The sequence below is a fragment of the Apus apus genome, chromosome 9 (genome assembly GCF_020740795.1).
Source record: "Apus apus isolate bApuApu2 chromosome 9, bApuApu2.pri.cur, whole genome shotgun sequence".
NCBI lineage: Eukaryota > Metazoa > Chordata > Aves > Apodiformes > Apodidae > Apus > Apus apus.
Window position 1 is genome coordinate 13,154,295 of NC_067290.1, and position 571,859 is coordinate 13,726,153.

Below are 571,859 nucleotides of genomic sequence, written 5' to 3' on the forward strand. Positions count from 1 at the left end.
AGAGATGAGCTGTATTTGCCACAGGGAACTGCTGTGAGAATGGATTTGTTAATGTTTCAGCAGTCTTTGGAGATATTTATAGCACTAAACTAATCTTTATAGCACTCAGTAAATAACTGTTAGTTCTTTATGGCAGGCTGCATATATGGGCTGTTATGGTGATGCAGCCAAAGGGGCTTTTGATGCTTTATTCCCCTTAGAAATTGGATCTGTGTATTTCCTGGGTGCTTTTGAAAAATTCTGCAGTCAAATCATTATCAGGAGGGGAGATAGGACTGATACTTTGAAATGCAAATTCTCCCCCTGTTTCTCAGAGAAATTTGGTGAGAGAGAGCAAAGTGGGGTTTCAAGGGAGGGTAGAAGTGCTGTACCATCTAGCCCAGAGGTGTGTAGGTTCCAGCACTGTCTCCTGCTTTATTTCAGTCACACCTTTGTAGCCAGAGTTGTGAGGGTGAATTTTAGATGTTGCAGCTAAACTGATCTCATCCTCCTGGCAGCAGAAAACTGTTATATCCTCTCATTGCTTCCAGCTATGCCTTCCTATCTCCTCCCTGGCACAAGTCCTGGTTCTTGGCAGACCTTGTGCTGAGAAGATGCACCTTGGTAACCTGTCAGAAGCAGGTTTACTGTATTTGGGGAGTTAGAGGGGCCAGTTGGTTCAGTGCAGGGTCTGCTAAGCACCAAAGAGGGTAAATGAGGGTGCATGATTGAGGGGAACAGCTCTTTTGGCACTAGTGATCCATTAGATTGGTTCAGCTGCTGAGATAAAAGGTAGTGGATTAAGTGGAAGGAGGTGCAGGGACTTTGAGGGAGATCTGTGGTTTTCCCTGATGGCTGCATAGGCTGGAGATGAGCAGACTGTGACTTGGGTTGAGCCTATTTCACTTGGGTGTCTCTACATCAGAGGAGACCATTGTTGTGTTTAGGCTTAAATGACTCTTACTAGTTTTGATGGAAAGGAGGCAGGTGAGCTCCCCTCTTGAGCCCCTCTTGTAAACTGAGCCAAGACACTGTCTTGGGAACTATGACCCTGAGACTGCTATTCTCTTCTGCCCCAGAAGAAAGAGGCTTTCTGTTACAGTAGTAAGGTGCTTGTTTCCTACTTAGGATCAAATAATGCAACACCCTCATAGCACCAGAACTTAGGACATGTCCTGCTTTTTTTTTTTTTTTTTTCCTCAGATATAAGCATTTTATTTTCTCTACTTTCTTGCCTCTAACTCTAAATCCTTCTAAAATATATCAGATGTCTCCCTGAATGGCACACTTCTGAGCAAGATTCTTACATTCCTTATGTACAGGCTTTTCTTCCAGGCTTTGTGAAGTCCTCTTTGTTAGAATGCAATGCAGAAGAGCCAGATGGTTTGGCCAGAGTCCAGTTACCTAAGAAACGTAGCAGGACCCTATCAGAAGCTATTTCCTCTAAAGATCATGCTCAGTCTGCTTGGTTCTAATAACCAGCTTAGAGTCAACATCGAGCTGTCAATACCTGTTTTTTTCTCCCATAATTAATCTACATGGTTCAGCCTGGAATCAATATAAATGACCTCATGGCTCTTTTGTTTTTCATTCCACATGACTCTTCCTTCAGAGGTGTGTTGAATCATGCATGTTTTTTTCCCCCCAGGAATGCTGTAGTGGAAATTTTTATGGTTGCTTCCTCTCTCTGGCCCTAAGTGTCTAGGTTGTCTGTACGTATGGGGAAACAAGAGGAGCTCTGACACCTCCATGGTCTCTAGTGACTTCAGAGCTCCTCTTGTTTCTACAATTGTTTTGCCCTTTGGGGATGCTTGGATGGATGGGGGATGAGGTGTGTGCTGCTTAGGTGTTGGCCTATAGATCTGCTGCGTGCTGACGTGCAGAAGTTTCTATATATAAGATGTTTGCAACACGAAGCTGGGGAACATGCTGTAGGTTTATTTCCCAAAAAGGACTAAACTTGTACAGTCCCTGGATCCCTGCTGAAAAAGGATGTGGGTGTATTCAGTCATGCACTGCATGTGAAGTGGGATGGGTGGGTCTCTCCAAGGCCATCCTGCTCTGAAAGGTGGCACCAGCCACAGTACTGCAAGAAGCAGGTTCTTTTGCTGGGAAAACCTTCAATTTGTTTCTTTTGCTTAGCATATTTGAGGTAACATTAAATTTTCAATCTCAATTCAGACTTGAATCAAAATCTGAGTTTTTCTTTAACAGAAAATCTAAGGGAACACTTGGGTTGATTAGTGGCAATATTTTTGCTTTGGTTCAAATACTTTTCATGTTCTTTGTCTTCAAGATTGAAGTATTATGTTTTGTACCCGATTTTTTTATTTTTTTTTTAAATTTAGAAAATGTTTGCTTTAAATCAAATACAAAGCCGGGCGGGGAGGGGTGCAGCGGAATAAAGCCACATTGAGATGTCTGTCCTCTTCTCCCAGGTGGATGGCAGAGTGACAAAGAAACACATATGATCATGATCCCATGTGACAGGCAGAAATCCCAGAGGCAATACCGGTCCGGATCCTTCTGACATGGAGGATACAATTTAGCAAGTACTTAGTATCATGCTCTAAGCTGAGTGCTCTGGTATATCCATTGATTTATTTTTTTTTTCCTTAGTGAGATAAGAGCTGATTTTTCTTTCCAAACAAGGCTCTGATTGTAAGCTGTAAAACTGGGTAGAAATCTGGCCCTGTTGACTTCTGCAGTGTGACCTGGTCGTTGGCAGAGCCTTAACTCTAAGGCATCTTTCTCCCTTCAGAGTTCATATGTCACCAAGCCTTTTTTTTTTGTCCTCCTATGCTACTTTAGCATACCAGAATAACTGAGTGAAATCGGTTGCTCCCTCTGCAAATGTAAAATTTATTGTCCTCTTATTCCTTTGTGCTGAAGTTAGGATCTGAGTTTTTAAAACCCTCCTTCTCCTGGCTATGTGGGAGTTTCCCCTAAAGATGTGGAATGTTTACTGCATACCAAGGGCAAGACATTATGCAGACATGAGGCTCACAACACCTACAGTTTCTAAACCGCATGTGGCCTGTGTGGATTTCCTTGTGCTGGATTCACATGGAAACACAAACACATGTGGCATTTTTGTTGCTTTTCTAGGAAATCACTGAGCCCTGCAAAAGAATACTTCCTACTGTTAGATGCACTGTGTGGGGGGGAAGGTGGTGCCTTTGTGTCCCCGGCTGTTGGAGCCTCATGCCAAGGCTCATGAATCATTCACCTTGAGTGTCTGGCTTTCCAGGAAGGCAAATCCCAATTTTAGAACCTATCAGGGACTGAAGAGTGCCATAGGAAAATAATAAAGGAAAGGTCATCGAATGTTATCAGAACTGGAGGTTTCCAATGGGGATCATGCCAGGAAATGCATGATTAGAAATAGGAGAAACTGTGCTGTGTCAAGGCATCTGGAATAAAGCCAGCAGGGTATGAAGTGGCTTCAGCCTGCTGCAAGGAAGGGTGAAGTGAGCTGGCAAAGCATAAGAAGAGGGAATGTTGAGGGGAAAAATGTGAAAAATGAATAACTGGCATCTTGCTCTGTGTGTTCGATAGTACTGTGCAGCTATCAGCTGTGCTGTCATCACCTGCAGGATGGGAACAGAGACGGACCTCTCCTGACTTGGTTGCTGCCTAGTGAATATTGGCAGGTGTTGATGTTCCTCAGAGCTTCCTGATCCGCAGTCAGGTTCTGTCAGGTGGGCACACAGTGAGGGGGTGCTTATGGTCCTTGAGGGGAGAGCTGTGCAAGAGGACAGGAGTGGCAGGACAGATTGTTGATGCAGGGAGATCTTCCTTCTGTGCCAGTACCATCATCCTGCTGCCTTTCTTATGAGGGAGACTTCTTGTCTTTCCCACTTACCATCAATATGACTTAAAAAATAACAGTTCTCAGGGAAAGCAAAAGTCCTTTTGATTTCCTTGGTGCATGTAGCAAGAACAGGAATGTTTCACCTCAGCATCCTACCCAAATTTTGATGTATCCTTAGTTGTTCTGTTTGATTACTTGCATAATTCTTTCTTTGGCTATATATTGGGCAAAGTACATGTGCTCTACCAGCAGCTGCAGGACTCCTCCCCTGAGATGGCTCCATTTCAGTGGTGAAATCACACTGGAATGTGCTTCTCATCCAGACATTAACCCCACTTAACCTGAAAAAAAAACGAACAACCAAAACTACTCCAAGTTCGTCCTGTTTAAGACTAATTCACTAGCCTGCTTTTCTGTAACAGAGGGACTGAAGTGTTCTGTTTATGTCCCTGCTGACCCACCTCAGCTGTTGGACAGACAGCTAGAAGGCTTTGCCATATTCTGTTCATGTTGGTTTGGAGGAAAAGACATATAAGTGGAGAAGAGAGAGGCAATTTACTTGCCTTCTTAAGAAGTCCACTACTGAAAAGCTTACTGAAGACATATAATTTATATGATTGACCTCTTGGTCATGCAAACAGCCTAGTGTCTTTAATGGCCTTTTTATGACCTTTGCAGCTTAGCTGAGTTCTTCTATTTGGATCTCCTTTGCCTTGGTGTGCCCCTAGGCTCCTTTGCTTAATGTTCACTTTTAGCCATAGTATTGTGCCTTGTCTAACTGGCCTCCAATGGTGCAGAATTGTAAGCATCACCCTTGGTGACTTCAATGTGTTAATGACATTTACTGCAAGACTTGGGTAATACTTTCTTATTGTGACACTGGCTATGAGTAAGCAGTTGGTTCATGGTTTGTGATACCCTTAAAAAGCTCCTGGCGAGGAACTGCATCTCAATGAGTTCCTCTGGGGAATGAATGCAATATGACCAGATGCATCGTGGGGCTTGGTCACTCCCGTGAGTAGTAACACAAGCTACTAGGGCATAAGTATTTCACTGCTAGAAGTGGTATGAGTTGCCAGGTGGGGTTGCTTCATAGTTACCTTGCCAGTGAAGAATACTTGAGATCGCTCCCAAGAGGCTCACCATCCCAAGAGGCCCACTGATTGTTTCAGTCCAGACTGTGAATTGCTGGATCAGGACATAACTGGTTTTAAAAAGTAAATTAAGAATCTTTCAGTAAGTGGATCAGTTTCTACACCTGGTTTGGCTTGAACTGCATTTTCCATCACCTGCAGTAGTGACAGTACTGACATTGCTGACAGCTCTGGGGCATATCAGGACAGCCTAAGTCCTTTCCAGTGAATGATTTCAGAAATTGTTGCTTTTTTTGCTCATAGTATTTGGATATTTTCTGGCACCATTATTCTCGAAACACAAGCTGTGAGGCATGTTGATGAAGCTTTAATTCAGCATTTACATCTGATTTGAGAAAGGACTTGAGACAAAATTAAGGGGACACCAAACTTCTTGGTATGGCCACAAACAGTTGATAGTATCCAAAAAAGAGTGTTGGTGATGTGCAGAGTTTTCACTGTTTTCAGAAGAAAGAAAAACAGGAAGAACCTACTAAGATTATGAAGAGAGAAGCATAAAAAACTGAAGTGGGCCTTAAATTGGTGGCATAAATTTTTCCAGTGAGCTGTTAAGCTTCTTTGTTAACAAGCTAGACTTGAGCCCTCAATAGGGTACATAGTCTACCCAAAACACTGTGGAAATCAGATACTTCAACACTGGAAAGCCAACATCTTATTAAAATGCACCATCTGATTATGTGACAGCTACAATTTATTCCCAGGGAAATCCATTTAATTAGTTGGAAGGAGTCAGGATGTTTGATGTTCCAAGAAAGAGGCACTTTCAAGGGCTGGTAAATATGGCTTCAGGAGAGGGATTTTGCAAGGTGTTCACACTGCATCTGTTCACTCAAACTTGTAAAAAGTCATTACAGCGTTAAATTCTCTTGCGAGTCTTTGAATGTAATGAGTGCTCATTCCAGCAAGTGCTTCAGGTTCACATTTCATCTGCAGTCAGCCCATTTTTCCTAGCCAGCTCCTTCATTTGCCAGAGGACTCAGAAAGATGTCCCAGAATCTGTTCAGAACTACCGCAGCTCAGTAGGAAACATGCACATTGGCTGTTGTCCACAGTGAGCTGGCAACACCACGGTCACGGACTCTGCAGTGTGATTTCAGGGAAGGAGGGTTCCCTAGTCCTCCAACGATGCTGGCTGTTTTGGAGTTCCATTTTCACAGCTGCAGCTGCTGTTTGGTTCCTGTGGAGATGGATGATTTGACACTTTTTCCAAAATCCCCTCCTTTCTGCACCCAGCTCTCCTCTCTGCTTATTGCCATAGCAGCCAGCACAAGTTTTGCTGGTTGTGTTCTGCCTTGTGTGAAAACAGAGCTTTGATCCACAGGAGGTGACTTCCATCCCAAAGGGTGTATGTCACTTCCATTTACACATTGATGTTCAGAGGTGGCACAAAACCTGATTTTGGGAAGCCTGGACCAAGGATCATACTTGGAAGTGCCCCCCCTCACAGGACTTTAATGAGCTCAGTGTAGAATTGTCTACTCTTTTACTTTGCATTATTAGAACTTTTTTTGAATTCAGTATTTTATTTGTTAAAGTCAACCTTTGATATCTGAAGAGGTTCAGCTGTCCTACTACCTGTTTTTTGGGCACAGGATGATAGATTTTATTGTCACTGCATCATTTAAAAAAAGCAAAGAAACCCTCCAATATAGTATATCCACAACACTGCTATGTGCAGAGCCATTGCATGAATGGGCAGAGGTTGAGGTGATTTTGGGGTAGATAGTGCCCTCCTAGTTTGTCTGTCACTAAGTGATTTGAAATGTCCCCACTCCTCTCTTCCATATAAAGCTCCAGCCCTTCATCCACTTCTTCCACACATTAAATATTTCCCCTCTGTTTGGGAAGTATCTCAATGAGGATATCTATGAGGAAGGAGGGGACAGCTAATAACAGTGTTAAACCTGACCTTCTGTGTATGTGCCTGAGTGTCTACTTTCCCTAAAGTGGTGCATAAATTAATGTTCTGGCAATAATACTGAGCCTGTTTAATTTTCTGTTTGACTAGAAACATTGAGAAAATGTCATGATATTTGATTTCATCTTTGTCTATTTTTTGCTGCCACTGAAAGAAGCTTATTGGACTCTGGAGACTCAAGCACACACAGCACGTCTGGGAGCACATAAAGGGGCACTGTCCCTCAGGCATGTGCTCCTCAGCCACACAGGAAGTATTGGGTTTTATATTTGAAGTCTGGCTGAGGTTCCCTAATGGTTGTTAATCCACTGGTTTCTTTGACTACATCCTGTGCTAGACATGGTCACACCTCAGAAGTCTTGGGGTTTCTGCTTGCTTCACAAAAGGTTGAAAAATGTGTAGGAAAGAGGTTCCATACCAGACCGAGTGTGCAAGAGTGGGATGGATTGAAGGAGTGGCTACAACAGCTAAATTTTGCTTGCTGGAACAGTGTGAATGTGCTTTCAAGCATTTGGAGGGGCACACTGCTTTGAAGGAAGAGAAGCTCTAGCCCAGAGAGGCTTTAATCAGAGGCAGAGGAGGAAGTTAGTTAAGAAAAGTCTGAGGGTGGGCTGAGTGGATCTCCTGCTGGCAGTTGTAGCTCTGCTGAAAACTGCAGGAATTCACACCAGATGGAGACATGGCCTTGAACGTTGTTGATACAAGGAATGGTTTCCCAGGAGAAAGGATGGAAAACCTTAACCTGGAGAGATGACATGACACATCGCTATGATAATGAATCCTAAAAATAAGAAGTTTGGGAAGGAAATGAACCCTTTGTTCACAATTTCCTTTCCTTAAGGTTGTTGAAGAGTGCTCTTCCCCTGAAGTCCAGTGCTGCTCCAGGGGTTACACTTCTGTGGAAAACCCATCTTGCAACTGTTCCATCTGCTCTCACTTCATCTATTCTCTTTCCCCATGGCTTCAGCTAGTCCCCTTCAATCTCTAAGTGCCAGAGTAAGAAAATAAACATATTTTAGCAGTATTTTTTTTCCTGAAGGCTTGGGGGGCTGTCTGTGTGTGCTGCAGGGTTGGCAAGCACCTGTGTCCCCTTTTGCAGAGGCTGGCATGCAGGAGGATGTGCAGGCTGCGTGGCTGCAGCCCCTCATTTAACACAGGATGTGATAGAGCTGTAGTGATAGGGCAGTGGCACGGAAAGCAGCATGATTAACCACCACCCACATGAGGATTGCACTCACAGAGGGGCCATTGAGTGCTCAAAGTTATATATTATTTCTTTTCCCCACCCTATGACTTGCTGAGGGATCCCAAGCACAATGTCCAAAGCCCATTTGCCAATTCCCCCTAAAGGGAAACGGTGTCATTTCCAATGAAAAGGGCCTTGTGAAAGAGAAGCAAGATGGAGGAGGATAGGGGGAAGAATATGGCAGGAGTGAAGAAAGACGATCTGGGGGCAGACCAAGGGGAAGTTTCTAACAAAAAATCTCCAGTCAGGTGCTTCTGGAGGAATGTGTTGGTGTTGTCTGGGCAGCCCTGAGCTGTGGTACCAGGTGAGAGTAGCAGCTGTGTAGACAAGGGACTGGTTTGTGATTCCTACGGACAAATGAACTGTCAGCAGAACTGTTCAGGACCTGCAAAGACACCCGAAGAAGTACAGGACAGCCCATGGTGATACAGACTGGGTAGGTGTAAGTGTAGGTGGCTGTTATTTTAAGCACATCTTTAGAGCCAGGCAGGACAGAGGAGTACCTTATCTGATGGTTTAAAGGCTATCTGGTTTCACTTCAGGAGGAACCCTGTGTCCTGTGCTGGTGCTTCAGTAAGTCTCCACTGGCTGGAGAGCCTGCAAACAGGTGCTGTGGAGACAACCGGCCCTTTGGAAAACACTCATCCTGCATTGTGTTACTGCCGGCTGGGAGGGTGTGCTGGTTTGTTTTGGCGGGATTTTTGGTAGCGGGCAAAGGGCCGCAGGAGTGGCTCCTGTAAGAAGCTGAGGAGCTCCCCCTGCTTCAAAACCAGCCAAGGAGCCATTAGAGAGACAATAGATGCGCCTCTGCGATTAGCATATGAAAGAACTGAGATAAGAGTGAAAGGCAGTGCTTGGGATAAAAATCCCGGGTGGTTGCTGAAGGGAGAAGGGGAAGAAGTTTCTCTGCAACCTGTGCCGTGATGGCAGGCTGTCCCTCCGCACTCGTGGCGCCAGGAAGGGTGAACTGGGCCAGTGGACTCGGATTGTGCAGCTGTGGAAGACACAGGCTGCGGAGGTGACTCTTTTGCCCAGGACCCTAATGGGTGAAGAACCTCCTTGCCCTTTGTCTCGACCCATGAGCTTCTAGTTGGCCTTTGTCCTCCCCATCCCAGTCTGTGTGAGGGGGGAGGTGAGTGAGCGGCCGCGGGGCTGGTTCTTCCTTGTGTTAGGCCCAAACCACAACTGAAGGTCTGGAAAAGCTCAGGAGGTTCAGCTTGATAGAGACTAAATGTAGAGGTGATCATGCCAGCACAGACTATTCACTCGTGTAAGTTTTAAGTAATTGGAATTTTGTGAAATGTTTTCTTCTCACAGCTGCAGTTTTTGGGCCTGAAATTGAATCATATAAGTTGAAACGTATGCAGGGAAGACCTTGGCCCATATTAAATGTGATAAACACAGGATCCTTTGTTATACTAAATAATTTAATCCAAACTTTTGTGATACAAACCCCAGTGAGTCACTGGTAGCTCCTGGCCCCTGACCAAGAGCTCAGTGATCTGGGGCCTTTCAGGCGATGGATGTGATGCCCCCTCCTCAGTTTCTCAGTCCAATTTTCCTGGATTCTGCACCTTTCAGGGCTTAATCACATCCTGGAAGCAGAACAGGGCTGATCAGAGATCATTCATGTTTTAGTAAGAACTGCCAAAGAGGAGAAACAGTTACAAATTTTTCAGGTAAATGGCAGAGGCTGGTTTTGGCTCCTGTACCTCAGCTGTACCTGCTGGCCAACAAGTGCCCACAAGTGCCTCCGCCCTTGCTGAGGAAAGCCTCATTGCATAGTCTTCTTCAGCCAGTTTGCAGCCACCATAATATTCAAGACCTCTGAGTCTGTGAAGAGGTGCTGGCTGAAATGCACATGTATTAGAGGTTCACTGCTGAATGCAGGCCTTAAAACCAGTCCCCAAAGATTCACGCCTCATCCCTCTGGGACATACTGCAGGGAGTAAAAATCCCACCCAAAATTTCTGTTCAAGTGGCTCTAACAAAGCAATGGTTTCCTCAAAGCCCCGGGCCCCTTGTGTTGTGTGACAGCAGCCAGCTTGTTGCATGGTTGTTGTAATTTGTGGTGCCCTGGAAAATGAGGTGTGGGCCTTGAGGCCTAGCCACAGCAGCACCTCACTGTGACTCAAAGAGAATGACTTGCCTGGCCTTTGTTTGGAGGTTTGTTAAAACTGTAGGACAGAGTAGATGCATTTATTTTTACTAGGATTTTGAAAATCAATTTCTGCAATAATGTGTACAAAATATATTGTTCTGGTGCTTTGTGAAACTTGCTAAGGGCTTAAAAAACAAAGTCTGTGACCACTCTCCTGGGGAGCAGGGACCTGTGCACCTGTGCAAATCAGGAGACTAGAGATTAGTGGGATCTGCTAAAAGGTGTTTTAGTAGCTGGGCTTCCTTTTGGCATTTTATTAGCACATCTGAGCCTGAACTATTTGTCATACTTAATATACTTAAATACTTAAACATATTTGTCATATTTAATTCCTGTCAAGGAAACACAGACTGAAGCTGGGGGAGAGGGGTGTCTCTTCTGTGTCTCAGAAGACCAGCAAGGTGTGAATTTTTTTCTCTTCAACAGAAATACTGATTGTGTAGCTGGCTGGGAGCACAGAGGACTAGCAGTGCTGGTGGTGGAAGGGAAACCCAGATGTCCCAAGTACAAGGCTCGCAGCTCCTCCAAGGATTGCCAGTTTTGCTCTGGTTGCTGCACGATGTTCAGCTCTTCAGTTCCTGAAGTGGAGCCTGTGCTGGGGCCGGTGCTTGCTGCAGTGATGGAGAAGAGCCCAACATTTTGGAGGTGAGTTGCTCAAATACGAATTCAACTTGATAATTTTATTTTTTAATGGGTTTCTATTCAGTATGAATTGATCTTTGTTGAAGTTTGCACTGTTGCTGTTGAACCAGTAGCAAGTGGCCTCTGCATGCAGACAGGTCTTCTTGTTTGATGTAACTGCAGGGAAGATCTCAGCTCACGTGTGCATCAGTGTACCATTTTCATACGGATGTTGCCAGCCACCCTGGCACTGCTTCTTTCCTGCATTCTCTGTTTTGTGTGGGTTTGGTAGCAGCTTTTTACCTGCTGCTGGCTCAGAGTACTTTAACTTGTGGCGATTTTCTCACTGGTTGAGTGATTATTCACCCACTATGTAAATATCTGTATGCTTGAGTCAGGATTGAAGCATCTAGAAAGAGGGGGGCGGGGAAAGAGACATACACCAGACTACCATCCGCTCTGATTTGTATGTGCCATTGATGGTAACAGTCTTTATATGGCACAGTATCAGATCGTCAAAAACAGCTCTTGTTTCACAGGGGTGTCTCTGTCCCATATTAACATTCCCTCTGTTTTACCACTGAAAAATCAGTGTTTTGTACTGAAAACAGGTGGAGAGTCAGAATTATTTTTTTTACTGTGATGCAAAAATGTACAAGCAGGAAGTAAAGCTTTCCCTTCCACCATACACTACCAGCAACTCCTATCGTGGAGAGTTTCTGAAGGGTCAGGTCTGCTCAGAGTGTTGAGAATCAGATGGCTCAGCTTGATGGGCGGCACACTCTGGGAATGACGGTTGATGACTCTTGGTCCCTTGAGGTCATTTTGCAGCAGTGTTATTAAGAATGTATTTCTGGAAGTTGTGTGGAGCTGCTAAAAGAGATTGTAGGTGTTGAACAAACTAAGGAATCTGAAGCAGCAAAACCCTGCGGCTCTGGTTTAGCATCAAGCCTGTGCTGCTACTAGTCCTTGCTGCAAGATTTAGTGGAGAGTTACTGTGCTGAGTGGTTCAGAGACCCCTTATCTCTGTAGATGAAAGGAGTCTTATGGATGACAATTCATGAATTCTGAGTTATTTACTGCATGCAACCTGTCCCAAGCAGTAAATCTTGTTTTCATTTACCTGAAGTTAACTTCTTTTTAGAAACACAGTGTTGTCCATGAGCTGTTTAGAAGATGTATCACTTTGTGAACTCTTGGCTAATGGATAGTTTGGATGGGTTCCAAGACATCAGGAAATCAGTTATCCCTGTTCTGGCTAAGCTTGAAAAATATATCAGTGGTTAGTAAGACTATGCAGAGGCAAGTAGAAGGATGAAGCTACAGACAAGCAGGAAGAAAATACCCTCTCCCACTGTGCATTACTTACCTCTGGTCTGGGCTATGTGATCACTCCAGATAGGTGCTGTGCTGGAAGCTGGAAGGGTTATTGCATAGAGCAGGACACCCTCCTGCAGGGAGTACTGAATTAGGAAAACAAATTGGGCAAATCAGTATAATACTTTGATGCCCCAACTCAGTAAAGGATTAGAGACTCAAGGACACAAAAACATATTTTGCACGTTTAAGTTGTATGTGTAGAAGAGCATCTTCCTTCACTACTAGCTTGTTTTGCTCCTATTGACATTAAGGGCAGCATTCCTGTGGACGTCATTAGGAAAGGACAATTACTTCTAACCAGATTTATCAGGAGATACAAAAAGGTAAAGGCCTGGTTCTTACTGTGCCAATAAATTGCCATGAAACAAAAGCAAGGCTGGTGCCTGTACCTGCGATGCCTACAGATTGCAGGCAAGTGCTTTCTTTAAACTGTTCTCTGAAATAATACACTTTGTAGGATCTGTTTCATTCTGCATGGGAAGTGAGATTTGTTGCTAAAACGACTGCTTTGCTTTTTGGAGCTAAGTGGACTGAGTAGTTGTCTGCCTGATGTACACCTTGAGTGTAATGGAGTCTTCTGACAATGTCAAAAAAGAGGTAAGTGAAGAAAGGCAAGCCACTTGCATTTTGCACCCCTGTGGATAAATCAGAACATGATGAACCCATTTCATTCTCAACGTGAATACAGACTTAAAGCATATTGCTTGATGTGTGCTTTTTTTTTTCTAAAAGCCAGCAGTGTGGGTTTTCTTTCTGCACTTGGGAAATCTGTGTCACAGATGAACCATCTCACCAGATAACATTGTCACTAGCACTTATGTCAAACTGGAGTCTTGCAGCAATCTTTAGGGCTTTACTTGGCAGCTGTTGAAGTGCTGAGTGAACTGGTAACAGCCAGGCTGACAAAATATGGCAAAAGGTGTATTTGTGCAAATGTCTTCTGCACCCTGCAGTCTCTTCAAGTGTTTGGGTGGGATTTTCTCAGTAGTTCCTACTGGGGAAAAACAGGTGCACGATGACTTGAAGGTGGACGTGCTTGCCTCTTATTTGATATTTCAGAATTCAGAATATGAAGGTTATAGGTCTTTTTATTGCTGGAAAGAGTTTAAGTTTGAGCCTGGTTTTGCTTTGGATTTGTGGATTGCAGATCCCAGGAGAGCACTTCCTTCCAGAGATCTAGTGATCTCAGTTTTCTGAATCCTTGTTTTCTTTCCCATTCTTTGTGTGCCGTGTCTGTACAGACTGCAGATGCCTCAAACCCTCAGTGTTTTGCTGCTCAGGTTTTTTTACTCTTGTATGCTATATTCTTTTCAGTAGTTACATTGAGACCTCTGTTTCAAGTGTAACCAAGTGTGAATTACAAACAAAAGCACAGGAATAAACCCTGTATCTTAGAAAGAGGCAAATTTTTATATACCACAAGCAGCAAATTGAAATTCTGTCAGTGGAATTCCTTATACTGGAACTGCTGCTGGTCCCACTACAGATTTAAGAGCATCAGAGACTAAATTAGGTAGATGTTAACAGAGCTAGTGAACATATGGTGAGTATGAAGTGTGAATGATCTTACCCTACCTAGAAACCCTGCCAGTTTGTTCATTTGTCTCTATGTCATGTCCCATGCAGTGGTTTCTTGTCTAGCTTGGGAGATGTAGCTGAAAGGAAGTGTCACTGTTCAAACTCACACAGCTTCTCCTCTGCCCTGGGAAAAATAAGTCGGCTCCTAAGGAAGGTGTGAATGGCTGAGCCTGAGCTTATTCACCGTCCTGGGTTCTTCTGCCTTGAAGGCATGTCCTGAAGGTGTGCTCTGCCTCCCTGATCTGACAGACGAGAAAATTGCTGCAGGGCAGCCTTGCCCAAGTGATTTCTGTCTGTCAAACCCTACAAATGCGTTTCCCTTCGCCCAGCAATTTCTGAGAATTCGTCAGTGCAGTTGTTAGGGGGGTTTCACCCTGTTGTCTGTGGTTTTGCAGTCATTCTTTCAAATGAGCTCAGCCCTGAGTAATTTAGGATTTCTTCAGAGCATTTTTGTCCCAGTGGCCTGGCAGACATGTGGGCGTTGCTCCTGGGCACGGTGGGATGAAGCTCCCTTTCTGTGTTCCTGCTGTTATGTGTACTGAAGTTGTGTCCTGAGGTCATGAACTCAGTGAAGACTCACCTCAAAATTAGTGTGTTTTTCCAGAAGCAGTTATAATAAGGAAGGATAAGACACAGAGGAATGTGTCATTTCCACATGATAAGTGGCAAAAGGAGGAGAATACCTCTCTTGTTAGAGGCTTGCTCTGCTGTTTTAGTGGAAATAATTCATATACTGATGGCTTGGATTACACGGGTAGAAAGTGTTTGTGCTGCTTCAGCTTGGTCTCCTCCCAATGTGAGAAAAAGTGCAGCAGCAGAGACAGTGTGAAAGCAGTGCAGGCAGGGAGGTTGTGCTGAATGAGATGAACCTCTGTTGGAGCGCACATTTTCATCTGAAGGGAAGAGCCAAAATACCTTCCCCAACCCACACAGGAAAGTGAGGGCAGCACCATTGTCCTAACCCCTTCTTCCTTTCTCTGCCAGCTGACAAGTTTAATTGGGCTCAGTTTTCACACTAAAGTAAATTAAAGCTAAAGCAAACACAACAGCAGGAAAAGTCCCGACATCTCACAGCACAGCTCTCCTGCAGAGAGATATTTTTAGACAATTCTGTTTCTTTATTTCCTAATTAGAAATAATTATGTGTTTTTTCGGGTCAAGATGACCTCGTTTGCTATGAAATATTAGAGTGATTTTGACAGTGTAACTAAAAATAGGCATGAGCACACACGTGTGAATACATGCACTAGCAGGAGTAAACATGCAGTTCTCTTTGCTTAATTATGAACACACTTTCCTCTGGGAGGGATGCGCCTTTGCCTCCAGTGAGTTGTTTTTCAAGTAAATAGAGAGAAGGAGTTTTCTGAAGAACAGATGGGCTGGAATGAGGAATAGAAGTACTTTCAGTCAGAGAGGGGTTGGATGATGTAATAAGCCACAGGAACAAAGTTCAGTTATTTTACGCTGTCATCCAGACCTCAGAGCAAAAATGCCTCTGTTGTTAATTTCAGATTCATGCTTTTGAAGGCTCTGTCTTTAAATGCTATTACAATACATGCAGAGCTACATTGAGCAAATAGCAACTGAGCAGTGATGGAAGAATATATTTGTCAGCACTGGAAGCATTTGGGTAGTGTTTGCACTGCAGATGATAGGCCAGATATGCATTTGATTATTCTGAAGGGAAAAGGATGTACCTTGAATAACCTTAATGAAGGTTCTCAAAATTTACATCTGCCTGACTGAAGTGCAGTTGTTTGAGGACTCAATAGCTGCTCGGGGTATGGCCGGTTCTTATGCTGGTGGCTAAACTCTCTCCTGCTGCATTCAAATGCAACACTCCTGCTGGTGAGGGCTTGTAGATGTGCATATCCCCACCTTGGGTTCTTGGGGCCCACTTCATGCTTCCACGGGCAAAGCAAGGCATGATGCCTGCACTGCAAGGGCAACTGCTTTGGTCATGTTGGTTAGTATCATTGTGCCCTTTGAGAGAACTGCTAATGAAATGTTTTTTGCCATCCTGAGTCACAAACACCTTGGGCAGGCTTTGGTTGCATCCCACAAGGCAGAAGAGGGCCTTGCATAAAGCCAGGACAGAAGGAAGAGGAAGAGTGATGGGAACCCTACTCAGGAACTCTGTTCAGTTTGTTATCTTCAGTGATGACTGTGAGAATTAAAATTATGGTAACTGGAGCTGCTGGTGATTGTCACTTTGCACTCAAGTTGGTCAGGTCCTGAGGGAACCTAAGCAGGCTTCACTTCTTTTAGCTCAGAGCACAGAGGTGGAACATAGCTCTGTGAAGTGCTGGTGTCCTGGAGCTGACTCAGAGGAGCGTGGTAGTGGTATTATGATGGAAATATGCTGTAGGAAGTGCAGAAATTCTTGCATGGAGATTTGCCGGTCAGTGATGCATGTGGAGACAGGTAGGGAAAGAGTATGCAACAATCACCTGGTGGCTGTGATGAGCTGGTGGAAGAAATGAGGAAAACAAATGCTATAAAGGATGATAGGGAGAACTGTGTTTGAAATGTGGGCATTCAGAGATGGTTGCATACCTGCAGAAGCATTCTGTCTGCCTCTTCAAGGCTACTTTTCAGCATTACATTAACTTACATTTCAATCAGAATAAATTTCATGCTGTTCATTTCAATATTGATCAAATTGGTACCAGTCTCTTGTGTGTTGCTGAGCACTAGTCCTGGTTACATTCCAGTTAACTCCCTTCAGAGACAGCAGTGCTGCCCATGAATCACGCAGAACAATTTATTCACTGAGAGGCCTAATGGATAGTTTGGACAGCCTCCAAAAGCACAGCTCTCCCTATCTGAACGGCCTGAAACGTTTCAGCACTTGAGAACAAAATCCAGAGATGAGCATGGCTGAGAAGCTACATGAAAAACGGATGGAGCAACATTGCTTTTTCCTTTCCCTGCTTCCTCAGTATCTTGGGAAGACTTGACTCCTAAGAAGGAAGGATTTGGGAATCCAAATCCAGCCCAAATGCCGTTGATCAAATTGCTTTTCCTTCTAAACTACAAGGGTTTAGGTCTAGAAAGCTTTTGAAAAGTATTGTGTTGCTTTAGAGGCAGAATGTCTCCTGGGCCCCTACGTGGCTTTTCTTAGGTTTATTTGAATTGGCACGTCTTAAAGTCTGAAGTGACAGTGAGATCTGAAAAAAATCAGGATGCAGGGCAATTTGAGACACAGCTAAAGGGAGTTTTTGATTGGTGTAGGGTGGTTTTAGCTGTGATTACAACAAAAATTAAGTCCAGTAAAGATTAGCCTGAAAATGCACTTTTGGAGCTTTTAGGGTGTGGTGGGTTGACCTCAACCAGCAGCTAAGCACCCATCTGATCACTTGCTCAGTCCCTCCTCCAGTGGGGTAGAGAGAGGAGAGCAAAAGTGAGAAAAATTCCCAGGGGAAGATAAAGAGAGTTGAATAAATGAAGGTAAAAAGGGGGGGGGAACGACCAAAATCATGTGCTACAAAGGCAGTTATTCAGAACCTTTCATCAGCAGACTGATGCCCAGCCAGTCTCTGAGCTATGGCTGCCTTGGAAAGACTAATCCTCTGGTGCCACCTGGGACCCCTCGCAGCCTCTTCCCCAACCTCAGCCTACTTACTGGAGGGGTAGAGTGAGAAACAAGGAAGGGCTCTGTCATGACTCATGGCACATGGGCCTCTGGTGCCCCATCCATTGGCTGCAGAAAGAAAATATACTAAGTGCAAATTCCATGGTTTGAGACAGATAGCAGTGGCAGAAGCACACATAAACAGAAAACACGTACAGGAGAAAGGGCAGGTATATGGCATGAGGTCTTAAATAGCTGCCCAAAAAGCTGATGTATGTATTTAATCACTCGGAGGAATCCCAGAGCCTGTGTGGTACAGGGAGGGTCCCTCAAGATGGAAGCATTACTGCCTGTAAGTAATGTTCCTGTTTACTCCCACTGATGCTTTATGTAACAATCCTGCTCTGCCCCTGACTGCCTGTCAGATGTAAAATAATTTTTCTTCTGATGGATGTCTTCATGCTGGAGGGGAATTGTGAGGATTTTCAGCATGAAATGGGAAGCAGCAAGAACAGGTATTCTCTCTGTGCTGTCTTCTAGAGGAGCATAGAGGCTTGTAGGTAAATGATGAAGATGCCAGCATTGAGCATTACATTTCTCTTTCCTCGATGTTTCTTTACCGGATGTAAGGATTATGAGAACAAGAGTCTTTTGCTTTGAGTGAGAGCCTCTGTGATCTGTCAGATGCTTCCAGGAGTTTTCACATTAAATATAAAGTAGAAATCCTAATGTAATCTCAGCTGCTGTCTTTACATGGTGTTTTCTGACTTTCTTGCTGTCTTGTATTTCCATTAAGGTGTGGAAGGCAAGGCTGTCTGTGCTAGGAGGGTGATGCAGAGGCAAATATCTAAACGTGTCCATAGGATTGAATAACTGATGATCATATTCTGGCCACCCCCAATCTAAATCCCAAATGAACCACTCATGGAGCAGCAGCAAACAGAATGATATTTAAATTGCCTTGAATCATTTAAAAAAACAAACACCAAACCTTTTTAGTCCCTGTCTGCAGATAATGCTGTGTATTTTTCCTCTTTTGTGAGAGGTGGAAGGGGCAGCACTGTTCCAGAGCCATGGTTTGGTGCTCCAGGGAAACCATCAAGTGGTGGGGCAGGACGTGAAAATTGCAGCAGCATCTTAAAACAATTCAAAGTATCAGCAACCAAGTTCCCCTCGGGGAAACTGCTTTGAAGATGCAGCAAGCTAATCTTCCAGGAGTTGCTGAGGTCATGGCTCAGCTCGCATTTAATGAACAGCAAAGTTTGTGGTAAAGATGTAGGCTCCAGTTCTTTTAAAATCTTCTACCTTGCTCTGAGATTTAACAGGACAAAGCTCCCCTTTAAGCATTTTGAGCCATCTCCCCTGACTGTTAAATAGAGGAAGAGAAGCAGCAGCTAAAACTTAACCTTGTTTAGAAGAAATCTAATTATTTTTGTCCTTTTTATGGACTGCTGCTGCCAACAGCTTTCTCTCACTTTGCGGTTGTGGGTCACACTGCCTGCTGCTGATGTGTGTTCAGCTGGGCAAATACCACATGCCATATTCCATGAATATATTCCCTTGATCAGAAATCAGAATTTTTTTCAGCTGCATTTATTTCTCTCTTTGTCTGCTCTGTCTCCATCCATCCACCATACCCCCACCAGTAACACCTACTGCTTGCTTTTTTTTGAGGCTAAAATGGTTTGAAAATGCAGTTGCTTTTCATTTTATGCATGTGACTAGACCTCTGAAAGTCATGTTTTCACCCATCTTCCTCATGTTTTTCCAGTAAGCTGTTTTGAGATGCATCAAGGGATAAAGCTGCATTCATCAAAAAGTCTGAGGTTTTAGTTACGTTGTGAACACCTGTCCAGAATAGGACACCACAGACTGTTGTTACACTCACAAAGTGCTTCCTCATCTGAATATAGCTGTGCTTTGTCCTGTCAGAATATAAAGGAGCAAATACACCTTTGTGCAGACACAGACAGCACAACACAAGTTATCTTTGTTGCTGGTATAATTGTATCTGCACGTGGGATTGTTGCCAGCCCAGCTTTGTCAGTGAAGGATCATACCTTCAGATCCCTGCCTTGCAGAGCTATGCTGGCAGAAGTGCTCCTGTGTACATCACCAGTTGTTGCCTAATTTTTCTCTTTAAAAGACTCTGCTGATGGGAAGCAGGGAGAGTGAGAGACCTGGTGTGAATTCCTCTGCTTCACCCACAGAATAGCTCCTGTGGGAGAGGAGAGACTAATAAATGGGGTGTGAGCTTGAGATACTGGTCCCCTGACAAAAATATGCATCAGCTGAAATGGTGTGAATCCAGGCTGCTCTTGTCTCTCTGGTATTATCTCAGTAACATGATTCTCATTATGGCTGGAGCAGAGCCATACAAGTTTGGTCCTCAGTGGGAGAGGAGAGACATTGTGTGGTCCCAGCTCTAGGCCAGTCATGAAATTCATACTTGCTTCACCCTGGCTGTGATTGTCTGTGCTGTCTTCAAAGGAAGCATTTTCCTGCTGGCATTTCCCAGGTTAGGTCCTGGAGCATCAGGATCCTGAAGCCATTGGTTCCTAAGTGTGTCTTCTCTTTATCCACACCAATATCTAAATGCTTTATTTAATTCTGCCAAGATCCTGATGCCAGAGAAGCTTTGCTACAGTAGTTTCCTTAGTTAGACAGTGCAATCTGTGAAAAGTAATTTTACCTGGTTGGTTTGACATACCATCCTCTTGTTCCAGCACTTAAGGTCTGGTCAGATGCTATGTAAGGTCAGAGTGTTCAACTTGTATCTCAAGTTTCATTGCACAAGTTTTGTATTCAATTCATTCCAGTTTGGATGCCTGTAAAGTTCCCATTGTCTAAATGTCCTAAATTTGGCAAAATTGGACTGGAAATCTCATTGAGCAGGCTTTTATGTGCTGTGTCCCTGACTTCTCTTTCAATTAAACTGTCTTCAAAATACTTTATGGTAGTTCTCTCGGGATTTTGCTTTTGTGATTTTGCTTTCCCCCAGAACAGGAATAAAAAAAAGGGTGGGGAAGAAAAAACACTCTGGAAAATGGCAAATGCAAAAAAAAAAGTTGTATAGGTGAATGTTTTTGCAACCTTCTGCACAGGTTTGCTTCAGATCAAAGTAAAGGTCATTCCCCAGTGCCTGAGGTTTTTTATTTTCACAGCACAGAGGATGGTGGAACTAATTTGAAGTGATGCCAGTCCCTGTTGGGACATTCCTTGGATCTCTAAAAATGTGCTCAGTGTTTTCCAAGTATAAAAAGCCAAAAGAAACCACCTTGAGGTACCGCATGATGTTATTTGCTTTGACCCAGGATAACTAAAATGAAAGGTCTCTCTGAACACTGGGTGTTCAAAACCATCCCAGTTTTTTACATGTATGTGTGAGGAAGGAAATGTGGTGTTTACGGGGCCACGCTGAGCTTTGGATTGTGTATTTGCCACTGCCTGTCTGTGTCCAGACATCATTTCCCGAGTGAAATGGGTTTGGCTCCTCTAGTGCAGCTTTTAAAGATGGGCAAACAGAGCTCATCTCCTGAATTACATTGATTGAACCTTTTGCTGGAAATGTCAGTAAGCAGAGTGAGGGCTGGGAGGCTCCTTCCAGACAGGCTTGCTGGCCAAGTGAAGTCTCTGAGGTTAAACAGGAACAAGGATAAGAGGAAGTGGTCTCAAGTTACACCAGGGAGGTTTAAATTAGATGTTAGAAGAAAATTCTAGAAACTGCTTCACTGAAAGGGTAAACACTGGAACAGGCTGCCCAGGGGGGTGGTTGAATCACCACCCCATAGAGGTGTTTAAAAGACATGTAGATGTGGTGCTTAGGGACATGGTTTAGCCCTGGACTGCGTAGAGAGGTTAAGCATTGGTAGAGGTAGGTTATGGTTGGACTTGATCGAAGATCTTAAAAGTCTGTTCCAGCCAGAATGATGCTGTGAAACTTGAGGGGGGCTGTCAGAGCCCTGTGAGGTGCTGCTGCAGGTGCTTGTTCAATCACAGTGTACTGTGGGCTTTGGATATTGAAATGAAATGGAGCCATTGTTACTCCTGGCTCTCCATGGGACTGTTCTTGTCCACAAGGCTCTTTCAGTGCCTCTGAGGAAGCCAGGACAGTTTGAGGTGGACCACTACTGGTAAGCAGTGCTCAGCTGGATTGAAACCTCAGAGCTGCTCTTGCACTTCATCTTAGGACTAACTTTATTTATTTATTTTTTCTACCTGCTTTCCTTGGGACAGACCTGTGAGATCCATGGATGACCAGCACAGCTTGGAGTCAGCACTTTGTGCAAATACCAGGCTGATATGCTTGGGAGCTGTTAGGTGGAGGACAGACATCTCAGAAGGCATCTGTGCAGTTCTCAGCCTTGTGCTGGGGTTGACAGTGTTTGTCTGTCCTGTTTTCCCACCAGAGCTGTTGGTTTGGGGATAATGAGAGAAGTGGAGGGGTGAAATGCTGGAACTGGCGCTGACTGTTGAACACGGTTTCAGCTATTTGGAGATTAAGGTAGCAGCTGCTGGTGTACAAATAAGTTAACTGGTATCAGTACCCTGCCTAACCTCCACTCCTACTAACAGCACTTAGTATGGGGATGCTGACTTCATCAGCTGTGATCAGAAGCTCCCTTGGCTCTGTATTACACAGCCAGCATCTGCAAGAGTGTATAATCATACAGATACCTGCAGCCTGCAGGTGGATACCTGTGCAGAGAGAACTATCAATGTTTGTCCAGGTTGTCCAAGTCCCAGTCTCCACTGACAGATTATTTTTCCAGTTTAAAAATTGCATCACCCATCCCATGCCCAGCCAGAGGGGGAACAGCTCTCCTTCCCACTGCAATCCTTTGCAGGATTGCTGACACCCTTTCCCACCCCTTACACTGTTCTATACAGGACTCTGGGTTTAATGTGGCCTTGCTTGAGCAGCCTGTTTTCCTCATGCAGGTGGATGGTGGGGGGCTGGGGACAAAGGCTCAAACTCCTGAGTGTGAATATGAAACTTTAACTGTGTTCAGGCGTGTTCAATGTGCCCGTTACTGAAGCTTGAAACAATCCCCAGCTCTGGTCTGACCCAAATAAAGGTGTTCTAATCTAATTGTTGCTCCCTGCTGCAGGGATTACTTGTTGTTGGTGTGCTAGGACTCACATCTGGTGACACTTGCCCTGTTTAATCCCAGGGACATTGTCCCTGCCACAGGAAGGGCTCCCCAGGCAGCCATCTGTGCTCTGCCTACCTTGACGTTGCCTCTCCTCTTGCATCCCCTCGTGATTGAATGAAATAGGGAGGATTAAAAGCAGGAGGGATATGGCTGGGATGGCAGGTCACCCTTACAGTGGTGGGGAGGTATAGTCAGATTTATTTTTTTGACTTTTAAGTGAAAGAGGCATTAGGTTGTTGCTTGGTGCAGAAGCTATTAATTAGTGATTAGACTCACTGGCCTGAAGTCAAGACTTGGCCTATCTGGTTTAATACACCCAAAATCACTCGTATGTATTGGTATGCACTGGAAAGATAGGCTCTTGGCTTTTTAATTTATTTAATTTTTTCTTTTTATTCTAAATTAAGGGAGCTTTTGGTTTTGGTCCTTATTTCTGATTGCTACTTGTGATGCAAACTACAACTCTCAGGCATGTGCGTGCAGCCCGTGTGGGTTAATAGCTAAATCCAAACAGTGTCCTCTGCTGTCTGCGCACTAGGGCGTTCTCTCAAGTGTTCATAGCTTTATTTTACAACCACAAATTCTTCTAAACTTAGCAGAGCATACACTTTGTCAGGAACTGTTCCCATGCCAAGTTTCAGGTTTCAAAGTATTGCCATTTTTGAGCTATTCCCTGCTTCTTTTCTTCTGTGTGTCTCCCTCACACTTGCACACAAAACTTTCTTTTTAATGTAGAAAACTATATTTTTTCCACACATTCTTAACTTAAAACATCTGAGGAGGTTTTGCTCCAAGTTTATATTTAAAAGAAATAATGAAAGCCAACACTGGCAGAGAAAGCAGCGTGAAAAGTTGCAGCTCAGAAAATTCAGGAACATTATGGGCATTTGCAGAGGAGGACTAAAATGGAAGAGAAGTCCAGAGTTATGGATTCATTGGTGTGTACAAGGATTTGAGGTGCTACTCGGTTAATCTTGACCGTGATGCCAACTACAAAGAAATGTGGCTCTGAATCAAAGCCACAAGTTGGCTAAGCTCCTCTCTGGGGACATCCTTGCCCGTTTCCAGATCCAGGTGTTGTCTGGCTTGAATCTTTCTAATCAGGTAAATTAAACTCTGAGGTCTGAACAGTACAGGAATTTGTAAAAATGTAGAACTCAAGTAGGATCTAAAGTGGCCTATTTTAATCTTGTTGTCTAAACAAGCTTCAGCTGTGAAAGAGTTAGATCTACTGGGACCAAATTGTAGGTTCCTTGCCCTGAAAGGGATGGTTTGACATTTCATCTTCAGGCCTGCCAGGATTCCTTTGGGTGCAACCCATCTATTATGTGTAAGCATGAAGGATCACATGTACTTTCCACAAAAATCTTAAACTTGGGACTGTGTCAGACTTTTGGCCATTGAAGTATTTGTAAATTGAAAAACCATCTGCTGATTTTATTTAAACCAGCCTGGTTTGGTGTTTTCAGTTTCGTACTGCTTTGAGTTGTGCGTGGGTGCTGTATTTAAAAAAAAAAAAGAAGGAAAATCCAAGGATATTATTGTTATCACTGGAGACAAACTCCTAGAAGCGGTGCCATGGTATAGTAAATGCCATGTAAACTCAGAGTAACAAAATGTTCTTTCATTTGCCACCTACCACAACACAAAGCTGTATTTTCGGGTGTGAATGCTGTTGTGTACCATGCTCAGCATGCAGCTCCTGCGGTGACCTGATGAAGTCCTGCACCGTGTTATTTCTCAGCTTATGTCTTTGGGAAGTGCCAGGTTAGATACAGGAGGTTTCTTTGTGGCCTAGTGTCCCTAAATGGCCTTGTTTGCTTTGGTCTCTCTGCCAGTTGACATCTGCCTCCTGCTAATTACGCACAGATTAGAAGGTGATCACCCAGCTACTTATCTTTGCCATCCTGGTGGTGGTGCCAGGCGGTGTGTGCTTAACGTGCTGGGAGCCTCTTGTCCCACACTAGTCACCTTTGGTCACCGTGCCCACCACACAGCTCTATTTCTAATCATTAAATATACTTAATAAATAAATAGCACCTTCTAAACGCGTAGGCAGGTTGAGTAACACAACAGTGGCCCTTCCAAACATGCTCTGAAGCTGAAACTGTCTGTTCAGCTGGGCCAGGATTTATCATCAGAGCTGTATGGGCTAGAAAGCGTATTTGTGGCCGGTGTGCCAGCTTGCCTGAATAGCTCGCAGTGTAATCTCCCTCCGTCCTTGGTAGGAGGAGATGCCAAAAACAGCAAGCCAAGAATTTGTCCATGTTATTTCTGGGATTGCACCAGCAATTGACATCAGGAGGAGAGGAGAGAAAAAGCAAGCAGTATGAGAAGTTTAGGGTCCATGGGTATTTGGGTTTGCAGGCTGCCTTGGGACTACTACATGGAAGGGTCTGGTAGCCACCTCCTGTGCATGTGTGCCTGCTTCCACATGCAAGGCCCTCCTTAGGCCCTGGGTGGCTCGAACAAGGCAGCTTGCTCTCTGTTAGGGCAAACCTGCTTGGCCTACTGCATCGGGCTGAGCCAGGATGTCCGTTTTGTGGTCCCATGGAGTAATAACAGTCCCACAACAGCCACGGAACTGTGAGAAGTGAAGTGTTAGTTCCTGTGTCCGAGAGAAGACATGAATGAGCCCCAGCTGAATCAACCTTCACAAAAGCCTGTTAATTGAGCTGTGACTTCTCTGTGGAAAAGGCTGTTTGTGCTGCAGGAGACATCACTGCCCTGGACAGCTGGGGGCATTCCAGGACGGGGATGGAGATGCTGAGCATGCCTCTGCCACTGCTGCTGCATCCAGACCTGGGTGACCTTTATGCCGTGGGGTTATTTCTGAGACCAACTTGCATGATCCAGTAGAAAATTTGTGCTTATTGCTAGTCAGCAAAAGGAAGATTGAAGGTAATATTATGTTAGTGCCACCTGATGTTTTCTGTGCTATCTGCCCCTTCCTTTCTCCCCTCCTCAGTTTTCATCACATTTCCATTGGGAGCAGCTGCAATTAGCATTCTGGTCCGTGCCCGGAGCAGCTCCTCTAGCAGCAGGGAAGTGGCTCTGCACCAGCCCTGCTACTTGCTCAGGAAAAGGGTAGGGAGTATAGAGAAAGCTGAGGGTACCCTGGGCTGAATGAGAAAGTATGGAGAAAGAGCAGGATGTTCTTGTGAGAGAGAGAAGTGAAAGATGGTCATGGCAAAGAGGGAGGAACTCAGGCAGTTGTGTTGATGGTGTGGGAACACAGGCTACAAATGAGTGGTGAATTGGGCTTCATTAGTGTTGCTACTGAAATAACCGCTTTGTTAGCTGAAATGGATTCATACAATTGTGTCATATATGCATTGTGGAAGAGATCACAGCTGCCTCTGTGTGCTAATGGAAGGTCTGTCTCCCTCCAGTGCAGGCTGTGGGCCAACTCTCTGGCCTGTGATGGAGCTAATTGGGCATCTGAGTCCTGGGTTCAGTGACACTGGCCTCGGAAGGCCTATTTAGCTGCCTGACTTATCTCCAAATAGCTGCTTGTTCACTGCCTGCAGTTGCATTCACCATTATCTTTACTTAATAGCGTATCATACTACAATGAAGAGGCTACTGAGGGAACAAATAAATTTCCATGTTGGCTGTTATGGGGTGGGAGGAGAAGGATTTCAGTTGCAGCTCTGATCTACCCTTGCTTCTCCAGCATTTGTCATGCTCTCAAAGTTGGTCCATGTGCTGTGTCAGTGCCAGTTTGAATCTCCTGGGGGAGGCCACCAGGATTTACTGATACCGAGAAAATAAGAAATGCAATGTTCACGTTTAACTATGATGATTAATGACATTATACTGATATTTATTTTAGAAAAGGCCATGTTTGGAGCTCAGCACTGCTGCTGCCATGGTGTACATCCATCCTACTTTGCAGAGCTTAGAGTCTAACTCAGTAAGCGAGGTAAAGGATGGTGTTGATGAAGAAAGGGGAAAAGGTGGACATAAAGGTTCCAAGAGGTAAAACCACCTTCTCCAAGTCCTGCCTAAGCCAGCAGACACAGCTCGGAGCATAAATTAGGTGCCCTTGTTCAGAATCCTAGGTGAAAATATTCTAGGCAAAAACTATCCTAGAGGTGGAGGTTCTGGATAATTCCAGCTCCTCCTGAATTCTGTTTTCCATCATAGTTAGTCCTGCTAGAATTGGACAAAGCAGCTACAGAGGGGAACAGTCCTCACTATAATTAAGGAGATCAACATCTGACACTAATCCAGCAAAAATCAGTCCTGGCTGAAGCAGGTAACAGGAGCTGGGTATGATGGTTTTGCCTGCACTTTCTCCTTGAAAAAGTCACTTTCACCTGTCATCCCCTTTTTCTTTCATCAGTGGATTGGAATTCAGCAACGCATCTTGGTTTAGCACTTGGAAAACAAAGCATTCACTACTTTTTATTTGAAGCGACATTGCAATTCAAAATGTACTTGATCTTTACTTCTAACTGTTTAGAATGTCTTGAGCAAAGTATTTCATCTGAAAGGGAATTTCTTTGAAGAGAACAGTGGTGGGTAGCACTCTGCTCTTTATTTGATCATTTTTAAGATCTCCTGGAAGTAGCAGCCTGCCTTTTCTAGGAAAAGGCACCACCCACTCCATTCATGGGAAATACTGTTGGTTGGTTTTAACTCCTCTGGGATAGCAGTGCTGAAAATGCTGATCAGGAAGGTTTAATCCAGCATAAAAAGTGATTGACAAGTAGTTAAAGCAAGGGAATGCCTTAGGGAGCAAGCTATGGGGTGACCGGGTTGAACTGCTGTATTCATCATGATGACTCTCTTTGTCCCTTTGATTTGTTTTAATTATTATACCTTCATGTGAAATTCCCGACAAATAACATAGATGAAAATGCTGGTCTGCCTGCCATAAAGGATTTCAGCCATGGCCTGGAAAGGTAAATATTATTGCAGTTCACTTTTTTCTCCAGTTCCAGATCCTTTTCCTAAAGGATGTCAGGGTGGTGACTAACTGTAGCACTTTAATGTAGCAGATATAGGGAGATCGCTGTGCAGTGCATCATAAGAGCTGGGATTCAGACCTTCTTTTCCACTCAGTGCTGTAGAGATGTAAGCTTGTAACATCCTTCTGTTAAAATCACATCAAACCCTTCAGAGATTCACAAGTGCAAGTTGCTGTTTGCAGCCAGGCAAGTTTTGATTAAAGGCAGCTCAGCAATCATTTGGACCTTCAGGATCTTACAGTGGAAATTTTGTACAAAGTGAACAAGAGCAGTTGGTAATAATCAAGTAAGTACCCTCAGTACCTGCATTTGGAGTTGAAAGTGCTGCTTGGAATGGTTTTCCTCATCAGAGCTCCTGTTTTTCCAGCACAAGTCAGAATTGGTTTCTCTGTCCAGACAGCTTTGCTAGTAAGCAGATGGGAACATCTTTATTTTCCAATACTTCTAAGCCTAGATACAGTACAGGTTAACTCTTGTGTTGGAAACCCAAGGTGGGTGATTCAATCCATAAGGACAAAAGGGAAAACAAAGTGTGTATTCTGGTCCTCCAGGGCCAGTGATGGCCCTTGTTTTATGAGGCAACATAGCTAGCTGGCTGGGAGAGCTTTTATTCTAACAGGCCAGAGCTGAATTTGTTCTGTAAAGCTGAAATTGGGCCTCTGGAGAGGAAGATTAAACTCTGTGTGCCTGGGCAGGGAGCTGCCAGAGGATTTGCTGGTGGGGGCTCTCAGCTTTCAACCCATCCTTGCCCAGGCAAGGTAACCAGGAGATCAGGGACCACACAAGCTGACATTATCTCCAAGGCTGATCTGTTTCAATTCTGGATAAGGGTGGCCAGTTTGTTCCATTGTTCCTTTATAAGTTCTTTGTAAGGTCCCTAGATTTTGTCCCCTCCCTGTGGAGCCAAGCCCTTTTGGCTAAAAAAACCACATAAGTAAAAACAAACCAAACCTTTTCACCACTTCCCTTTCACATGCCCCCTAGTAATGGTTGAAACTTTTCCTCCTAGCCCAAAGGCCCTCCTCAAGACAAACTCTCTCTGACTCAGTGGAAGTTTCCCAGGGTAAGAACTGATTCAGGACAGGACGATGCAGTGATGATATAAACCATAACCTGTTTATTTTAGCCAGTATTTAGATTAAGACTGAAGTGGGAAGCAGTGCGAGTTGCTGGAAGCCAACAGTCACGTTTCTCACAGAGCATTGGAGATGGCATCAGTTCAAGGTGGGGCTGGTGCTGGTGGAAGCCTTCAGAGTTGATGTTAGAGGAGAACAGTCATGTAGAGCATCACGTCAACCCCTTGTTGTGTGTGAAGACATAGTGAGGGATGTTATAGATTAACCACAATGACGTATGCTCATAGGAAGCAATGGGCCTGGCACTCTTTCCTCTGTACAGATAAAGAATCAGATAAAGACATTGTGCCAGACACGGCCTCTATTAGAGGAAGAGCTTGTAGACTGGTAAAGTAATTGAAATATATCAGATTGAAACACTTGTCCTCTTTCCTATTCCATAGTCATTCAGAACAGCCTTACTTTCTTGGATTCCCATTACTGGAGTTACTGGGGAGTGTTCATGCACACGTTGCTTACACCATTTTCCTGTTTGTTCTTAGAAAAAGAGGATTGAATGTCAAGAATCTTCTGTGCTCCCATTAGTAGCAGCTGAGAGTTTCTTTAATGTACGGCAACATTTGTTTCAATTATGTGATTAGTAACAAAAACCCTTAAGTTTTTCCTAACTCCCTTTTTTGTCAAAAATTTTGCTTAATTTTTGTAGTTCTGTTTTGTTTTACTTAAAAAAAAAAAAAAGGCAATGAATTGGAACCTAGAATGGGTTTTTCCCCACTGTTTTTTTTTCATTCTAATTTTTAACATTGCAACTCTTCCAGCACCTCTGAACACAGACCAGCTCTCAAGTGTGGGTGTTGCCCTACCTGTAGAGTTGAGGGCTGCTGCTCTTGTTCATCATTAACAGCACAGTGATGACATTGCATACCACTCTGCCCTCATTCATTTGAGACTAAACTCACTGTATGTCCCAGTAGAAGCAGCAAATTGGTAGAAAAGATAGATAACAAGGGGAAAAAATGTATTTAGCAGTAGTAAAGAGCATGCAGAATGATGCCAGTCATGCAGATCGCTTGCAGTATAAATGCTGCCCGCTCTCGGTTTAGCTGCAGTGTGAAAAGCAACTCTAGAAGCAGAATGTGTAGTATCAGGTGTAAAGGGATCAAATGGCAGCAATGAGGTCTCCATGTCATGGCCCCTTTGGGTAGTATTCCTTCAGGTGTGAGGCTCTGTGAGGGCAGTAGTTTTGGGACCCCCCCCTCTCTGGCCTTGCTCGCAGTTATGTTTATCTTCTTTCTAAACATTCCCGTTGTTTCCAAGTGTATCTTTGATGAGCATCTAGAGTTCATATCCGCTCTTGTGTTTGACCTTCACATTTGACAGCTGAGGTTGGTCAGCTAATTACTTGTGCACCAGCCTTCAAGCACGTAGACCAGCTCCTTTTCTTTTTACTGGGTGACTGATTAGCAGCAGTAGGCCAGCCCACAAAGGAAGGGGCAGCCGTTAACTCCAAGGAGCCAACAGCGTTTGTGCTTCAACCTTGCGAAACATGCTCAGGGGTTGATGGGCAAGTGCGAGTGCTGAGCCCATCCCACTGCAGATTCCATAGGCTGGTGCACAGAAAACACATTCTGCAGCTGATAGAAAACATTTTCAAGGTGGTGTTAAGAAGCATCATCCCATATTTTATCCTATGATCTGGCCCACCTTTGCTATTCTCATGGAAGTGAATGGTTGGGAAGCTACTGCCAGAGTTAATGCAGCCTGGAGGAGTCCCAGCCTTGAGGAATAAGGCCTTGAAGAAGTAGCATAGCGGTCACTGGAGAAGGACCCTCATTGTTGCTATGTCTGTGTGTGTGAAGGAGATGTCACAGCTCTTCCGCCTCTCAGGGTGTTGCAATGGAAAGACAAAGAGAGCTGTCATGTTCTGCAGGGTGGTTGTGGTGTATTTGATCTGTATCTGCAAACAGTTTTCTTTAAGGCACAAGAGCCTTTAGCTTTGCAGCACTTAATTGAAAGGATCTGGAGTCTCAGGTGGAAGCTGCAACCTGAAAACTGTTTGTTGTTGCCCTCCCGTGTAGTACGTAATAGGATACCCAGTAGTCAACACAGGAACATCTAAGTGGGCCAGTGATAAGGGCTTTGAAAAAGGGTATGTCCTAAATTCTCTTCACTGGGGCTAAAGCATGTAATGTTCATAGCAGAGGTCAGTTTGTAGATGAATAACACAAAATATGGAGGGAGTATGGCCTTCTCTTTTTAAAACAGGCTGTGGTGGGATCGACCTGTCTGCTTTTACACCACATGTCTAAGAGGTGCATGGAGCCAAGCAGTGGGTCTCTCCTTGGGCAGAGAAGCTTGACAGCCCCATTTCCATCTCCTCAAAGACTGTTCCAACCCCAGCTCTCCCCTCCACCTTAATGCAATCTCATGAGGTTTTTATTTTGTCAGGATTTGGAGGATTTTTCTTCTTAAATAAACCCATCTGTTTGGATTGCTTGAGTGGGCTGTTATGGACAGAAGGATTTTTCCCAGAGTTTCCAGACCTAGGTGGCTTAAGTGCCCACTGAAACTTTGGGAAATGGAGTTTTACATATAGATTTCAAACTCTTCATCTCCATATTTTACATGGATATTTTGCTTTGCATTAATACTTCTTGGACATTATATTTTATGATAAGGAGCTCCAAAACTTACTATAAGGAGCAGAATGGAAATGTAAAAAGTGCCAAAGGTACAATTATTTTCACACTTGAGCAGACTGACAAGTCCTGCTTAACATAATAAATTCCTGGAGCAGAAGGTGTTTCAGTGTGAGCTTCAAGAGGTTAAAGAGTGTATTCCAAGCTTAGAGACTGATGCTTACTTGAATTGCAAACCAGAGGGAAGCAGGAAAGCATGAGCACGTCACAGTGTGTTCTTCACTTGCGGTAGTTTCTGTCTTCAGGGACTGCTGCATTGTGGGCACCAGTTTGGTGCAATATCCTGTTTTTTTCTCCACAGGGAGAAAGAAAATAACATTAATGTTGCAGTTGAGTAGAGAACTCTTGGCTGGTCAAACCAGAAAAATACACCTTTTGCTGCTGGCATTTCACAGTGTGAATATTTGCTTAGGCTAATAAGCATGGAGAAGTTGTTAAATGATTTACCTGCTTTATGTACCCAGCATTTGTTGCTAAGCTCTTTAAGTATTATTTTCAGCTCCCTACAGTGTGTCCCACCAGCCTTTCTGGTGAAAGGTGGAACTGGGTGTGTAGAACATCCCAGCAGCAAGGATGGACCATGGACCATCAGCTCTACTCTGTAGATGGCAGTTGTGTGCTCTTGGTGGGAACTGCATGTTGACCATCACCAGGTTTGCCTGAACAGCCTTCCTGAGTGACTTCTGGTGGCACTGGGATTTTCCTGGATGCAGGACACACAGGGTGCCTTTGGGAAGGCAATTTATTATGTTTGTAATTTAATTTTGGCCTTTTTTTTCTTTTTCAAATAGCAGGGTTTTGCCCATGGATCTTAATAGCAACTTGTATGCAAGAGAAAACTGGTTTTAAATATATTTGTCCTAAAGAAGAACAAAAGCAAGTGAGCAAAAATCCTTTCAGTCATTGTCTGTGGTTTTAGAGGACACACCTTGATTCCTGTCCTAGGATTTGGTGCTTTCTTAAGCAAAGCTCTTGTGTTTTGATGAGCTTGGGGTTTTTACGTTGACTTGGCTCCATATGATGCGCCTGCCTGCCTTTGCTGTCATGCTGTACACCTTCTGGAGCACACTGGAAGACACTTTGTGGCTTTGCAGTATTTTCTGCTTTAGGAACTGAAATAAAGAGCAGCACACACAGATGGTAGTTTGCAGCACAGTATTCCTGGTCCTAAAACCCTGGGGCTTACATTACATATGCTCCAGTGCTGTTTACTGGCACTGTCTGTTAGCTGTTAGTTGGTACAGAAGCTGCCCCAGAGGACTCTCATAGCACTGCTGGAAAACCAGCAGCAGAACAGCGGTGGTATCTTCACCACCAGCTGAATTCAACCCTGCAGTGCAAAGGGACATAGGGTGTTCAGCATGTTTGACAGATGGGTGCGCTCTCACTGAGCTCCTACCAACGCCCCAGCACCAACATGGGAGCCAGACTGGCCCTGTTGGTGTAGACTTCTCTTCTAGGGCAAATTCTCACTCTCAACATGGATATCTGTGCTAGCAGCAGTAATGTGTCCATGAAAATCTGTAATCTGCAGTTCTTATGCTTATTATGGAAGGAAAAGTGGGATCCTTAAATCACTGTGTTGCTGGCTGGAGCTTAACAAAGTGTTTTGTATTTGTCCATCATTTTTGGCTGTGCAATGGCCCCACAACAGCTTCTCCAGCCAAATACTTGTTGTGTGTGTGACACATGGGCACGTGCAGTGACAGATACTGCATACAGGAATCCACTGCACAGTGTGCTTCCAAGGATGGATTTGCTGAACAAAAGGTAGAAGGATTTAAATAACCTCCATTCTTCATATTGAGAAGTGGGAAGGGTTTGATTTGGTTTTTAACTTCTACGCACCTGTGGGATGATCTTTTTACCCTGGTAGGGAGTTGCTGGTGAGTTGATTTTTGTATTCAGATTCAAATGTTATGAAAATTATTCTTAAAGCTATGTCAAACCCTCAAACATGTAACTGATTTCCTTCATTCACTCAACACCCCTCACTCAGTAATTGAGGCCAGAAACCAAACGGAAAACCAGCTTGTGACTATTTTTGCTTTTTCTACGAATGTTATGTTTCAGTGAGGTTTGGGGTTGAGTTTTTTTACCTTTTCTGTAGTCTTTTTTAATCTTTCTGTGATCATTCCTGCAACAGTGTTTCTGCTGTGTGATTTTCTCTCTAAGTTCATGAAATGTGTTCACTCAAATTACCTCTGAACATGAACTCTGCATCACGTTGCCTGTGATGCATTGCAGGCTGTTAGTACACAGCCACCAAAATGGGGAACACATGCAGTACTGGGGCTTCTATAATTATTCAATATGGAACAAATTTCTAAATTAGACCAGGAGCTATCTGACATTCAATGTTTGCAAGGCATTTGTTGAAACAGGCTTGTATGATGCAGCAAGATTTCAAGCAACAAATTCATTCAAAGATTTGGTGAGATACATGTGAGTGTTCAGCCCTGGAAATCTAACTCATCCAGTAGTTTACAGGTAGAAAGTAATTCATGTTTTAGTTATTGTGGTGGCTGACTCCTTTCTATGGGAACATTTCATACCAATTTTAGTTCTCCGGTAGAGTATAGAGTATAATTTTACAGCGCTTTGAGATGAGTAGGTCTGCATGCCTTTTTTATGAGGTTCTCTAGGACCTTTGCAAATACTGATTATGGCTTCTGTTTTCCTTGCCACCTGGGAGGTGCATGTAGGCAGCTGGCTTCACATTTACAAGGAAAGGTTTGTGATCATAGAGAACATCTGGTCTGCTTGACATCATGTGCAGTATCTCTAGGTCAAGCCAGATCTGGGGTATCCTCACCTGGTGCTCTCTCTTATAACTTTATCCAAGATGTCAGGCTTTCTTCATATGCGCTGTGAGAAGGGAATGTGTGTGTCTCATGTTTACCAGTAAGAAAAGTTTCTAGCATCTTTGGAAATGGTGGATAGGAGTTCGTTTGAGACAGGTTTCAATGTGAGCTGAGACTCGATCTTAGCAAAAGTTTCAACACTTGTAAAAGTTGAAAGCTTAGAGTGAAGAAGTTTGCAAACATCTTTTGGGCCCAAATTGCGCCGTGAGATCCTAACTTGAAAATACCACAAGAGCTTAAAATACAAGAGTAACAGGAAGAAAATGCAGATGGTGGGAAATACAGTTGAGCCTTTAGCCTTAGAGCTTAATTTGAGGTTCAGAAGAAAGATCAATGTAGCTGCTGCTCTGTCCAAGCTGGATCATGTGCCCATGGCCGGTCAGGACACCACTGCCTGGCTTGAAGAACTGGAATATGTTTTCCCCAGGTAATGGTCACTGCCTGCAGGAACTGAGCACTGGGCCCAGCCAAGCCACGATGGCATCAAAGGGGACCCAAGTCTGGCAGAACATGCACAGGGGCTGAGTCCTCTGTTATGAGCTGCCTTGAGCCTCAACCATGATGGCCAGGCACCTGGGGAGGACTGGCTCCCCCTTAGGAATTACAGAGGTCTTGGGCCTCTAGTGCTGCCAAAGCCAGGAATTGTCATCAGTACCACATTAGTATTTTGTAAGTAAACAGAATAGGCAGAGATGGCTCTGCAAGCCATGTCGGTCCCTTGGAGGGCAGGTTTTCAGGTTTTCTGCTTACCAAAGGCTTTTCCCCATGTAGTAAATCTCAGAAGAGCTCAAGAGAAATTTTAATGTGCAAAAGCTGGAGAAGAAATGGCCATCTCATTGCAGGATTTGCCTTTCCCTTTGGCCTCTGGATAGCTCCCCACTTCCCTTTCCTTTCCCCTTCCCTTTGAATGTGTTCCAGAGCAACACACTTTGCCCCCCCGGGAGCATCCCACTTCAGTGTCTCCTTCTATGCATTATTAAGCTGCAGAAAGAGCTTTGCGCTTTGAAATATGTTCTCATTAGCTGTAATTAAATCTTTAAATTCTCCTTCAGGCTTGGATAAGGCACAAGCTCCAGTCATACCCAAAGTTTTTCTTCTTTCTTTTTTTAATAAATTTTATTAGTCTCACACTTTGCTAATTACTGAATGCAATGATGTTTCCAAAGAGGCCACAAATAAAAGTATTTACTATTCAGTGAGGCATGTGTTAATCTTGCAAACTATTATATTGGCTACACGGTCTCTTATTTAATATGAATCACTCTGTAAAGCTCCTCAACAACACAGCTTCTTATTAATTATTGCTTAATTTCATTATATCTGAGATGTGGGATTTCAGTTAATGGGTAACTGAGATCATAAATCAAAATATTTTCAGTGAGATTATAGGAAACACAAGATGTTCAGGTTCGGAGCCTGAAATACTTTTGTCCTTCAAAAGCTGTCAGCAAGGGTGGATGAGGTCTGCGGGCATGTCTCTCAGTCTTGACTTCAACTTTGGGTTATCCAGGAGGAAGCAGGTTTTTGGTGTGTTGTCTTTCTGTCTAATAAACTTGCATGGCCTCTCTCAGTGTAGGATTCACAAATAATGTCTCTCTGCTCCTGACACATCTGTTGGATGTGAATGTTTCCTATCCCCAGTTTACTAGTAGGAAGATGAGGCCAGTCACAGCACATACACCTAATTCCTGGCAGCATCCAAGCATCCAGTGATATATGTGGGACATAGCTGGGTATTTAGGATCTGTACTGATTTGCCAAAAACATCTTCTAAGTGTCCTCAAGGATGCACAGGAAATCTGGGAAGGAGCGGAGGTGTCCTAGAGAGGTGTTCTCAACCACTGACACATCTTTATAACTCATCTCCCTGGGAGATGCTGAAACTTACCTGGAGTGACTAACTCCATCTAAAAATTCAATTTATTGTCTTGTTACTGAAAAGGACTTGTAGCTCTCACAGCAGCCACTGACTAAGCATTTTAGAAGATATGAGTTACTAGATGGGCTGACAGACACTTTCATCCTCTCTTGTCCATTTATCCCTACTCACCTCCATGAGCCTTGGATTGATCATATTACAGATTTTGTAACAGCAAAGTCACTTCTGAGGAAGCAGGTGAGCAAACTTACCTTAAAGATTCCAAGGAAGACAGGACTCCTTTACATGAAACTGACATGTTTTAAAACAAGCATGTCCAGTTCTACGTTCTTCTGTTGAAGGCCAAAACTTGCAGCATAGTGTATATGTTTTTAAAGGAAAAGCATTTTGGGGGCCAGATTCCTTTTGTTTCTTGTCTTTCTTGGCTTGTTTTGCAGCAGTCTTGAAGTAGTAGTTTTGTCAAGAGAAGCTGATGTGGCATTTGGTGGCACAGCAGCAACCCGTGTCTTCTCCAGTGTATTTTAGGCTGCCAGCAAGGCCTGGGCTGCAGCTGGCCACATCTTACCAGGCAAAATTATTGCTTTTTATAAGGTCAAATGTGTAGCTTCTTCCTGCTGGAAAGCCTGAGGAAGGACAATGAATGATTCATTGTGGGCACTCCAGAGGCACACAGACCCCTCATGTGTGTGGCTGTGGGAATACATAATACACAGATTTCCTGTTCTTACAGTCCAAGTTATGTAGAAAATGTCTTTGCTGCATGGTTGGAGGACAGAATGGGCTGTTTGTGAGCAACTTTCTCTCTTTTCCTATTCTTTTTTGCTCTGCCCCTTCCATGGTGTTGTTTGACTTCGCTCCTCACCTGAAGGGTTGAGCTGGGAGGTCCACCCAAATCATGGACCATATGGATTTAGAGCAGCTAAACCATTTAACCCAGGTGTGCAATTCTCTGTGGCTGTTATGGGACCTCCTGCAGCTTTGTCCAAGAGTCTCCAAGTTATTAATCTATCCAGATACTCAGACTAGGCAAATACACTCTTACTGCTAACCCATTTACTGACCCAATACCCTGTGCTCCCAGGTATCTGCACTAAAAGCAGGGCAAGGATGGAAGGGCTATGGGTTGGGGGAAAAGAAACCCTGGAGGATCATGGATGGAAGGTGTTCAGAGAGAAGAATGTCTTGGGCAAGTGTTTCCTCATGCTGTTAGTCCCTTCAAATCCACAGCTGCTCACACCTCTCTCTTGGAATGGGGCACAATTTTATTTTAGGGAACACGATCATTTTTTTGAGAGCTAAAAAGTTGCTTGAAGCCTTCAAAGTGGTAGTGGGTCTGGTACTGCAGTGATTTTGTAGATCTGGATGTGAATGGTTTTCCCTAAGCTGCAGCCAGCTGGAGGCGTAGCTTGCCATTTGAGGTAGGGCTCATCACTCCATATGTGCCTGTTGTTCTGCCCCATCATCCAAACCATCTTCATCTTCTACCTCTATTGAAAAATTAGAAAGTGCCATTTTTCATTCCTGAAAGTTTCCAGTCTGCCTCATAGCTGCTTTACTTCTGGTCAGTGTTAGCTAAAGGCCTTGGTAAGAAGCTTGCCCATAGGTAAAGATGCATAGAGGATTAGGCAGTGCAGTGTAAGCCCCCTCTCATTGCCTGCCCTGGATCACCAGACCCAGGCAGCTTCACTCATTTCTTAAACTCTTTCTACATCTCTGCTTTGCCCTTCTATGAGGGTTTTTCTTTCTTATAATGATTAAAATACCCCTTAATATCACCATTTGCTCGAAGTGTGGGAATGGACTGAAAACACATTCCCCAACTGAACCGAAAAATGTTCAGGTCTCATCATTATTTTTTAACCAGGTTTGCTTTAAAAGTTTAATGAGCTGCTTCAGTTTCAGAAGGTTTCCCGTAAATGAACTTTACACCACTCTGTGACAGCGGTGCATTGCCAACACATGCATAGTGTGGAAAAATGGAAGAGGAAAAAAAAAAGCCCTTTCCCCCCCTTTCCTCCATCTGTTACAATACGGGACTGTGGCAGGAAACAAGGCTTTGCAGTTTTATATGAGCAGAAGTGTGTTGTGTGTGGTTTGGTTTTTTTTCAAAGCCATGGAGTATGTCATTTCAGAGCTCTCCTCAGCAATCTGGAAGCAACCAACTTAAGGCATGGAAAAGACATTATGTAATTGCAAAAGAGAAAAAACCCTCCCAGCACTGAGGCCTTGTGGCAGAAGCCAGTCTCTGACCTCACCCTTCTCAGGATCTCTGGAGAACACTGTGTTCCTCTGGCCCCTCGCAAAAAATAGCCTCTGCCAGATTTCAGCAAACAATTCCGGCATTTCCTTCCCCTGCCTCTGGTCTGTGGGTGTTTTGGAGTCTCTCACATGTGTGGGCAGGGATTCATTAGCTAAAATAAAAACCGTACCACAGAGCTGCATAAGAGAGAGAAAGAAAAAAAGTTAAGGAAAAATAAAAGTGCATGCAAGTGTAATAAGCCTGTGGCATTGGCTAGTCTGGACTGACTTCCAGTTTTTTAATTAATAGAATAAGACAGAAATAAAGGGGATCTCGTGGGTCCTCTTGTCTCCCCTCCTGCTGTCAGTCCTGGTCCCTGGAGCCCTGCCTTGCCCGGCAGCAGCCAAGTTGCCAGAGTCTGAAGTGCTGCCTTCGCAGTGCCTGCCGGCAGCGCTGAGCGCGGGCCGAGTACTTGAAAGATCAAGGTCTTTGTTCTTTTTCAGTTTTTCCCAGTATAATCCCTACAGAGATGTAGTTGTTTGGTGTTGTTTTTCCTCTGAATTCTCTTTAATTTCCTGCCTGTGGTTTTGGGGGTTTTGTGAGGTTTTATGGTTGTGGAGAAATGTGGGTGTTTACAGTGGCTGTCCTGCATGCTCTAAAAACAGCATCCCATTTCTCCTAAGAAAAGTCTGTGTTTGTCCTAATTTAAATTACTGGGTCATCATTATTGCCACTGTGATACTCCTGAGGGAAACCAAATAAATATCCCTCCCCAGGGGTGTCCTGCCCTCGCTTTGCTCCTGGGTCTCTGGGGACAAGAGGATCATTTTCATCTTCAGGCTGAAGACCCCAGATTTCACTGCTGGTGTATCCAAAAGCAAGGGAATGCTACTCTGTTTCCTGACCACAGAAGCCAGTGGTGTTGCCCTCAACTTTCCCCACAAACGTGCTTGAGTTTTGTTTGTGTCTGCCAGCTGGAGCTCCATACCTTCTTTACAAGCTTCTGCTTTCTGCAGACAGGCTGCCAGGGGAGCTGGCAATAGGTTTTCAATGGCTGTGCTGTTTATTTAAGATTATTGAACCTCAGAGGGCTCCCAGAAGTGAACAGAAGTTTTGGTTGGCCTTGTAGGGAACCCTATGTCTGCCTGCTTGAGTTCCATTGTTTTAATATTAGGAAACATTTCTATTGCATTTTCTTCAGCTTAATGATGTGGCTGTCACGGTGCAGAGAAGAGTTTGGTCCTGTGGCTGTCAGCAAGGATGCTTTCCGTGCTTGGGAAGCTCTGCATTGAGGCGCAGGTTGGGGCTGGGAAGTCAAAGGAATCTGTGGTCAGAATGCCACATGATAAGTATTAAGGTTCCTTGGTTAGATTTGATGACATGAAAGTTGCCGCTGTTGCATAAAAATGTGCAAATTCGGTAATGTGAAGAGTGAGGAGACTGGAGAATAAGGTGTAGCAAGTCCCTATGCCAAAAACGGAAAACCTGTCCAAAGCAGCCCTCCTCGCAGCAGAGTATTCCTCATTTTCCTGTTCCCCATGCGTGACTTCATCTTCTTTTAAAATGTCTGTTTGTGCCACTGAGGATCTCTACTGGGACCTTATACCCCGTGTCAACCTGGCCTTGCTGCTGCAAGTAGAATGATTTGCTGGTGGTTCTCTTACTTTATTTCCTTTTCCATGTTGTTTTTGGTTCCAAGGAAAATACGAGGAGAGAGGGATATTTTGCATGGGGTTGCAGTTTGGATCAGTGTGTGGCCACTTCACCCTTAGTGCTCCCCAGCAGCTTTCCAAGGTGCTAATGTGGAAGTAACCCCACAGCAGAGGTTTTGCCCAGTATGACACGTGGCATTACTTAGAAGACAGGATCCTTCACAGGCCCACCCACCACACTGCAGCAGGCACAAAGCTCCTCTCTCTGTGCCACAGCAGTGCATCCCTTCTTCCTCAAAGCCCAAAGGTGATGGAGAGACAGGGCCACGTCTCTGCTGCAAATCCTGCTCCTGCAGCCAGCAAAGGGCAGGTTTGATCTGTGCCATGGGAGCCAGCGACGTGAGCAGTTGCAGGGCCATGACAGTGATGCTGCCAGAGCCTCAGGTCTAGGAATCCTTTCTTTTGACTCAAGCTCTATTTCTAGGTAAAAAACAGAGATCCTAGGTTTTAAAAAACAGTGGCATATCCCTAGGCTGGCCAAGTGTGAGAGGCCACTCCCTGCAGTCACTTCCATGCTCCTTGGGAGGGCAGAAGGGCCGTGAAGAGTGAGGAGGGATCTTTTTGCCTTCAGAAGGGGCTTGCAGCCATGCCTGTAAGTGCCTGTGCATCGACTGGCACTCCTGGCACCAGCCTGCTGCCTGCAAAGCCATCTGAGTACTGGCTCTGCCACTTGCCTCGCTGCAGGGAGAAGCTGCTGTTTGTCAGCAGCTTTTTATTTTTCCCCTGTGGAAGAAACCATAAATAATTGATGAGTCCTCTACCTAAATGACTCTGCATCTCCTCCACCAAGGGAGCTGGGATGCAAACAACCTAGTCTTTGGGGGAAGCAATTCCTATTCCCTTGTCCCTTGCTGGTGGCAGCAGAGTGTGCAGAAGCCCCATGGTCTGGTAGGTTGAATGTGGAACCCTGGAGCCTGTTTTCTTAAGCCCTGTGGTGCTGCTGCCTCACTGCCTTGCCTCTGTAGAAGTACCTGACATGTCTGTGCTGTGGGTTTGTCCTTCTGTTGAGCTAGAATAAAGGTAGAGAAATATATATTTAGTATCTTAATACATTTAGTATGGCAATATAATATTTATTATATAAACTTATAATTAATAATGCAATATATTAAATAAATATAAGTAGCTTAAGATAAATAACAAATAAAGCTGTTTGCCTCCCTTGCAAACAGCTCCAAAATGTGGCAGGTCTGCATAGCACTGTGGAAAACACAGTGGGAAAGGGCAGTGAGCTTACGGTGGTGAAAGTGTTTGTGGTTACCAGCATCCTTCAGGCAATTTTGACAAGCCTCTGCTGAAATTCAGTAGAAACCAAGCAATGAATGGAGAGAGGGATGATGAGCCAACTCAGAGGGTAAGTACAGGCTGCCCAGTCCCAGCTTGCTCCTTGCAGTGTTTTTTCTTGGTTAGAGGTGTCAAGCTTGCTTGTAGGTGATTGATAAGAGCTTTTGAGTTTGTTGGGAAATTTCCATCATGTTTGCCAGAGTGAGGAGCTTGGGAAGGAGTCAAAGATCTCCAAAGCTTGTGGGAAGCTTGGGGAAGCAATAACTGGACATGGTCATCAGGCACCAGGGGGGAAGGACTCAAGACAATTCCTGCTGCTGGCAAAGCTGCTGGGAGCCTGTCTCCATGATTGCTGAGGCTGGCAAGTCTAGAAGGATTACAGAGGCATCAGAAAGCATTTATGAACCTGATCTCAACCTGGCCGTGCCTTGATGGGGCTTCCACTGAGAAGACATTGGCTCCATGCACTTAACTCCTCTCTGAGTATCCCATTCCCTTGTTAAATGCCTGCCTGATTTCCCAGGTAATTTTCCATTTGCACATAGTAATTTGATTTTGGAGAGAGGGCACAGAAAGCACTGCCAGCGAGCTGCTACCCCTGACGAATTACACTGTGTGAAGAGAGCCTTGAAATCCCAGCCCTGGGCCCCTGCTCTCAGTGCAGCCGGCAGTGGGGCTTAAGCTGTATGCCTGTGGAGACACCAGCACAAGCATCAAATCTTTCTCTCCAGAAGGGGTTTTGCCTGGCTGCTGGATAATGTTCCTCATGGTAATTTACCAGCAATTACTTCAGATCTTGGTCTCGTCTTGTAAACAGTCTGTCAACTTCAGATTTGTCATTTGGTTTGTGGGCTGAAATAGCTCTTGTGTATCTGTGTAATCCCCAAGGCACCTGGTTTAGGTGGAATAAAGTCTGCGTCTGGGTGTGTTTTCTGCTAGATTGATTTACCTGAGCAGCTCAAACCTGTGTTTGTCCCTAAATGCTGCAGATGAATGCTGATGGCTGTAGGGATTGCAGTGGTGTGGTGTTTAATAAGGACTTATTAAGGGACCATCCCTGGACTGGGATGGTTTTGGATGGTAACTGGTGCTGTTTCTTCCCAATGTTGTGTTGCTGATCTCTTCAGCTTGCTCTGTCGCCATTTCCTGTACATGTCCTCAGTAATTTAGCTTTTAAAGTGAGATTTAAAATAGTTGGTGGATACCTTAGCACTACCAGGGTAAGAGAGATAAATAAGTTGTAAAATTGAATTCTTCCTGCTATGCAACTCTTTCCTTCCCAGTGCTTTTCCTCTCTGGCTCTTCCTGCAGTAAACTAGCTGTATAGCTTTGCCCATGCTCTCCGTCACTCTCGATATACATCCAGTTATTGCATAAAGTCAGTTTGCTTTGGTGTGATGGAGTATTTTTCAAGTTTGTGGATGCAGCTGCACCACCATCGAAGCTTTTAGCATCTCCTTCGGTGGCTTTGAACTCTGTGGGTCAGACTGTAGCCAGCTCCTGCACCAGCAGACAGGCTCAGAGTGGCAGTGTTGCCAGCTCCTTGGGATTATTTGTTTCACCAGCTTTAAAATCTGGTCCATATGTCCAAACCCTGTTCTCCTCCTAACCCTCTTCTCCATCCAAATCAGGACATAAGCTATTTAAAAAGGGAAAGTAAGAGTTGTCCTGGCTTTTCTTTTACTGCATCAACTCAAAACAGGCATACTTGGAGAAGATAGAAAGGTTTGTCCAGCTGGAACTGGATTGAATGCCATTGATTTTTAGAGGAAGTCATTAAAGAAATGTTTCGTTTATTGTTCTACTGAGAGTGAAGCACAGTGAAGCATGTCCCCTCAGTGCTGGATAACCTCTCACCAAGGAGAAGTAGCTGACGTTTGCTGCTTAGATCTCTGCATACTGCTGTGTAGGTACAGCACATTAAAATATTCTCTCCAAACATTTTTGCAGCAAAAAATAGCTTTTGCCAAAAATTAAAAAAAAAAAAAAAAAAGTTTGCTGAAAACTTATTTTGGTTTTGAAAGAAAAAGTCAAAAAGCATCTCAGGTTTGAGGAATGTAAAGTACCCAATGGAAAGTAAAATCCCTTTGCTTTTTCTCTCTTTCCTTCTCACCTGCATCCAGCTCAGCCCCTTAGTATCTCCCATGCATAGACATAGCACAGCCAGTCTGGAGTTGGACAAGGGAATTTCCTGCCTCTGGATTGCCAGTAACACTGAACTGAAGAGTGTCTGGCTCAGAAGGCACAAGCCTTATACATTTTAGCTTGCCTTAAGAAACAGACTATTGTTTTAAGTTGGATTATTTGACAAGAGTTGAAGCTATTCAAAATAATTTGCTTCTTTCAGTAAGCAGTACTTCATGGTGGAAAGATCATAACTTATGTGTCTTATCTTTTTATCACCAGTAAGTTTTTAATATATTACCATTTATCTCTGGATTAGTTGAAAAGTTCATCGCTGTGCCTTTTCTCTCCAAATTAACATAAACTAATTACTCTTCCTGGAAATGACTGTGGAGAGGATAAAAATGCCTTTTGGTAGCTGATCAGACTTGGACAAAAACCCAAAAGTGAGTGTCGCTTTAAATGCAAAGAGACAAAGCAACCCCCAGTATTAGATGTCAAACAATAAAGCCTTTAACATGTCTTTGGGATTTCAAGGGGACTGTACTGCTGACCTCTCATTCCTGCATACTTTCCACTGGCAGCGTGGCAGCCTTCTCACTCTGTCTGCTCTTAGAAACCCATCCCATGAAATGGCAACACGAGGACCAAAGTAAAGGCAGGCACCGAACTGATGGCTGAGTGGGTGGAAGAAACTCTGAACTGATGGGCTCAGAGTGGAAAAAATGGTCCAAAGCACTTTAGACAGCAGACAAATGTCCTGCTCCTGATCTGGCTGGGCTGGCTGGAAATGTCACTGCTGTTCACTGGGTGTGATTTCTATGTCTCTCCTGGCATAGGGGTTGCCAACCCGTGGCAAGGCTGTTTCCATCCCCCTAGGCTGGTTTGGCTGGTAGCCAATGGGGCAGCTCTGGCATAGCCATGGTAATAAACACGTAGGAGGTGGGAATGGCTTCATCTAGCCACGGTTTGTGAAAGAAACACTTACAGCCTAAACCAAACTATAAGTCACCAACTTGCTGCTTCAAGTAGCTCCTGAAGGTGTTGAGGCTTGTGGGGAAGTTTTGGTGACGTGGTTCCCAGGTCTTATTCCTGATGGGGCCTCGTGATGAGGTTGGTTGCGATGTGGCTCCTTTTCACTCCTACATGGACAACGGTTGTCATGCAGGGCTGGCACTGTGCTGTATCTGTCACTTTGAAGCCATCACCTGTGTTATAAAGTGCTCACTGCAGGCAGCATGTGTCTCTGGCCAATGTCCTGATCTGGAGCTGGAAGACTTGGCCAGCAGACAGGAGCCTCCATGTCCTTATAGTCACATTGGTTCTGTATGAGCATTTCTGTGTCTTGGATATACAAGCCTTACCCCTATGGCAGGATGGGAGAGGGCCTTTAGAAGTGACTCCTGGAGGGACGAGCACCCTCCTTGCGTGGTGGCATCACTGGCTGCTGGCATAGGGGGGTATTGCTGATAAATAATGGTCGGGTGGCTGACTTTGTGTATTAACTAAAGGGACACCTGACCAGTAAAATGGTAACTACCTTCAGATTTAGTAAGTGTAATTATTGAGTAATCCACCACAGTATATAATGAGATGGGAATATTTTTAGCCTGTGAGTGAGTTCTTCATAGTCCCCAGGTGCCATACTCCAAGCAAAGAGCACTTAGGCAGCCCTGATGGCCTGTAGCTTTTAAGAAATTACTGTGATGCATCTTTAAAACTATCAGCTTTATTAAAAAGGGAGGTGGGGGATGCTTTTGTCTTAACATAGCTGGTTTAAGAGCTAATACACATTTCAGAAGGGTCCCATTGTGCTGTGAGGTTTGCAGACTTGATAGCTTGAGGTACAGCTAATAGCCAGAGATGCTGAGAAACTTGTCTGAGCCATTTTGGGCTGAAGGCACTGCTGTTCTCTGGGCAGTGGGGCTGGGCTCATCCAGTGCTGACATGGGCACTGCCCAGCTGTCCTATGTGTGTTAAGAGCCTTTGTTGAACACCCAGAGGACCCTACAGCACAGAAACTGGTTGAGCCAGACCAGTGCTTTAGCCCTGCTGCATGATGGGTGAGAAAAGGGAGAGGAAATTGTAATTTTCTGGTGGAATAGATTTTTTTTTTTAATTATTTTTTTATTTTAAAAAACAAAGGTCCAGGAAATCCCATTCATGTTTGCCATGAGGCCAGGGCACATTTTGAAAGAGCCACTGTGGAGCAAGCAGCTCAGCATCATGTTCAAGGACAGTTTCATAGCACCTGCCCCAGCTACTCCCACTGTCAAGCACTGAGTGCGGCACCCAAGAGCAGACCAAGCCCTGCAATAGCAGTCTGTGGGCCTGTGTCAGTACAGGACAGGTACCCCCTCTTCAGCCTTTCTTTTAATATCCCTGCACAACAAATACCAATTAATACAGCTTATGAGGGAAAAAACAGGTGTCACACTGATACCCTGACCTGTACTTGGATGATTTCAAGCTGCATTTCATTATTTATGTGACAGACGTTATCTTTTGCTCCTACCAAAAACTGCTTTGCAATGTTGGGTTGTTGTTTTCCTTCCAGTCAAGAGTTTGCACTTGAAAGAAGGTTTTTCTAAACTCTGGTGAGGATTTTCAGAGCCAAAAGGCTGTATTTCGCCCAAGCCAGACCAGCACTCCAGTCTTACCAGTATCTGTAGCAACAGAGTGGGATGCTGATGAGACAGGTGCTTGGGCACTTCCTGTTGTGATGACAGTGCAATGGACCTTGCCTTTTCCATTACAAATGCCTGTTTACCAGCAAACTGAGGATGTAGATATTCACAATGAAAGGTGCACTCTTCTCAAGGTTGCAGAAAGCCTATTTTAAAAAAGAAAAGGATGTGTGAAAACCCCACAGCTAGATTAATTTCCATATTAGCAGAAATGTCCGTGGGAATGGCTTTTGCAGCGCTCAGCCAGCCTGCACTATGAATTAGCTGAGCCCTTTGCCTGCCCCCAGCCTGCAAAGGGATGGTGTGCTGCCTCTTTCTTTCTTTTTAGCGGGTGTTTCAAAAGGCAGTATCTTATTCCAGCCTCTTCAGACTGGAGTGGGAATGCAGACCTCAGAACACCTGCTTCCCGCACCGGCAGCACTGAATGGCAGTGGAGCGCGCGGCCGCTGAGCCTTTGTTTTGGGCCTTTCTTTTAACTACAAGGAGTAATCGGAGTTGGCTGTTCAGTGAATGAGTTTGGTTGGAAGATAAGCCTGGACACCTGAGGTCTTGCATTCCTGGCAGGGCTGGTGAGCACGAAAGAGCTTTTTCAACAGGCATGGCTGGAAAGTTGCTATTATGTGTGAGCTTTACACTCAAACACCTTTGGACAATGAAGGCACCAGAGGACACTGCTGCTCCCAATTGTCAGTGGCAGAATAAATCCGTGCTTCCTGCAGCGTTTCCCTCCACCGACCATGGGGCCGATGCAGAGCAGAGAGCTTTGCAGAGGCACAAAAGGTCTCTCAATAGAGCAGGGGTCAAACTGCGGGTTCCTCTATTCAAATCAGCTCCTGATCTCTGATGCAGAGAGACCCTCTGATGCAAGACCCCCTTTCGGAAACGGAGAAAGAGTGACATTGTGTTGCTGAAGTGAAGGAGAGAGGTAGGAGGAGGGATCCCAGGCTCTGCTCCTGAAAGAAACCTGGGCCAGTGTTTTCAGAGCTCTCCATGGCAGAGATCTAGGTGCCTACCTCCCAGCAGGATTAGTGGGAGCTCTTGCCTTGAATCTCTGCTGGTCTCTGCTATGCAGCAAATCCCAGAGGGGTGTCCAAATATCTGGGGCTGGTGGTGGGTCCTGCTAGCCCTGTACCTCATCCAGTTGCCCCATGTATGTTACAGGGTTTTCCTGGGCCCGGAGCTGTAGGAAAGTGCTGAGATGGGCTCTGGCACTGAAGGACAATTGTGACTGCAGTAGTTCAGGTGGATTGGTGATGTCTGTGTACACTCTTTGTGGAGTTGTGACTCTGGTGTCCACAGCCTTTCCAGAGAGGCTGGTGAGCACCAGCAGAGATCTTTGAGATGGGCTGTTACACCATGATGCTGGGAGCCTGCTCACTCTTTGTCCTCCAGTGGTGATGAGCTGCACATGGATTTGCTTCTGCAAAGCAGATGGAGGTTGTGCTGTCTAACCTCAAAGTTGCTGAGCTCCCTGCAGAACTGATGTCTGGCTCTGAAGCATGAAATAATACCCTTATAAATGGGCTTGTAGTCTCGTGGTTGTTGTTACTCACAGTCCTGTCCCGTGATGGTCACTGATGGCAGCAATGTGCAGTGGCCTCAGTTGGACATGGCACCCCAGAGTGGCTAATGAAGGCTGTGCATAGCAAACTAATTGCAGTTCAAGAGGTATGTGCATAAGCAAATGCAGTGGTGCCATAAAAATGGATGTGGAGAGGGAAGTACTGGTGCTGAGGACATGATATCCATATTGTGCGTGTTTTGGTGTTTGCTTTGATTAGTTCCGGTCAGATCTTGGACCTGTTAACTGATGGTATGTACTTTTTGTTTGTACCTGTAAGGAATCCCTTTCTCATAGCCTAAGCCCTCTGTGTGGGGGGAGCCAAAGTGCAGAACATGGAGATCAGGACCTCTTATTCAAAACCACACTTCTGATCCAAATCATATCCTTCTGAGGACACTTCCATGTACTCTCCACCAGTAGCATCACAGAGGGCAGTGATGCTCTGACACCTTGTTCCTGCCGGTGTGAGCTCGGTGGCAAGTCTGGAAGATCTAATGGGATGGTGCAGACCTCCTTCTCTCCTATATGAAAGGACAGTCACCTAGACTAGGTGTGCCAGCAGCAGCTGGTGGGGCCCTGGCATCCAGCCTCCTCTGCGTTTGAGTGTTCAGCAGGTTCTTTAATCCCTCACGCACTCTGAGCATCCCAAGATGCCAAGAGCCACTGTTGGTCAAGGGATAAGTAAGTGCAGCATCTACATTTTCAGTCTCTTACTACCTTTTCTTAAGATGAACATATTCCCCAGAGGTTTCTGAAGTCTTGGCATAGTGTAGAAATACAGCCATGCATATGGTGCCCTTCCTCTCCACACCCTGGCACAGGTAGGATCTTGAACAGCCTTGAACTCCAGCTCATCCATAGGGATGAGGAGGTTTTTGTATATCATCCCCTTTTTGTTTTTCCTACCCACAGAAAGGACAGGGTAGCCCAGTTCTGAGAAACTAACCTGGGGGAGCCTGAATTTGGCCATCGCTTTCCCCATCTGTTAAGTACATCCACACAATGATATTTCAGTACATGTCTTAAAACAATTATTTCCTTTTCTCTTATTGTTTCATGTCCTTTGGACTCCTCGTGCAGATTAAGGAGCGTCCCTGTAGAGCTGAAACACAGCAGCAGAGCTTCTGGGGTAAATCGGATCCTGTCTGCCCGCAGAGCTCCGGCCGCAGAAGAATAGCATGGTGCTGGCATGTATTTGCTTTGCAGCTGGGAGCCTGGGGAAAGAAAGGAACCAGCTTGTCCATATTGCAAGGCCACAGCCACCACATTTTAAGGGGTGGAAAAAAAGGGAAGGGGAGACCCACCAGAAACTCATTGAAAACTGTCATCTTTCTATGGCTTTTCATTCTGAGTGATAAACTCCTCTGCTTTCCACTGTGCAGAAAACAGCATGTGGGGAATTCCGGTGCCAGCAACAATTCTTACTGGAAACCAGGATGTTTCTGTAATGAGGAAAGAAATGTTATTGAGTATGAAGTTATCAAACAACTTGACAAATTCAGATGCGCTAAATCACCCGATGTAAACATGTGTCTGGCCTGCTCTTACACGCCTACGGTGGAGGCAGCTTATCCACTCTTTGGAGAGATGCAGTATCTGTCCTCCGTGCTATTTTTAACTTGTATTTATTTGGAGGAGGCTGTTACGATAATCTAATCAGGCCTCACTTGCCTTTAATTCCTCTTAAGGTTGTTTTTGGGGAGAGGGGTGGTTAAAACGCTGCTGTAGGTAAAGCATTTGCAGCACATTGTGACATGAAAGCCCCATGTATGGTTCCCTTTGACACTGGAGCCATTGGACCTCAGATCATTGGTACTTGTCTTGGCTGCATTAGTGACTTGCTTTCTGATGTTGGGACAAATTGTTTTGCTGCTCTGTTTCCTGTTTACCTTTTTGTCCTCATGGACAAAGCTCTTCTGGGGCAAAGTTTGCTGTTGCTGAGTTTTCCTGGCACTCATCTTGGGGTGTAGAAGAGGAGAGGCATGGCTGGGAGCTGTTAGAGTGCAGCTATATTCAAGAGTAATCCCATTGACCTCACTGAGACTGCTCATATGTTTGAAATTAAGTGCATCCTTAAATATTTTCAGGAATGAGAGCTGGGTTGGTTTAGGCTGAATACATTAAGAAATGCATATGCATTTGGGACCAAAAGGGAACCTGACTGTTTTAAATCTATTAAATGTAGAAGAACAAGATTGTATGTTGGTTTAAGTGCTGGGAAACTAATTTTCAAGTCCGTATTCCCTGTTGCTGGAAGCAACCCGGCACAGCGGCTGCACAGTAGCATAGGAGGGAAGCAGAACTCCTAGGGAAAGGGCAACCACCTCCCTTTGTCGAGGCAAACTTGGGCACAAAGAAATGCTCCATGCCAACACTTACCTTGTGTTTCCCCTCTCTGTGCAATGATGCACTGCTGAGGAAGGTAGTCCCACCTGGGGGAACCACACCTTCATGCCTTCTGTGCTCCCCCCTTGGGACAACATTGTAGAAATAGCTGTGTAGCTTGTACTAAGGAAACCTAGAGACAGCTTTTCAGAAAATTGCCCACACCAGGATTTTTACCTACTTCTTTTCCCATTGAGGAATTTCTCTTTCATAAAAGGATACTTTTTTTTTTTTTTTTGGGGGGGGAGAAATTTAGCTGTTTCTTTTGTTTGACATCAAAGCCAGCTTAGAGGAGACTTTTTTTTTTATAGCAACCAGCTGCATTAGCAGTCTTGAACCATGTTCTTCCTTTTGCTTTGCATATAAAGCCTGTAGCAAGGGAACATTAGTTTTTCATCTTGGCAATAAACAGTGTCTTAAGCTGCCAGTAGGGGAACTTGCCCATTTACTTGGGAGAGAAAGTAAAAATAAGTGCTAATGAAGAAAAGAAGCTAATCCAGCATTTCAGGTCCATGTTCCCTATGAGTAGGCATATACTGCTTGGAGCAGTTATGGTGATGGACTAGAAATGCACTGGGTGTTGCCTGAGCAGGTATAAATCCTGCTGGCTGTGAGCCACTTCTCCCTTATCAGTTGCTCTGCTGCAGTGAAACAGCTCACAGTTCACCTCTGTGTCCTGACGCAAGGCTGATGTCCTTGCTTTGGCTTTTGTGTATACCAGCAGAGCATGCATTTGCTTTTTTTAAAAAAGGGGGGGAGGGAAGGGAAGAAGAAAAAGAAAAATAAGAAGAAGGTGTTTAATTTGCTCCAGGAAGCATCTCCTACAAATCTGAATTGAGTGAAATAATGCTGTGTGGCTCCCTAGCCACAAGAGAGAGCTTGTCCAGTTTACAGAGCTGATGCCCCATTCATGGACTAGTTCTGGGCAAGCTCTTCTGTGCCCATGACCAACATCCCAGAGGCCAGGGAGCCTCTTTCTGAGCCAGCCAGCGCTGAGAAATGGGTGGCATGAGCTCTTCATGGCCCTCGGCTACGCATTGCAGCGCTTTTGGGTTTTGGCTGGTTGTTAAAGGATGTCCCAGTCAGGCTGAGCAGACACAGAGTCTGTGGTTTTCTCTCTTCCTGAGTTCAAGCCCTGTAAAGTGGGAGTGCGGGAAAGAAATGAGCCTTTGTAAACTTTTAGTTCACAACTGTTGCTGGGTCTTGTATCTGTCCTCTCATCCCAGTGCCTGTCATCACGCAGCTGCCACAAACCACTATTTATCTTGTTCCTCTTCTTTCTTCCTCAGTCTGTTTCCCCACCCCCACCCCATAGTCTGCTTTGCTGCTGGTTTCTGCTCCTTTTTTCTTCCCCCCCTTGCTTTTTCCTTCTCTCTGTACTTCTTTTTTCTCACTTGTACATTTGTTCACCACCTGCATTCAACCAGGCATGTGGCAAAAGCATCTTTTCTCCCTTGGAACCTCTCGGGGGCCTTCTCATCATCTGCAGGAGGGAAAATGAACTTCACTTCTGTTATTAGATCACAGTGAAATTACTCAAAGGTCTATTTAGAAAAGAAAAAAGTCAGGCTCATCTTTCCTTTGAGCTTTAATTTGCCAAGGTGAAAATGCAGCAGAGCTTGACACCCTGGGAATCCCCACCGACTTGGTCTTGGTGCACGGCAGCGTGTCCAGGAAGTGTGGATGGCTGCTGAGCACAGCAACACTGGTTTAGCAAAGCTTCTGAGTCCAGTGGCTGTTGTGGCTTCAGGGGAACTTTTGGCATCCAGTCCTGCCAGTGTGTAGTGTTAGAGGAGATGATCTCCTGAGCTTCCTTCCTACCCTTCATTTCAGATGACCTACTCTCTTGGACTAGGATGTACCTGCAAAGTGTCCTGCCCGAGGGACAGCCTGGCAAACCGAAAGGGAATTGGGAGCATCTGTTTTCTGAGGTCTTTGTCTGCCCAGTTAGGGCTTGTACAAGAGGAATCCCATGTGTGCACAAAGGAATGAACATAAAACCACCTTCTCACCCACTTTCCTGCATCCTCACCTCTCAGCTTAGTGTTTCCAAAGATATCTTTGCATCTGCTCACATACGACCTCAGGAGTGATTTTGGGAGGTGAACAGGCTTTGCTGCTTCTACATCAGCTTCAGTTTCCCCTGTGGCACTCTGAATTTGTTTAAATGTGAAGTTCCAGAAGTGCAAAACTGTGGCAGAAGGCTGTTGAAACATGTACAAACTGGCAAGCAAAATGTGCTGCATCTTAGAGGGGCAAAGCTTTCCTTCATCTTAGAATTGTCCTTCACTTATTTAGGGGCTTGAGTGCTAACTCAGAAACCTAACTTCAGGAACTCATGTTTCTTAGCTATTTTATTTATAAAGAGTAAAAGGTCTTCTATGTCCTGCTGAATAATTTTTTAACTGCAGAGATGTGAGCTGAGGGGCATAGCTGCTTCATTGTTCCAGCAGTGCACTTGGGATTCAGCTTTCAATTTTCCTAGATATTCAGGTATCAAAGCTTTTTGCCTTAGACACGCTCTGTTTGTAGGAAGATTTGCAAACAAGGCAATATACAATTCTAATGGGGTATTTGGTCAGGAAGCAACTCTATGATTCTTCAAGTGTAGATAAGTCATGGCATATGTAGAGTTAGGAGAAATTACTTCTGACAGAAAACTGAAATGTTTCTCTAAGAAATGGGTTGGGTTTGTTGTTTCTTTTTAGAAGATGTACTCTGTAATTTCTGGTTGTGATTTCCTATTTTGCCAAAAGCCAAATACTGTATATGGAATATCATTCTTCTCTGTGTCTTACATCCATTTTGGCCAACAGCTAGTCAAGGATGGGGCAGCACAGAGAAGAACAACTGCTGAAGGCAAGGCAGTTATCTTCCTCATCCTGCTGCCTCCCATCTTTGCAGAACAGTATGTGAGCCTGCAGAGCTGCTGCTTTCTCTCTTAACAGACAACAAAGATTTCTCTTTCAGGAAAAAAGACTTGATAGCCAGTAATTTCTAAGCTTTTGGTAGTGCCCATGCCAAATCATAATTAGTTGTCTTAAATGCCTCTTCTTTTCTGGCTTTGTGCAGTGCTTGTTAAATATAGGAACCCACTGGTGATCTGACTTAGTTTTTGAAGATGAGAATATAGATATTTTTATACACACACTTCTTAGTGTTGTGTTTATTGCTCTGTCTCAAGTGTCTTGTGTTGAGATGTGTAGTGTAAACGGGCATTAAACACCCATGGACACCCCTGTTTATTTTTTTAGCAACACATCAAATACCCGCTACATTGAGCCTACTTCAAAAGGACTAATGCAAAATGTCAATAGTTGAAATCATTCATGATCCTCAGCTCTTGTGGGCTGCATGAGCATGTGGATAAAGGACCTTCTTTTCTACATATCACTTTGGAGTTAGCTGTATGTTTCCTGTTAAACATCTATGATGTATTCCCGACATGTGGATGTTAAAGAAGAAGAAATTACCCCCAGTGCTGCCTTATGTACATAATTTGTAGCTTTTTGACAGTGCGTCTCTGGAGGAGAAGAGGGTTGGGGATTGGGCAGTGAAAACTTCTCTAGCCCTCCTCTTCTGTTCAAACTTGACTCTCTGAAAGCTGGGCTGCTCCTGAACAGTGAAACAAGGGAGGCCTAAATTGGTATAGGACTGTGCAATGGTAACAAGGCAAAAACAAAAAAAATGTTTGAATATTATAAACAATGGTCAAATATCTTGAAATGTTGCTTGAGGCAATACCCTGGCTGCTCCCCTGCACTTTGCTGGGCAAGTGGCTTGTCAGGTGGATGCAAGAGTGGGCAAAGAGGTGTAGTGAGGTGGTATGACAGCTGTAGTTGTAGGGGAGGAGTCTCAAAATCCTTGAGAAAGCTGGTACAGTGTGTCTGTATGGTCTCCACAATGTTCCTTTCTCCTTGTATATGGGTGTACAAAGCTCTGCCTAGAAATCAGTTTGAACATCAGCTTTAAGATCTTGTGATGAGCCAGGTTATGTTGAGAAGCAGGAAGAATTGATTCAGAAGATGCCATTACAGGAAAAATCCCAAAACATTTTTAATGATGGTAGCTTAGAGCCTTATACCTAGTTTACCTTCTGAAAGAAAAATCTGGTTTCCACAAAACAACATTTTCACTCCAAATGCTTAATTTTTTAACTGAAAATAGGAGAGGGAACTTTTTAGGCTGGGGAAACTCTAATCTCTGCATCTTCCTGTGTTGTCCTGAGTCCTCTCTAAAGTTGTATCACAAGCTGTGCATTTTTGTTCATGGTCTGGACCCTTCTTGTCCTCCTCTCTGGAACTTGGCTTCCCACAATGCACTGCACTTTCTGCCACAGGGCTTCAGTCCATACAACCATCCACTTCATGGATAATTGCATAATTTTCAAGCTAGATGAGTTCTTGATTACTTTAAAAGGGATGTCTGTACTTGACTGGATGTTAGCTATTTTGCTTCCAAGGGTAATTAGTCATGGATTTAAATAGAAGGAAATAATTGATGTACACATAGAGTGGAAGCACTTCTCTGCCATTATGGTCTGAAAACTCATATTTATTTATCTGTCTGAACTTGAAGTAGCTCTCCTGTTAGCACAGTAAAATGACTAGGCTTTTCAACATAAGATTGTTCTGTGTCTTCTAAAGCTATTTTCCTGAAGATTTATCATGTATTGCTGATGTGGTGGTTTTGACATGGGTATAACATGGCAAATGTATATGGAGATACACCTGCATATATATGTTTTAACAGAAACCTGTGGTTCGGAAAGGTTCTGATTCAGGATTTCCATCTGGGAAGTGCAAGACTCTGGTATCATCAGCCAAGAGCAAAGGATCTTTACTTTTTCTTTCAAAGTCCTTTTCCTCCATTGGCCATGCATTTTAGGTTCCCTGTCTTTCCTTCTCTTTTTCCAAGAGACCTGGTGTGGTTAGTTGTATGATGATACTGTCACAGGGAGGAGCATCACCTGGCTGTCACACGTCAGTCACCTTTTAGTCTCATCTCTATTTTATGTTTTCCTTGGTTCATTCCTCAAGTTGCCCATTCCCTTGCTGCCCTTGCTAGGTGCAGCCTCTCATGACTCATATTGCCATGTGTCATTGTCTTTCCAGTTTTGTGTCTACCTTTTCACCTACCTTTCCATGGTGAGTTCTTAGAGGGAAGATCCCACACACAGGATACTGACCAGTGTCACGTTGGTTTTTGGAGGATGCAGTGTCTTAGCTAGAGCAAAACATATCTGAAAAATTGGGCTAGGATACAGGAGCCAGGAGAGCTGAGCTAAAGGTCCCTCAGGGAAAGATGGGACCCAATCCAGGGCTCCCACATTCTGTGTGAGAGCCTAAGCCACTGGCCACTAAAGAATAGAAAACCCTTTTGTTTGCTGCTTCAGCTTGTCAGATTTTGACTCAAACCCACAGATTTCTGGCTGACCTACACTGTATTTCTGCATTAGTTTTATGAGTAAACTGTTGGGTGAAAACATTTATGTGTAGATAGAAGTCACAGCATCAATTCCTACTGTGTGCTCAATCCAGCAAGAGTTACATCTTGCTACTGTATGTAGGAATTCCCATTGCTGCCCGTACAAATGCTGGTGTGCTACTTAAAAGCTCTCTTTCATGTCGCTTACTGGGTTAGAGAAATGCCTTCTTGGAAACCTGTGCTGTCAGCTAAGCTGAAAAAACTTTTATTTAACATGAGGCAGAACTAATATCCTTTAAAGAAAGCTGCCATGCCGTTAATTGTCACTCTGGTTTGTGTCAGATGCTTGCAAGAAGCGTGCTTGGTTCCTCCACCAACACAACGGCATCTTTCACTCTTAATGAATAATGCACTCCAGATGTTCCACCCTGTGAGAATTTCTTGCACACACTGCAATGCCAAGAGAAAAATAAAGCAGTTCAACTTATTTAACCCAGATCTCAGACTGTCTGTCTGCATCATCTAACTCCATCAAGCTGATGGAGCACATGGAATGGGTGGAAAACATGTGGTTCCTATAGACTCCTGCATTTCATGTTGGTTAACAAATGTAGCATTAGTTTACTGAGGCCATAATGGGTATAAGTTTTAAACCCAGTGTACTCATGGCAGGTTCTCTGTATCTTCCCCATACCACACTGTCAATACTCATGCTTTGCTACTCAGGCCCAGAGCCCTCAGAAAACTTTGCCAGTCTTCCTGTTTCTGATCACGGTGTCAGCCTGAGAACTCTCTTACTTTCTTTAGAGACCAAACACAGAAATAAGGCCTAAGCGACCCTTAAAATTTTAAATGGACTGCAATCCTTTTCTGCCTAAATGTTCCTAAATATTTTGTGAATGGCATTGGAAAAACTTGTGTTCTTAGCTGTAGCCCAGATACTCATTCACGTGTTTCCAGGCAAATGAAGACTGGGTTTTAAGGGAGCCCACTCAGATGGGCTCTGAGCTGCCCTGCAGAGACTGTCTTGCAAAGTGAAATACCAGCACTGCCTTCCCACCACTGAATGGTGATGGGAACGACTCAAGTGGTCCATTTCAGGCAAGGACAGGAAAACCAGGTGTGACGCTTGTGCTACAGAGCCCTGCTTCTTCCAGCCAAGCATGCTGAAAGGGCTGAGGTCTTCTCTATATGTAGCTCAAGAGTTTTCCATGGTTATTCTCAAGGGGGAAGAAGCACAGTTTTATGTTTTGGGTATTGGCACACGACTTACAGACATAGCATAGGCCCAGGTGATCCCACTCAGGTTATATGGGAGGCTTGTACACTTGGCTTTGCCCTTACAGAAAATAGCTGTGGGTGTTCCTGACTGGTCAGTCTTGAAGGGACTATTACTACAAGGATAAGAGTTGATGGGATGTGTGCCTACATGAACACCATAGTCCTGCATGGGGGTGCAGAGTCGTAAAATTTGGCAAAAAAATTAAAAATCTCTTAAGTTTCCAAAAGTTCTTCTCTCAATGTCATCAGAACTCATTCTTTAAGAGCTACCTGGATTTTGAACAGGTACTTTAGGGGAAGCTTGTGGTGCCTATCTCAGGCACAAGACCTCAGGCTTGTATGAGTAAGAGAAATGGATAACACAATCAGTAGGACGGGGTGTGCTAGATCAGTGCATTAAGTCTGTGTCTTGCACTGTCTTTATAAATGCAGATGTAAAAACACTTCTTTCATTACCACACATTTCAGAGAAATTCTATTTCTTACTGAAAGCCGGAGCTCAAACTGTCATTTGAAAATAGCAAGTGTATGACTAACCCCTTTTCCACTGGCTTCTCTCAAGGTCCTGGCATTCCCTAATCCTTCCTGGACTGCTGTGTAGGATACAGGATCCTGATTTAATGGAAGTGCTGAGACTCTGCATTTACTATGCCAGGCATCTCAGAGGTGATGGTGACACATGCTGCCAGCACGCTCACTGCTGTGTTCCTTTGCTAACCTCCCAAAGGCTTCCTTAAACAAAGCAACATCACAGCAGAGCAGGTGCTCCATGCTCTAATAGGACAGAAGAGAGGCCACCAAAGAAATGTCATCCTCCAGTTTAAGAAAGAAATTTTGCAGAAGGTGCTGTCTGGTTATCTGTGCCCCATGTGTGCCTCTGTTGATGCCATATCTGTAAGGGATTATGTGTGGATCTTCTGGCATATCCACCTCTGCACTGTGGCTTTCTGAGGTTTGTTGAGACTGGAGGACACTGATGTTCTCTAAGCCCTTTCAGAAAGGTCTCACTTCCTTTGAGCTTTGCAAAGATGCAGAACCAAAGCAGCATACACGAACAGTTAGTAAGCATTGTTAATTAGGATGTGTGAAGATGGTCCCTCTGCCCTTTTCCTTTGAAGCATGAAAGCCCAGAGGGAGCCTTTATTAAAGTCAACAAAGAAATCTCAAAGGAAAAAATTCCATTCTTTAATGTGGTCACACACATCATCTCCCGCCTGGTGTGACCTGACATGTGAATGTGATTACAGGCTGTGTCACATCGGGGCACAGGCACACTGAGCCCCGAGCCATGGTGGGGAGAGGAAGGGGCAGACTCTGTATGGCTGGTCTGACACCCAGCCACTTGGGTCCTCTTGCTGGTGATGCCAAAAATGCAGCATCTGGAGACTGCCTTTGATGGATGACCTATTTTTTGTTAACTACCTTGGTTTAACATCTCTCTCCAAAGCAACCTGTGAACAAAGCAAGCTTGAGTGCCCAGGGTAGCAGCTGGATATCTATCCTGTATTTTCCTGCTGGAGGGGTGGGCATTGCAACTTCTTTTGTCACCAGATAAGTTTTGATTATGTGTTTAAAACCAAATCAAGTCTCACAGCAACCTAATTATGGTGGTGCTGATGGGCTTAGGAAGGCCCATTAGAAACACTGAAGATACCACACAATTGTGGGAGTTGGGGTAGCAAACCATGAGATTCATCTCAGTTAGAAGACAAGCAGTCACAGTCTTACTTCCCACTCAGATTCTCAAACATCCATTTGTAGCCATAAATACTTCACACTCTTTAATCCCAAATGACAAAGACAGGTTTTGAGAGGTGCTGCTTAAGGAATTTTTGCCTTCTTCCTAAACCTTCTCTTATAGGGAAAGGTGAGGTGTGGTGACCTCTGATCCGTAGGGTCAAAGATGCTGGGGTCTTGCACTGAAGCTGTATTTTCTGTCAGGTGCAGGTGGAGGACAGGGCACAGTGTGTTGTGGTGTACTTTTATTGCATGAAAATATGAGAAGGTGATGCCCTTTCCCCTTCTCTGAGCTGCTCTGTGGGCTGGTGAGAGCAAATGCTTGGTATGTCTTAGCTTCTCTAGGATGTTTTTAGTAATCTTGGAGACAAAATGGGCCTTTATAAGGTTCACAGAGCAGAGCCTCTGTACCTGCATAAACTCTTCAGGAACCTCGCTGGTTGCTGCAATGTGTTTTGTCCAAACAGAAACAGTATAAATTGTGCTGTCCTTGTCCTGCTCTGTGCCATTCCTTTGGTTTGGTCTGACCATATTTTTTTCCAGAGAATTTTAAAAAATATCAGGATTTCCCTTCCCTCCCTGTTGTTAATTTAGAAACAGGGCAGCATCCTCACTAGGTTCTTCTGTAGTTGATACCACCAACCACATCCCTCTCCATGTGCCAGAGCTAGGCTATGAGCTTGGAGTTTTCCAGCCAAAACTCTCCCTCCCTTTCTTTTCTCAAGGGAAAAAAAAAAAAAAAAAAAAACTGTGTGAAAACAAAACAATTTCCAAAGAGAAGCATCCAGCTCTTTCTTCTGACACCCAGATAGTTTGGCGCATTCATCTAATCTTCTGCCTTGACTGCTGGGCTGGTTGGCCACATCTGAAAGGAGGAGGAGAAGCCAGCAGTCATAGCCTGTATCTGTGAGCAATGTTGGTGGCAAGGAGACTTTGGCAGTGGGTTCCTCTCTCACAGCTGCTTTTTTCCCCAGCTGGAGGCTCCAATTGTTGGGCAATGGCACATGAGCCTCCCCCTGAGCTTGGTGGAGCCCCACAGGAGCCGGCTCCATGCTGTGAGCAGACAATGCAATTAGCTGGGTTTCACAATGTGCCGCTTTGGGTGACCTTTCCAAGGAAAATAATTAGAGGGAGACCATGTCTTCCATTGATAATTGGCTTCATTAGCTCTGAGGTTAATTTCAGGGATGTGCCCAGGAAGCAACAGAAGAGTTTTAGGGGAGTCAGCCCAGTTAATTATGTGTGAAAAAATCTATCAGCTTTGTTCTTGTGTGTGAGTTTGGGAGGACATGGGGTAGCCTGGACCAGTGGACAGGTTGGACCCTTCTCCTGCCATCACAGTGATGGTGGGGTCAAACAGCCTCTCAGAGTGGGATTCTGTGCATTGAAATGGTCTTTTCAGGGAAGTGGTGGAGGCACCATCCCTGGGTTTAAGGAAGGGCTGGATGTGGCACTTAGTGCCATGGTCTAGCCTATGTAGTGGTGTTGGTCATAGGCTGAACTTGATGATCTTTCAGGTCTTTTCCAGCCTTGGTAATTCTGTGATTCTGTGAAGTTTCCAGCTCCTTGGTACAGACTTGCCTGACTACTAGGGGATTTGAATCCCCAGGTCTGGACCTACAAAGATCCACTTGGTCACCCAGGCTGCAAGCCAGAGGACAGGGCTGGCCTTGGCATAGACTTCCATTTCTCTGAGCTTGAAAACGGACATCCCACTTGAGGACCTGTTCTTTCCAGTAGCACTGAGAGTCCACAGGATGGGAGCAGGACAAGCAGGAGGGGGAGCACCCTGAGAAGCAGAGCCACAAGCTCTCTCTATCTGGTCTGGCACCACAGACACAAGTGCCACTTTCTTTCTGTCACCAGGGCTGTCCTCACATTGCCATGGGGCTTCTTTGCTGGGCCGTGTCCCTCTCTACAGGGCAACTGGAGACCAAACCTTTCATTTCCCAGTGGGAAGGCAAGGTTTCCTCATTTTATGTAAAATGTCTCTAGCTTCATGGAGTTTCTTTTCCTTTGTCCATCTGCTTTGGTCTCACCAAGGTAATTAGCCCTGCTGTTTGCAGCCACGGAATCTCCAGGCTGGGAGTGGTGGGAACATGAGGAATTAAGACAGAAGAGTGCTTTGCAAAACAGATTGGGATGAAACTGTCCTCCTAACCTGGCTGGTCTTTGTGTGCACCCACCACACTGGTGAGTAGAAGCTGGTCAGCGAAGACCTACTTCAGACCCAACCCAGAAGCAGACATCTAAATAAACACTACCCCTCCTTGCTCCCCCACATGGACTTGTGTTTGCACTAGGGCTCTTTTTTAGCTTTTTGTGGTCCTCATCTTAACAACTTTTTATTGTCTGGTGGGATGCAGAAGGGAGAGGGAAGCAGGGAGAGCAGGAACACCAACCCATGCACAGACCTCACTGTAGCACCTGTGAGGGGGCTGTAGCTCAGAGGTAAATGAAACATCTGAAGGGCACTTAAGGTACATTTCATTTGGGAGGGGCACATCTTTGTGCTATGAACTAAAGACATGAGAGCATCAGATGTGGGTGTTTCCCTATATTTTTTTTTGTTGAGAGCAACATCAGAGGGAAGTGAGAAGTCTCAGGTTTTTCAAGCAAGAGAGTAAAGTGTAAAGAAAGTGGAAGAGGAACATTTGGAAATACATCCCCACAGGGAGCAGTTGTGCAGGAAAGATGTGACCAGGTCAAAGGAAAAGCATATAAACAACCCAGAGAGAGAATCTTCTTGGCTGCTGGTTTGTTTATATCTTGCAGGAAAGAGCTTAGCAAGCCATGTGCATCTCTAGCTGGCTCCGACGCAAAGTTCCCGTCCTTCCAAATGATAACACAGGGAGAGGGCTCACAGAAGTCACGTCTGTATTTCCTGTCCTGATTTTGGCATAAGGAAATACTCTAGGTTGTACCCTAAAAAAATGATCAAAGTTTTTTTTGTTTGCTTGGTTTCCCAGTTTCCTTAAGAGCACAATTCCCTGGGAAAGCTCTCTGCGGTGTGGTGGGGACAACAGAAAGGTGGGAAGTGTCTGGGATGTGTATGAGAGAAAGACCCTTCCTTTTTGGCCTGAGTGAACCAGTGCTCAAGCATGGCTGAACTTGGAGAGGCTTTGTGGTTTAGAATTTTTAAAATTCACCATTTAATAAAGACTAGGGCTTTTAGGGGAGCCAGCAGGACCTGGACATCCCTGTGGATACTGGACATTTTTATGCTCTCAAGGTTTTAGGAAAATACAACTCAGAATTTCCTGGTTCAGGAGCTGCTGTTTTGTCCCATAATCCCATGTGTTCAAATCAGCTCTCAGCACTCTGCTTCTCCCTAGCCCATTCTCTTCCAGCAGAAAGTGCATCCACTGAGTGAAGAATAGATTGTATCTTGATGGTAGAAACATACTTTAAGAGTTTGTTGGATCTTCTCCCATCTTCCAATTTCTCGTTTGTGTTTGGAGTCCAATTCTGCAGCCTTTATTAGTGATCACAACTAAGCTAGTGTACATAGTGTGCTTTTCTGGACCCTTTGATATACATATTTTATGGGAGAATGTTAGTTCAGTTCAGTGCTCACTAGGATGTTCTTCCTGTTGTGAAAAGCATCACTGAAATTCAGCATGCTTGAGAGCAGGAAAGTCCTACAAGTTTTATTTGAAAAGCCTGTGCCTTGATATCTAGCTCCATGGAAGCAGAAGGACCTACACTTACTTCCATGAGGTGGGTGTCCCACAATAATCTGGTTGCAGCTCATACTTCCACAGTAGATATTCATAAACGGTTTCAAAACCATAAAAAAGTTACTGGTTTCACTTCCATGCTGTTTCCCCCCCCTCCCCCCCAAAAAAGTGTCTCACTGTGAGACATGTTTATTTGTTCACAAACTTCTCCCAGTTTTTGCAGCTGTGTTCTCAGTAAACATTTTCTCAGCAGTTGAGATTTGCACCCAAAGGGCTGTTTAATTATGGTTAATTTCTGCAGTTTGGAGGGTGGGTGGCTGGTGAGATCACATGGCGTTGTTTCTGCTCCGTGAATCAAAGCCTTAAAGCTGGAGTTGAAGGACCAAGAAAAAAAAGTTAATAAGTAACAGGCTTCTAGGAAAAATCTTTGGAGAAATAAGTGTTTGGTCAAAATTAAGGTGGTCTTGAGAAACTTCTGGACATTTTCACAACTACCTGAATTATTTTTAGTGATCATAATGGATTGTGAAGAGGCAGAAAAGCTACTCTGCTGCTTTTATTCATTATACTCTGTGTATCTTTTAAGTTTTAGTGCAAGTATTGGTTCATTTGCAATTAGTACTTCAAACTCAGTGTTTTGTTCTCAGTCACCCGTTCATTTGCTCTCCCAGAATCACATCTTTAGCTTTATAACCTCTCCACACAGATACAACCTTAAATCAACACTTGGCTTGAGGCGAGTGGTATTTCTTTACCAGGAAAATATCTGGCAGCTCCTCCCCAGTGGATTCAGGAACTAGGCTGTATTGAAAATAAGGTTATACTTGGTTGTTTCTCTCTTTGCTGTCTTTTAAAGCATAAAGCTCCCTGCTCCTTTATCTATGTAGTTTATGGATTTTCATAGTGCCAAAGGAGGCACATAGCAGATTGCAAAGGCAGATTATCCAGAATAAATCGTATGGTTAGTGTTGCAAGTTTGCATTTTAACCTGAAATGAGGTTTTATGGTGAAGGTGAAATGGTCACTTATAAATGGCTGGGCATGCCCTCCATTTATCTGAAGAACTGTGAGTCTCACCTAGCATACAGTTGCTCTTCTATTTGTCCTTCCCTGATCCTGCCCAACACTTCCTTCCCTTACCTCCTTCCCTTCCACCCCTTTCCTGGTAGCGAGATCTGTGAGATAAGTGACATCCTAAGACTCATGCTGAGGCAGAGCTGCAGGTTTCTCAGTCTGTTGGGTGCTGGGAGTTTGGAGTGAGCATATACGGTCCTCTCCAGCTTAGCTGTGTTCAGAGCCAGCTGTTGAACCCACAAATCCCATCCTGCTAAACTAGCCTTTTTGTGTGTCGATTTTCATTTCTGAGCAGAAGCAGGAAGTCAGCCAGTGTGTGAAAACAAGAAATAACGAGAAGACCTGTCTGAGTCTTGCACCAGGGTTTGATTTGCACTGGAGTTTCAGGTCTGCTCTCTGTTTCTATCCCTAATTAACACAGCAGCCAGGTGTTGGGTAAAGCAGAACCTGTGTTTGCTGGTGTCCTGGTTTGAGTAAGACGGGTGGCCAGAGCTCTCAAGCAGAGCAGAGCTGGCATTTCTTAAGGGTGAGCTCACCTTCATGATGGGATTTTACTGTGCTTGGCTGTGGCCTCAGAGAACCTCCACAGTGCAAAGGAGTTTTACTCCTAGGACTAAACATCTGGAGGCCAGAGCTATTGCTCAGTCTGTCTGCAGGGAATCTTGCACAGAGAGGTCCCCGTCCAGGCGAGAAGTGTGTAGCAAATAATAACAAAATGAAGCAAAGCAATTTTTGGCAAACACAGCTAATTAGCCCATCATTCTTCTGTTCCCTGGAAATGATCTAACAGAGTTGTCTTCAAAATCCAGTGATTAAACTCTCTATGTAAATATTATTTTAGTCGTCTTTAAAATTACTTGCTCAAATGTCAAGAATGACATTAGTGAGAGAGGCTCTTCTTTCAATTATATTTCCTCTTTTCTTTTTCTGTCTCATTTTTTTAGAGCCACCTGCACAGATTATTTTAGCACCTTTCTGCTTTGTCATCAGGTAATCTTGTTGCTGGTGCTCGAAGGGTTCTCTTCATTTTTTTAATCATCTTCAATGTCACTTTCTTTTACCAAGCTTTGAGCTGGAAGGTTGTGAAACCTTGTCATAACTCCAGAGCTTTGCACTTTCCTTGCCCAATCTGACAGGCATGGTTGAGTAGTTAGTACCTGGCCCTGAGGGTCAGGACACCTCGACCTGTTTCTAGGTCTTTCCTGTGTTTAATGTGTGACCCTGAAGGAGTCACACTCTGAAAAATGTGACTGCAAACAGCAATAATGAGGATTTCTTAATCCTCAGCCTGACTTCGCAAAAAGCTGGATTACCCTGCACTGTTGGTCTTGGTGAGACCTCCTGAGTTTTGTACCTTGGACCCATTCTGATGTCTGGTGTCCTTGAGTTAGCACAGGGGACGAATGCTGGCATGCAAAGCATGGCTGCTTCTGGGAAGTGTGTAGTACCAGAGCTGTCCCAGCTCCACCACCTGCTGGTAGGGAGGCTTTGGAAGGATCTAGTGCTGGCTTTCATCCGTTCTTGTTGAGGACAGTAGAAAATATGCAGGGGTTGACCTCAGATTCCTCAAGCCAAACCTGGCCCAAAATCATCCCTTTTTCTGTGCAGAAATGGAAAGTTTCCCCACATTCAGTAGTGCTGAACTTGGCACTGGTGGGGCTGTCAGGTTTGTCTAACTGGTGTTTGTAGGGCCTTACCCCCAGAGCAGCACTTACACTCAAGGATCCCACCCCAGCTGGTGCATTGTTTGTGCATAGCCTACATATGAGTTAATATGAGCCTCTCAAATATCAGCAGAACTGGACATACCTTGAATTTCTCCTGATTGTGTCCCCCACCGTCCTTGCCCCACAGAAACATTGCTATTCCTTGTAATAACATTACTTCCCAGAGGAATATAAGTAATTCACATTCACACAAAGACAGACTTGGCTCCTCAGAGCTCCCTATGCAAGAATAATTTTTATCCCAGAAGATCTTTTCAGAAAGTAGTAGATGGGTCCTTGCAGCTGGTGGAATTTCTTCAAGGAAAGTGATTATAACCTTCTTCAGCTTTCTAGTGCTCGAGGATCTCCTAAATGTGTCCAAATCTTGAGCAGGTAATGTCGAAAGTGATCTTGTTTTACAGCACCCACCATGAACCAAAGCTTGTGACTGCCCAGCAGTCATGTTTGAGCGATGCTGCTGGCAAGAGAGGAACATTAAAGTCTGTGGCTTTGGTTGGCATTAAGAAAGCCTAAATCTCAAAAAAAACCTTAGTGAAATTTGCACAGAATTTTTTATGCGAGCCTCAGCTGCTGCAACATGTGTGAGAGAGCCTCAGCTGGTGGCACGGGCTTTCCCCAATGGCTCTTCTCATCAGCCACTGAACACTGTGAGCAATGGATGTCAAGGGCCTTCCCCATAGACAATTTCATTTTCTACCATAATCACACAATGAAACTCTAATTGGGCCACGTTGCATGAGGTGGCCCTAACAGTAAAAGGTGCAATAATTTGAAGAAGTACCTGAAACTTTTAAGCATATTACAGGAGGAGCAAATGAAACAGGGGATGTAGAAGGCTCACAGGGTCAGTCATCTTGTAAAATGCCTGGAAAAGTTGTCTTCATTTAATGAAACATCTGCTTTCTCAATGTGACCCATGGTTATTTAGCAAGCCAGCAGAGACAGAAGTTCATGCTCTCATCTCCTTTGTGCACACTAAACATACAAACAATCTCTAGAAGTGGTTTGTTTCCATCTCTCCATTGTTGTTCATGGCCATATACTGGTGCAAGCAGGCATTTGGACAAAGCAACTCAAATTTGTCTCACTTCTAGTTAAAGCAAAAGCTCTGGAAAAGGCTTTCACCTTTTTGGAGGAGTCAAAGTTGTTTTCTCACCCTGCTGCAAAGCAGCAGTACTTCATCTGTAGCCCCACTTCATCTCAGGGTCTCTTCCAGCTCAGGCTGTGATTAGGGCTGTGAGGGGGTGAGGGAGGGCAATTTAACGTAAAGATGGAGGGAACTGCTGCATTTTAGCTGTGAGCTTTATGGATGCATTGGGTTCCCTAGGTACAAACCAGGCTGCCTTCCTCACCTCTGTGATGTGCCTGGCCAAAGCAAGGACACGCCATGATGGAGAGGGAGGGGTAGAGGAGGTGAAGCTGGAGGAATGCTGCCTGCTTCTGCTCATTGCATTTCTTGTTAGCAGGAACAAGGAGGTCTAGGAACCCCGTTCCTGGTTGACTTTGCAATAAACACCTGGAGAGGGGACTTAGAATCATAGGATCATAGACTTGTTGGTACTTAATAAAATCCAGGAGAGAAAAAAAACATAACCAGTTCCCAGTCAACTTAAGAGGTGGACAGATTAAAATAAACCAGTAAAGCATGGGGTGGACACAAGCAATGTGATGAGTCTTCCATGACTGCATGGAGGTTGTCATGGAGCCAAAGGAAGGGGCACATTGCAGGTAGTTGTGGGGCACCAAGATGGCAGAGCTCCGTGGAGGGCCAGAGACGGTTGTACAAAAACTTATTGGGAGAAATGACTGCACTGGGGAACTCCAGCAGTGCTGGTGACTTTTCTCCCATATCACAAGAAGTGTGAGAAGCAGAGTAGAAGGTGGAGAGATGTGTTTCTTCTGGCAGAATGGTCTGAAGTGGTGAGATAAAGCACAAGGACTGTTTTGTCTATGCCTTGGTGCTTTTCCCTTATTGTGTCTCCTACTGGCTCTTGCCTTGGGTCCCTTTTCTTCATGACACCCACGTTGCTGTGTTTTGGAGGAAGAGCAGGGAACTGCTCTCTGGTTCTGGTGGACTAGAAGTGCTTCTCCCAAAGAGCTTTTTCCTTTGAACAGATAGTCCCGATGCCAAAGGTGAAGCCTTTTAGGGAGGGATGTTGCCAGCAAGGGTGCACAGAAGGCAGGGGATGCATATATTCCTCTCAGTGCCCTGAGAAGAGATAGTAATTGGGTGGGCTTTCATGGTCATTTAGGAGGGTCCTTCCTGCCTTTCAGGCCTTTGCAATAGAGATGGGTCAGTGCTTGAGTTACACTCCCATGGCCCTTCAGCAAGTCAGCTCTAACACACCAAATGTCTTGGTGTGAAATAATGCTCTGCTGCATGATGCTTGTTGCTGGATGCCATTTTGGAGACATGCTGTATCTTTGAAAACAATGTGACCTTGTGCAATCCTGAGCATCCAAACGGGATGTTTGCTGCTGGATTTTCTCCTTAAACATTGTGTTTTCTGGGTGAAAGAGCCATGAGATCAGACTGTGAGACAGCTATGAGAAATTAATGCTGCTCCAAAGGATGCTGCTTTCCTCAGGAAATGAGAAAGGACCTGTCCCTGCATACAAGCCAACTTTTAGGGCACATTAGGAGTAAATGTCTGTTGGATGGAGCAAGCCGGGAAAACAAAGCCAGTGCAATTAGTTGGTGTATGGCTTGAGGGAATGAGTTAATTCAGCCTTTGATTCTGTCCTTTGAGAAGAAAACAAATGAGAAGACATGTCATTAGAGGAGATGAGTTGTCTTAATCATTGGCTTGACATTCCTGTTCTTTCTGTTGGACATCTTTTATCAGGAGAGACTGAGGTGCAGCTGAGGGTACCAGACAGGCCCTGTATTACATCAGTCCTGTGGAAGAAGTTGTGGCATCCTAGGTCATGTCTCAGAAATTTCCCAGCAAAACTGCACTGCTGTAAGGAAGCCTTGGCATTTGGGATAGCCCCAGCATTGCTTTACTCTGGGGTAGGAGTTATGCTACACGATTATACTGTTCTAACCTGGTGGTATAATTATACTGGGATACTTGTGATGGTGAATTTATGGAGGTGGATGTGACAGTAGGTGTGTTGTGACTTAAATCACAGTGTCTGCTGAAGGCAGTGTGGTTATTTTCCCCCATCTGTATAAGTATTTAATTAGGCAGCAATTCTGTGGCGTTGCTCACATTGGCCCATCAGCCCTACCTACCTCATTGGTAGAAGAGCATCACAAGTTCAGCTTTTGAGGGAAAACTAGAGGATGCCTCTGCCTATTGTTCCCCTGCAGTGTTGGAGATGGTTGTGGGGACCTTGTCTCGGGGATAGGTGTCAGATATGGGACGTTTCAGCCATCCCTTTGGATCTGTGGTCGGCAGGGTGGCTCAGCAGTGAAGGGCTGCTCTTCTCTGAATTACAAAGCAAGTCCTTGCTCTGGCTAATCCTACAGATCTCAACGTGTGTTTTAGCTAAGATCATGGTGGCACAGTTTTTCACTTGACAGAAGCTGCATCCAGCTGGACGGGGGCCAACCACAGAGCGGTTTTAATCTGCTCATACTGGGGACAGTCCCAGTGCAGGGATTTTCTTGGTCCCTTTCCATGGTCTGCCAGCTCAAAATAGAGGTGAGGAGCACTACTCCGAATTTTATTAGGAAAGGTGGTATTTGGAAGGGCTGGAAAGCAAGGTGTGAGAGGCAATTACACACCCCGAGCTTGGAGGCCAGTCGTGACTTTTATGATCTCATTTCCTCATCCACACACAAATGCTTGGCAGAAGCCCAAGCTCTGCAAATGAGCTTTGGTCACCGCTGGTTTTAATTAGCAGGAACAGTCCTGTGCAGTGTTCCCAATAAGCGAATGACAAAGTATCAGTCTTGGTCTCTGGCAGTTTTCTCTTCTTCATCCTGCCAGAGGGCTTTTTCTGAGCCCCAAACCAGCCCCTTGATCTTTGCTTCCAGGAAACCTTTATAAAATTCAGACCAGATTCTTGAGCAAGAACCAAATGTTTCAGCCAGAAAGATTTCTTTTTTTCCTTTTTTTTTTTCTTTTCCATTTTAATTTTGGAAAGGGTGAATGGAGGATGATTAAATCTGAACAGAATCTGAACAGATGATATTTTCAATGGCACGTTTAGCATTTATCTGAGAAGGCTCCAATGGGCACCACATTGCTGTTGTTTTCTTAAAAATATCAATCAGGCCAATGTGTTTAAATGGATTGGGCTGTTACCTTCTTTCCTCATGTTTCACAAGTACAACCGGTGAGTCATGTGCAATGTTACTTATTTGTATTACTGCCCAGCAGTGATGGCCTGTTGTAGGAGGCACTGCAAAAAGCCCAGCAAGTGAAAGGCTTTGCTTTTAAAGAGCCTCTCCAGCAGAACACTGAAATTGCCAGCCCCCTTTTCACACAGCAGGGATGGAAGCAGTTGCCCTCCCATGGCAAGTGCCATTGCAGGGTGCTGACATGACTCCATGTGGGTCATGGTGGCCTTGTTGGTCATGTCAGGGAGTGAGCTGAGCTTTTCTGAGCCCAAAGATCAGAAAGGGCAACCTGGTGCTGCTCAGTGAGACCTCCTGCAGCACAGCCCAAGCAGACTTGCTGCCCCTGCTGGGACGGCCTAGGGGTGTCACACACACAGCGACTCCCATTCTGCACCATATAGTTGAGTGAGTGAAGGAAGTCTGACACACCTGCCAGTCCCTACCATCCTTAAGAAAGTCCCCCAGTGTGTGGCACTGAGCAGGGGAGATGTTTTGGCTCGCATTTGTGCTCTCTGACTGAGGCAGCGTGTGGGTAGATCCTCATGTGTTTCCCTGACCCAGTGCCCAGCGCAACTGCCCAGAGATGCTTTTCTGCGTTAAGGACAGTCTCTCTCCAGGCCTTAGTTAACTTCCTGATTAATGCAGCAGCATTAATTATTCATCAAACCACCAACGAGGCCATTAAGTTTCCCTTACTTTGAAGATACTGGTACCTATTTCCATAGCCAGAGCAAAGGAGGAGGCTGCAGATCTAATTGCAGTGTGCAAAGTGGGAAGACTTCTCTTCCCCTGCTTTCCTACTGTGCCTGAAAAGCCTCTCTTTTATGGAGGTGTCAATAGCAATTTCATTCTCTTTTGAGAGGAACAAGTGCCTTTAACCATTTAAACCCACTTAAACGAATGGCTTTTGTGCTTCGATTAAAGACACAATGCAGAGAAAAACAGGCCTGGCTGGATGCAGAGTCTCCCATTGGGGAAGGTCCAGCCTGCAGCCAAAGAGGTCGTGGGTGCTGCTCTGCCCTCCTGACCCCTCGACCTTTCCCAGCTGGGACAGACCTGCCCCTGCTGAGCCAAGGCTGGACACGGAGCTGAACGGCAAGAAATGCTACCTTAATGCTGCATTTTGGGATAGTTACGGAGCAATGCCACGTCCAAAACCCCTACATTGCTCCAGGAGGCCTGAACAGCCACTGCCTGACTCGGTGTCTCAGGAGACATTTGCCCTTTGCTTTGCTCTGCAGGCTTTGTCCCATGCAAAACTGCTCATGAAAATGGTCTTCTGGAGCCCACGGGGGTCACCTTGCTGCAGAGCTTGAGCCCCTGCCCAGGCACAGTGGTTTTCTTTGATTTTCAAAATGCTCCAAGAGCTCCAGGCTAAGTGCATGACAGCAAGATTAAAAAACAATAAAAGACATCAATAGTTCTGGGGGATTTTATAGCCACTCATATCTTGAGATCTCAAAACATTTCACAAATGTTAATTTATGGAGCTTTACAGATGCTCTTGCCAGGCTGTTTGAGAGTAAAAAACATAATAAAGACATTCAGGAGAGCAGGAACCAGATTGTGGCCACTCTGCACCCCTGGCTTCCCAGATAATGAACACTTCTGGGCCACAGCTCTGAGCAGCCTGTATTTGTACAAGCATCCAGGAATGCTGATTTTTTTCCCTGACTTTAAATGCCATCTTGGCTGGATGCTCCCACAAGTTGAAAGTGTTTCCAGTGACTGTCAGTATAAATAGCCCAGAACAGCAGTGGTGCTACCTACCTAGTAAGCACTGGCCTGTTTATATGCTGAGAACCATGTCTTTAAGGGAACAAGGTATCATTGTCATACAAGTGTATTATTTTGATGTTAAAATGTGATAGGATTGAGTGATAAAGGAAGGAGATTGTCTGGTCCAGACAGTCTTGTCCCCCAGGTAGAGTTAAGTAAGCTTAATGGTTAAACGAGAACTTCTAATGAGGTTTGAGGCTGGTTTGGTTTCACAGTCTTTCTTAGGGTCTGTATTAAACTTGGTCTGAATTAGCTCATGGCTGGAGTGAACTCAAGGAGATTTTGCTGAGCAGGCTGAAGCACCACAGCAGAGCTGGGCAGAGGAAGACACCCCATCTTGCTTTCTACATGCTTTCAAGGTGTTTGCTTGCTCACCAGATTGAAATGTGTTTCTTCTGCCATTTCAGTGGCCTTAGCTGGCTTGGTGCTTGGCTTGCAAGAAAAAACTAGAGTAAGAAGAAGAAAGTTGCTTTGCCTTCGTCTTCCAAGGCAAGGAGTAAAGCCCTGCTGCACAGCAGTCTGAACAGAAAAGGGCTGAGATGTGAGCAGAGGAACCTTAGAGAGTCTGGTCCAGACACATGAGCTGTCTGCTTAGGAGCACACACGTATGCCCAAAACCCAGAGCAGGTTTGGGTATGTGTTTGTGTCACTGATTGGTCAGTGCTTACGAGAAATTAAGCAAATTACTTTGCATTTCTTAAACATACTCACTTCAAGCATCACCTAATTTTCAGGGAATCTATTCAACTGTGCCATGACTGGTGTGGCACTGGGGCTGAGCTCAGGAAAAGGCACGGATGATTGTGGCAGAAAAGGGGATTGCTGAAGTTTATTTGTGTTTGTCCCATCTAAAATGACTCTAGTCTTGGCACAAGGCAGCAGGGAAGAGAAGGGATAAAGCAAGGCTCAAAATGCATCTTTCTCACTGACCTGTGCTCAATTAGCCCCACTCTGATAGCTTGCCAGGAGAGATAGTCTGTGCTGGCAGTCTCGAGCAAGGAAGATCACCTAGGTGAAGCCTTTTGCACTCACAGAAGATTTAGTTCTTGGTCCAAAGGCCAAAAACTCCCATGGAAACCTAGATCCTCTTTCTGTTTCCAGAAGTGAGACTGGGGAGGGAGCAGTTTCCACCACAGCAGCCAAGTATGCGACAACGTGACAGTCCATGGTCCTTCCCAGGGCTGCCTGGCTGCTACGCTAAATCAGCTAGCACCAAATTGTACCCGTTAATGATCACAAAAAGTTAAGGGGATTAAAACTTACATAAAACAGGCGATGTTAGTTACATAATACAGGCAACAGGTTATTACTATATCAGAAGATTAAACAGCTTCCCTAAGAAATACAGGAATGCAGTATTCTGCGCTTGTCTACCAGGCTGCAAAATAGCGAATGTGGTTCAGGAGTGATGTTGGGGACAGCTTCTGAAGCATGTCAGGATGTTCCCTATCTAATACCAGCCCAACTTTGGTTGGAGGTGGATTTGTTTGGCAAAAGTGCTGCTGTTGGCTAAGGGCTGTAGAGCAGCAAGTTCCCTCTAGGGATGCTGGAAGGCCACAGCATCCCAAGATCTTCCGCCACTGTGAGCACAGAGGCAGTGATCTTCTGGGCTTTTAGCAGGTTGTTTGAAAACCTGAAGATCCAGCACAGAGCTACAGAAAGAGTGATGAGAGCTAGAGAAAATATACATCAAGGGTGAGAGAGCTGTTTAGTGAGGCAAAGAGAAGGAAGAAGCAATTTGACTTCTGTGCCCAAGTACTTTCATGGAGAGAAAATGCCAGATACCAAAGGGCTCCTTCATCTCAGGAGGTAGTTTAGCATGTGCATCCCTGGCTGATGAAATGAAGCAAAGAAAGTTCAGTGGGGCTTGTGGTTTTGGCAGCAGGGCAGCCAGCCCTGGGGACAAATCACCCCCAGCAGCGGCTGCTTTGTCTCTAATGCTGTAATAGTCACTCTTTTGAGATAGGCCATAATCAGCACAAGCCATTAATCTTAATACTGGGGTAATTAAGCTTAGTACTGGGTAACTGAGTGAAAATGAATAGGCAGGGATGCACGGGAAGTCAGATGGGATAATTTTTCCTGGCCTTCCAGTATATAAACAAGCTTTGTAGTCCTAACGCCAGCCCCAGAGGCTCACTGTGTTTTACTGTGAAAAGATGCAGTTTTCATTAACAACCAGCTACCCTTCCAGGCAATTTTCACAGAAGCTGGAGGATGTACTAGGATAGAAATGGCACTGGGGTTTTTAAAGCATGGGCAGATCTGCTTCTGCTTTCCTTTCTGCACCCAGAAGTCTGCAGGGTGCAAAGAGCTCAGGTCCAAAACTGCAGGAAGGGGCTGCTTCTCCCCAGAAGTATCTGTGTGATGCACATCTTGGTGAATAGACAGAGAGGATGCCTTCGTGGAAGGGACAGGTGGTGCCGTACGTGTGTTCAGCCATTGCCACCAGATAAAAGGTCAGCCAGGCTGCTGGCAGCCGGAGCTAACCAGAACCATGTGGAAGGATGTCTTTAGCAGCAGTGTCCCAGGAGCAGGGAGAGAGGCAGTGCCAGGGGCAGAGGATGGAAGCAGTCGTCTCCAGTGTAAGTGTCACTGCCCATCGCCTCTCTCTGCCCCTGCACGCGCAGCACTCTGCAGCACCGTGACAAAACCTCTTGGTATTATCAAGAGAAATGTGTTTCTTTCTGTCTGCTTTCTGTTTTGCAGCTGTGTTCTTTCTCATTTTATAGCCACATGTATACTTAGTTAAATTGTTTTGTATCACCATTAGTTTCAGCCATGTTAAGTCCCATTGGGTCACAGAAAGGAGAGAATGTGAAGATACTGTTGTCCTCAAATCTGGAGCAAACACAGTCAGGCAGCAGCTCAGACTTGGCTTCTCATCTGAGAGTCCGAGCTGCTTTTCTAACAATACAGCACCCACCCAGCATGAAATTGTAATGGATCACACTTTGCCCTAAGCTTATCCTTGGTTGACACTGAATTAAAGGATGTGATGTGTGGGACTCAATAAATCCCTAACCTGCTGTCCCAGAGACAAGTATTACCAACTGTGCCACTGACACACGAGATTAGTGGAAGAGGTGTCCTCAGTGCCACAGGCAGAAATGGGTCAGCTCAGGTTTGGAAGGCTCTCTACTTAAAGTGACTAGTGATGCAGCCTGTGGAAATAAAAGGCCAAAAATGCCATGTTTTCTTGCCTTGGAGCCCTGCTGAGATCCACAGGCAGTGATTCCTAAGCAGCTGAACAGGACCATTTGTGTGGTGGATATTAGCTTTGTGAATGGCATTTTATTAGAAATGAAGTAACAGTCTAGTTTAAGAGCTGCACCCTTAGCAAATATGAGTCTCCTTGCTACTACTGAAGTTCCTAAATTTATATTAATGTACATCACCTAAGGATTTCGTAATTAGGGGCCTCACTGTGAACTTCTCAAATGCACTGCAACTGTTCCACTGCTTCTAATATCTGTGTGCACCAGCAACACAAATCTCATATCTATTCACCTTTCCCTCTTCCCCTTGCCCTAATAAAATCCTTTATTCATGCTTCTTCTGATAGACTAGGTTTTCTGGCTTGGTTCAGCAATGACTAAGTAGCTGTACAGTAACAAAATAGTGCTGTCTTTGTTCTGGAAATGCAGAGAAATGAAGATGCATAATCTCAAATAAGGAAGCTTGCACATGCACTGTCGTACTCTGGCATCAGCTGGGTTGAATTTACCAATGCTGCTTAGAAAAAGCTAAGGAAGAAAACACTCTTTTGTTGTTTTGTTTTACCACATCTTAAATGACCCAAAAGCCAATCAGAACTGACCATGTTTCTGTGGTTAAACTGATGATACTCATCTGCCTCTCATACATTTGCCTTATTTTCTCCATTTCACTCTCCCACTCTCTGTTCACTCTCCCATGCTGGTCGTGCTTGTCCTGCCAGTCAGAGTCACGAGGACTGCTGATGAAGTTCTTCTTCCTGTGTGGCATCATGTCTTCAACTGGCATTTCAGACAGCAGATCACCCCCAAAGATGTGCTTCATTGAGGATGACATACTTTACTGCTTCCAGTATGTGGGCCTCTCCAAAAACAGTCCAGATGAGCAGTATGTGCATGCTGTAAGGAGACCTTAACTGTACCTCTTCCTTGGTGTTTTTCAGGAAACCCTATTAATTCACCATGCTTGTAGAATGCAAAGTTGAAATACAAAGTGTTATCCTTGCTGCATGGATTCTCAGGGCAGGACAGTGTAGCCTAAGCGTGTTTGATAGGGGTTTGGATGCCTCGAGTCTGCCTGTACTTCTGGACTGGCCACCACATCTCTGGAAGCATTCAAGGAGGGCAAGACCATCTGCCACAAAGGCCTCACTGCTGGAGGGTGCATATGGGATGGAGTAGGCAGGTACATATGAGCTAGGAACAAACCTCAGCTCCTCCTTTGGGCTCGTGCACCCAAGTGTGGAGAGCAAAGCTGTTTGACTTGCTGGTAACCTTGCAAAGTCTGCGCAGACATTCAAGGCGTGCAGTGGGCAGGAGAGGGGAAGGCACAACAGGTGCAAACCAGATGTAAGCAGGGTTCATTTGAAAGTTTTTGCACAGACCTGAGGAGTATTGTTGTCTCTGCTCTTTTCAGTCTGCCCCATCAACTGTTCCACAGCATGTGTGCTAGTGGTACGATCAGTTCCCTTGGGAAATGTGGCTTTTCTGACCATCTGATGGTGTGCATAGTCTGCTTTGTGTCTGGCTGTGATTCTGCCCTGGGTGGGCTGTGCTTGACCACCGCTGTGTACTCTAGGTCTGGCTCTGAAAAGAGGAAAGGTCTGCCTCCCTATAGCACCCTGAAGTCTGCTCCTGGGGAGAAACACCTGAGTTGGCTATAGGGCAGTGAGCATAATAGAGAAGGGATGCATGGCCAGCCTGAAGGGCATCCGGACTACCCAAGAAACAAGCTGGAGACTCCTCAGAGGAGCAGAAAGTGGGTGCAAAGCCACGTCACAGAGTTGATGGGAAGAAAGAAGCAACTGGAGCAGACCGTATAGAATCCAGACAGTAGTCTGGAAGGCTCAGTGAAACCAAGCCTAAAAGAAAGGACTTGACTTTTGAGACAAGAGTGGGAGAAGAGATTCTTTTAATCCTTTTTTTGGGGTCATTTTAACCTTTTTATTGTAGGGTTTTTTTTCCAGGAATTCATTGCTCAGGTATTTGCTGGAACAGGGGAGCTAGTCATGGAGGCTGCTGATGGCACTTTTACACTGAGGGAGGACATGGGTAGATCCACTTCAAAACTCCTGAGCCTTTGAAAACCCATTGGCAGATTTATCCCTTCAGCCAGTTCCTCTGGCCTTCTCTGGTCAGGACTGTTTGTATCAGTACCAACACATCACAAATTCTTGGCCCAACCAGTGACCCCAGTGGGAAGCCATCTCTGATGGACTGGAAGTGTGCAGTATCCTAGCAATGCTTTCCAGAGCAGATTCCCAGGTTCTCAGACTGCAGGGATGTGTTGCCATAGCAAATCCTGTTTCCCAGATTTTCCTTCATTGGTGGGAGCCTCATGAAACATGGGGCCACCTTCTGCTCTTTCCCATGTCTTCAGGGTCCTTTGGGTACTGCCGGCCTCCTTTCTCGATCAGGGTGGTTTCCCTGCACATTCCCCATGGGAAGAGCCATCAGTGTGGTTGTGACGCTGGAATTCATTATGAGATGACTGCAGGAAATAAACAGTGGAAGCAGATGGGCTTCCAGAGACCAGAAATCCCTTTTCTTTATGAACCTCCTCAATAATTAGACACATGGAAAAAGAAAGGAAGGAGGAAAAGAATGGCACAGGCTGGGGGCAGCTTGTAGGCAGAACTGCCTTAGCACTCAGGTGAGCCTTTTCCAGTGGCTGCAGTCTGGTGTGGACCTGCAGAAGCTTTCCTTGAATCACCTGGTGTGCTCATTGCTTCGTTTTGCTGTTACTCGTTGAGCTGTTGGGTGAAGATTTCCGCACCGCCACCCCAAAGCATGGGTATCTTTCAGGGCTTGGCATCTCATCAGCTCAGTTCTGTGACCCAGTTACCTGATTTAACAGGGATGTTTTGTTCTCTGTTAAGGGCACTGTTGTGAAAATAACTCTCTTTGCTTCTTTGATATTGACGCAGTGACTAAGCCCCATTCTCAATCCCGCCATCCCACGTTGCCAGATCTGTAAATCCTACTGTTCTGCACTGAAATGCCTTGGCTGCAGCAGAGATGTCTTTAAGTACGGTCCTTAGCAATATGTAGAAGATGGGAGAGCTGAAGAGGGCTGTGTAGAAGCAGTGGTTATCTAAGGCATTGGGTATTGCTCACAGCAAACCCTCTTGGCTCTGAGCCTTGGTCATTCTGGCTGTCTAGTGCCAAAGGGGCTGTGGATTCATTGACTGTCCCCTAGCTAAGGTCCTTACTCAGTCTGGAATAGCTGCTGTTCTTGCCTGGCGTTAACGCGTAGTGCTTGTGCTGGCCTGAAGGAGAAGCTCAGCATGGGCTGCTCTTGAAGAACAGTCAGGAAGAGAGTAGCAAAAGCTGATGTGCTTTGTGGTCCACTAAGCTGAGCTGGTGTCTTCTTTTAAGAGAAGACAGATCTCAGATGGTCTGAAAGGTTCCAAATGGGATGTGAGGGCTCATCGTGGTAGAGGAGGAAGGCGCTAGATGTATCTGTGGGATACAGATTGGACAAGTACTTGTAAATTATGAGATTAAACTGCTCAGAACAAACTATTTAGGAAGCAGGTAGTTACTGCTGCTTGGGAAGTTTTTTCCACCCAGTTTTGATTTTTTTACGAGAAGGAATATTAGAATTTGATATATAAAAAATTGCCATGGTAAGTTTTGTATTTTCTGCAGCAATTTTGAGTTGTGCTGGAAAATGAAAAATGCAGAACCTAAAACCTATTTATTTTATTTTATCTTGCATGAAAAGCCTAAACAGTCCCAGGATGGGGAGTCAGTTTTCCAAATGCTCCTACTGAAACTGGTGGTTACTTGCAGATTTCCTGAAGGTGGCATTTGGTGTCTTCCACAAGGGCTAAGGCATACAGTGACACCCTGCCTTAATTTGAGAGTGTTCTGCCCCAAGTTTGCTCCCTGGGAAGAGGCATATTGCCCTAAAAGCCTCTTGAAATGTGCTCTAGCCACTGCTCGGCCAAAAACATATGGTATTTTAAATAACCAGTGAAAATGAGAGTTGGTTTAAACAGTTCCTTGTCTGTAGCAGTAAAAGGAAACTTAAAGCTCCAAAATATGCAAAGATGCAAAATAATCCTGGCAGGGGGTAGTTAATCGGGCATTAAAACCCAGGGCTGAGTCCAGGCAGAGATTAGACGGTTGCTCTTTAATTAAAGCAATTGAACTCATGTGTGACTGCTAATAACACTGCCTTCCAACCTGGAATTGGAGTTAGAAAAGCAGCATCTTTCTGTAATATCCTGAATATTTCTATTATTAGTGCAGTGATCTGGACGCATTCTTTTTAACTGTGATCAGGGATCAGGTGCCATCAATTACCTGTTCCTGCTAAAGCAGAAGTAAAATAGAAAGGCGCCCTGTCTGACTTGGTCCATTGCATTGCAGAAACCGTGGTGAACTGTTGCTTCTGAAGGTTAAATTCTTGCCCAGGCTTGCTACCAAAACCTGCTGTACTGGTCAATGCAAGGACAATGCTCTCACTGCCTTGGGCTGGGCTGAGTAGCTCTGGCAGTAGGCAGGTGCCTGAGCCTGGAAACTGTAATGCCCAAGTGATCTGGCTGTGTGTGATGTCCAGACAAATACGGGTTTTGCAGTTGTGTGGCTTTAGCTTTTGGGCACAGCAAAGGGCTGGGCACTCCAAAAGGACCAGAACCACCTTGGAAGTGCTGGTAGTAAATACTCAGCAGGCCCAGCAGCTGCCCCTGCTGCTTAGTGGAGCTGTGCAGATGTGAGAGCAAGGGATTAGCAGGACCCTGAGCTCCTTGCTGTCAGGATTTAAAGATGGATTTGAGCTGTCTGTCGGCCAGGAGCAGCTCAAGCACAGGGTAGCTACCCTTGCAGCTGGTGCTCTGTTTTCCTTCTCTCCTGCATTGAATGCCAACTGGTTTCACTCCTCACCAGGCTGCTGCTCTGCATGGGTGCTTCTCTTTTCAGCTCTGGCAAGGTGTCCGCTGACCAGGCCAAGCTGGTGCTTACTGGAGCTTGCTGGACCTTGATGGATGTTTACTCAAGCAAAGCTGTTAATGGCACTGGGAAAGGTGCCAGGTCTGCAAGAATTGTCACCAGGTTTGCACCTCCAACTTCATGTGATCACTGAGATAATTACAACCTGGACAGTTTGGTCCTTCTTAGCACATGGAGAGGGTGGGTTGTTACCAGCCCAGCAGAGGTCCTAGTAAATGTCCAGTTCACTTTGTGGCACTTTTCAAAGCTTTTGTGTCTTGTTTTTTGTTCTGGGTGAGACAACAGGTTAGTCAGTCACAGATGGGTTTTGTTTCTTTCTGGTCTTGGAAACCTTCCTGTCAAAATTGGTTGCAGTCTGTGCCTTTTGACTTTTGACCACTCTGTTTCCATGATAATAAATTTGAGTAATGGTGTTTGAATGAGCTTTACCTATCAGTTGTTCCAGGGTGCTTCAAGGAATGAACAAATAGAGCAACTCCAGTCATTCCCTCCAAGGCCTTTTGGGTGGCTGTGGCAGCTGGCTGGAGAGAGCAGATATGAGTCCATCTGCTTCCCAGTTTTGTAAATGAATTCTAAATATTTCACTGCTTATTGTGGATGACCTGTCTTCTCCCTAGTGGGAGGAGGTGTACTGGAGACACTTACTGTTTTTATTGTTTTTCTGGATGAGAGAGGCTTTACTCTGTCCCAGCATTATGCAGCAGTAAGGAGGGCTTGCTGGAGGCACTGGGTAGTAAGTCTCTGGCTGTCCTGGCACTCCACTCTTAGGTTTATTTTTCCTCACTGCTTTCCAGCTAGAGTATTTCTGTAGTGTGGGTTATACAGAGTGCTCAAAAGAAGTAGAGCACTCAAGAATTGGCCCAGGAATGTGACACTCAATTGATCTTAAAATTACCAATAAAAGGACACAAACATATTTGCAAGGAACCCATCTTGCTGCTTTTCCATGCTAAAAGGCCATGAAATTAACGAATGGAGATGTGTGTGCAGACAGATGAAGGAGAAGCTGCTGAGTACAACCAGGGGGAGGGAGAGGCCTTCAGGGCCTGCTCTGCCAGCCTGCCCCTGGCTGTGGTGATGGGCTGCAGTATCCTCTCCTTGTTAATTGAGGCTGCTGATTGCCATCAGGCCTGCAGGCCAGCAAGAAGGCGTGCTGGAAATGGGACAGCCACAGAAATGGTAGTTCTGGGTTGATTTCTGCAGTGTTAGGAGGAAAGCAAATCGGCTATAAAGGAAAATATGAGGGAGGAGCTGGGGCAATCGAAGGCAGCCCAGGGGACAGAGTGCTGAGTAAAAGCAGACTGGTGGTAGTGTGTGCCCCAGCAGTCCCTTCCAGAGTGCCTCCCTGCACCCATCAAGAAGCCACGGCCTGCTCTGTTAAAGAGTTAACACCAGGTCAGCACAATCCCTATTTTTAACTGTCTCCTATGTTTGCTAGCAGCCTGCTTTGACTGGGGTTATGCTGAAGGCCTGCCATCATGTTTCTGCCATTGGGGAAAAGAGGAATTCCTTTGCTGGCCTGGGAGCTGCAGGACGTTCTCATTGTGTCCTGTTTCACTTGCTGCCTTTTCCAACGCTTCTGTGTAGTTGAAATAGGAGCCCTTCAAAAATTTCTGAACAATTAAAACTCCTTGGAAGGGAGGCCTGGGCTATTTTTCAAAAAACGAGGCTGGCTGCAGGCTAAGTTAGCACTGCTGGTGTTGAACTGTGCAGCAATGCTTGGAGCAGTTTGCCCTCCGATGGCCAGTTGGAGCTTGCAGCTCCTGCTCTCTGCCACTGACACGGAGGTTTTCCTTTGGCTCAGGCGGCTCGGGGCTTTGGATTAGTGCTTTTTGTGTCTTGCCTGTGTCTTTACTCCATCCCGAGGATAATCTGCCAGGAAGGGAGGGCAGCAGGGAGCTTGCTGGAGCAAAGCACTCTCATGGAGTGCCTTCTCCTTCCCCAGCAGCATGCTTCCTTGAAAGCAATTTTAGCTTCTTGGGAATACCCTGGGCTTCCTCTGCATTTCATGTTTTGGTCACTTGTTTGTGGTTTGTCGAGTCTCTTGTATAACCTATAAAATATGCAGAGCTGCTGCACTTTGGTGAGAGCATCTGACAGGTGTTTGCAAGCTGAAGGTACTGTTAGACAAAAGCTCCCTGGGCATGTCTTCTGTATGGCTCCCCTTGTGAGAGCACTTCTCCATTCAGGAGCTGGATCCTTTGTGGATCCCATATGTTTGAGCAGCCCCACATCAGGGTGTGTCAGTAACTGGGATGAAGAGAGCAGATTGGCCTGGGATGGACTGGAGACATGTCAGCCACCCATGGGCCCTGCTGGGCTGCTGGCATGGCAGCTCCCCCTGCCCTGTGAAAGCCCACAGGCCACTCCTCTTGCCTCTTGCAAACCACTCCACAGCCTAGAGCAAAGCAGAAAGCTTTGGGCCAAGGGACCAGCCATGGAGCAGCCACTTCCCAACAGTCAGCTTTTGTCAGGGATATGGGGGAACCATTTTGAAGGGGGAATGTTTTTATACTCCTCTCCAGAAGAGGAAACAGAATCAACAGAACCATGAAGAAAAACATATTGAAAATAAAGAATTATTTTGCTTTTTGTCAAGGTACTCTCAACAAGACAGTAAATGCAAACTTTAGATTTCTGTAGTCTATTTTTTGAAGTACATTTGTTTCCTGAGGCTTAGAGTTTCAGGCATCTAGGTAGAGGAGATAAAGAGGTAGATAGGCTGATGTTCTCCCCCTCCCTCCCAGCGTCCCCATTTTCAGGGACATCCCAGTAACAATCAGGTATGAAGCTCTGACTACTCCTGTCCTTTATCTACGTATTAGAAAACTTCTACTTTGCTCTTTGAATTTGTTAGGATTCTTTTTCCCAGCATCTTCATTAGGTTCCCAACCCCCAGTTATCCCTGCAGCCCCTGGCTGTCTGCAGTGGACTTCTGGGCACTTTGTGCATGACAGCAGTTCTCACCCTGGTGACACAGGATGTCCCCATCACTGTTGTCCAGAAGACAAACCTGAAAAAATTGGTCCTTGTTAACTGACCATTAGCACCAGCAGTATCCAGAGTTGAAAGTCTTTTAATAGCCAGTAGTTACTGTACTGTGTCCATTGCTGCAAGTATGGAAAGCAGGATGATTTCAGTGACAGTGTGTCCATTGAAATCTCCAATTCGTGGGAGGTTGTGATCACTTCCTCTATCTCCCAGATATAAGAAATGCAGAGTAAGACGAGTTCCTTGGCTGTTGCTGGGTGGACACTTTGAATATCTCATTTAATTTACTAGATAAGGAGTGCATTTATGTAACAGCTTGTTTCAATTTTCTCATTATCACTAACCAGGCTGATAGCTTATTTAATCCACTTCTGCACCACTTCACATACAGAGAGAAATGTGGGAAGGAAAGTCATGCAAGGGAGCACATGGAGCCCTCATGTAAGCAGGCTGGTATAGATGAACCTGTAGCGAGGAATCCTGAGGTTTCTGATGAAGTTTACTAATAGGAAGCCTTGTGAAAATGAGTAATTTTGCAGGGTCTGTGCTGGTGTCTGTTCAGGGAGAGCCATCACAGGTCATCACAGCTAGATGGCTGGCATCCTAGAGGAGTGTTAGGATTGCCCTCAGCACCCCATCCTTCCAGATTGCTGGAGCTGCAGTGACTAAACCAGATGCCAAAGCTTTTTCCTATGAGCGGGTAAGAGGTTTGTACTGTCAAAAGACTGATACATTGTCTACCAAGAGGACTGGAGTGAATGGTGAATGAGATCAGAGATGAATTTGCCCTAATACTAATACGTTATTTGTAAGAGCACAGTGTTTCCGCTGATTCTGAAAGCAATTTAATCCTCTACTGCTGAGAAGGAAATGGTTTGTACGTCTGAGGAAGGAATGCATCATAATCCCAGAAGAAGGAGGCAGCGATTTCTGGCACTGGAGATTTGGCAGAATTTTGGTGTTGAAGTGGAACAGGGGGAGCTTTAGCTGGTAGATTTCCGCAATGGCAAATGGGGTGAAGGACACCTGGGGTCTCCTGGCTGTCTTTGGGTTGTTGTGACTGTTTTAATATCTTTACCCATGTAATGGTAGCAAGATTAATTACCTAGTGTTTTTACAGGAAGAGCGCAAGCTCTCATGCTCCTAAGCCTCCTCCTTCCCTGCATTAAAGTGCATGCAAAGCCCTACTGTGGGAGGAGACGGGGTCCCAAGTTCAGGATCAGTCATGGAGGAGAATCACCTGATGGCCCAACACTGACTCCCAGGGAGCTCTGACATCTTGTCCTTATTTGTTCAATGATGATGAACACACCCACCAGCTGTCCAAGTCAGAACAGAAAGGGTCTGACTGAATTATTATATCCACGTGAACACCACAAGAAATAGCACCTTTTCTGAAGTCTTGTGCAGAGTCCCTAGAGTAAAGTAAAATTATTCCTCTTCTTTCCATTGTCTTCTAAAAGAAAGAGGTGTACAGAAGGGGCCTGGAGTGTTCAGGTACTAGGCTTTCTTTGGTCTCTCCCTAGCACCTTCTTGAGAGCTCAAATGAAAAGCCAGGTGTGCATTGCAGGGGATTTGTTTTTCCAAATGGAAATTCTAAAGCACGGGGAAAGTCTGTCTTTTCAAAAGCAAGAAACCCTTTGGATTCTAGTTGTAAATCAAACTGTTAGTCCTTATTGAATCCATTATATAAAATGTATTCTTGACCTGTAGCTATTTAGGAATAATTCTTAAAATATTAAGTACTAGCATCAGAGCTGTGTCTAAAAAGCCCTTTATAATGGGCTGTCCTGACTGCAGATCCTATTCATTTTATGCAAATTGCTGACAAGTTGTACTTTTCTAATAAACCCCTCAGAATAAGTTTCACAGAGATATTAAAGATATAACAACTCTTTGAGAAGTTACCAGGAGTGCAGTTTGAAAATCAAACTTGGGGATTTGACTACTTCATGTACTGCTTGGCTTCTAGACAATGTGAACAAATTCTATGTGTAGATAGTTGATTTTTAATCCCAAAATTATAGTGATGAGCAGCTACCTATGGGATTGAGTTGGTTAGGATGGGAGTGCCTGGACAGCAATTTCTGTCTGGACTTAAGGCAATGAGGTTTCTGCTCTCAGCCTTACAGGAGAGTTCACTGCAAATTGTGTGACATGGAGGGTTGCTCAAGCTGCACTGGTAAATACATGGCAGGGTCAGACATGCTTGGGGTACTGCTGCTGCTTTTGGAAGTTGCCCAACTGCACCTAGGTCCAGAACAGGAAGTGCCAGGAGGAACCACTGGCCAGACCATCTAGCTAACAAACCCTCAAGTACATTAGCCCTGCAGTCATACATCTGCTGTCCAGTGGTGAGTGGGAGAAATTCTACAGAGTGAACTTGTTCTAGGCAGCTTTAATCTTACTATTTTTTGGAGGAAACCCAGGAAAAGTTATATTGGAAAGTTGAAAGCTATTACAGCAGGATAGCTGCTAAGTGGCTTGGTATGTGCCCCTTGGGACCAGCTCTCCCAATTTTGTGGAAACCAGTACAGTCTGATTCTCTGGTTTTGTGTCACTGCAGCTCTAGTGTGGTGTTTTCTGCAAAAGGATCATGATGCTCAGCAGTTGCTGTAGTATTTCCACTCCTTTTTGTGGGTTGGACAAAAAGGGAAATGAGCAAGAAAACAGTGACAATGTGAAGTACATTGTTGGCTTGCATCTTCTTGAAGTCCAGTAAGTTGCTGGGCACTGTAGATTTTTTTCAGTCCTTTCAGTTACTCAGGTAACTCCCTAGTATTACTCAAGGATGTTTTAAGTGAGGAAAACGGTATTTTTGCTGTCTGCCAATTCATTTGTTGTGATCAGCACACAGTCTTTGGGGCAGGTAGTGGGCATCACCAACACCTGTGGGCCTCTCCTCCTTCCCCTACTTACCACCACAGCTTCCTGGTGTATCTGTTGAGCTGTTAACTCAGGGCAAGTGCTCCCGCTGGAGAGGACATTTGGTCATATCTTGTCTGAAGTCTGGAAGTATCTGAGCGTGGTAGGCACTGTGGGTATTTTAGAGATCTGTGGTCATGACCAGAAGGCATCTACTGTTGCATCTGGTCACAGGATGAGCCAAGATGAAACTGTGGTGGCCTGAAGTGCATGGCAGCTGCTTTGTCTCCCCTGTGACATGACCATGTAGAGGAGAAAAGGAGGCTGCTAGCCAGCCCGCACCTCCTAGTCAAGGTTATTTTGTCTTTAGCAGACTAGGCAGCAGGATGGATGATCAGTCCTGTGAAGTTCCTAGCCCTCTCCCCACACTGAGGCCCTGTGTTTGTGGCTGCTTGAGGCCAAACACTGTCCCTGTGTGTGCAGAGAGCCGTCATGCTGACATGAGCTCGTTAGAACTGTCAGCTAATGCTTGATTTCACATCATAACCCATTTTTTCGCCCCCATGCTGACTAGATGTCTCTTCATGCCCAGGCTGTGTCATTTCCATTTGTTTCCTCTTATTCCATGTCTCCTTGGCTGGACTGGCTTCCTCAGAGCCTGCTGAGCACAGGTGAGGTGCTGGGTGCTGTGTGGGCTTAGTGCTGGCTCCTCCCTGCGCCGGCCGCCTCCAGCCCAGACGAAGAGCTGGCACAGGCTGAGCAAGCATTGAGTGGCACGAAGCCATCTGGGCTGGAAGGCCAACAGCTTGCTGCTCTCATAGTAGGTGTGGTGTGATGAACAACAAAGGTCTCAGAATAAATGAGTAATCTCCCTTTCAGCTCCAGGTCTTTCACCTTTCCTTATTAAAAATAATAGATTCCATTGCACTCCGTCACTGAGCTACTGAAGGCCTCTGGTTGGACTTGACGATCTTAAAGGTCTTTTCCAACCAAAATGACTCTATCAATGGCACTTTGCACTTGATTGCCACCATATATCCCTGTCATAAGTGTGAGTCCAACTGAACCTAGAACCTCCCCATGCTCACAAGTGTTGTGCTTAAGACAGTGGGGATGTCCTGATGTGACACTCATCACAGCAAATGGGGAACCTTTTCTTGTCTTCCAGAAGGTAGGTGTGGCTTGTCCAGAGATGGATGGGAAGCCTAAGGTAGAGACCAGTGCTTAATTTGAATCCCTTGAGCCCTAGTCAAGGCCTTTTAAATTTCTGACCACCCTTTCTCACCCAGTATAGAAAAGCAGCCCAGCACACGTCCAGTGTTGAACATGTAAGTAGTTTTGTTGTTAATTGGCAGAGCCTGCTGACCACCAGAGGCCTGAAAAATCACTTTTAAGGTGTCACAATTTAATAATACAAAAAAGAAATAACTTTGTCCATTTAAATAATTTGGCAAGTTATTTCAATCGTCAGGAAACAAAGGCCAAGCTGTACAGCTCTTGTTAAAAGAAAATGCTGTGAAAGCGCAAAGATCCTTCACAAAAAAACCCCACCATTTTGGCATGTTTGACAAGTTTTTGTCTATTTATCTTTCCTTTCCCCATTGATGTGTTGGAGATAACTAATAAGCTGGTAAGGCTGATTGTAATAGGCCAAAAATAAGACTCGGAGATATTCCCCGCAGCCCATATCTGACAGATCTTGTCACTTGGATGCATTTGTAAAAAGCTGGTTTGTCTCTCCCCTTGACAGATGCTTTGATGAGCTAATCATCTCATTTCCTTGAACTGCACATCTGTAAAAACAAAAGGGGATGAGACTCGAACAAGTGACTAAGCCCTGTTCTTGTTTGCAGTGTTTCATTACTCTTATTTGAGTGGAGCTGCTAATCCTCCCGTGGAGCTTGCTGTGCCCCATGCCAGCTGACAGGTGACATGCACACATGCTGTTTCAAGCAGATGACGGCTCTCTGAAGTTCTGCTCACCAAGAAGCCAACAAGAGGCTTTTTCCCTGCTCCACTGGTGATCTCTGATACCCCAGGAGCAACCTGCCTTGGCTCAGCTGGTCACACATCTCATGAATGTGTTGCTCTGGCTTAAGAAGGCAGATAGGAAGGGCAAAGCCAGGGAGGTGACAGTGATGCCAAGGTTCCTGGGAGTGACAAATGCTGTTCTCCATTTTCTGCACCAGTGCTTATCCCCACTGTTGGACCTCCACAGAGGCCATAAGCAGCAAGAAGTCCTCATTGTGTTCACCATGTGTGGAGCGCATGCTAGCCAGGGGACAGAGGTCCACAGCCTGCCAAAAGTTTTCCAGCAGAGCCATCAGTTTTGTGGGGTCCCCTGCTCCAGGAGGTGGTAGCTCTCTCATGCATGTTAAGTTGGGCAGTAACTGGATGCTATATGGGTGGTTTCCTGCCTTTGTTACAAGCCATAGTCCCCCGTTCAGTTTTCAGTGTTGTGTTCAGTGGCCAGTGAGGTACAAAGATGAACAATTTCTTTGGGCTTTTCTATACATTTTCTGTACTTTTCCTTTATGTGTTGGAAGCCATGGTGCCTAGGATTCTCAGTTCCCATGCACTGCAGAAGAACTAAGGGCAGTTCAGTGGCTTGATCCGAATGCTGAAACTCCTAACATATATCCTCTGCATCAAGCCCTCCAGCCCATGTATTCATTCTGGAGAACGGTTCCAACAAAGAAATTCAGTGTGGTTTAACTAACCTGCCTTTGCTTTTCACCACTGGTTAATTTAGATGGAATTTGCTACTTGTCACTTAATAGACAGTTACTTTTTAGTCTATTTTTCCCTTGCTTTCCTGATTTTCCTCTTTAACTTTGTGATCCCGAGCTTCATACCCTTGTTTCAGTGTTACCTGGATTAACATTGTAGCAAACTAAATATCAAATAGAGAGAAAAAAGCCCCAAACCACCCATGTGATTATTTGCATCGGTAAGTTTGTTTCTGTGTTTTTTCTTTAGGTTTTTGTGGAGTAGAGCTACGTTGGAGGAAGAGCAGATAAAATGATCCTTGATTACAGGAGGAATATGCCCAGTTACTGAGATGGGCAGGAGTTGTAAATCGTCAGAAGTTTGTTTCCTGTTTCCAGTTCAGACTTGAATTTAGGAGAATGACACATAGTGTGTCCCCACCTTTGCCTGTCCGGAGCCACTTATTTCAAAGCAAGAAGTTTTTTGTTCTGAGGTGCAAGTTTAAAGGGAAATTATCAGGTAGTTCTAAACCAGTTTTGTATCTTTGTCACTGTTTTTATCTGTCGTGATTTGAAATGCTGGGGCTGGAATTTTTTTTGGTGCAATGCTAGCAGAAAAGTAGAGCTCAGCTATAGCCCTTGGGCTCTTCTTGTCATGGCTTTGTGCCTTAGGATCATGTTCTGTGGACAGTAAAACTTCTTTTAAGTTTTTCTGGCAATGTGAAGGGAACTCAGAAGTGTCCATATGTTTGCCTGATGGTGGGCACAGAGCTCTGTGGACATTTCTTTTGCCGGCCAAGGGTCAGTGTAGAGGGGGAACCTGCTGGCAGGAGTTGATGGAGTGCAGCATGTGGGGTTGTGGCCGTTCTCTCCTGGCTCTTTGTTGGTGCCAAAGCTTTGGGCCACAGTTTCTTTTGAGAGTTGTGGAAAGCAGAGGAGCTCGTTCTGCCTTTAGCAAGGTGTTTCCTGAGTCAGTTTCAGGCTGGAATTTCAGCATTTAGGCAGTAGCCAAAGTTCCCTGGAAAGGGGGTGCTGACATGGGATCTTCTCAGTACAGAAACAGCGGTGCTCAACAGTGAGTTGCACTGTGAGTGACCAACCTTGGTGAGGCTTCTGCCTCCATGTTCATGGACCAGCACTGGAATGTGTGTTAGTCAGTGCTTTTTCTATGCAAGCAGTTCCTGTTCTTTTTTCTTCGTTAAACCTGTCAACACTAGCACATGGAAACTGTGCTGTTGGCTAAGGTTGCTGCCACATAAGAGTTAAAGTATGGCCGTGCCCCTCTTCCCTTTCCTTGCTAACAGCCTGCAGATCTTGGCATCTATCAAAATAGATGCTGGAGCCAAAATCTAACAAAGGTGGAAATTACGGCCCCAGGGCAGCCGTTGTTTCCTGTAATCTGATCTCAGGCCGAGCAGATACGGCTCCAGCTGCAGTCCCTGCTTGTGCTGGAGATTTTTAGGAGGAGCTGGCATGGTACCCATGCCTGGAGCAGCCCCGGGAAGTGTCTGTGCAACCTGAAAACAAAACCAAAACAGGCAAGGACAGGTGTTATATACCTGAAAGTGCGGGTTTGGACAGAATATGCATAAAAAGATGTTATGGGTAAGGGTTATAAGGGGAACCTGGCCCTTTGGAACCAGCTTTAGCTTACAGAGGAGTATGGTGGGGAAAGGCATCTGGTTAAAGTAAAACATCTTGGCCCCCTCATGTGGTGGATAATGAAGGATAACTTTGTGTTCCCAGGACTCCAGCCAAATGGAGTCACCTCCTTGCATTTTCCTGATGTGAAACCCATCAGCAGCCACAACAGCCAGTGGTTCAGTAGGGTTTGAACAGAGGCCTTGGTCAAGCTGTAGTTCTCTTGGTTTTATGGTCAGGTGGGGACAGAGTGGCTTTAAATACCAGTCCAGTGGTGCCCCTAAGAAGAGGTGTGGTGTGACAGTGGGAGGAAAAGTCAGCAGTAGTGGGACTTTGTTGCTCACTAGCAGATCCAGCATGGCTGAACACTGGCATAGACTGATGGCAGCTTCTTCTAGACATGGTTGGGTGCTGGGGTGGCATCATGGATGTCCCTCCTGGCTGCTTGTTCTCTACCCTGTGCCCCTTTTCTGCTGAGAGACAAAACTCTGTGGGAATCAGACCTTGGTGGAGCTTGATCTGAGTTGCATAAGTGCATGGAAAGGCAGTTCCTTTTATCTTTGAAGCATTTGATGGGGGAATGCTGGACTCTGGAATTCCACTTCAGAACAGTGGAAGTTACATTGGAAGTCCAGCATGTTGGGAAATGGGCTGTAAATGAAAAGGGTGTGTTTTCCTAAGGCACACTGAGGCTTGTGGAAGAAGCTTACCCAAGTCAATTAGCAATATGTTCCTTAGTATTCATGAATCCTACCAGCAGTGTTGAGGCTTTTAAAACCAAATCTGATACAGTTTTGAGCACTCCTGGAAAAAGGAAAGTATGCAGGTCACCTTTGAACATGCTTTGTGCTGCAATATTAATTTTGAAAGAGTTGCCAACACATGTAGCTCCACCAGTAGGAACGGAGATGAGGTTACGCCAGTTATATTGATGACAAATGATGTATAGACATCCATTAAATTTTAAATCAGTCTCATTTTGACTTATTTAAAGTTGATTAAGAAAAGTTGGTGTTGAACCACAATAAACCACTCTCAAATAAAGGAAGCAATAGAAATTAATCAAGTAGGTAATAAGCTGGGTCTAGAACACCCGGGTTGTGCCTCTGCCTGTCCAGTTTCCTATTAAATTTCAGACTTTCTCACTATTATTTTCTCTGTGAAGTCATTTTAGGTACCAGTTCTCTAGGTTGTGGTTTTTTTCTGTCAACATGTACTGGAAACAGTATTTAACTTCTTATCCCCTGAAGCTTGTGTTCAAACCCTCCTCCGTACAGAGGGGGAAACAAGTGCATTTCTTCCTCACTCCCATCACAGATTTGTATCATGGTGCACTCCCTGCCTGAGACTGTTTGGAAGTACTGCAGGTTAGAAATTCAAGCTCTGTGTGTAAGGTTTTTGCATTCTAAGAAAAGCAGAGTGCTCCACTGGTTAGACCCCCTGAAGGGCAGCTATAGGATGGGTTTGGTGTGTGACCTAAGTTTATTTACTGCTCTTGCCCTAATGCAATTAAGACCTCCAGAGTGCAAACAGAGCTTTGAGATCTTGAGATGATCGGGTCTTTCTAGAAAGCCAAGACATTGCTATATTCACCTTCTCTTTCTAACCTTTTATTATAACTACCTTCCATGAGCACCAAATTCACATGAAAAATGTAGAAAGCATTAAAAAGTCATGGCAGTCTGTCTCATTTCTCCCACCGTTGCTGGGGTTTCTCAAATTTGTACTCAGCTTCCATCGCTTGGGAGACACATGCATCACGCCAATAGGATCCATGAATATTCTTAATCCCACTTTGCTGGCAATTTTCTCTTGCTTTAATCTGAATACAAATGGGATCCAATTCATATGAGAAGCCACTGTCCTGCCTGGCTGTGCATTGGTAGTAATGCCCTCCCTCAAAATTAAGCACCCTATAGTTGTATTTTGAACATCAAATAAACATAAAACAAATATGATTTTATCTCTAGGCTTCAAAAATCCTTCAAGGGCACCCTAAAAATACACCCTCATTTTCTACCAGTTACCAGGCACTGGAAACATTGGAGGCTGTTCAGAGCAACAGTTGCAAGGCAGAGATCAGGATGTGCTGCAGACTCATCTGGCAGTGTCAGGAAAAGAGAGCACTGTGTTTTAGGAGGATTTCTGGAGCGCTCACTAGCACCGTGGGCGTGGGGTGGTGGGGCTGTCATGGTGGTGACAGCTGCAGCAAGTGGGATCAGCCAGAACTGAGCTACAAGTCCCAGCTCTGCTCAGGGCTGTTGTCTCACTGCATTCTCCAAAGGTGTGTTCACTGCATGGTGGTACATGTCACCCTCGTTAAGCTTTGTAACGTCACGCAGATCTGAAGCTGATGATTTGCTTCTGGAACCACTGCCATGCCTCGGGGTGCCTGACAGGAGGATTATTTTTGTTCTTTGCAGAAGACACTGTTTTGCAGTTATGTGCACTGGCTCAGTCCACATAACTACAGTGAGGACTTTGGGAAGGTGGGGGGGAGGCAACTGAAGCAATGTACAGTGATTCACAAAACAACCTTCTGAGATACCATCTGCTCTCTTAGCCAAGTTTTGCCTTTTATGTTTCCCTGGGTCTTTTCATTTTTGTTTTTGGTTCGTAAGCATTCATGCTCTCATACACCCCCGGAGTGTTTCTGGTGCTTTGTTAGGGCAGCATCTGCACCTGGTTTGAAGCCTGTTTCATCCTTTTCTCATGGAGATGATGGTAACCCACACTGCAGCTTGCCATGAGGCAATCTGCCATACTGTGTCCTGCCCACAGTGCTCTCATTTGACACTCTTTACATGTTACCAGAGACACTGCCTGGACCCACCCAGGTTGCTTCTGGTGCATTTTTTTCCCCATGTGTCCAACTTTTAGCATGGGTTTCTCCAAGTCCTTCCTGAGAAATCCCTGATACCTCCTTATAGCCTGATTTTGGAAGATTGTGCCCCTGGTTTTCTGCACTGTAATGTTTGGTTCCATTTGGAGGCTTCTTACTTGTTAGCAGCTCCCCAGGCCTACATCTGGTCCTGTCTCTTATGCCAGTGTGCTCCTCTTTAGCCACAATTTAACTGTGCAGGTTTGCTGTGAAATCCCATCCCTGACTCATCTTTTTGATCCTTTTAAACTGCCCACTCAAAAAGCTCATTGTAGGCTGGGATGAGGAACTCACCCAGGCTTGAGCTGTGCTGGTGCTTTTCATCCACGCATCTCTGAACATTCTGGAGAGGAGATGGTTCCCACCATGGCTCCACACAGTGGACCATGAGTTTATATCTTCTCTGGCTTCCAGAGAAAAAGTCCTGAATTTGCTGAACCAAAGAGGCCACTGCTTTCACGTGCTGGAAGGTAGGTTGAACTGGGAGAATGTCTGGGGAAAGGCTGAGTCTGCTGGTCTTAGCAGATACTCTACTGCTGGTGCTTTGGGAATGGTGACATCTCCCTTTTTGTTCAGTCTTTTCAGAAAGGACTGAACCAGTGGTTGTTGTTGTGTATGTGTGTTTGTTTTAATTAACCTCCAAACAAGGTATTTGGTTTTTGGTTTTTGGTTTTTTTTTTTAAATGCAGCTTCAAAGTGACCTCTTGAGGTAGTGGTTCAGATAATTCTTAGCTGAGAACAACTATTTGAATAAGAGCTAGAGCCTCATAATGAGGCCTCAAAACATTAAAGCCATCACTTCATTTCCCCAGGTACCTGTGTGCCTGGAATACATTCTCCTTGTACTCCTTTGTTTGGACTCTAGGAGAGGTGACAGAGTTATTCATTAGAACAGTGACATGCACAAGGTTTGGAAAGGGAACAAGAAATGCAAAGGCCCATGACAATTTCCTCCTCCTCTACTTCCCCTGCAATTTATTCTACTCCTGGTTTTCCATGTGATATCTCTTCCTTGCTAAAAAAAACCACAACACAACAAAACCAACCACTAACAACCCACCTCCGCCATCCAGACTTATTTTGGGGAGATGCTTGGGAACACCTTTTGCTTTGAACTGAATCATTGCTTTATTTCATAGGTACAGAGGCAGCAGCAGGGCTCCCCTCGATCAGGGGTTGACACTATGCAAATACACCCCAAAAAGATGGGTAGACAGAAAGTCCCTGCCCCAGGGTGGGGATCTGAGGGAGGTTCCCAGAAGCACCTTCTTCTTTGAGTTCACAGGCCTGTTTGATGGCTGCTGTTGTTGCCTCCATCTAGGTAAGGCTTTTGATGTGAAAATACTAGTTACAGGTGAATACTGACGGTCAAATCCAGGAGTCTGATGCTGTCGTCTCACCCAGACAAGAGCTCAGGGCCTGTTAGCCAGCCTGGCATCCTCCAGAGCTCTGCATCCCACTGAAATCCTCCTTTGTATCATCTACTTCTCTGTAACCTTCTTGCCACTGTTCCCCATTGCTGAGGAAAACTGGTGTCCTTACTAGCCTGGATGCTGCAAGAGTAAGTGCATTGTCTGTAGTGATGTCATTTTAAAAAATTAATACATTAAAAATGTTTCCTTCCTCTATGATAATGATAATCTTAATTTTTGAGCTTCTTGCAGTGGAACATTTTCTTAAATGAATTCTTAATTCATTGAACATCTCTAATAAGCATGAATGGCAATTTCATCTTACTGGCTGCAGGCTTCTAAGGGAAACTCTTTGGAGACTGATTCATGAAACAAAGACTCGTTTCCATTCTCAGGCTAAGGCCTTTGCTCACCAGTCAGCATCAGCCCAGGGTGCTCTGCTGCCTCAGACCAGGGAGAGAACAGGAGCAAGTGCTGGGCTCCTCTCATTGCTCTCCAGTTTGAAGGCACTGACCCTCCTGCAGGCACCCTGGGCTCGTCTCTGGTAGTTGAGCTGGGCTTCCTCTGCTGAGGAGGCACTGGGGTGGACATCCCTGAAGGTGCAGACTGATCTTGCCCCAGAGCACCTCCACTGACCAGGAACCTCATGTGCTCTGCTCAGTTCAGCACTGAACGAACATACTTGTATAAACTCGTATACATACACATATGAACACATACGTGCTGTGCAATCTTACTGCATCCTTTCTAGACCTACTTTTTTCAAAGGACGTTGGGAGCTGGAGTTTCTTAGCCAGCGTATGATAAATCTGGAGCATGCTGTCATATTCTGGTGCATTCTCCTTGTCCTTCCATTTCCCTCATGTGTTTTTTCCCTTGTTCTGAATATGATAGGTTCTTTGTTGGAGATGAGCTCCAGTGTCTGTCACAGGATACAGGAATGACTCTGAAAGAGCTATGCCACCATTGGGATGCCTCTCCAACTTATTTCAGCAAGCCTTCTCCTGCCAATATGAGCACAAACTCTGCAAAGGATTAGCTTGAACTGATACATTTTTGCACCATGACTCTTGATGGAGAGCACGCCCCATCATGCCCCCCCCCGTCCCAAAGTGCATCTGAAGACATCTCTCACTCCAAATAGGTGTTTAGGTTGCACAGAGCTTTGCAGGGCTGGTAAAAATGTTTTTGGTGGTGTTACATTTGCCTTTTCTCATTGGAAAACTCTTGTTTCCATTGCTCTTGGAATGGAAAGAGAAAGAGGGGAAAGCAAAGGAAAGGAGATGGGAATCCTGCTGTCACAGTTATCTAGCTCCAGTGTAACTGGTGGCTCAAAGACACAACTCTTTCTCCTCAGGGGTTTTGAGCAAAGAGCCTCTCCCAGCAGCCAGTCTGTGCTGTACCTCAGTGCAGGTCATTAGTTAGCTCTAGCATTGAAGCAGTGGCATGATTGGTCCTGCGAGGACCAACTGTAATCCAACAACATTCCTGAAATGAGGACATCCAGGGAGTGATGACCTTCTCTGAAGGTCACTGTTCACCCCAAGCCCAGTTAAAGCACGGCTCCTGCAGAACATCTCTCCCTTGCAATCCAGCTTCATTATGGCTCCTATTCTCTCTTGCCTCCCAGGGCAACATTATGCTGCACTTTCATTGCTGCTCACAAAGGAAAGGAGCCCTCCTAAGCAAACCTCCTGAGCAAGACCAGGGAATGGTCCTGATAAAAAGCTGTTTATGTGCAGTGAAAAGATGCCTACCTCAAAATCACTCAGCAGTCTTCTGTGGTCCATTATAAGCATGGCAGTGAGCAGGTGAAGGCTGCTGGCTTGCAGAAAACCCATTTGCCCCCCTAATAAATTATCAAGTCCAGCCTTTTAGAGGGAAAGCACCAATTATCTGCTATTTTCCAAAGGAAAACAGAGAGCAAGCAGAAGTGCAAGGCTATTCATGAAAACTTTGTGGGGCCAAAGTGTGTCCAATAGCACCTTTAACTGCCAGGACTCAACACATTTGCTAATAGAGGTTATTGTACCAGGGACTGGCTGGACTTTTTCACTATTCAGTGATGATTTTGTGGAAAATGCACTGTGCTGAAGATGCTTTTCCATTTGGGTTGACATAGGAATGTTCTCCAACAATGTGCACAGTGTTTTTTACTTAAAATGGCTGCTTAAAATGCAAGGAAAAGTGTGGCTAATTAAGCCTGTGATCAGAGAACACAGCCCAATCCAATTAGAGCAGAGCACTTTGCTAAAGGCATGTGTATAAACAGGGAGGAAAGGTCTAGAGACTTTTCAGCTCCTGTCTACAGAATGAGACTGTGCTCTTTTGTGGTAATTTTAAAATTCTTCCTCTGACTTTGATTTTAGTGGAGAACTCCAGCAATACTTCTTCAAGAAGTGCATTATCACAGAACGTGCCTTTATCTTCTGTGGCCCTCCCTTGGTCCTTGTTCCTGAGCCTGTAACAGAGGTGAGTGTTTTGTTTTAGCATTTTCCTTTTGATAATGCTGCTGATAAACAGACATTGGTAAAGGAATAGATCTGCACTGGAAACATGATGCAGCTCTGAGACCTGGAGGGAATTCATTTAAAAGTCAATGCTTGGCAAAGGTTGGACTCATCCAGAAGTGACATTTATTTGCATGGTTCCCAACCAACTGGCATAACATTGTCTGGGAGACAGGCCATCCCTAGCTTCACTGTGGCCTTTGTGGACTCAGCATATTTTTTTTAAATCCCAAGACCTGAAAACTGACTTTGAGTAGAGGATAATGATGATTCAACTTGGCTGCTGGCCAGGTCAGTGAGTGGCCCTGCAGAACACCCTGTATGACTTAAGGAAAACATCTTACCCAGCTTATATCACCTAGAAATTAGAGGCATGGGTTTCCTGAGTGCTCATCTGAAGAGAGGAGTGTCAGAGAGAGTTTCCATCCCACTCTGTTAGTGTGGGGAGCTGAGGGAGAGCACTCTCCGAGCCAAGATATTACCCCTGGTAATGCAAGCTGTATTACTCACTAAAATTGATCTAAGCTTTAAAATGTTGCAAAGGGCTAAAAATGTGTAGAGAGAGATGGTTACTGCAGCTCAGCCATGTCCCTCTGACAATGGTCTGTAGAAGAAGCTGCACAACCTGTTCCAGCTGCCAGAGGGATACTCTTATCTCAAAGGGCTGATCCATAAAGGACTGATGGTCCAAACCCTGCTCTCAGCCAGGTCATTTTCACTGCAAGATGTGAATGTGTTACCAACATCACAACATCCTAAAGACTTACTGAGTGTATAAGAAGCCCTAGGTTATCAGCCCAAGCCTCTCACATCTAAAAAAAAAAAGTGCAAAAGGAGTTGTCTTAGTGTCACAGGCTGGACTCCTGCATTAAAAAAGATTAAAAAAGGAAAATGTGATTTTAGAAAAAGTAGGTGTACAACTGAGAGCTTTAGGAGAGTAATCCAACCCCTTGCAGTCAGAGAAAGAGACTGTCATGACACTTAGCTCCTGTACTCTGGCTCAGACCCTAGGTAGCTGAAGCCAAATTATTAATAGAGAAGATGAGTGACAGGTTCCAGATACTCAAGTCAGGCTGTCCCTGACATTTTCTGTTGGTAAAAATAAGTAGTCTTTCTTTATATCTAACAAAAATCTCTTCCCTGGCTCTCCCTGATGGTTCCTTCTCCTGTCTCCACCTCCAGAGATGTCTGAACAGTATATTTTTTTTCTATTTTTAGCCATCTTTCATAACTGAACATATCTCTATGTCAAAGAGAAAACGTTCCCATGAATTCCTCAACAGGCACTTAGTGAAAGCAATTGATGAAAATGAAATATTTAATGGGGTCTTATACCTGCAGACTTGCAACACTGGTGTGTCTCAAAAGCAAAATTCTAATGACATCAGGATGGGGCCATCGTCTCCCCTGCTTTGCTGGTGCTTCTCTTTTGGGGTCAGTATCAGATCCAGCTGGAGGGGTGACTGAGTCAGTGGCAGGTGAGCTTGGGGAAGCAGTGGCTGCTCCTGACCCCAAAGTTTCCTGCTCTTCCTGTGTTAAGACCAGGTACTGCTGCTTGTGGCAAAGCTGGTGTTTCTGACTTGTCAGTGGTACTTCACGTGGCTGCAGCACTCTCCAGAGATCCAGCCACATCCACAGTCAGCTAATCATCTCAGCTAAGGTAAGAAGCACTTGGGGTCAGATCCAGGATCCAGCTAGCCCTATTCCTTCTTGCAAAGTGGCCAGAACAGTTGCCTCTGAAAGAGCACAACACAAGAGCTCCTTTAGGTGGTCTCCTTCTGCATGTGTGCTGCCCACCTGCATGAGTTTGTACTTAGGATCTTCCTGACTCATCATTTTTGTCTTTGCATTTAATAGTCTTAGAAGGACTTTTCTTCCCTGGATTAGCTCACCTTTTTCCACACCAGTTCTGTGCTCCCATTCTGGTGCTCAGGGAGAGAGATATAGCTCCTGCTCATCCTCTGCAGCTCAGCTGGACTTTGCCTTGCCCTGAAGAGCTGCAGCAAGAGCATTTCAAAGAAAGCAGAGGAGCAGAAACAGCTCCTCAAAGCACACAGTGGGGCAGGAATTCATTCAGCCACTAAAACTGACCCCAAGGATCCAAGGTTCTAATTGTATCCACTTGCTAAATTAGTCTGTCTCTAATCAAGGTCTCTTGTTGTGACTCGCCCCTGGCCCAGGGCTCGCTGCCATGGAGGTAGAGAGGATGGACCTCAGTTCTGTTTTCCTGTTTCTCCCTCTCTCACCAGCTAATAACATCTCCTCTTGATGTGCCCTATGCTGGGCTGCCTCCACTCACTCTCCAAGTGTCACTGCTCTGTCCCCAGCAACTTCCTAGCACAAATGGCTCATTCATCTCACAGAGGCTTGGTGGAGAAGGGTGCAGAGAACCCTGTTGTGTCTTCAGAGGACCCCACCTTCTCACTGCTGCCCCCAGACATGGGTATCAGCCTAAGTAGGGTCTCACTTGCTGCCTGTGTTGGTCCTTCATGGTTTTCTGTTCCAAAAGCTGTGGAAGAGAGTTTCTGGCATACCACATGCATTTGGGAATCATCACATGGCTGGAATTTATGAATCATAACTAATTGTGTTTCCAGGTACAAGGAGGATTATACGATGTGTGATCTAATAACTCTCAACATTTTAATCACCTGTGGTAGGTTCTGAGCACATTGCACAACAGGTAACATGCTTCTTAAAGTGAAACCACACAAGGTGTTTTTTTCATAGGTGGTTCCTCACTCTGCTTGGCTCCAGCCTCCTTGTGAGTAGCAGGACCTCCTGACCTGGTCAAAGTAGGTGGGAGTGTTGTGCCACAAGTGTTGTCACATCTCAGATGAGTTTCCCATTGGGATTTCTGCAGTGATTTCAACACGAAGGGAAGGAACTGCCTCTGAATTTTGCATGAGGCTGTTGTTGCACAGGTATCTGTAGGTGCCCAGAAGCTCACATGGTCTCCAAAGGAGGCTGGAAAGGTTCCGCCATCCCAGAGAATACATGGCTGGGGCAGACATGTGACTCTAATCTAGCCCTACAGTGTGACCCACACGGGAGTTGCGTAGGGTCAGAGCTACCAAACTCAAGCAATTTGTTTATTGTTCATTCACTCCTGTCCACCAACCCCAAATAAACATTTTTCCCCTATGAATAATGAAGATGTCCCTTGCCTGGCAGTGACTGTCCCTTCCTGCTGCTGCCCCAGCACTGCAGGCAGCTGAAGTGTGTGCCACCAGCACCACGTCCTCAACAACCTCTTGGGCTAAGCTGAGCTTAACCAGTACAAATACATCTGCTCTGTGAAGATAATTGCATTTAATTACTGAGATAAATTTAAAATAATTGCCTGGGTGACGTTCACCCTTCCAGGGGCATTTGTGAGCAAGCAGGGCTTTGCTGGGTAACCCCACACCCTGCCCAGGCACTGACGGCGACTTTCCCAGCCGCCCAAAGCACAATTCTTGCTCTTGAACATCTTCCCTGAGGCCCTTGGAGTAATTTCAAATGAAAAACAAAATGGCAACGTTTTAAACGTTGCCTGCCACACAGCATCTCTCTTCAGCCTCCACTGCCACTTGCTGAGGCTTCAAAAGTCTCTGGTGGATCAATCTGCCCCCCTGAAAAAATGTGGGTTTGCCAAAATAGAAGCATTTTTGCAGAAGGCAGTGGATTTGGCTGAATGTTTTGCCAGCGTGTGACTCTGGGGTTTGTTTCAGCATTTTGTGGTTTTGTTTAATTTTGTATTTTGTTTCCTTGCATGAGATATTACCAAAACAAAGTATTTTTATGTTTGCAAATATTTTTTTTGTGGAGGGTTGGCGGGGGGGAAACATTTATTTTCAAATACATTTTGAAATGCCAGGATTCCCTGCCGAGCAGTAGTCCCATTTTGCTGTCACTTGACAGCATCAGCTCTGGATACCTCCAAGTTACTGCTGCTGTGAAAGGGCCTGAACATCTTTCCCATTAATACTATGCTTTGCTTTCAGGATGGTGAATTATTTAAGATGCTTTCTATGGCTTCAGTTTGTCACAAGTCACAATCTCCTATTTTGTTAATGTCAGTCTCATAATCAATTCTTTCTTTTCTGGTAGCAGTTGGGATCTCTTCACAAGGACCAAAGTGCAGTTGGTACCTTCCTGGGTGGTCACAGAGAGCAGGACAGATGGAGTCTGGCGTGATGCAACCAGAGCTGATGGCCATGACCTGCACAACCTAGGGCAGAGAAATTACATGAGCAAGGTGAAGCAGACACTTGGGTTGGTGGACCGTAGGAGAGAGAGCATGAGACAAAAGAAGAAAAGGTCCTTCATGGTAAGGGAACACATTTGTGTTTGATATACCTCTGTAAACACCATTTTCTGGCACCTGGGAAAACTGCTCAGTAGTCATAGTGGGAAAACTGAGTGAAGAATGATGCGTCCAGTAGAAATTCCTCTAGCTCTTGGCTCAGCAGAGCATAAATTACTGAAGACTGAAGCTAACACCACTGGGATCTTGGGTGACCACAAGCAGTAAGCTCAGGATGGCATGAAAACAGCAACACCCACCGCGTTGCAGAGCCCCAGCTCCCTGCCGAGGAGTTTCACTGTGCTGCTAACTCAGAGGGAAGATGTCACCTACTAAATCACCTGAACAACTTCCTGCAGCACCTGTTTTTCCCTCACATTTCCTATCCAAATATTGGCTAAACCCATATGAAAAACACTGTCTGTGCTGAAGTAGCTGGACTGGGCATTGCAGCTTTTCCTGGACGAGTGTGGGTTTGGTCAGAACCTTCTCTCCTGAGCTGGTGCCCAGCCCAGTACATTGGTTGTCCCACAATTGCCAAAGACAAAAGCCTCACAGTGGTTCCCTCTGGTCATTGTTTTCTCAGTGTGTTGACTCTACCAGGCAGTTTGTCAGCAGCAGCGGGAACTGTTGGTGGAGCCAGGAACTCCCTGCAATGGAGGTTCTCCCTTGTTTCCTTCTTGATGAAGGAATCTGAGTGTCCCACCTGCTCCCTGGCCTGGAGAAGACCTCTCAGAGCACATCTGCAAGCTGAGGGCATTTTGCACTTTGCTAGCACCTGGTCAAGCCACTTCAATGATGGTTGTTCCTGGATGTGGACTGGAAGGCAGGTAGAGATATCTCTTGAACTGGCTGAAACCTTTTGCAGGGAGGAGGCTGTGGCCCTCCCAGCTGCCTGCTTTCTCTTCAGCTTTCTCAAAGGCTTCAGGAAGCTGCAAAGATACAGAGAAATTTTTTTTGCCCTTTCTTGAAAGTGTGGTTAAAAATAGAGTTTGAAACCAAGCCCAGCCCATGAAGCAGAGTGTGTAGGTGTGATGGTAACCAACACCTGGAGCTGTGAAGCTTCCTGGGGGAACTGGCTCCCATCTGGCAGACATGTTCTCTCTTTCTCCTCATTCTTTCTTTGGCACCTTATCAAAGAGCACATGAGATGACAAATCTAAAGTCCTTTTGTTGAAATTGACTTAGGCATTTTGTTCTGGTTGTAAGGAGAGAAGGACAAGGAGAGGACAACGCTTTGCAAAACCAGCTGGGATCCCGGATGATTGCTGCTGTGTTCTCTGCTTTTATTCCTGGCTGAAGGTTTCTAGAGGTGGCTGGTAGAACACCAAGATGGCAGATAGTGCTTCTTGGCAGCAGACCAGTATGTTTCTGAGGTTTTGCCCTTTGCAGGTATAAATCGACCAGAAGACAATGTGTGGTGCACAGAGATGAGTTCTTGGACAGTCCTATGTCTCCTTGGTCTTCCTTGAAAATGGGAGATTTGTAGAGCCTTTGCATAGTGAGAAAAGTCATAAAACATGTGTGACACTGCCATAGACCCCCAGAAGACCTGTGCCTCTGCCTTGCCATAGCAAAGGGGATTGGGGCAGGGTAGGTATTAATATGTTAATCCTTACACAGTCGAAAGGCAGCAGCTACTATGGGTGAAGGGCTGAGTTAGGCAAACATGGACTTAATGTCATCTGTAATGCAATGGAGATTGACATTTGGTACAAAGAGAGTTTGCCACTGTTGGGCTTGGTAAATTGCTTGATGATGCCATGACCTTGTAGCAGCTCATATCTTCCCTTGCATGGCCAGGAGGGGCTGTATGCAGCCCTAGGGATGGGAGAGTTCCCCTGTGATGTGAAAAAGCCTGGAATTTGATGGATTAAGGTAGCACAAGTGGGACAGTGTATGTGCAAGATGAGCTTTATGAGCTGCATTGATCTGCAATAGCCTACACAGGGGCACCTCCTGGCCCAGTGTGCCAGCTACTGCAGCAACCCCAGAAGCAGTAATTCCTGTTTACTCTCTGTCTTCTCCATCCCCAGTGCCTTTAGTAGGGCTGGGAAATGGTGGGAAAGAAGGCTTCCTCAGAGCAAACTGAGTTGGAGCAAAGCTTGAAGGAGGGCTGTGAAAATCCAGGTGGGGACCAAACAAGCTGTCCTTCCAGTGATAGCTTCTCAGAGATGGACTTTCAGGGACAGGCTGGCTGGTGCTGCCTGTGGACACCAGCGAAAAAGCCAGGAACTTTGCCCAGATCTCTCCTCCCACCATCCACCACCCCTGCTGACATAAACACGTGGCTGGAAGCAGTTTATTCCCTGTCAGCTTTCCTATTCCCTTTCCTGCTTCTCTAGAGCCAGTGGTGAGAGCAGGAGCTGTTCTTGCAGAGGGACCCTGCAAATCCTCGGATGAGCGCCCAGACTGAGGGCTGTTTCCCAGGGGGATCGGGGTGGATTGGTTAATTAATCACAGCTTGTCTGAAGAGGATGAGGAAGTCTGAATAAAGGTGTTAACGGCTCTTAAAGGCTTTCCTGGTTAGCAGAGGGTGCTGCCTTAAACAGATTATCTAGAAATATTATTAGCCAGAGTGGGAAAGGGTTTTTTTCCTGCTTTAGGCTCTTTGCAGCCACTCCAAATCTGCTCGAGCCATGGAGACAGGTTTTATTGTGTGGGGAGAGGTGTTGGCTGTCAGTGGGTCAGCAATTAATTGGTTTATTCCTTTCTCATGGTTTTTTTCTAACAAACATCTGCTAAAACCTTAGTGCCCACTTTGTCCCAGCTCAGCAAACAAGAACCCCAGGGATTTACATTGTGGGGGGCACCCTGGGCCACAAGGTTGGCTTTGCAGGGGCTGCCAGGAGGCCCCTTTTCCACTGCCAAGCCTCTTTCATTGTTGTCTCATCTTAGGAGGAGGATGTGATTAGCCTTTTCTGCCGTGGGATGTCAGCTGAGGGATAAGAACCATGTGCCAAGAGGAGGAAAGAGCTGCCACGGATGGATGGTAAGTGAAAGTAGAAGTGTGTCCCCTTTGCTATAAAGGAAACTTCCCTTCCAGTATCTTCAGACAAATACTATTGTTCAGCCCCGTGCTGCCTTCTCTCCTGGCACAAGTGGCCCTCAGCCTCGTGTTTCTGGGTGAGGGTGGGCTCACCTCCATCTGCTGCCATCTGGAAAACCATTTCTCATGGAACCAGCTATATTGGAGCAACGTTCCCATTTCTTCATGGCTTTGTCACAACTCTAGTGCCTTTGCAAGACAGAAACAGGGGGTGCCATCAAAGCAGAAACCTTGTGCCCTGCTAGGTGCAGCTCAGCCCAGTTTCTGCCCACCAGCTCCAGTACTACAAAAGAGCCACAGTCAGTGGTGGGGCTGTGCTGGCACAGCTGTGCCTGGCAGCAGGGGCTTGCTGGGAGCATCGCAGATGGCTCTCACATGGTAATTGCTCTGATTGCATCTCGAGCTAGGAAATTAGGAAATTGCCTTTCAGATAAGAGCAGGAATAGAGAAAGAATATGGCTTTGGCCTGAAGGATTTTGATATTTGTAGCTTGGCATCATTTTGGCTTGGAGTGAAAAGCAAACACTGTGAGTCCCAGCAAGGTGGTGGAGCATGGACTATGGAACTGCTGGTGCAGGGTAGTCCCTGCTCTGCTACAGTGGCCTGGCCTCCCCAGAACCTGCTGGGCAAGCAGGAAACATCCTCCTCAGATAAATTAGTTTAAAATCACATTGTCCACAGGGAACACTCCCTGCTGCCATGCTGTTACTTCTCTCCCAGCTCTTCCTAGATCTGTAATGGGAATCAGGCACTTGGAATAGAGTCCCACAGGCTGCTTTTTTCATGGTTGTGTTAATGTCTAACAACTAAGTGAACCCCAAAGAAAGTATAATGAAAGCAGCAGATTTCCAGGCTTCTCTTTTCATTTGCAGAAGGCTGTCCCTTTCAAACATGAAGCACAGCAAGGCCAAGCCGGATCCCTGTTCTCTTTGGGGATCAACCTGCAGAGATGATGAGAGAAACAGAGCAAGTCCTCAGCTCTCTCCAGAGCTAAACTGGAAAACCACAGGCTTCACCAAAGCCCTTTGAGCCAACACATCTCCCAGCAGAGTCTCTGTCACTTTCTCTCCACTCAATGCTGGAAATAATGACAGGTATGGAAAATCCATTACAAATAACGAAATAACTCTCTGTGCAGGGCTGCCAGCTCTCAAAGTGCTTCTCCAGCTGCTGGGAGACCATGGGAGCACTCCCTGGAACAAGCAGACACAGGTGGTGCTGGCATCCATCTGGAAACAGCTTGATGGGGGTGGGAGATTGGACTTTTCTGGTTGTCTGGACCCTTCCCTCTGTGTCAGGGTCTCTTGCCAAAGCCCTGCAACCTCTCTGAGGTTTCCAGACAGCCCAGTGTCCACAATGGGGGAGCCCTGCTGGAGGCCAGAGATGTGGGCTCAGCAGTGGGGGCAGAGTGGAAAGATACCTAGTTTCCTCAAGGTAGAGATGTAACTTTGCATCTAAATGGCTCTTTTCCTCCCTAAAGGTCTGTGAGTGTTCATTGAGAGGCAGGAGGGTCTGGCTGGCCCCCCTGCAAGGGAGTGGTGGGATAGAAGGGAAGGGACGAGGTGCTGTCTGGCTTGGCAATACCAACCAGTATGTTAACCATGGGAAGGGAGAGATGTTGGCCAAGGGTTCTAGCAAAACCCTGTTATCAGGTGCAACCCACCACAGGCTCTGCACTGTCTGCTGGCACTTGAAGCAGCATGTTGTTGAGTAGCTCTTGTGTGCTCATACTGAACCCCAAGGCTGTGTCCCCATCCAACACTCATTATTTTTCTCCCAGGAGGAAAATGGAGCTCCCTGGAGAGCATGGAGCAGGGACGGGCCGTTTTGGTGTTGGACTCTCATTACTGTGTTAAGTAAACCAGAAAGCAAAGGGTCAGTGTTTCTGGTATCCAGACAAGCTTTGAGCTAAGCCAAGCTGTAGCATGTTCCAGTGTCCCTTTCCATCTTGAAGGATGTTTCAGGTAACACATTTCCGGGGAAGGAAATCAGCAGTGTGTTCAGCAGCGTGGCATGAGGAGCTCTGATCTTGATAGGCTGGATAAAGGCAGGGAGATGCTCCAGGAGGAGCAACTGGACAAGAAGCTTGTCACAGACATCTCCTGTCTTACTCTTCCAGTACTCCCCGCCTCCCTGCAGACTTTAATTCTGCAAAGCAAGTTGGATTGTAGCCACCGAGGCTGAACAGATGCACCTGGTTAGTCTTGTGTGGCCCTTTACAGGTATGGGTAGGCATAGTGTACATGATGGAGAAGAGGCCAACCACTTGTTCTTGTCTTGAACAACCTGCTCTTAGAAGTGAAGGACCAGGGTTCACACCACAGCTGATGTTTCACCACTAAGTTCGGCTGTTGAGATTGCATTGTCTCTCTTAATCATGTAAGGCTTATTTTCCCACACTGGAAAATTAATTCAGCCCTGTGGCAAAGCTGGGGGCTGGGAAGCTTTAATTACTGTTTGTACAGTGCTTTGGGGCTCTGGAGTGGATGGTGCTGGAGGGCTGGGGAGGGTTATATTATATATTGGCTGATACTTTTATTTTATTATATATGTGAGCTCCAGCTCCTTCCTGATGCCTGGATGCTGTGGGGCTTCCTAAAGCAAGTAGTGCAAATACCCCGTGCCTGTAGCCATTTCACTGCTGCTAAGCAGCCATGTGTAGTAAGAGGGGACTTACTAAAGTCTAGTGTCCCTCTCCAGCCAAAATAAACTCAGCCAGCATGTTCATGTAAATACCCACCTGCTATGTAGAAGAGAATAGCCATGAAGTTCTCCTCGCACCAGGCTCTTCCCATTAGAGCATCGCTTCCTTAGGCAGTGCAGCCACATCCTACATTAACCTTCCTGTCCCCCTTAACCCTGCTCAGAACAACACCTCTTTAATTGTAATCCATCAAATTCCTCTCTCCTCTACCTGGAAAGAATGGGATTTGGGGACAAGGAACAAATGTGACGGCATAAGTCTCTTTTTATGGGAAAGGAAATCTATCCAGTACCCTGCTGGGAACCCTGCTTTGCCTAAACCCCAGCATAATGCAGTAAGAAGTTAAGGCTCTTAGTGGGCAAGCAGTGCAGGAGCCCTGTTGAGCAGGTCTGGGGTCTTTGTGGTCAAGTGCTCTATGATTCTATGTGTGTACAGCTGTGGGTCTGTGAAGCAAAATGGTATATAGGTTTATGTTACCATCTACATGAAAATCAGTGAGGGAATATGATAAATTCAGCCTAAAATATGGTTTATATTTTTTTAATCACATTTGTGTTTTGCTGGCACACTTAGTTTTCTGACAGATACTGCAGAAATATTCAGCTGACTACAGTAAGGGGCAAAACTGGAGTTATTTTAAACTTGCCAAAGCCTTTAAAATGCAAAAATCACCCCAAAAAGATGAGCTTTCCCTAGTAAGCCAGCCCTCCCACTGCTCGTCGCTACTGAATGGCTTCCTGGAGTGGTGGGCAGCCCGATCACAGGGTGAGGGGACAGTACTGCAGTCACCACCAGACAGGTGACGTTGGCAGTGCTGCTTCTGACGTGTCCCTTTCAGTCTGAGGTGGATAGAAGGTGAGAAGATAACTGAGCCTTTGATGCTGCTGCTCAAGAGGATTTCATTGACTGCCCTGTACATTAAGAGATTCTGCTAGAAGGCTGCTGGGTTAAGATTCATGATTTCACAGCATAATTGGTTCCAGGTCCTGTGGGTTACCATGGCCTTGCCAAAATCAGGGGAGCAATGTATCCACCAGCCTCTCAAGCAGCACCAGAGTGTGTCATGGAGTGATGGGACCAGCCCAGCCCCACACCAGAGAAGTGGGGAGAAGCCCAGGGATGCTAACAGCCCCACTCACATCCCACTGGTGAGCAGATGGTGGAGGAACATGGTGTGCAATGGGTTTATTCAGTCTGGGGTGACTGCTCTCTCTTTCAGGATATTCTTCTCCCAGCACACCTGACATCCAGCAGAGGAAAAGGAACAAATGTACAGATCCAGGTTGTGCCTGCTACTGGGCTTACACCACAAGCACTCAAGAGCAGTAAATAGAGTGCTGAGACAACAGATTTCACCTTTAATTTAAATCCCTCTTTTTAGGGATGAGGCCCTGTAAGGGGAGAATCCAGCTCCAAGCACTCCAAAGAGGCAAACAGACCCTTTAAAGATGTTTAATGCTGAAGAAAGCAAGGAAAGATTCAGCATGAAGCCCCAAAAAACATTTTGAGGAAGAAATGCAGCTTGCCTTCTGTCCTCTATCCCAGTGTAACAAAAGGGAGAGGCAGTTCATCACTGCCAGTCCCTGGGAGCTCAGTCCCTGGGAGCTCAACACTCTCTGGCCGTGGTTCTGTTTAGGCTGGTTGCTGCTGATCCCAGCCTGTCTTTTAACCCCTCAGGGAGGGATAGGCTGGGAGCACCATCCCACTGCACACTCTGCAGCTGAGGAGGACGCTGCAGTGACTTCATTCATGTCCCTGCTCAGAGCACAGACTGTAAACATGGTAGGGAAACCAGGCCACATCCCAGCCCAGCTTGGCTCCCTGCCTCGAGGTCCCCATCGCCCAGAGTTTGGAGCTTGCCTCTTTTTCCATTACCTCCAAGCAGTAATGATGAATGTTTCCATAATGTTGCCTAAAAATAAAAATGTCAACAGAAATAGCCATTTAATAACAGGAGTCTGTGCAACTCTGGGCCATGGGCAATCTATGGGCTGGGAGGAGAAATGCTAAAATAGCTCATGAGTTTGAAGGTGCTCTGAGAAGTTCCCTTACTGTTTGTAGACCAGCATCACCTGGGACAGGAGGGCTGTTTTCCCTCCCTCCCTAGGCAAGTAGCCAACCCCTCCAAAAGCAGCCCATCTGTCTGATACTCAGGTTGATAGAGAAGCCTGTGTCTAAAAAAAACCAGAAATAGAACCTGTGTGACCCTGCTGAGCTGCCTGTAGTGTGGCAACATGCGAACTGCTTGCTGTTCCTTCACTTCAGTAGGGTGTTAATTTTTTGTTACGACGTTCATGCAAAAAGGAAGTCAAAGGGTATAGGCAGTCTATACTGGGAAAGGCTTTGCTGTGCAGGAATGCATCAGTCTGGTCCAGTTCATAATAGACTGAAATACCGGAGAGCTGCTTTTGATGGAAAAATCTGGAGCTCTCTGGACAACAGCACAGGAGACAAGTCAATGAGCAAGTACTTTGTGCAGTCTTTTGGGGAATGAGTGGTTGAGCTGGGATGTAAAGATAACAAAATTAACTCCTACTTGCAGTTGAGGCAATGTTAAACTCCTGTAATTCAGGTTTTTGGGGAATGAGCCTGCTTGTTATCCTTGCTTGCATTCCTCAAGCCCTAATCTAACCCCATCAAAATCCCTGTCTGGATCCTCTATAGGAACTAGCATCAGGAAGGGGAGCTTCTCCTCACCACCTGAGGATGAATAATGGATGCTCGGGTGGTTAAAGCACTATCATGGGCTGCATTAACCCATCTTCTGTGTCCTATCTGTAAGCTGGCAGGTCTGGTGGGTGAGCTGCATGGTTAGAGACCAGTGCTCAGTACAGGGCATCCGAGGACGTCAGGAGGACAGTGAGAGCCTTGTCAAACAGCTTAAAGTCTCCCAGTAAGTGTCTATTAATAAGCCATGCCCACGCTTCCTCCAGGTATTTACAGAGCCCTTTCTCCCTGTTAGCTTTGAAAACCACAGCTCCGTTTTGACACAGCGAGTCCTTTTCATTTAGTGATGCGTTTGGTACCGCAAGTGCGTTTGGCTGGGGAAGCATGTTGGTAAAAATCTACCTCATTTTGAAAAGCCAACAGGATTCCCCTTTAAAAATGATCTCTGTCTCCAGATGAACAGTTTCAGCTTGTCCTCCGGGAACCTCTCTGCTCTGGAGACGGTGGCTGGCTGGCTTTAATGCTGGCTGCAGACAGGTGCCACCAACCCCATGCAAAATAAGATAGTGACAGCATCTGCCCATCTGGGAAGGTCACCTCTCCCTGTCTGGGCTGTGCCAGGCTAATAGTGGCAGCTGCAGATTCCCAGATGCTTGGAAGGGAACTGTTAGAGTCTGCCAGCATGTGGGGACCCACCAAAAACCCTGAAAGGTGGCTGGTTGCTTCCCCTTGCCCAGGGCAGATCTCCTTGTGCCATGCTAATGCTTCAGCAAATGAGCTGAAACTGGCAGAGCTGCAAACTGGTGCCAGCCAACACAGGGATGAGCCCAGCCTGTGAGTCAGGTTGGGCTGGGAAAATAGGGAAAAAAGCATTTTCAGCCCAGGGAAACAGTGGGGAAATTAAACTGGGACCTCTGAGTTCCTCCACCCTTCCCTAAGGAGAGCAGTGAAGCACAGAGGGCAGTCCCCAAAATCCAGCATCAACTGTAACTCTGTACCCTCTGAGAACCATCTTTTTGCCATTAGCTGTGCAGCTCCTGCTGGAGTGACTTCCTTCTCTTCAGCTGGAGTCAAAGACTAAGGAAAGATTCGTTGGTAATGAGCTGTTTATGGAGAAATTCATCTTGAGATCTGCATCACTAGTACAAGACAAGACAGCACAGCAACTTTCCTACGGTGGATAAGGACAGCACCCGGAGGAGGTTGGGGGCCTCGAGGTCCTGCAAGTGGTAAGAGCATGTTTCAGCTTTGCTGGTTTGCAAGAGAAGAACCCAGTTTGCATTGCTGCAAAAACAGCTGTGCAGAAAACCACAAGAACCTGTTGTTCTGGTCAGGCCCTTGGATTTTGTCAGGTGTTTTTTGAATACTCCTTTGCAATTAAGATTCCCCCTGGGTTGTCTCTCTTGTCTACTGATTGGGATGGGGAAGGTGCAGGGAAGCTGGCAAGCAGGATTGCCCCGAAGCATTGAACTGTATTCAATTAGCCCACCTTGACTGCAGGAACATGGTTAGCTGGCAGCACATCTCCCCTCCTGTTAAATTAGATACTGCATGGTGGCTTAGACACATGAGAGAAGTAAATGGTTCCCAACTTGCTGAGACAAATTCCTCCCGGTTTTAATTAGCCGTGAGATGCTGGAGTGCCTAAAGCGCTCTCCCTGCCCGTGCCTGTTTTTACACTTGGTGCATCAAGCCAGTTTGGATTCAGGTCTCCAAATATTTGCAGTTTAGCAAATATTGCTCAGTTTTGCCATTCCAGCTCTCTGCGCTTTGCTGGAAAACACACATTTGCATCCCCAGTCTTTTCCAAAATAAAGGGATGGATGCCCAGGTCCCAGGACTTCAGTAGGAGAACCAGAGCTGCTCACCTGGTTTCTCCCCTGCTCAGTGTCACTTCCAAAAAGAAGTGACAGGAGGAGAGGCTTCTGGCACCCTGGGGGTGCAACAGGGATCATGTAGCAGGAGCTTATGATATAAATGAAGGAGCCCTCAACACTGAAGGCTCGATTTTTCCTTTGCTGTATGTTCTTTATGGCACATCATGTAAAATGAGTTGCAGAGCATGTGTGCCTGTTTATGGTGCTTGTTTTCTCCAGTGTGTCTGTGATGGACCTGGCTTGGTGGGAGTCTGGTGTGATTTTGACCACCTGAATTGTCTCCCCTGGGTGTCCCTGTACAAGCTGGGGTGCAGTAGTTGAGCAATCCTCAGAGGGAGCCCAAAGCTAGTGCAGGATGGAGGGTGCTGGGCATGGCTGGGGCTGATTTGGTTCTGTTTTAATTTTGAATGAGATGCTCTTGTCCTGGATGGCTTGGGCAGATCTGTTTGGAAATGGAGCATCTCTGCTCAGCTTGTGATTTTTGAGGAAGCTCTCAATATGTATATCTTATTGACATGATGTCAGCCAAGCAACTGAGGCATTTCTAAATGAGCCTTCATAATTCTGAAGGTGGCATGAAGGTTCCCACTCCAGTCAGCTCACACTTGCCAGCTCTAGACTTGGCACTTTATATCTGACAGAAAATGCACTGAAAATCTTAAAAACAATCTGCATTTTAAATTTGGTTGTCCTTAACAGCTTTCAGGGTGCAGTGATTTATTTTGCTGGTTGCATAGAGCACCGTTGGCAGTTGTTAGATAATTGTTAAATTTGCTCTAACAAAGCACACAGAATCCATGTCCCATAAACGTGCTGAAGACAAGTGTTGCTTTTATATAAAGATGTACAAGGTTAATTTAAAGATCTGAGGCCTGCTGCCTCTCCAGCTTGTTGCACAATGTTTCATGTGTGTAAAAAGGGATGTGAGAGGCAGTCTGGTTGGGTTTACCTGTTCGTACTGGCAGCTGAGAGTGGCTGTTGCTCTGTGAGGCCAGATGGGTTTGAACACGCATGGCAGAAGGCACGTGCTGAAAAACTTCCAGCTCATAAATACTGACTCTGTGTTCCAGAGGTGCTTGTCTAAACCTGACTGCAGTGAGCTGGGTGCCGACAGGGGCTATCATGCTTGCCTTCGTGTCAGTCCATAATAACTACAGCGTTGGTTGCCAGAAGCACTGGAGGGCACCTGGAGCCATGGCAGTGGCTGCAGAGCCCTTGCTGGTGGTAGTGCTGCCCTGGCACCAGCAAAGCAGCCCTGGGATGGCAAAGGGACAGCTGGGCTCTGTAGCAGTAGAGGGGAAGGACCTGTTTGGCTCTGGTAAATGATGTTGTTCTCCTTGAGCTAAATTGGTGCTTGGACTAATTCTTTATTCCTCCCACCCAGCTGGGTGCTGCTGTGATGGTCGGGCTTTGCTGCTCACATTACTTTGCACCTTGGAAATGTTTGGCATTAGTTGTGATACTCAGGAATTGAGGGGGTTTTCTCTTCTGCAATTATCAGAGTGGCTGAAAGGCACAAGTGCTGTAGTACCTGGCATTTTGTCCCCCATCTACTCTGGGCTGTAGGACTGATAAGCCAAAAAGGGAGTAGAGGATTGCATTTATCCTTTCTCCCAGTATGGGTTAGGAGGAGCGAAAGGATAAATCAAGAGACATTTCAGCACTTAACTCCTGTTTTTACAGAAATCACTGTACGTTACAAGTGCCTTTGCATATTTTATAGCACTTTAAAAAGCCAGTGTAGCTGATCTGGAACTTGGCTTGTTCAGAGAAGCAGCCATTAAAATCCCTCAATTGATACCAAGCTATTGCATTTTCTAGTGTCTGAAAGGCAATCACTATCATGCATCCAAAGAGTTGGGCTTGACTCTGTCCAGCCCCTTGTAGTTGGTAAGAACAAAAACACCAACACAACATCTAGAAAAGTTCTGTTGTTGCCATATGGTACAGATGTTTCAGTAGCAAAGGCAGCCTCCATCCAGGGGCTCACTGTTAGAAGAGCTTTGTGCAGTTAATTAAAAAATATATATAGTCTGATTGACAAGGATGGAGATAAGCAAGGCAATGCCAAAAAGTTGGAGGAGTAATGGTCCTGGAGCAGTTAGCATCCTTCTAACAAGGACATGTGGTTCATGGGGGTTTGGGGTTGTAAAAAAATGGTGTCCCAAGTCTCTGAGAGCTAGTGAGGGGTTGGGTATTCACAAGGCTTCTCACCTGTCTGGCTCTTAATGCTACCAAACAACATGTGGGAATTCATCAGCTTTGGAAAAGCTACTTCTCTTCCTAGTTTGGTTGAAGGTGCTCAGGAGGTTAATCAGTTGTCAGCATATCTATGGCATGCATATGTGCATGCAGAAATACTCAGTGTGGTCACATAAACCCTCTTCCCAGAGGAAACCAGGCTAAAAATGTGACCTCTCCAAGTGCTTGACTTGATGTTCAGTCTTCAAGGGCTGTGCCCATGTCCCCATGCCCTCTTCACTGGGCCATTTTGTGTGTTTGATTGTTGGGGAGAAGAGGGAGGAAAACATCCCTTGGGGTAAGGGATGCTGGTTGTCTCCAAAGCTCTTGCTCTGCCCCAATTCAGGTAATGACTAGGTCACCCAAACAGGGTGGGGGGGTCAGACAGGCTGGGTGCGTGGGCTCTGCCAAGGGGACAGCTGGGAGCTGGCCCACGTGGCAGTGCCAGCCTGTTCAGCTGGTGCAGAGGACAGCCAGGGTCTGGCAGGAGCAGTTGGTGTGTTTCCTGACTGTAACCTACTTAAGGGGAAGGCTGAAATCTGTTGCAGGAGCAAGCAGCCAGGAGCGTTGGGTGCTGGTGGGAGAAGGAGCATGATTCAGCCACCTGAAGGCATCTCCCTGTAGGAGAATTACCTTCCCTCTAAAGCAGCAGGCATTGCTCTTAAGCGTTATCAAGCTTAAATCGGTTCCCTAGGTGACATCCTGGTAAATGGATTTCCCAATTAAGCACATCCCGATTAAGTAGGATGTACTGTAATTACAGAGTGCTCAGTGCTAAGAGCAAATCATATCTGTTTGCAGTAGAAAGGCTGGATGGAAGCTCTTCCCCAGCCTGGAGTCAGTTGTACCAAGGCATTTCTGTGAGCCTGAAGGTGGGCAGGCAGGAGCTGGGATTTCGTAGCCAGCCTCACCGTGCTGGTCAGCATGTTCCCTAGAGAAGGAAGATGCTGGAGGAAGCCCTGATTCCACATCTTGAAACCCACTAATATGGGAGCACATTCTTTTTGAGGTTGCACTGCTATGTCTCCTGTTAGTCCCTGATCCTCTGGGTGAAGCCTTTGCTCCTGCAAGAGCAGGCACCTATTAGCAGAGATGGCTGTGCAGGTGCTGTGGAAGAAAGGGTGGCTCTTCCTAAGGAGGCAGGGGCTGTCAGATGGTGCTGCCATCCTCCAGGATACTCCAGACATTACAGCCCTTCAGAGCTGAATTCCCTTTGCACAGCCTGAGGGAGATGGTTCTTGCTTCACGGTTCACAGAATCACAGAATCTTAGGGGTTGGAAGGGACTTCGAAAGATCATCTAGTCCAGCCCCCCTACCAGAGCAGGATCACCTAGAATACATCACACAGGAATGTGTCCAGGCAGGTTTTGAATGTCTCCAGCGTCCCTTCTCCCCATCCCTCTGGTTTTCTCTTCAAAGGCATCCCACCCCCAGCACAAAGGTCCTAGAGCCAGACTGGGACTGTGTAAACCTGTTCCTGTAATGCTTTGTCGTTCCCAGCTGCCATTGGCACATTGTGGGGAGAGAGGAAGAAGATGCTCCTTTGTTCATTGGCTGTTAGTGAATGGAAGAAAAGCTGAGCATTTGCTGTCTTGGATTGGACAAGTCAGAGCATTTTTAGCTGGATGGAGTTATGAAATCTGGTTGAGGACCTTCTAGGAATTAACTGGTCAAGGCAGTACAGAAATACTGGACATGGAACATCAAGTGTAGATGCAGTTCAAAGAGAAGTGAAATCTGTGCCAGGAGTGTGTGGCACAGGAGCTTGGCCACTTTGGAACTGGAGCAGGACTCTGGATCTGAACATGGACCCTCACACCAGGCCAGCCTCCAGACTGGATCCTGCTTTGCCAGTCACCAGGTTTACCCAGCTGCCCCAGGATCCTTATTCTCACTTGGTTAGGAGGTGACAGAAGTGTGGTGCAGCACATTTTCCCTGCAGGCTCCCAGTCCCCAGGGTCATGCTGGCTGGTGCATGTCATTGGTGGCCATGTGCTTCCAGGGGTCTTGTGCCTACAGGCATGATGGCTGAAAAGCTCTTCCACCCACCACACCCATGTTCTTCTTTGCTGGGGTTGCAAAGTTCCTGGAGGTGAGATGTTGTATTTGGGGCTGACCTATAATGTGAGTTTTAGCTGCAGAGAGAACATTACAGTGAGATAGCAAGGGAAGCTGAGGAGCTGCTCCTACCTGTGAGAAGGTTAACCCTGTGTACATGAGTTGCCTCTGTTCCATGTGGAATGATCCTGGCCTCAGCAACCAGTGGGCACTCCCAGTCTCTGGGGTGACCCCACAGCACCCATGGAGGATACAGTTGCAACACCTCAAACCCCTTGCTGATGTCTGCTCGCCTCCAGCTGTGCCTGTTCCTCTCCCACCCCACCAGTTCCGCCTCCTTCCAGCCGGGCTGAGCCATCCCCACGGTGCTTGTATCCAATCCCTCCTATCCCATACCCCTGGCTGTCCAGCCAGCAGTGGGTGTGTGTGTGCAGTGGCTGTGCAGTGGCTGTGGGGCTGTTCCACCCTGAAGTCCTCTCTTGGCTTCTTTTTCCATACTGCTGATTTTGCAGTGCCACCCACTGGCAGAGGCTCCCCAGAAATGATCTGCAGCTCTTCCCTGCCACAGGTGATGCTCTGAAGATGAAATATTAGAAGGATGACTCTGGTGGGTGTAATTCATGGAGTGTGTTATGTGAGTGCTGCCCTGGGACATCTGGAAATTTCCTGGCATCCTTCGTGGTGTATCTCGGTGTACACTGAGCCCAAGCTGTGAGCTCGCTGGGTTGGCAGAGTCCCAGATGGTGGCTCAGGCTGTGTTTAAGGCAACTCATCCTGACTTGCCCAGTGTCCAGCCCCAAGTTCTGCCTGCAGCGTGGCAGGGCAGGCTGCAGCAGTGGGGTCACTTCCCATTCCTGCTTGCTGGATGAGCCAGATTGGTTTATGTAGGTTCTGCATTCATGTTTTTCCAGGTAGTGTACATAAGGAGCCTGCATTCCAAGGGATACAGGCTGGAGCACTTGTGTGGGAGAGGATGTTCTGGGGTCACTTCATTTAACACTCAGCCTGGTCTCCCTGAATTTGTCTTCTCCCTTTCTGACCCCATTTGTACTGTCATCCCCAATTTAGTGCCCAGTGAGAAACAAGAAGAGACAGAGCAGTGGAGCTCTTGGGGTTTGTGTGTAGCAAGATGCTGTGCACAGGGGTTTGCTGCCAGGCTGATGCCCTGTCAGCGTAGCCAAAACCAGCTCACTGCCTGGATGCAATCGTCATGTCCACACAGCAGCAGCACAGGTGGATGGCCAGGAACTGTCTCCCCAGTCTCCTGATAGGCAGTGAGGGCTTGTTTAAAATAAAGCCTGACAAATGGCACGTTGGGGGTGTCAAGCCCTGGAGCACTGTCTTCTGAAAAGCATGAAAAGGCACCGGAGGGGAGCCTGGCACAGCCTCCCAGATGACAGTAATTAAAGGCTTTTGCACTCAGGCGCTGGGAGCTGCTGCTCTTGCAAATTGGCCTTGATTGAAGAGGAAGAGAACGATTAGGCTGAAGGGGAGTGATGGGGGTGGAAGGCAAAAACACAGAGGTAAGTCACAATTTGTCTTCTGATTTTCTTTCTTCCTCTTTCCCAAACAGTGTCGTGTGGCTGGAGGGAGCAAGGCTCCAGCTCTGCACAGAGCAGCTCTGCCATGGTCCTGCCCAAGCCACCCCAGAGCATCACCCAGCACTTTGTGTAGCTGGCCCTCATTGGAAAACTCTCCAGGCTGGATGGCACCAGGGTGACCCATCCCTTTGCAGAGCTGGCAAAGGGGTTAACCTCTGACCCAGGCTATAACCCTACCTCCCTATAGGGGCTATACCCCTGTAGCCCCCACAAACCCCAGGGGTTGCAGCTCTTTCCCCCTATTTTAATTATAAAGGGTATGTTGATATCCTGTTCAATCCAGGTTTTACCATGTTATTTATTTTAAACCCTTGTTTTTGTTGAAGTTGTCTGAATACATCTGAGTTCAGTGGTAAACTCTGCATCAACCTGTGTGGTTCCTGCAGGGTAGCTGACTGCATTACAGAAATTTGCTCCCTTCCCTTTCTAAATCTTTGTTCCTTCTCAGACCCATGAGCACCAAAGCCATCCCAGTCCTGGCTGGCCTGGCTAAGGTCCTCCATGGAGAAGCTTGTCTGGAAGAACTTGGGGAAGTTACCATGGTATGAGTGCACATGCTACTTCCAAACCCAGCCAGCTGCTTCACAGCACAAGGCCAAGGAACTGGTCCAAAATTCTACCAAGAGCCTCTGGTTGCCAAGTCTGGAGCATTAACAGTCAGATAAAGCAATTCAGCTTGAGTAGTGGTGAGATGGAGCATCTCTTTTGTCCTGATGTGAAGGGCAGCTAATAAAATGGTCTTTATTTGAGCAGCTGGGAAAAGCTTCTGCTAGAGTTTTTGAGCCTTGCTCAAGGAAGCTGCTGGACCAGTCTGCAAATGGATCCCCTTGTCTGGGTCTAGTCCTGCAACCACTGAATCCAGTGGCCAAACTCCTTGTGGGAATATGGGGAAGCAGGCCTGGTAGCCTACATTTGGTACTTGTTAATATTTGGATAAGCAGTGTGCTTAATCCAGTGCAGCAACTGTGTTTGTTACAGGGCAGTAACTCTGCAGGGTTACCATGAAATTCAGCACAGCTTATGAAAAATGCAGGCTGTTGGGGAGGCAGGGCTGCAAACCTCTGGCAGGAAAAAACCCTGTTGCATCAGGGTGAGCCCTGTGTTTGAATCAAAAGGGTGATATGGTTGAAGAGGGGACAGACAAAGATGCTTTACCTGCCAGCTCAGGCGAGGCACGATGCCTGTCGGTCTGTGTGCCGAGCCTCAGCACCTTCCCAGCAGCAGTGGGAGAGGCTCTGTCTGTCTGGGCTCTGGCTCCTGCAGTGGCACTGAGCTGCCCTCTGAAATCCTCCCTCACCTTTTGGAGGGGCATCTGCTTCCTGGAGGGAGCGAGGTAGGTGAAAGAGAGAAAAACCAACAGTTTGCTTCCAACTCCTGCTAGCAGCAGGGGCGGTTACTGTGTGAGTAAGGCTTGTGGCATCGGTTCATTCAGCACAGAAGTGACTGTGCACCCTGACCCCTGTGCGCGGCAGGCTTTGTGCTCTTGAGATCAGCTCAGAAACCTACCTGAAGCCCATGAATAGTCCCTGAGCTTTGCATCCAGCCTTAAATAACCTGCTAAACTCTTGCAGAATGGCTCATACAGCTACACTCAGCAGTGTTGCAGCTGTGAGCAACTGGCTGCTAGAGGAGCAGCTAGATGATGTTTCAGGGATGGCAACACCGCAAGTGCATACAGCCAAAGGGGATGGAGCTGGCATTGAGAGGTGATCAGTGGCACAATGGGCAGGGCTGGTGCTCCTCTGAGTCTGTGTGTGCTCCTCATGGCAATCACACCAGGTTGTCTGCAAAACTGCAGCACTTGAGAAGCAGGATCACATCCCAGGCTAGTTTTTCCTTCAGAAGGTGGAAGAGAAGAAGAGAGCACATTTTATCCTCCAAACCAGAAGTGAAGCTGGGTTTCCTTTCCTCCCCACAGCATCTGGGTTTGGTCCTGACCCTGCTCTGTTATCAGAGGACCCAGCAACATCTTGCTGCTCCCTCCTGTTATCCCCATTTAAACCACCCTGAATCCGGTCACAGGCAGGCTGACTGGTGGGTTCAGCTGATTGCACTCTGCAACAGCATGATAAAACCTCCAGAAACACATTTTTCTTCCTATGTGCTCCTTAAAAATCCCCACAGTTGCCTAACAAGCCCTGTGCTGCACTTGGCTGGAAGAGGTTCCTGGGGGCTCATAGAGTTAGGCTTCACTGGGGGTCAGAGGTTCTTTAACATCCCTGGTGCTAAAAGGCACTTTAATGGCCTTCCTGCTCATCTTTTCTGCTTATGCACCATTGTGACTTGAGAATAGATGACAGAGGTTAGGAAAAGGCCTGGGATGGCTGGGATGTCGTTGCCATGGAAATCAAACAGTGTCTGGAATAGCAAGAATAAGAGCAACTCAGAATGTAATGATCTGTCACATTGATTAAGGGGAAGTCAGAGGGATTTTGTTTGGGGAAAGCCTTGTACTTCCAATAATATGAATCCATATGCCACATCCCCCTGTTTGCCTCCCCCTGTCAACAGGAAATAAACTGATTTGTTTTGACTAAGGGTTTCTCCAGGGAGTATTGACACAGTTCCTGCCCATCAGCTGTGCTGCACAGCTCTGCTATCCCAGGATGAAAGGCACCAAGTCAATGCAATATTCATTCACTTCCTCTTCTTTCCTTCATTCATTTCTTCATCCATTCATCTGCTTCATTCACATTTCCCCAGCACTTTAATGAGCAGTGCTTAGCCTCTGCAGCCCTGCAGAGCCTTCCCTGGTACGCTCTTCACTGCAGATGGTTGTCTCCAGGCTTCTTTATTTTGCCAGGCAAAGCTCGGCACGGCTGGAGCATGGTCATGTTGTGCCCAGCTGGGCACATGAGTCTCTGAGCCCCACACAAATCCCCCCAGGTTTTGTTATGCTATCTCTCATGTCTTGATGATTACTCTCTGCTGTGATTCCCTCTCTCCCAGTTCCCATCCTGTCCACAGGAGCCCATTACAGCACCAATGTCCCTGCCCACAGGAGCCCTCCCAGAAGCACAGGGGGTGGCTTGGTGGGAGGTGGTGGTGGCATTGGTGGGGAAGCAGGAGGGAGCCTGGTGTGACATGGGCATCTCTGGAGTGCTGGTGATGCCAGGCACTTGCTGCTGAGCAGACCCACAGGAATAAATGTCCTCGAGGCTGTGTCACTGCCTGTGCCCACCCTGCTGGTGCCCCTTGTGGGGCGTGAGGAGCGTGGGGTGATTTCCTTTTTTCTCAGCCTGCTGTCCTGCTCTCACAGACTGATTCGGCAGTGATAGCCCCCAGGTGAGCTCCAGGCATAGTCCAGCAATTACAAGGTGAGAGGCTAGATCCCTGGTGTGCACAGCTTGGGCAGTGAGGCGTCACAGGCCACATGCAGGAGCAGAAGCAGGAGGCACATGGACCAGGTACATGCAGGCACCCGGTTTTAGGGGTTTTCCTCAGATGAGCATGGCTCATCCCCCCTGTTGCCCAGTTTTAGACACTCACAGGGTATAGATGGAGGCAACAAGGACATCTGTATTTAAGTGCCCTTTTTTAACCACCCCAGAGCAGGTTTGGGTTTTTTCCCTACCAATATACAGACATTTCTCTTAAAGAAAATAAAATGTCTGGAGAGCAGCTGGGTAGAAATCCGAGAAGGATTGAAGGGAGAAAAATAATTTTCCTGGCTATGATCTCACTAGTGGAAAATGATTGTTTCCTCCCCGCCAGCCCCAAGCCCACTTTTGCTGTGTGTGCGGGTGAGCTTCTCTCCATTGCTCTTCAAATAGCTAAATGCATCTCTGAACCAAAGGAAGCAAAGAGAAAACATCCGTTCTTTGTATAATGGAGAAAGCTTTCTCTTTTGTTCCCTGCTTTTTATCAAGTATCTGCTGCCATTATTGTTACTCACTGGGTTATTACCTCCGAGTGGCTACTTCCACCAGTGTGAGCTGGTTTATTGTCTGCTCAGAGCAATTATGGATTGGAATAATTCCTGGCGTACTGTTTCATTGTGGAAGGATCCGCTGTGCTCCGTGGCCAAGGTAACTTGAGGTGATTTGTGCGGCTGAGTTGCCCATCAAGTTAATTAGGAGTGGGTGGCTGATGCCCCACCGTATGCTGGGACAGAAGGATCAGCAGGCACTTTCTCACTGTGAGAAGTATTCAGAAGCAAGTGTGTTCAGCGGAGCAAAGATTGGGGTTGGGTCTATTTTTAGGACTAGATCTTCATTCACAGGTTGACAGAATGTTGGCCAATGTGCCCTCCCTCTGCGGATGCAGGCCCCTGGTGTGTGTGTGTGTGTGTAGAGGACAGGAGTGTCCCTGCAGGAGGACTTGCAGTCCTGGTGGAACACACTCACTGAATTGTTCATTGTGCACCTCTAGGAGGTCATTTGGTTCCTTGTCCTGTGCTGCAAAGTGAAGAGGAGGACAGCATTCCTCAATCTGCATGGGATTTCCCATTAGGAACTGCCTGGCCTGGCTGGTTGGAGAGGGGAAATAAGATGAAAACACTTCTCTGAAGTTTGAAGTTGAGCCCTTCTCCTGGGCCTCACACACCCGAGGGGATCAGAGTCCCAAGTGCTGCTTTGCTGCCTCTTTGAACTGGGGGAGTTTCACCCCAGGCAGGAATATACACCTGCAGGTTGCAAAAGTACCTGGTTATTTTTATTCCTTTGATACTTGATCTAGTATCAAAATAACTTCTTTCTTTCTCTTTTACTTCCTAGGAATCCCAAAGAAACCTGCCACAAACAATAACATTTATTGGTGCAGCACTGCCAAACCCCCCGAGGTGTCCCAAAAGGACTGGGGTCATCCCTTGCCCAGCGCTGCAACTGCCACCTGGACATGAGGGTTTTGCAGTCCAGAGACTCAGGTTAGTAACAATGTGTTTATACATTCACTTGCTAATAAATAAATACAAAAGTGTGACACTTTTAAGCACTGGCTAAGGCTGTGACAAACTTGTCTTTCTCACAATTAGTAACCCATGGATTAGGAAGCCATGATTTTTATTTATTTTTATTAGCACACCATGAGGACAGATTAGCATGAAACTATTAATGGCATCACATGCTCTCAAATCCTCCATGCCAAGACCCCATCCAAGTACAGCACAAGTAGCAATGAGCTTTTCTAAGGAAGCTTGATGACAAATCTTTTTTCTTGCTGGCTTAGAAACTGTAGCTATCAGGGTGGGATTTCTGGGGTTGGGTGTATGCGTAAAACATCACAAAACGGCATTGTTCAGTTATTTACCACATTATTAAGCTTGGCCCTCCATACTCACCAAAATCTCCAGGTGTCTGAACTGCACCTGATAAAGAAGTCCTGCTGGAACCACTTATTGGAGCTTCTCTGGGTTTTGATACTAAGCCTATACCCTGGGTCAGGTCAACATTTACCCATTTCCCAGTATTTCCCTGTGCAGAGCAGAGCTTCACGTGTGCTTTGCTGTTCAAACCTGGCCTGTCTGAACTCTCAAATATCCCTTCTGCAGTAAGTTGATGGTTCAAAATTATCTGAATGGACACAAAGACTGCACCCTTTTCCTACAACAGGTGGGACTCTGGGAAATGTCATTTAGGAGCACAGGAATTGCCACGCAGTACGAAGCCACCTGCTCTTCTCTGCTTTGGCTGTGGTTCAGCCCAGGCTCTAAAGGTCTGGAAATCCATCCAAAGCAATCTTCCTTGTATCCTCCCCTGTTGGCCTTAGTTCCCAGACCAAAGGCAAATAGTGGTCATTTACAGAGCACACTGCCTTCAGCATCATGGTGACAGCATCCAAGGGCCTGCAGGACAACCCTGTCTTGTCTTACAGGGAGGCAGAGAGCAGGAAGGACCAGGCAACAACTTTTGAGTCGTGATGCTGTCCCTGCTGCCTCCTTTTCCCATCAGCTGTGTGAGACAAACTGTGCTTTTTTGCTCAAAATATCACCTGGATCAAAGTTTTGCAGTTCCTCTTGCTATCCCAGAGTGCACTAAGGTATGAATCATCCATGCTAATTTTCTCCATAGGTCATTCAGTGCCAGAGTGGATCATTTGAGTTCAGAATAACTTGAGAGACACATGGAAGCCAATGTCCACGTGCCAGCTGTACATGGGGTCTGTGCCCTTCAAGGAAGTAATATCTCAGGTCCAGACAGGCATCCAGCAGTGGCATCCTGGCAGGTGACTTGAGATCTCCATCAGATGGTAAGATAGTGGAGGTCTCCAGAGACTTCTCCAACACAAAGTTGGTGTCTTACATATCTTTTCCCTCATATTTTTGGCCCTTGGCCTGCCCACTCAGCTTCTTTCCCTTGCCCACAGCTCCTGAAGCAGCCCTGGGGGTTTGGGACACTGCGTGCAGGTACTTCCTGGATGCTAATCTGCATTCATGGAAATAGTCCTACCAGCACCTGTTGGGTTGGTAAACATCTTCATTTTGTGAGGAAATACCCTGTTTAAACGTGGGGTGATATTAACTGTCTTCTTTGTGCTGCTCCATGTTCCTGAGCTCCATGCCCCAGCCCCTGAGACAGCTCCACTGAAATTAAATATGTCAGCCTTCACTGCACAGGGAATATTTTAAGGCTTTGAAAACAAAGTTTATTATAGCAAAGCTGCCAAAAGTGTAACCACTGCCATGCTAAAATATCCTCTGCCTCCTACATTTGTAACGTGGGAGTCTTTTATATCCTCTTTACTGCTGCTGAACCATACATTTGTCTTGGCAGCAGACGTATATAGACCGAGACCTATTTCAGTGTCATGCAAAAGAGCTCTTAGGTTAAAAGATATATTACAGCTTACTGGAAAGCTTGAAATTAACTGGATGATGATGCCTCATGAAGATAAAGAACCAACAATTTTACTGAATTGTGATTTTATCCATATGGGCTGAAGGTTTGAAGAGCATTAACATTTCCAAAGGTCTCAATTTGCCAAATGAACTGTTGAGTTTTGGGCAACTAGTTGGAGACAGGAAAAAGAGACCTCGGTTAACCATTTCCAGAAAAGCACTACCTCCTTCTCCACTGTATAGGGGTAGCCCAAAAAGGAGGCAGCCAAAACACAGCCCCTGCTCCTGCCATCGCTGGCCAGCAGGGGGGCTTCAGTGGGGGCAGCTGCTTCCTTCACTCTCAGATGCAGTAGCAGGAAAGGCTCAGTTGGTCCCTATGAAGCTTTGCTGTGGTTATTATTAATACCAAGCCTGTAAATGTTAGTGTTCCAGTTGCCAAATTCCTCTGTGGTGCTGACAGGCCTCTTGCAGCCCCCAGATTTAAGCAGCAGCACCAAAGGTGTCCTCAGATGGCCCAGGATTTCCTCAGGTGTCTGGCAGTGGCAGGCAAAGAGTTAATGATGGAAAAATATGTATAGGTTTAGGGGAAGGATTTTTTTTTTTAATATGTTTTTTGCTTCACATGTGAGCTCTTGGCACAGCGTCCCCTGCCTCTAATCACACCTTATAACTGCAGTTTAAATCACAACCCACAAGGCTGGACCAGTTGGATCCAGTTTCTATTAAGCCATTTGATCTGCCACTGAGCAGACTTGCTGTCACCAAGCCAGTCCCCTGCCTGTGCCTCTGCATCATGAGGCTCCAGGCCAGCCACCACTCCCAGCTCAGTGCAGGGGAATCCATGAGATACCAGGTCAGGATACATCCCCCTGCACACCCTCTCCTCCTCTCAGCCCCTCCCCAGGCAGCAGATGGTGAAGCACAGCCAGCGGCTCCACTGGGCTGTGGAGCGCAGCTTAAAAGATTTCATAGCTCCAACTAATAAAAAATAATTGGAAAAAAAATCAAGTTTAATCAAAATCCCCTTTTTGTTCCTCATGGTGATTTGTTTGAACGTTAACCCCTTGAAGACACTGGTAGGTGGTTTTGTTATGAAGGGCACTACGCAGCTGTGCTCGGGGATGCAGCTGCTGTTAATAAAAGATCTCATCCTCTCTGTGGTGCAGTGCTTCTCTTGCAGACTATAGGTTGGAGCCACAGCTGATAAAATTGCCTGGGACCCCGTTTTGCTCTTTGCTGATATTCGAAAGGGAGCTGCTCTCCTGATTTTAAATTCTTAAAAAAAAAAAGTCACTCTTTTTTCCTTAAATTAACACCTTCACTGGTGCCTGCAGTAGCAGGTGTCAGACACAATCCCAGCCACCTCTGCCCTGTCCGTCACTGCTCCTGGGACCTCCTGTGTGTGCAGGGCAGAAGGACAGAGGGAAGTGATGGCTCAGTGTCCAGGACTGCATCACCAGGCTGCTGGTTTTACTCCTTTTTGCAGCCATTTTGAACACTGAATAAAGCAAGAAAAATAGCATGCAGCCCTATCAATCCAAGGCAGGCTTCTAAGTCAGGTGGGTTTGAAAGCAGAAGTGCAGCTGTGACAGGGAAGGAGGACACTCACCACCATTTCCTGCTTTTTTAAATTGATCTTTTAAAAAGCATTGGTTTGGGTGGGAAGTTTGTTTGGGTGAAATTATTGAAGACTTACTTTATTAATGAGATTTACTCTTTTTTCTTTCCCTTCATGCATCACTGAACCACACAAAACAGCCTCAGCCTCCAGACTCTGAATCCCCATTCATAGACTCTGAGCTCCTGAGGTTGATTTTACCACTTCAATAATAGGGAGAATGAGGTGAATTGGTTGCAGAAGCAAGTGACATGAGGAGTGGAGAGAAATACAGTTCTGGAGCTCAGCTACTGCTTCAGACCAGGCTGCAGCAGGTGATAGCACCCGGCTCTCCCAGCAGAGAAATAATCCAAGAGGTCCTGGTTAAAATTAATTGAGTTAATTAATTGAGCAGCTGTGGCATGGCTATTTTCTCTGCATGCCTTGGCTCTTAGTCCTCCTCTCCAAGGGAAGAAAGTGTTGTTGAACTCATTTACTAGCAATGGTGATTCTCAGAAGCAGAGGTTGACACCCTCAGTATCCCATCAGCACTGAGATACTCATTGCAGGTGCCTGGGCCCAGCTGGAACTGTGTACTTCTAGACCTTGTGACAACATTTTCTAGATGCAGAGAGCTGAGAGAAGAAAATCTTCTGGAGAGTTTCTATATTGGTATCAACAGAGGGATGGTGTTGCCTCCACTCTGCCTGCTGGCAGTTTGGGGGGACGTGGTTCGGGGTGGCATCTGCGAGGGAAGCACAGGCTGGGGTCACAGTGAGCTTCAGACTTCTCAAAAATTATGCAAACTCAGATTTCTGCTTCCCTTTTGTTATGTGCAGCAGGTCAGGTCCTGCTCTGGAAGTCACTGGGTTGAGGATCAGACATGTAGCTGTTGGAAATGCTGCTGGCCCATGGAAGGGGTTTTGGGGTGGGGGGGTGGGTTTTTTGCAGCCAACCCATTCAGGAATGAATAAGCTTCTTTCTTAGCCATCACTTTTTGCAGCATGTGTCATGCTAACAATGGCTGGGTATTCCTCTGAAGCTGTAAAATAAGCTCATTCATCCTTTCTCTCTATTTGTTGTAGGGAGAGCAGAACAACACAAAAAAAAAACAAACAGAAAAAAGAGAAAAGAAAAACCTACTGAGCTACTGTTTGCTTTCCAGATGGAGCCTGTGGCATGGCATCAGCAGCAAGCACAGCTCTGGGTCAAACATGAAGGTAACGTGCTGTTGGGTGTCCACTCAGCTGCATGTGTGCAAGGTGAGGGAGAAGGCCAGAATGGTAGTGGGAGCCTCTTGTGGGCTTCTCCTCCCCAGGAGGAGCCTCCTGCCCGCCAGCTTTGCCAGGGCTCTGTAATTTCCAGCAGGATCACGTTAATCACAGACTGTGCAGGGATCAGGGCTGGGAGTTCAGTCCATGGCCACCTTCCTGGTGAGTCAGGGCTGAATCACCACCTCATGCTGAGCACAAAGGGCCACGGTGCTGCTGGAGATGCTGGTGTGGTGATGGTGCTGGGAGCTCAGCATACATCAAAGGTGGGAATGGATGGGGGATGCTGTCACTTGCCATGTAGTGGTGGCCTGATGTTGTGTGGCATTGAGAAGCAGTGGTGGTCGGGGGAGATGATTAAGTAGTGTTATCTGTGCCTTTGGAAGACAGGCAGCAAACAGGTCCCCTGACTCACTGGGAAGGGGCTTGGTGGAGGAGTTTGGGTGCTACCCCAAATCTCCCTGCTGGTGACAACTGACTGATGAGGGCAAACTCTTCTGTGTGACAGTGGGGCAAGAATGGCAGCATTGCAAACAGCTTTACCTGCCAGATACAAAATGTTAGAGAAAGTATATCCAAGCATTTGGGAAAATTGTGTGGGATTTTTTGGGGAAAGGGTGGTTGAGTACGTGGCCACCCTGGGGAGCTGCAGGAGGAGCAGCTGTGTGTCTGCAGCTGCAGGAAGGGGTGGGGATGAGCTGACACGAGACTGATCTAGTTACAGCCCAAATTTCAGAGTCCCTGAGCAGCCACAGAAATCCCGGTGTCCACTGTTAGCTGCAATGCATAAAAATGAGATGAACTCATGGGTACTCCGTCTGAGGCACCTAAAACAAGGGTGTCTTGTCACTTTTAAGGGGCCTCTGCTCAGCTGCGAGCTCTGTCTGCATCGCTTCCCACCAGAGACAGTGCTGATGGGTTTGAACTTTCTAGAGGAAAGAAGTTTGTGGGTGCTTTTCCAAGTAAAAGCCTGGAGAAGAAATGGTCTTGAGAGGGACTGGGCTAGACTGGATTGGATTGGAGGATAAGGATTAACCTTCACCTGGTTGTTTCCCCTGTCCACAGATATTCCAAGAAACACCAGCTCCCATTGACATTTCAGCTGTCTTGAAGGTCTTGAGATGTCAGACCTCAGCCCCTATGAAACTTCTTTCCAGGGTGGAGGAGATGCTTTATCATGACTGATCTGGGCTAACCCATAGGCATTTATTTCTGTGTAGCTTTACGAGCTAGCAGGCCTGGCGGGAGGTGTTTGGCCTGGAGATGCAGTCCAAAAGCAGGAATCACACCAGAGGAGAGGGAAGACTCAGGAATTACTTGAGAAAGGGAAGGAATGGAGCAGACATCCCTCCTGTCCTTCCAGAAGCTTTAGGGCCTATTCTTTGGTGCGTTTTCCTGGTCCAAAAGCAGAGCAACCATCCATCCTGCTGAATTCCTCCCAAATTCTCTTCTCTCAGCATGACCAGTGCGAATGCCAGCAGCTGGAAGACTGAAATAGCAGCTACCATTGCTTAGGCCCCACTGATTTGTCCTGTGGTTTTTCCATGTCCTTTAATCTCCAGTAAATAATCCCTCACTTCCTTGTGGTCTTTCTAATTCCATGCTCTGTGCTGGTGCTTCCTGTAAACAGCAGGACTCGTGGCCCATGCGTGGCCACCACTGTGTAATTGAGGCTCTCCCCAGCTGCGCCAGGGGCATGTGATGGGTGTTTTTTGGGCTGCATGTGGCTGTGTCCAAAGGCTAAATAATGGAAATGCCTGATTCTCCTCTCCATCCAGCCAGGAGAAGTCAGGGTTGGCTCTGAAGAAGCTGGTGAATAATACAGGTGTAAAACCAGCATGTGTGAAAGCATCAGGTCCTGGCACCCAACAAGTTGTGCTGTCTGGCCTCCAGTAATCATGATTAGGCCAGTGCTTGAAAGCAATATTGCATTAAATTATAGACAAGGAGGTCCCTCCAGCACACATTTGCACTGGTGCTTGCTCTTCAGTGCAGGAGCCATTTCCTGTGCAGAAGCCATGACCAGACCTTGCTCAGCCCTTAATTGCACATTTCTGGTCTAAAATACTGAGTGGAGTACTAAAATTAAGGAAAAAGATGCAGGGCCTGTGCTAAATGAAGGCCTTTCCTGATACTTGTTGCCCCATGGGCTTGATCCTCTGCACTCTTGTAGGTAAGAGGCCTCCACATCCTCTGGGGCACTTGGACAGCAAGGGAGGCTGAGAAGGCATTTTTTCTGTTCAAAATATATTCAGCTGCTTTATGACTCCAGTAGCTGTAAGGTTTGGGTGTCAGATACCCATTTTCAGGCCTAAGAGAATTTATTTTCCTCAGGTGAATTTGTTTTAAACCAATGGTGGAGCAGAGAGGGTTGTGGTAAGAGCTGGGCTGCACTTTTTGGGTGGCATAGCTCTTCCTCATGTCTGAGAGCTCATCTCTCCAGGGTTATGTTGACTGGTGTATCTCTCCACAGGTACTTGAGTGTCCAACAAAAAAATTCTGGAGGAACATCTTTGCTCCCTCGCTGGAAGATGACAGTGCAAGTGTGTTTATGGAGGTGGTTCTGGAGATGGATGGGTGCAATCCTGCCAGCCCTGTCAATATTTGCAATTTGCAACATTGATGCTTGTGTTTACACAACCACAGGAGGGGTCCTATAACCAGATGTGTTCCATCCCAGCATAGCTGCTTCCAGAAATCTCCAGGTTTCGATCCATTGGCTATTTCAAGTAAGTCCCAATTTATTTTTTTTATTTTCATACACAGCCAAGCCATGATGTCTAAGGGAAACATGCTCAGTCTGCCAGTATTACATTTCAGTTACCAGAGCACTGGGCTCCTCCATGTGAAGATGGTGTGTGAGTGGGTTAACACTCCTTCAAGTATTTCTGGAGCTGAGGTGTAAGCAGGGACTCAGTTTGGCCTGGCATTGGGGGTGCTGGAAAAAGTGTTGGGAGGGGAAAAGAGCAACCTCAACCTCGATTTTTGTCGTTGAATGCCACTTAACACCTCTCACCTTGTTTGGAATGGGGCAAATATGTAGCAGAGCTGAGTTTTTCCAGTAAATGCTACAGACCTGGTTGTATCTCACCCTGGTGCTGGTGTCACAGGGGATCACATGCATCCTGCAGTGGGCTCATGGGCCAAGACACATGGAGTGGGTGTCCTGCTCTGGTGTTGGCTAAAGGAAGCCACAAGGGCTGATGCAAGGAAGGAAGTGGGAAGTTTGGGTTTCTGGCTGCCCACGCAACTCCAGCATGAGCAAACATTGGCAGAAGCAGTCCCAGAGCATCCTGTGGAGATCAGATGGAAGGAGATAATTTCCTCGCCCTTTAGAGGACTGGGCATTGCTCACCTTTTCCATGACCACCTTTCCCTTGCAAAGTCGATGCTGCTTTATCACCAGATCGGGCTGTTGGCTGAAACACAGTCGTGTGCAAAATAAGACAGATCCGAAGGAAGGAAGGTGGGTAGGTAGATGGATTCCACCAGGAAATGCTTAGAGGATGGACTCTTCAGGTGGAAGCAATTAATTCCCTTTTTGCCTGCCCTCTCCTGAGGAACAAGCCATTAAATGATTCCCCAAGTCCTCTTGAAGGCCTCCCATGTGTGGATGAAATACCTCATTCTGTATGTGTTTATGCCTGCTCTCATGGATCTCCCTGGCCTCAGGCTGACCATGTGCCTGCACCACTCTGCTTTTTCCAATAGTGGAGGTATGAGAAGCCTTGAAAGGCACAGAAGGGCTTTGCCCAGGCAGCAGTAGGAGCCCTTGAGACCTAAAGCAAATAATCCTTGCCTGGAGCTGGTCCTTTTGGCTCTAGGCACTGCTGAGCTTGCTGGTAGAGAAAACCACTGCATTGGATCAAACCACTGTTAAAAGAGGCCTCACAAAAGTGCATAGCTAGTGGTCAAGAAGAGCTGCCAGACTCCTGCTTTCTTAGTAACTAATAAATGGGCTTTTTAACACAATTTATGTGATATCTTGCTACGGACTGAAGGAAATTGGAATTGAGACATTTGTACTTTGACAGACTTTGTGGAAAACTTCTGTTCAGACTGGTAGGAATGAAACCAATAAATTTCTGAAGAAACTTTCTGAATTCAGCCTTCAAGATAATAGATAGGCTGTTCTGAGTGCGGATAAATAAACTCCGTTTTTATAAGCATTTAAAGACCTTTGGGATGACGAAGTGGAACATACTTCAAGTCTCCAAAGATGGGAAGTGGCTTCTGAGTCAAATGCCCTCCTGTGCCAGGGCTCATATTTTAGACTGAGATCACTCTTTTGTGACTTGTCAACAGGTTTTTTGTTGTACTTTGAAGAAAAAAAAGGAAAAACATCCCATGCTGAAAATAGCAGTGAAACATTCCCTAACTGGCCAACCTGTTCTTCGAGAAAACTTCCCAGGGAATGTAAAGCTCCAGCTGCAGCCCTGAAAATGCCAGCTAAGAAATGTCACATCAAGTGATGACTGTGGTGATAAAACCCTATTTTGGGTAAAAACAGTCCCTGCCTGAGCATTGCTCGTCTCTTATCTTGTGGTGAAGGTGACCACCTGAGGAAGGAAAAAGGAAGGAAGGAAGGTGGGTAGGTAGATTGATTCCACTAGTCATTAATCAGGGAAGTAACTTAGCAAAACTTGTGGTGATTCTCTGCTGCTGAGAATGTTTTGATCAAGACTGATCCCTGCCCCCCAGAGCAGATGCTCTAATCCGTGTGGAAATTAACTCAGGAGTGAGCTGCCCCAGAAAGGAGCCTGGAAGGCTCCAGCCACCCACCCTGCTTTTGAGACTGGATCAGGGAAAGGCAGATTGTCCTTGCCAAGGAGCTGAGGAGGGAGCAGCAGAGGGTATGGAGGAGGTGCTGAGCCTTTGACTCACGTGCAGAAGATTGCCCAGGAGCAGGAAGATGCAGCAGCATCCCTCTGGCTCTGCACATGGGTTGCCCTGCACCTCTGCCGCTGCCTCAGCAGCACCTCCTGGGATCTGGCGGGGGAGGGGGAGCTGAGGGGGCCTTTCTTCCAGCAGGGGAAAAAGAAGTAATCTGCTTGCAAGTAACCAGCTCACACTCCAGCTGGCTGCAGGAAACGTGTGCTCCTGCTGCCAGAGACACCAGAGTTGCTACAGCAACTGCAAAGCACAGAGACTCACCAGCACCCTCCCTCTGCTGCCCTCCAACCCCCAAAATCTCATTACTAGTTAAACTGGGCTCTCCGTGGTTCCCAGTGTTCTGCCATCCTCCTTGGTCAACGTGTGTGGTTTTCCCCAGTTCTCCTCTCTCAAATACTTAATAGCAGGAGGAAGAGTGGTTTTAAGAAACATTTCAGGGCTCTCATTTGAAAGAAGGTTGTTTCAGGTGGCCCAAGCAGACAAAAAAAAAAAGGTATAGCTGTAATTTTTCAGGATTCTTCAGCTCTTGAAGGGGTGGCAGGATGATGACACAGTGTAAGGGGGAAAGGGGAGGTGTTTTAGATGCCTGAAGACCATAAGGACTCCTGGGGTCTGTCCTGTATCTTCTTCCCAGCCCCATGCCACTGTGGCCTGATTTCTTACACTAAAACACTTGAAAGAGTCTTCAAGTTCGAAGCCTTAGTGGAAAATGTTTGAAGATCACCTGCCCCCAGACCTTAGTCAGGCACTGTGTCCTCTCCACCACCTCTGCACATGTCAGATTTGCCAAGTACCAAGGGTATAATGGAGGAGTAAATGCATCCACCTGCCAGAGCCTTCCCCAGGATTTATTGGAGTTCATGAAGTGGTTTGAAAAGCCTGGATAAAATCGCTGTGGAAGAAAATGTGATTTAATCCCAGCCAAATAATAAATCAGGCCATCCTTAATTCAAATGACTGCTTGAGATGAGACTGATACAAGAGGGGAGAACTGTGTTGCTTCACTTGGGCAATTTTGTGTCCCAGCACATCCACTTGTATGGGGACCAGCTCAGTTACTGCCAGTACTTGGAGCAAACTTGTGTCTACGCAGACATGGGGCTAATGGAAGTGTTGCCACATCCCATGTTATTTTATCTCCCTAATAAGCCCATTTCCCCACAGAGCAGCTGGTGTCAGGCTACTATCAGTGGACTCAAGCACTGGTTCCAGAACAGGTTGGGCACAAGCACAATTTCAACCAGTAAAAGGTCCCAGGCACAGCACTCGCAGTGGCCTGCACTGTGCTGGGGCTCAGAGAAACACAACCAAAAAAACATGTATAAAGTGACATTAAAATACAAGTTTTTCTTAGCAGGAATTGTGAACTCTATAACAAACCTGTCTGCAAATCCTAGCCCCTTCCCATGCCACTGTGGTGCAATTAGGTTTCCATGTGAATGATGTGCAAAGGACAGCGTCAGTCATTTCTCAGCCATAACTTTGTGAAAGGGCAGAGCTACTGGGCTGCTCAGTAATTTATGTCCTTAATATCAGAGGACAGTGTCTGTGGAATTCCCATTGCTGCCACCCAGGATAAGAAGCAGCCTTCCGAGAGAGACAGGCTGATCACAGCAAGTCCTGTGTGCATGCAGTACACTGAGAGTCACTGGCACCAGTTCTTCCACAATGAATGTCACTGTTTGACACCAGAGTGGTGGCTTTGGGTGACATTTGTAACTAAAGTGCTGGTATTTCAGAGCTGAAGTCCTGGATGCTGCAGCATGTAACTCCAGCAGTAAAGGAGGTGAAGGCTACAGGCGCCGCACACACAGGAGCCATGGCTGCCTGCCATTGTCCCCACTCCCTGTGGCTGGAGCCCTCTGCCTTCAGGCATCACCTCTGAGCCCAGCCCACAGCTCCTCAAACCTGGGCAGGATCTTAGCATGTGGCCAAGCTCCTATTGCTCCTCCTGTTCCCAAACTCCATGAAAGGAGCCTGATGTTCATCTCTCATCCCAAGACTGCACCACTTGTTGCTTTCTAGGTGCATTTCCAGCACCAAATGATTAAATGGTATTTATTGTATTTATTTTGCCTTTCAGTGGACTTGAGAAGGACAGCAAGCTAGACAACAGTCCTTAAGGCAATGACACAATTGCCAAGGCAGAGACAACAATTCAGCTTCTGCTATGAGGTTAGTGAGGTCGCTTGTCCTCGCATCCACCCAGGCCATGCAAAATGGGGGGGTGAAACCATTCCTCAAGAGCAACCAGAAAACAAATGTAAAGTGGGTCTGCATGGAAACCCCCAGGGTGAAGCAAAATCAGGAGCCACCACGGGTGTGTATAAGAGCACACAATACAGTGGCACGTAGCCCATCTTTAACGGGAGATCCCTGCATTTTTAATGCCCTGTGCTGCAGCCAGGCATTAAAATGCCAGAACATTTCTTGGCTGCAAGGGATGGGAAATGGCTGGGGCTGGGCCACAGCACAACAAAGTGCTGGGAGGGCTACGCAGCTTAATTACCCTCCTCAGCATTTTTGCTTGCCTCGATCCGCACACCATACAGGCCTACAATGCTTGTATTGTACAGAAAACAAAGCTCTTGTGCTTGGATGTAGCAGCTACAGTATCGTGGTCTTGCCTTAACTGGAGGTTTCTCAAGTGATTTAAGTCCTCACTGTCACTCGTGATAAATAGTTTGCAGTGTGAAGAACAGAAATCTTCCTCTGTTTTCTCTCTCTCTCTTTTTTTTTTTTTTAATCCTTCCACTTAATTTGCAGACAGAAAAAAAAAAAAAAGAGGTGTTTGCATGTAGGGCCAAGTTACCAACATTTCTTTGGTGTAGCAGCCCTGGTGGTATTTCCAGATTTAAAGCGATTGCAATGTTCCCAGGTTTTTCAAGGTGTGCTTGGCTGTTGGTCCTGTCCCTGTCCCCAGCTGTGGCAGGGACTGTCCCTCCCTCTTGCCCAGCTTCTCCGAGGAGCTGGGACTGCCTTGGGTGGCAGATTTAGGAGTCCCCAATCAGCATGGGCCCACACAACGTGGCCCAATGCATCAGCCATGGGTTTCTAGCCTCCAGGAAGAGGTTTGCTAGTTTATACTACTGTTTAAAAATATCTCAGCTCTGCTTGAGCAATAACCTACTTTCTTGCTTTGCAGAAAGAACATCTTGGATTACGTTGCAGCAAATGAAAGGTTTCAGTCACAGTATCAGATGAGCTGCAGGTAAGCAGCGGGTTTAATGTCAGCTCTTTTGGCAGCTTCTTTATTCTCTCTCCACTTTCCACAAACAAGCCATCTTTGTGTGGAAGTTCATTTTCCTTTTTAGCTGTAGCATTTGTCAACACAGCTTCCCTATAATCCTCTCTGTGCTGATAAAGGCGAGCCGGCAGCCAAAGCAGATCCCTTGCCTTGAGGCTGAAACCCAGCCTCCTGCCTGCTCCAGAACCAGCAGCTGGTTCCTTAATGGATTCTCCCCTCTGTCACAGCCCCCTGCCACTGCAGAGAAGGGCAGAAGCTGTGCCCACATAACAGATCCTAAATCCCAGGAGGACACTGCATCAGCCTTAACTCCATCCTCATCAGCCCCATGCAATTAAGGCACAAGCATTAAAAGCCTGAAATGGCTGGAATGGTGTAGTGCCTTTCTGTCCTCATTAGGGAAATCAGGGCATCATCCACCCAACTCCAGTTCAGGATATAGGGAGGAAAAGAGAAACTTCAAATCACTTTGGTTGCCTCTGTCCTTTATGTGTTCATTCTCTTTTTGGTCTTGCAAGGTTCTCAGACCAACATATCTAAGCACTATATCACTTTATAGTTAAAAAACCCACAAAACCCTTCATATCAAAGGCTAGCATGGGCCAAGCTGCACACCCCATGGGTTGGCAGTTTGGGACCCTGCTGAGGATTCACAATGCCCCCAGTTCAGCCAGGAAAGGCAGGAGAAGGGGCTGGCTGTGCCTGGTGGAGTAGCACCCACCTTCACAGCCCCATGCCCAGCTGCTTCCCCCCAGTTCCTCAAGCCTCCTGATTTGGAAGATTTTAACTTGCAGCCTTGTTAATTGCTTCATTTCTGCTAATTTGCACTATCCCACCCCCAGCAACATAATGAAGCTCTCCAGCAACATGAGGGTGGTGTGAGCTGAAATGCCTTTGCTGCCAAACTAAATAGCATCAGGACTCACTTTACTGCTTGAAGGAATCAAGCAGATTGATGAATAATCCATTTAAAAAATTCATAACAGAGGTGCTGGATAAGTGGATACAACAGTGGCCTAAATACATACATCAAGTGACAAGCCCTAATGAAAAACGAAATTGAAGGGCCCTGCACAGTGCAAGTCAGGTGCCATACAGTTTCAATCTTGGAAAGCAGCCTCTTCATGCAGGAGCAATTCTGTCCATACCCCCTTGCACCTGCGCAGAAGGTTTAGACAACGTGCTCTGACATCCATTTTTTTCCCCATCTCGTGGCTTTTAAAGCTCAGCAGTGTTAAAACGTGCCATGGGCTTGCAGAGGACACGTGCAGCCCATGGGGTGAACCACAGCCCAAACAGCTCTCTGAACAGCTGGAGCTCCCTGTCGTTCTCATAATAAATTCCTCCCAGACAGCGTTTCAGGGATTGCTGGGATTTGAGGAGAGAGGAGGCTGGCTGAAAGCAAGGCAGGCTCCAGGTTTATCCTTGAAAGCCCCCGTGCTGCAGAGCCTGGGGCTGCGTTGGGCAGCCTGCCTGAGGGGAGATGTCGGCGGATGCTGAAGGCTGCCTCGTGCTGTACCAGCTCACCAATCCTCTGGCCAGCTACACTGGAGATAAATCTCCCTACTAACGTCACAGAAAGCAGGCCAAAATATGAACACCTTCCCAGGTGAGAAGTGAAGGAAAAGCTCAAAGAAACTTAAAGCCCTTCCTGTGCTCCTGGCTAGACAGCAGCTGTGTCGGAGCTCTCCCGTGGTGTGCCTGGTCATCCTGATGGGAGAGTGGGGTGCTCAGCAAGGCTGTGCTGTGCTTTTCAGCATGACAGAGGCAAAAATCGGGTCAAAAATAACCCCATCCCAATGTCAGCAGCAGAGGTGGGAGGAACCAGGAGTTCTGAGCCATTTTGAAGTCATGTTAAGTAATAAAGCAGAGAAATGAATAAATTAGCTCAGCATCTATTTAGGTCAGCCCTCTCCCTTTCTCCCAGCCGCCTCCATTGCCTCCTCCCCGTAGTGATCAGCTGCTCCGCACACGATCTGCTCGCTCCTTCCCAACACCAGCTCTTGGGAAGCACAGGTTGAGCAGGTGTCACATGGGTTGAGCAGGTGTCACATCAGCTGCACATGTTCACCCCAGGCTTGGGAAGCAGCAGGCGAGCTTCCTTTTCCATTTCCAGAGCAAAAAGTCTTCTGGAAAATCCCATTAAAGCAACAAGCATGGGCTGAGCGCGCACAGCTGCTCCCTTCCTGGTGTTGTCCCCAGGCACAGTCCTGCCTGGAGCCGCAGGGTCCAGCTGGGTGGCCTTGCTGCTGCCCAGCTGTGACTCTGTGCTCTGCCAGCTTATCTGCTGCCAGCCCAGCACAGCCTCTGGGTAGCCCTGGTCATCATCCAGCTATTTGCCATTCCGGCAGCACCTCCACCTTTGCAGACTGTCCTCCTCCACCTTGCAGGTGCCCCAGGCTTGGTTTGTGATCGTTGTGGTAATGTGTTGGTTTGGGGACATCCAGCCAGAGGGACCAGGCTGATTGACACAGAGGGGAATAGATTTTAAACGCCTAATCTCCCCTCAAATCATTCAAATGTCTCCAGAAAAATGCAACTACCGTGCAGTCCTGTATATGTATCCTTATTAATACATTTCCCAGGCCTGAAAAGCCCGCCTGATGTCCAGAACATCCCGTGGATTCCAGATATCAGCAAGCTGGAAAAACACATCAAGGGCCACTCCATCTCATCTCAGCTCCTGCATTGCCAAACCTTAAAGGAAACAAAATCAAGCTGGTCCTCCCACACCCTGCAGGTAGCTGGAGAAGGTCTCCAGTGATGACCACAGCCAGAAGAAGCATCCAGGGTGTAGGCAACGGAAAATGAGATGTTACTAAGTTTGGCCAGGCTCAGCTGGCTCCTCGTGGGTCCCAGCCTGTGAGTCACCACTACGTGGGCCACCATCACGGCCTCCCTTCTGGAGGAAGGAGCGGAGGTGGAAAAATAACAAGAGGAAACCAGTTGTTAGTAGTGCCAGCTCTGGGCAGAGTGGGAGGAGGTTGCAGGCCTGGTGAGAAAGGTCAGGGCTCCATTGCAGGCTGCTGCCTGATTTTTCCTCCTGCCTTTCTGATGGGAAGCTGCATACAAGAACATGCTCCTGGAGAATGTGCCGAGGGTCTGGGCTGATCTGAGGAATGGTCTTTGGGAGGGAACAAAAGCCTCTGAGGGCAGCCAGGAATAATGCAGCTGCTGTAACTTGTTCTTAATTTTTTATGGTCTCTACTTACCCCTCTTTTCTCATTGCTTCTCTGATTTCTGCTTGGCTAAGCTCGCTGACCTGTGTTGAAAGCAACTTTTGGCCCAGCACAAACACTGTAAAAAAAGGTAAGATACGCTTTGTAGATGTGCTTGGAACAAACTCATCCATCTCCCCACTGTGGCTGTACCCCAGTGCAGTGTGTTTGCTCCCCAGTCCATGCCCCATCTGCAGCTAACCAGAGACTGCAGCCTGCCCTTTGTGCTCACCCTTGGTGAGAGTGGTGGTGGGGTGGATTCAGACACATGAGGTGGTGACACAGTGACCCTATTTCTTGTCCAAAACCAATGCAATGTAACTATTCCTAGGGAAAATACAATACTGGAGCTCACTCTTTTTTTCCAGTGCCTCAGCTCTCCTAACTGGTGCTAACTGGAGTGCACTCACTGGATAGTACTATGCCAGCTCCCCATCCCAAAGGGATACCCATGGCTACGGATCAGCACTTCAGCTCCCCCTTGCCTCGCAGGAACCCTTGCTCTCTTGAACCCTCCAGTCTGACAGTTGCCACTGGTTTTTCTTCCCTCTTGTTGCAAATGCCCAGAGCCATGTGTCTCCCCACCAGCACATGAGCATTTTCTGTAAGCAAAACAGTATTTCAAAATGTCTTTAAGAAAATGTTAACAGATATTAGGGGGAAAAAAATAAACCCCACAGTCAAGTAGGATTCTAGGTCAAGGGGGAAACCAGTGCCTGTCCTGCTGTTATTTTCTGTAGATGACCCTTCTCCCTCTCTGGGACCAGTGCTCCCACTTTGAGCCCAGAGCAGGATCTGTTATGCTCAGGCTCCCTCTAGTGCCTCCATGTCCTGGTGTCCCTGCGTCCCTAGGTGGTTTTTCTGAAGGTGTATTGGCCATTTGTCCCTGGGGACTGTTCGTTGTCCCCAGTCTTCTCCAGCATTGCTAGCTCGAGCTTACAGTGCAGCCAAGCCCTCTTTTCCCTCAAGCTGCCAAAAAACCACCACATCCCACCAATGCAGGGACCTCTTTGGGACCTGCCAGGTGGCTCAGCCCTGCCTCTGCTCACTGGTGGTGAAAGGAGGGTGACAGAGGTGCCCCTACCCAACACAGTGCTCTCCCTGGGGCAAGTGCCGCCCTGCACACTGCAGCTCCAGTCCAGTGTTGATTGTGGAGAGTGGAGCAGGAAGGGTGATCATCAGCAAGTGCCTGAGCTGCCCTGGGGTGGGCATTTTTTTCAGGAGCCAGCTGGGACAGCTGGAAGCATTGCTGCACTCTCCCTGCTGCCTGATACCACTGCCTGAGGGAGCAGCATTTAGGGGATACCCCATAGTCCATGGCAAGCAAAGTCAGCTGGGCTCCTTCTAATCGTCACCCAAGACTTGTCACTGATTTTGTCCAGCCTGGGGGACACGGCATAGCAGAGGCTGCCTACTGGGGCAGTGTCCAGCCTCCTGGAATATGGCCATGCCTCTTTTTTCCTCCCAGTAAAATGGGGAGGAAATTTCCCAACATCTTGGGAAACGACCAGCCTTGACTGCAGTTGGAACCCCTCTTGTAAAACCGGCTCAGCTCTGGTTTCAGCGCTGCGCTGGGTAACAGGCAGCCCTGCAAACCCTCCTGCCTCAGGAAGCACCGTGCAGAGGTGAAGGCAGCCTTTTTTGTCACCTAACAAGGAGGTGATCTTTGGTACAACCATGAGTCCAGGCAGTTAACTCTAACTGTGGGTACCACCAGCACTCTTGGCTGGGTGCCGTGGTAGGGCTGGTGTGGCACTGGGTGAGCAGAGGTGCAGAGCAAGGAGGAATGCCAGGTCCCATTGCTGTCTCCTGGTCCCTGGGGATCGCAGCAGGCCCCTCATGTTCCCAATTGCTTCCCTGAGCCCTCCTTAGAAGAAATGCCATGGAGCAATGGTCCCTGGCCATCACTGCCCAAGAAGAAGCAGTGCCCCAGAGAGGTGCCCTGGGCACCCTCTGCATTCACATTTCAGCACGGGCTGTGGCAGCTGCCTGCGCCCTGGGATGTGCTGGGAGAAGTTTCTCACGTTACTTTTTCTTTAAATGTACGTATCAGAATATATAGTATCAGAACACTTCCAAAATACTGCATCAGATGTCAACACACCCCTCCCCATACACCCATGCCCCTTTTGGGGTGGGTCAGAGAAGCTCCCTGGAAATCAGTGATGTTTTTTCTGATTTACACCCACAGAGCACTCGTCCCAGCACTGAGCTCCGAGTCACTGACATGACTAAAAAGGGGAGTTATGGTCATTTATCATCCCACGTATCAGCTCCCAGGGAGGGAGGAGGCAACATTAGAGGAACTGGCTGGACTGTGGCATCAGCAGGAGAGCTGATGACAAACCTAACAGATCAATCATTAAAAGCATGTGTGATGCAAGGACATTGGCTGAGATAACATGGATGTCAAAGGTACTGTGAGGTTTTTATTTTAATCTATGATTTTTTCCTAATTGTTTTGCAGCTGGAGTAATTACCATCCTATTTAATGAGTACAGCTCCTTTAATAGATGACACTTGGGCTAACATGAACTAATTAGGTCTGTAATCACTGAAAGTATGATTGAAGGTTTTGAACTGGCCAATTGTACTTGGTAACACCACAATTAGAGACATGGCAGCTCATCAGAGCACAGGAGAAATTAAAGGAGACTTGATCACCCCTAGTGTACAATGATCCTGCCTTGGATCATCTTTTTTACCTGATATTCTGCTCTCGTTTGCACCCTGAATATATTATACTCAGCCCTGTAAACTGATTGTTTAATAACATACCTTTTGGGTCTGATACTGAAAGAACTTGGAAAAAAGGTAGCTGAAACCACAAACCTTTCTGTTTCTTCCTAGGAGGGAAGGCTCAGAAATGAGTGAAAAATATCAGAAGTTTTCATAATCTAATGACCAAGGTAAAGGAATCTAGTAGCCTGTTTCTTTTCTGCCTTCTGCCATGCAGTGGAGGCAAAAATGCCTCTGGAATTCAAATTTACCTTCCTCTGAGCTCAGCTCCTTGGGTTATCAGGAAAGTCAGGGTTTCTCTCTGCTCTTGGCTGTGATGACCTGCCCATAGTGATGTCCAAATATTTTAAGACCTCAGCTCATACAGTGGAAAGAACTTTAAAAAAACAGAGCTTAAAAAATCTGAAGTTTGCATATCAAGGTTTTTTTGGAGAACCTCATATTTCAGCTGCAAAATGCCAGTGAAAGAATGTTGCTATTTTAATATGGTTTTACACTATTTGCTAATAACAGGTGCCCAGAATGAAAAAAATAAAATAAAACCAAATACATTTTGCACCTTAGGTCTTGCTGGAAATTAGAGAAATGCTGAAATTACATTGCATTAGTTTTCTTTTTCCTGCCTATTTTCATCTCAGTTTCATCAGCATTACCTGTCTATCAAGAATAATCTGTGTTTCCCCCATTTTTAAAGCAGGATGAGCATGTTCTTTGCAGGTATTTGAACCTGAAGCAGAGTAGCTAATTGATTTGCAACCATCAGTCACTGAGATAGGAATGTCTGGTTCTCTCTCCTGTGCACTGGTCCAGGGGCTTTGGTCTCCAGGCTATTTTTTCCAATCCAGTTCATTTTAGGCAATCCACTCGTGCCTCTCATCTTAAAATAAAAATAATTTCATAAAAAGATGGCAGCAAGTTTCTATTCTACCACCATACAGAAAAGCCTGGATCTTTTTTTGCTCGTTTTTCAAAGGTTTGCCTTTAGAGCAGAGCAGCCCTGAACCAAAGTGCGGCTGTTCCTGCTCAGACACAGCCCAAGGGGGGGGGGGGGGCTCGGCCTTCGCTTCCTTTTTCCTTTTGCGCTTCCCTGAACCAGTCCATGACCACAGATGCCTCTCCAGGGCCTCACCCCCGGCAGCCCCTGATGGCTGTATCACAGATCTTCCTCCCTGTGGGGTAGCAGGAGCTGCCATGAGACTGAATTCCCAGCCTGGGCTTAGGCGGCCGGATCCAACCCGGAGGGCGGCCCCGCGGCCACGGCAGGAGGGTGGCCCGGGCGCTGGGTTGGTGCGTCTGCACGGGGGGGACACACGGCTTCAACTGCCCGTCTCAGCCGTCGTTGTAGCGTTGTTGGGATACTCGGGCATCCCGGTCTCGGGGCCGTTCTGCAGCGGCGGGGCCGGCCCGGCAGGGCCCCCGTGTGCCCCGTCCCGGGGTGACGGCGCTGGCACGGCCGGCGCTGCTCGTTGCTGCGGTGTGAGGAGGGGCCGGGCGGCCGTGCCACGCAGGCGAACAGCGTTAGATCGCTCTGCTGAGAAGAGAACACCCGGTGCGCGGTTTTGTTGCCCGAGCGCGGCACACGGAGCTGGACGTGCGGCTGAGCGCGGGGCCGTGTTGCTGGGGGAACACAGCGGCAGGAGCGGGGTGGCGGCTCCGCTCGGGCCCCGCTGCTGCTGCGGGTCGCTCGGGGCGGGGCGGGCAGGAGCTGCCGGGCGGAACCTGCCGGGGACGGCGCCGGTTGCGCCCGGGAGCAGCGCGGAGTTCCGGTCCGTGCCCTGTTTCCCAGCAGGCCCCGCGGCGCGCCCTTCTCTTCCGGCCGGCGGCGGCGGTGAGGGGCGCTCGGTGCCATCCGGTGCCATCCGGTGCCATCCGCGCTCGGGGGGCGGCTCCGCGGGCCGGGCCGGGCCGGGCTCACCCGGCTGGGGGGGGCGAGGCGGGCGTGGGGCCGTCGTGGGCCCGGGAGGTGGGAGAGGAGCGGGAGGCCGGGGCTGGGGTCGGGACGGGTCCTGCGGGCCGCGGCGGTGTGAGGCGCCCGGGGCCTGCCCGCCCTCCCGACTGAGGCCTGTCTCCTTCTCCGCAGGTGCGACCATGGCCAAGTCCAAGAACCACACCACGCATAACCAGTGTGAGCGGGGCTCGGCGTCTTGCGGGGCGGGAGGAGGCGGGGAGGGAGCGGGAGCAGCTGGAGGGGCCCCGGGGCTGCCCCGGGGCGGCTGCTGACCCCGCGGGGGGGTTCGGCCGGCTGCAGGAGCCGCTCGGTTTCAGCAGCCCAGTCTCTCTTGCTGTTGAGCAGAGGCGCTGGTGTGCAGGGGTTGGGTGCTCTGCTGCACAGAGTTCTGCCAGAGTCGGGGTTTCTTGGGGTTCAACACAGAAATAATAGATAACTAGGGGATAAAAGCAAGTTTCGTGTGCTTGAACGAAGCACATTCCTGAGTGGTGCTCAGGCCGTGGTACTTGGCCATCCGAAGGTGACCACAGAGATGAGTTAGTTCTGTCTGGTGTTTCTTTCATCAGTGCTGTAAGTTAGAGCTCACGGGTAGGTTCTGCTCGTGCTTAAAGCAGAGTGTGCAGATGTGTTCTTAATGTGCTTTTGATCTGGACAGGAATGGTTAGAAAATGTTCTATTCCACATCATTTCGATGAGATCAGCTGGGGTTGAGACTAATGCAGCTACTTATTAATAGCAGAAATGGTGATTTAAATTGTTTTCTTGTTGTGCCTGTAGCCCGTAAGTGGCACAGAAATGGCATCAAGAAACCCAGATCCCATCGATACGAGTCTCTCAAAGGGGTGAGTATTTCTGTGGATGTTCCTGGGCTGTAAAGCCATTGAGGTTTAAACATGGGGAAAAAACAGTATTTGTATTATTTTGACTGACAAGTTTTTTGCATGCAGGGTCTTGTATTTCTTATGGTCAGAACCACTCCGAGTTTCTGGTTTATCTTTTGCTTGCCTGATATGCAGTTGCGATATTTCTAACCCATCTGAAATCTGCTCTTGTGTGTCTGAAAAACTGGCTTTTAGTTACTGGCCAGTTTTGTCTCTGTCCTGCTCAGGTGGGTGTCACCAACTCCTGCTTCCAGTGAAACAGACACTTACCAGTTGTGTTGCTATTCTGCCTTTTGTGTCCTGCTGTCTCTTTTACTCCTCTGTACCCCTCTGTTATTTTGCTGTGTCTACTAATTCAGGGAATTTCACTCAGAAGATGAGAGCTCTTGGCATTTGTGGCCAATATATATGAAAATCACAGACTCCCAAAATTATTTGGGCTAGAAAAGATCTCTGAGATCATCAGGTGCAATCTGTGACCTAACACCACCACACTGGCTATACCATAGCACCAAGTGCTACTTCCAGTCTTTCCTTAAACATCTCCAGGGATGGTGACTCCACTGCTTCTCTGGTCAAAAATGATAGCATTTTGCTTTTTCTGAGGTTAAACATGTGATAGAACAGGATTTTTTCCCACAAGTGAAAGTGAGAACAGGACGTTACGTCTTTGGGGAAGGTTGTTATTCTGTTTGCTTTGTAGGTGTGCTTACCAGCTTTTTGGATGTGACATAAAAGCTTGTCTTCTGTGCAGCTCAGTGAGGGCTCAGTCCTGCCCTCTCTGGCAGCCTCTGGTCTATCTGTTTGCACTGAGTGCACATGACTTAAGATGATGTGCCAGTTAAAATGCTGTTTAGAACAGCAGATGTTTCTTAGCGGGACAGTAGGTGATAGTTCTGAGAGTTGGTCCTAGCCACGACAGGTCATGTCAGCCATCCATTAGCTGGCAAAAACTGGGAAGCTGCTCTTCTCCATGTGTAGTTTTTTCCTTTAACATAAAAAGGAAAGGCAGGGGGAAGTCACAGTGGCCTTTGCCTGAAGGTTACATGTGAATGTGCTCACCTGCCAGGGTTGGTTTGTGGTTCTTTAGATCCAGAATGCTTTGTGAGATGGAATTGAAGTTTTTATTGTTTACAGCTTCATTCAGCTTGGCCCAGTCCTTCTGTATGTTTGGTTTTTTTTGCTGGGGTTTTGAGTTTGTGTATGGAAATTAAGGGAAATAGCTAGTTAATGGATGGTTATAATGGTTAAAATAATTTTGTGAATGTAACACATCAGAAAAAATTCTGAATTAATCACCCAGCATTTGGGAATAATTGGAACAATGTAGAGATCTCTATGTTTTTAGGGATGTCCCTTCTACACCATGACTAATTTTTTCCTTATTTTTGTAGGTTGATCCCAAGTTTCTGAGGAACATGAGGTTTGCAAAGAAACACAACAAAAAGGGGCTGAAGAAGATGCAGGCCAACAATGCCAAGCAGGCTGCTCAGCAGCAGAAAAAGGACTGACGCTGTTTAAGACAACCAGTTTTCCTATTGGCATGCTTGGTACAGCATTTTTGTAAAAATAAAATTGGATGTAACCAAGTCTTCATTTCCCAAATTTGAGCAGAGCCCTCCAAAAGTCTTGCTTGCATTGTATTTTAGATGCCAGTTGTGCATTAGGCCTGTGTGTAGTGACCAGTGTGTGGTTTTGTTCCCAGGCAAATCAAGCCAGGGAGCTCTGGAGAGGTTTTGTGTTGTTGTCAGCCTCCATGCACACAAAGTAGGACGGCTGCTCCCTCCTTGGGGCTGTTCTGCTGTGTAACCCTTGGTACAGGTCATAACTGTTTAGTAGTTTAAAGTCTGTTTTCAAGTTGTAAAGTGGTTATTGAGTCAAGTTCTAAAATGTAAAGAAGGACCAACTTGTTTCTTTTTGTACAAACTGAAGCCAGTGTTGCCTGCACTGCTAGGTGATGGTTTTCAGTACAGGTGAAGTTCCCTTTGATACTGGCATGCATGTTCAGAGTTCTGCCTTACCACAGTTTTTGTGTTAGTCTCCAGAGGTGTTTCAGCAAGGCGAGATTTACAAGGGCTGTTGCATGTCCACTGCTTTGCTGTGTGGGTAAGGTAGTTACATGTATGTAATCCTGAAAAACAGAAGAGTTTTGAGGGCTGGCTGTGATGTTAAGAGATCACAGCAGCTCAAGGTGGTGTGCTCTGGAATTCCTGAAAGTATCCAAGTGTCAAATGGTGCTACAGTGGGAGGAGCGTGTGAGGTGTTAGGACCCCATACAAGATCCATATATCTCACAGGTGCTGTGTTTTAATGGAGGCCTTTCATTCCAATAACAAAAAAGTACCTGTGATGAAATGTGCTGACTGGTGAGATCAGGGGAGGAACACTGAGAAACCCGAGAGGTGCAGTGGCAGGGTCCTGTCACTGCTTTCCAGGAGAGGGCTTGGCTCTCCAGGTGCTCCTGCCGGCAGAGCTGGTTCAAGCGCTGCTCTGTAATTACTGAACTGAGCCGCCGCCTGGTGCAGTCTTACCGAACTGTTTCTGAAGTTGCAATTCCAGTGCTTGTCCACCCGGTGGCGTAAATCCGTGCACCCACACGAGGGCTGGAAGTTCCCAAGTACCTTCTGACTGCAGGAGAGCGGTAAAAATTTCAGCTGAAACATCCAGTTAATGTGATTGCTTTTCTTTTTTAATAGCTTAGCCAATTACTAAAATGCAATGTTATTTTGAAACAGGGTAGATATTTTTAATTCTTTATGGCTTGGATTCAAAAGTATTTTTGTTTTCACTTATAAAAAACACCACCCAGCCCTAATACAAGTAAAATAGAGAGATGTAATCGCTTTAAATTCGGGAGTTGTGGGCTTTTAAATTCTGAGGGAAGTCTGCAACTCCCCAGCTGTCTGATTCCTACTGTGTTTGAACAATCCAGGCATCTCTTGGACTGCTGTGGAGGTTGACATTTGTCAATGAAAAGAGCTTTATTGCTGGTCAGGAGGGGTGCTGTGCTGGAGAGAGTGCATGGTCAGAAGGTTTGTACCACCAGCTAGAGTCTGGTAAACAGTCAAGACGAAAGGGTTCTCTTGTCCCTGCTGCCCTCAGGAAAGGCAGGTTAACAAGTGAGAAGTTCCTGGTGGCTTTAATCCTGGAGTAGTTGTTTGGTGTTTTTTTTTAAGTGATAGATCATGCAGAGACAGTTCTACAGCACTTAAATCCCACTGGCCCCAGTGGTGCCTGCGTGCCTGTGGGCATCAGAGGTCTGGGGCTGTGTGGCTGGTGCCTGCTCTGCTTGACCAAATTTGCCCACAAAGACAGGATGGTGCAGCTGTGGTTAGTGTGCACATCTGATTGCCTCGGGCAGAGACACAGTATGGGGAGATATCTCCTTGCTACTGGTGTTGGAAGAACGTGATGGCTGGTCCAGCTGTGTACGTGAAGGTCAGTCTGCAGATGTTTGCTGCGACAAGAAGAATGAAGAAAAAGCCTCTGAACAGAGGACTTGATGTTTGTTGGGCTACCCCTTCAGCCATGTGTCTGCAGATCTCCAAACTGTTTCGTGTTCTGCATTTGAAATCTCTCGCACAAAGGATTTTCTATCTAAGAAGGGGGATTTAATCTCTGCACCCCTTAGTGTCTTCCCTGGAGTGCTTGTGTTGTAAAAGGAGCTCATCCACAGGATGCAGTTTGAGGGAAGAGGGAGAGTCAGGGGTGAGGCTGAGAAAAGGATCTTGGCATCTTAATGAGAAGCAGAGAGGAGGATTTGGGCTTCCTGTGGCTCCAGGCAGCTCCCCCAGGCCTGCCTTCAGGAGCAGCCTTTTCATCTCACTGCCCTTCAAGCTGCCCTTCAGTGGGACAGCTTCCCAAATAAGGGCTTGCTGACTTTCTGACCAAAATAGCGGCTGCGTGACAAAATGCAGCACAGAGGAATGTAACCTTAATACAGGCATCATTGTGTAGCAAGGGACAGGAATTTTGTGAGCTTCCACAGCAGCTTGGTGTCAGGTTTGTTGCCGTCTTCTCCCTGCGCACATGCTGGTTCCATGGGACACTGCCCGGACGCCAGTTGATCACCTATTGCATTTTCTAAACCCGTGGCAGCTCAGTCCACGATGCAGAGGTTGCCTCAGCCCAGAAGGGAAAGCTGCAAAGGGGAGTCTGAGCTGACACAGTCTCATGGTGGATCTTCATCCTCTTTTTCCTGCTGTGTGAATTTCTTTCAGTTCTGTTGGTCAAGTGAGGCTGGAGATCATTTTGGGGAGGATTACATGTACAGAGGCCAGGAGTTGAAACTAACTAGCAGCTTTGGCCCCCTTGAAACTATTCGCAATATGCAGAGCTCTGTCATCTTTGACATCTGAAAACTTCAAAACTCTTATCAAGTCCTTGGTGTCCTGCAGGAAGCCAGTGAGCTTGAGACAGTCTGCTCAGTGACTGCCATCCATCAGGTTACACATTTTGTTCTTGCTGCCTCGTACATCTCACTGGCTGCAGATGATTTCTCCCCTTTGCAATTACGAGGACTCAGTATCAAGTTCCAGTTTGGCTCCTTTTTTGCCTTTGATAAAAAACCCACAACAAAACAACAGGGAGCAAAGGGCATGTAACCAAATACTGAATCAGCTCATTTGGCTGAGGCCAGAAATGGCGTGGAAAGCCAAGAGCTGAGAACTGAGGAGGAAAAATCAAAGCACTGCAAAAATCTCTGATGGGGCAGTGTTCACAGAGGATGTTGATAGTGAAAATTAAAAGTAGAACTGGATAGATGTTGCTCTGTCCCCCTTTACCAAGTTTCAGAAGTGTGTTCCAGCATAAAGCAGTGAGCAGGAGTTCTCTGTTGCTCAAGTTTCAAGGCTGTTGGAGGTGTTGCTACACAAGTGGAGCTTTGGTTTGGTGTTGTAGGTGAGATGCAAGGGTTTTATTAGGGGGATGTGTACAAAATGTCCTCAGATCTTCCTGCAATCACTTAGTTCACACAGCAAAGTTTTACTGAGGACTGAAGAGAGCTCTTGGATATGCTGGAAGAGCTGCAAACCAGGGTAGGAATTACATTGGCTGCACACCTTGTCCCAGCTGGGGGGTTAAGGGCACAGAGGTCTCAGGAGAGGGTTCAATGGCTTTTTGCCTGGTTAAAAAAAATGATGGATGGATCAATGGCTTTTTAAAATTATTTTCATTTTTCCAAGCAGTTCTGTTGGATTTATCATGTTCCTTAGAGGCTTCTGGCATCAAGGTTTCACTGTGCTTGCAGGGAAAACTGCAGATTCCGTGGAGTTACATAGTTATATGGACAACTCCAGGTGGTTCTCATTTATCTGTGAAGGCTTCAGCCAGCCTGAGCCTGTACTGTTTACTGGCTTTTCAGATGCCTGGCCCACACTCTGGCCTGTCATGTGTCACATTCCTAATGCAGTTACTCCCATGTTTTAGCCGACAGTGAAATCCACCTGCAGCACCTCATCCCACAGCACTCACTGTCCTACTCAGAACAGTCAGTATGTTATGACAAATTGGTCTTGCAGTAGTTTTTCTGACTCCGTACAGAGTGTGATGACCTGCTGGCACCTCTGGCCTAAGGACTAAAAAAGCCCAAATAGTCCTTGGCGAGTCTGCTCTTCTAGGGAAAAGTTTGAGCTGCTGCAAGAGCCTGGTCCTCTCTGCAGGCATCAGCTTCCCTGTTTTACTCTTGGAAAGGAGTGGGTTGTGGTTCACTGCTGCTTGTGCCAATGAACTAAGGCAGGGCGAGCTGAGACATGGATGGGTGGCTCTTGCACCCATCCTTTTTCCTGGTGAAAGCAAGTGTCCCAGCTTCCCCCAAGCCACCACATTGGCTGAAAGAAGAGGATTAAGCTAGGAAAGTTGTTGTTTGATTGTTTTTTTTGTCATCTTCACCCTTTAGTCAGCCAAAGCCTGTCAGTAAGCAGCGGTGACTGTCTTGGAGATGTTCTTGTTGGGTGTTCAGATCTGATCAGGACAGAGGAAGATAATGGGGCTGTTGATGATGCCTGCTGAGATGTGATGTGAGCATGTGGGAGTTGGCTGCCCAGGGGCTGGATGGCCATGGTTGGGGGCAGAGCTGGTGTCACCTTGTCTTGTGGTCAAAGCCCAAGTATTTACACCTCTGTGGGTGTTTCCAGGCCTGGGGTAAAACATGTCAGCTGTGTCCTCAGAAGCAGGTCAGGAAAATTGCTAGTGCTGTTATGCAGAGGTGGAAAACAATAATGTTTTTTTGTTTGCTAGGCTATGGAGTCATTGAAAAGAGAAAATGGTAACACTCACCCATGTTTCTCCCTACAGTGTAGTTCAACCAAGCACCTGTGCCCCTGCAGTTCTGCTGAATCAGCAGGAGCCATGTTGTTGAGGGCATGGGTCCCCTGGGGACACCCCTCTGAGCTGCTCTTTTAGAGGTTTGCTCCATCCCCTGCCTGCTTTCACCTCAAGCCTGTTCAGGGTGAATGACAGTATTTCAGTATGGCTACAAATGAGACCATGTGTCACATCAAACACAGCTGCTCAGGGTTTTATTTCCACAAAAAGCCCCTCTGGTTCTGGGAGGAAAGGCAGAAGGATGGTGCAGCAGGCCCAGGGGCACTGGCATGGCAGCAGGCTGCCCAGGCCTGAGGGCAGCATTGCACGGTCTCATGCCTTGCCCTGCCAATGTTTATTTTGCTTGAGTAAACGTTTGATTTTGTCGACATGACTGCAATGTGTGAGCTGTGCTGGGGCTGTCATTCGATGGGAGGAGGCAGCAATGTGCAGGGAGAGCTGCTAATGCCACAGGAATGCCATGCTTCCTTGGGAGGAAGGAAGATGGTGCCCAGGGCCCATGGGATCAGCACAGCTCATCCTGCCTGCCCCTGCTGTAACCCTACAACTGGGGGCTGAGAGCCAGAGTAGGATTGTACCTTGCTCAGGGCCCCTGGTGCCCAAATGGACATGTTTTCTGAGGGAAAATAGGGTGTTTCAGTTATTGCAGTGAAGTCTCCCAGCCAAGGCTGCCACAGGGCTGGGTGAGATGGAAAGGAGGCACTCAGGCCTGCTTAGGAATGGCTTTTATTCATGTTTGCAAAGAAAACAGAGGTCTTTATGCATGCAGCACAGCATGGCTGTCAGGATGGCAGGCAGGGAGGAAGGGTGTCCCTTCAAGACAGCTGGGACAGGAGCAGGGTGGGGCATCCATCACCCAGGGATTTCAGTGGGTGATGGCATAAGTTATTGTTACTTCTCATTTAATTGCTAAAATAATGCAGATGCTCCTGTTAAACCAGTGCCAGCTCCTGAGCTGCCCTCTGGTGAGGAGATGCAATATGGCAGCTCTGCATCAAGTACTTGTGGTTCTGTTGGCTGGGGGTTGTCCCCATGCTGGTGGCCAAATATCACAGCTTTAAGCTTCAGCTGTGGTGTCACTTTCCCATACATGGTTCACTGGTACTCAGAACAGCCCCGAGGAGTGGCCCCCGTTAATTAGGAGTACACACTGGGATGAAGCTCTCCCTCAGTCTTCCAAGGAATGACCATCTGAGGCACTCAGTATTAACGCATTTTATTTTCCCAGTGGCCACCCTTCTCAGTGCTCAGTCTTCATGCTGGTAGCCAAGGGACTTAGCCAAGGAGATGAGAAGCAGTGCTGGAGGAGCTTAGGAGATTCAAGCTGGTGATCTGGTCTCAGATTTATTCAACTCCTTTCATAAACTCCAGGAACTCTGCCAAGGGAAAGACATTAGAGACAAGGGGAGTGAGGGGGGACCTAAGTGCCCTTACAGCTGCCAGGTGTGCTCTTGGCAGCTTTCCCCAGCCCTGTCTCCTTTTCCACCCCCTGAAGCATGAAAGGCCAAATGGGAATGGCTACCACTCCTCTGGCCATGGCAGAGACTCCTCATGACTCTTCCCAGAAATGTCACTGAAGCCCAACATCACCCTCAGCTGCCAACAAAACACTGGAGGTGAGTGGCCAAAGAGGGACGTGGCCTCAGCTCAGCTTGGAAATTTTTTGGGGTTTATTTCAGCAGCATCGTGTTCAAATAAACAGCCCTTGGGAGCCGGTGCTTGTGTTTAGGGGGCAGGAGGGAAGCAGGTGTCTGGTGACAAGCAGGTGGTTCTGCTTCAGTGCAGGCTGGCTTTTGCAGTGTGGGGAGAGCTAAAGGAGCCCCAGGCTCCTGCTACCATTTCACAAGCATAAGAAGCCCCCATCCCTGTGCAAACACTGGCTGGGGTCAGGAGTATTCTCTGCATCAGTTCATGCCTGTCCCTGAAGGCATCCAAGACCATGGGAGCTGCCCAGGAGGGCTCATGACCAAACTGCATGTCAGAAGGGCTCCTACCATCATAGTCAATCCTGCCGTCATTGTTTTTATCCCCATCTTTCATCAGTTCTTCTATGTCATCCTCAGTGATGGTCTCTCCTGTCGCCTGCAGCATAATCTTCAGCTCCTCAAGGTCGATGTAGCCATCAGCGTTTCTGTGCAAGGACAGAAGAGCTCAGGAGCAGAGTGACAGGCTGGGGAGGGGCAGCCAGGTGGCTGCATCTCTCCCACCACCCCACCGTGCTGCAGTCATGGCTCTTACTTATCAAACATCCTGAAGAGATCTGAGAGCTCCTCTTCAGTTTTTCCTTTGCTGTCATCTTTCATACACCGGACCATCATGACAAGGAACTCGTCAAAGTCTACGGTGCCACTGCCTGCAGGTGGAATGAACACCATCAGTCAGTGCTGTGGTGGGTGGATGAGCAACACCAAGCAAGAGATAACACTTCCCTTCAGTAACCAAGGAGCAAACTCAGGAGAGCAGCCCTGCAGCAAGAGGCAGCTCTCAGGACACTGGTGTTAGGTAACAGACCATGGAATGACTTAATCACTGAACTTTTACCTGCAGCCATCATTTTGCCAAGGCAAAAGGAAACAGAAGTCCTACTGGAAGCACCAATGAATGACAATTCCTGCTATGAAGATACCTGTCTGTCTCATCTAGGTAATAAGAAAAGCTGCAGAAGGCAGGTCCTCATGCAGTGTATGTTTGCATCAGCAGCACAGCTATTTTCCTTTTTTTGTCTCTTTTTTAACTGCTATTTTATTTTATGATTACTTAGTATGGTATTTCTGCCCAACCTGCACACATGGGATTTTGTTGTGTGTGATCACTGGTAACTGTTTTAATCAAGATTATGTGTGTACACACCTTTGAGCTGCTGATAGACACCTTTAATTGTGCCATTTCTGAATTGGCAGTTGGTACATTCAGCCTGTGTTTCCTGGTTTTTAAACGGATCTGTGCAGTTTCAGAATACCTGTAATCTGCTGGTCTAGTCATTACAGGAATAATAATTTTTATAGTTTCTCTTTGCCTGGAAGTTCCCTAAAGGGACCACACTGAAGTCTGGTCTGTTTAGTGTCCTTCAAACTCAGAGCACTGCAGGTTGCTCCCCACAGGCTGCGGCTGTCCCCAGCACAGATTTTGCCCATGTTGTGCAGCTGCTGAGTGCTCCCAACCCACACTGTGCCCCCCCCCACCTCCTGACTTGGGGACAGTTCTTGGGAGACTGGAAAAAACCCCAAATCTCTCACCATCCTCATCCACCTCATCTATCATCTCCTGCAGCTCCTCAGGGGTCGGGTTCTGCCCCAGCATCCGCATCACCTTCCCCAGCTCCTTAGTGCTGATGCAGCCATCCTCTGCTCCCAGCACGAAGATGTCAAAGGCAGCCTTGAACTCTTGGGGAGAGAGGAGAGAGGAGATGTGAGGGGTCTTGTCCCACACCTGGACCCTGCAGGCAGGCAGCCCCTGGGCAAGGCGCTTGTCCCGGGCACCCCAGCACTGCCTGGGCATGGCATGATGGGGGCACCCAGACACACCCAGGGAAACTGCCTTTCTTGAAACGCTGGTGGATCATAATCCTGGGGATTTTTTGGGGTGTAATTGCTGAGGCAGGCGGGGCTGCTGGCGGGGGAGCTCGTCACTGCTGCAGTGTCAGGTTAAAGATCCACCTACCATTTTTTTGCTCTTCTGTCAGCTGCTCAACCTGTAAGGAAAGCACAGGGACCAAGTCATTTTTCTTCCTCTGCATCCCTAATAGTTAAAAGGTAACACTGTTCAACAGCCTTTGCAAAGGTCAACTGAGCCTGCCAACAGTCACCCTCATGGACTACAGGATGCATGACCTGTGGGGTTTTGACATCACAACTTCTTGTAGTCTAAGAGATTCTTCCTCTAAAAAAAGTATTCCTGACTCTTTCGAAGTGAGCATAATTTCTCTAGAGTGGCAGTGTCTGCTACGCAGCAGAAGTAGCCTTTGCAGAAGCCAAGGAGACCAACTGGGAAAAGCATTTGTCTCTGCCAACCATTTGGGGATAGTTTCTTGTGGCTGACAGGCTTCAGAGTGGCATGGCATTTCCCTGCTCTGGCAGGGGGGTTGGACTAGATGATCTTTCGAGGTCCCTTCCAACCCCTAGGATTCTATGATTCTATGATTCTATGGCTGTGTTGCTGAGAGCTGCTCATGCATGGGCTGAAGCCAGGTCAGGGGTGGGATGTGCTGGGGAGGGAGAAGTGGACAAGACCATCACTGGTAGTTGTTTTTCAGTCATGGGTTCAGGAATTCTCTGCACTATCCAGAGTGTTAAAAGCTGGTCTACTTCCACATGAGTCAGTGTTCATCACAAATGTTTCTGTTTCTGAACAGAGCTGCTGTTCCCTTTAGCCTGTTCTGTGTATCACCCCAAAGAAATGGCCCATGGAGCCATTAGGCAGTAGCCAAAATGGGCTGGTAGGTTGTCCCCAAGCCCTACCCTTATTCATTCCCTGCACACAATCAGCAGGAGCTTATTAGTTAACATGAATTAGTTCAAATAATCAATGAGGAGATCAAAGAGGAATCCATCAGCTCTGTGTTATCTCTTAACTCCTTTTCTCTCTTTGGCACCATTCCTGCCTGCAGGTACTGCTTATTTGAAATTGCTGACTTCACCATTGTGTCTGACTGCCCCTTCAGTAGCATCCGTGAAAACATTGACTTCTCCTTCCTGTGCTGGTCAGTAACCTCTCTGGGACCAGCCAGACATGACCCCCCAACAGGACCTGTGCAGAGAGTGCCTGGTCCCACTGGTGTCTCCCCACTAACACCCATCCCTGCCACGTTTTGGTCTCCCTCTTTTCAGGGGAGGCTGGTGCTTTTGTGCCAAAGAGTGGTAGTTTTGCAACAGCCAGCTGGAAATCCTTCCTACTTGCAGTGAGAGGCAGGGGAAGGGCTTGTTCTTAGCAGGGCAGAGCAGTTTATCCCACTCCCCAGCAGTAAAGACTTCCAAGTCAGAAAGCATTGAGGATGGTGGCAGGATTGCCAGGGCAGGGGAAACCCAAGCCTGCTGTGGTCCTGGCATGCTGCAGGCAGGCAGGCAGGCACCTGCCAGCCCTTCGTGGCTATTGTTTGGGCAAGGGAGGGCAGGAGCAATGCTCCCTCACCCAACTTCCATGGCCACCATTGTGCTGCTCACTCAGTAACCTGAGCCTCTTGGTGAGTTGGCTATTTATAAGCCCTGGTGAGAGAGGTGCTGGAGACAATTATGAGCTCCCCAATTGTTCCCAGCCTTTGGTATTTATCCTGGCAGCCCTTTATCTGGACACTTGTCCCTGGCACTGTTCTTAGCCTAAAAATGCTCCCAAAATAGCTTTGTGTTTGCACACCCTTATCTAGGCATGAGCAGGGAAGAGGAAAATCCATTGGGTTCTCTGGCAGCAAGTAGGAAATCTGACATAAATGTAATATATGCCATCAGCATGCAGTAAATAAAAAAACACCCTTTATCCTCCCTTGACTACTGAAATGACAGATGTGGAGCTGTGCTGTATGTAAGTTAAGTGCATTGTAACGATAGAGTAACATTTTTGTTACCGATAGGTCTCTTGAGCTGTTTATAGTGCCTTCTGGACACTGGGGCTGTTTGCAGCTTTATTCCTTCTTCCTCTCCACATCATTTCAGGGGCAGGTTTCTCTGGCAGTGTGGAAAGGTAGGCACCAAGCTCACAGCACTGCAGTGGTAACACCAAATCTGTTGTACGTTGCTTTTATCCACAGAATTATTTATTCTTCACGCCATGCTTCCGTTTGAAGTCAAATTTCTTGAAATTTTTTTTTCCAGGTAAATTATTTTTACAGTTAAAATCCTGCTGAACAGATCCACAGAAAAGCTGTTTGTCTCAGCTGTGCCTGGATTGGACTTGCTTTGCCTTGCAAAGCTGCTGGCAGTTAATGCCTGGGACTCGAGCCCCACATTTACCAGCGTGTCTCTCACCTTTGAACCAACAGCAAAATCCTTACAGGAGCCAACCAGGCTTTCACTTGGCCTGTTTCCCTGGTCAAGGGCTCTATGTTTGGGGTAAGTTTTTGTTATATTGAGGTAGGAATTTTTGGGTTGTTCTCTATTGCTTTTTATCAGCTGAGTTCCTCTGTGGTCCAACTCCTCTAAAGCCCACAGGCTTTGGCTGGGGATGACCTTCATCTGTGGATTTTTGCCCATTTCTGGGGCAGAGATTTGGAGAGAGGCTGGAGCTTGAGGCTGGGGAGCCCCAAAAAGAAAGGGCTCACTGCCCCAGCTGATGGACAGGCCCTTTTGGCTGTAGGTATTGCAGCTTGCAAAGCACTTCAGCCTTTCTCCCTAACTGTGGGCATGAGTTCCCTAAACAATGAGAGAACCTGTGCTTTGAGTCGCAGAGAACATATTTAATTAAAAAAAAGTAATTAGGTTTGGACTTCCTTGGATTTGACATGTCACAGTTTTCTCCCTTTTTTGAAGTGTTGGTTGAGGGACTTGGTGCTATATTGTAGAGCCTTTCCTGAGCCCTTTCACACTATTGGGATCACTTGGGGGTTTCCATTTCACGGGTTCAAGACTGATCAAAGGACAAGAGAGGTGTTAACATTTTTTTTTTCTTCAATTATGTGTCAAGCAATATCTCCCCTTTAAAAACCTTGGAATTAAAATAGGACTTGTTTGATCCATTTTTTGTGCCATTACACCTGATCAACTATATTTATTTTTAAATCACCAAAAGGCTCTTATTTTAACTCCAGTTAAGGAAAGAACACAGTAGTAATTCACACAATCCAAAATCTATTTTCATCCTTATTCCACCTGCATATTGCTGTCTGTCTAGGTTACAAAATAATGCAGAGTCTTTATTACAGACTAAATAGTTTGGGTTTACATAGTGAGCACATCATGCAGCTGTGTAAGTTAAAATAGCCAGTAGGATGCTCTGCGTTCCCCAAGAGCATAGCTCACATTCTGGATTTCTGCAGGAGTGGCAAAGCAGAGGAGGATGTTTGAAATAGCTTACAAAAGCCCAGGGTTTGCTTTTTTATTTTTAAATCTCCTAGAAAAAGAATCAGCTAAGGAAGGGGAAAATGTAGCATTGGCAGACTTAAAAAGAACCAGAAAGAGGGTGAGATTTAATCCGCACAAATAATCGTTTTATCTGAAATGCTCCTCTGCTTTGTCTTGGCTAAAACCAGCACTCAAGATTTTGTTGAGATTTGCAACCTCACATCCAGACCATCTCCCTGCCCTGAAGCAGAGAACCAGGGAAGTAACTGTAAATAATTTAGCAGCGTGGTTGGGAGTTTCACGCTTACAAGAGGAGTGTGAAAGCTTCAGAGCCATCGGTGGGAAAGGTCTGTGTCCTGAATGGTGATGTTGACTAAAAGATGCCACTCTATAATTATATCTTATTTGCATTTCTCCATGGAGTTAACTCTGTCACAGCTGTGGGAAATCTACCGTAAAACGCCTGAAAACCCTTTAGTCGTCCCCACCCCCCCCAGCCCAGAAAGGAGGCACTTACCGCTGCCTTATAAATGTCATCCATGGCTGCAGAGGGTGGGCGAGGGGCCGGGAGCCAGGTCGCTCTCTGCCAGCACTGCCCCTGAGCCCGGCTGATATAGGGGGCTGCCCGCCCCGGCGGATGTGACCAGCCCACCAGCAGCCCCACATGCCCATCCCCATCCCATCCCCGTCCCTGCAGGAATGCCTCGCCTGCGTGCCTTGGGACGGGGACGCTGCCGAGCTGGAGGCTGGCATGTCCGGGGCCAGCCCCAGCTCTGCTTTGGGACTGCTGGAGGATTCCTTGTGACTTTGATGTGGGAAGGAGGGAGCCCTTTCAGCCAGATTTTGGCAGGATCTTTGCTGACATATTGTGGTACTTGGCTGTCCTGACTGGACACGTGCCACTGTGTCACCTCCACCTCCTGTGTGTTTTCCCCCTGGAAGCTGCATTAGAAAGATTATACACTGCCTAATTAAACTGGGTAATACGGGAAAGTCATGCCTCCCAAAATATCCCCTTCCAGCAGCAATATCCCCCAGGGGCAGTGGGAACAGGCAGTGCTGGGATCTCCCTGTCCCCTCTGGCAGCTGTCCCCAAGCCCACAGGGAATACTGCTGGAAGGGGATCTGCAGCTGGAGCTGATGCCCTCGGAGAAGCAAATCTCCCCAGAGGAGCTGATGGGAATGTGCAGTTCCAATGCCACAGCACAGAAAAGAGTGGAGCAGATGGAGCTTTGCTTCCATTTTTTGCATTTAGGAGGTTGCAAAATTTGTGGGGGTGGCTGTCAGCTGGGCTTGATTTCAGGGAGAATTCTCTGTTGTTTGGGAAACTGGGACTCCAGCCAGCCAGCAAGCCAACCTGTGGCCACTGGAAATGTGAAGAGCCACTCCTGGATTTACCATGGAGAGCAAAATAAGCCAAAGGCCTCTAAGTGATGACTGGTGTTCTCTCAGCACCGGGAAAAGCGTTTTAATCCACAGCAACCAAAGCAGAGACTCTCCTTCTGGTAATTCAGGACTCCCTCTTGTGTCCAAAGGATGGCTTCGGCGTCTCAGGGTGATGAAGCTGGAAATACCATGGATGCAGCTGTTAGGTGTCATCTCTTCTAAAAAATCCCTTCTCCCTTTAACAGAAATTGTGTTGCATGCAAAAAAAAACACAGCCCATGGTCTGTATGCAACACCTCTGCAAAGAGGTGTTAACCAGCGACCAGGGTGGTGTTGGCATGAAGGGAGGATGTGGGTGAGGACAGAGCCGGGTCCCCACCCCACATCCTCCCAGAGTTTGCAGTCCTAAAAGATGCTGCAGAGCCTGCTATGAACGGCAGTCCCCAGGTTTCAGCTGGGCCCTACCCCTTTTCAGCATGGGGATGGCAGGTGTATTAAAAAGGAGAATAGTTGCATTTAAGGCATTAATTTTTGAAGTGTGTTAGTCTGTAGAATTTGAGCATATTAATATTTTGGTTGACTTGAACGTAGAAAATGCAGAAAAAGCTGCGAAGGGTAGTAGTTATTTTGCTAAAGGGCACTGGAGCTCATCCTTGAGTGAGGGCACAGGCTGAGGCAGGGAACCTGCTGTCCATAGAATGGTTTGGGTTGGAAGGGACCTTAAAGATCACCTAGTTCCAACCCCTTGCATGGGCAGGGACATCTCCCACTAGACTAGGTTGCTCCGAGCTCCATCCAACATGGCCTTAAACCCATTCCCCAAACCCTCCTGGGCATCCTCATGGAGACCTCCCAATGAAGTTGCTGCCCCAAGGTGAACCCCCAGCCCCAGGCTGCTTTTCCCTGTGGAGGCAGCAGGTGCTGGCCCTGGGCACTGAGGAATCCTGCCTGGCCCTGTCCCTCCAGCCCAGGAGGCAACAGCTCTGAGTCATCTCCCTGAAAACAGCCCCTGGGATGTGTCAGGATTTATCTAGGGCCTATGCACAGTGGGATCAGGAGCTCTAACGTTGCCTTCAAAAGGCTTGTGGCTGTGTTCCCAGAAGAACTGGGATGAAATCCAGGTTGGGATGTGGAAGAAGGGTCTCTGTCTGCTTAGAGAGGGAAAATCTGGGCCTGTGCACACTGACACAGGAAAGCTGTGCTTCTGCAAATGCCTGACACAAACAAAGTCTTGCAAAACATAGTCATGCTGTCCAGGGAAGGACAAAATCCATCTGGCAGCCAGAGCTGATGTTCCCCCCAGGGCGAGAGGTGCAGACAAGGGGCCTCATGCCAACCTCTGCCTCCCCACTTGCTGCTCAGAGCCAAGGCTTCCAGCATCCACTGGTTCTCCAGAGCAATTTGCTTCCAAAAGAGTTGGGAATTGGGGTTTTGTGAGGAAACCCAGAGCTGTGCAAAGTGCAGGGGGAGGCTGCTGCGGCAGGGATGGGGGTGTCCAGGGGAAATCCATCCGCTCCTGCTGCTTCTCTTGCCATCCCGTGGGAGGCCCAGGGCAGAAGTGTAGCGTGGCTATCTATAGCCCAGGTAGGGCTGCCAACATCAGGGCCCTTAATCCAGTGCACAGCCAGCTGGGCTGCACTCCAGCTGTCCCTGTGGTTGGATGCTGCACATTGGCTGGGGCTTCAGTTGCATCCCAATGTGCTGCTGCACTTGTCAGTCAATCCAAGGCACCAAGTGAGAGGGTTTTACTTTTTTCTCCAAAATCCCAGTTCAGGTTTTCCTTTCCAGGCAGCTGCAAGCCACTGCAAGACAAGCAGAGGCATCCTCCAGGTCAAATATAAGGAAATAAGGAAAAGTCCAATGAAGGTGTGATATTTATTTGTGGTCAGGGGTGTTTGCAGTGCTCCTTGGGCAGCCTGCCACGGCTCCAAACTGCAGCAAAATGCTCCAATGTCCCCTTTCCCTGTGCAGGGCACCTCTCTAAGATGTTCATGTACTGTGACTTCTTCCCCAAGGAACATGTCACAGGCTAAATGATCACCTGGAGCCAGATTTCCCCAGTTAAAAGTTTCCTTAAGGAGAAAGAAACATGCTGACATCCCATGGGGGGATGGGGGAGGGATGGAATTTGGGATTTTACTGCTATCTAGATTTTCCTTGGAGGGTTTTATCTGAATCAGCCTACATTTGTTCTCTTCTTCAGCTGCATTGTTCCTGTTGACACATCTTCTCTGGGAGCCAGGACAGGACTATAACACCAAAAGCCACCTCTATGCCCACAGGAAGAAACTGCTTTAGAAAGAGGAGAAAGGTACAAACCAAAACTGACAGATATAAGCACTGCAAATTGTTATGTAATTAAGGAGACAGGATATTCAAAGGAAGGTTAATTAACATTGCTCTCTGAAATAATTTATTATCAAGACGCTGAGCTCGGCAGCAGCTCCTGTTTTCCCTGGGGCACCCCTAGAAAATGCCTCTTGGGCTGCCGTAACCATACAGGTTTTCTCCTTACACACATCACCCTTTGGCCAAGCCCTGCCCAAGGAAAAGCATTATGCCATGAAAATAAAATTGAAGTGGGATTATCCAGCTCCATTGGCAGAGCTGTGCTTGTTTATCTGCATCCCTGGTCCTGGTTGCATCTGTCAGAGGCCAGTGTTGCCTCTGTATGGTTACTGCCTGTGGACTGCAGCCCCCTTCAGCTGAGAAAATGTGTTCTGTCCAGGTGACTTTGAAGACCTCATGTGAACCCAGGGCATCTGGCACTCCTGCTGTTACTAATTACATCACCCTGGAGAAAGATCAGCCCTCTGCAGGCAGGGACTGACTTTGCCCTCTGCATTTCAAATGCCCTGTGCTAGCAGCCACCTGCATTGCTCCGTTCTGCATTGCCAGATCTGCACTGTGCCCGTCACATGCACCAGCCTGTAGCTGCCTTCAGCCAGCTGGGACAGGCCTGAGCCTCCCTGAGCTGCCTGCGCTGCAGCGCACTGCACGGCCTGGAGCTGCGTGGCACGGCATTGCCCACAGAGTGCATTGCAATGCACAGGACGGCAGGGCAGAGCGCTGGGTAGCCCTGCATAGCTCTGCAGAGCACTGCACGGCGCTGTGTTGCACTGCACGGTGTCGCACTGCACGTTGCCCCGCACGTTGTGCCGCGCCGTGTCCCCCCGCACGGCGCTGCGTTGCGCGAGCCGCCCTGAGGGCGCCAGCGCGCATGCGCGAGCCGTCTCCCTAACCCCTGCCTCAGCCGGCGCCGGGCCCCGCCCCCCGCGCGCGCCCAGCGCCAGGCCCCGCCCCCGGCCGCGGCTGCCCATAAAGGGGCGGCGGGCGGCGCGAGCCGCGCCCTGAGGGGGGTTGAGCCAAGATGGCGGCGGCGGGAGCGGGAGCAGCGGCCGGTGCGGGCGGCGGCGGCAGCCGGAGAGGGGCAGGGGCGGTGACGGCGTGAGCGGCCGCTCCCCCGCGCTTCTCGCGGCGTCATGGAAGCGGCAACGGGAGGCGAGGACTGCGAGGAGCCGCCGCGGGAGGCCCGAGTCCTGGGTTCCGAGCTGGTGGAGACCTACACGGTACGGGGCCGCGGCGGGAGGAGCGGCGGGGCCGTGAGGGCCGTGCAGGACAGCGGGAGGTGGCAGCGGGAGCGGGGCCGCCGCAGGCAGCCGGGGCTGCGAGGGGAGCGGCCGGGGCTGCGCTGCCTCCTGCTCCGCCCGCCGGCTCTGGGGAACCGGGGCGCGGTTGTCGGGCCGGGTTTGTACCCGGGGCTGAAGCCCGAGCGGGGATAATTTGGTAGAAGTTTCCGAACGGTTTGTGCCTCCGTGGAGGGGGAGAGGGGCGCGTGTGCTGGGAAAGGGGCCCCGAAGGCCGGGGGGGCCGGGGGTGGGCGCAGCCGCTGGGAATCGGCCTCTGGAGAGGCCGGTGTTCTAGTGCGGGCTGAGTGTGCAGATGTGTTCTCCGTCGTGTCAGTCCCTACATCTTTATGCGGGTATATGGGCATAGAGCGATGAAAAATTCTTATCGGGTAAACGTAGCTTTTTACGCTGGACTATATGTAGCAGGAAATCTTTCCTTCAGATGAAAATGCTGTAAAAATCGCTCTTGAAAAGCTAATTTTGTTTTCAGAGGAAATCAGAGAACTTGGAATGGACGGTTTTCCTCTTATCCTATTAAAAAAAAAGGAAAGATTGTCAGCAGCGTTTTTGTTTGCAGAAGAAGTTGAATTTTTGATGTGTAACTTCTTTTAACTGGTTGCATTGTACCAAGAGTTAATTGGTCTGTTTTTCAGGAAGAAGCTCATTATAAAACAAACCTCTGCGTAATTGCAGACAGAAAACATCTTGAGCACACTGCCCTTTAGTTATGTAACTAAAAATGTTTTTTGCTCCTGCCTTATTTTAGTGTGATTTGAATGATCTTTTTGTAGAATGTTTGTAATGACATGAGGTTTGTTCCTGCTGTGGGAACCTGTAAGAAAAAAGGGGAAAGGAGTAATGGCTAGAAGGGCAGTATTTGTAAAGTTGCATAATAGTTACAAATAAAATTTTAACAATGCCTTTGAAAAGGTACCCAGACTAAACAGAGCAGCAGGTGTGTGGTTTCTGAGTTTTAAATCGTGCAGAGGTTTTACACAGCTGTAGTGTATGAAGGGCCTAACTCTCTGACGACCCTTCAACATCATTGTGTGGTAACGAGTGTCAGGTGATGAGTAGCTGTATGTGCAGCCAAAGATCTTGTGAACATTCAGGGAAGGACTTGGTTAGAAACTTAAAATACATTCTTAGAAACTGCTTCATCTTTTTCTGTCATGTCAGTTGCATAATTTGTTTTTGCAGAAATGATAGGGCTGCTGTGTGGATGTCACCACTGTGTGTCTTAGGCTGTGGTTCATCCCCCAAGCAAGTTTGTTTGCACAGTCCCCCATCAGCCACGAGGGATGGTGAGGCTTGTGGTCTGGGGACGGGAAGCTTCCATTTCAGGTGTGAAGTAGCACTCAGCAATACTAATGTTGGGGGGTTGGAACCAGATGATCTTTAAGGTCCTTTCCAACCCAAATCGTTCTGAGTCTATGAATTGTAATTAGTGTTTTGCAGTGCCAGTCAGTGAGGATTTCAATTGAATTTAGTTGAAAAAATGTCAGAATGTTTTGTGCCCCCTTATTCCACTGGATGTTAGGGACACAAGAGGTGGAACGTTAGCTACTTTGCTTCAGCCTGAAAGCTAATATTGTGGTACAGCCAACCTTCGGTAATACTATTAAGGTGCTAGGTTTGCTGTCCCTAGTTCAGGAGTTAACTTAGCTGCAGATAGTGTTCATCAGATCAGCTGATAGTTGGGGTTAACATTATAAGCTGCTGTAGCTAAGCCCAAGGAAGCTTATTTTTTTCAAGGCCAGGTTTCTTTTTTAATTATGATTATTTGGGAAATGCCATGCAATTTTAATGCCTTTTTTGGTGGGGAGCTTTAGAAGTGGGGTGTTTGAAAGGCAAGGTAAACCAGTATTTGGTCCTGCTTTGATTCTTTTGCTGCGTTTTTGAAGGAATCATGGCATTAAGCTCACCTGCGTGTAAACCTCATAAAACTGTTAGTGGGACTCCAAGCCTGCAGCTGGTTTGTATGAGTGAGACTCAAGCTCTTAGAAATGTAGGAATAGATCTTTAAATGAAGGCAGAAATTTTACAAAATTATTCATAAGGTAAAATGTTTTACAAAAATTAGCATTTGTGTTTAGTGTTCAGGACGAGAGTATCTGCACTTAAGGATGTGATAGACCTGTCTGGAGCAGAAGTGAGGAAATTAGATGGTGTTGAAGTCAGTGAAATCTGGTAAAGGTGAAGAAGGAAATGCAGGTGTTGCATGCTGCACCTTGATCCAGTAACATGTAGTAATCCAGGTAGCAGTGGTCCTATTTAGAGAATCATAGAAGTGTTTGGATTGGAAGGGACCTTAAAGATCACCGTGGGCAGGAACACCTTCCACTAGTTAGACTAAGTTGCTCCAAGCTCCGTCCAGCCTGACCATAAATGTTTCCAGGAATGGGGCATCCACAACTTGTTGGGGCAACTTGTTCCAGAGTCTCACCACTTTCACAGTAAAGAATTTATCCCTAATACCTCACATGAATCTACCCTGTTTAAGTTTGAAACTGTTCCTTGCTATCACTACGAGAGCCCTTGTAAAAAGTCCCTCTCCAAGTTCTTTCTTGTAGGCCCCCTTCAGATTTGTGAGAATTTACATCCTTGTTTTTGAAAGGATTGTTTTGTGTGCATGTGTGCTTCCCATTGTACTTTGCGTTTCAAAGCTTATAATGTCAATTATTTTAATTATGTCTATTTGGCAGTTGTGAGGTTAAATCCTCAAAAATGTATCAGGGAAGCCCACAGTTCTGTGTAATCTTGGAGGTGCTTTAGAAAAATGTGATTCTCATTAGATTTGTTAGGGTGGAAGGCAAGGTATGGATAAATCCAGCAGGAGAAAATACTGCACTTGTTTTTGTTCTCTTGGGTTAGAAACATATGAGCACTTGTACTTGGTACTTCTGTATGTGCTGCTCCACCTAGATGCTGACTAAAGACTGGCTGACTGCTTGAAGGCCTCAAGGCTGCCAGTGCTTCATTTGTTTCCTGCTATGTATTTGTTTGGCCTAAAATTACCTTCCTGCTTGTCCTCTCTTTTTGCAGCTGTTTTTAATATACTAGCTTTGATATTTAAGGAAAGTGCTATGGCTTCCTTGAATGGGTGTAAACTGTCTACTTGAGGTGGAAGGAGGAGATGCGATTGCATCACTGCTGTGGAATTTGGGACCTCCTGGCTGCAGTGTCACCTGTGTCCCAGGCTTCCTGTGGGCAGCACTGTCTGTCACTTGTTAAGTAGGGTGCTTGTCTCTTTCTTGATGGTAGGGTTCTACATGAAGTTGGATGAGGGATGCTGTAGAAATGCACGTTTTCCATGTTAAGTGGGATGGGCAGGATTGCATAATGTGAACAGAAAGTAAACAAAAAGGCAGTCTGGAATCACTGCTGTTTATTTAACAGCTGGTTTAAAAACTATACATATTAAAACATTTAGGAAGTATTTTACCTTTAAATATTTAGGGAGATAAAGGCATGCTGTTTGGTGGTGTGAATACTTAACTGCAGAGAGTTAAGACTGGTTAGAAATAATTACAGCACTGCAGATATGCTAAACATGTTATGAAGCAGAACTTAGACAAAACAACTGAATTATAGAAAGACGTACAAAATTTATAGAGAAGAGTTTGGTAGACACAGGAGGAGAAAAAGCCTGTGAACATCCATTTTTGTATTTAGCTCATTAGAAATGCAGTTTATGGCATAAATATGGGTGGAGTTTTCATGTGGTGTATTTGTCTGGGAGACAGTGCAATGTGAGAGAATGTTATCTATCCATGTGTGCCTTCTGGTGCTTGGCTTGACAGGTGGGCAGTCCTTTAAAAATCTTGAACCTTGTAATGTTAGTGCACTTAGTATTAATTGAAGATTAAGTTATATGTGTGACTTTTTTATAAATGTAGGGAGTTTTTTTGCTTTAAAATTATTCATGTCTATGTTAAAACAAATCTTTGGCAATCATAACCATATTGCATTTGTATTTATTCTTCAAGATGATGGCAGCTTGAGGATTGATGTGAAACCAGTTGCTGTCATTCTGCATACTTTTGCTGTTTGAGGGATTAGTATGTATTAGTATTAGATGGGGAATGCTACAGCCTTTTAAAAGCTTAATTTCAGGAATTCTATCAGTGCATGTAACACTCACTTTACCAGTTAGTTTCCCGTCCAGACTGTCCATTTGGCTCACTGCTGTGTTCATAGAAGTGTCAATGCTTGCCATTTCAGTAAAAGGATATAAACCTTTATTATATATTTACTCTGTATTATATAGAGAGGGGCATTCCTTCCTCGTCTCATGAGCTGTCAGTTGGGACCTGTGAGGTGAACTGTGTTTTCAAGGTCTAGTCTGAGGTTTTATGTATTGTGTACTCAATCTGCATGGCATTTAGCTATACTGTTTGATCTACTGTAATTTAGCACAGTCAGCTTTTAAAGGAACTACTTTCTTTGTTACAGCTTCTAAATGTAGTACTGCTTTAACTTTGATTTTAATCTCTGGTTTCTTTGAGGCTATCCTTGCTTTCCTCAGGGTTATGAGGCACTTTTGAATGTTCAGGTTATTCCTGTTCTAGTTTGTCACCAGCACAATGAATAATCCTGATCTGCCATTTCCCAACACAACATGATGGGAAAGCAGACGCAGGCCTTAATTGAGGCTGTAATTCTGTGTAGGCATTCATCTGTTTCCAGTATTCATCTGAACACTGATGTGTCACTGGCTGTATGTGCTAGTCAGACATCTTGACTCTGTTCCTTGTAGGACTTTGGTTTTGTTCAGCAAGCCAGTGTCAGATGCTTACAAAAATATAATTGGTATGAGAAGAATTATATATTTAAAAATGCAAGTGGTATTCTGTTTAATGTATGGTATTGTGCTGGTCTGTACTAATAGTAAGTGAAAACTCGTGGTTTACATAAATTGAAACTGTTGATGCTTTTTGTTTTCTCAAGTGTGTTTAGCAACTAGATGTGCATCATTCTCATAGCAGCTATGAGTCACATCTGTGATCTGTGGTAGTAAGCAAGTCTTCAACTGTATTAAATGCTTTCAAGATTTGATTATGAATTGGTGTTTTCCCCAAGGAGTAAGTTGGATTGGATAGCACAGTTTATTTAATCTGTTGTTTTAAGTAGCTGTAGAACTGGTTTTGCTGAGCCTTGTTTGTTTTCTACTTTGTCTTTAATTTTGTATGGCTTACTTCTGGCCTATCCAAAAGTTTGTGAGCTTCCTGTAGGGCCAGTATTGTTCAATCTGGAAAGTTGCCTACAATGAAAATCTTGAATTGTTTGGTACATGCATGACTAAAAAAAAATTAGTTTTATGGAAGGAAACGTTCAGTTGCTTTAGATAATGGTAGTGATTCTTGGGCACAATGGGGAAGCTGTCCTGTGTGCTTTACCCTAAAAGGATTAAAGTAGTTAACATCCAATCAACGGATTTGTCTAGATTTCTGAAGGGCTAAGCTCCAGTTTTCTGCTAAACTGTGAAGTGGCAACAGGAAGTAGCTAGCAGAAATATTCAGAAAAAAGTAGCTTAGAGATCTTGGTTATTAACCTTTGGGTTGTGAAAGTAAAAGCCATTGCTTTACATTAAGAAGCATTTGCATGCTGGTTTTGTGTGGAGCAGCCTTGTGAATGAGATTAGGTTCCTACATCAGCGAAGCCACCTCAGAGTTTGGATTAGCTTTTAGTTAGCTGTGCTACTTAATGTAGAATCACCATGTAGTGCTACATTAACCAACACATCTCACTGTCAGCTTCTCTTTAAGACAAATGCTTTGCAGTTTCCTTACTTTGATTTCTTCCTTTCAGGTATACATTATTCAGGTCAGCGTTGGCAATCATCAGTGGACTGTCAAACATCGTTATAGTGATTTCCATGACCTGCATGAAAAGGTAAGAGTATTAAAACTGGCTTTGGTCTCTTACAAAATATTGTACAGTTTGTGTAGTTCTGTTGTATTTGACATAAATTATTTTCTCAATAAAGGGGGAGAATATCTGCCAGATACCTCCTGAACCACAAACTAAATCCTCTTTGTACGAAAAATATTACTTGTCTCTGTTCCACTTCCCTCTTGAACTGGGGGAAGTTGGCCTGGAAGACTTCAGCCTTGGACAGAAGTTTGTACCAGAGAGTGGAGTTCAGGCTGGAATCAGTAAACTTCTTGCAAAGAGAAATGTTTATGATCAGCTGATCTGGTAACCAAAAGCTGGATTGGAGCAAAGACTCTCTTCTGGAGAGGATCAGCGATAAAGCTGTCCTTAGTAGCATGAGGGTAGTTACTAACCAATGCTAATTAAAAATTAGGGGAAGTCCACTATATTCAAGAGTAGGGTGCTTTCTCAAATGCAATTGTTATTCTTACTTTATCACCTTAGTTACATTCGCCCCTGTGGTACTGTGAGGGATTCTCTCAAAACACCTATTATTGAACTTACGTTTTATGATAAAATATTCTTCTGAAAATACTTAATATCTTGGAGTTAATAGCTACATTTACTGAAGTAATTTTATTTTTGGATCTTACTGGGATCAGGCAACATGTTTCTAATGTGTTCTGTTGCATCTTTTGTGCAAGTTCTGATGGTTGAGTCATGTAATAACTCTGGTCTTTGTCTGTCAGCTTGTTTCAGAGAAGAAAATAGACAAAAATCTGTTACCTCCTAAGAAGATTATTGGAAAAAATTCCAAAAGTCTGGTGGAGAAAAGGCAAAAGGAGTTAGAGGTCTACCTGCAAACCTTGCTAGCCAACTTCCCTGTTACTGTTCCAAAAGTTTTATCGCACTTCCTACACTTCCATTTATATGTAAGTTGTGATTTTAGCACATGAATGGAGGTCTTTGTGTCTTTCTGTAATTCTGACTCGGAGATGATTGTATGGAATCTTCACAAAATAGCTGAAACTTCTTTTTCCTCCTTTTGTGCATAAAAAAAGCATATTTTTAAGATTTTTGACACCAGTTCTTATTGCAAATACCATGCTGGCAAGTAGAGTGGGTAGGATCTCTGAGAGGAGAAAATGCTGGCAGGATAGTTGGAAGCTGTGAATAAATCTGAAGCTGAATTGGTTGTTAAGCTGAAGTCAGTAGTGCTGCTCTCTGAAGGAACATTGTGTAATTGACCCCCACACACCCTACTTAGTGGTTAATGGTCAGAGCTGTGGTTCACACTGAAACAGTTTCCAGTAGCCCAAATAAAGAAAAATGGTGCTTCTCCTTGAGAAGCACGCTGATGGAGTGGCCTCTAGAGAAAGAGCTCCAACCAGCAGACAATGTTACTGTAAAGGATGCTTGAAGTAAGAATCAATGGCTTGCTTCTGTGTTCAGATTTCAATTTGGTCGTTCCTCTTGTGTATAATTAGGCTTCATTGCAGTGTGGCATCACATTGTAAGGGGGAGAATGAACTACTTAAAAAGGAAAATGCACTGGAGAACTCAATGGAAAGGAGGAGCAGTAATTGCTTTGGAGTGGGATGTGCTGAGGTGGCCCTTCATGGTTTCACAAAAGTCACAAGTGGTTCATTAGGTGTGTTAATTAAGCTTTAGCAAGAAAGAAAAGCCTGGTTTAGTTAGCTTATGAGAACATAATTATCCAGGTGAAACTTCAGAGTATACTTGGATGAACAATAGAACATTTACTTCATAGTCTTGCTATTGTCCTGCAGAATTGAGGGAGAAGCACTAGTTTGTCACGATCAAAATCTCTAAAATGGATTAGGTATTTTAAATGTATTAAAATGTACATGATAATGTAGGGACAATTCTGTTCAGATAGATCACCAGGAAGTTGCATATTTTTCTGCTCTCTGGCTACTGTCTCTTAAATAATCTCTGCTTGATTAGTGTTTTAGTGCTGTAACTTCAACAAAGGTATTTATGCTGGCAGAACTTCTTTCTAGTCCTTTCTAGTTTTTCAGTTTGTATTTTGTTTTCACTTTTGTGAGGCTCATCCTTTTTTACTTTTCCAAAGAACTAGCATTACTTGGATATGAATGCTTAATCTGCTTTGCTTTAAAGGAGTCTAATTTGAGGTATAAACTCAATTTTGCTTGGAACTTTGGAGTACTTTTAAATATTTACAAAAAAGTTAGTTATTCAGCAGAAATGGTAAATATTTACCACAGTAATTCTACCAGAAAAATACTTTTCTTTAGACCTTTGACCTTATAAAATATCTTTGTTTCAGACAACCTGCTTACATGCTGGAGCCCCAATATTGTCATATTAGTTTATGTGGGAAGGCTGCAGTATTTCTCTGTTCTTATTTGTATTTTTTCTAGTAGGCATTATTTAATTTAATTTCCCAGTTTAATAGAACTAAATGGAGTAGAAGTACGTACCATATATACATTAAAACCACTCTTAAGCATTTGGGGGGGAGGAGCCAGGTACATCTTAGCGAATAGAAGCAGTTGCATGTGACAATGTAGAACATTATTGTTACTTCGATATTGAATTGGATGTCTGCAGTGATACAGCATTGCTTATTTTGTTGCACTGTCTTGTACTTTGTCATCCTAGAAGGTGTGGTTTGTTAACTTACAGATAGAAGATGTTGCAAGAAAACAGTTGAGTACCCAGAAATTGCTGTTCAGAGACACTGCAAACAATGGACCTCTGTGGATTTGATGCATATAAGAAGCTAGAGCTAAGACAAAGGTCTCTTATAGATCTGACAGTTGCCTTTTTTGTCTGCTGGTCACTGAATAGTCAGTGTCATATTTTTATTTCAATTATAGATGTAGAAAAAGTTTCTGTGCTGTCCCAGATGAGGAAAGGGATATAGAGTACAGTTTGCCATTAGGTCTGCACCTGCCAGATTAGTTTAATTGGCTTATTTAAATGAGTCAGTATTGTTGAATTCTGTTTGGAATGCGACTTCTAGCCTGTTGTTCTCAAAACTATAGTGTGGAGGCTTTGTTTATTCTCAGTGAGTGGGGTTTCAGTTATACTAAGAATGTGCTGTTGTAAAATGCTTGCCTCATCAAAGAGCTGAGCTGTCTGCTGCAGGTGTTGTGTGGATTTATTCCCTTGTTATGAATTGGAAGGGATTTGTCAGCAAAGTAAACTTATAAAATATTAATTTTGTGATGATCCATAGTATCTGTTTATCCTTGCAGCTACCTTAAAATGAGATGAGTATGTCTAGGGGAAGCTTCTCTATCACAGTTTTGTTTTGTTGGTTTTGTTTGTGGAAGTGTTGGAAGTGCCCAGAACTATTTCTCTGCTTTCACAGAGCATTTGTTTTTTGTGGAGAGAGGTATGCCCAGATGGAAAATACTTGTACTGATCTTTGTGCACAGTCAGATTTAGAATAAATCTCTGCATTGAGAGTTTTCAGCCTTTCTTTCCTCCTAAATCTCTCAGTGCCTGGAATGGAGGTTGAATGCATGGGTAGGTCCAGGAGAGTGAAGAAGATGGAGGATGGGGAAAAGAGGCTTTTGAATTACTCTGCAGCAAACAAAATAGAATTGAAGTCCAGAGAACTGTTTACTTTTTATACATCTTCTTCCCTGTAGATATATTAATTTAAAGTTTTCTGTGTATTAATGAGGTTCTGAGGAAATGTGCTTGATGAATTAGGTTAGTCTTAATATTTTAAGAAAACTATACATGTAACAGTTTCTTCAAAACACCTTTCTTTCAAATTGGGCTAATCATGGCTAGTAACAGTTGCTCTAGTTGCTGTTGCCCTTTAATATATGCAGGATGTGATTATTTAAATGTAGTTCAGTATCTTCCATCTTGGAAGTTAAAATTACATGAAAATAAATAATTTGGGGATGTTTTTATGAAGTATTTTCAAGTTACAATCTGTAAGACAATCACAGATGATTTCTGGTTAAGAACAAAACTTGCACTGCAGCCAAAAAAGGGAGAATTCAGCAAAGGTACATGTTGAAGAACAAGAACTGTGTAAATAACATTCAATTACAACGGTTTCTTCTTTTTAGGAGATCAGTGGGATTACTGCTGCATTGGCTGAAGAGCTCTTCCACAAAGGTAAAAGAACTTGGAAGAACTGAACTGGGAATGGCTTCCTCTGTGCCTGCATTTACTTACCTATGGTGTTTAGTGTCCAGACAATGAGAGAGCTGAATCTTCTGTATCACTGAGACTTTTTCCTCCCTTCTTTCTCTTCATCTTTTTCTTGCTGTTTGCATTTTGAGTCAAGGTGTATTTTGAGAGCAGCTATAACTGTAGTGCAACTATGTTTGGAAACCAAAATAGAGGAGTTGGTGAATCTTATTTTTTTTTGAAAAGAACCTACTAGCCTGTGTCCTTAAAGGATGGGATGTGGTAATGATGATCAGATCTTGGTATGTTTTAGTGTAAGTTGTACAGAAGTTTTTGTATCAATGAGTCTGCATTAAAGATGAGACCACTTTACATATCTAATATTGTTCTTCCAGAATTCAGTAAACATGAGACCTGGTCAGTGAATTAAAGGATGGCCTTTTCTGAGGCTGACAGATGAAAATGACATGCATGTACTGTAACTGCAACAGCTCTAATCAGTCCCTTAACAGCAGGAGACATGTGAAATGATTAACCCGTACTAATTTTGTTTTGAAGGACATGCTAGATGCCAGTGTATCATTCCAGTTGGCTGAGGTGATAGGTGAAACATGTATCAACATGCCATTTCAGATTGTTCTGGCATAAAATGAACTTTAGGTGAAGCTGTTTCAGAGGGTCCATGCAGCAAATTTTGGAACGTTAAGGAAGCTCCTGAAGAAATACTTCCCGACTTTATAGTGCCTGCAGTACCACTGATACCAGAATCATCAGGGTCTGACTGCTGTATATTAATGTAGCCTTCCAGTAATGTGCAGCTGGATTCTTGGACTTGCTCCCACTGAAGCCAAAGGGAATTTTATTCCTCAGAGTGTTTCTGAGAAGTCTGATCATGAAAGCTGATGCTTTTTTGTCCATGAAAACAAACTGATGTCACTAAAAGGAAGAGGAGGAAGATATTAATTCCACATGTGTGTTCTGACTGCTATAGCCTTCAGAAAGGCTTTTGGATGCTGTTTCCTACTGTTCATAGAATGAAATGGTATTGTAAAAATATTATCAGATAATGCATTCCTGTTTTGAGAGCTTGCATTGGTACTAATGTGGTGGAAGTCCTTATACTGTCCATGACATTTTTTACTATTCTGTAGTTTAGTCAGTACAGCAACAGATGCAAGGTCTGATATTAGATGGCAGATGCTGCTTTTTCTGTGTAGAATAAATCATAACTGCTGTAGAACTGGGATCTCTCGGAAATGTTTTAGTAACTCTTACATTATGTAAACAAACTTTCTCTTATGCCACTTCTGTTAAGATCAGGGAAGATTTGCCTTAGGTTGTATTAGGAGCTCCAGGCTTGTATGAGTGCCTGCTTGAACATCTAGATCACTCTGGTGTTAAAAAAAATCTTTAGCCATTCTGGTTTAAAAGGACGTTGTTTTGGTACCTCAGTCATGATCTTAGAGTCTAAATGACCAACGTTATCAAACATTAGATCTTCCAAATATCATTTATTCTTTTGTAACCATTGTAGCATTGTGTCTTATACCATCATACTCTGTTTTACAGGAGAGCATTTGTTAATGGCTGGGGAAGTCTTTACCATCAGACCCCTGCAATTATATGCTGTCACTCAGCAGTTGCTACAGGGGAAGCCTACCTGTGCTAATGGAGATGCCAAAACAGATCTAGGCCATATTCTAGATTTCACTTGCAGACTCAAGTATTTAAAGGTGAGCTGTGCTTGCACCAATACTGGACATGTTGTTTCTACCAGACTGACATGATTCTTAGCAAACTCTTTACATCTAGTTTAAATGCACAAGAACTTTACTGATAGTAAACATCTGCAAGCATTTCAAACTCAATGTTAAACAGGTATTTTTCTGCCAGCCTTCAGTACATGTAGTTCTCTAACAAAGATGTTGATTCTTATGTGATGTGATCTCTGCAGCTGTGCTGTCTGTATGGATGCAGCCACAGAATCTTACTGGGTTCCAGTAGGAATTGGGGGAGATAAATATTCTTTTCAACCCAGCATTCATTGCAGGCGGTATGGGTAGGCCTGTGGTTATATATACACATCTGCATACATGCATGTGTATACAAATCCTGCCCCTTTTCTCACCTTTGACTGTATCTGGAAGTTAAAAAAAACTAACAAAACCCCTCAGTTTCATAGATGAAATGGCCTTGGATTTATAGCAAAAATGCCATTTTAGAATAAATGTAAAATGGCCTTAAAACGGATCACTTTACTGCAGCCAGTTTGTTTTTTTCCTACCAAATGAGTGAATTGGAAAGAATTTTTCTGAGTAATTTTTTTAACACTGCTAGAGCTCAAAATGTCTTTTTACTCCCTTTATCACATGAAGAACTTCTAGTAACTGCATGGTGTGTCCCAATGGGAAACAAAGTAGTGTATCAGGGAAAGCTTCACCAGAGGACTTACAACTCTGCAAAAATAAAACCACAGCTGTACTGTATCCCTGTGGATCTTCAGCTGCTGTTGCCACCCTCTGTGTGTATAGAATCCTCTAAACAGAGGGTTCTCTGGCTGCAGAGCAACTTAACTGTTTAGAAACCTTCCGATCTCCAGAGTTTTTGGCCCTCTGAATGCTTGTGAAGTAGGTACCTTCGGAGCTTGTAAGATACATTTAAGACCAGAGATTTCTTCAAATATTATACTCACAGCAGACATCAGTGAATCCACCTGTCTTTTATGCTCCCAACATACTCGGAGGCCTGAATCCAATGACCACATGGAAATCTTAGATGCATTTTTATTAGATGTGTACCAGTGTCTTAATGTTTTCTTCAGACCAATCTTGTCAATGCCATGAACTTCCTTCCCTATAGTGGGATTGAAGACAGCTCTGTTTTGGAAGATCCATGTAAAAAAATGCATCTCTGACTTTGTCAGCTGAGAATGAAGCCTTGCTCAGTCTTGCCTGTGGTACCTTTTTTGCATGCCCCGTGTGCTACAAAGTACAAGCACAAGGTGGCACTTCAACTTCAGTGCACTTAGCTGGACCGTTTCACATTTTTTGCAGAAGAGTTCATCTGCAAGGTTCATCGATCATTCCATGCTTGAAAAATTGGTTGGAACTTTGTCTTTCCAAGCTTACTGTATTTGTCCTGTTACCTGTGTAAGGCTATATGAAATATGGACAGGTTGGACTGTGTGCACTAATGCTCTTCTTAAATGTTGATGACTAGGTCACTGGAACAGGAGGGCCTTTTGGAACCAGTAACATCCAGGAGCATCTCCTGCCATTTGATCTGTCAATTTTCAAATCGCTTCATCAAATAGAGGTATGACTGAGTTATAGCTCAAAATTTCATAGAAGCTCTGCAAATACCAGGTCTGCTGCAAATATCTAAGAATTGCTAATTGGGTGCTTTCATTTGATGCTAGAATTGGAGAATGCAATGTTTAGAAAGACTTTCATTAATTAAATGGGTTTTTTTCACAAGTTTTGGAAATATGGATGCCAAATTTAAATGTTTAGAATAGCTTGCACTGTGTGTACTTCACAAAAAATGTGATTTCCAGCATATGCATGAAACTTAAACCAGGATGGCATTCCATTGCCTTGAAGATCTTGCAAATGGGTTGCAAGGGGATCTCTTAGTACAAAGTACTTTTAACTTGAAAGCACCATGTATTTATTACAATGTCCTGACATGAGATTTGCTGGTGAAGGCAGACTTTTGCATACAGTACTTCTTGCTTGAGAATTTACAGATATTTTCATCCATCTGCTCTCAGTGTGAGTGACAGGGTTTCTAGCAGTTGTTCAATGAGTATTTTACAAAATACTTTCCTGACCAGATCTTTCCAGAGAGGATATCCAACTGTCATGCAGTCTGTACTCTGCTTTTGGTGGGTGCCATATTTTTTCTAGTACATGAACGTAGTTGTTTCATTGATATGAGAGACTGGGTTGTATAAGAACTGGAGAGGATTTGTAAAGTCAGTGATAGATATTTTAATGTGGGAAAGAAACTACAGCAGGCTGAAGAAGGGGAGAGTGCCATGCTGCAGGGAGGCTACTGCAGTGTAGTATCAGTTTTCTTCTCCTGTGAGCATGGATAGTTTCAGGTGTAGCTTTGCTTAAGGTGGGGAGAAAAAACAATTTTCTTCTTCATTAATATAAAATTATGTTAATGAAAGACTCACTGGCACCAGACTGGTATTTTAATCTAGTAATAAACACTGTCCAAAAATTAACAGTGGTAAACTGGAAATAATTTTCTGAAGGGTGGCAGGAGCTCTGTTTAGTGTGATTTCCCTAATATACCAGCAAATGTGCCAGTTGTCCTGGTTGCATGATGTGTGTGATCATCTATAGAAAAGGATCTGGTTGCTGGGCATAGGCTGTAGTGGACTTTTGGTGGTGTTCCAAACTGAGCTACAGAAAAGACTCTAATTTCTAATTAACTTGTGTAATTAGCTCACTAGCATATTAAATAGTAACTTTACTTCCTAGACATTTATTTCTTATTTACAGTAAAGAACATATGATATTTAAATATCTGCAGCTAAAGCGGTAGCTTGAGATACCTCTCTTTTTGCTAATAGTAAAATACTGTACCCTATTAATTGGCCTGGTTAGTTTCTCTGTGAAAAATACACAGAGCAGGTAAAAGTCAGTGGATAAGAACTTTTGTTTAACTGTTTGAATTTCACATTTCTGTATTTGTCTTTAACTTCTTGCTTTAGCTTTACCAAATGTTAGTATTTGTGATGTGATAGTGTCTGGAGATGTTAAGGGAATATTGTAACTACTTTCCACATTGGTAGAGAACCTGCTGATGCAGCATTTAGCTACCTTGTCCTGGTCTCTGTTCTAGTGTGTCTGACACTAACTTTTTAAAATAGATCAGTCACTGTGGGGGAAAGCTTATCAAAGGGCTGACTTCATCAAAACATGCTCTGGCCACTATGAGTGTTCGATTTTCAGCAACATCAATGAAGGTAAGAATGAGCTCTTACTTCTGGTGAGTGTTCAAAGCACATGCAAAAATAACATGCACATTGTGGAAATATCAACTTGGAGTCCATGTACTTTTTTGTGCTGCTTGTTGCAGGTTCTGCTTTTAAAGTAATAGAACTGAAAGGGTTTGTAAACCTTTCAGAATCTCAACTTGAATGTCGAGGAAATGTTTACATGTGTCCCTTCACAGGGACTTTTGTGATGCTTTTGTTAGAATGTATGTTTCTGTTATTCATCCAGAACTGAATGTTTGTCTTGTTCTTCTGTCTGGGTTTTGATTTAGCAAGGGAAATCCAGTAGCATAATTTCCACAGTCCCTCTATTGTTCCTCCACGTTCCCCAATTTGGATTGGCTACTAGTGTTGAAACTCCCTCCTAAACCTAAAGTAACTGACCCAGTCAGCTCACATTTTAAGATGTGCAACTTTAATCTAGGTGATAATAAAGCTTAGAATCTTAAAAACATAAGGTTGTTTAGATTGTTCTAAAAACTGTTAGCTTTCACCAAAAATGAAAGCATAGTTATTATAGTGTGCTTGTCTATAATAGGAAATCCTAGTCCCTGAGGCCTCAGAGTTTGATCAGTGGGAGCCAGAGGGTGCAACTTCAAGTTGTCCAGTGACAGCAATTATCCCAACTTGGAGAACTTTAACAACTTTGGATATGAGTCACAACAGCATCTCTCAAATTGATGATTCAGTGGTAAGAAATATTTTTATTTGTGGGAAAGAGAATGACTGATCTTCTGTGGCACGTTACACAGCAGGGGTTTTGCGTTTACTTCATGTATCTTTTTTCTGGAATACTTCCAGTTGCACTTTGTTGGTTAGCCACCTGAGTTAGTGCTAGATTTTTTTCTTTTACTGGTTTGATACTTTCTTTGCTAAAGGAGAAAAGTTTGTCGTTCTGTGCTCTGTAAACAATGCTTCCATGAATACTGACTTGGAAATGTGATTTTACTGTTGGTGTTGGCCTCAGGCCACTTTAAAAAGTCCTTATTTAAAAAAAACAAACACCTCTTGGCCTCAACTTTGGAGTGTTATCAAGGCTGAAGCTTCTTGCATATTTAAAAACCTGTGGCTTCTTGGTAGCCTTCTTGACATCAAAACAATATGAAGAGTGGAAGCAAAATACGGAGTATTTTGCCAGTGCCTTAAGATTCCATTTTGTAAATCAGTTATTAACAAAAAAACCTGAGCACTCATCACAGGAATGTGTGTCAAATATGAACATAATTTTATACTTAACCTGGTCTTGGGAAGAGGGAAATATTTGTCTGTAGCTCAACAAGAGATCATGGACTTTTGAAGTGCAGTTCTCTTGTTCAGCATTTTTTGAAATGTAGATTTAGGATTCTTCAGGACAGACTCCAAGCCTTAGCTACAGGACAAATAATCGAGATTATAACCAAAATAAAGCAGATGCAAATAAGATGACATCAAAATTCAGCATCAAATTGAAGTCCTCCAAAAACAAGACTTCCTGGGTTAAAGTGCATTTTTGAGAAGTTTTTATGACCTTGTAATGCTTTGGTGGTATAGTCAAAACATGGAAACAAATCACTCAACTTGTACAGTTTGGTGCTGTCATTAAGCAGGTTTCTGTGTAACATAGGCTTGTTTCATAAGGCAGGGACCCGTGTGAATGAGTTTGATCAATAGTAAATGGGGCCAAACTGGGAGCAGCTTATTTGCCTTCAGTGAGAAACCAGGTTTCAAATTCAAACTTAAACATGTTCCTCAGAGTAACCTGGTTTTCTTAAGAGCAGGATTCAACTCTTTTGTTGCACTAAGTCACACTGAATGCTGGTTTAATACCAAAAGCTGGAGAGATAATATGCATTGGAGAGTGCCTTTCCTTTGCTTGTTGGTCAGCTGATAGTGAAGGAGGTATGGTCCAATTTCTAAGCTGAAATGCATTTAACACATGCTTCTTTTTCTTCTCTAGAAATTAATTCCACAGATTGAATTCCTGGATCTGAGTCACAATGGGGTGTCTCTGGTAGAAAATTTACAGGTAAGTGGTGCTTTTGAAGGTGGGCTTTTTTACGCCAGGCTGCCTGGGACCTTAGAACACATTTTCTTGCTTCAGAATTTTGTTGCTCATCTTCCTCATGGAGAATATTTTAAACCCAAACAGCTTATCCTTCATAACAAAGTATTCTTTTAACAGTGCATTTCTTATTTACTCTAGATATTTTGATTTCTTTGGCAATATTGACATACAACATTTAGTTCTTACCTAAATTGATTTACTTCCAGCTGTATCTGTGGGTTGGTTAAAATATAGTTGAAGTAGCCACTCTACAAGCTTGAACCCAAGTAATGAACAAATTTGTGTCATCTTTTTCATCTTTTGTGCACAAAAAATGAGGAAGCTTATAAAATGTTTTGATATTGTTTAATGAGTTGGTGTGTGACATGGAGTTTTCTGTGCTTTTGTAGCATCTTTATAACCTTGTTCACCTGGACTTATCATACAACAAGCTTACATCACTAGAAGGTGTTCACACAAAACTGGGAAACATCAAAACTCTGAACTTAGCAGGAAATCAACTGGAAAGGCTATGTGGTCTTAACAAACTGTACTCATTAGTCAACTTGGATCTGAGCAACAACAAAATAGAACAGGTAACTGTTGATTTTCAGTGTCAGATTGAATTGTGCTGTAGATCACAAGCAATTTCTTTTAGTGGGTGAAACTACAAACAAAAGTGATTTTTTTTTTATGGTTATTTTATGTATGTGATCTATGCAAGAAATGCTTGGTCAGTATGCTCACTTTCATTTAGCCAATCTGTATTCATCTCTTTATTCAAAAACTTTCAGATTGATGAAGTGAAAAATATAGGAAACCTTCCATGCTTAGAAAAGTTGGTCTTATCCAGCAATCCCCTGAGCATCATTCCTGATTACCGGACTAAAGTACTTGCCCAGTTTGGGGACAGGGCCTCAGAGGTAAGCCACTGTGTGCTGCTTTTGGAGGGTGCTAAGTTTACCAAGCATGTCTGAGCTTATATTAAATTATCATGTTAGAGCAAGGTCTAATGTGGTAATTGTTTTATGCAGTGGTTACAAAAACAGTTTTTGCCTTAAGCGAAGATAGTTTTGGAGTATTACATTAATAACAATCAATCGCTGAGCTAACTTGTGTTCAGTATTTTTCCATGTTTTAACACTTTTAGGTCTGTTTGGATAACATTGTTACCACAGAAAAGGAACTAGACACTGTGGAAGTGCTGAAAGCTATTCAAAAAGCAAAGGAGGTGAAATACAAACTGAGCAGCTCTGATAAAAAGGTGAGTTTGGTGCTGTGAGAGGAGTCAAATGTGTTGTGTGCAAAAGCCGTTTACAAAAAACACTTCTACAAATTAGATCTCAGCAGAATTCTTTGTGCTTTTTTGTGATTTAATGTAGTATGAATTTTTAGTATTGCCTCTTTTTCCAATTTGGTTTTCAGTGTAATTTCACTAATTATGGGACCTTCCTTTCTGTGATGGCCTTGGAGACAGGAAGTGGGAGGAAAAGATAAAATTACTTAATGGTGTACACAGTTGATACACAGTTGACCTTAACAGCCATATTTTACATCTTATTCAAGTATTGCTGAGGTGTGATTAATGCATGTATTGCAGAGTACTGAAGTAACTTTCCCAAACTTTCTTCTTGTGGATATTTGGGGAAGAATCAGAAATATGAATCCCTCTCTGCCTTCTCGTATGTGTCTGTGTGCTGTGTAGTTGGTTAGTCTTGTTTTGGTAATGAACTTCTTATCAGAATCTGTTCTGTCCCTGCAGTGTAGAAATCCTGTTGCCATTCTCTTGTGGTTTGTGAAACTCACTGGTAATTTTGTCAATACAGTAATCAGTCAGTGATCAGAATGATTTCTCTAAATTCTTAGTGGAATTCCACTTAGTGTAAAAATAGAAACTTCAGAGGACATCACCTTAAAAAAAGCTGGCACTAACTTTCTTTTACTAAAAAATAAGAAAGCTTGTGTAGACTTACTTAATTTCAGGATCTAAAGTCCTGTGTATTTAGGTTTTTTCTTTAATCACTGCATACTTTCTTTGTTAGATCAGTGAGGACTCCAGGCTCACTGCTGCCAGCTCCAAATCAAACTGTTCTCTTACTGTTCGTCCTTCTTCTCCCTCTCTGCCTCGTCCTGTCAGCTCCAGCCAAGGTAATCATGTATGTATCGTGCTGCTGGGCTGAGCCTCTTGGTTCTGCTTTTCTGAGCTGCATTGATATACATGAATATTATGTGCATCCATATAGGGCTTATCAAGGCAAAGCAGAAAGACCTGGTAGTATTGGCTTAAACAGTGGCAGCTGTATGTGAATCAGCAAAACTGACCTGTTCACTGCAGTACTAATGAACTGTAGTTGAAGTTTGGGTACAGGACTACTCTTACTCTCTATCATCGTGCAGAAATCACCAGCAGATTCTTTTCCTAGTTTAGATCTGTGCCTTAATGGAAAACCATGGCATGTACAGACATGTTTTAAAATGGCTTCTCTACCTGCTTTTGGTCTGCAAAATGTGAGTTCAAGAAGCACATGTTCCATTATCGCTTTTTTGCAAGAGCTGCATTTCTGTCAAACGAGAAGGAAGATAGAAAAAGGAGATGACTAAAAGGCAGTTGTGGGATTGGTGTTCTGGCTGAAGCCTGTGGTTTCAGCACATCTGTTGTGCTCTACAGCACCTTCTAACCTTACCTGAAATTTCTTTCTACTGTATGTTTCAAATAAGCATGCCTGTTCAATTAGCAACATAGAAGAATAGTTTTTCATCTTGTGCAAGAACCCTGTAAGACTTACTTATGTGAATGTTCATTGGTGACTGAGAAGAGATAAAGACACTTTTTTGGCTTTTGCCTGATTGAAAACTTAGAGTGCAGCTGTATATGAATAGTGGGAGAAGACTTTGTAACCCTGTAAAAGAGAAGGGGTTATATTCTCAGTAATTCAGGAAGGAACTGCTTACTCTTACCAATAAATCAGTGAATTGGTGCATAGGGAAGCAAAACATCTGAGAAGCTTGATCTTTGAAAAAATTCCATTGCTATGATTTCTGTAAAATTATTAGAGGTTTCATAGTTCTCTCTAAAAAAATGAAATTGTTCTGACAGCATTTGATTAAAGGACAGACAACTTGCATAAATAGCAACTAAATCTGTATCTAGTTTGCTTTTGTAGCCCTTCTAGATCACTTTGCACCTACAGATAAAATGCCAGTTTTTCCAAAAATTAAGTTAGTTCTTTACGTTGTGTTTAAGTTACAGGATTTACAGTTTGTCTTTATAACAACCTGCAGTTTTATATAGGATGAGCTTTAAAAATGCTTACTAGCAGTCACTGTTTAAAAGTTTTGTCAATAGTCTTTTTCTAGTACAGTAAACATTTAGGAGCAAATGAGTCTTGGAAGAAGAAAAAGATCTTTCTTTCTGAAGTACTTGAGTTTTATAGAAAGACTGGCATAAGATTCAAGGTTTATTTACTGTAGTCCTTTTCCATAAGGTTCCTTTAGTAGGGTATTGAGGAATGCTTTTATAAATCGTGGGAAAATGAGACTAGGTCAGGCCATTTCCCAGCTTTAACAGTAGAAACTGAGTATTTGCTATATTGCTAGCTAGCAAGGGTTGTTTTCAAAAGACTGTTTTTTAAAAATCTCTTTTTAAAGAAATGGAAACACAATTAGTTTCAGTTAGACTTTAAATTGTGAATAATGGATTAATTTCCTGATATGCTATTTCAATGAATTGTTTTCTCTGCAGTTTTTCTAGACACCATCTGTTTCCGTAATGTATTATTCAAATTAAATGTCACTGGCAAATGGCTTATGGAAAAAGATTAAATATTTATATAGGAAACAGAAAACCAAAAATAATGCTGTCATGTTATGCTTTTCCTGACAGTCTGAGTTTCCTTCTTGCTAACACAGTATTTTGTTGAAGTAATAAATGCCACTTGTTTCCTCTGACTGTGAGATGGTTTGATGTAATCTACCATCAATCCAGAAAGATACATGCAGGAGTTTTCATGCTCAAGCCAGGAACATATCCACACTGATTCTGTTGTTTGCATATTTATATACTTGAGCTTGCTCAGTGGTAATACTGAATTGCTCTTTTGTGCCAGTGAATATCAGTTAAAAAGTTAAATGTCCCTGAGAATGTTGGCTCATATACATTCATATGTTTTTACTGATGTTTCAGCTTCGAACCCTTTAAACCTTTAAAATAAGTTGAGATAATTGTCTTGGGTGGCTTTTGAGGGACCAGACCTCCTGAGTCTTTGAAGGTTGTACACAGATACTGTCCTTGTTCACTTGAAGCCTGCAAAAATTTGAGGTGATGCTACAGAATTTATGAAGAGTTGTCAGTGGTGTTTTTGCCAACCTGGCAATGTTTTAGGAAAAGTAAGGATTAGTAATAAAACTGACTAGTTCTGTTAAAACTAAAGCAGATGATGAGCTCTAACATCAAATGGGGAGATTGAAATTGATAGCTTGAAAATGAGATTTTAACAGTCTTTAATGCAACTTTTAATGCAGTAAAAAATACTTCCTTATTTAGGCTAAAATTCTGCCTGCCTGTTTTGTCCTGGCTGTCAAATGAAAATACCCTTTAGCTTTCATGAAATACGAGCAGAACTTGATTATACAATTTTAATTACACTGTTTTGACAGATACTATTAGACATTCATTTTGCTTTTACTTCAGTGATTTTAAGAGCTGTTCATATTTGTTCTAGAAATAATTTGTGAAGAAACAGTCCTAGCCAGCAGTTTTTTGCAATCCAGTGGTTCGACTCCTACAGACCATACAGTTCCCCAGAGATGCTTTGAAATACCAGACTCCAGATGTAAAAATCAGGTAATTGCCATCCTTCTGTTTATTTTATGGTACTTAAGTGTTTTTGTGAGCTTATTTCTGATATCAGTCTCCTTTTATACTAAAGGAAACTTTCCGTGGGAAAGTTTTTTTATTATTAGAGCTATTATAATTGATAGATAGGTAGCCCCAGACTGAAATCAAGAGGTTGGTCCACCTTGTGAATTTAATGCATAATCCAGGTTTACCAGAGTTGCAGAGAATTATTGTCACTATCTCATGGCTTTGAGATGTTTACCTAGTATAAGTATCACATCATTTACTGTTGGGATACACAAAACTTCTATCTTCCTACAGTGTCAGGATTTGGAAGGTGGTTCTCATGCTAGTGGAGTGGAAGAACATTCCCCCTGTCAATAAGCAGTGTCCTTCATTTGTCTCCTCCAAATTCCTTCTGTTTCATAACTTCTGTTACACTTCTGTAACGCTCTTTATCTGTGTGGCTTCAAGGAATGCGACAGCAAGACTTGGGAAAATCCTTTTTGCTACCAGTAGAATTGTCAAATTCCTTTAGTTTTTTGTCTCTTCAGTAAAAGAAGCTTTTTACTTTTTCAGTAAAAATTTGTAGTGTGCTGAAATGTCTGTGGATCACAGGTTGGATCTGTTCTCAAGTCAGCAGCAGAGTTTCTTCTTTCCCTGCTTTAACTGAATGCACAACCTAAAGTAAGCAGAATGTTTCAGCATCCTCATAGGATAGCTGTTCAGATACCCATGAGTACAGCAGTTGTGACTTTGTAGTGAGCTGTTTAGCTTTGAAAAACAGGAGTCAGCATTAATTTTGTTCTCATGTGTACTGAACTCTGACAGCTGCTGTAAATAGCAGATGGCTTCCTGATGTTTTCTCCTTCTCCTTAGGAACCTGCCTCTCTATTGGATTCATGTAAAGAGTATGGAAGTGGTCATCATATGTGGTATGCTAGATATATAAATTCTGGTTTATATATATATAAATTCCTTGTTAGTTTTGGGGTAGTAGCAGTGGATGCTGCATTTTTACACCCAGCCTTTAAGGCATAACGGTTGTTTGCATTGTTCACTGTCTGGTTTAACCACTTCATGAGTGAAAATCAATTTCATGGTGTAAAGTTTTTGACTGTTGAACCCTAGAATACAGTTAGTAGTTTCAAAACCAGCAATAGTTGTATAGTAAAGTGCTTTAACTTGTAAGGGGATGATTATTGGGGATGGGAAATGGATGAATTAAACATATTAGTTTTCACTTCCTGTAGAATTGCACTCTACCAGCCATTAAAATTAAGGGCTGTGTGAAGATGGTTGACAAAAATCACACTGACTTAACTGTGGTAAAAAGAGTAAAACCTCAAAGTTCTGAGAAGCAGCACCATGAATCAATCTTAGGTAGCTATGACTGTTCTTAAACTCAAGCTTGTCCTTATTGTGGCTTATATCTCTCTTGAAGTTTGGATCGTTCAGAGGAAGAGCACAGTGTGGTGCCTGACCCCTGCGACACCGTCATCTTGCCTTTTAATTGTATGTCATACACTGCCACAAACCAAGATTTTATCCAGTACCTTTCTGCCTTGATAGTGCAGACTGTGCAGAGATCACTCCCCTCCTTTACAGAGAATAAAGGAAGCCCACTGGATGATTCCAGAACCACAGAGAAAGAAGATGGATATTTTGAAATGGGACTTCATGAAGGACATCAGACTTTTGAGTTCAGCACTACTTCAGATCCTCAATCATCTGACAACAAAGTGGTAGAGAGTGTTGACATAGTCAAAATTCTCTGGAGTTTTTCTATTCACATTCACAAAGGACTCAGGCAGTTTGCTTCCTGTTTGGTTTTGACTGATGATGTGCTTGCTGTGTTTGAGATTCCTCCTCAGGAACTGAGAGAAAATTGCCAGCACATCCCTTCTGCCTTGAAATTAACGGCATGTTTTCCATATACTGATTTAACAGAATTTGGCTTTCTCCTGCCAGAAATCTGTTTAACACTGAAGCTGAAAAACAGTGACAACTGCTTGCTCGTTGTTTCAGACTCCCAGAATCTTCAAGACTTTTATTCCTGTTTACACACATGTTGCTCTCAACACTACACATCAGTGTTACCAAGCTGCTCATTGTACTGTGGAAAAGGAAACCTCCAAGAGTTTCTCTGTCAGCTTATGGAGTTGAACTGCATTTCAACAGAAGATGTTGAAATAAAAGGTTGTTTCCCAACATATCTTGTTTATGGGAATAAAACCAATAATCAAGAAGTCTTGCATCAACCAGAGTCAGCTGGCAAAGCATCAACAAAAAATGTTTTGTGTTCTGCACTTTATTCTTGTGTGTATAAACATTCTGACCAGGGTCCCTGTGTGGTCCATCCATGTTGGATAATTCTAACGCTCCAGCATTTGTATATAGTAAAGGTGGATTTCAGTTTACTGCCAGGTAAAAGGGTAGGCCGAGAAGAGTTGGGAAGTGTGTTTAAGCTGAATAGGATTCCCTTGGCATCACTTGTGTTGCATCCAACTCATGGTTCCATCCAGCAGAAGGGTTCATTTTTGGATGGGCATGTACTGGAGTTGCTTGTTGGATACAAATTTGTTACAGCAGTGTTTGTTCTACCTCATGAGAAATTCCACTTCCTAAGAATCTACAGTCTTCTAAGGACACTCCTGCAGGATGTTAAGACTATTATTATTTTCAAAGCTTCAAGCAAATCAGATGCTGTAAGAAATCATGCTGTGGAGGCCAACAGACATGGTCAATCAGCAAGGTAACAATTATAAAAGGTCTGTTGCACTGTGACCTAGCCAGTGTGTTTGCAGTTGTTGTTGTAATTGCTTCTGGCCTCTAGTATTGATGAAATATCTTTTTGTTCTGCTAGTCTTTAGTATATGTGGCTAGTTTTCCTGGACTGTACTTGTCTATCCTTTTTGTTGTTGCAATATTAAATGGATTTTCCAATGAGAGGAGACTTGCTGTTTCATATGCTTGCAAGCTGAGGTCATGGCAAATGGACAGCTATGCTCAAGAGAAATATTTTGAAGTAAACTATTAAGAATATAAGTTGCCTGTTCCTAATTTCTGAATGAAATAAAGTATTATTATAGGGGAAGAGCTGTGTATTTCCTTCAGTTTTGATTGTCTTCTTGATCTCTTTTAGCTTTTGCAAGCCTCATCTGACACTGTCATCTTTATATCCATCTGAATTTCTTCTGCAGAAGATAACAGAAGATAACCAGATTCCTGTTCACCTTCATGTCTCTGTGTCTCTTCAGTATGTGGCTAGGCTGAAAGGAAATGACCTAGTAGAGTTTTTCCATGGCAACATTGCAGAGGTATTGTGCCTAGCCCATGAGTATAAAAATATGCCTTTTGGCACTAGTAGTATTTAAAAAACTTTCTTGATCAAACTACAAGAGTTAATAATCTCTGCAAAACCTGGAAGCATTCTCATCAAAAACCTGTTTGTGTTACTCCGTTTTGGGTGCCTTGCGATACAGTGATTGGAATCCTGCCAGGCATATTTTGCCTTCAGGGTCCTTGATGCAGGACAGGACAATACATTAGTATATGTCTCAAATATATAATTACTCCAAGAATATTCCTGGTTTTTCTTTAAATTTACAAAAGGAAAGAAAATTACTGAAGTGGAATTATTTTGTGATGGCATCTAGCTGGATCAATAAATGGGTTTGACAACACACGTGCATAGCTGTAGGTGCTCCAGAAACCTGAGCAGATAAAATCTGAGTAACGTTCATAGTCTGTGTGGGGATCGTAACATTTAAAAGTACAAATCTTACCTTAAATTCATGATGTAGCTTTTTGAGTTGTAAATCATCATGTTCACAGTGCAAATGTCAATTGAAAACTTATTGAGAAATGGAGACTTCTATTCCCATACCTTGCTTCCAGTCTTTTAAGTAAGCACAAGTTGTGCTTCTCTTTTTACACCAGGAGAAGCTGATAGAGTAGGTGAATCATCTGAGGATTTGCAGTAAGCACATCAAGCTAGAAGCTGAGAAGGTGCCTGGTTGGAACAGCAGCTGTAGTGGCAAGCTGTGCTGCTGTTGTCTCCTAAGGATCTTTGAATATCAACCCCTAAGTAACATCTCAAGGCTCAAGAGACTTGTTATAGCTTGGGGTACACTGCTTATCTGTTGACCAAAATTTTGTCTGCAGTGTCTGTTCTAGAAAGGCTTTATTCACTAGGTCATTTTCTTTTTTCTAGTTTTAGTCAGAAAACAAGGAATAATTAGACCCCAATTGAAAAATTTCTTTATATCAATGCAAGACATTTTCAGTAGACTGCTGTTGTGTTCACCTCAAAGCTGCTGCATTTAGCAACTTTGAGGTGAATTTCTGCTCTTTGACTGTAGTGTGTTCAAATGCTTCAGATTTTGAAATTTATTTTTTCTAGTAGTCTAAAGCTGCCTCTAAGATGATGAAGCTATTTGAAATATTGAAGTATGCAAGCAATTTATCAAATAAAATTTACATCTTAGGTGGAAAATGAAGAGCTGAGGCATCTCATGTGGTCTTCAGTTCTGTTTTACAAGACTCCCAATGTGGAAGTGATGGCTTGTGTGCTTCTCTCAACAAAAGCTATTTACTTTCTGTTGGATGATTCTTTTGTTCATGCTGATGAGCACCAGTCAGGTAAGATAGCTATTTTGATGCTTTAACGAGGTTATGAACTTAATCCCTATCTGTGTGTTTGTCTTGAGTTTAAGTACCAGTTTTGGTCAATACTCTGATTTGGACCTCCTAGTTGAGGGAGATGCTGGCATGGTTCACTACATGCAAAGTACTTGTGTGAGGCTTTTATGTTCAAAAACCAGGGCCCTGAGTCATGGCTGCTTCCCAAACAGACCCTTTCATGTGCTGTTGTGAGAGTGCTTTTCTCAAATGTTGTTTCATAGTCCTTAGCATCACCTGGGCAGCTAAAGGCCCTTTCATAACCAAAATGCTAAGTGAAGGGTAATGAAGTCCATGGTGTTCATTCAGTTCATGTGAATAGTTAATGCAACTGCTGCTGTAAATCTGACATGTGACAGCTACCCAAAGGAACAACTGCTAACAAGGACATTTGGCTGTATTTGTTGCTTGAGAAATCATTAGCCCCTTTTCTCAGTTTTTTAATTTCTTCCTTCAAGTGTGATATAGGTATAAGATTTTAATATAAGAATTATGCTTATGGAAAGAAGACTAGTTCTTTTTTCTTTTGACTTTTTTCAACAGATTTTTGGAACAAAGAAAACTCAGATTGTGAAAACAGTGCTTTCCACCTCTCTTGCTGCTTTGTGCTAAAACTTAATGACCTGCAGTCAGTAAACGTTGGCCTGTTTGACCAATACTTCCGAGTTACTGGTGAGTACATCTTGTGCTTTGTTATTATAGTTCTATTTTGTCTGTTTAGTCTTGTCTTAGGTGGGTCACTGTCTATTAGTAAGATGAAAGTGTATTATTGTGTTACTACTTGTTCTTGAAGTAAGTTAAGCTGACATTTCTGGTGCTGTATCAGTAGGCTGATAATACTGTCTTGTCACATCTTGTAATTGAGAAGTTTAATATCAATTAATTGATCCCACAAGTGCTTTAAAAAAGAACACCCTGTGTTAATGACACATCAAGAGGGAAATGTAAAGGGAAATGTAATGTTGTTCTGAGGCTTTGGCTTGCTTAATAAAGAGCAAAAGTAGGGTAATGTCCCTGTTGCAGATTATATAGTTGATGGTTGAGTTTTTGGATGGAAAATGAGGCCTTAAAGTTTGAGAAGTGATGATGTCAGTATGTAATGGAAAAAACATGGGTAAAGTTTCTGGGCTGGTACTTTGCCTCAGAGTTCCACCAGTACACATGGGCCATACATTCCTGTGTTCTAAAATGTCTTCTCGTTGTGTTGGAACCTCAATGAGGGGAAAAAACAACCTCTGTTGTGGAAATTATTTAATGACCTTGGTTATAACAAATTCACAAATAAAACTGAGGGCAGTTTTTATGTAAGATAAAGTGTAATAAGGTGATAATGTTGATCCTGTCTAGTAGTAGTTGAATAGTTTACTTGTACATGTATGTAATTTTAAATCAAGAGATTATATTCTTCTGTTTTTGAGGGTTTTGTAAGGATTCTGTTATTTTCCAAGGATTTGAAAGCTTTCTGAATAATGCATGTTTTTAGGAGAAATAATCCTTGCAAAACGTTTTTGGTGGAAGTTGCATGTTGGTTAAAGACATGAAAATGCCACATATAGCTGTGTGAATGGTTTATATTCTGTCTTCTCTCCAGGACACTCTGCAGATCATATAGTCACCTGCCTGACCAGAGACAGTTACAACACTCACACCTTCATACAGCAACTTATGGCAGTTCTGTCATTGCTTGCACGTACACCTTCACCTGAACCAGTAGATAAAGACTTCTACTCTGAATTTGGGAGTAAAAACACAGGTAAATGGTCTTTCTACATGTCATACTTGGGGCATCATCTAAAGTGTACTGATTAAAAACTCTTTTGAGAGAAATTTATATATTGCTTCCCATTGGATACCTAAACCAAACTCTGTGACTTTAATTATTTCTTACATGTGCCTTATCTGAACTTGTTAATTGTTAGAATTATTAAATATAAACAGTCTTGCACATGAGAAGTTGTCAATGGCTTCTTGAGTCCAGCAGAAACAGCACTTCCTATACAGTACTTTGGGTTATGTATTACTGCAAGTTTCAGCCTAACCTTGTAAGTCAGCAGTGCAGGTACCAAAGTCTGAAGGTTATGTTTTTCCTTGCCTTAATAAATCCTGTCATTCCATGACAGTGTAGTGCAGTGAAAACTGGACTTGTTCAAGGTGTGTTTCATTATCAGGTTAAACTTTTTTGCGTAGAATTCTGAAGCCAGTTGAAGGCACAGAAGAAAATGGCATTTTCCTGAAGGATGATTGCTGTTGTTACAGTCATAAAGAGAAGCTGCATAAGCCCAGACAGTGCAAGTTTTGATGAGAAGTCATTGACTTTTATTAGACCAATTGATTTTTGTGAACAAAACATGCGTGCTTCCTTCAAGCTTTGCTCCATTGTATTTCAGCTGTTCTGGCAAGTAAGAGTGTAACCTTCTTCCACACCAGAACATAGGACGGAGCAGAGGAATATGCTCATCGACTAGGGATATTAAAGCAATTTATGTAAAATCTTATTTTTCTTTTGTTGTTTTAATTTCTATCTTTCCTCTCTCCTTAAAAGAAGCAGGGATTTTGTGTTCAGTGAGTTCAGAACCGGAGAGTGGAAAGGAAGCAGGGGAGGTGGATAACCTGTGATATGGTAATCCAGCTGCATTTCCTTCTACCTCTTCTGCCATCACCCTGCATTAGTTACATGGTTAGAAATTTGCAGGGAAGTATGTTGGTAATGCAAGAGAGACTCCACTAGAGATCTGTAATCCAAATAAAATGTATTCCAATTTTGTATTTAAGCAAAGCCATATATGAATAGATGCAAAACTTCAATTCTTCCACCTCCAGTTGTCAAAGGTTGTTGCTTATCCTAATACATTAAGAAAGTATTGTATGGTACTTAATAGAAGTATATTGTTTCTTGCAGGAAAAATGGAGAATTATGAACTGATTCATTCTAGCAGAGTAAAATTTATTTATCCAAACGAAGAGGAAATTGGGGACCTTGCTTTTCTAGTGGCAGAGAAGATGGATGGTTTGACTAATCTTCAGTCCCTCAACATCCTTCTGTATGTGTTGGCATTTCAAGTAAATCATGTTGAACGTTCTGTCCAAAACACTAGTTCACTTCAACCTAAAACACTTATATTAACCAGCTCTGATTTGTTCCTCTTTGATGAAGATTATATCAGTTACCCACTACCAGAATTTGCTAAGGAGCCACCAAAGAGAGATAAGTATCAGCTTACAGATGGACGACGAATCCGGGATTTAGATAGAGTACTTATGGGATATCAGACATACCCTCAGGCCCTTACATTTGTGTTTGATGATGTTCAGAATCAGGATTTGATGCAGAATTTAACACTGGATCACTTTGGAGAAACTAATAGTGCCTCAAAGGGGAATGTTAAACAAGAAGGCAGCAGGAGCAGAGAGGTACAGTGGTACATCTTTATCCCAAGTGCAGAAAGCAGGGAGAAATTAATTTCATTGCTTGCAAGACAGTGGGAGATCCTATGTGGCAGAGAACTGCCTTTGGAGCTCACTGGGTAATTATTGCACAGCTGAGTGGTTTCAGTGTGTATTAAAAGGGAAGCACAGTGTTTAAATAGCACCTGACCAGTTCTGGTTTTTTATAAGGAGCTGACGTGGACTCCCTTGCTCCCTCCTGCAGTGAACATTTAGTAGGTATATAGAAATATTCTGAAGTGTTAACTGGGGACTAAACTTCTTGAAAAGTCTGTTTTTTATGCAGTAGTATATATTGAAAAAAAATCATAAGATGTTCTGGGAAACTGTATGGAAAAATTCAGGAGTCAACACTAGATATGCTGTTGTCTAGGGCTGTTAAGGTTTCCACTGTTTTTCTGTATATATCAGACTTGCTGTTCTATACAAATTATAATGTGTAAATAAGGGTAAATGCTTGTGTATGTTCAAGTGCAATGTTCTTTGTACAAGAAGTATTTTGGGTATGCTGCTAATGCTTATTATTTAATGATCTTACAGTTTTACATGTTTTTATTTGAGGCCAAATGTAATTATTTGCTGCCAATCATGAACTTAGCAGTAAGATTTGAGCCACAAGCAGATGACAGATTTTTCATATGAAGTGAGTTTTATACGAAAGGGCATTTGTTCCTTATTCTAGGATAAAGAATTGCCTGTTAAAGAGCCACTCAGCATCATCTTGAAAGTGGAAATACTCAACATTGGGTATATGAGCATTTTGTCAGCAAATAATGAATTTGTATCTCTAAATACAAAATCTTTCTTTTGCCTATTTTGTCAATACAAATAAAGTGTAATTTGACAGTTTTCTTTTGGCTTTGTCTTTATTCCAGTTTATCTTGTGTTTGCAGGATACCGTATGGCAGTTGAGCAGCACATACTGTGTTCCTAGAGTGTATTGTGTAGTATGAAGTGTGCAGCAAGGTGGAAGAAGAAAATTGCTTATTCTCCTATAGCAAGTTTGTACTGGTCCAGAAACAGAGCTGAGTTATGGAAACTGAGGATCTACAGCTTCTAAACACAATTTAAGGATGTATTTCAACTACCTTTGCTTGTCCATTAGATGTTAGGGATTTGCTTTCCAAGCTGTAGTTTTTAACTTTAAAGTTAGCATTCGCCAAGTTTTAGCCTCCCCCATGACAATAAAATCCCTGCTCACTGTTATGAATACAAATACTGAAACTTTGACAAAAGATTGTTCCATGTCCACTGGGATTAAGAAGGGAATGATAGTTTTGATATGTATGTACCAGCTGATGTTGCTTAAAGCTGATGCTCCTTTAACAAACACAGAAAAACGTAGTGTTGCAGAGACCACTGGAGGTCCACCAGTGAAACTCAAAACAGGGCAAACTTCAGACATGTTATTCAGGGCCTGGCCCAAAGAAGTTGAGTTTTCTTCAAAAGAATTCTAATTCTGCAGTGGCACTGGGATTTTGGTGGCACTGTGGATTATTTTTCCATGCTGCTGAAGAGCTTGGCTGGGCTCTTTGGACCCCAGAGTCTGGGAATGTTGCAGTCAGTCCAAGGGTGACAGACATAGGCAGCCATAGTCAAATTGTTTTGCAGCATGTAGTGGAGTTCCCTATGCAACCAAAGAGGTGAGGAGTATTGCTTGAGGGCTGCTCTTAGTTTAGCAGAGGAAACCTGGCCCCTCTGAAGCTTAGACTGAACTGAACAATTAGTGTAGGTACTGTAGACTCTTGGGGAAAAAAACTTGTTTTGTACTTTAGAGGTCTTCTGTTAACCTGAAATCTCAAGGAAAGTTAAGTTTGCTTAAACTTGTCATTACATAGAAAGAACTTCTTAAATAAAAATCCTAGGGATAAAATTAAAAGTTTAGAACTTTATTAGTTCTTTCTGAAGTTAACTCCTGTTAATCACTTCTTTGTAATTCTTGTAGGTAAAAGTTAAGAGCCTGTGGCAACACCAGTAGTGTGATCTGCAAGCATTTGAGAACTTAACAGATGAACAGGTCACTTACAATATGGTTTATGACTTAAGTGGATGCAAAAGGAATCTAATTAGTCCTTTGGAACTGCCTGGGATCTGAGCTAACATGGAGATACTTTTCCCTCATACTGAGGGTTACAGGTACATTGTTTCTAAGTCAACCCTACCTCCATCTTATATGTAGGGTCTGTCCTGAAGGATGCTTTATGCTTCACCTGGACCTGAGTTCTGTTTGTAAAGCCCAGCTGTTCAAATGTATTTTAATACACTAGCACATATGATAGCATCGTGTATTAAAATAAGCAGGGATAATCCCCTGCTTGTTACATAGTTTAAGTTGTGAAGGTCTCTTCAGATTTTGCGGCAAGAACACAGCTGTGATTAAACTTGAAGCTCACAGCTGTTTAAAATGGTAAACCTGTCCCTTTGTATTGGATTATTGATTCAGGAAACAGATACAATTCCTCCTTGAGATCTTCGTAGGTACATTTTAAGATAAACAAAATATTGGATAGTTCATTATATACATACTGCAGTCAATGGTGCAATCAGAATAATTTATTTTCAGGGCATTTTTTCAATAGCAAATCTTTTATACTCCACCAGGTAAAGCATGGGCTGTGCAAAGTAAAGTGTCTTCTTAATGCTTTAACTTTTCTCCATTTTTCCCTGGGGAAAAAAAGCCTAATACAACTCAAAACAAGTTCCTGTCTTCTGCCACGAGCTAGCTGATGCCCTGCTCTTTTGCCTGTGTTAAAACCTGCAAGAGTTACAATGCTTTGTGGGTACAAGTTTATGTTCATTTAAGTGCAGTGTTAAGCCAAAATTTTATTTGCTGTTGTTCCTCAGCACCAGCCTGTTGTCTTTATTGTCTAATTCTTGTGTAATCTTTTGTTTCTAAACATAGGGTTTTATTGAAATGCATTTTCCTTGAAAATGTATATTTCGTCTTGAACTTTATGAATTGGCTGATTGTTTAATTTCAAATATTTCTTGGAGCTTTCCACAATTGGTTTCCTTAGAAAGTTCTGCAAAATGACATAGTTTTGTAGGTGGTTGTGGTCACGTAAAACTGCCCTGATTTCTTCCCCTTAGTTTGTAAGAGTTATAGGAAGCCCTGCACGTGTATTTCTCTTTAATCCTTTATACTCAAACCTTTTGCAGCTTCCAACCCATGTTCAAGACAATATCTAATGCCAGGTGCATATGTAGGCTGGTAGGGAGGCTTTTTTTAAAAAAAAATTATCTCCTAAGCCATCTTAGACTTTCCTAGTCTGGCTTTGAAGCTGCTCTGTGTGTGGCCACCCTAGGAAGACCCATGCAGTTATGTTCAGTGTCACCTACTGAGAATCTAGTCAAAAGTTTTAAAACTTCTCTTGTATTGGAATTGAAAAAATGGGAAATTAATCTTATTAGGAAGGAAAATAAATGAGGTGCTGACCTGAGCAAAAATGTTTTCTTTAAGAAGAAATGACAGCATGACCTCCATCCTGTCTGTCCTGTGTCCATTCCATGCTGCTTTTACAAGACTGTGATCTGCCTGGCTGTAGATACACTGAACAGTGATGTATTTACATCAGCCCCTTTGACTTGTCTTCCTCTTCTTGTCAGCTTAGATAAGGAGTTTCTTTAAAAAAAAACTGAAGTAACACAAAATGCCATTGCTTCTTGCTTGAATGTGTCTGGTGAAAAAGCTTAGTTCTGTGGTGTTAATCTTCAAACATACTGAATCTTAGGTGGAGAAACAGCAACATGAGGAAAAGCATGAAGCTGTGTTTTGGAACAGACTGACTACAAACTTAAGTTTCCTACAGCCTCTGTGACAATGAAGGGCATTTAGTTAACTTGGAAAGCTAAAAATGTGTGTGCAAAAAGGGGGGAATATCAAATCTATTAGTCCAAGAGGGTGCTAAAGAGACTGTAGCCAACTCTGGAAAAACCCACCTGAGGAGATGGATAAATAGTAATAGCCAGAGTTGGTAAGCTGGGCACTTAAGCCCTCATGCTTCAGACCTTGAGGTCTCAGAATGATGAGAACTCCCAGCATCATTAAAGATGTTGAAAACACTGAGGTAGTGGGATCCCACCTCTCATCTCTGTCATGTTCTCAGGCAGGCACTTCAGTGCAATCCTTGTCAAAGTGTTTGCTATAGCTACAGTCAAGCACATTATGGGCCCTTTCTATCCCTTGTAGGTAACAGTACGTGAAGGATAAGAAGCACCACCATGGGAAAACACACTGCTTCCTTGATCATGATGATGTGAGCAGGTACTGAGTTCCAGTAGCTCAGTCTGTTTGGACAAAGTTTTACTTGGATATCTAATTCATATTATCTGTGGGGAGTTTGGTGCCTGACTCTCCCAGCACTGCTTAATAGATGGGAAAGGCACAAAAGTAAAACCAAGAGATGGGAACATGGAGCTGACTTTCACTGCAGGAGCATGTGTAAAGGAACTGGGAGTCATAAGCAATAAAAATGCCAGGAATTATAGCATTTCTGTACTGACATTTGTGCTGCTGCCATTCAAGGTTTTGGACTAACGGCATCTGAGCAGCCCTGATGATTTCTTCTTGAATCACACAACAATGTTCTGCTCAGGCAGCTCTGTCTGCTTGGAATTGCACCACTGCATGTGTGAGAAAGAGAAAAACTGTCCCCTACTTGCCGTGTGACCTTTGATTTTTTTTATTTTTTTATTTTTTTGCTTTTATCAGCAAACTTAAAAATTCCTGTTCCTTCCAACTTGCCAAGAGAAAATATTTTTAAAAAGCAAGCAGGATCATGATCAAGCCTCTGCACCAACAGCATCAGAGGTGTGTTCACTGAGTGTGGTACAGCTGGCCCTCTTCCTGCACACAAGTACTTCTGGCTTGTGAGCTGTTTAACCCTTTGCTAGTGCCTCTTCAGACTCTCAGCTTTGTAATACATGATTAAGAGCAAAGAGGCTTTATTGCTTTTCCCTGGCTTTCCCAGAAGTGTGGAGTAAGTCTGTTTCTTACTGTGGATGTAATAAAATGGTCAGCTCCCACAGAAGCTGTGTGGTGTGGTGGACTGAATGGTAAATCTTTTTGTTTGGCTCTGTAATTTCTGTAAAGATTGCTTAAACAAAAGATTTCAATAGCAGGAAATTGCTCAAGCCAGCCAGGGCAGCACACACTTCACAGAGTAGGGCTGGTGACCCAGCATTTTAAAATGCCGTGTGTGACACGAGCAGGGAGGCTGGGAGAGTTCAGAGCTGTATCCCCTGCCTTTACCCAGGTGACTTTCACTCCCCCCTCCATGGAACAGGTTGAGTAATTTTTGCCAGCAGTTTCTCAACTCTGAATGTTAACATGTTCACAGAAAAAACACCAGGTCTTAGATAAGTTACTCTAGAGGATCCAAACTTTCATCAATACATAAAGCAAGAAGAGGGTAAGCTATTTTCACCTTAAAAGCTATGTGTGGATGCCCAGTACTGGCAACTTAAAGCCTGTATTATACAACCAGCTCTTGGAACACCCATCAACAAGCACTCAGCATCCTTCTAGGCTGCCTGTTCTAGCTGTGTATACCTAGCAGGTAGCATGGAGCAGAGAAGCAGTCTCATTCTTCTGTTTACATGACTAGTCTGATACTATGACTGTAGGTAAAGAAAGCATCATACAGCTTCCCTACTAACATCCCCCTCTACAAGAATGTCTCCACTGTCCGTTTACAACTTGGCCATACTACCACAGTGGTCTGAGCTACGTTGCCTCTGCCTCATTGCACAGATCTGCAGGGTACCAAATGGTTTTCAGAGCTGCATGGACTGTATGACCTTGGCAAAGTGGTCATCTTGTTGGGCAGTGATAGTCCCAGGACTGCAGTTGCCCTGCAACAGGACAAGTGGCTGAGTGGTTAGATTGAGTTGTGGGCTGGTACTTCTCACGTGGGTTGCAGTGGATGGTTGTGCCTTATCTGCTTCCTGTTGGTGCAGGATATATAGTAGTGCTTGCTGATCATCATGCTGGCTGTCTCTGTGGGATGGAGGAAGAGGCAGAGCACAATTAACAGCACTAGTAAGTACAGCAGTTCTTATATATTAGCACCCTTATCTTTGGGGCAAAAAAAATATTACTTCTTATTCATTCTCTCCATTAGTTACGTAAACACAAGAGTGCCTTCCTATTCTGATTTCATGTAGGAGTCTTTATGTGCTAATAATGACTTAAAAATGAAAAGATGCCTCCTTGCTTAGTAGGATTTGTTACTAACAGCAACAGTCTGTGCAATGCTGCAATGAGGGTTCTCTTGGTAGCTTAGGGAGATAAACTCCATGTAAAATCTGTCAATAATAAATTCTTTGTTGTTTATCATGTTCAAGAAGAGAAAATCAATTGCAGACCATACCTCATGCTAGCATGTTTGGATTTTTTTAATCTCATTTTGGGGATTTCCTATTCTGAGCACTATGGAAGTGCTCCTTGGATTCATTAAGCTGTCAGCAGAGTGTTTGGAAAAATATGTATTTTGCCAGTGCTGCCATACCACCTGAAAAATGTGATGCTTTTCTTGCTGAGAAACTCAAATATTTTAAATCAATATCAAAGCCTACCCAAAATGCTTGCTTGATTGATAGGATTGTGCTTACACTATTGCTCTGAAGTGCAGCATGTCACCCACATGCATACTCTGGGATAGGCAGTGGTTGAGTCCACCTGTTTGAGGTGTTGAAGACCTGCTAACATGGGTGGTAAAAGGAAATTAATTTACTCTTCATTAATTTGTGGTATTTAAATTTGACCCTTGGATTTGCCTTCAGTTAAGCATACAGTTAACATCTTTTCATTCCAATTAGTTGAAAACTAAGGATTTCCTTCCTTCTGTTTTGAACTGATATGTAAGAGGAAATCCGTAGCTGTTCCTGTTTTCAGTAAACCTTTTACTAAGGAATTCTGCATTTAAAAAAAGAACAGAAAGAAAGAAAAAGGTGGTATTGATTCAGACGTAATGCTAGAAGTAGCAGATCCACTTCTGAAGTATTTGCAGCCAAAGAGCACAGTGGAAAAATGCTCTCTCCTTGTTTACTTTTAACCTCTGGTTTGTCTTGGATCTGATTCTTAGTAGGCGGTCTTATCTTACAGAAATTGCAGCTTCTATTGCCTCCCCTTTTGTGGAAAGGGTCCTGCCTGTGAAAGCATGAAAATGCATCCTCCTGGGTTGCTCTTTTTCTTCTTAGCAGCATGCTTCACTCCCACCGCTGACTGCCACACTCAGAAGGTAAGTCTGTGAGTGTTTGTTTAAATGTTCGTTAAATGGTCATATTCAGACGGTTGCGTGTTACGAGTTAGTCCTCCCCAAAACAACTCTTTTCATTGCCATTTAGTTTGGTGCAGAATAGCATCCATCATTAAATTTCAGGACTGTAAGGTATCTTGTCTGCTTATTGCATGAGTATCTGTGTAGTCTAAGCTGAGGAACTAAAAATAAGGTTGAAGGGAAGTGCCTGAGTTTTAGATTGGCTTAAATTTGTATTTATGTGCAGCACTGAAGGCAAAACTAGCAGCATGGAAGGAATATACTTGGCATCTTTGTCTTCCGCTACTTTCAGTTCATGTGATGGGAGCATCCGGCAGGACAGGTCCATAAGTTTCCCAGTAAAATTTTATTTAAAATAAAAAAGAGTTTAAAAATCTCATTGAATTGTTGCTTTGCAGCAGGGTAAATACCTTTGTTTGAAGTACATTTCCCAGCAGCTTCCCAGTGAGAAGTGTGGAATGCTTTCCATTTTGTTTTGGTTTTGGTTTTGTTGCAATTTGTTGCTTTTCTTTTAATTCCTTTATATATGCTCTTGTGCTTAACAGCAGCATCTAAAAGAATGTCTGATGTCTGAAGATCTGTTCTCTAGGCTTCATAGTGAGACATCCCGTTTTCTGTAGGCTGGAATTCACACTAATTCATACTATGTTGTCTTCTGCCATCGCCCTTCTTGTGTCCTGGTCTTGGAGGAATGAACTGGCATGCTAACTCAGAAGCTGGGTGGGGTATTTGGAAATCTTACTCCCTGGAAATCTGAGCTATAGAAAGGTTTTCTTGTCTTGAAGGACAGAGAGGAGCCTTGTGGGGAGTGGACAGAACTGTGATAAGGAAGATACATTTGGGTCTGAAAGACTTTCAGATCACTGAAAAGATACTTCGATGTAGGAAGTTTGGGTGGCAACTTTTGTGTATACCCTTTCAGTAAAAAGGCCATAAATAAATAATAAGCATTCAAATAAGGTAAGAACCTCACAAACCTTTAGGTTTGTAGGTTAATTAAGGTGATTTGTGCACAAACATAGTTTGAGGAAGTGTCTCTAAAGGTGTGGGGTTTCTTTGTCTGGAGGCATGGCTTCCAGACAGGTGGGCTCCACTACAGTAGTGTGCTCAGAGGCATGGGCTCACATCTTCAATTGGAAAATTTTGGTCTTTTGACTCTCAGTGTGTTGATTTCTGTAATCGCTGAGGTGTCTGGCTTGTCATGAAACAATTAAAATATCAAGTACCCACTCACAGAGAACTGAAATGTTTTTAATCACCTCTGGAGCAGTTTATTTAATCCAGGAAAAAGCCCCTCTTTCAGAGTTTTTTCCTCAAAAAGTTGCTCTTTTTGGAGAAAGAGAAGAAATATTTGAAAGGTTATAATGGGAGGTAAGGAGAAATAAGGGTGTAATGAAGTACTATTCTCCAATAGCTTAGGATAGCCATTGGATTTAATTGCAGAAGCGCTGTGATTCCACAGAAGCCTCTGTTGGCTTGCAGGAGCCTTGCAGGGGCCATCAAGAGAGAAAAGAGATTTTATGCTAGTGCTTATTCAGTGATTTTACCTCAGGGCTCTGATTCGATGTCTCAAATGTGACAGGAAATCTGTTGGCCTGATTTGGTTTTTGTGTGCCTCTTAGTATGGGCTGGGGAAGATGCAGCAAATGTGAGGAAAATGGAAGTTTTTCTGCTGGGGGGACATCAGGCTGTGCTGGAGGAGGAATGGAGATAGGTGGGGAAAGTGGGGAGTGCTTTGCATCATTGTGCCTCCTGTGCTCTGCAGCTGAGATGGTGGAAAACACCCAGGGCAGCAGTAGAGCTTGTGTTATGTCTGAGCTTGACTGTTCATCCTTGTGCAAATGCAAAAGGTTTGTGTGTCCAGGAGCCACTGGTCAGTCCAGCTAAAGTGTTACTGAGAATTCCTTGGGAATGTGCATGACTATAATGACTCAAGCATGTGTCTACAGTTTTGTTTTGAAAAGGGCAAATGCACTGGAAACTTGGTGATTCATAAGATAATGACTGTTTCCAGAACTGGCTCCCAGGATTGTTGGAGCCAAAGGCTGGTGTCCGAATGTGTTTTTCTTTCTTTCTGGAGGTTTTGCTGTGCAGGATTTGTGTTATGGATTGGAAGGAAAAGACAAAAGGTAAAAATGAGGGGAATGAAAGCAGCCCTTAAAAAAACCTCCCAGCTTGTTCTCTTGAGGTGGAATAAGAGAAATATGAGCACTTGAGGTGTGTCAGAGTGAAAGGAAGAGAGGGAACACTGCAGCATCCAGAAGCTCAAATGTGTCTCAGCTAAGCACAGAGGGCAGCAGCTGCTCATGCACATGCATGTTAGAGTGCAGGGAGGGAGCACCGTCCACCCCTGGCAAGCCAGAGCTCAGTGTGGGCAGAGGCTCCCTGGCTCTCAGCTTCTTTGAGCTACAGCTTCTTTGTCTTCTGTGTTTAAAGCCACCTTTAATTTTGGAGCTGTATGAGAGCACCAGTCTTTCTTTTCTGTTTCTTTGTACCCAAAGTGTGATACAGTCCAGGCTCGTATTATCATCTGATCAGAAGAGTGACTGTTTTCACCTCCTTTCTCTGTTATAGCCACTGTGCACCTCTCTGACTCTTGGCCCACCAGGCAGCATTGCTGAATCACAGGAGCAGTCACTGCTTCCTCTCCAGCATCTTCAAACTTAGGAACACTTATCACAGATGAGCCCAAGGGAGCACTGCACAATTATTTTCCATGAGGTTGTGCCCCAGCAGCTGCCTGACTCAAACTCCTCTTTATCTTTCATCCTCCCCAAAATTTCTCTATCCAAACTGTTGCATTGGTGTCCCTTGATTCTCTTCTGCTTTCCTAAGAGGTAAAACAGTCCAGAAAATGACTGCTTCATCAGTTCTGTCACTTAAATAGGAAGGGAAATATTTTTTTAACATTATTTTCCACACAGCTGTTTTCTTCCTCTTTCTTCCTACTTGTTGCTGCTGACACAAGCATATTTCCTTACAAAAAGGGGAAGATCTTACTGGAAAGCTGCCTAAAACTCATTAAGTGTCCCAGGAAGGTAGGGTAGGGGGGATTCCACAATAACTGTCTTAGAGGGCTACAAGTAATTAAAGATGCCAACAGGAAGGAGTGACAGCCCTTCTCTTCTCCCAGTGTCCATTTCCACTTAGAAATGGAGCCACATTGTTGAAGGATAAAATTGCTAGAGCTGGTGCTCACAGGACATGGATAGGTGGATTTAGTGGATCTGAGATTGGTTTTGAGCTATTTATAATGCAAGGAAGGGAGTTCTTCACATAGCAGTTTCCTTGGGGATTCTTCCACTAAAGGAAGTGGAGATTACTGTACAGTAAGGAAAGCCCCAGATGCACAAATAGAAATTAGTATCTACATGAAGGGCCACCACACACACAGGAATCACATTCTTTATTGGGTGTGGATAGATGCAGAAGATGGACCCTTGAAGATGAGAAAAAGTTCAATGACCCCAGGCAGAGGGACCATGTGTGTGAGTCAGGAAACCGTTCCAGGGAGATGTCCCTGTGGACTTGGGACTTGAGGATTATCTCTCAGGGGGTTTTCCTGGCAGGATCTGCTGGCTATCATCTGGGAGGTCCTTCCTGACCTCTTGATAACTGTTAGGAAGTCATGGGCTTCCTGCCTTGCCTTGAGGCAAATGTATGCATTTAGGCTTAAGCTCTGAGGAAGCAAAGCTCAGATTGCTGGCACAGAAGAGCTGCTAATCGTCAAAGCATTAGGGGCCATCCAAGTGGTCAGAGAGGTGCAGAGCTCCTTTCCTTTCAACTCACCCTCCCTGCCCCCTGCACCTTGTCAAAGACAATTGCCATGAGGAATATTTGTGTGAGCAGCTCCTGGGCTCTGGGAAGCAGACTGAACTAACACATTGAGAACTTTCAACCCATGAAACAGCAACGAACCCACCAGTGACCTGCATCATATCAATGGCATGGAAAACAGAAATGCTGTGTTGCATTTTAATTCAGTGTCTTCTGGCAAGGGTTATTAATCTAGGACTTGTCCTCACATACCAGTACCACATGTTTGGAAGAGATCAGCTTCAATTAACAGTGCACAGTTATGATTATTTTAGAAATTGTTAGAATTTTTGCTGTGAGGTGGAGGGGAAAGATAAGATAGCTGTGATACGCCCTGGTGCCTTCTAGCTGAGATCCAAGCAGAGGGGCATGATGCGATGGTTTAGCCCAGATGGGCGTGTGGTGTACCTCCCAGCAGCTGCACTGGTCATTGCCCTTCCCAGTGGTATCTAAAGAATGGTGCAATGTTGATAAAGAAATATCTTTGGTTGGCAATATGAGTGGCTGGGGTAACAATTTAATGTTGGGCTTATTTCCATTCTTTTTTTTTCCTTTTAAGTTAAAATCCATGCGGTGCAATATCAGGACGATGTTTACCTTGAATACAGAGTGTGCTGCTTGTGCTGTAGCACCTAAGATACTGTGTCCAAGAGGCTGGTTGAAGATCACCCAAGGATTAGGAGTAAGGGGCTGCAGGTAAGGCCTGTTTCCTAACCTGTTAAGGTTTTGGTGCAGCTCTGCACCAAGGAGTAGTGTCCCTGCCTTCATGAGAACTTATGTGTTTTCTGAGCTCTAAAGATACAAGAACTTTTGTTTTCAGATGCATAAAAATGGATTTGTGGCCCCTATTATTGTTGCCTTTGTCTCCTTTCAAATCCCATGGACTTTTTGCTGGATATAAGGTTCTATACACACAGAACTGACATGATCATTACCTCTAACTTGCCCTAAGCAGCCTGAGTTTGCTGGTCCTGCTGTAGCAACGTAACAGAGGTCTGTTTAATGTTTAGCAGAGAATTGTTTTTCAGGCCCAGAATTCCATAGTGGGTTATTAAAAAAAATAATAGAAGGATAGTTCCCCTAGTATATCCTCCCAGCTTCCAGCAGTAATCCTCTGAAATTTTTACCTTCCTACTTTGCTTTATGACAATTGCTTCTTCGTCTGTTCCTTGCTCTTATTCTGTTGAGCTTGGCTCTATTAAGAAAAGGGTGAAGGAAAATTGAACTTACCAGGAAGCTTTTTAAAAATCAAACACTATAGATTATTGTTGGTGTATCTATTCAGTAGTGAATGTTAACAGTTAATGTATAGATCCATTATCTACTGTTTTCTGTGTTTCACTATTCTGTCGAAATACTTTAAAAATAGCTGTAGCAGTTTTGCAGTTTGTAGCAGTTTTTTGCACAGACACACACAGAAGTCTGAAGCCAAAGCAGCAGTGCTATTGAGACAATTTCCAAGTTCCTTTTGGGAAGGATGTTGTGCCAAAAATAAAATGAAGTGTAAGAATAATGTGAGTGTATGCAGCTTTTCTGAGTGTTATCTGCTCCTGTGGTGGTTATTGCACAAACCCAAGAACAGTTCTGTGCTGCATATGTGCAGAACAAGAGACCTTGCCATCAAAGGTTTACCCTGTGTGCAGAGGGGTTGGAGGAAGCGTTAAAAAGAAGATACATCTTTTGGTAATTTAAAGGGTTTGTCCAAGATTGCATAGAGAATCTGTAAATAACACAGCTATTCAATCCACATTTCCAGCATTTCAATCTGGAATCTTTAGTATAAGACAGAAAGGAACAAGTACTGCAAGGAGACTTTGTTCTTCAAGGCTACTTTAGGTGTGAAGTTGAATGCCGAGTCACCCTGGAGTTCCTAACTTAGTTTCTATGCTGTCTAACCCTCCAGCATCCAAGATTTCTGTCCTGATACCCTCAGACTTCCCAAGGTCCTGTCTCATATCCAACCCCTGCTAGATTTCTTGTAACCAAACTTTGAGACTCAAATCAATGGGCATCCTTAGAGAAGACCTAACCTGAGTCCAAACCCTTCTGTGCTTGTATGGTGAAGGAAACCAGTTTCCTTCCTTCCCCTGAGATTTCCATGCACTGTGGTGTGATTGCTTAGAAACCCTCCAACAGGTGCCTGATGTGTTTGTGTTGTAATCATCAATCTTGGGTTGTTCTTTTTGAGATACACTGTCAAGTTAGGGGAGAATTCCCTTTCCCAGCCAGGGTGCCATCACATCTGTAAGAAGGAAGTTGAGGAGAAAAAGTGCTGTCCAGGATTCTGGGGTACAGAGTGCTATGGTAAGTTTTTTATCTTCCTGTGACACTCTTTAGGTGTTGAATAAGTCAAACTGATTTAATAGGAGACATTAAATATGCATTGTGGTCATTAATTGTAATTATTCCTCAAATACTCACAAGGTCTCAGTTATCTGTCTGGGAGGTTCACACTATAATGGGGAAGGAATATCTGCCTCAGATGATCTGAATCCTTTTACATTTAACACATAACATAACTTCCTTTGATGGAACTTCCTTTTGTCTCTTCTATAAAAATAAGCTTTTGGAAAGGCATGTTTTTGTTCCTCTTTAAGAAAGTTTCCAAAGGAAGAGGAAGATACTTCTTTCTGATGTCCTTCTGGTCTGCAGCATATGTGCCACGTGTGCTCCTGCATAGTCTGGAGTTAGTCAGCCATTCAGCCACAGAAAATACTTAGCACTTCCAACCCGAGGTGAAAATAACCATCTCAAAGCTCCTACTCAGGTTGATGCCAAGCAATGGGAATTTGTTTTGGTTTGTCTCAAAAATCCAAAAGCAAGACCTTCTAAGCTGAACTCTTCTCATATGATTGACTGATTGCTGGAATATGGAAAGACATGTTCCAGTTCTGCAGGAAATAGGAGGTCATTTGAGAGCTCCAGCCTGTTCTCACACAGAAGTGGTTTGAATAAGCAAATTGGCTTACTAAGAGGAATCACACATCTAAAACTTTCAGAAATAGTCCCCGGAAATTGAAGGTATCCGACTCCAAAGATGTATAGACCATGTTTGTCTAAGCACATTCCCAGCTCTTCATGAAGTCAGGGAAAGCTGCAAGTGCTCAATACCTTTGCAAAGCAGGCTCCCACCTCTCCTGGGCTTCAGAACTGTCCTCAGATGTTTGATACTGCCTTCTGCTGATGCTGGCAGCAGTGGCTCAACCTCAAAACATGTTTCAGTGCCATTGCTGAAGTTTAGTTATGGCCCACTGGGACTTTTCCTAGACTTTTAATAAAAGACTTCTCTTAGCCAGAAGCTGAATTGCTCCTTGGTGCCACTTCTGGCCAGATTCACCACCTCTGGGCCAGCGTTAGGTGTATTGGATAAGCAGACAGGGACTTTGCTAGTGAAGAGGCCATTGCTTTTGCACAACTGCAATGCCTGGGGTAAGAGGAGTTGCAAAGTGGGATGTAGTGCTGGTTGTTCTATCTAATCTTGTCTGGCCTGCCTCTTGCCTGCTAGAGTGTCCAGGTGGCTCTCAAAATCCCTGCAATGGCCATGGGACATGCTTGGATGGTATGCAGCAAAATGGGACCTGCATCTGCAAGGTCAGTGCATGCTTTATTCTGAGGGTGGTGTGCTTTGGTCAGAGGGGATTGTATAATGTCTGTGAAGATGCCTTGGACAAATACTGATCTTCTGCCTGTAAGGTCTTTAGCAGCTTCATTCCAGCATCAGTGTCTGTTCCAGGAGGATTGGTGGGGTTGGCAATAGCACTGAGACACTGTTGGTGAGGGTATGGAGTTGTGAAGGATCTTTAGGGAAAAGTAAAGAAAGAATTGCATGGATTTAACCCTCTGATCAGTTGAAATAATCAGTGTCTACAAGAAGTCCAGAGGTACTTGGCTCTTAATGAGGTGCTTTTTTTCCAGACTTGAATGGCATACTTCCCAAATGAATTGTTTCTACACAATGACAAGCAGATCCTCCCTCTCTGAAGTAAAGCAAGAGAGACCAAAAAGAGAATTTAGGGCAGATACTTTTTTTTTTATTTATTTACAGCTCCAGACTTAGTACAACAAAAGCATAAACAATTCCTATGCATTGGAATTGCATGGAGCAGTGTTCCTAAAAATGTTAACTTAATGGATCAAGTACCAGACTTCAAACTTTCTCCTGTATAATGTATGTTTTTACAGCATCCTCGATAGCATTGTGAAGGGCTAAGCCAAAATCCTACCTCTTGGGCCCTTCATTGAGAAAGCTGCTTTTGGATTTCACACAAAGACACCTTCTATCAATTAAAATATGCACTGAAGTTCCCCAAGCCCTGTGAAATCAATTTCAGAAGTCTCATTGGCATGAGTAAATTTCATATTGCGTTTTCAGAGAAACATCAGAAGCCAGCTGGTACATTCCTGCTTGTTTGTGATCAGGATATTGTTTCCTCAATGTCCACCAGAGTTTTGCTGGTGTTTTGCATGTGCTCTGTGTGTTGGTTTACTTTGTGATCTTGTTTGCTGTGTAGGCTGGTTGATACCACCAGAGCACTGAACAGATCAGTTTCCTTCACTGTATTGCTTCAACTGTCAAAGAAAAACAGAAATGGATAGAGATTTTGAATTATAACAATGTGTGGAACAATACAATGATAGAGAAAAATAACATCTGGGGCATTTTGCGGGTCTTCTAGGAGCAATACAGTGGTTTTGCCTGCCAAGACTGTCTAGATGAAAATCATTTTGGCCCGGACTGCCAGTCAGGTAAGTATGAGCAATTCAGGTGAAGCTTCCAAAAAATAGCTGAGAGCAAGGAAAAGAGAAGGGGGAGGTTGAGCGAAGAAGGGTTCTGGAGAGGAGGAAAGGATGGCAACTGGCAGTTTTTAACAGCAAGTGTCTTGACATTCTGTCTTTGTGCCCCTCTCATCTGTCCCATTAGGCAAATTACTCTGTCTTGCACTCAAAACAGCCCATTTTTCCTACTGTAAATCTCTCCCTCCCCTTACCAGAGCTATCCCAGTTTCTCCTCTCTTTTTAGCCAAGCTGTTAACCCACATCCCTGAAGTGATGCACACTCACTTTCCAACTGTTTTCCAGACTCTTGTAACTGCCCCACTTGTCTCCCACTTTCTTCCTTGTTGCCCTCACACAAAATTAATACAAGCAGTGCTGCTTCTCCTGCATGGCATTTTTGGAAGTGATTTATGATCAGTGCAGCCTGCCTGCTAAAGGAGCTCCTGTTTCCCTTATCCTCCCACACAGGGGAGATAGGTGAGATCCTGGTGGTTGTGCTCACACAGCACCAATGCTGGGGTCACATATGTGGTAGGCTCTCATAACACTGCCTCCTTCCACACTGGCTGCAGGAGACTTAAAGGCGTGGGAAGCTAGAACATGTGCCTAAAAAGCTGATCTAGATCATGCATTCAAGGCTGCTCTCACAGGACAGTACTTTGTCTCCTTGAATCCAGGACATGCAGTTTGCCCTCTGCAAGGTCTGACTGGTATGGCCTTATTTTTCAAAGCAGCTACATTTGCTGTGGGTTCCTGGTGGGAAATTGGGATCCAAGCCCCAGGGCAGTTGGCCAGTGTATGCCTGGAGGCCTGTGCACTGCCTTGGGGCGGAGGGACAGGTTGGCCTGGACTTTCCTTGCAGAGTGTGACTGTGTGCACGGGGAATGCAACAGCGGCGTCACGGGGGATGGAAGCTGCACGTGCTACGGAGGCTACACTGGCCCCAGGTGTGACCAAGGTAAATACACTGGGAGCTGTGGAGGGGCTATTAGAGCTAAAGCATGATATGGGCTTGGATGTGTCTGTCCCAAAGGAGCTAGGGGGCAATGAGTACCTTGGGAATATGTAGAGGGAAGATGATCTTGAGCTCTGGAGATCTAGACAGAGTGGAAAAGCTGGGGTCTGCTCTGTACTCTGTGGCAGAGCCTGAGATGTGCCATCTCTTTGTACCTCTGTTCTCTCTGGAAACCAGAAAGATCCTTTCTTCTCCCTAAGCCTTAGGGACCTGACTACCTAGATTTCCAGTGATTTAGAGCTGTCTGCACTTCTTATATCCCCTGACTTTTATCCCCAGCTTGGGGCCTCTGGAAACCACATTTACCTTCATTTTCAGATGTGTCTTATAAGGTAAGTTGTATCTTCTATCAGTGCCTTGCATGCTCTCTTTGCTGTGTGATTCCAGAGCTTCCCCTTTGCAAAGGCATGACATGCAAGGCCAACAGTGAATGTGTGGTGAGAGATGGGAGAGCAATGTGTGACTGCAAGCTGGGCTACAGAAAAAGTGGAAGCACTTGCCAAGGTGAGAAACTTCTCTGTGACACTAAATGGTTGCCTACTTGGAAAAATGTTATTGCACTGGTATCTCTCACTGTAGAGGTTTAAGCACCTGTTTTTTAGGAATCCCTTTAAGATTAAGGGCGAAGGTTTTGGCTCTCCTCTCACTTGGTCCTGAAAGCAATAAATAATTAAAGTTGCAGGTTCCATCCAGCAGTTTCAAGTATGTACTGAATAACTGTGACAGTGGGATATTGGTGAGTCTGTACCAGTTTAAATAATAAGGCATGTAGCTGGAGGGTTTCTTCACTGATTTCAAATTTGCCTGTTATTTAGTTTTGTTAAAAGAAAGTCAGTAAAATACATCCAGTTAACTACCTGTGGATAGCTCTGTTTTCACTGGCTTTTTGCAGGTTTTGCTGAACAAAATGCAGTTTCATATATCCTGAGATATGATGGAAATTGAGAAGTAAATCCAAGTATCTTCTGTCACTCATACTTGTGTTACTAAAATAATGTGAAGAATGTGTCTTCCAAATTCCTCAGATTAAAAATCCCAGAATGCCTGCTGTCTGAAATTATTTTCCTGGAATATTTTAGAAGTTTAATATTGTATATTTCTTATAGTCCATTCTTTCCAGGCCTTTGGAATTCAGCTGTGCTGCTGTAAGTGCTGTTTTGAAAATAGCACTTGGGTTACTCACCTCTCATCTCTTTATCTACAGCGCAGGATCCTTGTGCTGCTTCTGTGTGCTCCCCTTTTGCTGTATGTAAGGTTACTGGACCACGAAAGTATCAATGTACCTGCAAAGAAGGATTTCAAGGAGATGGGAAGATTTGCCAGCCCATAAATCCTTGTGTTGACAACAATGGAGGCTGCCCAGAAAACTCTACAATTTGTGTTTACAGACGTCCAGGAGAGGTAAGGGTAATAACAGCTCTCCAGGAACTTGTGAGGGTCTGAAAAATGGCCAGGTGAGAAGATCTTCAAATGAACTCAACAGATTGTCAAATCTGCTCTCATAATGTCATCAGGGTTGGAAGGGACCTCTGAAGATCAATCATCTAGTCCAATCTTCTTGCTCTCCTCACCTTAGATTTTGCAAAGGGAAAGCAGCTTTTTTTATATGGTAACTTATTGGGTAAGAGATGATATCACTATGCAGCTCCTGTTATCACTATGTTGCCTTCTCTTAGGTGTCTTGTGTCTGCAAGCCTGGGATGAATAGAAAAACTCCTTCATCTGAGTGTTCTGTATTTCCCAACAATTGCCGGTGGTATTTTTGTGACGTGTCTTCCACCTGTGAAATTAATGCCCAGGGGAATCCGAGGTATGCCAGTTTAAAGCTTGCTTCTAATAAGGAAGTGTGTTCTGCAGCTAGAATGGAAACTGAGTTTGGTTGAGCTGAGTTTTGAAGAAGCTGAGAACTAACTGAAGAGAATGGGCTAGTCACCTTTTGAGGAGAGCCTGTTGGCAACAAGCCCATTGAAAGTAGAGTTTTACATCAGTCATTGTAAATTTTGGCATGTGGGTCACAAGATGCTTTAAATCTGGGGCAGCAGAGTCTTCCCCAGGTTGTTAGTAGTATTAGGGTATTATCAGTTAATAAAAAAGAGAGATGTGTGACTTGTTTGCTCACATTCAATTTTGAGGGCTAAGTCTTTGCCTTTCCTCCCATCCAGGCCTGTAATCAAGAAATTAATTGCAGTTTCAGACTGACAGGGAGGAGGGAAGTGGAGGAAAGAAACACTGGACCTTGTTTAGTCCTCTGGAGCAAAACATCTAGAAGTTGATACACCTTAGATGGGAAATATTGTCAGATCTTGGATAATTTTTGCTTAATGGCCTCCCAAACACCAGAGAAAGCTTCACCGTGTGTGGCCAAGAAAACATGGAGCATTTCTGAGAGACTGAAGAGGGCAAGAGCAGTCCCAACTTCTTGACCCTTCCTTCTCCAGTGCTGCTAAAATTGTTACCCACCTGCTCATTGTGTGCTCCAGGCCACAACTGGAAGGCAGAGACTTCCCTTTCTGAAGATTTTCTAGCAGAGTGCAGGACGCCGTGTCCAGCACAGTCCCTGCCTCTGTTCCCCAGCAGCTGGCACTCAGCCCTCTGAGGCTGGAGCTACGTCAGATGCTTCCCATGTCACATGTCTCTGCATCCCCAAGACAGAAAGAGCAGAGCTGATACTTGGACCAAACCCAAACGGGAAAAAACACGGTTATCGGCCAGTGATCTTAAGTAGTCTCTGAGTAATGCCTATAAATCCGTGTGAATCAGGACAGAGATTTTCACATGTAGATAAGCTTTTCTGGAAAAGTCATTAGCTGTTGGGGGCCCTTATTAGGTCTAAGATGAACCATAGCTAACTGACATGCTTGACCTGGCTCTTCTCCCTGAGGCTGAGTGGTCACATAGGAGCTGTTTGCTGGATTTTCACTTAGCCTGTGGTTTTTATGCATTACCTCAAATTTTCAGATGCTGTAATGACTGGTACTGACTGAATATCTAGTTAGGAAGGTGTTTATAAATATATTGTGGCTATCTGTACCCTGAACTCTAGAGCAGACAGTCCTTATGTTGATTGTATCTGAGAAAGCTTCTTCATTCTCTTTGGGTAGGTCCACATTTGCTTGCACTCCAGAAATGTGCATTTTTGTTCCTGTCTCTTAGTTTAGGCAGGAGTTCCTAAGCACTTACCTACATCTTGAAGCTGGGATTTGTCTTTCAAATGTAAATACTGATGTGTTCTACTCACATTTGCTGAATGTGTTGCAAAATGTTTTTAATGGTTTGTTATGTTACATTCTTGTCTCTTAGCTGTGTGTGTAAAGAAGGGGAGATTGGAGATGGAAGATTTTGCTATAAAGATCTCTTAAGTGAGATGAGTAACAGCAATTCACGAGGAAATTTTGCTAGAAAATTAAATGTCGCCAGGAAAATGTTTGGTAAATGTCTTTTGAATTTTCTTGGGGAATGGAGCAAATGTGGGGAAGACAGAGAATATTTGGCCCAAGAATAAGGCAGTAAGCGTGTGGGAACAAAATTACAAATATTCTGTGAATTCCGGCAGTGATTCAAAGTGGACCAAAGCCACCAGTAATCCTTCAGAAATCTTGTAGGCAAATGCTTAAAACACCAAGCTGGGCTATGATACCAATACCAAACTCCCTCTGTTTTTTTGTAAACAAATACTAGTTAGTTGCATGAGGCCAAAAATGTGTAGATTGAATTGTGTTGTTAACAAGAGGAATAATTATTTCTGGAGTTAAACCATATGCCAAGTAACTACTTCACACTGTTACTCTTTTTACAGCTTCTGGTTGCTCGATGTTGCTGACTAAATATGGGCCTTTCACAGTCTTTGTACCATCCCTTCTTCCCATTCATGACAGACTGGAATTTAACGTAAGTTTTCCTGGCTTTAGCAAATTTTTGCTGTCTTAGGATTCTTTCCTGTCTGACTTCTGCAGCCTGTAAATATGATTGACACATGAGAAATTTGGAAGGCAGTATTTATAGAGGCAATCTCTTGGGAAGATTCTTCATTGTCTGGTTAAGTTGCAGTCTCATAGAGGATGTTACATCCCTCACATTATTTTTAAAACCTCTCTCTTTTCAACACTGACAGAGTTTGTTTATTTTTAATGTCAGGAAATCTAATCTCTCCTGGCCATTCTACATTTAAAGCTCAAAACTCCTGTGTGTGACTAGTCTTTAAACTTTAGGTGGCTTTTCACTGCTTGAGGGTGGGTTTTTCAAAAGGGGCTGAGATTTGCACCAAAGTATTGGATTTTGGGCCTGCAGCCCTAGTTGTGGGTATAGTGTCAACTTCTCGAGAAGAGCTCGTTTTATTAATGGGGACAGCAAGGATGACAGGGTTGGGGACAACTGCTCTGGGAGCCAGGACAAGAGTTTGAGAATTCTAGGCTTCAGCAAATTGTTTCTGGTGGCAGCTAGCTTGCAGTTGCCAGTTGGATTTAAGAAGGTAAATGCATTAAAAATAACCCAGACAGACTAACCCCATTTGGACATTACCTTTTCACCCAGTTTAGAAATATCTTTCCTTTCCTTGATAGCAAAGCTCTCTGTGCAGCAGCAGTAACTCATATAGAGTCTAGGGAGCAAACTCAAAAATGCCCAGGATGTTAGTTGTCTCCTGCTACCTTGTTGAGCAGAGGTTTCCACTGACACAAGTCAGGCTCTGTGTCTTGGTCATTACGGCACCTTCTGGATTCATAGAAGATACATCAGGAAAGGCCTCTGAGTTATCTAGTCTACCTGTTCCCACGAGGATTGGTTCCACCTGATCGGTATTGACAGAGGATTGTCTTAAGAAAAACAACAGTAATGAGAAGCCCAGAAAAGAAAAGAAACTAAATGTAAATTCAGCAACTTAGACCTCCTGCATGGTCCAACATAAACAAAGGTTGTGTTTTTGTCTAGGGGATTTCTCTAAAGTCACTTCCAGGTGAATTAGTCTCCCTGTGTTTGAGTGTGTGAACAACAGAAGCAAAAGATCTGCTGTAGTCTACTCAGGTGAACCAGAATGGAGAAGGAAGCTCAGTCTTGCATGCTTAGAATTCCTCTGTGTATGTTATCTAGGAGAAAGGTAATACTATGGCTTCTTCAGTGAATGAGGTTTTTGAAAGAACATGTAATTTAACTTCTTTATGTGGTTTTCATTCCCCAAAGGATACCACTGCTGAGCGTTTGTGCAGAATGCACATTGTTGCTGGTCTGCATTTGGTAGAAGACATGGTAAAAGCCAAGACTATGTGGACCTTGTCAGGACATCAGCTGACATTCAGCAGCCAGGTAAAGGATCTCCTGAACTGAAGTCTTGGACTGCTGTTTTCATGGAGGGTAGTCTGGAGCTTGAGCTTCCTTGGTGTGCTTACTTAACCAGAAAACCTTTTTCTCTGATCATCTTGCCTGTGATCAGAACAAGCTCCTTCGTGGAGTCTGAAGCAAGGTGATAGAAGGCTAGACACCCTCAAGCAACCACTTCTATCTTACAGACAACCAATTAGCCAGAATCTGACTTGTGATGGTCTTTCCTTGGTCTGTATGTTTATTCTGGAGAAGAGACTTGCACTAATAGCAGCTACAATATCCATGTGACTGACATGGAAGAGGCAGCAAAGTCTCTCTTCAGACTGAATGCTTCTTCTTGGAGATGGTGTGCTCGGGCACAGCCACATGCTGAATATTTTCTCTTCCAGTTTCCTTTTCCTCCTCTTTCTCTTCTCCCCCTCTTCTTAGTTGACCTAGCAAAGAGTTTTTCATCATTACATTCTGATGCAGAAGGCTTTTTTCCCTTTTTCAGTTGACTCATATTTTCCAGTACCCACTGTTCTCTCTTCCTCCTGCACTTTCCTGCACACGCTCATAGTGGGCCAAGGGAGAGACGTATGTTTCCTCTCTGAGGATCCAGCCTTGGCCTTGAGGTGCAGGTTGTAATACATGCACCCTGCATGCATTAAAAGGACAAAGCACTATTCGAAGCCCAGGAATTCGATCTGAGCTTGTCCATGTTCCTTTTAAGTTTCCTGTTTGTTTACCCCAGAGTCTTTTGATCTGGCAAGTCTGCCCTCCCCATCCTTTGTTTCAGCCAGAAACGTCAGTGATGTGAACTGAAGTTCAGGGCAGGGAGGAGCAGTTCAAGAAATGCACATGGTGAAATGAAAGCATGAGGAAGTTGTGCTTGTCTGAACTTGTGTTATGGCTGTAGCCCCAACACCTTGATGCTTAATTTGTTGGTTACCCTTGGAACACCTCCATACTCCCAACTTCAGTTCATGTTTTCACAAAATATGGGAGGACCGGATATGTGCCTTACAATTCAGTGAGCCTGACTGCTTTGGCTTTGTTATGAAAATCCTTTGTTGGCATTATGAGCCAATAAAAGTTAAAATCAAAGCTGTAGGTCCAGGATTGCCTCCAAAGTCTGTGGTGCTCAGGAAGCACTGTGCCTCCTTCTTGCCCAGCATCAGCTACTTGATGGTCAGTGCATGCTTTTGTGATCCAGAACTGGAATCAAACATCATTCACTCAAACAAACTTTAATTCTAGAGCTGACTGTCCTAGATTAGGTCTTCTTCCTGTAATAAGACTTAAAAGTACCCCTCAGGATCAAAATATTACCCAACTCAAGCAGTGGTGAGGTGATTGTTTTACACTCAGGCCACGCCTTAAATTGACTTTTTCCAGGGTAACTCTATAACTGACCAGTAGGCAGAGAGCACTGGAGGGAACAGTGATTTATAGACCTATCAGCGTAACACAGATGTATCACAAGAAAATAACCTTGTGTTTCTATCCAGACGTACATCACATCGTTTCGGTATCAAGACCTGCCGGGGGAACTGTACAATGTTTTGCAATCAAACCTGCCAGCAGCCAATGGCATCATGCATATTGTTAACACCCTGAGGAGAGAACCCAGCACTGACAACCTCAGAAACCCACAGGTAGGCAGAGATTCATATGGCTTCTGTTTTATGGCACAGTAGAATAAACACTTTAAAAAAATTACCTATTTTCATCAATAAGCTTCCAAGTCAGCGAGGCTTTTTTTAAGGGAAAAAGACTATTGATTTTGTTTTCAGCTCCTGATAAGGCCTGTTGGCACTATTATGCCAGCATACCATTCAAAGTAGCCAATAGCACTGCTCAAGCCAGACAGACCTCACAGTGATGGTTGAGTAGAGTTCTGCTTGTATGAGTTAAGATCAGTCCCTTAATAGCAGATGAGCTCGTTCTCAGGTGTGTCTTGCAGAATACACATTTTACAGGATAAATATTGAAAAAGCCTTTTTCACATAAAAATCAAGTTAAGATTGTACTGCATTTTGAAATTATAATTTAAAAGTTGTCTTTGCAAAAAAAATATTTAAAATGAGGGCAGATAATCACTAGACTTTTGCATTTTGAAGTCATGTCTTGAATTTAAGACACAGGGGAGAGGTTTAAGGTTCAAGTTCTGCTAAGCACCTTTCCCTGTTAGCTGGGAGTTTTTTTTGCTATAGCTACTACAGGAAAGCTGGGGAGGGGCTTTTCACCAAAGAGGGCAGTGATAGGACAAAGGGTAATGGTTTTAAAGTGAAAGAGGGGAGATTTAGGTTAGACATCAGGAAGAAATTCTTCAACGTGTGGATAGTAAGGTGCTGGAATAGGTTGCCCAGGGAGGTTGTGGAAGCCCCCTCCCTGGAGGTGTTCAAGGCCAGGTTGGATGAGGCTTGTGCATCCTGGTCTAGTGTGGCGTGTCCCTGCTCATAGCAGGGAGGTTGGAACCTGATGATCTTTAAGATCCCTTCCAACCTTAACCATGATTCTACTACACTACTATGCCTGAGCATTTTTTTGTTTCTATATGCAGAAGTGAGGTCCTGCTACCTCCCTGCAAAAAAATTACACGTAGAATGACACAAGCTCTTGGATTTGGTAGGATTTTGGTAGTTGCACTTACTTTACAGAATTGTAATTAATGCATAAAAGCAGTCAGACTGTGTAATATTGTGTTTACATTTTATGTTTTTAAAAAGCAGCTGGAGTGTTGTGTTGTGTGCTAGTAGTCTTCAGCTGAAGTGTCCTGAGGATGGTGTATCAATTGTGCAGGTTCTGGGTGTTCACGTGGATTTGGTTGTGCCCATCACTAATGTTCAATTCTGCTGTCACTTAAGATGCTTTCAGTGTTGTGACGTGCATGAGGATGTTTTCCAAAAAGGAGCATCTGAGGTCCAAAAGGGAGGCTGTGCTAGGATGGCAGGGCAGTAAGAGAGCTCTCTGCAGAGCTTGTCTTTGTCTGGTCTCCTTCAGAAATTTCCTTTCCTTTGAGTATCAGCTTTGCAATGACGTGTAGTTATCACGTCAGCCATTTTGGGAATCAAATCCCTTTCTACCTGTGTCCCTTGGGAGTAATGTTCTGTGATCTGTGTGGTCTGTGGGAAGCACTTTCTCTGAAAAAACAAAGCAGTTTCCTGCAAACAAAGGTCATACAAGTCCCTTCACAAGTTTTGCCCCCTATTTGAAGGGAGGTTCCTCCTGTTACCTTTGTCTTCATAGGCAATGTGACAAAAAGGAAGACATCTATTTTCTCTGTGTTTGCAGGAATACACATACATAAGGAATTTTCTTAGCACTGGGGCTCATTTTCCAGGGGCAGAGTGAACTCTTGTCCTCAAAGCACAGGGAAACAAGACATGGCAGAGCAACTCCACTGCCTACTAGCCCAGAACTCATCTGTATCTTGCTGGAAGCAGTGTGTCTCCAGTGTTAATTACAGTGATCAATTGCCTCTTTATTTAATTTAATCTGCAGATGTGAGCAAAAAACCAGAAGAGTATTTAAGGGCATATAACTTGGAAAATCTGGTTTGTTGTGCATGGGAAAGAGTTTGTGCCTAAGTCACTTAAGGGTCAGTCCTTGCTAGGCCAAGTGGCCAAAACAGAGGGTTTGAAGACTTTGAGAATGGTAGTCTCCTGTAGATCTTTACATGCAAACCACAAACATAAACTGGCCAAGGACATTCCAGTATGTGCTCAGACCACGCTTCAGCCCCAGCCATTTTTTTCCTCTGTATCTTTTTGCAGAAAACCATTGGTGAGATCCTTACTTCAATGGAGATCTTCAGTAGATTTGAAACAATACTGGAGGTAAGCGTGTGTCTGCTGCAGGAAGGTGTGGCATTGCTGCTGTTTTTGTGGGATTTTTGGATACCATTTTAATACATCTCAGTGGTTTGGCTTTCTTTCTGAATGCTTTTTTCTGTATAATTTCTTTGTGTATTTTACATAAGCAATTGTAATAGAAAGGACTGAAGTTTTCACGTCTCTGATTTGACACAAGCAGCAAGCACACAAACCTCTTTCCCATCTGCTTCCCCACCTCCCCTTCACCTCTACCCTGGAGAGTTTGTTCTCCAAAGCATGTTTAGTTCTTGACCCCTGTCAGGACAATGAAGGTTTCATCACTAACTATGGCAAGCTAGATTGTAGCTACCTGGTTTTGGGATGTAGAACTTTAAATAAAATCAGTCCTTGGGATGTAAACTCTTGAGGCTGCTGCCCAGGATTCATTTAGTTAATATTTTAAGTAGGATTAGACTGATTTTCCTTTTACCTCCATCAGAGTCATCTGTATCTGTTCTGACATTGCTCACAGCAATCTTCTCCTGCCTGTTTTCAGCTCTGTGCCTGTTAGTTGTTTACAAAATTCACCAAGTGCAAGTATGATTACAGACTTGATTATTTTTTAGTTCAGGCAAAAAGGCCCAGTTTTAGCTCTGTATGTGTACTGGTATGTTTAAAGCACACAGGGAGCAGTAGCCCAGTGCTCCCTTGTTCACATTAGCTGTGTTCACACCAGTGGCTTCATCCTCCAAACTTTGCTTTTGTGGCATTTTGCCTCTGTTATACTACATACCTACCCTTGGTGTCTGGTTGCCTCTTACATACATTTGCTTTTCAATAGCTCTGCCTCCAGTGGGTTGCTGAGAGTTTCTTCTCCCTGTCTGATAGACTGCCCTCTGTCTAACTTGTTCTAGAGTTTAAATCTTTTGATTTCAGCAATGAAATCTTTTACTGTTTTTGCAGAACTGTGGCTTGCCTGCAATACTGGATGGACCAGGCCCCTTTACTGTGTTTGTACCCAGCAATGAAGGTGTGGATAATTTGAGAGATGGAAGGCTCATTTATCTTTTCACAGAGGTGAGAGCTCATAGTGCATGAAGACATCCTGAGCTGGCTGTGCTGGAATGGCTTGTGCAATGTGTCTGATCAAAGTTTTTCTTCCTGGAGATGACTAAACCATGTCTCTTTTTCTGTAAGGCTGTGGGAGAGAAGTGAGTGCTGATGGAACCTGCAGGGAGAAATGTGGTTAGCCCCATTGTTTAAAATCTCATGTCTGGTGTTCTTTCCTCACCCTGGCTTTGGGTAGGGGGAAATGAAGGAACTTATTTGCCAAGTGAACTCTGCTCTTGTACATTGGCATTGTCAGTTGTTGGTTAAAAGAAAATGTGGTTGCCTCTTGTTACTCCTGAGCATTGAAGGGTTATTTAATTGTTGTGTTCTCTTCCTTCCTTAGGGCATAAATAAGCTTCAGGAACTTGTGAAACATCATATCTACACTTCAGCAGCGGTAAGAGAGGCAGCTCCAGTTCCAGATAACTGGGTTGCATTGGGCCAGCATGTTGTCAGCTGGGTTGTTTGGCATAGAGGTTGGAGTGTAGATTAATCCAGCTGCTACTTCTTGGAGTTCCCCTGGAGGAGCAGGGTTGTGATTTGGGATCTGATGAGGCAAAATATTTACTGTGAAAGTGATGGCCAAAAGGAGCAGCTTGTGCTCTTCCATTATGATGGCCTTTACAATAAAGACATTGTCCAGCAGAGTTTGCTGCAGGCAAATGCTCTCTTCTTTATCATGTTAGTATGTTAAATTATTAATTAGGAATGTACCTGAATTATGAACTCTCCAGGCTACAGTTTACCTAAAAGACTAATAACAGCAACACAAAAGTTTCTGCTTTTAGGAATAAGTTTATTTATTAAGTGAAAATATGTTCTCTATTATGCTTCTGGCTGAGCTTTCATTGCTTATTGAATATGTTCTGGAAAATCACCTTATTAATCTGACCCTACTTGCAGCTGTATTAGTTGGGGACCCTGTTAGTGAGATTTGATTTCAGCTGTGCTAGACCATTACTTGCACAAGGAATGAAAACCAAAGCAGCTGCTCCCAGCACTGCTGTGTGTGTGGTATTGCAAACAATCCACACCAAGCCTTGGGTATCACCCTCACCTGTTGTTTGTGTTTAAGGTATTCTATGAAATGTAAATGTTAATGTCAGGTTTCCTTTAGAAGGCTTTTAGATGGCAGAAGTCATGGAAGGATTCTGTAAGCTGTACTGACTGTCATGGTCCTATCCCTTGTGTTTTTCTTTCAGCTTACTGTAGAGAAACTGATAATGATGCCACACATTGTTACCATGGCTAACCAGATCCTGACCATCAACATCAGTGCAGATGTAAGTATGAATCAAAACCCTTTGGGGCAAACCCTCCATGCTGGGATGTGGTTCTGAACAATGTGGTTTCAGCCCATCTCTGCTTTAAAAAAAATAGATTTAATGAGGTATTTGAATTAGTTTGCCAACCTGTGACTCCACTAGAGGCTTGGCCATTTGTGTGGTTGCACTTGATGTTGTGTCCCATCTGTTTCCTTCCTTGTGTTAATACAGTCTAATGGGCTAAAATGCAGATAAATTATTTGTGTTTCTGCATCAGGGAAGGATTCTGATGGATGAATCAGGGGTCCCCTTAAAGATGCGAGACATTGTGGCATCAAATGGCATCATTCATACCTTGGATGGCATCTTCATCCCTCCTTCCATAATTCCCATCTTGCCTCACAGATGCAATGAAGAGCAACATGAAATTGTGACAGTAAGTCAGCTTCTCCCATTCTCACACAAGTGGTTGCTACAGACCCCACACTTGGCTGGAGGGACAAGAGCAGACTGTGTAATTTGCATCTGGGAAACTTTTTCTCCCTGAAAGGTCCCCTGATGTGAATTTATGCAATATCAGCACCATCCATGTTTCTTCTGCTGGCATGTGGCATGTCTTTCTTGGCAATCAGCTAATGTTCACTGTAGGTGGTTGTTCTTTCCTTGCACCCATCCTACCTTTGATTCAGAAGTACATTTGCCTTTTCATAAGGCCTTGCACAATTGTTTTCACACCACAGGTGCTAACACAGCTGACAGTGCTTTGTTCCCATTGCTGTCAGCAGTGGTGTCCTGTAGGCTGGACAGGAAGGCATCACTCAGTAGCAGGAGCTACAAATGTTGTGCCATATTCTCATCTGAACAGTTTTGTATACCTTATTTTAGGTGCCCGCTCCCCAATTTCATCAATACTAGGATACTGAAGTAAGAAGATGAGGCTCTGAATAGGCAAGAGATGCCTAATTTGGAGAGAGACAGTTAATCCCAAGTGGCCAGAGGGTCCACACAACTTGCTAATTTGAAGAGACCTGCTGCATGGATTCCCAAAGTGTTTTCCAGCATAGCTGCATGCCTAGTGGCTGATAGACTCACAGGGTGGAGATAGACCCCATCCTGGAGCCAGATGCAAGCATCTCCTTGAGACAAAGGAGTACTTTTATTTAAGTGATAAACTTACCCCATTTCAAGTGTGGAAGCTCCCTCCTAGGAATGTTTCTGATATGTGTTGTGGTGTTTGGGATTATATGCTGGCAGCAGTAGCTTTATAGTATTCTTTGTCATGGAAATTGGGTTCCTTTGAGAAGATTAAGTTTTTCCGTCTTGTTTTTCTAACAGGGTTCTTGTGTGGATTGTGAGGCCCTCAACAGCAGTGTTTGCCCACCTGGCAGCAGAGAAATGGTAAATATTTGTGGTTATTTTGGTAATCTCTTCTTTACATGATGACATAAGCACACACTGATAGTTTCTAACCCAAGCTGCTTTCAAATAGAGAGCAGGAAAGCAGCAGAGAGGCTTGTTAGAGGATACCTACTTCCCACATATCCATGCTCTGTGACCCCAGACTATCACCTCCACATCCACCAACTGCTCTTTGCTGTTTCTTTTTCTGAAAACTTTGCTGTATCAATGGAGAGAGCTGTGAGACAGTCTGGGCTAAATGAAATGGTAGACTTGCAGCTTTTAGCACTTCTGCTCTGCCCCAGGCAGAGATTTCCTGCTCACATGCTGAGTCTGCCAGCTCCTGCAGACTGCTAGAACCAAGCCTGATCCCACTAGTATCATCCAGTACTACCACCGCCCATAGCATGCCCAGAGAATCACAACAAGCTTTCTACGCTGTAGAGGGTAAGAAACAATTTGTTCTTGGTCTGTGCTCTCTCTTGATTCAGAGATGAGCAGAACTAACTGAAGGTGGAGTAAGGAGGAGGAGGAGGCTGGTTCCTGGTGTTTGAGTTATCCCATGCTGAGTTTAGCAGAACAGCAAGTTCCAGGAAATCCTCATCTGAAGGCCAGGCCCAAGATGTTTTTTGTGATCTCACTTTCAGGAGAACTTGCTGATGTGGTCTCAGCTTGAACATCTGAAGTGGAGGTCTGCAAAATCTCTAGTCATTAGTTTTCCTGTCTGATTGAGGCAGGTGAAACCAGAGTCACCTGGGGCCCAATTATACTTGTGTCTAGTTCTGTGACAGGTCACTGAGCATTGTCCCAAAATTATTTGCAGCCCTTTCCCCTCTCTCTCATTGTCTCACCTCCCTCCCTGTCTCTTATTTCCCTCCCTCTTTTTCCTTCCTTCCCTCCCTCCCTCCCTCCCTCCCTCTCTCATTCTCTCTCTTACTCCACCTCTGTCCCATTCTCCTTCCCTCTTGCCTTTTTCCCCCCTCCTCCTCTGTTTCTTACCCCATATTTCTCCCTCCCATCCTTTTCTCTCCCTTGTCTGCTCTCCCTCCCCTCTCCCCAAGGTCTCAGTCCTTCCCTTATCATAGACACTATTATTAGAGCAAAAGGGCAGCACCTTGGCTCAGGCTTGGGAGCTGCTGGGAGCAAGAGGAAGCTGCCATGTGCCTTCTTTCATGACAGATGTGCCACAATGGTATCTCGTTCACCTTGGCTCCTCTGTGAACTTCCTCAGCTCAGATAGGCTTAGTTGCTCTCCACAGCAAAAAAGAGCAGAGAGGAAGGTTTCAGTGCTGATGTCTTGTTTTGTTTGTACAGGAACCAACCTTCTTCCTAAAAGAATGTGTCTACATCCATGATCCACAAGGCCTGAATGTCCTGAAGAAGGGGTGCGCCAGGTACTGCAATCGAACCGTCACGGTGAGTGTGACAGCAGAGGACCACGTTGCCTCTGAAAGGAGCTCAGCTTTGCTCTTCCTTGTTCATTAAGAGGAGCTCTGACTCCTTGAGCTGATAGGGGACTGGGTGGGAACAAAAGGAAGCTGATCCATGCAAAGGGCTATCCCCAGGACCATCATGTGAACTGGCTACCTGCCTTTTCTTTGGCAAACAGGGAAAACACAGGGTACCAACCTGCTGCAGACATTAGAAAGCAGCACAGCTACACCTGAGTACAATAAACAGCATAAGACCTGCCAGTTGTGACCAGCCAAGCTGGAGGAAGCCATGAGAGAAGTGGTGTGGTCTTAGCTGTGTCACACTTTCTTTGAGAGTGCCCTGGTTTTAGCATTTCTTCCAGAGGAAGCTGAGCACAGGGGAAGTGCTGTGAGCTGTGAAGTGATTGCATCCTGTTTGTGAGCATTGTGGGATGGTTTGGGAAAGTTGATCTTAGCAAGTTTGTGGGCCTCATGTTCATCTGCAGCTCCTGAGCTCTCACAGTGCCAGTTATATGGAATGATTTGTGGGTGTCTCATGAAATACTGCTGATTGTTTGTCTTGTGATTGTTTTTCCCTTGGTCAGTTGTGACAAGGCCTGTGAACCAGGACTGCTACATCCCTCCAAAGGAATGCAGTCCTCAGCAAAGATAAAGTAGGATTGATGGGCCAGCACTATTAAAGAAATAAAAGCTCATAGAAGACACGGACCCTATTTGTTGAAGTCAGAAAACAGTGATTTATTCTGAGAAAAGCAGGCTGTGAGCAGAAAGAAGGGGTATTGCTGAAAAATCATTTAAGTGCAGGAGCTCCTAGAAATACAGACGCCAAATGAGCCCTCCATGGCAGACAGGAGGGCCAGGATTTCAGAATTCTGAGGGCAGGGTGAATTCAGGCATTTCTTGTTAAGTCACGTCATACCTTAACAGTTTGGCTTTTGTTTCAGAAACCTGGATGCTGCAAAGGATTCTTTGGTCCAGACTGCATGCCATGCCCAGGGGGATTTTCCAGTCCATGCTATGGCCGGGGAAATGTAAGTATGAAAGATCCTGCTGTATTGCATTGAGCAGTGGAGACAGCCTGGTTAGAGAGAACAGTTGTAGACAAGTCAGAGGTTGTGCTTCAGCGCTAAGCCCACAGCAGTGGCAGCAGAAGATCCAGAGGAAATGGCACATGTTCAGTGGATTTTCTATCTTGAGCTCCAATGTGAATAATGTCATGTTGGGGACAGCTCTGGCTATGTGGGATTTTGTATTACTACCACCACTCTTCAAAGTCCTATTTTTAATGCAAGTATCAAAGTGCCTTTGATATATATCAACACCTTGGCTTTGCCTTGATTCCTTGAGTTTCAATCACTTTGGTTTTCTTTTTGTGTTCCTTCCAGTGCAGGGATGGCATACAAGGGAATGGCAGCTGCCAGTGCTTTGAAGGTTTCAAAGGAATAGCCTGTCACATCTGCTCAAACCCAAACAAACATGGCGAGAACTGTGACGAAGGTTGGTAATTCTGGTAGAGAGACTAGGGGAATAAAAGGAGGGCAAAGATATAGTGCAGGTTCCTGCATCCTGGATTCCCTTCTGGTAAGAACATCGTGGAAGAAGTGATGGAAATGTCATCATGGGTGTCCCTTCAAACAACAGTGGAGAAAAAGTGGCTGATATGGCAGTGGTTATGGGGGTCTTGGAAACATCAGACAAATTTAGGTGTGGGACTTGCATTTAGATCCTTTCTGCTAGGAAAGAAAAAACAATTGACGAGGACCTTGAGCTCGATAGACCAAATGTGAGCCTGTCCTTACAGCCTTTAAAAAACACAGACCCAGAATCTTTTCCCTGGCCAAGTTTTGAGTTGTCATGGATGTCTCTCAGCAGACTTCCCTTTGTCAAGAACAAATGGATGATCATTTGGTATCACAAGAGCTTGTGAAGGAAAGTTGGAAGTTTTCAATGCCATCACTGTGTTCAATTATGGACTTTTTGTAGTTATTGATCTTACTCCCTGTACTTGATAGATTGTGGCTGTGTCCATGGGGTCTGTGACAACAGGCCTGGCAGCGGGGGTGTGTGTCAGTCCTGGTCCTGCAAGGAAGGCTATACTGGGAAATTCTGTGACAAGACATCCAGGAACTGTGGCCCAAGTGGGCTGTCCCAGTACTGCCACCAGAACGCTGTCTGCAGCCTCAATGACACAGCAAGGTCAGTCTCTCTGCTGTACACATTCAGGTGGGCACATTGTCACTGCAGCCACACAGTGTCTGTTTATACGTCTGTGAACATGGTGCACAGGATTCTTTGAGTAACCCAGCCAATCTGCTGGAAATCAAAGTCAGGTTCTTGCTTGTTTGAGAGGCTCAAGCTGCCTTTTTGCTCCCTGCTGGCTTTCAGAATGGGCTGCTCTATCTGTGTCCCTTCTGTGCTTATACTTTTAAGGTGCATCTGCATGGATGGGTACGAAGGTGACGGGTTTTCCTGCCAGCCCATCGACCTGTGCAGTCAGCCAGAACGAGGAGGCTGTTCGCAGAATGTAAGTGGGGTCAGACTGTTGATGGAGAAGCAGTTCCTATCGATCAGAGCAGGGGTCCAGGAAACCAGGGGCTGTTTCACATTGTGTGTGCTAATGTTTCCTGCCTGTAAGGTAGGGTGGAGTAACAGGTACCTTGACACAGTTGTTATAAGGATGTCAGTCATTTGGGTTGGTGCCAAATGGGTTGACTGGTTTGCACCAGACATTTTGGCAGCTACAGAGATTGGCTGTACAGATACTTTTTTTGTTTGTATTGACTTTCCTCTCAAGCTCTTTGAATGTGTGTGAGTTTCTCTATTGCTGTGTTCAGGCAGTAGCTTCACAGTGATCTCCAACTCGTATTTCTAGAAACCATCAATGCTGCCTTGTTATCCTTTCAACATTACACTGTTATCCTTAGAAAAGAACTGTGGTGCTTTATGATGGAAATGACTGGCAAATAGTTAGACCTCATCATAGTTTAGACACCTCAGGGAGAGGAATGCTTTGGGCCATATAGAAGGCAATAGAATGGCACTGGGTACAAAGTGTGTCTTTCCTGAGAGAGATCTGCCCTCCACATTGATTCCATCCTGCATGTCCATGCCAGAGATTGCACTCCTCCTCCTCATGGAATATTTCTTCTGTAATGGAAGAGCTTTGTAGGATGGTAGGGAATGCTCTGAGAGTTCTGAGCAACCCTAGACACAAGTGTCTGCGTCTCTGAAAACACTAAACATTTCCAGAATCACTGTATGATGAGGTTGTTTAGCCCTTTTCTGGAGAAGGTGCTTCCACCCCCCACCCCTAGTGCTGGAATTAGAACTGGTCGTTCAGGAACTCTCCACAGTCTGATGAAGGAGATTTGTTGTTGTATCTGCACCACACTCCCACTCTTTTTTTCTGCCAAGTGTAATTCTTTTTCTCTCCCTTCACCTGCAGGCCCTGTGCGCCAGTACAGGTCCTGGCACTGCCACCTGCCAGTGCAACACGGGCTGGACAGGGGACGGGAAGGCCTGCGTGGCTGTAGACAACTGCATGCTGGAGAGCAGAGGGAACTGCCACATCAATGCCAACTGCCTTTATGTTGGCCCTGGCCAGGTATGATCCATGCTAAGCAGTCTGGTGGTGGACTAAACACTTCATCAGCTGCTCTGAGATGGCCTGGGATCATCAGAGGTAGGAATTGGGCTGGTCAGGAGCAAAGCCTGCTTGTCAGCTGCCAGAAACACTGACTGCAGCTAAAACCTCACAGTGTGCTTGCATCAGTTGTTGTGTCCCCCTTGTTCCCAAATCACAGCATTATTTCTGGGCAATGCTAAAATATACAGAAAAGCATGTGCAGTCATTCAGAGTCCATGGAGGGAGCTGGGTTGGTAGTTGAACATCTTGAGATAGAAGGAAGGCAGGCAGAAGTGGCTTCTCTGGGTGCTGCTTCTCAAAGTGCTTCTCTCCACTGAGCCAGGGGAGCATTGGACAATGTGCTGAAAAGAGGTCCCAAATCGTTAGCCAGTTTTAGTGAGGTGAGATGTGCAAGTGCTCTCCTGGTTGTCTTGAAAGCAGAAAGCTTTGAAATTAACCCCTCTTCTCTTTCTGCCATTCACTAAGTTTGTGTCATTCCCTGAAAAGCTGGAAATAAAGACGGAAGCTGTCGATTTCAAGTGACTCACAGCCAAGCAGTGCAAGAGATCAATGCATCTGAGTAATCAGGCAGTGTGTGTGCTGTGATAGAGGGTTGTGCCCTGCCAAGGAAATATCTCCACATTTCCAGGTCTTGAGGGACCAGGAAGAAAACTTGCAAAATAAGTTAAGCATAGGTTTTGCTGCCTCAGGCCTTTTTTGGGTAGTGAATGAGGATGCTCTGATAGGTCTATAAAATTGAAATATCTCTTTTTTGCAGAGCAAGTGTGTCTGCAAGAGGGGTTATGCTGGTGATGGCCACAACTGTGATGCAATCAACCCCTGCCTCATGGACAATGGTGGCTGCCATGATTTGGTGAGTGGCTAAAGTGCTGCCCCAAGACTGGCATGGCAGTGGAGGTTACTCTGCTCCCTGATGGAGGTTTTTCCAGCTGCAGCAGTGAGAGAATTGCAACGATTTACTTTACATCATCTTATTGGCATGCCACTGAGATGTTACAAAGATTTGGTCTCTGATTTATCCAGGTGGATCCTCTGATTTTTGTGAGATCACACAGCCAGAGCCATCATCTAGGCTTTGCTGCATGAGGTGTAAATTCAGTGCCACCATAAAGACAACAGGAGGAAGGAGCTTCTGTGGGCACCTCTAGACCAGTTCATGGGAGGCCAGAATTCAGTTCCTAGATAGGAGTAACACTGCATAACCTGTGTTTGCTCTCTTATTTCTTCTTCCCTGGTATTTGCAGGCTACATGTGTACCCCATGGAGGAGGAGAGAGATCCTGCACTTGTCCTCCAGGCTACATGGGGGATGGCATGACATGTTATGGGGACATTCTAAAAGTGAGTAAAAAATGAATACCTGAAGTCTTCTAGAGTTTGGAGAGAAATAGCTCTGCTCTTACTTTCCTTTTCCTTTACCTGAGTTGACTCCTTCTCTCAGCACCAGCCTGACAGCACAGCCCATGTGTCTGTCCAAGGCCACAGGACCAAACTGGTGCCAAGGCCAATGTGTTTGTGAAACTATTGACAATAATGTCTAAGCTGCTTCATCCGTGTCTGTCCTGTGCAGTAAGTCTGGAAACTTTTTCAGGTCAGAGCTGCTAGGCCCATTTTCTGTCATTAGAAATGTCAAAGGGCATTTTGGATTCAGTCTCTGTCCCTGGTAAACATCAGCAACTGCAGATGAGTTTGAAAGAGATTTTTTGTAGTGGTTGGAGTGTGGTTTTAGGAGTTCCCGTCCCTTCTTATGATGCAGTGCCTGTAACGGTGGTAAGGTGGGAGAGGGATGTCTGAGTCTTTATTGCCAGATCTGATATTACAAAGGCCTCCTTTTCCCCACCCTGAGTCCCCCAGCCTGCAGCTCCATTGCTCAGCAGGGATAACCCTTCTGTTGTTTCTATTTGGAAGGAGCTGGCTGGGAATTACCACTTTGCAGGCTTCTACGACTGGGTCAAGGTAAGAACAGCCAACGCCCACATGGGTGAGTTTGCTGGGAGGGACATCTCTGTGAAAGCTGCTACTAGAGAAACAGCAACTCCATTTATTTTTTTAGTTAGAGAAAAACAAAACAACAGCAAAGGAGAAATCGTGGCAGAGCAGGCATGTAGAAAAGCTCTGGAGCTTGTGATAGAGTGTGTTTTGAGGGCCTTGTTTCTAGCACCAGAGAAAGCCGGGGCTGTTACACTTAGTTCTCATGGTTGTATCATCTGCGACTCCTGGCCATCCTAAAATAGCACAGAAGGGAAAGAAGATGGGATGCCATTATAATAGCTATTATTCAGAAGAGCATCCTTGGAGAAGTTAGACTGTATATGTGTTCCTTCTTTTGTAGCTGCTTCCCTGGCTCTGGTGTGACAATAACGAAGACGCTGCAGATGGAAGCATGCTATGATATACAGCATCTAGCTGAGCTTTGGCTTACCAGTCCTGCTTCTTACACTGCTTTTGCCAGGAATAATCTTGGTCCCTCCCCCAAAACTGATGTTGAGGGCCCAGAAAGGATGTATGGACATAGTGTAGATTTGAAGATTAATTGAAGTATGAATGTAGGACTTAGAGCAGCAGGTTTTCCTTTGGCAAACAGGTGTCAGCTGTTTTGGCTAAACCATCTGTGGCACTCATTGGTTGGCAACAGCACTTACCTGGCATGTGCAGCAGATCATGCTGTGCCCTGGAGTGTACACTCTCCTCTACACATCCCTCTAATGACTGTGGGATTGGGATACTGATGCTGTTGGTTGTATTTTGTTATAAAGATGTGGCACTGGCATGTCTTATTTGTTCATTTTTGTGCTTTGGACAACAGAAATCTCTCTTCAGCATCCCAGCAGGAATGAATGTCACTGTCCTAGTGCCATCAGAGGCAGCTATCAAAAACCTGAGCAAGACTTGGAAGGATTTCTGGTTGACCCCCTACATGCTGCCATTTTTAGTCAGGTACGAGCAGACTCCTGCCTTTGATTTATATTGTCAAACAACTGCAACAAAGCAACAAAGCTTGAGCTGAACTTCTGCTTGTACAAGGCAACTAAACAGTAATCTTGAGATAATTATAGAAGCAAGATTAAATACATAGCAGGTAAAGAATTTAGTATTTAGGCATTTAAAACAGAACAGAGCTCTGGCAATGGGAAGTGGGTTTATTTTTCCTGTATTTGCAGAGAGATATTTTCCCTGTCATGTGGATGCAGATGGTATCAGGACAAGTAATTCCCTCCCTTATTCTCTCCACATACTTAAGTACTTCATGCGACAGATGTGAATGTTGGGTGGAATAATCTTATTTCCCTGTTATTACAAACTGTGCCCTAATCTTTTCTTTACCTGCCTTTGTTCCCTTCAGGGCGCACTTTCTTGAAGGTGTCTTCACTGGTGAAGAGCTCAAAAAGTATGACAGGACAGAACTGTCCACCCTGAACCCACACACCAGATGGCAGATAAACACCAGGAGTGGCGTAAGGGTTTCTTACAAAACATACATGTACAAATACCAAATTAAACTGCTCAAGAGCTGCTGTATCCAGTGGGGAGTCCGGATGGGACACTGATGCTCTCAAACTCATAGCAGCCTTCCAGTATCTGAAGTGAGCCTACAGGAAAGCTGGGGAGGGACTTTTTACAAGGGCTTGTAGTGAGAGGACAAGAGGTAATGGATTAAAACTGGAAGAGGGGAGATTTAGATTAGACATTAGGAGGAAATTCTTCACTGTGAGGGTGGTGAGACACTGGAACAGGTTGCCCAGGGAAGTTGTGCATACCCCCTCCCTGGAGGTGTTCAAGGCCAGGTTGGATGGGGCTCTGAGCAACCTGATCTAGTGGGAGGTGCCCCTGCCCATGCAGGGTAGTTGGAACTAGATGATCTTTGAGGTCCCTTCCAACTCAAACCATTCTATGATTCTGTGAAACTCAGAAATCTTTCAAAAATTATACCCAAATCAACCATGTGCAACCTTGAAAGAGCAATATATTTGTTTTGAACTTGCTTGGCAATTTCTAATCCTTCTCCTTCTCCCTCTCATCCTGTTGCAGGTATTAACTATTCAGAATGCCAGTTTAGACATCAGCGACATCCCTGCCAGCAATGGCATTATTCATGTTCTCAGTGAGGTACGTTGGGGCCCACCATGCTGGGAAATGCTGCAGATGTTGCAGCAGGTTTCTATTGCAGCATCTGTAGTGGGGCCAAGGAGGAGTACATGTCTGGATGGTTAGGAAGGGATAAAATGTCAAAAATATATTTGGTTATCACACGGTCCTGACAGATGTTTCCTGTGCCGCAACGTGAAATGTTAGAAATATTTTTCTCCAGGACATTCAGGAGGGGAGTTCCTCTTCTGCTGGCTGACAGGAGAGTTAAGGCAATTGCAGAATTGTGTAAAATTAGGCCTTTTTAAATTGCCTTTCTTATGAGCAGGGCAGGAGTCTGGTGTGATTTCCCCCAGAGTCCCTTGCCCCACCTGGCTTATGAACTCACTTTTTCTGCAGGTTTTGTTGCCACCTTTAGAAGATATCCCACCGAGTCCTCCAGGTCTGCAGAAACAGCTTGAGGCAGTTGCCTCATTCAGCACATTCAAGGAGTTGCTAGAGGTGAGCACTGTTGTGGTTATCAGAACTGTCTTTTGAGCAAATGTCCACCTTACCTTGTACTGGTGAGAAAAGGGAGACCACCTGTTTCCTACCATTTATGAAGGGTCTTCTAGGAAAGCTCTTCTGAGCAGGCAAAGTTGCAATACTTACTTAGATCTCTGTATCATGCTATTACAGTGGAAGATGATCTGTACAGGGCAGGGAAGCCTAGAGGAGAAGGGAGGCTTGTTCATAATAAAGAAGCTGCACTTATGTCAGCCCAGGAGGAGGCAGCAGTTAGACTTGTCTGAGTAGAAGTGTGTCCCGTTTTCAAGCATTTCTTCTAGTGCTCTTGTCTTTGTAGTTGATTTCATGGGTGGTTTATTCTTTAGTGAGTATAAGTGTCATTGCTAATGTTATTATTTGGACATTTTTTAGCAATACCAGCTCATGGGAAAAATCGAGTCCTCTGAAAAATACACAGTTTTTGTTCCTGGAAACAATTCCATTGAGGAGTACTGCCATGCTGCCAATGTGACACAGCTGGTAAGCTCACTGCTTGCTTATGGTTGGAATGTGTATTGAATTAAGTGCAGGGACACGTACACTGTCAGATCATGAACTTGAGTTCAGTGGATTTGAACATAGAGAGAAGAAGCATATCTGATGCTAAAAGCTAGAAGAAATGTGGCAAAGGCAAATGAGAGGACTTATTGAGGTGTTGCAATGGGATCTGAAAAGAATATTTGGTCTCCAAACGCAAATTTCTGAGTAGGTCTGGGTGTAAATATATGGCACAGCAGGTTACCCTTTCTGACCAGCTGTGGTGTATCTGTGGCAATTTTTAACCTTTTGAAAGTTTCCAATATCCATGACTTCATCCAGTAAGAATCATCAGGTATTATCAGTCACCTGTGATAGGGAGTTACTAGGCTCTGTGGGCTTAATTAACTGTTACAGGTGTTTAGGAACTCTTCTCATGCCATGCCTCTGACTGAAGGGTATTCCAGGAAGTCAAAAGACTCCTAACATTGGGGTTTTTTGCGGATTTAGGACAACGAGACCGTGCAGTACCACGTTGTACTGGGAGAGAAGCTCTTACCTGCAGACTTGAGAAGTGGAATCCATAAGAACAGCATGTTAGGGCTCTCCTACTGGCTCATGTTCTACCAAAACAGCACCCAGGTAAGGAGTGCTCTGCCATTCGATGATCTGGCTAAACCTTTCACTTCCTAAGGCTGGTGCCTGGATACACCCTTACAGTTTGCCTGCTGTGGCTGTCAGACAGTCCATGCAAAAGGAGTTGAAGGTCAGCCATTTCCTTCTACTTTGCAGAAGTTTGTCAATAATATTCCTTTGGATGGAAAATTTATTGAGACAAGGAATGGCATGTTGATCGGGGTCTCGCAGGTCCTCCAGATACAGAAGAATCGTTGCACGGCCAATACCACCACGATACAAAAGGTAATGATGATTACAAAGGAGATGACCACCATTCCATGGCACTTCTGCACCTGCTGAACCAAGCTGATGAATGGCAGACAACTTACCTTGTCTCTTCCACATGGATGAGAGTAGCTTGTGGCCTTGCATGTAATGGGGCATCATGGAGACTCTGTGCTCTTGTGCAGAGCATATTCAGTTGACTTGCTGAGGCTCTCTCACAGTGCCAGCCATGGGACAGGCTGGTGCAGGGACTGCCAAATACTCAGCTGAGGAAGGAGAAGCCAAATTCTTACATGGCATCACCACAGGCTCCCCTAGGAAATGCTGTGGTCTGCCTGAGAGTCATGGCCAAAGTCCAGCCCACATGTATGAAAAATTGTAGGGTCAGACTGAGGTGTGCCTGCCTGGTTACACATCAGAAAAAAGTATTTGCAGGAAGGAACTCCAGGCCTACAGAAAGCCTTACCCCAGCTGAGAGACTCAGGAAAGGTGTAGCATACAATCTCTTCTGGTTTGTTTTATGGTACAGTCTCTGGAATGAAATAAGACCTTGTGTCCACCACTGGAGTGCAGGAATAAGACCTTTGTGAAGTCTTTGACAGCAACCAGGACCTGAGAGTCATGCATCATGATTTTTCTTGTTTCAGTGTTTTGAGCTGTGGAGATAAATACATCTTTGTCTTTGTCCCAGCCAGCAGCCTGTACAGCACCATTTGTATTTCAAGATTAGTGTCTTGGTGTGACGTGGGTAGAGGGCACACATATGACTTGTCCTGTTCTCTGTGCCCTAGTCAAGATGCGGCAAGTGTGAGAAGGGGATCAAGTGTCCTGCTGGATCAGTTCTTGTGGTGAGTTCTGTATTTGTGTGGTATCTCAGAGACTTTGCAGAGACTGTTTTCATGTCCTGTTATTGCTCTATAGATGTCATCTCAATACCTAAAAAAATGTGCCCTTGAGTCCTCTGTGGCTCAATCATTAAGTAAGGTATGTAAGAGAAAGCAGAGGTTTATGGAGGAAAAAAACACCATGAGGCTCCTCACAGAGCTTGCATCAGACCTGAATTTCAGGAGCCCTTTAGAGCATGTGGTGTGGGGAGTTTCCCCCCATGGGGAAGAAAGAGATGTCCTTTGGTCTTTCGCTCTTTTGACATTATCATCAAGGAGAGGCAGCTCAGAGGTGCCAGGAGCAGTTTCCCAGCCTGGAACATGGATTTTTTCACACAGATGGGCTGGTTGTGCCTGCAGCTTGTTTGGGAGTGAGTGACAAATGTTTCCAGACAGGAAAAACTACTGAATATTTCACCTCCATGCTGGCTACGGATTGCCCAGCAGCCACATCTGGCTTCCTGGGCTCTGTTCCTTTACTCTATGCCAAAAGTTTTCCAATTACTTCTTCTCAGTATTCATAGTGACATGTATACCATGGACCTGGCAGGTCAAAAATAAACTCTGTGGGTTGACCTCACATCTAGAGATGCCTCATTGGTCTCAGCTCTTGATAGTCCAAATTTTTAGGGCTGTTCCTATAGGGTAAAAAGCTTTATTTCTCTGTAAAGCAAGAACACTGCCAGATGTGCCCAAAAGGTACAATGTTTGTCTAAATATTGTAGTATCTTCTATCTCCACCTGTGTTAATTATATCTGCAGGAATTGCCAGGAAGCAAGAATCTCGCTCGCTGTGAATTACGCTCAGGGGATACAGGAATACTTGGCTGCCATTTCACCTGTGCTAAAGTTTCTCTGGTAAGAAAAACATTTGCCTAGGATTTATTTTGACAAAAGCAAGATGGAAATTGGGAATACAGCCTGTGCTGAAGTCCTGGCTGCATTTGTGCTTTTGCATAGCTGAGACTGAGCTGGTTGGGAGTCACTCTCCATCCTGGAGATAGAGGGCCTTGGAGGAAAAAACAATGTGGAAATGTCTGCACAGTGATGGATTGGGATCTGCTGCTTTGACATTGTTGCTCTGGGGTTTGTCCTGCAGAGGAAGAGAAGGAGTTGAATGTTTGTAGTCTGGTTTCCTAAGGAAATGAGGCATGAATGATGGTATTTCACATGTGCATGTGCCTTCCTGAATAACTGATGACTAATTGGAGCTGAAGCAAAGGGAGGAGCAGAAGGTCTCACAGCTATTGTGATCCTATTTGTGAAAATGTGTGGCCAGGAGAAAGCATTTGAAGAGGAAATGGTAAATAAGAGACTTGTGTGAATTTGAGCTCTTCTAGATATTTCAGCATCTCCCTGGAACATTTAGTGGGAATGGGAGATTGAGGAGAAGGGAGAGGGAGTTGGACACACTTTCTGGCAGAGCCTCTCTCTGCCCAACAGAGTGTTTTACTGGTGGGACGTGTTAGGGACCCAGGCAGGAGGTAGGCTGGGTGGACATTTTCTTTACTCACCAAATGGCCAGTGTTGCATAAGGGCAGTGTGGACCTTTACAGAGCACCCCATTTTGGAGGTTCACTCTGTCCTACCTGCCCAAAGTGGCCCTTCCATCCATTGTCAGAAGTGATGGCTGTTACACTCAAAGGAACAGAGGAGCTTCCACAGTAAGGCTGTACCTTGTCTGTGCTGCACAAGGTGACGCTACCAAACTTCTTCTTGTTGGTTCTCCAGAGATCCGTCTGCTGCCCTGGCTACTATGGACACATGTGTGAGATGTGCCCAGGAAAGCCAGGCCAGTGGTGCTCCGGGAACGGGGAATGCCAGGACGGCATGGAGGGCAGTGGGGAGTGCCGGTGCCTGGAGGGCTTCCATGGCACCGCCTGCGAGATGTGTGAAGTTGGCAGATATGGAGCTGACTGCAGATCAGGTGACACTGATGGCTATTGCAGCTTGTCTCTACCATCCTGCTTGCAAAGGGACAAAAGTGGCTACCTCTCAGCACTTGGGAGGGGTGGTTGGAGGGAAGAAATGTCCCAAGACCTCTGAGACACAAACAGCTGGCAGACCACCAAGAGGGGGAGAGTGGGAGCGAGCGCTTGTGGTCCGCTGGAGGGATGGCCCCATTTTTCATCCTCAGAGGCTCGACTGACACTGCTGTGCTGCTCACCCTGTTGCCACACAGGCTGCAGAAGGAAGAGGCAGGTGGTCTGTTCCTGGGCCTTTTGGCCTAGTAGCCAGGGAGCAAGGGCTGATGCTCCTGTGACATTTTCTTTATGGCAGTTTGATGTGTTGGATGAGGATCAGCCAGCAAAATGGCAGCAAGACTCTGTGAGACCTGGTTGGTTTGGCAGTGATGAGTGTTTGTCTTTCCCCGACAGAATGTGCCTGTGACAATGGCATATGTAACGATGGACTGCAAGGGGATGGGAGCTGCCAGTGCTTCCCAGGGTGGAAGGGCCCTACCTGCCAAGAAAGTACGTGAGTGTGAAGGGGCCTGTGGTGTAATATTGCCTTTTTGACAGAGAAATCTGTGTGATCCTGTTTTGTTGCCAGAGCCATTCTGTGTTAGCTGAGCAAGGTGACCACTGCTGCATGTACTTTGTGTGTCCCCAAAAGCTAATCTAGCTGTGCTAGCTCATTCCTGCACACCAGCTGCATCTGTAGTGTGGCTTCCCCAACAACACATCAGCCCTTGAGATATTTGGGTGGAATTCACAGAGAAAAAGTATATCCCCTGCTTCCATCTCCTCTGGGACTGGAGGCACCTCAAGATCAGCCCCATGCCCTTGGAGAGAGAGATGGAAGCTCCCAGACAGATTGGGTTAATCATGACTCTTGTTACTTACCTAAGAAGGTGGCAGGGCTTGATTTGGAACCCTAAAGGGCCCAGTGCTGTGTTGTTTTTTTGCTCACAGATTCATTGATTTAGAGAAGCTCAGGCCATGGTCTGCAGTTCTCAATAATTCTGTCATGGTGTGTCAAAGTAACATGTTGAAGATGGTTGTTCCTGGGATTTGCGATGATGATTACCATTGGGGTGGGGAGGAACCTGAGCTCCTAAATACTTTGGGATTTTAAAGGTTTGCACCAAAAGACTGATTTTGTAGTGAAGTCAAATGTTTTGGGACCAATAGAGAATTGAAGGTGTCCTATCTAGTGTAAGTGTTCATCTTTTGGCTTAGAAAAGGGCAAAGCCAAATGGTCCTGAGTGTCTGGATGAATGAGGTTTCAGTCCTTGTTTCATTCCTAGCAGTGGGGAGGCCATGCAGATAGAATCAAGTTGAACCATTAGCAGACACAGAACATGGCATTCACTCCACTGTGAAATAAATGCCAAAATATAAATCCCATGAGTTTTTCCTCATTTTCCTTTTTAAGGCTAAAGAGTTAGCATAACTGCTGGTGTGTCCCATCATCAGTCAGGGCACCAGAAGGTGCTGAATAGAAAATGCCAAGTCACGTTTGTGTTTTCTCTTGCAGGAATCAAGGTTGACTTATGCAATAACACTTGCCATCAAATGGCCAAGTAAGTACAGACAAGGGGCTGGGTCACTCTGAGAAAGCCATGTGTGTTTGTATGTATTTATGTATGATTTATACAGAGGTGATTCTGTGTTTAGGGCTTCACAGAGGGCTGGGAGAAGGTGCCTACTTACTAAAGGTGCATAAATGCCAGTTCTATTCTGGGAACTCTCTTGGGTGCTAAGCTGCATCCAGTTTCCCCAAGGATTCTGTCTGAGCATAAATTATTTCCAAGTTCCTTCTGCATGTGTGGATGGGAGAAAGGACAGGCTCCAAGTCTGGCTTTATTCATGGAGCAAACCAAACAGCCATTACATGCCCTTTCTGCCTTGCCTGCCCCCACCAAGGAATTAAATAGGCTAATGGGCTGGGATAACTCACTCTTGCTGCCTAGTCTCCTAGTTTGTGGTCCCAGGATCCAGCCATCTCCATTGTCCCATGCAGAAGCACATGGGCATGGTGAAGGTGCAGGGTGTGAAGTGTGAAGCCTGTGCCTGGCTGCCAGCTCCCTGGCCTGTGTGACTTGAGTATTTGATGCTGTGAAGAAATACACAGCAACTTCAGGCATGTTCCTTCCGTGGTCATTGTGGTCTCTAAGCTGCACATACCAGGCTTGTGTTGTGTTGCCCTCTGGCTGAGCACATCAGGAGGTGTCATCAGTAATTGTTTATCCCTTTCTTGTTTCAGCTGCCTCAACACTTCCACAGATTTCCCACCTATGTGCTTCTGCTCTGCTGGGTACACAGGGAATGGGACCCACTGCACAGGTAAGTCCAGGAAGCATGGGCAAGATCCAAGGCTTACAAACACCTGTTGAAGCTACGCAAAGGCAAGGGTTTTGTTTGTGAAATAAATGGCATAATGTTGCCAGGGAAAAGGTCACTCAAATCATTTTTCCTCTCAGCCAACCACCATGAACTCTGCCATGTTTTGGTTGAGAGGTTTTCCAGTCCCAAGCTTTCCACAGGATACTCTTGGTGTTGCTAGAGCCTGTGAGAGAGGGATAAAAAGGCAGGCAAGTGTAGCTAGGCAGTTCTTATTGCTTGTGAGGGACATGCACAGCAATGGGTTGTATTAGTTCTGATATCACAGCAATGGTAGCAAAGATGTAACAATTATGGCCATAAATCCATGGCATACAGATGCTTCAACTCCCTAGAATTTTGTGCTCCTTCTCTTTGCTGGCCATGCCAAAATTGGGTAGAAGCAATGCAGCAGTTGTGCCAAAATGAGGCAGGATTTCAGGATACTACTCTAGAGCCACATACAAACCTGGTCTATGTCAAAAGCAAACAGACAAGAATCACTCAGAGTGATAAAACTGTAACAGCCAAAATACTGGTGTCATCCCAGTTTCTTTTCAGTATTATCCTTGTTTGAAAATGAGTGGGGAGGAAAAAAAACAAAACAACACTTATGTTGTGCAGGAAATTTGTCTTTTCTTGCTTAAGAAAAAAGTCCTCAGTGATCAAATGCTGAGACAAAAAGAATTCCTAGTCCAGTTTTGGGGTTAGTTAAGCTCAGCACGATTTTTGGAGTGGCCTTTCTCAGATCTGGGTGAGGCTCCGTGCCTTTACAGTGCTGACAGTTTCATCAAGAAACAGGGATTTTATTACGATGTTCCGATTCTTGTTGATAAAGATGATCGTTCTGGCACAGTTCATCTATCCTAGGTGCTCTGAGCTGATTCTGCTTCTCTTGTTTGTGTCACAGAAATTGATCCATGCACCACTGACCACGGAGGCTGCTCCGTACATGCTGTGTGCACTAAGGTGTCCCCGGGAGAGAGAACCTGTGTTTGTAAGGAAGGCTACGCTGGGGACGGGACGCTCTGCATGGGTGAGTGCTCAGAGAAGCACCATCCAGGCAAAGGGGAATTTCAGACAAAAAGCCTTAAAATTTCAGGTTGAAGTGTTGAATAACTCAATTCTCCTTTCACTTTGTTCATGCAGTGGTTATTTCAAAGCAAGTAGTTGCTGGCTGACCTTGCTTCAACTGCCTTTCTGCTTTCTGTTGAGGCACATGCACACAAACATGTATGTGTGTGTGTACAGACATACCTGCAGGTATGTGCTCAGCATTCTTCCAAGTCAAGATTAGTGAAGTGACCATCACTGTCTCAGCAAAATGCCACCTAAAACTGGGCAGAGAGCCCACACTGCCCTTGGCACCTGTCTCACTGGATGGATCAGTGTTTTAGCCTCAAACCTAAACAACCCTGAGAGGTTTCCTGCCCTGATGCATGTTGTGGAGAGGTTCAGAGCGTGAGGGTAGCCTCCCACAGTGGTGCTCTGAGATGAGGATGGAGCTGTGGGAAGAGTCCAGTCCACTTGTATCCTTTAAAACACACCCAGGCAGACGTGCAATTTTCTGTGGGCAGATTCATCTCAACTCAGAGACCCACATCTGGCAGGAGTAGAACTTGCAACTTGCAGTTCTTCCCTGTTCCTTTGGTATCATAAGTCACTTTCCCAAAAGATGCTTCCCAGGCTGGGAAAGTCCTCCCTGTTTCTTTCCCAGATCCTCTTTTGGGTCACCAAATCCCAGCTGCCTTGAGCAGCCCTCAGCAATGATGTGGCCTTACTGTTTTGCTGCAGAAATTGATCTCTGTCTTGAAAGCAACGGGGGCTGCCACAGCAACGCAGAGTGCATGAAAACAGGCCCAAAGAAGGTAAGGATGTAAGATGGGTGTCAGGGCAGCATCCCTATGGAGGTTGTTAGAGCTGTGTAGTTCTCTCAAAGACAATCCTTTCCGTGCCAGTGCTCTCTGCCTTCCACATTGAAGAGCTGCCTGGAAACGACATGAAAAAAATGCTGTTTCCTTGAAAGTAGATGCTTTCTGTTGGCCAGAGGCTGGAGGCAGTCTCAGGTTATATTTGTTGTTGTATGTTTGTGTATTCGTTGCATGTCTGTACAAGCATGACTATCCATGAAGTGTATGATGGATGCTGTACCACATGCTTTCTATCCAGCTCAGCCACCATGTGCTTTTCTTTATTGGGTCCAAGTTTCAGACTGTCTGTTCTCCCCCAGGTTGCCTGCAACTGTCTTCCTGGTTACAGTGGGGATGGTGTGAGCCAGTGCAACCCCATCAACTTGTGTGAACAGGTATGTCTGCATCCTGCTGTTACCAGAGGTGGAGGCCACAGCCTGGAATCATCCCTTTCTCCCAGCAGGGTTAGTCCACTTGTGTAGAGCTGGATGTCTTGCCTTTTCGCACCAATTTCCTGGTGTGTTTGGTTTCCATTGCTTCTCAGAGTCATCTGCAAGTATTTTGGCCACCCTCTCATAGGACAAGCAGCGTGGAAACAGTGACACAGGGTTGGAGGCATGTGGGCTTTTTTCTCTGCACATTTTGTGTGGAACATGCACAAAAGCTTAAAAGTGTTCATGGCATTGCTCTGATTTCAAAATCTCTCTCTGAATCAGGGCATGATTTTGTCATCACTGTGGATTCCAAAGGTGCAATTTATTTATTTTTTCCCAATAGGATTTGGTGCTGAAAAGCCCTTGAGGTTATGGATGAGGTTTATTCTGAGGCACTAGACAGATTGGAGGAGTGGTTTCCTTTCCACTGGGGTGGATGTAGTTAGCAGCTCCCACATGCAAGTGGCTCTTGAAACTGTTGGTACTGCCCCTCCATGTAAGCTTTTGCTTTTCTTGCCAGAACAATGGAGGCTGCAGCCCACTTGGAATCTGCAAGTACACGGGCCCTGGCACCCGGAACTGCTCCTGCTCCTGGCTCAGCGTCGGAGATGGCTTCACCTGCCACGGCAAAGTGTATCAGGTGAGGAGCACACACAGCATCTTTTGTGTTCAGGCCTCCTGCCCTGCAGCAAACTGCTCCCTCCCCTCCAAGTAGAAGCTGCAGGGGAGCAATTTGTAGTGTCATATCCACATGTGTGGTGCAGGAGTGGAGGCAGCTGATTTGAGGCAAGCTGTCCTTAGGCCCTGGGTGTATTTGGTGTGCCAGCTGTGGAAGAGAATCACAATAAAGCAACTTTAATCTAGAGAGAGTGAACACTCTGCTGCTCTGTCAGCAACATTTGCCATACCTCCAGGGTGCTGTTTTCTTAATATTATAAGCAAATAGGAGCAATTGTATTGTTTTTCCCAAGGGAACTCATTTTTTCCAGTCTGTGAGATCACGGGAGGTATCTCCCATAGCCATGTCAGGACTTGGGATCCAGTCTGGAGAACAGCAATGTATCTCTGGCTCTGTTGCCAATACAGAGACTGTCCTTGGGCAAACTGGTGACCTTTTGTGGCAGTGGCAAAGAAAAGCTGGCATCCCCACAGCAGAGCTCTGGGGGTGGGAGAGTGACCTGGAGTGGAAGGAGCTGGTGGGGAGCAGTGTAAGGGACTCCACTAACATCAGCTGTTTCTCTTTGTTTAAGGAGCTTGGAAGGATCAAAGATGCGTCCATGTTCTTTAAGATGATACTGGTTGGTGACAAACAGCTTTGTCCTTGTCTCTGTGTAGTAAATCCCACCTTGTCTGCAAAGGGTCTTGCTAACTGGAATTGTGTTTTCTGTTTCCCTTCCCACAAATGCTCTTCTACCACAGTCGGAAAACATCAAGGAGCTCACTGGGGCAGGGCCTTTCACTGTCTTTGTCCCACGGACAGATTTCATAGGAAACACTACAGTGGTAAGTGCCCTTGCATCTGCCAGGTGTTTGGCAAGCTCCAGTTGTGGCAGTGTCCCTGCTGGGGCTGTTCTGCCAGTGAATTGAAGCAAAGGATCTACACAGCAGAGGGTTAAAGGTGTCTCCCATTCTCCATCAGTGGAAGAGCAGAGGCTGGGAGGTGGACTGACTGCAGAGACAGTCTGGGCAGGGGTGGGCATGTTGTAAAGACACCCTTAATGGAGCCCCCACCTCATGGTCCTCAGAGGCACACATCAGTGATGCATGGTGATCTTTATTACCCAATCCCAAACCCAACCTACTGCTGTGATGGGTCAGAGTGGGCTTGGGCAATCCAAGTCTCCCTCACTGGGTCTGAGGGCCCAGTGTGATCTCATTCTTGTTTTCTCTCTGTAGTTTGAGGAGTGGAGGAGCAGAGGTCTCCTCCGGGACCTGCTTCGCTACCACATGGTGGGTTGCCAGAAATTGCTGTCCAGTGACCTGGAAGCCCAGGAGTCACTCACGTCTCTATCTGGCCACAAAATAAACATCACAGTGAAAGAGGTATTTCTCTCCCACAATTCTCAAGTGACTTGCCTAGGATCTGCAGATGGCCTATAAGGCAGTGCTGTGGGCAGGAGAACCTCATTGCATCCCTTCTCCCTCAGAATAGCATCTATCTCAATGAGGAAGCCAAAGTGGTCATGAGTGACATCGTTGGCGTGAATGGGGTCATTCATTTCATCAACAAGATCCTCATTCCAAGTGACCTGGTGGACCATAACATTTCCTCACAGATCTCACAGGTAAGGCTGAAGCAGTGACTGTGCCATGGTGGGGACAGGGCTGGGACCTGATAAACTTGTGTTTAGCTACCAGAGTTGATAACTGCCTGGTTTCTCCCCTGCATTGCTGCTCCAGGTCCTGGAGGGGGGGCTTTTACCAATGGTTGTTTTACTTTCTTCCTTCTGCAGCAAAACATCACGGAAGTGGCATCAGCCTTTGGGTACACCATTTATAGCAAGCTGCTGCAGGTGAGCAACCAGACTCCAGCTGCTCTGGGGGCAGATGGTGTGGACATGTGCACCTTCAGTTTTGGCTTCTGGCTTTTTCATTGTATCCCCTCTTGTCTCGGGCAGGACGCGGAGCTGCTTCCACTGATTGGTGACCCCCTGCACAGACCCTTCACCATGCTCTGGCCCACGGATGCTGCATTTAACGCCCTCTTGGAGAAGCAGCAGAAGTGGCTGTACAGCAGGGAGCACCGGGACATGCTGGCCTCCTACCTCAAAGCACACATGATCAGGGACACAAAGGTAAACGTGTCACCAAACGGGCTCCCGCCTCCTCAAGCCACATGTGGTGCCACCACCTGCCTATGGTTACACCAGTGTGACCTTGCCCAATATTTTGCTGCAGTAGAAGCTGCAGCATATTAGTTGTCTTGAAGAGACCCAAAGTTTTCTGAGCATTTGAGGCAGCTACCAATTCATCATGTGTCTGGTGGAGTGTGGCTGAGCTGAAACCTTCTGTCATCAGCTTCCTGGGAAGGCCACATCATCCCCAGAGCATCAATGCAAGGCTCACAAACAGGCTCTTGTCTGTGGTAATGATAAGGGAAGAGTCCAGCTGGGCCAAACCAGGGTCTGCTTACACACACTGGTCTCTCAGTGTTCAGGAATCTGGGACTAACCCAGCATGGTTACACTGTTCCACTCACGCTGGCTTCACCTGCTGCCATGTAACACCTGTGAGTGTGGCTGCTGATCCCTGTCCTCCCCAGGCAGCATCCTGTAAGAAGTATGGACTGCCTGTCTCTCCCTTTACATTCTTCTTTTTCCTCTCTTAGATTGTTGCTGGTAACGTGCCCCAAGTCGAATCCACACGGACCATGTATGGCTCCACCATCTCATTCAGCTGCAGCAAAAACCACGTGGTGAGTGATGGTGATGCTGGGCTCTGCTTTCCACCAAGCAAGTGTCCCAGGGCATAGCCACAGGGCAACTGATGGTCCCTGTCAGCCACTGGCAGGAAGTGAACACAGAGTTGCGGTGCTTGCAGGCTGAGACACCCCATTCCCCCTTACAGCTGAGCCTGGAGAGAGGCTCGAGACTCTGGTCAGCTGGCAGTAAAGTGTGGAGCCATGTAGTACCTGCACACAGGCTTCATAGTGACCAGGTTGCAAAGCCAACCAAAAGGTGCTATGACCTTCACAGAGCACGTGTTGCATGGACAGAGGCCACCTCTTAGGAGAGCTGGCCATGAAAAGTGGCAGTCAGGAAGAGTGGTCAGGGACATGAGCACAGAGATTTTGGAGTGTTGTTGGTGTGATTGAGAAGTCATGACAGCTGAAAAGGACAACCTTTGGGTGGTGAAGCCAGGATCACAAGTTGCTTGCTTTCTCTTTTAGGGGGAGCTTCTGGTGGGGAACAGTGATGCCACCATCATCCAGAGGCACATGGAATTCAATGGGGGAATTGCTTATGGCATCAACAGGGTGTTGGAGCCACCAGATCTGGGATCTCGGTGTGATGAGTTCAGCTTTGTAGAATTGCAGGTGAGCACTTGTGATGAGGCCAGTAAGGATCTGTGCCATCTGTTGATCCCCAAGCCTGGGAAGAGGGACGTCGGGAGGGCTTGGTGCTCCTCCTCAGCAAAGCTCCCAGCAGCCAAGAGGCAGAAGCACATCTTGAGTTGCTGTGAGGTTTCTTTCTGCCCTCCACAGGGATCTACAGAGGGCTGCGGACCCTGTGGCTTCGAGCCATCCTGCCCTGCTGGCTCTGTTGAACAGGTAAAGCTCTCAGCTTTGTCACCAAGGAGGCCTGTTAGGGGGCTGATGACAATACCCACACACCCCTCATGTTTTGGCAGCAAAGTGAAGGCACACCTGCATGTGGCGAGTCCCTTGGCTAAGTCACATTGTCCTTGCCTTGCCCCAAGTCTTGTGGTCCCACAGGACAGGAGCTGGGCTGAGCAACATGGGGTCAGGGCCTCCAATGGTCTTTGCTTGGTCAATTCCCATATGGGTGACAGTGGCTGCCAGGGTCTCTGCAGCAGCACTGGGGGCTTCTCTGGTGCTTTTTAGCAGAAGAGCTCAGCCTGGCCATTGGAGATAGACCAGGGCTCAGATGATGAGCAGCCTTGGGGGTTTGCACTGTTGCACCCCACTCTCATTGCATTACCCATTGTCTCTGCCAGGCTTCTGGCATGTCCCTAAGGTACACCTGTGGCTCCTCTGTCACCAGCCCCATCTCATATTAGGAAGCCTCTGTTACTTGTCATAAAACCGCATGAGTGGCATCAGAAAAGGTGAACCATCAGTAAGCAATGTGGCAAACTCTGTGTTTTGCCTGTTTCCTCGCAGGGGGGAACCAGGCGCTGCTACTATTACGGAAATCAGCTGTTGAGATACCCTTTTCAGTTTCACCACAACTCCCTCTTGCGGCGGTCCCGGCCACCCTCCCCGTGGGATCCCTTCAGAAGACACTTCTCTTCCAGGGGGCCTCTGAGACGAGGCTGCAAGAGGAGCTGCGTTTCCCCACAGTGGGTCCCTCAGTGCTGTGCCAACCACTATGGCCGTGACTGTCGGGGTAAGGAGCTGTGTGACACTTTCCCTTCCTGGCCCTTTCTCTTGTGGGATGGTGGCATCCGTGAGTGTGCTTCCCTGAAGAAGGGTGGGCAAAACCCCAGGCAGGGAGCCTCAACCTGTAGGTGGTGCAGGGAACCATCCCCTGGGAGCGCATGTAGATGGTATAATAGGGAATTCCCTTTCCTTGGAGAACTGCTTGTCCCCATGGAGAGCCATGGGCACAGGGCTGCAGGGGGTGGCTGTCAGACATGTCACTCACCCCTAGATGTTGCCAATGCTCAACCATTCCCCAGCATATGCCCTCTGTGCTTCATCCCTGGGCAGCTTGCATGTCCTCGGATGGGTCTGCTGCCAGGTTAGCATGGGGTGGTTGGTGCAGACTCGGCACGTTGCAGCAGAGGGTCTTCCCAGCCTGCAAGCTGTGCAAGATGTGCCCTCTTGCCCTCATCCCTAAAGTTTATTGTCAGGGGATGTCCCCAGCACTAACTCTCCAGGCTGATGAGCAGATTCTGAGATCCAAGCAGTGCAAAGTGGGCAGCTCACAGGGCACCCGGCATGCAGGCTCTGCATGGGGCAGCAGGTGTCTCCCCTCCAGCACAGGGTCACTTTGTCACCGCAGCATCACTAAGGTGCCCCATTTGCAGCGTGCCCAGGAGGGCTGGAGGCGCCGTGCGGTAACCGCGGGACCTGCGACGACAGAATCGGCGGCTCGGGGCGGTGCAACTGCAGCGAGGCCTTCATCGGGACCAGCTGCGAGCTGTGCGCGCCGGGCCGGTACGGGCCGGAGTGCCGAGGTGAGGGGGAGCTGGGGGGGGGGCAGCAGCACAGGGGGCCTGTGCGGAGGTGACTGTGGCACATGGTGCTACTTGGAGAGGGGGGAGGTGCTGGGCTGACCCCTTTGCAGCCCACAGCATGGGAGTCATCAGTTCCCACAGAGTCAGACTTCTGGGGCTGGGGACATCCCTCCCTGGTTTGACTCTCAAACCAGGACACCCTCCCTGGGACAGCCATTAATCCAGCTGGAGTTTGAGATGGCTGGATGGGACGTGCTGGGAACAGCGGCCAGTGCAGCCATGCTGCCCATCACCTCAGCTCCAGGCCGAGGCCCCGGGGTCCAAGACCCCTTCTGGTTTGTCAAGCCCCAGTCTGGCAGAAAGTACTGAGGTTTCTTGACAAATCCGTAAGTTGTGATGAACCCTGTACAGAAAGAGCATCTCCTGGGACATGCTCAGCAGGGACCTGTGCCCCTGTGAGGTGAAGGCAAAGGGAGAACCGCCATCCTCCCATCCCAGGCTGGGACTTTCAGGGTCTCCAGGATTGTTTTTGACAGCTGTATGTTTACATGGAGTGGAGAACACATCTTATCTCTCTTATCCATTCCTCACAGAGTGTAACTGTACTGAGAATGGTGTGTGCAACGGAGGACTGCATGGCGACGGCTTCTGCTTCTGTGCCGAGGGCTGGACTGGAGACAGATGTGAAATCAAACAAGGTGAGGGATGCCAAGCCCCACCACCCACAATTCCAGGGGACCTGGTACATATGGCTGCTTTTCAAGTAGCTGAATTGTTCAGACAGCCAGTTAGAAATCTCTCCAAAAAGGAGGTCTCAGCTGTGGGGCTCATCCTGAGCTGTGATCCATGCTGTTGAATTTCACAAGGGTTGGGGGAATGAGAAGGGGGATGAAAGCTCCACTTGATCCTGAACAAGTCCCTGAGCTCCAAGGTGCTCCAAGAAGAGCTTGAGGGTGAGATGAAGGCCTGAGGTATATCTGATGGAGTAATGATCCTCTGTGTTTGGGCCAGGCATCTGCAAAAAAGCACTGGGGGGGAGGGGGATGGGACAGGCAGGGGAAGCATGGGGCAGGTGGCCTGGGGCTGGTGATGGCAGCTGTGCCCATGTTGGATCATTCTGACACATATGTTCTGGTTTCAGTCCTGACGCCCACCTGCTCTCCACCCTGCCACCCCCAGGCTGTCTGCCGCTCTGGCAACCTCTGCGAATGTGACCTGCACTATGAAGGAGATGGGAGAATGTGCTCAGGTGGGCAGGGGGGCACGAGGGGCTGGGGTGGAGGGTGCTGAGCGAAGGGGAAAGCGGACAACGTGACAAGACAATAGGTGGGCATTTCCTCATGGCCATATTGGTGTGACGACTGGCAGGACAGACTGACTACCAGGATTGAGGTGCTTTAGTTAACCTGACACTTCCCTCTGCAGTGATGGACATGTGCAGCCAGGACAACGGGGGGTGTGCCAGGCATGCACAGTGTACACAGGCTGGGGTGAACGTCTCTTGTGCCTGTGCACCTGGGTACGGAGGTGACGGCTACACCTGCGAGCCCATAGACAGATGTGCAGATGGCAGGAACGGGGACTGCAGCCAGCACGCCAGCTGCATCAGCACCGGGCCGGTGGGTACAGCCCCTGGGTCTGGGCACATCTGCATCCCCTCAGCCACCCCCAGTGAGACCTATAGCCCCTTATCCTGCAGGTCCTTACTGGCAGGCAGGGGCCATGGCCACAGCCTGCTGCCAGGCTGTGCTGACTGTCCTGGTGATGTCATTCTGAGGACATTCTTCCCCATTCCTCTGTCCAAGGGGCACAAGCTGTGTCAATCATGGCATTCCCGGGCTGTTTGGAGGGGGCTCCAGAATGGTCCTTTAAGGACAATGCCAGCCATTTTTGCAGAGGAACTAGGAACTGCTCACTACAGGCCAGGGAACATGATGTAGTGGCAAGAATCACAGGCCACGTACCCCTGAAGCTCAGCTGTTGTTCAAACAGCATGTAACATGGATTCAGTGTCAGTTGTTGGTCCCTGTTCAGGTGGATGTGGGGGGTGGGATAGAGGCTGAGTGGCTTTTCATAGCTCTGTCCTAGTCCTGGCAGGCTGTGGAAGCATTCTGAAGGCTCATCCCCACCTTTATAGGGATAGAAGGTTCCCCAGCTGGCGTTTGCCCAGTTGCACTCACACAAATGCCTTTGTGCTGCAGAACGAGCGGCGCTGCGAGTGCAAGCAGGGCTACGTGGGTGATGGAATCCAGTGCCTGGAAGAGGCCGTGCCCCCCACGGACCGGTGTCTGAGTGACAATGGGCAGTGCCATCGGGAGGCCATTTGCACCGACCTGCACTTCCACGGTGAGTGTGCTCAACCCTGCAGTGCCAGGAATGATGTTCCTGGAGAGGTCCCACTCCCTCATCCTTCACCTTCTGGCTGGGGCTCCCCTTGGGAGAGCTGGAGAGTGGGATGGCCAAGGGTCCAGGGACTCTGTACTGATTCTTCTGGCCTTGGTATTTTGCAGACAAGACTATGGGCGTGTTTCATCTACAGTCACCCCGAAAAAAATATGACTTCACTTACGAGCAGGCTCAGAAGGCCTGTGCTGCAGAAGGTGCTTCCCTGGCCACTTTCCAGCAGCTCTCAGCAGCACAACAGGTCAGGGCAGGGATGCAGAGGTAGGGCAGGGATGCAGAAGTTGGGAAGGGGCCACCTCCATTACCTGTTGGGGTGGGGACATGCAGTGCTTCTGCCTGGGGCCATGATGTGTGGGTGGGTGACTTCTCATCCCCTCGGACAGACCTTGTTTACTCCATGTCCATCCATGAAACCAGGAGTGCTAATGGGTCTTGCCAGTCACATTGGGATGGGATCTCTGGCAGTGCCCAACTCTTTAGGTATTGGGTTCATGTTAGATAAGGCTGCACAAAGGCAGTGCAGTAAACCTGGGCTGGAGATACGATTTTTAACCTAATACATTATTTGTCTCTACTAGATGGGATTCCATCTGTGCTTGGTGGGTTGGCTGGACAATGGCACAGCTGGATACCCCACGGCATACCCCAACCCCAGCTGTGGGTCTAACCGAGTGGGCATTGTGGACTATGGCTCCCGAAGCAACCTGAGTGAGACCTGGGATGCGTTCTGCTACCGGGAGAAAGGTGAGTGGAGTGAGAACATTTCCTGGGGATGGTCCTGTTGGGCACAAGAGGCATGTCAGGGCAGCAGGCAGAGAACTGCCCTCAGAGCACGGGGCACAGGCAGGTGGGTACATCTCCCCATGCCCCTGTTGGGAGGGAACATGCCGAGGGGCATCCAGAAGTCAAGCGCGAGGTCAGTGTAGCCACCACTGGCCAGTCCAGTCGCATCTTGGTGTTCATTTGCAGATTTGACTTGCACCTGTCGTGATGGGTTCGTGGGAGATGGGTACTGGTGCAGTGGCAAACTCCCCGATGTGCTTGCAGACCAGGCTCGCTTCTCCACCTTCTATTCCGTAAGTGATCCTCTCCTGGTTCTTCTTCAGCCAGGCAGAGGGAGGGATCAACTGTAACAGGGAGAAGTGGTGGCTTGTTCTGTGTGCTGGGGGGGAGTGCAGACGGAGCCATGTTCTTTCCAAGGCTGGGGAATGTTTCCTGGGCTGGGGAAGGTATCAGCAGTGTGCTGATAGGGAAGATCTCCCATCTCTTCCAGATGTTGCTCGATTTTGCCAATGACACAGAAGAAGGGCTGGATTTTTTCATCTATTTGTCTGATGACTCCGCTCCCAAAACTCTCTTTGTCCCTCTGAATTCTGGCTTCACAGACAATGAAGTAAGCAAGTGGGGATGAGTGGCCACTCGAGGGCGCATGAAACTATCAGAGCCCCAAAGGGGAGCAGGAGGTGGGCAAAGCTGGCTTGATGGTGGTGTGAGATAGTGGGGGAGGAATTCAGGTCACAGGGTACTTCTGGAGGTCTCTAGTCCAACCCTTCCCTCAGAAGAGCCATTGAGAGGAGGTTGCTCAGAGTCTTCTCCACTTGAGCTTTATCTAAAGATGGCAGTTCCCCCACTTCCCTGTGGAGTAGTTCTGTGCCATGTTGCCCATGAATTGAGGTGTCTTGTACCTATGAAGAGTGTCTAGGCTTGGGCCGGGGAGGGGCATGTGCACAGCAAGAGGGAAAGGGCAAGAGCCAGCTCAGCCCTTTCTCATCCCTATTGCCTTTTCAGACACTGACAGGAGAAGAACTGAAGCTCCACGTGTCATCCAGCAATGTTGTGCTGTTCAGCTACAACCTCACAACAGGCACCATCATCCCATCCCAATCAGGATATGACCTCCATGTGTCAGACCTCCCAGTGGGCAACAGCACAGAGCAATCAGTAGGTTTAGCCTTTGAGGGATCAAACCCCTCCTCCCCCATGAGTTTTCACCACAGCTCTTGAGAGAAGGAACAACAGGAGGCTTTCTGGTCATGTGATACCATCTCTGTCCTGTTCTGTAGGATGCCAAGGGGATCAATGACACGATGATTGTGGAGTGGGACATCATAGCTTTCAATGGCATCATTCACGCGATCGCAGAGCCGCTGAAGATCCCACCGCCCGTTGTGCAGCTTGGTCAGGTGTGTCCAAAGGCACGCATGGAGGGAAGGTGCTGAAACAGCTGGTGCCAGATCTGGGAATGGCAACATCCCTGGGACTAGCCTCATCCTCTCGGCTCTCATGGCACAGCTCATTTTGGCCAGGCTGCCTGTGGTCGTGCTGGGGAGCCGCAGCGGTTGGCCCTGTGGGAGATCCCACTGCTCTGCCAAGGCATGTTTGAAACCAGGAGACTGTTTTTGGATGCAGGTGAATGGCGTGGCACAGACACCAGGCTCGGTGGCCACAGGGACGTTGTCGGTGCTGTGCTTTGCCCTGGCACTGGCTGCTGGCGCCGGCGGCGCCTATTACTGCGTGAAGAGACGGCGGCAGGAGGAGCAGTTCAGGTATTTTCAGGTAAGTGGAGCCCGTGGGCTGGGAGTGGGGCAGGGGGAGGGGGAGGGAGTCTGGGGAAGCAGTGGTCAGGGGGCACCACACGTGGGGGTGGGGGAGCGCCCAGTCTGGGTTGAACTTCGGATGGAGGGGACCAATGGGGTGGGTGTGCTGTGTCCTCAGCTCCCCTTCACCCTCCAAGTTCCACCCATCCTGTGCTCCCCTTCCAGGCGGATCTCCGCGCAGATGAGGAGGAGGAGGCGGCAGCACCGCAGCAGCCCGCCAGGCCCCGGCCCCAGCGGCCACTAGTCGCCATTCCCAACCCACTCTACGGCAGCCACGCTCCGGACTACGAGCCGCTGCAGGTGAGCGCCACACTGCGACCGGTTCCCCTTCCCCTCACCCTGCACCCCCTCACCCCGCTTTCCCCCCCGCAGGACTCACTCCTGGTGGACGCCAGCGCTGACCCCCATGGTTTCCCGCAGTGAGGCTCCGCTCCCCGTGGCCCTGGCCTGGGCCCCGGAGGGCGCAGAGAAATAAAGAGCTCAGCACCACCGGCTCTGCCCACGCCCGCCCTCCCACCCCCCGCCACTCCCGCCGCTGGGCTCTCAGCCCCAGCCTCACACCACCTCCCACTGACTGAGCACTGGTACTTGCCAGCCGGCAGCCCCAGCACCCCTCTTGTCTGGTCCCTCCCCACGCACAGCCCTGTACGATGTGTTGCCCACCAGAGCCGTGCAGGCCAGTTAAACCAACCCCCTCCAGCAGTGTTAGTGTGTGTGCCAGCCCCTGGGGAACACCAGCCCTTGCTCATCTACCCTCCTATACCCCATGGCCAGGCACAAGTCCCATCAGTTAGTCACCACCCCCAAACACCCTTTTTGCTCTGTCCTTCTGCCTGCATTATGGCCATAAGGGGCTCAAACTGCTTCATGCTGGACATCTCAGTCCCAGCCTCTTAAGACACCCACACCCAGTGTCCTGGCTCATGGTCCTGTATACAGAGCTGCACCTCCAAGGCAGGCGGAAGAACAGAGACAAGGAACAACTGTGCAGTGAGTTGGTTAGTCAGTTAGTTACACATGCTGCAGATGTTTATTGAGCCTACACACACCACACAGCACAAAGACAGCAACTGCCACATGCACATACTACAGCCATTAGATAAGAGCACCTATGTTAACAGCAATCGTTCTGGCCACTGAGGTGAGAGCAAGGCATTTGGAAAGGCTGTGCCAGCCTGGCACGGAGCACAAAGATGAGGCAGTGACAGGCAAGAGACAGACTGAGGGGCCAGCCTGGCACACTGCCAGGGAGGAAAGTGTGTGACTATGTGTATCTGTGTGTACCTCACTGAGGGCTGCTGACACATACTGACTGCACTTAGGCACCTTTCTCTGAGGGGTTTCCTGGCAGAGGGTCCTCCACACCAACCTGGTTCCTCTCCCTCAGCTGCCCTCACATTAACAACACTGAACCCACAGAGCAAGCGTCCAGCCCAGTGCCCACACAACCCCTGCCTCCACCCTTGCTAAGTCCTCAGCCATCCCCTTGTAAACAAACAGCCCTTCCCCACTGTGCATCCCAAAGACCTGTCACACACACTCACCCATCTCCTTGCTTGCTCATTGCCAGGCCCAGCACAAGCGGTGCATCCATTCTCTGTTCTCACTTCTGCCTGTCACCTCAACACCAACTGCCCCCACCAAACACCCCTCCCCAACACCCTGCCCCTAACATCCTACTGTAGCTCTGACCTGCCTAGGCCTCCAGGCCACCATCACCCTTGTCCTCTGTCCTATATTATCACAGCTTGTCTCTTCTGCTTCCTCAGGAGGCAGCTCAGTGCTTTGCACAGCCACGCTCCCTATTCTGACCCACTACAGCCAGCAGCACGTCACACTCGCACACGCTGAGCCCCAGACATCCTCACCAGCCCCTCCATCCACCTTAGGCTACATCTCAGTGAGCATGGGTGGAAGGCAACCAGCTCTGCTGACAACCCTGCACCTTCCCTGAAAGGCCAAACACCTCCCTCTGCAAGTCACAACAGACCATACCTCATCAGTTGCCAAAATATGGCACCAAACCCCAAAAATACTGACAGTACATAGCACTAAGCTCACCAAACAAACCAGACATGTCACTTATTCTTAGACCTTCTGCTCTCCTCCTCCACATCCAACTAACAGTCCTCTACCACAGTCACCAGCTGGACAGACCAGTCTGGCAGGAGAAAGATGGGCCTGAGGGCAGCTGGTACCAGGTCTGGGTGGGTAACACAGCAGATGCTCTGTCATCTGTGATGCATTTACTGATGGGCTTCACTGGTTGCCCACTCTGCAACCCTGTCCCCTCGCTGTCCCCCTGCAGCATCACTCACGCTCTAGTGCTTAAGGGTACAGAGGCAGCTACAGCCCTCACGCTGTAGTTACGGTGTGCTCACCAAGCACCTGAGACTCAGGACTCCATTTCTGAGCCGCTTCCCTGGGCGCAGAACAGGAAGCAGCAGTGTCCCACCACAAGCACTGGTTCTCCAGCTCACCGTGTCCTACCAAGGACTCCCTGCAGCTCACTTATGGCCCAGAAGAAACACCCATCCTTTGTTCAGCCTGCAACGCACCTCAGGGAAAGGGATGGAGCCAGTGAAGGGGAAAAAAAAAAAACAACCCAATAAACACACCATCTACGCACATACGTAAGTGTGAGATGCCCTTTAGTGGTAGACAGAGGTGCTGCCGGCCGAGCAGCCCGGCCCCACGTACAGACTGTGTGTGCTGGTGCCCGCGGTACCTGGCCCTTCACCGGATGTGCACCATCTCCTCCAGGAAGGGGGTTTTCATGCAGCCCGTGCAGAGCTGGTCCATCCAGAGCGGAGCCTCGTGCTGCAGAGGGGTGCGCCGAGGGTAGAAGGTGAAATTCACGTCATAGTTGAGCAGGCAGCTGATGGATGCCATGTAGATGTCAGAGAACCGCACCAGCCGGCGGGAGAAGTACGTGGGGTTGTGGAAGGTGCGGAAGATGCTTCCAAACTGGGGGTTGAACAGGTTCTTCGTCAGCGACCTGAGAGGAAAAAGAATGGTGTTCTGTTGATAAAAGGTCACATATTCTTCCCTTTCCACTCCCTCAGCCCTGGGCCACCCCACTCCCAAAAGATATTTTGGGATCACCCCAAGTACCCTTCCACGCAGCTACAATGCAGGCAGTCCCTGTGCAGCAAGACTCTGCTGAATAGTCACCACACTCTTCTTTGGAAGAAGAGCCAGGAGCTGTAGCAGCAGCCAGCCAATCAACAGCCCCGCCCCCCAGCACAAGGGTGACACTCCTGCCTTCAAACCCATCCAGCCTCCCAGTCTGCAGGGCTGCAACCATCCCAGACATGGCCAACAAGCTGACAGCTGCAACACCTCTGTCTACAAAACAGACCAAGTGCAGGCCCCACAACCCTCAAGCGTCCTCATGAGTGAGATGACCAATGCTCACCTAATCTCTTGACGTTCCTTCATCCACTCCAGCAATACTTGCTTCGACTCTGCATCCTGGTACATCTGCAAAGACAACAGCAGAAAGCACCACATTGCCTCAATCCTGTAGGCCTCACTTCAGCTCCCCCAGTCTCCACAGTAACTCATTAAACTCAAGAGGCCACTGCACCAAGAGGAGGATGAGGTGTTTTTGAGAACACAGGCAAGATGCTAAGTTCCCTGATTTCCATACTAAGCCCAAAACAGAGACTTGGAAGGCAGCATATTGCCCATCCTGCTCAGACAGGAGCTGGTTACCTGCATTCTCTCCAGCAGCCCCGTCAGAGCCTGCTGCCAGGTCAGGGAGTGCATGTACTGCTCTGTGTTTATGATCCGAATCTCCGTCTCCAGTTCAGGAACGATGGCTCCAGTCCTCCAGCCATGACGTAACATGAGGTCCTAGAGGTCAGGATGAAAAAACAATCAAGAATTCAACACAAAGACTGAAAGCCAAACATAAGCCTGTTTCCTAGAAGAGTGGTCTGGTCCCACTATAAGTTCTCAGGGAACAGGCATCCATGCCCCATGCCAGGTCATGCTGGTAACACAAGCCTCCCAGCCACCAGCTGTAGAGAAACCTTGGATTCACACAACCTGCTCTCGTTCACAGACCAACAGATGTTCTTTACCCACAGAAAGTGCTTCAGGAGCCCCTTCTCCACTGCCTAAGCCTGCTTGACAGCAGAGTGGGGCTGCTTATGTATCCCATGGGTGCCTCAAAAGCCACAGCCTGCAGAGCACAAGCACAGCACACTGGAGACCTGGACACTGGGAACAGGGCCCTACTGTACCCTCCAACACCACTGCAAGCACAGCAGCCCCAGAGGCTTGCTGCCACCTCACTGGAGAGCAGAGACTTTTTCACTTACCGCAAGGTCGCTGTACAGATGGTCCCCAAAATAGAGCACTTTGGACCCACGCCAGCCTGTCAGCCTCAAGAAATCAAAAAGATTACCCTGCAAGTAAAAGGAGCAAAGAAACATGGCAACAGGCCAAATGCCTCCATCCTCACCAGCACTGTCAATGCACCTGGATGTGCCACCTTACCACATGCAGATGTGAGCAGTCTCGTCAGATGTCAACCTGCGTGCTCCCCCACCCTCCAAACCCAGAGGTTGGTCCTTACCCACCTTATTTCACTTTCTTCTCATGTGACAAACCTTCCCTGAACATCCCTGAGCATTCTCAGGCAATAGAAAAAAGGCAGAAACTCTTCCAAACTCCACAGGCAGTTCAGGGGGAAGTTCTGTGTCCTAGGGTAGAGCAAGCCAAGAGGACTCTCTTGGGTCCTCTAGGGAAGCTTGCTGTCTACCTGGGGCACAGGTGAATGATGTATAGAGGAAGCTTCTTAGCAGGGCTCATAGACAGAGCTTTAAACTAGACTCAAAGGGGAAGGGGGATAAAACCGGGCCCACCAGAGACGAGTCTAGGGGTGAAGTGACATGGATGGGAGTGAAACTGATAGCCCAGCTCAAATGCATCTACACTAAGACACGTAGCATGGGCAACACACAGGATGAGCTGGAAGCCCTTGTGCAGCAGGATAGCGAGGACGTAGTTGCCATCATGGAAACACGGTGGGATAACTGTCACCACTGGAATGCTCCAAGGAATGGACATAACTGTTGGGAAAGTTTGCCCATGGCAGGGAGACGTTGTATGAGCTCTGCTTGCATGTTCCTAGCTTCTAGCTCTTGGCAGAGGATGGGATGCTACAGAGTGCTTTGATGGACCCACCAGACAGCCAGAGGCTTCCCAACAGCACTACTCAAGGACAGGACCTACTTTTCTACCACAGGTCAGGTTGCAGCTACTTGACCCCACTCTCACTAACAGTTTCTTCCCATGGGATTGGACAGCTCACATAACCAAGAACAAACCGTCCTCATACCAGAGGCAATTTGTTCTCATGGGACAGACCAGCTGCAAGGAGAACACCCCAAGCCAGCAAGTTCACCAGAGGAACAGTCCATCCTTTGGACACATTTGTCCTTCAGTAACAGGAGACAAAAAGGAACGAGGCTCTGTACCCTAATTGATCGCCCTTGCTTCTCTGGTCCCTCCCTCACAAGCCCACCTTACAGAGGATGATTTGGAGTGAGGTGTGGAGGATCTTTGCATACACAGCAGATAGCACAGAGCTCTGCCTTCTTGCCCTGAAATAGCATGCTCTTGGGAGCCCCTCCAGGACAAGAGTTTCAGAACCAAGACATCAGAAGAGCACTGCCAATGTCAGAACAATGCTTCTAGGGTCAAGGTTTCACAGTACACTGGGGCAGAGGGTGTCCACTGACCCCTGCTACACATGCAGAATCTCCCTTCTACCCGTTCTCACACAGGAAAAAACTCAGCCTAGGAGCGCTAACTCAGCACAGGTCCTCCTGGGCAGAAAGGCAAGCACCCAACACCATCAACTGACCCTGCTCTGCCTTTCCCACCCATCTCTGTTCCTCCATCTCTAATGCCAAGCCCAGCTGAGCTGGGTGGAACACACCCCTCCCATTACACACCTTTCTACAGCATGACCCATGCACAGAGCTGCGCAGGAAACTGTTTCAGGGCTGCAGAGAAAAAGTTTTCTTACCAGGGAGCTCTGCTTTACCTTATTTCAGCTCTGCCTCCTGCAACTGTAAGAAGCCATGATGGCCTTTTCTACAGCCAGCATGGAGCATCCCTCCCCATTCTCAGGGGTCAGTTTACCACACAGTGACAGGCAGCACACACCTTGGCAGGGCTTTCTGATAGAGGAGAAGACCCTTCATTCCAGCACTTACATCCCAGCAGAAGCCAAAAGACTTTTCAAAGGCAGGCCAAGTGCAAGGATATTGATCCATAGTGTGCCCAGAGACACACTGAAAGTATCTGGGGGGACAGTGTCCTCCTGGGTCAGCAAGAGCTCTCTGAATGTGGACAGAGGGCACCTCCTGTTGCCTCCAGCCAGAGCAGTGAACAGGGCCTATAATGTTTCTTACAAATGGCTTCTATCTATCAGACCTGCTCCTTTCAAGAACTTCCACTTCTTACTTTCCAAACATCAAACATCCACAAGTGATCTATAGAAGGACCATCATTTTCCCCCAACATGACTAAGCAGATTTTCCTGTTTTTCAGAGACTTCCTTTGAGTGACTTCAGCACCTCTCCTATGAAGACAGGCTGAGAGAGCTGGGGTTGTTCAGTCTGGAGAAGAGAAGGATCCAGGAAGACCTCATAGCAGCCTTCCAGTACCTGAAGGGCGTACAGAAAAGTTGGGAAGGGACTTTTACAAGAGCTTGTAGCAAGAGGACAAGGGGTAATGGATTAAAACTGGAAGAGGGGAGATTTAGATTAGACATTAGGAGGAAATTCTTCACTGTGAAGGTGGTGAGACACTGGAACAGGTTGTCCAGGGAAGTTGTCGATGCCTCCTCCCTGGAAATATTCAAGGCCAGGGTGGAGCAACCTGATCTAGTGGAATCTAGTGCAAGGGGGTTGGATCTAGGTGATCTTTAAGGTCCCTTTCCAACCCAAAGCATTCTATAATTCCAAAAACTGCAGACGTCTAAGTTCCCACCATTTCAGACTCTCACTTCATCCCCCTTATGTACCCAGGTCACTTTACCTCTTTGTAGATCTTCCCTTTCTCCAGCTGGTTTATTTTGTCCCACTGCAGTGAGCCTTTATCATCCAGTTTTCTAAAAGGTCTGGAAAAAAAAGGAGGGGCAGATGTCAACCTCTTTTCATTTTTGGCGATAGTTACCCAGGAACCTCATTTGAACTGGAAAAATCTGTTTACCTATGTAACAAGTCATAATAAAAGCTCAACGTGAGAAGTGACTTTCTGGTCTTTCTGCACTATTTTCTCAGGGAAAGAGAAAGCATGAGACAGAAGTATCTTTTCAAAATGCTTCCATTGACTGTAACCATTTCATGGCAATATCCCTAAAAATTCTTCTTGCTTTTCAGATACAGAGAAGGGGGAAAAAAGTAATACTACACACTCCCTCTGAAATGCTATGGCCAAGAAGGCTTTGCCAGGAAACACTTTGTTCCAGTCTGGCTACACCCCAGCCCAACAGAGACCGTGGAATGTCTTAATAGGATAAATCAAGTCTGCAGAGTAGATGGAAAGCAGCCTCCATGCTGATCTCGGCAGCTGACCCGAGCTGGCTCCTGTTATTCCTGAGGGTTTTCCTGGTTACCTTCCACTTGGATAGAAGCAAAACAAGGCTTAAGTTACTTGACACCCATGAATGTTCATGCTCAATGGAAGCACTGCTGTCCTGCCAGGTCTAAAAGCCTTGCTATGAAACTGCTCCTGCTGCACGCAGCCTACAGTCTCATCCAGAAATACTGTGTCATCCTGAGCTGCCATAGGGCAGAGGAAATCCAGCCTCCCACCCTGAGCTCTACAGCCTACTGGTGTAAGAGGCTCATCACCCATGAGTGGTCTCCAGTGCACACCTGCATTTTCCCTCAGAGAAAACACTCCACAGTTCACAGTTTTTATGTCCTCCACACCAGGAGGTTGCCCCTCACCTTGGATTAATGTGCCCTCTCATTCCACTGTCCCATCTACATAAGCAAACTTTGGGCATCACACAGCCATAAGGTTTTATCTCCTAGAAGGCCAAATCATCATAAGTCCAGACTACGTTTGTAAAATATTTCACTCAAATCCCATGAAAAAAACCTTTACCAGGTCAGCACAGTTTATAAACCCATTTCATAGGTTTACTCCTGTCTATGCTAGTGGCCTGGAAAATGGGGGAAGAAAATACATTAAGAGGAAAGAACAGACCTCTCCCTCAAGGGCCGTAATTCCTGGTCAGTCTTAAGTTAAGGCAACAAAGCAGACACAAGTTCCCAAAGCCAATAATCCAAAGAGCAAAGTAAGGACAGCAGCTTGCCTACCAGCTAGTTCCTTGGCAGCCCCTAACTGACCACAAAACCCAGCCACCAACAGACAAAGGCTTCCAGAGCTGCCAATTACAAAACAGCACGAATCCAGTAATTTAAAAAAACAACAACAAAAAACCACAGATATTTGCTGTGGGAAACAAGAAAAGGAAAGATTTTGGCACACTCTCAAGACCTAGAGCCAAGAAACGGCCAGTTCTCATGCACACCATTCCACTCCTCTTTTCTCTCTACAGATATAAGCACATCAATATCCCTAAAAATCTAAGTTCAGACAAAACTGGTGAGGCTTAAAATGGCCAACATTAGAAAGAGACTTTCTGCTGGGCACTAACTCATTCTATCCACTTAATCGCAAACTGGTTGTTTTTTTATCTCCTCTAGAGAGTATCTGAGAGGGCCCTGGGAGGCTGGATGCCTACGGGACTTAGATTATGCTTAGAAAACCACTACTTCTCTGGAAGGTAAGGAGATCTGTTCCCTCCAGGCAAGGGGCCCACAGGCAGCAGTGCAGTGCTGCCCCAGGACACGTACTTCCGACGGTCAGTGAAGAAGTTGGGCTTGTCAGCTTGCACAATGACCATGTCGAATAAGTCCCGCCAGTTCTTGCCAACCATGTGTTTCATTCCTTTGTCCCTACGGGCAAAGACACAGAAATGTTAACAGCTTCAGTACTCTTTTTTCACCCAACATTGCATCTTCACAACAGTCTGTCCTAAATTTACTCTCATTTCAGTAACAGAAAGCATAGAGATTTGTGAATTCCCCCAAGGCTGTCTCATTGCATGGAGGATTGATGTAAAGTTTTGACCATTTCAAGGTGTCCCACCCTTTCTTCTGCTACCATGCAAAGTCTAGAGCAGCCTGTGATGCAGCAAAAGCTGTTAGAGATAATGCGAAGAGGCAGCTCTGTAACACTGGCCAACCACAGCCTTGTGTCTTCTTCAAAAAGTGAGAGTCAATGGTGTAGAGAGAGCTGTGGGGGTCACCATCAGCTGTTCCCAGAGCGCACTCTCATAACTATTGCCACCAAAAGCTCCAGCACACAACTTCCAATGCTCACAGGACAGACTGTGCAGCTCTTGCTGTGCTGTGGTGACCCACTCATGTGCAATAACAGTACTCACACGAAGCTAAAGGGACTGTTTGTAATGAGGAAGAGTTTCTTCTTGTGGTTTACCAGTCGGTTTAGCACAGCATAGATTTCATCCCCATGCAGAATATACCGTTCTAGATCAGAATAAAACAGACATCATAAATAAAAAATTTTTGCTTAAGTTATGACCCCATTATCTTTAAAATAAAACCAAACCTAGCCCCTATACCACTGGATGTGGAAAAAGTATGAGTCAGATCCACCACAGGGAGGCAGTTAGTGAACCACCATGGTGACAAAATGGCCTTCCTCATCCTTATCAATGCCATCTAGTGGGATGTGAAAGACTAAGGAACTGAAAAGGCTGCAATAAAAAGGAGTGATACCAAACCATCACAAGGGACAGGCACAGCCACTCCAGGCCATATTGCTACCAGGAGCTTTCTTTCCCCTGCATTACCAGAAAGCATTCCTAGATGGTTCCTTTGCATGTTCACATCATGCCAAGGACCATAATTCTTTCCTTACAAGCTGAAGGAAAAAAGAAACACAAGCAGTGAGGTGGCCATTTCCTCCATTAAAATAGATCTTCCACCTGACCCTAAATACCACTTGGTTCTTAATGCCACTCTATTCCTCAGCTGCCTTTAGGCATGCTGCAATCAAGTGTTTCATTAATTTCTCTGTCCCCGACTCCCATGACTGCATCTAGGGCCACACAGTCATCTCACACAGAACACCACGTAATACAAGACACATCAAAGTGGAGTTGACACCAGAGCTATATTTAACTCACCCAGATCCTTTTCAATCCATTTGTACATGACTCCTTTCACATGTACATCTCTAATAGCATCCTAAAGAAACCAGCAGGGAAAGAAAGTTTCAGTTTTCCATATGGTATTCCTGTTTCCCAGCACACAAACCAACAGCCACAACTGAGGACCAGTACAGTAATGACACATTGCCTCTTCTTGCTGAACGAACAAAAGCTACATTAATGCTAAGCAGAGGACCTTGTACAGATAGGCTCACAAAAAGACCCAACAAAATAAAAGGAACACAGTAGCTATCTCAGCTGATGCAGTACAAAGTCTATTCATGAAAGACCAGTTTCCTTCCTGCTGCTGGAAACCAGCACATGTTCACACACAGTTATCAAAGCAATCAAAACTGTGCAATTTCAAAACTGTTTACCCTCCCAAAATCACACTGGCCCAAACGCTAACTGGCTTTACTTCCTCCCTGTGCCTATGGAAGCTTTGGCAAATGTAACCCAAAGGATGGGAGTGGCTGAGGCGAACCACAGCAGAGGTGAACATCTGGGATTCCAAAACACTCCCCACCAGCTAAGGGGCTACAGCTCCTGGCTCCAGGTGGGCAGTAGCAAACCTGAGCCTTCCACTAGGAGAGGGATTTATTTTTTATTTTTTTTACCAAAACAGAACTGCCCATTTTTCAGGAGGAAGGCAAGTTAAAACATATTGCCAAAAGCATCCAAACAGCCTCGGTTTTCCAGGCCAGAGGCCAAGATGTAACCCATGTTTGGACACACCCAACTGAGATTCTTCCCAAATCTCCATCCAGTGAGATATGTCAGATACAAAAAACCATTTCCAGAGCAGCAACACATTTTACACTGTTTGCACATGCAAATGCTTGTTTCAATGGTACTGTTTTCATCCCTGACACAAGTTGGACAGGTAAACCAATGTTGCCTTTCCCCAGGGCCCTTAAATCCCTGTTACACTATGTATGCTCCTTGAGGAGTTGCCCTTTCAGGATTCCCACACTTGCTCACACCACCACAGTCATCTGGTCCCGTGGCAGTGCTGGTGAAACCTGCTTATCACCGCAAAAATCATTTCCATCAAAGCTGGGAGACCCGGAATTTACAACTTGGATGAGGGATGATGAAGGAGGAAGCAACACCTCTTCAGAACAGAGTTTTAGGAGTCTCTTTCCACCGTGTGGATTTGAACGGTAAGAAGGCAGAGGTCCCATCTCATTCATCAATAGAGACTGCCTTATTGGAAAGAAATCAAATGAAACGTAAGAGCACCCACCAGAAAACAACCATATCTTGACCAGCACTGGCACTAAGAAAAAATAAAGCTTTGGATTTGTGTCAAAAGTACTTTCACAGAGCAGACAGTGATTCTTCCCTAAAGCTCTGACCCCTGAAAAGCAAAATCAGCAAAAGAAAAAAAGAAAAAAAGGAAAAAAGGAGGGGGAAGAACTATAAGGTTCCTGCAGGTAACATCTTGGTAGCCTGGGAAGGTGTCAAACAGGGCTCAAAAGTTCCTCCAAAGAAAAGCAGGATAAACTGTGCATTCCTACTCTCAAATAGGAAGCGACCAAACTGGTGTGACAGGACTAATTGGTTTACACATCAGCTTCAGCCTTTACCACTGCCCCAGGGTCTGCCCTTTTGAGTCAGTGCAGGGTCTGTGATGCTCAGCCTGCTCCCAAGCTCACAGTGCTGCCACAGGCATTACCACTGAAAGTCACAGAAGAGTGTCAGGCTTAGACATGTCTCAACCCACAGTGAGCCTGTGTTGCAATAACATCTGGGGCTACACAAGTCCTCTCAGACACCTGCCTGTGTAGGCACAGAAGGATCTTTGTGCTAATGTCTGCAAACCATTTCTTTGCACTTGCACGCAGGTGCTGCAAAGGGCTAAGTTTTGCAAAAATGTTTATTTATCCTCATTGTACAGAAGAAAGCAAGAACGCTTCTGGTGAGGGCACAGGATGGTGCCTACCCTTTCAGTACAGATTTCAGGCATTGGCACAGACACTCTGCTGCACCTCTCTACCTACCTCAGTCACTCCCCAGGAACAGGATCTGGTCATCGTATTCATTCATCCTATTCATCCTCACAACCCTCAGCAAAGGTTGTCAAGAGAAATGCCAAAATTAGCACTCAGGAGTTTTGGTCTTTGAGCACACCATTTGCCCTATATTTAGTACATATTAGGCTATGGCAACCATCCACCTGATCTCAAGATTCCAATTAGGAATAAGTCCATTTTATCCTCAAAAGAATGCTCAGAAGACTTTCTTGACAGAAGGCCTCAGAATTCAGCTGTATCCTCTCTTCCCATTATCCCTACCCCAAGAGTGAGAACTAGATAACTAACACCCTAGAAACTTGTTAAGGTCCTGCAGAAACTGGCTTGCATGCTCTTATCAAGCTCTAACAGAAGGCCAGAACCTAAGCTGTAATCCTTGGCTGCAGCAAAGCTGACAGGGTGCATTCTTATCACAAAAGCAGCAGCACAGATGTGGTATTTCCCTCACCAGAAGACTGAACAGTGCATGTACAGGCTGCTACCAGTGGATAAGCACAAGATTCCCACCAGATACAAATAAAAAAACAAACCCCTCTCTATGAAAAAAGGCATGCATTGAGGTTTGGCAACCAGGGAATGTACATGATCTGTCAACAAAAGTCACCCAGGGCAGAAATCTCAAGCATTTAATCTTGCCTACAGCACTAAGAAGTCAAACAGTATCCCCCAACAATGCTGATAATCCCAGGCAGCACTTTCAAATGTCAGGAGTGAAGCTGGAGGGCACCATTTGCACCTTGGAGTAACTGGCTCTTGAAAGCTACAGTCACCCACTGGAAAACATTTCAAAAGGATCAGATTACTTTGTAGCTGCAAAGGGAAGAGGTGGATTCTCTGAGCAGGCAAGGGCAGGTGCCTCACAAGCACCACTGCATAAAGCAGACTGTTTGGTACAGTCAGATCAAGCCTCTTTGAAAAATGAGATGTTAACAGGAAAACACAGAGCTTAAAAACCTGCAGAACCAGAAAACATTTACACAAGCTTTATGACAGATTTCCCACAGAAGGACCTTCAACCTAACCAGCCTAGGCATTCCTGCAAGAGACAGTGCACAGCAACACCAGCTCTCTAGGACTGACAGAAACCTAACATCTTCTGAAAACACAGCCCTGGTAATGCTTTCACCTAAAGAGGCAACAATGCTGTCACATTAGGCCTCTCACTGACAACCCCTTTGCATACTGCAGAACTCACTGGAGCTCACAATTCTGATGTGGCATGGGCTGTGGGGCAGCTGGCATTTTACTTACAGATATATCCTTGTACAGATGCACCTGGTCAAACTCAATGCCATGAGTTATGAAGTAATCAATGACTGAAGAGAGCAGTGTCATTTCAGGAAGAGAAAAAATGTCCATAAACTGCTTAAGTGATGGCCCCTGGAAAGCAAAAAAATTAAGGAGACATATTCAACAAAAATACTTTTTTAAAAAAAGAAAAAGGAAAAAGTAAAGTTAACAAAGAAACTTGTATCACCCAAATACTATCTTGAAGACATTCCAGGCTAACCAAAATAAGAACACTAATGTGGAAAGTTCCAGCCATTCAGCAAGTAACCCTCCCTTCTTAACCAAACCACTAACCTAATGCATTAACACTTGACAAGACAGAGGCTTCTCCTTCATAGAAATTATTCAAAAAACCCAGCACCATTAACAAACGGGGTGAAGGCGGAAGAAGCGGAGAGTCAGTCCTAGATTTTATTTCAACCCTGTGTCCTCTGTTTCCCATCTGGCATCTTGGCATTATCACTGGTGCCCATAGAGAGAAGCAGCTATGGGCCCTCCTGGAGGTTCCCTATTGCTCATCTAAATCATGCGAAAGACAGACCTGAAAGCAACATCCAAAAGATCACAGAAGCTACACATGGTGGAGCTGACAAGAGGGCACATCATCCTGCCTAATGACAAACCACGTGCCACTGTCATGTTAGGATGAAACAACAGTAACATGTCTCACTTAATCTGATCTGTTAAGGGAAGAACTAGAGACTAGCACTCTTTGCAGCACTATCTAAAGGAAACAAGTATCGGGGCAACACAATTTGGGGTCAAGAAAGATCTTTGCAAAAATAGCAAAGAAATAACGGCATTTTGCCTGAGGTCTATTATCAAAAAATGCTGCTATGAAAAGCTCTGCCTCTGTGCTGAGGGTTATACAATGTCCATCCATCCAGCACAGGTCAAACTGACCTACAGCAGAAGAGAACTCAAAGGACACCCTCTGGTTTGGGCCACATACTGCACATGGTGGTGCTGCTTAGCAATACTCACTGAATCCTTTCAACAGACTCGTCCATTTTGATGTGTGGTTGCTAAGGGAACATTTCTCCCACTAGCAAAACCAACAGCTATTGAAAACAGCCCCCACCCTTTTTTTCCTGTTCAGGGATTCTGGGAAAGAAGCAAGAGGGTCAGACAGGCAGTTCCTACTGAAATCACTAGGTATGGGTTCTAGCAGAGCGCAGCAAAGCAATGACCTGTCCCACCTTTCAAGACCTTTAGCAGAGAGGAGACAGTTAAATGTTCAATAGTAACAGCAAAGACTTACCCTGTAGTTAGTAAATTCTGATGTTGTTTTTGTGCCTTGCGTCATCAGACTATAAAGCACGTCCACCCTCCCCCCTACCTTTAGTAGCTTTGACTTCCTCACAGCAGACATATTGACCATAGGTCAGGATGAAAATAGGACCATAGTTTTAGAAAGAACACTACATATACTTTTTCCACAACACCCAAGAGTTCTCCACCTTCATTACTAGCCAGCACTAGTCCTGACAGTGAAAGCCACAGCAGCTGCATTGTCTAACCCTGGGCAAGATCTGTGCCTACCTGCTGCAGGTGTTGGGATGCTGGTAGCTATCCACACACTCCAGCCAGCAGAGGACCTAGAAAACCCTTAAGGGAGAATATTACATGCTTCAGCTACATCTGTCCCACTTGTTGTATGCTTTGTGGCTTGGAATCACTGACCTGGCAGATCTTCCTGTTACCTACACACAGGTAGCAACATCAGTATGGCAGACTACCTTAACTCATACACTTTCCCACTAATGTGGTAGTGGCACAGGCTGAGCAGACATTGCTCAAAGCAAAAGTCATTAGCTGTCCATACTTTAGTCCTCTTTGGGATCCACCTGATATTTTATGGAGTTCACTACATTATTAGGAGGGGAGATCTACCTTTTTGCAAAGAACAAACTGCTATCCCTACTTCTGCGGCCAAATGTTATACCAAATTTTTCAGTGCTGAACTACAGGAGAGAAGAAACACCTGATACATACAAAGCAGCAGAGAAAGGTACTTTGGCATGAGCACCTGGTCCTATGAAAAGCCACAACTCGAAGCAGATTTCACATTTACAATTATTTAAAAAAGAAAGGTGAAATAATCTAATATTTTCCAGGAGCGAGGAGAGTTGCACAGCAGGAGCCTAATCGAGTGCAGTTTACAGACAGATAGCAAATTCTAAACAGAAACATCCTACTTCAAAGCTGAAAACAACACTGAGCTATAAACAGTGTATGTACTTCTGCAGAAAGCAACCGCTCAGATTAATTGTTCCCAAGAGAGACAGAGAGAAATCAAACAGTGACCTTGCTGGAGACTTCACACAGCAGACTCCAAGGGGTACTACCAGAGGAAGCTGGTCCTTCTTCTTTCAGCTTCCCCTAAGGCAACTGAACTAACAAAGGGCAAGAAACAAAGCAGTTCTGGAGGGAAAGGGATGTGGATGGTCCCACTAGCCCACTGCACCACATTAGGCATTTAAGGAAGAAAAATTTATCCTAACTTCCTCTAGTTCAGGCAACCAAAGGATTTCTATTCCCGTGGACAGAATATCAGTCCTTTACTGTGACAGTAAGGTTTTCTGCCTAAAAACATGCCTTAACACTCATGGATGCCAATCCTGAGTAGGTCTGGAGAAGTGTGGAGGAGAGGATCTCCTTCATGCAGGGAAAAAACTCTACCCAAAACCAGGGAGAGAAAGGCACTGCTACACAGGCACAACCCCTCCCGCACAACTCATTGCAAACACCCTCACTGCAGGCTGCCCTGGTAGCTTGGGAGCTAGATTTGGCCAAGGAACAAGGAGGGATGATCTCCCTGTCAGTCTCCAGAGCCATTCAGCTCTAGGCCAATAGCCCCGGTGTTTAGGAAGGCTTCACAGATGGCTTTCACATGCTAAACTGCTAAATAACCTCTGGGGCAAATTCCCACTGGAACAAAAACACACACTGCAGCACACTAGGGACTGAGTCTTTCTGAGTCCAAAAGAGCCTGGAGTCATTTGCATGCTCTTAAAATCCCCTCTGTTTTCCTAGCTGTTAGAAGAGCTGCTGCATCACAGCTTACAATAAATACCTTGCCATAGAAGTCACTCATCTGGTACAGAGGGATGTGCTGCGTACCACCATAAAGTTCAATTACTTCTTCATCAGGCACTGGTTTGAGCCCTCTAGATACAAAACAACAGAAATAGTTTGTCAATAATCACCAGTCTGCACAAAGATACAAACTGCAGAGAAGATAGGACAGAGAGGCTCCTTTCTAAAACTCACACATTTTCTCTTGTACAAAAGAGACAGCCACAGAGCCTGACAGCTTCATGGCTTCTTAGGATGCACATAAAATCCTTCCCGAGACATTTTTCAGATACCTTGTTTGCTTCTTCAAGTTAATTGAGGGGCTTTATCCACATTCCAGCAGAGTTCAAACAGAGGCCTCCCTCTGCATGCTGTCAATCCACTGACAGGACTGCCCCACCAAATCGGCCCCGCGACCTTACTTTGGCAGCACTGGGCAACTAGTTTTGTAGAGGCTGATTCCACAAGGTTTATCACCATTGAACACAAAGGTGTAGGAAAAGAGCTTTCTGAAAATAAGGTTTCCTTCCTATTCAGTTTTTCTAAGCAAAACAAATTATTTGCTAAAAACATTCAGCAGAGACCTGTTTTTTACCCAAAACACCATAATCACAGGTATGGCTTTGAGCTGCACCCTTTGTGAACATCAGGTTATCTGATTGCTGCAGGTTTTGCCTCTTGAACAATTTTTGATGGCTGTTCACTCAAGCAATCAGCAACTTTCCCTTTCTCCTTTCCTATTCAATCGTGGTACACATCTGAGTAGTTCGAACTTGCCTCAGTTGTGCTCAAAAGCAAAGGACAGTTTAGGAAAAGGACACTTAAAGGCGGCCAGTTACAAATGGGTAATAGGGAAAAACGTTGAAATGTGTTCTAGCTAAAAATCTCTTTATGAAGCTGAAGTGAAATATAGGGCAGTAACACCCCCCTAAAAAACTAGCACTCAAAGAAGCCAATTCTCTCTGATTATGAAACTCCCTTCTTAATATTCTTAGAGTGTTTACTGTAACTGAAGCTTAACAGCAAAAGGGCAGAGTTCAAGAAAAAAAAACATTGGCTTCCATGCTCAGGAAATACAACACAGATTTACAGGATCTTTGCTACCAATATCTGTGAATTCCTGTTTCCTACATACCACCCCCACTCTACTTTGAGGCAAGGTCTTCTGCCAATCTCCAGTCCCACAGCTTCATGGAGAAAAGTTTGCTCTGCACTGTTGCAGCCACTTACTGCAAAGCACACCTGGATCTCCTTGGAGAACAACCGGAGAGAAGGAAAATTAGGACAACCTAGACTTTAAACTGAGCTCACACTCTGATACATCATTACTTTATTGACATGACTGCACTGCTTTAAGATTTTATTTACACATCCAGACCACTCTCCTCTTAGCTTTGTGACAAGGCCACTGCTGGGATACTCTCCTGCTTGGAGAAGACAGGCCTGTATGTGGACAACATACAGAGGAGTCCTTTCCCAGATGTGCTGTTTGCTCACAGACATTAACTCACGTACGCTGTAGCTGCAACTCAGACATCACACAGAGTACGTGACCAGATGTGTTATTAACCATTACAAAAAGCTTCAGCTCTTCCCACCCACACTTGGCTTGAAATGCTTGAGAAAAATAACACCCCGCAGTTATATGCCAGGTAAGCATTTAAAGCAAGTACAAACAGGATAAGCCAGATGAGACTGTGCTCCGCTCAAAAAAACCCAACTCCATATGCCATGAACATACACTCAGATTTAGTAATCCACCTTTGTAGATACGGGCATTTAGAAAACGATTTTCAGGACTCACAGACCTATATGCTGTCCCCAGTTGGACATAATGGAAAGCATCAATCTTCATCAGAAGACTCTGTGATAAGGGACCAATATTTATTGTTAGAATTGGGTAGCTTTACACTGAAACCTTATTTAAGTTTCAAGTTCCACACAAATGACATTTAGAAAATAAAATTCAATATAAACATCCCACATCTATGTACTTGAAGCTGCATTTTACTCTCCAGCCACTTTTACACACACTTAATCATACTGTGCCTTCTTATTGGCCTTTCTGACAAAAGACCATCCTTCTATGAGCCCAAATACTGCTGTCAGTTACACTCCATAGTTTGTGGACAGGGATGAAATTGAAAAATTGAGAGAACAATGTTTCTGTGACTCAAGAAAGTCTCTTCTTATCTCCCTTCCAAAAGCACACACATTCCAAAGGAACTTTGTGTTCACAAGAGATCTATTTTTTGTTGCATTTATCTTAAGCAGAACCAGGTGGGCAAGCTTTGGTTTAGAGTGCAGCTGTGTTCAGACATTCTGTTTTCACAAGAGCTCCCCCCTCCATCACTTCTTCCCCTCCCCAACAGACATTTAAGCAAAGATGTTCAAGAGCACACCAGGCTGATAACATTAGAGCTTTCTTTGCCTTTTTTTGTATCAAACTCCCTGTTCATGAGTCATCCATTCTACTCTATTCTGAAGCTGCAACACAAGTTCCATGGCAAGGAAAGCAGCCTCATATTAAACCCGCATTGCTCTGCAACTCAAATAAGGACACAGCATCAAACTGTTTGTTCTGTTTCTACCACAGTGCAAGGTAATTGATCTCACAGATCACTCACAACCTTCAGGCACCTTCTTTTATCATGACACCATATTAGTGCAGCTTGTTACACTGTGGGCAGACCTCCCACTAGCTTCTGAGGAGCGCAAACAAATATGCTGAAAAATCTTAGACAGGCACTACCCAGTCTTTCATGTGTTTTGCAAACTCGGATCCTGAGAAAAGAGTTGTTGCCCTCTACTCCCTCACAGGGCCTGTTGCTTGGCTGGGCTAGTAGCCTCTGATACATCAGCCAGAGATTTAAACAGAGAAAGAAACTTCAGTTTCCTACAGATCTGCTTCTTACTTTGTGAAGTCAGAGGCACAAGCAGTCTGCTGCCATGCTGTCACCTCAGTTAGGACAAAAGACACAGGAAAACTCTACATAGTTGTTTTTCTTCATTCTCTCTTTTTTCCTTTTTCCACTGCTGGAGAACAGCGCACTCCAGCCTGTGCTTCGCTGAACTTGCCCAACACAACAAAAGCTGTTACAGTGAAGCAACTTTCTCCACTGTGCTCCTCCCTGACTGCCCGGGTGCAGCACCCAGCGATCCACCCCTGGGCATCAGGCTTTCAGGGAATCGGTCCAAAGAACTGAAAAGGGTTAAAGCTCATGCTTGCACTGTGCTAGCCTGTGCTTCTAAGAAGCATGCATCTCAAGTAGTTTGGATCTTTTTCCAGGCAGTCCTATTATTCGGTGTAGGGGGTGGGGAAGGCTTCCTAAAGCATTCTCCAGACAAGTCACTGCTATTATTAGTGAGACAACATGCCTCTGCTCCTGCCAAGTACTTTTAGATGCAGGATTGAGGTTTGTTCTCTAAATTTCCCAAAAGACAGAAATGATCACACAAACAAGCTGAGTTTTCTATTAATTAGCTTGTGGAATTAACTGACTTCTAGAATAACAAGGCTGTTTACCAGAAGTCCTTGCTTGAATGTCCCATTCTGTTAGAGGCTACACAAACACCTTTCCTTTGGAAGGCTTACAAAAGCAAGAATGAAAAGCACAGCCACCCAGACTATGTATTTCACTGATAGTTTGGTGATCAATGTTATTGTAAAGAAGGACAGAAAGTATTTCCACTAAAAACATAATGCAATGTAAGACAAAGCCCAGGAGACTGAACTTTGTACAGCTTACCTTTTGTACATCATAATGAAGTCCACGTATAGCAAACCCTGGAATGTAGTCATACCTCCCAAGCCCTTCTGGATACTGGAAACACAGACAGTGACATCATTAGAGTCACAAGCATTGGCTAATCAACAAAATTATTTCACCTGTTAGGCTGGCTTAGTCCTACTAGTCCTCTCACCCCCACGTGAACTGACCAAGAAACAGGTGTCCTTCATTTTGTCCCTTCAACAAAGAAAGTGGTAAAAATGGAGAAAGACAGAAAAGATCTGGATCCCCAGAACTAGTTTCTCTCACGTAAGGGACAGTAGTGAGAACATAACAGTCACTCAGGTAGTGAGAACACTTCTAGTAAGCTCCAGTCAATGCATGTATATGGCAAAGCAATGGCACTGCAGAGCCCCTCTAAAAAGACAGACATGAAGAAAACACATAGACTAGTCACCTACTGCAAACAGGGTGTCCATTACTGGACACACTATAGAACATCATCCATGTTGACTTGCAAGTCCTGTACAGCTACAGAGCTGGCCCTGGTTTGTGTACATCCACCATGTGTACCCTGAACCAGCTATTCTGCAGGCACGATTTCCATAGTTAGGTAAAAAAAGACCTTTCTAGACTAAGGTTCCTGCTCCATATATATAGAGAGCTTTATACAAACCTGCTCTCAGCAATGAAAAGCAGAGTTAATTGTCTCAAATGAAACTATTTCCATATACAGACAAAACTTTCTGCAATCAAAGATTGTAAAAGGTTAAGTTTATCTCAATAAAAATCTAATTGACGTGTGCATAAAGTGGCATTTTGCAAGCACACCTGGCACAATGCAAAGACAGCAGTAAGCTTAACTCAGTGGAAGTTCTTAACCCATCATTACCTTGAATTGCTCTATGAGGATGTCTCTGGCAGTGTTGAAAATCATAGAGTGCAGTAAATTAGAATACTGTGCTAAGGTGTAATCATAGTCAAAGCCATATATCTCAACATCTCCCAGGCTGATCTCGTTGTTAGCATAGATAGCGGCTGGGTTGAGGAGATTGCAGACTCCTGGTGGAAGGAGATCTAAGAGAAGGACAAAGGGGAGAGGTTAGAGAAACTGAGAGCATCACTGAAATTCTAACGTTCTGGACCTAAGAGCAGCTGGAAGTACCTCACACAGCAGCAACAAAGGAGCACAGCGCTGCTGTCGAAGGCTACTGCATCTAACCCACCCGAACAATCCTCCCTGTGAAAACAGGCACTGTGAAACCTCTGGTGACAATGCTAACCACTTGCACAGCAAGACTGCCTGACCTTTTGCGTCAGGGAGCTGCAAAACAATGTCCTCAGGTCTCTGGCCTACGTGAAGCAAAGCAGACAGGTTTTGAAATGTCATATTTCTAGCTCACAGCTGCAGCACGTTCAGCAGGCTCACCAACATGAAAGGTGGCTGTAATATATCATCAAAAACCATGCACTTCTTGCTTAAAACTCGAGCAAGACAAACAAGCTAACGGTCCTCTTTGAGAAATCTAGATAACTTCAAACTAGAAATGTTGTGGTTTGCCTTTTGGCATTTTTTGTTTCTCACAGAAGCAGCCAGACTTCACAGAGCAATCCTGCAGGTACTACCAGGGCTTTTTTAAAAAATTATTAATCAGTAGGATAAACCAATGTTTTGTAGAAACACCAACAAAACATAAAAAACCCCAACACACTAAGCTCTGCTCTTGGAGCACCTAATGCAGATAGCAACAAGTTATCTGCTTTCCCCTGATAAACAGCTGTGGAAACAGCTGAGACCTTGCCTTTCGTTTGTCACTTCAAAACTGTTCAAAATGCCTGGGAGTAACACTTTGCTCCCCAGACCACAAGGAAAATGGGGGTTAAGTGACCCAGCAGCTGATCTACCTGTAGATCCTTTTCCAGTGCAAGTCTGGAGAGCTGAGAGCTTCAGCTGCACTACAATGGGAGAGGCAGGAGCAGACCCTCCCCAAGTCTCCTGCTCCACCAGAGCTGTCCCTTGCAAGAGGAGAAAGAGCAATAGTTATCTGCAGTAGGTTGCCTAGTCACATCCACACTGGAGGAGAGACAGGGGAAGGAGACATTTCCTCCCCCCTCAAAGACAGGCAATTTCTCTTTGAATGATAGAAGTGCAGACATTTCCCAGATCCCTCAGATCACCAGTGGGTAGGACTTCTTTTTCCCTTCCTACCTTAATTTTTGGCTTTTAGTAAGAACCCCTGCACCAGTTCTTTAGTGTTTCCTTGCTACAAAACCAAGTTTCATCTGAATCAAGAATGAAAAAAATATTATTAGAAAGAGGTACCAGGATTCCCAATAAAGACTTTGTCTGGAATCATTACAGAATTTAGGTAAAATAATTTAGGTAAAAATTTGGACTTTGTTTTTAAAGTCCAAAGCACATTTGTGAGCACCAAGCCAAAGAGGTGATCAAATAAATAGAGGATTTAAATATATGATAGCACTTATTTTTCAAGGGAGAGATGCATTACAAAAAATACCAACCCTTTGTCCTATTTTATTTTCCCCTGGCCTTCAAATGAAATTTGCCAGATCAACTAGAGAGGAATTACTAGAAAAAAAGCAGTATTTTAAGGCAGGAGGGCTGACTTACTGGCTACACAGCAAGAACAAGAGCGCTCTTTCAGTGACTCTGCTGGTGGCAAAGTTCCTGGAAGAGGCTGAAGAGAGCGGATGCAATCAGAGTACTTTCCACTGGGATTTTAAGAGATGGGAAACGTAAATAGGATTCAGATGATCACAACTTTCATTCTCTCATCATAAATGCTCTCTGCTCCATAAAAAAACAGAGCTCCACTTCCTGCCCTCACCTCCTGATAAATTATGGGAAGATCTTTTCCTAAGTATACACTGGGATTTGCAGGGTGTTATGTTTTTTCCTCACAAGGAAAATGGCACAACGGTAACCACATTGCAGTGCAAATACACAGTGGTTTCCTCTCCTAACAAAAGCATTTTTTTTAGGATCAATGCACCCCACTGGCTGCTACTGTATCCCTACAGAGAGGTCAAGCTCTCCAAAATGCACCATTTGCAGATGTATGACGACATGTTTTGGTAGTCTGAGAGTGCTGCAAAATACCACTGCCCAAAATCCATCTCTTCCTTCACAGAAGTGAGACCCAGCTGGATTCAACAGTATATGCCAGTTGTAACTCCTGCAAAAATACAGGCAGGAAAATCTAAAGGACAGTGTGGTTTTGTAAAAGGGTAGTCTGAGATCTGTCAGGCACATAAGCAAGTCTTATCTGTGATCAGAAGCATTCACTGTGCCACAGTACTATTTATGAAGTCTATTTAGACCCACTGGATGAAGTCGTACTCCTCCCTGCCAGCCTCAAACATACAGAGCCTCTCCGCTGTTCTCTCACGCCCTCCTGTGCAACTCATTTTACAACACTCAAACATTTTGTCACTAGCTTACACACCATGTTCTCTCTTACTTCATAAGGGCCAAAGAATACGCCAGCCAAAATGCTTTATCACAACTGCCTCACACATAATGTCTTCCCTACACACATTTCCTGGAGCACCCACATCTTCTTGCTGTGTTTCCTAACACACATCATCACCGTGACCAAACCAAACTCACAGCAGCCTGCTGACAGCTTTCCATGCTGTTGTCCTCCACGTTACATTTACTGTAGTTCCAAAGTCACTGATCTCCTAGGAAGAAGGGAAAAAAAGCTCTGGGTTTCAGTCCAGAGACTCATGCTGTACTTTTGGCTCCATATAAATGTCCATTTGCAGCATCCCCCTCACTAGAGTAGTGTCAGTCTCCTTTTTTAGCTCACACAGTCTCTCCACAGGTTCAAACTACATCAGGAGAGGCAGAAGCTGGGAGCAAATCCAAGATGGGCTTCAATATGAGAGCCCAAACATGCCTGGCTTACAGAGCCAGGTTTCAGGAAGTTTAGGGGTTTGGTTGGTTGGTTTGCTTTGCTTTATGTGGTTTGCGGTCTTTTTTGTTTGTTTGGGTTGGGTTTTTTTTAAGGTAATTACCTGGGCGGTTACAAATTCTAGGTGCTTAATTAAGTCCTAAGCTTTGAACTTGGGCTCTACTGACATTCAGCACAGAATATGACAGGGTTCTTTTCCTCAGTTTGAATGGCAATCATGGAGTCAAAACAAACAAGATGACACCCTCCAGAAGCCCACAAAGATGCCATTTTTCAAAAACAATAGCTTTTGCTTTTCCTCTGCCAAGAGACTAAAACAGATTGCTGGACAGATATGATAAATTACAAGAAGAAAAAAAAAAAAACCCACACAAAATTAAAACCAGTTTTGGTTATTTAAAAAGAATCATAATCCCAACCACTCTTTCTATCTGGATCCTAACTGGAAAGTAAAAAAATATCACAGCTAGTCACTGTCTACTCAGCACTTCACCCAGAAGTATGATCTAAGGGAGTACTGGTGTGTGTACATCCGAGGACAGTGGGGAAAAAAACAGCTCTTGCAATAGAAACAAACCCCTGGAATCTGCACACTTGCACAATTTGCTCTGGTTTGCAACTCTGACGATTTTAAGGGAAGTGTCTGCATATCCATGGTACATGATGAAACTCAGCAACAAAGACAGACCACAATAAAGTGTGTTTGATCTCATGCATTTTTTACACCTGGATGTAAATGCAAGGTAAAGACACAACATGTTAATTTTACTACCATGAGACACTGAACAGCTGCTTAAATCAGAATATCTTGACAGCACAAGTGCCTCTTCCCAGGCAATAGTCCCCATTGTTAGAAAGCAATAAAACTCAATCCCAACATGAGAGCAGAGATGGAAACAAAAGCAGGTAATTAACTGTGAGCAATAGTTAGAGATGCCAAGACACCATATGGCCCCTTCTGATGTGAAAAACACTCTGGCCAGGAGGTGCCAAGCACATCCTGTGCTTTTCTGAGCTCCCGGGGGTACACACAGCATCTTGCAGGAAATGCTCCTTTTCTCTCAGCTTCAGATCCAGCATGTCAGTGAAAATGATACATAGAAAAGGCAACTCACCCTCATCTCTCACACCCTTTGTATTTCCAGAGGTCCAACACAGCAGACATCTGCACTAATTTCTTTGTAAGACTAGTCAGGAGAAAAATGATACTGAAAAGCAGATGGCTACCATCCTCCAAATTCTTCACAAATCAAAAAGTTCCCTCTGCTCACACTGACTTGCTTTCTAAAGACAAACTGCCAGTTTCCCTCCTTCCAAGTACCTCTTTATCGTTTTGAAGTGTTGCTTTGTACCATTTCCTGCATAGCACTCCAGCCAGCCTAAAGAGATTACTCTACCAAGAGCGTGGGGAGAGGGAAATATCACTTGAAGAACATTAAATGACAGAGACACCATGTTAGAGGAATGATGAAATTTTTTCTGGAGCCTAGTCTTGAATTTATGCCATTATGCCTAAATATTTTGGGATTTCTTGCTAATGAAATCTACACAAAGCAAAAGCAATATAAAGAAAATACCATTTCATTCCAAAATAACATTTTTTATATACACCAAAAAGCACTAGACAAATGCTGCTATGAAAGTTCATTACAAGAAATAAAGTTCACATTTAGGAAAGCAGAACTACGAAGTCAATTGGTCGCACTTCCAGTTCTGGCTGCAAATTGTCATTCCCAGATCCAGCTCAATCTGTAGGTGCCACAACTCATTAAATGTGCACACTCCCTAAGCAATTTGCAGGGTATTAACTATCATAGCACTAGACTTGTTTACTGGCTTGGCAGAGAGTGTGGCCCTTCAATCTTTGTGCCTGCTTGATATTAGTGACACAAGCAGAATCAAAATGTGCTGGATTGCAGAAACCCTCTCTGCGCCACACTGACCACTGCAGAGATCACACAGGGGCTTGTCTTCTCTCCCAACACTTCCAAATGTGACAGACACCCATTGCTGGCCGTGGCTTGCAGTATTTACATGCAAAGGTATCACTTGATCCATACAGACTGAAAAGAGCCAGGGCTACTCTGAGCCCCACCCCCAGTGTTATCAACACTCAACCAAGGTCTTGCCATCTGCAGACTTTCTTCTATTCTCAGTAGCACTCAGATTTAACCACACTCAAACTTGTCAGGCAGAGGCAAGAAGTTAGAAGTTATTGAAAAGGAAAAGCTGATTTATTGCAGCTATGTTTACAAGTTTGAAAGATCCAGGGAAGAAACATACACACTTGCTTACAGCCAAATCCTCACTTGCTTGCCAGTTCCATTGAGTTTCAGGATTGGATGTTTCCTAGAGTGCAACGCTTCAGACATTGCTTACTGAGAGAGCACATCAGCCTTCCTTGGCACTTCAGAGGCCATCAAATCAGAATACAGCAAGTCTTGCTCAACACCACCCCTTTAACATATGTGATGATACTTTTCCTTTTGTAAGAAAAGACCAAAAAAAAAGCACATTAAGCGGAAGTAGTAGCCTCAGATTTTTGCAGGGAATGAAATGTGGTCCTAAGAGTGACTGTTGCAAAAGGTAGAGGGGGATAATGAGGAGACTGGCTTATCTTGAGCCAACACTAAGGGGAGATTTTACCCCAGCAGCACCTTTTGTGTAGCTATGTCATTTGTCCCACCACACTCAAGCCTGGCAGAATACAGACGTGTTTCCACAAAGCTGAGAACTTCTGGTGCCCTGGCGCAGGCCACCAAACCCATAATACCACTGATCTTCACTGCACAGAAACTCTTGTCCTAGACATCCTGCCCTGTCCAATATGGTCAGCATTTCTCACAGGAATCCCCTCTGCGCAAAAACGCGACTTCGCAAAATTGCGACAAAATCAACAGCAATAACTGACAGTATTGGACAAAAGACTTCATAAAGATGGAGTTTCAGAGAAGGAAGGAGAAGGTGGCATGACAGTTTTCTCAAACTCAATGCTGATGAGTACTGAGATGTGACAACATTTTCAAATCCATAACACAACCAGACATTCAGTTTTACACCAGAGTTAGAAATCAAGAACAAAGGAACAGACTGATGCTACGTTTGCACAACTCTAGTTGTCAAAGCAACCATTAAAACCAGTTTGGGCCTACTCTGTTTATGTCTCTTCTTGAGAAGATCTGAGTAACAGCACAGTCTTGAAATCTTGGGTTGGGGAGCTATTCTTTAAACAAAAGGTTCTCTTATTTAACATGCCTAATAGTTGCCTAAAGGTTTGTAAAGATTCTGCTCTGTAACACAGGAGCGACTTCACCCAGCTTCATTTTGCAGTTAGTCCTGCAGGTTAGTTCTGCACCTCGAGAGATAACTGTATCTCTTGCATCCATAGTTTAACTATATGAATACAAACTTCATGATCTGCCACGTAGCAAAGCAAACATTTTCCCAAGAGACCATGACACAGCCTATTAACATATCTGCATTTATGGTTTCAATACCATTATGGAAGAAAAAATAAATAATTGAGGACATTAAGGTGCAAACATCATTACAAGTCTTGTGAGTTGGAATTTCTTTCATGCAGTGGGGCTAAAGTCACAACTCAGTCGCAGAGCAGGGACTTGGTATGAAACTTCTGTCAGCACCCTACACTGCCTTCAGCAGATCAGGCAAAGGAGGTCACATCCTGCCAAAGCTGGAATGCAGCAGGCTGAGCATCCAACGGATCAGCGGCCAATTCCTTTATACTTGCTTGTGATGAAGGACTTCAGATTTTCTCTCAAAACTCGTGTACTGGAAGGTGGGAGAGGATGGAATGACAGAACTGCTGCTGTCCTTCTCCAAACCCACAGATAAACAAAGCTAACAGAGAGCTTTTTAACAGCAGGCACCAAGTCACACTTCCTAGTGCTCGAGTGCTAACCTTCACCATTTCAAGAATCAAGAGACCAGCAGGAAGAAGTTTGCTGCCCTTACACCATGAAAGCTATTCTTTCACATTTTTAGGAGAGTTTAATACTGTGGAGATCTGCTGCTAAAAGAACACAATCCTGTTTTACGCATGGAGAGATCAGGTGAGTGGCAGAGTTTTCTCCTTGTTCAGAGGAACAAAACCCTGCCTGCACACACACGAGTAAAAGGGGTTTCACATCTGTAACAAACTGAGCTCAGGATCAGATCTCTGAGCAGCTGTAGCATCAGGCTTCTCCACGCTCACCCTTGTGCCAATGGCGAGTTACAAGTCGGAACCAGGACTCCTCAGCACTTCAGTCGACATCACTATTTGTCTTAGTCTAACCCCGCTTCTGCCTGCCAACCAGCGGCAAATCAGAGCAAAAGGCCACAAGCCCGTCGTCACTCAGAGCACTCGCCACGCCGGCACTCACGTCAGGGAGGCTCGTTGTGAAGAACCCCGTTCACGCTGCGTGCCCTGAAAGGCTGAGACCAGCCGAGGGATGTTCCCAGAAGGAAGCCCAGGATGGGGACGGGAAGACCAGGGCCAAATTTCAACAGAAATAAAACCACCCCGGAGCGCCGCGGGCGATGGAGACGTGCAGAGGGCGCTGCCAGGGAGAGGGCTCCGAACCCCGGCATCCGCACAGCGAGGGCACATCCCCAGTGCCGCGGCGCGGGGAAAGGCACGAGATGCAAAGAGGGCAAAAAAAAAAAAGGGAGGGAAAAAAAAAAAAAAAAAAGAGAAAGCCGGAGCGCGGCAGGACGTGGCAGCGCCGGGGCGGCTCTTACCGTAGACCAGCTTCTTCATCTCGTGGTACCTGGCCCACAGGTAGGTCTTGGTGTCCGCTCCCTCGGGCGGGAGGGGCTGGCTGCCCGCGGGGCCGGGCTCCGCGCCGCGCCGCGCCCTGCCGGGCCCCGCCGGGGGCGCGTCCCGGGGCTGCCCGTGGCCGCTGTCCCCGGGGCACTGGCTGGCTGTGGGGCGGCAGCTCTGGCAGGAGAAGGCCACGGCCAGGAGCCGGGGGGCCGCGCTACTGCCCCTCCTCAGCGCCGCCATGGTCCCGCCGGACACCGCAGCCTCGGGGCAGCCCGCGCTCGGCCGGGGCTGCCTCCGCTCCGCGCCGCTCCGCTCCCCGCCGCCCCGGCCCCGGCCCGCGGCAGCACCTCCGGCCGGCCAATCCCCGCCGCGCCATGCGAGGGGGCCGGGCCGCGCCGGGCCACGCCTCGATGCGAGGGGCCCGGGGGGAGCGGGGCTCGGCGGCCACCGGGGAGCGGGGCTGGGGCGGGACCGGGCGGGCGGGGCGGCCGCGCTGCTCCCCTCAGGCGGGGCGCGTGCAGCGGGGGGGCGCGTGCAGCGGGGGGGGGGGGGGGGGGGGGGGGGCGGCTGCCGCCCCTCACTTCAGCCCCGCCCCCGGCCCCGCCCCGCCCAATCAGGAGAGGCGACGGGCCCGCGGCGGGGTCACGTGAGCGCGCGATCACGTCACTCCGTCCGGCTGTGCCCGGGTGCGCGCGCTGGAAGCGAGGGGTGCGCGAGTCCGCGGCGCGCGCTGCAGTGATTGGCTGCGCGTGCCCGGGGCCCGGGAGGGGGGGGCGGGGTTGGGCCCGGGGCGGCACCGGCACCGGCACCGGCACCGGCCGCTGCGGGCCCTGCGGAGCGTTGTGCCCCCGCCCGCGCTCCCCCCGTGAGGCGCCCGGGCCCGCCGGCCATGCTGGTGAGCAGGCGGGTGAAGCGGCTCCTGCAGCTGGTGCCCGGGAAGCGGCGCTTCGGCGTGTACAGGTTCCTGCCCTTCTTCTTCCTCCTCGGGGGCGCCATGGAGTGGTTCATGATCAACGTCCGCATCGGCAAGGAGACCTTCTGTAAGTGAGGGGGGCGGGAGGAGCGCAGCCCCGCGGGCCCCTGCCCCGCACCGCGTTGCGGGGTCTGAGGGGGGGGTCCTCACCGGGGGGTCCCCCAGCACCGCAGCAGGTCACGCTCCTCGCTGCGGGGCGCTCCGGGCTCTGCCCGCCCCGCTCGGGACACACTGGGCCGAAAGGCTCGCAAAACACGTGCGTTTGGATTAATAAATTAGGGGTTTTTTACATTGGAAAAGATTTATGAATGTAAGGAGAATTTAACTAACGGCACTCGGCTTCTGGAAGTTAAAGCGTTTAACGTGGCATGTTTCCCCTTAAGAAGCCTTTCTAGAAAGCTCTGTGTACTTTAGAAAAAACATCAGCTCTGCTCTATGGTAAATGAGAATATTCTCATTTTTATGGTAAATCTAGCTGAGGCTCCTGCAGAATAAAACAGCTTGATATGATTTCCACAGCTGACAAACTCACTGCAAACAAAGCTGCTTCTTGCACCCACTTCTGAAAGCTTAGGTTTGTTGTGGTTTTTCAGTTTAGTATTTGTGAGGATTACCTGTACAGTAATCAAGTCATTTTAGAAACTGAAGCACAACATCTGTGCAGCAGCTGTTAGACTTCAGCTTGAGCATTATTTTCCTGCAAAAAAAAAAATCTGTAAAATTGCTGTGCCTAAATGATAATGTACTCCACTAACTGTGCAGTTTAGCTTGATTACTGCTCTGTAATCCCTGCAAAGTGACAGTGTGCACAACTGATATCCTCTTACTGTCAGTGGGAGATATAATTTGCTTATAATATATTGGATATTTAGGGGTGGTCTGGGTGAGGGGAGGCAGAGAGAACACCTAGGAAAACTTTGAAGGTGGGTATATTCCTGTGCTTTGTTTAAAACAATCACCAAAAGCTGACATACTGAAGCCATGCTGGCAAGTCCTCAGGCCTCGGAGTTTGTGCCTCATTTCCCTTTGGCTTCAGCTTGTTTGGGCATTTGTATTTCTAGTTACCCTCATGGGAAAGTAGACAAGAAATTACTGTTATCACGCAGGAAACTTGGTTTTCCTATAAAAATATTGGGACTGATGGGAAGAACTTTAGCCTGGATGGGAGGGAGAACATCAGCTTTTTTTAAGTGGTAATAAAGATTTGCCTTGGCTTAAATTTTCAGCTGCTTGTCAGTCAGTCTCTGCAAGAGAAAATTGGATTCAAAAGTTTAAAAAGAGATGACAGGCTTAATACATTTGTCTTGTACTTGAAAAACACTAACAAGAAATATTTTCCTGGCAGATGACGTTTACCGTAGGAAACGATCTGAAAGACAGTATGAGGCAAGGATGGAAAAAAGTGACTTTTAGCTGAAATGTTTCAAGAGGAATGCCCTGAATGCTTCATCTGTATTGATACCAAAGCAGAATTAATTGCCACACTGATGGTAGGGGAAGATTTTGTCTCTGCAAGGTGAACTGTAATCCACAGCTTCATGTAATACTCTGATGGTTTTGGCAGTTTTATTGTTCCTCTTTCCACTTCGTATCTTTAATATTTTGTATTTAATAAGCCAAATACTGTAGTGAAATTCATGGTGTTTAGGCTTCTGCCACTTACTTAATGTTTGTTTAGTATTTTAAATAAACTGAATAAACAGTCTGGCTACTGCTTTTCTTTGTTTGATGAGACACCATTTTTATGACAAGACCAATGGGAAAGAAATGCTACATGTTGCATATCAGCACAAAGGAAACATTTATTTTTAGTTTGTTTCCTTTGTACTGATAGAAACTACTCTGGCATCTGATTTGTTTTCTTTCCCATGTGGCATCATTTCAACTATATAAAAAGAGAGGACAGACTGACTGCTCAGTGTTTACTCAGCCCACATGGTTTGGGAAGTCATCCGTGCATCCAGGCTCTGCTGCAACACCCATTGTTGCTGCTCTAACAGTGAGCTGAGCTGGGGGTTTGGGGGAAGAAAGTCTGATGCACTGATGTGGTAACAGGCACAAGATTGGACACCTGTGCAAGGGCAGCCCCATCAAACCTGAATTCTGTTTGCCGGACTCCTGTCTCCCCAAAGAAATAAAAACGGAGCTAACTGCTCTATCCTGGACAGTTTTGCTCCCTAGCATGGTGACACTTGCTCACAGGTGTGTGGGAGCATTAGGGTGCCTGGTGCAGCATTATGAGTAGGGATCATATATTGATGCAATTGTTTCATTTCTGATGGAATGTGTATATGCTGAGGGTTCCACAAAGAAGCCAGTTCTTAAAATCAGCTTAAAAACAACTCTGAGGGTGTTCATATACTTACATGAGTTCCTGTGCCAACTCCTGACAGCTTTTTTCCACAGAAGTAAGCGTTCATCAGCTACAGGCAGTTTTGAAGATGTCAGGGGTGCAAGTACACAACTTGCAAGCAGAGTAACCGCTGCATTTTGTGTCTCCCAAGGACTTGATCTGGAGGACTCGTGATACTTGTGTTTTCAGGAGATAAAAAACTGATGGAGAATTGAAGATGTGACTGTGCTGCTGCATATTTTGAGTGGACAGCAAATTAGTTACTTGGGGAAAACCTCTGTTTCAAAAGTATTAATATATGGTTCCAAGGTAGAGCCCAAGTTCAAACACACATGCACAACCTTCCTTTTGTAGTCACAGATCATTCTACTAAAGTAAATCCTGACTGTAGAAATATATTAAAGAATAATCATTAATAAAAAGCCCAATTTTTAAAGTTGTTGAGCTTCAGCTCCATCTGCCTTCTTGAGCCTTTTGGAGCCAGTGCTTGGTTTCCATAGAACAATTAAGTTTTTCAGTTTTGTTTTGTTTTTAAAGAGCTCTATGCCCTTGTTACTTCTCAGTACCTGGAAGCCTGATGTGAAAACTTCCTGTGCCTTCCCTTCATAGTCTTACAATAGTAGCAGAGAGTTTCACAGATATCAGTGACTCAAGGCCCAGTTTTTCAATTCAATTCAATTTTGCAGAACTGTTTCCTATTTGCAGATGAGAGTGCCAGGCATGTCTGGAAGCTATCTTGGTTGTCTCCAGCTATGGAAAATGAGATGGGCTGCAGTTTCTCAGAGGAAGTTTGGTGTCGGAATTCTCTGGCCCTGGTCTTTGTGACCAGTGCAGGAATAAAATACTTCTCCCAGTTGGCTTTGCTCCATTTCAGGCAACACAGACCTGTTATGATAGAAAATTAAGCTTGACATTTAGAAATCTGAACTCTTCTTGATTCCACATGTATGCTAGTGCTGATCCTTCTGAATTCTTCAGTTTTGCCAGTCTCTCACTACGGCAAGAAGTAAGAGGAGCTGCAAGGCCCCTGCCCATTCCAGTACTGAGCACACTTGGGGATTCAGTATCAATTTTAAGTTACACCATTCTTCAACAGCCGAGGTTCTCATTTGGTTTCTGTTTCATCCCTGCTGACTCCTGTGCTCTTTGCCTTCCCCAGCAATCTCTTTCCCATCTTCTTTTGGGTTCACATTTCCTTATCTTCTTCCTATCCTTCATTTTCCACCCCAAGCTGTCTACTGTGGTGATGGGCAATGAGGAGGAACCAAGAAGCCTCCTTTGGCTCAGAGCTCAGGCCAGCAGTGGGAACACACTGCTGCTTTGGTTACACACTGCAGGAGGGCGACAGGAACACAGCTTTCATTTTTAGCACTGCTGAGCCCCTGCCAGTTCTGGGGCTAAGTACATCCCCTCCTTCTTCAGGGAGTTCATCTGGTGTCAGCCCAGAACACAGCGTCTACCAACAGCGGTCTCGTGTGTTCACGCTGCAGCAGCTGCAGCAAGAGATCCTGAGTATTAGCAAAGCACTTCTGCTGAAAGCTGCCCAAATTGTAGGAGTCAGGCCAATACAGGTATCAGGCATGGAAATTTTCAGCTGGGTGAAGTAGCAGCAGTAATTCATCATCTGCAAACAGTCATACTGCTCGGCACTACAGCATTAGAGAAGGGAGAATTTCACCGCTGATTCAGGAGGAGTTTGTGGAAAGAAAGGATCTGTTTGTTGTTTCCCTGCTGTTGTACACCCAAAAATGCTGCCTGCTGAAGGACCTGCGTCAAGCCAGGGAAGTACTACAAGAGTAGAAGAAGGAAAAAATAGTAATCTGTTAAGTATTGGTGAATTCCTTCCTGGAGCAAAACTTTTACTATCTTCAGTACAGGTGAGCTTTCAGTTTGGACTTCATACACTGATACAGAACTGTTACCTGTGCTCTGGTAGTGGCCAGCCTCAGGTCCTTCCAAGAAGGTGCAAAAACCTGCAACAGGCACTGGTGGGATGACTGGTCCTGAGGAATTTCCTGAAGTTGTCACCAGACATTGGTGCTTGGTACAAAGCTTGAAGATTAATTGTAGTCCTCCCAAAAACCACTCAGTGGAAACTGAATTGGACAATCCCTGTAGAGACAGTTGCACAGATTTCATGAAGGACTGACCATTTTTTACTATTTTTGTCTAAGGCTTTTGTCACGCTTACTGTGACCCGGGCTAAGCCACAGCAGTTACTGCTGCTGCTAATACTGTGGATTCTTCTCTGCTTCTCTTCATGTCTCCCCTGCTGCCTCCATTATCAGATTATAATCTGCATGACCAGACTTCTGCTCTGAATTTCTGATGCCTCCTAGCACAGGAAGGATGGATCTTAGAAGATCACCAAGTCTCTGAGGTCTGGCAGGGAACCTCTTTATCCAGGATCACTAGATCCTACTGCAGTACAGCAGCTGTTCTGTTCTCTCTTTGTATGATGGTCAAATTAGACTTGCTAGAAAATGCACTAAGCAAAAGGAATATGAGGTTTATTTTATTAATCAGATATTTTCACATATCAACAAATCAGATCTCATTTCTTACTTGATGTTCTAAGTACCCAGCTGTTTTGAAACACTGCTCCAACTTAGTGCATTTGCAGCCAAGCATGAGGTGGCCATATACATCTACAGATGATCTTCAGTATCTCAGACTCAGCAAACAAGATGGGGAGGATTAGAATCAGCCTCCCCTGTGCAACCACACCATTAAATTTTAGAAAGGTCGAAGTTCTGTAAAGCTGGCAGCCTGCATGCCAGGCAGTGTTTATCCCCCAGACCCAAGACATGAATGAATGTTAATTAAATAAAATCCTATCTGCTCTGGTTGTTTAAATAGCTCTTTATAGATTGTGTATCAGAGGCACCTTGCAAGTCAAGAGGTTGATACCTCTTCATTTTTCTTGCTGTTGGTGGTATTCAATAAAATTTCTATCCTGGTTTCTAATTTGATTCTGTAAAAGATGCTTTTTGCGTATTGCTGTTGCAATTTCTTTCATTACATAGCTACATCAAAGACAGTCCTGAACCAGGTTTGTTTCCAGTATGAAATTAAGGCTTGCTGCTTATTTTCAAAGCAATTAATGTGGGGGCACCTGGGACTGACTCTTATCTCCACTCAGCTTGTTCTCAACATGTCACGTATTTTTCAGGTTTACTGTTCATCCTCCTTATGGCTCAATTTTCAACCATATTTTTCAGCATCACTCTTCTTATCTCTCACCAGGTACATCTTGCAATATACAGGATATTATTTAAAAAAAACAAAAGCAAAGACTCACTACTCACACACAAGCACACACATACCAACGACTTGATAAAATCTGGATCAGCAACTGCCAGAATTACTTGAAATAAAACCCTAACAAAAGTCTTGATGGGACACTCAAACCTGGTTAATCCAAAACACTTTGCAAACTATTTTTATTCAAATTAAAAAGACTCAGGTAAACAAAGTGATGGTACATACATGTTATAAACCTGGTTAGCAGCTTAACCTTCAGCAGTACAAGATCTAATGAAAAGCCAAGCATGGATTAACCAGGTCCGAAAACATACGCTGAAAAAGAAAGTCACCAACATCAACATTTTGAATTTTTACACAAACAGTAAATTTTCCCATGGAAGGACTGAGGAAGAGAACAAATAATTATCAGTCATCTCCAACTGGTTTATGAAAATATCGGTCCTAGATTAATCTATTTTCCACTCTCACAGAAGCCAACCATTTCCCATACATACTTTTATTTTAATATGAAAGTTTTTGTTCACGCTAGTACAATAAATGGCAGTGGAAAACAGATGAGGGGCTCAAATACCCACAAAGAGAGAGAAAGACAGATATACCTCTTCTTTTTTTTTTTTTTTTTTTTTAAAAAAAAACAAACCAGAGTCAGAAAACTGTTTCTTTTGCTGGTTTTGAATTCTAGACTGTAGCCATTATATCCTAAATTTTCCTGCAATTGACTGAAATGCCTCCAACATACAGAGACATGATTTTGAAATAAATAAACAAAGCTTAAAATAATTGATTAGGGCCAGCCCAGTGGCTTAGTGGTAGTGCTCTGCACTGCCTTGTGGGAGGACCCAGGTTTTGTTTGCAGTTCCAATCTCTTGCCCCTGGGCTGGGAAGAGCAGTGAAAGGAGGGATTCAGCAGCTCGGGCAGGAGAGAGCCAGTGCTGCAAGTCTGCTCATCACTGACCTTCAGATAAATTAAACATCTGAGTTATACAGGCTCCAAAGGGAGTCCCATCCAGTCCTCAAAAGAAAATAAATATAACAATAACTTAATTAAAATCCATCCCAGGTTCTTTGGTGTAATTTTTGTTAATGCTGAGAAGTAGGAGAATCTGGTGGTGTATTAGTACAATCCATTCCAAATATTCAGAAACTAGGATTTGCTGCCTGATTCATTTCAAAGTCCCATCTTTGTGGCTAAAAATTCCAAAGCTTATGGTAATTTAAACACATTTTAGGATGATACTGTATATATGGGGGTGGTCTAAGACTATTCAGTTTCTATTTTATTAAATAAACTGTAATTTACAAGGGCTGGTAAAGAATTTCTGTATCACAGCTGTGCTACTTGTAGAGTTCAAAATGGTAATTTCCCTATATGCTGCTTAGCTCCATTTTCTTCACATCCATTGCACAGCTGACCTAAACTGTCCTTAAGTGCCTATTTCTAAGTACATGATTTTTCTGTGCAATGACCAGGGGATTGCAATAGGAGAGGAATTAACCAGCAAAATTAAATAACAGTTTATACTTGCACATATCACTTCCCTCATCAGTATTAATTACATCAGCAAAAGAGAATCCAAGACATCCAGTATCTGAAGAAAAGTATTTAACCTTCTTCCAAATGTACTTGAATAAAAATGTTCTGTACTATTAGACCTAAAAAACCCCACATTTGCACATGATGAACATCTCTAGCAGTAAGATGAAAGGGTATAATTAACTCAGTTCTTTTGGACTGAGTTCTAGTGACTATGTTCCTGCCAACATTTTTTCCAAATTAATATTGTTTTCCCAGTTACTTAATGCAATCCAAAAGTAATTATTTTTGTAAGATTAAGTATATGAAAGGATTTACCTTTAAACAAATAGCTTTGCAGTCCAAATGATTGGTTAGTTATGAGGACAGGTAAGTCTTTAGCAGAAGGCAGTCACAATCTTGTAATTTGGCAAGAAGAGTCTATACCTACCTTACTTAGCTAAAAAAGAAAAAAGAAAAAAAAAAAAAGGAAAACCAAAGAAAAACCAATCCAAAATCCACTGAAGACTGCAATGCAAGTACTCTGTTTCCCCAATGTACTAGGTATGCTGAACTTAAACATACCATACAGCAGTATCTTACTTTAAAGTTATTAAGTGTCAAATTTCTCAAATTTTGCATTGCAAAACTTTCATTAAGGTGAAATCAATACACTTAAAGAAAGCAATACAAAAATGTCATACAATGCCCAATAATCAACAGAACATGTGTGAATTTAAAAACATCACATTACCTCACTAAAAAAACCCTCAACTTTCCTTCTCCTCCAACTTACCTTCAAGACCTGACCTGGTTCTGCATGCCCTTCCCACATGCAGACAGAATTGCTTAGGAAGGAAACTTTCCCTTCCTACTGCTCAGTGTTGGGGACATGACAGAACCCCCAAAGCACATCATGGTAGATGGAACATTTCACCTCCTAAGGGCATGCCAGCATGTGTATTCTGTTACTGATTTAGGATCACAATGGCCTTGGCTACACAGTTAACTAACTAGGCAGGATTGGACAAAATCAGCAGTCAAGACAACCTTGTCCCATCCACACTGGCACTTCCATGATTGCTGTGGCCCACTCAGCTGCCTCAGTAATGACCCAAAATGTCATTTTTTCCCTAACATCAATGCACACCTTACCTTTAGCTTCTTTTGAGAGATCCTCCCTGCTCACATCCAAGCCAGATTTCTGCTGGAAGTGGCTAGCACACACAAGCACCTGTACACACATTCTTCTAAGATGTAAACTATGACTAATTTCACATTCCATTGTACCAACCTGTAAATACTTTGTGTTTGTGGTTTTTTTCTTATTTTATATAAAAACAATGGCATCAGATTCTCAGCAATAAAGTATAAGAAAGATGAATCCTCCACTACACTTAACCCATTATGAAATCGCCTTTCAAACAAAGGAAACATATGCAAAAAATCTGTGTATTTGATAAAGTCAACTTAATATAACAAAAAGTGAAATATGCTTATTAAAAGTGTCCTTATATAAAAATGGTCTTGCAATGTACAGTAAAATGCAATACAAATTATTGTTGGTTCTCTCTCCCCACCCAGTAACTAAAACAGCTATTGTTCCACAAAACTCCTGATCTGCCAGTATCAGAGGAGAGAAGCAATGATGTGACTAAACATTCTCGATGTTGTAGGCCTGGCGGATGTTGAGGGTGTCTCGCAGCATCAGGTCTCGCAGCCGCCACAGGGCATCAGCCATGGTGGTGTGAGCCCCTTTGCTCTTCAGCCAGTGGGAGGGGAGTCTGCTCTCCTGCTCTTTCGACAGGTGGACATCTCGCCTTCGTGCTGTAAGATCAAAGGAGTCCCATTATCTACTGGGTTTGACATTCACCACCATTCTTCTAGCAAAAGGGGAATGTAATTCTACAGTGTAACATTTGCCCCAAGTACTTAAGCCCATACAATTGATTCTTAGATTTATACAACAGCAATGCAATTAGCCTGCTGAGAACATATATATTCCCAGTCTGTTGATTCGTTTTTAACAATTACTTGCACGTCTACATTTTCTTAAGTAAGCAGCAGATTCATTTAGCATTTTCCATAGAAGCAAAACAATACTAATGTTTACAAAGAAGAGTGTTCTCTGGAAACATCCCATGCTGTATCAAAAGCCTCACCTGCAAGGGTCTGGTCCCACTTGCTAATACTATTTGATTCAGCACTAAGGCCCTCGATATATTTCAGGTAGGCTTCAGAATGAAGAAGCCTCTGTGTCTTTGGTGGAGGGGAGACAAACATGGGAGTTGTGGGCTGCTGCATAACTGGCTGGCTTGCTGGGCTCTGGCCGGGGTAGGGAGGGGGCGCCTGCTGTCCTGGCGGGCCAAGGATTCCGATCTGCAACGACAAAGCGGTGGAGAGTTCACATCTGGGGGAACTGTAGGGAAGCTGCTTCACAGCTGTGCATCAGGTCATCCTCATACAACGGGGCTTCAAAACGGGTTATGAGCGAAGGCACAAGGAGGTTTCCCTGGGAGACACCCACTTCAGGCAGGGCTATCTGTTGGGGTCACCAAGATGCACAGAGAGGGAGTGCAAACAAACCACATTGGTATTTAACAGACAACTCTGCTCATAAATCTAGCTATGTAAACATATTACCATTACCATTTATCCTTTCACACCCTTTTGCCTCCTTTTTATTTCATATTTTCTCTAATTTGATCATAAACTGTGATCTGTGAAGCACAGGGTTAGTCTCTAAAATACCTAATCCAAACTGGCCCTCATCCTTGGATGACTGGGATACTTCCACTGAATAAATGCTAATTGCTGTTGGTCAAAAATTGCAGGCACACAGAAAAAAAATCCCAGTCACACAGAATTCCCACCACTGTGATTAAGTAGCAGTACTGAGAACTCTCAGCACAGATACCGTGAGGTCTGGGATAACTCATTGTCATGACATACAGTTTACTACTTCCTTACTCAACTTTTACACCCTCTAGCCAAAATCACATTTCTTTTTATGATGCTTTTTATGATCTTAGTCAAAAAAATTGGAAACGTGCTGAACACTTCATCTGCACTGATCACTGAGAAGAAAAATTTGATCATCACTGCTATCCAAACTCACAAACTCTGAGCTGCCAAGAAAATCTGCTTCATCCATTTGTGAAATACAGGAGCAAACAGCCAACAAGGGCTGAGAAAGTGGACAACACCCTCTGTGTATCACCAAACCATGCAAAACCTAAATTATCACCAGTCCAACAGTGTGTTGAAATTACTCAGTTTAGGAGAAGAAAAGCAAAACAGTCTTATACTACAGAAGTTATTCCACTGGGCAGATCCTAATTAGTCTAATAATTCAACAAAGATATACAGACATATACTCTGAGTGTAGAATATTAACTGGTTCTAAATACATCAGTGTACATTTGTTTTATGTTCTCCCTGGGAAAGGCCACATGTACTCCTACACGTCTTAACTAAGATGCTGTTTAAATGCTAATTCAGAGCCTTATAGCCTCATAAATAATGCAAAAATGACTCACCTGCTGTCCAAAAGGACTCGTTCCGGGTGCTGGAGTGCCTACCATGGGGGACACATTTTGGCCTATAACACCTATATTCCAAAATATAAAATAATTAGTCTTATTTCAGAGCAGTGACAAACACCTCTTTCATCTTCTGTAGTAACAATTATGACTTTGATATCGTTGCTCACAGTTATTTAAGTGATTTACAATATTCAAATATCCCCCTCTCCCCCAATAAAAAAAACCCAAACACTTTTAGAAGTTTCTGAATGAAAAAAAAAGCCAACATGACAACTACCAAAAATTGATATGTGGCCTATTGAATTAATTTAATTAAAGAAACACAAAGTGAGTATTTTGGCTGTCAGGTTTTTTTCATGTTGCTTAGTGACTGCCTGACTATATATTTTCATTTCTAATATACCTTTGGCTTACCAGGATCTTCCTGGAATCCTTTAAGAAAGGAAATGCTGATTTGTTTCAGCTGTATCGAGTATGTGTTCAGTTTTATAAAATACATTCATAGCAAGAGCAAACAGAAGCCATTGCACAAATTCTGTCAAAATCTCACTAATACCAAACACAACTTGCAGGTTAAGCTTAAGTTGTCTTATATATGAGACCAATGAACACTTGAAATATATTAAACCCAACCAAACAAAACTGTTATCTTTTCTCAAACATATTAAGAGGCTTTTCCCTATTGCACAAAATGCAGCAGGTAACACCCATGTCAATCTTATATACAAAAAATTTACAAAACTAAATGAGAATCATGCAGTTCCTGTATTTTACATACAGATGCTTTGATCTGAAAAAATGAAGGGTATGTGTGCTGCTGCTGGTTTTTTTTTTCTGTTTATGCCACTTCTTATATTGATTGATGGGAAAAGCTGCAAACTAACTATGCCCTTCCTGAGGGTTTAATTTGCATGCTGATCAGTGATCAAAAGATGTGCAACTGCATTTTACACACTAAAGGGTATTTTGAATGTGTGTTCCATTTGATGACAGCCCTTGTTTTAAATGCATCTGTACTAACAGCAAGCCAGGAGTTGGGAAAAACATTGATAATACAAGTTGTGGAATATGGCACAGGCTTGGTTTGGTGGTTTTTTTGTACAAAGCAAAGAGGCCTGCAGGAGGGCATGCTTCCAGCATCAGAGAATGGTTTCACCCTCAGCCCACCCAGTTCAATTTAGCACCACTTTACATGTGGTCCTCCATTCCCAGCCATTGTTTTTACCCTAATTCATATCCTCTCAGTTTTTAACACCACACACAAAGCCCACTTCTCCAGTGGGAAAAACTCTTCAAAGAAATGCATTGTCCTGGATTCACCTCCCAAACATCTGTGTGTTGCTGACGTGTGCTAAATCTCATTGCCTAGTGAGCTGGGGACAGGCTGACAGACAGAACAGCTGTTTTCCTGCTCCCTCTGCGTGACATTATGGTGAATCTCACACACCAGCAAAGCTGCAAGCTGCATACCTAATACTGATGAATTTCTTAAAAAAACAAGCAAAAAAACCCCCCAACAAGCTATTTACATAAAGCCTTTACAGAGCTTCTGATAAACATAGTTGCAAAGTGGGGTAGGGGGAAGCAAATGAGACCACTTTTGTCCACAGCTTGTTTAACTGCTGAACATATGGGATGTACATCTTTTACATAGACACAAGTTATCAGAGGTAAACACTGAACGAATCAGCAAAACACAGGATGAGAAGACAGATGAACATTTTTTCCCACAACAGGGACACATCAATGGCATTAAGACTGGGAAAACATTTGCAAGTCATTCAGTCTCACTTTTCATCAAAAGTGTGGCAAAAAAAAAAATAGTAAACGTGTAGTAGATCAAAAATAAAATTTGCCTACAATAGTATATTGAGTTTGTCTTATCTCCAAATGTTTCCAACTACTGTTCTATCAATAAAGTTTAATCTGAACACTGTTTTATAGTAACACATCAGTGTCCCAGTGGCCAAGGGGTCTTACATGACCAGGTTCGTTGAGGTCTGACTACTGACAAACATCATCATACTAAAAAGAGCTGGGTAAGGAAGCAGAGCAATCCCTTTCACTTATAGGCCCACTTTAAATGAGAAAAGGGGAGTGGAAGGATGCTGTTGAAATGACTTAAGGATATAAACAGGCTGGATTTCAGCTTTTCAGACCTCTGATAAACTCAAGCACAATTGTCAGGTGTTTTGGCTGGATCAAAACTGCTGCTGGAGCACGTTTCTCCAGTAACCTTTCCCTGCTGGTTTACTGGATGTGCTTCTGCCAACGTTTTGCATACACCTCACATATTCAGCAGTGCGTTGTGTGTGCTGCAGCTAAACCATCCTGCAATGCTCAGAAACAAAAGCTATGACCAAAACAAGCTGAAAATAATTCCTGTAACAACTGGTTAAACGACAAGTACATGAAAATGAAATAAGGAGTGAATGAGGATGACATTCTTACCGGGTGGTGGGATGCCTGGGATGCCTGGCATACCTGGCGGAAGTTGGTGGGGTGGGGGCACCCCTGGGTGAAGTGGCTGCATGCTGCCCATGCTAACAATGCCATCAACTGGGCCCTGCAAAGGTGGCAGCACCGGTGGATAGCCACTTATCATGCCTTGAAGGACACAACAAATTTCAAACATGCATCAATAACATGCAATATGATCTACACAGTAAGACATGCACTATCCACAAAAAAAAGGAAAAAAAAGCACCTTTAGTACAGCAAGACGCTACTACAATTAGTATCTTGCAAAAATGAACAAAAACTAAAAATAAAGTTATAAATATGAAACACTACACTTTTGATGAATTAGTACTTAGTGTATTTGTATGTTTCTCATGGGGCAATAAATGCTGGGTATTCAGATATGTTAACATAAAAAATACGTTCAGCCACAATTACATGTTACTAACGCAAGCAATTTTAATTCAGCTTAAAGCTCTGCCATCTGCATCCAGATAACAGACACAACACTAGCTACACCAGCTCCATGTACAGCCCTGCTATGTGGGCTAGATCAGACACCAAACTCAACTGGAACACAAATAAAAACCTATAATTTTTCTGCATTGCATATGCAATATCAACAGACAAAAGCCCTACAACATTTGCATACTTAAAACCAGTGGCAGTGACAGGGGTGATTTTTGTTAAACCATCTCCAGTACAAATTAAGGAAGCAACTCAAATTTTAAACCTGACAGCACTGGATGTGCTGAGCTGCGGTGACTTGAATCTCATGTCATTAGCCTGAAGTAAAAGAATTTACAAAGAGCCCCTGAAGTTCCTCACAGAATCTCACTAACAATGTTAGTAGGATAGGATAATCAATAGTCTGAAGAGGACAGGTTTGTGTTGCTGCTCATAGCTTCAGTTTTCTGCATGTGAGGAAAGACAACTTAGAGCTTATTCTGCTTTTGGCCCAGGCTTGTTGAATCTACACAATATAACCACATTTCTGTTTATTAGAATGTAACTTGCTTGTCCCTCACCTGTCTCCTGGGCTTTTTAATTTAAATGGATTCGCTGTCAGGTAACAAAGGAAAAGCGTTAGAAAGACAATGAAAAGATAACAGAGGACAGAGCAAGTCTAGAGAGATGAGGTATGTTTAGAAATGTGTAATTGCTGGGGTTTCTACAGTGTGTTTCAAGAAACCACCTACTGAAACTTTGCCACACTCCCAGGAACTCAGAAAAGAAACTTTCAGAACAGGGACTTCTGGAATAAGACCAGCCAAAAACAAAGCCATCACAAGCTCAGAATTGAAACAGGTGGGGCAGCTCCAAAATACAAACTAAATTTGTCAGTTCCTGAGGAAGAGTTATAAAGGTGAGAAACCTGAAATTCCAAAAGCTTTACATGGAACAAACAACGAGAAAATAAAGAACTTATTTCCCTCAAATATTCATTTTCCACAGGACACCTAGATTGACTTATTTAATAGGTGTTAGGTACCTATTTCAAATATCTGGAAGCTCATCTGTACCTCTTTATTAACAGTGAAATTCATATTTCTATTGGAAAAAGTAGAAGAAATACAACAAAAGCATCCCTAGAATAAAGGGCTTTCACTGTAGCTACTGCCTCGTACTTCCAGCACACCTCGAGCTTCAATCACATCTTCAATGCATTTTCATACACTTCTGAAGCTTTAAAACAAAATAAACCAAAAACCTCGAACGAAAAAATCCCATTTCTACAATTCCAGATAAAATACTCACTTAACAGCTGGCTGGATCAATAAAGTTGTAAACAAATCTCCAAGAGAAAACAGTTCTTGTAGCTTGTCACAAGACTGTAAGAGCAGCCACTTTCACACCCCTCCTACAAGTTACCACTTTGATTTTAAACTAATAAACATGGGGAAACTATTTCCATCTCCCACAGCTGTGACTGCTAAGGTCTTTCAAATCACCTGCTCTCCCTTTTTCTACTATAACAATGTAAGATTAAATAAACTTTTGCAATGCCTAAATTTACAAGCTAGTAGAGTGCTGTCCACTAAGAGAAATGCATCTCAGAAGGTATCCAGAGTTCTTGGACCTGAAGGTCATAAAGAAGTTCTATGAAATTCCATGATGGAGAAGTTCTCTGAACCAGAGAAAAGCAAACAAACTATGGAGGAGGATGTGAAAGAGGTCTCAACAGAAAAAGATACTTCTAAGTAAGACTTGTGGAAACTAAAAGATGAAATACTGTGGTTTTAAATGATCCACAAAAACAGAGTTTAAAAGGATCCACTCGATCATCCACTTTAAGGAAATATTTCACAATGCCAAAGTGAAGAGACTTGAATGTCTAACCACTGAGTAAGATGATGGTCTTAAATACTGGTTTGATTTTGAGAAGGCTGCTGCAATAAGTAAGCCAGCATGTGTAGTTTGCAGAATGCACATTTCCAGAAGGTTTAAGAAAGTGTCAGTAATAGGTATTACTGCCCATCAACACCTACCTCCAGAAAACTGGAAAAGTGACTCAATGCCAAAATAACCAAGAACCAATCCAAGAAAACAACCACAAGAGGATGATGTTTCTACGTATGCTAGATTAAAGTAGTTTACTCACAAAAAAGATCAGCACTGGAGAACTTTCTTTTTTTTCTTAATATATGCAAAGATATGTGCAAACACACACACAAAGACACACCAACTGCAAAAAGTTCAGAGGAAAACTGTAAGGGATAAAGCGAAAAAAACCCAAGAAACTGTGATGAAAAATGCTTCAGGCTGTCAGCTCTAAGTATGGTCACAGCCTGTGAGACAGGAAAGAAATAAGAGAAATGACCAAGAAAAAATAAAATGGAATAACTGGAATGCCTTATGGGAAAATGAAAAAAATCTCCAAAACTCAAAAGAAAAACCATCAAAATACTCATTTTTACCTACTCAGCACTACTTAGACCTTGACTGAAGCAATCTAATTATTTTTATTAGAAATGGGAGAAGAAAACCAATCAGGTCTTATGTAATTCAGTTTCTCACCATCGCATGGCTGATTCCCATACAAGAATCTCCAGTGGGCTACACTGTCCTCAGATCTGATATTGAAAATATTCACTCTCAGTACACTCCCTATGAACTCAAGTCAGATTATAACTGGTCATGAGCACAACACTCAGCAACAGGGACCTTGTGGAAGATCTCTCCAAGCTCACTTCTATTCTGAAAAACACCAGGATTTTGTATTTGTTTCTGCAATGGCTCTAGATCCTCGTCTGCTCTGTTTATCCGTGTCTAACCAGCAATCCTGTAAAGCTTTTGCTTGGGACTAAAATCTGGTTTGGATTCCATTTGCCTCTCACCTTCCTAACAAGAATAAATAAATAAACAATCTGCCTCCTGCTTCACCACTTCCACTGACGCTGCATGCACTACAAGAGTATACTTAGCTCACTCCCCTCCTGCCACAGCAGGGCTAAACATGACCTCTGCAAAGCAGAGTGAATAAACACAACTGCACACAAACAGAACAGAAATACTGCACAAGGAAAACCCTTTTTTCCTGCCTTTTCAACGGGCTACTCACTAGTGCAGCACGTAACATGGGACTACCAGGCCACTGCTGTGGTTACGTACACTCATTATGACCAAAGACTGAAGAAGCTCAACTTTTAGCTTTTTCTTCTGTAAGAACAAAGTGACCCAAGAGAGTGTTCAGAGTTATGAAGGGGGTTGATATAGTGGATGAGGAAAAAATGGTCATAGCTCCTACGTTTTACCTGCAACGGGTGTCAACTGCTGATTGAGCATTCCCATTGGTGTTGGTGGCGGCACCACCCCCATAAGAGCCCCGACAGGAGTGCCTGCCCGGGGGGAGGAATTCTGCTGCTGTGCTGCTCGCTCTCTCTCCTGCTGCTCAGCAACTTTAGCTGCCCGCTCTGTAAAAGTATTTTAGATTTTCAGTTCTGTTTTGTAACCCAGAATTTCAAAATATTATCTGTTCATTAAAAAGGACTAGTCAAACACTGGCATAGTTTAGTCAAATATGAAGTAGAACAGATGAATCTTTTTATACAGCATATGATTTGATTTCATGTGGCTGCAGCTAAGACTTTTAGAGAACCTTTCATGAAAAATATTCCACAAAGTTTTATGTTTTTCTTTAAAAAAAATATTAAAATAAATAATAAAATAAAAATTTAAAAAGTCAAAGAACAAATTTGATAATAACACCAGTGTTACCAACATGAAGCAGCAGTCCAGCACTAGGCTCAGTCCACACTAGGAAAACATGGCAAAACATTCCCTCTTTTGACACCACTGGCTCAGCTGAACCAGTTACGGCCAAGGTCAGCAGCTCTCATGTACATTTGCTACCAGCTGCTGCTGGAATTGTTAAGCACCATGTCTATCAGACATGCCCTAAAGTAAGATAAAAACAGCAGACAGCAGTGCTAGCCAGTGGCCCATTTGTTCTTGGGCTCCCCATACATTCTACTGCTGATGCAGCTGAAAAGTGGTAGCAAAGTCGGGAAGCATTTGCAAAGTTTCCCTAGTGTAGATAGGTCCTTAGTATTTGGAACATAACAAGCAGCAGTTTGATGAATTAAAAATATTGTTCTCTGCCTTCTTCTATTGTTTTCCCCATTCTTATCCCCTTTGAGCTATTGTTTCTTTCTTTTTAATTTTTTTTTTTTTTGGCTGAAGATGTCTAACTCACATTGTGCTGCTCACTGGAGGTCATGTGTGTCCTTTGTACGATGAATCTGGTCATTATCTCAATCAAGTTTCTCACTGTGACTGCAAGAACAAAAGGTCTACTGCAGGGGAAATCTGACCAGAGGACAATTTGATATTAAGGGAGGGGCAAAAGGTCATGGGAAGAAGAAAGAAAAACAAAAACAAAACAACAACCCAAGCAAACAGAGGAGATAAACTGAATGCACACTCAAGGTGCTTTGGGGACATGCAAGTTGCTGATTTGTTTACTCTGAACGTTGTATCTGACTGACACAATGAGGAACAACAAAGAATAAATGAATGCAGCATACATCTCGAGCAAATTTTAACAACACTGAACGCAGGGTTAGAAGGTCTCTTGCAGTTGGTGAAAGATGAAAACTGCCACCAAAACAGCAATCACAAGAAGAAGTTCATCAAGGAGATAAAGTTATGCATCCTGCCAACATTACTGGTTTTCTCTAGTGTATGACTTCAAATGTCTATAATGCATTTGCCTCCTGTAGAACCTTGTTCGTGCAGCTTCTAGCACTACTTCCATACACTGAAAGACCAGTTTCATTTCCAAAGGCATGTCCCTCCTTCTTTTCACTTCTCTCATTTCGGGAAGCGATGACGACGCACAGAAACTCCTGAATTTCCTACAGCCAACTCAAATGTGATTGAGAACAAAATACAGAAGACATTTAAGGTAGATCCTGAAGTAGAAAAATGAGATAATCCTCTTCAGAGCAGAGCAAGTGTCTGGGGAAAAGATGAAGCGGCTGTTCTGACTCCCACCTACTTTTGGCCAACTAAAAGAAAATGGTCAGATAAAAGCAAAAGTTCTGAAGATGCTGTGATGAACGAGAAATTACTGTAAAGTGTTCAGTTTTATCAGACTTCAGAGTGCTAAGCACTGAAGAAGGACCTTTGAAGAAGGACAGTACTTGAAGTTCTACCTAGTCTCTATCCATGACTGCCACAGAACTAACAGCTGAAAGTGCTGCCAAGGGGAACTGTAGCAGGTGTCTAGAAGTTCAACCTTGAGCATTCAATCTAATGAACCTTCAACATTAAACCCAAATTGTTTAGGCCAGGACTTGAGATCATTCAAACATTTCCAATACATCTCAAGAGACAGGAAAAAGACCTTCTGCTTTGAACAGAGCTTTACTTGAAAAGAGGCCTTTATGTCAGTCCCATGCATTATTCTATTATATTTTGAGGGGTTTCCACAGTGCAGTTTGCCATGCAGTCATTTCCAATGCAGCCTGTTCCTTGCTCAACTATTGCTAAAAAAACAACTATTATCCTGCACATATACCAAATGACATTTTCAATGGGTCAAAATGGATCTCAAATGCAAACTACTTTTCACCAGAACATGGAAAGGCATTTTTTCACTGAAATGAACCATGCCTGTTCCCTGTTCCCTGGTGCATGTCCACACTAGAGAGCATGTGAATTTTGACTTGTCACAGTGGAAGGAGAGGAGTTTCTCTCCTTTCACACATGGTAAGCAAACACAGTTTGGACACTTCATAACCCCATTCCAATCCTTCAAAACCAAACAGAAGTAGGTCTTGCTCTGCACAGACACCACGCCAGAGAAACTGCAGGCCAAAACTCAAAAGCTTTGGAAAATGTAGAGAAAGAGGATTAAAATGGAAGCATGTAGGCAATCATTAACACAGTGGCCAGACACTGTTGCTACCATTACGTTACAGCTAAGTCTTCCTGCAGAAGGGCAAGACATCAAGCTGCACTAAGCTAAGAAGTGATGACATGCCAACCATCCTACTGCTTAAGAGTTAGGCTGTAAGGAGGGATCTGTCAATAAAAAGATACCACGTACAACTAGAAGGGTGTAAAAGGAGACTACCAGAGGAAAAAAGGAAGGCCACAGTACTTTCACAAAGAAAAAGCATTACCATTTCCCTTCACAGCATTTGCAGATAGTCAAGTGGTGCTACATTATTCTCCAGGGTTGCAAAGAGGTACTACTGTAAATTCAAAGGACTGAAGCAGCTGAGGGTGGAAAGTCACAGCATGCAGGCTTCTGGTTTGAAGATCAAAGCTGCCTTTAAGTTATAAGCATGCAGAAAACCTACCAAATCTCATTTTAAAAAAAGCTAGTTATAACTTTATTGGGCAGTAACTTTCTAAGGTATGGAAATTTTTCACATAGCATTTCCAAGAAATCTAAAGTAGTATTTTCTTCCAATAAAACTGCAATGGTTGCTTAAAAACAAATGGGTTTTATATGGGGAGTGTTGACACATTATTAACTGGAATAATAATTGTGGATGTTAAGCCAACATATTGGCTTAGGTAAGGGCCTGCTGTTAAAGTTCAGTTATATTATATTTTAATAAAATAAAGTTGAAACACAATGACCAATATCAGTAGGAAATAAAGACAGGAAGAAAGAGAGAAAGGTCTGAAGCATCTCATGCCTGTGAAACATTCCTAGGCTTACTTCAGGATATGAGATCTCTCAAAGTAATCAGTTACAATAGTGGATTAATACTGAAACTGAACAATAGGTCATATTTACAGTATCATAGCAGATTCTGCACTCTCAATTTTATTCCACCAAAGCTTTTTAGAACTCTTACTCAAGTAACTTTATCCCACTCCACTGTAAGTGTTCTTACCTGCTGCTACAGCTCTGAAGAGCTTCTTGTCCAAAATTCCCCCCAGTCCTCCTTTAAGGAAACTTTCACAAACCATTTTTCCAGCCCAGGGTCTTCATTCTCCCTTACTTCTAATGTGTCCCCATTTTCTTGGTCTTTGTTCATTTGGTTAATTACCAGTTGTGCACTACCTAACTTAAACATGCTCTTTGCTCCTCTTCAGTCATCTCTCAATATGATCTTCTCTTTAAGGTACATCCAGAATACACACACAAATATCTTCTTTTAAAAAACCTGTCATCTGAGTAATAGTAATGAATGAATCGAGAAAGAAAAAAAGCAGAAAGGACTTGAGCATCTTAGTTTTTATTTACCTTCATATTCAGCTTTCTTTGTTGCTTCCAAGTTTCTCCATTCAGTTCCTACAAGCCTGCTGAGCTCTCCAAAGGAGTAGTCTGGGTGCTGAGCTTTAATCACAGCTCTCATCTCACTGCTAAATAAGATGTACCCACTCATGTTGATCTTCCTTTTTGATCCCTCCTTCTTGGTGCTGCCCTTAACAGACTTGGGAGTGGACTGTGAGAGAAAGCAGTTATGACCAGAAGTGTACAAAAGAGAAGCTTCTTGACATACAACATTCAAAGCTGTAAGAAACAGTATTTTAAAATATTCCTGCATTTCTCTTGAACATACTTGCACAAGGACCATCCAACCTTACAGCCCCTAAAGAGAGACTCTGTCTCCTACTGACGCATGACAAGAGCATATACACACATTTAGGAAATTTACACAGGGGAAAAAAAACAACCTGCAATGTTCTGATGCTTTTTAACTCTTCCAGACATACTCCCACCTTTATAACAGAGGCTTCAAAAAACTCTCAGTAAGACAACACTGAATGCATATTATTAGCTGAAATCATTCCAAACTGAATGAGAGGACTAAGAAAGGCTGAGCAGCAAACAAGTGTCTGTTTGAAAGGCCAGAAGAGAATATAATTTTGTAAGAGATTTCACCCATTATCCTGTTCAGAAATACTGCCAATACAAATTGAGTATAACATCTTATTTGCCATTGCACATATTAGGGAAATGCTTCCCCACTTATTCCTGGGCCTTTGCAACCTCTGCCCTCCTGGGCTCCAACTTTCAACTCTTGTCATCCCTAAGTACTCTCTATTTTGCCTGCCAGACTTTTCTTTCTCTCTAGTGTTCAGCTCCCATTACATAAGTAGCCATTTCTCCCTGCAAAAGTCAAAGTCAAGCAGCACAACAGGGTCACATCATGTTCTACATGTTGATTAGTAACAAAAATTCTGCTCCTTCGCTTTCCCCACCATGGATGCTCATGATGAGAACTCCTTGATGTTTCCAGCCATAAAAAATCTAACCTGTTCTGACAACTACTGAGATACCACAGCAGGAACCCCCTTTTTGAAGGCTCGTCTCACTTCTATTTGTCACAGGAGACCATAACAGATCTGTACTCTGATCAACAAAGCTCTGATCACTGTGCCACCACACCAAAAACACTCAAAAGGCCCTCCTCATATCCTGAACATCACAAATTTCTCACATCTTGAAAACTGTAATTGTTAAGAAATACCTGGGAAAATATAGGCAGCTGTTTTGGTTTTGTCCTGAAGTTCTGGTCATGTTTAACTCCTCCTACTTGCCACTTTGAGCCCTGCAGTTCAACACTCTCCTCTCAGCTAAAAACAAAGCTTCAGCAATACCAAGACACTTAAAGTCTTGACCATCAATTTACGCAAGCCATTGCATAAACAGAGGCATACTTCTATGTTATTCCAAACTTCACCATATTTATTCTCAAATGGCAATCCACCCTTAATGTTTTAATTATGAACCTAAAGACAGTACTTGGCTTTTTGGGTGGAAGTCTTTTAGGTTTGTCTCTAAGATGGAGAAGTGAAGAAAACTCCATGCAGGTTCTGGGATGACACACAGGGAACACAGAAGTCATCCTGGCTGCTCAGGCCAGCCCATGTTGGCAGATGAAGAGTTTTCAATTCAGAAACAGATTTCATTATATATTTGACCTCTTACACATCTGTACTTAGATAGCCACAAGTTTATGAGCTGATTTTGCCTCTAGACTGTTGCCTTTGCAACAGCTTTGATAACAATAATCTAATGTATAAGTCTACTCATTAGTTTGGAAGGGCAAAGAGATCTACAAGAAACTCTAAGAATTCTGAATTTAGTTCCTGTATTTTCTATTCTTTTACATCTCCAATTCATCAACTTTTTAATTAACAAAACCTTTTCCATCTGAGTCAGATAACTGCATATTCAGTTTTAGGTGTGTAAGAGAAGAAATAAACCAGGATACCCCTTCTATGCCTTTTCTCAGCCATGTTGCTAAAGCAAAAAATGAAGTTCCACATATTTTAACTTGAATCACAGCAAACTGCAGCAGGAGAGCATCATCCACCTATTTGTCAAGCCCAACAATACCACGTATTCACTTGTCTTGTCTCCTTTTATCTTTAGGTGTAGTAAGAACGTACATGTTATCAGGAGGAAAGAAGCTTAAAAATTCTGTTATTGTACTTTAATGTCAAATGCTTAACAATGGTAATATTTTGATTTATAAAATGTTACTCTCCCCTTCCTAAAGTATTACATTACTTGGATGATGCTGGTAACATGCTTTCTATCTAATACTCTGCCAGTTTTTATGTGACTTATGAAATCCAGCACATTAAAAGAGCAGAGAAACAACCTTGCACAGGAAAATGTACTTGGTGGTCTGCCCACACAGCACAAATCTAAACCAGCTAAAGCTTTCAATTTCATTAACTCCTTTTCATGACATCCAAAGACAGTCAATTCTATCCAGAGATCACATCCTTTCCTCAACTACCAATAAGGCTGTGACCTCACAGTCAATGTAATGCAGCAGAAATCCAAATTGCTGGATCCAAATATGTCTGAAATTCCCTCCTGTTCCCAGCAGGCCATTCCCATTGCCTCTTCAATGCTGGCATGAGCTTGCATGTGGGTATGAGTCAGACAAAGGGTTTAATCTAGTTGCAAAAAACCTGGTTTTGGATAGGTTGATTTCCAGTGAAAGCAGTTCCTCACCATGCTTCAATACTCAGCTACATGAATGTCAGGGCTTGTTCAGGAGACACAGCCAAGAGGGAAGGGGGTCCAAAGTCCCCCAATTTCAGCAGCAGCAATCTCTCATGCCACATTGAAGCAGCATATAACCATACACAATTCCGCATTTACCTCCTATCCATTTATCAGCAAGTTAATAGTACAGCTTCTAGTACACCCAGTTCTTCCAATTTTTGAAACAAGTTCTTATTTCCAGGTAAGAATGAGTGGTTACTCCATAATCAAAGAGTGGGGTTTCTTCCTTTGAGGATGATGCACAGTATTTTAAAAAAATATTGCAAAACTGTAACACCCAAAATGCTACCTTTATTCAAAATTTAAGGGAAAAAATGGGTGTTAAGTAAGTTGAAAATTACATTTAAATCCTTAGATCCCAACCTTCTATTTTATGTAAGACCCAATATTTCTGATAGTTATTCCATAGACCTGTAAGCTGAAGTATAAATCTCTCCTGTGTAGATGATATAATGTTACTGCTTGTTTATTTGTGTTGGGGAAAGAATGTGGAATATAAAGGTTTGAGGTTTCTCAAGGAAGATCCTTACCTGTGGTGGAGTATAAGGCATTATATCCAATTCACTGGCTAATGGGGTCTGAAGCTGAGGCATAGAGGGTGTTTCAGTCATATCACCTTCCTCTTCTCCCATCTCTTCCATGTCCTCATCACCTCCTTCCAACTCAGCAAATTTTGCTTCTAGCTGCTGAATCTTCTTTTCCAGTAGTGGAGATGGTTCCTTCTGAGGAACTATGGGTTTTCTGAAACGTGGAGGAGGAAGACAAAAAGCAGATGAGAATATACAAATACTTCAGAGGAGACAGCATATATTTTTTTAAGAGAAAACCAACACAGAAACAACAGTGACTCAGGATGAGCCTGTGCTTGCCTTCAGAACACTAGAAATCATTCAGTGTCATAGAATCATAGAATGCGTTGGGTTGGAAGGGACCATTTAAGGTCTTCTAGTCCAACCCCCCTGCAGTGAGCAGAGAGCTGTTTAACTAGATCAGGTCGCTCAGAGCCCCGTCAAGCCTGACTTTGAATGTGTCCAGCGATGGGGCCTTCAAAACCTCTCTGGTCAACCTGGTTCGAGTGTTTCACTATCCTCATGCTAAATAACTTCTTTCTAATGTCTAATCTAAATCTACCCTGCTCTACTTAAAAGACCATTGTCCCTAATCCTGTCACTATATACCCTTGTAAACAGTCCCTCCACAGCTCTCCTGTAGGCCCCAGGTGTCCATGGGCAGTTTCATTTCAGTCACTTGTTAGGATTTATCTTAGGAGAAGAAAAAAAAAAAAGGAAAGAAAAAAAAAGCACCACTTAACACCATATATTCCTCAGATTTTACATTTTACTTAAGTTAGAACTTAGTATCAATGCTCATCAACTAGAAAGCTATTTGTTACCTGTGCTGAGGATTTCAGTAGGTTAACAACATCGAAGTGAATATACCAATCTGATAATGTAATGACTTTTACTGAAGTCAGAGGAAAAAGAAAAAAAATCCACTGGTATTAAGACCATGAAAACACTGATGCTATCTGGACTTCTTCCCAAAAGTGTGATTAGTCAAAACTCACGTTCTCCTACACCTGTGACTTACATACGTACTGGGACTGGCTGTGATGGAGTTCATTCTCTGCACAGTAGCCTGTATGGTGCTGTGCTTTGGATTTGTGACCACAACAGTGTTGATATCCTGTTGTATATTGTAAAGGCCAATCAGTGTTGGCACATTGTTATGGCCTTTTCTTTTTCCCACTCTGCCTCCTCAGGAAGTAGACCGGGTTTGGGCAAGAAGCTGGGAGGGGACACAGCTAGGATAGCTGACCAAAGGGCTATTCCATACCACCCAACATTGTGCTCAGCATTAATAGCTGGAGGAAAGGAGGAGGAAGAGGAGATATTCAGGACTATGGCATTTGTCTTTTCAATAACTATGATGCATGCTGAGGTCCTGCCTTCCAGGAAACAGCTGAACATCTGCCTTCCCATGGAAAGTAGATAATTCCTTATTTTGATTTCTTTGCATGTATGGCTTTGCTTCACTTATTAAACTGTCTTTATCCTGACCCAGCAGTTGCTTTTCCATTTGCCCTTCCAATTCTCTCTCCTACCCTGCTGCGGAGCAGGGAGCAGGCAGCTGGGTGGGGGCTCAGCTGCCAGCCAGGGTCAGCCCACCACAATACAGAAGGCTGCTCAGGTGGACCCCCCACATTCCCACTGCATTTTTACCTAAAATAGTATATCTCATCATCTACAACTTTTGCGGAGAGTGAAAACCTCTTCAGCCCTTTAAACTTCTTCATTTGTTTGTCGCTTTCGTTGTAGCGACTCTCGCAAAGGAAAACATCATTTTCAGAGATTTCTGTTGGTCTGCAGGAGAGGAAGTCTTTGAAGGACAGAACGGCACACTTTCCTGCAGAAATGAAAGAGCTGGGTAAGAAGGCTGCCATACTTGCAGATACCTTACAGAAAGTGTGGAAAATCAAGTTTTTGCCAGTCTCCGAAGTCTGGATGATTCCCAGTATTTGGCACAACTACGGAAAACACACCAACTGATAATCCACATTCAATAATGGCACCCATGAGAAACCTACAAGAACTTCATGCAGCTTGTTCTTTTAAAAAGAACAAGAAAGCCCCAGGAACATTAGTCAGTTAATTATATTTAGCACAGCATCATAACCACAAAACAAAGTACACTGTCAATCTTATGTAACAAACCAAATTTTAAGCTCCTTCTGGACTTACTTTCCAGGTAACACATACTGGAATAATTACAATAATAAGCAAGAACAATGGAGTTTTCTGTTTCTGGCTGCAGACAATGTTCACTTTAATATCATATACATAACAAGTTTCCTTATAGTGAAAATTCTCACTACAGGTCCCAAAAACAGGAATGCATGTAAGAAATGGACTTGAATATCTCTCCTCACCCGCTCAATACAGAAAAAGACCCATACTTGGAATCCAGCCTACACATAGCTATAGATCACTTCAGATTGTATAGAAAAAGAAACAGTGTCCATGGGATCTAAAGTTGCTAATAATTACCCAAAATGCATGTCATAGGACAGGTCTCCTCCAAGTTACTTAGAAACACTTCCTTCTTGTAGAACATTTTAGTTGGTTCATGTTCAGTTTCTTCAGGATGTATAAAGATTGGACCAAAGAAATATGCAGCTCCATCTCTCACCCACATCTTTTCAATTCTGGGAAGAAAACCAAACCACTGACATAAATGAAAGGTCACTCCTCCTACATGACACAGTTGGACCCACAAGGTTGTTCAGGAAGACTGTCACTAAAAAACAAGTACAGAAGAACACCCTAATCCAACTGTACAACTTTAACACCTTTTTATTAGGCAGCTAAACTTCTCCCTCAATCTATTAAGGGTTGTAACATTTACAATTTTCCTTCAAAAGATTTTTTTCCCCATCCTTTTATACTTTTTGCAACAAGATTGTCTTTTGTCCAAGTGATTTTTATAGACACAAGTAAAGAAGTTGCACCTACCTTCCCACTCGAGGTCGCACTAACCCATGTGATTTTATGAAGACACAGTCCCCAACCTTAAGCCACATATCATTGTAGCAGAGCTGCTCAAAGTAATGGCAACCAGGTTCTCCATTGGACATTTCTACTGGGACATCTTCTTTGTCCTGCAGAAGAATATGCATTTAGAAATTTGTGGAAGAAGGAAAACCAAACATGAAAATAAAAATATGCCAGATGCAAGTAAAAGACTTTGCTCTATCTTTACGTTACAAATAATAAGCACATACTAAACAGCTGCACATGCAAAAGTGAGGGGTCTTGAAATTTAAAAATGAAACAGCAAAGCCAAAGATACCCCCCATGTATGTTGCAAACTTCCCTAGTTCACAAAACAGTAATTTTGGCAGAACAGTAATATACAAGTCCTTTTGTGTTCCAAATTAACTGGCCAAGCCAAGCCCTGTCAGCTTATTTTGACAGTTTGTTTTAAAGCACAGTAACATGTTTAAGAGGCAGGAGCTGAGTCTATGGGCAAGCTAACATATATAGAAATTTAATTATTCAACTCTCATACACAGTGATATGAACACTTCAAGCTTGCCAATTTCTACCATTTGCCCTATTTAATTTCTTAATTTTCAGTCAAAACTCATATTGTACCTCATTCGTCCTTTTAGTCTAGAAGTTGAGAAAGCCAATGAAAACACAGATATGTTTTCATACAAACCCCAGGTATGGAAGGAAAAGATGACACAAGTTCTCATTTTCTCCATAGAAATAATTTCTTCTTTTGTCATGATGTGAATAAATACAATATATACTAAGTATCAGATGAAAGCTGACAATGAATATGCAGCATATTCTATTCAAGAACTCAATGTAAAGTGGATTTCTTCTATGACTCTAAGTTTATTTTTTTGTCTCTAAATTTATTTTAGAGAAATTCAATTCAATTTAATTGATTTAATATGTTGGTTTAAATGTATTTCTTTTCTGACTTTAAATACAATAAACCATTTTACCCAGTATGTTGGGCAGAAATATTTTTATGCATTTCAACAACAAAACACTCAGTTATCAATCATAAATAGGTCACAAACAACAGAATATTATGTATTGCTTACTGCTGCCCAGCTACTCACTTTTTTTACTAAAAATACTACATAATGAAGCATTTCTGCATTGCCATTAGACTTCTAGTTCTACTGATTCTTTAGGCTTAAGGGAAATTTAAGTGGAAGTATAATTTTCTTTTCTGGAGTGGTAAAAAAAAGCCCAACCTCTTCACATGATCACATGACAGCAGTTGTAGAATCTAGTACACAATTTGTACACAATATGTACAAAGATGTACACAATATGTACACAATTTATCTTCTATTTAGTTTATTAATGTTTTGTTTGTATTTATGTACAAATGTCTGTAACATAATTTATAAAATAAACATTTATTTATATTTCATTGTGTCTGGATGCCATGAAACTGAGGTCATGAGGGCTCACATTTTGTCATTCTTTATCTGTCAACCATAACAGATGTTCCACTTGTCACATACCTTTTCAAGATGAAGGATACTTTCTCCCACCTTACTGTCCTCCAATGTTTCAGTGTGTTTCTCCTCCTCTACTTTGTCTGTATTAGCAAACACAGAAGCAACACGAACCACAGGCAGAGGCACATCTCGTGGGACAAACCTTACAGAGCTTACAGGCATAGTCCACAGTTTAATCTTTTTAAAAGATTTTGTCTTTGCAGAGTAACGTGACTCGCAGACATAGACATCCTCATCTCTGAAGTTTTCAGGACACAATTTAAAGTATTCCTGCAGAACAAAGAAAAAAATATTAAATATTTCAGCAACACACATGCACATCCCACAGACACACAGTTAACTCCCTCTCATGCCTCCTTTTTTTTTAATGTTTTTCTCAGAAACAGCTCTAGATTAATAAAGCCTTTCTGCCAAGTTATTTTCTTCCAATTTCACATCCAAGTTATATTAAAAATTAAAAGCAAACAACAAGAAATCCCACACTTAATTGAGTAAATTCAGTACAGACTACCATGTGAGAAAAATTAGGGTTTGTTTGTTTACCAAAACAGACCATGAAAAGTACCAATTTGCAGCCTAAAGCCACCTTTACAAGATCTGAGCTTTGATTTGGAAAGAGGAGCCGACCACAAATATTTGGGGGCAGCTGTAGCATTTTGTTCCACACAAACACACTTCATTCAAAAAAACTGGCTGAGACAATGTGGTCAATAAGCCAAAAGACCTCAGAACAAGGATGATGTGGAATTAAACTTGAGTCATAAACAAAAGACTTCATCCTCTCACCAAGCCAATCAAACCTAAATCCACACGCTTTTATGGGAACATTTAAGAAGTTATCTGCAATTTCTCTGCTACATGCTTCAAAAAAACATTTAGCTCATTATCTAATAAGCATGATTCTACAAATCAACCAGCATCGGCAAACAAAGAATACAAACAGTACACAGAAGCAAGTCATATTTTATTTAATGATTAGTAGAATGTCTGTTAGAATGCCCACACAGCTCTTCAAGAAAATAGCAGAGAACATATTTGCTTAACAAATTAGTCTAAATAGTCTCTCACCTTGACAAACATGACCACACATTTGCCTAAAATTTTACTAACAGGAACTTTATTGTAATAGTCACTTTTAAAAACTTCTTTCTCCAAGAATTTTCGTGTTGCAAGATGAAAAGTTTCATTTGGTCGATAAAACCAACAGCCATAGAGCCATTTCTCTCCTTTGAAGATAAAAAAACCCAACAAACAAAAAAGTGAATGGAGAAAGAAAGAGATAAAGTGTAAAATGGCATATTTTTCAGTACATGAGCAAGAAAAAACAACTATAGATTGATTAATCAAATAGCCATGTAGCCATTTATACTGAGAGTAAAGTGAACACAGGACAAGATTCCTTAAGTGCTTCAGGTAAGGAAAACTAGGCTGCTTAAAAAGCCTGACAATTGTTTTTTCTGCAGTAAAACCTGATTCAACAAAATAAAACAGGAATCAGTTCTTATTTATAAATCTTGACTTTCAGGCCTCGATATGGCTTCAAAGTCTACAAAACAATCACCTGATTATTTGGAGAACCTTGGGCAACTGATTATATGTTTTTAAAGAATGTGACAAATTCTAACTGTTAACAATGATTTACAAAGAAGTTACAAATACATACTATGTTTCTGAATAAAGAAAATCTGTATCTGGTAGTCTGAACCAGAATAAAAAGTGTCATTCCTTTTCTCTGTCACAGACAAACCAAACCAAGAAACATCCAACTGGCCCATGGTCCCATCTGCCCAAATACACTGCATCCAACTGAGTGAGCAGGACAGGCTATCAAGGGAAACACATTTGATCTTGGCCACTCTGTAACTCATTCCACTCCTCCTACAGTCATTGCATTAGGGGTGCTAGAGAACTATTCTCTTAATCTGGCTATTATTTGCTGGTTATTCCCTACATTACTTGGTTTAGACTTGGGGTACATGGACTTCTCTCACTGATTTTTGAACCTGTTGATATAATCTGCCTCCACAAGCTTCTGGGGAAGCCAGGAGGCTCAATACCCATGGCACTATAAAAGGCAAACACTTTCACTTGCTTTAATCTGATTTATTAGTGTCAGTGAAAGCCCTCTCTAGTACTCTAGCACTGCTGGATTTGTTGAACAGCATTTCTGTATTCACCTTATCTATCAACTTAATGATTCTGTAAACGTTAATTACATCCTGCCTTACATTTCTCCTCTCCAAATTTACAAGTCATGGTCTTTTTAATCTGTCCTTTTAGCCCATTCATCCCATGACTTTAAAAAACAATAAAAATCACCATATTGTTTTCCTATAGCAAAGACATCCTTACCAGCTGAATCTTCCCACAGCCTCTCAATACAGACTATGTGAGGTTGCAAGTTGGCTTCAGCAGGCTCCACATACACATAATCTCCTACATGGTACATGCTGTTCTTGAAGCTGCAATCCTGGCTGTAGGTCCGATGCAAGCTTGACAGCCCAGATGATCCAGATGAATCTTCACTCTTTTCAGCTTCTTATTTCAGGAAGGGAAAAATAAGTGTTAGTAATGCCACATTTCCCTGTTAGCCAAGATTGCTGACAAGAATGCCCTCAACCTTTGTGGAGTGCAGAAGTGCCACATGACACCTGATGTGTCCCCCTGTCACTGACCCAGCATGAAGGGTTTAAGTGTGTTTTATTGAGCCCTCCCAGTGAGTGAAGAGGAACTCATTGACAGCACTGAGCTCAGAAGCCTTCAGAAAGGTATGCTTTGCTCTCTTTGGTGTTTTTAGCTCTCAAAGGAAGAGAGAAAAACAGCATCACAGCTGTTGCCCCTTTATAATACTAAGCCTGGTTCAAACAACCAGGCTTTACTGATGCTGACATTAGTGTTATATGGGAAGATAAACCATGTTACAAAGATAATTCAAGGACAAAGAGCTCTGCTCCCATCTGTAGAAAGAAGCAATTAGAAAGCTTCATTCATTCCCTAGACATACTCCACAATAATTATATGGACAGCAGCAGCCACGTACTGTGAAACACAGAGAACCTTCACAGTAGGTCTCTTGCCTTACAAAATAGTGGAAGCCCATTCCTCTTCACACTCACAGTAAGAAAGGAAGGTGAAAGGCTCACGTAAAGACCATTTCTTCAGCAGTGTTAAAAGCATGATCATAGACAACACCACCAGTGCATCAAAAAACCAGTATTTATCAAAAAGGAAACAACTAAAAGGTTGATATGAGAAAGCTATAATAAAAAACCTATTGTCTTCTTTTATAATATCCTTTAAGTAAGACTACTGGTTCTGCAGTGCGTCCTGATAAAAGAGTTTATATAAGGTTAGTATCTCCCTACATTTCTTTCTTAAAGCCATCTGCTACAACTGATAAGCATCAAAATAAAACAAATGCCTCATAACTTTAAAATACAAGACCCTTGGTGGACATTCAGATTATTAAGGTCTTTCGAGTAGGCGAAGCGGCAGCAACAGCAGAGCATACATCATATGCATAGGTATATTTTTCAATTAATACACTTAAAATTAATGAAAAGAAAGTAGCTACCTCTCTTCTCCTCCTCTCTTTTGAGCTTATCCTCTTCTATTTCTTTGGGCAGCTTTTCCTTCTTTTCCTTTTCTACATCATTGTGAAGATGCTTGGTGGTATAGCTGAGAGCAGGTGACAGAAGGATCTCTCCGTTCTTACAAAGTTCATCTCGAATTTTAATAAAGAACTGCTGAAGTTCCACTGCATCCTCATAAATCTCTGAATCAGTCCTGTGCAAAAATACATACAACGGGCAGAAACACAGTTTGTGCACAGTCAAACAGGATCCTGAACACACCCTCATCAATTGCCACACTTGTGATCAAACTGAACCTTCACTCTACCAATAGATTTCTGTGCTTACTCATAACAAGCAGCAGCAGCCACTGTCAAGTCATGCTCCACCTGCTGCTCTGCTGTCAGTTTGTATTACAGTTTATCTTAAACAGTTGTTTTTTATATACATCAGTCCTGAAATACCAGAAAAATCAAATGTATCTAGTTGCAACTAAAATCACATGTCCCTGGACCTCTACAATCTTTTAACTTATGAAGACTTAAGTTTTAATATCGTTTTACCTCCTCTACTTCAGAGTCAAGATCTCACCTGTACATCCCCAAGTACTCTACCTAATTTTAGTAAAACACTGAAGAAGTTGTGAGTGTTCACAGTTTTGCACAATATTTCCATAACTCATGCAACTGTGATTGCTCAAAAGAGTAATCCACTAGTCAAGCTCCTGCTCTTTGGATTTTCAATCTGAAAGTCAGCACAAACCTGGTTTTCACGAGGTGTGCCTTCAGAAGATTAACATCAAAATCACCTCACGACACAAACCTTAACATCAAAATTGTCTCATGGAAGAAACTTTACTTTTTCCATGTTTCCAAATATTCCATTGAAGACCTGGTAGAGCTTTTAGATTGTTTTCTGAACACCCTTATCAAGGGAAGCAAACACCTCAAAAAATCTTCAGCCTTTGCCTAACGTTAACATGCAAAACAGATGTGAAAAGACAATGTATATATACCTGAAAAATTGGGCTTCACTCACCTGTTCATTCTCCTTGCCCTCTCCAGCACCTCAAACATATTCTCCTGGAACAAGTCCAATCTTCTATAGCGATTATTTTCAACATTTTTTCGGATAATATCAAAAGTCAGAGGAGGTTTATTTGGGAAGCTGGGATCAATAGCAGGAATCTCTGCTAAAGAGTCACTGTAACATCTGCCCTCATCATCCTGGTGACTCATAACAGATACAAAAAGGTTATGGATAAGTTCCTGAATTAGCAAAGTGACATTGGGCACATGAGAATCCTCATCTCCTTCTATTTCTCTCCGAGTTTCAAGCAAAACTTTATGCAGGACCAGAGCATCTTTATAAATCAAAGATTCTGGCTCGTTATATGTACAAGCATTATTGAACATCATTACAAAATCCTCTACCATGGAATCAATATCCTGGTATTTATTTGCCATCATATGACTTCTGATCTTTTCCATGTCAACGGGCTTTTTAATGGTCACATAGTAGTCAGGAAGCTCGGAGCGAGACGGCAGCCTCAGGAAGATGGCGCTCAGTCGCCTGCCTCGTTTATCCGTGTAATTCTTCACTGCTTCATACACTTCGTTCAGCTTCTGTTGCATTGGAGTCATGTACTTTGATTTTTTAGGAGAAATGCCACTTTTTCTACCTAGGCAGACAAAGAAAAAAAAAAAAGTCATTGCAAAAGCAGAGCTTGCACACTTCTTCATCCATCTCCTTTCCATTGGAGAATTGCTTATTGAAGAGCCACTTTATGGTATAATCAGAAGACTCACATCATGGAGCCCATTCCAAGCTGCACTTTGATTTCTTTTTCATAACTGTATGAACATATTTTTTTACAGTATAATTTCTGGCAAGCACAGAATCATGTATGTTCCTACATGGTCCACCATTGTCCTGGTTTGAGCCAGGATGAAGCCAATTTTCCTCTTCAGACTTAAATATGGAAAACACCTTTTCCTATTTAATGTTATTAATAAATCCTCCAAATTCAATTTTGTCTTACTCGCTCTACATGGATTTCTCTCTTCAGTTGTTAAAAATTCGAGCCATGACAGGGGTTTTGCTATTACACATTATAAATATTATCACATTCCTTTGTGACAGGTCTATGACAAATCAGAAAGGATTATTACAGGTAAAATGCAAAATAAGGCCTCCCGTGGCGTTTTCAATCAGATTAGCTTTTTGGTTAATACAGGATGTCAGTTACTGTAATGCAGTCTCTGTGCATTCTCTACTTTCTGTACCTCACCTAAAGGCCCCACATTTCTACTTTCAAGAAGGCTGTATGCAGTTATTTTCTCTAAGCTTTGCTGTGCAATTTTATCCATCTCAGTTAGCTAAATTCTGAACACATATTAAAAGGCCATAAGATTTGAGTGCTAGCAAATTTAGTTTGTAAGGGCAACAGCTCTTGGCACAGACATTGTTGGAAATTTCGCTTCTATGTTTTTCATGGCTTTCAATAATTTTCCAAATAAAGTTCACATTTCTTGTATCATTCTGTGGAAACCCCAGACATTTGACCAGGGAAATTAAAAGCTTTTCTCAGTTTCAGAAGGACCTTACTTGTTAGTTCAATGCTATATGCAATAACTACATTTTATTATATGCACATTCCAACACATAATTTATGTCAAGATTTTGAAAATATAATTCTAGTTTACATGTCAGTGTAAATTTGCAGGTGATGCCTTCTACAAGGAAGATCTGTTAATCTGTACTGTTGGGTTTTCATAAGTGTTGAAAGGAGGCATAGCAATGTATGAGGTTGCCTTACTTAGCTTTAGTTTAGGGGATGCAACATCATCATCTTCAGCTAGGGGTCCCAGTTCTTTCCTTTTTTCTTTAAGGATCTTTTCCAGCATATGGGCATCATTGTATACCTATTAATCAGTAAAGTAATCAAAAAACAAACCAAGGTTTACTGTGTTTTGACTAGTTTAGAACTAGCCCCCATGAAACATTTAAATGTTAGTTTGAAAAAGCTGAAAGCAAAATCAAATAATAGATTAAAGGAAGGGCTTATTTCTCAAATGTACACATTCAATAGACTTATACAGGTAAGCAGAACTGGATGAACACCATCTAAATCAGGGAGATACAAATCTTGAATAAATTATTAAGTAAGCTGCATTTCTATTTTTAAGACCACAAAATGGCAAGGGCAGTTGTTTTATTCAATTTCCTCATAAAATAATTTTGCTGAGCAATGAAAGACCTCATGAACTACTGTGATTCCATCAAGGTACACATGACTAGAACAGTCCTCCTTGGTCTTCAAATTCAACCTTGGTGAATGCAACCTCATCATAAAGTCCTGCACAGTAGCTGATCAAGTTCCTCATTAGAAAGAGATGGAGGTTTCTTATCACCACTCTATTCCACAACATCATGCTTGCTGGCTGAGAAACATCACAATACAGAAACATCCTACAATATATTTGTAAGTGAAAATTATATTCCCTTCAGACTCAACTTGCTAGCCTAAACAAGTGAGGTATTCTAGTCATATCTCCCACATTCTCCACTTCCATGAAAACAAAGCTGGTTTCTCTCCAACTAAGACATCCTTTTCTCAGAGGGTCTCAGCTCCAAATCACACTCTGATGATTGTTCAACTGTGTAAATAGCTTCACATAATTAACTGAGGATGAATAATGAGAATTTAGTAACCAGCTTATTTTCTTAAAATATTCCAGGAAACATTCAGCTGACATTCTTTGTAGTGGAGGAATAAGTTCAGCTAACAGGAAGTAAGTCTTCCCTTTGCAAAGGAGTGTTGCATTTCATGTTTATTCAACTATAGATCAAGAGTATTTAAAACACCATCAGAAAGAAAAAGCCACATTTCTATTTTAGTTCAATAAACCACTATCATAAATAATGTGAGTAACAGTCAAAGCTAAACCATCCTAACATAACTGATATGTCTGCAAAGAAGCAGAGGTAAGTGTGACTGTAGAATCAAAACAGTACCTGGGACCCTTCCTCATTATAGTGCCTTGCATTTCGGAACATAAGCTTCATGTCTTCAATCATGCCTTCTTCCCCTGCATACTTATCATTGCGGATGTTATGTTCTATCATTTTCAGGTCCATTGGCTCCAAGATAATTTTATAGTAGTCTGGATAGTCCTTTTTGGATGGCTTAACCATAAACAGATCACAGAGCCGTCTGCCTGTGCCCGGTTCTCGAGCTTCCAGCACTGCATTGTATAAGATCTTCATTCTTTGCTTTCGTATGTTCTTCTTACTGTTAGGTTAAGGAAAACAAACAAAAAAAAGAATAAATGTTAGGGGCTTTTTTCCCCATTTCCAACACTTACGTCAAAATGACATTATCCTCTACCATGAGAAAGAAACCACAGCTACCTAAACACGTGCACAAGAAGTTCCACACCAAGACAGTGTACTAGAAACACAGGTCCATATGCTAGTAATGACAGCATCATAACAACAGCCTGCTAAATAAACAGAAAAGCAACTTTAAGATGTGATTTTTGTTTCATTCACCTTGAGCTTAAATGACCTACAGAGTAAAACAAATAAATAGTTTTCAAAAGTGCCAAGGTCAAAAGGAGCTCCAGGTTCAGCTGCAGAGAAAACTGATGAGTTAGGACCAGGTAACTGAATCTGAGGACTCAAGATCTAGTGTGGACAGGTCAAAAACCCTCAGCTGGTATCTTCGTAACTACGTCTGCTGAATCACAGAATCACCAACACAAAAATCACGAATCCTCTGACAAATGTACCTAATTCAGTGCAACACAGTGTCTATGACACTTAGTGAAGTTGACAACTGCCAACTAATAAGCCAAAAAAAGGAAAACAGAGTCAGCAATAGTTTTGCATTAATTAGAACCAACACAATGAGTTTAAGTTTCAGAACAAAAATCCTTAAAAAAAGTCAGAAACCATAGCTTAATATTCTCTTTAACAAATAGAAGAAGAAGCAATGTCATGGTCTGCAGGAACTCCAGAAGTGCATTTGTACCTTTTCCTTTTTGAGCTTCCAGTATCAGATGTAGCAGAAGAAATCATACTGTCCCCATCCTCAATGTCATCTCTCCTAGCAAGCTCCTTTTTCTTTGCCTGAAAAAAGAACAAATTCCTGAACCAAACTCATTGATGGACATTTCCAGAATAATATTAAACATCAGAACAGATCAGATGCACAAAGAAAGATGCAACTACTGGTTTTGAGACTAAAACATCATCAAAATATTTCCAGTGATTTATTTCATACAATTGGCCAACATAATCCAGTAGAAAATTCTTTTTAACTGTCAGAAAAAAATTTGAGGAAGCAATTTGAAAACAATGCTCTTTCAGACTGTAGCACTTAGCTGGAACACTTCAAAGTGTGAAGTGTTTTAGCATCCTCCAATTACCTGCAAGCCCTAAAAAAGCCACATATAATCAATCTTTTCACAACTTAACTTGGTTTAGCCATAGTAAGGTATAAAAGAAATCACAGAAGGCAACAGGTGTGCTGAAGAAAAATCACCCTGTGACGCACTTAATTTCTACATTTCCCCCTAAGTAAGAAAATACTACTGCAAATACAGGCTTAGTTAAAAATTATTTTGGAAAAATATTCATTAGCAAAATAAATTAACGTGTGAAGTTATATCCTTTTGATTGTTCTACTCCACATACCTGCATAACCTGCTGCATTTTCAGTACTCTCTTATAGATGGCAGAATTGGGAACGTTGTAGCGCTTGGCATTTTCAAACATCAAGTTCAGATCAGCCTCCAACTGATCTAATGTTTCATACTCATGGTTCTTCAGTTTGGTTCTGCAAAACAGTGGAATATCTGATTGTTTTTTTCTCAAGTTACATGCTGCAGAACAGTTCTTTAGCATCTTCATTTCCATGATAAATCAATAGCCAAAGAACTCAAATTACAGGAAAGTGGGGGTTTTTTTAGATGCTGCAGCAGCATCTTCCAATTGTAGCTGTATTAGGCAAACATGTTTCCTCTTAAAGAATGATTGGACTAATTTTGAAGGGTACCCTTTTGAAAGCTGTGCAGCCTGAAGTCCTGTGTTCATACTCAGATGAGACTGGACAGCAGGAAGAATAAAAACTGGAAAAGTTCCTAGTTGTCCAAATAATTAAATACATTGGAATTACAGAATTGTAACTCCACATTATGACTGCTGTTGCACAAGGTCTGGACTCAGCTTTCTGAAAGAGAAACCCAAAACTACATTCTCATTTAATTATCACTTCTTTAATTCAAAATGCCTCCCTGCTATTGCTTGGTACTACTCCTCTTAATTTGGAGTTGTTCTGTACCCAACTTGAAACTGCCCAGAAAGAATCAATTAAGGTCTAGGATTACACTGACTAAAAAACAGCACCAACAACCATCCTCCTGAGATATTAAAACCAATACACAATTAAAATTCTTAGCACATGTGAGTTCAGAATCTGTGAAGTAACCCTGTCAGTGTGATAGTATAAATCAGATTTATTTATTAGTAACTTATCCTGATCCTGTCAAATCAAATTCTGTATGTTTAGGTGCCAGTTTCATCAAACTGAGGAAAGGAGGAATTTGCCATTTCCTTTGAAGCAGAACAAATTCAAAGCAAGCTGCAGGCAGAACAAGCAAAGCAGCAGTGTTGCCTAGGGAATTTATCCTGCCTGCAACAATTTTCTTTTTACAGAAAGAGAATTCTAAATGGTTCCTGCACAATTTCATTACATGGTAAAAGAAACGAGAGACTCTTCACATCAGCAGATCCCAAGCCACTTAACTCTCCCCTCAGAGAGAGAGGCAGCTCATGCAGACCCCAGCACGCCACTGTCACATGCTACATCTAAGAACACGTTGCATGGCCTTGGTACCCCAGCCTAGCATCACCCACATGTATTTAGCCAGTGACCTCTGCACAGTACAATGCAGCAGTCTGTCCATGAAACACCAAAAAGCAGAAAAACATAAAAAGTTTCAATTAATCTTAAATATATCCTTCTACATGCACATATTCTCTACTCTGTCATGGCCCTTTAGAAACAAAATCTTTAAACTGATGGAGGTGGTGAGGACCCCAGGGGTTCACAAGTGAAGAAAAGCAGCTTAGTTAAACCTTCCTTCTTTAAAACTGTACCTAGAGACAGAAGACAAGAGGAAGAGTAAACACTGTTTTTAAAAGGAAGGATGAGCTATCATCGATACTATCTTAACAGGAAATAAAATCTTGCTTCTCTCAGCATTTATTTATCCACAACCAAATAATCAAGGTGCGGGACATCTGATCTTAAGCAAACAACCTCCATTCACAGTTGCATTCATGAAAGACCTGACAACAAAAGTCCATATGGTCTGGAAAGAGACAATTTCAACCACACACATGAAGTGCATAGGCACAAAAGTCATCCTGTTCTGCTCTGCAAATAGCCTCTTACCTTACCACCCTCTTCAATGCACTTGCTGACAGCAAACAATAGGATGATTAATTAAGAAGGCTATTCACAAAAGTACTTTGAACAGATTTAATTATCATCAAACGCAGCAAACTCAAGTATTGTGCATTTTCTGGATTAGAGTATGAAATGCAGCTTCACAATACATTTTTAGAAAGCCCTGTCACCCATCTTGGAATAGTTTTATAAACATCAGTTCATTTTGCAAAGCAGGGCTAGAACTAATCAAAGCCATGGCTCTACAGAAAATCACTGCCAACATAAACAAAAAACAAATTTATACACTAGAGACCAAGAGAAATTTCTGTGAAATTATTGACAGTGATACAATTGTACCCAACAGTATGAGTAAAACACAATGACCTTTGCAAAATGAGGAATAGTTTAAAAGGTAGGCTACAATTTCTTAAGGCTAAGACCAAAACAACACTGGCATGACATTTAATTTGATCTAAATCAGAACAGCAGTTACTAAAGCACACTGTAAACTGGCACTCAAGTCCCTAAAACTCATCAGCCCTTACAGGTGGAATATCTCAAAGAACTGAAGGCAAGACAGAAATTCTCTCCATATAAGCAAAAGATCCTTCTTATTAGACTCACACTATGCCTAAAAAATTCCTAGAAAAAAAATGCAATATGCACTGAAAGTACTTGCTAACATAGGAACATTGGTTATATAGAAAGAAGATTTTAAAATTTACAACATTCAGCAAATATTAAATTAAGTGAAAAAAAGCAATGAAAGAACTGCTAAATCTCAGATGAAGTGAAAATTCACAAGGTGATCTATATATTACAGAGGCATAATTTTCTCCATAGAGAATATTTTCCAAATTGGCTCATTCATAAATTAAGCAAACTGATTTATTATTTTTCCAAAGTCAATGTAACAATAAAATCTAATGTATATTATTTTTTAAATAAAGAAATTAATTTATAATAGGCTTAAACTCTGTTACTAAAAAATTATAACTAGTTCTCTATAAAACATTTAGGCTTTAACCCAGACAAGATTCTCCACTACCTCAAGGTAAGTTCCACTCCATTATTTGCCATATTATTACAAGTGGTTATATAAGGCAAAATATGCTTGACCAGATGATGGCATTTACATAAAGATCAACTCAAATAATTAATAACTAATCCAACGCCAACAAGAGCTGCCACAAATCTCACCCTTTCAGCAGAGGCTGAACACATCACAGGGCAGTGAAACGTAACATTTAGATTCCCATGCCACAGACCATTGCCCAAAAAGGATGAACATTCATAAGAAAAACACATTTCAGATCTTAAAATAGTAGACATCAAACAAAACCAACCATGTTTTAAATAGGACCCATGCATTTCTTTAAACCTCAACTATAACCCCAGTCTTCTGGAGTGCAAGACACTGAGGTGTGCCAAGGAAGAGACAGATTCCAGTGCCTGTGTACCCGCATAGCTCTCCATGTCTTTTAGGACAGATCTGCTGCCAGGGAATTCCCTGGACTGCTTCCCTCCTCTGGTGTAAAAAAGCCTGACCCACTTGCCTCAGGGATCATACTAAAGCTGTAAAATTTAATACAGAACACAGTTCTCGTGAGGAGGCCAGGATCTGGCACGTACATACGAGGCAGGTAACTGAACATTCTCCTGCTTTGTTTCCTCACTATTCCTCCGGTCATTCGTAATTACAGAACTTTTTACCAACAATGTTCAGTTTGCAAAACAGCCTCCACACCTGAAAGCCACAACCTTCACAGTGTCACGCCTTTCTCTTTAAATAGGATACTGTGGGAAACTGTTTAGGTTTTTTAGGTATAGTAAGAAATGAAGATTATGAGGTAATTCAAAACAGAGTTGAATTTCAGAATTTGCTAAAAGAACCTGGACTATTATACATACTCTGCTTTAACTTGTGAGCTACAAGCACTCTACTTCTAACAAGATTGTCTGTATCTTTTTCTTTTCTAAGGTCTCAGGCAGTAAAGTCTTTTTTCTACAGTTCTTCATACATTTGCACAATTTCTGTACTGCCCACATAGCCAGATGCACTGTAGGGAAAAGAGAAAAGCAGCTGCCTCTCTATGGTAAATTATTTGTCTTATAACTGATATAAAGTGTATTTTTAATGCAAGGTCTCTCCCAATTAAATCTGTTTATACAAGCTGATACTCTTTTACATTCAGACAAAAAGCTCCCTGACAACTGTAAATTATTTTTCTCAACTTTTTCTTTTTTTTTTTTTTTTCCCATCAAGTACATTTTGTCCTTCATTCAGGAGAGGACACTTTCTTTGTCAAGCCAACAGCTGTACTAAGAAACAAGAAAAAATGCTTTAAAGACACTGATAGTCAGATAACCAGAATGGCAGCTCCATACTTGTCCCATAGCAGATGCAAAACACCCTCTGACAGGCTAAAAAGTAAAATAAAATAAAATTTAAAAAAATAAAATAAAAAAATTAAAATGCTGCCTTGTTACTTGGTTACTTTTTCATTTAACAAAGAGACTGCTTATTTAACAATTGTACCATGTCTAGCAGATCATATTGTGGCTGGTCTAGTGGGAGGTGTTCCTGCTCATAGCAAGGAGGTTTGAACCTGATGATCTTTAGGGTCCCTCCCAACCTTAACCATTCTATGATTACAAATGAAACTCCATGCAAAATAAACCCAACAGCAGCTATCTATAAAAGGTGATCAAAAGACTGATGCAGACTGAGTTGAAACAAGAAGCAGCCAAATGTAGAGGAAAGATGGCATACACTGCAGTAGGTAACAACAACTTGACAAGACAGGATTCTGTAAATAAAAGAAGCCCTTGAATAGTTTCCCAACAGATTAGTTTGCATTGTGTTCTTACCTGATCTGCTGCAATGAAATAGGTGCTTTAATTTGCTGATAATAATCAGGATACTTTTTCTTGGAGGGCAGGTGGAAAAAGGGTTCAGATATGAGCTGGCCCTGATTATTTCGGCAACTTCTAACTGTGTCATAAAGCTGATAAAGAGGATTAGAAGTGTCTATGAATGAAGTAATGCTCTCAGCTTCAGATTCTCCCTCTTCATAACGAGCAGCAGCTGCACAGAGAAACAGGAAAAATGGGAAACTCAGCACGACAACCGAGAGTGGGGTTTTTGGTTGACTTTTCAAATGGATAAAGATCTAAACTGGAACAAAAGGCAATTCTTCAAATGAGGGTGTTCAGCCACTCTCTGACAGTCCAATTCATACCTCAGAAAAGGACACCACAAATGCATCTCATGAGCCTCAAGCTGACAAAGAAGCACTTTATCTAGGTATTGAACCTCCCTGATCAGATGAGACCAGTTCTGTCACTGGCAATACAGCCTTGCCGCCTACAAGTGCTAAGAAGTGTTCATATGTGAGACTACATAACAGCAATATTCTATCTATACAACAGCTACATCCTTGTTTACCCATCAAACCATTAGCACTAGTATTTGTGCCAAATACATTTAAATACTGAACTACTGCCTTTCTGTCATCTGACAGGAGCTCACTACAAGAATACAAATTGACAAACCATGTCTGGAATTTTCAAAGGTGCCAAGCCAGTTAAGCAAAACGGCCAAATTAAAAACCAATCTTTGTATATATATCAAAAAGGTGACTTCAGAACTTTCTATAATCTGTTAGACCACATTAATCACAGATCAATTAAAAATTTGTGAAGTTTAGCAGAAAATACCTGACACTAAAGCCTGAAGGTGCACCTCTAATACATGCAGCAAAATGAAGGAGAAATTAATATTTCAGAATTGTTACATAATTGGTATGAACATTTCATAATAAAGTATTTGCATTTTCTAGCAACCTTTTCTAATTATCTATATGAAGCATATATTATGCTTCAGGATTAGGATGAATGAAAGAAATGCTACTTACATTTACTGCAGATAAAATTAGGCAAAACATTACATGAGCAACAGAAACACAACTGAAATGAAAAAGCTCTGGTAGTGGAAATATAGGATGGGAAGCAATAAATGGCCAATCCTTCCACACTTCTCAGCAACATAAATGGTGTAATTTGTACCTTGCAGGTGGGCATTAAAAAAAAAAAAATCTATGTAGTTTCACACATCTTAAGAGTTAAATTATTCACCCTTTTTCCCCTCTTATGAGTTAAGGTTTGAAGGAAAACTTGGCAGACGACACACTGGGTAGCTCAGTTACACAAAAGACAGTGCTTTAACACTGATGCCAAGTTTCCAGCTGGCATTTTCACTATTGCTCAGTGGAGGCTGGGAATGTTCCAAGCTTTCAGTAAAGACATATTGAAATGATGACAAAGTCAGGGGCACTCTGACTGCACGACAACACAGTGCTATCATTTTTCCTCTGCAGCCTGACACTGCAGATCTAGGTGAGTATATGGCATATGGGACCTAGCAGACAATGAAACACAGGCTAAAACACAGGTGGATGTCAGTAGATGTGCAAACACAAAGAAAATGTTCCTAACTGATTCAGGTAAGACACTAAAAATTCTCCTAATTATGTATCTGTATGCTAATCAGCATCACTTAATGGCCTAGCAACTACTACAGAGTAGCCAGCAAAGCAGGAGCTGAAAAAGAATAACTCAGATAGAAACAAAAGATATATCAACCTGAACATGGAGATAAATGCTAGTAGCTAAAAGAATGCTATCAGGTAAGTTTCCAAAATAGATTAGGCAGCAAAATACTGTTTGTTTTTTTTTCACTCAAACAGTTCAGTTTGGAGTGCTCCATCAAAAAGTAAGAAACAGAACATAAAATGAGAAGACCTTGTTTTACTGAGACAGAAAAATAATAAATTAGTCAAGTACATTGCTGTTCTCTGACATGTAGCAGCCAGCAATAAAGTAGTTCAATATCCTCAATAAGAAATGTACTTCCTTTGTACTAGAAGTGGAGCACAAGGCATTCCCTAAAATAAAAACCTAAGTAAATTAAACAGGCACTAAAAGGAAAGTGGTTACATAATATTGTAATATGGCTGTAAAAATTTTCATTATGATTTGTATGGTTTTTAAAAGCAAAGTGTCAAACATTATTCTTACACATTTAGAAAATCACAGTTGTTCTCCTAATATGAAAACTGTCTTAAGAACTGAAGAACATATTATTCAGATCTGAGGACAGAAAAATCCGTATTTTGCCACGGAACAAGCAATCTAATGTAACACTGTAGATTTTTTTAACATGCAGTAGCAGGAGGTCCCATAGCCCCACCAAGCACCAGCTGGCAGTGGACAGTAAGTCAGTTATTCCCCTTTCGTGCAGCTGTCACCACAACTGCAGTTGGCAGAAACAGGAAAAACCCCCGTGGTGAACCATAACTACAAAATATTTGCCATTCAACAGTCCCAAACAAAATTTATTTCCTGCTGTTCATCCCATACTACAGTGACTGTTTCCTAATGAAGTGACAGCTTCATAATGCAGTGATACTAAATTGACTTCACTGCAAAAGGAGGAAGACATCTAATTGACAATTGGAACTGAATTTTATTATCACATATAAATGCATGTATCATATGCATGTACGCTCACTTGATGGGGCAGAAAAAGAGCAGAGAGAGGAGAGTACTCGAATGGGTATGAAAGAAAATTAGTTTTTAATCTGTAAGTTATTTGCTTTAAACACTGTTTCCTTTGTGGTCCTAAAGCACCTAGACAACAGTGAATGCTCAGAGTCTAACTGAAGATAGATGCTAGCAAAACCAAAAGGAGCATCCAGTCTTAAAATACTTCAAAATTAAGTAGTAACAAATAAAATAGCTTTCTTTACAAAATTAAATACTTATTTATAAGTAACACATAATGACCATCTATGCTTGCCTTTACAGATTTATAATGAGGAGCAAGGGAGCTGTAGAAGCTGCTCATGTCCTAGAACATTGGAGCTGGAAATCTTCTACAAGCTCCATCACATGATGACACTCTCTGAAACTGTAAGGATAAACTCCAAGTTGGAAACAGATACTGTTCATTGCTTAGGCAACTGCTCATATAGTTCTCTGTATTGAGAAGAAAGTTATTTTAATATTCAGTCATGCAGCCTAGCTTTAATTTATTTTAATGAGTGTTAGCGGAAGGGAAAAATAGGAGATACCAAAGCAACTAACAAGAAGACAACTTGGTTTAAAGGAAAATCCTTTTCATCTGGAGACTGAAAGCACAGAGGTGTCCAGGTAGTATGGTGGAGGGACAGAAATTCTGAAGGTTGACAGAGAACTACCAAAAAAATTGACATTGCCTCTGAGGTGAATGCAATAAAGACAGAAGAGCTTCAACAGCAGCAAGTCAAAAATCTCAGATGCATACAAAAGGCCCCAAGTGATTTAACATCACTTTGAGAATTTGAATCACAATAAAGACATAATAAGCTATACAATTTTACAGAATTACAATTTCCAAAAATAGCAGCTAACAATCACACTGAATCAAGCTAGTAAATAATCCTCACAGCTCCCAGAAAGCAGCTGCTCTGAAGCAATAACTGAATGCTGGGCTAACCAGGATTAAAAGTGTTTTTGCTTGCAGCAAGATCCAAAACAATTCAAAAAAATTCTACAGCATATTCATCCACTGAAAAACAATGCTGAATATAACTCAGTTACCAGGTGTGAAATAAATGTTTTAAAAACACATGCTGAAGAGATGCAACACTTCACATCAATGCAGAAATAGTGCCAACAAAAAATAAAACAACAGTATATGTACAAACACATTTTGGAAAACTGCTCTGAGATGAATGCAAGGAAGTTTTACCTATCAAGACAGGCTAACTTAAAAGACAACTTCTAACATTTATGCCAGTAGCAAAGTACATAACATAATGCATATATATTACAGTATATGTGCTTACAGTACAATGCCAAAGCATGCTTATTATGAAACTAAGGATGCTGTATGAAGGCAGACTTTTTAATGTGCTTCTGTTTTAACATAAACCTTCATGCAAGATTTCATGGCTTTTAGGTTAGACTGGGTATTTCTAAACTAAGTTCCAACATTTATCTATTCTTATATGTCATATAGATTATCTTAATATTTAAAAAAAACACCTGGCAGGTACTTGGAAGACCGAATGGCACAAGACAGCAAGAGAGAACAAGGTAGAATGACTGAGATTTTTCTCAAACAGTGGCTGCACTGCTCCTAGTGCAAGGAACACTTGATGTCTTCTCCAGTGTCTCTTCTTCTGTTTCATATTAGAATAAACATAACAAGCACCAGTTTCCTAAAGCTTGGCTAAGTATACAAGGAAACACACACTAAATTCAAAACATACAAGCAAGTTTGGCCCAACTTATCTTACCTGCTATACATTTATAAACTCAGAGGAAACAGGGATTGGATTTAACAGAATTACATGCTGAGTTTGAAACACTGCAATGAGTTTGAAATAAAGATATTAGAATGTAACATGAGCTCTACAATTTTGTTTATTCCAAACATTTTAGTTAAAGAAAACAAATACAGAAACTGAATTTCAGTTCCTACCAGCCAAAGCTGCATCCTCATCACTTTCTGATCCATATTGCAATGCCATGGTTATTGCTGATAAACGATCCCCTTGGGCTGATCTTTTGTTACTATAAAAGAGAAAAATAAAAGTAAAAAAAAAAGCAATTTTTTTAAAAAAGGGAATTATCTTGTTAACCATTAACAGTCACCAAGAGTGAGTAAGTAACAAGTGAAGCTCTTGACAGTTGCCTACATTATCAGGAATACACACATGACAGTGCAAGAAAAATTAACAAGAGTTTAAAAACCCACGTCTGCCTCTATTTTAAGACATGGTCCTTCAAACTGAAAAACTGGACACACAACCAGAAAGCTAGAGCTCAAGCTAGCCATGTTCTGTCCTGTTTTGAATACCTGGATATTTCAATTATTGGGGGAGAAGAGGGTCAATAACAAGTCCTTTCCAATTAATAACTTTGTTATTTGATCAAGTTTTATAGGGATTTGTCTACTTGAAGGCATTCAGCACACTGTAAGCCTTATAAGCTATCTCCTCCCATATCCCATCCCCACATTAGGCATTCTAAGCACACGGAGTCCCTATATATGAAGCAACTTCCTCTGCTTTCTAGGTGGATTAAATCAGCATCCACACTGTGGTCTCACTAAGAGACTTCTTCAGCATCCCTCTCTTCCCGCCTTTTGTCCCAAAGCTGGGGCACAGCATTTCATACCTATGCTGCAGGCTAGGCCTGACAATCTCTGCTTTTTAACTAGGTCAGGTCTTTAGGCACCTCCAGCAATGCACTCAGCTTTGCCCTGTGGGAGCAAAATGAAGACTGGGAAAAACCAGATGGGTTGCTTAAAATGACACCAACTCTGTATAAAATGCTCAATCCCCTGAAGACCTTTGCAGCTGCTGTCTTAAACCATGGCTGCGGAGTACACACACTGGGAACTAGCCACGAGTACTATTTTCAAACAGTAACCCAAAGACTGTAGACCCGAGACCCCTACTAGTACCAAAATTCTCAACTGATGACTGAAAGAACAAACCAGAAAGTCTCCAGTAGTCCAGCCTTCTCAGTGAGTTTGCCATAAATGAATCCCAAATGCAATACTTCCTTTATACAGGCTCCACTGGTTTCCACCATCCACCTCCTAATTGTTTAGTCCTACTTATTCTTTTTAGTCTCCAAATACCACTTTTCTAGGTTTACAACAGATTTTCATGGGTTTTTGCACCTGCTTTATCTTGCAATGAAGCTTAACATGTTGTTCTTCAGAACATTTCTAAAGAAATAATTGCATACAGAGTATTTCATGACAGGTGTTTTGAAATGTTAAATATAAAATCAAACATGGAAGAGTAATTATGGCCAAGTAATTTATTAAATTATACTTAATAGATATTTGACTGAAATACATTTGAATCTCAAAAGTATTTGAATCAATATTAAAGAGAACTCTCAACTAAAAAAAACCACAACAAAATCCAAACCAACCCAAATTTTAGTCTATCCATATGATGAGGACCCAGCTTTTCTTCCAAGTGCACACTTTACTTACCGATAGTATTTATTAGAAGAATTTCTCTCATCACCAACACTGCCTTTACCCTGTGAGGAAGGACCTGTCAGCTTGGAAGCAGTCAAATTTGATGGAGTCCTTAAGGCAGAAGAGACAAGCCAAGGAAAGGGGAAAAAAAGAGGCCCACCTTAGACCCAAGAAGAGACGCAGCACAGATAAAGCTTTTTACAGAATCGCTTTGATAGATCAGCCAAAAGGTTCAGAAACAGATATAAAATGTTTTAAAGCTAAAAGTAAAGTAATACTAAGATACATTTAGTGCCCCAACATTAATATTGATTTTGTTTATACAGTCAGAGGAAGGTAACATTTAGATTGAGGGTTAATAGCTATACACACAGCTCAGCCTACAATAGCAGTGCAAGCACTCAGCAGAATGCTTCTTGGCATCCAGATAAAGCTGATCATACAGATCCAATCATGTTTCATCAATAATTAACAAAATCACTGTTCAGTGCATGTTGTCAAGCAATTTTATTTTGTCACTTTAGTTAAGGGAGGACAGCTAAATCCACCAAGAAAGAGCAATTTAGTATGGCAAAGGATACAATTAATTGTGCAATAGAAAAGCATGGGTTTTGACACAGAGGCAGTTTGTCTGCAGACCTTAGGTTAGTAGTGTTATGATTAATTAGAGGCTGATCCATCAATGACAAAGAAAACTACATGAAAATTCAGAAGAAAAAGATAGTAAATTAACTTTAGGTGAACTTCTGGGGGTATTTTACCAAAATCAGCAATAGGTAAAGGAGATCCCCCTTTGAGACAATTATGCAGTTAGGAATTTAAATAAAAAATAATTATTCTGTGATGCAGATTCAGCAGAAAGAAACAAATAAAGTATAATGGTTCAATTAAAAAAGCAACCAGTGAAATGTAGAACAGTGAGAGACAGGTTTGGTTTTCATATTTCATTATATTATTGTAGCCTGCTTCAGGAATTGTAACTTTCTCATATTTTTTTCCAAGTCAGAGTAAAAAAGAAGGGAGATGTCAATTATGCTGACATTCAGATTACTTGAGGATTTGCACATCTATTGAGAACAAAATACATAAGAGAACATATAGAAAAAGGTAACTGAGAAGTGGAAACAGGTTGGCAGTGCAAGAGAGGAATTCAGCTAACAAATACCAGTGTGATTTATCTGTCATCCCTTCTTATGCAAACAGTTTTATTTTGAGGAAAAACAGTTAAGCCTCAAAACTAAACATGACACACATGTGACATCCTGAGCTTCACCAATGGCCAACAAATAAAATCACAATTTAAATAGAAAACCTCTATGCCAATATGTAATTCTAGTTACTGCAAAGGAGACATATACATACATTCAGTGCCTGTAGAATCAGGGTCTTCTGGCACTACACATACTTTTTGAGAAGGAAAATTATTAAACTGTGTCAGCATTTCTGGTTTGATATTTTTATATGCTCCAATGATGATTTACCTGAACACAGGAAACGTACTAACACTGAACAAATAAAAAACCACTATATAGGTTGAACATCTCAAAGCACCAAGTAGTAAAAACCAACCAAGTAACTTCCAGTTCTTTCACTTACAACAATCCTAGGCAATACTTTTAATACTGACACCATCTACACATTTTTCAGACAGTAAAACAAATCTAAACTGCCTTTCAGTAAAGTAAGACAGTGCTAGTGGTTTCAGTTGTACCATGCAAACCTTTGAAGGAAATGACAACAGTTCTTTTTCAGCATCAAACATCAGTAAACAGTTCCAATACATGAAAAGAGTCCACCTTGTAAAGAGTTTGCCAACTCCTTGAATGACTTGCAAAACATTGTTGTATTTTCTTTTGCTAAATGACATGGCTCATTCCAGTAAATAATATCTAAACCTACTTCTCAGTGTCACTCATAAGCAAAGATTTTATAGAAGAAATCTAAATGCATTTCAGCTAAGAAATATCTAAAATTACTGCATCACTTCTCTGTACACTGTGCATTTTCACAAGAAGAAAATGCTGTTTCTTAAATAAAATCATTCCATGAAACAAAGAGAGGCAGTTAACAGTGTTTTAAACCTGCCTGCTCAAGACCAAATCTATGCTTCACCGAGTAGTAAGTCCAGATCTTCAGCATCCTGTGTCTCTTTTCACAGCTAGAAATTGGTTTTCAAACAAAAGCATATATAAAGTGGACTTCCCCTAAGTATGTTTTGTCTGAGTTCTTGTCCTATGTTTCTGTTCCTGCCTAATTAACTGTGAGCTCTTACATCTCAGCTCCTAACAAGGTTCAAGAATATCCAGCATTTTTCATAAAGCACAAGAAAGCACCTCATTCCTCACTACTCTGTTTCTGTTACTGACTTATAAACTCTGTGGTGGCAGTTGGCTATAGCTTAAGGTATAAAAGATCCACTAATAATGTTTTTCGTAAAAAAGTACATCACAGAAATATTTCACCACAGAAGTATTTCAACAAAAAGTTTCCTTCAAAACTACTTTTAAAACAACAATAAACTAAGTTTTCAAGCAATTATTTCCCACTATATTCTCCATGGCAAAATTAGGGAAATGTGTACACAGATTTTTATACGAGACTGTAAAAATAACTCTATTTGCAGTACCTGATTCGGAGACTTGACTTGGCCAACTCACTGTGTTCAATTTCAGCCTTTTTCATATTAAATATTTTTTTAATCGCATTTGCATCCTGTCAATTAAAAGAATTGTTTTGTTTAATGTTGAAAGTGAAGAAGGTTACAGTCAGGTATATCCATCTATCTAAAACTCTGTAACAAAAATTAAGTGGTTTTTACCCTTAAATATAAAACAATTTAACATGAGAAATGAAGCATTGAATAGTCTGCCGGAAATACATGCACAGTGGCCTGTAATAGCTGAACAGAATGGCTTAGTAGCTTTGACTTCATTTTCTGTCATACCCTTTAAAAAAAATAATAAATCTACAATTTGCAAATATAGATGAATGCTACTTCCAACTAAAAAGGCACATGAGCTTCTGTGCCTTTGCCATCAAAAAGTTACTACTATTACTGAGCTTTATAATGCTTGCTGTCTCTCATTCTAGCTGATACTCAGAGTAACAGTTCACAAAATAGAGATTACAAGTTTTGAGTGAGGCTACAAGTGTCAGTAATATTGCTAGGAACTGAAACCACAATCCAAACACAAGTGCAATCAGCAAAGTCCAAGAACTACTGACACAGTAACATTATACACATAGAAGTCTCTCACAACAAAGCCCTTAAAAACCAAGCACATGAAGGAGCACTTTACCACTGAAATTCTCTTATTTCCAGACTGCAAGGAAATAGCAATGTGATAATTTGTACAGAAAATGCTGGTGATCTAAGTACAAAAAAGATAAGAAGTGCAATTTTGTCACAAAAATGTGGCTAAAAAGAAGAGCATCTTCAAAACTACATAAAAAGCTTATGATGAAAACCATGACCAGTTCCTGCAATCTGGAAAGAGGTAACAGCCAACTACTACCTCTATCCCTTGAACTTATAGATTCAGACATTTTAACTTGAATCACTAGTACAGGAATCTCCCACTCCTCCAAAGAAGCCATGTAACTCATAACCCAAGATAAAATTTAATTGGAAAAAATCATATTACACAAGGAAAAAAATTTACATACATACCAATTATACTGTAAGTGATATAAAAGAAATGCCACTAACAGTTGTTTTTTTTAAATGCAAACAGACTCTTTAGGACCTTATGGTAAAGATTAATTTATGGATAAATCAGCACAGAAAGTAGTAAAGAAAATCTGAGCTCAGCTCAAATGATAAACAACTGAAACTAACCTTGAACACTTGTGATCCAGGCTCATTGTAGGTTTTGGCATTCTTTGCCAGAAGATCTATATCCTTGGCCATTGCATGAATGCTTTTATATGTTCCATTCTGTATGACAAAAAAGACAACTGGTTAAAGTGGAAACCTTCAGATAAAATGAAAACTAAGTCAACAGTGTAAAGGAAAGGGAATTAACATAGAATAAAAGGAGCATTTACAGAAAAACAGGAACATATTTATAAAAAGAGCAAAAGTATCTGGAAGACATAATAAAAAAATAAAGTATCAAATACAAGGTCTAAGTCCCTATAACCTTATGAATGCTAATGGAAAGACTTGAGAAAATACTTAATACATTAGATTATCCTAATTTTGAAAGGTTCTGACAAAACGTTATTTTACCTTTATTCTCTAGTTCAATTGTCTTTGTGCTATCCCTCACTATTATACAAAATGCTACAATCACAGAACAATATTTCAAATTACTGGAGAAGTAAGATGAAAAACGCATCAGTACAAAACACCTATTTATAGCACTAGAACAAAAGTAGGTGATGATAATGTACAACCAAGCTTCAATACTTGAATGTTTTACACCAGCAGTACTTGCCAAGGAACTGCTTTAAACCATTAAACACCAAGAAACTCTAGATATTCAGGCTCAGTGCCAGCACAATAGTTTATGATGCTTCATCTTCAACACAGCTACTTCTGCAGCATTATTACAGGACAGAACATTAAATCAGCACAGCATTCAGATTTTTAAACAGCAGGGGAAAATACACTGCCTTTTCCACCACCATAAACTTCAGCTTCTAACAATTTAGATTGCCTACTGCTAAATAAGTCTGTACTCTGACACATTCATATGGTCATACTGTACCTGGATCCTTTGGGCAATAGTTTTAAGATCTATGGGCTCCTTTATTATTGCATAATAATCTGGATATTGCTGGAAAACAAAAATAATTTATATATTACTATAAATACTCACAAAACTATTAGATGAATTGCAGATAAGAACAGTTCAAGCTTCATAAACACAGCACTAGGCTGCAATTTGGGCAAGCCAGATCATAAGACAGTCACAAGGAATTATAACTCATCAATACACTAACATACAAGAACAGTTCCGTCTGAACACCAAATATGTGGTGATGGTCTTTCAGAGTATTTGTTTTGTTAAGCTTCTTACACCACACCCTGAAACAGAATTGTGAAATCAAATACATTTTAAAATATTAAAAACTTTTCAACAAAAAAATCCCAATTAACTAAATTGGCAGGAAAGGGCAAACCCCAGTCTGCAATGAAGGGCTGGGAACAAGAGGGTAGGAACAAAGAAGGGAGGAAAACTCTAAAAACAGCTGGAGTTTGCCACTGATGGGACAGCAACAAAGAACTGCATCCTGTGTGCCCATCATAGTGTATCACATCAGTTATAAAAATATCCAGGTTTCCAACTTAAAAGACAATCAATATTATTAAAATACCCACCACTTTTGAAGGAAGTTTCTGAAACAGTTCACTTATGAGGCGTCCTGACGGGTTTGTGGCAACAACTACAGCTTCAAGAAGCTGTTCAAGAATTTCTTTCAGGTAACCTGGAGATGACTAACACAAGAAATGAAATCACAAGAAGTTTTAACAGCAGCCACAGTGGAGTGCTTCAAGTTGCACTGAAATACTTGAATGTACTTTTCAAAGACACTAAAAAGTCAGCCGTAAAACACAGATGCTACTTTTGAAAACAACACAGTTTATGCATTTAGGGAAAACACATGAGAAAACTTTAATTTCACATCTACACTGCACACTGCCAGACATACACTAAATATTCTTAGAACAGACTTGGTTGCCAACATTAATGAAAACATGCAACCCAGGATCACAAAAAACAGACAAGCCCTAACTTTGTATCATTGTATCTGGCTTATAGAACACTCCAGGAACAGCTGCACTAACTGAATGGGACACATGCTGGAAAACAATGTTGTGAGACGCCAAGCTTGCCTGAATCAAACCTCAGTGCTGTACCAAGTGCACATCCTACTAGTTTCCACTAAACCAGAACCACATTTTATCTGTATTGGAAAACCTCATCACATTTTTTTTGCTAGGCAAAAGTGAAAGACACATAAGTGCTGACAAGTTATTAATGAATTGTAGCAAGATGCTGTGCCTTGTATATAAACTTGGATAAGAAATACCTTTTGGGGCATCATTTATCTATTAAAAGATGTTATGCTTTTTCACACATGGAAGCCAATCTTCCTCTCACAATCAGATGACATACACAGCCACAGCTTCCTTCAACTGCAGCTGTCATGCCCACACTTACTAATTCAGAATTTGTGCCTTGATTGTCATGTCCTTCCTCATCTTCGTCTTCCTCCTCAGCATCACCTTTTTGAACAAATTCATTTTTTGTGCGCAAATACAACTCCCATAATTTGCAGGCAGCTTTATATTCAGGAGAGTCAGGCTGCAAAAACAAATCAAACATCCTAATAAAAATTCAGATCATCACCTGAAAGGAAATTTATAAATTATTAGTTGAAAGGCATTAAATGTATTAAACAAATAATAGAAACCTGGGAAATTTCCCATTCAGTTGTTTTTCATCAGAGGTGTTAAGAATTGCAATGAGTACTAGAAAATATAACCTCTATCACTCCAAAGTATTTAAGTCTTTCAGAAAACTGAGCAATAAAATTACCTGAGTTGAGGCTTGGACAAGCCTATTAGATGAATACGGAAAAATAATTCTGTTGCAGCGTAACACTCCTGATATTTAAAATAGTCTAAATATCACTATGCCAGAAATGTGATTTAAGTCACTGCTGTCATTGTGTGGCACTTGAAAATTAAATTAAACAGAAGAAGAATGTCAATAAATCTTAGGTATTTTTCTTTGATTTCCTCTGCCACTTAACTCTATTTCAGGTATTCCTGCAGATATGTCACCTTGTTACTGCTGTTTGTGCTCTTCTTACTTCAGTCTCTCAACCTCTGACAGCTTGTAATACAAATGAGAAACCAACGGGAGAACTATTCCTAAGCTCACCTTATTAGGCTTAGATATTCTCAAGACATTAACCCAGATGTTAATTATGAGTAACAGAGTTAAAGGATATTCTGCTCCACTGGTCTGTTTCCTTCTGTATGAACGCAAGATGCTCAAATGTGTAAGACTTGAACCAAAACAGTAAAAAAACAAAACTCCATTCTAATCTAGCATTGCCAATAAAGCACCTGCTGCAATAAAGACCCAATGAATCAGCCATCCCTGTTTCATCTGCATCACTGGAACTGCCCGGGTAAGGTAAAAGATGAAAAGGAAGAGGTTGTGTTTGTGTGCCATAGCTCCAGCTCACAAATCCCTGTTTCTCTGGAAATGTCAACATTCCTTCATTCTAGAAGAGACAGCTACCTATTTCTACTCTACATGCAGGATTTTACAATATATAGGCATAACTCTGAGTCCACTGTTTGGTAAAGGCAGCACATATTCTGTAAAACTCTCATCATTCTTTCCTGCCATCAAGTCCTTTTCTCTCATGTAGAAACCACAAAAAAGCCAACATTAATGGGGAGGGCCTTGCAAAGCTTCAGGAGTGAATGATGAATTGGAATGATGAAATGATGAATTTGGAAATCTTTGTACCTTTTCTACTGTAATCAGAACGTGCAAATGCATTCATCCATAAATCTGATTGTTTTGCAAACAGCTACACACACAAGCAAACACACACAAAATAAACACTGCTTTTCGGAATGTCACCTGGTTACAGTGGTTGGGTTATTCAGAAAGCAGCCCTCTGGATCATTTCCAAAGTCAAAGATACATGAAAGGTAATATTAGCAGTTTTAAACTTGCTGAATCATCTTAGTCTCTACATACAATTCCATTGTTCTATGTATTTAACAGTCTTCCATTAAACAAGATTAACCCAATTTCTTCCCACTTCTTTATGGCAACTGCAGTAAAAACCATTAACATCTAAAATAAAACACACATCCAGTTTGGGGGAATGGACTCGGGGGTTGCACCCTTGATTAAACACACTGTCATATACAATCTATCATCACTGACTATGACAATCCATGTGCCTTTTTGCCTTTTTTTCATTTTATTAAGTGACCAGTGGAAGAGAAAGATCCAATACTCCTACAGTATGCTTGCTGGTTTTTATAAATTCTTCCTTTTAGGAAAAAAATACTTTTCTATTTCAAAAGGTTACACAGAATGTATTGTAAAATGGGAAGGCTTTGACAGAAGAGTATTTTTCTCCATTCGCATCTCTGTTTTTCCTTTCTGTCTCTTTGAGAAAACTACATGAAGATCATCCCCACATTTTACAGTTTTCCACAGAAGAATTGTTATAGTAGGACACCTTACAAAGATACAGTCAACCTTACAGAAATTTATGCAAATAACTGCAGTGTCTGCTGTTCTCTTACTACTAGTAAAGGCTGAAAACTGAAAAGGTTTTGGCCAAACTAAGGAAGGATTTGAACATATCTCTACCACTTTTACAGCTAATTTGAACCTTCCTCACCTTATAGTAAGCCTTTGCGTTGTTGAAGAGAAGCTGAAAATCAGCAGTCAGCACATTCACATCATCATATTCCTCCATCTTCAGCTTTTGCTGGATTTTCATTAAATCAATTGGCTGAGAAACCACTTCATAATAATCTGGCTGATTTCTGTTGCAATGACAAAAATAGCATTGTATTCCCAGCAGTAAAACCAAAACTACAACACTCAAGTTTGTACATGTCTGTGACTAAAAAAAAAAAACAAAGAAATTTTCAATACCATTTTGTTACAGCCAAAAGATCTGGGCAGTGGACTATCAGTAGTAGCCTTACTTTATTACATATTCTGTTATCATTCTCAATTTTCTGAATTTAAGAATAAATTCAGTCTCTTACTTTATCTACTGCATTTTCAAGGGCTGCTTCTATTAATCTTCCCATTTGCCCTTAGTATTACATTCCACCACTTATGTGGAATATTCTGTAGTCAAAGGCACAGGTGTTTTAGGCAGGTGTCACAAGAAATGTTTTAAATTACTTCAATGTATTCTCTTTTTGACTGAAAAAGGGCACCAATGTTAGCACATCCCATTGAAAAATTACATCAAATACAAACACTGGTGTGAAACTATGACAAATTTAGCTTTGATTCTTCACAGTTATTAATGCTGAAGAATTCTTCAATATCCACGTATTCTCTGATTAAATCTCAGGTTCCAGGCTTAACCAGAACCACGGTCTTACCTTCGCTTTGGTGCCCTAATGAAAAGCTCACAAAGGAGCCTGCCCTGTTCATCTTTGTAATCTCTGATGGTGTTGTAAAGCTCATGGCATACAGCAATCTAAAATGCAAGCACAAAAGAGTCGTGAAAAAGAAGGAAATTTTAAGGAGGTAACAAATCAAAGTCTGCTTACAATGAATGGGAAAGACAAGCTGCCAATCCACAGCGTGCCCTAAGGCAGAAGTATTAAGAAACTGGAGTATCTCACACATCAGTACCATAGCTGATAAATACACCAGGTACTGCAGAATTTTAATTTCTTTTTTGAACACAGGGAGCTTTTTTTCAGTGCTAATTCTATGTAAAATACTCAAAATGGAAATTAATTCAGTACAATTCTCTCCAAGTTATAGATATCTAGAACAACGACAGGGGTTCTTCTGCCCTGCAATTATTTAAAATTAGACTGCTAACTCAAGAGGCATAACAGAGACATTGTGCACTTCAGCAATCACCGCCTGTGCCGTTCCCCACTTCTCTCTGCATTTGCTATTCAGGCACCACTCTCAACTTCTGCACATTATGATTTCAGCTCCTTCTCCAACATCCTTCCATCTGCTAAAATCATCAGCAAAAAAGAAAAGCAGCAAAAGGAAAATGGAAAGGAAAAGGTGAAACTGGGGAGACAAGAACAAGCCAAAGCTGAACAAGATCCTAAACAAAGCTTAGCCAAGGCAGCCACAGATTCAGGGCTGCTGCATATGTGCTACATATGATCATCCATTTTACAATCCAGCACTTCTTAGACAGGGGTACAGTGTCCTCAAGAAAAAAAAAGCTGTGCATAACAAAGTACTAACAGGATCTACAGTTGGGAGATTGGAAAGTCTCCTCCTCTTTCTGCTTGGGCCTGGTACATTCGTGGAGTGGTGGCTGTCATCAAAGTCTCCTCCACTGACGCTGCTGGACGGAGAGGTAGCTCTTCGCCTCTTGGAACCCATGGAATCCAACTTCTTCTATAATGAAGAGAAATGTTCTTAAACTCGTGACACTGCATCCAAACTGTCTGGTGAGAGCTAACCATAAAGCTAGCAATGCTTAGGATGCATCCCATACATTTGTTACATACTTCACTCCGTTAAGCCATACATCTAAACACCAGCTTTTTAAAAATGGGCAAGAGTAAAGGGAAACTAAAATGGCCCGACAGTTTTACAGCCATCAACAGCAGCCATGTGAGGCAGCCTAGGGCTCACAGTGCTGAAGGCAAATCAAGCAGCTCTTACTCAATATGCTCTTAAACTCTCTACATTTTGATACCTCATCCCATGCATGACAACTAAACAAGAGCTACTGTTTCAAAGGAAAAAGCTGTACAAAGACATTAATTCAGTTCTGGTGTCAAGGCATGTCCTTCCATGTCATTATTAGAAAAAAAAACCAAAACCAAACAACCAAAACACCAAACAAAACAAGCAAATAAACAAACAAAACCCAAAAATACCCCACAAACCAAAACCACACAAAGGAAACAAATTACAAATAAAAATTCAAATGGCTACTTGAATACCTTGTCTTAGATTCAAGCCAAAAAAGTTTGGACCATGGCATGACCTACCACTACTACTTCCTGTGTAGGATGAACGGCTCAATCATCAAGAAGCAGAAAAAGCTACCTCCTTTTTTGGCCATAGTGACAAAAGAATAACCACCGTCCAAGAGCTATGGTGATTTACAGAACAAGTTGTTGGCTCTTTCCCAACTGCCAGCGACAGCATCAGAAAAGTATCTTTATTTGTATCTGTCTCAAAGGCTGAGGACAGAATAGATTAATCTACCCCAGCCTACACCTATTTTTCAACCAAATCAAGGAATTTCTTCCAGGAAGCATTCCGCTGATTCACAGGCTGTGGCAGCACAACATAATCATGTTTGAGCATTTATGTTAAGAGACAGAATTAATTTCAAGCACACAAACGAGATTAATAAGGCAAGAATAATTAACATTTAGGATAAAGAAAAGCAAAAGCCTAAGGGAGAGGAATGGAGAGAATGATGCACATGCAATCAATAATTTTCCAGATTTACCAGAGTACAACCAGCACCTCGAAAAGCCAGTCTCCTCATATTGTCTGATGGCCAAGTACAGATACTGGGAGAAGGTAACACTCTAAGAGTAGCAAACCAGCAATGGTGTTAGTACAGCCAAAACTGGAAGAAAAAGGAAAGAGAGAGAGAGAAGAAAATTGAGACTAGATAGATAATTAAGAAATAAAGTCAAAGAATAAATTGAATAATTACAGTGACAGAGGAAAAAAAGCAAGAAACAGAAGGTAGCTTTTTTTTAGCCTAGCAGAAACTCTACAAAGTAATTTTGTACACAGAATGCTAGACATTTCTGTCGTTTTTACAGTGAAAATACATTTCTCTAATGTTCCTGCATACATATTACAGATTTCACAGCCACTTGCTGGAGAATGATTCATCAAGCAGAGCTGAGAGTAAACACAAGTAATATCTGACCTGAGAGTAAAAAACAGAAACCAGTAAAACTTACAGAATGTGAAGCAGTACAGTTCTTGTAACAATAAGAAAATATTTTTAAGGTCAAGAAACATTTAATAGAGTCTCTAGTGATGATGTACCTCCATCAATCCTCAGAGAGGATTTTTACTCTCGTACGCAAGCAACATTAAGGAACTAGCCATAAATGTTCGCTAAATAATATACCTATTGCAATTTCTAAGCAGTCCCAAAATCTGATTTATTTTTCAGCAATCCCACGTGAAATGTACATAACCACTTAACGGCAAAACAATTGCTTCCATTTTGTTCATACAACTACTGCCTTCAATCAAACCACAGAGAGATTGTTTTCCTGTTTAGTATTCTGGACATTTTCATAACATGCACATATAGGAAACTCTTTGCTTTATTAGCAGGCAATTAATATCAGGAATGAACGACCAGACTGTCGCTTTTGGCACTGCCTCCAACTTTTATCTGAGAGCTACAGTGTCAAATAGCCAACAACAGGCACGTGCTGATGTGGGGGCTGCTAGAAAACACAAGTTCTTGGCTGTGAAAGAAATGCAGGAGGGACTATTGGAATCAACAGCTGTGGTTCATCCAGGAACCCAGAAGTATCCTCAGTCCAGTCCCATGCTGAAATAAAAGATCTGGGGAGCCCCCAGTCAGCACCTGCCTGCAAAATGCATATAGGCTTCTCCATGTCTGTGATTCGAGGCACGAGTGCTGTGGCTCTCAGCCACACTCAGACCCCTGTGTACTCTTGTACCATTAAGACACCTGGTCATTCCGTGCAGCCTCCGAAACCATTCTCCTCCTCTAGTAACCAAGGAAGGTGCAAAACATGTATCAGTCTGAACAACACCATGAACAGTCAGAGACAGAACTGCTTGGGCAAAATTCCTACCAAATGTCAGGCTCCAGAACACAAAATTTTCTCTAGACCTCCATGCTCATAAACACAGATAATCTGCTTCTGCACAGAAATTTATTTCATTTTGCTTAAGAACACATCTCCTAGGCTTCCTCCTGCCATGTACCTGCTGGCTCACCAGTGTCTCAAGAGTCGCACCAAGAACCTTCCCCGCTACAAACAAGCCATCTCCTCTGCAACCCGAGCTTGATCATCTTCTTAATAATTGCTCACACTGCCCATAAAAATGTCACATAACCGTAGACATCTCTGTAATAAATGCTTTGGCCATCACTAACATATGTGTATACTAATATCCACCCAACGGGTGGAAGACCGTCTCTCCAGCAAGCTGTACTGAACTGATCACTACAAGCATTACCCAGCCTAACCTCAGTAAACCAACAGTTTTTACATGCAGTGAAGATAACACAGAGAAAACAAGCCAATGAGGTTCTAGCACACATTTCATTTTCTGCCTCCAAGTAGCAAAAAAGCGAAAAGCCGACAGATACCACAGGAAGTATTTTGTCGTTATCAGGGTCTCCCACGTTCCAACAGAAATACTCGCTAGATCATGGTAAATTTAGCACAGGGAACCAGGGAGGGAAACACAGCCAGAATTCCCCCCGATTACCGATTACACTGAAACCAGCTACAGGGCAGAAGGGGGCTGGCAGCAACCGACGAGACAGAAGGACAAAGTTGGTGAAGAAGGGAGAGGCACAAGCACATCGATCGTCTTACCGACACGGGGACGAGAAGCAAAGAGCCAAAACCGGGAATTTCCCCAAACCGCCCCCGAGCCCGCACCCGCCTGGCGCCCAGCCCGGCGCAGGAGGTGTTATTGTTGGCCGGGGGAGACAAAGAACACCTTTTCGGGCACCAGGCCCGCCTGTGCCCTCACGCTCTGACAGGACGATGTTCCCTCCGCACAGCGGGCAGGGCAGGCTCCGGTTCCGGGGCTCTGGCTCCCGAGGCCCCCAGGGCGGCCGGGCTGCCGGCCCCGCGCCTCGGCCCCCCGCGACACCGCTGTCACCGCCGCGCGCGGGCCGGGGCCGGGACGGGCCGGGGGGAACGGGTGGGAACGGCAGGACAGGCCGGGGAGGACGGGGGGAAGGCCGGGGGGGGGGGGGGGGGGGGGGGGGCAGCCACACCGAGGGGGGCCGCGGCAGGGCGGCCCGGGCCCAGGGCCAGAACCGCTGCGGGAGGCGCGGAGAGGGGCGCCGGAGGTGACAGGAGGAGGCGGCGGGGCTCGGCGCCCCCGGGCCGAACGGCTGCGCGGCCGAGCGGCGCTGCCTCCCCGCGGCGGCCACACAAAGGGAGGCGGCGGCCTCCAGGCTCCGGCCCGCCGCCCCGCCTGCGCGACCCCGGGGCCGCGCCGCGCCGCTCACCCGGCCGGCTCCGCTCCGCCTCCCGCCGCCGCGCTCGCTCCGCCGCCCGCCCCGCCGCCGCCGCCGCCGCCGCCCGCCCCGCCGCCGAGCCCGCCGCTGCCGCAACGCCCGCCCGGCCGCCAAGCGCGCCGAGCCCTCGCGACACCTCCGGCGGGGAAGGGCCGGTTCGCTTTACGGCAGCGCCCGCCGGCGGGAGGAGGAGGCGCGCGCGGCCTCGCACGTGGGGCCGGGCCCGGCGGCGCCATGAGGCGGCCCAGTGAGCGGGGGGGCCGGGGCAGCGGGCACCGGGGGACCGGGGACCGGGGCTGGGGCGGGGGGAGCGGGCACCGGGGTCGGGGCGGGGGGACCGGGGCCGGGGCGGGGGGAGCGGCGGCGGGGCGGGGGGATTGGACACCGCGGGCCGGACCCCGGGGCTGGAGGGGCGGCGGGGGTGGCATCCCGGGCGCTCCCCGGGCGGGTGGGCCTGGCGGCGGCGGCGCTGACGGGCGCGGTGCCTTGCAGAGCTGAGGAAAGCCAGCAAGAGGCTGACCTGCCACAAGCGGTACAAGATCCAGAAGAAGGTGAGTCCCCGCCAGCTCACTGAGCCAACGCTCTGGCTAAAGTTGACGCTAAAAGCATTTAAGAATAGATATGACGTACAGACATGTACAGAAACGCGTCGTACTTACACGTGTACGCAGCGAGGCTGTTGTTCTACTGGATGTTCAGGAGTCTGAACCGCAGGGAGGAATTTGCTTCCCAGATGCCTTTGGCCGAAGGATCATGCAGAAAAGATTGTAGGTTTTTTACATCGTTACATTTTGCATGATTTTGGGCTGGAACGTTCAAGTGTGGCTTTAAGATGGGATATTGTGCAATCAAAACGCTTCGTTCTGAAGTCAGAAATGGACCATTTTGTACCCTGTGAATACAAGGGATGCATCCCTCTCTTTTTGCCTTAGACTGAGAGAATATTCTTATTCCTGTCTCCAGATCAGGGAACATCACCGAAAAGTCAGGAAGGAGGCCAAAAAACGTGGACACAAAAAGCCCAAGAAAGATCCTGGTGTTCCCAGTGCTGCACCATTTAAGGAAGAGCTCCTACGAGAAGCAGAGCAAAGAAAGCAGAGGGTAAGATACAGTTTGAGTTGAAGAACTGAGACCACTCCTGTCTTCCAGGAAGCTGTGTGTGCACGTGTGCACACCCAGAGGTGCAGTCATGGTAGATGAGAAATGGTCATATTTCCAGCATTTTACAGTGTGTAACAATTTGCTCTTCTATTTTTAACCTTCATTTCATCACTGTGACTCCAGTGTCATTTCTAATGTGGTCAGAATTGCCTCTGATGTTCAGAAACATAGATGTCTTATTAGGATGTTAAAATTTAGGTCTTGTCATTATATAATTGTACAGAAAATAAGGATCTGCTGTCTGCAGCGTGGAGCAATGTGACATGAGGGCAGCATCCTTAGTATCCTGTTGTGTTGCTGCACAGCTGTTATTTAGGGTCTAGCAAAGGATTTCTTGCCTCTTGTTTTGAGACAATTGAAGGGAACAATATTCTTTTCAGGGTAGGATGGGGAAAAAGTTCCCAGTGTCACTTGGACAGACATGACTTGTGAGCTATTGCAGGAACTTTGGTCAGAAATAAGTAAATGAGGAGAAAGGACAGTCTTTCTTACCACCTGAAGATGTCTTTTATCTGCCTTGGGTTTTTGTTTGCAATCAGCTTGAAGAACTAAAACAAAAGCAGAAGCTCAACAGACAGAAAGAACAAGAAAAGAGGAGGAAGCTTGAAGCTAAAAAGAAAATCGAGGAAAAGGCAGAGGGAAAGGTGAGCATCTGCTATGATTTTGATTCTTTTAATCTTATAGAAGCAATAAAAGTCATCCTGAAACTACATTTTCCATTTGTTACGTGTTAAATTTTGGTGCTCTATGTGCAAACAATTACAATTGACCGATTCTCAGTTAAATAATTCCCTGTCATGTTTTTTTTTTGCATTCAGGAATCCTCTGGCAAATCTAAAGCAAAGACGAAGAAACCGCTGGATAAAAATTCAAAGGAATCCTTTTGCAGGGAGCTTAACAAGGTGAGATGCTTTAACTGCATCATTTGATGTGAGTCAGCAACGACACCACTTGTTATTTTCCTTTTCTGCATTATTTTGCAGCAGCTAGACAGTATAAAGGTTGCTTGTGATAAACTTCCACACTTGAAGTAAGGGCTTTTATGACTGAAACTGTGAGGCTTTCAGTCTTGTCTCATTTGAGCTACAGAGACATGCAGCACTTTTAGGCATTAGACTTGTTGAGCCAGTGTCAGTACATACTGAGTGATCAGAGAGCTCTTGTAGTAATAAGGTTCTAGTGTCTAAGGATTTCTTGCCTTTGGAGGAGAAAGATGAAAATTGCTTCAGCTTTCTGGTTTGTCATTCAGGAGAAAGGAGCTCAAACAAAAACAGTCTTGCGAAACCTCACCAATCATTCTGTGAAATTCAACATTAACTCTTGTAAGCCACAGCTATTCCAGAGGAGTCATCTGTCAAATTGTCTTCTTTCTTTCCTCCCTTTTTCTAACCTAGGTGATTGAGGCCTCAGATGTGCTTCTAGAGGTTTTAGATGCAAGAGATCCAATGGGCTGCCGGTGTCCTCAGCTGGAGCAAGCTGTGACTTGCTCTGGAGGAGACAAAAAGCTGCTGTTGGTTCTGAACAAAATTGGTAAGAAGCAGAGGTTCTCTTGAAGTGTTACTTGGTTCTGTGAGCTATGAAGAAGATTTTAAAGGAATCTGAGATTCCATTGAAGACATAAGATCCAACTCTGAGCTCACTGCCCTACTGAAGGGGTCACCTTTCCTCCTTTTAGTCTAGTTTGCTAAGAAAACACCACAGACACGTAAATGCACAGTAGCCCCTTTCTTTTGCACTAACTTCTGAGGGCACTGACCAGTGTGAGCCAAATTTGATGGAAGTTAAAGATGTTACACTTTTTAGCATTTTTACGAATGTAGGTGAGTAGGGACTGGTCACAGTGCTGGTCCCCACTGAGGCACTGCTGAGTTAAAGATCAGAAAATCAGTGGAATAGTTGTATTTGAAATTGGGCTTTAGGAACTGTTTACTCTCTTCTGTTGCTGTGTGAAAGAATGCACAGAAAAACAGGAAAAACCAGCTAAGAAGGCTGGAAATTACTAAGTTAGCAGCAGCAAAAAAGACAAATACCAAGAGAAGCAGCAAAGGGAACTCTGTATTAGAGTACCCTTTGCAGGGGTGATGGGATAATCCTCCAGAGAACATCACTCTGTACCATACAAAGTCTCTTAGTAAGACCCCAGCAATAAAAACCTGATAACAGGGGCCAAAAATGTAATTGTGGAATGTTCTGCTTGGGGCAGAACCTAAAGACTAAAACTTGCAACGCTGGGTGCCTTTGGGGAACATACCCAGTGCTGTACTAGAGTTTTCAGCCAGTAATTATTTGTTATTAAGATGCGTACCAAGTGGGCAAAATACAGCCTGGTTCCTGATTATACATTACATTTCCTTCACACAATTAAAGATTCACAGGAGTAAGAAGACTCTGCTCTTTTTTTTTTGCAGATTTAGTGCCAAAGGAGAACTTGGAGAAATGGTTGAATTACTTGAAGAAGGAGTTTCCAACGGTTGCTTTTAAGTCAGCAACACTGATGAAGGACAAGACCATGGTAGGAGTGCTGCAGGCTGGCTCATGACTAAGCAATCACACAGGTTGAAATACGTTGAAACACAAGAACTCTTGTTCTTTAAAATGCCTTTTTATCGTGTTTGATTATATTGCTGTGACTGATGCATAAGCCTTTGCACTTCAACAAAGCTTTGTGGTACAGTGGAGGAGTCCTTGCTGTTGAAATACATGTTGTTACTTATGCCCTGGATGCAAGGGGAGGAAGATAAGGAATTTTTAATCTTCTACACAGGATGATTGCACCAGTGACATCTCAGTTATAAGTAAAGTGGTGCAGGCTGTACTACTGTGTTCATCCTGACTGTGGCCATCAGTAAAGGTAGCACCTTTCATGGACACACTCCCTGTGTCCTAGTGTCAACTCCTTGAAGATAGTAGTTGGAGTCATGTGTGTATTGATACATAATGTTTCACGTATTTTAACCCTGATAACAGCATAGCAAAATGGGCAGAAACTAACTCAGAGAGTAGGTTTTGAGCTCCTTCAAAAAATTTAATTCTTGAGTGAATCTGCAGATTTAAGGATTCTACCATCTGAATGTAGATGATTTTATGGTTGCACAACAAATCTGCAACACAGCCTGAAATCATAAGCCCTGTAAGTTCACATTCTTTTTCTCTTAGCAGTTGATGGCTATCTTTTTCACAGTCACTTAACTGTTAGCCAATTTCTTATTAAACTAATTCCTTCTGTTCAGAAGAGCACAGTAGCATCACCTGATAGAGGACAGGAGTTGAAAACATTACAGTAGCTAAATTAAGCACACACATATCTTCCTGCATAGCTCTTGACCATGCTTTTTTTTGCCTTTGAATCCTATAGCAGCAACAGCAGCAGAAGTTCGCAAAGAGACGTGCACATGTTGATTTAGCAATAACCACTGAACGATTCGGAAGCAAATGCCTTTTGAAACTACTTCAAGAGTATGGCAAGACTCAAAACAAACCCATTCAGGTCGGGGTAGTAGGTAAGCATTTGGAGAGGGCAAGTTTCCTCATCCTCCCATGAATCTTTGGTATCCTGTATTATAAATTGGGTAAAACAACTAGTACATGACTGGCCAATGGGCTTTCCAGTCATTGGTCCTATTTTAAGAGTCACTATTGTAGTACTGCAGTTAACAGTTCTCTCTGTTGCACTCAGTGTGAGAAATGAGGATACAGACTTTGTCTTACTTCTGTAGTGAAGACTTCAGATCCAACTCTGATCTCACACTTAAGATGTCTTCTACCAAAAACATCTGGAAGAAACCTATTTTCATCAGTGTTACATAGGTTTAATTTCTTAGTTAACTTAAAAGGATTTCTGTGATTTTCTTCAGGTTTCCCTAATGTGGGAAAGAGCAGCATAATCAACAGCCTTAAAGGAGTTCGTGCTTGCAATGTTGGCCTGGCCAGGGGAGTTACCAAGTAAGCAGAGTCTGATAAAAGCTGTTGATGTTTGTTGTTGTGTTCTGATTGTTTGTTATTTGTGGTTTCCAACCACTAAGGGCAAAGTATGCTACCCTGTGCATTTTTAAATACACATTTCAGTTTGCCAGGATGAAAAGTACTGATGTGAGGTGCATTTTAGATTCCTCTCCTACACAAAGCGTATGATGAAACACTGAAACTGACTCTGTGTGAAGTGCATTCAATCCAATACTGAGCTTTGTGTCTTCTGTCCCTCACCACTACCAGTACTTTGCTAGTTGATTTAGCCTCATCTACTCACAGTGCATTTCTCTCTGAATAGGTCCATGCAGATTGTGCACCTTGATAAACAGACAAAGATGTTAGACAGTCCAAGCATAATTGCAACTCCTTCCAATAGTGCCTTGACTCTGGCCCTGAGAAGTATCATAGACACTGAAAAATCAGGGTCAGCAGATGTGCTTGAAGGAGTAGATGCCATTCTGAATCACTGCAGTAAACAGCAGGTGAGCTCCATCTTTTCCTGCATTTCTCACTGTATTTGACTTCTCTGTAGGTTCCTTAGGCCAATAAACAAAGTTCAGTTCACTTCAAGTAGTTCTGGTAACTTTGGCACTGCTTTCCCCATACCGTACAGAGTGGCAAGCTTCGGCTACTGTATCCAGCACTGAGTGTGATCTTTCATCCTTACAAATGCAAGGGAGAAACATCATGCCAGGATCCTGGAAGCCAGAGTGTGTCTTCCCAGTAACTTTTCTGATTTTTAAAAAACCCTGCTTTTAAGATCTCATCACAGTATCACAGAGTGAAAAATGAGGATATTCTGATTGCTTCCTATTATTACAGTGAAGACCTCAGATCCAACTCTGATTTCACTCTAGTTTCAAGCAGATTATCCTAAGACTGATTCCCTTTCAGTTCTGTGATAACTGTTTTTGTAAAACCAGTGTGCTGTCTCTATACACCCACTAGTATGGGTGAGCAGCAGATTAAATTTGTTGATGCAGGAGGCATTTTGCTTTGTAATGCTTACTCCCACATGCAAGAGAAGAACAGCTCTGCACATGTTCATTCTCGCTGTAACCCAATTTGTTTGTTTATTCCTAAAACTAAGAAGTGGGTATCTCTGAATGTACCATTTTCTTTTGCACTAGGTAATGATGCATTATAGTATCCCAGATTTCAGGAACACTGAGGAGTGCTTAACTTTACTTGCTCAGAAAAGGGGTATGCTGAAAAAGGGAGGTGTTCCTGATGTAGAGAATATAGCTAAATTACTACTTTGTGACTGGACAGGGTACGTATGCTGTCAATTTTGCTTTACGCTTCTCACCTTTTTCACATTGTTAATCCAGCACAGCAGACGCTCTGAGTCCTGAGAAGTATTTAGAGAGACTGATGTCTCCCTGCCCCCACCCTCACATTTTAATAAAGTGAGCTCAATTGGCTAATGGATTTAGAGAGTGGCATCCGTGGGTAATTTTCTGAAGTGAAGGATACATGGAAAGAGTGAAAGCACATTATTCCCTAACCAGTTTGCTGACTTCTGCTATAAATGTATTAGGGGGATTTGCCTTCCTCACAAATGCTGAGTCCCTTTAGTCCCTTCTACAGACAGGAAAGGGTAAGGCAAATTTTCTGTGGAAATTTATAGTGGTTGCTATATTCTGAAGGTGTAACTCAGCTGGTTTTACAGTTTATGATTTTACAGGCAGATGATGTGTGACACAGTGTGCTGTTTCTTTTTTCTCTCAGGAGTGGGTTATCCACTTAATACTGTTACTTACAACTTCAGAGTCAAATTGATATAGCTATTTAACTGCTGTTTAACAGATTATAATAAATGAGTAGTTAGGTTGAGTTTGAAGGGTATGTGCTCTGGGTTTTATTTTTAAATACAGTGATTTAACTGTTACCTTTGCTTGGATTTTAATGCCAGTATATTATTTTCCCAGAGCTAAAGTAAGCTACCACTCACAACCTCCAGGATCTCAGAAATTGCCACCGTATCTTACAGAAGACAAAATAGCTGAAATGCAGGAATGCTTTAATTTAAAGAACATAGAAGAAGAAAACAAAAACACTGTTCAAGGTAGGTCTGTTGCTGCAATGCACTGCATTGCATAAGAGTGGCACTAGTATTTTTAATTGGAGACTTTGAATGGAAGTCCTCCTGGGGTTTATGTGATATCTTTGCCAAGATGCAGTGAATATGAACCTTTTAAGAAAGAAATGGATTCTGATACAAGAGAACAGTGTGCTGTCTTAAATTATCCCTGCAGTAGTTTCTGCTCATCTGACCTAACCCTCCTCAACAGGAAATAGGGGAAAAGAATGTTGAAGAGCACATAAACATTGGCTCATTAGACCAACAATACATTTTACTCAGTACAATCTGTACTAAAATCTAAGTCTTTCAGCTGTCAGTCTTCTGTAGATGAATCAAGGGAAGTGGTTATCAGAGAACTATCCTTTGTTCTATCTGCTTAGGTGGGAGTTACTGTGGAAGGGAGGGGACAGGACTCTAGTCCTCTAGCTGTGACCTAAAATGGCTGTCCTCTCAGGTGTAGGTATTACATCTGGTGCTGTCTTAACAGACATTTCCTGTATTGCAGCTTTAAAATTCCCCAGTCCAGCAAGCAGCATCATTTTCCAGTCAGCTGGTATGACAAATGGGATAATAGAGGAAAATAAAGTGATAGAGGATGCATCAGAGTGGGAAAACATGGAAACAAGCATGGAGGGGGAAGAAGAAGAGGAAGAGGATTTCACAGAAAGTGATGATACAGATGATACAGAAGAAGAAAAGAACATCAAAGAGGTAAAATAGGTTTCATTAGGCTGCTTCTGTCTGTTTAGATGCTGACAGCAATATGCAGTCAGTATCCTGCTGTAAACAGAATGCGTAGGCACTGTAGAGCCACCAAGAGTAATCAAAAATACTTTCTCCTGGAGATAAGGGTTGGGCTTTTTGCTTCATTAAGGAAACAACAGTGTTTTAAGTCAGTTCCAAGGCAGCGTGTTCCTGACCAACTATGCAAGCTATCATCAGTCTCTGCTAGGTGTCATTTGCATAGGAGATGTCTGAATAAACACTTCTGCCTTCTCTGACTTGTAGGAAAGCAAAGCTCAGGTCACCAGGAAAGCAAAACTTGGAAAACAACAAACAAGCTCTGCAAATCCAGAAGAGCAGCCAGCAGGTATGTATCAAAATCCCTGGCTGGAAGGATAGTCTGTAGCACTTCAACACTTGCATTGGTTTCACTAACATAATTTTCTTACTTCAGAAGGTGAACATTCCAATTCACTACCACCCAGCTTGGATAAGACAGCAGATGAAGATGATGCCTATGATTTTAATACAGACTATGTGTAATGAATTGTGTGTGAAGACACTGGAGACTCACTATGGACTTTCACAAGTTACAAAGATTTATGTGGTGGCAGAAGTTGGAGGAATGCTGCACACCAGAGCTGCTGCAAAGATTCAGTTATTGCTGTGTTAAATAATGTACATAAATAGTGTATCTCCCTTGATTGTTCCAGATTTTATAGAAGTCTAGGAAACCAACTGTATTCAGCTTTAAGGCATTAAAAAAGCCTATTTAAAAAAATTCCTAAGTACTGGGTTAATCACTTTGTCTTGTAAAAGGTGTTTCAAAAGGATAAACCCTTTACTTTAAAAACAATGGTAAATGTTTAATTCTAGTTGTGTTAGAGCAATTAAATTTCAATGGAAATTTTCATCCTCCAGAACTTCTTCCCAAAGGATCAGAGACTAGATAGAGCATGACTTAAGCTTTCAGTATACTTTTGCAAAACTTGTAGAACTTTCACATATAAAGGTTGGTTGGAAAATGCTGCTGATTTCAGCTAGGCTTTTATCCAAGCACAAGCACTGCTTTTTACGTTCAGAAGCTTCACTGAGGTAACAGAGGTAATTGTATTAGGAATTTGTCTTTGCTGGGGATCAAGCTTCTTGTTCCTACTTTTGTTCCTTGAACAAAAGTCATTTCCTATGTGGCAACAACTGGTAACAAAAGCAAAATGCTGCCCTGTTACTGCATTCAGCCTATAGCACATCTGGGCTGACAAGATAATTACCAAGAGGCCCTGCAGCTGCTCAAAAAATTAAGCATTTAGAATAAACACCTGACACCAAGCAGCTTCCTCCTATGCACCTGTTTCCTTATTAACTTACAGCTCTGATATCTGTCTTCTTTAATAGATAGTTTTAATTTCCCTAAGCATATATTTAGGTACAGTCTTCCTGGGCAGGTTAAAAAAATATCAAGTGCAGACAGTCACATGCAGTTTATTTAAGCCTGCTAAAACATCCTGGTCATCAGAATTAAGCTGGTGTCAGTTACCCTAGTACAATGTTTCAAAGCTTGGTAACTGAACTCAGTTCATTACTCCCACCACTTAAAGGACAAAGAATGGTTCCTGTTCATCAAAACCCAGGAAAAGAAATGATAGGTAACAAACCATAGATCAGCATCCATGACAGAAACAGAACCATAGGCAGTGATTTCCATGAGTCAAGCAGTTGGAAATCCTTCTAAAGAGTATAAAACTATATCCATACGCATGAACACACCCTTGAGCTCTGCTGCCCTGCATCTCGGACCGTGCAACGCTGGGCCTGTCACTGCATTAACACAAAGCCTCTTCTCCAAACATCTACTGAGGACTGTTCACAAGCAGGATTACTGAATAATAGCCAGTACTCAAACTTCACAGTACAGCTATAAAAAAAAAAAAAAAAAAAACAAAGAAACCCCAGAAAACATACCTGTATAAAAGGTGATGGGCATCTGGCTGCAAAATGGCACAGGAATCTTGCTTGCTGAGTTTGAAGGGTCAGACTGAGAAAGGCACAGTGGACAAACTTCTATAGCAGAGCCCTGCTCGCTTGAAAGAGCTATAAGGAACTTAACAAAATTAATCTGTAATTCATACAGCCCGATGCCCAAAACAAATGTGCACAATTTTAGAATGAGATTGCTTTTACAAAGATGAGATCAACTGACTTCGGTTTCAATCACTTGCTACTGTATTTAAGTACAGAGGAAACAACACACTCCCATGTATCAGATCAAGACTGGAATCAGATTGCTGTTTACCTGAGCTTTGAGTCAATATGTTAAATTAGCATTTATTTTGAACAGTTTTCTCCACCATTTTACAAAAGTTGTAGTGTTCACTGGCAGTTAAAACCACTTTGCATAGTGAAATAATACTTGAAAAATTCATATTTCAAAAACAAGATTCACTTTTGCAGAATTCTGCAAGAAAGGCTTACACTGAAATGTCTGGGAAGAGATTTCATGCAAGAAAGAACTGTGGATGAAACTATTTCACAGGATGAGAAAAACCAAACCAGAACAAAACCTAAGCAGCTCTTAATTACATACAGTACATCACTGTGCAGGTTTTGCATGGTGCAAGCACCAGATGAAGTTGTATCTCGTTCTTAGAAATAGTTTCTTTCTGTAGCTGACCAAATGATCCTCTAGAAAACTTGTGGTAAACAGCAGGGGAATGTACAACAGACAGAAATGAACTAACAGAAGTGCCAGTTCATGGAGATCCTCCTTTCTGTAGTGCTGCTGGAGCAGCGTCGTATGTCACACACAAATGAAGTGAGTCTCCTTTGGACCTGCACCTTTCAGAACTGCACCCAAGTGCTCCTGAAGGCAAAGACTGCTCTGTAATACAAGTTGACTAAAAACAGCTCTGCTTGGCTCCAGAAGTTTCCTGAGAAAATGCCATCAGTTACTAAAATTGGCTCTACTTTGCTTCATAGGCTTCTGAATGTCTGCGGATCAGGCTGAACTTGCCGGTTGGGTCAGGGATGTACCACTTCTCCCAGACTTCAGCATATGAAGCTGTTCTTCCCCAGGGTTTGAAATGTCCATTCCAATGGAGCAGCTTGGCAGCTTTCACAAACTGAGGAGAGTACCTTTTACCAGCACTAGACCCTTTTTTTAAAAAAGAAGCATTAGTGCCTGAAAGAAAGGCAGCAGGAACAACAACATGCAGTATTTTAACTTCAAAGCAAAGGATTTTAATTTCAAAAGAAATTTTGTCATTTTTGGGGAAAGGAAGTGATACAGGAGGGAGAAATCAGGGCAAACTGAAAAACAATCAGGAGCAACTGACCTGTCCCAGTATCTATTTTACTGTACTGCCTTAATTTCCAAGGTCTTTAAAACCCCCTTAATGGATTCAGCAGCCTATGTACTGTTCACTGGAAACAAAAGCCAAGAAAGCTCTCCCAGCACTGGGGTTTCAGCAGTGGCAGAACAGATAAAAATGTCTGTTACTCTCAACAGTCTTGAAGGAGATGCCTAGGATCACTTCAGATATAAATATGTATGTGGAAAAGGAAAAGGAAAACAAGAAGTAATTTGAATTAAGACAATTCAAGAACTATCTCCCTACCAGTTCAAAAAAGAACATGAAGAATCAGCCCACAAGCCTCAGGATGGTACTGCAAAGCAGTGTTTCTCAAAGAAAGGCCAGGCTGGATGGGACTTCGAGCAACTTGGTCTAGTGGGAGGTGTCCCTGCCCATGCAGGAGGTTTGGAAATAGATTATTTTTAAGGTTCCTTCCCACCCAAACCACTCTGATTTTATGATTCTGTGATAAAATAGAAGAAAAGATCCATTTGCTTCATCATCTACTGAGTGTCCAGCTACAGATCTGGAGAATCACACTGGGGGAGCAGTGTGACATGTCTCATACATACCAAGATGCCGGACATTCCACATGGGGTCAATACTGGAATGTTGCTTGTAAAATACAATCAGCAGTGGAGGTGTTGTGATGCTGCCAGCCAGAGTCCTACTGTAAAGTTCCTCTCTGGAAGAGAAGATTTAAAGAAGTTGGGAAAGGATGCCCTAAATCAGTTGTATCTCTTTTGCAGCTGCATGACAGGAATCCACAGATTCACACACAGCCCTTCCTTGACCAGTTAAATATCATCACCATAACCCCTGAACTTACTCTACGTTGAGTGTCATCCACTTCTCCAGTTGCTTAGTGATGTTCTGTAATTTCCACTCTGTCAAATTGGCAACAAAAACTCCTGGATTGAAAGAGCAGGTGTTGGCTTTCATGGCAAGCTTTCGGATGGTTTCTTTTTTGTAATCTAGAAACCCAATGTAATTATACTGGAAAGAAAAAAAGAGAGTAGAAAATAGCTTAAAACTACTATTTAAAGAAAAATTTTGCACAGCTCCCAACAGTGAAGCACAACTTGAAGTTGCCAAAGCAAATACAGAGAAAAAAAGCTTAAAAGGTCTAATATTTTAAAAATATTATTATATAAACTACATATTTTAAGAATGCTGCTGGGTCTTGTTAATGCTACATAGTTAACATGGTACTTCCAGAAAAATTACATTTTTTACACTCAAAAATGAAAAATTCTCCCTTGGATGTTCTAAGACCTCCCACTGTTTCTCACTGGGAAACACTCTCATTGTAAAGGTCAGCAAAAATTCAAAGTGCTTTTACTGCACCTAAACAGAAACTGCAGGCATCATCTGCAACACAGACATCAGAGTAAACAGATTTGGATAGGGACATTGACACCTTTAGATTCACTGTGTTTGGAAGTGAACCCGCAAAAACATTAAAACCAAGTGCCTGTTTCCAAAGCCTGGGATCTATGGCATTGTTCCCACTGTATCAGGATAAAACTAACCTGATTGCCTGCTCCACGGACAGCAACTTTATTAGTGGTTGAGTCACAATCATCTGAAAATGCAGCTGCATGTCCAGGTTTCAATGGAGTGTTGTAAAGTTCAAGAATATCATCTGAAAAATGGAAGTAAGCACAGAAGACTCAAAAGCAATCCTGATTAAGCGCTGAGTGACTTTTTGCTCACTCCATTGCTACAGCAGATAAGGCCACTCACTTTAATCCAACTCATTCATATTTAAAATTTTTTTACATCTTTCCTTGAAGTAGAGGTGTTTGGTGACTGTGAGAGATGGCATGCTGAGCTCAGCATAAGACTAAGGTCCCATACCTTGCACTATTACATCATCATCCACATAGATGGCCTTCTCTGCATGAGGGACCAAGCTGGGCAAGTAGAATCTTGCAAAGGTTAACTGTGAAAACAAGAAAGCAAGAGAAGAATTTAATTAAAAATTGTCCAAGTAAATGTGAAATTGAATACTCCTGGCACTAATGTCCAAGACAACTTCTATCAAGCAAGTAAAATAGGCAGAAACATCATAGAAGTTATTGAAATAAACAGGTTCCACCAAATCCTGGTTTCCTATTGGCATGCTTCACATGCAAGCTGCTGTAGCTAGCAGCAAAAAATGGTACTAGGCATGCATGTGTAGATATTCAAATCCATCTCCCACTATCTGGAAATTTATTCTTACTGAAATTTAGGAATTCTATGCTAACAGATTTGGTTTTGATCTCTAGACATGTTCAAAAGCCAGTATCAAAGTAACTAATAATTGCAAAAAATAATCATCACAATCCTCACTGGTTTTAAAGTGTCTGCCTTTTGAGGATCCACTTGTACTTTCCCTTCTAAGACACGAGGATCAAAATCCAAAATTCGGTATCTCAAGTTTTTCAGAGCAGTGTTACTCAGCCACAGCCTGCAAACAGAAAGGCACAGATTTTGTTAAATGAGACAAAATCAAATGAAGAGATCTGATTGACAGTGACACAGCTCTTGATCTGGCCACTCCCTTCCCTATCCAATAGACACACATAAGGAATGTAAACTATGGCTGATGGTGGTGGTGTCCCGTCTGACTGCAGGTGTGTGCCTGCTGTCAGCACTCTGTTACGAGGTTGCTTCTTTTTTTACTAGAAATATAGACCTGTTAGCACAGATCCTTAAAAAAAAAATAAATTAAAAATTGGTGTGAATGGATGTGGGTAAAAATAAAAGGATCAAAGAACAATCTAGAAAAATGGAGACACCTCATTCCCAGCATTTGAATGGCTTAGCTGAAATGTAGGAAGTAGCTTTTACAACCCTCCACCAACAAACTCCAACCCCACTGGCTGGATATAAATCCACTGGAAAAGATGGCTCTCGAAACATTACCAGGAGGAATGACTGCAGGACTCCTCACAGCAGCCTTGCCAAAAAACTGCAACAAGCAGCAGCAGACAGGACTGCAAACAATTTAGATGAGTGCAGTTCCAGGGAAAGTCAGCTCTTCCTCTTTTCAGACATACAGTATTTACAGTATTGTGGGAATCTAATGAAAGATCATTACCTCAAGTGATCCACAGTATCATTCAAAGTAACAATGTAGAAAACCACGTTGGATCTGGTGTGACGGTAAATACTGTTCATGGCTGCAATGGCACCCCCAAGCCTCTCATCTGATGCTGCAATGACCACAGAGATCTCCTTATCATTCCTTGCATCTGCCAGCCTCTGGGGAACTGCAGGTATGAAATCTATCGGCTGAAGTCCTAACGGGTTTGAATCTGCAGAGTACAAATGGCATCACACCCTTCTTTTATGCAAATTAAACACAGACATTATTACCACACTAAAATTCCCAACACCTTAAATTATTTCTACCATGCAAGCACTTGGATGTCTCAGCTGAGGTATGGATCACAGCTTGCCTGAATCTAACACATAAAATATAGCACCTGCTCTTGAGAATCCAAACTGTTAATGAACAGAAAACATCACACAAATGAACTACATACATTTAACCATACATACAAGCTGCTAAAACAAGGCTTAAATTACAGCAGGCTGCACTTACTGTGGCTCCTTCTGCCATGTCTATGATCTCACTGATCTCCCTATTCTCCCATTTGCCCTAGCCACCTGCCAGTCTTCTCTCTTCACACATGCTTTTTTTCCTACTTTCTTTTCCTCTTGGGTAGGAACCAACAAAGAAGACAAAAATTCTAAATTGAAGTCACAGCTGTGAATTTTTTCCCACCAAAGATCAAGGCATTAAGTCCAGCCCAGGTTTACTGCAGGCACTACAGACCACACAACATTATCCAAGTTACACTCAGTGTGCAGCCAGGAAAAGGGGAGATCAGCATTGAAATATACTCCCAGACACCATCGCCTGTAAAAGCTGGCAAACTGCCCACTCACTGCACTTTTTATAACCAGGCTGGCACCTTTCAGATGACCTGGACTATTACATATTGGATAATTTTAGGTAATTTGAGGAACTCAAGCAAGCAGGGGCTTGGCACCATTCTGCTGTTACAAAGCTGGCTTCTGTTTGCCACTTTCTGAGGACAGAGCTCAACAGCTGTGACTCCAGCTGAACCCTGGTTAAAGCCTATCAGGCTCCTGCTCAACTGCTGTTGGGAAGCACCTCTACAACTGCTACACAGCAGCAGCAAACTGGGACAAACTGGGACGGTTAGTGGGGACACAGAAAGGCTCTGTGGGACCATGTGTAGTTCTTAAAAGTGGACTTCCAAAAATGAAATGGCTTTGCTAAGTAAACCGAATTGTATCCTAATGACTCTAAAGCCAGAAGGAACACTTACTGCTATCTCACCTGGCTTCCTGACAAAAAGAGTCACAGGATAGCAAGAAGAGACAAGCCCACCAAGCTGATGTTTCTTGGGTATTAGAACAGGAGCTGATCTACTCGAAGTACAAAAATTATATCTTTTGATGTAAATTATTGATCATTATCACACACACAATTTCAGCTGTTTTCTGAAAGCATGTGTTTTCCTGCCAATCTTATATTTAAAAAAAAAAAAGGCAACCCAACATACCTGACAATTCCCGTTTCAAGAAGTCACTGAGGCCTAGGAAATTATGATGAAGAACTAGCAAAAATATGACAACAGCCACTATAAGGATGGAAATGTTCACTGAAAATTTAAAAGAAAAAAGGTGATCAATATAACCAGAGAATGACTGGGCAACTCCAAAAAGTGCAGAAGAGATTTTTATTTTTTTTAATTAGACACACACATATACACATACCTTTCCTTAATGTCATTTTGTTCTTTTTATTTTATTTCTTAGCACAAGCTTCCTACGAACCTGCAAGAGAAGAAATGCCAGCAGTCACTTCCTCCTGGCAGTGCCTGCCCACAGGAGGCATGGCACACTGCCACCAGCACTGCCAAAACAGCTTCTGAATGCAGTGAATGTTTCTTTCTCTTGAAAGGACAAAACTGCACGTCACGTTTTAATAACTGAGCGTGGTAGCTCAGTAGGTACATAGCTACAGTGATGTATTTAAAGAACTCGGAGATTAAAAGGGAGACATAGAGATCTTGCTACTTCATTGAGAGAAAAACAAACAAACAAATTTAAACTCTTTCTGCCAGTCAGAAGTGATCTGGAAAGAATCTGGAAGATTATGTATGTTTTGGTTTGATTTTTTTACTGTTGAGCCAATTTATTAACTGCAAGATTTTGGCAGGGCAGAGACTTTATAAGATGTTAGCAAATAGCATTATACACTTTCAAACCCACAATTTATCTACATAAAATATAACAGGGTATCAGCTGAAGTGTCCTCACACACACAAAAAAGATCACAAAAGTGTAAAAGAAGGTATTACCATCATGTTATACCAGGGGATAAAAACTAACAGCCCCACTGCAAGCACCGATGCAATTCAAAGACATATGTTCATTATTTAACGGCACCCGACCGTGAAATCGGAACAAGAACTATGTGCCCCGGAGCGCGAGGCGGCTCCCGGGTCCCGCAGCAGCACTCGCACCACAGCGACACGCGAGACAGAGGCACAGAGACAGCTCTGTATCGAAAAACAAGACTTCCAGAGGCAGACCCCGCAGCCCGCGTGGCGCCCGCTCCGTGTCAGACACGGGCACCCGCCGCTGCCGCAGCCCCGGGAGGAGCGCGGCGCCTCCCGCCCTGACGCCCTAACTGGGGCGGCGATGCGGGGCTGCGCCGCACACGCACCTCCCGCTACCGGCGTCTACAGACCGCCCTGCCGCCCGCGGGAACACAAACCCGCCACGACACCGGCCGGCCGGCTCCGGGCCGCGCTGCCCGCCGGCGGGGCTGGCACCGCCGCGGTGTCCGCCCGGGACACGCTCTGCACGCGCCCCCGCACCACTGCCCCCCGCAGCCCCCGCACCGCAGCCCCCGCAGAGCTCCGCGCTGGGCGGGCCGGGCCGCGCAGGCTGCCAGGTCAGCAGCCGCCTCAGGCACCGCGGCTGAAGGTCCCTCCCTCGGGCAGCGGCTCCCGAGGCTCCAGCCGCCGGTGCCGGGAAGGCCGCGTCCCGCCCGGTTACCGGTGTGGGCGCGGGGACCCGAGGCGCGGGGAGCGGCGGGGCAGGCGGGGCCGCCCACGTCGGCCGGGACTGGCGCGGCGGGGCGGGGCGCAATGGCCGCGTTTCCGGCCGGCGCAGCTGCCGCTTTCCGGTCCCGCTGCAGCGCCGCGGGACGAGCCCGCCGAGCCCCGGGAGCTGCCGGGGCGGCCGATTCCCCCGGACCGGGCCGGGCGGGCAGCTGGGAACCGCCGCTGGGCGCTGACGGGGACGAGGGAGGCGACTGGGAGGAGGAGGAGGAGAAGGTTCCGCCGCCGCCATGTGGCACATCTTCCGCTCCATCCCCACGCAGATGGTAGGGCGGCCGCGGGAGGCCCGGCGGCACCGCCCGCGGGCCCGCGGGGAGCAGCGGTCCCGCTCCGCCCTGGGTGCTCACACCTGCCTGCGGGGGCGGCTGCGGGGCGGCGAGCCATGGGGATGGGGGGTGTGGGTCTGGAACTCCGAGTGCCAGCGCGCGGTGCCGGTGACAGCAGGAAAACCCCCTGTGCTGCTGTGCCTGTGCCGGTACCGCCGGAAGGGAACGTGTCTGCACGGAGAGACACGCCTGCTAAAGTCGTGCAAACACTGGTGACCCCCTAGTGCATCCTCTCAGACATACCTCTGGTCTGGGGTGCTGCAGCCATCGTGGTTTTAAGCTGGCGACGGTATTTTCAAGTTGCAACAGCGGTCCTGAACGGATGGTGCTTGCTTTTATCTGTCGATGATGTGGTCGAGACTGCAGGGGAGGTGTGAAGCAAATTAAAAGCTTAGTTCTTTTCACTTGAAGCCCAGACTCTGTAAGAAAAATAATCCAGTCTGGTTCGAAAGCTGAACAAAAAAGCAGAGAACCTGTGGTCAGGCTGACTCTAGGCTCTACCCTGAACGAGTTTAACTGGTACATTTGTTTTTGGGGTCACTGACAAAAAAAACCCTCTTTCCACAGGACTACAAGGGCCAAAAACTAGCAGAGCAGATTTTTCAAGGAATCATTCTTGTTTCTGCTGTAAGTATACTAGAACTATGGGTGATGGTAACATAAAGGACTTTGTTTTCTGATCTTGCAAACAAGGTTTATTTTCTGATTGTTTAGTTTAGCTGGGTCACTAAAAGCTTTAGACAACATCAGAGAGGCTGTCATGAATTAAGACTTTGTTTCTTTTAATCTTTAATTATTTACCTACAATTTTGAAAACATTAGAAAGATGTATCAATTACACTTCTGAAAAAACCTGTATTTTTCTTTTCCTTCTCATTTCCTGTGCCACAATTATTTAAGTATTTTGGTTTTAATTATTTTTTCCCCAGATAATTGGTTTCATCTATGGGTACATCACTGAACAGTTTGGATGGACTGTCTACATTGTTATGGCAGGATTTGCTTTATCATGTTTGGTAAGAATTTTTTTTTCCCCCCAACCAGAAAATACATGGTCTGAGCTGAAAAAAATAATTTAATTAAGGGTCTGTCAGCACAAATGTTTGCTGTGTAATTCAGGTTGTTGATACCTGTCTGTACTTTCTTTGATCTGTAGAAAGTGCTTTACAAGCCCGTAAGTGCCTTTTCCCAAATCTAGTGTGATTTCAGAGAACACTGTAATTTCATGCTGCTTTTGCATTAGTTTTTCATGTCAACAAAATGTTACTTTGAAGTCAAGCTGACAGCATTCCTGCTAACAGGAAGGACAGTGAGGTGTCCCAGCTGGGGCACACACCACATGCAGTTGTACACAGGGCTCTTACAGCTTTCAAGTGACCAGTCACTACTTACCCACACACACTGTAATTCCATGGCTTCACAATCCATCTGCTTCTTTCTTGATCCAAACATCCCTGGAGTCCATATTGCTACACCTACTCATCTCTGCTGCTAGACAACGGGAGGGTTTCTCAGGGGGTTAGAGGATGTTGGTGTTACCTCAGTAGTCTGGGGGTATGATCCTTTTTCCTTCAGGGTGGGTGCTGTTCTCCTCGTTGGGATGAGCTGGGCCCTTTAGTCATGCTGACCTGAGTAAGCACAGTTATGGAGTACACCATCTAAACTATACATGTATCTATCTTTCTGCTTTGAAATGGTATGAACTTTCTTCAGACTAACTGGTACAGTAGTTAGGAAGGAGATTTTAACAGGCTGTACAAAACACTTATCCAGCACCTTGATTTACATGTTCTGACTTCATTCCTTTTCCCTAAGCTGACGCTCCCTCCGTGGCCCATGTACCGCCGCAACCCCCTCAAGTGGTTACCTGTCCAGGAGCTGGGAGCAGAAGAAAAGAAGGCAGGAGACAGAAAGCCAAAGAGACATGCTAAAAACTAACAAATGTGGTTTCTTCATGCTGTAACTTTGTTAAATTTTGTTAAATGCATTTCCACTTGGAGATACCTCTTGGCTTAGTGCTTGGGTTTTTTTTCTTACTGCCAATACTGCCCGGAGTACACCAAGATCTGCAGAGGGTGTGAAGGCTCTGGATTTTGCCTGGAATTTCAGTGAAGTTGCTGGGAAGGCAGAGGTGGGGGGGGTTACCTTCACCACATCTCACTGAAGTATTTTAGTAAAACGGAACACAGCAAATCAAGTCTTGTTAAGCAGCTGCCATAGCCTAAAAGATAAGATACAGCTGGACATCTAAAACATTCGTAACTGCTTGTAAAACAAGCTCAGTAGTGTCAGGTTGTAACAAGTACTGTAAAACAGTGTATCCCCCACAGTTCTGAAAAGTGCTAAGAACTGGCAAGTATTCTAGGATAGGAGATTGGAGAATGACGTTTTTTGTTTAAGATAAACTTGGCTGGGTAGAGAAAGTAACATCTTGACTCTGCATAATACAATAGCTCTTGAAACTGTAACTCAAGCATCTAGTGTGTGAGAGGCAGCAGGATCCACAGGTATTGCACTTTTGTACTCCTGTCATGTTAGTCTCCCTCATAGGTGCTGGAGGTTACAGTATTTAAGCTAGAAGCAGGGAAAGAGACAAGCTGTGCATTTAAAGTTTTATTTTACAAATTCAATTATCTTTTGACTTCTTTATCCCTTAAAAAGAATGTATGCTTTTTCTGTAGTGATAGTACATGACAATGTCTGAGCATGTGCAGCAGCACAGTCTCGATGCAGAGCAAGGGAATAGCTAAGACACCTATTTCTCTGAGTGACCGTGGTCTTGGGCACTTTCATTGCTAGAAGGAATTAGTATTTGTAAGGCAAAGGGATTTCTCCAGCTGGGACCATGGTAACCATGGCTGTGGTCCTTTCCAACGTTTTCAGACTTATTTTATTCAGTTACCAAATACTTTCCACCACCTTGGTGACTGCCTTAGCAGTAAGACACAAAAGCAAAGGCTCTGTTTAAAGGCAGTACAGCCACTCCTTGAGCACCTTCCCTTGGCAATTTTAAGAACCTGGAAGGCTTTTAGTGCTACACAAGTTAGTAATTGTTTCTGCCTGCTGAATGTTCACTATTTGATGCAATAGCTTATAGCCTATCACACCATAACCTTGCCATAGATTTGTTACCATCATCAGTATACAACCGTACCAAAAACCTCGCTATGACAAATTCAAACATCTATTTTTGACACTCATTTGTATACAAAACTTGGTATCCATCCCTCTTTGAATCTATAAAAAGCAACTTTAAAAAGTTTCATTAAGAGAATAAAAACTAAACTAACCAGTTTCTCTTCTGAGAAAGTGATAGCCTCATTCACATTTTAACATGAAAAATATTACTACAAACTGTAACGTTTTTTTTGCAAGTCCACCTCCTTATTCCAACAAAGAAGGTCAATGGATAAACGTGCTTTGTAAGCTGGTCCAGTCTCTCAAATGAACTATAAACCAGTCCTTTTCTTTGAGGAAAAAGCTGTGGTCAGAACTTCACATTTTCTTCAAGAAATTTCAGGTGGCGTGCCTTGGCACCGTAACTTGCATACTTGTCTCCCATATGCTCCCGCAGCTGCAGCTGTTTAGGACACACAAAAAAACCCCACCAAAATTACTGAAAAAAGCAACAACAAAAAACCAAAGCACTTAACTGGAAGCAGCATGTGAAGTTCAACATAGATGGGAGGGAAGAAAAAGGGAAGTGTCTTTGTTGTCTGAAGAAAAGAGAGTTCCAAAACCCACCCAACAATTTAAAATATAAATCAGATCTTCACAGGATACACTTAACCATGCAGTATTTTATTTGCAACCAAGATTTTAATCAAATGAGCTGGAGGTGTTGCTCACTCACCTCTATTAGAAATAAACATTAAACTTTGGACATAAGGGGCACTAGGCAAAGTAATGTGAAGGCAAAAAATTACAGTTCGAATTAAGTTTTACTGGAGAAATACCACAAAGTTATTTGCATCCTGTCCATAGTCCTTGGACTCAGGGACCACGGTACAGTTCTAAAACTCCTGCACTTCCTGAATAATTTGTAGTTGAACATAATCCACATTCAAAGTCAGACTTCTTAGACTGAAAACCATAACATGCTTAGGCCCTGCCCTGCCAATGACTGTGTAAACACTTTTTGGAATCAAGGTTTGCACTACTGTAACAGTATCAAAAAGAGAGGGGGGAGAGAAGTAAAGATCCTGCTGATATATCTAGGTTTATAAAAAATTGAACAATTTTAATATGAAAGACATTCACCTCTCTTTTCACTTCATCATCTTCTTCCATGATGCTGTATGCCTTCTCCAGAAGTTTCACCCCCAGTCCTTGCACCACATCAGATCTCAGGATTTCAATCATTCTCCTAATCTTGTCAGGAACTGGTAACATATCTATTAAAAAAAAAAAAAAGAAAGAAAAAAAAAAGATCAATGCACTAATAATTACTTTCAGTATAGTCAATTTTCATACCCTATGCAGAAGAGTATCATCAGACAACGTTGTATTGCCACAGAATTCCAGCTGAACCATTGCATGGAATGTTGATCTCTGCTGGTTGTTTCAGGTGGTTTCTGAATACTGTATTACAAATACCATTTGAAAGGTAAGTACTATTCTCTAATACTGCACCACCACACAAATATTTTAATAATTTGTACTTACATCAAAAGTAAAAAAAGAAGTTCAATCACTGTAAAACACTAATGGCATCATTTCTGCCATCTGCCTGTTTGTCTTAACAGCCTTTCGATCTTTTGTTCCTCAGCTGAAGCTGCCAACAAGAGACAGTAATTTGATTAGGGGAGGCCTCCATTAGGAACTGAACTGAGAACACTAGCTTGCTCTTTCAACCTCTGAAATCATCAACACTCCATTCACAGAATGGATCACCTTCTGAAAATAAAATATCTGGTGTAATTAAAGTAGGTTCAGCTTAGAAATGAAGTAGCCCTGTCATCCCAAATGGTAGTAAGTAAATAGCTGGAGGATATCACTACATAATATTTCAGAGTGAGAAAATCTGACAGAAAAAATAAAATACCACTGAAATTTGTACCTTCGACATTCATACCATACATTTAAAGCAATAACACAGCAACAGACCTGAAGAAATCTCTTCAAATTTTAATTCCTCTGATTCATCAGGTGATTTTCCATGCAAAATCAAAGTGTCTCGGTATTTTCTATGCAGTTTAAACTCTGGAGCTGAGGTTACACTGTATTCAGAGTTCTCCTTAGAGTCCATTTTCAAGGTCCTTGTCATGAGCTGCACCAAGTCATTCATTTCATTCATGCTGCTTTTCCTGGTACAGGAGAAGTAACACATAATTCAGCCACCATCCATGATGCAGCTCCCACCTTGCATTCAGAGGACTTGCAGTAAGTTCAGGGAGGTCCTGCTAAGTATTCCATGTTAAATTGATTCTTGTGCTGCAGTTTTATCAATAGCAACATTTCCTCTAACAAAGGCTCAGAGCCCATTCACCTAGCAACAATTCACAATCCTATTGACTACCTGTGTAGCTGCATCTGTGGGAATGCAACACAGAATGTTTTTGGGGAAGTTGCTTTCATTGACAAAATTAGACATAAATTCAGCCTTCCTATGCAAGGAAGCATATTGGGACCTTTTAACTCATGCTTTTAATGCATCCTGACAGTCTAAGTCCTTGGATGCTGGAGGGCTGGTTTCCAGTTTTTGTCAACTGGAGGCTACAGTTGACCAAAAAACAGAGGTACACAATCACATGCCCCAGAAACTCCTGCATGGAATGTTTATAGTCACAGAAAGACACCAATTAAATGGAGTTAGTTTTCTTTATCCATCACATGCTTCTCCACTCACTCACTATGTAGCAATAAAATGTGAAAGCAATTCTTGCCATTCTTCTTCCCCACTCCAGGTCAAGGTGCAATATAGCCTTGAACACTCTTGCACAGTATTAAACAAAATTCTTACCTGTCCTTGGAATCACCATCTGACTTATCTGTGGAGCTTGTGGAAGAGCTTAACTCATCATCAGACAGGCAATAGGCCTCCCCCTTTCTCTAAGTGAAGAAGGAATAAAAGACAAAAATTCTAGTAGCTGAAAGTACTTTAGCAGTATGACATCAGTTACTGTTCTTACATGAAAGAAACACTTCCAACAAGCATATTTTCACAGACTCAGCTTGATAGTATTTAAAAAGTGTAATCTTTGGTTTTAAAACCAAGCTAATATACAGAAATCATCAACTCATTCTACAAAATGCATTACCTCTCCATCATGCAGTGTTAACCACTACAAATGCTTCAATAAGTGCCTCTAATAAAAACAATTAAATCAGGTATCTGTGTCAGTTCTCTGCCAATGATATTATTACCCTTAGCCCATCTATTGGCCTTTAATACACATTTAAAATAATATTTAAATAAACTTTTATCAGATCAGTAAGTTCCCAGCATTCCCCAAAATACACAGAGATTTTAACCACTTGTGTCTCTACAGTCTCGTGTTCAGTGCATGATCTGCAAAAACATCACTAGCTACATACAGCTGGTGTGTACAAACCTCATGTAATTGTGAATGCAGATGAAGTTTTTGCAAAAAGACTTTCTAATTAGACAAGGAAGAAAACTATTCACTTTTCTTCTGGCAACTATTCCTTATTGCCAGCACATAAATGTACACACTTGACTACAGATTAAAAACACGAAAATTAAAATGTTCAAACAGCACTATCAAAGCTAAATTAGATTTACCTGGCTAAAGGCAGTGTGGTATTACTAGAAATTTAAAGCAGGCTATTGATCTGTAATAAAGCATAGTTCAGGAGAATCTTTTTCACTTCCAAAATAAAAGAAACATTGTGATGTAGAGAGCCCACAACAATCAGTAAGAGATTCAGAGTTTTCATCTCTGACAAGTGGACTGAAAATGCACAGGGAGCCTGGAATGTTAAACTGGTCTGGCCAAACAAAAACGTGGATTAGAGATCTGTATTCTAATCTAAGACTTATAAAATCAATATTTACAGAGAACTGGACATTCTTATTGATTGAGAGCTTCTTCCACACACAGATGTTATTTTTTGTTAATATCACTTTCTTCCCCAATTGTGCCTGCATTTAAATATTTCAAAAGCAGATGACCCCAGTTTACCTGAGCAATACTAGGATCTGGCAAGGACTGAGCAACTTTTACAGGATTTTCCACATGTGATTTTGCTTCAACTACTGCACTGCTTGGCGTTCGTCTTGCTGGAATCACTAGAAGGATGACATTTTTACAATATTTACAACTTAGCTGCATGTATTTTGAATCAGTTTCATGCACATGCAAGAAAAAGTCTATCACCTGGCAGAAGACAGGCAGGTAGGCAGTCTGCTAAGAGAAAACACTGAAGCCTCTATTTGAAATGTGCATATTCTGCAATTCATGGACATTGCAAAGACAAGTTGTCACCACTAAACACAATTGAACATAACTGACTAAGAAGCAGAAAAATACAGACAGGTTAACAGGAACTCCCGTTTTCCACAGAACTAGACTTAGTGCATCTTTCTGAAGTCAGCAGTGAAGAACAGACAAGGAGTTACAATTTCTTCACAAAGAAGTTATTCCCTTAATTGTACGTAAAATGTTAAAATGCAAGCATAAAAGTTACCAGCAGGGAACATCTCCTCCTGTGACTGTTTGAGCCTCCTTCGTTCTCTGGCTGACAAGGGCCGCTCCTGCAAAAGAAGTTCAGTGTTATTAATTACCAGTTGTCATAATGGCTTCTTTGATCTAACCACCTGTAAAGCAAAAATTCCTTTTCAACTGACAAGAAAGAGACAGTTTTTAGAGTAGAACTTCTGATCCTCTAACAAATACTGAATTACTTCTTACAAAATGGTCTTGGTCAATGAGAGTAATGAACTCTGGAAAAGGAGCTTCTGAACTCCATGTTTCAGCAAGGCAGTTCCTTAATCCACACTGACCAGAAGTGTGATAGAACTTCCATTCAGAAGGAAGCCACTACACTTCTCTTTATTCCATGCACATACACACAGAGAACAAACTGCTCAGAAGGAACAAGTGACAAAAATAAGCTGACACAGTATTCTGCACTAACCTTTGAAAAGGCAGCTTGACTAGTTTTGGCACCATTTACAGCTTCAGAGGCTTCAGCACCATGCTGCTCTGCACACCTTTGTGCTATCTTTGTGTCCACATCAGAAGGAAAAGGTAATGGCCGAGGAGCAACTGTTCTGACCTTGAAAGAGAATTGAGCAAGAATGTATACCTTTTTTATTAAAAGTTAAAGCACTTTGCAATCTAGAATACAACCTCGCATGGTAAGGCTGGATGCCAGACATTTTGAATCCTGCTGTAACCTCTTTACATATCCCAGCTTCATTTCTCCCTCTTCACACCTCTGCTTGCATCCACTTCCCTTCTGTCCATCCCTATACCTTGTCTCTCTCCTCCCAGACTATTTTTCAGCCAATGCCTTTACAACAACTGTCCCCACCCTCGAATAGCAAAACCCAAGAAAAAACAGGATATCAGTCACTGATCATCCTCTTCATCCTTGTACAGCTGGCACCTTCCCCCAAATAAATCTCTCTGCTCAGTGTGGAAGCACTGACAGGAGCCTTATCTTATGTGCACATCAAGATTTTCTTCCTAGACTTTGCACTCATAAGCTCAGGGCAGCCACTACACACGTCTCTTCCAAAGAAGCAGTAATCTACTACCCACCACGAGTAGCCAGGAAAAGTACTGCTATGTGTTTTGTAGTCACAAACAGTGAGATGTCCTGATGGAAACTGCCAGTAGGAAAGATGGTAGCACAGGGAGGGCAAAGCCCACAGTTCCCTGTGTTTTACTTGTGCCCACCAGCACACCCACCTCACACCTGTGAGGGTCACTGAGGTTTTTGAAGATTCACACAGACAGCTTCAAAAGGACATCTTGAGTGCTCTGCATTTTGTTACCAACAAAGTGAGACAGATACACATGAAACAAGAACTGAAACAAAACACCCACCCTTTTTTAAAAAAATACATTTTCAAAAAGTAAAAAATGCAGGAGTCTTAAAGGAAAGAGGATCATTATTTTTTAGTATCTGCACCTTTTCTGAGCAAACTTCAGCCAGCTCTCTTTTCTTCTGCCATTGCTGCCGTGAGACAGAGGGTTCACTATGAGGCAGCAAATGGGGGGTCATTTTTTCCTGAGCATCTCCTGAAGCTCTGTGACAGACATCATCCTAACAAGTAAAAGTATTATTTTAAAATGTAGACATTTCCAGATTTACACATACACACACCTTTTTAAGTGTCAACACAGGTCACTCTACTATTTGGACTGCATCCACCTTGACATATCACAGTCACAACCACAATAAAACTTCAGTTGATAAGACAGTTAGAAAAAATACCCACTGTAGCCAGCATTTTTAAGCTACTAAAGCTTCAAAGAAGGACACTTACTTGAATTACAACAGGAACAAATGGTTCTAGCAGCTTTTCTGTAGAATCCAAGCTCTGCAATAGACCATTTCTCATTAGAAAAGTATGTACAAACATCTCACTGTAGACTAAAATGCCCTCCACCCAAATTAGGACCAACTCAAGATTAGCCAGGCTCATTTAGAACATGGATCAAAGAAGTTACAAACCTATCCTTACAAGCTCTCTTCTCAGCTGGAAAATAAATTTCTTCTTCCCTGTAAAAACAGAATTTGCATCATCTAGACACAAGCCTAAAACTACTTCACCATCTCAATAATAACTCAGCTGCATCCTACTTTGACAGAACAACATGTGCAGTAGCTCTCTGAATTTTAAGAGCTGGCCATTAGTTAACTCAGTTTCAAAGTTTATTTCAAGCAAGCATAAATGCATTACCAAGTCAGTTTGCTTTTGGTCTTTTGATAGAGGCTGCAAGAGTTTCAAAGTGTCACCATCTTCTACAGTATCAACAGAAGACTGTTTAGACTCAACATTTTCAGCTTTAAAAGCTTGCTTTGCTCTTTGCTGCAGTCCATCTTCTTTAATTGGTGGCTTACAGGATGTTATTTTAGAATTCTCTGGAGCATTTAAATGCTTTGCTTTATTATTCTCTGGAATATGCTCACTGCCATACTTCTCACTTGCATAGTTCCTCCTTTCAGATGGCAAGATATCAATATTCACATCACTAACTGTAGCTAAGGAGCCTCCCAAGTTGTTCAAATCATTATTGCTTGGTTTTCTTTCCAAATCAATCGCTGCTTTCTCTGAGGGACAAAATTTGGTGGCTTTGTGTTTGATGATGCAATCTTCTTCATTCTACAATTAAAAGGAAAATTAAAAAAATAATTACTTTTTAGGTATTATGCACATATGAAAGAATATTCTAAGCACCTAAGGAAAATAATTAACATACCAGAGTGCATAAACTGCAATGGAATCATGGCAAATTACAGATTAAGAGCCATATACACTCAATTTAGCATTGAAAAGTTCATATTGACCATTACAAAAGATTTGTTCTAACCACTGGAAAGAATTCCAACAACAAACAATTTTTGGCTGTAACTATAAGAAGTTTTTTCCAGTCAAAAACATATTTTAAAACTATTATCACTTGTAATTAAATATTTGAAAAAATATTTTACCTCAAATACTCCACGAGTAAATTCACAGTGACCCAGAAACAAAAAAAGGATGTTCTTTAGTTAACTCCTTATAGTTAAGACACTGCACTTAGTCTTACTGATCCACAGCTGTTTATTTACTTCCACTCTTGCCTAAACACAATTCCTTCCTTAATAGGAATTTTGCACATTGTTAGGAATCTGATCTATGTTCTCATGAGTGCTCAAGGCACTCCTTACAAAAACTGACCTTTGCCTCTAAAAAAAGCAAGTGGGTTTTGTTTTGCTTGTGAAAAGAAAAAACATGTATCTCACAACTTTGTATTTCCTGGCTTGCTCAAGGGAGTGGTTTTGGTGTGTAACATTCCTGCTATGAGATTCACTCTTTACTGAGACCACAGAACAAGGATCTTTAGGTTTAGCATTCACTGTTTTCTTATGACTTCTGGCTGCTTTCCTGTAAAGAAAAGAAAAGTTACTAATTCAATCAACATCAGCATGACCCCAAGATATTTTCTTTATATTATACTAATTAAAAAATCGACTCCACAACACAGCTTACATACGGAAAATATAAGATCCTGAACTTTTTTTACAGACCGTGAACAACATACTGATTTTCACCTCTATAAAAGGAGCTTTAAAACACCATTTAGACTCTGCCAGCAATGTACACTTGTTCTGCATAGCACTAAGATCAGTCCTATCTGGAAGCAGTAAAATAATTGACTAAATCTGACACAGAAAGATTATCCTATCAGTGAATATCAAAAGAACTTGGTGTTTTAACTCTCAGCTGATCAATGGCCTCACAGAACCATATGGAAAGATGCATAATTCCTCTCACTTCCTCGAAAATACAGGTGCTACTTTATTTCCTCTCTCTCTGAATAAGTTGTGCAATTCTAATAATTGCACAGGTTTATTATATATTTGTAGAAAATACTAGTTTCCATTCTAATTCCCTCCTAGTTCTTAAAGAATCCAAATAAACTTTTATCTTCATATGCTTTGTAACAGCACATAACAGAACTATTTTATCCTGCTACATCAAAAATAGGAAAAGTTGTAAAACAAAGACCACAGTAACATGAATATTTTGCACAGAATCACTCAAATGAAAGTATCTTACGCCTTTGTGGCTTCCAAAAACAAAGAGATTTGGTGCTTGATGTATGGCTGCCTCAGGATGGTTTTCACACTAGGTCTTTCCTCAGGTTTCTTACTGAGCATAGTTCGTATTATTTCTACCAACTGTGGGCTGTAATCCTGTGGCATGGGTGGCAACTGGAAAAGGAAAGGGAAGTCTGGTATTATTTAACATGTTTGTCAGTAGAGGCTACTACTAGGTTATTTATGCATAAGAGTTATATTCAGCTACATACTTTGCATAAAAAATAGTCCCACTGCTCATATAGTAAAAGTTATCCAAATGCTCAATAGAATATGGATATTCTAAGTGTTTTGTTTGAAAACTGCAATTTTTTATTAATATCAACAGTTACAGTTCTGTGAATAGGCCTTATATAAAAAAAAAAATAAAAAAAAATCCATACTAGCTTCACTGGAACAGGTTGCCCAGGAAGGTTGCAGCTGCCCCCTTCATGAAAGTGTTCAAGACCAAGCTGGATGGGGCTCTGAGCAACCTGGTCTACTGGGAGGTGTCCCTGCACACGCAGGGGGGTTGGAATGAGATGATCTTAAAGGTCCCTTCCCACCCAAACCATTCTATGATTCTACGATTTTATGTCAAAACAATACACATAATTAAATAAGCCAGTCTTACCTAATAAGAAGGTGGCATTGCATGAATAGTGATTCAATTTATTGCACAGTATTTACACCAGAAGCAAATTAAGAAAATAAGAAACCTCAGAACCAGTTACACAAAAGAGTAACTAGAAACTCCAGCAATATTTACAAATTAGTAACTCCCTGGGCCCAATATTACATCATATACTGCCAAGAAATACCAGACTTGCAATATATACAATGATACATATAACATGAAAAATACATGTTTAACTCCATGCAGTATTTCTGATTGGAAAAGATGATCTCAAGTTCTAGACAGAAAATCCAACCATAAACAAAAAAAAGTAGCAGTTTTTACCTTTCCTTCAATAATTCGATAAACCAAAGAGTTCATGTCTCTAGCATTAAAGGCATGTTTCAGTGTAGCCATTTCATAAACACAGCAGCCTAATGCCCAAACATCAGACTGAAAAAGAGAAAAAAAGTCTTGAGAATTTTTTGACTTGTAGAAGTTTTATCTCCAGACTTAGCCACCTGCTTTCTAAGAGGCCTCTAGTCACAGTAAACTAATTAAGATCAAACTCCATTGCAAACTTAATTTTCATCAATTGAATTATTTTGTTCCAAATATCACCAGATTTTTCTGAAGACAAGTGTAGGAAGTTGCTGTTTGTAGGGGTTTTGTTTGCTTTTAAAATACAATATTGGCTCTAACTGGTGAAGTACAACCTTTGGAATTTTACGGGAAGAACAGTTTCCCCTCAGCTCCTGCTCACTGTAGACACTCATATTTACAGTGTGTGTGGTTTGCAGCACGAGCTGAACAGGTGTGCAAGACCACGTTTGCTTTCTTTGTTATATTTTAATTTCACAGCAACATTGCTTATTTCTCTACTTAAAATTTCTGTGCTATGAATTCCCTCTTACAGCCGCAAACATAGTTCCAGAAATAAAGGTTGCTACAAATCTCTCCCCTATTTTTTTTGTTTGGTCTCTGGGGACATTACAAGGAGTTGGAAGCAGTAAGAAATTAAAAACAATAGATAAGACTGTAAAGTTCTCAAACAAAATGAATTGCTTAGTGAAACAGAAATGACATTTGCATGAACATACCTTGTAGTTGTAGGGTTTGTTAGAAAAGAGTTCAGGGCTCATGTAGTATGGTGTGCCAATGAGAGTGCTGGCCATGTCGTATTGGTTCTCCAACACTCTGGCTATTCCCAGGTCTCCCACTTTAATTATATTTGTTCGTGTCAGAAAAACATTTTGAGTTTTAAGATCTCTGTGCAAAATATGTTTTTCATGTAAATACTGCAGAAAAAAACAACACAGAGTTAAGTAACTCCTAACTGTTTTTTCTACACTGAAAAGTAAAATCACATCACACAAGTCAAAGAGGGAAACAAGCACAGAAAAGATAAAATTCATTGCTGTCAAAGTCAGGAGTGCCCCTCCTAAAGACATATTAGGGAATTAACGTTACGAATGACTGGGTTCCCTGCTCATGGCAGGGGGATTGGAACTTTATGATCTTTAGGATCCCTTCCAACCTTAATGATTCCATGATATAGGCACAAACCCAAGACCCAGTGCTGCTTCAGCAAAATGTCCCTGTGTGGCTCTAACCAGCCAGCAGAAACAAGGAAATAAATACATCAAGTTAAGACTCAGACTTTAGCTCACTTTCTGCTGCCTCCATTTCTTGACAATCATTTCTTAGTCTTAAACTTTCAGTGGAAAACGTAAGCTTTGTTTAAACAGGGAAGAAAATTAGTCTTATAATAAACAGGAACAGGCAGTACTGTAGACTTGTGCATGTCTGATCCCAACAGGCAGCTTTAAGATCAAATTTCTGTCCAATTGCTTATTTCTTAGTGTTAGTATTTATATGTGGTATTTATTACTATAAAAACTGTCTTTCAAGTTTTATAATCTCCAATTACTAAATTTCAACAGTCAGGTAAGATGTAATAGAAGTGATGAACTAGTAGTCTAACTTTACCATTTAAAAACACCAGCAAAACTACAGAACACAAAATACTCCTGAAATAATCTGTGTTGATTTTTTTAAAATCTACATTTTGCAAATTTAATCTAAACTTTCAAACCAGAGAAGCATTTCAGGCTAGAACTGTAAACACCCTGGAGGTTACCACTGTCTACTGAGATACTGAGGTGTAGACATAAAACATGATAGCAATTTCTTACCAACAGTAGTTAATTTGACTGCAATGACTTATGAACATTTTTAATGTACTAATAACCATTTAGATGCTAACCCAGCCAAACTGGAATTCAAAGTCTGCAGTTTAATGACAATTTTTAAATGCAGAAAAAGCCAAATTAAATGTATATCTGAAGGTGACAAAGTTATACTTTAATTTACCTGCAGTGCCATGGCAATCTGGACAAACCACTCCACCACCTGATTCTCGGGCAAAAGTTTGCCCTTCTGCTCTTTAAGTTTGTGGTACAGATCTCCCCCCTCGCAGAAGCCCATAACAATATATAAGAGGCCATCCTCCCCCTGCCAGGACTCTCTGTAGGTGACTATGTTTGGGTGTTTCAACTGGGACAACAACTGTGCCTCTTGTTCTGCTGCTTTCCTCTCCCGGTTGGAGGCGTTTTTAAGGTTTAACTTTTTGATGACATACTGTAAAAGAAATTGCAAGACAGATCATGAGACATGAAAAGTAACTACACAGAAGCCTTGGGAAACTCCCCAAATCTAAAGAAAATACAGTATTTGCAATGGCCACACATTATTCTGTGTGGAGGCTGCAATTTGCCTCCCAGTTATTCATCATTTCTACCACTAAGCCATAAAAAGGGAAGAAGTGTGGCTATTCTAGTCACCTGCCTGAATAAAACTCTGCACAGGAATGTTGTGGTGGTTTGCCTTGTTTTGACTAATGTTCAACTTTATATCTTTTTCACCCCTCTCATTTTAAATGTGTATCTATCAATAATTTCTTAAGCCTGAAATAGCTGTTTGTGCATCACATTTACTCTCAAAGCAGGCTATTTTGATACTAGCTTTTAAAATATAATAACATTCAAGAAAGTATGCAAAAAATTACAATGGATGTCAGGGACAGAATTCAACTGGCTATTCTTAAGATAAAATAACAACAGTAAGGAAGCAAGACTCCTGCCAACACCCATGATCAAAGGGGGGAAATCCAAGGACCTGTATATGGTTGAAAGTCACCCCAATGCACTGTTTGCTTTTAGGAGGACAAGGTTGACAACCCTATGTGGACATTGGACTCAACACTGTGGCGACTGGCCTGGAGAGAACAAGTGCTGCCATCACTGCTACCCAACACACAGGTCATCAGGATTCGCCTTTCCCTGCCTTCCTTGGGAAAGGACACAGTCTCTGAACACTGCAGGGCACAAAATGCCTCTCCCATCACCTCTGGCCAAATCCTCCGCATAAGGCTCTCATGCAAGGTTTCTGCAGTACTGCTCTGCAGATGTTTTGCATCCCCATTTACTTATCCTTTTGCATTTTCTATCAAACACATCTGCTTTGGCCAGGCAGGGCACGTTTTTTCAAATTTCCAACAAAAAGGCAAACAACAAAATTCTTGCACTTCAACTCCAGCAGAACCAGCAGCTGGCCAGGTTCTGCACCAGCTGATACAGCAAACTCCAGGCCTGTCTTCCTCCAGCAGAGCTGACCCCAGCAAAAGTCAATACCAGAAGCTGATTTTACATCATTCCTATCATTTTTATCTCCACCACACGTGCATGTCTTAAAGAGACCCCACGAGCAGCAACAAGAAACCAAAGACAAGCTTTTCTGCTTCACGCTACAAAGAGCAGGCTGCATTTTCCTGCCACCCAAAGGACTCCCAAAGCTAGGTTTTTCTCCCCAAAACAAGGGGAGGAAAAAAGAAACAAAGAAACAAAAATAAACAACCATTTTTATTTAATTATTTTTAAAAGTGAGGATTTCGGAGGACTGGGGTCTGTTGATTGGGCTTTTCCCGAGATTAACGGGCGTGGGGGAAGAGCCTTCTCCACACCTTTCATAGCAGTCTTCATAGACAAGGGAGGAGAACAGGAATACCTCGACTGCAAGCCCAGCCCCCGTGGCTGCAGCTGCACCGACCCCAGGGCCCGGGGCTGCGGGCAGGGCCACCCGCCAGGGCCCAGGGGCTCCCCCGGACCGGGCCGCGGCCGGTGCCCTCAGCCCAGGCCTCCCCCCTGCGCCCAGCCCCTCGCTACCTGCTTGCTGTCCTGCTGGTGCCGCACCAGGCTCACCTCCCCGTAGCTGCCCTTCCCCACAGCCCGGAGGAAGCAGTAGGAAGCCAGGGGCATCCTGCCGCCGCCCGCCCCCGCGGCCCGCCCGCCCGGCAGCGCGGCCGCCGCTGCCATAGAGATGCCCGGGCCCGCCGCCGCCATCGAGAGCGGGCCCGCCGGCGGGCAGAGCGACCCGCTTCCGGCGCCGCGGCGGCCATCTTGGAAGCGGGTCAGGCGGCCATGTCAGGGGCGGGCAGGGAGGCGGAGGGAGGTGTGGGCACAGCCGCTCTGCAGCCTTTGGATGGGGCAGGGAGTCGGTTTTAAAAGCTGCAAACTGGTGTAACATACTCCTCCACCTGTCTTAAATCCCTCGTGGCTGTGCGCCTCAGAAAGCTGCATAAAAAAACATACCCCAAATTCTGTAAACTTGGGTATGTTATTACTACTGAGCATCTAACTCAACAGTCCTCAAAGTTTACGTTTCATGCAACTGAGGAGATAAAAACAGTGGAAAAGATTAATAAAAGAATGAATGCTGTCCAGATAACAAAGACCAGGGGCCTAGCAGCAGCAGACAGAATGGGTATTGACTGTGCCTTGGGCCTGGGGCTCAGCCATGAAGGTGGGTGGGACGGCAGGTAATAGGCTGTCTCTGGGCTAGTCAGGACATGTGCCAAATGATCATCTCCAAATCAGGTTCCTGAGTGATATGCAGGATTAGAGGAGGCAGTTTTTGAAGAGGAACATAAATGGGTTTAAGATGCTGCAGGAGCTGTTATGGCTGCAATACATTTGAGCCAGGGACAGCCTCTAAGATGGGATCAAAAAGATGACAGTCATTTGGAAAAGAGGTGAGTCTGGAGCAGAGATCAATCTCAGTTGCCTGTACAGAAATTGCTGCTAAATTTCTGTTTGGAAATATTACCTAGAAGAGATATTGCTGAAATATTCTGTAACAGTATTTAGTAACAGTATTCTGCAGATTAGGCACATTCAAAATTCAGCATTTGATTTTTCCCAAATGCCTAATGTTTAATCCCACTTTTCACTTAAGGTTATTCATTAACACTCAGTAAACAAAGCATTATGTATTTATACATATCGTCCAGATTGGAACTTATTTTCCAAAATGGAAAACCATCGATTGCTTTGTATTTTATTATTGATTCCTGCCTTTGCATCATCAGACTTTTTGGTGACACATATCAGAAACATCAAGGTAAGTAATCAGCCCTGGATGGGGTTGCCATTAATTCATAGGTTAACTTCTTGCCCTTCATCACCATTGATCAGAGAGTTCATACAGGGCTGCCACCAGGAGCTTTCTGTTCTCTGTTACCAGTGAACACAAGACATGGGACTCAGACTAGTTTACTTCTAATCAGCTCTGAAGAGGCTCTCTCATCTCTCTTTTTAAAAGCATCACTTTAATCAGAAAACATTGTAGTGGTCTTAAATTTAAATGCGTAAAATAAACTGCTGCCAGGGAGCTGACTTCAGCACCTGTAAAATACTGCAAAGTATCGGTGGAAAGATGCCTCCAAGAAGCAGAAGACAGATGTAGTAAGGCATCCAGGTAAAGATGACCACTATCCAAGTGACATGGTAGGATTTTTCTCAAAAGATATGCATGTTAGCATATTATGAAATACATCTCGGTCCCTCAAAGGGCCCATCCTGGTTTTGAGTGGAACACTGAGTTAGACACTGTGTCCTGATGTTCTGCCTAGTCTTCCTCAGTTAAGTTGTCAGTCACTACTACTCGCCTACATTAACTATTTTACTCTCTCTCAGTAGTTGCTATGAAAAGTTCCAGAGGACAAAGCTCTTTGGGGAGCACTGTAGGTTAGTGGATAGAAGAGGACAAAGCAATTTACAGTCAATTTCCATTGATTAGGTTATGGGCTTTGCAAAGACTTTTTCTTTGAAAATCAGGATAACAACATACCTAACTTTTAAAATTCAGCTTGAGGTTTATAGATGCAAATTGGAGGTGCCATGGATCCTTACTGCTTGACCATTATGAAGCCCAGATATAATATATCTTTTTCCTGATTGAAAACTACTACCTGTTGTTCCCTTTATGTCTTGCAATGCAAAGCCTTTCTAAATGGAAAGTGGCCAAAGCTCTGTGCAGTGCTCCAGCTGTACCTGCAGAACACTACAGAAAAGTCAGTTGATTCTCCCAATTTTGTTACATTATGTAAATGTAATTTGATTGAAATGGAGGAGATTGGTATGTACTGTGAAGGTCTCAGTCCTCATCTGTGTCTCAGCTCCTTGGAGCAAGTGGTGTGCGAGTGAGGCATGATGTGAAGCATGGCTGAAAGTCTGGCTGGCTGATGACCTCCAAGCTGTCAAAGCTGCTTTTAAAGCCCTAGGCAGGTCGACACAATTGGCAGGCCCAGTTCTGCTGAAAATTGAACAAAAATTTGATTCAAAGATCCCTAAGTGCACTTGTGTCTTCATGCAGCTACTAAGGGTGGGAAAGTTTTTTCTAGATTAACAACTAGCTCTAGAACTACATGTTAAAACCATGCAAAGAAAGGGTAGTGATGAGACAGCCTTCCTTTTAAAGCCCTCTCATTTTGGCAGCAGCAAGACTCCTACACAACTCACAATAAAGTTTAGTTTTGATAGCTTTGCCTGCATTCTGGTCTCTTCTCTGTGATTTCCAATTAGCATCACTTGGGATTATGAAATCTGTAATGTTACTGTAGATTTGGAAATAATTTTCATGCCTTCTTTTTCCCATGTAGTACTTGGGGATTTATGCAAATACCTTGTTCAGTGTTTTGAATCTCTGGAGGTCACTTCAATTTAACTGTGTAGTCTTTGCTGAATCTTTTAGTCATGCTTTGGTTTAGTTTCTCAAGTGGCCAAGTTGTAAAATCAGGGTTTCTTTCAGCAAGTACTGTAATAGGAGCCCTTTTCTCCCCTCCTTATTTTCTTGGGAGTTCAAATTTCTTTTTTTCTCTTCACTTCCTTTCCTTTTTCTATAGATTTTTTGCATCGATATTCTTTGCTGTTGCCACAGCAAAGAATATTAAACAAAAGCAGATTTTTTTTTACTGTTCTACAACTGAAAAAAATTCTAATAATTTGTGCAATTGGAGAATATGTGGAAGTATTATGGAAAGACTTTATCAAGTATCTGTCATTACACAAGATAGAGGATATTAAAATCTCACTTTGGTCCAGAATCACATAACATATTTTTTAATGAGGCACTATCACTTCCTGCCCACAGAGCTTAAAATGACCTTGATGTTAGCAAGGTCTCAGGGTTAGCTAGAGTGGGTAGCCCAAGAGCATGTCCAGCTGGCTTGGAGTATCTCCACTGAAGATGAGCCCAAATACAAAGCAACCAATACCTTTCCCTGAGAGATTTTTTCTGTATTTTCTTTCTCAATTAGATTGGCAGAGTATCCCCCAAAATACTTACAGAATCAGAACACAACTCTTTCAAAACTACTATAGAACCCATAATTCTGATAACGAATGCACACAACAGCAATTCTGAAAATATTAAATGCAGATAAACTATCTTTTAATTTAGGAGGTAGTGGTCAGAATGGCAGAATTTGTAACTAAAGAGCACATTTTTAGAAATAGAGTCATAGAATGGTTAAGGTTTGAAGGGACTTTAAAGATCATCAGGTTCCAACCTCCCTGCTATGAGCAGGGAAACCTTCACACTCAACTAGGTCTTGTAGTTTCTTGTGCTCTTAAACTGCTGGTAATTCCACTTTAAGGAAAGGTTTGTACAAAAGAAACGGTGATTTCCGTCTTTTCACTTCCCAGGGTCCATGCCTTATTTCCTGTCTTGTAAGGGGAAATGATGGGCCATAATGACAGTATGGATATAGAAAAGATAATTTTTGTTTTGGAAAAGAAGCATTTGGATTGGTGCAACTCTACATTGCTATTTTAAAAAGCCGACATTGTGAAGCAGGAGAGACACATGCCCAGAAATCAGCTGTATGGCAATAACAGTTTAAAAGATGAAGCTAGAGAAGTATACACAGGTTTTTTGGGCAGGCTCTTACAGAAGTTGAGAAGCCCCCCCAAACCTTTTATTACCATAGATTCAATAGAGTGTCGTGAAAAAAACCCTCCAAAATAAAGAAACAAAAAAATAACCTAACCTGTAAAACTCCTAACTGTGAAAGGTAAAAAAAGCCTTAAATGTACCTGAGACGTGTATCTGACCTGACACTTGGTTGAGTCTTTGCCCCTCTCTTTGGTGCAGTGCCAAAAGAGATAAGGGATTTGCAGCAGAGCTTCCAGGAACTGAGTTACACAAGCTGTTGTTTTAACGTGATTCACTAAATATGTTTGAAGTCTGTTCTCCCTCTCAGAAGAAAGTACATGGTATCATGTACATATTTGCACTTACTGATATTTGCACCTACTCTGGGAGTAAATATGGCAAAAAAAAGTTCTAGGAGCTTTTTTCCCTCCCTCTGTGCAGCTGTTCATACATAGTGTCTGCCTCTCCTCTCTGTAAGCCTGCTGAGTTGCCATCTCACTATTCATGTTAGAATGAGAGTCTTTTGGGGTGAAACAGGAAAAATTTAGGAGTAAGTCTGAAAGAATGTAAGGATAAGTGTGCCTGATAGTTTGGATGTGTATGTGAATGGGAAAAAAATGGGCAAACTCATTTTTTAGGCTTTGATATAAATCACTTTTTTCTTCCAAGGGAGAATTAGTTTGAAAAGATGAAAAATATACCACTGGACTTGGCTGGACCAAACCAAGACTTCCCAAAAAAAAGATGTAACCTTCAGCATAAGTTACTTTGTCATGACACAGCTGAACTGTACTCAAGGAAGCAGTATTAAGCAGATTTTAGTGTGTTCTTTAGTTTCAACATTTAAATACAAATGGCACTGAGCATTCAAGCCTCTTTTCCTCTCACTCTCCCCTCATCTCTCAGGTGGTCTGTTAGTGTTTTTCAGCTGAAATAAGATAAATTCACCTTGGGTCACTTGAGCAAAATACAAAATCAGCAACATTAAAACCCACAGTATTTTAAGGTGCACTAACAGCAAATGAAAACCAAAAGACTCATCCAAGTTAGGAAGGCTATAAGCAAAATAATGAAACCTGAGGTGCCTTAGTTGCTCTTCCCTCAAATTTACTTCAGTTGACTAATGAGGACCTTTCTCAAGCCTGGACCACTTCTTCTGACTTGGAAGAAGACAACTACATAGGTGATTTGATTCTAAATGCAGTTTTCCTACCTTAGTTATTATTTTTTCCCTGTTTTTCTCTTTTACAGAAGCGAAATGCTGACAATGACCTGGTGAGTAAGGCTTGATTTTGTCCTTGCTATGAGAGAAATTCATAGTGACAAGAATATTCTTACTATGTTCACATGTTTCTGAGTCCAGTCTGAGCAAATGGTATTTCTGAGTGTGTGATGAAGGGAGCAGCCCAGAGTTGCTTGTCTTAGGCAGTAGGACTAACTAGACAGTTCCTTCCCAAGCTCCTGGTAACTCCTGGACAAGGAAAGAGAATGAACAAATTATTTTTAACTTGTTGTGTTTGAATAAAAAGCAAAGACACCTCTGTATTTCTAACAGACATCCATTATATGTTGGTTTTATTTTAGTTGTTGTTTTTGAAGAAGGCTAGACACCTCATCTGATGCCACTTGGCACCTGGACTGCACTTCAGCAATGCTTAAATGCTTTGATTTTTTGGGGACGTTCTTATTCAGCCACCCAGAGATCAGGCCCAGCATGAAACCCCCAAGGTTCTTTCCAAGATGCTTTCCAGTTCTAGTTTTGCTGTCAGAAGCAGACCTTTTTGTTGTGGAGTTGCCCAAGGAGTCACATCTGGTATTATCTATACTTTCATATAGTCTCCAGCCACCTCACAGCTGAGCATTCAGAGAAAATAAATATTGCCCTACCAATTTTAGGAAGAATGAGCCCTATGTGTGAGGAAATTTAAACTAATATAAAATGGATTTTGGAACCATCTGAAGTTGTTTAGGTCTATTTTTAAACAAGATTATTATTTATATCCATGCTCTGGGAGGGATATAACTCAACTGACAGCTACAGTCACTAATACAGTGAGGCTGCAGTGAGTTGTGCTCTTTGACTAACCATAAACCAAAGTCACAGTCTCAGTAGAGAAAAAATAATTCTTGTTATAATGGCAGCATCTTTGCTGGGGGGTAGTATTTTGTGAAAGAGGCTGCAGTTTTAGCTGATGGAATAGCACCATGATGGCAGTGTGAGATGTCCAAGGAAACACAGCTGTGCTCCAGTTCTTATGATTAGGTCTTTTCTGTTTTGCTTTGATTTGATGTCCTGCTTGATTTATTAAAAAAAATATTATTATGGCTGATTAACAGAGACATCAGTGTAACAGCTAGTTTGTTGCTTTTTCTCTCTCTCTATTTTTCATTTTTCAATCTGCAGGTTGTCAACGGGATAGAAATCTATAGCATGAAAATTGATAGTAAAGTAACTTCCCGATTTGCCCACAATGTCATCACCAGTCGAGCTGTCAATCGTGGAAATGTGCACAAAGAAGTCTTCTTTGATGTTGAGCTCCCTAAGACAGCCTTCATTACCAACTTCAGCATGTGTGTAATCTTCACAAGACTGTCAGGGAAGACTAAAACACTGGGCACATGCAAATGGGAGAAACTGAACCCAAATGTTCATTTTTACTTTGCCATTTGATAGATTTCTAAATGCCTCCTGGGTAATTTTCTGGTACTATTAACTTAACATGCAAGATACTTGGAAAGAGGCAAACATTGGAACATCTATATGAAGGATGGCTAATTTTCAGTTATTTCTATTAATCACCACAGACCTTAGGGAATGGGGGATCTTTTCTGGACATCCATTCACCTTTGCAGAAATATCAGTTACTTTGGAGTTATCAAACCAGGAAAGTTCCATCACTTAGTTTCCCTAATGTCTTTATAGCTTACTTTATCTCATCATTAAATAATCACATTTGAATGAAAGGCAGGAAATGGAATGATTCCTCCACATTTGTACTTCAGTTGCAGTAATATGCAATTCTCACACCTTTAGGAGGTTTGGTTCAATTTAACCACATACTATGCCTGTGTTATTTTCAGTGAAAAGAAACAGCAGCTTTTAGGGCACAACTACTCTTAATGGATGCTATAATAAAAAATAGGGTGAGATGAATCCCCTAAGAGAAATGCCTGTTAGTGGTCTAAGGAGTCTAAGGATGAAATGTTCAGCTGTAGACAGCTACATTTGGACAGATGAGTCTCATCCAGAGAGGGATCTTGCCGTTAGATGAGGCGAGATAATCAAGCTGCTGCAGTGTCGGAATTTGGCAGATCTAATTAGTGTTGCTGTTGGCCCAGTTTTGATCTAATTAATTTTAAAAAAAATAATAAATCAGCTTAATAAGATACTGAACACAGAGCTCTTCATTCCAGCTAAATTCACTAATAAGACTAGTTCAGTGAAATTACTCAAATCTTGGCAGTACAGATTCCTGAAAGTGCTCTTTACAAGACAATCAATAAACAGAGAATTGCCTGTAGTAACATTTCATGTAATCATTCAGACCATCCAGCTAAACTAGGGCTTTTTCATCCACAGGACAATTGATGGTGTCACTTATCCTGGAACTATAAAGGAAAAAGAAGCTGCAAAAGAGCAATATGAGAAGGCTGTTTCAAAGGGACAGACTGCTGGTCTTGTCAAGTAAGAATGACATCTTGTGTGGCTCCCACCATCATCTCATGGCAAATTGAGAGATTGGAAATACTTTGGCATATTTCTGAAAATTGTTTTTTACTGGATCAAAGTACAATTGTTAAGTTAGAGTTATTGTGGTGTAAATTATAAAAATGAGACAAAACTTCTGAGTATGCAGGCACTATCTGCAATTATGGAAAGACTGTTTCTGCAGCTTTCACTGAATTGGTATGACCTGTTACTGGGCTTAAAGTCACTGGGAAACTTGAATAAACTCTACAGTTTAAGTGTGATTTTAGCAATAGAACAACATTCCCATCTTTGTTTTACTCCTTTTTGAAAATCATACCCCACTAACCCAAACTTTAAACATTGTGAAAGAGGATCAAGAGATTATTTTTCTTACCCACTTAAATGCAGAGCTTCAGGAAGAAAAACAGAGAAGTTCACTGTCTCGGTCAATGTTGCAGCAGCCAGTAAAGTCACTTTTGAACTCACATATGAGGAATTGCTGAAGCGACAGTTTGGGAAATATGAGATGTTCATCAAAGTAAAACCGAAGCAGCTTGTCAAAGATTTTGAGGTAAATGGCAAAGTGCATCCAATTGGTCTGTAACATAAGAGATGATGAAATAATGTACATCTGCTGGAAGTGGAGTGCCATGGTCATTCCCACTGGCTCCCAGGTGACCTACACCAGAATGCTTTAGTGCAGGTAAATTCGTAAGCCTGACAAATTGGCTCAGCTACTAAACCTCTAAAAGAATTATGTATGGAAATCTGACAAAGCAATTACAATTCCTTGGGGTAAAACAGAAGACTAATTGCTTTTATAAATGCCTTTATAGCATAAACTGCACCTTTCTGTCACCACCATGAAACTATGTCATCTTAAATTACAGTGATACACATATCACATTCTAGAATACCATGGCTTTTGTGTTCCTCAACTTGTCTTTGATCACTCCTATCTGCCTTGCTAAAGCCCAGCTTTAAGGCAAAGTTTTTCTCCTTTTTATGTCCAGAAAATCCTGTGTAAAAATCCTGACAGAACTCAGCATCTCTAAGAGTTTATGCAGCATAATTTTAAACACACTGTGATAGAACGCATACTGAAACAAAGCTCTAAGTTGGGCACAACTCACAGCTTATGGCTGGGGGGTATTTTTGAAGGACTTGAGTATTTATTGACATTTTACAAAATTCCAGTATCTAGGTTTCGAACAAGTTATTTTTCTATTAAGGTTTGTTTGTGTCTAGCTTTGTTTTCAACTTCTATGTATAAAAAGTCCTGTTTGGCTTATGGTGTGTCCACACAAGCATGGATTTGGACTAACAGTATGAATTACATTATTTCTTTTACAAAAATTTCTCTTTCACATCTGTAGTTACCTGCTGATCCTCCTGTAAATGGTTGAGTTGATATACTGTGGACTGATCAATGACAATTAATTTTCAATTAATATTTCAGATTGAAGTAAATATCTTTGAGCCCCAGGGTATCACTGAGCTGGAAGCTGAAGGAACATTCATCACCAATGATCTACAAAACATCATTAAAAAAACTTTTTCAGAGAAAAAGGTATATTGGCTACTGCATTCCATAATTTATTACGGTTATAAGTCTGAAATAACCATGTCTGTGCTGTAGTGGCTAACAATGGAAGTGAGAGGAAAAAAAAAATAGAGAAAATACAATACAAGGCTTGTCTGTGCAACTGATCCCTGAATTTCAAGTTGAAGGCCACCTCCATGCAGTTCAGAAGCCACATAGCTGGTACTGTGCCCAGACTAGTAGGCCTTGTCCCAGAGCAGTAAGTGGAAACCTGGACACTGATAGGACTATTTCTCACAGAAGACCTGAGTCAGAAACAAGTTTTCTCATATATGGAGGTGGTAGAATTTCTAAGACACAGGCTGCCCAACAGCCTTATCAAAGGTGTCATTCTGAATGGAGAGTTGAACCAAGGAAAAAGGGGAAGTAAACACGTGGAGAAGGCTCTAGATAGCAGCCTTCACTTATCAGTTACCCATTGATAAATATATAAATACCTATGGATACAAACTAATACCTAACCAGATAAAACAGGTTATTCTCATATCTGTGAATACATTGGTTTTACAAAAATGCAAAATTCTTCGTGTTCTGTAGAAAATTATACCTAATAAGGTTCAGATCTAATGAAAGCTTTTCTTTTCAGGGGCATATCTCTTTCAAGCCCACTGTTGATCAGCAGCGAACCTGTGCCAATTGCTCACAGTCTGCCTTGGATGGGGATTTTACTGTAAGATATGATGTGAAGAGAACAACTCCAGATAATTTGCAGGTAAATCTGACAGCTGGAAGGCCCAGGCTTGGACTTAAATGAAGCTCCTGGGCCTGGAACTGGTCATGGCCATTAAAGCCTAGTAGTCCATTCAATGGCTAGACACTAAATGAAAATAATTTCCTCTTTATCCATGTTAACTTTATAATATACAAAAGCCTTTTTTTATACTTCTTATTTTTCAGATTGTCAATGGCTACTTTGTACACTTTTTTGCACCAACAAATCTTCCAAAGTTGCCCAAGAATGTTATTTTTGTAATAGATATTAGTGGCTCAATGAGTGGAAGAGAAATAGAACAGGTAAGCTCTTACGCTGCTGTAGAGTCACACTGGGAGAGTCATTGTTGTCATGGAAGAGAGATGGTGGCTTACAGTGTATGTGTGCTGCTTAAACTATACCAAGTCGGTTTATGCTGTGTTCTCTCTGGTGCTCAGTACCATAAGTACTAGTTTGAAGCACTACTGTAGAGCAAAATGCTATACATTTAGGCTAGATTTACTACTTATAAATATTATAATTTCAAAACTCTCAATATGAGCATTTCCAGAGAGCTCTGTCACGTGTAGTGGGTGGTTCCAAAATGAAAATGTGCAGACAGTGTTATGTGCATGATCTATGTTGTTCATTCTTTCCCCTCCGGGAAGGGGCAGCTCTTGTCATAGTCAGGACTCCTCCTTCTAAGCTAACACTGAGAATTGTTGGGTCTTGGTGCTGCATCAGAATATCCATCCTTCCTCATGTGTGAGCTTCTCCAGCAACCTGTAGCTACCCATTTCCCATCACTTCCAATCTGCCATGCCAGCTTATCTCAGTGTAAGCAACAATCCATGATATGAGACCTGATTTTCCTCTCAGCTACAAAGATTTACCAGGTGTAATTGCAACTGGCTGACTTTACTAGAGTTACTCTGAAATGCTTACCAGGGATTTGCAAGAACAGAACAAGCTCAGAATTTTCACATGACACACTGTGTAAAAGTAAAAAATACCCAAATGCTGAGAGATTAACAATGTAAAATCTGTAAGCACCTATTTCATGAAATACTGAACCATACACTTAAATCCCTTTGTCTTGTAGACAAGAGAAGCACTTCTAAAAATCTTAGATGACATTAAAGAAGATGACTTCTTCAATTTCATACTGTTTGGTAGTGAGGTACACACCTGGAAAGAAACATTAATCAAGGCCACTCCTGAAAATTTGGATGAAGCAAGGCAGTTTGTTCGGGCCATTGACACTGAAGGCAGTAAGTACTCCACTGGACTTGCCAATAGGTCATTGTGTAAATTAATTTATCAATTTGGTCTGTGAACACGATACTACAGCTCTTAAAAAATTTATTACTGATGAGACACTCCTAAAGTTGAAATTTACTTAGAACATCACATCTATTTTTTCTTATATTTCCATAATCCAGGTACTTTTCTATTTAAACATTCCCCTGCTTGCAAACCCCAATTTTTTGTTTTCATACTGTAATGAGATCTCATCAGATTCCAGTGAAACATTTGCCTTTATTTTGATTGTCTGAGCTGAAATCAAATTTCTATGTCTGCCTTGCAGTGACAAATTTACATGGTGGTATAATGAGGGGAATTGATATGTTGAATGCTGCTCATGAAGGGAACATTGTGTCCAAGAGAAGCGCTTCTTTAATTATCATGTTAACAGATGGCCAGCCAAATGTAGGTAAGTTAGTGTTGGGTGGAATAATAAAGAGTGAATTAACTAACCAAAAAATGCTCAGTTAAAATTGGCCTCTATCTTTGACTCCTGGATCTTTTCATTATTTAAATGATACTACACCAGCAAGTTTTTGATAATGCCTTCTAAGAAATCCAAACATGACTAACCACATAGCCACATTTGATTTTCTCATAATGTTATTATGAAGAAACTCAAACTTTTTCTGGTTTGATGCAGGCGTATCAAATACTAAGGACATTGAGGCACATGTTAAAAAAGCCATTGAAGGTAGATATCCCTTATACAACCTTGGTTTTGGCTATGGAGTTGACTATAATTTCTTGGAGAAGATGGCATTGGAGAACAAAGGACTGGCGCGTCGGATTTATCCTGACTCTGATGCAGATTTACAGCTCCAGGTACAGTAATTACCACTTAAATTAGATGAGAGATAGTTTAATTCAGATAACTATACAGGTGTTCTAATTTTTAAGTAATCAAAACTGTAATTGTGCAATTGGTACTGAGAAACTCAAAAGTCTGCTGTAATAAGAATACTAGTTGCTTTTTCCCCTTCCCTGCCTCTGGGCAGAAAGTAGAAGGACAATAAAAGGGAGACACTGTGGGCTGTGGAAGAGGGTTCAGAACTTGTCACAGGGTGACACAAGTTATGGTTCTGAAGGACACTTTGGTGTGCAGCAAAACTCCTGCAGTCGTATCTCCCATACCTCACAGATGACGTAGTTAATGTTATGTCAAGGGAAGAGAATGACAGAGCATAAAGGCTGTAGATATTCTGTCTTTAGGAACTTATTGCAGGCAGGTGTATATTGCCCTACTTGTGGAACACTTTACAGTTGTATAAAGGCATGAGAATAGGTATGGGCAGTACAGAGCTGACTCTTTATATCTCACGTTCCAATTGCAAAAATTACAAACAATCAGTAAATAATTTAGATACTGGTTTTGATTGCAATTTCTGCGAAAATCAAACACCTAGTCTCCTTTGGCTTATATTGTCTTTGGAGTCTCTGCAGGGAATAGGTCTGGAAACTTCTATCAAATATGGGGAAGCTTGGGATACCCTTGATTAACATCAGTGGAATTCAACATCCAGAGCATGTTGTTCTCCGATATTTTTCCTCTCTTTTAGTGAGTCTGAAAAGTTTCTAATTATTTGTAGATTCTTAGGCTTTTTTCTCTGAGATTTAACTGAATATTTAAATATTTCTTCTAAAACATACTTTCAGTTTTCACTGTTGAAATAGCAAGATGTTTTGGGGTACTGATCTACCTATGAATTAGGGACACTATGACAGTTAAATGTTTTGAGTTTTTTTGTGTTTTGTTTTGTTTTTTTCTTATCCTCTAGGGGTTTTATGATGAGGTGTCAAATCCCATGCTCACAGATGTGGAGTTAAGCTACCCAGAAAATGAAATATCAGACCTAACAAAAAACAGTTTTAAGCATTTCTATGATGGGTCTGAGATTGTGGTGGCTGGGCGCTTTATAGACAAAAACCAGAACAGTTTGACTGTAGATGTGAGAGGTGAAGGTGTAAGTATGGATTTATTTGACTTAAGTAAGGCATTTCCTTGCTACACAAACTGTCTGAATGTTCAAAGCTGGCAATACTAGAAATATTTACTGGTGTTCCTTTACTTCAGTGACAGGATGTGTTACTGCTTATGTGAGAAAATACATGTGCCAAAGTTGTTGCTTTTAAAACTGCAAGTTACTTGCCTAACTCAGTCAGGTATACTAGGGTCAGTCTGGAACAACTCTTAAAATAGAAGTCTACTTTTAATACAAACCAAGTAATCTAAATGCCTCTCCAGATCTGGATGCAGTAAAAATATTTGCCCCTGATACTCAAGAAACATAACACAAACATGTTATAGATCATGTTATCATGAATACTGTGAACTGCATATGTGCCCCATGCACTGTGGTATATTAAATATATTCTATTGAATTAGGTATATTTAAAAAATAATTAATGTATTATTAGTAAATTTGCCAGCATATCTGCTTTAACATGTTCCTATATGAAGTTGATGTCATAGTCAAAGTTCTTTAGATCCTGAGTAGCCAAATTCTCATTAACAAGATACCATGTGAATTTGGAAACTGCATTATGTCCTATAGCATAACCCCACTGCTAACCTTCACAGAAGCAATGGAACAAAGACCCTGATACAGCACTGACCATTTCCTGGGGAAGTGCTGTGTAGGACCATTTTAAAAGATTTTCAGATGTGAAGGTCTTGATGTTGGGAGGTTCTGGAAGTCTCTGGCTACTTACAATACCAAGAAGTTTCCTTATTCCTAACAGGCTAATGATGTCCTGTCATTTACTACTCAACAAGATGCTGAGCAAACAGCTAAAGGTTTCCAAGAACAGGAATACATATTTGGAGATTACATTGAAAGGCTCTGGGCTTATCTCACCATTGAACAACTACTGGAGAAACGGTAATTATTTCTGGAAAAACATCTTAGCTGTGAACCCATTAAGCCACCTGACTGGTGGAAATTCTAGGATGTGAAGCTGAAATTAAAATCATGCTGAGATGCCAATGGGAAAGCATAAAAATCAGTAAGGAAAATCCCCCAAGCTGTTTTCCCTAACCTCAGTATTCCTGCTTCAGGTAGCAAATTAAACAGTTTTAAACTATTGCAAATGTAAAGCACAGTTTTGTCATTTTCTTGGATAGCCAGTGGAAGCAAAAGTGCTCCTAGACTGTAGCAAATGTTCCTTATCGATAAATTAGCTGCAGAGAAACAACTTCACTTGAAAGAAAAATATTTAATTCAGAGTTAAGTGAGTAATTTAGCAATCACTAACAGTAGGAGTCTCTGCCTGTATTCAGCACTGCAGCTACAGGAGAAGAAAAGGAGAATCTCACTGCTGAAGCCCTGGATCTCTCTCTGAAATACAAGTTTGTAACACCACTGACTTCCATGGTGGTAACAAAGCCAGAAGACTATGACAATCAAGATGGCATTGCTGATAAACCCACTGAAGGTACAGATATTTTCATAATTCTGCTTGATTTGAGAAGCCAAGTGTTCCTTTGATGTTCCCCTGAAGAAAAGGTTTCGTGTGGGCCCAGTTTTAAACACGAAACTGAAAAATCTACTTTCTGAGCCTTGCATGTGTATGGTCTATGCAAAACTACTTCTTGTTGGAAAGCTCACTGCCACCAAACCATCCCTCACTGCTAAATCATACAGACAAAATACTATAAATTCAAAATAAGTGTATTTTAAGCTAAATATATAAAATATTGCATTTAAAAACAAAATTAAGCATTTCTAATCTAATAATCCAGATATAAATCAGTTTAGTCCACATTACTTTCTCCTTTTACTTTTCTACATACTTCAGCTTAGGGGTAGATGTAGTAATTTTCTACATGAAAGGGGAACATTTGCATGAGATCTTACTCATAAAGGATATTGCAGGTAGTAAAAAGACGCAGATTATATCTGTAAAACACAGTACTCCTATATATTGCAGAAATAGAAGGAATTAAAATGAAAATGCACAATATTTCTCAACCCCTCTGATATTCTGTCTAATTACTAACTCCTTGCTCAGGAAAACACTGTGCTCTCCTACAGCTCAGCCTCTGTTTGACCTGTGTGCAACAAAATGACTCTGTTCCTCTTAGCAAAGTAAGGCAAATGCCATCTGCTTAGAGCACCCCAAAGCCTCCCTACTCTCATCTACATGTGTGGCTTGGGCCATCCTCATCTCTCCCTCACTCAACAGGTCAGACAAAACCCTTATGAGGTTTTTCAATGTCTTCTATTAGCATCCATTCTTTTTTCTCCAAACTTTTGCTTAGTGCCCCTAGAAGTTCCTCCCAGGCTCTGTGTGGGCTCTCTGCTGGCTTCTAGATGAAACTTTCTCATCTCCTGAATTTAGCATAGTAATTTCAGGCATTTTAGCATAACAGAGATGCTTACTGGAAGTCAGTGGGTTTTTCTTTAAACTGAAGTAAGTCCTGAACCCAATTAATTCCTAAATGCCCTTCAATTCTGAATAATTCTTCAGGTATTCTGCTGACAAAATTTGTGCATTATTTTTCACAACTGTCATAATGGGATACTGACATAAAAACACTTCATGTTTAATTTAGTATTCAAGTCACTACATAGCATAGTGACTTTAAAGTTTACAGCTGGACTCCATAAAATGGAAAAACTTACCCAAACATCTGACACAAGTGGCATCCACTCAGAGTGACCTTCAGCTCTTTGCTTTGCCCTTCCAGGTACTTGTAATACAAAGGCCCTTTTCTGAACCTCTTTCCAAGTAAATCCTCTTTGTATATAGAAAGTATAGAGCAGGAATAGGAGAAAATACTCAAAGCTCTGCTGCTGTATAAGAAAAGAAAAGAATTATTACACATCCTACCATCAAGATTCACAAATAAGACTACTTAATAATCCAGTCAGGATTAACAGAATGATGCAAATACCTTGGAAACTGCAATAAGGAACATTCTGCAATGTGGAAATGGCATAACAATAAAACACTAACAGTGCTCCTGTCATATGCATAATTAATTGCAATTTTGCTGCCCCAAAATTGCAGCTTTCTGTGTGTTCCTGTTTGATCTACAAATACTGAGTGGTATCACTGGGAAGAAAAGGTATTGTATAATACTGAAGATGCCTGGTTGAATTGTCAAATAGTTTTACTTTCTTTTTCTTTCTTAGGATATGTTTTAACAGGGTCAGACTCCTTCCTGTTTAAACTTATAACTGAAACTGTCAATTTCTCTTTTTCTTCCTTTTACTTCTCACCTGGCCATGGTAACAGATGAAGGTATGTACGTTTCTTCTTATTAATATTTTTAACCATTAGAGATGGATTTCGTGCATCGCTTACCTGATCTAGGACACAATATTTTCATAAAATTCTTGATGAATAAATCAAGACTGTTATGAAGAGATTAAAAACTTTTCAGGTGGAAAAGTCTGTAAATACCATTTTCAGTGTGGTTCCTCCTGTCTCTGATAATTGCAGCATCCCACCATCACAAAATTCAGGCCCAGTGCAACCAAGTTGCTTTCCAGAACTAGCACTGTTGGCTCCCTGATATGGAGACTGATGCTGTGAATGCTGCTTCCTCAGCACAAAGCCTTGCCTTCGCACACTCCTCTGTAGCTCCAGATGTAAAAAGAGTAGGAGACTAGGAAAATGTGGAAGCAAGTGGGTAAATCTTCCTGAATTTCCAGTAGTACAGTTCAGAACAAGATGGTACAGAGTGCTCAGAGAAGAGTAGGCTGTCCTAGCACCTCACAGAGCAAACCCTTTGGAGAAGCAGCATTTCTGCTGAAAAGCAGGGTGTGCTTTCTGTATCTTCCTGACCTTTGCTTTGCTGCAGTACTAAATAAAGTGTTTTGACTAAGTTTTTATCATTTAAATATTTAGGAATTTATACATAATTACAAGATTTTGGAGTTGGATTTGGTGGAAGGAAAGAAGTAGCAGAGATTGGATTTTTATTCTTTCTAGCCTCTAAAATAACATTTTGTTTCATTCACAGCACTGGACAACCCAGATCATATGCTACGTAAGTTATTAAAGTTTCTGAGTGAAGCAGCATCTCCCAAAGCAAATTGGATCAGACAACTGAAATTACCAGAGAGATAGAAACTGCCTTTTCTGGGTTTACAACTGTGTTTTAACAAATACTACCGAATTGTGCTCACTGCTAAAAACACATGTGAAGGTAGAACAATACCAGATGTAAAAGTTTTAGCTAAATAGCTTTTAAGGAGTAAATGCCAGTTCATCAAACTACCTTTTATTTCCCTGAAAGCTGTTTCCCAAGAACAGAGTGGACTTAAATTTGCATCTCCTTTGGAATTACATAAAGCAAGAGAGTATGATGTCAGCATCTTTAATTCATATGTTCAATTACTTATACAAAAATAAAACATTTTATTAGAGAGAGAGAGAGAGCAAGAGCACACAACTGACCCTTCAGATTGCTGGTTGGACAGTCCTGGAAATGGGAGAGTGAGATTGAAGTTTTTGCTCTGGAGATTAGTCTAAATCTCTCTCTCTCAATCTCTCTCTGTTCATCTTCCTCAAGTCTTCATTGAAAATACTTCATTCTGGAAAAAAAAATAAATGTCAAAACCTTTAAAGTTTCCAATGGGTGATGTTGCATTTCCTTGCTGATAGCTTAGTCCTTAAGTGAGACATTTGTGTCCCACAGATACATTACTTGGGGCTTGTGGAAACCCTCAAAGCAATTCAGACTACAATTGAAATCTGCCTCTGTCCTGAATCTTGTGTTCAAAGGGTGCACAAACTGTCATTCCATGGACTATATGCTTTAAAAACTAGGATGGAATTAGTAATTTACCTAGCATATTAACTTCCTGATTATCTTACATGTACTGTGCAGATAGTGTGTACACATTCCATTTTGATGTGAGTTTTTCTAATATTTTTTTTTCTTTAATCATTCCAGCCTCAGCTTTCCTATATGCCGCACCTATAAACCCCACCTGGTATACTAGTGGTGAGTATTTTGAGTAGTGTCTGCTTGGAAGGAGAACAGAAGAGGGTATTTAACACTAAATTGCACAAATCTTATGAGCCTTTTAGATAATTCACTTCCACAAAAGCAGCCATTTATTATTTCCAAGTGGCTAGTGTTTTAATTTACTTTAAACATCTCCAAATGGTTTTTAAAGATCAAGCCACTGAGATTATATATGGTCATTTTCTTAGTCCTCCTTCCCATTGCTAGGCTTTGTGTTTGCAACTGTCTATTCTCTGTTCAAACTTTTTTCCTGCCTTCAGCAATACTTTCATGGCCCTCAGAGATAAGCCCTTAAGAGGTGCCCATCCTGAACCTACAATCCATGTGCCAAATTTTGCAGCGGTGAAGAGACACAGGATATATGTCACATACCTGGGGAAGATGAGGGGGTAAAGGGATGTAGTTCACTCTGGGGAGATGGTAGCAGCTTCTGTGGGACTCCACCTCTCCTCTGGAAGATGGGTTGGACTAAGCTGGATGTGCAGCTTGTGCAGGGAGCAGTTGCTGCTGGTTGCCAGCATCAGCAGGTCCGTTGGCAAAATGGCAGGTGTTCACGTGGAGTTTTGAACCTGTGTATCACTATACAAACACCCATGATTGGCATTTGCAGTTGATGGAGATCCACACTTCATTATATCAGTGCCACAAAAAGAAGATGCCATTTGTTTCAACATCAATGAAAACCCAGGAGCTGTGTTAAATTTAGTAAATGACCCAGTTACAGGTGAGTTTTTATTTTTTTTAAAAAGCAGTAAATCAGGATACATGTAACAAAATGTCTTATGTTTAAAGGCTATTTCCCTCTTTTATACTGAATAAGCTTTTTTCCCAGCAAAGTTAGTAGGAGTTCTGGTAGCTGGGATAAGGTACCATTACCATGACTGTGTTTTAATTTTTTTGAGCAAAATGAATTTTTAAGCTTTGTTTAAAAATCACTAAGAGAGTTGAGAGACATAATTTGTCTCAATGAGTAGTAGTACAAGCAATAATGCAACCCTTAGGTTGCCATTTCCTGGAATATCTGGTGAAGAGAGACCAATGTCACACAGGCTACTTGTGCCCATCGCAGACTCTTTGTGCTCTAGGAAACATAAAACTTTTCTGAATAAAGTGATTTTTTGTCTTTGTGCAAATCCACAGAACAGCCCCCAGAGCTTTATTCTACTTTGGCACAAACAAGCAGAAGTAAACCTAATCTATTTTTCAACTCATATTTGTTTCCTTGAGTTGTTAAATTTCCTTGACATTCCTTGACATCAGTTGATCAGATCCTATCCCTTAAGCAACACTTGATGTTTCCTTTTTGTATTAGGCATCACAGTCAATGGAGAACTCATTGGTGATAAGAGGCCAAATAATGATGCAAAGATCCAAAACACATATTTTGGAAGACTTGGCATTGCAAATAAGCACCTGGATTTAAAACTGACAGTAACTCCTGAGAAGATCACAATTCAGAATGGCAAGGAAAAAACAAGTTTCACCTGGCTGGATTCAGTCACCTTGCAACAAGAAGGGTAAGGCTTACAGGAAGAGTATCAGGCTCCTCTGCTACTTTCTACACGTTTTATAGTGTTTAAATACACTTTTTAAGATTTGTTGTCCGAATATACAAAAGAATATCCAAGTCTCTGCTCAATTCTGCCCTCTACTTTGCTGTGTAACTGCAATGATTACTCAAATTCCTCTGAGTAAGCAAAGAATTTTCCCTGATTTTCTATTACTATGACTAGGGTAAAAGTAGATTTGGTGTTGTGCTCAAAGATGCAGAATCTAACTAATACATAAAGAATAAGTTCAGACAAAGAGCATATTCTTTCAAACAAAGACATAATCATGTCCTGTCAACAGTCTCCATTTTAAGAAATGGAAATTGTGATACTTAGAGAATAAGTACATTTTGCCCTGTCAGCAGGTATGTTTTTCATGAAATTAATCTATTACAGAATAATTGATACCTGTGCAAAACAAACTTCAGAAAAGGAATGGGCAGCTTCTCCTCCTCATTTACATTGTCACTTTGTACCTGGAACAAAATTACTACATTCTCAAGGCACTGCAACAGAACGAGCACCAGAGCAAAAGTTATTCACACAACATGTTTATTATTCTTTTATTATGGCAGCCACATTGGTATCATCACTAACACAATCTGAAGCAAATCTGCTTTATTCTGGCACTAGCCTAGTCAGTTCAGAAGTTCTCTTTTCTGTAAAACAGAAGGGAAAGGTGCCAGGCAGCACCCAGGCAAAGAAGTGATGGTTTTGTCAATAACATTTTTATTACTGAGCATGAGGTGCTGTCTGTACATATTACTAGCCTATTTGTGATTAATTACGCTCTTAGAGGATGAGTTTTGGTAGAAACACCTTGCTGACAAGTTGAAAGGCAAGGTGGCCTTTTACAGTTTTATTTAGCATGAGTCTTGGGCTGTCTGTGAACACACAGAAATTCACATGGATCAAGCTAGGCAGCAAAACCTTTTCTTTAAAGAACACTGAGCAATGTGTAAAGCCATGTTTGTTTGTTGGACATGTTTCTTCTTAAGTTTCTTCTCATTGCTTTGAACTCTGGGAAGCACAATGCCCTAAGTCAAGTGTTTCTTTTTTCCTCAGTTTTACTTTGATAATTAACAGAAAAAAAAATGTGGTACTCACAATGGACAGTGGTGCCTCATTTGTTATTGTTTTGCACCAAGTATGGAAGAAACACCCTCTCCACCAAGACTTCCTAGGCCTGTATACATTGGAAAGTGATAAGCTGTCTGAACAGACCCATGGATTATTAGGTATGACTTCATAGAATCATAGAATCCTAGGGGTTGGAAGGGACCTCGAAAGATCATCTAGTCCATTTTGGTGTTTGCATGCTTGCCCTTCCTTATGAGGCTACATGACTTGTAGACACAATCTTGTGCTTAGTCTTTCTGAACTGAGATCGTGGAGGGAACTGAGGTGACATTGATTGACTCTCAAGATTTCTGACAAAATATACTGGACTCAGACTTTATGCATTATCTTTTTATAGATTCCTCTGCTGCTGCTGAAATCACTAGCATCCATTGCCCTCACTGGCATCTTTAAAGCCTCCTTAACTTACTAAATCCCATCTATAGATACTTTTTTTCTTACTACACTATTCTTTCAGTCTCTTGGATGGTTTGATCTCTCCTTTCATCTTATCACCTAAGTACAAGCACTCTGAGAAAATACACGTTTTCTCAAACAAAATTTACTAAACCTCAATTAGTACATCCTTGTAAGAAAAGAAGTTGTGAAGGTGTATTTTTATTTAGTAGCATATATTAAAATCACAGAATGCCTTGTATAGCCTAAGGCTCTCCTCATGTTAGCTATCATTTTTTACTCTGGAAGAAGGTGAAGTTGGTAATTCAGGGATCCAAAATTTGACCCCATGGAATCCCATTTTCTGCCAGTGCAGAGGGTTTGGTGGCCTGCATTCTCTGTTGGAAAATGCACAGAGAGCAGCCATTTTCTCTTCCCTTCCAGTTTTCACTTAGGAAATCAGGTAAGGACAGAAAACATTTGTTTTAAGTCAGTAAGTTTAATCATTGTGGAAAATAATGAACTGCTGAGAACTTAAGACTTCTCAGTCTCAGTCTGTACTTTGAGGTATCCATGGCAGTACATTTTAGGTCTGTGTGTCATGCAGAGTGCTGCAACCAAACAGAAAAAGAGCAGAATAAGGACAGAATGTTATTTATGCTTTTCTGCTCCAGTCTTCTCAGGCTAAAGGACTTCTCCACAGATAAGTTGTTCAGCTATGGTATAAATTGCAAATAGCAAGAAAATTGCAAAATGCCACATGACCTGTGAGTACAGAGTGACACAGGTCACTGACTTACACATCTCGTTGCCCCTCTCATCATCTCTGACTTCGCACCTGTACTTCACTAAATAATCTAAAATCTGTGCTCTTTATAGCACCTAAAGCACCAACAGCATCCTGCACCAGCCCAGGCAGGGCAAAAGTGGAAGTGTGAAAGCTAATCCTGGCAGGAGTGTAAAAAAATTCCTTATATGTCATCCTTGTTCTGAGCATAATCACATAAAAAAATGGGAGAGATCAATATGTGCATTATTTGATAAATAAAACCTAAAGACTTTGAGAGTATCTAATAAATACAACTGAACAGATAAGACACAAAGTGTGGATATCTTGAAGGATATCTAGAAAAGGTTAATCTTCCTGGGCACTCAAAAGTTGGACCTTACATCCAGAACATGTGCACAGAATTCAGGTTTATAAAAACTAAATAATACCATAGTATATGTTTAACCTTACACCAAACTTGGTGTTTGCATATCCATTGAAAACCCTGAGAAAACATGGAAAACAGCATGGGAATGTAGAAGTTCTGGGATTTCTGTTTTGTTTGTTTTAATATGTGCAACATTCCAGAAGTGGTAATTTTGGCTTCTATTTTTAGGACAGTTTTTCCACCCCATTGACTTCACCATCCTTGAAATTCATCCTGGATCTGATCCCAAGAAACCAGATGCCACAATGATTGTTAAAAACAATGAACTGAGAGTAACAAGGTAAAAAATAATAAAGTCCTTAGCAAAGATTACCTTGTTGTAGTGCAGTTTCTGCTTCAATGCTCCCATGACTGTGTTTTCCCTTCCAGGGGCTGGCAGAAGGATTACAGAAGAGATCCTAGACACGGTGTTGATATTCCTTGCTGGTTTGTTCATAACAATGGAGCTGGGCTGATAGATGGTGTTCATACAGACTATATTGTTTCCAATCTGTTTTAAACAACTATAACTTCCTCCAAACTCATGGCTATACAGGGTGTTTGTCTGAAAGAATAGCATTTTTCTATGTTTAAGGAATATTAAAGATACATAAGCTTACCATGTTTGGCAATGCCAAGATCTGACAGATTTTCACAGAGAGTTTTACTGCGTATTTGATCAAATCTTAAGTGCTAAACAGCTATTCTGCTTGTGTGCAGATATCACTCATCCCCTCATATATCCTCATTTTACTGAATTAATTTACTAGTTTTAAAATTATGACTTAGAATGTTACTTTGTAAAACATAACAGAAAGATTCTATCCAATTTAAAATCAATTAACTGAATGTCAGGAGTGGTTTAAATAAAAACATCAGTACTTAATGCCTTGTTCTGTTATTCCAACAGCTATCCATGTTTTCATTCTGGTTTCTCAAAGCCCAGGATACCAGATGCATTTTGAAATTCAACACAAGGGGACAGCTGACAGACCAGGACATATTTCAGGATAATTCAGTAGTGCTTCAAACCATCTGACCACTTGACTTTACAGTGCTGAGGGCTGGTGTAGTGCTGTCACTTGAGGTGACTGTTAGCATTAGTACTTTAATTTGAACTTAAATTTTGAATGCCCATATATTTATAAATTAATGAAAAACCATCATTCCAAACAGCAGACAAATTTAAGTAGCTGTATTTTGGACAGTATATTCTTTTGTGTAAGCCTTACTGTCTTCCAGTAAAATTACTCCCTCTGTTCCTGCAACAGCATTCATATACTTATTTCAAGGCAAGAAATGTCCCATTTATTTATATATTCATTTTGTACTGGAAGAAATTTTAAGTTTTCAGTTCTAAAGAAAAAAAAACAAACAGATTTCTTATTTACTTTGAGTATTCTTTTCAAATCAGCCGTAGTAAGGCAATTGTGGTCTCACATGGCAAAGTAGAAAACTTCCCTACTATTCTTTACATTTAGTTACAAATATATTATCCTATACAGAAGGAGAAAAAGTCAGTATGTGGGTAACTAGAATGCAGACACACATGAGGAAACAGGGATGTCATGGGAAAAACAGAGATAGCATAAAATGTGATGGGTTACATTGAAAGAACAAAGGTAGAGGTGAACAGAAATGCAACTGAAAAATCAAATAAGAAAAAAATAGAGGAAAAATATATTTCTTGTTATGAGAGAGACAGGCCTTCTTCAGGAACAAATCCTTTATTAAAAGCAGTAGTTTTGTAGAAGAAGAAAAATATTCATTTCTTATGGGGAAGAGGGTATCACAGAGGTTGGATATCTCTGCCTGCTGTATTTGGACAAAATTATGAAAGAAAACAGTGATTTCTACAGAAGGTGACAGGTTACTGAAGGCTGTGGAAGGCAGAGAGAGAAACAGGAAGGTGTAAGAGAAGACCAGAAAACTGAAACCAGTAAGGTTATGTTTACATGGTTCTGAGTCTGTATTCTAGGGTAATTAATTAGAAAATAAAGATCCACTTTGGATCCTGCCCATCAGGACTGATCCTGTACACACTTGCTTCATTAAAACAAAAATACCTCAGCAGTGGAGAGCAGGTCTCGACCCTCCTGGCTGGCAGTTTAGGCACAAGGCAATACTGGGCACAGCTGGAGCCAGAGCTTTCCTGTTTAACTTACAGGGATGAGGCACATCTGTGGAAGTGGCAGGAATCTTGTTGGCTGTGGCCAAATTGTCACCCAGAAGTTGACCCCAGGGGCTGCAGTCTGCTTTTGTGTGGCTTCAGAGGCAGCCTGAGAAACTCCCATTGACACTGCTGGAGAGAGAAAAATCCTCTTTTTAATACATAATTCTTCCAGGATTCCTGCAAGGGAGGAGATAACTGCTAATGTAGCTAAAGGTGACTCTTAACACTAACCACTAACTGGTACAATGCTGTTTAAAAGCGTGTGAGGTGCACTGTGTGTTCTGCACCTGAATCAGAAATCACAGAATGCAAAATACTCGTTTACTGTGTCTGCCTTCGAGCTTCTTGAGTAAGGGAAGGGAGTGCAGGGAATCAGAAGTCCCTCAGAACTCCTTTCAGGGCTTGCAAAGGTCAGGAAAAGAGTGACTAAAGAACAAATTAAGACACAATTCAAGTGAAAAAAGAGTGAAGTGGAACATAGAGAACAGAAAGCACATGTGCAGAGGGGAAAACATACCATGGGGAGGATTTGGGAGTCTCAGAAGCCAGACACACAAGCAGCACAGGGCTGCTGCTGTGAGAGATGGACATCCATGTGGGGACACCAGTGAGTACCTCTCAAGACCCAAAAGGCTCCATCAGCCAGGGCAGCTGGGGGCTGTCCCCTGTGTGGCTCTGGGCACAGTTCCTCAACAGAGTGTAGAGAAATGGGATGCAGTCCAGGGGATGGGAACAGCTTTGCAGAGACATTGTGGAATGAGGGTGGAAAAATCTCAGCTACATAAGAAGTTGTGAGGAAAGCTGACATCTGATTTTCTTCTCATCTGCTAAGGTTAGCAGGATCTGCTGCTTTGCAGCAAGGGACAATTCCATAACCAGGAGAGCAGCTGCCTGGGCATTTGAGGAACCTTGGGCACTGCAGGTTTTAGGGGATAGGTTCGAAGAGCATCTCTCAAGAACGGTCTGTGCACACTTGAACCCCAGTCAAAGCGAGGGGACCAGGTGAAAGATGCCCTCCAGTCTCATTGCTGCCCTGTCAGTGCTATTTGCTGTCCCTGCAGTTAGCAGGCAGGAGGAGTAGGCAATGTGTACACACCCTCTAGGTGAAGCATTTCTAATTTGCAGTAAGTCCACTGATAAAACCCAGCATCAACAGAATGTAACTCAAATACCAAGCTCATTTATAATAAGCTGCTTGGCAAATTAGGAAGCCTGTTTATGATGTAAAGTAAGCAATCTGGTGGTTCCAGTTTACAAATTCCACATTGTCTGCCATTTAATTTGTCAAATCTGCATCTCCAAATCTGCATCTTGGAAGTACAAGCAATTCACACAAACGTATGTTGGCATAATGTCTACACAGTTCTTTTTAAAAAACAGGCTTCTAATTACATAATTTGCTTTATCTTACTGACTTTGGCAAGGAATTGCTTCTCTTCTAGTACATTGCTTTACAATAATAAGGTTTTTCCAGTTATATATTATTGGCAGGATAGAAAGCAATTTTTGTTAAATCTTCTACAATGCTGGCATATTTGTCAGTTGAAAGATACACAGGGACTGAAATTCTAAAACTCAAAATTATTTTGGAATTAAAATATATGAAAAAAACTTGAAGACTAAAGCTACAACTTGCATTCCACAGGCAGAAGCTTCTGTCCCTATGTTTCCTCTGAAATGTTACCTTCCTGCACCACATGTTGTTTTGACTTCTTCATTATTTGTAGAACATTTTCCAATGTTTGCAAAGCGTTGTATGAAATGGTGCCAAAAAAAAAAAAAAAAAAAAAAAAAAGCTGCCGGGTAGCAATGCTCTCTTTTGCAACAAATCAGGTCTGTTTCACAACAAGCCAATGTCTGTTTTGCAGATGTTTTTGAAACTGAGCCACAGAAACTTTGTAACAATGAAGGGGACTGCAGCCATCCCCGCTGGCCCCGTTACCAGTTTCATCAGGTTGAAAGTTGTTACAGAAGGACCTCCAAAAGAATCCTAACAGAAGAAGAGTGCTTTTCCCCATGAAATAATAAAATGGAAGAAACAGTAAGCTAAACTATGAGCACTACAAAAATTCTAAACTTCACACTCTTTTTACAAAACATCTAGTTCAAGAACACAGTAATTTGCAACTGGATAGAGGGTAAACATTTCAGAAATCTATTACTGTTTGCAGGACATATTTGTTGGGTTGGGTGATGCCTACTTATTTTTATTCAGAGACCAAAGTCTTTGTGTCCATACCAAACTGTGAGCTGATAATGTCAATTTTATTTAATACATTCACATCAATCTTTAATAATGTCGCCACAATGAGTATTAGAAATCATTTTCAAGTAACAAATAACAAGCAAGCACATTCTCATCTCGAAAGCATAATTATGTTGAGATTTGTGATATTTGTCTGTAGTAAAAGGAAACACTAACTGTGTGGTTTTCTTGATGAGGGAAAGTATCAAAAATACTTGGAAGAGCATCATTTGCATAGTTTTCTTTCCCAGAATACTTTTTTCTAGGGAGCTAAATCTATTGACCAGCAGGAAACAAAATCACGGGTTGAGTCAAGCCTGTAATCTTTCATGTATTGCCTGAAATAAAATCAAAACAAGAAAACTTTGTGAAAAAATAACAAAAGGGCAGGACAGAGCTTCCAGAGCTGGAGACAGCAGTGGTGGGGACACAGAGGGACAGTGAGCATAAGCTGCATGCTTACAGCATTTCTTTCACATCACAAACACTTTCTAAAAGCAATTGAAGTGTAAAATTTTTTTTCATGGTAAATCAAGCTGAGGAAAACCCTCCCTTATCCATGTAAACCAGGCAGCAGAACCTTACTCTGTTTGACATCTTTTATACGAACAGTAGCCCCAGGGTATAGTTTTCCACTCTCTGTGAAATAGGAGCCTTTAGTCCTGTAGCATCACTTAACAAGCAACAAATTCTGGCTGTTAGGGTGAAATTCTAGCACGAGTCCCTATGATTTACATCAAAGAGGTGTGTTCTTACAAACACTCCCGTACTTTAATTTATTTTGATCTCTGGTATTAACTGATAAAATGCATCTCAAAGCATGTGCACCACTCACCCTTATCCCATCTCTGTTACCTGGTGGCTTTGTGCTCAAGTCCAGACACATTCAGGAGTCTTTCATCAGCTCTCTGACTGATGTTGGAATTATTCTCAAATTGTGCTTTTGAATAAAATTGACCTAAGCAACAGACACAAAAATTATTTAAAAATACAAAACCTCTGAGTATTGCTGTTAATTTAGCCCATATGGCAGCTACAACACCTGGAAAGCAGCCATCTACCTCAGAAAGAAAACAAAACAAAAAATACCTGGCCACATCTGGAAGCTCCCTTACTTAAGAAAATTCCCACGTTTCAGCTGTGATCTCCTGTTGTCCCTAACAGTCCTCCAGAGAGGTTCAGCCTTGCTCTGCTGGGTTTTCACTCTTTTTTGGGGTGGTTTTAGAATATGCCTCCCCGTTTGCAAAGCTTTTGAAACATCTTCAACTGTAGTCCTGCCAGGATTTTTGGACTTGAGATGTTCAGGACCAGCTGGCTTTTATTTTCTAACCCTGATTGTTTACAAATTGTATGTCCATTATTTATAGCCTATTATTTGACATCAAATGAATTTGCTGTCATTCCCAATACTGTTGAGGTTAAGATCAGCTATTCTTTTAGTCTTATTTTAACATTTTTCTAATCCCATAATAGTCTATTTAGGCTTGTACCACTGGTGAGTGGAAAAGCATTGTGTTACGATTCCAGGCTAAGACCTCCCTTCTTCACAGAGTAGGGGCTGGATTGCTGTGCAATAGAAAGTGATGTGACATGTCTGAAAATAATAAATTAAATGTAAAGTTTCTCTAGAAACCCCCTGAATTTCAGCATTCCTGTTGCTTTGCCTGCCCGCTGCTTTTCATGGGCGCTTGTCAGGACCCAGGGAAGTAAAATCTGAGTAAGGGCTTATGATGTGGCTGAAAAAAAACCCATGATGTTCTCAGTGAAGAAGCTTAGTTACAAGATCATCCCTCTTTGCTGCATCCATCCCTAATGATACATACCCAGAACTCCACTGACTTTGTCAGAAAAACGGTCTGTGTTCAGGAAATACAGCCCAAGGAAACCATCTGGAAACTTTATAAAGGAAACTGTTACTGTGACTGTATCAGTCAACAGTGCTGTGACACTCCTTTCCTTTTCCACTGAGACTTTCAGCCTAGGAAGTAAATTATGAGGTTATTTCCAAGAAGAATATGAAGACAAGGTATGTGTTTAACAAGCTGACATTAATTAATTAAAATAATTCCATTTTTGCGTTTTGTCTCTTTGCATTTTTCATGATCTGTTGGTTATTTTTAAGCTAGAAAATACTAAGTAGCAGATCTCTTCTTTCTAGACTGCACAACAGATCTTTCACATATCATGCTACACCAGAGAACTTTTTGCTGAAGAAAACATCTTATTATTCCAAATTACTAGAAATGTTTGGATGGGGGGAAAAAAGGAGGAGGCTATTTCATAATTTTAATGAGAGAAAGGGTAGACTAGATTAAAAAAATTACTAGATAAAATAATTCAGTGTAGTTCATTAACAAGTCAAATACTTTTTTTCTTGGGTATTTCACAGGTTTTTCAGACCCTGCCTTTCTCCTAACCCATTAATTTAATTCTGACTCCAGATGGGCTTGCAGAACACAAACATCCACTGACTTTTTCTCCCTTGCAGATCAGGACAAAAACATGCTCACACAACCTGGTGTGCACAGTGCTGTGGTTGTGGGGGCCTGGGTGCTGGTCTGAAGCAGGAGGATCATTCTGTTTGGCAGACAACCAGAGAGTGGCACAAATCCAGCATGTTCTTGGCTCCGTTTGGGTTACAAAGATAATTGAAAGCAGTTGTTTGAGGACTTCTGTTATTGTCTAGAACTGACTGTAATAGAAGAAGTGCTGCTGTCCTGCCTGCCCCAAATCAACAGCAGATCCTCCAAGAAGGTTTATTCTGGTGGAACTAGCTACATGCAGCTCATTCTTGTGGCTGGGAAGGATCCTGCTCTAATTAGTCCAACCAAGGAACTCTATGTTTAAAGTACCCTTTATCTGACAGTGGGCAGTTAGTTACACATAGCTATTCAAACATTTTATGCCTTCCCATAAAACATGTCAGCTGCCCAGATGTGAGTTATTGCTGAAAATGAGGAGAAGGAAAACTTCAGCCTGTGTGGAGCCAACTGCTGTATAAAAGAGACAGTAAATGTCAAAGCCATCACAGCACAGCGCTCGCTCTGCAGCTGGAGGAACACTAAGTGCCTGGTGGCAGCCAGCACAGTGGTGGCACGGGGGCTGCTACATGCCACAGTGGGTCCTTTTCTTTGGAAGATAAATGTTCTGCCTCTGATGTTGAAGCAGAAAGGCAGGCTGGTGCTGCAGTTGTTTTGATTCTCTTACATAGGCATGGAGAATTAAACCAAGCCTTTTTTTTTTTTCCCTAGTATCTGAAGTGGGGGGTTGTGAAGGTACTTTGCTTACACTCATGTTGAGTTACTCACCAGAGAAGGACATTTGTAAGCACTTACTTGAAGCAAAAGGCATGTGTTAAAGTGGAGGCCTGGATGAAATAAATATGACTCACATTTTCAAGTCTGAGAATGGACAGGGTGGCTGATGTTTCTTACCCTTGGACAGTGGAGGTGGCTGACTTTGTCCATGGCATCCGAGTGCTCTCGTTATTATGGCTGAGGACAATCTCATCCATGGAGATGTGGATTTGTGCAGGGGGGTTCATGTAGGTAATTTCAAAATGCACAAAGTGATTTGTTCTGTCCCCAAGTTTCCCCGTCACAGTGAGTCCTTTAATAACATTGACACAGATCTGTCAAATGACTGGGCTTTTATGACAAGTGTTCTTAATAAAAGTGCTTCAGCTTTGATACTGAAACAACTAAAGGGTCTCAGATCTAATTTTGGGATGCACAGCACCCCCAGATTTCAGCTCCACATTCCCCCAAAACTGCAGTGGGGTGACCAGAGTCTGTTAAACCACACATTGCCACCTCCTCTTACAGAGTTCTCTCTGCTCCATCATCAGAGTAGATGACACCTGGTGCCTGGGGCCATGGCTCCTTCAGGAACAGGACCATGGAAACTGCTCTGTGTTTAGAGTGTGCATCTTCCTGGTAGTATGTAGGGACCACAGGGTTTAAGGTCTCTGCATCCTCAGCAGTCTCCAAGGGTATAGGGGAAAAGGCCTTGGAGGGGACACCAGGAGAAGAAGGTGACCCACAACCAGACCTTTCAGAACTGCCCTCAGCTGTTGCAGAGTGAAAGTTCATATTGCCTCACAGCAAGGAAAAAACTAAGCCCAGCCTCCTGGGTCACTGCAAGGCAGCAGGTATGCTATGGCCCTTCATTAAAGGGGTTATTTCCAGACACCAACTGCGCTCACAGACCAAAGTGCCTCTCGTTCTCCTTGGTGTCAGGGACAATCGGGCTCACTCACCGTGCTCTGGATCTGACAGCAGGTGAACAGAGGGTTGTGCTTTTCCACCAGTATTTAAGCAGATTATTTCATTTTGTTGGGGTAATTGCAAGATAAGCTGTGGATATTCAATGGCTGAAAGGCCAGAAGAACAATGTTAGCATGCAAAGAAAAATCGAGCTTTGGGATAGGCATAGTAAAATGACTTAATAAATGTATAAGTAAAACATTAGTTATAGCTTCTATACAATAAAAGGATTAAAATCAACACAGTAATAATTATTGAAAAGCATAGCTAGACAGAACACCTTGACATGAATGAAAACAACAGTTTTTTAAACTTAAGCCCTTAAAAAAGCTGAGGGTGAGGATCTGTTGTACTACATTTTGGGTCATTATATCCTTGAGCCAGAGAGGCTTTCTCATGGGACAGGGGGTATTATTCACTTACGTGGAAAGAAGCAGCTAAGATTTGCAAGAAGAGGTAAAGGGTTTTCACAGAGTTGGTGCAGTCAGAAAAAAAACATTATAGTATGAAAAACTGTATATTACAGTTATACTAATTATTAAAATGAGACTAGCATACCTCTTACTTACCAGTAGGTTGTACTCTCATTCTTTCTCTTAGCCTGACAGCTGAAATAACTAAAATTAGTAAGAAGAGTTTAATGAAACATTTTTCTCTAAGTCTAATTAACAAAGAAGAATACTGAGATGGAATCTTTTTAGCAGAGCTCTTCACTGACTTCTACAGAGAGCTTTGCTTAAAACAAGATGTCCCTGTGTGGGAAAAAGAGAGTCCAATGTCCAGTGCCCATTTTACTTGGGATCAACCATGCCACTGGGGCAGGCTCAGCCTGAGCTGCAGGAGGGTTTAGAGCTGAAGTTTTGACAGCTGCTACAGAGTTACTAATACATGCTTTTCCAGATCTTTCATATTTATTTTCAAGAGGTATCATAAGTTTTTATTTCTGAAAAGGCACCAAGATTGTTTTCAAAAGTTTATAGTTGATTTATAAAATACCTGTGGACTGAAGTACATATAAAAACTATATTGTATATCAAGTGGGAATCCATAGAATCATAGAATATCAGGTTGGAAGGGACCTCAAGGATCATCTGGTCCAACTTATCTAGGTACTACTATAGTTAATGAGATGGGTCAGCACCCTGTAAAGTTGTCCAATGTGGGGGAATCTACTACTTCCCTTGGGAGACTATTCCAATGTTTGACTGTCCTCATGGTGAAAAATTTACCTCTTGTGTCCAACTGGAATCTCCCCTGGAGCAACTTGTGCCCATTACCCCGTTGTCTTGCATTTATTAATGTTGCTATGAACCTGCCTATGAAATTAACTTTATAAAATTATTCTGAATAAAACCAAAGGAGGAGCACTTACCAGCAGCTCCACTCCTCAGTCCTTGATGAGCTGGAGAAAGAAAAGAGAGTATTTGTGTTTTATTTGTGATCACAATACATACCTTATGGGAGTGTTTCAACATCAAATCTATAACTCTCCAGCTGTACCTGTCTTCCTTTCCCAAAGTAAGCTATCTGCAGTAATGAAGTCCACAGGACCTGAGCACTGATCCCTGGAAAATATTTGCAGCCAAAGGATGGAAATGGACAAAATCTACTAACAACTTTGTGAGGAAGGGATTTGCAAAAAGAGATTTAATTGTCTGGTGGATGCCTGGGGGCCTCACCCACCCCATGCATGGGGACAATGTGGGGTGGTGGTGCTGTTGCAGCACCAAGCTCTGTGTATCTCCTCAGCTGGGCCATGATTCTGGCCAGGGAGTTTTCTGCTTTTAAACTCCCCAGCACCACTTTGAAACCGGCAACCTTGAGTGAGAGTGGGGCAGCTTTGTACTTCCCTCAAAACATTTCTGTGAAAGAGCTAGAGCAAAAGTAGGGATCTTCACCTATGAAAGCATTGCTATAATAATGTATTATCACAGCTGGAATTATCAGGTTAATAATGCCATAAGTTTAAAATTAATTCTCAAACAGATCTATTGTTTCCAGAGAGAAAAAATTAAAACCAAAACAATACATAATCCTCAGTTGTTGTTCCAAAATATATTGAGCTTAATTTTTTAACAGATGCTTTCCATGTGGTAAGAAGAAGCAGAGAACATCACTAGCACTGTTGACCTGAAGAACTACTTTTCCTCATGAGTAAAGACAATTTTGGCTCTTGAGATTTTCTGTATGGAAGATTTTATCCCTTTGACCGTATTATCCATCCAAACCCTTCACAGACCTTGCCAGTCATTGCTTAGGTTTTGTTTCCCATATTTTTCCAAATATTAGATACTTCCCTCTATAGAGCAACCACCATGAGCTCTTTTAATTATTTTTTATTATTATTATTAGAGAATATTATGAAGTGTGCTACTGGAAAAGAAGAAAACATTTACCTCTTACTGGAATACTGCGGAGCTTCTCATTCTCTAACACAAAGAAGAGGGACAGGTTAGTGCCAAACACTCGACATGAAATGATTTTTACCATGTGCAAACCAGAAAATGGGAACAAGTGGGTGTTGGGCTGTAGGTGATGAGCTTTTTTGCATTAAAGGATAGCTAGCTAGAGCACATGCATGATTTCCTCCCCCCCATTCATTTTCCAATTTAATGCTACAAAGTGCAGAATCCCTTTGCAGAGGGAGGAATGCTGAGTAACAACTGTTAAACTACTATAAGTTCATAATTAAACAGATTATTTTCCATTTCAATAGGGGTGCCCATTCCACTACTTCACCTTTTAGAAAAACCCTGTGTGTTTTATTTTGAAAAGAAGCTAATCCCTGAACTCCTCCCTCTGGTGTGGCTTATTACCTTGCCACATCACTGTAAAAGGAAGATATGCTGGATCTCAACAACAAATAATCAATAACAGCAGTATATTTCAGAGGGGCTGTTCAATGCCCCATTTACCAGCTTCCGTGGGTTTGTTGGCCAGCTCCATCTGCTGATGGCCAGTAGGTTTGGTGACCACCATGGAAGTGAGGGGTGTAACGAAGCTGTACTGCAGAGACAGCTCTAAGGCTTGTGCCTTCAGTTTTTTCTGGTCCTCTTCTTGTGCTGAAATACTAAAGTCATAGAATCATCATAGAATCACAGAACGGTTTGGGTTGGAAGGGACTTCAAGATCATCTAGATACACCCCCCCCTGCATGGGCAAGGACACCTTCCACTAACCAGGTTGCTCAGAGCCCCATCCAACCTGCCCTTGAACACTTTCAGGAAGGGAGCTTCCAAGTCGGTGTTAACTGTGTAGAGACTACACATTCCTTGTTCTTTTTTTAAGCTGTGTCTTAACAGATACTTTTTATTATTGAAGAGTAAGTCATCTTATTAGGGTAACTCAGCTTGAAATGGAGGTCCTTAGTTGTTTGCAACACTGGAGACTATATATACTTCAAACACATAAAAATAATAGATACATGTTCTATGAAATGTCTGATGGACATACTTTTTGTTCTTTTTACTACCTATTGCCATTCACTTATCTTCAGACAATATTTATGCATGTAGGCACAGCTCAACACAATCCCTACAATTAAAATCTATTCACAGTAATGCAATGAAGAATACTTTATGTTTTCCTATGTGTATATACATAAATATACACATGTAATGATCAGTGCTATCATAAACTGAAAGGCACCTCATGTTCCTCACACAGTGTTTCTCTAATACACTATATTTTTAATACTATCTCCAGAAATATTTATGTTTTCCAATCATATGATTTGTGAGTAAGGAATCTGTGTTTTAAGAAGTTAGAAATCTGTAATGCAGAACAATAAAACAACTTACGATTTTTCCAGAAGCTGCTGAATGGTTAAGTAAGCCCACAGTCTCTCTATGAAATTTCCAAAGATGTAACTCTGATTTTGAAATATTTGCTCCTTCTCTTCAACATTTGCTGCTTCTTTAAGAGTCAAGTCACTAGTATGCTGCAGTGGGAGAAAACTGACCATCAGAAGAACAGTTCCACATTTCTTTTATAGTCACATGATTAGACTTAAAAGAACATCTTTCAGTACCAAAGTATCCTTTTTGTCCTTCACTTTTGTTCTTTCCCATTGGAAATGCAATTCCAAACCAGCAAAGAAGCATGTATTTTGGATGTGTATCTCTGGACTTGAAACAATGTTGAAAAAAGAAGGTCAAGAAATTGTTCTGTTTCAACATTTTTGAGATAATTCAGATTTCCTCCTTAATTCTAAAAATACTGACTAGTTTCCTAAAAATGCTTGAAAGGCCAAAATATTATGGTTTTGAAGGGATTAAAATTGCTGTTTGCTTATTTGTGGATATACTTTAAAGTTTTTCTTTTGTAATACATTCAGAAGGGGGAAATTGTTTGAATTCTCAAATATTTTTCTAAAATGGGAAAACAGCTGAATGCCCAAAGGTAGAAAACATATATTAGAACATATATAACAAAAAACTTCTTGAATTCTCCTGTTGCACCATAAAAGACAGAAGGGAGTTATGTTTTTCACAGTTAGTAAACTAAATACTTACTGTCTGAGCTTTAATTTCTACTGGCAAAAGATCAAGGTCATTACTAATTTTTCCAGATACTATAATTTCAGATCCTTCAAAAAACAGTTCGAAATTGTTCTTGGTTAATCCTTCAATAGCATTTTCTGGATACTGCATTTCAATTTTCATTAATATTGGGGTAGCCACCTCTTGATAAAAGCCCTAAAGAGATAAAGAGAGAGCACACAAATGACTGCAAAATTATACAAAGCAGTACGTTGAATGTCTAAATCTCCCTTAAAAAGAAGGGAGCAAAGCTTTTTGTCAGCACTGTAATACTGTTGCAAACTAGAAAAAACCCTGTTTCTTCCCATGGATCAGAAAACCTTCTCCAGTCAGGCTGGCTATGCCATATCAACTGTATTTCCTAAGGTAATCCAAGTAACCCAAGCAGCATCCCCGTTATCACTGTCCCACCCATTTAGGTGTTTTGCTATAGTCACATTTTATATTTGATTGTTTAAACTTGACTACTCCTGAGGATTCATCTCTCTCTTTCTGGACTGGGACTGGTACTGGCTTTAAGCAAATCCAGTCTGTTCACATCCAGCCAAAACAGCTAGAAGTGGCTTCCCAAAAAAGAGAATGTCCCTAAAGCTACAACCCTTCACCAGATGGGCAGGAAAAACCCAGGCTGGTGGTACTGTGGAGCCAGTTTGTCTGCAGGCACCTCAAACTACCCCCTGATTTTTAGCAAAACCAAAAGGCTTCCAATGGTGGTACATCAAGTGGTTTGAAATCGCACCTGAGAACAGAAGTTTTTCCACCATCACCCCCTCTGGACAATTTGTCTTTTCGCAGGAGCACAGCAATGTGTGATTTTCCAGGCTTGCCTAGATGCAGCTGATTTGACTAAAACTCCCACTTCAAGCCAAGGTTAAAGTACAAACCCACAGATTCCCCAAATTTGCCTTCCTCCCTCCCCAGAATTATCTGATAAATTCAAACCCAAGTATTCATCTCAGAAAATCTGTGGGTTTGCTGCTATGACTAGACATAAGCCATAGCTGATAGACGGCTTTTCTGCCCTATTCCTTATTCCTGACCTGGAGCTGCAAGGCTGCATCCGCATCTTCATATATCCGACGTGCTATTCCTCCATTGCTTAGGGCCATTTTCTCCAGGAATTTATAACTGACATCAAACCCAAAGCCAAGGCAGAAAAGAGCATATTTCCCATTGATTGCTTTCTGAATGTTTTCTTGAATTACTTCCACATTCCTCTCACCTGTAATTGAAAAAAAATATACCCTTGTTTGGTTGGCTTTTTTAAAGTACAAAAGGACAGCAGTGGGTTTAATGGAAAGTACTGCCTAAAGTATTTTAAAAATAATTAAGAATAAAACATTAAAATATATGGGACAGAAATCCATTAATTGCATTGGAGATGAAATCACCACCGTGGCAGAGCCTGGTTCTCCCTCTTAATGACTTTTACTAACCTCTGCTCATGCCATCATGGCTAAGTGCAAAATATTTTACAAGATGATGGGGGCCAGAGGAGTTTTTTTAGGACAAAAGGGACACACACTATGAGTTAACAGTGCAAGGGATGGAAACACTTGATGAAGCACTGGGAAGACAAGTACCACCCATAAAAATTACGTGTGTGAATTCAGAGAAGAATGGATCAGTTAATGGTGTATTTCAGACAAACTGCAAATTAACTCAGCCATGCTTCTCTCCCAGCAAGATTATCTTATCCCATTTGAAGAGCTGCTAATGGCCTTGTATGGAGAGCATCTCCATCAGCACTTCCAGGACAGGAACTGTCACTGCCTGTAGCAATACCATGGGAGCAGCTCAGATTTTTCCCTTTCAGCGTGCTTTGCCAAGGAAGGCAGGGTATGCACTAACAGTGCATGTATTTGCCTGGAACTCCAGGCAAATTTCTAGCCAGCTTGTGGATGTGCAACGTGCTCAGGGAAATCTGAGTCACACTGTGGCTGGCAGCAATGTGAGCTGAATTTTATTTAAAAAAAAAAAGAAAACAACCCCAAAGCAGTGCAGATCCCATGGTCTGAAAGGCAGATAGATCTTATTAGAGGCTTACAGCTGAATTAATATTGCTGTCCTTGGACTGATGCTGGTGTCACACAAAATACAGACAAATGCCTGTTCAGAACAAGTGATGTTTGTGCCATTGCATTGAGGGTTATTGTTTATTTAGCCCAAAATTTTTATCTAAACCCTCTGGTTTGTGATAGCATAGCTGATATCTAGTAAAGATCTAGACACAGAAGAAAATACAAAACAACAGGCACTTTGAAAATACCTCAAGTTTGGATCAAGGAGGGTGAAGAAATATAAGCAATACCTCTCGCATGAAACCATACGTAATATGTGCAAAACGTTGATGTTCTGGCACTAAGCATTTTACTTTCAGGTTTGAATTGTGCCTGGAGTACCTCCAGCAGTTCCCTCTAGTTTATAAACTGAGAAGCCAATGGTATTTAGCAAAACAGATCCCAGCTAAAGCATGTGTAGTCATGGGCAGGCTGGCTCTGCCATCCCTTCTTACAGCGCTTGCCAGAGCCCTCTCATAATCATCCTCCCTCCAACACAGATCCAGAGATGGTCCAACCTGCTCATACCAACGTTCTTCTGAAACACAGACCATGTCTATCAACACCTGGGATGCAAGTGTAAAAGAAAAAAAGTCAAGAAGAGAGAGGTCTGAGGCTGGTATTTACTCACCAGAAGTGGGCTGGCCATCTGTCAGCAGAATAATCATGGAGATGCTCCGCTCTGGCAGCCCCTCAGCTTTCTCCAGCATGCTCACGGCCGTCAGCAGGGCACCGTTGATGTCTGTGCCTGTCAGGAGGAAGCAGGCAGCACTCACCAAAAAAAGGCCATCCCCTGAAGGAACTGGCACACTCCATCTGCCGAGGCTCTGGAGAGCCATTTGAAGTTCTCTGCAGGAAATAATCCTTCAGAGAGATGGGGATTTAGGGGCTTAGCCTACTGGGCTTAATTTTGGTGTATTACATTGCAGTGACAGTGCTTCTTTTGGGAGCATGTTCCACACACGTCACACCAAATACAAACACATCTAGAGCCATTTAAAAGTGCTTAAATAAGCACACTATTATCTGTTATTATTTTATTTTTACAAGGGGACCCTTGATATTAAAAAAATCAGCCAACTGCTTTCAAATGTTGAGCAAATTGCCATTTTTCTGTAGGAAAAAAAAGTACTAGCAGGAAAATTTCCAGCTATCTCTGCTCTAAAGCCACCTTTGTGGCTTGGATGGTTCAGAGGTGTGATGTAACCATCTCATATATATACACATCCATATCATAATGTAGTCACCAATCTGTCCACTCCCATAACCAGCCTTTCTATCCCACTCATCTCTCGTAAGTATTAAAAATTTTTTTTGTGAGCATTGATGATAGTTCCGTGGCAGTTTATGACTAATTAATGCAATTTTCTAAACAATTTAACATCAGGTACGTTTGTTTTTTCAAGCATCTAGGTGGTGCCTGGTACCTCCACTAGCAGAAAGAGTTTGCACGAATCCTGCAGCACTCGCCAGGTTCTCTGGAGTGGCTTGCAGCAAATTGCTCTTCCACTCCATCACTCTGCTTTTAAAGGTGATAAAGCTGAAATGATCTTCGGGGCGGAGGTCTTGCAAAATCTTCAACAGGGCACCCCTGGTCTGTTCCAAGGAGAAAACAGTAACTTTGAGTATTTCTACTTTTCTGCCACAGCTCAGATTGGACTTGCAGTGTAATAAGCCCTGTTCAAAATGCAACCTAATGCCCTTATTGAGTCTCAATGGTAGACAATCAGAAACAGTTGATTCACTTCACTTACAGACAAAAAAACCCCAAACAAACCAACCTGTGAGGGCTGTAGAGGGTTTGCCTGCTCTCTAGCAAAGCTACTAACACAGTCATAAATAAAGGTAAACCAAACAAATTAATTCATTAAACTTCATTAGAAAATTAGAAGCAAAATGTTTGAGCAGAGATAGAAAAAGTGCTCTCTGCCTTAATGTTTGATACCTGTGAGAACAGCTCTACCATACATCTGTGCATATGTGTCTGCAAGCATTTCTTTACGTCCAAAATGTTTGCCCTCTATAAAACCAGCACATGTGTCCAAAGTGAAATTCACAGTCACTTCCTGAAAAGGCTGGGGTGTGTGCTTGATGCAAGCCAAGGTCAGTACTTTGAGGGAAGTTACCTGCTCAATTTTTCTGCCTGCCATGGAGCCACTTCCATCTATAACAAAGACGACATTTTTGGGAATCACTGGCATTTCACGAGGTGCAAAGTAATGCACAAAATACCCATTGACAATCTGAAATACAAAGTGTGAAATCATGTATAAAATTACATCTAAATAAGTATTGCATCATAACATTCTGGCATAGCAGAAAAAGGGGTCCATGCCCAGCATTCTGTTTTAGATAAGCCCAAATCAAAGAACTATTAAAATGTATTTCCTAGCTGGAAGCAAGACTATCTGTAGAGAGCAAATGATGAGGGAACAGCACATATATATATGTATATGCATAAATATATATATAAAATATATATATAATGTGCCTCAGTATTATATGTATGATCTATCTGTATTATGAATGCATGTTACTTTACCTCTTTATTATCATCTACAAGCACATCTCTGCTCATTGACTGTGACTGCCATCATTTAGCACATCCATGTATACCTCATTAGTTAAATGGTACGGAAAATAATGTACTTTATTCCCTAGGATACACAATGGTCCATAAATATTTTTAAGTTTCTTCTCTCTTCAGATATGCCTCAACTGTCACAAAAATTAAAATAGAGCCAAGCAATTGTTTTAATAGTTACATAAATCACATTTCTCTAAACTTCATTTACAAGAAGGCACAAGTACACCCCAGATCAGCGAAAATAATAAGAAAAATAATGTAGAGACATCTATAAAGTGGCAGTATAGATTTGGTACTGAAACAAATTTTGAAAAATTGATTTTTTTAAACAGATGATCCATTCTTGCAATGTGTCTGGTGTCCCTGGGGGTTTACTGAATATCACCATCAGTTTCTGCCACCCCTGGATTAATGGAAGCAGCTTTTCCTGTCACTCTTGGTGTTTCTAAGTTAATGTTGCTGTTTTGCTGATTTCCCAGTCAGATGTATGTATGATCTGAAAACATTTTTATTTCTGTTTCTGCTTTACCTGTATATCACCAGCAGTGGCACCTCTCTCGACATCATAACGCACAATAAAGTCACCGTTGAGAAGGGTTTCATTGAGTTCAGGATTTGCCTTCTGTTGATCTACAGTTGGCTTAAATAAAATATGAGCCTGCAAAGCAATCAGAAGAAAAGATTTAAAGAAACATAACTGAAAGCTGCCACGGGCAGTAACATCTGGCAGGGCATGCTTTACCTTTTTTACACTCTGTACTGTGGTGAGTGCCTCAGATAACTCATTAGTCATGAAGGTACTGTCTGTCTCCAAGAAACGTATGCCTTGGGGCTCAAAGATGTGTACATCAATCTGACAATGGAGAAGAAGTTGGCATCAGCATCTCAGAGAGAACATAGACAAGCCCCAAAAAAACACTGTTCTGCTCCCTGCCCAGCCCTTCCTCACCTGGAAATGCTTAACAAGCTGCTTTGGTTGGACCTTGATTAGCAGCTCGAACTTCCCCAGCTGCCGCTTCAATAGTTCCTCATATGTCAGCTCAAAAGTGACTTTGCTGGAGGCTGCAACGCTGATGGACACGTGAAACTGCTCCAGTTTTCTGCCTGTGATTCTTGGGGGGGAGAATAGAGATTTACCTCCTGTGGGGAGGGTTTCCTTGTGGTGGCCACTGTTTATGAAGTGTGCTAAATAATGGCCACGGGGCTACATGGAATAAATAAATAAAGAGTAGCAGTAAATCTTACTCATCGTAGAGAAGATTTTTTACATTGCAGGTGGTATTATACACCTCATATATATCACATTAGCATGCCCTGGGTGCTGCATGTGCAAGCTGAGAAGTGGAGCGGAAACCTCTACATGCCTCAGACTGGGATCAAGCAGAACTGGGACCATATACATGGGAAGCACAGATTAAACATCTCTTAAAAGCGTAATGGCTGCTCAAGTGCCATGGTCCTTTGCATTTGCAGGGAAGCAGACTCAACACCTGAGCATAATCCCAGCCTGGCAGAGTGCTCCCATGTGACAAGTCCCAGGGCAACACTAAAGGGTGACACCTTCCACTGATGCCCATTGCTTGACACATACATATATGTGGATATATATATATACACACATACACACACACCTCATCCCTCCCAACAAGAACCCAAGGCTGGTTTTCACATTTATCTCAGCTGAGAGATAATGAGAAGCTGAGGAAGAATATTGGAGCAGCCTTCCTCAGGACAGCAACATACTTGACAAGGCCAGCGCTCTGCCCGCGTGAGACTGCAACATCATATTCCTTTTGAGCAGAAGCTTTCTCCATTATGATTCCTGGGTATACTTTACCATCGATGGACCTGTTTGGTTTCCATAAAAATTAATTAATATTAGAAGGAAAGAGCTGAGGAAAGAAATCATGGAAAGCTGTTTGGTTCCCATATCCCTCCCCATCCAGGAGAATGCCAGGAGCCACCACCACAACACAGCCCTCCTCGTTGCTGGGTCTCGGGGAGGCTGGAGCAGGAGAAACATCTCCACTGAGCACATAAGTCACCCAACCTGTGCAGCAGGCAACCTTGCCCTGGCCCCAGGCACCTTCTTTCTCTTTGGCTGCTTCCTATTTTGCCCCACTGAGCATTTTGTGCAAGATCCTCCAGAGCTCCTATCTTTGTGTTTTTTGTCAGCACCTCCTGAGTAGAAAGATGAAACACCCCCCCAACTCCCCAGAGCTGCCTCCTTCACACCACAGGTAAGGACTTGTCCTACATGGAGAAGTTGGTGATGAAGGCTGTCTTGGGTAACTCCACTTCAAAGGTTGCTTCTTTGGACTCATTAGCTCGGTTGACAATTTTGCTGGTGATGATGGTGTGGGCAAATCGTGATGTAACTTTGCAGTCCACGTGGAGGCTGTAGATTTCAATAGCAGGCTGTAAATAAAATAAACAGGCTGAAACTGAAGTACTCAGGTTTTTTCCCTTAAGGTGGTATTTTTGGAAAAGTCTGATGAAGGAATGAGCAGTTATAAGGTCCAGCTGGAATTGGAGATAGGGAATTGTTCATGTCCAGACTGGCCACCTGCTTATTCACATACAACCCTGCAGCTGCAACTGCAGCCCCACACAGAATTAACAGGCTCATCTCTGTGTTGCTGTTCTACAGAAGGCTTCTGGCAGCCTTTTTCCATGGTCTTCCCTCCTCAGGGTACCCCGAAGCAGCTACTGTGTCACCCCAATACATTACCTAAGATTAACCTCAGAGCGTGATCAGGCACATCTGCAAATGTTCTCCTGTCACAGTTACATGATAACAGCCCGAACAAACAATAAAAAGGCCTTAAAAAGACCCAGAGCTCTAAAATCACATCACAATACACCTGAGGCTCCACAGATGGTGGTTACCAGAGGAGTTAACTGCATTAACTGATCAGCTACAGCCATACCACTGGATCACCAAATGAACAAATAAGATATTGTTAAAAAAAAGAAAAGAGAAATACCTTTTGAGCAATAGTTTCTGCTAATACTACGAGTGAGGAAAAGACCATCAATGAGAGCAACATTCTTTCCTCCATTTTGAAGATCAGATTTTCAAATGAAAACTCTATTTATCTTAATCAGTTAATGAGTAACTTGTACTTGGGGATATTACGCAGACTTTGAAGAGACTCAGAAACTTAATATTTACATGTTAAACATAGGTAAAACTTTTACTTGGTTAATGCTTATTTTTCCAAAGATCTTTGCTGTTAAACATTAGAATTTTAATGTTTCATAATGCACAATGAAGAAACCCTTATATTTTCATTTTAAACTTAGATCTCCCTGTGGCACATGAAAATCCACAGGCAGATGAACTGGTCAATGCAACAAGCTGCATTTTTGGATGCGTGAATCTCTACGATACCCGACAGGAATAATTTGAAAGGGCACATCCTTAGCCTTACGTCAGGCACTTCAGAGATTTCAGGATTGCAAAGACATGCAACACTCACATGATATTTTATAGCTGGTGACTTCTTCAAACCTTGTGCCTCCCTGCTTAGCCAGCCCATGAGAGGTACAGAGTGGCTCTCTTAAAACATCCCTTATTGCTTCCTCTGACAAGCCATAACCCTTGTAGGTCAAACAGCAAAGTCTGTTGTGGCTTGTCCTTAGCTACACAACAAGAACAAAGCAATCAGACCTTGCCAGAACACCCTAGGAGTCAAAGCACTAAGTCAGTGCCTGTATGTACATGAATGTAAGTGTGCAAAGACACAAACCACCTAAAAATGAGAGCAACAACAGCTGTGCACAGGAGCACATCTGTCCTTGTCTGGCTCTACCACAGCTGCAATGTAGCCAGCCACAGATTCTGCAAAGCTGCCTTTAACTCATCCAGGGCTGTTGGCACAAACGGTTAGTGCTAGGAGCATCTGCACCTGAATTGAGTCAGAAAATGAGAGGGATGATGCTTTTCACCTCCTATTTTATAACAAAATATTCATGCAACAGGAACTTGGAGCAGTTCCTGTGAAGTTTTTGTTGGTCAAAGGTTGTCTTCCAAAAAGAAATTATCTTAAAGTCTGATTTTATACACAAATCATTGTGGACAGTGTTATACTAATATAATTCCTATGTTTACATAGTCTCCTAACACAAGATAGCTCTCATGACTATTTAAAAGGTATTTTTCTGCCTCTTCTACAAAGCATTTTAAACACATTATGGGGAAATTATTTTTTTTTAGGCAGTAAGGTAAACAGACCCTGGGCAGAACCCATTTCAAAAGTTCATCTCCTCAGCTCTGCAACTGGAAAAATCAGAGTGAGAAATGGGGGTCAGGGAGCAAACTGTCAAGAGCCACTTCTGTGCCACATAGCTGGAGCTTGCTTGTTTTCTTGGAAAGCTTTCATTTGGCTTCATTTGTGCATTCATTCCCTAGAAAAAAATGTTTCAAATCTTGAAAATATCAAGGGGACAGGAAAAATAATATCCCCCAGGGCTGTAGTTCAGAGGAGCTCTTAGGCATGTGCAGCTGCTGCATCAGCCCCTGGTTCCTGTGTGCATTTATATGAACACACATACACAGGTACATTAAAATGCAACCAGCTGATGCTGTGGAGAGAGGCAATTCAGAAAGACCTTCTCAGCCCTGAGCAGATGAAGGCTGAATCCCTCCCACCGTGATCTTGCTGATCATCTGCCCTATGCTGGAAGCTCCAGGATCACAGACAGCCCTCTCTCAACCAAACCTGCAGTCTGTTCCCACACACACACACTTTTTTCATATTGCTTTTTGACAGCATTTTCCCCCTTATAACTCCATGGTAGGTGATATCATTAATTGTCCTAAATTAACACAAAGATCCTGTGTAAATACGTATTTTACGGACAAGGTGTCCAGGTGGAGAGAGGGTTCCAGTGGCTGCAGATCTGCAAGGAGATGCTAATTTAGGGCTCACTAATTTATTGCTTTGACAGACATTTACAAGTTCACTATAAAGTCTGTTGAGTACAGCCTGGTCTTACAAGGCTTGTGCTTTAAGTAACTTAAAAAAAATTAAATAAATTCACTTATCCCAGGCAGACTGTTTATACTACTTGCAAATACAGAGAAAAATTGAAACTGCTGTACAGTTGATTAACTTCTACAACACATGTAATGCTTTAATCCCTTAAAATACACAGGATTATACACTTAGTGGCTCAACATCCCCAAGAACCAAGCTTTAGCTTTCATTAAGCGGATCTGTCATCTGCTTTCTAATACCCACAAGTAAAACCACAGGGATGTCAAAAGAGCTACTTTCAATGCAATTTAGGCTGTGAGGTGGCTCTGCCCTGCTCCTGGGGGCAGGGAGAAGCCAACACCTGGGAAGCTGTGAAATCCCTCCAGCATCCTGTTCTGGCTTGCTGAAGCAGCTGCTGTAAAACCTCATGCTCAGCCTTGTACCCAGACTCGAGCACCTTACCCTGCTTCTGTGCAAGCCAACAAGAGCTGTGCCTGCTGATGCCCAGTGCCCACTGCTGCTGGTGCAACTGGGCACCACTCCTGCAGTACCTGGTAATGCCTACCCTGAGGAATGCACATGCTATGAGATTACTTCAGACCGCTTTGGAGGAAGAATCTAAACTCACCATCACAACAGGAGATACTTTTAAGTGCAAAAGGACCTAAAAACTCAAATCCCGGGGCTTTGTTCAGACCCCTGTCACTTTTTCTCTGTATGAAAATGAGGGGGGGGGAGGGGAGAAAGGAAAATAACACATTTTCCATTATTTGACTTATTAGATTCTCAGGGATCAAGAAGAACATGACAAAAAATTATCCAGGCAGCTTTGTATTTTTTCCTCTCACCTACAAGTACCTCCTGTCCTGCAGCAGCCACCAGTAATTTTTCCAGCACAGCGGCAAGGCTGGGGACTGAGAGGATTCCTGCAATTCATACAGGAGAGCACAAACCTTGCTGTCACAAAAGGGAAGTGACTTCATCCCAGCAATACACTTTAACTTCCAATGCATATTTTTTAGATGAAGTCCATCTTAAACGGCAGAAAAAGAAAAACAAAAACAATAAAAAGAACCCTAGTCCTGGGCACTTACTGTCACACTGGGAAGTACCACAAATAATTAAACCTGAGGACATCCTAGAAATAAAGCTGTTAGCAAAATCCCCAGGTTTTGGCAGATAACCTACTTTGCTTCCCTGCTGCATCCACACTGCAAGTCTGTGGGACACATAGGTTTCTGTGCTCTGCTAAATTGACACCAACACATCCAAAACCAGGTCTGAAATACAGCACCTCCCCTCTCCTGCTACATAGTCTAGCAAATTTGCAGTGTTCATATAGCATAAAGTGATAACAATGGTTTGTCCCGCTTGTACATCTCCATAATTTATCTAATTATTAAACAACCTTCGGCCAACTTCTCATTACAGGTTAATCAGGGAGGGTTTTTTAAACCTGATGTAGGAACAGCTTCAGTGCTATCAGGGTGGAAACGTTTTTCCCCACCATGTTTGGTTTTGTTTCTACCTTCAAAGCTCTGGGAAGGGTCTTTCTCAGAGGAAAAGGCTGTGCTGAGTTACTTGTGGGGAGCCCGAGCCCCATGAAGAAATAGTGTCCAGCAGAGAGAAAAGGGAGGGTCTTAGCTGCAAATGCTAATCTTTAAAAGTGCAAAAAAACTCGGCAGGGCAACGCACCAGAGATTTCTTCAGTTTTTTTTAGGGAAACTTGCCCCTTAAAACCAAAGGATTTGCCACTGCATTATGCCCGTCCCACTCTGCAGCCTTGTGGCTTAAGTGTCAGACTGAACTGCGGTCGTCTAAAGGGGGTCTCCTCGGGAGGGTTATGGGCTGAGGTGGTTTTTTGGGGGGCTCAGGTATGTGGGGTACGTGACCGCGGGCTCTCCCCAAACCTGAGCGACCGCGCCGGGGTTTCCCGCCATGGCGGCCTCTGCAGGCCCCGGCAGGCCTCGCACCCCGGCCTTAGGGTGCAGGTGCATTTGGGACGCAAAAGGCAAAGATAAGATGCCTCACAGTGCTCGGAGACCTTTCAGTATCACTTTCACATCTTAATCAGGGGCTAGCCAGTGCAAAATGGAAGTAAATCTTTACATAAAAGCAGCACCTACCTCAGCACCCGCAGCCGCAGCGCACAGGGTCCGTCACCGTGTGCCCGCACGGAGCCCGCTGAGGTAAAACACGCCGAGTTACAGCCGCGGGGGTGGGGGAAGCGACAGGTTTGATGCAGCAAATCAAGATGTAAACAGAGTTGCAAAAAAAACCAACAAACCCCACTTCCACTCCGAGTGGGTTTGTTGCTGCGGAGACACGCGGTGCCGCCCCGAGGCGGGGAGGCAGCGAGCGGGGAAGGGACGAGAGCCCTCCCCGCGGCTCTGGGGAGCCTGGCAGCTCGGCATCCTGCCTCCCAGCAGAGCTGCTTGTGGGCAACCCCGGGGGCTGTGAGGGAGCTGCAAGGAGGGAGATGTGCGGGGAAGGCGAGGAGGGGAGCCCCGTGAGCAGGGAAGGCGTCAGCCTGTGGCACAACCCCAGACCTGACAGGCCTCTCCAGGGTGCGCTTCTATCAGCCCAGATCTGGGTGAAATCTCCAGGTTTCTGTGACACTTCTTTGACCAGCTCCTCCTCAGCTCCCTCTTGGTAAGGGCACACTATGAAGAAACTGCACTGACACTAAACCTGTGACATGTGGATATTTATTCTTCGCATTGGACAGGCTAGGTCATAACTTGTAGTGCCAAAGCATCCGCAGAATTGAAATTAGACTAAAGTGAAATCAGTCACCACAGTGTGCCAAAATGTGTCCAACAACCTTTTTTTTTTTATTAAACCATTATAGCAAACACGGTTCAATACATAGAAAGAACATAATAAAATTTAACATGGAAGTTGTACCCTTTGACATAACTCTATTCCCTACTTAATGACTTACAGTAGAAATTAGTTACTAAGACCTACAGTGACTTTTGTGTAAGGGGCAGAAATTTGGGAAAACATTACAACAAACGTGGGTGAGACATCTCCACCATCAGCCAAAGACGCTCTTGGCTGGCTCTTCTTTTGGTTTATCAAAAACTGTTTCATCCCCTGTCCGATTCCGGCTGAATATGGAAGGTGCTGCAGAGCCCATTTGTTCTTGGAAAAGAAAACCAGGAGAGGCAATGAGTTAAGCAGCACAACAAATTCAGAAAGTAAAACTAGTGCTGCTGAAATTCATATATACACATTTGATACCTATTTCATCCATCCATTAACTTCCCAAACCTTAGAGAACAGTAGTCCCATCCCAAGCACAGGGCACCTGCCAGCACCTGTAGGTGTTTTTCTATCACTGACTGGCCCCAAATCCCTGCAGGTGCTTCAGAAACTTGGAAACTGCTGAGGTCCAAGCTATTATGCTGAAAAGGGGTTAAAATTAATATTTTTTCCTTTACTGGTAGTGGAAAAGCAACACAAGAGTATCAGGGGTGCTCAGTGCAAGCAGCCACTCTCTTTCCCCTCACCTTCTGGCCTTTATTCCCCCTAACTTCTGCTTTATCTCAAGCACACCAAATTGATCCAGTTGAGAGACTAGAAATCCCCCAGTCTATGACCAAGCCTCCAGTCTTTAAATTGGGCAGTCACTGACATTGACTATGGACCCAGGGCTTGGTTTGAACCCTGGTTCAGAAGGCAAAGTCAGGGCTCTCCCTCCTGCTTTGTCCAGACATGGAGAATGACCACTCCAAGCAGAGCCCTGTTGGCACCTCTTGGTGCCATCGAGACGGTGGATGCAAAGTCCCTGCACAGCCAGGCCAGGGTGGTGAGCATAACGCTGGCTGCTGCTTCAGAGGCACACCCTTTCACTTGACAAGACCAATTAAGTCAATGTTTTGCTTTGGAAAACTGCTTAATCATTCCCATCAGGGACACTTACCACACTGCTTCATGACTTGGTAGGTTTTCGATTTAATTTCCTGGTTTTTGGCAAGGTTTCCTCTGGCTCCTTTAAGGTCTTCTTCCTTTACTGGAGGACGCTTCTTTTTCACAGGGGCTGGCTAAGAAATAGATGTATTGCCACACATCAGTATTTTGTGTTTAGAAGCATAGAGAACAAAGCTGCCTTAACCCAAAGGGACAACATACATAGTTGCAAATACAATATTCCATTTATATCAATTTTGAGGCTGCACACTCGGCTATTCCAGATCTTTGCAAAACCATGATTCCACTGCCCTTTCCAAAATTTGTTGCCACTATGACTGTTGTGTTCTGAAATTGTCTTCTTAATGCACAGCCTTTGAAATATACAGTGGATTGCTTAATTTCTTAAAAAAAAAAATAAATCATTTTTTTCTGTGGCCATTCTGCATGTACGGATTGGTAATTAAAGAATCTTTCCAATATTTGAGAAGGAAAAAACCACAACCCTTGATTACTAAATTGTGCTTGTGCCTCAGTCTACTCACTACTACTTTGGGATACAGGTCAGAGAGATTCTGAAGTCTGACTTGATTTAGTTGGGATAAACTTAACAACCCATAGTTATTGATCTTAAATTCAGGGAACAAAAGTATCTGGGCACTCAACAGGGTTGTCTACACTTATGTAGTGAACACATCTGAAACACTGGACTCAGAACCCAAAGAAGGAGAAGGAAATCTAATACAGAAACAGATGCATCATCAGGTGGTGCACTGCAATGTCCAAGTACTAATCTGTTTACGGTTTATCTTGCTAGAAAAAATGTCAGGATAACATGGGATCATATCAGCCTATCCCTGCTTTTAACTTAGCACTTCAAAGTCAGACACAACATCAGACAGCAGCAGATGGCATTATTAACATTCCCCCTTCAGTTTACTATTTCAAGGGCAGATTACCAGGGTCCCACCAGGCAGATCTTGCTGCAGGGGCACAGGAGGGGCGATCAAAAAGAATAAAACACCCTCCCTACACTCCAACTCAACAGTTTGCAGACTGCACCAACAATGAGTAACTTCTCTGACCATCATTACATTATATAGGGCATCTGCTATTTGGGTTCAGTTGCCTCTACAATGAGGCAGGAAATTAGGGGTAAACTCAGAAATTGCAGACCTCACACGTTCCTGTTGCCAATGACCAAAAGGTCTGGCTTTGCCTGTAAAGCCAAAAGCAGGCTGGGATATTCAGCTGTGTGGTTAAAGCATTTTAACAACATCCTACACTCCAGAAGGGCGCAGGTCAGTGTTCCACAGTCTCGAAACACCCACAAAATAGTCCTGCAGCTTTACTTTGTAAAACCATAGTAGTCATTTTCAGTAACTGAACTGGAAACTACCTAAAAAAGTTTACAGGCCTGTGCTGTAGATCTGCTCTCTCTCAGTGTGGCTGAATTTATCTGCTTCCATTCTGGCAGCAGTGGAGACTACTTGTATGTTTCTAGGCTCTGCTCGTAAAGCTAAAAACAGTTGTGGAGGGAAACATATCCCCCAGGGAGCCCCAGAGAGCTTGCAGAGACAGCACATGGATGCCTGGCTCCAGGCAGGGATGGGCAGGCTGCACTGGAGCCTTCCTGCCAGCTGCAAATTCCCGGGAAAGCTCAGAATAGCTCACTGTCAATCACATTTGCATGTGTTGTGGGAAACAAAACATTCACAAGACCTCTGGGGAAAACACTCTACAAGTAGCCAAAGCAAGCAAGTGGCAAGGGTGGTAGCAAACCCTTCAAAATTCATAACAGCTCTAGGTCAGTTTGCTGGTTAACCAAACATCCCCACAGCCAGGGCTTCATTTGTCCATCTGTGGTAAAAACTGGCATGTGATGGGAACGGTCCCCTACAGCCATGGCATGGGTCATACACAGCCAGTACAGACCTGCATTGGCTCCAACACAAAGGGCAAAACCCCTCATATTTTGTTAACAGGAATACAAAATCTGCCAAGTTCCTTCATCCATTACTGTCAAGAAACAATAACTGCAAGGCTGCTTTTCACAGGGAGAAGAGACTTCTTGGGGACAGAGTAAGGAAAGGAGGTGCTTGAGATGTACCGAGACATAGCCAGGCTGAGCAGAACTGTTGAATTTCACCCTGTCATTTAAAAATAAAATCTCTCATACTTTGATTGCAGAGGATTTTCCAGCAGGACAGCTGCTGTGGATTAGTTGGCCACCAGCTAAAAAGCAAAAAGCTGCACAGAAGGGTTACTGCAAGCCCAAGAGGTGAGTCCCGGCCAGACCTGCCAGCATCAGTAGCTGCCAGTGTCACAGCCACGCTGCTAACTGCTCCCAACACAAGTGCATTTGTAAACAGGGTTTGCCAGGAGCCATTCCCAGCTGGCACAGCAGTGCAGCTTGCACTTTATCTCCTCCTGTCACAAGTGAAAAAGTGTTGGTTTACAAAACATACAATTGTTTTTTGAAGTCTCTTTCTTTGGAGTAAATAAAATAAGCCGAGTTACTCTGTGTGGTTGAAGGATTGTGCTCTTCTACCCTCCCTGTTTTTACCCTCCATCCCACTCACCACGTAAAACTCTCACGATGGGGAGGACTCTGCCAAGTACCTGTGTTGAAAATGTTACACATGAAAAACTAGGTGTTTCTGAGCTAATTTTAAGATTGCTTTGAAACACTGATTATTGGGGAACCCAGTAAAGAAAAACCATCCGTTACAAAATGAACAGAGAAGTGTGTAATACAAAATTTCAGCCTCCTAACAGAATTTTCAGTCACTCTCTCTCTTCCCTGCATATGAATACATTAAACTTTACACAGCAGCACACTTCAGTACAGCCAGGTCCTTTCAAAAACACTGCTAAAATTCCAAATAATTGTCTGAGCATGTTGGAAAAGCAGAAATAACTTATTCTCTGAAACATCCCAGAGCAGTGGAAGTGTTTTTTCCCTGTGTACATAAATAAAAACATTTATGGTAAATCAAAACAGTTTATAACTAAATTAATTAGCCATGTAGAGGGAACTGCTTTCCTTCTTCATCACATAATCCCTCCTAACAACATACTTGTTAAAATAGATACAAGGTGTTTAAATGGTTCAGCGTAATGGAACAAGTCAGAGTAGAAAAGCTGAATCCACTGGTTAATGAGAGTAACTTGCTAATAAGCTATTCCAAGGAAACAATCGAACACAGTAACACATCAGGCACCCTGCTCCCGGGAGAGCCAGCCCCGCAGATCTCCCCGTACCTGTGACATAACTGCGGAGCTCGCTCGACCCTAATCCCTCCCGCGCTGCTTTCCCAGCTGTGATTCAATCCAGCCCGGCTGCGAACGCCCGTTTTTTTCCTCGACTTATATAGAGCATCTAACATGAAGTCATGAGCTGGGTCATTTTCCCAAAGCAGAAGGCAGGGTGATTCAGGTTGACAGAGGCGGTTGTTGTTGTTGGAAGGTTTATTCTTAGCCATGACTCGGGTGTGCAGTATTTGCTGCGCCCTGTGCCTGGGGACGGATGGAGCCGGGGCTGATGGGAGCAGACAGCTGGGGCAGCAGGGCTGCAGGGAAGCCCCATCCACCACAAAATGACTCCTCGGGGAGTCCACTGGGGCTCTATTAATACCTTTAAAAGGCAAAACTTTGTTACAGACACAAAATTGACTCTGAAACCCTTTGATGGGGGGAAGAAAAAAAACAAACACCAAACTGCATTTTTCTTTCCCAACATCACAAAATATGCCTCCTCTAAAATGATACAAACCTAACATCCAAAGCAGAACAGTGTACTCTAAATTGCTTTTTCATAGGGATCTTTAACAGAGGAGTATTTATTTTTGAGTGTTAATAAAATAGGAGATGATTTTACCTCTACAGTTGTCTTGCTGAGCTTGCACTGATGCTGGCTCTTACACAACTAAGAGTGTAAAATCACTTTCTACTTACAGCAGTATTAGTAAGTAATAATTTAATCTGTCATCTGTATAGGAATGGATTACTCAGACATAAGCAAATTCAGTGTTTCCCACTGAATGCTGACAGTAGTAAAACTTCTTCCAGAACTTCAGATTTGCTCTCTAAACAATTTTTAGATTAAACATATAAAAATAAACTCTTAAGCATTAACTCTAACTTTTATTGCTGGGAAAGGGTTGGGTGAGTTTTTAAAAATAAGTGTTTTTACATTCATTCTTTGCATTATGTAAAAAAAAATCAGCTTCTGTGGCTGCACTCACTACCTGCAAAGAACCGAGACCCCAGCCACGTGTTAATACAAAAAAGGCAGAGATGGCAGAACTCCAAGCATCTTTTACAATAAACACCGACTGTTGTAGTGATAGAAATCTGCCCTGGCCCTCTCTTAAGCTCTGCCTGTGTTTTGTTAGGCTACAGAGCAGCACAGGATGTAAAATAAATTTGATATTTTTTTCATTACGAAAACATTGCATCAAGACCACAGCACTAGCCTCATATGAACAGGACTGTTGGATCTGTTGGTTGTGAACTATCCCCTCAGCCTCCAGGTGCTCATTTTGCCTTTAAGCTGAACTCTTTCCAGGCCTGAGAAGATACTTTCCTTTATGTGACTACCAGAGGAAGTTTTTGTAGGTTAAGAAGCTGTTTGGACATTACACACTTAGCCATTCCTTATGTTGAATTTCTATTTTAAACCCACAACTTGGTAAACAAGAGGAAACATTCCTGCAAAACAGCAATACCTTTTAGTAGGCCAAGAAAGCAGAAGAAAAAACAACAAATATCAACTTTAAGAAAAATAGCAGATTTTTTTCTATGGTACAAAGTAAGACCTCTCCTTCTCTACTAAAATGTTTCTGTATAGTCCTGTAAGCATCACTGTTCTGACACTATTCATTACAACTGGAAAATAACACTCTGGTTGTTCAAAGCAAATATTTAGAATTGAAGACACAGAACTATTTTTTCCCTTCCCCTAAAATGGCTTCATTTAATTGGTACTATATATTCCTTACTCAAAACCAACAAAGTTATGCTTTCATGGCAGTTTAATTTATACAAACAAAATCATGATGCAAACAAAATTAAAACACCTTCACCTTGCATGCCACTCAGGGGTAGGAGATGAAGATCTCCTCCTAAAGTTTCCAAGACATTCCCAATAGCCTGGACAATTGTGTTCTCTGTGATTATACTGCTCCTAAACCAATGCTGAACAAGCACAACCATTTCCTCTTACCGATCAAGGGCTAAATTTTCCTTTGAAAAAACCAACCAAAATCTACAGGTACTTACATTTCATCATTTTAGGAGAAATCCTGTTCACTTGGTTGAGGCCTTGAGATCTGTTAAATGGGACATGAATGACAACGAAACAAGATTGGCTCATTTATTTAATAGTGGCTATTAAAAATGCAAATTAACCCTCTTTCATCTTCCACTGCAACATGAAGTGTGGAAAACTCCTTTACTCAGGAACGGCAGCAGCTAAAATATGGCAATAATCAGAGAATTTAGGGTGTACATGTCTGACCACTGTGATCTCCAGGAGGCACAGATCTTATGAAGGTTTGACTTCTCCAAGGAACTGCCAACATCCCTCAGTGGACTGACAGGCTTGATAGGTTGATGGTTATTTTCCAAATTCCCTTTACAGATGCAGCAGGTATGGAGCTGCTCATGTGTAGTTGGGAAGTAATGAAAACAATGGGCAAACAACACAGAGGAGTTACAGAGGTAGTGGCAGATTGATGCTATGCAGGTCCAGCCCAGCAGAACACACGAAAGTGCTCCCACCAAGACAGGGAGAGGTGATGGCAATGACAGGTCATGAGGAACAGGATTTCTGCTCTATTCTGGCATAAAGGTATCAACCACTCACCATTTGCAGCCTTAAAAAACTTTATCACCAGCACACGGCCAGGCTACATCTTCACAGCAAGCCAGCTCTCATCCTACAAGGTCCTCCTTATTCCTTCAGCACTCTGGGAAATCAATGGTAGATACTTACCTTCCCGTGCCGCAGGGAACAAGATACCTAGAGAGTAAAATGGCTTTTTTTTTAGGGGAAAAAACCCAGAAAAACTCCCAAGCTAGGCTACACTTACTTTGTTGGGTATGACAAGGAAGGCCCAAGTGCTTGCTGCAGACCCTTAGGTAATCAGAAAAGCTGCTTCCCTGGAGCTTAAGGGACAATGCTGCACTACAAGAACACATGTAGGAGGTAAGGTTTTTGTCAGACAGAAGAGAATCAGCACTGCTTGGCTCTCTCCCTTTTGCTACTTCCCAAAACTGTGCAGAGACTACAGTAGTCAAGGAAGACACTGGTCATCTCCAGCATGTTGCCCTCTGGAGATAGGGGGCAGAGAAGCTGCTTGGGCTTAGAACTAGACATCCCCATGTGGCCTTTTCTGTCTGAGGGAGTAGGTACTACACGAGTTCTGTGCTACAAGGCACTGCACAATCAGACTTCTCAACAGCACCCTCAGACATCTTTGCTGCCTCTGCATTTCTACTACCTGCTGCAAACGAATCAGAAGGGGAACAGAAGAAGAAACAGCTAAAGATACTGAAATAGGCCACGTCTCAGCCAATGGGCAGGATGTTGGAGGGAAATTCAGAAACTGCAGACCTCACACATTCTTGTTGCCAATGACCAAAAGGTCTGGCTTTGCCTGTAAAGCCAAAAGCAGGCTGCGATTCTCAGCTGTGTGGTTAAAGCATTTTAACAACATCCTACACTCCAGAAGGCTGCAGGTCAGTGTTCCACAATCTCAGGAGTTCACAGAGGATTTCTCACGTCAAAGGTTTTATTTTCAGTATGAAAATACACACAGACAGCAAAAACCCTCCTCAGGGAACAGATCCAAAAGGACCTTGCAAGGAATCTTAGTCTTTAACAAAATTTGCTTCTTAAGAATAGTGGTTCCTCCAACTGAAATGGGACTTGCTGTGAAGGTATATGAATATATTGAAATTAATACCAACACGAGAGGGCACAAAATTAGATCTGCAGTTCTGAAGTTGAACACCATCAGCAAAACCTGCTTCCCACAAGGGCATATTGAAACACGCACACTTCTAAACGGAGCAAATATCAAACAAGTGTACAAATCTGTAATAAGTCAAACTTTATTGTAAACCATTATACAATGTAATTACATCAGATACCCTTAGCAGTTCAGGGTAACACCACTGATTAAACAATATGGTCCAAACAAAGGGCAGCAGAATACAGCTGTTGGTTTTGCTCACATAGGCTATACTCTGAATTTACTTACAAACAAACCCAACATTCAGGTTGAGACAGATACCCACGCAAGACTAAAATACCTACAAAAAAAAAAAAAAAGGGTCCCTTTTTTAAAGATACTGCAGTTTTACTTTGTAAAACCATAGTAGTCATTTTCAGTAACTGAACTGGAAACTACCTAAAAAAGTTTGCAGGCCTGTGCTGTAGATCTGCTCTCGATGTGGCTGAATTTATCTGCTTTCATTACCGGTCTCTCCTGTAAAAAGCACAGCAAAGTTGCAAACAGGGGTTAGTCAAGCACAGTGGCAGAAATTCCTTGTGATGCTCAGCCCTCAGCAGAGTGGGAGAGCCCACATCTCCCTCCCCAGGCACAGCTGGAGGGGATCACTTTGCATTGCTCTAATTTGCAACTCAATTTCTGAGTTTTCCCTGAAGAAAAGCTATAGTATATTTTAGTTAGCAACATTAACACACAGCGTTTACCTACTTAAAGTAAGACAAGGAGACCTGAACATATTAAAGCCAGAACTTGAAAACCATGTATTAGACAATACCAGTGTTTTAAGTTTATGCAGATGTGTCACAGGTCCGATACTAGAAACAGTTAATACATTTAGGTTGACCACTTGTGGTAAATTGGATCTCCACCAATACTTCTGCATCTCTTCTGTAAGTTACAATCCCTTTCTCTTCCTTTGGCATATACTACAGAGCTTATTTTCATTAAACAAAATCACATTTTTCTAAGCACAGCCTGAATTCAACCTTTGCTGTGAGTTGACCTGAGGTACATTCACCAGGCAGAAATTTAGAGAGTCAATTTGAGGATAATGCAAACATTGTCGTGTTGTAATATTATTACTGGATCAACTCTTAATGAAAAAATATTCCAGACTGTACTGCCAATACATTTCAATAAGCAAACAGTAAGACATAGTGAAGCACTAGGCACATACTTCCTCCTCACACATACAAGCTCTTCAAACGAGAGCACTTGTCCTACTGTAAGAATTCCAATTTTTATCTTACAAAGAGGAATATTTATATTTTTCATCTCTTTCACATGGTAACAAGGAACAAATAGAAAAAAATAAATCCCAGTTTTTATTATTTGGTGAAGGTTGTGAATGTTTTGTCTTATTGTTGAGCTGTTTTTTCCCCTCTGAAGATATGCTCCTTCAGTTACTACTGTGGTATTTAAAATACTTCTGTCTCTTTGGCTCACAGTGCTTTACTACATCATCTTGCTAGGCATAATCAAAATCTCAAACCAAGTGACATTTAAGCACTTAAGACAGGAAAAATGAGGCATTCATACATCTTTGCCACAACCGTCTTTGAGAAGCTGCTCCATAGTGCTTTACACTGTTTTGTACTTGGTCAGCAAGTTTGAGGTCTGCTCAAAACCAAGTATTTTTACATGATTAAGGCCATAGTTTTATACCGACACTTCAAAGACCAAACGTGAGACTGGAAATAATTCTGATAAATAACTAGAGAAGAGGAGGGAAAGGAAGATAAAATGAAAGCTTATACAATTAAATTTGTGTGTGCTGCTCAGTTACCTCTGATGGTGGACGAGGACAGTGGTGGCTGTGCAGTGGTACGCAGCACATGTTGAATAGCTTTATTTCATTATCTGAAATAGAACAAATCCTATGCTAAAACAAGTAAATGCCGACATTTGCTTACAAGAGCTAGTCCTAGCTCTTAAAATCCCTTTGAAAAAGTGAGTGGTATGAGACTATTCTGCTAATGAGAATGAATTCCTTGAAGTCCTGTGCTTTTGGAGGTATGTGCCCGCCCGGTGGTACATAGTCAAGAGAAGGTGCAAGTCACACAATCAGTGAAAAGAACCCAAAAATCTAAACCAGAGGCAGCACTGATTAGGGACAATTTCCTCAACCTCCCTGCTCCCCATTTCAGAGTAACTCAATTAAGCCCCTCTTGTCATTAGTTTCTAGATTTACTCTAAAAAAACCACTAGTACTTATTGCAGTTATTACGTTTCAGTGCACAGTAACAGAGGTCAGTGGCTCACCTAAACTCAGTAACATCAGGTTTGGTAAAATGTCCCTTCTAGCCAGCTGGACACACTGAGGTGTACCTGGAATCTCAGAACATTGTGTTCACCTCAGCAGCCAAGCAGTGAAAAGGAATGCTGGAATAGCGAAAACAAGTACGGGGGTGCACAGTTCAGTATTTACTAAGGCCCAAGAACCCCATTTAAGTGGTCTGGATAATAAATCACATTAAGACCTAGTAAATCTATAAAAAATATAGAAAATTGTAAAAAGTTCTGAGCAGTTTTCCAATGAAACTGTTTGGTTTAAGGCTTGGAACATATCTGATGTCCAGACACCACAACAGATTTGCACTTATGGTCTGTTGTCACCTCTTTGACACGTCCCCTTGTCCTGCACAAGGTTTAGCTACACAAGGAAAGCTGTCGGAAACAATCGTTTAGAAAATATGCAAAGCAAAAGGATGTCACTGAAAACATGTCTGCAAGGTTTCAGATCAGCACGTGCTGTCAATTATCAGAACACAAGACACTGGAAGAACACAAAAATTCTGTAGTAACAACTGTATTATCTCTCTTGGGTTTTTTTTTTTTGTTTGTTTTGAATACTAAAGGATAACCAGACTTAATTAAATGGGATTTTTTTTTTTTAGCACATAGAATAAAAGATTGCTTTTCCAACTTAGAACAAGGGAAAATTATTTGCAATATTGTAGCACAACTGCTTCAGTCAGATTGTGGTCCTGTACCACAGGCCCTATATAAGGAAAAATGTAAGTAATGTTCCATCTCTTCTGGGCCATTAGAGAGGTATGCACAAGAGACTCAGAGAAACAGAAAGAAGAGTCACCTGTAGATATTAATTTCACAAATAACCTAACAGCAGATTTTTGTTATACACTAAAGTGCATGTTTGTCAAATATGCAAACACAACCTCCTATTAAAAAGGTATTTTCAAATTATGTGGTCAAAAGCACACTCAGGACTGCATTTTTAGTGATATTTGGTGGCTTCAGCAGTGACAGAGCTTTTCCCTTTGCAATCCTGTTGTCAAACCAGGACACAAGGATAAATAATGTTCTCACTATGAATCTTTTGACCTGTTCTGCACAAGAAAGAGGGAACTGCACGGTTTTATCTGACAAAGAGAATGTTTAAATACAACTGTATGAAAATATAACTTAAATATAAAATAGTCAAATAGATTTGAGGAGACTTGGAAAAAAAAAATCTTTGTTCCACCTATTAGTTCCATAGGTACCTGGTAGCAAGTAAACATTTGTACTTAAAAAAATAATGTTAAGTTACAGCTTGTAACCATAAACTATTCTGCTCTGGGAATTATGCTGCAAAAGCCAGTTTTAGTAATAAAACACACTCCTTTAACTCAGTTAATTCTGATGCCTTTTTGAGAACATCTTACAGCTGTATCCTCAGTAACCATAAGTGACAGACTGCTGGATCTGCTTTGTGATCTCCTCCAAAATGCCAGACACGCATTCCCTTAGCTCCTCGTCCTTCCCAACACCGTGTTCTCCACACGAGTGGAAAGACACTCTTGCATAATTGGTCAGTGTGTCTGTAGTGCAACTGAACTGGAAGTCTTCCAACCATTTGCATTCTGTTGGTAGACCGTGCTTGTAAAGTCAGTTTGTATGAAAAGGGAGATGCAATTGCAACATTAAAACCCACTGACTGAAGTTTTTGCCATGAGACCTGCAAACACCCAGGCCAGGGAATGTGTCATACAGGCAGACCAAAACGATGCTTCTTTTTCTTAATAGGGTTCAAGTTGGTCAGTCTGCGCAGGTCCTCTTCAGCATCTGATTCCTCCATCTCATCATCTGCTGAAATAAGGATCTAAAAGCAAACGACAGCTTCTGAGTAACAGCGAAGTCACACTCTTTCTTTATTCTACTTCTAACCTTTTTAATCCTTGCAAAGGACCTTATTGCCTGCTCAAGAAAAGAGCTTACAGAACATAATTTAGATTTACTGCCAGTACATCAAAACCCACCACACATCCTGTCTGGAACATCCAGTAAATTTCAAAGAAGGACGTGTGTGTACTAATCACCACTGCAATCACTGACTCTAAACCCAAAGAAGTGATTCCAGCATCTCCAGAACAGTGGGGGTGGCTTGCTGTTAAAATGAGAGAGTATATAACCTCTCTAGCCACACTGGTGATATGGCAGTCATCTGATTAAAGAACACCCCACATAAACAGTACTGTCTATAATGTAGAACAGTTACATTTACCAACTAAAGCTAAACCAACTTACCTTCAAAGATACTGCCCATCCCTCATGTGAACTGAAAACTGCCACTTAATATAATTTAGAATAAAATCATGCTAAGGCAAAGTTATAAATACTTGTCCAAAATCAGGCCAGTTGCCTCCACCAGCTTCCTCTCACTTTATTAACCTTTCTTTGAATTAGAATTGTCTATTAGTTTTGTACTCTGCATGGGTTTTTTTGGAAACATTTTGTAACACAGTTCACCTGTGATACTTAAATATATTACTGTGCCTTCCTGCCCATCTGGAAGGAAAATAACTCCCACAAGTGGTGCAACCATGCCATTTATCTTAACTGGTTTTCAGCTGCACATGCTAGAAACTACTGTTAGAGGTACATGCAAAGAAAATCCTAACTAAGTTGACAGCATTACAATTAAATCAATGGCACGAGTGATGAACTGGAGTGATATTGCATTAATTGCAACAATTAACTCTACGTACTTCTGACTCTGACTCTTCATGTGATGCTGCTCTCCTGTATCGGACTTTACTTCCATTTCTTGAATCTTGTCCTGCTTCCTTTTCTTCAAGTTTAGCTTTTGTCTTCCCTTTCTTCATAAGAAAATTATCTACTACCCAGAACATGAATGCCTGTTAAAGAGAAGGGGGAAGTGACAGTTCAGTTTTCAGCATCTGTTCACTGGGTCAGTATTTAGACAGAATTAGGAAAACTTGAGAATCATTCTGAATTGGTCAAGCCAGTAAAATCTCATATAAGCAGGCAGTCCCATGGCTTGTTACACATTGCATGAATGCTCTAGAACACAGCTACTTTATTCTTTTGCAGTAAAGAAGAAAACAAAGAAAGCAGCTGTTGTTCAGAGTGATCATTATTGACTCTTCATATAGAAATGTGAACAGTTTAGGCTGACAGTACAAGACTTCTGGTTCTTAAAAGATAAAATCCATGCTTGAACATATTAATCAAAGAAAAAAATATTCAGCAGCAGTTATTAAATGTAAGGACACCCACCATCTCTGGCTCTAGTCCCTGAATCCCAGATTACTGGAAGAGTATACTCTGGGAAGGATGATTGCACACTTGCCCTTTTCCTCTGCTCCATCATAGGCCAGCCACTACTAACTGGACAGAGGATACAGTTCTCATTAGACCAACTGAAACAAATTTCATTGTAATTTTATAACCTCTAAGTCAGTATTTCATTCAATCTACTGAAGTCATCAATCCAAAGAGGTGTATGAGGCATTTTTGCACCTCTTCTGATCCTGGTCATTTCAGCTTTGTAAAAATCTACATATCCAGATATTTTACCCATTCTTTAATGCTCTTCCTCTTTAAAAATTAACTGAAGGTACACTGTGCTTTAAGAACTAATGCTAATTAAGTAATACACAGCAGAAAGATACCAAGTAAACATCTCAGAGAAGCATGCAAGTTGTACTAACATTAACAAAGAAAGGAACTATCAGCATGACGATAGCCAGCTCCAGCTGGGGGTTCTCTATAGGATTCAATAAAGCTACCTGTGAAAAGAAAAGAATTAAGTTCAGACCATGGCATCATGTGCACATAACTGGGTTAGCACGTGTGCAATTGCTCATGTACACAATAGAAATGACTCGTATGAACCAACAAAGGACAGCTTTGTAGAAAAGTACTTAAGACAATTTATAAATTGCTACAGATAAGTAAGTGGAAATGGAAAGAACCTTCTCTGTCATTTTTGTTTACAAAGTCTGAAGAGCTGTGTTAGAATAATCTTGAACATTTTAGTGCTCTGTGCTCCCCAGGAAAATATTTGAAGTTCCATTTTTAGGAAATTTAAACAGACCAGTGTTTCACAAAATACACAGTAAGGAGAGGACGTTCCCAAAGTACTCCAGAGCATAAAACAGGGACTAACTGGTTCTAATGGGCTGTAACAGCAAGCATCACCACTTTGAACATTACATTGCACAGATTCTATCAAAGTAAATAATCAGCCCATCAGTAGCAATTGCTTCACTAAGCCATTGCAAATTACTTAAATTGTTCAGTTTGGACCAAGCAACAAGGTCAGGCAAAGGTAATTCTTTAAAATACCACAAAAATCAATCCAAACAGCCTTAAGTAAGGGTTAAAGAATTAAGAAAAGGAAGAACCACTTAGTAGCTTCAAGAGCATGCAGAAAAGGAGACAGAGTAAAACGATATATTGCAGTATATAAAAACCCTCCAAAATATGCCAGGATATTCCTGGTAATGGATGCCAGAGAGCCTAATTAGCAGGACCTTAATCAAGCTAAAAGAACATACCAGCACAGCAGAGTGAAACAGCATTGACTGCAGACAGTTAATGTTGCTTGAGCCAAGGGAATAAAAACTACTAGAAGCCTGTTGCTTTACAGCTTCCACCTGGAACTCATTTGTCTGTAAAATACTGTAAAAATACAAACCTCTTTCCACTGAGGTATAAGCAGCACTATAATGATGATGGTTTTCTCAAATGTCATAATCACTATGTACAGAACACATTGGCCCATCCAAGCACTGCATTGTAGTGGGTCACCTGCAAGAGAGGAAAGGTTCAAGATATGCACAGGGTTGATTTTAGTTCACAGTAAACATTTTAGAAAAGCAGCACCCCACAACCTTCAAAAAGTATCAGTTAAAAACTGAATGTAACGAGACTTTATCTGATTCAGCAGTACCTGGTTATACACTCACTGTTTTACACAATCTGATGAAAGCAAGACAGATATGGTTGCATTATACTTGTTTCTCAAATTGTTATTTTTGACCCTCTGTCATGAAGCATTAGGTTTCTTAAAAGGGAAAACTTAAGTGAAACAGAGCTGAGGAAAAACACCCTCCAGTGTAAGTAGGAACATGGTGGTTTCTGCCATTCTCCTTAGGCTACCTTAAACGTATTTTTTTCTCTCTACAGAGTTACCATAACTAACCAATCATAATTGAAGCAACAGGTGCAAGAGCTGCTATGAAAAACCTAACTGAACAAAAAATTAAGATCACATTTTAACTTCAATCTGAAAAGGTTTGAAATTTTGCTGCACCCCATTAAGGCAGAATGAAAACCTGAGCCAGGGCAGAATGAAGACCACAAATATATGAACATGAAAACTTATGTATTTAACTCTATGAAAGCAAGGAGAAGGAAAAAAAAACAGAGGAAAAATCTAAAGGAAAAAGAGGACTGACACCCCTAACAAGCTTTGCAGGTGAACTTAAAGCAGCACTTCACTGGAAACCAAAAGGAAGCTTTGGAGAAGGGTGTTAGCCTTTTAGTCTTTATGACCATCTTCTGCAACATCTTCAAAAGCGGCTTAAAACTTTTAGCCTGGGGATGAATAATGGGTAATGGAAATTCAGATGCCTTTATGTATTTGTAATGCATAATGGATAGTTGCTACTTCCTTTTCTGGAACATTTCTGAAAGGCTTTCAAGTATTAATACTTGGTAATAGTTTGCTGCTTAAATGGTACAAAGAGAAACTGATAAATCAGACTGGAGTCCAAAACAAAGGAAACTTCCTAAACAAGTTTTACAGTAAGAGCTAGTCATCAACACTCAACAGTCCAGGAGGAAAATGGTTAAAATGCTCAAGTGTTACAATTATATGCTGCAGTTTATGGCTTCTGTTGTGAAAAAAGATGTTAGATAATTTGAAAGAGATACCAGTAATTTAAAGTTGAGCAACCATGACTCTTCTGAAGACACAAGGTCCAAATTAAATTTGAGAAATACATTTTAACAACTAATTTCTACACTCCACATTTTTATTAACATTCTTTAATCTTTTTTATTAACTAGCATATATGAAAAACAAAATCTAGCTTTAGCTACAGACTTACCACTTAAACTTTAGTACTAGTTTGTTCTAAACTCTTTTCCAATCTGTATTTAAATCCTAAAACCAAAGACAGGTATCAATTTTGCACCTATTCTGACCCTGTCATGTTTCTATGTTCTAAAATGGTGAAACTCTGCACTCTGTTTGTTTTGCACCATCACCACTGAACACTGTGTTCCATTATGGTTTTGTGAGTTAAGCACTGGAGTAGGTTGTTTAGAGGGATTCTTAACTCTCAAGCCATGGATAAATTAAAAAACTGGTCTGGATCATGCTGTGAACAACCTGCTGTAGCTTTGAGAGCAGGAGGTTGGATTATATGACCTCTGGAGATACTTTCCAACAAAATTTTTTCTATGATTCTACAAACTATGCAATTCAAGGGAAAAACTATAAGTTAACACCATCACCACATCCAAGGCATTTTCCCAAGAATATCTGGGACCGTTCTATACTCAAAGATTCAATACACCACATCAAATTAGAACTTTGAACTTAATGTTGATGTCACAAAGCTCTAATTTAATTTCTAAAGTCTCTGGCAGTCTCCCTTGAATTCTGATTTTACACCTGTCACGTGTAAATTACATGTCTATAATAAACTGGTAAATCAGTAGAAATCTTGATGCTGCAAAAGCTCATTAAGACTGGAAACTGGAAAATTTTAAACCCTCAGCAGTGACAACTGTAGGAGCATTTTTTTGTAAATGCTGGACAATGAAAAACTAATCTATACCAGCATAGACTACTTTCATCAGCCACTCTGTAGAAGAACATTTACAGACAGCTCTTGAACAAAATACTTGTGATGCCTCTATCCTGTAACTTTTCTGTTTTCCTCAAATCTTGAAAAAATTCCTTAAGAAAATGCCAACCCACAGAAATACTCCAAAATAAATTTTAAGAAGTTTTAAAGTAAGTGCTATCTACCCTATATGGCTACAGGTAAGTTGCTCTGCAAGTTGCAAACAAGGAGCAAGAGGAAAAAGCTGCATCCAATATAGTTTCTAAGCTTTGCTATCTGAGAAGCAAAGACAAGCAAAAAAGACCACAGCACCATTTAGTTTCCCATAGAATTAATTGTCACCAAGAGGGATTTAGTCACCTGTTTTCTACTTGCAGAAGCTAAAGCAGCCTAAGGCAAGAAGGGAAGGAGAACGCAGGGAACATTCTTTTCAGTAAAGATCATGACGGCTTTTCTCCTCTTTACATACTCAAATATAATTAACTGATTCTGCACTTCTATTAAAACTCAGCTGCTGATGTAATCAATCTGAAAATACAAAACTGGAAACATGAAGGCAAATCTGATAAACTTAAAAATTGACATTAAAAAAAAGCCCTTCAGGGAGTGTCATGGTACCTGGTTCATAAATCAGCTTGCAGTGCTGTTTTGCGGTACAAACAGCAACCACTTATGAATACTGGTATTCTGGTATCCAGTCTTTCCTTGAGGCATATTTGCTTAAAATCTATCCTCCATATAAAGGAGAGGCTTTCAAAACCAGCAGGACACTGCTATTTTTGTGACAGCTTCAAGTAGTGAATCACCAGGGATCAAGTAATAGAGCTAAGATGGGAAATGACCTCACAGTGAGAATTAACTTGAGACAAATGATTATTTAGGCTCTGGAAGCACAAACAACATCACTCAATCACAAGAGGCAACTTTGGGGCGGGGGGAAAGGAGGTTTTGGGGGGTTTGTTTGTTTTCCCACACTTGCAAACAAAGTGAAATCACACTGGTCTTTACACTGAGGACTTGGCTGCTACAGATAAAGTGTCAGAAGTCTGATACATTTCAATAAGCAGGCACCTCAGCACCCATATATGCTAAACATCCATATTTAACTTCAAAATATTATGTCTAAACACACCTGCGACCCCACAGGACTGCATTTTAGTCCCCTCTTCTACTGTACTTAAAGAACCTTTGAAGGAATCACTTTTAAAGAATCTTATAAAAAATAAGAGCTTTTCTTGGGTCAAAAAGAAAAAAATGTTAAATAAAATTGTAATATCAGGGTTTTCCCTTAAGAGACAACAGTAGTATTTAACAGAAGAGGGCAGCAAACCAAGCATCCAATGTAACTTGTCCTTTTTAGACAGATTTCTTATACAGGGTCTAACCTTACTGCACAGCCACTATCACTAACTTTCCAACTAATACCTACTTCCCGCTATACCAGAAGCCTCTCCCACATTATTAATGGAAATACATTTACAATATGCTTTTTAACAGTCTTTGCAATAGCTTGATTAAAAACCAACACACTAAGGTCAAGATAACACATTATTAAAGCTACAGAAAAGAAAGTCACTAATAAAATATTCTGATATTGGAAAGAACAACTAAGTAAAAAGGAATTACATAATTTCATACATTGCTTGTACACACACTGAAGAATTATTTGATAAACAAGTTCATTTCAGATCTCCTAACTCAAAACTACAAACACAGACCACCTCCACACCAGATCTGAAATAACAATTTTATTAGTTATCTGCCTCATAACTAAAATAAAAACAGGTTCATTTTGGAAGTCAGTAAGAGATGGAAACAAATTCCAGGAGAGTAAGTATACTTCTCACATGTTCCCATCCACATAGACCACTTATTGCTAAAAAGACCCTAAAATGACAGAGGGGAACAGATTACACAAGAAAAACCAGAATGATATTAAGAAGAAATAAAATCTAGCATCTGACATGATTACAAGTACCCACCTATAATTGTAACACATAGGCTAAGGTTTTTGCTCTGAGTGGAAAGCCAATTTTATACAGGCTGACAACTGTCAAAACATCTTTGAAAGGCTTCAAGCCAAAGCAACAATCAGAAAAAGGGACGTTGGGCAATAGGTCTCAGAGCTCAGATGGAAGGTGTAGCTCAGCAACATCTCAGCTCTTTCCTTGCCCTTTTCCTTCCCCCTGGGCATTGATGCTTACCTAATCCCTTAGAGACCCAAGTCTGAGAGCTGATCTGGAGGAAGTATTTACTTTTCTATGTATGGTGAATTTTCTGATATTTAGCTCTCTGAGTCAGTCCCCTAAAACATCAGATCTGCACCAGTCTGAGGAACAGAGTGAAAGTAGTGGACTCTGGCATGTGGGGAAAAAGCAGATAAGCAGGGTTATGGCAGTGCTCATTTAAGCAGCTTAAATGGCCATAAACTGCCCCCTAAAAGATACACATTACATCTGCACTAATTAACAAAAAATGCCCTAATGCTATATAGGCAGTTATTTCTCCTAAGATAGATGCTTGTCATCATCTGTATTTTAAACCTCTGACATTAAAGCAAATAGCAATTAATGCTACTTGATTTAATTATAAACTTCCTAAGCTTTTGAAGTTCTTCAACTTGGCAGGGCCTTTATTTATTTATTCTTAATTCTGTCAGCTACTTAAAAACAAAGCAACCTACAAAACCAAAAAACCCACCAATGGTAATTATGAAACTGCTGTGAAAACTTGTACTTTGTTAGGCAAATTTCAACCTTTTTTCCTTTCCTCCCCCCCCAGCCATGGGGTTGTTTTTTTTGTTTTTCTCCAATAAAAAGTAATAGCCTTCTTATAAGACAAACTCTCCCCCATTCTTGTCTCAAGAAGTTTCAAATGTAATTTTTAATATCTATACAGAACTTGCATTCCCAGCCAGACTAAGTAATTTGAAAATAACAGGTTGAACAGAATTAAATGTCAATGTTCAGTATGTATGATACTCAACCGCATCTGTAAATACACAGTTTCAGCAGAGTAGTGGCCTTCTGTGGCTAATGTAAAGGAAGATAAAACCCACAACTTCACATGAAAGTGACTTCACTAGTCTATTACTTAGCCTCTACAAAAGACATCCACATTTTTTTATTAAGGATATAAGTCCTATATGCAGGAGTTTGAGTGACCATCACTTGCAGACAAGCACAGGCCATCTTGCCATTCTCTTCACTTCAGGTATGTGGTTGTTTACTTTAAAACGGGCTGGCAGAACTCTTAGCCCATATCTTCAGACAATGGCATGTGCTTCAGTGAAAGCTTTAATAGGAAATGACCTTCCAGCTATCATTTATTTAAAAGTGTTTCAGAGTAAATTTATCATGCTTTTATTTTACCATGAGACAATATCATAATTGAATCACTCCTAAAAAAATAAATATTCAAGCAGTTGTTCTAAACTCACTAAATGCAGAGACTTGAGATTTCTAGCACAGAAGGTGCATGCTGAGATACAGAACCTAAAAGAACCCTTGTGACAAATGAATAATTAAAATGACCACTATAATAATTCTATAATGATTTTAAGATGAGTTAACCACTAGCTGAAATATTCTGAGATTCTATCCTGAAAAATCATTTCAGTGCAAGAACAGAAACATTTACCATATTCACCAAAGCGAAGGGACTTCCACTGCTGCCATTCCACCAGGCTGCTGACTGCACGAATACCAATGTAGATTAACAGCATTCCTAGTGTGGCATCTAACAAGAAGTTGATAAGATACCTGAAAGGAAGAATGTAAAAGAAGGCAAGGAGAAAGTGTCCATACAAGTTCACTGTATTTCAACACCACAATTGATAAAAGATCTGTTTATATGCTGAGAAGCCAGAGTTTTGAAATTATAATTTACTAACTGCTTTAATTAGTGTACACAGTTAAATTAAAATTAAAAAAGTTGTAGAAGAGTCTAATACTTTAAATAACAAAATACTTTAGAAAATATTTTTTCCATCCCTAAAGTTAAGCTTCAACTTCTATTTTCATGAACTCTTGTGTGTGCGTGTGCATACTCTATGTAAATACCAATATACATTTTATTCCTTTCAATTTAAACCAATTTCCTTTCTACCATTGCTCAGCTCATTCTGCAGAAAAAAACTAGTATTTGAATAAAACCAAAGGAATAATATGAGAAATTATCTTACAGACATCTCAAGGAATTTGAAGGTAAAAAACCCAACCCAAACCAGTTTCATTCTGAGAGGGAAAGACACCACAACTAGACAGTTTGTCTTGCTCAAGGGAGCCCCCTCTTAGCCTCAACAATGAGCACTGTAATATTGTGCCTGGAGAGCACAGTCACTACCTAGGCCAAATTCCTTAGGAAGAAAAGTGATTTATTTTCTTGCACTTCAGTTCTTGTCCACTGAATTTCTGAAAGAACAAGGAAGAAGCCCTTCCCAGAAAATATCTAACAACAAGCCAGCCCTCAATGGACACACAACTGCTGCACTACTAGTTTTGTTGTTTCAAGCAGAGCTGCTGGGATCTTACCTATGCTTCAAGAAACTAGAGATTACTATGGTTTTCAAATTAATTCTTAGGTTCATTAAATGGTGCAGCTGAAATTCAGAGCATTTTGTAAGTCAGTTTCGTTTATTTACTATCACTGATTTCAGCTAAACACAACAGCAGCTGACAGAGCCAGCTGTGAGACATGTAGTAAATCCCTGTTACTGAAATTCTTATTTGGTAATTCCAGATACTTCAGATAAACTCTAGCATCTGTAAGAACTTATCTGCAGGGTTACAAATCAGCAAATCAGAGACCTGTGGGATACTGCTGGCTGCAGAAACAAATCCACATGGACAAAGTACTATCAGAAAGTGGAAAGCAAAGACAGGATACGTGCATTCAAAACAGTAATGAAGGAGCTGTTCTGACCCTCAAAATCTCATTCAAGAGCAGCTCAAAAATACAAATGAAGAGGAAATGCCTTATTTCAGCTAAGACTTAACCATGAACTTTCTAAAAAATAGTAATTTTCTAATAGTCGTGTGTCAAATCAAAGGTTTAATGAACCTCCTATTAGACAGACATTAAAATCAAGGGTTAGTGTTTGGCAGAGGAGACTCAGCAATTACAAGCCTATACGAGTCAATTTAAGGCCACAAGGGGCTGCTCTAAGTCTGTATCAGGAAGGCAGCCATCAGGAGCAGGGAGAAGAGCTGTGCCAACACCTATTTCACATCAAATTACGGCCCCAGTGCAGGCCAAGGCTGCCTGGCATTCCCAGGCACTGCGGGCTCCCTGCAAGTCGGCGTCACGCTCCTCTGGGATGCGGTGCCTCAGGACCCTGCTCGCCTGCAACCCGCGCAAACTGCACAAGCAGCTGCCACCGCTGGTCAGGTCCCACAGCCAGCTGAGTTCCCTGCACTACAGAAGAGGAGTGCTGGTGGCTTTTTCTATTTAAAATTCTGCAAACTGCTGAGGTGTTTTAACAGATGTTTTTATCAGCTTTGTTATTATCACACACCTGCCCGAACGACAGCACTACAGTTCCAAACTCACAAACGGCAACTTCTCACTGTAGCCATTTCCAAGCTCTGAATCGTGCTTTCAAAAACCACATTTTCTAGGTCTGTTCCAAAAAAAACCCAAAAAGTACAAAATAGGAAAGAACAGAAAACTATCCGTGTTTGAATTTGCTGAGTAAAATTATTATTAAAGTCACAGAGAGAAATGTTGCTTGCCAAGTGTCACTAATTCTGACCTACGCACACACTTGTGTTTTTCCCAAGAAAGGAAAAGTGGCTTTGCTTGACACAACATGCCATTTTTTCCTGCTAACAAGGAGGAATTGCACCCTTGTCTGAGAAATTATACAGCTCCAGACTGTAATTTTTGTTACCCTAAGAACAGTGAATAACAGGTCTCTACCTCACCCTCTTACTTGTTTTGTGTCATGTTACACTTGCAAAGTGGTGCTTGAAAAGTTATGTGGACTGTATTGAAATATGTAGAAAATAACATACAGTAAAGCTTTTATTTTGAAAACTCAGTATATAGCACAAAGATAATTAAATTTAAAAATACTTCAATCAACTGTCGAGCTGTATCTTTAAACACTGACAATTTTATACATGCTTTGGTTAGTTTACTTGAATATACACTTTAATATATAAAAATGGAATTAAATTAATTCGCACCTGCCAGTTTTTACATCTATCAGGAAATTCTTAAATCAGTAAGAAAGGAAATCCTACAGTGATGCCTGGTATTATTGAAACTGTCATAATTGCAATCTGAACTTTACAGTTAGCATGTTAAAGTAAATGCATTTTCTGTACTCGAATGTTTCATGGTGGGAAGAGGGAAGTGGTGTTTTACTTGCACATTTCTAGCATGTAGGAACACAAAAGAAAATGAGGAATAAGGGAAGCAAAACAGGCTTGTGAAGCAACACAAGCATATTCCTTGAGTTGTGTAGCTCCTTTGTTTACCAAAGGACAACAGTGAGCAGATGCCATTGAGGGCACCTGATTGGTTTTAAAGGGCAAATTACTAGGCTTTTAGAACTAATTTCACAGCTTCTATTACCAGGAATGTGTAAGCTTCTTTGAGCATGAACCCCATCAAGAACAAACCCAAACAATAACCATTTGCCTCAGGATCTCCTGTGAAGAGCCTGATGAGGTCTTAGTCATAAAATCTCCAGGTTTAATATACTACACTGAAATGCTTATCTACTTAGTCACACTGCTCCAAGCGTGACATTGCAAAATTAATTTTTATACTAACTGCCTGGGTACTGAGCAAGATTTCCTGCTTTTAATAAAATGAAAATAATTCTGCAGTAGCTATTGTAGGTTTTAGAAAAAAATACAAGCATGAATGATTTTTGCTAAATATCTCTGAAAGCCACAGGACTCGATATTAGAGTCTTGCTGCACTGAACAGTGCAGCTGGAGGTCAGCGTACACAACTTCATATCCATTTCCTTTGGTCCCCAGCACCTCCTTCAGTAAACAGCCTCATGTTACCCCGTGCATCCAAAGTCCTCATTCATTATCTAGAGAGGGAGAAGTAATAGGATTTTACTCTCAGTCTAAAATACCTACTTGTAGTCCAGAAAAAGCCTTCCCAGCCATGAATTAAAAGAGCAGAACTGTTTCTTGATTAACTAAGCATAAACAACAGGATTTTTAAAGTGACTGATTTTTACCATGAAAACTGGTTTCTCAGCTATAGCTTGTGTTATTGTCCATGTACATCATCAAAATTAATTGCAGCACTTCCACAGAATTGAAAACTCACAGTGAGCAAGGGTCTTCTTCTGTAAGATCTGATAAATAGACATTTGCGAAGTGGATGAACAACATCCCTATGGCTTGCTTGGAAGTATCTAAAAACCTGGATAGAGTAAAAATAACTTTTAAGACACACAAAACTGTTAACAACAGAATCAGATATTGCAAATTTGTTTTAAGTAAAATTCCATCTCAATTATTAATTTTTTTTCTTCAAAGAAAAACACCAGATCATGGTCATTAGCTTATTTAACAATGTGCCATTTTAAATTCTGGCCCCTTTTTTTTTTTTCCTTGAATGTTGCTAACAAAAAAACAACTCATACTGACTTGAAACCTTACGACTGTAAATTTTAAAGTCCAGGGATATCCTCTTGGTATCATATGCATTATCCAAGAGCTAATCCTCCCTAACCCTAGCTGATCTTTAATAACCTCCTGTAAACAATGAGTATCCCAGCCTCATTAGATATTTCAGTCCTTTTACATTTATGCATTTCTAGCAAGTTTATGTCACAGACAAAAATAAAATCCTCACCACATACTTGGTGAACAATGTAATAGCTGACTAATAAGTCTTTATCTATAGTATTTTGCTAAAAAGGCAACATATTTTTTACCAGAAAGCATGAAGTGGTCTCACTGAATTTTATCTGTAGTACAACAGTTTAGACCACAATGCAAAAGAATTATGACCTTGAAAGCTTTATCTCTAAAGCAGATGACAGAGTTGGAGAGAAAACAGTTTACAGGGAAAATATAAAATAGACCCACTTAGGTACTGCTTCAGTATTGACTCCAGCCCTTACCATTCTTTGATCATCATCCTTTGCACAAAACAAAGCTTCCAGCAGATGCTCTATTAAATGTTAAATATAGGAACAGTGTCAAAAGTGTTCTGTAGGCAAGAGTGTGCTCTTTATACAGACCAATACCCCTTTTGCTGCTGTTTCCATGCCTAAAAAGATCCAAACACACCAGGAGACCCAGAGGACATGTTATGCCTGAATTAATATCCCCTCCCTGACAACTCTGTCTTAAACTTTACTCTCTTGCATTCATTGCACAACACAGAAAGCAGTGTTGGAGATGAGGCAGGAAGCCAGGGAGTTCCTTATCTAATCAGTACACCACACTATAAATAACAATTCTCAAGTCCCAGAAAAGATTCTTTGCTTAAAAAATAAGGTCTATCACTGCACTACTCAGAACTTCAGGCTGAGGTTGACTGTAATACACAAAGATTTTGTATTTATTCTTTTCAATAAAATAAAGGTCAGGAATAGTTAGGAAAGGCAGCATTGTATGAGGTGAATTAAAACACTGAAGTGCTGACACTTCAGTGACAGCTTAACACACACACCAGTCTCAGAGCTATTACAGGTTATGTTGGCATTGTTACAGACCAACATATTTTAAAACGTAATGAAAACAAATATTCTTTTATGGCTTATGTACTTATATCTTTTACCATACTGCTTTCTATCTTACATGCAGCAGGGTAGCTACAGAACACAGAATTTTGTTTAAGGCCAGCAGAGAGCTCCTTGAAGCTTCTGCGAGTCTGTAAATGTTCAGATGCATCTTGGGGCAAGATTACGTTTCCATCTTCAGAAGGAAGCACAACCTGAAGCTTTATGTCTAAATGCACATCTTTGTAGAGATTTGTGGAAGTGTTTATTAAGAAAGTACTAGCAAGGGAACACACAGAAGATAACTTTTTGTTGATTCATGTATTTTGGTAACTTTTTGTTCCTCACCATCAGTCACTGATTTCTCATATTTTTTGTTTTTAAATCATATGCAAACAAAAATTGTACAACACAAGAAACAAAACAATTAAGAATAAAGCATGTAGAAACATACCATATCCTCCAGGGACGTCTTTCATGTTTTGGTTCTCTGAAGCGTTTTACTGAGAACAAAAAAAGAAATAAAAATAAAAAACTTGAAGACAATCAGCAACTCCCAAAGCAACAAAAATACAGAAAAGTGAAAGCAGATAATCTTGCAGAAATGTTACATTCTTTGGTAAATTTGATCTTTAGATAAACCAGAGCTGCATTTCACTTTATCAGTCTCTACAGAAACACTTCTAAAGAAACTGGCTCCCTTCTGTCACCTCCACGTTGCTACAGATCCATCCTCTGCCTGCCAATACACCTCACAGGAAATAATAAACTGTTACCAACCACTACATTGGCTGTAGCTGTTTTGATTGCCCATCCAGAAAATTTGATTTCTGATAGGAAAGCAGATATTAGAAAAAGCAGTTTCTTTCACTCACTGGAGACAAGAAGTAAAATTGGAAAGTATTCTCAAAATATGGGGGCAATCTATAAAATCAGAAATAAGTCAAGTGAAATAGTAACAGGACAAACACATTCTCTGACAAAATGTATTTATTTTATGGATGACAAATTAGCTTTCTGTGGGGAAATGGAATTGCAAAAGAAAAGCAGGATGGATTTTTTAGTCAGGATATCCCTTCACAAAATGCTTTGATACTTGTTAATGTATTAAAAACAAACAAAAAATTTCCAGTATTAAAATTAATGCCAACTATACAAAGGCAAAAAAAAAAAAAAGAAGAAGATATTTTTTACTATTTCAATCTTGATACAGTTAATAATACAAACTGTTTGGATATCTGATGGAAAGCTCCTCTGCACACCCACAAAAGAGGGGGAGTCCAAATGCCTTAATATATAAAAAAATTCACCTCCAAGGTGGAGGGACAGCATTTGCAGGAAGCACCAGGCTAACAACTTGCCATTTTACTGTCTCTCCTGTTGCTGACTCTGACAGCAGAGAGAGAAACTGTTTCACCCCCAAGTAATAAGACCATTAGAAATTAAAAAGTGACAAGTGGAAAAGACCGTGCATTTACACCAAAGATAAAGTTGTAATAGCAACATTTGTCAGCACTTTTCTCTGTGAACAGCATGCCATAAATATAAAACTTCTGTTAAAAATGAGCAACATGCAGCCAAGTTAACCAGTTTGATGCTTATGACAAGTTGTCCCCAGTCACATTATGGATTACCTTAATTAGTGTCACTTTTGCACAACAGGAGGTCACAAAGCATCACAAAATAAATGCAAGAAACAGAAGTTTCAACTTATTGTAGAGTTTGTGCAAGATGCTTTTCTGCAGACAAAGTGAAAATTAAACTGGTAGATTTACATACTTTGGGGGGTGAGGTGGTAGAATTCCAGGCTTAAGGTTTTTTCTATAATTATCATAAATAACTTGTACAAGCCTGTGGATTTTTTTTCTCTAAACTATTCACAAAAAATAATGTTCGTGAGGATATGTGAAACCAGTTCAACTAACACCACTTCACATTTTATCCATATTGAGAAAAAGGCTTCAGAAGGTCCATGTTTCTCTGACCAATTCTGAAAACATACTTCATTGGAGATAACCTTAAACAAGACAGTTAATTCTGAAAGCCTCTACATGACCTTCTGGAATGTATTAAATGCCTGATCACGCCACAAACTTCTAGCCCCCCCCAAAGAAATGAGACAATCTGTTTAAATGCTATGGAGTTGCTACCTGATGGATATGTACCTGCACACCTGAAAGAAAGCCCAGTAGGTCTCTATGGAACAGGGTTGTTTTCACAGCCTAGTTTCTTGAGGCTCTATGCCTGTGAACATCAGGTATTTCTGACATATGCAGATACTGCCAGGTATTTTCCTACATGCATTACCTGGGTTGCAATATACTAGTAGAGCAGAGCAGTCCGAGTTGAGAGCAATTTAACTTCTCCCCCAGCAGGGGATCTTGGTTTCTATGTGACTGTATACAGCTGGGGAAAGAGGTGAGTACATTGAGCTAAAAAGCAACAGGCTGTAGATAACCACACTGGGAAGTTCAGGGTCCACAGTGTGTTTCCTGTTCATAAATTGATTCTGCAACCAAAAGCCACAACACTTTTCAAATAAAGATTCTGTACATTTTTTAAGCATCTATTGAGTTGGGGAGGGGAAAGCAATTCTGCCACTCACACTCCCCCCAAAATATGTCATGATTGTAGCTGCTCTAGCACTGACAGCTCCTCTTGGCAGCCTGCACCACCTCCCCACACAGTCAGAGACGTGCACTGGTGCGTGTGTCAGCAGGCAGATGGATCTCAATCTGCCAGCTCCTTGCTGTGAGGAGGTGGTACCACTCCATATGCTTCTATTTGGTGCCTTACACTCACACTAGCAAGAATTCACCATATTTAATATTAATTAACTAATAATATTCAAAATTTCATGTTGGATTATAAATGAAGAAAGAAGTGCTGCTTGTTTATACAATGAATGCCAGAATTTTTCAAGGAAAGGAAATAAAAGCACTTCTGCCAACAAACATGTGAGCTGCCAGATGGACAGATAATAGATAAGCATACAAGGCAGAGTATGGCTAATGCAAAATTCAAGTTCATTAAGTTGTCTTCCCATTTCATTGAAATTCTGGAAATAATTAATGCCAGAGTGCTTAGGAAGGGTTTCTAACAGTTACTTTAACACAGGAGTTTATCAATCAGTACTTCAGAAACTGAAGACTCATAAGGAAGAATAAAGGCCACAATATAAGAGACAAGAAATAAAGTAAAAGCTTCTCCAAATTGTCAATATGAAAACAAACACTTGAATCTGTACAAGGAATTCAGTCTTTCCTTCTCTCCCTCCTTCAGCTCCTTAAAAATTCCCATGGGAAGTACTTTGCTGATGTGCAGTAACTTCAGCATAGATTCAAGAACTCCAAGCTTCTGGATGGCTGCTCTTGCAGCAGCACAAACCCAGCCTAACTCAAATGTTTTAAATGTTCCTATGTATTATGTCTTATTGAATTTATCTTAGACACACATTCTGGCAGTTCACAATATGAATCTTTCTGATCCCAGTAAAGATTTGAGATTTCTCTAGCTCCTTAATTTGAAATTCAAAAAAGGGAAAACAACTTAAAGAATATTCAACCTGTGCAATGTCCTCTGCAGTTGCATTACTGTAACACTGCTCTTCCAAGGAGACACCTGGACTTTCACCTGTATTTCCAGTGCTTCTTAAAACTTTCTGAAAAATATGTCAAAGCATGTGACAAAACATTTTCTTTCATAAACCTCCCACACATTTCATCAGATGCCAGCAAAGCAACAGCTGAGCTAGCCAAACAGATGATGAAAACCCAAAGGAGGAAAGGTTAGTGAGGATAAGATCACATTTACACATCACACCTGCAGACCCGCTCACCTGCCTGGGTGGTTTCAGTAAGACAGAATCAGCCCCTCCTCACAGGTGCACAGGCAACAGGCACGAGCAAACAGCCACCAGTTGCAGCCAGAGAAATTCCAGCACGATAGAAGTAAAGTTTCCAATGAGAGCAATTAACCTCTGCAACAAGTTGCTCAGAGAGGATGCAGTGACTTCAGTCTCACAGTCCTTTAAAGTTCATCTGGATGATGCTCAGAGAAAGGGGACATAAGCTGGCCCTGCCCTGAACAGGAGGTGGCAACAGGTGATATTTGAGGGCCCTTCCAATAAAAACTGGTCTGTAAGTCTAAAAATCATTTTTCTGTGATATGATGATTAAAAGCTCCAAGACTTGAGCTGACCAAAGGATCAAAGCATGGTTACTTAGAAATCATACACACACGTATCTACGTATGTACAGAATGTAACAGTGAGAAATCTGCTGCAGTTTCGGCTTCCACACAGTGTTATATCCTGAGAGTGCTGAATCTCCTCCAGCAGGTTGGCTCTGCTGGGCTTCCCAAATAATGTGTCACAACCAGACAGATCCTCCAACACAGCCCTTGTGATTTTCAGAGTTACTTTGATATTAATTCACATCACTTCCAACATTCAAGACAAGTATTGAAGTTTCCAACAGAATGCTAACGATATATGGAGTAACAGCTGAATAATTAAACCAAACATTAGCCCCCAACTCAAAACCAGAGTCAGAATTTCATATGTCTACTCTCAGACAACTGAACTACTTGCAGAACATTTGGTTATCAGGAGAACATACTCATCATCAATTTGATCTTGCTATTTCTTACCCTGTAAAAAAACTGTACTACATATGCAGGCCAGATTTAATTTTTTAAAAATTCCATTTAGGAAGACTGTCAAAAACACTGTTCTGCTTGGTAATATCAACACTTAGTATCACCAGGTCTGTTATAAATAAGCACAAGCACACTAATAACTCCTGAAGTGACAACTATTAGTGAATTTTCTGTTACCTGTGATCTTTAACTTACATTTGAACTTGCCTCTCTTTCCCACTACAACAAAGCTTTTCAGAGGCTTGACTCACAGTTTCACTTTATCAACTCCAATATTTTCTTGGTAGCAACAAAAAAGGGAAAAGAAATTACAGATTTCCCCAAACTAGAATTTATCTTTTAAAAATTAACTTTGTACGAAATAACATGCCTAATGAGAATGGGTGAAAATGATGCCTTATAAAAAAGTAGGTTAAGTGTGTAAACCACATACCATTTGATGGCCAAAAGCTTTTGTCACACTTAGGAGCTCAGCATCTCCCTGCATTAGCATCTCCCTACATTTATAGTTCAAAAAACCCAAACAGGGTTTGGGGGATGTGTACATTCAGAGAGGTAATGATTGCAAAAAAGACCAAAGAAACAGTGGTTTTGCTGCTCATTTCTCCAGATAAAAATAAAATATACTATCTTCTTGGTAATTCCATTTTTGCCCTCCTGCAATTTGTTCTTCTCTTCCTGTGCCCTATTAACTACAACTGAGATGCTCAAATGCAGGATACCCTGAGAACCTGTTGCTTATTTCCCTATAGAAGAACCCCCAAATTCTTCATTATATTTTTGCTTAATGACCTCGCTTTGTCAACACTCTTGGACACCAATTATACTAAACCTGAAATTATACTGGACTACAGCAATTGATTTCCAGCTGCACCGAGTGAGATTCCAGGAACCATGGTTTCTTCTTCATGAAGAAAGTTATGGAGTAACTCACTCAAAGGAAAATTTTGCCCTACTCCATGTTAAATACTGACATACTACGAAATGAATGAGCTCATCAGCTTTGCTCCCCTGCAAAAAGGATTTAAAACTTCTGTAAGACAGAAAATCATGTCAGCCATGCAAATACTCAACTTCTTAATTGCACTGCATCCTTGGCTTCAACAGTTCTGTACAGATACACATGTAATTAAGAACTAGTCCATTAAAGACAGTCACTCAGGGAGAAACTTTATAGAAAACAGTGGACACAATAAAGTTTAATGACCCAGCTAGTTCATTATTCGGGGACATGGTAAGACTAATGATGCAGTGTCTGGACAGCCATGCAGTACCTGTAAAACTGCAGGTCTTATGCCAGTCTCTTTGTTCCAGTGGCAGCTGTTGGAATAATGTTGTAGGTACAGTTTTCATGCAGCAAAAACTCTGTGATAGTTAAACAGGTCTGACTGGCACTCTAGTTAGAGCAGAGAACAAGGGACTTTGTGTTACTGCAAAGTTAAATACACTAGTGCTGAGCATCAGCCAAGCCCAGCTATCTCATGACCAGAGCTCTTCTGTCTCAACACAGATGACTGAAGATGATGGAAAATGATGTGCCAGCACTGGATCTCACATAATTTATTAACAGGCAGCAGTGCTTGCTGGATAAACACTGGAGGATTACAACTGCTCTAAGTTACGTCTGAAAAAACATTTACTTCCTACCTGCTTCCACACCCAGCTAAAAACCTACCTGTCAATTTTGTCCCTACAAAGGTTTTGTGATAGCCAAGGGAGTGGCTGTCAGAAAGTGAAGCTTCCCCCTCACTGTGCAGAGGAGAAGACAAATCATGATCAGGAAAAAAGCCCAACCAAAACAAACAAAAAAGCTACATAATCTTTGGAATAAACCAGACAATGTTGTTTCTTGGATGGGCAGCCATGTGCATTATGTGAGGTTGTTGAGCTTTTTATTCCTAACACATGTATGTTAAGCTTGGTATCTTTTTTTCAAATTATGAGGCTCGGTGAGACAGAAATAAGTCATACTGCCTGTTGCATACAACTCAGTCTAAGACAATTTCACCAAGGATGATCTCATGCATCCTGGTAGCAAATGATAGTGTGGTTCTGACAGAAGCATTAGCTTGGCCGTCAATAAAGGAAACATGTTTTACTAGAGCATGCAGCCCAGCCATACCACATCAATAGCCACTGTAATTGAGCTGCCTTTTTTTTTTTTTTAATTAAAGGTAAAGCTTACTTTTAAAATAGCTAAACTAACTTAGCAGACAAAGAATTAGACAGAAGTTCTCACTCTCAGTTGCTAACCTATTTAGTTTCTCCCTGGAGAGCAGTACTTCAGAAGTCACAAAATGCATGTCAAACAGAAGTGTTCAGCCCTTTACTTCCTGAAAGACACGCCAAAGCTACAGCAACACTAAAAATAAAGGGTTGCCAGCAACTGCCTTAAGAACACTAAGGTAAACAGCACCAGTAGCTTAGGAAATATTTCTCCACATACCAAAGTTCTAAGACTTAGAGACAGGCCTTTGTTATCTTTCCATTTAGTATACATAGCACTGTTTGGTCAGGTTGTGCTCTATTTGAAAGGTCAAAATAAATCAGTTTACCAGCACTTCCAGAGACAGAAGCATATGCTATTGTTTCCTCAACAAGTATGAGATAGCTGAAGCAAAGCAAATCTCCGTCCCCAGTACTCGAAGTGCCTGTAAGCCAGGCCTTAGAAGTTTAAAACACAGTCCTCTTGCAAACACATTTATACTCTGAACCAGGTGCTACTAAACTCTCAAAATAAAAAGGTAGGTTGCTAGAGAAACAGATAGTCCATTCCTACCATGTGACATATACATCTAGTAAGAGCTGAAAAATATATTCTGCCACCATCAAGTGGATTTTTTTTCTATTAAAAGTAAGAACCATTTGGGAAACATGAATTATTTAGCACAAAACAAACCGAATCAATCCATATCAATGTGCACTAAGCAGCAACTTATGATTCACACCACCATTTTCACATACAGCATTCACAAACTCACTCAATAATACATGAAGCTTTCCTAAGGTTATAAGTATGACAACAGGCATCAATGAACTTTCAGTTATTGAAGTTGGTTGTTTTAAACCAGCTCTTGGGAACTCACAGAACTGCCAAAGCACAGATATGAACTCACTTACCATTCATTAAAATATTAAGCCAGTAACTGTAGCAGCTTTTAAAGCAGAAAGGAAAGCCCAAAATATAAGTACAGATACACCCAAAAAGAATGTGAAATGAAAACTGTGTTTCCATTTGCAGAAAATAATTAACAGCAAATATTTTAGATCAAGGAGGCCAAAGGCAGACATACACTATGCCTCTAGAGTCCATAGAAATTCTAAATAGCTTTGCTTCCCAGATTCCTTCTTCCTAGGCTGCTGAAACTACTGGAGCACTGAAGTGCAAGCAAGACATTTCATAAAACACCAACTGCTTTAAAAAGAACTAAAGATACAAAACCTACTTTCATACACACTCTTTATGATAAAATATCATGAGAGTCAGTGGCCAACTCAGTAGACTTCTTTGATATCCAACAAGTAGGTATTTACTGCATAAATTTCTGAAATCAAGATGAAAATGTAATAATTTCCATCAGCACAAGCATTCTTCTTAATGATAAAGCTTAATAACTCTTGGTGTTCTACAAAGGCTTCACAACAACAAAACTTAATGTCAGTACTAAAAACATACTGCCATAAGAAAGCTCAAATTCTCCAGATCAGATGGAGAAGGGAGATTTCTTCCCCCCCCTCCCCATTGAATTTTAAAGCTCCTTAGACTAGTCCACCTTCTGACATTACAATTACCTTAAAATGAAAACATTAAATCCCTATGCATATAAACTAACATAAGCTGCTCATAAGTCACACCATCAGCCACAAAACTAGAAAGGTATGCTGGAACATGTAGCATAGTAGCTGGTATTTGACAGCCCAAGTAAGAAATTAAGAGCAATTATTCTAAAAATGAATTAACATTTTAAAGCATAACATCTTAAAGAATATTAGAGACAGTGGACACATGTTGTTAGTTGTGAATAGTTGTTTGTAATTTTAAAGTCATTTTTGTTCCATGGGAAAAACATAAAATTTGTATTTTTAACAAATGGGAAAAAAACCCCAACAACCTAGAGCAGAACAACAAAAAGTAAGCAAAGGTTGTTTCTATAAGTATTCATTCAAGGTGACTGGATAACCTGTCCAAAATTTTTAAGATGAACACTATAAAACAATATTTGGCCAAGTTCTATGCATTCAAGCCCAGGACAATGATTTCTTAAGTTTCCTCAGTTACCAAACGGATGTCAGTCCTATAAACCTTACTGTTAAATTTGAAACACTTAACAATTCAGGAACTTCTCACTTTAGTTCACCTTTCATCCACAATTTCTAGTTAATTCCATTGGTTCATCTCTTTCAGTGGTGCACAGCAATGGAGAGACCTCTCAAACAGAAGTATACAAATAAACATCACAAAGCTCCATATCTGGAGCACCTCACAGCTTACAGACCAGCTGCTTCTCCCAAGTCCTCCTAAGTTCTGTTTTAATGCCTGGTGCACAGATAAAATAAGGAAACATAGTTCCCCTTCTACCAGTTGAGCCAACACAAAATGATTGGTCTTCGAATGCAGGGTAGGCAAAAATACGAGAGATGTTAAGACCACCCAAGTCAAAACATTTCACACTACAAAAGTGTTCTATTATTAAAAAGAAATAGCAACCTCAGAGAAAAAAAAAATCCTCATGAACAACAGAAAAGACAAGTTTAGTACCTTCCTAGGATGACCTCTCCCTATTCTAGCTCAGCACTCTTTTAAACTAACTTACACCTGGAATTATGAACCTGAACCATGAATGTGAACTATGAGCGATCTGAACCGTGACTCCAATTTAGCCAGTTGTCATCCTCAACATTCATTGCATATGACAACATATGTATGAGGTTATGACAACAAATATATATAAATTGTGTGATTCAGGGTCAGTGGCACCCCGAGCAACAGTGCAAACATGTTTAATTTTTTCTGATTAAACCCCAAAACCTCCTCCCTATACCACACCACCCACAAAGGCAGTCATGTGCAAGCTCCAAGATCATACTCAGCCTGCCAGTAAGGTTTAACATACTGAGGTTCGTACAAGATACTTGTTGCTGTGATCAAGAAATCTTTGAGAATGCCAAGTGTTTCCTACCAGCAGGCATGAAAAACCAGACCTGATTTTTCATTTCATCAACATAATCCACACAGATGAGACCTTGTTAAATACCAGTTTAAGAACACAAACTTCATTAACCATGAAATTAATCACTGCAGAACGCAAAAACATGCACTGTGTATTTGTACAAGTTGGCTCTTTACAAATTCAATTATAACACACTAGTCAGGAACACATTCATTATGCAGTTTACAGTTAAACAACTGTCTAGCTAACAGTCCAGAAGTTAGTTCTAATTAAACACAGCTTCAGAATTTCAGGATAATTTATAATTTTAATAGTTTCCAAATGTCAACATAACGTACTCTTTTTGCTAAGCTTTTCATAATGTGAATAACATGCAGAATTATACTCAGAACAATCTTATTATCTGGAGCACAATTACATCCAGCAATCAGCTGAGTAATAAGAAAATGTAGTATGTTCTGAGCCAACAAGACAAAGAAGGGCATCAGACAACTGTTAATGAAAAGTGCAACTCTCACATTACAGATTATTTGTCTAAACAGATACTTTTTTTTTAAACTTTTATTGGCATGGTATTTGAAAAATAGTTACTGCATTTAGTGACACTAAAATATTAATGACCTGACACTATAAGCACATTAAACCATGCAATAAAGTGCTGTTACAATCTATACCCAACAAAGAATTGGACATCTTGCAAGCAATTTTAATAGAAAAAACAAGAAGGAAATGTAGCTTAAGAAGGACTAAGCATTACAAAAATGTTTCCCCTAGGACCAGTAAATGCAGAGATATTTACCTAATTATGCTACAAATCAAGATTGGTCTTCTGCTTTCAAAATAGGAAACAATTCCAAAATTGTTATTCGTTAATTCATTCAGGTTATTTGCTTCACTTAATTCATCAGCTGAGCTGTTCCCCAACACTATTATTACTTGCTTTTATACAACATGAAGTTTGCCAGCAAGATTTATCTTTTTCTGCAGAGCTTGCAACAGACTGAATTTATCCCAACTATGCACCTGATGTATTGAAGAGTACTACAGTATTTGCACAGTAAAATAGAGCAATTCACTTAACTAATTTACCCATGTGGCTGCATTTTTTTCCTGCTGTGGCTCCTAGTGCATCTCTCATTTTTGTCTGAAAGGTGGATAAAGGTATCACAGAGGTACTGAAAGGCCTGATGATTTATTTACAACAAACAAGACACAGCCATGTAACATAGATGCAAGCAATACCTCACCATCTGGGGATAACAAAACACTGGATCACTGTAAGGCATAATTTACTTGGCAGTGACCAAAGTGACCTCACAGGGCTTTTACAAGTCCTGCAGCTACTTAACCTGCAGAATAATAGTAGTTCCCTAGTATACCCCACTAAGATACTGAACATGACTAATTAACATGGATTGGGCTCAAAGGAGCAAGAGGTTGAAACACCTTTCTACTCCCATCACCCCATCCTGCTTCCTCCTTGGCCTCCAGCCAGATGGGGAGAACTACATCGCCCCTTCAGGTCAGCCAGCCAAGCCTGCGGTCTGACCGCCGGGTACGGCTGGTGCTGACCTTACACAGGCAGCTCTGACCTCACCGCAGGCCGCGGGGGGCCGGGGCAGGCCATGGGGGGCCGGGGCAGGCCATGGGGGGCCGGGGCAGGTGCCGGGACAGGCTCGCCGGGTCGGGCGGCACAGCCGGATGGTCCCGCCGGGCTGGCGGAGCTGTCCAGGGTCCTAACGCGGGTCCTCCCCAGGGACCGGCCCGCAGCGCCCCTTGCTTATCCATGAAAAACTCCTGCTACTTCCATGTGCTGGATATATATATATATTTATTTATTTATTTATTCCCCCCCACACTTCCTCATTTTAAAATATTTACTCTCCCTTCGCTCCCTCCCCACATCTTGCCTTTTAATGTAGCTCAACAGCGCGCCTGGCTATGCTGCCCCAAGAGGATTCACCCTCATTGCTGTGACACCTCAGGGCAGTCCCTAAAGCCATTTCAGACTGCCTCATCCTGGGCAATCCCCAAGTACACCCCGCAATGCCAGCTCTGCCTGTAGCTGGCAGTTCACCAGGAACTTACACTTTTGAAGAGCTCTAGGAAAAAGGACAAGGTGCATTTGACAGAGTGTGAGTGCAATTTGACACTGCGCAAGTGCAAAACTGTTCATGTTTCCTTAAGTACAAAATGTCCCATTTGTGATTTGAAACTTCTGTATGAGACAAGCTTGAAAAGCAGTCGCACAAATAACATTTTCCAAGGCGATCCTCAGCAATTCCTGTGAACACTTACTGCATCACTCTGAGTAAATACATACAAGGATGGGATATTATCAAGTGGAGATAATGTAAACTCTTTTTAAAGAATGCCTTTATTTATCACCACTTCGCTAGAAGGCTACTGCCCTCCCTACATCTTAGGAAATTGCCATGCAGCATAATCTTGTCACTGTTACTCAGGAGCCTGTATTTCTCTGCTAATGTTACAGGGTATCAAAGTGAACTCCTCTCTCATTTTCAGATTTTAAAAACCTGCTCAAGCGTAAAGAAAATGGCTACAGAAACCAACTGAGAATCACATCTTTTAGTTCTTTTGTATCTATATTTTTCTGACAGCCGTTTTGTTTTTTGTTTGGTGTTTGTGGTTTTTTTTTTGAAAGGTCACTGTCATTATTTTTAACTCCTTCTCAATTGCCTGCCTCCCAGAACATTATTCCCCACAATAATACTCCCTTACCTTGATGAAAGTATAAAATTGTTCCTGTGAAAAGCATGTTCCGGCTAAAGCATTTAAAATTACACTAAACTACTTATTAAGACAGCTCACTATAGGAAGAAGCACTTGTTTTCCTTGCATGGCTCAGCAGGTGGGAAAATGTTGCTGTAAACTAAACCAATATTAAGGATGTAGTTTTTAAGGTACTGCCTTTAAGATACTGTAAGCAAACACAGGACCTTAAAAAATATATACAGTATCTTTTATAATATTTGTTTTTTCTTTTATTATTTTTTCTTTCATTTGTGGCCCTCAGCAGCAAACCCAAATAGTCACCACACCTGTACCAAATCGTTTCACTTCTGTTAACACAGAAGTTTTTACCCTTCTCAGTGTGAGTACAGACACAGACTGTAATAAAGCCATAAAAAGGTAAAAGACTCACACACCTGGTATCCTTTACACCATACTTATATTTTCCTCACAGACACAAACCTTTTACCTGCAGAGGACCAAATTATACTATTTCAATAATTCATCAATATAGCTCACATCTAATTTCTCAGCCATTCCTAAGTATTCCAGAACAAACAATCACACACAAGCTTAGTAAATAAACTACATATTCAGGAGGAAGTTACATGAAATAGTTTGTTTCAGACAGGGTAAAAGAAGGGCAACGAGTTTTTTCCCAATACCTTTCTGCAGGTTTGGCTAATTAGAACTGTATTATATACAACTACATGTACATTGTACATGTGTGGGAATACTGTGTGTGGTAGCACCACTCTCTAGTCATTCATTACCAATAAAAGCCCAACCAGAGACTGGTCAGAAGGTGCTTGGGATTACTGACAAAACACGTCCATTATACAAATATACTTAAACCCACCTTTATGGCATAGCTAATAAAAACCATAATTATTGCTCTAAAAGAAAAAACAAACAAACAAACAACAAAATGAAAACAACAAACCACAGCACAAAAAAACCCTAAACAAAAAAACCACAACCACCTAAGAAGGAAAGCCATCATTTAAAACAAGATCCCACTGAAGTAACACACAAGCATTCTAATGGCAAACTTTGAAAAAATATTATCTTTGGCTTACTGACCTGAAGCATAAGCATCCATCTCTGCCACCAAGAAAAACCTATTAAGACTTCCTGTTATGAAGTAGCTTGGCTTTGACAGGGAATTATGAAGTAGCTTTCCCCTTTGACAGGGAATTAGAGCCTGTGGTTAGGAGAGCAGCAACAGAAGTTGTTTTACCCAACTTCAGTATGACTTTGGACATACTGGAACATCTGTAGCATCTGAGTGAAACTGCTTCAACACATCTTCAGCTTCACAGCAGAGGACTGAACTGTAATTCACAGCGATTAAAGACAACACTCTGGCAGGCTCCCATAGTATTAAATACATTCACTACTGATTCAGATGTCAGAAAAGGACCCCATGTCTCCAGTGTACAACTGCGTGGGTGCTGAGCTGACTCCTGAGGAGAGGTCACACTCTCCTGTCCATTCTCAAGCACAAATTCTTGCTTCCCTCTCACAGGATCACAAAAAGTCCTACATGCTGAGTCAACTTCTAAAGGTTTTGGAACAACACACCAGGTGTTTTGCATACAATATAAAAGGATAGGAACATGCAGCCAAAACTAGCGGACAGAACAGAACCGCCCCTCCAGCGCAGCACTTAATTGAGAGAAAACTGCTCTTTTACCAGTATAACTGGTCCACGTGTTGGGGACAGCTTCTTGTCCTTCTGGGGGGAGGCCCAAAAAGAAGCAGAAAAGAACATGGCTGTCAAAACTGAAACAAACACACCTATCCTTTTGTTTCAAAATATAAGCACTTATAAGCAAGTTGCTACTTTTTCACTCTAATCTCCTTCGGAAACAGATTTATCTCCTCACCAGTACCACTACAAGGACTGGCTGCCTCCCTTTCACTCCCTTCTGCCACAATTACAAGTACTTAATTGACAGTCTCTTTCTAATAATTAATGGTTTAGAAATACCTAACCAAAGTTGGGAAGTGCAGCTAACAACTAGGCATTTAACTTCCTAGTCCATACTTCTTTGCATTCAGTTCTTCCAGTGTCACTGGAAGTAACTAAATATTCCAGTGTTATTGTAAACTGCATAAATTATAACACTTCTAGAAAAAATGTACTACCCTGACAAACATCTATAGATCTTCATCTTCTAATGCACAATCCATAAAAATTATCTATTTTTACCTCTTAATTCTAAAACCAAAACTGTATACACATAATCTTCATAGAGAGGCACTTTTGTTTGGCAACTGCTAAAACTTCTAATTATGAGGATGCTCTGACTGACCAAATGTTACACCAGTGACTGCTGTTGTTATTCAGTAACATAATGACTGCTACCCACATGGCTTTTATACAAGCAATGTTATTGTTAACTGTGACTGAAACACTAAAGTATTCGAATATAGTGCATTAACAAACTTTTGATTAACCATAATAGTATGACATTGAAAGGTTACCAACTCAATTCTCACATAAACAGGATCTCGGTCTTTGGATTAGTCAAACTGTGAAGTACTTGTAGCTGATGTTCCCTTTTCCCTCCTGCACATTTTATTAACAGTGAGTTACTGCTGAGCTGCTGTGAGCAGCCACAGGAGCTCGCCGGCTGCTCCAGCTCCCAGGTACAGCACATACTCTAGGCAAGGGCAGCACAGTGTGCTGCGATGTAAAAAAGCATGTCGTACGTGGCTGTTGATGACATGACAAGGGTGCACTCGCAGTAACACTGATAAAGCCTAGCTCTTTTCTTTCGGGTATCCTAAGCACAAGTGACTCCGCACACCACATCTTGCCGGCTCTATTCACAGCAGAATACATGCCCACCCCCAAACCGATAAATGGTATCAGCGCTGAGGAAAGCAAATTTCAGAAAGTGCATTTGCTTCAAGAACTTGAAGCACAGTCTCTGCGAAACAACGCTCTTCACTTACACACCAGCTTCGGAAGCCCGTCAGCCGGTGCCTCAGCAGCCCCTCAGGGGTACAGACCCCGGGGAGCAGGGGAGAGGCCTCCCCGGGCTGCCGGGCCGTGCCCCGCAGCCTCAACTCGCGGCCCCGCTCCGCTGACACCAACCAAGCCCTGGCCACGGCTGCACTTCCCTGAGCCCGCCGGAGCCCTCGCGGCCCAGCCGGGAGCCCAGGTCAGCCTCGGGACACTGCAGCGAGGTCGGGGCGCCCTTAACCAAGCCCGGACGCCCCGAGGAGCAGGAGACCCGCCCCCGCCCGGCGCTGCCAGGCCCCGCGCAGCCCGGCGAGGCCCGCAGGCCGCGGCCCGCCCCCGCCGCCACTCACGCATGAGGGTGCTGAAGGCCACGACGCCCAGGAGCCCCTGCAGGAAGATGCCGAAGCTGTCCATGAGGGCCCCGTTCTCGCAACCGCGGTCTCCCGGCCCCGCCGCTGCCCCCCCGCCCGGCCGCAGGGGGCTGTCGGTGAGGCTGAGGCTGCCGTTGGGCGGCGGCGCCCCCATGGCCAGGCCAGGCCAGGCCAGGCCCGCCTCAGCGGCGCATGGCGGAGGCAGCGACGTCGCGACCGGCGGCCGAGGCCGCCCGCCCCCCTCCCCTCCCCGCGCCCGCCCCGCCGCGTCACCGGCCGCGCCGCGCTCCCATTGGCCGCGCCCCGCCCGCGCGGCCCCTCCGCGCTGCCGCCGGGCCGGGCCGGGCCAACGTCCGGAGCCGGGACCCACGGAGTAGGACCGGGTTCGCCTCCCGCCGGAGGGAAACCGACACGAGCCCCAGAAGCAGACCCCGGCCGGACACGGCAGCACAGGAGCGCTCGTTCTCCGGCGCGGGCTCCGGTCCAACGCAGCCGCGCTCCGCAGCCCCCGCTGCCCTCAGGCGGGAACCGCCCGGGCTCCACGCACCAGCGTCCCACCGGGAGCAGCTGCAAAACGCCCCTGGGCTCCAGCGCCCGCTCGGGTCTCCAAACGTCGCCGCAGCCCTGAGAAACAGAAGCCCGGGTCAGCACCGCGCCCGTCCCGGGGCGGCTCCCCCCACAGCCAGAGCCCTGCCCCGCGGGTCAGGCCCGTTTGATACCAAACTAGAACCTGTATTCTTTAGCAAAAACCTTTGTTCTTGTACAAGGGCAACCACGGGCACAACGGACAGAACGTAACGTGTCAGCATCTTCACTGAAGACACGGGCCTGCTGAGCATCTGCTGGATCCCATCACACCACACGCTCCTCAGCACCAGGCAGAGCTGCACTCAAGGGTAGGTTCTGTTTCACTGTGGGACCAGCCTGGGTCAGTCACGTTGTGTTGTAGCTTTTTCTTACACTGTTTCTTGAACTTCTTTAAATAATTAAAATCCCAGTCTAAATACATATTCACTTATAAGCAGGACCCAGAAAAATACAGTATGTTTATGTTTAAGTCTGTCTATCAGAAAACTAAGCAGAGCACACAAAGCAACAGTTGTTCAAATAATGACACTTGTTGCATCTATCTCACAAATCCACCTACGCGACTGTCCTTCCAGGCAGGCACTGCTCAACACTGCTGGCACACACAGCAGTGATTTCTCTGGTATTTAGGCTGTGCCATAAACGTCTGGAAGTTGCAGCTAGAAAAATAATTGCTCTCAATTCTCTGACTTACAGAGCACACTGCACAGTTCCAGTGCCTCTGCATCCCAAGTCAACACTCCTCTGCTTTAAGCTGCATGAAAAGCAAGAGTTCAAGAAGTTATCCCACAGAAAGCACAAGGACCAAAGCAGGTTCCCTGTTCTCCCTCTTGCACACAGGGATCACAGCCATTGAGCACCACACGTTGAACATGGGCCTTACCTATGTACCTGTGGCCCAGGAGTGCTTTTCAAGTTTTCAGAGCTGCTGCTGAACATTAGATGTCCGACACACAAACCTGACCTGGTTAAAGATTTATCTAATGCTTTTTAAACACAACATTTGTTTCAGACATAAATCTGGAAATGTAACTTGAAGGGCTTATGCCTCATGTTACTTCACATTCCATGCTTAATAGATCATTCCCCAAAATTACCTCTTCTAGGGTTTGCAGCTCCTCATGACTCCTATATGCCCTTCTGGAACCTGTGGCAAACAAGACACTGCCTTCTCACACGTGCTATTCCCAAGCCTTCAGATTTTTCTCAAGTAGACAGTGCTCTGTGAAGGCAAGCAGGTGATTTATCTTGAATCCAACTTATTTTTATATACTTAAAGACAGCGTTAGGCAATTAGTTTCATCCCACTCCTATGCATTTTCTGCACTCAGTATAAAAATCAGCTCAAGACAACTGAAGTGCAGCCAAGAAACAAGCACCAAAGGAGCCTGCGAGTACAATCTGCTGGAATGCCAAGAAAGGAAACAAGAACTCTGCAAGTTCAGGGAACTGTACACAACCCAATCAAGCCCTTACCATGAAGTTCATGCAAATAGTATTTACATGGTCTGCACTTAGCTTTTATACAAGTTTAACAGGCTATACACTTTTCCCCGCACTATTGTAAGATGGAAAATTACCTGGTAAGCAGCAGGTTTATCATTATATTAACACCAAAGCCAACAGTAACAGTTTAAGTATGTTTTTTATTTTCTTACAACCACTTAAAACTGTTATATACCACAAATTTATATACACTATTTACACACAAAACAAGCAAAATATCCATCCAAAATATTTTTTAAAAAATCCTCTGATTAAATTGTTACACCTGCTCAAACAATGGTGGGATTTAATAGGCATATTTTCTTGTGCATGTTTCTCTTCCATCTAGTACTTCAGTCTCACTGCATATATATATATTTAAAAGTTAAAGAAAGATAAAACAACAAGCAGAAAGGACACAACACAATACATATTTAAATCTTTGTTTAAGAACAAGCAGCTAATTAAAAAAGGCAAAATGCAGGAAAAGTGCATCAGTTCCAATGAGTTAGTATAAGAAAGAAGCCCACAGGTGGAGAGCAAGTACCCCTTTGGGTAGAGTCTCCTAGAAGACCTCTGATTGTCTACAAAGATTATTTAAAATTTATTTAAAACAGAAATTTAAAAAAAAAAAAAAAAGGAGAGGAGAAACATGACACCTCCAGATTTTTTTTTCCACAAGGTTTCTTGGAAACTGGTGCTTAACAACTTCCAGAGTGGGCAAGAATTAATTTGTGCCCAGACCTCACTAGTGGTTCACTGACACATGTCTCAAGCAGAAGGCCTGTTCCTCTTGAACTGTGCAAGGCTAGAGGACTGCCACAGGCTCTGTACCCACGTTTCTGCTAAGTCAGTCAGACCTCTTGCCTCTGAATTTTGTCAGTGCAAGACCTGCTCACTTCCATGGCTTAAAGCTGAGCCAAACACTGCTGGCTTTGCACCTAAGAGAATAACTTTGTCTTCTCACCAAAAAGTCCATTTATATGCCTGGTGCATTTCAGAACAACAGATGCGACACTGAGGAAGCTAGATATGACCCTGGAGACAAAGTGTCACTTAAAGTGACTCAGTTTTGTTGTATTTCATAGAGATTATTAATTTTTTGTTGTTTAGAAAAAACACATAACAATAAAAGAGGTTTGCTGTATCTGGTGTTCCCAAGTCCTGTTCAGATCCTTCACCCAAAAGGCTGCCTTTGAAAACAAGGCTACATGCATGTTTGGGGAAGGTTGGCAGCACTCTGAAAGACAGGTTTAGCACACAATCCCTTTAAAATGGAGCCTTCAGCCAACATCTAAAGTCTCCAGACAGAGCCTATGTCTTTGTGCTTAATTAGTTTTAGGTAATTTGAGCTCACAGTAGGCAGTAACCAGTCTGTCACTATGTGACAGGACGGGTTAAGGAGTAGCTTTGTATAGGATCGTGGTATTTTTGGCTTTCTGGTAAGGCTACTTCATCTAGTAACTTCTCCTCTAACAACAGATTTGGTCCAAAGGTATCCAGTCTCCAATCTGAGCTCGACAGTTTTGAAGCCTATTTAATTACATTCAAAAATCTTGCAAGCCACTTTGCCTTTGCCAACAACGTACCGAGTCTTTGTACTTTGTACAGAAGAATGGAGTGCTCAGTCCAATCAACTGTAAATATATTTACACTTCTGTGGACCTAGCAGCTAAATACTCCTTCCCTCCTTTAAAGCATAATTGGAATCAAGAATAAACAATAGAAAATCCTAAAACAACAACAAAATACTGCTGAAAGTTGTGACAAGAGAAAATAATCCTAACAACCACTCACGAACCCTGTAGTTACTGTTTCCATTAATCCCAGGAGAGACTACAAACCCTCCTGGAGCTCTATGCAGCACACAAATGAATCTGCCTTTTATTTCATTCCTCAAGAGCAACTTTCATAAATATTTAGCATTAGAAAAAAGTAGTCTTCATTCACCAAGATCAGTGCTGTACCTCTCTTCTTCTGGAAGGACGGCTTTCAGTTTAGGATGGACTGCAAGCTGTTCATACCTTGGGGGCTGATTCTACCACATGAACTTCCTGTGACATATTTGGAGGTCAAATACTTGTCTATTATGGACCCCTTGTGTTGGTGCAGAAAGCAGGTTACAGTAACTCTACAAGATCTTTCTGCCTAACAATGCTAAGCTTAGTACAGCACTAGTGCCATATGGAGGCACCACCAGGTTTCTAAAGCTACGATATGCAAAACCAAGACTGTACGATGCATATGAAAACAAGACAAGCAAGAATACAAACCCTCAATGGGTCAGCCAAGAGAAATCTCCTCCTATCATCCACATATACAGTACATGAGGCCCAATGGAAGGCTCAGTTTCTTGTACTGAAGACAGTTGTGCAAGACACCACTGCCTTTCTCCTGGACTCCAGGTCCATTCTTAAAGTGAATGGATGTGCTGCAAGACAGCCCAAATCCCTGAAGCCTAAATTACTGCAGTCCCAGCAACTCCTGCTGCTGAAACATCAGTACCACTCAAAACCAAGATTCAGCCACTGGCTACCCAAAATCCAGTTTTGAAGAAACAGAGTAACTAAAGCAGCACGTGAGCCGATCTAAAGTCATGTTGGAATAAGATGAACAAATAAAAGTGCAGTTGTGTCATCTGCCACGTATAGAGAAAGAGGAACTTGAAACAGAGTCGAGTAGAAATACTATCCATCAAGATAAAGCCCCAATTATCCCTTTTAAATCCAGCAATAAAACAGAGTGCATTTTTGTCCAGGAAACAGAGTGTACAGTACCCATGTGCAGCATAAAAACATTTCACAAATAATGAAAACATCCCTTTTGAAAATCTCAACAAAAATAGATCCCATTGGGACCAGACTGTCAGTGCCTCCCAAAACAAGGCAGAAAAATCCAGCCTATAAAACATGCCAAATGTGACCAGTAAGTATCCCACTAACCTCTGGAACTGCTGACTGCTTTATTTACTGAAGAAAAGAAGTATGACATTTGTATTTAAAACCCTAGGCACTGTGTTAACAGATTGACTAAATTACCCTTTAAGCTCTGTTCTCTCCCAACAAATACTTAAAAAGACATCTATCTGTCCATAGGGAAAGGTGGAAGCAGCATCTCTTGGCTGTGCAGGTCAATTCAGCTGGGCATCAGTGCAATAGAATTCTGGAAACCCCAAAGAAAGACAAATAGGATCCAAAAGCACCACCTTCCAGCATGTAAGTTCTCTGCTGGTCAAATTTCTCAAGACAAGATGCTGACACCAAAGCAGAAATGTTTCTTTCAAAAATTTTTTCAGGCCTAATGGCTTATCACTGAGCTTGTCCTAAGGGAATGGAGTACAGGCAGATGACCTAAGCAAAACATGAAGAACCAAAATGATTATATATTGGCCACATATCTGGTGTGAGGAAGAAGCACTTTGATTTCAATTTCACTATGTTTTCAGACTCTGCTAACTCTGGGGAAAAAATCTGCTTGAGCTACCCACGGCTCACATGGCTCTCCCTCCCTCTAGAACACTCAGTTAGTAAAGAGTCTGTCTGACCCTTATGTTTTGGTTCTGGAATGGAAAAAAAAAATAAAATCTGGATTTTAGCACTTCTGTGATGAGGCAGTTGTTCTAAGGGCAAAATAAATATATCCCAGCTATTCAGCTTTGTTTATTCTAAACAGTTTTCGTCAGAGGTTGCTCCCCCTCAACACCTATGTGGCAGATACAGACACGTAGACTGTGCAAACTCAGCTCTTAGTTCAGAGACCTCCTTGCTCACAGCATCAGAATAACAAGATCCCCTTAGGCCTGAAAGAAGCCTGATTCAATCCATTCAACCAGAGTAACCAGTGCTTATCAGAGACCAGCAAATGCATCCTTCCTAAACAGATTCCTGCAGGGAGCATCTTCCTAACTCAAATGCCTTAGTGTGCCAGGGGTTTTCTGCAAAAATATATTTGAATAGAAGATAAAGGACCAGGGCTGCACATATAGAGCTCCTGCCTGAGCTTTTCCAAATGCTCTGAGAACAGGCAGACTGAAAGTATGCAGGCCATCTGAAATCTAATGCTGATTAGATGCAGATCTTGACCCTTATGCAAGTTTGCCACATCTTTAATGGAAAGTAGGGTAAGCCCTGTTACTTAGATGTGTAAAGCACAGGTCTACAGCAAGTGGCTGATAAGGTTTTACTACCCTGGAAAATTAAAATCAGCAGTTCATCCTACTGTGGGTCTATGGATGGAACTACAAGTCCCTCTGGTCCTTTTCCTTTTTCCTAAAAAAAGCACACAAACCCTTTCCCAACCCCCCACATTTTCATCAAGTCTGCTCCTGAGCAGCTGTAAGTAGTTAAAAATACAAAGTCGTGCTCATTACATAGTGTGTAAATGCTGGCAGAGCTAAGTTGCAGTCCTGTATCAATTGCAGTTTTCTTAGTGTATTCTCTAAAAAGGTGTTCAAGTAGCAAAACAAAAGTCTGCTGACAGGCTCTGTGTACATGGCCCAAATGGCTCCTATAAGAAAAAGGAAATAACTTCACACAATTAAAAAAAAATAAAAATATCTGACAACCAAAATATAGAAAATGCAGAGGCACTTTCTCTTTCCTTCCTTTTTTTCCTACAGCCCATCTGTAAGAGAAGTGCAAAATAATTTAGTTTTCTGACATCTGAGAAAAAGGTAACATCCAAGTTAAGCCTACACAGGTTTCAGCTAAAGCTTTGGAACAGAAGCTCTGTGTGCTGATTCTGGTTTGTACTCCTGATATGCCTAACAGGAGACTGCTGTGCAGATACAGACTATTTGTCCAGAACTAGTAGTTCCCTTTTTAGTTCATCATTTCTACTGTTCAGGCTACAGAGGTAGTAAAAACAAAACAGAACAAAAAACCAACAACAACAAAACAAAACCCCAAACCAAACAACCAACCCTCTAAAGGAACCACCCTCTCACTATACTGTACATTCAGAACCCTGTGGCCACGTTGTTGTCCTAACAATGAACAAATTCATTAAAAATCTCAACATTAATACACGAATGTGCAAAGAGCACATTCCAAAGCCAGTGCTGTGGTAAAGCAAGTGTTCGTCCACAGGGAAGGAAGGGAATTCTGTGAATCATCAGGAACAGAGAAGGTTATTTCTGGCAGCCTACATGCTAGCGTAAACAGGATCCGTTTCTCCTTTTAAAGTTCCGTGCAGAACTATTGAAATGTCATTTCCCACCAGAGGAGACTTTTCTTTAATTGTTAAAAAATACATTAAAAAACCAGGAACCATAGAGCAAGAGACTCTTGTGTTCCTGAGCTGGCAGCTGGTAGAGTAGCCCCTGTGTTTGCATTGGCATTTTGCTCCAGATGTTGTCTTCCTTTTGTCCAAGTGAAAAATGGAGGCTGGCAGATGCTCTTAGATCACCGGAGCCTCAGTTTAACTTCATTTGGCTTTCCTTGCAAGTGAGAAAGGAGCATGTCTTTGTAGTTGTGCTTCAAAGGTCCATTCAACTTGGCTGCTCCTCAGTTAGCAAACTGCTGGTAAAAGGCAAGTTTGACCCTCTCAATGTGATGGCAAAGTTTAATAGCTGGTCCAAGCTTCAAGTCCAGGCACTCCTGAACAGTGGGCAGGGTGAGCAGCAGCAGTGCCTGGCCATCGATTTCCTGTCAGAAGACAAAAACTCCACAATGACTTTGCACTTTTAACTCTCCCTGCTCCTTCAGCTCTGACTTGCTGTAATTTCAGATTCACGACCGTTTATGAATTAAGACATTTTTTTTCATGCTACTCCAAGCAGCTTAAAAAAAAAAATAAAAAAAATCTCTTTCTCACAACAAATTAACTCCTTTCTTAAAATGTCAGCTTGAATACCCTGGCAAGGGGGCAAAATCTCATTAGATACTATTTAAAAAACAAACAAACCTAATAACAGAAACCAAGAAAATTTAATGCAGAAAGTCACTTTACCTAACCTCTGTATCCTTCTATGAAAACCTAAGTAATGCAAGTAAAAGTACATCTTCTGGAACACCTATTATAAACCATACGCATTGGTTCCAGTACGGCAGTTTTTATCGATGATAGTTTTTAATGGCAAACTTTAATCAGGATGCAAGAACAATGTTAACTTGACTCATGTTTGTACTCCAGTTGTTATACCTCAACATAAAAATGTTCCCTTGTTGTGCAGCTGTACAACACCCAACAGCTGCAGTTGGTCTGCAGAATGGAAAACATTTACCATTTGGACAAGTCAACACAACTGGCAAAACTACAGCTCCCAGAAAACAGGCTCATGCCTTAATGCTGCTTGGTCACAGGCATTCTCTATAGTTCTGGAATCTGGAAGCCCCACAGACCAAAATGTCCTGCCCCAAGTACTAAGAAACCTGAAAAATTCTGTCCATTCCCTTTACCCTCCCCCCCTCAAACTGCGAAAGGTTGTGAATGCATTTGTTTCCTCAAAACTCTATAAAATTTAAACTAGCTTCTTTTTGTGATTCCTTAGAGGACAAGAAACAAAGTAACAGAGTCGACACTTTACCAGACAGAAAACCATACCTGATCAAGGAAAATTCTTGCCAGTGGTGCACAGTCAGTGGATTTGAGGAATCGCACAACGTCAGCCACGCTCCACTCCAGAGGGTTACTGTCCAGCTGCAGCTTTTCAGCAACTTCCATCTTTATGTCCTAGACAAGCCACCCAGCACAAAAAGAATTCCCAAAATAATACATATGCAACGAACCAACACTGTCCTCTACCCACCCACACTCAAACATTCAGCTGCCAAATTAAGCTCTAATAAGAGCTCTATTTGTAGAGGTTTCTCTGTTAGCAGAGACGTTCAGAGCAGCATTGGGCTGAGGGTGTAGGCCACAACCATGTGGTTGGTTTAGCCAATAGCAGGGTTCTAGATGCAGGATTTGGCCACCATCACTGCTCAAGATGAACCAAGAAGAGTGCTAACAGCTGAGGAACTGGGAAGTTCACTGTTCTGTTGCCAGCTTTCTGTTTTGTCTTTACTTTGTCTGCAATTCAACTGTGATAAAAAGAATGATTTTTAGTTATTCTGTAGGGCCTTCACAATGGCCGTTATGGGGCAACACAGTATTTTATAGGAACACATGTACGATGGTTAATATTCCCAATATTCCCAAGATATTCATGCTTGCTCTACGGTGAGCAAGCTAGAACAGAAATCTCCATTTGAAGTTACCTTTGGTGAAGGAGGTTTGTTTTCATCATCAGAAAAGGAAAAGGTCCTGAGCTTCCTCTTCCGTTTGTCTTGGTCCTGAGCCAGGGAATGAGACAGCTCACTCTGTGTAGGAGAGGATGACAGTGATTTCTTCTCTGATACCTCTGATTCCTCAAGCAATTCATCTTGGTGCTCTGAGGTACTACCCTCCGTCAGAGACTCTTCATCTACCTCATCCTGGTCATCGTCTTCTTCTCCCCCACTGCCCTGAAGAGGTAGAGGGGGGAAAAAAAAACAACTGATGAGAAAATTAAAAAGGGAAGTTTAAGACAAAAGCTACAGTTACAAACCATTTGTCAGTTGCAACCTGAGGATACAAGAAACTAAGTCTGTTGCTTCAAACATAGCTGATCAAAGATCACATCCTATATCTATTAAAAGTTGTTGGCAGTCTCATACCTGAGGAGATCCAGCTGGAGTGTTATCCACTGAAGCTGAAGAACGTTTTTTCTTATGAACAAAAAAATGTTTTCGTCTCTTCCGTCTTTTATTTGGTTTCTTCATGGCTACTTCCAGGTTACTGTGGCCACCTGGAGGCCTGCCTATCCGCTTGTTTTTCCGCTTTCCGTAATAGTGTGCTACCAGGACAGAAGAAAGGAGCATCATGTTGAAATGCACCTTCAATGCCACTAGTTATGTTTCTCCACCATCAGGACTGGAAAACTACCAGAAGGACTAGAAATTCCAGTCCTGCAAAACTTCAAAACGAGTGTATGTCTGTATTTTCCTCATGAATTTGGTTTAAAGAAGAGTTACTGATTCATTTTATCTGCCTTTTAAATATTTACTCTATTTAAAAAGCCCCAAAAGACCCAATTTTATACAAAAATAAACAGCTATAAACTTGGTCTGATTTAATCATGCTTTCTGTGATGCTTTGTGTTTTTTAAACATGGGCTTAATGTACTGTTTGTTCTCACAGTGTGAAATGGTTAAATTTAGTTCAAGAAAACCTAAAATACTCAAAAACCTAGAAGCTAAGTAGACAGCTTGAAGTTACTTGTTTTTGTTCCACAAAAACTGGTAAAAGCAATTCTAATGCCACTAAAATTACAGGTTTAGAGTCAGTTCTTGTCCCAAAAGTTGTCTTCAGAAGATAGAAGTTGTAAGCTCAAAACAGTAAGTTAATCCACAGTACCACCACTTAATAAAATTACTTCCTTCTCCCTCACACACTGGCACATGGATATTTTGTAGGCCTGTGTATGTAGTGCTTGAACTGCTCCTTGTGTAAGCGAGACAATGTACTTTGGATTCCTTCTGGAGCCAAAGCCAGAAGAAAACCCAAAATGTAACACCCCATGCCCCACTTTGGTGGGGATCAGCTGCCTACTCACTGTATTTAGTCTTTGTCAGGACAGAGCAGTTCTCTGAACACTTATCCAGCACCATCTGAGGGCCGAAGAGGTTTGGACAACATTCCAGCTTGATACATGTTTTTCTACAGAAATCTGCCACCCGATCTGCCGTCCTCACAACCTCCACAGTTGCACGGTAGCTCTTCCCTTTGTACCTATCATTGAAAATACCATCATCACTCAGGAATCCTATAATTACCAGGATAAAAGTACTTTACTGAGACTAAAATGAAAATATATTGCTTTGAGATCAAACTCAGGGGAAACTTGAGCAATGAGGAGCTCTGACAAGTCCTGGACAACTGACAATTGGACTGACAAGTCCAGGAAACAGGTAGTATTGTCTCTTGGGACAGATCCCCAAAAAAAGAAACAAAGGCAACACCAGAGACATGCTTGCAGTAATGGACACAGCAACACTGCCCTGCCAGTGGCTATTAAATACCATGTGAGAGGACCATCCCAGCGTTTAGACATTCTGTTTTCTTTGTTCCCAGATGGTTTGCACTTTGTTTCTATGAGACTGCAGAAACGTCCACTCTGGCATGGACAGCTGGTCCCTAAAGCTAAGATGGAGTGCCCCAACTCAGCTAATACAGGTAACAGCAGGCAGGCTCTGGTGAGCTATTCTATCCACATACTATGGCAAACAAATGAACTACTGTCACATTTCCAATCAGCTTTTCATCTCACTGCTAAACAATTCATCAGGACAATCACTTGCCATGACTCCACATATTGCTCCTGTTTGATTTAAATTAAGAAAAGATTTCTTTTTGTTCGTCAGCCTTGCTGTGACACTGACAGATCCACACTGTGAAGTATCTGCCAGAGTCATTAATCATTTCTGCTTTGTTCTCCCAGCACAGCTGCTGGCATGTGCTGGTATCTCTTAGGGATGTCTCAGGCCTGCAACTATCTAGTTAATGCACTGAAAAAAAGAGCGATATCATCATAGTCCTGGTATCTCCGGTGTCACTACTGTGACAAGATAAAGTACGCAGCAACTTCAGGAAACTAAATTTCTTTTTCTCTGTTCTTCAGCTGTATCTTCTATTTACATTAACTTTTCATACGATCTTCCTATTGTCCAAATCCAGAGTAATCCTCTGATACATGGAAAGGTATCTTTTTACACATTACACTGATCCAACAGAAGAAGTATTGACATGTTCAAAACTCAGCAGCAGAGTAAGCTCAGCAGGAAAAGTAAGGAGTGCTTTAGGGCAGGCTGTTGTAGAAAGACTTGCCACGCCATTTCAGAGCACTGCTGTTAAGTCAATTTCACAGGAACAAGATTCCTCTCAGAAATTTGTATGAAAATGTCATGGGAGTCTGAGAGGCTTCCTAAGCAGTATGTGCTTCCACTTTAAAATACTGACAATTATCTTGAATTAATTATCTTAAGCCTCACCTGCAGGTCTGTCAGTGCATGGGCTATGTTGTGCCAGGACCATACTATTCTTATTCCACCACTAGGTATTTACAGACCAGTAGCAGAGTGCACTTGGCATATTAAGGAACACTAAAATCACATACACTTCACTAGATGTTCATAAAGAAGTTTGTAAAGATTTGGAAATGCAACGGATGTCAGCATCCTGATATGCTATAAGCAGTTTTTCCTTCTTTGAAATGTAGGAAGTTAAAGCACAGACTGCAGAGAACATTGCTATTGGGATCAACTAAGCAGGGAACAGGACAAGAATTTACTTGGCTTTTAGGGTCTCTCCATGCCCATGCCATGCAGCCTCTTCATCCAACTGCAGCTCTCGCAGGACACGGCTGGGTTTGTAAGCTGCATTGATCAATAAAGTGAGAACCTACAGTGAGGGAAGGAGGAGGAGAAAATACATTTAAGTTATCTGTACAATAAATCTGTTTTAAAGTGCCAGTGTAGAATAGAAAATTACTTCTATTCATCCAGACTATCTAGCATCAAAGCACTCATTCACAGCAGGATGACAGGTACCTCCTGATGCTGCCAAAATAAAAACTGAGAGCAGCAGACACTCTGGGCCTTGCCAGACCCCTCAGGATTTGTCTGCAGAGTCACGAGTTCACCTAGCAATTTCCAAGTCACTGCCCTTGAATTACACATCACTAAATTAAACCCTGAGGCTGAACACCACAAAGCTTGCATAACTGTAGGTAAATCTGAGTGATTATCTTAAGAGATTGTTTGATGTGAAAATGTGCCAAAAAATGCTGCAGGATTTTGCTGCCTGCCAACCCACTACTTGCTGCAACATCCTACCACAGAACCTTAAGCCCTCCTCTGTTTTGCTTTCATGAACCATGACAAAGCCTGTATTAGAATAAAATGAGAATTTCTCTGGCACTGTAATGTAACTCGAAGTCATGAACAGCCTGAAGTTTGTGGGGGATAGTACAACATGTGCATTCGATTTGTACTTCTCATTTTTAGTACATGCTTATTCCAAATCATTCCCAAACTGGGTGCATCAGAACCTTGGCATCCCAAACTCACAGCTTAGTCCTACTAATGCAGCAGTCCAGAGGTGTACAGTTCAGAAGAAAAATGTTAAATAAAATGTAAGTACCAAACTCTGGGATTCACACATTGAGCAAGGGTCATAATCGAAAATAATACTATTAAACATACTGTGTGAACTTCTGGCAACATTCAGCAGGATTTGTACATATTTTCTGCTTTCAGGTAGTGAAGCAGGTTAAGCCTTCAAAGTTAAGTGAAGCTGCCACAGAATTTCACACTTCTTTTGGAGTGGTTACATTAGAGTACTGAAACTTGCAGAAAGGATGGAGTGCTTTTTTGCATGCAAAAATGAAACTTCTTGAATAGTCAGCCTGACTCCTGTCCAGTGGACTCTTGTTTTACAGCATGTCTGCCAGAAAGTGCTTCTTAAGATCCCTCCCAGTATACAAGGTAGGGAAGGTAAAAATTCCAGAGACATTGAGCCCCATTCCTGCATTTTAAGTGATCGTTTCATGAGAGTTCATGTGTACACATACAGTAATGCCTTGGGAAACTTTCAACCTCTCAGGTCAGGTAATAACCACCCCATGACCTCTTTGGAGATTTCAGAAAAATAATTACTGCTTTGAAGTATCTGCAAATTTGCTGTGAAACACCTTCTGGAGAAGAGGCTCATTGACATTAAAGAATGGCCTCCTCTTCCTATCTTTACCCCTCTCTCAGTTATGTTTGAAAGCAACACCATAATTTCATGTGATCTTTGCAAATCATATCCAACTTATAAAACACAGAGAACTATTTTAATTTTCCAATTACTGAAAATAGTTTACCATTTTTATTAAGAGAATCTGTATTTCCTCTGTTTTAACATCAACAGTGCAGCATAAAGGAATTTTAGGATTATCTGCAGTTAAACTCTGTTAATTAACATGGAAGCATTTATTGCAGCTATAAAAAGACACTAGCTCCTTTGATTGTGTTAATTACAGGTTACTCTCTTCTAACCTAAAAAAAGTTTAGCAGTAGAAGGCTGAGTGTAACTCAGATAAATGAGAGGCTTTTACTCTTTCCAGTCATTCCTAAAACAGTCCATGACTTATAGCTGATTTTGTACTAAAAGCACTCATTATCAGCTTAAATTTATTAATTACCCATCTACAATTAGAGAGGAACTAGTGTTGACACACTGCTCTGGGCAGGTCACTGTGTTACCAGCTCACCTCCTTCAGAACCAGAACGCAGTTCCCAGGTCCCACAGACTGAGGGAGCTCCGCGATCCTGCCTTTGTTAAGGTAAGGCCCTGAGAAGCACCGGTGGTTGAAGTAGATCTTTGGGCAGCAGTACTTTCCATTAATCACCACTGAGAAACGAGAAAGCAAAGATTTAAATCACAGGCCACAACCTGCCCAGCAAGGAATGGCTTCTTGCAGTGTGCGGTATTTTGCCTGATGTGAAAAAGGGGAGGGAAAAGTCTTGAATTACATAAATTTAGGGCAGTTCCAGTGTCATGTTCCAATGATTGCACCGGTTATTAGATGTATTTTTTGTATTTCACACACATGCTTGCAAATTGTCAAACTATAGGAGATAAAGTTGATAATTTATCAGAAAAGAAACATTTTTTTCCTGCTAGTCTGATATTTCATGGCACTAAACCAGTGAGAACAGGCAAGAAGAAGACAATCCAAACCTTTGGATAGCAAAAGTACTTCCTACATAGCAATTATGGATAAATTTTCCAGTCAGGTAATTATCTCTCCCAGACTTCTTGCACCAGAGAAGCTGGCACAGTAATTCTCCACTGTTTATCCTAAAGTGCAATACAGCATTGCTATGCATTTTTAGTCTCTTTTTCCCCGATCAGCAAAGATGCAACTGATGAAGTGACATAAAGTTTTCTAAACCTATTAAACAGTTCAATGCTGCTTAAAATTAAAGTTATTTACAAGATGTATTGCAAGATACTTATGTACAAATAGAAAATTGTTTTACCCTAGCAGTGTTGTAGTTCTTCTTGATTGAGCAACACTAGCACTTAATTATATTCAGTAGTTGATAACTGGCAGTTAAATAAAATGAAGTCAAATTTACATCATGACTATTAAAAGCCAATTTAAATGCCAAGTAAGCACAAATCATTTCTCTAAAGCTTGCATTTGGTGCAGCTTCAGATGTGCATTTCACTGTACAGAAAACAGCAGAAGAGACATTTTGTTGCCAAACAGATAGATCCGTATGACTGTTTCACCAGCAGATGTACTTATTCATCACACTCATTCTTGCAACAGTTTAGAAAATTATTAGATTTTGCCATCTGGCACACAAAGCAGTTTACTGTTTGAATTGCTTTTGTTTATCATCATGATGAAGTTATAAAAACCAGATAGAATCTAGCTTTGGGAAGCAGGTTTAACAACTCAAGAGCACAAATGCAGCACACCTGTTATGTTTCTCCCAGTGTTACTGAAACTAACAGGTGAAAATAAAATCATCTGCATAGGTCACAGGATGCACTTGGCTCCATGTATCTTCTGCTGGGTGAGGGAATGTTCTAGTGTAAAAATCTAATTTCCAGGTTTAATGAACATACCAATTGCAGGACACAAGTAATTGCTCACTTTCATTTGTTTCATTCTTTTTTGAAGTTCAACAAATCATCAAGAGATGAAACCCTTCCCTCCTCTGCCCTCTCCTAACAGAAGAGTGTTAGGAGTGCAGCTGAAAAATGAGGCAGCTGAACTGTTAAGAGGATTTTGTCTTTTGTTAGCCTGCCCTCTCTGATCAATACCTGAGTCAGATGAGTTCAGCTCCTGGTTCTTTAGTCCATCATGAACTGTCCTTGAAGACAAAATTCTGAAAAGAAGATTTGGACAAGGGACAGTCACCTCTCAGTTACTAAAGCCCAATCATTTTTTTTTCCTCCATGTCCAGCCCTACTTATCTGCTTTTTATACCTTCCCCATTTCAGAATAACAACATGCAAGGCCTGTCAAATTCAGTTTGGAAAGCACTACTGTACTGCTACAGCTACGAGCAATCCTTCCTTGCTTGAAGTACAAGGGCTGCCACGCTGATGAACACATCACACAAAGCTACCAACAATAATTTAAATTTTCTGCTTCCTTTTAACTTTGTTTCACATCTCATGGCACAATGCAGTGTACAGTCTTACCTTCTGCATTTTGAAAAAGATAGGTTTTAAACAAAATACAACCAAAACTGCTCAAGTGCTCTGATTAGAATCCCAATTACAAAACATGGAAGAACAGTCTGCTCAGTATTTTAGGAGCAATGAAAACATTGGCAGGACTACTGACAGATCTGGTGTTTGTAAAGCTGGAAGAGTCAACAAAGCCAACTGTCAGGCTCTCTACTGAGCATTTCTGAGCAGGCTCACATGAAGGGGTTTCACAGGCATGACACAGAGTAAATAGATGAACTACAGATATTAGTAGAACTTTCCTTTTTGGCTAGTCTGGGCCACATTTTATCTGGTAAGGAACAATTACAAGTTCATCTACTAAATGATTCACACTAAAGACAAATTTGCAAAATCACAGCTACATGTTAAGGCAGTCACATTTTCTAAGTGTTTTTATTATAGAAACTGTATTTGAGAATGTAATACAACCAAAAGAGAATCCAGTAATTTTCCCTATGAATCACCATTTAAAAAAAAGGCTCAAGCACAAACTCACAAACAGTATTAAGATCAGGGTAGCTTTTCTTAAATGCACTGCAGTTCTCATGGATAACGCAATCTTTTAAAAATGAAAGAATTTCAAACCCAGAACTTCAATGACTTGACCTATTCAATAATTCAGCTGAGTTGCACTAGCACGCTTTCTTTCTCCCACTACAGCAGTGCAAGAGGTCTTTTTCAACATCTACAGGAACTACCAGCATGGAGATAAATGGATTGGAGAATTTCTCAACCCTCAGTATAGCACTTCTGTAAAGCTAAAACTCCCCTAGGACAACATTGTTTACCAACGAGAGAAAGAAAAAAAGACCCCAACAAAAAATGAAAGCAAAAAAACCCTTTTACTTACTGTTTCTCTGGTTGAACTACTGCAATTTTTTTCTGCTTGTTTACTGAAAGGAAGAATAAGAAAATATAAACAGCAAAGCATGGGAGGCAAACTAATGAAACTGACAGTACAATATATAAATATAAAAACTCATTTCCTCCAAGTTATATGCCAAAGAGAATACATGTTCAAAGTCACTGCAGTGTTAGACAGCCGACCCACCTGCACTAGACACATATTGGCCCATGTAATTTGAAGTAACCCAAAAGGTTACTTTCACTAAAAATGCATTAAATCAGGCACGCATATTCCCAGTCTGCTAGGAAATCTCACCTTTTGTGCAACTTTTTTTTGCATCATAGCCCCTAAACTACCTGTAATACCAGCCAAAAAGGAATCATATGCTTTCCTCTTCAGCACTCAAAGGTACTGACCTCTAGCCAAAGGTTAGGTTCATGAGTCTAACACCACCTTACTGGCACAGGGAACTTCAACATTGTTCAGTGTTGAAATGGAATGAAATTAGCTGGTTAGAAACACATGTGACTTAAGCCAATTGCTATGGAGGAAAACACTGTAGCAACTAAGTCAATGAGGCCATGGGTCCACTTGCGAATTCTGGCTTTTACAATCAAGCAGTAATATTAAAAAAGGTAATGCAACATGTGCCTCTTCAGCAATTTTGGGCTTTGTCCTTAACAAGGATTGGATTTTTTTTTTAAAGCATCTCTTCTCTATTTAGTTGTCCCCTTCTCCTTCCTCCTCTGTCCTTGAGGGCAGACATGTCTCAAATTAAGTTTCTCTTGATTTGACTTGCAGTAAATGACAGTTCATTTAAATTTACAATTTTAATACTTAGTTAATAAATGTTCAGGAAGTTCTTTAGTTTCTGCTAAAGTCCCATTAAACTTTAATAAAGACATCTCACTAACTAGCTGAGAGAAAACAATCTTATGCTGCTTACTAGTGTAGTTAAAACAGGTAGGATTTACTATCCCACACTTTATCATTAAGGGATCAAAACCATCTGGCCCATTTAGAAAGCAAGTCCCCTTTATTTCAATGCCAAGATGTCTACACACTCCACACCACTTTGTTAGGGCATTAATTTTTCTTGCACAAGTGCAAGTGTAAAGTCGGTGTCAGGGTCAGGGTTACGGCAAGGACAGCTCAGAAAGTACGTGCACAGCCCGAGTGTGTGCCCACAGATGAGATTTCTTCATTATGACTCATGGAGCATTTCCTCGGGCTCGTCCAGCATTCAGGGGTCTCAAGCCAACCCTGCCTGTTTTGGAGTCATTGTATGGATTCCAACTGGACCTAACAGCCAGGGGAACAGTTGCACAAGGCATGGATTCTTTGTACATGAGTGTTTCCAAATTCAGTGATGTCTGAAATAAATACTTCTGCAGGAGCCTGCCCTTGAAGGTCTCACCATCTCTATCAAACCAGCCAACCACTGCAAACAGAACAGAGCTGATACCTATTGCTTTGCGAGGAGGTCTGAGCTGATATCCATTTGTCTCACACCAACCCACTGGAAAGATATTCATTGATTCCACGCTCACTATACAATCAGGGATGGGCTTCTTGGAGCCTGTTCAGTTTAGAAGAGCAAAGATTGAAACAAAACATAAAATTAAACCCCCACATTTGGTTAATGCTTGCTATAAAATTGCCAGTGAAGCTGCTTTTACTTATGGCATATCTGGAACACAACAGCAATTGTTTATTCATCCCCTTTTATTTACCAAATTCTTTCCTGACCTCATTTCCTTCCTTCTAAAGGCTGGAGATGGGAATTTGCCATCCACAGTTTAGCAGAGATGCACAGTGCATAGTAAGTGCATGCTGATGTACTTCCAATCAAGAAATGGGAGTATAATGGAGAAGGGCTGACATAGGCCTACTCCATCTTAATGAAGAACCTCTCTAACAGTTTTCTTCCTAGATCTGGTCAAAGCTGCTCATAATGCAAGTCACTCATCTGTAAAAATCTTACAAGGCCCTTGCTTTCTAAAAGACACTGATCAGCACTTTGCACAGTGCACTGGCCTCACACTGACACACTGCAATGCACAAATGCCATTTTTGCCTGGCTTAAATAAGCACTGCCACCCATGACTAACTGGGAACCAGACAATGCAAATGGGATTCTGCTGTGTTTTCACTGAGGAAACAGTGATTTGCTGCCCATATACAGCAGGCAGCGAGTTTGCTCCAGATACTGTTCAGGTTTGATGATGGTACAGAAGTATCAATGCAAGTGCCACTCTCCTCTCCCACATCAGACTCACCCTCCAGCTGAAGCCAGAGGTAGGAATCTTTCAGCTTGGTGACTGTAGCAATGCAAACTTCTTCAGGATCAACTGGGTTCACAGCCTCAAGTTTCATATTCTCTTTAAATCCATGGTCAGAAGTTAACTAGGAAGAAGACAGACTACCTCAGCAAAATACCAGCTGTATATCCAGTGTATGATATGAATAGCCATGAGCAGGAGCAACACATAAAAGCTTCAGTGTTTGAGTAACATAGATACTCATGCAGTCAGGGAAGATTTCAGATCACCAGCATATTGAACACACACAAATAAGATATATTATGAATGACAAAGCATCAAAGTTTAAATGGCTCTACAGAGAGACCTAGAAAAGAACATGTTTGTACTCAAGACTAAAGATGCTGAGACTCACTGAAAGGACTGAGTGCATTCTAAGCAACCAGGAATTCTCTGCTGCTTGCTACCTAAGTGCTAAGTCTGACAAATAGTCTGACCAGGCTCTCTATTCTGTTATGTTAGCTTGGAAATCTATTTCATGTACACAAATAACATTCCTGCCTCATCCAAATGATTTACGGCAGACAGCAAAGGAAGCTTTCTTCTAGTTTTACAGTTTTTGGATAAATAGGATTTTAACTTATTTACCAATTTATTCCACTTTTACAAAATATTTCCTAAAATATAAGAATGGTTATCTATCCAGCTCTTCAGCATGTGAATTAAAGATAAGAAGTAATGGCCAGACAGAGGAGTCTTCCTCCCAAAGTCACTTTGCAACATAATTACAGGATCAATACATTAAGAATTCTGGAACTAGCCTACAGTGATCAACTCTTCTCAGGAAAGGGAGAATAAATTCAATGACCTGCTCAAAGATGCCACAGCTTACAAGACAGAACAAGGGCAACAAGAATTCATAGCCAGCGACACTCTCTTCAAAAAATGGTAATTACTTATTTTAATTTCTTCCCCTAAGCCCAAGTATTGTAAATGGAATTGAGAGGCAGGTGTTAATAGTACCCTTTTCTGCCTGACAAGGTATTCTGCTCTGGGAGACAGCAATACTGTCACTAAACCAACAAAAGCCCAAAATCTAGCAAGTACTTCAGGCACTCATTAATGTAAAATGATTATTTGGTACTAATTTAAGATGACTTGGTATTGATTAATATAATGTAATGATTTTTACAAGCTGAAAGGAAGATTGAAAGAGTGCACTAAGTAAATGAAAACAAGGTCTATTAAAAGGCCTTGTTTCCACAATTGCCCGAGTGCCAAGGATCGATACTGTTTTATGAGTATTCCATGGACTCTTACATACCTCAATTTTATAAAACACTCATTTCTTTTCGGTCCACCACTTACTTATCTAGGAAGCTGGCATTCATCTACTACTGTTCACATACATTTGCACTTAAGAAAGTTCCTTAGCTATCACAAGTACTTTTAAGCAGAAAACATGCAGAAGGTTCTTCTCCCTGGAATCAAAAAGTGCCATTCACATAACAGAGGAGAGATTTTTCTGCAAGAGAACCTTACCAAAGTGAAGCAGCTCTGGGGAGCTGCCTCAGCACCACATTGTTTGAGGTAGTCTGCCCAATCAAAGTCCTGCCCAGGATAACCTAGGTAGAGAAAAAACAAAGAAGTTAGTTAAATGGCGTGAGAACAAACACCTCATTTCAAGCTGACATGGAGTACAGATCAGTGAAATCCGTTTGGGTCACTCAAGTCTGCCAGCTGACTAGGGCTTCCCTGAGCCATCTGAGGTCAGCCCATAGCATCGTTCCCAAGTATTTGAGATACTCTCTTTTCATTGCAGAAGGGCTTTGGGCACTGCCCCACCTTGATTCCCATTGATGACTTGAAATGGTGTCAGGTTTCACTAACTCAAAGCTCCTGTTTCTCAGAATTTGATCTTTGTGGCTCTACACTTGGGCTATTACATGTAATTCTTTTGCAAAAGTGTAGTCCTAAACATACAGCACTCTGGGGATTGGCAATCTGCTTCCTTCAAAGAGGAGCAAGCATGACAAGTTTGCACAACCATACCTGGTGGGGGACTGAGATGCAAGCCGTTCTTCAGGCTCCACTGCACGGGGAAAATACCAGCACTGTTGACATGACAAATGTAAGACTGGCTGGTTGTACGCTCTGGCCTCAAGTCATCAATTTCTATCATGAAATATTTTTCATTGAATACCTGTAGTTAGCCAAAAGAGAACCACGTGATCTTGTAAGTAGCAGATTCTGATCTACTGCTCCCTCCTCCCCATTTTGGTAACTTCATTAAACAGCAACACGACATGATGGAAACCTTAAAGTATTGTGAGGGTAAAAAGAAATAAATTAAAAAAAGAATCTAAAGGATTCATAAAGCAGCAGACTCCTCTGCATCATCTGGAAGCTAACAAAAATAAGCAATAATAAAAGACATAAAATGTATGAGCACTTAAAAAATCAGGTGATCAAGTGCTATATGAAATTTTATTTTGAAAAATGCAGGGAAATTAAGACCTTGCAGTCCTATTACCATTCTGTAATAACAAAACTGCTTATTTCAACAAAGCTGAACTGTGTCTAGGATAGACTGTCACAAGTAAAACAACTATACTGCTGAAGTAACTAGAAGCAGGACATGAAAATACCAAGAAAAGTAATTGCTTGGAACTGGTTCTGCCTTTTTAGTAGTAAGCAAATATCTTGGCTTACTACATCAAAGCAGATCTCTTTACAACCTTTCACCTGTTTACTAAAACAGGACAACAGAAGTTGGTCAAAACCCAATTATGTTGGGGAGTTTTCACATCAACTTTTAAATCCATGTATGGGCCCATGTTTAAAAACCAGGCTACTTAAACATCAGAGCTTGTGCACAGGAATGACACTAACTTTTGCAAAAAAAAAAAAAAAACAACCCAAACAAATCACCACCCAAAATCTATCTTCAGTTGGACACTCAGACTATAAGGGATTATATCTAATTTTAAAAATCTGGGTTTGACAATTTCGGCATTTTGATTTTTAAGCTTGTATATTTATGAACTCCTCCCCAACTTTCGAGTCCAACATCTTCACCATCAACAGTATGTTTTTCCTTGGCAACCCATCCCCTATTATTTCAAAATAATTTGAAAACTCATTCAATATTTTACGATAATCAATTAATGAAAACTTCCTGAGCATTTAAGAAGTAGCAATTGAATTTAATCTTAATATGACAAGTTAAAGAATCCTGGTACCTTAAGAACTGTAGCAGGAGAGATTACAAAAGGAGCCACTGGGTCCACAGCCTCTAACTTCATGCCTTCAGAGAAAGAATGCACTCCAATCACAGGCTTATCCTAAAAATGAAGTATCAGAGTAACAGATTAGGTGTTACATGTGTTAAACTTCCCAATGTACTCAGTGTAGTAACCCTGCACTCCTCTACAAGGTCAGTGATGCACAAGACCAGCTCATGAACAACCAGAGATGCCATTATAAAGGATAAAAAACAGGGATTTTTCCCAGTATGACAACATATCTGTGATGGGTGTGTTGCCTAACTTAACAAGAATTGTACCAGTATGATTTTTTAAGACAGAGAAACAAAAAAAATTAAACCAACAAAACAGCCTAATAAGTTTCAGTAACAATGACTGACTTATCTAAATAATTTCTAAGGAACATAGTATTTTTGTAATATTAGCCACAGTATTAAACTACACATTTTGTATCTTTACCTTAAAGAGATCTGTAGGAACTGACGATTCCTCTTCCTCCTCTTTCACCTTCTTCAGGATCTCTTGCCAATCTGCTTCACTCTTTAAGGACCTAATGGCTTAATTAAAAATAAAGAAAAAGAGCAAATGAAGTAATCTTCTTTCTTCTTTTCCCTCAGGTAAGTTTGATTTGTGCTCCTCCAAGTGTTAAATTCCCATCTGTTCAGAATCTGTGCAGATACCTTCCTTCTTAAAAACTTACTGTTTTCTGAGACATTTGGATGTGTTACAAAAAGGGACTGAATTCCAGCAGCAGTATCAACCATACTCTGCCCAGTCTAGTTCTGACAAACGGAGGTCACATCAACACTGAGGAAAACTCGACAAGTCTGTGAGCATATCAAAGGCTCTTACATGGGTATAAAAAGGAAGCAAGTCTAGTAGCTAACTAGTATTTTTAAAAGCCATTATTCATGTAAATAATGCTGCAGAATCCACCCATCTCATTTCTGTCAGGGATTTGACATCTGCCTGTTCACAATCCTGATTTCAGCAGAGAATGCTCCAGTGGCAGCAAAGGCAGTATGCTCAGTCACTTCCATGGAAGTTGTTTTGTTTTCCTCAGCATGAATTCTTCTTGCCATAAGGAGAAAATGTTTTTAAAAACCCACAACAAAAATAACTGCTCTAAACAACCTGAACTTCCCCAACTAACAGCACAGAGTGTGCCAGAACCCTAGATGTACACCTGCTTTTGCAGAAAGAATTTAAGGTAAATGTTCAACATTTTCCAGTGTTATTCCAAAGTTTCTCCTCATCAGGAAACATGTTACACCATTGCTCAGCTCCTAAGCAACCACAACCCCTTTTTGCTTCAGTCATTTTACACTCCACTTCCTCAGTGACCCACCCTGACATGCACATGCCTGGAAAACATGGTAATTTGTCCCCTTCTCTGCCTCTGCTTCCACAAACTCATTCCCTGGGCACACATTTTTAAGGACATTTTCATATCCACATAATACCTCTTTAGACAACACCTTTATTAGCCCAGGGGACCTGGAGTCAGCTGCAAAAGCTTGCTGTGAGCAGTACTTAAAAAACAGATGACTTCCCCTCAGTCCAGGATACAAATCTACCAAAAATAGCCATGAATGCAATCTCTGCCTCAGTTCCTCCCTTTCCACAAACAGGTAGAAAGTTTTGACAGCGAAAACCATTTAGCAGCTTTTGAGTAAGTGGGTAAAAAGTCTTGAAGGACTAGATACTGGTGTTTTCACTTAAAATTTCCTTAGATACAGTATTTGCCAGATCACATGCTGACCATATGCACCCAGAAGGCAGATTCAGAGCACCAAAGCAGCAGCAGTTTTGTCTAGCCTCTGATCACCAGATAAATGTTCTGAAGTACCTAAAGGTGGTTGCAGGCTATATCCATGTTGAGCTGCCCACCCCACTTGATGAAGAAAAGGGTCCAAGTAGAATATCCATTGGTCGAATTTGTCAGAATCCTCCAGCCCTTCATATCGCAGTTTAAGTCTCCCACCAACATTGTCTACCACATTGACTATCCAGGCTTCCAGGGAATCCCGGGTGTTTTGCAATTCTAGTCGGGAGCCTGGTGCAATCAGATCCAATGGATTTTTCCCTCTGTGAAGCTAGAAAAAGAACACCAATTATTCTGTACAACAGAGCAAAATAAATCCCATACTTCCCCTTCCTTGTACTCACTCCATTTGCATAAATGAAGTATGAATACACGTCCCTTACTAACTCAAGACAAAGACAACAGAAATTATAATGTTTAGAATCACTGGTGCTTGCAGCAGAGCTTCTGCACTGCCTGTAGATACAGTCACACATTTCCCTTAAATTCCTATCATTTTCAGAAGCATCATCACTTATATATTCAAGGTCTGAAGGAAACATGAATAATCTCTTTCTAAAATTGAGTCATCTAGCATGCAAAGATGACTAGACAGAAAAGATAAAAAGAGAAAAATGTTAGTTGTGAGAAAGATGCCAATGTAATTTTTCAAAAAAATTATGTTCTGTACTTTACAACCAGACACTGATATGGGATGTAAGTATTATTTTAAGTGCAGAGGAGGGGAATAATAACTTGGTTCTTCATGAGCAAAGAAGCAGGATTTAAATGAAACAACAACCTGCCAATTAGTAAAAAAACCCAACAAGTATTAGTGAAAGGAGCCAACTGAGGAAATGGGACAAGATAAATAAAGTACTATATCCTTAGTGCTGTATGAAGGAGGAGCCAAAGAGGAGGAAGACTGAAACCTAAGGGAGTCTGAAAAAGGTCTTTCTTCTGATAGCATTAATGAACAGCCCAAACCTGCAGTGACTGATATGTTCCAGGCCAACACTAACAAAATTAAATACTGTAAATAGGAAACAATAGAGAGTGGAACTTTAAGGTCAGCAGTGTACTATAATGCTCCCAGAACTTAAAAAAGAAATTGGACTGACAATCTAAATAAAGGTTACCTTAACGACAAAGGTGAAAACTAACACAAAACTCTAAGGCAGCATACTGGAGCACTTACCCCCTCCAGCAGGTTGGCAGGAGCACTGCATGCTCCTTTCAGCACCCGCTGAAGGAATTCCTCCTGGTCAGGTATCTTCTCCTTGATACCTAAATTAAAAGTGAAGACAGAGTGTGATTCTTTCTTGCCAGTTAAAGACCATTCAGACAACAAGACATTACCATATTCTCACACTGCCTAGTTCACACGTATCTGCCACACACTCACCAGTAACACGTTAAAAGAAGGAACAAAACAACAACAACAAACACTCAAAGGAAATCACAAAGCAGCAGAATTTGGTGGGTGATGATTAAGATAACCACAAGCCTCTATAAAAATAAGACCAATTCTGAAATTCAGCTAAATGCTCTCTGGCAAAAGAGCAACCCTCTACTGTAAGTCATGGGATTTCAGAAAAACACGGCAGACAACCTCAGCATGTCATCACAGCAATACCATCTGAGCTTAACAGCAATTATGAAGACTACCTGCCAGGCTTACAAAGAACAAAAGCATGCTTTTTGTATGCACCCCCAACTTCTACACATGGAGCTAATACCTTCAGGCACTTTGAGAACCTTCTTGTTCTGCTCACACCAGCCAATGGGGTGTAAATCAGCTGTCATGATATCACACCAAAAGTCAGCCTTGCGGTCTTCCCCGTAACCATCGTAGCGCAACAGGAGCAGCTGCCCACAGGTTGTAATGATGGTGGCTACCCAGTAGGTGTTTTGGTCAGACTTCACAGCTACTTCCAGCTTCATACCAGGGGCAAAACCATTCTGCAAACTTGTATCTACCTGAAGAGGAAGAAGACCATTACATTTGAGCACCTCCCAGAAACTTCATGGAACAATGGGGGGAACAATTTATACGTGTTCATTAGCAAAAGAACTAAAGTCAAATGCGATCCAGTATCTTCAAAGAACCAACCTTAAAACAGTATATTGCAACTCTTCTTCCTGCCCTGGACAATACCTCACCCACCACTAAAGAGCTTTCCAACTCACAGCTGGACTCTCAAGCAAAACTAGAGGTCAAACTCAGCAACACAACTTTGACTTTTTGTGTTAAACTGTGTCTTTCAAGTTCTTTGGACAAAAAGCCTGTTTAAAGTAAATGCATGTGTTTTAGGTAACAGTACCACTGTCTCTTCCACCGTGCATGTTAAAGAAGGCATGAATCTGCTCAAGCTGCAGAATAAGGGTTTTTAATGTCTCTCTCCAACAACCTAAATAATTCTGTAGGCAGCACTGTTACCTAAATTGCATAGAACATAAGCAGTATGTGTCCTTCAGCACCAAATACTCTGTGTATGTGTGGTGTGGAGGTGAGGAATCTGCAAAGTAATCACAAACTGAAACGTGAACTTAAAAAGAGAAGGCAAAACATTAAGTTTCTCATATTCCTAACACCTCCCAGCTCACACACTCCTGAAAGAGAAGAGGAACCCTGTTCTGATCTCACTACAGAATGTGACTGAACTATGCTCAATTCTGTGGCCTCAGTCTTAATTAAAATGAACGTGTGGATCCCCTGTTCCCAGCTAAATGTAACTGCTGTTTTCTTTCTTAAGTGGCCCTAAGTTCCATTTCCAGCTGCAAGAAAAGACTTCCAGTATGATGCAGATGCAGCAGACATTTTCTGGGTTGTTTATTACCAGTTCCGCGCTGATGGTTCAGTAACTGCTACAGCTCTTACAGTCTCATCAGCCAGCACATATTGGTTTGCTAAAAATAAAACTAAGAGAACCACATTGGAAAGTAAAGCATATGCCTCTGTTAACTGCTCACATCCTTTAGGTTAATACCTTTCCCTGAGAGAAAATCCTTCTTTAGAACAAAATCAGCAGGACCCAATACCTGCAGACGTTTTGAAGAGATATTACAGAGCTCATCTCTTCAAAAAGATCGTTGCCTTACTGAAGAGATATTACTAAAGACTTCACATTCTGACTCCTGAAAGAAAAGCCAGGAGCTTGACACAAAGTCTGAGGAATTGGGAAATCTCTGCAGCTCTCTACGTCCAAACTTTCAGCAAAGTCTCCTGGTGGAGAGAGCTGCATGCAACGAAACCACGAGAAACAGAAGAGCTTTCCCTGAAGTCAAGTGCGTTTTTTTCAAACCCTGTCACTTCTGTTCCCCGGTGGATATAGCAGACACCAAGAAGTTAGCACCCTCTCCTGGCGGCTGGGCAAGACGAGAGCGCTAAGCAGCTTAAAGCACCAAGCTTGGCTTCTTTAGGCTGGCTTCCTGAGCAGGGTAGCTAACAGGAGGTGCGGTGCTGTGGGCCAGCTCCGAGAATTATTTTCCTTGAAGCAGAAGGTCTGAGCCGGCTGCACACATAGCGAGCTGAGACTGTCAGGCACTGTGCTTAGGCAGCTCTAAGCCCAAATTCCTCCTTCCCTTGGAATACTATCCCTCCTTTTGTGTTATGTCACAGGCCAGACCCGGGGATCCCATTCAGCTCAGAAACAGATAATGATAAAGAATGAACACAAAGTGTTAAGAGCATGCAAGAACACCCAGCAAATACATGTGTTCAGGTGATGCTGAACACTAACTAATTTTACCAGAAGTTTACATACATATGTAAGTTCCAGAAAGGAACGAAGAAAGAACAGTTCTAGAGAAAGTCTATTTATTAGGGTGGGATCACAGCACCGGCACCCAGTACAACTCAAGGATTTTGTAAACCTTTTTCCTGCTAGATTGCAGGCAAAACAGTCACTTTGATTTCAATACTGCTGGTTTTTAAAAATGAAAACAAATTAAACATAGAACACAATTTAAGGAAGTAGCTTACATTTCCTAATGCATTTTGCTCACAGTAAGAGCAAAAATTTCAGAATTAATATAAGCCCACAAAAATAAGAAAGTCCTCCCTCCCATCAGCAAATCTAGTTCTTTGCTAATACAGGCTGTGTAATCACGGATTATATTTTTTTAACCTGATCATGTAGTCTCCTAAACGTGGGTTAGGTATTTCTCACCCACTGCTCATACTGGTAGGTTCGTCACAGTCTCAATGCTGCAATATTTAAAATGAACCAAAAAAAGATCTTAGGTTTCCATCTAAACTGTATTTATATTAATTAATTTAGTTACTTATACATGCCTACTTGCTCTTTTGCTGGTATTATTCTTCAGCTTTGGTTTTTCCTCTCTGTTTTTTTGACTTTCCCCTCTTAGCTTTCCTGATGGTAGATTATAAAAATAAGTCATTCTTCAAGTCAAGCAACTGGCACCACACAGATTCCAGCTGGAGAGACCACCAGTCACTAGCACTGTATCAGTGAGACACTGTCAGGGAGACATCAGTGCCTGTATGCTCTCCACTGAAAAATCTCTCACCTGATGTAGCCTGGAATCACACCAACATTTTTTCAGGGCTTTGTCACACAGATAGGCTGTCACTGTCCACTGGGAGGCACTGAGGTTCTCCTCTGCCTTTTCCAAACCATTACCTTCCACGGGACAGCAGAAACCCTGAGCACACAACCTTGCCTATGGACTTTCTATTAACAGCAAGATCTAGGTGGTGTGATGGTGCTGTAAATATGCTCCTCTGCTTGTCAATTCGCTGTTAGCATTAAATTTCCAAAATTTTATGCCAAGCTTATTACAGAGAACATAAAATTTGGCCTCCAGACAAATTCTGAGAGAACTCTGCTGGCAAACACCTGATGATCCCCCTCCTGAAGATGCTGCCACCTATTCTCATGCTCACTCATGACCCCATTCACCACACTCCAGGCACCCCGAGTCCCCTCTCCAGCTGTCCAGGGGTGTGGGGTTGTGGAGCATGGCCAGCCAGGCTTCCCAGGCACAGCCCCAGGAGAGCACCCAATGCAGCAGGGAGGGACTGGGGACACAGCCAGGCTGTGCGCACACCTGCTCACTAAAGAGCTCTCCCTGACAGTATTACTTGCACCAGCAAAACTGCACTGGCTTCTACACATGCAGGGAATAATAACAATACAAACTGTGAATATTATTTTTAAGCCTAACTGTACTTCTACTGACCATGGCCACAGCAACCAGGCCTCTTGTTTGACATAGCTGAACTGGCAGAGTGCAGTGCAGGGGCAACAAAGTCACCCAAAGCATGTCTCCTGCTGATTAACAAAATATAGCTGCAATGTTAACTCTGCTGGCCAGCACTGTAAAAGCTGACATTATGGTTAGTTTGTCTACCGTCTGGCTATGATAGCAAGCTTCTTCAGCAGAGATCACCTAAGGTAAACCACACCAGAGGAGCAGAGAAACTGGTCCTCACATCACTGCAAAATGCCCCTGCTCCAATTCCAAACTGCTCTCTCAGTGTGAGCTGCATGGACACCAACACTCTGAGTAAACTTTCTCTTGCTAGAGCCTTATCACACCAAGGAAAAACCAAGCAAGCACAGGCCTCTCCCCATCAGAAATGAGACACCTGGGTGTTTATTCTGAACAAAAAGCTTACAATTACAATCCAGTGTATGGAAGACCTGCAACGTCCACATTCACTGTGCATATTTACTACTAACACAATTGTCATATTTTAATAAATTCTTTAATGTTTTGCACTTCTCCACATTACTTTTGGACTCAAAATGCTTTGTGATCCTTCTGTGAACAGATCACTGTTTTCTTGCTCATTTAAGTCTCCTGTACAGAAAGTGGTGACACTGGATCTGAAAGCCTGAGCACAACAGAGCGCTTTCCAAGCAATGTGCTACACACAAGTCACTACCCTCCCTGTCACAGTAAACAGCCACAGCCTGTCTTTGAAAGACTGTTAGATAGTAAATGTAATAAACAGTGAGATAAGGATACAAGCTAGCAGCCTGGAAGGCGTTTCAATTCTTGGAAGAAATCCAAGATGTTTGGAAACCAGCTCCATACAGCTCACCTTCACTGTTGACCCAGTAGAAGAAGCCAGACTCACATTCAGATCTCATCTAATGGGAGAACGCACTCCAGAATTTTACTGACAAACACTTCATTAAAGATATCCAAAAGCAAAGACAAGGGCTTATCAAGACTTTGCACTATCCATTAAGCCTGTGATTGGCAATTATCCTTACTACTACAGTCAAGTGTTTGGTAACGTTATTATTTTCTTCTTGGCTTTCTTGAGAGCCACGATTAAGACCTTCTTTTACAGCACATTTGAGTTGTGCTGTTTAAGAACTATGTCACCAACTTTTTGAAGCTAGCTCCTCCATAGCAGTTTTCCACTAGAAAAGGAAAAAAAGAGACTCGCCAGTTTGGGCTTTACAAGAAAAACCAAGCTTATCTTCTGGTGCAGAAAAGAATAGGAGCCCCTTAGCTTTCCATATGTGGGGATAGTATTACCCTGTGTTACATACAGAGAGGAAGACAAGAAACAATAAGAAAAAGGTGAAATTCCTCATTTCTCATTATTCTGAGAAACATGATTCTAGTTAGTCTTATATAGATTTGAGAGCATCAACTCATTCAAAGAAATCTTAAACATTCAGTGTATCAAAAAAACAATGCAGAGATGGGAAGTAAACACACAGTCCCTCACTCACATGTTTAAAAGATCCATGGGGGGCTGCAATTGTTCCTGTGTCTTCTAGATACTCATCCCAATTGAATTCCATTTCTTCCACACTGGAACCAGCATCTGAAAGAGAAGCCAAACATCTTCTATTTAGCAACCTGTTGGCTTAAGTTTTAGGCCATGAGGAACTACAGCAAAAGCCACTTCCAATTCCAAATGACTGAACAAACAAGTGCATTATGAACTTCATTATGCATTTCAAGACACAGACAACACTTCTTAATCTTTCTTTGTATGTGAAAGGTCCTTTATGGTGGATTTGGTCTGAAATATAGTGATATCCTGAGGAGAGGAGAACACAGGCAGAGGAGTTCTGTAATCGTATCAACAAAGACAAGAGACTCAAAAAACTGTGCATTCTGGACCATCAGAGTATTACATTAAAAACCAATCAGGAAACAGCAATACAGATAGTAAGAGGTCTGAACAAAAAAGACTAAAAAAAATTGAAATATGACTCATCACTTTTTAAAGTTAGATAGTATTTATTCAGATGTTCTAAAACACAGTGAAGGATTCAGGGTGGTTCTAAAGAAAACATATCAAGGCACAACTGAAATCAAGAATACCCAAACCAGTTACTTCAAAAAGAGCTTGTAAGTTGCAACTGCTTCTTTAGCCCAAGTAAACCTCATTTCTAGATGCATATAAAGCAAAAATTCACTAAAACCACTTAAGCCACAGTTCAAAACTCACTCAGGCTGTTAGAGAAGCAATCAGCTGTAGTGAGCCACATGACCAATTAGTCAGATTTTCTATTATTATTGTCAAGCCTGTCTGCCAGCCCCAGTCTCTGCTTCAATTCTTGGCTCAATTCCCTGCTCCCCTCCTATTCCTGTTTTCTCCAACACGTAACCCACTCTGCTGAAAAGACACCACAACCAACACAGGTTGGATTTCAGGTCCTCTATTTAGTTCATCACACAGCCACATTATTTTTTCCCTGCAAGCACCACTGGGATGATGAGCGAGGGTCCCACCTCATGTAAGCAGCATTTTACATCTCAGCACACAAACTACAACTTCAGGTAAAGCAGCAAAAGAGATATTAGAGATATGGAATACAAATAAAGCTTTTCATTCTCACTTTTAGACCGATTCTACCATCTGCACTGTAGCTGTTTCTATGAATGAACATGAGATGTTTCAATCTCTCAGTACCAGGAAACCTGATACCATGTTTATATTTGAAGACAGAAATCTCTTGTGTATCACCAGCACTGGGAGAGCTCAGCAGTTACATGCTCAGCAGAGGTTTCCTACATGCTCTGTCTTTCTCAGGACAGGTGGGAACTTTCTTTCAAGGAGCAGTAGTTTGAGTAAGAAATATTTTTTTTGTCCAAAAAAATGAATGAAATACTATTACATGCCCTTATCAGCCCCGTGGATATGCTGACAACCTGCTAAGTATGCTCCACTGCAGTCCATAGGCCTGGGATAGAGAGAGACAAATATTTATCCAGAAGTTTGAGCTACTTTAAATCCTCTGAAAAACCTAGAAGTCTTGAGTGTGAAGTAGGTTAATTTTCTCTTCAAACTGATCATTAACTTCATCCTCAACTTCCCATTGTAATTCCAGGAATTATCATTCCCCCAAATTTAGAAATGTATATTCAGTTAGCGTTTGCTTGCTGGTGACAGTATCCGTTTTAGAGACAGCTCTTATCTCTCCCAAACTCAATTTCATTTTGCTATTTTTAAACAACCACAGTTGGTTATATTGGCCTTTCATAAGCCTCAGAGCTCAAAAAACTCAGAGCTTCAATATCACCATCACTTTTAGGGGACAATATTTAACTTACTGAAGAAATAACCTGGAGAAGGACTGAAGCAAGTAATTACATTTTTAAAAATGTTGAGTGAATAAAGAGGTTAAGGCACAGACCACAGCTGTTTGCAAATTAGAGGAGAGCTGATCAAAGCTTTGGCTGCAAGTCATTCTAAGAAAAATATAATTTTATTGCAAAATGTAGTTAAAACAGATTAAGATAACTTAATAAAACAGCTTTTTACTTTAATATAACCATAAAAATGCACAGAGTTCACAGCTGCAGAACCAAAGTGGGAAGAAACATCAGCTCAAACACAACATCTATGGTCAGTCACAAGAGTGGACTTCATCTGATTTCTTCTCCCACCAAAACAAAGCCAGCTCACCCTTGCCCACTGAAAAGCACCCAGCTGTTCAACTGCAGCAACAACCCCATTTTAATCCAACTGCAAAAACCACTTTGTACGTAAAAAGGACTGCTTGCAGTGTCTAATGCATTCCTGTTTGAAGAGAAACATAAAGCAACCTGACTGCTCTGTGCTTTTTAACAACTTTGAAAGCCAAGTAGCTCGATCTGGGAATACTACATGGATCTTGAGGGTTTCCAGCCGTGCTCTTTACCAAGTTCCTCGCAGCACCAAGTCTTCAATAACATGTTATCATCAGATAACTGTCTAAGGGGCAGTTAAGCTCCTTAAATGAGGCACAGGTCACTTAACACACTGAAAGGGTCAATTAGTAACTTATGTTGCCGCTTAATTGCTACAAGGAGCTCCTGAGAAAGTCAGTTTGCATGCTGCTCTACCTACCCTTTTGCCTCTAACTACAGTTAAAACCAGTTCCCAACTGGATCAGTTACCACAGGTCCTTTGTCACTTCACTAATCCATGGTCTCTGCATCCTCTTTTAGTATCTAAAAGAGCAGTTTCCTTCTAGGCCTGTGCTGCACTGAGAAGGGCTCAGATCGCTTTGTACTGTACAGTGCCTAAATCTCACCAGCACACCCACAAGCTCCTCTTGCTATTAATTTTTCACAGAGAAAATAAAAGGAAAAACCCAACAAATTCCTGTCCAACACTCACTGCAAATTTAATGCCATTCCTGCTTTAGTTTAGGGAGTGCTGCCGAGTCAGAGGGAGTTTTCTAAAAACTTACTTAAAAATGCATCCAGGACCTTGGCTGTTCCTTCCACTCATGAGTTTAACTCGGCTAGCACTTATATTTTACTAAGGTATTACAATTAAATGAGACTAGGTGATTAGCCTCTGCACTGACTGTGCAGAGCTGGGGAGTTCAGGTGCTTTCCATCCTTTAGGAGGCTGACAGAGCTGATGTTTGTCCTTAGCTGAAGGATTTAACAAATCTATTTGCTGCTTCCCATCCAGGGCTTTGCCACAGCATTCCAGGTTATTTAGTGCAGCACTTACTGAATCAATGTGGAACATGAAAAGTTCATTGAATAAAGCTCCAAGCAAAAATGCTGTATGAGGTTTCACAGTGAGAGCAATACGTTAGTTTTTTAATTGTGGCATGAGATTGGGACTACATAAAACCATGAAAAATCCCAGAAATCAATTATCTGTTTTTCATCATCAACATCTGAATTGCAGAAACAGTCCAGAAGTGTGGCAAAGCACCATCTTTCTGGTGAAGCTCATGCTAGCTGCACATTTTTGAGAGACAGAATCCAATCACTTTTCTTGTTTTATTGGCAGGACAGTTGCAGCAGAGCAGGGCCTGTTTAAATCAAGCCTTTGATCTAGTCTGTTGGTATTTTTTGCAAGAGTCTATTGCACAGCACCATCCTCGTGGGTTAACAGATCCTGGGATATGTAGAGGACCAGTTTAATGAAGCTAGATTCCTGAGGGGCCCCTTGTCTCTATTTAACATCCTGATCAGTCTGAGTTCAAACCACTTAATAAAACCTCCGGTATTTACACCAGAAATACTCACTTCTGTAAGAAAAATTGTGAATTAATATGACAGATGACAACTCACTAAACCACATTTAGTCCTAAAGAACAATGTATTATTCCAATGCTGCATGGAATAATAGAGCCACACATTAGCTCAGTGGCAAAGCACAATTTTGGCAAAGGCAGGGAAAGAAATCAGATGTGATTCTCATCTCTGCAGCCTCACCACACAACTAGTTCTTGTAGTGAAGCTTTCAAATCAAGCTAAGATTTTCTCCAGTAAAATTTGAGAAGTATCCTACAGAGATTCTGCAGAGAACATGGAGGTGAGAAAATTCTATGTAAGAATAACAGAAGTTTCCTAAGTAGGTATTATCGCTTTCCATTTATCACCATGCCTACTAACATTATTGTGAACACTAACTCCTCCTTTCTGATTTTTACCTTTCATTGTCCTACTGCTCCCTGATACACATAGGAAAGGAAGTAACACTGAATTGTACCATTTGGACACAAGAACATAGGGAAATATTAGGGACATCAGCCCTTAAAAAATACCTGGAATGGAAACAGTTGATACCAGACTGTTTTGATCTTTGAATTCAAGTTAAATTCTCACTGCAAACAATTTTCATGCATCTTTAATGTGATTTAGTTGAAGACTGTCATATTGGACATTTAAGTACATCACACTGAAGGCTGCAAGACCTTTATTTAAGGCTAACCTAAAGGTTTGTCACCCCGAAACTTAGATACTTTTCAATCTGATTTTAATAACAGTGAATCTTTTCCATCTATACCAGCTGCAAGGCCATGAATAAATAAAGACATGTTGGGATTTCAGCAGCTGAGAAAGACTGTGACAAGAATAAAAGTTGTCTTTTCCCCTTGTAATGCAGGAGATCATCACAACCAACAACCCTGACCACTGTCTGAGTTTTTTGAAGGCAGAAAGCTGGTATATAAAATGAAAAAGACAGAGGGGAATCTCCAAAAACTGCTAAAAATCATGAAGTGGAAAAAATTACATCAGTCAAAGAACATAAAGGGAATGATCCAGCAGTGGTTGGAACTGGTCTAACTCAAAGCACTTCATGAACAGTATCAGAGGGCACAATAACAGCAATGTGCTCATGCTTACATGGGAAGCATTTGCTGGGAACCACCTCTGAACTCACAAGTAAAACTCTCTTCAGTTACTATTTGCTTTCACAGCCACCTGTACTCAAACCAGGCACAAAAGGGATGCTCAGGAAAATAGCTGTTGAGTAATTTCAAGACAGTATCAAACCCTTCCTAGCTATTTCAAAAGCACATAGAAAGGACTGTGTGACCTCTGATACTTTTTGAGGAAGATGGAAAAACATCAACAAAGGTTTTAGTACAGACGGATGTGCTATTAGCTTGTGAACACCCCACTGCTGACCAAACATCTCTTTGCTGTTCTCAGCTGCTGAAAGCCTTTTCTCTTTCTTACATTATGAGACACAAGTTGTTCCACTAGCAGAGGAAACGGCATTCGCAAGTGCCTGGAGACATTCTGCATGCTTGTGCACGCAGCTCTTTCTTGCTTATTTAAAGATATAATGTTGACAACAACTTGACTGATTTGCAATAATTAATAATCAAAAAAGCATATTTCTTCATCATAAACCAGATTATAGCATTCTGCTAAAAGCACTGTAGATTAAAATAACATTTAACATTGCTTCAGTAACACTGACAGAAATTAGACTTCAATAAAGTACAAAAACTACCAATAGTGAATTATCCTATGAAAGCAGTTGCTTGTTGGACAAGTACCAAAGGAAAGTAATACTCAAACTAAGTTCTAATCCAGTTGTTTACACTGATAGCTATAAATGAAAATTTACATTATATCAACTGTACTATAGGCAGTGACCTGCTCAAGTAAAAGAAACAAACCATGGCAGGCAAGTCAGAAAAATGGATGGGACCTACTTCCTTAAGAGTGCACAATCCCATAACTGCTTCAGAAAGCCATTATTATCCCCAGCCATCCCAGAGCAACACTCTTCCCAATCTGGCATTTCAAGGTGAACCAAAACCTGAGCTAGTTTATCATAATACACCACTCTGCAGCAGGTTAGGAGTTGATATCCCAAGCCTATCAAAGCAGGCACACCAAGGCACGTCACAGAAACAAGACAGATTACAAGGGCAGCAAACAGCTTCAGTTATCTGACTTTTTAAACCAGCAGCACAACCTTGTCAAAATATTACGAACAAGATGAACACAAGGACAGAACAAGATAACATTAACCACTTTAACAGACAAATGCCTTAAAAATAGTAGTTTTAAAGCCACTGAGCTTTTCACAAGCCCATCTCTACAGTGGTACCATGAAGAAGAAAAAACACAATTACTAAGGTGGGTGAGATTTCATTCTCCTTTAAGGCAGTGATAGACTCTGCTTTGAAATAGACCAATAAAAAGCATAAGCCAGAATCTAACCCACAGTTACTGAGATTTGAGTTTCTCCCTGTACACAGTACACAGCATCAGACACATGCACTGTGAAACATTCACTGTGCTCATCTTTATTTCAACTCACTTGCCAAGTTTTTTTGAGAGTCGTTAGCCAGGGAGCTCAGCCAGACTATTACCTGCATCATACTGCTGTTCTACATTCATCTCCACAGGAGCCCAGTGATTACTCGGAGCAGCCAGAAGCAGGGGAATCCAGGGCTGTCACGGTTTGGTCATGAGTTGACTCCTGCCTCCAATTCTACTGGCAGCCAGGACATTCAAGAAGGGATCCTGAAAAAAAAAAACACCTGAAAAAAACCCAAACAAACAGTCAGACTGTAAGCAGCTTTATGAAGGCTACAGTTGCATTTATCTTGACATTCAAATAAGTGGCTCGTGAACTACCCCTGGTCTGAAAAATTCTAACAATGTTCTCTCCTTTGAAAAGCTGTCTACTTGTTAAAAATTGAAGTATTTTGAAAAAGTAGTTGTACTATAGGGAAGTTCAGGTGGGAGAGTGCCTGCTTCTGCCAGGTTGCCTGCCCAGTTCCTCAGCTGTCTCTCAGAGCAAACAGAGAAGGATGCATCCCTAATCCCATCCTAACCTTTCCAAGTCTTTCAGTTCCAGATTGTCAAAGGCCTGGGTGGACACGGGTGGCTGGGACCAGAAAAGGCCATGTCACTCTCCCTGCTGATAGCAGCATCTTTAGGCTCCCATGGCCCCTGTGCAAAGCAGGCTAATCAAGACCTGATTCCACCATTTAGACACAGAGAACTTGGAAAGAAAAAAAAAGGAAAAAGAAAACCCAAACCTTCCCAAATTACAGTAATTCCATTTTGTGGAGGATGAGTATGGCTTAACTGCAAAACACTGCTACTGTGTAGCAGGCTGCAAATGTCCTGAGCATGTCTGTGGAGCATCCAGGCTTGCTAGCTGGAAATATCACACAAGTGAAACCAAACTGAGCTACATGTCAGCTGAATGTGAGGTGCTAAAGTTATACTGTAGACTGAGCTACAGTTTTTGCTATCAGTTTTAGGCAACTGCAGAGCAAAGCACTGAAAAGCCTGCTGAAATCTCCTGTACACAACATTAGTAGTTTCATTCACACACAAATAAAACAACAAACTTCAACAGAATCCAAGAAATATCTCAGTGCTCAGTGATGTAGGAAGTTCTTAAGTACAATCAAATATATAGTCAACTTTAAAAATCTCCATTAGAAGGAAGACCAAAAATTTTTTAAGAGTAGCAGGAGGTATCACTAAGAGCTCCTACTGAATGGTAGTTTAATGCTACAAAAATCTACCGTGTATTAGATATTAACATGGTCTTATTCATTATAGCTTCAGGAATGCATCTGGATGGGAACTCAGCTGCCCCTTTCTGCTACACCACTTTTCACCTGCTCTTCTGCAACTCGAAAAGACTCTGGTCATTGTATTGCTACAAGGTCTCAAGTTAACTCCCCATTTGGTTCTGCCTCTGTGAGAAAGTTACTGAGAAACGCAGCACAGGTACCATTTCCATCCATCTCAATTGCTTCCTTAACACACTAACTCCACGCCCTCAGGACAAAGCAGCGCAGGGTAAGCTAACACAACAGCACGTTCCCAGCCTACCCTTTCTGAAGACTTTCCTCCTGTTGACAGACTGACAGGCTGAGTTTCCATTAATTCTGTCCTTTATGAACTAACGCTGGAAGATGATGTCACTGGCAACCTGCATGGTGCTTGGCTCGCAGTGAAGAACTAACCAACAAAATACTTCCTAATCGTTAATCAAAGTATTTCTTGGTAATGGCCTATTGTGAATCTATCAGCTGTCACACTGCTAAGCCAAAGCAAAGGCAATGCTATGAAAAACTCTGAGTGAAGCATGTAGGCCAAGGAGTCTGGGGCTATGCCACCGGTTTCTAATAGCGTAGCCCTGGCAAAGTACCCTGAGAACTTCATTGCAATTAAGATATTTTCAGCTTACAGGATCCAGCTCTCAATTAACCTAACTGAACTAAGTGATGTAAAACTAACTTCACCTTTTCTTGCAACACAAATATTTAAGACAATTCTCCTCTCTCCCCTGCCCCCCCTCCCAAAATACAACCCAAAACCAAGAACCAAAGGAGCTGGTTTTTTAAAAGATGCCAAATACTGGCAGCTCCTGTTGAAATTGATTGATATTCTGTCCAAGTCAAGTTGGGTAGTTATTCAGGATTTCATAAGTAGCTCTGGTGTTTTATGTACACAAAATTGAGAATACTTATAATTAGCACCCGCCATGGCTGATGCTTACAGTCTGGCACCCCAAAGATTATCTTTTGAGAAATCTCGAGGGAAGGGAGCACAAGTGCTGCTGGAACAGAGCTGATTTAGAAATACTTTGGACTCTTCAGTCTCACTTCTGCATTTCAAACCTCCTTTCAGCACATGAAATATTCAGATGTTAGCAACTGGAGGCAGCATTAAAAACAGTTACAGTTCATTAAAGCCAGATGGCTCACTTGAATATGAAAAGAAATCAAACAGAAGTTGGATGTTGAATTAAAGTAAATCAGCTGGTGTCTGAGGCTTAATATTATTTTAAAACAAAGGCGTGTGAGACAATGGGGACATGAGACACCCCTATGGACTGGGAAAGAAGCTACAAAGGATCGGGTTTCAGCAAATTCCTTCATGCAAAGGCATCCAGTAAAATCTATTTCAAAATCCTGTGTGTACCATATAGAGCTTCACTCTGCACAGGCAGGCAGAAAACCTGTTGCAGAGACCTGTCAGAGCAGGGAAGAGACTCTGGCACTGAATAGCAAGATAAATCTACTGCTAACACCAAAGAGAGGAAAAGGTTCTTTTTGCTATTCTTGTACCATACCCTGGAGGCAGGAGGAGAGGAGGGAAACGTCCTCCTGGTCCTTATGTCCATTCACGCATTATCTGTGCTTTTTCACTTCAAGGAAATACTAATTACAAGTTTCCTATGAGGGGAGATGGCACATGCAATTAATCTAATGACCTCTTGTAACTAATCAGTTTTTGTGGAACTCTCAGCTATGCCACAAACAACACCCTGTTCAGCACATCATCTAAGTTCAGCACAACATCCAGTGTTTGCAGTGGAGAGTCTTGTTGGCATTTCAGAAAGAAAAACCATTCAGGACAAAAGCACCTCTCTACTACAAACTTTTGTCTGAAAAACATTCAGAAAGAACAATGCAAAGTGCAAAACAGGTACAGAGGAGCATCCAGCAGCAGCAGCCACCTTTTCCTAGAGCACAGTTACAAAGGAATCCACCAGTCCCTCCTCACTTCCTCCAAGGTGCTAACGCAGTGACCCTTTCAGTCAGCATTCCCATCTCATCTGGCTAACACACAGAGGCAGTATTAAAGCTCTTCTGCAGTTAAGACCAAGAACTCTTACGACAAAATGAACTGGAAGGAGCGAATTTTCCTTCAGAGAGAGAAAACTGCACCAACACTACACACCAGCGAGCCCAATCCTGGCGCTGCCGTGGCCGGAGCCCGACACGTGGGGCACAGACCCCCAGGCCTCACTCCCCGCGCTGCCACACGCAACCGCAGCTACAACCTGCCACCAGCTCCACTCACTTGCCCTCTGCTTTTATTATTACTGCAGAAACACAGGGTTTCCATAGCCTGCAAAAGACAACTTCAAGCTCTTCTTTTAACCTTTTCCCTAATCTAGCAGCCATACGGCTAATCATGAATATAGGCATCAGCTGCCTCTTCTACAAAGATGAGACAGTGGCTCCAGGGGGTCACGGCACAAAGCAAGACTTGAATGTGACTGCGTCTGCAGGCCTTACACATTATCAACATATAAGCAGATCTAAGCTAGCTGAGATGCAGTTGCAAAGGGTCCTTTAGGAGATAAGCCAGGCGGAGAACATCAGCCCTTTGGAAAACACATTTACACCCTCTCCAAAGACAAAGAGCCTCCACAGGGCATGACTGAGTCTCTGTGAACCCCTGCTGATAGGAAAACAGAAAAATGGAAAGGACCAGCTAGAATGACAAGTTGAAGTTTTAAAAATTCCAGTAGAATTAATCTTAGAAAATTAAGTATCTATAGCAGAAACAGAACCCAGCATAATAAGCTAAAGCAAATTTTAATTCATGTCTACTTACAATGTGTAGTGCTTGATTCCTCAAACATTTTTATTAAATCCACTACAGGTATACTGGTGAGCTTCTTATTACAATAGTCTGGAGTACCATTAGTTTGAATTTTAAGCACAAAAAGTACGATACCTAGTAAGCAATTTTCTTAATCTCCCATCCAACATGGAGAATAGAAACCTCTGGCTGACTTGCAGTCGTTAGAAGTATTGTTTTTACACACGCCTATGTAACAGAGGGTCTGTAAACAGAAGCTTATTTGCTTGCTTCTGTGAGGATTTATCAAAGATAAACAGATTATTGAATCACCCTTTTTTGTAGGTATGATTACCAATATTTTTATTAGGCCATCTTGATAGCATATTGGGGTACTCCAAAACAAAAGCAAAACCTTCCTGTATTATTGGTATATTAAAAAAATAGCTAGGACAGCTATATTTCCATATTTTTGGCAGCTGCTAGACCAGTTGTAACCAAACCAAGTCTGAGTTTACCACCCTTAGCTGTCACCCCTCTAACCTGTCTTACAGTTGAACCATAAAATTTGCTTTTTTGCAAGAGGCCACAGGGCCACTGTCCTGATGACAACCCTTCTTCAGCAGCTCTGGCTGCAGACTTCACCTTAGGTAGTTACCTTCTGTCCGAGGACAACAGCAGTAACCAACAACCCAGCCATCTTTCATGAGAAATTGTTACTTCATCAAAAGCAGTCAAAACTTCTTAAGTTTCAACCGCTCTCATCTCTCTCTACCAAGTCTCTACTCTTGGCAACTTATTTGGACTTTGTCCTTGCAAGGACAAAAATTGCATTCGTCTCAACACTCAGCTCCTGCTCTTTGCAAAGGAAGCTTCCTGGAGACATGGCACAGGATTCCTGCAATCCCTTTCATCTTTTTGCCTGTCAAAAGCACGCTTGAGTGTTCTTATCTGAATAGCTTCTGCATGGCCTCTGAGAACAAAACCTATTGAATATGAAGATTATACATGTATATATATGCAAATAGGAACTACTATCAGAAGAGATAGATTAATTATTAAAACTTACTATATTCCTCTATCACACCTGCACTGCAATCTCTGCTCACTGACTGGTACTTCTAGACATTCCACCCTTCCATTTCCCTGCTACCTCCTTTCAGTCTATTTTTGCAGAAGACTTGTTCATCCCTCACACTGCAACAGCAACTCTGAGGCTCCTCAAGAGAACTGCATTTAAAGAACACACAAAGCAGACCCCAGCTGCACTGCCCATCCCTCCAGCAGAGCCCGTACCCTGCCGCTAGCAGAGGACCTCTGCAGCACCCCAGAGCCTGCCCCACCGACAGGAGCAGGGTCCGGTCCCTGCCGTCCCGGCAGACAGGCGGGGCAAGCACTGCTTGCCTCGCTACTGAACTTCAGTCGCAGCCCCTCATGTCAGGTTAAATACAGTCAGTTGCTGGCATTACACAGACAAAGACCTCGCAGCAGACTGAAAGGTTACAGCCAGGCAACTCCTTCTGCCTTGAACACGTGGAAATGTTATCTGTGAATGTGCATTTTTATTAGCATACAAATACTTAGCACAGAAAAGGAGAGTCCCTTTCATCACAAAAAGGGACAAGTGCTCATGCCTTTAACTCAACCTTTTATTACAACTATTACAACAGACAAAAAAAACAAACAATAACCTATTAAACACAATTCTGCTGATACAATATTTTGTGTTTTTATTCCTTCATTTAGGTTAGGTCAATTTACACAGGTTTTTTAATCCCAACTGCCTGAAGTCCAGTTGCTTGCAGGATGTGACTTTTTGCCTGGATATGCCTGGTTATACATGTAACACACTAAAAACTGGAAAGCCCCGTTAATAAATGTTGAAACACTCAGGTCCAGCTCAACAAATAATGAGATCTGTCTTTACAACCTGTGCTGCAGTACCCAGCTGGTAAAGCAATTTCCATGAGACTACTACCTTAAGTGCAGGTGAAAATGTAAAAGTCACAGCTCAGTTCCCAGCTAATTCAGATGCCACTGGACAGCCAGAGCATTCACTTGACATGGGAACAACACACAGAGTGTCCTAAAAAGTCCCTTTCTACTTACAACTAGTTACAATAAGATGCAATTAAGAATTGCTTAGTTTGATTCTCCAGCATTTAAGATAGTGGGGGTTTTTGCCAAGTCATTCATATTCGGTTTTTAAATGGAATCATTCTGCATTTCTGCAGCATTATTCTGCCTTCTCTACTTCCTACAGTGTACAGACTACAAGAATATTGGGGGTTATTGATCAAGGAAAGAAACCAGCCTGAACTTTCGTTGTCAACTTCTTATTACGTATCCTATAGCAAAAATACAATTGCTAAAAGTTACAAGTTGGCTAAGATGAAGGAAGAATGTGAAATTCCTCCTGCTCCCAAGTCCCAGACAACAGCTTGGCAACTTCTTATCCTTTGGCACCATGAACAACTAAATATTCTGCCAGTACCATACAGTATTAATGATGAGACAAAATAGAGCACTCAAATGGAAAGAAAATTACTCCCACCTGTAGTTCTGAAGTATGGAACTCCCCCCCCAACAGAATGACATGACACAGATGGCTGCCCAACTGAATGCAAAGCCACAGTTTAACTGCCAGCAGGAAGGCACCAGTGCCCAGATTACCCGACCCTTTAAACTTTGTTTGAGTAGCCTTGAAGTGAATGCACACCACCACAAACAGCACTAGGAAATGTCTGGTTTCTCAGCTTCCCCACAGTAACTACATCACATAAATCAGTACAGGATCCTGGTTTAAACATTTTAAGTGAAATGACTAAACTTTTTGACAGTCACTACAAGTCTCGTGCTTCTGGCTTGAAATATAAACGAACACAACTTGCTCAGATGCTGTTCAAGTGACAACTCTGAGGCAATGCCAAGATTTGAGATCTGCAGTACAGAGCCCTAGAGAGCAACCTGTGGAGAGAGCTACAGGTGGCAAAGCTAACTGCTTAAGCACTTAACAACTATTAGCTCCAAAAGAAAAAAGAAAATCATGCTCTTTCCATGGTCTCAAGGAAGAGCCCTTCCACTGCTAAGTGGCAGAAGACAAAGCACCAATGGATGAACAGAATTAAGGATCCAATACTCATTTGATCACTCTGAGAGAAAGGTGTTTTAAAGCAAAAAATTACATTCATTGCACTAATACTTCGGGCAATTAGATATACAAATTCATCTGTCAGTGCCAGAAACATGAAAACTGCTGGAGAAATCTGCAAAAAAATAATCTGTTAGAACACCACACTTATGAACTAATTTCAATGTAAGAGGGATGTCAGTCAGTATGACGGCCAATGCAGTCTTAGCAAAGTTACAATAAATACCTTCAGAATATGGCTAAGAGGCTTGGTCAAACAAGTCCTCCTGCCAACTCATATTCTGTGCATGCGTTACAGGAAAGTCTCTAAATAAAATCTGAGTGGGACACTCAGCTTGGCTCAGCAAAGAAAAAAAACAACAACTTGCACCATCCTCCAAATCCTTTTTTGAAATTGAACTCCTGTTCCAGAGAACAACCTAAGGGATGTCACCCCTGGAGACAATACAACAATTATAGGAGAAGTGGAGAGGGAAGGAAGGTACTTTGCAAAGACTACTTTTAAAACAAAATCAACCATGTTAAATGCTTTGAATATGTAAAAGCATACTCCTGTTTGTTTCCTTCCTTTGTCATGTCATTGAAATAGTACACGATACAGAATAAGCTAAGATTTAGAACTCAGAATTTTTCTTATGAAGAAATGAACTGACTCCTGAGTAGCCAGCACAAATCCCAGAACAGGGAAATAAAATGGGGTAAGCCTATGGCTGCAGAAGTTGTCTTTGGCAAGTGAAAGTGTCATCTTCCCTAGCAAGGACTCTGGGCTACCTACTATCAAGACATAAACTTCAACTTACCAAGTGAATTGAAGTGCTGGAGCTAATATATCAGGGAAGTGATAAATGGAAGGGTTTTTAAAATTGACCATCACACCCAACACTCATTTAACACACTCTACAAAGCCACTTCATCAAGACCAGCAGTGCTTCACTTTCAGAAAAACTAATAAGCAATTTTTCATTTCACATGAAACCAAAGAGTAAATGAGGCTACAGACTTTCAAGAGTTGGGAGTCCAGGCCTGTTGTCTCATTTTCTTCACAAAACCACATTTCAGAGTACAGCATTGCTTTGGAGCTTCTATGCCTCATGTTTTGATTTTCATAGCTTAATTTCACTGTTTGATTGCTGTGAAAGGCTCATCACCACAGAGCTACCGGAGTGTTACCAAGCAGCTCTGCAGACAAGAGGTGCCAGCACTATCACAGCACCTGCAACAGCCCTGCTCTGAGCTCACCTCTCCCCACCTGCTCCTTGGACCCCCACCGTGCAGGCTCCCCTCCTGCCTTGCAGTGCAGGACAGGCTGTGAGCTGGGGCTGCATATCCACTGTTCCTTCCAGCCACTGCTGCTCCTCCCTGGGCCCAGCAAAGCACACATTGCCTTATGTGCAGTGTCACTGATTTCAGGGTGGTACTACACAAAGAGAACGAGGATCAACAGCTCAGAATGGAGCAGATGTTTGTAGCAGGGGAACGTGAAGGTATCACCTTCCCCTGCTAACAGCTCACTGCAAGGAGAGCTCATGGTTCCCTGCACTGTCAGCCTGGGGCCACGAGCAGTGAGGAGACTCCCCTTCTCCCCCTGCAGCCTGTGACTGACCCAATCTTCACAAAGTCCACTGCTAGCACAGTACAGAAACATCAGAAGCATGGACAATTAAACAGTAGCAGGTTTCACCTCTTCCTTACAGAAGGACACTTCCTCTTCTCCTTCCCCTAGATCAGCCCAGGCATCAATGCAATGCATGGTCCCTGTATACCATCCAAATGTTAGACTTTGACAGGACTACAGTGATTTCCTACTCCCAGGCATTCCCTATTTAAAAAGCAAAAACATGGCTGTGAATTACCATCTTGAAACAAAGGGGAAGGCAAAATAAACCCCATGATTCTACCATGCATGGGAGTCAAAGGAGAATGCATCTCAAAGGCTATGTCCCTTTGCTGAAGTCTCCAAATGTGACTGTAAGAACTTCTAATACCATTTTTATTAAACTCTAAACTATTTGTGTAAAAATTTCCACTTAAAGTCAAAAATTCAGCTTCCTACAATGCATATTTAAAGATTCCTTAACAAAAAGTGTCGGGGGCACATTATCCTACATCCTAATCTCCACCAACTGTTCAAAAAAAGCCCTCTGCACTTGGAGTTTGGCAGTCAGATCATGACTTTGATCCTCAGCCTATTTTATAGGTTTCCTCTGCACTCTTAAACAACTACAGTGCTGGGAGACAAATTCTTACCTGTGTTGTATCTTCCAAAGATAGTGCTGCTGCTGAAATGTCACAATCCCTGAAGAAGTAGGAAGTCTTGAGTGTAATTACCTTGAGTTAATCTAATCTAAATTATTTTAAAACTGATTCAACAAGATTCACCAGCCCAGTGCAAGACCCATCACTTCCATATGAAATGATAAATCTGCAGACAAGGTTACATGATTCCTCTGCAAGTGCAGGAAAGCCCAGGGTGGAACCAGGATCCAAAGCTGTAGTCCCATGTATGGCTGTATGAGCTGATGAGCCACAGAATCATAGAATCACTCAGAACGGTTTCAGTTGTAAGGGACCTTAAAGACCATCTAGTTTCAGCCCCCCTGCATGGGCTGGGACACCTCCCACTAGACCAGGTGAAGTGGTGTATCTCTCAGATACTAATGGTGCTTCAGATTGTAACAGCAAAAATAAATGTATTTCCCCAGTGGTGACAAATATGAGTTCACTGACACTGCTCAAATGCTAACAGAACAGCCAGCAATATTGAGTAACTAGACAGAAATAACTGAATTATTTAGTAGATGGCACAGAAGTAAAAGCCAAGGCATGATCTAACCAAGAAAACAAAAAGACGAAAAAACAAGAGTGTGATTAGTTTTCTGTTAAAGAGAAGCTACAGCTGCCTGCAGGCTTAGGGCAGCAGCCACGGCAGGGAGGAGGGTGGTGACAAGCAGCACTGCTCCTTCCTGAGAGCCATCCACGACATTGCCTAAAAGTGAAAAAACATCTCAGGATTGTTGCATGTTGTGGCTCAGTCAATCTTCCTGAAACACCATCCCAAAAAAGAAAAAAAGAAGAAAAAAAAAAAAGTACTCCTTAACTAGTATCAGGAAAGAGGAATGGAAAAACGTGCGTCTCAACAACTCCTTTTAATAATCCTGTAGAGAAAATCTTGACCAAATGATCATGGCTAACATTTCTTCAAAGGAAACATTTCTTCCTCATTTAACTTACAAAACTCTGTCTCCTGCAAATGACATTTTATTTATAGCAGTGGTATTTGCTGTATAACTGATTGGGGAAGGCTGTAAATGAGCATCATTGCATATATATGGAAAACAATGATAAAGCAGTCATCAAAAAGCTACAGAAGATTTAAATATTCAAATAAGGCAATCTGCATATCCCCCACCTGAATTTTAATTTTGCAGAACTTATTTCATAGCTATATGCTGTAGATTATCTGTGCGAGCTATTTCTTTTCCACAGAAAAATGGCATCTTGCACTTTAAGAAGTATCCACCAATTCCCAGAGTCATATTAATTTTAATTCTTGGACTGAAGGTAAAGGAGGCTATACTGTGGGATGACACGTTATTTTTTCAACATCTAAGTGCTCAAGGCAAGAAAGCAAAGGTAAAGACACCAATGAGCCTCTGTAAGGTTATGGTGGCAGTGAACTACAACTCACCTTCCAAGCAAAAGAAGATTGTAACTTGCAGTTCTCTTAAATGCAAGCTATTAAAATGTGAAGGAGAGAAAAACAGTGCTGCTGGGGCAAGGAAGATCAGGCACCCAGTCAACCAGCCTTTATACTGGAGCAACAGTTTCCAAAGGAGAAAGAGGACCAACTTTGAGCCTCCTTCGCTGGAGACATTCAAAACCTGCCTGGACATGTTCCTGTGTGATGTGCTCTGGGTGATCCTGCTCTGGCAGGGGGGTTGGACTAGATGGTCTTTCGAGGTTCCTTCCAACCCCTAAGATTCTGTGATTCTGTAACTTGTAGAGAACCCCACAAAGAACAAGCTTGTACCAAGCAGGTCAGAAAGATGCATTCACAAACTGGAAGGGTAAACCCTGCCCACATGGCAGCTTTTGACCTGGTATTACTAACAAGGCACTTGAGTTTCAAACCCCAGTGCTCTTGCAGCCATGCTGAGCAATGCAGTGCTGAAGGCCAGAACATCCCAAAGCAGCATGTTTGCACTCCTCCCTTACCTGTTGTGTTTGCAGCATGTGATCAGGTGGTTATCTTGCTCAAATCTTATTCTGAAATCTTAAGCAAGGCATATTCTGGGCAGTCTTTCTTTCCAGACCATAGGATTTCAAAAATTACCTTCTGCATGTGCAACATGTGGTACTAGTCACTTTTTTTTTTTTTTAAGAATGACTATTGCTTGGGAAATAGCAACATTTCATCCTTAGTTTTGTTTGGATCAAGAAGTGGGAACGTCAGAATCTTCTTCCTACAAGAAAAAGATTTTTAGCACTATTCAATTTTGTGACCACACAAACATTATATAGTGTATAATTAAAGAAGTAACATGCCCGAAAACTGTACATTTTATAAGAAAAACTTCAAGAAGGAATGGGTGTTAGGCTCACAACACCTTGTACCCTGTGGTACACACAAAAGAGGGGAGAAGGGAGCGGGAAAAGCAATCACTGCAATGTTGTTCTAAGGATCAGAGAAACAAAAGATGAAAGAAAGAATAAGCACCTAGAAAACATTCAGATGCTTCAGAAACAAAATTTTCTCTTACAAACATTAACTAGTTGGATCAGAGATTTCCACAAAGGAGTTTGGGACCAAGCAAATCAAATGCTTTAGCAAAAAAGACTTGGCAGTTTATTCTACTGACCTATGACACACTGTTGCAGCAAATCTCTTCCACGGTTAAAATTCCTGCCCCACAAGGCCCACTTACTGGCACTTCAGGGTGAAAGTGAGCACTTCTGAGATCTAAAGAATGTAGGGAAAAATAAAATAAAAAACGCTTGCCTACACAGGACTCATTCTGTCAAACTCTTCACAAAAACAAAGAGCAAACAAGAACTCTTGCTCTTCCCCACACAATAGCCACCCCAGGTCCACATACCCAGCTTCTTTCAGGATTAGAAGCTTTTCTTTGCTTCAGCCAAACAAATCCATCGCGCCACACCTCAGAGAACAACATCCCAAGGAGCTTATTAATTTCCTGCATCTATGAACTCTACAACGTTCATGACTACAATGAATACTAAGTATTTCTCACAGCCTCCTAAATTGTCAGCTTTCAATGATTTTTACTGTTGTATCTTTAACTTTCCACACTGTCTTCACTACATGATGGTACAAACCCCCACATGTGCTGCTACTGAGCTTACTGCATTATTTAAATAACAACTGAGTTACATTTTCATTGATGTTAATTACAAGTTCATTCATTAGAATGTCAGTTACTGCGACAAAATTCAGTTACTGAAAAGAAAAAAAATCTACTGGCTGTTTCTGGCAAACTGGTATAATGCATCAGGGCTTATGGCTTAGGGCAACCCACGGGGCTGGGGACGTGCTCAGAGTGATTCATGCTTTCAGCTCTCCAGCACCAGCACTTGAAAAGGACAGCTTCTGCAGAGGAGAAATGGGGAAAAGAGCAGGAGAGGGAGTTGCACTCTTCAAAATCGGCGTGAGGGAGAAAACTGGAATACATGTAAATTTTTCAGAGCTGTTTTTTTCCCCTCCTAAGTTTTATATCAGTCTAATACCCGCTTTCAGATGAAGATGAAACAGAGAGTTCAGCTTTTCAGTGAGTGAAGGGAAGTGAAAACACTGAGCTGCCTCATGTTTCCTATTCAAAATACCCCAACTCAAACAAGGTGACTCATGTGATTGCTTGATCACCTCTGTACCCTGACTCATTGAAGAAACAGTGGACATCATGCTGACCCTGGATCTGCACCACAAAAAAATCTTCCATCTGCACCACGCCTCTGCAAATAAGTAAGCAAAATGAAGACAGCAAAAATCCAAGTGCTAACAGTTAATGTCCAAATAAGTTCTTGCCTCAACATGTGCTACAAAAACCTTTGATGTTACAGAAAAAGGAGGAAGCTGGAGGAAAAAGTCAGGCTTTCCTTGAGAATGACGGCTCCTTTGGGCTCAGCTTCAACATGGAACATGGAAATCTATCTCAAAAAGATGTTTACTTCTAGACTATACTCCATACCTGTTTTTAAAAGACTTGTGAGCATTCTTTACAACTTGGCTATGCTTCCCTGCATAACTAAGCCAAAATAAAGCTGCACTACTCTCAAAAGCAGCTCCACACCCACTCATTCACCCCTACCCTACACTAAACTTTCTTCCAGAGCAAACTCATGCAACAACCAAACAGGAGACTGTGCCCAGGCTAAAACTCCAATTTATAATATTTATAAGCAACTAGTACCTTTTCTTTTGTCTTTGCAGTCAAGTACAGCACTCAATTCTAGCAGTAGAGATGAATGAGACTTCATAACTTCAGTTATTTATAAACCTGTTAGTGTCACATCATCCTGGCTATCATACAATGTGCGTTGACCCTGTGATCTGTCAGAGCAATAATGTTGGTTTTGCATAGTACAGCACCATGTAGCAAAGGCTTTATTCTGGAGTCATAAGAAATATTTAAGCACAGACCAGAAACTGCAGAGCTCAGAGTAAAGAACTTGCAAAATTTTTAAAGCAGGACTCAACTTGCAACACCAGCACGGCACATTGCTCAGTGACCCTCCTTTTGCTCAGAAGAGATGTGCAGCAGAGGCTTAAACATGAGCTTTTTCTGCAGCCATGGAGCAGTTTCAGGTGGTTGCCACCAAGCATTACAGCAGACTGGCTGAGTGTTCTGTAGCACCCACATTTTGTAAATGCCCCCTGCACCAAGGCAAGAGAAGCCAAGGGAAGATAGTACATGCTCTGCCAGACCACGACTTCGCTGATCAATGCAACCTGACTCAGGAGCTACACAGCTGCTTTTAATAAATTCTGAAGTGCAAAACAGCAGCTTGAATCATACTCTCAGGTTAATTGCAGTTTCAGCAATAACCAACTTCCTTAAGCACCAGTCCCAAATAATGTTCGGGAAGCCCTGAACTATTTCCCCCCCCCTTTAAACTGTTTGCTCTCAGCAGCAATGCTTCCCACCCACCAGAGAAGGGCTGAGCCACTTCTCAGTGCCACCCAGCAGCCGTCTCCACCCACCTAGCTCTATATATGCATATTACACGTTGTGGACTGAGGAGAACACCAGTGCTGTTACAGATAGCTTCAAGAGATTGACATACCACAGTCTTCAAAAATCAAAAAAACAATCCACAACCAGCACAAGGCAAGTCAGTCTTGTTAAATATTGATATCTGACTAGCTCTACATATTTGATTCTTGTTCGGTCACATATGCAAAATGTACCTGTTTTATTTAAAATACATTTAACCTATTAGAAGGATAAAATTCCACAGTGCACTTTCACTCTTTAAATTCAAGAACTTGTAGAACTGAGAGACTGGAAGGAGGTTCCTTAAAGTTGGTTCTAATGAGAGAACTGTTATGCCCAGATTATGTGAAACAGGCACAGCCATGCAGAGGTTTGTATTTATCAGCTAAATTGTATCACTATGCAATTTAACTTCTGTATTAGGTACATTGTCTTTTAACATCTAAAAGCTAAAAAATAAAGAAAACTTGTATCATTTAGGAAAAGATCCACAGAAAATACAAGCGTTCATACAGTGACAGAAAGAAAGAAAAGTTTTACATAGATGATGGCTACCTCTTCTTCCCTGACAGCCGAACTGAGAAGCATTCAGAGAGGGCATGTCTTTCACCATTCACTAGCACTTGATTAGCTGCTCCCAACCAGTTTCCCATACAGCACACCAGAGGTCCTTATCTATGTTCGCATTTGAAGCAGACAACTGCAACCAACATTCAGGCATGTTATATAAACTATCTTGACCAGCATAAATAATGTGGCTTGCATCTCATTATATGTATTCTTTCCGTATTACAACCTGAGGAAGGAGTCACTCTAATCATGCCTTTGGGTGACCAGAAGATGTAGGTTTTCTCAGCTGAGCTACAGCAGTACCTTCCACGAGCATCCTTTATCAACTAATGGAAGGCTAGGCATACAGTGCACCTCAGCATTTTAGTTTGCCAAGAAAGCCGACAGGCAGACTAACAGTTAATAAAATAAGCATCTATTATTGCACTAACACTGAACTTGTATACTTTAGAGAAGACTGAAGCTATTTTACTCCATAGCAGCTGTGTTTACACTACAGCACAGTCTGGTACCTCTGAAACTCAAGTGAACTTCTATCCAACAGTAATTATGCTGGTTCCAAGGGAAAAAAAAAAAAACTGTAAAGAGGAGAAACATACTTCAGCTTCTTGTGTTAAATGAAAATCTTAATTTCAGCTGCTTCTAAAGGTACCACAACTTGATTTACCACGGATCAGGAACACAAACTGAAAACAAAATATACTGACAGTTGTTTCATTCATATAGTAGCACCATATGAACATGCATCTATGCTCACCAGATTCAACTTTTCCCACCTCCCCCAACAAGGTACACAAATACATTTTAATCCATACAAAAGCCAGTTTATAGTTTAGACTCTGAGCTGCATCCATCAGTCACTGTCAGAAACAGAGCACCTGTTCTCTAAAATTTGCTTCAGATGAAAAAAAACACAAAAACCTCCACTGTCAAGATAATTCAGTGCTACTTTTTATTGATCTAGGCTCAGTGGATTTCTTCCTTTCTTCTCTTAGCATTTGATGAACAGAATGGGAAGCAACACTTTATCTAGAACTATCAAAAGCTTTGGACACTGTTCTGCATGATGTAGTCAGCTGGACCAGATCTGTTGAGCTGATTATTCAAAAAAGGAAAAAATCTACTTGCTTTACCCTGAAAACCGTGGCATGCATAATACTGAAGATACCAGATCCATCACAACAGAACCACCACAGCAGTAAGCCCTCAAGTGGGGAAGGCCATCGGCCTTTAAGCATCATCTCTGTCTTCTGCTGCAGCTAAGCAGAAAAACCATTTGGTAAACCACGGCACAGACAGAAACACAAGAATCAGTGCTCTGAATTCAGCCACGGGCAGGCTGCCTCCTGGCTCCTCGCATAAACAGCACCAGGTGTTCAAACTGTTCTTCAGCTTGGCCATTTCATGCATTGCTCAGGACACAAGAAAAAAAAGTTGTTTTCTGGGTTTTACTTAACATTTCTTCTTGGGCAACCGCTCTTTTATTTTAATTGAGGCTTACTCCATTTGACTTTGGTTTACAATGCTAAATCTGCTTTGGAACATGGCCCATTTCTCCTGGGCTTAGAGTAACACAGGTAGAACAAATCTGCAAAGCCGAATTCCAAGGTTTCCTATTGCCCAGCAGATCAAGGCTGTTGCCTCTAGAGAGCAGCAAGACAAGGGCTGCCTGCTTGCTGCAGCCCAGCTCTAGAGACAGCAGTGCCACAGTCCATCTCCCCTGCAGTCTGCTGCTTTCCTAGCACCATTCTCCTCGAAAAGAAAGGAAATGAAACCACATGGTGTATCAGCCAAATGCTGGACTTTTAAGTTAAAATTCAGAGCTGCTCTTAAGTTGCCTGACTCCCCTGCTCCAGAGTCACACTTACTATTGTTATCACAAACATAAATAAAACTGAGCCAGCAGCGGCAATGCTCCACGCCTAACGCCATCGGCGCCTGAGCAGTGATCCACAAGCCAGAGTATGATGAAAAGCAGTCAGAAGGTTACATCCAGCACTGCCACAGAACTGATCAGCAGACATAAAATCTTGTTCTTTTAATCCAAATCACTAAAAGTGTAATGAGTTCTGCTTTTAGTTGTCACTGAACACCAACAGCTTAGATTAGTTTAGCAAAACTGCACAATATCAGACATGCTGGTGATCTGGGCAAACCACACACCACTGACTGCCTCTGCCCTCAGTATATTTTCTTATAATACAAAACCCCAAGCTAATTTTTTTCATAGCTGATGCATTTACAACCAGTTAGGACAGAGAGATCACATCATAAACATCTAGTACCAAGAATTCAAAACTACCCAGCAGGCACATAAATGACAGTTTATTTTAAAAATATCTTATGGGTATTAAATAGATGCCTAAAAAAAAGAATAAAAAAAATAAATCTCCAGTTCTGCTGTAGTGATTTTTAGTCATCACTATAGCACAGCCTGTAGTACTTTGATATAGATGGTTGGCAGAGGACATAAAATCAGTTTCCACAATTTAGAGCAGCACTGACATTAAAGACAATAAACGCAATAGGAATAAAGATAGTACAAGTTAAGGTAAATACCATGAGGGCTTATTAATTTATAATACAACTAAATTAATACACTATCAGTATCTAAAGAAAAAACCACTGAAATGAAATGTTCTTGGGGAGCTGTTAAGAGGAAATAAGAAATCTGGTTTTAGCAATATGGGATTCCAGGATCCCACTCCAGATCTTCTGTTTTAAACAGTAAAGCTGAAAAAAGCCTATTTTAACAGCATGTACTTTTCCCTCTCTGATGCACCAAGCTAAAGACTTAATATGGGAGTGTTGTCTACAGGCAGCAAAACAACATCTGGCAGCTTTCCGAGCATCCCATTTGAAGTGACTCTTTACACTGCATATTGGCAAACTGCAAAAGAAGTCAAATCATCTGGTGGCAGAGGTGGGTAATGCCCCAGGTACAATCAGACTCTTCACATCAAAATTCTACTTACTAGAGACTCATACTAGTATTGTAAATTGCTGAACAATTGTATCAGGTGTCCCAAGAGAGGACAGGTGCCTACTGCTGGTCGTATTTTACTTGTACTTCTCAACAGCCTTCTCCTTCTAACACAAATAGAAAACAGAGAATTCAGCTCAGGTGTGCAGGTTCTGTTGGACTGTGATAATACCTAAAGTGATGTTGTTGTAGAACACTATTGTAATTTGCAATGTCAACTTGTATGAAATAGAAGGTATTCTTACAAAGACACAACAATAAGGGTAATTTTTTTAAACAAGAAAGCTAAAAGATACCGAACTAATTAAAAAAGCATTTCCATCTACAGTGCAGACTCCCATGACCAAAGCTAACCTGTACAGGCTGCTTCTGCCTCAGAGTGAAGGAGACCGTGCAAGAGAAGCCCCGCAACATGACAACATGATGAGGTAATGTCACACAGGAAACTCAAATTTAATCAAAACTTGTAGGAATTGCAGATCTCAGACTGGCCAAAACAATCAGATTTCAGTCCAGCCTAAGGAATGCAGAACATGTCAGCACTTCTTCGAAAGCCCACTGCAGTAATTCATACCACACCTTCCTTATTCCAAATTTCTAGCAATTATTTTCTATACGACCTCCAGGGAGCACTTACTCCAACAACAAGTTCTGACTGCCATCTAAGTTACTAAAATGTATTAAGTGATAAATCTTAAAACATTTATTAAATTATTAAAACTAACTTTTCATTTTCTCAGTGAAGTATCTTTCAGCTTTTTACATACATACAACAACATCAGAAAAATAGATTATATAAATTTAGGAGGAGAATCAGAAACCACCAGAACAGGAATTCTCATGGTTAGGGAGAAACTATAATTAAATAAAGGGAAGAAAGAAATTTTGCACAGCATTTGCACACTAATAATCAGTCATGGTCAAGTAGCTGAAGAGGCCGCATGACATGTTTATGTTGAGAAAGCTGGATGGCTCAAGGGATTTGCAAGGTATTAAAGCTCACCTAGAAACTGCTCCACAGTTTGATCAGCAGAAGTACCTCGTGTGTGCATTTAATGCAGGTTAAGAATACCCCCTGCTGCTGCAGCTGAACTGCACTGTAAGCAAGGGTGAGCAGAAATAAGGAGAGGAAACCTGTTACTAAACCAGTTTTGATACAGAGAGAAATCACCACATGTGAAGAAGCTCCAGGCTGCCAGTGTGACAGCAGCTCAAGCTGAAAGGCCAAAAGCCATTGATGTGATGTCTGTAAAATGGCCCAATATGAAGTAAGACACATATTGTGAGGCCATAACAGCCCACAGGTGCTCCTTGCATTCTTCATGTTGGCCAGAAACCAGGCATAACTGGCATGAATAAAAATTAGATGTGCTCCCTTTCTGCTTTCACTACAGAGGCAAGTATGTTTGCTGCAATTACATACATCTAACAATGACTGAGAAGCTGCAACAGCCAAAACCAAGAATTTTTATTTTTCGTCCTCACAAGGAAGATGCTTATGGAAGGTCTTCAAGCAACAAAGAGCTGGCAGGTAATGAAAGTGTATCACTAGATTTTGTGCATTATATGCACATTAAACCATTGCCACTTCATCCCAGGTCTTCCCACTGTGGCATACTGTTATTTCTGGAACACAAGCCTCCTCAACACAACCCTGACAAGCAGAGATACAGCCAGGGTCCTTCCATGTACTAGTCCCCCCTTTCTCTGATCAAGATCCAAGATCTTTCTTCCAGCCACTGCATTCACTGTAACACTCTTCATCTGTTGCCCAAAAACATACTGATAGCATGAATGAGCAAACATGAAGGCTCTAATTTTCCTCATGTCACTCTGAATAATTTTGAGCATTTCCTGTATTTTTGTAGATGCCATCCTGTTTCTATCCAAATACTCCATTTCAGTTTCTAAAACCTGATAGGCAACCCACAAAAACCCAGAAGGCACGCTGCACCTCTTATCTGCTGCAACTCTGAACTAATGTTACTGCAAACATTGTGTTATCTTCATGACAGGACAAATGGTTTCAGCCTTTTTTTATTTATATAAAATCTGAAAAAGGCTTTGTCGTTTTGCAGGGGAGAGGGTGATAAGACGATAAAGATTTAAACAAGCAAAAGATTGCCTTTCCAGTGTCAAGATCATAGCAGCTATGTTGATGGGAAAAGTTTTAGCCTAAGCTCACTCTGCTTTTTAAATAAAAGTTAACACATATATAATGGAAAATTATCAGAAAATGTTAGTTATATAGTCCTATAAAGAACTGTCAAAAATATCTTTCAGGTTTAAAACAATTTTAAAAAGTGGATTATTTTGATAAGATTAGGTTAAGGAACAGCTGCCCACGAAGCCATACTGACTGAAGTAAGGGAATAAAAATACAGAGAAGTTTAAATAAAGTTCAAGTTAAAATAATCTTGACTGGTTACTAAAGGGAACAGGGTTACTAGTCATAAGGGTCAACTCTTTTATTAGTGTATCTGCAGCAGAGATAAGGCAATGGCTTTTCAGTTTATAATTTTAAAATGAATTTTCCAAATCACAGGTCACCCTTCCTCAAGTTTGCATGTGGATGAACTAAAACTAGGCTTGCTTCCCATTAAGTAACTCCCACTTGCTTCTCTCAAGCATATTTTTACAACAGATAAAGAGAAATATCATGCACATTTGGGGACCCTGTGAAACTTCGTATTAGTAGTGTGTGAAATAATTTAGCCTGTTGGTACAGAAGATATTTTATGACCAAGTCAATTAATGAAGTAATCTCAAATGTCCATCTGCTGCCTGCAAACACAGAACCACATGCCTCATTACAGACCAACTCTAATGATTATGAAAACAAAACAAAACAACTGTTGAAATCAAGTGTTGGCAGAAGTATATCCCCAGAATTGTAGTGGCAATAATAACTAGCCTTCAGAATTGACAACCCACTGTCAGAAGTGGGAAGATACACACATACACAAAAGGTAAGAGAGAGTGTTGGTGCCTTAAGTTTTTTTTTATAAACATACCTCACTCTTATAAAAGTAGCAATGGTAAAACCAGCAAATTTCTGCTGTGGGGGAGCTGAGAGTCACCTGTGAGTATGTATAGCTGCCTTGAATTTAATCTGTTCTGTAGGTCATTCTCTACATTTCTCTTCAGCACCTACAGCATGTGGAAACTGTTTAAGCCCTGTAACTTTTTGCATGAGGAAACACCAAAAACTTCTCGAACACATTTGTACAGTAGGAGAGTGCACTGTAGCAATATCCCAAGCTATTACAATGATCCACAAAGACTTTAAACATTCAGCATTACACATGGGACTTACGAAAAACTCAGGGAAAGTCTGTTTTGTATTTGAATTTTTAGTCTCTATTCTCTCTACCCCCAGCTCCATTCCCCAGCAACACCATCAAGATGCTAACAGCTAATTATCCAAACCATCGTAGATAAAGTTCCTCAAAGGACTACAGACTCACAAGTCATTTAAAAGCCACTGTGAAACTTTAAAAGTTTTAATTGCAAGACATATGTTCGGGAAATACCAGCTTCAAACTGAAGTCTGGGACTTCTCTGTCTGACACAAGCCACTAGGAAACGTCCTCAGGGAAGGATCTGAGTCACATACAACTATTTCAATTAATGGAAAGTAATACTAACGAGGTTAGGTCATCCACCTTTATTCCCTACCAGATCAGGAGAAAATAAGCACATTCATCTCTTGCTGAACCAGGTTTTTCAATGACTTTTTCTGAAAAGATAGCACTTTTTTAAGTACTCAAAATGCAAATGCACTGGTTACAACCTGATTGCAGGATCTTGCTCATCTGAAAAGTGATTAATACACTTGCTCTCTCCAGCTGAAAAGCATAGCTGCTTTATTTTCTAATTGTGGTGGGTTTTTTTGGTTATTGGTTTTATCTTGGGAACTAAACTGACACCACCAGCTATTCTTACAAGGGCAGACAAACAGCGAATCAGGTATACCAGGTAAAAGATTAAACATGGGAATAATGTTCTTTGACTAATAAAACTCCTTACAAAACCTGTGTTACTTATTTTTTTACTAAGTTCGCTCCATATAAGCAACAATTTTTCAATAAACATGCACAGAGTATTTGAGCAGAGAATGAGATACACATATCAACCAGTACAAGAAATTGGCACTCTTTCTACACAGTAATTAAAAATATTTCCTTCATGGAGATTTTTTTTTTGCACAAAATAACTCATGGATTAACGGAAGTAACATTTGATCAAGCTATTAGTCTTAAGTATTAAATAACACAATTAACTTGTACTTATATCCAAAGCACTGAGAAAGAGATGAGGTTTTGAATGCCATTAAGAGCATAGAGCATTCAAAACACATTCTGAAACATCGTGACTGTTAAATTCATGTTCAATCCTGATCTCTATACTCACCCTAATTTTTCTTTTGCCAGTTCCCTCCCATCTTTCCTTCCCCACAGGTTCCTTCTCTCCCATCAATCAGACATCATCCATGCTTGTGAAATCCGAACAGCTACAGTTCCTGAAGGAATAAGGTCCAAAAGAGGGACAGCCTGTCAACTTCAATTATTCCCCTATGCCTGCACATACTCATTTCCATCACAGAGCTACAGTGAGCAGGTCAGTGTGTGTACATACAACTTCGTCCCACTAGATGGAATCAGAATATTCTTTCCATAAAAGCCAGTCCTGATACAGAAACACTTCTAGCTCCAGTCACTGAATGCTACAATACAGAGAAGATAGGTGCTCTAACTCAACTCCTGCCATTAGCGTAAGACTAAGCAGCTAATTCAACACAGAAACAGTGATGCAGAGCAGATGTGTATTTACTACAACACAGTATTACAATTTTCAAGTTCCCAGACTAATGCGGACCTCAGCCCAACTGGCAGGTTACAAAGGTTTTTAGGTACCAACACTGATTGCTTCAATGAGATGTGGACTCCAAACACTTTGAGAATCAGGGTCCAAACTACTTACCTCTGAGAAATCACTGCTGGTGTAGATGTAACAGGAAAGACCAAGCTGCCTCTGTGCTGCTTTTGGCTTCTCCTGCTGTCTGATGCACTCCTTCTCTGTCTGGTAGGACAACTGCCATTAGCGTGAGAGAAAAGCAGAAGCAGCACTTCGTTTTCTGCCTTTTTTTTTTTTTTCTTAGAAGATTAGCAAGCTGTAAAGAAAACTCTCCACTCAGCTGCCCATAAATACAACGCCTGTGTGAAATTACGCCACCAGTTACACCAACAAACGTCATCCTTTTTTCATCCTCTCAAAAAATGCTTCCCCTAGGAAATTAAATCAATAATCTTAAGCAATAGCAACTGCACACACAAAGCAGACTGCTTTAAGTATAACATGAAAAAGCACTGTTCATGTTGTTTTTAGGATTATGTGTTTTAATTACAGCCCTTCACCCTTCTTCTTGCTTTGTAATTGAATTTCCTTTTATCTTCAGAAGGCTAACTTTATTCATAAGAGCCTGTGGATAGCAGAGTTCAATCCTTTCACTGCAGAGTCTTGAGGTGTCTCACTGCTTTCCAAGACTTCATTCATGTTTTGTTTTAAAAGGGTTCCAATTCAGATTAGCAAATAGGTTTCTAATGGAAATAAATGTGTATGTAAAGGAGGGACACTATAAAGATAAGTAAAAAAAAAATCCCCTCTGTATCTGAAGGGATCCCAGAAATACCAATGTTCCAAGCTTCATCACAACAAGGCTCAGAAAAATTCTATTAAACCAGTAGATACTTACAGGACACACCTATTTACAGACTATCTGAAACTGCAGATTTGGGTACCGTAACAGCTTCTTTGTTCTACTTCTAACATTCAAAAAAATCTCACAAAGATCAGCTGGCTTCAATACACCGCCACTGTATCACTTACTCTCCTGACTGTCTGATGACCTGACACTTAAACTTTTCACATGTGAGAAGAAAATCGCTTTCCTGCTATCCTTACTTGCTGTGCAGAACTTGGCCACCATATCAGTTCCACTGCCAGCACATCTCCTAACATCACATCCAAGAAGCAGTAATAAAGATGCTAAAATCACCAAAATACAGTTACTTTGCACCTTACTGGATTACTGGATTACTTAATAAACTTGGGCTGTTAAAGCAACACCCAAGCCTTTTCTTTAAAGAGCACACACTAAATTTTTTAACAGGCTGAAAAACATTTCAGAATGATAAGGCTTTACATGTGGCATTTTAAGTCTAGAAAACTGAGAAAAACACACACATTGACCTGGCTAGGAAGCCAGTACAGGTCTTAGTGGATTGATTAATTCTGAGAGACTTCAGGTGTCAACATAGATAATCCTCAAAAGTCTCCCCATTTGATCTTGGAACATCTTCAACCAACCATGATCTTCAGACCTTCTGGCAGGAAGCCACATGGCCACCTATTTTCACTGTAGCTCATGAACGGTTTCTGCATCATTCAGTGAAATGCTGGTTTAAGTTGCTAAAGCTCCATTTGAGTCACTATTAAGACTCTGTCACTCTTTGCACATACGAACTATGCTGGCAAAACATGGCTTTCCTCTGTATCTTTTCCTCCTAAGTGGGACTACAGTATTATGAGCTGTTTTAAATAATGGAATTCTCTCTCTTCAGGCAATGCCACAAAAATATGACCTTGATTTTTGTTATTGCTCATTAACTGATATGCTGCCTTCCCACTCCTTCCTTTAAACAGTATTAAAAGTTTTTTCTTTTTTAAAAACAAACAAACAAAAAAAACGAACAAAAAACCAGCTTTCAATGATACAAATTTCAAATCAGAAGAACGTTAACAGGCCTAAAGGCCTAAAAATAGTGACAGGACAGGTTTTTAGTGAAGAATTCACAGTAAATGGTGATGTTCTTATTACCCCAGGATCAGGAGTGGTAAAATGACAAGAAAATCTGTTCTCATTTTAAGATTTTTTTTGCACTTCTGTTCATACAGAGAGAAAACCAAGACTTGAGCCCTAGGGCTCAAAAGAGAGTGCAACTGAAAAGATTCCTTTTCAAAGCTTGATCCTGACAACACTGGCGTATTTACACTGTTGTAAAAAGTACTTTCAAATTCATTTTTTTTTCATTGAATTATTTTTGCAGTGCCACCCCTGCAAAGTTCAGTGGATATTTTTTCAGGCATTACTCTGCTGGCACATGCAATCTTACTGCTGTTGTTGAAACATAAATACAGAAGAGAGATAATACTCTTCTATTCGACTTCCATTTCAACTTTTGAATCAATAGTTGTGATAATTAAATCAGAACTTTAATTTTACAGCAGGATGTAATAAAACTGCCTCAGAAAAAACAAAGGAAACCCTTGTCCTGAAAACACTACCCTATAAAGTCTCCTATATAGATCTTCTTCCCGTGTGTCAATACTATGCATTTAATGGTTGGCCCATGGAAGTTCTTAAGAGCTGAAACCACTAGAAATACCTGTATGTATTATAATCATGTGCTTCCACTGTGAGATTCAATTTTAAATGTACTCTTGATTAAATGGAAAAGAAAACTATTTGCCTAGTTGTGTTTAAGAAACATCTCTGCTGACAGCCTAAGTCTGTTTTGATTTGCTCTGTACAGATATGAGTTGCTAACAAAACATTAAGTGGAAAGTGCAGCACTGGATGTAAATTATACCATCTCACACTTAAGTGCTGCCCTCAGATGCAACCAGAAATTGCACAGACAAGCACCGCCATTATCGCTTCTAGGAGTAACAAGAATGTAAAAAAATGAATTATCAGATGTCTATGCAAAGCAAGTACATAAATTGAGTGAAGAACTGGCCTAGATAAAAATGTTCCCTAAAAGCTTTCCAAAGCTGAGGTCAACACCTCTGCAGTATCTAAACTTAATTCTTGTAAGGTACTTTGTTAGCCCTCACAGTTACAGAAAGAGTCTTCTAAACACACAAGATTAAAAGCTTGTTCTTCTCTGCCAGAGCTGGGCACACTCAGAAGTGAATGGCCACAAAATGAACAGAAAACTGCTGAGGTACAGAGAATTAAATGAATGGGTTTTTCAAAGAGCTGACAGAAAAACACTGATTAGCAGCAAAATGAAATCACTTTTCTGCCATTTCAATTAAAAAATTCCCAACATACCTAGAACCTCATACAGAAATAATTCATGGGGAAGATAAATCTTCGGATTGTGGTATATAATCATGTAACATGAACTAAATGCAAAAAATCTGTGTTCTACTGTACACAGCACACAGTTGTCAGACACAGGGAACTCCCCAAGGCACCGTACAAGGAGAATGATCCCATCCCTTATATCTAGACTAGGGATGGGGTTTTTTTGCCACTTTCCAACGTGAAGTAACCAGTGATCTATTCACACCGCAGCATGCAGGCATGGTGGTGGTGCAGAAGCCTGGAATACATACTGGAATTAACTGCATTTTACAAACTTCCCAACCTGGGAAGTTCAAAATAAGATCTTCTGAAATGTTGAAAATATCTGTATTAAATTCTGTACCTCATGCACAGCAGATCCAGTGAAAGATTACTTCATTGAATGAAGTTTCAAAATTTAATGAAGTTAATTCATCAAATAACATATCAAGAAGTAAGAGTTTTACTAAGGTTATGATACAACCTGGGTATTTAGGTGAAAAACAAGTTTAATGGTCAATTCAGGTGAGAGAGTGGTCAAAAAATACTAGTCCTCAGAGACCTGAATAATTTTGGAGCATTTTCTGGAAGATCATCTCATACTTCAAAAGCTGATTATAAGACAGGAAGTAATGGTAGAAATAAAAAGTAATTTTTCACAATACAAGCAGGACTGTTCCAAGTTTTGCTTTTCAAGAGAAGCATCAATTCCATACTCATTACGAGCCCCAAGGAATGGAGAACAAAACAGAAAACACTGCTATAATTTTAGAAAACCAGAGCACCTTGGGACAGCATGTAGTGCTGGTGTCAAACAGTCATGGTGAGACTAGAAGATGCATAAAAAGGTATCAAAGAAGATTAGAGACTTGAAGTACTTCCATACTGAGCTGGATGCATAACTCAGTTTGACAGCAAAATTAAGAAATACCCACAGCCAGAAGCAGCAGTCCTGCCCAGTCCAGCACTGCACACTGCTGTGGACAGGCTTCTGTGTTTTCTGGACAATAAAACCAGTTCCTTCTTGGAGCTGAAGGGTACAACTATGGAAGAGTAAAACAGAGATGTGTGAAATCAAAACTAGTATGAAAAAAAAAGAATAAGCAGAGGTTATTCACTATTCTACCACAAGAACCAGAAAACACAAACTGAAGCACCTTTTTCACATTGCACATAATTAAAGTGCAGTCTCCTAACCACAGGAAGTTGTGGATTCATAAAGGATTAGACAGGCCAGCAGAGAACAGGTCAAGTCACGGGTTTCTACACAGCTGCACCACCGACTGCCAGAAGGATCATGCTCTACTTCACTGTTCCTTTCCCTCATTTCAGAAGATTTCTGAGGTGAGACATGGGACTAAGTGTCCCGGTCTGACACCTTATGAAAATGTTTATGCTCAACCTAAGCTAGACTTGAAGCTGCTCTTCCTCCAGTAACACAGGGAAACTTCTCAGCCACCTCCCAACAGCTATCACACTGGCACTTTTCTTTCAAATCCCACTATGTAGGTAGGAACTCAGAAGGGTTAATTTTACATGTTAAAGTGGATTTTGCCATGCCATTTGTCAGAAGTCAAGTTTTTGCACTGCAGCAAGACCAATTCCTCCCTTTTGAGCAGATAATAAAGAATTCATACACAAAGTCTTTGAAATCCAAAAGACACTGCTTATCTCAGAGACTCTCCCTGCCTGACCATAGTAACCACCATAACCCAACTTTCTGAAAAGATACCTATGTAGAAACATCAATGCTGCTATTTTTCTATACAGGTGCCTCTGCCAGCTGATAGGCAGCTGTTATATTATATTGTTATTTTATCCATCACTCACATTTGCATGTAAGAATGATCAAGACTGACAAAGCGTATTTTGATGGCACTATCTATGTAACAGCACAAAAAGAAGAGGATTTATTTAAATTGCTTTAAATAAAAGCATATTAAACTATCTAAAACTGCACTTCATCAATAACCTAAAAATAGTTTCCAGTAAGAGTCAACCACTGTTTGGAAACAAAATATAAATGCAAAAGACTAAACCTGAATATTTAAATAAAATCCATAGCTTTACTATAAAAAGATAATTTCTGTATTTCTTACTGGATAATCATAAGAATTGTAATTTTTCAGGCTGCTTTTAGATGGAAATTGGATTCCAATTAGAAATAAAACCCATATTTTAATTTTACTTAGCTAAGTAATATTCTTACCATAAAAGCATATACAGAGGAAGCAGACACAAAGAAAATACTAGTTCAGTTTTCAATTTAATTACCTGCAATTAAGAAAGCTGATTTTTTTTCTTGTCACCTTGTCCTTCCAGCTATTACACTCCTGTCTTATTTTTATACCCTGATTGGAAGATGAAGAGGCAATCTCCTCTGATTTCTCAGTTTGCAGTTATCATCATTTACTTACATAAGGTGAACTGCTCGAAAAATCAAAAGCAAATGAACCAACTGCTTGACATGCTCCCTGTACACTTGCAGCTAGGCTAGAATTATCTAGAACTGGTTTATTATCACAAACTCTGGATTCAGGTACTTAGCCAAGCCACTTCCCTAAATACACTGACTCCATTAAGAGGAGTGACAAAATGCATGCTTAAGTTTGCTAGAGAGTAAAGTAAGACTCAGTCACAACACCAATGGGAATTCAGAATTCACTTCCTCCACCTCTGCCCCCTCACCAATTTAAGAAGTTTAACAAATAGCTTAAGACGTAACATAATCACCTTAAAAAGCAGACTTTTGCTCTTGGCTGCTTGACTAAAAATAGCCTCGCTGATAACTTGATTAAGTCTTATTTTGCAAATAAAGGAGAAAAAACCTCCCTGAAAGACAGGAAGATTTTCATATGCCTGTGCCCATGGTCACACTCATTTAAAAGGAGTTGATTAGTTTGGTTCAATTGGCCAATTAGTGCTATATATGTAACACTTCTGACTGATCCTGCACTTTCATTATTTCTTAGGGCCATTAGTTTAACCCTCATGGTAACACTTTAAAGAGCAATGAGCAGAGTTAATCCTGCAAGGAACCACAGCCTTCCTCAGTAATTTCTCTTTTAGGATACACATAATGTGAGTTCTGCTGGCCCAACTGCAAGAAAGCATCCTGGGTTTTCACCCTGCCTGTCTGCCAGGCATTTCCTACCCAGACATTTCTTTAACAATTTAGTTGTACAGATCTTGTCATTTGTATTAAAACACCACTTGAGCGGTTTAGTGCTTACACATGAATGGGGGCATATTGGAACCTGACATTAGGAAGAAATAAATACTAAAATATATGGAAGTCTGAAGCTTGTGTATGTACATACATCTGTTAGGCTTCAATAGCATTTCTCTGTGCTGCTTAGAAACACCACAGCTTTTTCAGCACCACGTTCTCACTCTCAGAGTAAAGTTAATGGGCACTGGGGCCAACAGTGGTCTCCTTTCAAGAGAAAGTGCTTTGACAAGAGAGAAAGAAACAAACCCCACTCTAGTTTCAGACAAGGCTTTAAAATGTAATGGAGTTTCACAGTTCTTAGATCTAAAATATTTGTTATGTTTTTTGATTTCAAGACAAGTAACTATTTTTTTAAAGCAGAGGCCACGGCCCCCCATGCACAGAGCAAAGAGCACACTTGTGCAGCAAGTGTGCACATTACTGCAGCTCCTGAGAAGCTAGATACTCCTAAACATAGTTACTCTGGTCAAGTTAAGAAAAGGAAAAAATATTCCAAATAAAAAGGAAAATCTTACATTTATATGTGTTTTCAGAGGTGAAGAGACCAAGAAAAAGAAATGTCAGGACAACACTTACTCCAGCATGGAGAGGCAAGACATCCACAGACTTACAGAACCATGTGTAACAAATGTGCACCCAGCAGCAGAGGGGAAGTGCCTTCACTTCCTGCTTGGATCAGTTTCTTCTGGAAACAATGACAAATCTGAAGGTGCTATTTATGGCTTTCTCTTACCCATCCCCAGAAGAAATAGACACCACAGCCTCTAAATACATCAAGACAGAATTAATCTTCTCCAATCCACTTGATATCTACTTCAATATCACTGCTCCAGTCCCTTAGATCCTTGAAAAAGATTAAGTGACAACAGCAAAACCTTGCGGCGCTCCCACCACGACCATTACTTTCAACCAGTGACCCAATTCTGCAAGACACAGCATCACTTGAGATATGCTGAGCACCCTCCACTCCAAACAGCCAAAACTGGAGAGAAGGTCGCAGAGTCCTGCATAGTTTACTCTTAATAAAAACCACAACAACCCAAGATGCATCTCTTCCCTCTCTCATTCATGGCTCTCAGAGAATCTCAAAGCTGGTTTAATATCTTCATCATTTTCAAATAACATCAGATTCCACTAGTCTCCTTCTCAAGTCATCTGTTTGAAGAGAGAGACTGTTTCTGTAGTGAGCAAGAGTGTCCTCAAGTATAACAGCAAATAAACCAGTGTAGATGAAGTGCCACAGCAATATAAACAATGACCTTGAAAACCAGCAAGCTGCAGCTCAGGGTGAATCTAGGGACAATAATCACATTTTAAATGTCCACATAATTTGAAAAAATTGTTAAGATTACCTCTGTAACTAGCAACTCACCTGAATTGTAGGTAAGCATTTGGAATGACCTGCCAAATCTGAGTGGGTGAAAAAAGCCAAAACAAAACACTCTAGGCACTCATTGACTAAGTGAAGGCAGAATTCCTATTTGAGCACTGTTTACAAGAAGCAATCTGCACAGCAAAAAGGTAGTGTCATTTAAGACCGCCCTGTCTTTTTTTAGTAAGACCGCTTGAAAGAGCAGAAATCCTAGTATTAGGGTCAGGCACCTACAGAAAAGATGGCTATTCTACTACAAACCTTGATGAAGTCCTCTCAGTCCAGCTTTTAACATTACTGCTTACCTGGTTTGCCTAGGAAACAAGGCTCATTTGATTAATTTGAAATGTGCATGTGCACAGTTTTCTGCCTATCCCCTCATGACTCTTCATCAAACCCAGTCAACAAAACACAGCAGAGGGGCTTGGTTCTTAATGATATTAAGATCCTACAAGTGTTGTATTAGGATGCTTATTTTCACAAGGAAAAGAAATCTAAACATCACTGTCTCCATTGAAAGAAGACTAATGCAGACATTGCAGAGAATCCAGAAAAAGTAAGAAAGGAAAAAGAGGATGGGGGTGACAGAGGAAGAAAGAGACTTTGGGACCAAAGTTTCCTTTGCACAGTTCTGAGCAAAAGGCTCCTCAGTTGTGTCTGTGCATGATAATCCAATATTACTAAAACAAAGCAGAAAGCTACTCCTAAGACTTACTCTTTTCATCTTCAATGTGTTTTTGAAGCATTCATCTAGGACTCTGTAACTACTATGCACCTTCGCATTAGTTAAAATACATCACTTCCCAGAGACATGGAGTTACCTGGAGAGTCCCAACTCGTGCAGAATACCATGTTCCAGCCTAAACACCACTCTCCCATAGGGGAGCATTTAAAATATGCAAACAAGTGATTCCCCAAAGAGATGCGCTATTAAGAAAGCAAAGGAGAATTCATGTTGTATTACTTCAACTCTACAAAGTATCCTTCACTATATACACTTAAAAAATACAATCTCAGCCATAAGATAGAAGCACAATAATAACAACAACAACAGCAGCAGCAAATACACTTCTTCTCCCATAATCACCACCAATCCACAAAGGTTATCAGTAAAGCCTAGGGAAAGGCAGGAAAAATCAAAATGGATACACAGTGAACAAAAAATGAATGTCTATGTGCCTTACATGCACTGAGTCTTACTTTAAAAAATAAATATCTATATATCCTGTACCCTGAATGAAAAATATTTTCAAATGAAATGAGCAATAAGTGACATCTAGATGTTTCTTCCATAGGCTTTATCAATATAAAACCAAGCAGTGAAAACAATTACAGATTAAAGCTAGTAAAAAAATATGTAACTACATTAAAAATACCATTACACTGATTAAATGGCTTTTAAATTAATAACATATTAATATACAACTAACATGAATATTTATTTTCAACTTTTGCAAAACTTGGAGGTGAGCTGCTAAATCTCCCTTTCAGGATCTTGCATATTAAACAGCATTTGCCTTCAGGACAATTTCAGCAATCATTTGAAGCAAAACAAAAGAAACCAAATCAACTCCCACCTCCTTACTTTTTCAAGAAAGTGATCTTGGGAGGAGAAAAAAACCCACAACAAACCAAAACAACAACACAAAAGGTTTATAAATAAACAACACCCACCTCAACCTTAAATCTAGGACCTAACTGATAGCCACCGCCCAAGAGCAGAAGGAAATGGGCACGAAGTCAAGTCCACTACCAGAAGGCAACACTGATGCCCAAGGTGAAGACAACAGACAAAAACTGCTAATCAAGCCAGATGATTTATCCTTCCAGAAAACATCTGTAACTTACACAGGCTACACAGTTTTAACTCAATGATCAATGGACAAGATAAACAAATGCTCGCTTAAAAGGTCAAGAAACCAAATCCAAAGACTATTCTGTAAAGCTAAGGCAGAAACAATGGATGTAATGCAAGCCCTGTGTTTTTAGCCATGGAAAGCTCTCTTCCCAAAACGCCCCTTCCTAAACACCCCAGAGGTTCCAATTTCTCCTGCACTTAAAGGACACTTGAGCGAATTTAGCGACAACTCATTTCACTGTCAAAGTATCAGTGTAATTAAGTTGCCATGTGTCTAAAGTGCATCACTTGTAGGAAAGTTACTTAAGTCAAGCCAGCACAAAGTGGCTGTATTGATGTCTGCACCACTGCGTGATGATCCTGCCATGGCCAGACTTCACTAGTGGAAGCACAGTAATGACATTAAAGTAATTTCCAACAATAAACAGAGTGGATTCAAAAACTAAGCATGACAGAAAGGCTAAGGTCTAGAGCTGTCATCGATGTGCCATGAAACGACAGCAAAACAACACTGTAACCTGTTACCAAAACATAGCACGATAAACCTATTTTTGCAATACTCTTTAACATCTTCCCCACAAGACAGTGAAATGGTTCTCAGAATATAAAGATTACACCATGCATACTACATCAGTCATTAACATGTCATCTTACACTTAAACCACCTTTCTTTTCCACACAGCAATCGCTTAGGGGATTTTCCATGTTTAAGAGTCAGATAAGATAATTCAATACCAGCAAATTAATAGTGGAGGGAAAAAACTGCAAAGAAAAAACACACAGATCAATAATCGTGAAGATCTGCTCCTGTTTCTCAGCTATCTATCTTGCACTGCTGTGTCCTGTGGAGAACATGCCTGTTAGCCTTAACATAAGAGGATACTTCAGTCTTGCAACGTAACTGCCCAGCAGAGACACACACCAAACACAAACAAAGCTGTTCTTCCAACACATCCATGCTAAGTCTTAAGTATGAGCCATAAACAAAGGCAGGGTGAGATCTATCAGTTTTATTTTGTTGTCTGTCTTGTCCAAAAGCACCTTCCTGTTTTTCTACTAACCCAGGTTCTAAGAAGAGAAAGATTTCATTCTCAACCTTCAATCACAGCAACAATTCGCAAACCAAAAGTAAAAGAGGAAATGGCTGAACTGAAGGCAGGAAGCCCCACTAAGTCTTCTTCCTATAGATGATCTTTTAGATAGATAGATGCTTTTAAACTCTTTTTAAATTGTAAAATCGACATTAGTAGTACCTACTGCACGGGAAACCTGTGTTTCACAGTTAATTGATATGTTTTTATCTTCACATTCATGTACTTTGCCCCAAAAGCTGGCTATTTTGAAACAGCAAAAACAGACCTTAGCCAGATCAGGATTCCATGCTGCCAAGTACCGTAGATGCTACAGGTTACAGCCCCTGCTCCAGCAAGAACACAACTATATCCCATTAACAACTTTTCCTCTTACAAAGCAGATGTCTCTGACCAATTCACACCCATCATAAACCTTAAATAAGTTGCAAAACAGTGATATTTCTGAAGTTACAAGACGGGTTATCATTTTCTCCTCCATGACTTTTGCACCATGAGCCTTCTATGAAATGTTCGCTATGGTAACCTCCTGGGCCACTGACAGCAGCCAGCTCCCACGATGGAAGGAACAGCAAAGGTAGGCCTTTTCTTTTGCTGTAAAAACCTCTCCCACCAGAATTCTGCTGTCAGAGAAGGTACAACTATCAGACGCAAAGGTTACCATGTAAAATCATTTTATCATGGCAACAAGTTTCTCCAAAGTAGATAGAATTGTTCCGCTGAAGCACACATGTGACGGTGGAACGGGCAGCACTAGCCTCTTCTGAATAAATAAGGGCCTTGTGGAACCGCGATAGCAAACGTCGTTAAAAATTCACAATTAACTGCCCGCGTTGTTTTTCTTCTCCTTTCATTATTTCCACTGGAGGAAGGGGGGGTTGGGGGAGCCCTGGTAACAAGTTTGCAACAGCCACAGACGGAAAACTTGCACACTCCTTCCCACGCGGGCATCGCGCCCTCCCGCTTCCACCGGGCGCTACCCGGCCAGGGCGGGAGCCCTCCCGCAGCCGCTGCCCCAGCGCCGGTTCCTCCCCAGTCCGAAGTTGGCGTCCCGGGGCATCCCCGGCACCTCGGCGGCCGCCCCGGCAGTGTCACCGGCGGCGGATTTACGACTTCAGGTGCAGAAGCGGCGAGCAGCGCAGACCGACTCCCCGAGAGACAAAGGCTCTCGCTTGCCGGAGCGCCGCCGGGCGCGGAGACGCCGGAGGTGCGGAGCGGCGGCGGGCGCGGCGCGCCGCGCACACAATGCCCGGCCCCGCGGCAGCGCAGGCCCCGCAGCGCGGGCGGCGGCGCTGCGGGAGAACCGGCGGCGCGGCCGCGGAGGCGGCGCCCGCCCCTCGCACCCCCACACCCACCCAGAACGGGAGGCAAAGAGCCTCCCGCTGACGGGCCACTTGACGGGGAGCGACGCCAGCCGCTGCCCCGGGCGGGACGCGCGGCGCGCCGAGCGGGACACGGCCGCGCCCGGCGGGGGTGCGGAGCGGGGTTTAAAGGTCCCCTTCCACCGCCATTTTGAGGGGGAGGGGGGCGAGCGAGAGGCGCTCGGTGGGCTCGGCCCCCCGCGGGCGCGGGCAAGGACCGGCCGGGGCGGCGCGGCGCGCACAAAGTTCCCGCGGGGCCGGGCGGGCGGCGCGGGCCGGGCGCGTGCCGTGGCGGGCGCACCCCCGGCGGGCGCGGGGCCGGCCAGGAGGGCAACTTCGGCCCGAGCGCGCCGCGGGACGCCGCGGGCCCCTAGCGGGCGCGCGCAGAGTTGCGCGCGGGCAGTTGCGCGGCGGCGGCCGGGCAGCCCCGCGCATCGCTCCTCAGCGCGGGCGAAGGCGCGCTCCCCCCGCGCTGCCGCCGCCTCCCCGTCGCGCTCCGCCTGCCTCTTCCCCCCTCCTCCTCCTCCTCCCTCGCCTTTTTCCCGCATCCAAACTTCGAGAGCCCGGAAAAACCCTCCGGGCCCCGCGCCCCGCCGGCAAAACGCCGCCAACAGCTGCGCCCGAGGCCGCTCCGCCCGCGCACGGGCACCGCCGCCGCCCGCCTCACCTGCGGGGAGTTTTTCCAGCCCTGCGCCGCTGCCGGGGCTCGGGCTCCCCGGCGCTCCGCTCACTGCCTCATTCCAATATGGCACGGCCCGCCAGAGCGCATGCGCCCGCCGCCCGCCCGCCTGCCTCCCCCCCTCCCGCCCCTCCGCCCTCCCCTCCCCTCACGGCTTTTCGGGCGCTCCGGCTCCCTCCTGGCGCGGGCGCGCCGAGTCCGCCGCCGCGCCGCGGGCCGCACCCCCGGGCCGCTCGGCCGGCTCCGCGGGCTCCGCCGCCGGCCCCGCCCCCGCCGCCCTGCCCCGGGCTCCTGCCCCCGGACACCTGCTCCCGCCGCGTCGCGCCGGGGGCAGCGCGGGCTCGGCTGCCGGTAACGGGACTCGCCGCCGCCGCGACTCTGCCGGACCAAGGCGGGGCGGGCGTCCCCGCCCTGCCCGGCCGCCTTCGCTCCGCCGCCGCGGGCGGGGGCACAGCCCGGCAGGCAGCCGGTGCCTTCCGCGGGATGCGCGGTCCCGTCTCCATCCCCCCGTGCCCCAGCGAGGATTCAGCCCTCTTCCCCGCTGGAGATAAGTCGGCCCCATCGGTCGGGGCGCGGGGCCTGGCTGTGCCCCCGCGACCCTCCCTGCGGGGCAGTGCAACCAGCGGGCCGCGCTGGCGCCGCAGTTCGCGGGGAGCGGGCGGGATGCCCTGGTCCCGGTCCCGTCCTTTCCCCCCCCCCCCCAGCGCAGGGTGGAGACCGGCGCCCCGCGCACTCGTCGCCGCTACCCGCGGCGCAGCGAAGCGAAAGAAAAAGGAAGCGGGTTGTGCAACACCGCGCTCCTCCTGCCCGTGCGACGGAGACGGAGGGATGGGAAGGGAGCGGCCCCCCCGCCCCGATCCGCGCAGGCGACCGAGACCGAGACCGAGGCGGTGGCTGGCACCGAGCCTGCGGGTCGGCTGTGGCGAGGGGCGGCAGGGGACAGCGGGAGCTGAGCGCGGAAAGCCCTTGCGCTCCTCGGGAGCGCATCCGCCCGCTGCGGCGGCGGGCCGAGACGGCGGCGGGAGCGCCGCGGCCGCGCTCCGCTCCGCTGGCTGCCGCGAGGGACGCGCTCCAGGGCCGCCAGCGCTCGGCCGGCTCGCCCAGCCCGCTGCCGGCGGGGCAGGGACCCGCTTTGGCGTTGTCTGAACATCCACGGCGGGGATTATCGGTGCGTGCGTGCCCCTGGCGTGGCGGTGGACACTAGTTGCTAGCCGCTGGAAGTAAGTGTTCTGGGGGGCAGAGCAGGAGGAATAGAATGAGCTGTAATCATTTGTCTCTGAAGTAGAGAAGTGCCAAGAAATAAATAGACCTGACGGTGCCGGAACAGCGGGCAGGAAGAACAAATGTAACCATGAACTTGCTAATCACGCATCCAGCGGGCAAATGACATTCCCTGGGCTGCACGCGGTGACATCGGGAAGACACGCCGAGCCCAAAACACTCCCGAGCGCTGCAGTGCGATACCAAGCAGAATGTACACGGCCACGCACCCTCACAGGAGAGATTTTCCTCTCCACGCAGATGCGAAACCTCCGTTTCCCACTGGCTTAAAGTATAAAGCGGAGCCGTTTCCCCTCGCCCTGGGGAGGGAGCACAGCCCGCCCGGCACGGCGAGGCCCTGCGGGCAGGCAGCCGCTCCGGGGCTCGGCAGCCGCCGCGGCGCGACCCGAGCACAGTCCCCTCGGGGCTGGAGGGCTTCTTCCCCGCGATGCCGGTGGCCGGTAAGGGAAGCAGGCCCAGCGGCGGCCCGTCCGCCCCCCTTCCCGCTGAGGGGCGCGGCGAGGCCCGAGCCTTCCGCTAGAGGGGGGTCTCGCCAAGCCGATGCCCCGGAGAGCCCCGGAGAGTCCCAGAGAGCCCCGGCGGCGGGCGGGCAAAGCGGAATTAACTATTCAAATTAAACTGTTTCTGTACCGCCTAATTGAGTCCCAGCAGACACCAGGTGCAGCCCCTGTCAGCCCCGGGCCGCCCCGGTCAGACATCCAGCCGCCATAGGTCCCGAGGAATACCGCCTCATCCAGTATCAGAAGCCACCCCCTTCCCAACGCACAGCCCCGAAGGAAGTGAGGGATCTTTCTGCCAAAGCCCCAAACTACGGTGTGAAAAAGGAAGAAAATCACAAAAGTAACAAGTATGGCAAAGTTCTCAGACCGGCAAGAGCAAGAAACCTGCCCTCTGAAAGGGCTCAGAGGAGCCTGGAAATCAGCCTCTTGTACAGGCAACTGAGGAAGACAAATAGTGTAGGAAAGCATGATCCCCACCAGTCTGATCCGTGAAACACCTAAAAGGTCTGCTTTGACATTACACACTGACTTCGATGTCCTCTTAATTGTCAGCCACAGAAGGGCAGCTATTCACAAGACCTCCAACTGGCCAGTTTCATGATACACAAGGTTTGTGTCATCTGTGGTCATTTGGAGGAGGTGAAAAAAGACAACAAAAGAAGTTCAATCTTCCTTTCTAGACCTTCTAGTGTGTTAGCAAGCCTCCTGAAACGTGGGGCTAATACCGCAAATACATGTTTCATTGTATAGGGATTAAATCTCTTTACATCCCTTTTGCAGGAATGGCTATACACAGGACACCCAACACCATTTCATTATCCCATTTGGAGGATGAGCAGAACAGCTATGTTGCTGTACAGGCACCCTTCCTTGAGACAGCCTGGATGCCTTGCTTCTGTCTTGAAGGCTTTTCTAGCATCCACTCTTCTGAAATTAGAATTTTTCTCATTTCCAGTCTAAATGTATTCACTACCAATTTATAGGTATTTGTTCCTTACTATTATTACCCTTCAAATTAAATAATTTTGCCACTCTGATGTTTACCTAAAATGTCCCTATAAATAGCAATTAGGTAATTATCTCTTGGTCTTTCTGCTGTGTTTTTTTGTCTTCTGTCTAAAGACTTTTTCTGTACTTTCAGTGTCCTCTATACTTTCTACCCTGTGTGCACTGTTCTAAACAAGGTCTTAACAACTGCCTTGTACAGTGATATTAATACGTTACCGTCTACTGAAAATACCTCACTTGATGCATCCCAGAATACATTAGCATTTTTAAGACCACATTACAGTGGTGTCAGAGTTATCCTATAACCAATAACGTATCTGGATTCTTCTCCTCATAATCTCACATTTGATGAACATCTAAGCTTATAGTTATTCTAATTAATCTTTAAGTACATGACTTCTTGCTATTATATTCCATCCCATTTCTGGTACTCCAGGCAATAGATCATCTTCAGAAATTGTGCTATGGCACTTAAAAAGATACTATGCCCTATTTTAAAGACAATTTACCATCCAGCCTGTTCAGGGGTTTCCCCTCTTCCATGGCAGCTCACTCTCCATGCATCTGTCCTCACCTTTGAAAGGAAAGGTCAGAAAGGAGGCAAACATGATGTTCCTCTAAAGCACTCTGGTCCTGAGCTCTGATGTTTCCAGGCTCAAGGCTACCCACACGTTTCTCATTAGGCTTCATTTCTTCAACCAGAGTTACTGTTGGCAACACACTAAACTCCAAGAACCATCATGGCTCACCTGTTTTCCTGCAACCTCGCACTATGTTTTGGCCCTTGTTTTGATGCAGACTGATAGGCCATTTCTTCTACAAAATTAAGCCTGAGTGCTTCATACAAAATAAGCCACATCTTTTAGGATCATCAGCCTCATAATCATAAAAAACTTATTTTTCTCATTTATATTAAGCAATTAAAGAGGGATTCTAAATTTTCTCTAAATCCCCAGTACTCAAATCAGTAAGTCATGTGTATTTTTAGCATCACACCATCTTTTCCTTCTGTTGTTCCTTCATATTAGGGAAAACCTTTTTTTGAAGCTGAATTTTCAAGCTGTGTGGGCAACATTAGATAATCAGTACCCAGGCATAAGTGTCAGCCAGTTGTTCCCTAAGCAGGATTTTTGGCTCCTTTCAGTGAAACATTCAACTTGGCTTTGTTTTGCTACATTAATTAGGACTCCACAACTATAGATTGTATATGCCAAGAAGTACCTCTGATTGCAATGAACTTTTGAGTGCACAGGCAGGAGGCTCAGGCTGTACATCCTTATGCTGAGAACAGGACTAATGTGGGTTTGCAGTCCTTGTGCTTGTACTCAAACCTAACTCTCGGAGCAGAGCATTTCCCTTCACTGAATTAGGCATCATTCAGCTACAGGAACATCACAAATGTCCATGGCAGCAAAATGCAGAGGCAATTGCTTTGTGTTATGGATATATTAATTCAAATTAGATACAAGTTGGTTAAAACTTTTTGTCCCTACTTCTCAAGTAGATGATTTGCTTGAAAAAAGATTGTGAGGTTGGACCTAATGGAGACCTCGGAGCACTAGTCTTACTGGAATTACTATTTGTGTCTTATGTGGGGAATCCAAAAGTCCTTCTGTAATCCTGGGACCCCTTGCAACCCTCATCCACAACCCAGCCTCTTAATGTGGCAAAAGTTGGTGTTTGTGAAAGAAACAAGGGCAATGCAAGAGTTGCAGGGCAAGCCACCATGGCCCAGGATGCCCAAAGGGGACCTGAGATCAAGCCGAGTTAGTCTCTCTGTTCCATGGGGAGCTCAACACAGTGGTTTGAATTCTTTAAGTTTTCCGTTATTTTACTACAGTGCTAAAGAACAAAATTTGCCAAAGATTTTTTAACATTTGATGCTCTCCACTGTTCCTATCAGCATCAATGTACAGCTCATATCTCAGGGATAATAACCAGAGACATGGTGGAGTATTTGCAGTTGTCATTTCTGTGGTAAATGAATCAGACTAACTCTAACCCAGAAGATAACCTCCTGTGGGTGACTGAGTGACATCCCTGGACTTCTACTTTGCTCTTCCTGTTTTCAGACTTTGTCTAATCTGAAAATTATGTTGGTTTTAAAGTTGGTGAAAGGCTCAGCTGACAGCCCCATGAAAGACAACCTGTTCATCACCAATGAAACCATAATACAGACACAAAGGAAGAGCCACTCAGACTCCTCCCTGTGCTGTTGCAGAAGCACACTGATGGCACACAGGGTAAGTGCAACTGAGACTATCCTCCTTCTGTGGCCTTGTTAAAGATGTTCCTGCTGTTGTTAGCAGCAGGTGCCAGATGTGCTGGTAGCTTATAGTGTGGACAAGGGGGATGTTACTAGTTATTGAGGCAAGACTTTCCTTTGTTTCAAATCTTCAAGAGAGCTCTCCTTCAAAGTCACTTCCTTGGTGCAGATATGCTTGATAAGGTTCAGCTGTAGGACAGAAGGAAAAAACTGGGATCCCAGTGGTTTGTTCTGGACCTTCCTGCTTTCTGATTTCAAGACTCCAGACTCAGCACAAGAAGGCTTCAGGGCCCATGTAAGTCCCACATCAGTCAATTTAAGCAACTGACAAAAAAAGGCTACAGGGCCTATAATTAGACACTCAGTTGCAGCAGCAGAAGAAACCATCTGTAGACTGGTCCCCACAGCATGGGACACTCACTTTCAACCTTCTCTCCAGTTCAGCTTCTAGGCATGCTTTTTTATGCTTGACTGTTTTTTCCACCTGCATTTTGTTGCATATCTCATTTAACCTGACTGTTGTACATGCAATTTTAATTATTTCCTATTCATATCTATTGCACCTCACTTGGGTTCTTTCTTTTATTTCACACTACAGATTAATTCCCAACATTGTAAGGGAAAAAAGCTCATGAAAGAAACATGGCTTTTACCAGCCATGATGCTGTTCACTTTACATGTGTAATTTTCCCTTGCCCTTTGTCTGTTTAGACTTAGCTTTTCAGAGAGGTTTTGGTTTAATCTGTACTTGTGCAACAGCTCCCTGTATCTGAGGTCCAGTGTAATATGGGTTACCCAGCTTCATACAGTAATAATTACTGGAGATAGCTGGCACAAAGTAGGCTTTCTTGGTTGATTTTTAATTATAGACTGATTAAACAGGGTTGGTTTTCTTTGAGTGATGTTCACTTTGGACTTCTGCAAGGTTTACAAGTCCCCCAGTTTCTGTGAGATGTTCAGTCAACACATGATGTTGGCACAGCAGGCAAATGAAGGGGAAGGACTGTATTCTAGAATCTGTGTCAGTATTTACATTTCTTTTCCATGCTATCAAAAGGATGAGACCATTCCAGAGGATAAGGAGGAATTTCCTAACTACCCCCTTGTCCCAGTACAGTGTTTGTGGTAAGCACCTGAATGAATATAGTAGAGAGCTGAATGACTGGTTTTGCTCATGGCAGGCAGCACACATGAACATTCAGGCACTACTTGCTTTTCCACGTCCTCCATGGCTCTTACATTTCTGCAGCGTGGGCCATCTTTGTACACACACTGTTGTAACAGAACCAAAACTGACTTAAAGCAAATAAGATCCAGACCTAATAAACTCAGAATAAAAAGGAAATAGAGGGAAAGCACATACAGTCACAAAACAGTTAAAAGTTGAGCATATAAATATTCTATATAGAAGACAGTGTAAAAACTAGAACATTCATCTTTATAGAATAGCCAAGCTCCTCTATTTATGTGATTTTAACTTTGCTGTTCTATGGTTCTCTTAACATTTCTATCCACTTTCCAGAATCTCGTACAATTCAACTTAACATCTATACAAGACAGTTACCATCAACACCCAGTGACATCAGTAAGGTCATACCCTTTCTAAGGTTAACTTTCAAACATTGCCCATCTTGTCAGTATTTTGCTGTATTTTACTATGATCTTGCCAATACTGATTAGCAAGTATTGGCAGGAAGAGATATAGGGAATGTGTTGGGTTTTTTTAAGAGATGCAGATGGAAAAGAGAGGCAAACAACAAGCTTTTTAATGAGAGGTTTATCAACCACAACGAGATTGTGCAAAAACAATACTGTCATTTACCTAAGGACAAATGCCCAATTTATTTGTTTCAAATTAAGGACAACATGATTTTCCCCCCATATTAAAAATGGTGATGTAGTTTTGGAAAATCCTGATCAGCCAAAGCACAGAAAAGAGACTAGGAAGACAGATCATGAACAGCAGTAAAGCAGCCCATCTCGTTTCATTATGCAAGGCAAATGAAACACAGAAATTAAACTAGGAGTAGGAAAACAACTCAGACTTAAAAATGTGTTGGGAATACTCCAAAGACTCATTAACAGATGAAAAAGTATGATTATCTTATTAAGAATACTACCACCCATACAGAATCTCTGATCAAAACAATAATTAAGCCACCAATAACAATCTCCCTGCATCATTAAATACTTTCGTACAAATAAATTAACTCTGCCAGCCAGAAACATCAAATGGAGATAGTTTACCTCAAGCAGCTAATAAGTCCAGATACTCAGAAAGCCTGTCACATTCTTACCTGGGAATGTGCTATCATCCTTCTTCCAAAAAAAAGCTTTTAAATAAATGATCTTGACAGCATCCCTATAAATTTCTGTATTTACACCACCACAGATAAATCAATGAACCATGTGCCTTGAGATAACAACCTGTCCCTTTGCCAGTGGTGAAAACTGATTCTCTTCCAACTAGCACATGCAGCTGGGCAGGAATATTTATTTCTGAGCAAAGTAAATGGACATTCAAGTCCAACTGTTGATATGCAGAATCTGGCAAGAAATCAATATTGACTTTAAATAACCAATTTATGCTATTACTTTTTAATACCTATGAATCTTGTTAAAATCCCACACCATGTTGTCCTGAAATGGCAAAGCCTACTTAATTTCTTTTGGTTTGTGGGTTTATCGAATCTGAGGCTTTAAGAATCCTGTTATTGGTGAGTGTCAGTTTCCAGCTTTTCTCTTTTATTGGCTTCCTTTGAAATCTCTCCTGAGCTCTTATATCTTCACTTCAATTTGATTATTTTTCCTGTGTCTGAGAAGGGTGCAGGTCTGAAGTTGGCAGGTGTGTATTACTGCCTTGACTCTACACAGGCAACCAGCAACAATAATATTTGGGGTTTCATGGGTATAGATTAAAGCAGATATTCTGAGCCTCTATTTATCTTCTTCTAAGCAATCTAAATAAGTGTATCTATATTAGACAATTTGCCAGATCCCACAAAACTACATTCTTGAGCTACATAAATAGCAGTGCCTATGTGTATACCATATTGTAGCCTAATTATAAAACAACTCTAAGATCAGGATTAAGAAAAATGCCTAAAATCCTGAGGTCAGAATAAAAATTTAGACACTGAAATACAATACAGAATCTAGGAGTTGAAATTCCTATAAAGCAAAAACTAACCTTCCCAGGGGCACTTCCAAGAATGGATCAGGGCTGAGATATACTAGGAAAGCTATGCTTGTAGGGAACTTTATCCATTGCAGCCCATCCTGTACCTGTTTAGGGGAAAGCAGAGTAATACAGTCTCAGAGGAATGTTCTTCTGGAAGCCTTTGCTAGTAGAAAGCTCAAAAGAGTGTAAAATTACTGCTTTGAAGTAGATTAGAACTGAGGAGCCTTGTGCTAGCATGACGGCTTAATATGCTTTTTTAGGAGCACCTCACAAGACAAGTTCAGCCTGTTCATGGAAGTCAGGAGACAGGAAAACCCATTGGTAGAAGCATGAATAAAGAGAACTTTGTTTTCTAATGTGCTGGACTCTACACTTTCTTTGACTAGCCTCTGTTGCAGCCTTGATTTGTGAAAATATTAAGCAAATGAACAGGTTTATGTGTTTATTATTTTTCACCCTTAATTTAACAGGAAGCTGTACAACAAATCTAACTCTACTGTCACAGGGAAAAATACAGGCTGCATCCCCCAGCAGATGTAGTGATCAGCACCACCACGAGCATCTGCATTATATCTGGGTTCTTTCAGAAATGCCACCTCATTTTTGAAGCACTTGGAAGGCATAATACAGCAAGAATCAGAACTCATCCTTACTGGTGTAACACAATTATTGCTACATAATTTTTGTCAGAAAGCAGGGCAGTCCCTTGAAGTGTCACTGAACAGTTAAGTATTTTGAGGCGCTTTTTTTTTTTTTGTCCTTTTTGTCATCTATTAGGAACTATCTCTGGAGAGAGGATAGTAAACCAGTCTGATCCATTCTAACAAACCCAATATTCCTAAATCATGCTCTTTAGCTTCCCAAATTAACTTACCTCATGGTTTCCCCTTTGTGCCTAGAAAGATTTATTGTTTTTATTCAACCTGAAAATCTGCTGGCATTAGATATATTAGGATACCCACAGGTGGTTCTTCTGTCATCCTATCACTGCAGTGGGAAGATAGCAAAATAAATCAATAAAAACAATGTCTTGGTTGATGCTTGGGGAAACCAATCTGTGGTTGAATATATAGCTCAGGAACAGACTGCCCTGTGTGCAGACAGCACTAGGTACCATGGCTTCTACTTACTGGAGATCTCAAATAAGGATTCTGGTTTTTATTTAGCTTTTTCCCACCACTCAGGTTTCTATCTAGTTCTGTGTCCTTTTAAAAATAATGGTTTCTTATCCTTTTTGTTTTTCCCCAGATATACACTAGAGTGAGTATTATTTTTCCACAAGGTCATATTTTCTTTCTTTTACTTGAACACAACATTTGCAGCAAGAGCCTAATATAAAGCTGGTTTTCAGTTGCCACTATCCAATGTTTCCTTTCAAAGAGTACATGCAAATCATGCCAGTGCTGCCTTCTGCACATCCTCCATTTTATTTTCTATTGAGATGGAATGTGAAGAGCTGCAGTCTGTTTAGAAGATCGTGGTTGTCGCAGCATAAAACCAAAGCTATTTCCAAAAGTGAAATTTCTTAGAATCAGTGTATTTTCTTCTGCTTATAATAGAAATGAGTATGAGCATTCTGAGTCTTTAGTTATCCTCCCAGGTCTGAGGTGTGAGGAGAAGCAGAATGGGTATGGAAAGAAAAGCAGTGGATTAGTAAATCCATTTATTTATACTCTCTTAAGGAAGCAGAGTGGAGGCTGCTGGAGTGAAGTGAAATGTAAGAGAAACAAGTGGCAATTCACCCTGTAGCTGCATTATCCAAATTGCTTTTTCCCTAGGAACAAGGTGAACACTAGGTACAGGCACAAGGACAATTGGCCAGCTCCTGCAGAGAACAGCTTCTAGTTGAACTTGGTACCCTGAACTTCGTAGCACACAGCTCCAGGACACACAGGGCAAGTTGTTATTGCCCCCCTACTTCTATGGGGAGAGGCATTCCCACCACATATGAAAACCATGCAACACAATGTGGGAAACAACTCGCAACATACGGCCTCCAGAGACGCAAGTACATATTGCCTTGGATTACGTGTGTCTTCTGGACTGCAGCCTGCCAGAGGAACAGGACTCTGAACTTGAGCTACCCAAGGAGGAATGAAGCAATGTCTGTCAGGATCTACCAATCTCTGTGCCCTCAGAAGAAGGGTGCTTTGTCCTACTCTTGTCAAACCAACACAAATCTCATACTTGGAGCCAATGATAACTCAAAACTGATAAAGCCATAACTGAAACCATTTACTAATTGAAGCTATTGAAGGACCTCTACTGGGAAACACAGCCTTGGTTTCCTCGTATCCTATTGTGTGTGTTGCAGATCTGGTTGACAAAGTTCTGGTTTTGTCTTGAATACAGTGAGCCAGTGCATACACAAATAGTGAAATACATAAGGAACAAACAAAGGCTGTTTCCTACAGGCTGCTGTCTCCAGTCTATGGAATATTTTTCACCGTGTCAATCAAATATAGGAGGTATTCAATGGAGTACCAGGTACACAATAGAAAAGAGCACCCTGTTTTCTGTGGTTTAAATTCCCCTCACTGCAAAGCCAGGTGCCCCTTTGTGTTCCTGCTACAGAAGTGAAGCTCTGCATCTCGCTGTCAAGGAGAGCATTTGTTAATTGTTTTAAAAAAACTCTAGAGTGAATAAACATTTTGCTAAATACCTAAAACATGCAGAAGGTACCCTACACAATTTTCAGCACTATCAGCTGCAGCACAAGATGCTCATGTAGCAAGAACAGTCATGCCAGATGTTAGGTATAAACCCACTTGTTTCCACTGCATTTCCACTGTGGTAGGCTTGTTTTAACTCAGTGACAATTGTGCAGAGACCTTGCTCAGGCAACAAAAGCTTCCCTGTACCCTAGCATATCTGACACCCCTCCAGGACCAGAGCCTTTGTGCTTTGTTTGCAACCAACATGACTGGTCAGGAGGCCTTATGGTGGGACTAGGAGCAAAGACCTAGTCACCTTATTTATGAGAAACAGAGTCAATGCAGTTATGTAATTACTACTGTGAAGCGAGGAAAATACTTTTAGGTTTTTTTTAACACTCACAGTTTGCTGCAGCAACAAAGAATGTGGGGGTTTGATTATCAAAATTGCTGATTTAAGAGTTTCTTTGCTATTTCATGTCCACTGTGCAGTACAATTTCTATCCTTTTTTGGTTCAAAGACTGGACAGCAGAGGGTGCCAAACCCCCAAGAGGGAGAGCACCCAGCCCCACCGAGCTCTCATGCATCACCTTTATTCCCCCGCGTTGATAGCTCTACTCCAGCACGAGTGGTCAGGCCACATCGAGACACTTCAGAGCCGTGTTCCATCTGCGCTGCTAGCTGTACTGGAGCGTATTATCTCATTTGGTTGTGTCAGCACTTCCATTAGAGTTTATAACCTCTTAGTTTGTGGATCAATCTAGGCTATTGCAAGCCAAGTTATTTTCTCTCTGATGTGCAATTGGCACTCAGTGTTACCTCAGGAATCTGAAGCCATGTTTTGTTATCAGGATATTGCAGAGATGACTCACTAAATTAAAAGGAAGCACTTGATCATGCAAAGCTGAGCATAAGCCCTCCCCCACCTTTAACATGTTACAAATATGACATAGCCATTGATGAACTACATCTGTTTAACTGAACATCATTTGTACGTAGCTTTTTACTTTGGACAAAGCAACATCAGATTAAAACACCAACAGATCTGAAATCCCATTCTCATCGTACAGTGAATTATGAAATGAAGTGGTATTATATTAGCAGGCTTTTCCTCCTGTTCTAATAAAAAGATAGACATACTACATTTTCTGCAAATACTACTCATGGGAATGAGATGGAAATTGGTCCTCGAGTAGTGACTAGTTACAATAGCTTCTAAAAGAGCCTACAAATTATTCTGATTGTATTTAGGAGGCAAATCCCAAAGCTTCTATTGTATTCAAATTTTTGTTCTTTGCTGAAGTAAAAAATCTCTGCACTTGGTCCAAAGAGCATTTGTTTCTCTGCTATTTCTTGCGAGTTCCTGTCCTGAGGATGACCACTGTCAGATGGCCAATTTTACTGTTCACATACCTGATACATGTAATCACTGGCCCATTATTTCTACACAGGAATGGGATCCATCATTCCTAACTGAAAATTCTGCAGATAACAATTGATAATTTGTAAACAGTTATTCACTTTGAATGAGTTATGTAGGCTCTGTTTATCTAATCTAGCTATTTGTCAGCTTTATCAGTCACTTATCAACAGAAGCAGAAAGCAGACCACATATTACCCATTCATCATCCCTTCCTGTCTCTGGAACACGTGCAATATATACTGCACATGCCACAGCACTGGTGAAACAGTTCATAACACTGCCAGCAGAACTAAGTATAATTACTTTCTCAGTGCCAAAAACTTGTAGGGCGCTTCATAGCAGTGGTAATGTTTTCACTCACCTAGGCCTAACAAGTTATTGCAAACACGTGGCTGTTGCTGGCAGTTAGGACAGGAGGTGTCACGATGGGCTTCAGGCTGGAGCGGGAACATCTGGCAGCCCCGTGCAGGAACAGGGGAGGACGTTTCCTCCGTGGGGAGAAGCGCACGGAAGAAGACACAGCTAGAGAGGCCTCGCGATCCCCCAGGGAACATGGAGGTGCAATTTTTAATATCTTTGGGTGGTAGCAAATTATACTGAACTCAATTTGTGTAGAAAGTAACAATTCCAAAGGCATGTTTGTCACAAAAACGACCTGTAATTGCCCTCCTTAGAGGCAGGGCGATGCCCTTGGCCTGCAGCCAGCAACACTCAGGGCTGTACTCCCCGCATGAGGGAGTCACTTCTGGTTACTTGGTAACTTTTACATCTCAATTATGAAAACTGAAGCACCAGTGCCATCTCACCTGTGCAGGCCTCACTAATCCTGTCAGTGCCCCAAGCTCAAGGGAAGCGCTTTGACAGAAAGGTGAAATTCGCCACAGCCCCGTGGCCTCAGCGGGGGCTTCTCCCTGCAGACATCTCCTCTGGTGTGTGGCAGCCTCCCACAGGACTCAGTTGCCCCCTGAGAGGGGCAGGGGGTGCAGAGGAGCCACAGCCTGCGCTGCCTTGAGGAGAAGGTTCTGGAAAGGGACCGGCTCCGCTTTCAGAAGGTGCCGGCAGCTGCACCACAGGCCTCCACAGACAAAATGGCCGCCTCCCGTCTCCTCACCTCAGCTGTGCTGATGTGTGTCCACCTCCCCATTCTTCCTCACACCATTTCTGCCACATAGATGGATGTCCCTTGCAATCCCTTCTCTACCTCATGCTTAGTCCCTTGCTTTTCTTTTTATCTCCCAAATGTCCCCCCTTGCCCTCCCCACGTCCCTGGTGCTGGCAGGGCCTGGCCAGGGCTTTGTGCAGCCCAGAAGCTCAGCACAGGTGCTTCTGTCATGGTTTTGAGCAAAATAAATACTTGTGCACCTTAACAAAAACCACGTACCGGTAAAAAAAGGTTAGAAAATCACCAGTTCTGCTCTTATCCAGCAGTAAATATTTTACTGCTAAAAAAAAGACGCACACCAGCCTCACACAAAACAAGGGCACTGGGCTTGAGTAAAACACCAGAAAAAAGTAGTTACCCTGTAACCTCTTCAGTAAAGTCTGACAAGGACATTAAGATTTAGAAGAGCTATAAAGAATAATAAACCCTTTCTACTAGCTCTTTACAGGGAAAGCGGAAAACTGTTATAAGGATTTCAGATGTACTATGGCATGAAAATAATTTTGCTTGAAAATAACCAGGGAAATATTTTTAAAAGGTATTACATTGTAGTACCCGCTAATCTACCATTACCTATCAGTTAAGTATTTACTGCTGCTTATTTTCCCCCTAAGTTGTTCCTTTGTTTCTTCCTTTGAATTGGGGAAGATAGTTGTGTGGTTTACTACTGTGATTAGGAATTTTATTTCCAAGTTAAAACTTGTGGTATTTTTAATAAAAAAAATCCACATGCCCTTTGCAAGCTAGAAAAATAAAAGCTTCCAAATGATTCAACAGTATTCAAATTCACTCAAAAATGAGCTATCAATAGTGTAGAAGCTGACAAACTGAATTGGCTCCACTGCTCTTTCACTGGAAGCCCCACAGTGAATTAGGAAAGGGGGGGTCTTGCAAATCTCCTTTGGGTATGTGGCTGCCAGGAACGCTACTTTGGGTAGCCAGAACTCCCTAAAACTGATCCTCTTCAGGACACTGCCAAAGGGAATGTGGAATAACATTAAAAATCAGAGTTAATGTGGCCATGCCATCACTGATACTTAGCTCAATTCAGACACTAGTAAATTTTACAGTGTAGATGAGCCCTTTGGAGAGCTTAATGTGTTAAGAGAATCCATTACTTTTTGCTGATTTATTTTAGAATAGCTCATTTACATGCACTAAGAAATTGTATTTTTATACTAGTAGAAAGGCACAGATTGCCTCTTTGCAGTTATACAGGTTTTCAATTTTAGACAAGATCTTTAAAAAATTGACAGCATTATGAAGTTCCAAGAAGCTTTTCAAAGTCACTTAGGTTTCTATAATCTATTACAGCTATGTTTTCCTTCATATTCCAAAGGTTGTATTGTTGGATTCATGGTACTAACGAGTCCTGTTGTATATGTTGAGCAATATGAGAAATAGGGCACTAATGTTTTAAAGTCTCTTAAACATTTCTCAAATTGACTGTAAAATGTGGCATTTCTACAATACACAATTGTTTGGCAGGATATAAAAGCTTACTGGTTCTCATTTGGGTGATTTGCATAACTTGTTCATGGCATCATTTGTAAATATTATGCCCATCCCAAGCTGCTGCTGATAAAAGAATAATATTGCTTTTGCCAAAGCACATGATACTATAGAGGAGCAAAAAAATCTTCTGGTCTAAAAAGAGTGAAGCTATACAAACAAAGTTAAAATTTTATACTGCACTAACCTCAGGAAATCAGTTTTGATGTCTGTTAGAGGACGTAAATGTGAAAAAAAAAAAAAAAAAATTCCTTTCACTGTCCAAAGCGGTTCCATAAGGACTGGAGAAGCAAAGGAGCAGTGGCTGTTCCTGAGGAGCTGTTTGCTGTGAAGATTCTTCACACCAGCACCCACTGCAGTGCCCATGCAGCAGAGAAGACAGGCTGAGCTCAGAAGGGTTCTTCTGACTCCCCAGGCTCATTGCAGATTAAGACATAGCAATTCTGTTTCACTCAGAGGGATGACAATTCAGTTTGCTCACTGACCTGTGTTGACTCTCCAGCACTAACAAAATCAAAACACAAATCTATTTCACCCAAAGAGACTCAATACAGAAGAAAAGCTCATTTACTTAGCGAGGCAGGGCAACTTCCATATAATAATTTTAGAGTGTGATTTAATATGATTATCCTAGAAGGTGGCAATTTTGACTCATACTGCAGAGTTCACTGGCCTGTGCTTGCTTAGGAAAGGTTCTTCGAGGGATGCTGTGTTTCTTGTGGAAAAAGCCTGTGGTGAACATGATACTGTCTGTCTTTGGAGGGTCTGTCACAGTTACCAAACGGATGTCTGAACAGGACTCGTGTTTATTCCCCTTCACAGTCAAGAATAGGTCATTGTAGCTGCTTTCATGACCTCCCCAATGAAAAAGCTCAAATGAAGATTTTTGTCTCTATAGTTACAGCATTTAGTGGGAAGGAAGAAGAGTAACTGGGACACAGAGTGTAACTATGTCCCACTGTTTCAGACTCACTGTGTTAGCAACTATGCCCAAATCCCTGTGCTTTTATTTCAATAGTTCAACTGGCTGTTGTAAACTTTTAGGAAATACACCAGCTGCTTAGAGATGCTGATATCTGTAAATGTGGGGGTAACACTTTAACAAGGTACCATTTCTACATCATCTGCAGCAGAGCCCTGAGGTTCCTGGTATGCCACTGGGCAGGGAGGGCAATACACTGCTCAGCTCTGCTAAACCTGACAGCTGGCTTCACCAAAGCTTTGTCTCCTCCACAAGCTCTGTCACAGAGCAAATTCCTTGAAAAGATGCAGCTACTTCTTAAATCAGTGAAACGTAATGGCTTGGATAGTGCTTTTACTCCTCATCTTGCATTTTTCTACTCAAATTTAGCAAAATACAAAGGAATAGTGTTTTTTTGTTGTGGGGTTTTTTTTGTGTGTGTGTGTGGGGGGGGGTTGGTTTTTTTTTTGTTTGTTTGATTTTGTGTTGGTTTTGTGGTTTTTTTTTTTAAATCAGACCTTCAACCAGGGGAAAAAAAATAGTAAGTCAGCAGCCAAGGTGAAGGAATCCTCAGAGAAAATACTTGGCATTATTTCTTGTGGTGAATCTTTGCTTGCCAGGTTGCATCTGGGAAAAGAGGCTCAACAGAAAGTTAGAACTTGTTTTCATCATGGAAGATGGAAAAAAAGGAAGGTAATTACTTCTATAAGGGATACGTATTATTTTCCTTTAGTACATAAATGCCAGTAATAACCTCAGGTACAGGAATATTCTTGAAGTACAGTGTTGGCATTTTAGGAGGCATAGCAAAATAAAAATATTATAGATTGTATTCTTCCCATTTGAGCTGAGATTAAAACAAGATTTCAAGACACTAAAACCACATGATTTTGGCCAAAGTAAACTTGGAAATATTTCTAGGAACATAATCCTGGATATACTTTTCTCATTTGCTGCAAACCATGATTAACTCAGGTAATGAATTTATACTGATGAGTACAGTTCAAAGACACTGATTTTTGAAAGTAGATCTGATTATTTGGGCATTAAAGCTTTGAAGTACGGAAAAAATCTTTTTAAAGAAGTGCTCTTCATTGATAATGCTACATTTGAACATAGAAGGTGCAATTAACTTTTCAACCTGGTTCTTGAAGCTCTGCATGGGTGAATCTTTAGGCAATATTACAGGATTTAGTTGTTCCTGCTTCAATAAGCAGCAAACTTTTCTTTAAAAGCTCTGGAAAAGATTACGTTTGGATAGTGGAAGTGTGAAATGAGGGAAGATAAGGATTTGTATTTTAGAGTTGACAAATACCATTGCGATATCTGTATATTTGTTGATTGTAAAGTCTGCACTACAGCAGGGGCAGGGAAACACTTCCTTTTGCACAAACCTGAGATCTGAGAACATTTTTGCCTCAGTCTGTGTTAGGAATGGCACAAATTCTGTCAAAACAGTCTATGCAAAATAAGATCATAAAAGACTGGTGTCTCCCCAGCAGCCATGACATGATTAGAACATATTTTGTGTGTAAAGAATCTTGATTCAAATTCCTGGTCCACTGATTGTCAAGAGGAAATTGAACCCAAGACTTTTACCTTAAACGCCAGCAGCTGTTTACTCAGGTGGTTGATCAAGCTTTCTAGGTTTAATCAGAATCGATCCAAGAAATTATTCTTATAAATCTGTACCTTCCCACAAACACTTTGCTTTGATGAGTCTATGTTCTTAATGAAAAATCAGGGCATAAAAACACTTCTTAATAAGTTTGATCTGGATTATTCAAATATATTTCATGATCCCTACTATGTATGCATGTCAGTGCTGGGTCCGGAAAACTCACTACACATAATTAACAACAACAACAACAAAAGTGAATACTTGCATTTAGCATGTCCAGAATCTAAACTAGCTGAGGGAATAAACCAGCCAAAGAATCCCTTCTGTTAAGTGATATTGAGTGAAATTAAGTAAAAGCAAAGCATGGAACCAACAGTGCTGCAGCATCATCTGTACCATGCATTTCTGAACCACAAAACAGCTCCAGACACAAAGGTTAGTGCTCGTGCACAGCAACAGCCGTGCAGAACAGCAGTGATCCCAAGCAAGATAATTTGCCAAAGGCCATTTTCTGTGTGCTGGAGCTAGCTCAGCAGATAACTTCTCTTTCACAGTCTGAGCATCCCTGTTGGAATTGGCCCTCCACCAAGCTTGGGAATAGAAGACAGCTGTGAAAAGGAATATCAGCCTGAGCCTTCTCCAGCTCAGATGGCTTCAGCTTTCAGGAGAGCACTGAAACTTGCCACAGAGCCTCTAGAAAGAAAATCTAAAGAAGAATAAGTCACTGAGAGCAAAGCCCCTGCATATAGTTGCAAAACCTGAGCTTACTGTGCTTTGGCCACAACAAAACACCATAACTGTTCACAGGACTTTGCTGGAAATATGACAAGATAGTAAAAGCACCTGAAGATGTTGGTGACCTGGGCTGGCTGACAGCACACAGCATCTACCTAGTAAAGAATTTGATACAACAGAAATGAAGGGTCAATTATTAAATAAAAAGCAGAACAAATATGAAGCTGGAGCTCACAAGGGTTAGCAGGTATTGCAGCAGCATATGGACTTGTTCAGGAAAACAAATACATTACTCTCCACCCAGTTCCTTCCCAGCAAAACTTAGTCTAAACAAGCAGCTCAGAACAGATCCAACCTTGGAGACAAAGTGCCCAATTTGCTTAGGGCTGCCATCCCTACTAAGTGACCATGACATGAAAGATGAGGCTGACCAGGTGGAAGGAAGGATAAGATGATCCAGCATAGAGTCACAGTCCTCTTGCTGAAAAAAACCTGAAAGAACCTTGAGCCATTCATGAGGAACAGGTGTGGACCTTTTATTTGACTAAATCTCCCTCCGCAGAAAGGCTTGGGTAAAAAGGCAGCAGCTGGAAATGAATAGACGGGACTAGCAGCGGGAGGAAGATAAACATAAATTGCACCTTCTGAAAGAGAGCGTGTGGATGTGTTAATCCCCTTCCAGTATATAGATCCAGGAGCCGTTGTGGTTATCATGCTGAGCTTGGAAAATAGAAAAATGCAATGGAAGAAGAAGCCCAAGAGTCTAGTAGATGCTCCAATGAAATTTTTTTAAGGAGTCCCTCACTTTCATCTAATTCTTTCTGAACACAGGATGGGATGTGTTATTTAAACACCACTGGCCAGAACGGAGCCCTAAATTAAGGGAGGAGAAAGAAGCACAGCATCACAGCTGATGTGCTCCCATCTTAAATCAACTGTAAACACTGTGTTTCTGTAATGCTCACTGGTGCTCACTAACCTTTGGGTTGACTGAAGGACCAAACAAATTGGTGAGCTGTGCTATGGATGAAAGGAGAGGGATTAATCCTTTGAGAACACTTAGAATCCCCTGCAGGTCTGTCATGGCAGAGCAGCTCAAAGCCCTGGGCATAACACTCTTGAAGAACAATACAGCTTCCATTTTTTTCCAATTTCCCTCTCCACAAAATAGTTTGAAACAACAAAAGAAACTATAAGCATGTGAAAACCACACTGGAAGGTCTGATTTCAGTAGAGTAATATTTGCTACCCTGACAGTTATAACACTGCAGGTTATATTGTTATTGTATTTGATTTTTCAAAGGACTGACCACAAAATAAACCTTGACATAGCCAAAATTGGATGGTACTAATGAAGCACCCAAGAGGACAGCGTGCTGTTCCTCAGTGTGAGCAGCAAATAGCTGGTAATTAAATAGCTGTCTGTGGGGGGTGCCTGATGTATTTTTATTAACTTTTTGTGTATACTGCATACATGCTCCAGAGTGACCAGCTAAGGAAGGTTACACGGCATTTGAAGCTGAATTTCCTGAGGTGAAAACCTAATAATCTGACAGAGCACAATATTGTAAGTGCTTCAACCTCCTCACTTTCTCATGGTGGGTGCACAATTAATTTTTGTTCTGGAGAGGGCTGACTGACATTTACAGGCTTTGCAGACACCTGCTTTAGAGCAGAGATTTCTTTCTTTTTCTATAACGTGCAATGCACAATTCAGCTAATATCAGATAAATAAGGTTTATAGAAAAGGTTGCAGCTGCTTAGTGGTCTGAAGCTATTTTTTTTCTTTTTGCCTTTGAGAGCAGAAAATCAATATACCTTGTGCAAAGAGTTTTTGGTTTGGGGATTTTTCTCAACTGAGTGTGTTATGTAGCACAAGTGAGTTTTACAAATAAATGCCATAATATTTGAAGCTGAAATCCAGAAATTAGCAGAGCCCAACCTGAAGAATGCACAGTTAAGGACTGAAGATTAAAAAAAATAAATCTTGTATTGGAGTTTTGCTTTACTACTGCTTATTAGAAAACATAAAATTGTCCAAGAGAACAAAATGGGCACGTGCTGTTTTAAAGATTTTAAGCTGTTAAGCAACCAGATTTCAAGGGAAGATTGTGGCAGACAGACTGCCTTTTGCAGGAAAATAGCAAATATTAACACAAAAGCAAGTAAGCAGAGTTTTTCATGATTTGCCAAATATCCTCAACATGAAACAGCAAAAATGTAGCATTTAAAATAACATTTGATGAGTAAGAACTTGTAATCCCCATAGGAACATGACCAGATATATAGGTAAGGGTGACATGCGTAAGGAATCCCTTGCACACTGAGGCAAGACCCCCTGGGCTTTGTTAGAAATGCCAAAGGGAATATTCAGCATATGGTCCTTGAGATAAGTGCTCTGTTGATATCCTGCTCTTTCAATAAAAAAAAAAACCAACACAGAGCACATTAAATTCTAGTTTTGTCACTACTTCTCAAACGACTGCCAAACTCAGTGTGTCACTTAGCCTGGAATAGGGCACAGTTTCTGTTGGAGTGATTGATCTGATGGACGGAAGGGGTGGCTTTCTTCAGGTCCTCCTGCTGCTGTGGCATCCCTGGAGGGTGGCTGCTGCCTGTTGCTGGCTCCAAAGGGTTGATCCCAAGGAGCACAAGGAGTGGACAGCTCTTCAGGAAGTACTTTGTATGTTGTAGACAATACATCGACACTGCACTCTGCAATTTAATAATCTAATATTCAACTACCAAGCTGCCACAGTTTCAACAAATCCTTAGAGAAATGCAGAAATCCTATCAAAACTGCAGCCTTATCACTCCTTGGAAATTTCTGATGTGCAGCAGAGCAGAGGGCATGTCTTATATTGAAAATAAGATCAGACATTTCCTTTGTCTGACAGCCAGCTCTGGTTAATGGGATTCTAATTTAATCAGAGTACAGAATGGGGCAGATGTAACATTGATAAATTATAACAGAGATCAACAAGCAAGAGTCGTGCAGGCAGGAGGAACTACAAGTGTCCAAAAAGGATTTTGCATACAGCAGTGGGTCAGTCCCACAGCAGAACAAATTGAAGCCTACCTGGATTTTATAATTGTTCTGAATTTTCTTATTCAAAGAATGGGAAAACATTCATTTTATTTTTCAAAGGAGGCTGAGTTGTTTCAAGGAGCACCACAAGTAAGCTCAGAAGAGAAAACATGTAGTGAGGAGACAGAACCTTGCTTTTTGCTTCCCAGCTACAGTGTGCTCATGGAACATGAGCTGCTCCTGCTTTCAAAGCTCACTGTCTGGACATCTCTTTTACATGCCTCTGAAAGCAGCCTGAAGAGTTCAGTAAGTTGCTCTACACCTTCCACCACAGACTCGCTCTCCTAGAACTAATGGCTCAGGCAGACAACCAGGATAAACCAGAAGATCATCCCTGCTGTATCATTGGACCTCCTTGCCACAGGAGGTTGTAAATGCAAATATTTATAGGGATTCAAAACTTACTGGACAAATTAATGGAATAAAACTCAGTCGAGGCTCTTCAAAACAGGCACCATCAGTGACTTAGAAAATATTTATGCTGTAGATGAGTGAAGGCTGGGAGTGTACTTTGAGAAGTATGCTTGCCCTGTTTCATCCTGTTCTCCTGACATTTGCTACAGGCCAGAGAAGGATTAATATAGTAGATAGGTCTTTTGCCTGACTCAATGTTTTATTATTTTCTGCAGTGATGGTAAATGTCCCTGTCCAAAGAACCTGGTGCTTTACTGTAAACATCTGGATCTGTTTTCTTCACAGTGATTATTTGCTGACTCAGCTGCATAAATTAACCTCGCCAAACAGCCACGGCATGCAGGGTACTGTGTGGGCTCCGGAGAGCTCCAGTGCTGCTGGGATGTTCAGGGCTGTCTAGTTGTTAGACTTTAGCAAGGCATATTTAATATATGTAAATAGGCTTTTTGCAATGAGTAATGCTGCCAAATTTTCCAGATTGCTAGCACTGTCCTCCATTAAACCTGGAGGACAAATTTCACAAAATACATTATTAGGGGTGAGAGCAGTGATGCTAGTGAGTAAATCTGGTTATGCTTTTCATCTTGGGAGACTGAGAAGGGATATCCTTGCTTCTTAGCAAGGTCAATGTAATACACTGTCAAACTGCTAGAAACAGCCCATGGTATTGTTCTGTTTCAGCAGGTTTAGTCAGAATACACAAAATTAAGTAAAAACCCAAAGAACACTATCATAAGGGACAAAAGAAAATATTCTAGACAGCTAAAACTGAAGTTACAAATTACAGGATAATGTAAATGACCCAAATCAGAATTAAAATTTCACTTAAATGTTTAAGTATTACATACAGCAAAGGTACTTCCACTTTGATCTACCATGAAAAGAAGAAAAACTCCCACATCCCTAATGTAATTTATTCTAACCTGGCAACAAAATCTTCAACTATCTTAAACACATGCTGTGTGACTTCACAGGGCAAAGATACATTTCTTTAAGTGCTATAATGATGTATCTTAGAAGCCATCCTATATGGTCACTCCCCTTCTATTTCAAGTTGGGAAAAGACAAAAAATGCAGAAGAAACTTTTCCATGGCAGTGTCAATATATTAGTAGTGTGTAAAGAAGGCAGTTCTAAAGAATTAATGCTAGGAGCATTAGCCAGAACAGATTTTGGATCTTCTATCAACACTCCATTCATCTTGCTTAATCTATTTCATGTTTTATTCATGATTTTTTGAGTTCATTTACAAAATTACAATGCTTAACTGAATTGGTACATTGCTAACAGACCTTTTAAAATTCCTCATGAACTTGTTCTCATGGTGGTATGATGCAAAATGTTATTGAAAAATAGCTATTTTATAAACCTTGGGAAAGCTATTTAATAACTGCAATAACACACTCTATTGATTTGATTATCACCAGATAAACACACTTCTTGGTTGGCTGAATGTGCCAGGCATAATGAAGGCACTGCAAGGCACTTGGTGATTTCAGGCTATGGTGTCTGAGTGTGCTTTGTGACCACATCAGAGGCTGTAATGGGACAAATTTACTTCTGTAATTACCACTCTGTGCAATTTTTGATGACTAGCTACAACAGGACAATTTTATAAGAGCACCAGAATATCAATTCAAATAAATGATGGTCAGCAGATTGCCTAAAATGCAAGCTGGGCTAAATGAGGGTAGAGGATAGCATTTCTAGTTTGAGGATCTCCCATCGTCACTTTTGGATTAGGATTCTGTGCAGAAGGTATGCAGTAGTCAGGTAGGTAAAGTATTGGGGCATGGCAGATCTGGAGGACCACCAAAGTAGTCCACAGTGCAGAACTGCCCACTTGAAAGATACCTTGACAGCCAGTTAACTCATTACTGCTACAGAACAGGAGCCTGGAGTCCTGTGCTCTCCACAGAGAGCTGGTGAAAGACAAGGCCTTCAAGAAAGATCATAATCAAGAAAGATCCACTTCATGGAAAAGAACCTCAAAGAGCATGATTCAAAACTTCTACCTCACAAGTCCAACGGCTGGTCTAGTCTCCAAATGCAGCTGTATTTTTAACCCCACTGAACAAGGCATGCCACGGGATAGGCTGGTCCTCAAAACAGAGAGCTGTGTCAGCAGACAGAGTGCTGGGCATTGCCTTTGTAACTGCCATTGAAGAAAGAAACCTTGGTATTCTGACAGATACTGCCAGCTCAGTGCTCAGGAACTATCCAGATATTATGATTTCCTAGGAAAGGAATGGGGACATCCACAATGTCTCTGCGTCCTGACAACCATGAGCTATTCTGGTCACCATCCCTCTCAGAAAGAATTGACTAAAAGTGAAAAGGACATGAAAGTGGTCAATACTCAGAGTTACTCAGGATAGCTTCCAGTTGTGGAATCACTAAATGAAACTAGGACTGCAAATGCCGAGGAAGACATGACTGAAGGGGATTTCTTCCTCCGGTGCACAGTTAAGCTGTGAAGCCTATTGCTGGGCTGTTGCAGAGGTTAAATTGGATATGGTTTAAACACAACTAGACAAAAAATTCATAAGCAAATAAACACACAGATACTCCCTTTGACTCAGGAAAGCAGAGCTGCAGCTACCTGAGCACAAGGAGTATATTTCTGATGCTGCTGCATTCCTGTAATCTTCCCTATGGACCTGCTGTCAGTCTCCACTCACAGCAGTTGCTGGCCTGGATGGGCTCTGTTTTACCTAAATCTGGCTGGTTTTATGTTCTACCTGCAACCTGTGCAAAACTCCATGATCACATGCTAAAATATGTCTTTACTCTGTTCCTTCACACCTGGGGAATGGTAGAATAACCAAAAATGTCCCCCCCAAGCACACTGGCTGTACATCAAAATGAAGATCATCTTCCCTGCTCAAAAACTTGACACCTGAGGGTGGCACAAGGGTCTGGTGTCTGTGCTGAGGTTCCCCCGGAGCAGCCAACAGTGGCAAAGACCAGCTGCACCCGATGGAGACCATCATCACAGCCCCTGACAGAGAGAAGCACGTTTAAGCCCAGGAGAGGAGGTGGTATTCAGGAAGCTGTAGCATATGGGGTGATGTTCTGAATCTCTCCTACCAATTTGTACAGCAAACCTGCAATTTCTGTGGTAGCCATGGAAACTGAGGTACTGGAGCACAATGAAACCCATGTATGAATGCTGTTGCCACCACTGAGCGTACCTCACTCAGCATTTCTCAACAGCGAGGGCAAAAGGATATCCATGTAATCACAGTTCAGTTGTGGCCATTGAAGTCTAGATCAGGCTAAACAGATACCAGACCACAGCAGCTCTTCCCCTCTAACCAGGGAGCAGGACGGTTGCTGGGATGCAAGGCCAATGTTAAGGAAGACAACTTTGTCCACTCCAGAAGAAAAAACAACAAACAGACATGAAGAAATGTTCCGTGGTGAGCTGTACAAAGAGGATAGAAATCTGCCTCATTTTGTCTCCCTTCACATTGCTAGTAATCTCAATGCCCATAGAAGTTTGCTTTCTGCTGCTTTTTCAGTCACTGAACTACAGAAGTCAATGGAGCCATCTCACTTGAAGGGACAGGCAACAAGTATGCTCTTGCCAGTCAATTTTCTTGTGAAAGAAAAGTCTAGAAGCTGCTGAAGGACTGTCATTCAAGGTACATCATAAAGCTGTAAAGAACTGCAAACTAGGAGGCTCATCCTGTAAAATATTTTGAAACCCACATTATTTTCCTCAGACAAGTTGTCTATAGCTCACTGGCTTTTTGTCTAACCACTGCTATTCAGACTAGTGTTGTGCTGCTGCCCAGACACATCAGGTGTGTTTTGTCTCTATGCTGTATAAGATTTTAAAAATCACATCAATCAGGCCAATCTGGCCAAAGGATGCCCTCCCTAAGGACCTGAGGCAGACCTGAAAATTGAGATATTCACTTCTCAATGAACATCTGGAATTCAAGCTGTAAAAGCTGGAACAAACACTGGTAACCCTTCAAAGAAAATGGATTAAAGCAAAAAAGCCTCCAAACTGTATTGCTTAAATACTGAAAGAGACCAGGTACAGTTAAGTGACAAAGCAGCTTTGAAATAGGGCAAAGCACAGAAGATTCCTTATAATTTGCAGCAGTCATTTAGCTTGCACCTATAGGAAAGCTGCCAAGAAAAAGAGTCTAACAGAGAGGTGATGCAGACTAAAATGCTGAGACCAGACTGCTAGAGAAGGGAGGTAAGCAGGCACCAACAGGGAGTAAGCTCAAGGATCAGACTAGCCAAGAGCAGACAGCTGAGCTCAGTACTCCCAGGCCCACATTCACAGCCTTGTAGCACCTTCTCTGACATGGAACAATGAAGGTTTCTAATATTAAGAGGTTCTTAACATTCACCAGATTGAAGGAAGAGCTGAATGGCGTGGTGGGGCTGCCAGGCTCTTGGCAAGGGAACCCATGCATCATAACTGTGTTTCCTAACTCAGGACTCCTGAGTTTGTGTGTTTAATGGGCACAAGAATTGGTACCTACTTAAATCCTACAGATCAAAACTTAGTACTAAGGCAGACCCACAGAAAGAAACTGCTCTGTGCTCAGTTTTAATTTTTATCTTTCATAAGGAAAGATCTCTGCCACCAATGCCTTCCTGCAAAATTTAAATCCTGGAATACAGATGTGACATTTTTTCAAGCAATGTCACATATTCTGTATCTCTTCTTTAGCCAATATGAATTAATATATTAACTGTACCTATGCCTGGGCAGGAGCTGAAGACCTACTAAGACTGGTTCCATTTCATCCTTTTTGTACTGTGGGCTCACAAGCTGGTTCACAAATGCCCTATAGGGCATCAGTCTCACTGATGCTGCAGCTTCAGATACTTAGGTTGCCAAATTTGCAAACATGACAGCTCTATGACTGGATGGCCTCTCCAACCCAGCTGCCTTAGCAAACCTCACCAGAGGTAGCCTGGCTTGTTGGCTAGTAAAGGGACTCTGGCTGGAGATTAATTTAACAGGTTTCAGAAGTGGTAAATCTGGACACCGAGAGAGGACAGACTACATCCATGACATCAAAGTATTCAATATGGGATCTCTAAGTCAACACAGACTCCTCCAAATTACTTCATTTCTACAATAGTAATATTCATAAACAATATGCAATTTTAGAATTACGTCAAGTTTATACACAGAACTGAAATGTCACTTATCTTGTAAATTCTGTTCACTTTAGTTTTGCCTTTCTTCTTCTTGACACTCTTTTATCCGAGCTTTTACATCAAGTAAAATACTCACACAATACTTGGGGGGCTGAAGATTGTCTCATTTCCCCAGAAGCATTTTCCCCATCGGATCATTTCCACAGACATATAACATTAAAGAACTGCACAGAGGAGCAAGGCTTAGCCAAAGGTTACTCAAAAATTACACTGAAATTGGATGAGCCAAATTCCTAGCTCTGCCAAAGGGACAAGATTCTACAGGAAAAACTACAGTAAATATTCACTGGCAGCTGAGGAAGAAAAATGGGCACTTAGTTCACTGGTCTAAGCAGAGGCAAGAATCACAGGTTAATTCTGCTTTGAACTTGAAAGTCGCAGAAGCAAAAAGGATCATGGATCCCTTGTTAATCTTCTCCTTTATAGCCAAACCAGTGTGTGGCTGTAGCAGGAGGCATGTGCTTATTGATATCCAGGTCAGACACTTCTAAGAACTAACTGGAAGAGCAAAGGCAGGAGGGAACAACATGGAAACAAGTTCCTAATTACTGCTTCTTTTCTGGTTGCGGATCATGCGCTGTTCCTGAGCAAATTAAACTTAAGATTTTTGCAAATGCACAGCCCCATTGCAAGTGTCCCATAATTTCTAAAGTGGAATAAATTATTTCCATTTAATAACTCGGTTGCATTTTGCCTATGAAGCACATACAGATCACTCTGTCCTCAAATTATTCCCGGTCAATTAAACTTCACAAGTTTGACTTTACAAGCTGTGAATATTTGAAATTTGAGCTGCTGCTCAGGGGTGTTATTGATTCTCTTCTCTGCCTGGTTGAGTGCACAAGCTTGTCTATGAACACTTGTATTTAACAACTGAAAATTCATCTTCTAAAAATACACAGGTGTAACTGAAATTTGTTTCTTTCATAACTTTCATCTACTAAAATTCAATTACTTAAGTTAGGGCTTAATTTGATTTTATTTTTGCTTTACACAAGCACCTAAAGTCAAACTCAACTTGTATTTACATGCAGATATGTGTGCACAAACAGGATTGTACAATCTAGTGTTTCCTAATCTAGATCTTAAGCAGTGCCAGAATGCATTTTTCTTCAGAAATGTCTTTTGCAGCTCTGTTTGCTGTCAGGAGTTAGTGAAATCTTCTGTTGTTACCTCTGCCCTTATCTCCTGATTTAATGTAACTACTTTTTTAATAGCTCAGTGAGGGAAGCTTTAGCAACATTCAGATTCACTCAGCCCTGTAGTTACTGTGCACTCTGAAAGTCCATAACATCTTGCACAAGTTCCCACAAATGTGGTCTCTGTGATGTTTTTCTCTCCTCTATCCTGATATTAAAGAAACTTCTAAACATTTTCCCTTGTTAGGTCTGGGAATTGTCAGGTTAACCTCCCGACTGCTTCATTCTCACTCACTCATCTTTTAGTTTCCCACTTGAATGAGAAGGTTTTGCATATACCAATGCAAGGAATAAAGATAGGAAAAGCAGTTCAACTTGAATTAAAAAAAATATTGCCTGCAGTGGAGCTACTGATCAAATATGGCTGGGTTTGCAAAGCTGTGCAGCAGGATGCCAGCAGCATGCTCCAGCTCCCCACCTGAGCAGGAAGCTGCTTTATTCAGACATTCCCAGTTAACTCCATAGATTGAAGGACTCTTTCCCCTCTTTAATTCAGTACAGCTGCAACCTTCTAATCTGCACTGTAAGCACATTGTGGTATTTGTAGTTATCAGGAATTAAATATTTCTGAGCTTTTTTCCTAATTCATAGGCAGGTTTTTTTGCTAATATGTGGAACAAATAATCTGATCATAGATAATTCCCTGAACAACAGCAACAGAGCTTTGGAAAAAGTCTTTGCAGCAATAAGGTTGACAAGAACAGTGGCTTTGCTGTACTAATAACTGAACTGCTCTGAAGTGTGGTAGAGTTTCAGTTAAAACAAAGCATGATGTGGTAGGAGCTAAGTAAAACTAATATATCTCAGAAATTGAACCCATATAATATTTTTACACAAAAAGTAATTAACTTCTGGTATCTTCATTTTCAAATCCTGAGTTTGAAACCCCAACAGACTCAATTCTGAAGCACAGAGCAACTGCCCATAGCAAAATCACTTTAGCATGTCATAGGTTGGAGAACTTAACAGGAATTTTGGAGAAGCTAATCAATAAAGCCATACCAAGCTTTAGACCAAGGAGAAATTATTTTGTCTGAGAGATGAACTTGTATCTTTCTTCTCCAGAAGAGTTAGCAATTTTATCTAAGTGCAACGTGAAAAGACAGGTTAGATTTTGTTTTGGGATAAGTCTAAGAGGAGCTCCTATCAAATTCACCAAATAAACTTTAGGGTTTATTAATGAAAGAGGAGATGTGGCAGATGGTGATGCTCATGGAGTAATATGGTCTTATTTACTCTTTCTGCCACTGAAAGGAAGCATTCAACAGAAAAAAAAAAAAAAAAAAAAAAAAAAGCGGCGGCTTCTGGCAATGAATCTCTTAGAATAATCTATTTAATACAGGAGATACTGAAGAATTATTTCCAAACTGGGATTTGACATTTACACTAGCAAGAATAATATCTCTAGTAATACTAGGGAGTTCAAAGACACAAGGGCTGTTACTATTTCCATTTCAGTATATAAACTTGTCATCAGCTGGGGGTAAAGAAATCTGTTCCTCCATGGCACCACATCACAAAAAATCAAATTAGTTGCACCAGTGGTCTGTTCAAACCTGACAACTTCTGTATTTCTAGTTTAAATTAGAGTAGAATCAATGGAAGTTTTACAAAGAGAAGTTAAAGGCAAAGCTTATAATGCACAGCATTCAATCTGCCTGCCAAGGCAAGGTTTAGCCTTACAGGAGTCATTAAGGTTAATGCAATCTATACTGATGTGACAGGAAGATGCTCCATTTTCATTACACCAGAAAGCAGGTCTGATTCACTGTGGTTAGGGCTAATTGACAGTTTCCAAATCACACCGTAGTCATTGTTTACAGTTGTAGAAAGGGAGTATATTGTTTTCACTGCTGGTATACTTGATACATTTATCCACTTAATCCCTCTCACTTAATTCTACCTGATAGGTGGAAATAAGAAATAATTGAATTCTAGTATCTTTTGCTTACTTTCCAGCTAAGAAACTGTTTTGCTTTTTGACCAGGAATTCAGGTCAGGGGAAGAGCCTGAACACAACTGCCTCTTCCTTCTGAGAATAACCACCTAGCCCAGCTCACCCAGCTCCTTGATTTAGTTTGGACAAATCAAAAGCAAGTTTACTGGCTCTGGAAAGTCAGAAGATGCTTTTAGAGTGCCACAGGTTTTCTTACTAACAAAAGCAAAGTGTGTACTCAGCCTGCTGCACATCTGACTGATCTCACCTGCCTCCTCATCCTGTTCTTCAGACACTTGTAGCAGCCTCTGGTTTATGTGCTGTCATCA

At 42.9% G+C, this 571,859-nt stretch overlaps 16 protein-coding genes, 1 long non-coding RNA gene and 4 other non-coding genes across 60 annotated transcripts; 12 read left to right on the top strand and 9 right to left on the bottom strand.

The window, feature by feature from the left end:
• The first annotated feature begins 103,360 nt into the window (after window positions 1-103,360).
• On the top strand, window positions 103,361-105,452 carry LOC127388240 (uncharacterized). The gene is made up of 3 exons (XR_007890343.1): window positions 103,361-103,525; window positions 104,455-104,676; window positions 105,363-105,452. It is a non-coding gene; the product is annotated as an uncharacterized LOC127388240 (long non-coding RNA).
• A 34,667-nt stretch (window positions 105,453-140,119) lies between these two features.
• On the top strand, window positions 140,120-144,889 carry RPL29 (ribosomal protein L29). Of its 3 annotated transcripts, none has more exons than XM_051627437.1 (4): window positions 140,120-140,147; window positions 142,552-142,596; window positions 143,197-143,261; window positions 144,695-144,889. In XM_051627437.1, the coding sequence occupies exons 1-4, from the start codon at window positions 140,135-140,137 to the stop codon at window positions 144,809-144,811; spliced, it is 240 nt and encodes a 79-aa protein (XP_051483397.1). In that variant the 5' UTR covers window positions 140,120-140,134; the 3' UTR covers window positions 144,812-144,889. The 3 variants fall into 3 exon arrangements, with proteins under 3 accessions (XP_051483397.1, XP_051483398.1, XP_051483399.1); XM_051627438.1 differs by lacking the exon at window positions 140,120-140,147 and adding an exon at window positions 142,209-142,299; XM_051627439.1 differs by lacking the exon at window positions 140,120-140,147 and adding an exon at window positions 142,316-142,323.
• Window positions 144,890-150,824: 5,935 nt separating this feature from the next.
• On the bottom strand, window positions 150,825-157,235 carry TNNC1 (troponin C1, slow skeletal and cardiac type). Its single transcript, XM_051627436.1, has 6 exons — window positions 157,131-157,235; window positions 153,285-153,315; window positions 152,861-153,007; window positions 151,863-151,977; window positions 151,619-151,755; window positions 150,825-151,000 (listed from the first exon to the last, which is right to left on the bottom strand). Exons 1-6 carry the CDS (start codon window positions 157,152-157,154, stop codon window positions 150,969-150,971), a joined length of 486 nt encoding a protein of 161 aa, XP_051483396.1. The 5' UTR covers window positions 157,155-157,235; the 3' UTR covers window positions 150,825-150,968.
• A 2,988-nt stretch (window positions 157,236-160,223) lies between these two features.
• On the top strand, window positions 160,224-192,495 carry NISCH (nischarin). Of its 6 annotated transcripts, none has more exons than XM_051627329.1 (21): window positions 160,224-160,310; window positions 167,440-167,523; window positions 168,255-168,437; window positions 171,585-171,633; window positions 173,218-173,381; window positions 174,868-174,963; window positions 176,534-176,629; window positions 177,198-177,350; window positions 178,596-178,664; window positions 179,093-179,278; window positions 179,477-179,605; window positions 179,833-179,946; window positions 180,725-180,830; window positions 183,404-183,525; window positions 184,399-184,454; window positions 184,964-186,274; window positions 186,665-186,839; window positions 188,010-188,163; window positions 188,746-188,874; window positions 189,794-189,955; window positions 191,102-192,495. In XM_051627329.1, exons 1-21 carry the CDS (start codon window positions 160,272-160,274, stop codon window positions 191,728-191,730), a joined length of 4,206 nt encoding a protein of 1,401 aa, XP_051483289.1. In that variant the 5' UTR covers window positions 160,224-160,271; the 3' UTR covers window positions 191,731-192,495. The 6 variants fall into 6 exon arrangements, with proteins under 6 accessions (XP_051483289.1, XP_051483288.1, XP_051483290.1 ...); XM_051627328.1 differs by lacking the exon at window positions 160,224-160,310 and adding an exon at window positions 161,360-161,568; XM_051627330.1 differs by lacking the exons at window positions 160,224-160,310; window positions 168,255-168,437 and adding an exon at window positions 161,360-161,568.
• Window positions 192,496-192,544: 49 nt separating this feature from the next.
• On the top strand, window positions 192,545-258,198 carry STAB1 (stabilin 1). Of its 6 annotated transcripts, none has more exons than XR_007890311.1 (73): window positions 192,545-193,782; window positions 195,836-195,910; window positions 197,605-197,686; window positions 198,752-198,887; window positions 203,302-203,438; window positions 204,931-205,046; window positions 206,248-206,333; window positions 207,419-207,488; window positions 208,381-208,476; window positions 208,921-209,037; window positions 209,738-209,934; window positions 210,210-210,343; window positions 211,834-211,961; window positions 212,330-212,421; window positions 213,709-213,831; window positions 215,340-215,486; window positions 217,608-217,670; window positions 218,610-218,723; window positions 219,100-219,153; window positions 219,959-220,039; window positions 220,299-220,457; window positions 221,357-221,419; window positions 222,734-222,835; window positions 223,797-223,883; window positions 224,238-224,349; window positions 224,865-225,048; window positions 225,283-225,376; window positions 226,298-226,456; window positions 227,256-227,351; window positions 227,743-227,838; window positions 228,406-228,453; window positions 229,304-229,434; window positions 229,841-229,952; window positions 230,527-230,604; window positions 230,983-231,084; window positions 231,502-231,609; window positions 232,117-232,248; window positions 232,399-232,527; window positions 233,301-233,357; window positions 234,156-234,251; window positions 235,125-235,320; window positions 235,772-235,867; window positions 236,874-236,919; window positions 237,603-237,682; window positions 238,629-238,754; window positions 239,513-239,586; window positions 239,949-240,023; window positions 240,583-240,702; window positions 241,313-241,360; window positions 241,482-241,565; window positions 241,959-242,105; window positions 242,210-242,347; window positions 242,516-242,575; window positions 242,681-242,857; window positions 243,391-243,477; window positions 243,952-244,098; window positions 244,267-244,332; window positions 244,906-245,131; window positions 245,775-245,924; window positions 246,518-246,622; window positions 247,066-247,173; window positions 247,350-247,543; window positions 248,126-248,270; window positions 248,435-248,568; window positions 248,906-249,071; window positions 249,297-249,403; window positions 249,601-249,720; window positions 250,116-250,268; window positions 250,391-250,510; window positions 250,737-250,883; window positions 251,090-251,224; window positions 251,297-255,497; window positions 256,068-258,198. XR_007890311.1 is itself a non-coding variant. In XM_051627190.1 (72 exons), the coding sequence occupies exons 4-72, from the start codon at window positions 198,807-198,809 to the stop codon at window positions 251,345-251,347; spliced, it is 7,809 nt and encodes a 2,602-aa protein (XP_051483150.1). In that variant the 5' UTR covers window positions 192,545-193,782; window positions 195,836-195,910; window positions 197,605-197,686; window positions 198,735-198,806; the 3' UTR covers window positions 251,348-258,198. The 6 variants fall into 6 exon arrangements, 4 of the variants coding, with proteins under 4 accessions (XP_051483150.1, XP_051483149.1, XP_051483151.1 ...); XR_007890310.1 differs by having other exon boundaries at window positions 257,495-258,198; XM_051627190.1 differs by having other exon boundaries at window positions 198,735-198,887; window positions 251,297-258,198.
• NT5DC2 (5'-nucleotidase domain containing 2) lies at window positions 257,969-280,373 on the bottom strand. The gene is made up of 10 exons (XM_051627218.1): window positions 280,014-280,373; window positions 272,225-272,409; window positions 271,351-271,425; window positions 269,410-269,465; window positions 267,600-267,693; window positions 264,485-264,613; window positions 261,174-261,234; window positions 260,409-260,511; window positions 259,816-259,917; window positions 257,969-258,065 (listed from the first exon to the last, which is right to left on the bottom strand). The coding sequence occupies exons 1-10, from the start codon at window positions 280,276-280,278 to the stop codon at window positions 257,975-257,977; spliced, it is 1,161 nt and encodes a 386-aa protein (XP_051483178.1). The 5' UTR covers window positions 280,279-280,373; the 3' UTR covers window positions 257,969-257,974.
• A 341-nt stretch (window positions 280,374-280,714) lies between these two features.
• Window positions 280,715-282,716, top strand: LOC127388124 (small integral membrane protein 4). Its single transcript, XM_051627225.1, has 2 exons — window positions 280,715-281,078; window positions 282,357-282,716. The coding sequence occupies exons 1-2, from the start codon at window positions 280,928-280,930 to the stop codon at window positions 282,422-282,424; spliced, it is 219 nt and encodes a 72-aa protein (XP_051483185.1). The 5' UTR covers window positions 280,715-280,927; the 3' UTR covers window positions 282,425-282,716.
• Window positions 282,717-286,779: 4,063 nt separating this feature from the next.
• Window positions 286,780-344,385, bottom strand: PBRM1 (polybromo 1). 12 transcript variants are annotated; one of them, XM_051627205.1, is made up of 32 exons: window positions 343,701-343,762; window positions 340,953-341,075; window positions 339,725-339,880; window positions 338,887-338,984; window positions 338,163-338,310; window positions 335,942-336,085; window positions 335,098-335,214; window positions 334,484-334,552; window positions 333,610-333,708; window positions 332,398-332,483; window positions 329,784-329,882; window positions 328,251-328,342; window positions 323,594-323,810; window positions 318,964-319,105; window positions 318,299-318,396; window positions 317,281-317,557; window positions 316,082-316,187; window positions 314,302-314,944; window positions 313,266-313,477; window positions 312,044-312,229; window positions 310,760-310,917; window positions 309,695-309,961; window positions 308,157-308,302; window positions 307,692-307,849; window positions 306,867-307,050; window positions 305,175-305,385; window positions 301,858-302,059; window positions 297,905-298,063; window positions 294,141-294,296; window positions 291,684-291,754; window positions 290,307-290,523; window positions 286,780-289,971 (listed from the first exon to the last, which is right to left on the bottom strand). In XM_051627205.1, the coding sequence occupies exons 2-32, from the start codon at window positions 340,989-340,991 to the stop codon at window positions 289,799-289,801; spliced, it is 5,130 nt and encodes a 1,709-aa protein (XP_051483165.1). In that variant the 5' UTR covers window positions 340,992-341,075; window positions 343,701-343,762; the 3' UTR covers window positions 286,780-289,798. The 12 variants fall into 12 exon arrangements, with proteins under 12 accessions (XP_051483165.1, XP_051483156.1, XP_051483154.1 ...); XM_051627196.1 differs by lacking the exons at window positions 297,905-298,063; window positions 343,701-343,762 and adding an exon at window positions 344,369-344,385 and having other exon boundaries at window positions 339,725-339,877; XM_051627194.1 differs by lacking the exons at window positions 297,905-298,063; window positions 343,701-343,762 and adding an exon at window positions 344,369-344,385.
• On the top strand, window positions 343,887-352,561 carry GNL3 (G protein nucleolar 3). Its single transcript, XM_051627217.1, has 15 exons — window positions 343,887-343,956; window positions 344,202-344,260; window positions 344,673-344,810; window positions 345,410-345,514; window positions 345,689-345,772; window positions 346,265-346,400; window positions 347,279-347,382; window positions 348,226-348,370; window positions 348,725-348,812; window positions 349,138-349,321; window positions 349,970-350,112; window positions 350,771-350,907; window positions 351,431-351,636; window positions 351,934-352,015; window positions 352,103-352,561. The coding sequence occupies exons 1-15, from the start codon at window positions 343,944-343,946 to the stop codon at window positions 352,189-352,191; spliced, it is 1,713 nt and encodes a 570-aa protein (XP_051483177.1). The 5' UTR covers window positions 343,887-343,943; the 3' UTR covers window positions 352,192-352,561.
• On the top strand, window positions 346,442-346,514 carry LOC127388485 (small nucleolar RNA SNORD19). Its single transcript, XR_007890387.1, has one exon. It is a non-coding gene; the product is annotated as a small nucleolar RNA SNORD19 (small nucleolar RNA).
• LOC127388487 (small nucleolar RNA SNORD19) lies at window positions 348,550-348,623 on the top strand. The gene has a single exon (XR_007890389.1). It is a non-coding gene; the product is annotated as a small nucleolar RNA SNORD19 (small nucleolar RNA).
• LOC127388488 (small nucleolar RNA SNORD69) lies at window positions 348,986-349,060 on the top strand. The gene has a single exon (XR_007890390.1). It is a non-coding gene; the product is annotated as a small nucleolar RNA SNORD69 (small nucleolar RNA).
• Window positions 349,623-349,698, top strand: LOC127388486 (small nucleolar RNA SNORD19). The gene has a single exon (XR_007890388.1). It is a non-coding gene; the product is annotated as a small nucleolar RNA SNORD19 (small nucleolar RNA).
• Window positions 352,562-353,114: 553 nt separating the features above from the next.
• GLT8D1 (glycosyltransferase 8 domain containing 1) lies at window positions 353,115-361,179 on the bottom strand. 5 transcript variants are annotated; one of them, XM_051627220.1, is made up of 10 exons: window positions 361,089-361,179; window positions 359,799-359,858; window positions 359,585-359,683; window positions 358,087-358,303; window positions 357,336-357,453; window positions 356,859-356,943; window positions 356,531-356,643; window positions 355,828-355,994; window positions 355,571-355,683; window positions 353,115-354,799 (listed from the first exon to the last, which is right to left on the bottom strand). In XM_051627220.1, exons 2-10 carry the CDS (start codon window positions 359,812-359,814, stop codon window positions 354,609-354,611), a joined length of 1,119 nt encoding a protein of 372 aa, XP_051483180.1. In that variant the 5' UTR covers window positions 359,815-359,858; window positions 361,089-361,179; the 3' UTR covers window positions 353,115-354,608. The 5 variants fall into 5 exon arrangements, with proteins under 5 accessions (XP_051483180.1, XP_051483179.1, XP_051483182.1 ...); XM_051627219.1 differs by having other exon boundaries at window positions 360,932-361,161; XM_051627222.1 differs by lacking the exon at window positions 361,089-361,179 and adding an exon at window positions 360,805-360,823.
• Window positions 361,180-361,290: 111 nt separating this feature from the next.
• On the top strand, window positions 361,291-363,482 carry SPCS1 (signal peptidase complex subunit 1). Its single transcript, XM_051627224.1, has 4 exons — window positions 361,291-361,419; window positions 362,047-362,106; window positions 362,409-362,495; window positions 363,295-363,482. The coding sequence occupies exons 1-4, from the start codon at window positions 361,384-361,386 to the stop codon at window positions 363,415-363,417; spliced, it is 306 nt and encodes a 101-aa protein (XP_051483184.1). The 5' UTR covers window positions 361,291-361,383; the 3' UTR covers window positions 363,418-363,482.
• A 597-nt stretch (window positions 363,483-364,079) lies between these two features.
• Window positions 364,080-383,555, bottom strand: NEK4 (NIMA related kinase 4). 2 transcript variants are annotated; one of them, XM_051627215.1, is made up of 16 exons: window positions 383,465-383,555; window positions 376,229-376,495; window positions 374,956-375,153; window positions 374,201-374,308; window positions 373,220-373,374; window positions 372,403-372,544; window positions 371,357-371,779; window positions 370,940-370,993; window positions 370,582-370,716; window positions 369,580-369,720; window positions 369,130-369,196; window positions 368,625-368,731; window positions 367,442-367,530; window positions 366,586-366,785; window positions 365,740-365,873; window positions 364,080-365,059 (listed from the first exon to the last, which is right to left on the bottom strand). In XM_051627215.1, the coding sequence occupies exons 2-16, from the start codon at window positions 376,340-376,342 to the stop codon at window positions 364,967-364,969; spliced, it is 2,160 nt and encodes a 719-aa protein (XP_051483175.1). In that variant the 5' UTR covers window positions 376,343-376,495; window positions 383,465-383,555; the 3' UTR covers window positions 364,080-364,966. The 2 variants fall into 2 exon arrangements, with proteins under 2 accessions (XP_051483175.1, XP_051483174.1); XM_051627214.1 differs by lacking the exon at window positions 383,465-383,555 and adding an exon at window positions 378,079-378,525.
• LOC127388117 (inter-alpha-trypsin inhibitor heavy chain H3-like) lies at window positions 379,203-401,545 on the top strand. 4 transcript variants are annotated; one of them, XM_051627207.1, is made up of 21 exons: window positions 379,203-379,312; window positions 383,378-383,401; window positions 384,531-384,697; window positions 385,707-385,811; window positions 386,226-386,388; window positions 387,277-387,387; window positions 388,007-388,132; window positions 388,318-388,434; window positions 389,214-389,382; window positions 389,700-389,825; window positions 390,060-390,241; window positions 391,195-391,380; window positions 392,159-392,298; window positions 392,697-392,851; window positions 395,388-395,414; window positions 396,324-396,374; window positions 397,009-397,122; window positions 397,711-397,915; window positions 399,014-399,186; window positions 400,849-400,960; window positions 401,050-401,545. In XM_051627207.1, the coding sequence occupies exons 1-21, from the start codon at window positions 379,223-379,225 to the stop codon at window positions 401,177-401,179; spliced, it is 2,673 nt and encodes an 890-aa protein (XP_051483167.1). In that variant the 5' UTR covers window positions 379,203-379,222; the 3' UTR covers window positions 401,180-401,545. The 4 variants fall into 4 exon arrangements, with proteins under 4 accessions (XP_051483167.1, XP_051483169.1, XP_051483168.1 ...); XM_051627209.1 differs by lacking the exon at window positions 397,009-397,122; XM_051627208.1 differs by lacking the exon at window positions 395,388-395,414.
• Window positions 398,484-421,613, bottom strand: ITIH4 (inter-alpha-trypsin inhibitor heavy chain 4). Of its 5 annotated transcripts, XR_007890314.1 has the most exons (23): window positions 421,518-421,613; window positions 420,788-420,948; window positions 420,274-420,378; window positions 419,480-419,642; window positions 419,273-419,383; window positions 419,060-419,188; window positions 418,070-418,186; window positions 417,371-417,539; window positions 416,575-416,691; window positions 414,924-415,105; window positions 413,857-414,039; window positions 413,143-413,282; window positions 412,258-412,412; window positions 411,739-411,771; window positions 410,715-410,744; window positions 409,912-409,959; window positions 409,336-409,449; window positions 408,512-408,686; window positions 406,901-407,055; window positions 405,933-406,035; window positions 402,825-402,961; window positions 400,994-401,224; window positions 398,484-400,074 (listed from the first exon to the last, which is right to left on the bottom strand). XR_007890314.1 is itself a non-coding variant. In XM_051627212.1 (21 exons), the coding sequence occupies exons 1-21, from the start codon at window positions 421,590-421,592 to the stop codon at window positions 405,340-405,342; spliced, it is 2,532 nt and encodes an 843-aa protein (XP_051483172.1). In that variant the 5' UTR covers window positions 421,593-421,613; the 3' UTR covers window positions 405,077-405,339. The 5 variants fall into 5 exon arrangements, 3 of the variants coding, with proteins under 3 accessions (XP_051483172.1, XP_051483171.1, XP_051483173.1); XR_007890313.1 differs by having other exon boundaries at window positions 398,484-401,224; XM_051627212.1 differs by lacking the exons at window positions 398,484-400,074; window positions 400,994-401,224; window positions 402,825-402,961 and adding an exon at window positions 405,077-405,415 and having other exon boundaries at window positions 409,912-409,950.
• Window positions 421,614-426,323: 4,710 nt separating this feature from the next.
• Window positions 426,324-430,899, bottom strand: MUSTN1 (musculoskeletal, embryonic nuclear protein 1). Its single transcript, XM_051627505.1, has 3 exons — window positions 430,692-430,899; window positions 427,441-427,561; window positions 426,324-426,659 (listed from the first exon to the last, which is right to left on the bottom strand). Exons 1-3 carry the CDS (start codon window positions 430,698-430,700, stop codon window positions 426,553-426,555), a joined length of 237 nt encoding a protein of 78 aa, XP_051483465.1. The 5' UTR covers window positions 430,701-430,899; the 3' UTR covers window positions 426,324-426,552.
• Window positions 430,900-434,530: 3,631 nt separating this feature from the next.
• On the bottom strand, window positions 434,531-468,406 carry STIMATE (STIM activating enhancer). Of its 5 annotated transcripts, none has more exons than XR_007890340.1 (9): window positions 468,163-468,406; window positions 452,709-452,757; window positions 450,850-450,945; window positions 447,193-447,314; window positions 441,393-441,505; window positions 440,404-440,481; window positions 439,438-439,587; window positions 436,233-438,551; window positions 434,531-434,923 (listed from the first exon to the last, which is right to left on the bottom strand). XR_007890340.1 is itself a non-coding variant. In XM_051627501.1 (9 exons), the coding sequence occupies exons 1-8, from the start codon at window positions 468,335-468,337 to the stop codon at window positions 438,435-438,437; spliced, it is 900 nt and encodes a 299-aa protein (XP_051483461.1). In that variant the 5' UTR covers window positions 468,338-468,406; the 3' UTR covers window positions 434,531-436,306; window positions 438,408-438,434. The 5 variants fall into 5 exon arrangements, 4 of the variants coding, with proteins under 4 accessions (XP_051483461.1, XP_051483460.1, XP_051483464.1 ...); XM_051627501.1 differs by having other exon boundaries at window positions 434,531-436,306; window positions 438,408-438,551; XM_051627500.1 differs by having other exon boundaries at window positions 434,531-438,551.
• Window positions 468,407-471,884: 3,478 nt separating this feature from the next.
• On the bottom strand, window positions 471,885-541,459 carry SFMBT1 (Scm like with four mbt domains 1). The gene is made up of 21 exons (XM_051627627.1): window positions 541,382-541,459; window positions 505,758-505,928; window positions 499,410-499,504; window positions 494,430-494,670; window positions 493,889-493,977; window positions 492,736-492,982; window positions 491,346-491,443; window positions 490,863-490,964; window positions 489,673-489,823; window positions 489,163-489,245; window positions 487,639-487,765; window positions 486,825-486,938; window positions 485,363-485,405; window positions 484,099-484,163; window positions 482,531-482,670; window positions 480,566-480,675; window positions 478,832-479,007; window positions 477,894-478,072; window positions 477,456-477,701; window positions 476,800-476,928; window positions 471,885-475,901 (listed from the first exon to the last, which is right to left on the bottom strand). The coding sequence occupies exons 2-21, from the start codon at window positions 505,783-505,785 to the stop codon at window positions 475,761-475,763; spliced, it is 2,604 nt and encodes an 867-aa protein (XP_051483587.1). The 5' UTR covers window positions 505,786-505,928; window positions 541,382-541,459; the 3' UTR covers window positions 471,885-475,760.
• Window positions 541,460-571,859: the final 30,400 nt, after the last annotated feature.

What these genes read in the sequence shown, in the direction of transcription:
- LOC127388117 (XM_051627207.1), top strand. Translation starts at nt 379,223, where the DNA reads ATGGAAAACCATCGATTGCTTTGTATTTTATTATTGATTCCTGCCTTT. An exon ending in AGTAAATGACCCAGTTACAG is followed by an intron (nt 397,123 to 397,710) that starts GTGAGTTTTTAT and finishes TTTTTGTATTAG; the next exon opens with GCATCACAGTCAATGGAGAA. An exon ending in AATGAACTGAGAGTAACAAG is followed by an intron (nt 400,961 to 401,049) that starts GTAAAAAATAAT and finishes TTTCCCTTCCAG; the next exon opens with GGGCTGGCAGAAGGATTACA.
- STAB1 (XM_051627190.1), top strand. Translation starts at nt 198,807, where the DNA reads ATGAAAATGCATCCTCCTGGGTTGCTCTTTTTCTTCTTAGCAGCATGC. An exon ending in ATGGTGGCTGCCATGATTTG is followed by an intron (nt 227,352 to 227,742) that starts GTGAGTGGCTAA and finishes TGGTATTTGCAG; the next exon opens with GCTACATGTGTACCCCATGG. An exon ending in GGGCCCTACCTGCCAAGAAA is followed by an intron (nt 235,868 to 236,873) that starts GTACGTGAGTGT and finishes TTTCTCTTGCAG; the next exon opens with GAATCAAGGTTGACTTATGC.
- GNL3 (XM_051627217.1), top strand. An exon ending in GGTACAAGATCCAGAAGAAG is followed by an intron (nt 344,261 to 344,672) that starts GTGAGTCCCCGC and finishes TCCTGTCTCCAG; the next exon opens with ATCAGGGAACATCACCGAAA. An exon ending in TTTGCAGGGAGCTTAACAAG is followed by an intron (nt 345,773 to 346,264) that starts GTGAGATGCTTT and finishes TTTCTAACCTAG; the next exon opens with GTGATTGAGGCCTCAGATGT.
- NEK4 (XM_051627214.1), bottom strand. Translation starts at nt 378,255, where the DNA reads ATGGCGGCGGCGGGCCCGGGCATCTCTATGGCAGCGGCGGCCGCGCTG. An exon ending in ATCGAATTATTGAAGGAAAG is followed by an intron (nt 373,375 to 374,200) that starts GTAAAAACTGCT and finishes TTCCTTTTCCAG; the next exon opens with TTGCCACCCATGCCACAGGA. An exon ending in ATTTGAAGAGATTTCTTCAG is followed by an intron (nt 365,874 to 366,585) that starts GTCTGTTGCTGT and finishes TTTTTTTAATAG; the next exon opens with ATATGTTACCAGTTCCTGAC.
- TNNC1 (XM_051627436.1), bottom strand. Translation starts at nt 157,154, where the DNA reads ATGGATGACATTTATAAGGCAGCG. An exon ending in CTCTTCAGGATGTTTGATAA is followed by an intron (nt 151,756 to 151,862) that starts GTAAGAGCCATG and finishes GTCCTTGCACAG; the next exon opens with AAACGCTGATGGCTACATCG. An exon ending in CGGCAGGATTGACTATGATG is followed by an intron (nt 151,001 to 151,618) that starts GTAGGAGCCCTT and finishes TTCCCTTGGCAG; the next exon opens with AGTTCCTGGAGTTTATGAAA.
- NT5DC2 (XM_051627218.1), bottom strand. Translation starts at nt 280,278, where the DNA reads ATGGCGGCGCTGAGGAGGGGCAGTAGCGCGGCCCCCCGGCTCCTGGCC. An exon ending in GATGAAGAAGCTGGTCTACG is followed by an intron (nt 272,410 to 280,013) that starts GTAAGAGCCGCC and finishes TCCTTCTCTTAG; the next exon opens with ATCTCCTTCCACCAGGAGTC. An exon ending in TTCATTATGATGTACAAAAG is followed by an intron (nt 269,466 to 271,350) that starts GTAAGCTGTACA and finishes CCCTTATCACAG; the next exon opens with AGTCTTCTGATGAAGATTGA.
- MUSTN1 (XM_051627505.1), bottom strand. An exon ending in CCAAGTCATGAAGCAGTGTG is followed by an intron (nt 426,660 to 427,440) that starts GTAAGTGTCCCT and finishes TTCTTTTCCAAG; the next exon opens with AACAAATGGGCTCTGCAGCA.
- GLT8D1 (XM_051627220.1), bottom strand. An exon ending in GATACTGTGGATCACTTGAG is followed by an intron (nt 357,454 to 358,086) that starts GTAATGATCTTT and finishes TTCTGTTTGCAG; the next exon opens with GCTGTGGCTGAGTAACACTG. An exon ending in TCCGTGGAGCAGGCAATCAG is followed by an intron (nt 355,995 to 356,530) that starts GTTAGTTTTATC and finishes TTTTCTTTCCAG; the next exon opens with TATAATTACATTGGGTTTCT.
- SFMBT1 (XM_051627627.1), bottom strand. Translation starts at nt 505,785, where the DNA reads ATGAATGTAGAACAGCAGTATGATGCAG. An exon ending in CCCAGAGCTGCTTCACTTTG is followed by an intron (nt 487,766 to 489,162) that starts GTAAGGTTCTCT and finishes TCTTCTTCCTAG; the next exon opens with TTAACTTCTGACCATGGATT. An exon ending in GTAGTTCAACCAGAGAAACA is followed by an intron (nt 484,164 to 485,362) that starts GTAAGTAAAAGG and finishes TCTTCTTTTCAG; the next exon opens with AATTTTGTCTTCAAGGACAG.
- STIMATE (XM_051627501.1), bottom strand. Translation starts at nt 468,337, where the DNA reads ATGGGGGCGCCGCCGCCCAACGGCAGCCTCAGCCTCACCGACAGCCCC. An exon ending in GAAGAAGACCCTTGCTCACT is followed by an intron (nt 447,315 to 450,849) that starts GTGAGTTTTCAA and finishes TCTTCCTTTCAG; the next exon opens with GTATCTTATCAACTTCTTGT. An exon ending in TAGTTCCTTTCTTTGTTAAT is followed by an intron (nt 439,588 to 440,403) that starts GTTAGTACAACT and finishes TCTCTTTAACAG; the next exon opens with GCATTCATGTTCTGGGTAGT.
- SPCS1 (XM_051627224.1), top strand. Translation starts at nt 361,384, where the DNA reads ATGTGGCACATCTTCCGCTCCATCCCCACGCAGATG. An exon ending in GCTCCATCCCCACGCAGATG is followed by an intron (nt 361,420 to 362,046) that starts GTAGGGCGGCCG and finishes CTCTTTCCACAG; the next exon opens with GACTACAAGGGCCAAAAACT. An exon ending in GATTTGCTTTATCATGTTTG is followed by an intron (nt 362,496 to 363,294) that starts GTAAGAATTTTT and finishes CTTTTCCCTAAG; the next exon opens with CTGACGCTCCCTCCGTGGCC.
- LOC127388124 (XM_051627225.1), top strand. Translation starts at nt 280,928, where the DNA reads ATGCTGGTGAGCAGGCGGGTGAAGCGGCTCCTGCAGCTGGTGCCCGGG. An exon ending in CATCGGCAAGGAGACCTTCT is followed by an intron (nt 281,079 to 282,356) that starts GTAAGTGAGGGG and finishes TTTTCCTGGCAG; the next exon opens with ATGACGTTTACCGTAGGAAA.
- ITIH4 (XM_051627211.1), bottom strand. Translation starts at nt 421,592, where the DNA reads ATGGAGGAAAGAATGTTGCTCTCATTGATGGTCTTTTCCTCACTCGTA. An exon ending in TTCATCACCAACTTCTCCAT is followed by an intron (nt 420,379 to 420,787) that starts GTAGGACAAGTC and finishes GAAACCAAACAG; the next exon opens with GTCCATCGATGGTAAAGTAT. An exon ending in CAGTACAGAGTGTAAAAAAG is followed by an intron (nt 419,189 to 419,272) that starts GTAAAGCATGCC and finishes ATTGCTTTGCAG; the next exon opens with GCTCATATTTTATTTAAGCC.
- NISCH (XM_051627328.1), top strand. Translation starts at nt 161,482, where the DNA reads ATGGAAGCGGCAACGGGAGGCGAGGACTGCGAGGAGCCGCCGCGGGAG. An exon ending in TCCTACACTTCCATTTATAT is followed by an intron (nt 168,438 to 171,584) that starts GTAAGTTGTGAT and finishes TCTTCTTTTTAG; the next exon opens with GAGATCAGTGGGATTACTGC. An exon ending in CTCAAATTGATGATTCAGTG is followed by an intron (nt 177,351 to 178,595) that starts GTAAGAAATATT and finishes TTTCTTCTCTAG; the next exon opens with AAATTAATTCCACAGATTGA.
- RPL29 (XM_051627437.1), top strand. An exon ending in CCACACCACGCATAACCAGT is followed by an intron (nt 142,597 to 143,196) that starts GTGAGCGGGGCT and finishes TTGTGCCTGTAG; the next exon opens with CCCGTAAGTGGCACAGAAAT. An exon ending in GATACGAGTCTCTCAAAGGG is followed by an intron (nt 143,262 to 144,694) that starts GTGAGTATTTCT and finishes TTATTTTTGTAG; the next exon opens with GTTGATCCCAAGTTTCTGAG.
- PBRM1 (XM_051627205.1), bottom strand. Translation starts at nt 340,991, where the DNA reads ATGAGGAGACTGGCTTTTCGAGGTGCTGGTTGTACTCTG. An exon ending in AAGGCACAAATTCTGAATTA is followed by an intron (nt 335,215 to 335,941) that starts GTAAGTGTGGGC and finishes TTCTTGTGTTAG; the next exon opens with TCATCTCCAGGTTACCTGAA. An exon ending in CTGGATCACAAGTGTTCAAG is followed by an intron (nt 332,484 to 333,609) that starts GTTAGTTTCAGT and finishes TTTAATTGACAG; the next exon opens with GATGCAAATGCGATTAAAAA.